At 40.9% G+C, this 570,861-nt stretch overlaps 9 protein-coding genes across 17 annotated transcripts; 3 read left to right on the top strand and 6 right to left on the bottom strand.

Annotated features, from left to right (window-relative positions):
* The first annotated feature begins 9,101 nt into the window (after window positions 1-9,101).
* On the top strand, window positions 9,102-31,907 carry PANX2 (pannexin 2). Its single transcript, XM_063394931.1, has 4 exons — window positions 9,102-9,223; window positions 9,513-9,803; window positions 26,822-28,273; window positions 30,143-31,907. The coding sequence occupies exons 2-4, from the start codon at window positions 9,578-9,580 to the stop codon at window positions 30,502-30,504; spliced, it is 2,040 nt and encodes a 679-aa protein (XP_063251001.1). The 5' UTR covers window positions 9,102-9,223; window positions 9,513-9,577; the 3' UTR covers window positions 30,505-31,907.
* A 23,647-nt stretch (window positions 31,908-55,554) lies between these two features.
* On the bottom strand, window positions 55,555-56,510 carry LOC134549384 (tetraspanin-7-like). Its single transcript, XM_063394930.1, has one exon. It carries the CDS (start codon window positions 56,369-56,371, stop codon window positions 55,655-55,657), a length of 717 nt encoding a protein of 238 aa, XP_063251000.1. The 5' UTR covers window positions 56,372-56,510; the 3' UTR covers window positions 55,555-55,654.
* A 15,110-nt stretch (window positions 56,511-71,620) lies between these two features.
* TRABD (TraB domain containing) lies at window positions 71,621-107,389 on the top strand. 2 transcript variants are annotated; one of them, XM_063396809.1, is made up of 10 exons: window positions 71,621-71,757; window positions 83,031-83,093; window positions 86,067-86,145; window positions 88,766-88,932; window positions 89,792-89,932; window positions 95,281-95,391; window positions 96,762-96,901; window positions 98,176-98,348; window positions 99,948-100,059; window positions 104,178-107,389. In XM_063396809.1, exons 2-10 carry the CDS (start codon window positions 83,070-83,072, stop codon window positions 104,374-104,376), a joined length of 1,146 nt encoding a protein of 381 aa, XP_063252879.1. In that variant the 5' UTR covers window positions 71,621-71,757; window positions 83,031-83,069; the 3' UTR covers window positions 104,377-107,389. The 2 variants fall into 2 exon arrangements, with proteins under 2 accessions (XP_063252879.1, XP_063252880.1); XM_063396810.1 differs by lacking the exon at window positions 71,621-71,757 and adding an exon at window positions 71,775-71,846.
* Window positions 107,390-111,646: 4,257 nt separating this feature from the next.
* On the top strand, window positions 111,647-126,799 carry SELENOO (selenoprotein O). Its single transcript, XM_063396807.1, has 9 exons — window positions 111,647-112,256; window positions 113,548-113,751; window positions 114,680-114,860; window positions 117,830-117,960; window positions 118,320-118,600; window positions 118,947-119,097; window positions 120,842-121,027; window positions 122,056-122,212; window positions 122,873-126,799. Exons 1-9 carry the CDS (start codon window positions 111,751-111,753, stop codon window positions 123,065-123,067), a joined length of 1,992 nt encoding a protein of 663 aa, XP_063252877.1. The 5' UTR covers window positions 111,647-111,750; the 3' UTR covers window positions 123,068-126,799.
* Window positions 125,909-174,996, bottom strand: TUBGCP6 (tubulin gamma complex component 6). Its single transcript, XM_063396808.1, is given in 46 exon segments — window positions 125,909-128,014; window positions 129,797-129,996; window positions 131,059-131,272; window positions 131,498-131,630; window positions 131,887-132,081; window positions 139,910-140,051; window positions 141,313-141,481; window positions 141,746-141,938; window positions 142,229-142,284; window positions 142,686-143,997; window positions 144,237-144,353; window positions 144,432-144,570; window positions 145,191-145,306; window positions 145,481-145,569; window positions 145,647-145,728; window positions 146,415-146,564; window positions 148,194-148,333; window positions 148,426-148,517; window positions 150,240-150,349; window positions 150,805-150,880; window positions 151,209-151,330; window positions 152,358-152,531; window positions 153,031-153,241; window positions 154,624-154,787; window positions 156,300-157,087; window positions 157,090-157,110; window positions 159,740-159,899; window positions 161,658-161,843; window positions 162,273-162,357; window positions 162,975-163,028; window positions 163,509-163,594; window positions 164,906-164,996; window positions 165,630-165,900; window positions 166,377-166,444; window positions 168,064-168,170; window positions 169,387-169,476; window positions 169,849-169,908; window positions 170,270-170,335; window positions 170,819-170,945; window positions 171,583-171,651; window positions 171,849-171,953; window positions 172,030-172,127; window positions 172,783-172,879; window positions 173,193-173,327; window positions 174,231-174,303; window positions 174,652-174,996. Coding segments are annotated over 45 exon segments (7,317 nt in total). The 5' UTR covers window positions 174,296-174,303; window positions 174,652-174,996; the 3' UTR covers window positions 125,909-127,922.
* Window positions 174,997-176,724: 1,728 nt separating this feature from the next.
* Window positions 176,725-180,073, bottom strand: LOC134549383 (secreted frizzled-related protein 2-like). The gene is made up of 4 exons (XM_063394929.1): window positions 179,787-180,073; window positions 179,093-179,262; window positions 178,115-178,207; window positions 176,725-177,035 (listed from the first exon to the last, which is right to left on the bottom strand). The coding sequence occupies exons 1-4, from the start codon at window positions 180,071-180,073 to the stop codon at window positions 176,725-176,727; spliced, it is 861 nt and encodes a 286-aa protein (XP_063250999.1).
* A 13,460-nt stretch (window positions 180,074-193,533) lies between these two features.
* MAPK12 (mitogen-activated protein kinase 12) lies at window positions 193,534-224,874 on the bottom strand. Of its 2 annotated transcripts, none has more exons than XM_063396806.1 (12): window positions 224,428-224,874; window positions 223,460-223,589; window positions 213,674-213,732; window positions 212,254-212,365; window positions 203,629-203,658; window positions 201,936-201,983; window positions 200,842-200,956; window positions 200,163-200,234; window positions 199,507-199,586; window positions 198,682-198,760; window positions 196,965-197,138; window positions 193,534-196,168 (listed from the first exon to the last, which is right to left on the bottom strand). In XM_063396806.1, exons 1-12 carry the CDS (start codon window positions 224,748-224,750, stop codon window positions 196,098-196,100), a joined length of 1,293 nt encoding a protein of 430 aa, XP_063252876.1. In that variant the 5' UTR covers window positions 224,751-224,874; the 3' UTR covers window positions 193,534-196,097. The 2 variants fall into 2 exon arrangements, with proteins under 2 accessions (XP_063252876.1, XP_063252875.1); XM_063396805.1 differs by lacking the exon at window positions 224,428-224,874 and adding an exon at window positions 223,910-224,395.
* A 7,484-nt stretch (window positions 224,875-232,358) lies between these two features.
* MAPK11 (mitogen-activated protein kinase 11) lies at window positions 232,359-263,793 on the bottom strand. Its single transcript, XM_063396804.1, has 12 exons — window positions 262,717-263,793; window positions 249,618-249,747; window positions 248,600-248,658; window positions 247,408-247,519; window positions 245,187-245,216; window positions 245,009-245,056; window positions 242,578-242,692; window positions 242,378-242,449; window positions 240,732-240,811; window positions 237,879-237,957; window positions 236,342-236,515; window positions 232,359-233,312 (listed from the first exon to the last, which is right to left on the bottom strand). Exons 1-12 carry the CDS (start codon window positions 262,827-262,829, stop codon window positions 233,239-233,241), a joined length of 1,086 nt encoding a protein of 361 aa, XP_063252874.1. The 5' UTR covers window positions 262,830-263,793; the 3' UTR covers window positions 232,359-233,238.
* Window positions 263,794-313,776: 49,983 nt separating this feature from the next.
* On the bottom strand, window positions 313,777-566,186 carry PLXNB2 (plexin B2). Of its 7 annotated transcripts, none has more exons than XM_063396799.1 (40): window positions 566,113-566,182; window positions 556,455-556,551; window positions 523,166-523,239; window positions 486,616-486,799; window positions 429,923-429,989; window positions 393,119-394,229; window positions 391,262-391,444; window positions 389,968-390,090; window positions 386,143-386,243; window positions 383,420-383,546; window positions 381,866-382,016; window positions 379,234-379,348; window positions 378,451-378,553; window positions 377,876-377,977; window positions 371,969-372,061; window positions 370,688-370,769; window positions 365,463-365,635; window positions 363,181-363,329; window positions 360,211-360,319; window positions 347,236-347,372; window positions 346,422-346,589; window positions 345,308-345,416; window positions 343,384-343,611; window positions 342,725-342,901; window positions 342,125-342,264; window positions 341,006-341,106; window positions 338,525-338,754; window positions 337,343-337,524; window positions 336,507-336,573; window positions 336,246-336,392; window positions 332,863-333,019; window positions 331,724-331,824; window positions 330,594-330,678; window positions 324,393-324,547; window positions 322,642-322,802; window positions 321,929-322,076; window positions 321,366-321,430; window positions 320,599-320,674; window positions 318,453-318,527; window positions 313,777-315,667 (listed from the first exon to the last, which is right to left on the bottom strand). In XM_063396799.1, coding segments are annotated over exons 5-40 (5,538 nt in total). In that variant the 5' UTR covers window positions 429,925-429,989; window positions 486,616-486,799; window positions 523,166-523,239; window positions 556,455-556,551; window positions 566,113-566,182; the 3' UTR covers window positions 313,777-315,562. The 7 variants fall into 7 exon arrangements, with proteins under 7 accessions (XP_063252869.1, XP_063252868.1, XP_063252866.1 ...); XM_063396798.1 differs by lacking the exon at window positions 566,113-566,182 and adding an exon at window positions 565,721-566,102; XM_063396796.1 differs by lacking the exon at window positions 523,166-523,239.
* Between the last annotated feature and the right edge of the window lie 4,675 nt (window positions 566,187-570,861).

Below are 570,861 nucleotides of genomic sequence, written 5' to 3'. Positions count from 1 at the left end.
AGGTAGCTGAGGGCTTTTATTTTTCTTTACAGAGCAAGATATCAATTAAAATATAAATCTTTACAATTGCTTTCTTTGGGACATGGGGATCCCCATAATTGAACTGTGTAGATTACTCACTGTTTTCAAGTACATTAATAATAATGTGTTGGCACAGCTGCTCCTTCTTAGTTCCTTACAATTAATTGGACAATACCAAAGGTTAAAAACAAGTGTGACTTGTTTTTAACACACAAATGCACACAAGACTTGTGTGCATTTCATCAGTGTATGCAAGTTGGTTAAAATAGTTGTGTAGTTAGATCAGCTGATTGATAATAACACTTAACAGTCCCTATCAAAAAGACTGCAGCCTGCATGAAGAAAAAGTGATGAAAAATGCAGGAGTTTCCCTTTCTTTCTCACCCCTTCCATTTCCTTTCCCTTTTACACCTTTACTTGAACATGTGATGGGAGGGATGGCTAGAGGCTACCTGGATGTGACTCTTTTCTCCGCTTCATTTGCTTGAGCTGTCCTCCCTGGAATTGCTTTCATACTGCAGGAGCAAAAATGTAAAGGCCAGATTATAACTCCCTGTTAAGCATCTGCAAAGGAATGTTTGCAGTGAAAAGTATCTGCCTCTCTCCAGAATAAGACAGAGAGGTCAGCCCCCACCCCAGAGAGGGGAGCTGTGTACTCATAACCCCGTACAGGTTCACAGACCCACAAGAAAACTCTGCTTATTCAACAAACCTGTGTGAAGTTCTCTGCTGTTTGTCCTGCTTTTTTCTTCTCCTGGAACACAGCCTCTCTCTTTTGCCTCTGCGGCAGAATGTTCCACAGCTCTCTTCCTAATCCCACACCCGGGTAGCAGCAGGATGCTCAGCCTTCTGGCAGCACAGCTTATCGTGCAGATCTGAGAGCTCCCTCCAGAACCCACCGTGCTACAATTCCTTAATAAGCATGCAAGGGAGGAATCCTTCCAGTAATACTTCTGTATGCCAAGATGTAGGGTTGAAACCTTCTTTCTCTTAATATACCATTTATTTGAATGTCGAAGAACAGAAATAGCAAGGCAATAATTGAGCATAACAGAATGCTCTGAGCAACTATAAAATTACATTAGCATTTTTCTTTATTTTTCATTGAAAATTCTGAAATCCAGTAGCAAAGGAGACAGTGTGATATCCTAGGAATTTTTCACTTATCCCTGGAAGGGAAAAATCTGAGCCCTCTTCAGCCTGAAGAATTTGAATATGTAGTTCTGACTAAAATGCCTAATCATGCTATGAAACAGACTACAGCAATGTTCTCCGTCTGTCTTACTGAAGCAGAGCCAGAGTGCAGCACAGTGCAAGATTAATGGAACCAGGGAGAGGCGACAAGCTATAGGGGACCTGTGTGTAGTATAGCAAGATGAGGACTCCCAGCAGTTTATGAGTGAGTTCTGGAGAGTTTGGTTCCTTGGCTCCAAATTACATTTGTGTATTTTAGCCTGTGATGCTCAAACAAGCAGGACTTGGAGCAGATATAAGGGCTCTTATCCCTTCACTTAAGGCTTAACAAAAAGAACCATCATCATCTCATCTGTGCTTCCTTGTTCATTTGTATTAGGAGTTTACTTCAACTTTAAATGCTCCTTGCTACAGTGAACTGGAATTGTGACTGCCTTCCATGTGATACTTAATACCACTGCCTGGCAGAATGAAGCCTTCCCTTTGCTAGCTTCAGAGTGGAATTTGAAAGAATGTTGCTGATTGCAGTCTGTACTGAGAGCAAAGTGTTCAGTGTGTGCTTTGCTTTCTTTCGTCAGAATTTAAAATTTTGAAGCAAGAAACTAAAACAAGAAACAAGCTGTCCTTTGTCAACAGAAAGATACAAATACAAAGACACCCTCAAGTCAGTATTGTCATGGTTTAACCCCAGCTGGCAGCTAGTCCCCCTGCAGCCACTCACCCCACCAGTGGGATGAGGGAGAAAGTTGGAAGAGTCAGTGAGAAAACTCAGGGGTAGATAAAGACAGTTTAAAAGGTAAAGCAAAAGCTGTGCACACAAGCAAAGCAAAGCAAGGAATTAATTCACCACTTCCTAAGGGCAGGCAGGTGTCCAGGCATCCCCAGGAGGGCAGGGCCCCATCACATATAACAGTGATTTGAGAGGACAAACCCCATCACTCCAAATGACCTCCCCTTCCTCCTTCTTCCCCCAGCTCTATGTACTGAGCTTGATGCCGTATGGTCTGCTATATCCCTTGGGTCAGCTGCCCCAGCTGTGTCCCCTCCCAACTCCTTGTGCACCCCCAGCCTCCCTGCTGGTGGGGCAGTGTGAGAAGGGGAAAAGGCCTTGACTGTGTAAGCACTGCTCAGCTAAAACATCCCAGTGTTATCAACATTGTTTTCAGCACAAATCCAAACCACAGCACCACACAAGCTACTGTGAAGATAGCTTACTCTATCCCAGCCAAAACTAGCACAATATATTTATGTCTTTAGTTTCCTCTAAAGTAATGCAAATTGCCAAATTTAATTCAAATAAATTTTGAAGATGGTGTTTTTTTGGGGTTTGGTGGGTTTGTTGTTGTTGTTGTTGGGTTTTTTGGGGTTTTTTTTCCCTTGATATTAGTTTCTGTACTTTCAGTGGGCTCTGTCTGAATGTCTCTTCAGTCTCCCATCGGTGGTTCCATCTCCAGGTCCCATCCACTACCATACCAACCTTTCTAAGCCTGAGCACATTTCTGGCCATGAGCCATCTGTATGCAGCTGCAGTCTCAGCTACTGAAGTGTTTCAGCCCTGTGTCTGACTCTTCAGCCACAGAGTTGAGCCCACTAAAAACTTTGGGCTTGTACCATGGCAAACTGTCTTGGTTCTACAATGGTCAACTTTATACTGACAGTAGAAAAAAAGCATTAAGCCAATGCTGAAAAAGCCCCACATCACAGGACAAAAAGTACTGCCCATTTCATTTTCTTCATTGTTGTGGATAATCAGAAAGTCTTGGGAAAATGAAATGTTTTAGCTTTCTGCATATAAAATACCTTTTAAAATACTGATCGTGGTATCTTACGTGTCTGACTCTGCTCCTTTAGAATGGAGACCTGGTAATGTAACTAACATTTTCAATGTCTATTGATTAATCTACACACCTGTAGGAGACTGATACCACCTTAACTGGCTCATGAACAAATGTGATGAACCTGATATGAGCAGGACTCACTCACAACTGTATCACTACAAGCACAACTTTGAGTTACAATTACATTGCCTGTTACTAGTACTACTAATTCACAATTGCTACCAAGAAATCCTATCATTCCTATGCAAGCTCCATCATGCCACAATTCCCTTCCCTTTTCCACTTACTATTAGGGCACAAGCCTATCCCTTCTCCTCCCACCCTTGCACGCCAAGTCTTTTGGACACAGACCTTGTGAGAGTGCAGCAGGTTGTCTCAAGGGTGCTGTCCACCATCCTGGGGGACCTGGAGTCAAGATTAGCTTTACCACTAGAGGTGTTCAAACTTCTACAACAGGAATACCTCATCCCTCTTTGTTCTCCACAGGAATATACCTAATGCCTGGGCTTATTTTCCTATTTAATTAATTCCTAGTGGTTATTTTCCTGAACCTACCTTTTCACCAACCCTGCACCTCTCTTTCTCTGCCTAGGGTCCTCCCAGACAAATGGGACCTATTAAATGACGTGATCCTAATTACTTTTTCCTCACTGGTCCCAGTTCTGCTAAATCCACCTCCAAATTTGGTATTTCTAACACTGTTATGCAGGCACTTTTGATACAATATGGTATTGCTCATACTCATCTAGATAGTCCCAAGACTCCCTTCAGACCCTTTCATTCAAGGTGGTTACATTTCCTCTATACCATATGCTTTTTGAACAGAAATATGTTATCTTAGTTCAGCCTTGACTTCCCTACTAGCTATTTAAGCCAAGCAGTTTCTTGATTTATGCAGAGACAGCTTGCATACCAAAGCAACAGAATAACCCATTTTGTGCTTATACAATCTCTTTGCCCTTGAACAGCTTCAGTTACCCTCCAGTTTCCCGTGGTGGCATTAGCTGGTTTTGAAGCCCAATGTTTGAGTCTCTGGCTCACAGTAAAGGTGTAAGGAATGTCCTTTGAGGAGCAGATGAGTACTTCAGGCCTATCTAGTTTGGAGAAAAGGCTGAAGGGAACCTCATTGCAAATGAGCAGGGTAGGTGGAGAAGGAGACTCTGATCCTTCTCCATGGTATGTAGTGATAAGGTCCCATGGGAATGGCTCAGAGCTGCACGAGGGGAGGTTTTAACTGGACATTAGGAAGCTTTTCTGAGAGAGTGATAAAACACTGGCAGAGGCTTCCTAGAGAGGTGGTGCCTGCTCCCAGCCTGTCAGTGTTTTAGGGGTGTTTTGACAATGCCTTTAACAATGTGCTTTAACCTTTGGTCAGCCCTAAAGCAGTCAGGCAGTTGGATTAGCTGTCACTGAATCTGAAATGGTATATTCTACTCTAAGCAACTCCAGAAGAGACCCACTGGCAAGATGTGCATTGCAGAAAAAATATTTCATTGATGTCAGCAACCATATCACATCTTGCTGTTAATAGTCACTTTTTCTTACCAGGGAGCACAGAGCCTCCTTTACTGCCAAAATGCCAGGCTGCATTTCCAGTTGCTTCTTTTCACTATCATCTGGCATCTCACTTCACTTTACCACCAAAATCGTCACCTCTGAGCTAAGAGCCACTGTCACAGCTCCCTGCCATCTGCCCGTTGCCATTTCCAGCCCTACAGTCTTGTCTCACTGGGAGCACTCTGCAGAGGCCTGGCTGCACACACCAAAGGTGTGACTGCTGCTCACATAGACAGCACCTGCAGCAGCACCTGCACAGCCATGGCAGCACTGACTGCAAACCTGCACTGGTGAGGGCATCACTGCCAGCACAGGAGTGTGCAGAGCCACACCACCGGCAGGCTGAGTGATGTGATCCCCAGGGTGGGCTGATGGGGTAAAGGCATGTGCATCTGAGTCACGGCCCTGGATGAAGGTAAGAAATGCTCCACAGGTACTTCCCTTCTGCTCCTTAACAATGTTAATAGGCAAGCTGCATGCTTTCCATAAATTCAGCATGAGGAACTGCATGAAGGATTCATGGTAGCATGACTAATTTTAAAACCTTCAGATTAAAAGGCAGCAATTTTCAAGTGACTGGGAACTGATAAGGACAGCACACAGTCACCCTTGGGGAAACGGCTAAGCTAAGACAAGCTGTAATATAAGAGACAGTGAGTGGGATTCATGTGTAAACTCTGGACACCTACAATGTGTAAATGATTCATCTCGTTTGGAAGAGAACATCTACGCTTGGTCACATGAACTGCACTGTTACATTTAGCTATTTCTCCTCCTACACGATTCAGGAATAGTGCTCTGCAATATCTCGCTCAGGCGCCTTCATGTTTGAATAGATAAATCTCACACCACATCTAGAGGTAGTATACCCTCTGTTTAGAAGGTGAATTCTAGGTGCTGCAAGTGTCCCTGTCAGAACTTGAGATCAATCTCACTTTTTCTCATTTGCTTTTGAATTTCTGAACCCTCAGAACTGGAGAAAACAAGTGGCTTCAATAACCAGGATTTTCTATGTGATAACAAGTGATTTATTCAAACTAAAAAATAATACTCCTTTTTTGATCCTTCATTAGAATTGGAATTCCTTCACATTACTTTCCACTTTGATCTGTAAATCAATTTCTGACCCTACCAGCAACTTGTGAAATATTCATTAGCACAAGAATATTATCACAGCCTGATTATTGTCTAGATCACCCAGTGCAGCAGCATACATGCAAGGATGTTATTGCTGAGAAACTTAGCTATGGTGTTTGTCTGTAAATTGTGACAGTAATTTTCCATGTCCCACTCTCTGCCTTACTACAGGTTTCTTACTTACATGTTCTGGCCTGATAGTACCATTCTGTCTTGTCCGTCTCTTTGGCTTGCTGTACAGACATAATCTTGCAAAGCAGAATTACAAAATCAATATGAATAAATCAATTAATGGTATTATAATGAAGCAAGCTTCATAAGAGCAATTTTAATCCCTTTTGGATGTCATATTCATTTTAAAAGCATAGGGTCTGATTTATGGTTATTCTTCTATGCCTTGGATATTAAATGTGGAATTAGATATAATTTAAGGGGAAGGTATAACAGATACCTTCAGAAGTGTATGCATCATGGAAGAGATGGGTAGGGATTGATCCAAGTACGTTCCCATAGGGCCTGTCTAATGTGATGATTTGATTACATCGGAAGCAAACGGAACAAAGTAGGTTTGATACAACAGGTTGCAGGCCTTTGGGATTCCTTAATAAAGAGGCTGTGGATGTCAGAAACTTACACAGTGCCAACAAGAGACCAGAAAAAATAGCCTGAGATCTTTTGGGGTTATCAAACCACCACAAGTCCACAAAATTCCCTCAATATTATTAGAAGCTGGGACAGTTAGGGAAAGGCATCAACACAGGCTACCTCATTTCAACACTTTCTTAATGGACCAGTTGCAGACACATTTGGAGATGTAAGGGTTGCTCCTAAGTTCTTAAAATTTGTAGATGTTCTGAGATGCTCCTCAGAAATGGTTACTAGAGCTGGCATTATTTCTTAATGGAAAAACATGAAGCATCTAGAGTAGATGCTTCTACTCATCAGCATCTAGATAGCAGATGAGTGCTAAGGGCTTAGGTAGGGGAAGATAACAAGAAATACCACAGGCAGCTTCTTGAAAACAAAAAGCAAGCTGATTGTTTTGAATTAAATAATGGGTGAAAGAGGATCCAAAAAGGAGTGACACAGTGAGAATTGGAAAAGTGGTCTTTCAGCTACAGTCTCAAGGAACAGGATGAGATTGTCAACAGCAGACAAATCATGGTGAAACAATTACAGCGTTGAAAGTCTGAGCAAAAGTTTTGCACATCAACTGTACTGCCTCAGGCTGTCAGGGCCATGCTCAGTATCATCCCTCTGACAGCAGCAGTAACAAGTGCATAAGGTATTTTGGTTCTTTGTTGTTGCAATGGAAAGCTTGTGTATTAGGGGCTGATAAAATACATATGTAGTCCAAATATAGCTAGGGAAAGAGAAATCGATGCATCACAGATAGCTGGGATTATTGAGGCTTGAAGCCCGACCCAGAAACTGTCCCCACTTTTCCTCAGCTGTAGGAACACAGGCTGTACTCTGTTCCCAAGTTCACCACACCAGGATCCTCACTGCTCTGCCTCCTACCTTACCCTGCCTGGTGACCAAGAACTGTCCGCTGCACTACATCTCAAGTACCCACTGTACCTGGACAAGGGGTAAGAAAAGGGTACCTCTCCTCCCTGCCCTCTGACTATGAGGGAGATACTGCATGTCAGTCCTTACAGAACACCAACAGAGGCAGAGCACATGGGGGATTAGAAGCAGGGAAAATGAAACGAGTGATGGTTACAGATTCAGGTTTAGGCTCTATTGCCTTCTGATCTTCAGTACTCTTCAGGAGCACGTGGCACCAACAGCTTTGTGTGTGCTGCCTGGGATCCTTGCTCAGTCACCTTCAGGACATCCCTCTTGCCTTGCTCATTATCTCCGTGCCTGGATGGAAGAACCCCTGCCAGGAAGTATTATTTAAAGCTTGCACCCAATATTTAAACTTGAATAATAAACAGCACCATCATATTCTTCACAGTGACCAGGGAAATTAAAATTTCAAGAAAATATTAACATCCCTGCCTTACTCACATGAGTTGCAGATGACAACTGCAAATCTTTGAGAGAAATATCAGCAATGTTTGTTGATCTCTGGTTTTTATCTAAGTACTGCTAAATATAAAATCCATCAACAAGAAGCAGGATCTGTGACCTGGAGCTTTTTCTGAACACCATTGCTGCAGGCTATGATGCAGCACATATGGCCTTCTTTGTTGCTATGTGGTCCAGCTTTTTCCCAGAGTGTTGATACATGCCCCATTCCCAGCGTGTTCCAGAGAAGGACAGCGAGGTCTGGCCATCTCTGTGAAGACACAGGTCTGGACAACATCACAGGCTGTGGCTGAAAGCTGCCCTCTGCATATTTGGCAAGTACTCTGCTGTTAGGTTTTTTCACCAGGTGTGGTCGACCCCCATGTGCTTTAAACACACAGCATCTGGAAGGGCTTTCTATTGGCAGCACTGAAATCCTGACGTGCCCGCAGATCCAAGACCTTCAGGGCCGGCTCATCTCTACCCGCTCTATCCCTAAGCCGCGGGAGCTCCCGCGTACCCGGGCCTGGGCTGCGGGAAGGAGACGAGAGGGATCCCGCGCCCCGTTCAACCGGGCCCGGGCGTCGCGGTACCGGCAGTGTCACACACCCTGCCGGGCCGGCCTCCACACCCTGCCCGGCCCGGCCCCCACACCCCCACACCCTGCCCGGCCCGGCCCTCACACCCCCACACCCTGCCCTGCCCGGCCCGGCCCCCACACCCTGCCCGGCCCGGCCCGGCCCTCACACCCCCACACCCTGCCCTGCCCGGCCCGGCCCCCACACCCCCACACCCTGCCCTGCCCGGCCCGGCCCCCACACCCCCACACCCTGCCCGGCCCGGCCCTCACACCCTGCCGGCCCGGCCCCGACACCCTCACACCCTGCCCGGCCGGCCCTCACACCCTGCCGGGCCGGCGCTGCCCGCCGCGCTGCCCGCGCCGCCCGGCGCATGCGCGGTGCCGCGGCCGCGCGGTGGCTCCTGCGGGGACGCCGGGGCCGCGACGTGTTGCGCTCGGAGCCCCGCATGGGCTGTGCCGCACCGGCTGCTGCGGCCGCGCCGCTCCCGGCCGCCCTGCTGCGGCCGCGCCCGGCCCCGCGGGCTCCGCTGGGATGCCTTAAAGGACCTCTGCGTTCCCGCAATTCTTTCCGAGCTGCTCTCGCCTCCTCCTCCCCCTCCCCACGGCGGCGAGCCCCTTCTTGAACTGCTCTGCACGCTGTCGCTGCTCGGTGCAGGCGGGCATTTCCATGAGAGCGCCAGCCGCCCGCTGCTGTAACCAGCATCAGCACAGCATCCACCTCCCGCTCCGAACCCGAAGCGATTTCATTACTGGTGGTGGTGCAGGGAGCTTTTTTCGGCAGGAAGGTCCAGCGTAAGTTTATTTTCGGCTCCCGCTCTTCTGTACCGGCCATCGGTTTTGTCCACCATCTCCCGAGAGCCGAGGGATCCCAAGTTGCCAGGTAAATGCCCCTTCCTTGTCTGCAGCGCTTCGGGAGGCGGCTCCGGTCTGCCTGCTCGCATGGCTGCTGCGCTGCTGTTGTACAGCACGGGTTGCGGAGCAGAGGCAGCGCTTAATGGCACAGCTGTCACCGGGCATCTCGTGTCGCCGCCGCCTCTCGGATACGGCTCCGCACGGCTGCGGGAGCGGGGGCTGCGCGCCGGGCCGGCGGGGCCGGGGGGCGCACGGTGCCTGCGGCGGCGCAGCCCGGCCGCGGCCCCGCCGTCACCGCTGTCGGTGTTTCCCCGCAGGCCGGGCGGGCGCCGCCCGTCCCCGGGGAAGCCCGGCGGCGTGAGGCCGCCCGCCGCCGCTGCTTATGCAACACATCATCGATAACCACCCCGACATGGCCACGGCGCTGCTGGCGGGCGAGAAGCTGAAGGAGCTCATCCTGCCGGGGCAGCAGGATGACAAGGCGGGCGCGCTGGCGGCTCTGCTCCTCCAGCTGAAGCTGGAGCTGCCCTTCGACCGCGTGGTTACCATCGGGACCGTCCTCATCCCCATCCTCCTCGTCACCCTCGTCTTCACCAAGAACTTTGCCGGTAAGGGCGGCGGGACGGGCGGGGTCGTGTCCCAGTGGCTGCTAAGCGAGACCTCTGGAGCTGAGGGATGTCAGCCCGCCCTCGCCTTGGCGGGTGGGGCAGCGGCGGGGCGGCAGCGGCGCTGCCTGAGAGCCACCGGCGCTCAGGAGGAGCCGCTGCCCCTCGGCGTGGGGGCAGGACTGTGGTGTGCCTTGGCGGGCAGGGCAGTGGTGTCGCCGTCCTGGCCGGTCCCTAACGGGACAGCTGCTGCCTCTGCCTTGGCTGGCAGGCGAGTGGTGGGGGGCCCCAGCCACCCCCGTTTGCGAGCAGCACCGGGTCACTGAGCTGCAGGCAGCAGTAGCCTGGGGAAGTGTCCACTGCCCAGCAGCAGGTGAGAGCTGGCATGAGTGACAAAGCAGGTTAATGCATGAGGTGGACCCTGGACAGGTCCTGAGCTGGACCCTGGTGGATGTCAAGCATTGTCCTGATGTTACTTCAGGCACCTACACCTCTCCTACCAGGGAGAGGCTGGTGGTTTCATGGAGACTGATATAATATATGGAGCCCCATGCAGTGTGTTTTACCATATTGTGACAGTGGAAATCGCTGGTATCTGTTTCTGCTGAGGGCCAACATCCTGCATAAACTGGTAACAGTTTAAAAAGCCTGGTCTGAGTGCCCATCACCACCAGTCTCAGAAGGGCAAGTTTTGGTGAGCCTTGAAAATTACTGATCCAGTAAACTGCTGCAACATCTTTTGGGCCACTAGCATATGTGTAAACATTGTTTGGCTGTGTGGATTGTGGGCTTGATGAGTCTAGCTGTCAGTGCATGACTGCTTTTAATGTCCCTTGAAGCTCCACACTGAAAATCTATGGGAAATTATTAGTGCTTTAATATACAGGACTGACCTGTCAGTCTGTAGCTTGTGAGGGTGGTGAGAATTGGCTGTATTTAATCAATTTAAACATACCAGAATCAGGCTCTTGCTTTGCATGCTGCTTTGGACTTCCAGTCCTTAATACTTGTTTTCATTATGAGGTAAAGTTAAATCACCTAGAAGTGTAAATGCTTGCAAATGGAGTCTAGAGATTTTTCTGAATTATAGTTAAAACTTTTTCAGTCTACCTCAGTTTTTAAAAAAATAGTTATATAGCTCAAGATCTTCAGCCACAGTTAATAAGAAACCCATCTTTTGGATGGTCTTCTGGAGGTATCTTGGAGAAACCATGTTTACTGGGTACCTGAGAACTGGCTCTTCAGAGTGACTGAAAGACAGGTTTCAAGGTCACCTTTGAGGATCCTCTGTGGAATGCAAAAGTTTTGTGATCACTTCCTCTTAGAGAAATCAGCTAATAAAAAGGCAATCCTACAGCAGCTCATGAGAGTGCATGCTTATATGCTTTTATAGTGTTTGAGATGTACAGATTTGAACCTCAGTAGGCCTAAAGACAGCCTTGGATGCCCCCTTCATGTGTGTTGCTTGACATAGTGCAAGATTGCTAGCAGAAGCCCTTTGAAGCCTCACTGCTTGGTCAGACAGCAGTAGCTTGCTCATATGAAGTCATCTGAGGCTGCAGATCCTGGAGGAAGTATCAGGTCTGAGACTCAGATTTATACAGTGGATGTCTCTCTGCAAGGCTAAAGTATAGTCCACACATTTACAGAAGAAAGAGAGCCTATTGAATTTGCTTGCATCTGCCTGTATTTCTGATGTTGAGTTTATTTTGTGCTGTAGAAGACTACTATCTAGGCTCACAATTGTGTTCCAGATTTGTTTTTCAGAAGGACTAAAAGCAATGTTGCTTATGTCTACTTATGGGCTATCTATGCTGATTTGTCCCAGTAAGATAGAGAGCAGTAGTCTATTGTGTCCTGCTAGGACAAAACTTACAAGGTAACACAGAAAACACTCATATGTCTCTGAGAAAACATGGGGTAACATTCTTCTCTCATATGATGTCATGTTTCTTGAGATAGTCTGCAGTTAGAAAAATAATATGAGAAAAGGAAAAATTATGCAAGATAATGTAATAGAAAAACTCTAAGGATCTAATAAAACTAAATGGATACTTTTTCTAGGCTTGAGTTGAAGAGTTCCAGATTAGTGAATTCAGTTCTGCTTCCACAGAGTTCAAGAGCAAAACTTACATTAATTTGAATGTGATCTTAATCAGATGTTGCTCTTTAATGAAACAGTATTTACTTAGACTTCTTTACTAAGTCCTGCTTGTCCAGAGATACTGACCCTGTTAACAACAATAGTTCAGCTGGATTCATGCTTACTACTGATTCTACAGTTAGTGTTGTGGCATCCATGCACTGTCACTGATCCTGAAAAAAAATCTTTACTTTGTTTGCTTTGGATACTGCTCCTTCTGTGCAATTTAAATAGTAGCTATGCAAGTACAAACTTTGCTGGTGAAATTGAACAAGGAACCTACTGCCCTTTGGTTGTGAATATCACAGTAGCTTCCCATACCTTGCTTTGGGCCCTTGTGTGCTTATCTGATACTTGCCATTATTCCTCATAATGTTAATGATATCCAGTGCAAGCCATGTGAAGATACCATCATGGCACTAAACTGAAAACAACACCCTTTTCTGGGGTCTGTACCATCTTACTTAATCAGTATTGGTAAAGCTTTTGGAACAATGGTCAGTGCATTCAAGACATAAAACTGTCTAAAAGCAGTGGTTTCTCACAAAGGGTTTTGCTGAGGATTGGAAGAACCCTCATGATCAGTGGGCAGAGGAGATAAGAGCCTCTCTTATCTCACTGATTGACATTGGGGTTTATGTGTGTGCAAAGTGTAGCTTAAAGTGCAGTCAAGACCAGCTGTCCAGTCTGTCCAAGCAGTGTAGTGAGAACTGCTTGGTCAGGCAGGGTGGGTATCCTGCTCTGGGGGTGTGCAGAAGGCACCCCATCATCGTGGGAAGCCTGGGAGTCCCCAGGCAGCAGTAAGTCTTCTGGGGCCAGAGGCTGCTCTGCTGTAGGGCTGAATTTTGCTTTCATGCATGCTTCTGCTTTCAGAAGCACGTATGAAAGCAAAGTTCAGCACTACAACAGAGAACAAAGAAAGTGTGTGGTGTTTATTTAAAAGATTTGAATTGACGACCTTAAAAATCATTATGTCTGTAGTATAATATATTGTATACTCTATTTTGCCTGTGGCTGAACGTAAAGGTACTTAGTTAATTATGTTGTTTTAGTGCCATGGACAAAGTCATTGTTTAGGTAAATGCATGTGCTCTTCATGCAAGTGATTTGTTTTCCCATGAATTGGAGTGTTCTGATCTTTACATCTCTTTTGAGAAATTAAATGACAAATTACTGTTTTAGTAGCATAAGAGGCAAGACTTAATTGTTTAGCAGGTACTATGCCGATATTGTAAAAAAATCACCATTCATCTGGACTTAGTGTGTTACAAAATACTTTAATTAGATATTGGTGCTTTTCTTCTATTACGTGTATCATAATTTGGTACAAGTTTGGGTTGGAAGGTACTTTAAAGATCACACAGTCCAACTCCCTGCCATGGATATAGATGCCTTCCATTAGATCAAGCTGCTCAAAACTCCAGCCTGGCCTTAAACAGTTCCTTGAAGAGACGGGACATCCACAACTTCTATGGACAATCTGTTCCAGTGCGTCACCACCCTCACAGTAAAGAATTTCTTCCTTGTGTTCAACTTTAAGCTACCCTTTTCCAGTTTGAAACCATTGTCCTGAGATACAGGCCCTGCTAAAAGCCATCATTCTCAAAAGCCTCCTTTAAGCACTGAAAGGCCTCAGTAGGGTCTTCCTGGAATCTTCTCTTTTCCAGGCTGAACAACTCCAATTCTCTCAGCGGTCACAGAAGTTCCTCTTCCCTCTGACCATTTTCATGGTCCCTTCTGCTCTCACTCAGATCTTTCCTGTGCAGAGGGTTCCAGCCTGGGTGCAGCACTGCGTGTGGAGTCTCATGAGAGTAGAGTAGAGGGCTCTCAACCTGCTGGCCACGCTCCACGTTGTGCAGCCCTGGGTGCTCGGTGTCCTTACAGACCCCAGGTGAGGAGAGGGGCCGTCATCCTTGGGGTGCCTTTGCTCTATAAATGAATCTGGGAGATAAGGTTTTGTTTCCATACTTCACTGTAGATGGCAGTGCATTTGGGGTGAAATTGAGCTCTCTGCAGGAGGAATGTAAAGGGCAGACACACTACTAGGATGTGCTCCTAAAAGTTAAATTCAGGATGCAAAGGAGGCAGTAAGAACTTGACCATTGGTTTCAAAGGAGACAAGAGTTCACTCTGATGGCTGAAGTAAGATATGATTTGCACTGGTCCCCATTTCCTAAACTTTTCTCACAGGAGGAAAGAAAGTCATATAGCTAACTTTCTACAATGTCAGTTCTGAGTGTCCTAATCTCCTTTGTTTTTCAAGCAAACCAGTGTGATTCCAGAAAGAACAACCCTAGAAAGTTAATTAAAATAAATCCACGAGGCATATTTTTACTGAGCGTAAGATCATCATAAAGTCATTTAGGAGCAATATTCAGCTACCCAACACAAAGAAAGCCCACATGAGCACTCACAAAAGAAGAATGAATAATATTTCCCTTTCTAAAACTCATCCATGAATGGACTTTGTATAAAACTGCCAAATCTTCTGTTTAGAGTGCAATGTATGATGACCTTGAGGATAATAAAGGAAGTTTTTGAGGCATTTTTCTCTCACCTAGTGGAAGCTCTATTTAACTATGAGTTTCCTGGTTTCCTGCAGTCACAGGGCTCTCAGAAGGGAGCATAGGCTAAAGGAAACCTCTCCAATAGCAGTGTCCTTGTTGAGGTAACAATGTGTGCCATGGGTGGTCCCAAGGGAACTTTGGTTTGCTCTATTTTTGTTTGAAAATTACTGCTTAAAAGAAAACTAAACTACTAAACAACTAAAATTTTTATTAAAATATGTGAGCAAATGTGTTTGAAATTCTGTCAGAACAGTGACAATACCCCCAAGACAGCCTCTGTAGTCTTAGGCATCTTCTGGAGCACTCATGTAGATGCTTTGCAGAGGTCCATGCTTGCATTTGACTCTCTGGAGGTTTGATTTCTCATACCTAGCTCTTTATTTCCTAGCAGTTAGTTATTCCTGTACAAACTAGAAGTAAAATACAAACAATATGAAGAGAGAGTTCAGATTTGACAGTACTGCACTGTCCCAGTGTATGAATAGGTGACTATACCAGGTACTGCCTGGTGGTAAAGCAAATTTTATGTCTGTTAGTATAGGTTGTCACTTATGTATTTCCCTTTTAGCTGCATCAAAGCCTGCTGGATTGTTCCCTTTCCTATGATAAAGGTTTGAGGATTCTTTTTATTGGAAGTGTTTCTTTGTTAACCTAAGTGAGCCTTAGGCTACTATTTAGTGAAAGAAATGGTAAAACACCAAACTTAACTACATTTTAGAAGGTAAGGATTTAAGGTACATGGTATTAGTCGAGCTGTGGCCTGTGTTGGTTTTCAGAAGTGGTTTTTAGTTATAATGTTTCAGTATCTCTTGTCAAGGCATGGTCAGTCTGGAGTGGTATGGATATAGATAAACAAGATGAGTCCATCAGCCTTTCCATTTTCACTTCCTTTCCAAAACGCACAGAACGTGGAGTATTAGACTGCCAGTTTGAAGTGGGTCTGTTTGATGTTCCATGTGTTTTTTATCCTCCACTCTCCCTGTTTTTGCCATGGTGTTAGTACCACAAGTAGGATGCTGCTGTGTCAGCAGGTGCTGTCTGCTCTCCTCCATGACTGGCAATGGTGCTACCAGCAGCGGGTGGCAGCCTTTTGTATTGAGTGTCTCATGGCATTTGCTGAACTTCCAGGATACTGTTCTGTAATCCAGTAGATTAAGAGACACTTGCCTTTCACGATGTGCTGCTTTGTTCTTTTGTATTGCTGAATGTTTTTAGTGAGCGGTTTAAATATTCCAGTGTTGTACTGGGTTGAGAAGCAACCCCATCAATAGTGTCTGTGGGAAGTTCTCTCTGTAAGGGACCAGAGAGTGGTGGGTTCCAAAGGAGATTACATTGCTGGTTTTGTTATGTTATCTGCACAATATTGAAATATTTTGGTTTCCAATCCAATGTTGTCAAGGTATTGCTAAGTCATATCCCTCTTGTACAATGCCTTGTGCTTTCTATTCACAGTGAATTATTCTTCCCATATTGCAGTCATGTTTGCTTTTTCCACCCAAGCTGTTAAATGCCACTACTTTATTAAAATAAAGCAAAGCATTTATCCAGATGATTTTTATACTTTAGTCAAAAGCCAAGCTTTGGCACTGGTTTTCATGCTAGGTTCTTAAAACAGTGCCTACAAAATACAAAAGAGGCTGCTCAAAAATACTGTATTTCTATGTCTTTTAGCTGTTGTATAATTCAGCCCTCTACCATCCTTCTGCTAGAAAATTTTCATAAGAAAGCAGTGGAAGGAAACAGTGTTTAATGACTGAAGTGTCAGTTCAAGGTTTGATGTTGTATTTACTGATTTGTAATCATTTGCATAACCAGTGCTTACATTACTGTGTAATACAGTATATGTATGAATTCAATGTCTTTTTCACTTTTCACCCTACAGTATGTTTGAAATATGTCAGATTTTTATATTATGATATGGAGTTTTATTTTGTATTTCCAGTCAACTTTTCTGATTTGTATTTCTGTTTTGAATTGTGTCAGGATAATTACTTATGCTTATTTAGGTGAGTTAGCTAATAGATGGCTTTTGATCTTATTTTCAATTTTTTCTCTCCAACTACACTTAAAGAAAGTGAAGATGGCATTTTCCCAAGTGATTTTGTTAGTGCTAAGAGTACAGAGCCAGATTGTTTAGTGTATGACAAACTGATGGCACCAGTGCAGAAATTGTTTCTGAGGTGATATTAGCAGAGAAAAGAGAGTTTAAGGAGTGTCACAGTACCACTTAAGTGCTCTCTTAGCACGTATTTTTTAAAAAGAGTACAATGATACAAGCACCACAGGCTGGCTGCAGTTTGGGTCTGGCTGTTGGCATTGCTGATGGAATTTTCCCAAAGGATAAGGGCTGTTTACACACATACAAACTTGAGATGTGCTCAGGATAAACTAGCTGGGACTCTGAGTTTTGATCATTTAAACATTTGCAGTTACACAGGTGAATGGTGAATAGAAAGGTTTTCTTGAGGAAATGCATGAGCTATACATAACTCCACTGCAGTGCCTAGTGACTGCAGGTATTTTTTGTCATAAATTCCATTTCTCAGACTTCATCAACACACATGCATTATCATTTTTTATGTTCTTATTGACCTGTTTGCATTAATAACCCCTCTATTTTTCAATTGTCATATGGGGGAAGAGGTCCAAAATATGCATGAATTTTAGCTTACATGTTTTCGGATAATCAACAGATTTGAACAGATGGTCAAAAATATTTTTGTTTAAGAGCTACTTAATTTATTCACCTTTGACAAGAGGAAACCTTGTGAATAAATAAAGAGTAAGGTTGAGACTGTTTTTCAAAGCTACCCTGAAGAATTTGAAGCTCTTTGTTGTCTCTAAACGAGATAGAAATCATGCATCCATGATGTAGAGGAAATTTCAGCTTGTGTGGTTTCTTACAGCTATAAAAGTCTTCAGGAAGAATCTGCATCATCACTAGGTGCCTTGGGTTCTCTCAGCATTAAAAATAGCTGCAGTGGACCCTCTCAGTACATGTATATGTTTAATTGCAAAAGCTGAATAATTTCACCATAGACCGGCATAATTCTTGTAGATTCCCTTTTTTTACATGATATAGGATTTATTTTAGGAAAAACATTGAAATCAGGGCACATGTTTACATCATTGGGGATTTTGTCCCAGGCATGTATTATACTCTTGCATTTGAATGGGGAAGTGCAGCTGTTCTCTATGATAGCAAGCCTTGGGGATTTGTTTGCTTTTCTTTACTGGCACCAAGACTGTCTCAGACTCAAAGTTCATGGGGTAGTGCTGCAGGTGCTGAGATGTGTGGTGTGGTTTTTGCAGCTCAGAGCTCAGTGACTATTTCTGGAGCACTTTAGCTTTATGATGAAGCAATTATTTCACATTCTGAGGTTGAGGTACCTTATCTTCTGTGAGATCCATGTTCTCTTCAGGAGGTCAGGAGACCTCCACACTGGAACTGGCAGAGCCCTTGGGAGCCTTGGGTAGCAGATTCTTCTGTCTCTTCGTGATGAATCAAAACAGTTCTGATACTTCCAAAACCCAATTTCTCTACACATGGAGGAATCAGTTTTTAAAAAGCAGTAGACCAGCCATCTCTGCCCTCTAAATACTGTGTTATTAAAATAATGTTATTAACCTAATGAGCTAACTGTTGATCCTTTTCTTCTTTTTCTTATGAACTTTTCCGGGTGCTGTGTTTATGCCAAGAGGTACTTAATACAAGCCATCTTTTTAATTTCTAGTCATTAAATAATAATAGTGCAATAGAATGAACCTGCTGTTTCCTGTTGCTTCCTGTGGTTGCATTTTGTACTTGACCCTTGATTTAAGAAGCCATCGTTGTTCATGTATCATCAGTTTCACTGGAGTTTCATGATTCATTTCATTTCAGTATTTATTCTTGCAGTTTACTTCAGGTATTACTGCAGTTCACATTGGCATACTGTCTGAGTACATGTAGTTGCTTTGGGGTTCCATCTCTAGTGGGCAATTTTTGACTCTACAAAACATTAAAATATTACTTTCACACCTTACTACTTCTCCTATGCAGAAGATCTGTACATGACTGGAATTCCACTCACCTCCTCATGTAAGCACTAAATTTAGAAGTAAATGTTATTCAGAGCTCTTTTGTAGGACTGACTGCATGGCTGAATTTCATTTATTATATTTAGATTAGTACATTCCTTTAAATTCAGATCTAACCTTCCCTCAAATCTTGGCATCCATGGTGCAGTCACTAGAAATAAGCTCTCTTTTCACTGACTTCACCACCATGCTGCATGGCCACCACATGGTAGATGGCACCTTGTTATTGAGGACACATATATAGGAGCAGCCCAAGGGATTTCATTTCAGTGTTTCTGCACCTTCCTCATAACAGTTGCTATTTCCAACAGAGAAGACTAGCAGGAGTAGGTGTCTTTTTCTCCTGACTAAGCTGGGCAGGTGTACAAAACCTTAACCTCAGATTGCCAGTAAGGGTGAGCACACCAGCTGCTTTAAGAAGAGCCAGTGTCTATTGCATACAGGGAATATGGTTCTGTAAATTTATATATATACACTAAGAAAGTGCATTGTTAATTCATTGATTCTACAGATCCAAAATATATGCAGTTCACAGAGCACTCTGCAAGGCAAAAAGATCCAAATTGGAAATAGAGGGAGACCTGCTGCTACCCTTGCACTGCAGTTACCCTTGTGGGTGACCCATTACTTATCAGTCTTTGAAATTGCTTATCTACATCTCACTCATTATGACTAATCCTTACAGAGTATAAGCCAATAAAACCTAAGAGCAGCAGTGGTTTCCTATCTCATTTTTTAAAGGGCTTTCTTTTCAAGATTTTTTTCTTAAACAGGACAAGTGGTTTCAGACATTGGGCAAAAAATCTGATCATGGAGAAATTTGTACCTTAGGAAGACTTCATTGGCTGGCATGGAACCTGTCATCAGACTGGAAAGAATATTCCCTAAGAAAGGTAAAGGTATTGTCTTTTTATTTCAGTAAAACTAGTAATTCTTAATAATTAGCTTGCTAAGTTAAGGCTTAGTTTGATGGATGTTTTCTCATTCGTAGGAATAAACTCAGTGAGTTAAACAGGACTGTATGACACACAAAATTAATTTCCATCTTTATGCTGTACTAATTTCTAACTTTCAAATGTCCTTTAAATAAAGTAGTTGAAATAAACTAGTTAAATTAAGTGAGTTTTTCTTTTTGCTGACAGTTAATTTGGGTATTAGCTAGCATTTGTTAAAATCATTTAAAGCAGAGTTCTGTGTTCCTTGTGGACTGTGTGACTGGGATGGAAGATATGTATATTGTTTAGATAATATTTTACTTTCTTAGACTACATTTTCAACCTCAGTAACATAGATGTTCTTTATTCATTTTTTCCAGAGAGAAGAGGATCCAGGACATTTCTTCTTTTCCATTTAAAAATTGCTGAAAAAGTACTAAATAAATTATTTCTGTTTCTGAAAATAAACAGTTTGCTACCTGCTTTCTTGTGCAATCCTTTAGTACCCAAGATGAATGAGGCATGTATGTCAGATTGCTTACATGGATGTGCTACAAAGCAGTATGATAAGGCGTACCCTTGTTTAATACTGGCATTTGTTGCTGAATTCAGGGAGTTTCTAATTTGTATGTTAGAAATGTGTGTACTGGGAAGCCGTGGGCAGGGAGATTCAGAGATTCTACCTAAATGTTGAATTTCTCCTTGGACACAAGTGGGGAGGACTGCACAAGGAGTGCTTCACAGATCTTGACTGGATTGCCAGCTTATCTTCACAGACATGTTGGGCACGGGTATGAGTTTGATTTAGCAGCTCTCTTCAAGAGGACAGAATGCCAGTTGCTAGGAGGCACTAAGCTAGGCTGAGTCTGTAGTATATTTAACTCATAAGTATAGTTATCAATGTTCTTACCTGATACATAGCTTGAGTCTCCAGCAAGAGTGTTTAGGCACTTACCCGGAGGCTGGGAGATCCAGCCTGTTCAGCAGCACCTAATCATCACTTCTGCTGCCTGTACCCCCTGTGGGGTAGTGGCAGTCACAATGAATGCTTAGTAGATCCTTGAAGAAATCTTCCCACAAGAGGCATACTTACCTTTGCCTTGGTGTAGCAAGCACGAGAATTTTCATCTTTTTTTATATTTTTGTATTATATTTTCTTAAAACTTTCATTTTCTTATGTCTGCTGTTGGAAAATTGTAGTTTCTTCCACTTTACTCAATTATTGCACTGGAATGCTGACAAATGTATTTCAGTGGGAAGATTATTGAGGTGTGATTTCTTTTTCTAGAGTAAATTCTAAAAGCTGGACGTCACGGGAGGCATATACAATTTGTTATCATGGTTTATATTTTGGCAAATATACTTTATTCCACTGGGAACGCAGCAGGTACGAAAAATCATTTTTCCAGTTACATAGAAGCATATACTCTTTATTATTATTATTTTCTTTTTTGTAATGCCTGCCAAAGCACTCTAAATGTGTTGTCCACATTTATTTAAATAACTTTTGCTCGTAATAATATGTTAGAAGATTTATAACTACAGCATCAGTTCTTCAAGGAGAGATGCATGTGCTAGATTTTATGCACTGTGAGTAATCACATCAACTTAAGGGAAATGCCCTGGGTATGCAGTTCCCTAAGTCTTTTCAGGAGCAGGTCTGACTTTTTACAGCATTGAATGCTAAGAGATTGTCACTGTTATCTTTATTTTTAAGTGGTGAGTGTGTTAGGTGCAATTCACTCACTTTCTCAGGAAGACTTGTAAACTCTTAACTTTGAATAGACAGTGGAGAGTGATGTGTATCTGCAGTTTCACCATATCTTCTTGACAGTGTCATTTTAGTGTACCATAAACCAGGCCACATTTCTCACAAAGTGTTTCTTGTTACAGATGGGCAAATGCACATGTGTATGCACACACACACACACGGCTGCCTTGGTGAGCTGTGCTTCTGGCACCTCTTCCTTCCATTGAGATGTGACACTGAGGCCTCACTCTGGCCACATGTGTGTCTGTGACAGCCTTCCAGTTGTATTTTACTGGATGTGTTCTTAATGCAGCTGGCCATTGCATTCATTTTTTGAAATGGCCATTTCTCAAAAATGAAAAAGATTACTGCTGCATGGATCAGCCATTCTTGCTGGACATAACCTAAAATTCACTTTGAGGACAATCAGGCATTGTTGCTGCCTGAGCAGGATGCACGGGCAGGTTGAGTAGCCTCTGACCATGGAGGTTTTCAGACTGACAAAACTCTAATCAAGCTGGTCTGAAATGAGTCCTGACCCTGCTTTCAGTGGAATATGGGATTTGGCATTTCTGTGATTCTGCATTGGGGTATAATGTCAGGAAATGGTCTAGGAACAGTAGTCATCAGATTTTTCCACTGGTAACTCCATTTCCACATCTGAGATTCATTTCTGTAAAACTCCTGGGAAGTTTTACAAGGGTTCCAACCCCAAACCTCAGCATTCCAGCCTCTTTCCTGAGGAATCTAGAACCTGGAGTATTATAACTCCAGTTTGAATTTTAGTGGGAGATTTATTTTTCTAACATATTTTCATGCCTAGCACTTGCAGCCTGAGAAATGGTGTTCAGTTCAGGACCTCTCAAAGAGGACAGTTGAATGTATATTGAAGTATACAGGGTTGGGGAACCACTGAGAGGAGGTGGCTGACCTTGGATTTGGAGCAGTAGGAGTGGGAGTGTGTGTCTGCAGGAAGCCCACAAACATTTCTCCAAGCCTTTTCTAAAAGCAGCAGACTTGACAGCTCCTAGCTTCAATACTTTCACTTCACTCCTTTCCACACTGTCTGTTTAGAGTCTTTCTAAAGAGTTTTTTTGGGCACAGCCCCTTCCTTTATCCCTCTCCCTACCCTGAGTGTCTTCTGCAGCCATGCACTTCAATCCCCTGAGGTGTGACTTCTGTACCACACGACCTCCTGCAAGTCACTTCTCTCCGTTTAAGTAATACTTAAAATGATGGGATGGGATAAGATGTTGCAGAATGGAGCATGTGAAAAAACTTAGCTGCCCAGGGATTTTAATTTTTCGAGTGGCATAACACAATCAGTTGTATTACACAACTAAGTAATTCTGTGGTTTTTATTTCATCTTGATTGCATGTCTGAAAAATGCAGTGAGATCTCTCTCATGCCTTATCCTAGAGGATAGTTCTGCAGATTTCTAGAAGCTACTTATGAGCATAGTGAGCAGGATAAAATGTATTTATGTACAATTGTTGAAAACATCTGATACTGAAAAAAGGATACAAAGCTTCTTCGCATGCATGTTTAGGCTTAAGTTAGTATAAAAAATCATATATTACCATCAAAGACTTTTTTTTTCAATATAGTAATTATTAGGAATATATCTTTCAAGTAGCAGAGAGGTTATTTTTATGGGCTTTAGACTAGAAAACATGAGAGGATGACCAATCCACTCAGCCATAATAATGCTCCCTAAGCTTTTAAAAATTTTCTTTGCAACATTTTACTTAATTTCCATACACAATTAAACTGTGGCATCTCAGGAAGAAGCTGTGTTTCATAGTGGCTGGAATGGTTATATGAAAAAGGACCTTCATAAACTGCTTAAGAATTTTCAGGGTGAAAGAGGAGTATCAGTAGAAACTTTCTGTATTTATGAATATGAAGTTAAAAGCAAATACATTTTTATATTGCATGATCCAATATCAGAGCTATGATTTTAACACCATTGAAGCTTTTGTAATGCTATTTAACTATCAGGAGAACATTGTAAAACCAAAAAAAAAATCTGCTATGTCTTCTGGAAACTGCATTAAGTTGAGTGTCACATCTAAGTGAGGTATATGTGTGAGAACAACTTGTTCCTCTGCTGTCCTCGTCAGATCTGCATGTTAAGATCCATCTGTACACCATTGCCAACTTTCATAACAGGATTAGTTACTGACATGGTGCTTTTCTTGTTCATTAATTAGTGATGGACACAGGCTGCAGTAGAGAAGAAGCAGTACCATACCCTACCAGACCTGGATCAAACACCTTTAGGGTGTCTGTTAAATGCCAGGTTAAATGCTGCTGTTGTCTGAGAAGGAACATTCACAAAAGCTAACTCAAAACCTGGTGTGGATCCTGCTTGGCACCCTCTTGTCAATGAAGAGATACAGGTTCTTTGTCCAGGCAACACCTCAATGAGTCTCTAGCTTTGAATTACTTCAGAAGGGAATTCCTCTCTTCTCCATTGTCTGGACCATTTTCTAGAAGAATGAGCTTCCAAGTCTCATGCAATGCCTTGTAAGTCAAGTCCCATGAAGAGAGGGTTAAGCTAAATATCCCTGTGGAATAACTTTACCAAAATTTATGGCATTCTCTGACAGTAAATATAGCTCAAGGATAATGCCAAGAGAGGTTGTGGCAGCCCCATCCCTGGACATGTTGAAGGCAAGGCTGGATGGGGTTTTGAGTAGCCTGGTCTAGTGGAAGGTGCCCCTACCCATGGTGGGGAGGCTGGGACTAGATGATCTATAAGATCACTTCCAGCCCAAACCCATCTGTGATTCGATGATTCAATATTAGAAAATACTGTTTGAATAAAATCACTTTGGAACCCCACTGCTCCCACTTCAGTCAATCAGCCAGAAGTCCCACTGGCTCCACAGAGGATTCATTTTTGTCTGAAGGCTCTTGAGATTTACATGTCATACAATGAAAATCATGCCAATTTTGCAAATATGCAAAGAGAATAGTAGACTAGCAGCAACAAGGTACTAAACATTGAGTAAGAGTGGAACACTATGCTCAGCTGGCCAAATAAATCAGAGATCTTTTACAGCCTCACAGAAAATTGAGTCAGATAAAAATATTTTTAACAGAGGAAAGAGAACAAATTCCTCTAAAGTGACATTTGCTTTTCCTACTGTTTAGGACAGGCTGATTTTGCAGGCTGTACTGCAGCTGGTCAGTCTAAACTGGAGTTGTGAAGCTCTTTAGACTTTTATCACCAAAGCAGTGGCAATGGATGGAGTGCAGTTAGTCTCTCAGTGATCTGTCCAATGTAAATATAAAATGTTAAGACATTTTCATTTGTTTCTTTTTTTGGTTTTTTTTTTTTTTTTTTAGTTTATAAAAGGAAAAGGTATTGGATTATTTTATATATATACAATTTTGGCAAAAGTCACCCTGGGTTTTGGGTCTCAGTGAAAAGAACTGAAGGAACTAATCAGTTTATTTGATAATAGTAATTGATGCAGAAATCCAAAAATAATCCTTATGGCTGATTTGTAGGAATAATTGCTGCTGTTTTCCCAAGTATTTGTGGTGCTGAGACCTTGGAGAAATGAACTCATGTATGCAACAGGAAACTTGATTTCATATTGGAAAGTTCTACTGGGCTTAAGGATACTCAATTCAAAAAAATTCTGCTTAGGAGAAACATAGCATTCTGCTTTGCATTTTTTTCCCTGTGGGAACATTTCTACACAGGAATCTGTTTGGTCTCCTGGGGAATTCTACAATAAGTCTTTTCTAGTAGCAGAATAATTTTTCTGTATGCATTTCTTCATGGGTAGGGGTGGGAGGCCACATAATTACAAAGCCAAGGGAGTCAATGAGCATTTTTCTTGTTTCACGTCTGTAAGTACACAAAAATAGTTTAAATGGAAGTGCTTTAAGCTCTATCTCTAGTGCTTTATCCTCTGAGACTGAAGTTAGATAATTTTAAAATAGTCTTCAAAAACGATACTAAAGAATTTGCAGGGCATACTCACTTTACATGCTGTCTTGAGTAGCAGCATTTATTCTGTCAACTCTGTTTAAGTTGGTAGTGTTAATTCTCTCTAGGTCACAGAAGAGGTTTATACCTCCACAGCAAAGAACTAACTTTTGGTTTGCTCATGTGTGAAAAGTAACTGGTCAAGTAAGGAGTAATTTGCTAGGTCAGAAGGATTAGGGGGAGTTGTCTGTCTATTAATTTTTAATAGTCTATTTATTGTTATCAGTATGATATTGTTTGTTTTAATTTTTATTATAAAGAGAACAGTGCCACCACGCTCCTCCAGGGAGCTGTTCTTGATCTGAATTGTGGACTACAGTCAGAGCCAGAGCAGGCTTGATGTTCCTGAGCAATTCTCAAGTCAAGAGAGCATGCCTTCTCCTATGGGTCCCATTCTGGGAAGCTTTTTACAGAACACTGTAAAATATATTCTCTTTGTTCTGCCTGTCAAAACAGGAAAACGTGGTCTTCCTCTCTGAATAGGATGTCTTCATAATGGTCACTGTTCTTTGGGAAATGATTGCTGCTTTCGCTTTCACAAGTTTTTCTCTCTTTTTTTCATGTATTGCTAGAAAAAAAAATTATCGTATAAGAACATAATTGATTTGCTGGATTGGGACCTTTATCTCAACATCCTGATGATGATGGTAAAATACAAATGTTTAGAAAGAATGTTAAAATAGACAAGTATGTGGTGCAAGTTCCTTTGACAAACCCTTCCATCCTCCAGCAGAATATGACTGAAACATTCCCTGAGAGAAAAATTGCATCACTGTGAATTTAATAATCCTTGCTATACTTTTTCTCCTGTTACTTTGTCTGGTTTCTTTCTTGACCCACAGTATTTGTTTCTTCCATAATACTGTCTGATGGCAAGTTGCATTTATTTACATATTGTGTAAAAAACCCAAAGTTATAGTTTCAAATGTAGAATTAAATTTTCATAATGATAAATAGTTAACACGCCAGATTCTGTCCTGGTCAGTCACACTTTTATTCAATAATATTAGCTGAGAGGGATACAGTTGACTAAATCCTTGTATTTCTCGAGTTTCTTTTCTTTTCTACCATATCAAATGAGTTGATTTTGTTAATAATTATTAAAAATATTGCCTTAAGCTAACTTTTTCTCTTTTTAGAAGAATGTTTAGCTGGGATGAGCCTTAAATTTCATCTAATTTTCAGCATTTGCTTGGAACATCCTCAGCTACTGGCTTTGCAGTGAATATCAGATCTTTTAGCTTTACAGAGTTCACATCACAGTTGCTTAGGGTATTGTTTTCAGAGAAGTCATTAAACCAAAATATGTATTTCTTGCTGACATGTCTAACTCAGGCTCATTCTAAAACTTTCAGGTGAACAGTTTTGTCGTAGGGTTTGTGAGGATGTGTGCAGCCTGAGCTGGCTAATAGGTTTGGAGGGCTTAATGGTCATGTAAAGATGCAGTAAAATAAAATTGATATAATTTGAAATGTTTATTTTCCAGAGCTCCTTTTGTAGGTTAAATGCACAGCAGTGACTTTTCTCTCTGTTATACAGAGGAGCCAATATACTGTTACACACCACACAACTTCACCCGCGATCAAGCCTTGTATGCCAGAGGATATTGTTGGACAGAATTAAAAGATGCCTTGCCAGGAGTTGATGCCAGCCACTGGCCCTCCTTGTTTGAGCATAAGTTCCTACCTTATGCACTGCTGGCTTTTGCTGGGATAATGTACATTCCAGCTCTGGGCTGGGAATTTCTGGCCTCCACTCGACTGACTTCAGAGCTTAATTTTTTGCTTCAGGAGATCGATAACTGCTACCACCGTGCAGCTGAAGGGCGGGCACCAAAAATAGAGAAACAGATTCAGTCCAAAGGCCCAGGGATAACCGAGAGAGAGAAAAGAGAAATCATTGAGAATGCAGAGAAGGAAAAAAGCCCAGAGCAGAACTTGTTTGAGAAATACCTGGAAAGAAGAGGACGAAGTAACTTTTTAGCTAAGCTTTATCTCGCAAGACATCTGTTCATCATCTTTTTAAGCATCATACCGATCACATACTTATCCACCTACTATGCTACACAGAAGCAAAATGAATTTACATGTGCACTAGGCGAGCCTCCCGACAAAACGAGCAGCTCCAAATTGCACATCAGAGTGAACTGTAAACTGCCATCTGTCCAGCTCCAGCGGATTATTGCCGGTGTGGATATTGTCCTCCTCTGTTTCATGAACTTGATAATCCTCATCAACTTGATTCACCTCTTCATATTTCGCAAGTCTAACTTCATATTTGATAAACTGAACAAAGTTGGAATAAAGACCAAGAAACAGTGGCAGAAGTCCCAGTTTTGTGATATCAATATTTTGGCCATGTTTTGTAATGAAAACAGGGACCACATAAAATCGCTGAACCGTCTGGATTTCATTACCAATGAAAGTGACCTGATGTACGACAATGTGGTCCGTCAGCTGCTCGCAGCGTTGGCCCAGTCCAATCATGATGCCACTCCAACCATGCGGGATTCAGGGATTCAGACCATAGACCCCAGTGTTGACCCAGCAGACATTGATGCTAACGAACAGCTCATCATTAAGAGGCCAAGGAAGAAGATGAAATGGATCCCGACCACCAACCCCCTTCCCCAGCCATTCAAGGAGCAGTTAGCCATTATGAAGGTTGAGAACCACAAGCCTGATAAACCGAAGCCGGTGCGGAGGAAAACGGCGACAGACAGCCTTATAGCTCCTTTGTTGGAGTCTGCTGCAAAAACCTCACAGCAATCGTCCGCTCATAAGAGCGAGCCAAACGCCATCCCAAGCACAAGCAGTGAAAAAAAGCACACACGGCACTTTTCCTTGGATGTTCATCCATATATACTTAGTAGCAAAAAACCCAAGCCAGAGGTTCAAGCCATCCCCTCGATGCCTACGTCAAAAAGCCAAGAGGGTGGATTTTTAAACCAGGAAGAGAATGTTGTAGTGCATGTTACCTCCTCTCTCAAAGGTACAGTATGCCATATACCATCTCCACAGGTCATAATTTACATAGCAATCTTAAGGAACTCAGAGTTTATTGGAACTGTTTGACCTACCTTGCTAGATTTGGGGATAGCTAGTAATATCAAGGTTTGCAGGTCTCAGAAACAGAGATTCTCTCTCTTAAACAACTATATAGAGGGTGAGGATTATTACAGGTAGAGCTGTAGAAAACAGGCTGCAGGCTGTTGGTGTGGGTAATATTTCCGATGTAAGCAAGTTTTCACAACTACAGATACGGTCATGCCTTGCCAAGGAAATGAGATGTGTTTGGCTTCCATGATATCCTTCCTGCTCCACCAGCACCTGGCACGTTTCAAACCTGCCTTATTTTCAAGTCATATGGAAACTGCCATAGTGGATCACCAGTACCCTGAGCAGTAATAGCCCCTTAGGAGTGTCTGGGAGACTACTAATGGCAGTTAAAGCTGCCTGTGGAAAAAAGATCTCTTAGACTACCAGCTCTTAGGGGTTGGCATATATTTGTCACCTGGAAAATCAAAACTCCTCTTGTTGACATTGTTCTTCACACACACTTTAAATTTCCTTGTGTCTTACGTGGACCAGAGGATGGATGTTCTGAAGTGTGGGTGCTGGTCAGGGATTCAGGACTTCTGCCATTCCCTTCCCACGTGGCCTCACAGGAGATGCTCCTTCTGTGCCTCAGTTCCCTGTGTGTCTTGTAAAGCCTGTCCCTTTCTTAACTCAGAGTAGTGTTTCAAGTATATCAATGATTGCTAGGTGCTAGGGTGATGAGGAAAGCCATTTGAACATTAATGAAAGTGATAGATCAGTGATAGATAGATAAACTGATAGACAGATATCTTCTTGTTTATTTTTGTAAGCTACTGACATAAGAAAGAAGCACTTTGCAGTTGAAGTTACAGAAAAATCTGTACGTACTTAAAGCAATGGCTCTCATCTCATTACAAGCTAAGACCTCCCTCTGGGCTTCGACAGACTGACCTCTACCGTCACCCCACTGCCCAGCAAAGAAGTGATTTGAGGTATAAAAGTTTCTGTCACTTCCAAATCCCTATGCTCCTTAGAGCCCTCCAACTCCTCAATGTGCATGTGAGCTATTCTACAGCATTCCTTATCCAGTCACCTGCTCTGATTTCAACTCCTCAAAACTTCTGGGGTTTTCTGGTTCAATTACCTTCATCTAAATTAGTGCTTGAATATTTTAAGGGCAAAAAATAATTACTGTAGTTTGGGGGCTCTGTGACTCCCCACTCACATTAAAAATTTTCAACTTTGTTTTTAACTTAGACCTATGTTGCAGTCCATCAGGTAAGGCAGACTTATCCAATTTCTGGAAAGAGACTTCAGTTTATGACAAATTGCTGAGTTCTTTCTAAAGACAAGTGGCTTACAATGTGTAACCACTAGTTTTTCCCATTGAAAATATCAGTGCCTTTTATATTCCATCCTGTGGATTTCAGTAGTCATTACATTTGTCAAAACATTAAATTATACTGTTTAACAAAAAGTGGCCAAACTGTAGAGGGGAATAAATATAATTTTCAGTTGGTTTTTTTCTTCATTTTACAAAAATACCATTAACATAAGGAAGCATGAGCATGCATAAAAAAGAGCGAGATTTACAAACCCCACTTCTTGTTTGTCCTGTTTCCCTGAGCTTACAACCCTGTGGTTTTGAAACAGTCCTGTTTAGATTTCTCAAAGGGTCCCAAGAAAATTCAGTTTGGGATCCTCCTCGGATCCCAGTGGCAAGACTGCCAGTGACTTTTATTGGTTCAGGACACTCCTTGCTGATGGACTGGAATGGTGAAAGACTACATGTCCTTCATCTGTCTGTTTTGTTCTCTTTTAGACACCCCTCATCCTGCAAAAGAGATGCTGTACTCATCCGAGACATGCAGAACTGTGCCTGCTGCTGCGGCTTTTGTCACGTGTAACCACAACCATATAGCCACGCCTGCTGCTGCCACCAGTATGGCTTTGAACCAGGTCACGGCAGAGCCGACGCCCGCGCTGAGCTGCAACCCGGCCCACCCTCTGCTGCACATCAACACGCTCTACGAGGACCACGAGGAGGAGGTTTCCAACATGATGGACAATGGGATTCACTCACCGACTGACGCCGGGGAGATGCTCTCCATCCCCACCCCGAAGCAGATCAGGCTGGCCACGTTCGACGAGCCCATGGCCATCGTGAGCTCCGTGGAGTACTGAGAGCCCACGGCCTCAGCAGCGCTGGCCACGGTCCCCAGCAATGCAACTCACTGCATGAGCATGGAGAGATTTCTCACAGACTATAGCTTCTGGTAATAACCAAACGGATTTTCAGGATCACGTCATAAGCACTGTCAGTCATTTGCAAAATAGAATAAAGAAGATCTGGTGGGAATAGACCTTTAACACAACCATTAGCTCTAACTCTAAACTATAGCTTCCTGATTTAAATGGGAATTAGCACAATTTATGAACATTAAGAGTCTAATGGCATGCAACAGCAATTTTAGTGAGTGTGTAAATCCTTTGCATTCAGAATCACTGATTAAAGTTAACGTGGAGGTGAGGTATACTTTTTAATGGCAGCAGTTAAATAAGAGTTCTTTTCTAAGCAGGGAGGATTTGGTTGTTTGTTTTTTTTTAATTCAGGATTTTGAAGAAGTTATATGCAAGCAAAATTTGTGTTTGTTTCTTTAGCTCACTGATGTTGGGCTTGATGGAGACTTAGCTGAAAGGGCCTTACTACCACCAGCATTTAAGTGCAAAAGATCAATACACTTGATCTCTTGCATTTATAAATGGAAATACCTGAAGTATGCCCCGCCCTTTAACATGCTTATATGTTTGATGGAAGATGATTAAATTAAGAGTTTATTTTTTTAAATATATTTTACCATGGAAAAAATTACTTTAATAACTTTTCAAACCAGGTGTTACTTTTAACAAAATGTGTAGAAGAGAGTCATTGTAGCTGCTTATTTTTTCATAGTGTATTTATGAACCAGGTTAGAAACTTTCATGGGTGCTTCACTGATACGAACAATCTTACAGAGGCCATTACAAAATATCTTACAAAATATGAAACCAGCAATCCTGTTTTCAAATAACACACAGTTAAAGTCTATTAATTTAGTTCTACAGATTTGGCTAGTCCTTGATTCAGCAAAAATTAAGGCCATGGATGACACTGAAATGACTCATGTCTAAACTAAGCACACACTGAAATGGCTTTGCTGGATCTGGGCTCTAGTGAAGGCAGACAATAATCCTGCAGTATGTGCTATCACTGATTCAATATTTGCCATCCTTGGCTCAAAGCACATTGTTCATGCCCATCTTCCTATAATTACAATATGTGTAATTTAATAGAAAACTCTAGTATAACTAAAACGTCTATTAAAAGTGTATCATGCAATAACCATTCTCAGCAAAATTATAGTGAAACAAAAAGTGACTGTGTTAAAACAATATTCCTAGCTGCATTCAGAATCACAGACTGTGTGTGTTTGCTTCAAAATTATGTATAATGGTAGAAAAAATATGCAGCACAAATATGGAACTGAAATCTTGAGTTTATTTTTAATTTATTACCTCAGACATGGATATATTATACCAATATTTAATGAAAATAGCACTGAAAATAAATACTTATTATTCTGAATATTTTAATGTGTACTACTTCCTAGCTTAGTGTTACAACCCACCTCTAAAGCAGGGTAACTGAGGTTCTTGTCAGTAGATTCCTTGGGGTGGATTAGAGTAAAATGACACTGAATGACCAGTGTACATTTTTGAGGCAAGTTTATTTTAACACAATTTGGTTGCACTGGAAAGGAGGTATGTAGCCATTTTGGTTCTTCTCTGTACAATTATAAAAATATGATGAAGAAAATATGTAAAGAGAAGAAAGAAAGAGGAGGAAAGGACAAGAGCTGATGGAGGGGAGGGAAAATGTCACCGCCTGTGGATCCAGCAAAAAGACTTGTTGCAATTTTGATGTCCATGGTTGGAGTCATCATGGCAGTCTTGATCTGTTGGGGCCAGCACCCATACAACAAAGAGTCTGGCAGCTTATATATATGCAGGCTTATGTGGGAATGGCCCACTACTTCCCCTGGGGAGGGGTTTTCTTAGGGGGTCTTCTGATTGTTTGTGGCCCCTTCCATGACTGCTTCTTTGGCCCTGTTTCTAACTGTGCCAGTTGTGCCTCCTCAGGGAGGAATAGCTTCAGGCCTCTGTGTGAGTGCCCCGTGCCTGCCCTGGGAGGGAGTTGTATGCTGTCAGCCTTACTGGGAGAGAGGAAATTGGTGGGATGAAAAGCATTACCCCATCTCTGCAGGATGGGATTCTTAACAGCCCTTTACCTTACCTGGCACAAAAATGCTTTGTTTAGGACATCAGTCCCACATTCTGAGGGAAACAATAGCAGAGCTCAACCAGCCCATCCAAGCCGAGTTCAGTCCATCACACATCGTTACATACAATGGGGATTTTATGATAAGCAGTGTGAGGGACCTGTAATTTACGTCACGTGAAGCCACCATTCCCCCTTACATTACTTCAGCTGTGCCCAGCTGCACGGCCTCTTCAGCCTGAACAGCCCAATGCCATAAAGGCAGCAAGGCAAGGGACAGGTACTGCTGGCAGGGCACAGGGCTGGGGGCACCTGGAGGAGCTGGCTGTAACACCCTGGGTCTCGGAGCAGAGCGGCACAAGCTGATGGGGGACGTGGAGCTGGGTCCTGGGCTGCTGGCTGGAAGACAGCACTGCAATGGCTCCTGCTGGCTTGTCTCCTGCCAGCCCTGGGAAAAGGCACCAGCATGAATTTAAATAACAAATCTACATCTGCATATCCTGGGTCTCGTTCCACCCAAGATGCAGGAGTGGAGCATCACCTGTGACAGGACTGCAGGCAAGGTCGGTGCCTGGCCTGATGGTTACTGCCAGTCACTCAGAGTCTCCTGAAAGCAATGGCACATAGATTCTGGAGATGAGTCAAATGCCTCACTGCAATTTTTAGATTAATTAAAACCATTATAGTTCAGAACTTGATAGACACCAATAAATAATTAGAAAAAAAAATGGAACACTGCTGTATGACAATTGTGAACTTGTTCCTAAAAGCAAGGTGAAAGAACAGGACCCTGAGGCCAGTGTTAAAGGGATGTAACTCCCTTATGCCACTGTACTTCAATTGTCAGTAGGTGAATTGCTGGCTGCAGCCACTCAGCTGACACTTTACAGACGTGTGGGGGAATCCTTGAGGTTGCCCATTCACTCTCCACTTGGTCCAGTTACTTAGGTCAGCTGTATGGGTCTGAAGTGCTACACCAATATATGTAACTACCAGTGCAGGCAAAGCAGATTTTCTCAAAACTGAAGATCTGAACTTTGTGTAGTGTTTTGAAAGCAGCAAAATTCAATAATTGGAGAGAATTTCATTATGCAGAAAATGCAGAGCGGGAGTCTCAGGCATGTACCCTTACTCATCTGATGAGGGTGGTGTTTCCTAGGAAGAGCTGCCCACAAAGGTTCACATGTTGCCTTTTCATTCAAGAGCAGGACTCAAGTCTGTGTGGACAAATTGTCATTCTCTGTGGTACTGCTGGTTCCTATTGATTTAGCATCTGTTGCTGCCCTCGTAGAAATCGATACCAGACTTGACTGGAGCTACTTAAAGAAAGAAAGGAAAACATACATCTTTCCTCATCCCTGGGGTAAGCTAAACTCAGAGAACACCCACTTTACTCATCCTTACATGTTGTGTTCCAGCAGGTTTGCAGCAATATCTTTCACAAGCTGGAGGCTGCTGCTGTCGGGCACCCAGCCCTGAGTGTTAACACAGTACCTGTTTGCTGAGGGCAGGATGGTGGCCCAGACAGGGTGTTTCACTGACCAAATTAGCAGACAGCAAGTGTATCTTGGCTGATACAGGAGTAGATAATTGATGCAGGCACATAGCAAGCACTGCTTTGCTGAACTGAAAGGAAAATTATTTAGTGTCCTCCCCACCAAAGGGGACTTACGTAAACTGAACAACCAAAGATGAGAGAGATGAGACAATGCCACATTTTTAAAATGTCTGCTCAGCCTGAATTGCATTTACATCTCCATCTGCCTTGCCTCTGCCTAGTGGTTTCAGCTTGACAGATCTGATGACTCACATTCTTCAAGGCTGCTTTCCCATTTCCCTTCACAGGAAATAGGACTGCATGTTGAGAGCACAGAAACCCCTTTCTCCAGGGTACTCTTACTCAGAGTACATTTGACAACCAAAAAGAGTGACAAGTGTGTCAGAAACATCTTTTGAGCCATATTTAGGCTGTGTAAACCCAGCAGGAGATCTGTCTCACAGCAGCTCAAGAACTGCTTCTGTGGGGACTTTTCTAATACAATAATGATTTAGTACTGATGTTATTAATATTTAGCTATACTGAGTAAATGTACACATACACAAACATACATTTATATATATCAACTGTACACCTAAAAATTCTATATATACATGTAAATATGCATCTTGCATAGGAATGTTCATCTTCTGTACTTCACTTTGTAAATAAGCTATATTTAGTAATTTCTCTTCCCATTATCACACATTAGGCCCAACCTAACCGTGTACATCTGTTGCTGACTCCACTGGCATTTTACAATGCTCAGCCTGCTGGTGAGCATGCTCTGGTCCTGCTGGGGTGACACTGTCAGTGAGTCAGGCCCTGATCATGGGAGCTGTTCTCTGCATTGTACTTCTAGGGATTCCTTGGAACTAAAACCCAACGCAGAATTTCCCTCTGTGCTGGGAACACACTTTGCACAGTCATTTTGCACACCCTTTGCATCTCTAGAGCTGGCTCCCAAAGCCAGCATTGGACCAGAGGAGAGCAAAGCAGAGATGAAGCTCCTGCCACTTGTCCCAGCCACCAGGTTATCTCCCAGTTAAAGTACAGCAGGGTTAGAGCTCGCAGCTGCACTGAGGGAATTGCATCTCCAGCTTGAAGGAAGCTTCTCACTGCCCTCTCAGGCTGACATCAAAAGGAGCTCTAATGAAAAGCTAAGCTGAGAGCACGAGCCCAGGCTCCTAAAGCCACTGACTGAACGAGAACTGAAGACAGCCTCAATCACACTTGACCTGGCACTGCGTTGGGGAAAATTCTCGCCTTTATGGCACAATCACAGAAGAGTATTAATAGCAGTAGCAAAACCCCATCTTTAACCTTTCAGTCAGAGGGTTCAAGAAGCTCCAGAAAAGCTCATCCTTATTCTCCCTGCCTTATGGTTACAGACAATGAAGCACAAAAAAAGTAAAACAATTTGTCCCAAAGCTACTCCAGCTGTGTCTAAACTATCTAATCTAAAGCTGACCATATGCCATAGGTAGGGCACTACCTGCCAGCAAAACCAGGTCAGGATGGTTTTGGCTTCTGCAGGAAAGCTCTCTGAATTCTCCTCATACTAGAATTTATTTTTTTTTTTAATTCTGACAGAGTCATTGCGGAATATTGATCAAGGAATGTTTCACTTGAAAGACACAACATCTTTTCTCATTAAAATCTTTTTTTGCTAAAATACATGCCACAGAGCATATTAGAAGTTTTTAAGAATATTTTTGTGACACCTTCCAATATTTTCTGGCTTTTAATGATGAATATTTCACTGTGTAAACAGACTGTAACTAATGGCAAAATTCTGTGTACTTTATTTACAAGAAACAAATCTTCAGCTTTTGCTATTCCCCGAGGTGTTAGTGGTTTTTAACTGGTTTACAACATTGTACAAGCAAAAATAGTTATGAATTACTGCCATGCCATTGAGGATCTTGGGGTTCTGCAGGTCAGATTCAAGGAAATGCTGGCCTCCCAATCCTCTTGTCCTCAGTGGTTCTGGATGCTTCTGTGTTTTAATGCTTCAGTGATTTGCTGTTTGTTCGCAGAATGGATTTGCCTGGTGTCAGTGCCAGCTTCAACTGAAAGAAGTTGTTGGGCCTCCTGCTGCTCTCAAGAGCAAAGAAGTTTACTGACTCTTGCTTAACTCATTTTGCTTTATAATCACAGGGCTCATAGCAGTCACCAGTCTAGCTTTCCACAAACACATCCAGGGACAGCAAAGACTAGAATAAATCCCTGAAAGAGGAATGCATCATTCACAAGCAAAATTTGACATCTTGCATGAAATAAGACAGAAAACCACCCCATAACCCACTCTGCTGCAGATGGCTGTCTGTAAAGAAAAATTTCACATTAAGAAGATTATACCAGTTTTTGCTCTTAGAGCTTTTATACCACGGCAATAACCCCATGGCAGTTTACCAGTTCCTGCTCTGGAATAACAAGCTTGTGCCCAGACCCTGAGGCGCACAGGAGGAGACAGATGGGTACATTTTGTTGCTGAGGAAAAGAGTTTCTGAGAGCCGTTCAGGAACTTCTTTTGCAAAGTGATGGATGTGTTCATCCATGCAAACTTGGAAAAAGGATGTGCCACAATGGGGGCTAAGAAAACTCTGTACTATTTGTCCTCTATGTACAGTCCTGCAGACTTCACATTGAGAGATTTATCCTGTTGATGGAAAGGCTCGAACAATACAAAGGGGTGACTAGATGTCTAGAATAAATTAATAGTCAGGAGAAGGGAAGGCTCTAGGGAGATCTTATTGTGGCTTTCAATACTTAAGGAGGATTATAAGAAAGATGGAGACAGACTTTTTAATAGGGTCCATAGCAATATGACAAGGAGTAATGGTTTTAAACTAGAAGAGGGTTGAAAAGAGTTTAAACTAGAAGAGAATATATCTAGATTCAGACTGGCTGTAAAGAATAAATGGTCCAGAATAACAAAGGTGAGAGTCTGAGAAACCTGGTAGTTCAGGTTTCTTTGCAGGATGCTTCACATGACAACAGAAGTGGCAGAAGAGTCAAAGGAGCTTCTGTGAGAAACTTAAGTATCATGAGAATTACTCCAAGGCAATGACAGAGTAGAAGACTGTCTGGGAAGAAGACATGAAGGGGCACAAGGTGATGGAGGTACTGGAACATCTCTCCTATTAGGAAAAGCTGAGAGAGCTGGGACAGTCACTATAACCTTTCAGCTAGACAGATGGTGGCTGTAAAAGGAATGGGATTGAACATACCTAATGCATCTGTCCCCATGCAGTCCCCTGGCACCAAGCTCCCTCAAAAACTCCATGTGACCATGTGAAATCAATGAATTCTCTGTTATGGAAAGAGAACACCAGCCAGAAACACAGCATATATACAGATAGGTACCTCTCCCTATATTTAAGATCTTTTCAGTAGTCTATTTAACCCTTTTTACCACAGGTTTGTCAGGATGTCCCACAGCAGCAGTCAAAGTGTTTCTCTGCAAGCCTGTCTTTACTTGTAAGAGTTGCTGGCTTGGCCTAATTTGCTCTAAATCCTCAGTTTCTACTCAGCTGCTGGGGAGGCCTGGTTTCCTGCCATAAGTCTTTGTTTAAACAGAGTTTCATATAAATAACCACAAGATGAGAACCAAGGGCAGATCCAAGAGTAGTTTTGGAAAGAAACACTTGAACCTAAAGCTTGAGCTCTTTCTTTTCATATTTTCCTTCTACCATCTAGATGCAGGTTTATGTTACATTGAATTTCTGAGTAACAACAGGAAATGTGGGCTGACAAATGAAATTTCCTCTGCAGGCTTGCTCCTCTTTTTCCTAGCAGACCAAGTGTCTCCTTTGGAGGTTCTGGCCCTGGACTTTAAACAATTATAACTAAAACTTTATGGTCTTCTGTTGTACTGCTGCCTTGGCAAATACATGGTAAAATAGGGATGCCATTTTCACTGAAAGTGGGAACTGGATTTTTAATTTTTACCTTAAGCATTGAACCAAATCCATAAAATTTTATCTAAATCCTTCAAGTTTAAGTAGTATAATTAAGTTTTGCTAGTTATGTAGTGAATTAAAGTCCGTACACCTCTAGGGGTTTTATAAATGCATCATGTTTGGGCTAATAGTAAATTGCAAGATACTTGGTGACAGATTTCATGTGCAAAATCAAGGCAGAAGTCTTCTGATGAGATAACTTGCTAATTTAGCACATGACCTCCTAGTGTTTGGACAGCAGCAGTGCTTGGGAGCTGCTGTCACAGCGCAGCAGCACAGTGGCTGCTCCAGCGAGCCCAGAGCCTCTGCAGTGCTCTGCCCGGCTGGCTTTGCCTGCCTGGGCTCACAGCTGCCCCTCCTTGGAGGGCTCCTGGCCAAGCACTGAGCAGCCTCATCTCCTGGGGCATTAAAATGCACTCTCTCTTCAGGAGGGTTGCCCACCTCCTTGTTCCTGCAGGCCAAAATGGTACCCAGTGAGGGAATGAGCCCACAGCCCTGCAGCCTTGGCTGTGCAAGGCATGGGGACACAGGGGGATCACTTGACTTACTGAAGTCTCAAGAGAGCTGGTGAGGAGCAGAACACAGGTGAGTCAGGGCCCAGAGCTACCAAAGGCCACAGGAACCTCTGGGAAGTCAAACACAGCCAGAGGCCATGTAGACAATGCTTATCATGTAGACAATGTTGGGCCAGTCACTGACTTGTCTCTGCTCCCCTCCCCTTGACCCAAAGTCCACAGCCTGTGACATCCCTGCCTGCGGAGCTCTCATCTGACATTCCAGTCTGCTTCTCTAGCCTATATCTTTTTGCACATAAAATCTGTTCTTCTCAAGGCAATTCTTACAGGTACTGTGCCTAGGTTTCACTGCCTGCTTCTTCATTACCCAGAGTACCACAGGAGCAGAGCAGTAAATTGAAGCAGTTGGTGCTGATTTCCTCACTGCTCCAGTATCTGTGGTCTGGAAGTTTAAATTCAGATGACATTTAGTGTGCTGTCCTGGCCCAAAAGTTCCTGCCAGGCATGTATGTGAGACTTGTCATGTGTCTGAAGCCTTATTTCTCCACCAGGGGCAGGTCTGTACCTCTGGTAGAATCTCCAGGGCTATTCTACGCTGGAGAGGCTGCAATCACAACAGACTCACTCTGCAAAATGAACCAATGTGCAGCTGGCAGGTGTGGCAGACAATATTCTCCAGAATCACGCTACTCCTTGAAGCCAAGCTGCCAGAGACGATGATGTGGTTATCCTCTCTTCTCTCCTTCAGCCATCCCCATCACACCTCATTCCCAGAGCTCCAGATCAGGTGTTGATGGGAAGCACGGTGCTCTGCCAAAGCACTGCCTGGCTGCAGCTCATCACCACAGCTGCCCTGGAGGAGGCTGCAGAACTCTCCCAGCAGTGAGGAAAACAGGGAGAGCCAGCAGGTGCCAATACTGCTCACCAGCTCTGGAGAGCCAAATAGAGTGGGATTTACCAGCTCATATGCAAGGTGTGTTCTCCCCAGAGGGTAAAATTGTGCTTATGCACCATTGTCGTCTTCAGCTTTGCCCACTGAATGTGCTAACATGCAGCTACTGTGAAGTAAAATTAGACTAAAATTTACAGTCTATTTACTACCTCTGTGTGGCAATGATGTGTGTGTGTTTACTCTTGCTTCATGCTAAGTGTTAAATAAATCCCACATTTTCACTGAAGAGCAAGTTTTGCTTTATCATATGATGGACACAAATACAAGACTGCCTGCCCCAGAGTACCTATTGCCTCCCAAATCCACTTTCTAGCCTCCCCCACCAGTTTCTTGTATTCTCTGGAGTTGACTCCATTAGGAAACTCCTTAGAGACAGGAATACTAATGTCTTCATTGTTGAAATTTTAAATGTTCATTTGTTTCTGCTTAGGAAGCCAGAAACCATGTGATAAGTGATACCAAATGTGTCCAAATAAGCTATGATTGTGCTGAGCAATCTATCAGGTTAGAGTAATAAATGACTACACAAACAGCTAGCTTTAATGATGTTTCCCCTGCAGATTTACAGCAGAAATAAAACCCCAAAGTGCTTGGCTCCCAAGCAGCACAGACAAGACCTGTTTAACATGGATGTCTGATACACACAGACTATGGCATAGAAATTGGTACACCTGAATGCAAACTGAGGATTTTATGGTATCATTTCCATTTTCTTTCTGCTGAATGTTAATAAAGCAGCAAATGTATGAGTAAGATAACATTGTTTCTGTTAGCAGCCTGGCAATCATCTAATCGACTTGCTATGTGCACTAGGTAATTTGTATGTGCTGGTCCAATTATGCCTTACTCCTGGAGAATAATGCCAGTATTTAGCAGAATTGTTATTCCAATGACACATTACCTCCAAATGTTTTTGTTAAAATATCTTCCTCTTGATAACTCCCTTAATCACCTTCTGAAATGTTAATATGTATCTGCCCTTGTGTCAATATATTAAATACTTTTCTTTTAATGAGAGAGTTCAAAGGCAAAAGCTTTACAAATGAAATGGAGTCAGCTCTCCTCTGCATTAGCCTGGACCATTTATTTTGCCATCACTTGGGCTGGACGAGGAGCTGTTCCTGCTGGCAGGAGCCCTGCTGGGCTGTCAGGATAGGCCACTTGTCTTCAGCAAGGCAGAGGCAGCAAATTGGCCCTTGTCCTCAGAAAGGCTGTGACTGAAAGGCCACCTTCCTGCTGAGTGTCCCCCAGCACAGCAAACTTGCTCAGCTGAAGCCTCTACTTCAGAGGCATAACCAAACCACCAATCATAGGCCACAGAAATTCAAGAGAATTTAATGTGGACTGCTTTATTTAGGCACAGGACCTTTTTTTTTATCATCTGAATTATTTTCATCATTTAGTTATTAAGGTTAGCCAGAGAGTTCTGAAAGCTCATTACTTTAGTAGATGTGAAGAAAGCATATTTAAAAAATACTAATAATAAAAAAACCCCACAAACAAAAAAAAAAAAAGAGTTGGAAAATATTTTCTGAAGTACTGCTTTTTCTGTCTCCTGCAGAAAGGTTTAATACCTGACATATATACAGGAAAAGGGATGTACAAGGTGGAAAGAGAGAGGACAGCGGATACATATATGAAATTAGTAAATGAAAACTCAGAGATAATCCAACAAAAACAGCTTTGCAATTTTGTACAGGCAAGCAGCCTGGACAAAGTTGTATGTTTACCCAAGATTGTACAGGTAAAATAAAGTTTTATGGGCTATACCTAAATTAAACATCAAGGTCAAATGCCATGGTGTAACACTCCTCTGTGAAATAAGTTTGCATTGACCTTCCTACAGCACTTCTCTTTACCATGCTGCTTTCAACAACATGATGAACACTGCGGGTAACAGATGTTGCTTTGGGGAACAGGATTTGGGGGTAGAAGCCCCAATGGCTTTTGTTGGGATATTAAGATTGTAACTTGGCTGATTTTATTATTAATGTGTCTGTTGTCAGCTGAGTTGCCATACACAAAAAAATTTCATTTGGGCAAGCATAACCTCTCCCTCTCTGAGGGGTTTCACATTTTTTAATTCAAAAGTAGCAATACAGGCTGAGCATACCTACACTCTGTATCCCCATTCTTGAGGTTTCTTCTTCACCTAATGGCTTCTACAATCCTGCCAGCTTATGAGACATCAGGCTCCAGCCAGGCTGCTTCAGGATTCCAAACCTGTCTCACCTGCAGGAACCATTCCAGTAGCTTCTAAGGCCACATTAAAAAATCCACTGTTCTCCACCTCTGACATTTTCAAGGTGGACAATATGAGTACAGGTAGGTACACTGATTTATTCACCAGTTGCAGCAATTCCACTGCTTTTCCATGGTGGTATGAGGTGAGGAATTCAGCTCAGTTCTTACATTTCCTAGAAAAATATACAATTCAAATGTATTTAGCAATTTTGGATCAGTGGGTAAGAACTTTGTAGTGGATAGATTTTCTCCCCTTTTCTTAGGGTTGAGTGTTCTGAAGTGGGATGCAGTTCTTTCTCTCAACCAGCACTCCTTTACTGTTAAAACTGTCCTGTTCATGAAGAATCTTGCAGTGAGGAAGATTCTTTCTAGCCAGTAAGTCTGACACAGTACTACACCAGAGACCAAGCAGAGGATCTGCTTGTTGTGAGTTGTATTGAGCTGGAAGTGCTGCTCAGTGCTTGTTTGTTGGCTGCTGGGAGCTCACAGCTCTGCCCGGCAGCACTGACTGACCCACAGCTGACAGGTCCAGGAAAGAGCATTTCCACACACAGAGCACAACCAGCATCCCTAAACAGCTGCTGCTGCTGCTCCTGCTGCTCCTGCTGCTCCTGCTGCTCCTGCTGCTCCTGCTGCTCTGCCCCTCTCGCCAGGACACAGAGCTGAACAGAGCTTGTTGGCAGGAGCTGCCTTTGGTGCACACTGGAAATGTTTCTGTTAACTTCAACGTAGACATTGATCACAATCATGAGCTCATGAGGAAACGAAAGGTTCAGAAAAGAACCAGCTTCTATTCCTCCTGATAAATTAATCCAAAAGGTGACATTTTGTATGTGATTAAACCAGTTCTGAAGACTCATTGAATGTCCAGTTTTTCAGGTTAATATTCATATATATCCATTATTAACATCATTCAAACATCATCATATTTATTGCAATTTTGTGTCATTTGGTACGATTTAGTATGATAAGTATTTGTAACAGTCTCAGCCCTTATCCTGGTAACTAGGTTTAATAACAGGCTTCCTAAATGAACTATAAGAGAAATTAATCAGAAAATACCTCACCTGCATATTGCATTAATTATGCATTCAGTCAGTGGCAACAGTGAAATTTCAAGCCTTGCCTGAAGTTAGACTTAAGAATCAGCAAATACATTTTTAACACCTTAAAGCTAAAATTAATTTTTATGTAATTTCTTATTGAGAAACAATCATAACATTGGTCTTGCATGTAACTTTCAGACACAGGTAATTGTCTGATTTTTTAATACTTTATTACCATTTGTTATCAACCAAAGTAACTACATATCTTTGCATGTGTTGTACAGTCTTTTCTATCAAGAGTTTTATAATCAGGAAGAAACTAAATTTTTTATATTGCAACACGAAATCTAAAACTATTGCAAGTGTAGATGACAGAAATAGAGAAAATGTCTTTCCAAAAAGCTTATGTAATAGGATCTGAATTAATCTCAGTGATGGACAGGGAGTAGAAATTCTTTTTTACTAAGTTGTCTGGAAAGAACACCCTCCTAACAGTAAGCAGCAATGTTTGTTCTTTAACTATCACAAGCCATATGTAGCTAAAAACATTAATCCCTCACTTGTGAGCCTTCACTCACAGCTTTGATGAATAACATATTAATATTGCACAGAAAGAACTTGGAACATTTTCTCTTATACCTGTCATGTGTGCTTTGTGTTTATGCTAATTTATTTTATGTAATTAGAGTGCTCCCAGTGGTACTGCAATGAAATCAGTGCAGTTATTGTAATTGAATTTACCTTGCCAGAGGAAAGGTCAGCTTTCAAAGAAGAAAGAATTATTTCACCTTTCCCTTCATGAGCCAGACTCTTCTCTGATGTGTACACATAAAGCCTAACTTTCCATCTCCTTTAGTGACTGACAAATTCACTGTATTCTTTCTGGAAAAAAAAATAAAGAAAGAACCCTTAGCTGAAAGAATTTTCAGGCTGCATTTAGAAATCACTTTACTCATTTCTGAAGTGCAGTCACCCCAAGTGAAGTAAAATGGTTTTTCTAATAGGAAGCATTGTCAGACAATTTCAAAGCAAAATTTCAGGGGGAATGTAGAGAAGTCAGGCTGTAATTACACCTGGTGAAAATTACCCAGCACTGAAGGCTAATAGACATTTCTTTTTAAGTCTCATGGGATTGCTTCAGGGACAGAAGGCAGCAAAGAATTCTCATCACAGGATAGGAGCAGATGAAGCAGAACAGAGAGATAAGAGCCAATCTGTTGAAGGGACAGAGATGATGTAAAGGGTTTGGCAGTCACCACACAGAGTGGGGCTGGCTCTGGATGAGCTGCCTCCAAACTGCTGAGCAGGGTAACCACTCACTGAGGGCATACTGCAGTTTTGGGTTGGGCTGTTTTCAGGCCCAAGCCCATCTCTGAAGCCCCATGGGTCCCTGCTTGCCCACATCAGCCCAAGCAAGCACTTATTCAGGAGTTTCCACATCTCTGTACACAATCTGTCACATCCTCATGCTCTAAATTATCTGAACAAGTACACTCATAAATATCCAGGGACCTCAAAAGTCCCCAGGGAAATTAAACAGCTCTTTCTAGGGAGGCTGTGTAGAATCTGAACTCCTTTTTGGAAAATATTGTTTTTTATAAGCAGAATTGATATCATTGTGCTGGGAGGGCAGTTTCACCACTGGCATTCTGTGGCTCCAGGTGGGGTAGCGGAGTGCAGCTGGCAGCTCAGCCCACGAGCAGAATGCAGCCTCAGTGTGCAGCAGCCATGCTGCTGCTGGAGCCAGCCTTTCCCTCAGGGCTCTGTGTCTCTGTGTCGAGACACAGCAATAACGAGCATTAAATGAACTTTACTCGTATATTTTCTGATGGGCAAGGTCAGGCAGTCTCTGAAATGATGGGTATTGGATCACGTCACGCCTGAATATGAGCGTAAGTGACCCATGAAATTAAAGGACATGTTCTGGTATTTGCTCAGGACAGCACAAGTTTCCCAAAGGTAGATCTGCTTGGAAAATCCTAGCTAGACTGAAGAAATTATTGGTAGGTGGAATAAACACCTGAAATAAAAATATAAAAAATTACAAGTGTAGCTTGAGTCCAGTGACACAGAAAAGGGGTGGTGGTTTCAGCCTGTTTTGTTTTGTTTTGTTTTACATCAGAGAACAAGACAAAAAACAAGGACACAAAAATAATCCTACAGATGTGCTATATCTTAAAATCTTTGAAGAACTAAAACTATAACATCAGTGATTAGAGCACATCAAAACCCAGCACTGTGGTATCTGCAAGGATCTGTCTATTGCCAGGTTTTGGCAAGAATTTGAGTTATCTGAGACACTGTGAGGGGTAAACAGCCTGTGAGGAATTGTCTTTCCACAGCTGTGGTCACAGAGGTTATCCTCTGATCCTCTCCTTCAGTATATAGTCTGAGACTGTTTGTTGGGAGGTCTTGGGGCCATACAAGTCTGCTGTCACCCAAAGCTGAAACCAGCTAGATTTGGTGATGTGGTGAGTGAGGGTCCACGTGAGTGTGTTGCACTCTGCCTGTGTTATATGTGACTTTGGAGGGGCTTCCCAGAAATCACAAACAATGTGACATGGTATCCACTTGCCTGATCTGTCCCTTGCTAACTTGATAGCCACTAGCTTTTGGATATGTCCATTGCTAAAAACTTCCTGGTTTGTCTCCAGCTGTACAGACATTTCTGTCTTTTTAATAACACCAATACATTCTCAGAAAATCAATATAACACCATCAGAATTTACCAACCCAAACTTGTTCATTTGATGAACAGGAACAGTTCTGCAGCCACCAAGAGACTAAAAATTGCTTAGTCTGATAGTCTCCAAAAAGGGAGACGAGTTACTTTTTGAACACAAAAATTGCAGATGACTGATGTTTGCAACAAGAAAAAAATTCTCGTCAGCTTTCCAATGTCTAATACAATTACGTCAAGCACTGACTTCTTATCACAAGGGCCCTCTACAAAAATGTGTCCATGCACCATTTTCATCTGAATGACCAGCAGCATGGCAAGCAGTGATTTCTCCAACCCACCACACCTGCTTGGGGTTTGGGGCCATAGTCCTGGTATCAGCCCAGGGTACAAAGCAGAGGTTTGCAGGAGAAAGAAAAAGAAATTTAGCATGAAACTGTATAGTACAATTCTTTTTGCCAGAAATGGCATTAATACCTGCCCTGTTGAAGTGCAAACATTTTCTCACATTAAACTTCTCACATCATGATAATCTGCCCAGAAATGAGATGCCTGGCAGCAAGGTGAACAACTGGCTTCTTGTCTGTTCTTTACATAAGGCATTTTATGTGCTCTACTTATTAAAAAAGTGAAATTAAGGGATTTTGAAGCTAACAATTGGATGCTTTAATTGGAGATGTTTGTTTAAAATACAAGCAATAAACCAGGAAATCCTCACACAAGGGCATTATGAAAAGGTTTCCTGCATTGATAAGATAAACTCAAGTTACATGACATTGATATTGATGTTTTCTTGGGTGTTTTATAACAGTGTTTTCAAAGAGATGTTTTATTAACCTATTGAATTACTCTATTTGATCCAAATTTTAAATAGTTAGCTTAAGCATTTAGCTTCTCCTGCTTCTTATTTTCTACCAAAAAAAGTGTTACCTGGATTTCACAATTCAGATTTATTCATGCCCAGTAAATGCAGGGCACTGTCAGACAGTAAAGAATCAGGAATATGGTGGCTTGTACTTTTACCTGGTTCCATTTTGGAGCATCCCCAATTTTCAAGTCCTATGTCAGGTGACATGTCATCAATGAAAACAAGTATCAGAACAACTCTTACAATTCCAGTAATCTCTTCCTCTCTCCCAAGGAGATCTGTGGCCCAGAACAGCCACAGCATTCCCTCTTGCATTCTCAGCACCTTCTCTGTAGTCTAGAACAGCTGAAGTCTACATGTCCAAAACTGTTACTCCCTGAATTTGCTTGCAGCCTGCACTGGCACAAAGGATTTCACTGAAAGGAAAACTTTCCCACTGTGCCTATAAAACTCCTATATTCCAAAAAGCATTGTCCCAGCAGGCAGTGTACTGTGGCAGAGTGCCTAAGGGTACCACCTGAGATGATACCTTTGGTCTGCTGCTTTCTAAAATGTGTCCACCTGAATAAAATTACCAGCTATTAGCCCAAGGCATACTATTGAGTAAGTATGGGAACATTCATGTAACATCCAATCATTCTACAGAAGCTTATTGTGAACAAACTGTAGCTGAAATGTTCCAAAATGCATTGTAGCACATTTTCACGACCAAGATTTTCTTAGCAGGTTAAAATTTATAACACATTTTCAATCAGCTTTTATCCCGGCCCTTTCAGAGTGTGTAACACATTCCCATGATACAGAAAATAAAAATGCAGGATTGTGTTTAGCCATATACTATTACAAAAGCTGCTGCATGCCAAGGCAAGGCCTCAAGAACACTTGACTGGCCTGTCACATCTGTTAGTGCTCAGTGGCTATTGTTTAACATCTGGTTATATTTTTCAAGAGTTTTCATTCAGTCCTTTATGACCCAGCAGTCTGACTGGTGTTCACAATGGGTACAGACCCATCCAAGCTGGTAACAGCAGTGAGCAGACCCAGAAGTGCATGCAGAGATGCTTCATCAGCTCTGTGGGAGCCCTCACTGCCACCAGGAGCAGGGTTAGCTCTGCCAGCATGTGCTCTGCCCCAGCTGGGCAATTTTTATGGGACTCACCAACTGGGATGTCTGTCCTCTGTCTGGGTTTCTGCTTCTGGCTATGCCCTGGTTCTTCAGCCCTCCTAAGCTGAAAACGTCCTCAGGAATGGGTGAGGGAAGGACAACTGCACAATAGGAACCCATACCACTCCAACCCAAGGGCCTCCGCTCAGCACAACATCAAATCACTCAGTCCAGCTTGAGAATAGGAAGGGAAGATAAATGATCAAAATGTACAAAACCTCTGGACACAAAAATTAACAGACTTGTCCTGAAATTGCTGGACAAGATAGTGAAAAAAAATCACTGCTTCTTGTCTCTGGCAAAGTGGGACTGAAATTAAGCATTCACCTTCCTTGCAAGTAAAGACAGATATATTACAATACAGTGGCTACTCTGTGGCAATATCCTACACACTGTTTACTCATGTAATGATTGTTCTTTCCCCCTCAAAACTAAAGTGTGACTTTCATGTGTGTCAGTTCCTACAAGAGACCACTGTGTGATTAAACACAAGAATGCAGCATCTGCCAATATAGAGAGCTCTGGTACCCAGAGAGCTGCATCTTGGGCATGCTAAATCACGCCACGAGAAATGTGAAGACAGCAATTTGATGACCCGCAAGCCTTTTTGTCTCCAGGCTGAACAAACCCAGCTCCCACAGCCTCTCCTCACATGTCAATCACATTGCTCAGCTTCCCAACAGGCTTAGTGGCCCTGGGCCAGATAAGTCACAGTTTATCAACTGTATCTTGTCCAAAACTGGACACATTGCCCAACACAACCTCATGAGTGCCAGAGACAAAGAATAATGTTTTCTTTGATCCTGCTGGCTACAGTTCTGTTAATACAGCCCAGAATGTGACTGGCTATCTTTGTCACAAGAGCACCCTGCTGACTCTTTTTCGACTCTGCCTCCACAGCTGCCAGGTCTTTTTTGGCAAACCTGAGAATGGGATAAACTTCCAGAGCCTTAAAAAGTAATCCCAAGGAGAATGATTTAATGTTTCCCTCTTATCTCTAGAATCTACAGTTGATACCCTCAGTTTGAGTTGATACCCTCAGGTAACATTCCCCTTTCACATTAGCTCCTTACTCCAGAGCATATGCTCACCCATGTGAGCACAGTGCCAGCACAGATAACATTGCACTGGTCCATTCCGTGGGAAGCCATACAGACCATAGAAACACAGCACTGAAGGCTGACCACAGCACTTCCACAGTCCCTGCAGAAATCAGCACGGATTTGGGGGCTGTGATGAGATGGACTGTGAGCTCTGCCTGCTCCCACTGCTGTCCAGCAGATGGGATGGTCTTCTCTAAGACCGTCAAATCCAACCATTAACCCAGCACTGCCAAGTCCACCACTAAAACATGTCCCTAAGTGCCACATCTACATGTCTATTAAACGCCTCCAGGCATGGTGACTCAAACACTTCCCTGGTAAGCCTGTTCCAATGCTTGAGCACCCTTTTGGTGTATGAATTTTTCCTAATATCCAATCTAAAACTCCCCTGTTGCAACTTGAGGCCGTTTCTGCTCATCCACTTGCTGTTACGTGGGAGGAGTGTCAAATACTTTTAAAATCTCATTTGAAGCTGAATAGAGAACCTTGAAAACATGTAAATATAGGATAGAAATCACATGATGAAAGCCAAGAGGGGAGAACAAAAAAAAAAAGATGTTCCCAAAAATGGACCAACTAAGGACCTGACCATTGTATTACAATGTCATAATTAAAAGCTGGAGAGCAAGCAGCAGCAGGAGAATTACATTAATGAAGCTTAGATGGTACAATTGAGCAAACTCTGAAAAACAAATGGCTTAAAGGGAAGCTTTTTTTTTTTTAGTAGTCTCTGTGGACAAACTGATTAATCTGTGGTTTATATTATAAATTAGAAGCAAACAAGACATTGAACAGTGCAAGCTCTGAGAAAAATAGTGATGTCTTTTTTTTTTAAATAGGTGAAATATATAGGAAGGAGAAATCTTAAAGGATTCACCAGCAGGGACAGAATGGTTCTTCAATATCACTGCTAAGCCCTCTGCAAAGGGAAAAGAGCATGATGAGTGTCTTAAGGCAAAAATTGAGTAAGAAATAAATGTGAATGTCATAAGCACACAAGGAGCATCATATGGAATGGAAATAAAGGATGACATCCCTGAGGCACTGGAAGCATGACCTATACAACATATGCTAGAAAGCTGGCTTTGAAACAGCACTCACATCTTCATTTTTATTTGTCAGCTGTATTAACCAGGTGTATGTCTCAATGCCCTCTACCAGGAGACCTAAAATTATCTGTATTCTGATTTTAAGGCATGAGACTGGTTTTCTGAGACCTTTATTTTTTGTTCACTAAGTATCTGATAACGCATTTATTTTCTGATAAGTTTGCTCAGTGGTACCTTCTAAACTTTATTAATTAAATTAATAATGTAATCACTAGAGCTTATCAAAACCCACTTATTTCCACATAGAATACCTAGTTTATCTTCTGCCTAAGTTTCCCAGAATATTATCATTTTAACAAAACAACAGCAACAACAATACCATCAACTCAACAAAGATGATATATGCAAGGGGAGTGGGGAGGGAGTGTTGCTTTGATAAGAAACAAATAACTAATAAAAAAATAGTTATCTAAAATTATTGTTTAATTATGACTTTCTGCCAAATTTTTCATACAATTATAAACTGCTAGTGCTAGAAAAGCGCTGTTACTAAAACAGGCAGATCAAGAGGCTTCTTTTCAAAAAGCTCTCCAACAAGGAGCTCAGACTTCAAAGGACTGCCTGACCTTGGAGTGGGAAGCTGGAAAATAAAGGAATTTGTTCAAGGAGCAGCATAAGGTAGCAGAAAACTAGTAACTGAGATGAGCATTACAGATAATTACTCTCCAGGAATAAGAAGTGGAGTTAGAGAAGTAGGTGGAAGGGCAAAATGGATAAGAAAGTATGAACATGCCACACTGGAGGAAAATTTTGCAATATTAATGAGTTTCCAATTCTGCTTATACCTTAGTCATTCTGATGTTTTCTTTACCAGTTTCAGTGAATAATATTTTACAAATTATGAGATAGGTATATTTGGCTGTTGGATTTCTGCTGTACTTACATGGTTTTTTGGCTGAACTCTGCACTGAATCTCAAGGTGCTACTGCATCTGACAGGCCTCCACCTCTGTCTCTTCTGAGAGTTTCTAGGCAAGATTGGCAGTACCTGGGATTACTGGGACACCAGTACACTGTTGCAAGGAACAGGCCATAATACTCCAGCACAACTACTAAAAAGAGTATCTTGTGCTAGAGGTGGCTTTTGGCACACTACACAGTGCTGTCTGCCAAGTCAAGGAACCAAACAGCAGAGAAACAGCCCAGGAGGTGCCCTCAGAACAGCAGAAAAGCAGTAAAACTATCATTAATGATGCTGACATTTTAACCAAAATACTATCAATCCCAACCCTCCACTCAGTCCTAGAAGTGACCAGAGATACTCTTAGCACCTCATCTCTGTGAATTGGAAGAAGTGAAGCTATCCAAAATTATTAACACTAAGCATGAAATATTCTTTTTCTTAGGTTTTGAGACCACACCACTGCTCTAAAGTGCTGATACCTTAAGACGATGCATCTCATGAAGACAGAGAAAAGCTGTAGAACCATTATTTTGGGAAAACTAGAAACATGAATTACCAAGCAGTATTTGATCTATTTGTTGTAGTGTTAGAATAGAATGTGATAGTCTTTCAAGAACTGGCACTCCCAAGGAGTTGTCTGTCTTGGCCAATATGAGCATTGCACCTCCCTTTATTTTATTGTGGCCTTTCCTAAGAATCCAGATACTGTTCCAAACCAACAAATACCAATGTTATATTCATAATGTATCAGTCTGAGTATCCTAATATGACAAACCAGGGATAACATCTACAAAATGGGAATAGTCTAAGATTGAAGCTTCAAACACTACTTAATTCAAAATTCAGCCAACCTTAGAGTGACTCTAGACATAAGGAGAATGAATGTACAGGAGAAGCAAAGCTGCATAGAAACCGCTTCAAGCAGATTAGAGAGATCTTTATAGAATTAGAGCATTTGAACTAATTTTTATTTGATAATTTTAATTCTGTAACCCAGATGAGATGCTCTAATAAATTCTATTTTGTAGATTTAAAATCATTAGCAAAGGATTTCCTCCTTACAACAGAGTACTGTGTGTTAATTGCAAATCAAAGCTAATGTGAATGACAAAATAGGTTCCTTATTTGCTTCTTTTTTTCTGTCTCATCCACAAGCAAATCCATATATATGACCAATACGCTTCTGAAAAATGGGTATGTGTGATGCTGTTCTCTTTGATAACAAGGGACACTATATCCTTTGATATTTGCATTTCACTGGCCCAGAAAGTAGATGGGGACAGGAGAGGGCACAACAAAGCAGGATTAAAATGTGATATTTTAATTGATTTCTCAGCAAACTAAAATGGCATATTGAACAGAGTGAAATTTGTGGGTTTGAATCACATAAAGTTGAGTAGAAATATGTATTTTTTACCATTTTGAAGCACAATGGATGAACGATGAATGAAATATTCACCACTGCTGTCAAAAGACACCCTACAAAGACAGCCTCTGAAACAGAAGGAAACAGAGAAGAACCATAGGAGATCCTACCACTAGGATGTTTTGCTCTCTAGTTTGCTTTGAATGTCCTTCCATAGTATCATCCTGAAAAGCTTAAAATTCAAAGAGAATGTAACTGCCTTTAGCTTTTCAAGTTGCACAAAGTGAACAGTGGCCTTTAAAAGTAAACTCTGCACACATTAGAAGGCCAATTGTTTAAGTTTTCTAAACCCAGGATAGCCATCTGTTGTTTAAAAATTCACTTGTTCTTATTTAAAAATTCATCTATTATAAAGGCCAATTTTAGTTCTGGTTTTCTGTAATACAAAGTTTAGTTACAGCAAATAATTCATATTGGATGAAATATCAAAGCACTTTTGAAGTTTGAAAGATTTATATTCTTGGCATTCTATACCAACATTATAAAATAGTCCTTGTTTCGTAACAAGGGTCTAATCTTAGCACCCTGTTAATCCTAAATCTCACTTTGTCCAAACAACAGAGCTGTTGTTTCTATAACCCCAACACAGCTTGCTCCTTGATTTGAATAGCCAGTAATGTTAAAATTTATATTAGCCTTTTGTAAAAAAATGTATGATCTTTTATTAAAATATACCATTTTGGTGAGTGACTTTAAAGTTGAAGCAGATGACAGAAAACAAACACGTATTCCAACAAGGGATAAATGGTGATGCCCAGAATAACATTTTCCAGTTACAGCCATTCTGACCATCCAGAACAAAATTAACCTGGAATCCAGATAAATATTAAAACTTAAAGTAAAATTTGGTCACTGAGCACAAAGAACTCAAGACAACTGAAACAGCTACTGGGAATCTCTTAATCTGGAAATTAGTTAGAGAAGAATGACATTTCTTTCTTACAATTACAAAAGTTAACATTGCTAATTCTAGGAACTGGCAATAAACATTCAGCCATCACTCACAGCCAGTTCATTTAATCTTTGGTGATGTAAGTATATTTAGCATTTACGTGGTGATTGCCAAGGTTTATCCTATTTTATTGAGGCCAAGAGTGCAGAGTGATGGTTTATATTTTTAATTATTCATTACACTCAGTTGATGTCCTTGGATTCAGACCCGACCGCTATGCAAACATACACGGGTGTGCTTCAAATTTGCTCTTATTCCTATTTTGATATTCTTAGCAACTTAAAACCAGAACAAATTCACTGAACTGCATATTTACACTATGCTTGAATATGTTTTAACAGAGTACTTCGTTCTGACCAACTGCTATGTGTCACATAAAGCAACAAGGGTCAAAACCAGAAATAATTTTAGTCATCAGTGGAGTAAAAATAGAGCAATGTCATATTCTTGTAAATTTTCAGAGCCTATTAACTCAAATAAAGATCTCTTTACAAACCCAGTGCAATTCCATGACCCTTTCTCACACTTTCCACAATGCCTGTTTTATTGCATCTATAATGGATCTTTTGAATAATAATTTAAAAATCCTACAACATGCTTCTGTCTCTACATTTCAATGTGCACTTCATTTCACTTGCATTTAGTTGCACCTTGGTGGACATACAGCAATGCAAATACTCTGAGCTGACACAGTGACCTGTTTTGCTCATAGCAGCTGCTAAACTTTATTTCTCAAGTAGCATTTACTACACAAACCATACTTTTTGCCCGTTGTTAAAATTGTACAACATAATCTTGACTTCCAGAAAATAACCGGAGTTCCACTATTGCATAACTAAAGAAAATACAGGGATGTTTATAAGCAAAAATACAAAATACATTTTGTAAAATAATAAACATCAGCCTTCAAATATAAAGCATGGTTTTCTCTATAAAGACAGACTCATAACAAATTTCCAAGGTTCACCTATGCAGATGAATACCCAAATGACTGAGAAGGCTGTTGACACTACACTGTTAGCCTGGAATATGAATATCATAGCTAAATAGCCACCTAATAGATGAAAAAGGCCTTTCCTCCAAGGTTGCTCCTCTCCTCCCATGAAGCTACCAGTCACCATCTTTACTCATTTGACCATTCTTCACAGCTTTGCAAGTCACGTTCCTAAGAGATGCCATCTTCTGGAGTTCCTTTGTGGCTCTTTGATTCTTTTCTGAGATCATTCCTCCCGTTTGCTGGTTAAGGTGGGCATGTCTTCGTGCTCTGAGGTAGAGAAATACGTAAAAGCAAAGTTCACAGGTTTTCAGGAAGTGGAAAGAAGCAGAGTGAAGCTCTGAAAGTTCAGGACCTCTGAAGTGCATGGCTTGCCTTTCCTCAAACTCCAAGTGCAAACCCAGATCTGTTGTGGAAAAAAAAAGAATCCTGGAGATTTATTGTTGTCTGACCTGAATACACCCAGGGCTAGACAGCAAGTCTTGGGGATTCTCCATTTACTCTCAGGTAAAGATCTGGCTTCAAAAATGTAGGTGGGGGCACACTTCAGAGACAGATCCTTTGAGAGAGGAAAAATGTCAGAGTCTGAGGGCTGTTGTTTAGAAACCCTTCTATAAAATAGTCAGCCTGTTCCATTCATCCTGATGTTAACAGTAAAAGTCCAAAGCAAACTTCTGAAGGGCAATGAACCCTTCCCTCCTCTTGCCACCCTCATCAGATCGGATCGTACAGCTTCTGCCACCTTCCTGTAGGACAGGGACACAGGTTTCGGGTCTTTTCTGCCCAGCAAAGATATATATAACCAGCGACACGCTGGCTAAGAGGAGAGGCATGCATATCCTGAAGGAGGGAGTAACACTCAGAGCTGCAGCTCCACCTTTAGATAGAAATCGGCAGTGGAATTGCCAACGGAGGGAAAAGCACCCGCAGCAGCTGGACAGCTTGAATACACTCACACCGAAGGCAGGATATCTTTGTGACAATGGGATGCACGATGCTGGACAGTCCCTCCGGCAGCTCCCAGTGTCAGCTGCTGGCATGGCTCTCCGGGTGCCCCCTGGACAAGGCTGCCCCTCATGCACTCCAGCAGTTTTCCAGTAACACCATTTTTCAGTCTCAGAAGAATACTCACATGGTGTAATGTCAAGAGACACCTCTCTCGCTCTCCCAGACCCTCTCCTCTTTCCTGGTCCACATTTCGGTGCGCTGGTGTTAACATCACCCAGAAAACAGGTCAGCCTTGCCTCGGATGTCCCTGCTGCCCCAGAGGGTGGTGTCTGTCCGTGCTGCCATCACGCCCCGCAGAATTGCTCCAGGGGCTCCCGTGGGGACCTGCAGGACACGTGGCCAGGCCAGGAGGCACCTTCCCTGCACCTCCCCTTCGGAGGGACTTGAGATGCTCACAGCGCACCTAACGCAGGCTCCAGAGGAGTGGAGCCTGGAGGACGATGCTCAAGTGGAAATGTAAATATGAAGGAAGGGTTTTCCCAGTGGTATGCACTCATTTATGTGGGAAGGAAGGGAGCTGGAGGGGACAAGGGGCAGGAGTGGGGGATCTCAGCGAGTGGTGGTGATGCCCAGCAGGTGCGCAGGGACGCGGGCAGCCAGCAGGCAGGCCAGCACAATTCCGACGAGCTGCAGCAGTGCCAGCCCCAGGGCGGCGGTGGCAACACAGAGCATGTTGCTGCCGACGAAGGCGGACACGCTGCCGAAGCAGCCGTCGCGGTGCAGCCTGCGCGCGTCGGGCGGGCGGCGCTGGCAGCCGCGGCGGGCCCGGCAGCAGCTGAGGGGCACCGAGCCGTTCTGCTCCAGCCCCCAGGGCGAGGCGAGCCAGTCGCGGTAGCTCTCCACACCGCAGCAGGACAAGGCGCGCTGCAGCGCGTCCAGGGCGTCCGCCACGCCGTCGTCCTCCCCGTAGGCCAGCAGCGCCCGGCGCAGCCCCTCCTGGAAGCCCCGCGCCAGGCTCTGGCGGTACAGGAGCGCCGAGAGCCCGGCCGCCAGCCCCGCCGCCAGCACGGCCGCCAGGAAGGCGCTGTAGGCGCGCAGCAGTCCGCGGTGCTCCGTGGCGGCGCCGAAGCACCCCAGGAAGCCCCAGATGATGACGGCGACGCCGGTGGCCAAGAGGATGGCGGGGGCGCTGGGGTAGGCGCTGGCCGACAGCGCCAAGTAGCTGCCCAGAGACACCTTGGCCCAGAGGCCGATGATGAGCATGGTCAGCCCCGCCGCCCAGAAGACGAAGCTGAAGGCCATGAGGGACAGCTTGAGCAGGGTCATGGTGCCCTCGGGCCTGCTGTCGGGACGGCGGTGGCGGTCCCGGTGAGGGCCTCCCGCGGTGGGAGCACGAGTGTCTCGGCGGTGTTGGAGGTACGGGCGGCCCCGCCGGGTCCCGAGCAGCCGTCGGTGCGGGCCCGGTGCAGCGTCCCCCGGCAGCCCCTGCCAGTCCCGCCGCTCCTCCGCCCCGGCCCCTTTTGAGGGCGCGGCCCGGGGCGGGCTGGCGGCGCCTGGCGGGGCGGCGGGGGGAGCGAGCCGCCCACAGCCAGCGGCTGCCCGGCCGCCGGCCCCGGCCTCTGAAATAATCCCCCTGTAGCCCACCAATGTTCTAATGCTAGCTCAGATCTTAGAAGGCTTTGGAGGAATATTTCAGGGACAGGATAAAGGATTCTAAAAGAGGCTCTGACCTCCAGATGTAGTTCAAGACGTTTATTCCAGGTGGTTTCTAGAGGGGAAAGAGTGCGAGTGCAGAAGAGGGCTTTATCTAGGCTTCTGCTAGGGAGAGATAATTGGAACACAGCCCATAGGGTCAGAAAGGGGAGGAAGGGTTAAACTACGTGGTTACAGGCTCTAGGGGTCTCAGGGCGGGGGGGACACCATTTCCAGGGGAATGCAAGAGGCCTCCACTCCCACCTCCCTGGGAGAAGCAAACGAGTGCGACTGGCAGCTGCCTCTGACCCTGCGGACCCTCAGCCGAAAACATCCTGTAAGGGGAAAGCTCGATATTAGCTTTTAATGGCATATGCTGCAGCCCAGGTTTACCCTGGACAAGGGACTAAATCTTTATAAGCACTAATACTTGAACAACATACAGATAACCCACAGGAAGGATAACGAGAGGTTTGGGGTTTATTTCTTTTACTGCATCAAGCTGTGCTATTAGGACTCTTTGTAGAAATAAGCATAAATCTCTACCTGAATATTAACTAACTACACATTCAGTCAGTCACTCAGTTCAGATTTTCCCAGCTGGAAACTATTTTCAGTGTGGCCTGACCCTGTTAAATATTCATTGATTTTGCCCACGATAACACTGAGCTGCTGAGAAGACATTAAACCACAGCAAGGTACTGTTATATAACTACTGGCCCAGGAAGCTCCAAGAAGAGATTCTATCATCAATGTAGTCTCATTGCAAAAGAGCAAAAGATAAGCTACTCCTACCAGTCAGGTTAAGAAAAAATAGTAGGAAACTTTAAATGAGACAGTGTCTCAATCAGAGGTAGAATTAGCATCTCCAGATGTTTAGTTTGTATGTGAAACAGTCACACCAAAAAAAAAATACAAACAGGTCAGAGTATCCTGTGGTTCATATCTCTATCAAACTCTTTTGGGATTGAATTCTGAGGTTTAACTGTGTTTCAGTGCTGACATTTTCTTGATTTGTTTCTGTTACAGATTTAGGGCAGGAAAGGAGCTGCTTTATGTGTCTGTCACATTTTAATGCACAGGTTTAATGTACAACCAGAAATTCATAGTTGTCAAACTATATAGCATAATCATAACTGAAACATCACTTGTTCTTTATTAGAGGCCTTGACAATTTCATTAGCAGGAGGATGCTATCATTCCTGCATTTTGCAGAGTCTCTTCTTTTGTTTACAAGTTTAAGCTCTTTATCATTTTCTTGAGAGATCACATCTGAGCTAGTTTGATCTGATTCTCAGATCTCTGAAGATTCCCAGATCTTTACATCAAGATGTTTTAAGAATAACGATGTCCCTGCTCTAGAGGTACTCCTCAGTACATTGCATTATATTACTCCTTTTAGTTCTATATTACTCATTTTAGCACTAAATCATATGACTAATATCTGCAGGGAAGAAAAAAAGCTCACAGCAAAAACAAACTAGAGGTCTGCAGGTGTGGAATTTCATAATCAAAAGCTAAAAAATGATAATTTGCACAGTTTCACACCTAAATGGACAGTCAGTGTTGGGACTTCTGACAGTCACATTTCTGAAGCTATGTTTCATCCAAAGCAGTGAGTCTCTGCTGGCCAGGCATCTGTAAGACATGCAGGGAAAAGTCCTTGCTGTCCTTAAAAGGGGCTGATCATTGCTGTGTTACAATCTTCTGACACCTGCTTTTTCTCTTAGGATTTTGCAGCGTTCCATAGCATTTTTCCCTTTTGATTCCTTGAACTGCTAACTATCTACATCTCAAATGCTAACTAGCTACATCTGCTGTTTTGCCTTCCTTATCTCACATGTCTCTGTGTACTTGCTCACAATGGGAAATTTTTTCTGAACTTTCTCAGAGCTATCAGAACTAGGTCTTGGATCACAAGCAGCTGAAATGCACAGAAGGGCTAGACTAGCTACATTAGGCAGGGGCTACAGACCCTTTTCACAAGTCAAACCTGTGAATGCTCTTTCTGAACACTGTCTCAGGTTCAACAGGCTTCCACACCAGTAAAGAACACCAGGCAGTAGGATTTTCTGTTACCCTTGCCCTTCCTTGCAGAGAAAGCAGATAGGCAAAATTGCTTCAGAACAGGCTCAATACAGGTACCTTGGGGAAGCATTATATACTTGATAGGAGCAGTCAAAATAGAGGGCATAGGGGCAGATCTGTTGTCATCCAGATTGCTCTAACATGTGCCAGAAATAAAAAATGGTGCTAAAGGTACAGAAATGCAGATCTCCAAAAATACATTTTATGATCTATTGGTGCAGTTGTGAAGTATTTGACACAAAACTATTATGGGTCCACAGAATAACTATTGGTTTCATTGGCAGTTATGTCTTGAACTTCCTCCAAAAATCATGTTAAGCATTCAGTGTTGAAAGATGCCAGATGATAATAACATCTGTGCTTTTTCAACCAGGGTGAAATGAGTATACAGGGCCAATTTCTGTCCATTCTCATAATCCATGCTCCTGGAACTGTTTGAGTAAGTAGAGGAGGTAGGATTGGACTCCTTGAGATTTTGCAAAGTCATAAATGATGAAACAGCTTCAGTGTCTGAAAATAAACTTACTGGAATAGCTTGACTTCCTGGACATTGGCCAAATCATAAATTGTGTTTACATTGTAGTAAGAAAACTGTTAAAGAATCTCATCAAATCATACAAGTGAATAAATTTTTATGAGATTACATGTGATATGTGGACTGACAATCTGATGAAAGAGAAGTGCTGATGAAGCGAAGTTTTGTTTTGGAAAGCAAAGTGTTGTGGAAATACCATAAGAGGGGAAGATTCAGATGTGCCTAAGCCACTAAGTCAGAGCAGCGATACCGATTAGTGGTTAGAAATATGGGCAAGAAATACACTGAGATTGACCCTGGAAAATGCAAACTAATATATCCTAGAGAAAACTGGTGCTTATGACAGCAAGAAGCTGCCTGCCAAACCATGCATCTGAAGGACATGTGGGAGATGGGAGATACTTAATTAGGCAGTGCTTTGCAATACTATTTGGCAAGGAAAAGCAGTCTGCTTGAAGCATTAATTTTCTTCTTCCCTTACGCTTTTGGTTTGGTAATACCTTAAGTGCTACATCTCCTTCCTGGCAGACGCATGGTGATTTTAATTTAAAGTGATCATCTCAACTTTCTGTGATTTTTTTTTCCTGGAGTTTGAAATTCTGAAGTGACTATTTCCCATCACTCTGTAACAGAGGGAAGAGCAATACAGGTATTCTTCATGGCTTTTCAAGGAAACTGAGCCTTTTTGTGGTTCTTAGTTCATGACTATTTAAGGTATCTCTGGCTAGAACGAGTGGCAGCACTGGCACAGAGAGCAAGATCGGGTAGTTAGGAGCTCTACCACAAAAATATGGGTAGCAAGAGTGGCTTTAAAAAGTATTGGATTAATGTGCTCAAGTGTATTTTCCTTAGACACCTGAGATTTTCATGTCATGATTGACAAAGAGGTACTATAGCTGCTGAAGCACCTGCATTTATTTACCTTGGGGAAAACTAGAAGTCCTATGATGCCACCATAGTGTTCTTCTTGTGTTATACTAGTGTACCTTAGATGTTGTAACTATTTATTATTGGTAGTTTATTGTCTGACAATATGCTTAAGAGCTCCTCCCATGGACAATATGCCTACTGGGTGGGATCCCTGGAAATACAAAACAAAAGTGTCTCCTATGGTAAAGTTTGATATTGCAATGCTTTGTCACGTTGAGTGATTTCTTACACCACAAATTCAAGTCCATTGAGTTCAATAGGACTGTTAACAGGAAAAGAAGTTTTTCAGTGTAAGATATCTAATTCCAACTGAAATGATTTTTATGTAGAACTCAAAGTTAACTTTAAATTGAATCAGATGAAACAAAAGTCATAATTTTACAGACTCTTAGGGCTGTGCAGCATGGATATGGTGCAAGCCCAGGCTGAATGGGAAAAGATGAACTTGGAGAAAGAGGATTTCCCCTTAATCTTTCCATTCATGCTGGGAAGGAAATGTGTTAACATTTCATAACAGAACTCACTTCCAGTTGCAGGTCCCCTCAGGGAAAATGAATAGATTACAAAACTTCAGGTATTATTTGCCCCATTGTCACAAACTCTTGGTCCAAGAGGAAATATTGGACAAACTGCTTATGCTCTATCAGCAGACAGGGATGCAGCCTGGGCAGAGCAGAGAGGCGCCTAGGTGGGTTCCTACCAGCTTGCAGAGCTGAGCAGGCATCTCCACCTGCAGCAAACATGATCCCAAGGAAGAACTCAACCTGCTGATCCCTGGAATGTACTAATGTACTTCACCAACAGTACTAGCATGAGCACTATTTTTTTTTTTCACAGCAAGTTTATTTTAGGAACTCAAGTGTATAATCTCTGCTATATATCAGTTACTTTGCTATTAATAGCAATGATCAGAGATGCTTTGAATTAATGATTTACTTCTAATGTGTTTTTTAACCTTAAAATAAAACACAAAATTTAATTTTAGCTGTACCTTCACCATATGGTGAAGGAAAATATGATTCATGCCTTGAGCAAGTTTCTCAAGGAAAAATTCAATGTACTTTCCATTTACCCCACAGAAAATTATTATATGTTGGACATTATATGTTGGATATATTTCAACACTAATATATCTAAATAGTATGCAGTCTAGGTTGGTGGTAATGTGTCAAAATACCATGTCAAAGGAATTTAAAAAATTAGATCTTTAATTTTTTCTTTTCAGGGAACAATGGGAGAATAAGATAAGATTAAACATGGCCAAATTTTGCACTTGATTTTAAAATATTTGAGCATATTTCTACTAATTCTCTGTTTCCACTTGTTGAATTAGGAGCTGAGGATATTGAGCATTTCACATATGGGATCTCTGTCATTTACATATTGACAGCAGTTCAGTGTACTTGGCAAGTCATCATTTATATAATACTTACCTGCACTTATCAATACAGATTTCCATATATGAGATTTCCAAGACCTGCAGTAACAAAAATTTCCTCCACTTATCACTTGGTTGGTATTAGTTTTGTATCACCTTTGCTGGGTTTGAAAGTTAATGACCTTATTTCTTTATAGCCCCTTTTCTTTTCCTGTCGTATCTTAAACAAATGCCATGATACTAATTGTGGAGTAACCAATCCAAAACAGAGTAAATTGGGGTAAATTAGGGAGTCACATTGCATAGCACAACTACTTTTGTGTTTAATTTTATCACAACAGTGGAGGCTTCCAGTTCACAAATGCTGATGTAAAGGAGAAGACTCTTCCTCTCTGGATGCATAAAACAGACCCCAACATACCATGTAATTTTATTTTATGTAATCAATGGACAGTAGACTTTCTAATGATATTCTAAGTGTAGCTTTATGGAAGGAACATCTGTCATTACTGATTATATAAAAAAGGTAATGCACACAACCTGATGTTTAGAGGTGATCTATATGTTGCCTGTAATGTGTTTTTATCAAAAACTACCTGTCAGTTGTCCCTTGCCTCCTACTGGTGCTTGGCACAAGGTTAGTGGGAAAAAGGAATATTTGGTTACAAGCAAGGTCTATGCTTTCTGTGTCCCTGGGTGAGGATTTGGGAAATCTCATGGATAATTGCATGGCTGAAGCATTTTGCAGAAAACAGAGGTCCAATGCAAAGGTAGGTATTCCACACGTACCAGCTGATTCCCATCTGAGCATGGATCACCTTTGTCTCTGCTGTGCTCTGTGTTTTGGCAGATCTTGCCATCACAGGAGAGGACAAGGTGACTACACACACTGTGTGGGCTGTGAAAGGGCACCACTGTTATCCTGGGCTCACTCAAAGCTGTGTCCTTGCCGAGGTGAATGGTTATGACTTTTCTGTACTGCAACAACAGTACAACAGCAGAGGTTTTTCCAAGCCTTGGGGCCTGGATCCATGTTCTTTTACAGCTCCCTTGAATTGCTCACATCAAGTGTGTTGTCCTCAAGCAAGCATTGCTCTTGCCTGCTGTAAAGGTCAGGAAAGGCTTATTCAAAGGAAACACCCTGCATGCAAACAACACATCACACTGGCATCATTGCTTTAATCGGGGCAATCATTTGTCAGCCTGCTGTCCTCTCTGATACTCAGATATGAAGAATCTTGTTTAGCTCTTTATGATGATAAAATCTTGAGTATTCTTACTACAATTTTATATTAAAAAATGCCTGTTATATTATTCATCCCATAGCTTGTTTGTAGACAATAAAGCATTAATCAGCATGGTAGAAACAGGAGAATTACAAGTTTTCTTAGAGTTTCCTATTGGAAGGATAGTAAGGATTGCTGAAAACTTTCTTCTTTTATTTTTGTGAGACATTTTTCATGTGCTTTTAAAGTTACTGATCTTCATGGGATCATGACAGAAAAGTCCTGCTTAACTAACTTAATTTCCCTTTATGACAAGGTCACCCATCTAGCTGACCAAGAGAAGAGAGTAGATGTGGGATTCTTTTTATTTTGGCAAAACTTTCATTGAGACTCTCACAGTATCCTTCTGGACAAAATGCCCAGCACACACAGCTGACTGTGTCCATAATACATAAACAGTATGATTCTATACTGTTGTAGTTTGGGTTTCTTTTCCCAAGAAAAGCAGCCAATTTAGGCAGTAACCTGTCTGAGGACTATTCAGGTTTTCAAATGGAGAAATTTTGTTGAAGGGCACACGTAGCCCTTAATCAAGTGGCTTGGGAAGCTATTGCTGTTAGTTCCTATATTCTCACTACAGATGAAGGGACAGATTACAAGAGTGCTTCTAGGCCACTGTCATGCCAGGTAGGATGGATTTGCATAAACCCTCTCAAGTTCATTAAGGACATTAAACTCCGATTAAAGGGTGATAACTCTTTAAACTGCTCTACCAGGACCACAAGCCTCAGGGCAGGTGAGTAGAAGCTGTTCACTGTGACCAGGTGGTAATTTTATCCTTTCTTTGTTTCCTAATAGAGTCCTTTTCAAACTCGTCTGTGTTTAACCTGTAAGTTCTCCACCTTCTCAGAAATCTTGAGGATGTCCCCTTCCTTCTCTTCACTCTTATCCTTAGGTGTATGCCCCAGGATTTTTTTGCAGAAAATTTGAACACATTTAATTTCTTGGAAATTCCACCTCTTTGTTTCAAGGTCCATTACAGAACACAGGCATAGGAATTGACATTTTGACTCAAATCCATGGGAGGCAATTTTGGTATGTGTCGTGGTTGCAGGGGGAGGTGAATTTTTCCAGGGGGAGGTGAGCAGGCCAATCAGTAATCAGCTTTTCTGCTGGCACCTGGATTGGTCACTCAGAGGTTTAGACACGCCTCTGAGGACACAAAGAGTTAAAAGCAAGACTCCAAGAAGATTCAGCCTCTTTTTAGATTCCAGTTTCAGCAGAGAGACGTCTCAAGCCTCCTTCCCCTGCCCAGCCACGAGTCTGGGTGGGGGAAGAGAAACACGTAGTCAAGCTCAGGTAAGCCTGAGCCCCGGGGAGAGAGAAGAGAGTAGACAAGACTAGAACTGAGCTGCTCCATCCAGGATAGAGGGGTAGAAAACTGTAAAAGTGCTTTCTGTGTGTGCTCACCTCCCTCCCCCCCCCTAAACTCCAGGAGAAAGTACCCAACCACGTGGGAGTTGCCCAGCCTGGGAGTGCCTGAGCCTGCACCCTGCCGGGAGATAGAAACTGTTAACTCTTGCTTGGCAGAAAGAAACTTTTCTTAGACATTGATTCTCATGACTGGTAGTTTTAAAAGAGAGAGAGAGAAGCGGCCTGGGACCGAAATGATAAAGCACAATTAGAAAGAACCCGATGAGCAAAGAATGAGAGGAGTAGCTTTCTGAGCTAGACTTTTCTTGCATAATGTCAGCCATAGACTGAACTTAAGTTTCTTTTAAATATAAACTACATTTTTAGGTAGATACAGCTGCCCTTGCTTTTGCTACAGTGACTGGCACTTGAAGAGTGGAGCGAGCAGAGAAGAGAGGGGGAGGGTGAGGTAGTGCCCTCTGCCCTCAGGGGAGACCTGCTCCTGGAACCCCGGCCCCTGGGTGAAAAGGGGGAGAGCTCGGCATGCAAGCATCCTTAAAAGAGCCCTGTATGCAGCTTCAGACTATGGACAGCAGTGAAAGCGCTAGACATAAAAAAAAGAGAATATCACCCTAGCAAACTTCTCCAGGCCGTGCCATGAGTGACATAGAAACACATAAGGGTGTTTTCTGAGGAACAGTCTGTAGTGCGAGAGAGACTTCTCTCTCCCTTGCTAAATTAAAGATTAGTTTGTTTTAAAGTAGTGATTGTTTAATCTAAAACCCAAAAGTTTAGTCTGTAAAGAGTAATGTGGGGGGGGTAGAAACTGGAAGAAGAAATGTTCTGAGAAGTTTTTATTTCTGTCTCTGTGTGTGTTTAAGAGTTTTTCTGTCTCTGTTCTTATGTAATGTAATAAAGTTTTAGTGGGTTTTTTTTGTTTTCAAGATTTAAGCCTGCTCTGCTCTGTTCCTGATCACATCCCACAGTAGTTGTTAGAAAAAAAACATATATTCATAAGTGCATTAACATCTGACCAGTGCCAACCCTTGACAGTATGCTGTAGGTATAACTTTGGATTTTAGGTTCTGATTCTCCATTGTGCAACTACTCCCTACTACTGAAACAGGTACACAAACACAATGTAACATTAAGGTGCCCCAGTGATTTTATTAGCAACTTAATTCCTTTTTCAGGGGAAAGGCATTATCAAGGGATCTTGCATGTGTTAAGCACTTTTCCATATAATCTATGAAGGAAAAAGCAGCTGGGACTTATGAATCAGAGTATTTCTAGATATTAGTAAGAAATGGATTGTAATCATGTGACAGCCTTGATTTTTTTTTTAATTGAATTATATAATTGAACAAATGCAAAACTAATGGTATTGAGGCTCTCCAGCTTTAGCCCACTCACAGCAAGCTCCCAAAACAGAACCAGGTGCTGTAGCCACTGAAGTAGGAGAGAACATTGCCAGGGACTTCACCTGGGCAAGCTTTGTCCTCAAATGAATGCACGTACACATAAGGAAACCTACAGCTCATGCAAATAGGGGAGCTGATGAGTGGGCAAGTTGATTACAGCACTTTCACTGATTGCACATATGGATGTAGGATGTGGGAAAATGTTTGCACCACCTGCTCAAATTAACTTACTGTTCTTCGCTTTGAATGAACCCCTGAGGAATCAGTGGAGAGCAGAAAGCACCCAGCTCTTTCAATCCCCACTTCAATTTGTTGTAGGAAAAGCTGTTGAAGTTTATGTACACCGCAAGGCTTGTGAGAATGGAGGAATTTAACAGAAAAAATCCCATTGCCAAACCAGGGATTTCAGTACAACTTTTAAACCAAGTATCTGGATCCCTCATTCTATTCCTTGTGTTCATATCCCACATTGATATCAGCAGTGATTTTCAGTGCTTCATTAACTAGTCTTTATCTTCAACTCATTTGTTTACTTATTTGCAGGGATTACAACCAAAGCCTCACATAATGCCATACAGCTTTCAAATCTGAGACAGACAAGTGGATTGCAAACTGGCATTAGCCCAGATTTTCTACTCTGTTGCTCTAATCCAGTCTGTTATTAGTTGAAGACAGCACCGTGCGATTTAATTGTTCATGTGTAGGAACAAGACCACATATAAAAGCTCTGTTGTCTCTCCTTGTCTTCCAAAGATTATGGGTGTTAGGCTTTGTTGTGAGACTTACGTTTCCCTCTGGTGAACAGAAAGATTAACTTGTGCAATCCTAGGCTTCCTCACAGAGGTACATCTCTGTTTTGCCTTCTTTTCCAGCCTTTCCTGTAGAGAAGCACAGGCTCTGATTTGCCTCCTGGACGAGGAAAGCCCAGAGCAGGTGTCTCACATCCACCTTGCTGTGACAGCAATGCCATGTTACTCCCTCCACATGCCTCCCACACAAACGATCTCACAAACAGCCCTGTGCCAATGCAGCTTCTGTACCCAGGCTGTGTTACCCACAAGTACCAGGAATGCCTCTGCAATGCACTGTGCTCTGCATGTCTGCTACAATGGAAAGGGGGAGAGCAGAGGATGGGGATGATGCAGAGGAAGAACAAAGGAGCTGTAGCCTTTCCACCCCCTCTGCCATCAGCACCCTCCTCCTCCACATGCACGCTGTGGGCTGCACACCTGTCTGTGTCCATGCTGCAGGCACCAGCACAGCAGCTGGGCTGGACACGGGGTATTAAAGTCTCGATCACAGCCATCAACTTCCCTTCACAGCAACCACTCATGATGAACTGTCCCCACATCTCACGCGAATTTTAAGGGAAGATTGTAAACTCCAGAGACAGTTGAACTAGTGCTGTGTGCGGTTTGGTTCTTCTGATTTACCAAATCAGCTTTGTTGGAGCCCATTCCAGCCACATACAGCAGCTCCGTTGTAGAAGCAGGGTAGAAAGAACAGCTTCTACACCTTCCCAGCCTCAGGAGCTCAACACCAGTGCACGGAGCACACTGCGTCTGGACGGCACTCTTGACATGACAGGCTGCCACCCCTGTGCTGCCCGAGTGACAGAACAACCGCGTCCCTCCTGGGCGCAGCAGAATCGCTCTCTAACTTCCCTCTTAGCGTGTTTAGATGAGGCTGTTTCGGAGCAACGTGAATACAGGCCAGCTCCCGACGCGAGGGAGTGAAGCACGCTGGAGGAGGCCCTCGGGTGCTTTTCCGAGCGATAAAAAACATGCAGCGAGTGAGATCGAAATGACAGAAACCTGCGAGACGCAGAAACCTGCGTCCTCCAGGGAGGACGGTCAAAGACATTCAGCAGAGCTGCAAGTCATTCTGTGTTTCTTCCTCTGCCCCTCAATCTGAGATGGATGCTGTCTCCCGGAATCACCCCAGAAAAGAAGACTGAGGGCGGGGTGCGGGGCTCCGGAGGCTGTGGGGTGACCCCGGCGCCGCGCGGGGCCCGCAGCGTCCCGGGGGAGCCGATGGGGCGTGGCCGGCAGGGGGCGCCCCAGCCCCGCGGCACCGCGGCCCCGCTCCGGCGGCACCGGCACAGCCCCGCCGTGCCCCGCCCTCTGCTCCCCGCCCTCTGTTCCTGCCCCCTGTACCCTGCCCTCTGTTCCCGCCCTCCCGGCGCTCTGTTCCCCTCTCTGCCCCAGCCCGCCCGTGAAACGCTCCCGTCTGTATCCCGAGGAGCCCTGGTCGCACCAGCCCCCCCCCCCCCCCCCCCCAACCTTGCTCCCGGGCTGGAAACGCCAGAGGTGGTGGGGAAGGATTCTGCTGATCTAAAGAGTGCTCAGCAGTGATGGGTCCAGTGAGTTTTCCAGGCAGTGTGCAGTACCGACCCCAGCCAAGTATCCACAAGGCTGGGACTCACGGAGAAAATCTTAAGCCTCGCTAATCTAGAGAAGGTAAGAGAAGAGGTGACAATGTTTAAACAGGTGAAGGCTGCTACAAAGAAAAAGTTGTCCCCCACTTCCACAGAGCACGAGCTACTGGGCTTGGATACAAGCAAACACCAGTTTAGGTCAAATGCTTGAATAACATTTCTAATGTTCAAGGGCTTTTGTTTTAGGTGGTAGTGGTGATTTGTTCTTTATTACAGGTTCTTAAGAACCTGTTGTGACATGGACAGACATATGGGCATCCAGGAAACAGCCTGGGACATTCCCTGGCAATCTGTTCAGGCACTGATTCAAATGTTGCACTGCATCTTTATTTGCTACAAACCAGAGATCACTGAAGACAATCGAGCTCTTCTGGCTGATGTCACCATTACTCCTATCAGTTCTTAAGAAACCTTATGTAAAAATAACTTGGTAAGAAAAAGAAGAGAGCAGAATGGATGGAAGATGAAGGCAGGAGGGAGGGAAGAAAAGAAGGAAAGAGAGGAAGGGAGGGCAGGCAGAAGTGCACTCAACTTCCCCTCCTCATTCCTAGCCCTGGAAATCCCAAAACTTCATGGAAATTTCTATGGCTAAGGACAGTGGCATGCTCATGAGGAGTCTTTCTGACTCTTTACACAAGAAACTTACTTCAGATATACTCTGGTGTGGCTGGTGACCATTCTGTGACGCTGTTTCAGTATCACAAAAAAGAAGTGCATTTTAAGTAGAATTGAAACACTGAATAAATCCAAGAATCATCTACCATGCCCTCTCTTCACTACTGGCATTTGCCATTGATCTCAAAACAATCCCACATCAATAGCAACATGTTAAGAAGATACTCAATGTAGTAAAGGTTAAGACCAGGATTTACATGTCACATTAGGCTTCTCAGAAGACACCAGTGACCCATCTTGCAATTGCTGATTAATGGAGTGTTAAATTACCACAATTCTCTATTCAGTACTCACAACGGGGCAGAATACAATGTACAGTCACACAGGCTCTTGCAGAGACACTACAGCTGTCAGAAGGATCCCTGGCACAGTCCTGGCACAAGGACGTCTGTAAGGGCACCTCCTGTTGGCAGAGGTCCTTGCTTTTGATAAACTTCCTCCCATTTCAGCCCTCCCTCTCCACTTTCAGAAGTGTTGTGCACCACAGACTAAGCTGAAACAGCACAGCCAGAATCTCCAGCCACACTCTTTAATGTCAGTAGAGACCTGCATCTTACTTGGTCCTTGTAAAGTCATGTTCAGCCACCACAACTGTTGCTGAGCCAGCAAAGGAAACACTGCCTGAAGTATACACAAAAGTATCAACACTTTTGACATAATCAGAGTGCATCACCACCAGCTAAAATAAAATCAGACCAGCAAGGTTCACAGTATTCCCAAAAGCATAGGGCTTGCCAATCAGATCTGATCAGGTGAGGTCTTTCCTGCAGGCTAAGGCAGTGCTCTCCTGCTCTGACCAAAAAATCATTGAACTTTTGCAGCTGAAAGAGTGGGAAGCTTGGGAACAGATCTGTAGCCTATCAAGGGGCTCACAGGTGTAGTGGGAGGAGCTGCAGTCAAAAAAACACTGAACTGTCACTCAGTGTCAGTATCAGCTTGAACCAAACACATGACTGCAAGTAGCTGGGGCTTGGGTATAGGCCTGGCACACACTGATGGTTGAACAAATCTGAGGATAAAACCTGTGATCAGCTTGTAAGGGCCACTACTGCAACTTGATATTCAGGCTGCTGAGCATAAGGGCCTCCCACATGCTGCTTAGCCAAGGTTCACAGGGGTCCCCTGCTACAGGACTGCCCTGTGGTGGATCTGGTGCCACGGAAAGCTTGTGGCTGGGCAAGGCTGATGCCTGGAAGAGGTGGGATCAGAAGCAGACTCAGAAGCAAGCAGCTATGGTCAGGGGGAGCAGCTCCATCTAGAAATGACACTACTCAAAGTGCCGATGTCTTTGGATGCCAATAAAGCCATCGGGCACGCTCCCCAAAAGAATTAACTGACTTGTTCTGATTTAGTAGAGTGTCCCATCTTTCTTGGTAACCTTCACTCACCAGTTGTGGGGGGAAAATAAACCAAATGTATTTGAAATCAGTGTACAGCACTAGACTGAAATGCCCAAGGTGAAATTTTATTCCTTTTATGTCAGACATTGGATGAATTGAAGGTCTGCATAGCTTGCACCTTATTTCATTTGGTGTGTTTCGATCATTCATACATGAAATGCCTGCTCTGTGCTTTTACAGCAAGCTGAAACAGGAAGTAAAACTCCCAACTGTATCAGCATGTCTGGACTTGATTTCCTCATATCACATACTTGCAAAGCTCAGCCTAATCCTAAACTAACCCAGGATGTGAAGTAAGAAAAGACCAGAAAACACACCTTCACATCTGTTCAAATGAAACTGTATTTAGACAACAAATGTGTGCTCAGATTAAACAGGTGTTTAAGCCATACTGTCATTGAACTATGACTTGTCAGAAACAGAACACAGAAGCAGGAAAAGGGTAGAGACAATTCCAGGACACCACTGGTTGTTATAATCAACTCTTGACACATCTTTCTGGTAACAAATGTTTTCTTGACTAGAAAAATATATGTATCTATCAGCCTCGTAATTTAGAGTACCACCAAATGCCCCTTAAATAGGTGCTGTAACAGATTTTTCGTGTTTTGTGGGTGAAACATTTAACTCTTTTCCGGCAGGAGAGGCCCACTGCACGAGAGAAAGCAAGGCACCAGAACAGCAGTGGCATGCAGGGCTGCACATCGAGGAATTCATGGATAACTTCAGAGCTGACGTCGTTTGGAGTCTGATACCCCTGCGATTTCAGTCTTCACTAGACCCACGGCGTGTTTTCACATAGACACCCCGTGCAGTCCCACCCCTAAGGGTTCTCCCTTACTCCTGACACCTGTACACATTTCCAAACGCCTTCCAAGGACGGCCACGCGTGTGCCAGCACGCCGCCAGCAGCCGCAGCAGGCACGGACACCTGCGCAGCGCTGCTGGCTTCCAGTGCAGCGCCTGAAGGTCGCTGCCAAGCCCGATCCCGCAGAGTTGCTTCACCAGTGCAGGGAGAAGCAGCCTCAAAGACGTGGCTCAATCCCCTGCCACAAGGGCCCCCGCCCCCCACGGAAGCTGAAGGCGCTTGGAAGCCCGGTGATGGCAGGCTCGCACACTCCGCTCCGGGGCTCCCGCAGAAATCCCGACAGCCCCTGGCGGCCCTTCCGCCGGCACAGACCCGAGCGGCCGCCGGACACGGCGCGGACACGGCGCCGCGCGGCCGCGGGCCGGAGCGGTGCGGAACGGCCGCCGGCGGAGGAGCCGCGCGGGGCGAGCGAGGGAGGAGGCGGGGCTGGCGGCCGGCGCGCCCCGCGGGCTGGGAGCTGTAGTCCTCCGGCGCCCGCTGCCGAGCGACCGGGAGCGGGGCAGGACTACAGCGCCCAGCGTGCCCCGCGGAGGGCCCGCCTCGCGCTGACTCGTGCTGCACGTTGTCCGGCTAACGCGCCCCGCGCCCGCTCCGCCCGCAGCGCCCCAGCCAGCGGCGGCTCCGCCGCTCCCATCGCCCAGCACGGCAGGTCAGCGGGGACGGGGGTGGCCGCGCTGCCGCGTCCCGCCAAGCCGGGGGGCGGCGGGGTCGTGCTGGGGCCGACCCCGGTCGCGGCGGGTGCGTGCAAGGGGGAGCGGATGGCGGTGTCGCGGTTCTCCCGGTGCCCCGCAGGTGGGGAGGGGGCTACGAGCGGCGCGGCCGCGTCCCCCCGGTGCTCGCCCTTGGCACGCAGCCGGCCCTGCCGCCCCAGGTGCCGGCCCGGAGGTGCTGCTGGGCAGCGCCCGCCTGGGCAGGGAGGTGGCCGGGCGCGGTGCCTCTACTCGCTCCCGCTGCTGGAAGCGCTCCCCGGGCCTGGCGAGAGAGTTGCAGCCGGGGCTGGTCCGGCGCTGCCCCGCCGGTGACCCCGCAGGCGGCGGGGCCCAGGGGCCTCTCCGGGCGGGGGCAGCCTCCCGGCGGGCGGGGAGCTCCGCCTGGCAGCGGGCGGGCTGAGGCTTTCGGCCCCGCTCGCGGGGCAGGGGGAGGCCGGAGCCGCTGCCCACCGCCTGCCGGGGCCGTCCCGCGGGCAGGCCCGCGCTGCTCTGTCCTGCCCTGGCCTGTCCCGCCGGCCGGGAGCTGCAGCTGGGCAGGAAACCTGTGGGGAAATGGGGCTCTTGGGGCCGTTTTAAGGGTCCGGGCCCGCGTGTCCTCAGCTCCTTCGTTACGGCTGTTAGCTGCTCTGGGGGCTCACGGACGTGGCACAACGCTCCTGGGCGAGGTGATAGTGATAAGAGCGTAGGATTTGTTTGGTTCTGGCAGGGAGCTGCGGAAAACTGAGACTCACCATTTTTCTTCTTTTTTTTGGTCTCTTAGCAGTTGAAACAGGCTGAATTCAGGCTTTTTCTGAATTCACCTCTGAAAATAGTTCAAATGACCATAGCTTGTGAACATAAGTCATGTCACTTAAGGCATAGCCTGGGCTTTTCTCTTGAGGAAGATACATGTACCGATATAGATGTCCGTACAACAGAGGTGCTTCTTTTTGCTAGTTTTCAGCAAGAAAGAGAGTATTTTTTGTGGTAAAACTTTGCAGAAAGTTGCAACTTGATGGGTTAGAAAAGTGAGAGAATGAGATAGATGGTCTTTTACAAGTTAGATGCTGTTTCGCAAATGTGGTGGTGACAATACTGGTTGAAAGACACCCAGGGTGGCTGGAATGACACTTCTCCATTTGGTAGAGATGTGTATCTGTGCAACTACTCTTCACCTCATTAATGAAGTATTCCTTGGAAAGTTAACAGAGTACAGGAAAAAAAAAAAAAAAAAAAAAAAAAAAAAAAAAAAAAAAAAAAAAAGCCCCAAACAGATTCCAGGGGTTTCTCTACTGTATTTTAGTAGGGGATAGACCTTACACAGTAGGGGAAAAACATGTGTCCATTTAATTATCCTAAGACAAATGAGTTTATTAATTGAAAAATGTAGGTTGTGGCTGTGCCACTGGTTTGTGCCCTGCTGTCGATGGCAGTCAGTAGACTTTCAAGATTCAGTAACTTGAATTGACTGTTGTATTATAAATTTCATTTTTAAGTTGCTTGTTGTGAATTTCAGTCCTCTGGCGTCTTAACTATAGACTTGGATATTGTGTAGCTTGGTGCTAGAAGAGTTAAACTAATTTTTCAGTGTATTCTTTCTTCCATATGGTAAATATGATAAAACACTGCTGCTGCTGCCACCACAACTGTGAATGAACCACGTGGTATTGGCATCTACTTGTAGGAGAGTCATACGAGTGCTTTTTTAAAATAATACTTTTTGGAAAGCATCTTCTTTTTCTTTATTTGCCATTCAGGAAAAGTGCAGAAAGAGATTTGGGACAGTTTTGAAAATGTAGAAGTGAGAGCAGGCGAGAGATAAGTGTGCTCCAGATTTAATGGGAGTGGTGTGTAACTGTGTCTGTCTGAAGTGATATCACAGCATGTGCTTTGCCAGCCAATGCCAGTGGGAAAGAAGGATTCTGTAGCTCTCCTTGTCCTGTCAGGAGACAGGACACTGGCTGTTTTTCATAGGTGATTTAGTACAAAATCTGACCAATATAGTCTCTCGGTGGTGATTGTTACTAGATTAGAAACATATTTGCAAATACCCATGTGAATTGAATCTGAGATCAGACCTTCAGTTATTGCATGTTTTTTTAAAGGGCCATTCAAATTTCAGGTGGTTTGAACATGTTAGTTAATACTGCAGTTCTGTATTTGAACTTAAAACTTTCACAGTGAGTATTTTTCTCCCTTTCTAAAAAAGAACTCAGGGGAACATAACGTTAATATTAACCACAATTTATAGATTTGTATGAAAATGTTCATGCACTCTGAGATGAATTCTCTTCCTGTACACTTCTTTTTCTAATAATAATAATAATAGTAATAAGTAGAGGGGCTGTTTTCTACTCCTGCCTCCTTCCTTCCGTCCCCTGCCTCCTTCCTTCCCCTGCCTTAGCATGCCCAGTGCGAGAATTTAAATGTCCTGGTGACTCTGCATGTCAAGCTCTACACTGGAGCTGTGGGAGTGTGTCTTCCAGCGGGTAAGCCCTTCAGGCTGTGTGCTAGTTGAGAAGTCTGTCTGTCTCAGGAAGGGTGTGCACGCTTTTGAGAGAGAGCAAGAGCCTACACCACAGCTGAACAGCACATGACTGCTGGTGAAATTGAAGAAAGTGTCCAAACACGTGTGTCCTGCATCTGGGGATGCTGGTCATGCCTTGCTGGGACGCACATCTCGCAGGTTGCACAGCTGGTAGTTGTCCTTCAGAAGGACAGCAGGACAGCCAGTTACAGTGTAGCCTGTAAAGGCTTGTGTGTGAGGAAGTGGGATCAGGAGTTGCTGAGGGGTTTTCTCATTTCTTGGAAGGGCAGCAGATAGTCATGGAAATAGAGAGTTTTGGGGTTTTTTTGTATGTATATACTGAATTTGTTAGGTACAGAGTCTTTTACAGGTTAAATGAGAGGTGCTACAGCTAGGTGGACTTGGAAGTAGAACAGCTTCCCTGTGAGTATATCAATAGTACTGAGTGTTACTGTGGGGCTTCTGTGACTGCAGGCTGGAATTTGCTACCCTGGAGCTTTGTCTTGGAGGAGTTTTTTCTTCACTTCCTGCCACAGCAGAGCTGTATTTCTTTACTTGTTGCCAGAAGATGGGCTCATATCATGTAACTGTTTTCAGCTTTGTGTTCACCTAAGGATTTTGAAAGAGTACATCAGCTTGTTCACAGATAGTGTTTGGAGAGCAGGATGAAAGGGACAGACAGAAGAACACTACTGATAAGTAATGTGCTTGGCAGTTGGACAAAATTATTTTGTCCTCTGAAATCCCAATATTACCATCATAAGGATTGTGTTTCAAAGTGTTTATAGCAAAAATGAATGTGTCTGCTGGTACTTTGGAGGTGCAGCTTCTGCATATTTCAGCAGACAGCCATTGACACCACAGAACTTCACCCATTTCCTTTGCTTACTGCTTCTGTAGGTAGTGAACAGAGTGGAAAACCTGCTTCTTGTAGAACTACATACACATGCAGCAGCTGTGCTATTTTCCTTCTGTTCTGCTTGGGAGTGTTTTGCAGTGGGTTTTCCAAAACCAGAAGTATCACTTGGTTCATAGCTTTACATGGCCTGGAGGGAGGACATCTTACCCCAAGCTGCTGGATACAGGAAAGTCTAATAAGATTATTTTGGTTCTAGGTCTTTGCTGAATTCGCATAATTTACATTGAGATACGATAGGACAGTAACTTGGATAGATGTGTAGGTTCTAAAAAACCATCAGTTTCTGAGTGCCTGTGCAGACTTGAGCCACATCACGGTCTTTCTGTCCCATGTTTCTAAATTTAGCAGTATATTTACAACCTCTGCAATCTCTTAAAAGGGTAAGGATTTTGGCTAATGTTTGTTCATAACTTTGAAACACAGTGCATTAGCATCCTGAATCACCTCATACTTAATCATTTCATCAATTAACCCCAGTCAGTGTAACAGCAGTAACTTGTAAAACCACAGAGCATGTGAGAATGCTTTCTTGTCTTTCACCAATAAATATGCTTTCAGTGTCCTAGGCCACGTATTCTCATGTTTCAACACCTCCTTTAAAGCAAAATGAATGTAGTTGTCTTTGATTTTTATGTTTTAACTTCCAAACCATGCAAATGGATGTTGACTCCAGTGTGCAGGTACCTGAGTTTAGGCTGCATATGTCTACACAGTTCATTTTGCAGGAACACCTCATTGATGCTCAGAGGCTAAAAATAGGCATTTTGAAATTTGTGAACTTCTGAGTCATGAGAAACCAGAGCCATGCTCTACAACCATCTGTGATTACAGAGCCAGTTGCTCAGTTGAGTTTCAAAGGCGTGGGTTTGTGTCAAAGAGATAACATGCAATATGTGGAGTAGGTCACCTTGGTGATAATTTTGAAATACATTCCAATTTCTGAATTTGTGGCTGTTACACTAATTGGCAGACAGGTTTCAGCTGATGCATCCTTCCAAGTATGAGTAGGCTATCAACAGAGTAGACACCATTTGGAGCTGATGATTGTTTGTAAACATTTGTAAGTTTTCTGTGCATAAGTATGGAAAAAGCCTCATCAATCTTAAATACTCTGTTGTGGGGTATGGTGCTGAGACTTGAGTGCGTATCTGTTATTTTGGGTTTTGCTTTCTTAGTAGGTTAAATGTTAAGCATGGAAGGTGCTTTGTTAGATAGGTCAGACAGTGAGTAGAGTGCAACAGTTTGTCAGTGGGAGAAAAGTTGGGTCTGTGTCTTCTGAAGTACTGATATGCCTCTTCTGCTTACATAAAATAAGTGATCCTGTTAAAGGGTAGCAGCATTCAGATGAGATGTTCTTATACAGTGCATAATATGAGTGTAAAGTGTACAGGCTATACCAGCTAAATCAAATATCCATTGCTAGTGAAAATGCAGGTTTAGATGATGAAAGGAACACAGCACACAGTGCAGATAGATACAGGTAAATTTTGTTTGCTCTATCTCATGCCAAGCTGATGGAAGCTGTGTTCTGGCCAGGGATACTGGTGTTAAAGGGCTCACACACGATTCTGTTTGTGTCATAGTCTTTGTGTGTGCCTGTGACTTATGTGCAGTTCAGGTCAGTTTTGGCTCAGTTTTAGCATGACCTGTGTGAGGTGTGCTATATTCTCACTGGAGGACTCCCACTTCATTGTTTGACAGCTTGCTCACAAATTCAGTCTGTGGCCTATCTCTTGTCTTTGCCACAGCAGCTTTAGAGGAACAAGGATGAGTGGTGGTGCCTTGTTACTAGGGGGAAATACTGTCCTGTGGGGTGTGTGGGGATCCTAGAAGGACCAATCCTTAAAAACAAAGGAAAATTCACATTGCAAAACTGAAATGCTTTGAAAGATCCACGAGCCTTCTAACTACTTGTTTAGCTACCAAAGTTCAGATTTGTAGATGTATTTAAGCATTCATATACCTCAGTTACTTATTTGTAAAACAGGGATATACATACAATCCTATCTCAGAGGCTACAGGATTAATACTTTGAATACCATTAGATGTGGGTACCTTCTGCAATGTTAGTTAATATTGTAGCCATCAAAAGCACTAATAGATACATTTAGATTTGTTTGTTGAGGGGATCAAACACAGAAATTTTTGCCTGTTCCTTTCAATAAAAGGTGGAAAAAGCTGTAGTTTGGTGACTCCTGTCCTAGTTTCTTTACTACCTATTCTGATGTGTGTACAGCACATAGAAAATACAGAGCAATTATAGGACTACGGACAACTTTTGCTTCCCTCCTGCAGTGTCAACATGTTGAGGAAAAAAAGTGCTGCTTCTGAATTTCTGTATAGCTCAGAAGGAGGAAAACATCCAATAACAACCTTGTTAAAAAGTAGCTGACTATGTTGTTTTATAAGTAGAAGCATGAGACGGTTTTTGAGAGCTTTTTTATCGATTCAGTTGAATCACTGTCTGAAGGAAGCAAATTTAGACAAGACAGTAAAGGAACAAGTTTAGCCCTACTGTAGGAGGATACTGTAATGAATTGTCTGTGTGGTGTTTGAATTTTCTCACTGAACTACCCCACTGAAATTAAACAGGAAAGGGCTTTTTATTCTTTAACTTGCCTTGCTAGAAGCCCTGATTTGTGAGTGCATGTACCTCTTGTGTTCTTGAGACTGCAAGCTAAGAGAGTTTCAGATGCCTAAATATGAAGCTAGAACTGAAACCCTTTGGTTGGCTAAGGCTATCAAGTATGAAAAATGAGTTCATGAGAGGATTTCGTGCAAAGAAGAAGTGCTGCTGAAGCTGGTCTGTATTAGGAGAACTGGAGGGGGGATGGGAAATAGCACGGTAGGGAGTTCTTTCTACCTCTGCTTTGCCAGCCTCTGTGCAGGGTAAGCATTGCTGGAAGATGTTGAACTTTTCTGTATGTTCCTTTCTGAACTTGCTGTTTTGGGGGAAAAACAATAATATCTATGTGCATGGGAAAAATACAGCCCCTCTTTGGCAGTACTTTTCTCAGTAGCAATGCCTGTCCTGTGTGGGCTGTACGAACAAGAAGACCTTGAGAGGAAATGGGTACCTATCAATAGAGATGAGTAATGGCTAAATTCTGGGTTTGCAGTTTATTGGTGGTCTCAAAAATTCCTGTTTGGTTGCCCAGGTATCTTAAGAGTTGGCAGAAGGGCTTCATTTTTTCACACACGTATATATAAATTACAATTTTTAATGACACGGTGAATGACAGGCCCCCTCGGACTAACAAAGATCCAATAAGCACAAGAATTCCACTTGCCTGGAAAAACGGTGCTTGAGGTGGAGATTCAGTCATCAAGGAGTGCTTTCAAGAAAATTTCAGAGGCAAAGCCTCATCTTGCTGGGTTTTAAGGAGTAAGATCAGACCCCTCTTTGTTTCTTCTAGCTCCAGGAATTTTCTTGATAGTACTCGAAGCAGGAGAATGAATCCCTGATTAAGACAGTGTCCTGGCAGATCAGAGAACAGAAAAACTTCCTAATCTCTGATCTTTGAGTGCCTAAAAGCTGCATCTCCCAGTGCATCTGAAAGAAGTGCACTGTCATGTCTGAGATTTTCAGTATGTGATATATCTCACAAGGGGCTCTTACAGGCCTTTGAAGTAGCTGGAGGAGGGGAACTTGATTGGTTTCACATGTTCATGCCAAATCTCAGGGTAAGTAGAACTTGAGGTTATGAGATATTGCAGTACACGTATTATGGAACACTGTAAATAATTGTTCGAACAGGTATTTTTGCCTGTGGCTTTTCAACTTGGGATTGAATTTACTTCTGTTCTCTGGCAAGTTCTGCTGACCACCTCTTTTTCACATGCACCTCCTCTAATCTTCAGTGATCTTTTTCTCTGGAGGAGCAGTGCTGTGTGTTGCACCTCTAAATGACTGTGAGACTCTTCCCTGCTTGCCAAAATTGTTTAAAATTCACCTATGGGTGAACAAGCACAGACAAATAAGATGCCTTGTTACCTTGTGTCATTTCTTTAGGAAAGTAAACTTAAAAAAAAAAAGCCCAAGACACAGGTTGGAAAATTAAACTCCCAAGAAGTTTGGAAAGGCATGGATGTAAATTGTTCAGATGGCTGGTTGCCAGAAGCTGGTCTGAATAGGCCCCTTTTCTTGCTGTTGGACACGGTGTAAGGAAGTGCATACAGATTTGTGCGCTTCAGTTGGTTATCTGTGTAACAGCAAGGTACAGTCATCTCTCAGAGGCTTCAAGCTATCTTTCAAATGTCATAGCACACACATACCTTCTGTGAATACACAGACCTACAAGAATAGTGTCTTTCACGTGGATGAGCTAGGTCAGCCTGGAGTTCAAGGTATATGACTAATTCCCAAAATACATGGACTTTTGCCAGTGCTGCTGAGGAGGATGCTGCTAGCTGAGTACTCAGCCTTGTCTGTACTCTAGTGTGTCTAGAAACAGGTCTTCTGCATGGAAAATTTCATCTCCAGTGTAACTTGAGCAGATCTAGAGTGCCTGAAAACAAGAGCATAGAATTCCTGGGTTGGAAGTGATCTTCGAGATCGTCTAGTTCTAACCTTCCTGAGGTTGACAGAAACGCTTGTCACTAGACCTGATTGCTGCAAGTTCTATTCGGACAGGCCTTGAGTTCTTACAGGGATAGGGCAGCTTTGGGCAACCTGTTCCAGTGCCTCACCACCCTCACAGTAAAGAATTTTTTCCTGTTATCTAATCTGAATCTACTCTCTTTCCGTTTGAAGCCATTCCCCGTTGTTCTGTTACTGCAGCTCTTGTAAAATGCTCCTTTCCATGGTTTTTGTAGGCTCCCTTCAGGTACTGGAAAGCTGGTCACCCTAAAGCCTTCTTTTTTCCAGGCTGAACAACCACAATTGTCTCATCTTTTCCTTGCAGGAGAGGTGCTCTAGCCATCTAACCATCTTGGTGGCCTCCTCTGGACTCAGCCCAACACGTCCCTGTCCTTCCTGTGCTGGGGACCCCAGAGCTGGATGCAGCCCTGCAGCTGGGGTGTCACCAGAGCAGAAGGACAGAATGACTTCCCTTGCCCTGCTGGCCACGCTGCTTGGGGTGCAGCCCAGGACACAGTTGGCTTTCTGTGCTGCAGGTGCTCATTGCAGGGTCATGTCCAGCCTCTCGTCCCCCAGCACCCTCAAATTCTCAGCAGGGCTGTTCTCAGTCCCTTCATCCCCCTGCCTGCATTGATCATGGGGGGTTGCCCTGACCCAGGTCCTTGCACTTATTAAACCTCATGAGATTCCCACAGGCCCATTTGTCCTAGAAGAAAACCTAGCAGACTTGCCTGTCATTGTGACTGCCCATTCTCTCATCTGGCCATGGAAGTATTGTTCCATGGATTCCCTGCAGAGGCTGGAGCTGGAAACAAACAGCTTCTTTTCTCCAAAGGTATAGATCAGTTAAAAATCGGTGCTAGTCAGCATGAGTAAACTTCAAGGAAGATCTCTCCACCTACCCCCACCAGTATCAGACATGTAATTTAGTTAGTGGTGAGAATGGGATGAGGTTTTCTAAAATGTCACGTAGTGGGGAAAAAATGCCATGTAGTGCTTCTGAATAGGAGTCTATTCTTTACACAAAACTTGCAATTCATTATTTTGAAGAGCATTCTGTAGATAAGAGATGTTTTTTCAAAGGCCAGCAGGCCTTAATCAAGCTTAGAACTTTAGGTTGTATATAGGGCCAGCTGTGATTCACTGCCAGAAAAACACTGTGGTATTGTGCACACAAACTAATTGAGAACCATGCCCAGAGCTGAGCATCAGAGTATTGGTACACTCTGAGTGATGCTGTAGTTGAACAAGTATTTTCTCAGAGGACAGTTGGTTTCAGCATCTCTGCTTCGTGCTGTTCCTCAAGTTTTGGTGCTGTGGTTTGATCATCTGAACTAAAAATGCCTTGGTAGAATGGGGTGGGGGGCAGGGAAAGAGGTTTTTTTTTAAACTAAGCCTGCTTTCCAGTATGGTTTACTGTCTAAGTCAACAAGTAGTTAAACTAGTCTATTAGAGATAGGACAGGATAAAAAGAGGTACTGAGTTTACTTAAGCCCACAAAACCGACAGACTGTCTGGAGTGAGGTGTCCCTTGGCTGGTGTGTCCCAGTCAGGTTGCAGGTCTCAAGGCAGGAGTTTCCTTCTGCTGTGCTGCTTTAGATCTGTCTGTACGACTCATAAATTGTGGAAATACTGAAGGAGAAGAGCAGTTCAGCTTCACCTGCCATTTCAGCTCACTCTGACATCCAAGTTTCCTTGACTTGACTCCTTGGAAGTCAGGAAGGTCCTGGTTTTAAAATTATATTGTGCTTTGTAGCAAAACCGCTGGACTGCTTATTTTGCCTGTGTAGACTTCTTGCATGCTTTTGAATAGCTTGATTTAATGAACCTCTTTGACTGTGTGCAATGTGTATTTTTTGGTTTTAATGCGGTATTTGCCTCACAGCTCAGGAGCTGTGCCTGTAGCTGTTGCCTGCTCATGCTGTGGGGCTGTGTTTGGTTTCATGGGGATTTTGCTCCAGAGACCATGCAGAAGCCAGGATTTTGGCCACTCCACTTTTTTCTTGCCCAGCCTGCAGCTGTGATCTCTGGTTTGCTGGCTGACCATGAGCAGTGGACAGCGAGAAGGCACAAGTTCCTGAAATCCCTCTGCTGCATGGAGGGAGGATGTGCCAGTGGACAGAATTACAATCATACTGCCTAGGCAAATGCTCTTTTAAAGAAATTCATTTTAAGCAAAGCTAGAAAGCAAAATGGCTTTCTAGAAACCAGAATGCAGAGTGCTAATTCAACTGTAGGAGACTGTTATATTTGGGGGAGGGAGAGGCTTGCCATCACATTTGTGTGCTGAAGTATGCTGTCTCCCAGATGCCAGCAGTTTTTCTCCAGCCTCACCTGACCATGGGGCAGGAGCCAAACTTGTCTGTCTGCTCCTCAGAGCAGGACTGCAAATGTATTCTATGAATAAGTTGTTTAAGATTGCTCTCTCTATTTAATAAAATAAAACACTGTTTACATGTACTATGAAATAGCTCAAATGGAAGTAGCCCAAAATGCTGTAGTACTTTGTGCTGCTTCAATATTAGTGGGATGGCAGTCAGAATAAGCAGAATGAGCACTAGTCATGCATTCAGTGTCTTGTGTAATTGCCTCACAGTACCACCCAAGTCCAGTCACAGCACTCTGCCAGCTTCAGGGAGATCCTTGGACTTTTAAGATTCCTTCATCCCTGTTGTTAAACATGGAAACCTCACTAAGGGTTTGAAAACCTAGTCTCATGGGTTTGTCACACAGATACTAGCTGACTCATCTTCTAACCCTGGCATTTTTATAAATATATGTGGTCACATGATGCAGATAAAACAACATGTATGACTATAGTTGAATATTCTGTGCAGCAGTGAAGTCCTAGAAATGTAGATGATTCCTAAGATCTGCCTAAAAACTGTCTTGATGTAGTTCATATGGACAAGACAGAGCTACTGATTGAGTTGAGCTAGATTTTTGCTGTTGCAGAAACTTTGCTATGCAGAAACATACTGAAACAGGCTAGTTTTACCTCCTGCTGGGGAGCTGCTGTTGGTTTGTTGTGGTTCTTTTAATGGCAGTAGAGTTGAAGAGATGGTGTTTGTTTGCTGCTTTTATTACTTCAGCCTTTATTAGAGACTGTAGAGACACATCTGTTTTTTCCCCCTGACAGTTCTTAAGCAAATATTCTGATTTATGCCATTAATTTTTAATTTTCTCCCTTTTTTTTTACTTCTTGCAGTTCTTGTGTGGTTGGTGAAAATAAGCCTGCGCTACAGGAATGGAAGAGGAGCAACAGTCTGAGGTAGGGCTTGGAGATGAAGTTTGTATCTCGGTACAATTGCAGGGAAGATCAAGACTGAATCAGCCAGGTTCTTCCACTCATTCTTGCTCAAGTTTGGCAAAGTCTTAGGGCTGAGAATGCCAGTGTGAGAGCCCTTTTAAAATGGGGATGGAGAGCTGAGTGCTATTATTTTTGATATGTTTAGGTTCTTTTCAGGTTCTCTTTCTCTCCACTTGCAAAAGCTAAGATGGGTCTTTTCTACTGTTCTACTTGCAAGTGAGGAGTTGCACAAAATGGCCTATCCTATGAGATTAAACCTTTAAGAGGAGGAAGGTTTTGTGAGTAAATTACAGCAATTGATTATATAGAAACTATATATTATATAGTGTCTTGGTTTGAAAGACAGATATCTGCTAGGAAGGGGCAGGACTTCTCTAGAGATGGAGAATTTAAATCTCCTCCTTCTAAATTATTCCAATTAAAAGGAAAATTAAAGGAGCTTTCAGGCAGAGGTATGGGGGTAGGAATAACAGTTCTTTACTAGTATATATGACTAAACGACAAACAAACAACAACTACAGCATCAATAATAAACAGAACCAAGAACCTTGAGGGCTTTCTTTTACAAAAGCCCAGAGCAGTTTGATCTAGGTGCCCCTGCAGGGCTCCGAGAGGCCGAACTGGAAGGAAGGAAAAGTCCCGGGCTGGTGGATGAGATGAGGTCTGCGCTGGCAGCTGGAACAGCAGGGGTGTCCCGGCAGGGCTGGGCAGTGCAGGGCTACAGAGTAGCAAGAGAGCCTCAAAGGTCTGAAGAAGCAGAGGCGGTGGGGGGAGGCTGGAGAAAGCGAGTTCAGGATTCCCAGGTACACAGCAGATGACGATAGATTTCCTAGGACGAGGCAGAGGCAGAGGGCAGCCTGACCGTCCTCCTCGGCGCTGAGAGCAAGAGTGCCTCCCCCTCCCCCAGATCTGTCTTTTTGCCTTTCCCCAAAGCTAATCATCTTCTCGTCTGAGGGACACTCCCAGGGACTCAAAAACAATAGGTGTAGCTTCGTGCTGCTATATTCCTCAAGCACTCTTTTTGTCCTGACTAAGTAGTCATTAAGGCTTCTTGGAAACTTATGGGAAAAAATTCTGTGAGAAGAGAAAAAAAAAACAAAACCAAATCTAACCCCCAACATATAGATTATATAGTCTCATGTACATGGCTGAAGTTCCTTGCCAGATTAAACTGAGATGCTTTTTCTATCCTTTCTGTTCCTTTTCTTCTCCTTTCATATCCATGTATCTCAAAACCTTTTTCTGCTACAATAGATGAAGCTCAGGAAATTTTCATCCTATGAACTATAAAGAACTTTGGTTCTTTTGTCCTGTTAATAAAAAAAGAACGACAGATTACTAATGTGGTGGCTTAGTGCTGTGCTCATTGCAGTGTTGTGCTGTTGTGATGACAAAGCCAGCATAAGTGACGGATTATTTCCATATGTTACAGATGGATAAATTTTTCCAAAATATTGTTGTGACTAGACTTAACGTATGCAAGCAGTAGAGTCAAGCCATATGTTGTGATCAAAAGCTGAGCTGGTGTTAAATTGGATTTGTGAATGTGATTACAATTTGCAGTGTAATTGCAGTTTGCAGTTGTCAATGAACAGACTTTTGCTTTGTAGTGAAAGGATGATGTGTTGCTGCAAGTATTTTAAACTTTGCACTGTAAAGCTGTTGTACTTTTTGAGTTTACTCCATGAAATGTATTGTCAATTTTTCCTTGCCTTCAGTGGGGCCATGGTAAGACACTCAGGATTTATTTTCTCAAAATTCCTGTCTGGCATAATAAAATGCAAGAAGAAAATTACTCTTGTAGAAGGCTCTTAATAATTGGTTGTGCTTTGTACATCCTTGCTTTAAACCTTACCAGGTAAAGTACAAAGTAAATGAATCAGTCATTTTAGCTAAAAAGCTGACATCCATCAGGAGAGGTTGGCTGACTCTGACTCTAAGCAAGTTGCTTACTTGCTGACTCTTTTAATATTGTCTTTCACTTGGAAAGTACTTAAATGATGATTGGTCCTCATCCCATCTCTAACTTCTTGACTTAATGTTGTTCAGAAGTTCCAAATTCTTCCAGTAATCATTCTGATGAAACTTTGAATTAAGGTAGTTGCCTAAAGGTAGTTTATAATTTAGCTTTCCCTTACTCCTGAGTCTTTTCTGCACAGACTCTACCTCTCAGGCTTGAATGACATTAGCTGAATGACTGGAATTGTTTAAATTCTAGGCATAGGTTTTAAAACTTGCCAGTTAATTAAAAATAAGAAAGGTTTTTGTTAGCCAAAGACCTGTATAATATACTTCTAGGGATAATATCTAAGAGTCAGTCTTTGGGAATCTTTTCACTTGCCTTCTGTTCCTTTAGAGAGCAAAACTCTGCAGATGCCTTGTATCTTTTTTTGACTTTGATTTCTGATATGCATAAAGAACTTCCTAAGATTTGATGTGCGTATTGTGTAATTGCCTTATTCCAACAAATGCTTGGCCTGACTCTTCTAGAATGGATGTGTTTAGTCTTGTGAGTACTGATTAACTTTGTCAGACTCCTGACAGACTAATGCTGACTGGTAGTTGAGTCAAATGGTATAAAATAATCAGTGCACATTTTAGTTTTCAACACAGAAAGTGCTGTTGTAGTGTTAGATATACATTTATTCTTTTTATCTGGAATCCCATTTATGTTCAAACTCCATATCAGGTATAAATATTCTCTCTTAAAAGAGGCATGAATTAATTAGTTTTTAATATGTTCTTTCTTGTACTCCGGCAGCTAGGAAAAAATAGTTGTAAAACTACTGATGCTTTTGATCTGTGACACTGCTTAAATTTTTTACTTGCTTGAATACTATCAATAGGTTCAAATTGAGTAAACTCACAAAGGGAAAGATGTATTAAAACATTCCATTGTAATTCCCAGCTTCCTTTTGAATTTGTTTCATACAGGCTGCTGCAGATCCAGTGTTGTCCTCTGATGCACCAGAAGATGGCCCAAAGGAAACGTCAAGTGTATCGCAGAATATCTGTATGTTTCTGGTTTGACTGGGGAGGGTGTATCATCCCAGAGGGGTGTCACACTAAATATATGTCCTTGCCTTTTCCTTACCTATGAAGTACAGGGCTGTTAGCAAAAAAGAGAGATGCTAATGAAATTGTAGCTGATTTAATCTGTTCTTGTTTTGTTTCAAGGCCCAGTTGTGTAAATCAAATTTAGAAAGAGCAATCACATATTGACTGTCAGTTGGCTGATCCCATACTTTCAAAAGTAAATATTTTTAGAATGAATAGATACACTCAGCTATTGTTTTAAGCTCAGTTATTGCTTTCTAAGCCAGTGATGCATAAGTATGTGTATGCTTTGACAGTCTGGCATCTAGTGATATGATGTTGATCAGTTGTCCCAAGTGGAAAGCTTTGCCCATGCTAGCATGATAATGTTTTGGCAAGCCTGCAGGATGTGGCAATAGTATTCCAGCCAAACTTGTGAAGCCCAGTTACCTGTTATTGATAAGATCAGATGACAGATACTTCTTTCTCAAGAGGAAAAAAAAAGGCTTCTTAGGATTTGCTTTATGCATATTGATACACTGTTGTGATATTAATGTATATGGTGCTTATTTATACCCATAGGAACATTCAGATTGTGCTTTCTGGCAAATAATAGGCTGTGAACAATCCTAGGGCAAATTAGTGTGTAACAGCAACACTGCTGAATATTTCCTAGGGATCTCTTTCATGGGAGCAAACAGTGGTGACTAAAGCTATGGAGGGTATATACAGACCTAAAGAAGCAGATTAATTTTTTTATGTTGCTTTTTTCTCCAGATATAGAAGTTGATTTGATAAAAACCATAGCTGCTCCTGAGAATGTTTTCCTTAATTGTGTCCTTAAATTATAACATCTGGTACTGTACCATTATTGCATTTTTTCCTTCACAGGAAACATTATTCAGTCCAGTACTGAGTATGTGTGTGAGGTGAAAGCTTGAAAAATAAATAGAAATTAAACCATTTAAGGGTTACCAAGTGTGTAGAAACCACTTTCAGCTGTGGGAATCTGAACCATCAATGGCTTTAGGCTAGGAAAGTATTTGAGACAGGTATCCCACACACTATCTCCATGTATTATATTCTCTCTCAGGCATCCACTTCTGACCATAGTGGGAGGCGGGATATTTGCTTAGGTGGGTTTTTGTTGATTTGCTATGGCTGCTTTTATAATTGTGTGACTGTGAGTGCAACAAATGCAACAGCCTTACCTCTTCTTCCTTTTTCAGTCATGTTTTTCTTATCTCCTCCTTAGCATCACCATTTGTTTTGGCAGCAACATTGTCATAGCTCAGAGAGTACTGATTGCAGCACACCATGTTCTTGGGTATTGACCATGAAGTAGTCAGTTGTGAAAATGCTCAGAGGGATGTTGAAAGGTTGCTTATGGTTTTTTGGTTTGGGTTTTCTCTTTTGTTTGGTTGATTTGCTTTTAATTTGGTGGGGTTTTGGTTTGGGTTGTTTTTTTTTTACATAACGTCTTACAAGATTAGTATCTGTGGACAGAACTGGGGCCAGAGCCACATAGTTAAACCAGATTCATAAAATGAATGTGTGGTAGGAGGCTGTAATTTATCTGCATCTTTGAAATCCTGCCTACAAACTGTTCACTAATCTTTTTTTTTCCCCTGGACTTATGATCCTATTCCAGGCTTCTGGAGACCAGTTGAGACCTCTGCTAACTTGTGCAGCAGCTTGCCAGAGAAAGAGAGTTGGTTGGAAACAAAACTCTCCTTTCCTGCTTGATACTTTTTTTCCTAAGATGCTTTACAGCTTAAAGATGACTCATTCAAAGTGACTTTAATTTCCCAGTGCTGTAGAGTTAAAGCTTCTCTGTCTCAGTCAGTGAGGCTATCTGGCATTTAGGCATTTAACGAGCAACCATGACTGAGCAACTGTGATGGAGCTGATAGATCCTCCTGTTTTCCATACAGAAAGCTTGACATAGAGGAGCTACACTCACATTGTACCATTTTGATCTTAAATAATTGTTGAATCTAGGGAAGAATGATTGGATTCCTGACCTAAATACCTCTCAGGGTTTAATTTTCCTCTGTGTACTGATCCCTAGTGTGTTAATCACAGAAAAGGCTAAGGTTGGTACTGTAGGTATCCTATATGTGCCAATATGTGCAGGTGACTTTGCCATCATGTTCACATCAGTGTCCATGTGTTGCTGTCATTTATATAGATAAGAATCCCAAAATGAAACACTTTGGGTTTAGATTTTAAAAAATGCTCTTTTTTCTTTTTTTTTTCTCTAATTTAGTGTATACCTTTTCTAAGTATTCTTTGCTTCTCTGTCCACCTCACCTGCCACACAGCTTCTCTCTTTCCCTTACTGAACTGCGTGGACAACCTGTCCCAGTGTCCACAGGGTAGGAAACCTGGACTGAGACCCATGCTTGGAGGCAGCCTCTCCAGTGATGGCACTCTCAATGATGTAGCTTCAGAATTGAATGTAAGATTACAGTGGTAAATCAATGGCCTTTTAGCTCTGCTCTGCTGTTTAGTGGCGACATTTTTATTTTCTGTCTTACTTACCTGCACTTTATATCATGTGTGCTTTTCTTCTCTATTTTTCTTTACATTTATAGCTGATGCAGATGCATTTAAAATTCTCCTGGACATGAAGTTGAAGAAGAGGCAGAAAAAGCCTGTTTTACCAAGCACTGTGACTGAGCTTGAAACTGAGGATGGTTCTAAAGTATATGTGGTTGGAACAGCCCACTTCAGTGACAGCAGCAAAAACGATGTAGTAAAGGTAAATACTCAGTGTGAGCCCTTCAGCAGCATCTTTATAATGTTTCAACTTAGCACTAGGTAGAATGAAGTCCAGCTCTCTGATGTGTTTCTGTGCTGTAACCTTCAGGCTCTGCTTTTTCTAGTTGGCTGTTCGAGGGCTAACAGCACTATGGGATGAGAGGCTGACATGTTATAGTAATAATTTTTGATTCAATACATTGCTCTCTCAGCTGAAATATTTTTATTTGTCCTTCAATAAAAAAGGCAGATACAGTGCCAGTGCTGAAAGAAGAAATCTCACTGGTGAAGCTTAACGTTGCTTGGATAGTATTTGGCTGTAAAACCTGCCACACAAAACTTAAATTCCATTTTCAAGCTGCAAATAGGTCTGAAACCCTAGTGCAAGTAGGGACTATTTTCATACTGTACCTCCTGCAGACTCTGGAGTTAAGAGCGACTTTATTCAGGAGCTAGAGGCGGAGGAATCTTTTAAGCACCAGGGTTGACAATTCTGGCACAAAATGTATTCTAACTCAGATTGCAAAATACCACAGAGTAGAGTCAAATTCATTTTGTGAATGTGAAAAGTTTAATATTAAGTGTTTCTTCCCCACTCCCCTCCCCAGCACAATATGTTCACCATTATCCTGGCCCAAAGCATCCAGTAACTAAAAAACATTTTGCTGTCACCTTCCTTAGTATTTTTGTCAATGCATAAATTATTTGGAGAACTCCTATTTACTATTCTACTGTTTTTTTAATTGCAAATGATTATTGGAATGTGCTTTTAAGCTCGCATTTCTCTTTAAAGTGTTGATATTGGCTGTATTTCTGTTTATTCCTTTCTAAAGCAGTATTAATAAATTCATCTTTTTCAGACAATACAAGAAGTGCAGCCTGATGTAGTTGTGGTGGAACTGTGCCAGTACAGAGTTTCTATGTTGAAGATGGATGAAAAGACATTACTAAAAGAAGCCAAAGAAATAAATATGGAAAAACTTCAACAAGCTATAAAGCAGGTATGATTCCTACAGTGAAAATTAAAGGTTTATGTTAAGAGCAATTTGTCAAATTGCAATCAGAACCAGTGTTCCCACCAGCTGGGAACCTGATACTGTTGATGTAGCTGAGAGTACTATTACAGTGACAAAGCTAGGTTTAGGTGGTTTTTCTGTTTTCCTAGAGAGCATTGAGGACTTTTCACAACAGGATTGGTTGGCCAAATTGCTGACCTTGACAGGAATGCTCCTGCATTTAACATCTGCTCCATTTGCAGGACACAAGTTTAACTTTGCAATTATAATGCTCTGCTAATATATTTAAATGTATTATTGTTCCTACAATCTGCATCTGTATCACAACTGCTTAAAGAGCACTCAATATTGGTATTTTCTGTTTAGCTGTATTCCTTCTTCATCCTCTGTTGCTCTTTAATTCCTACCCATCGACTTGTCTTCTGAGTAGTTTCTAATTGACAATAGGCCCTGAAGGGATTCTGAAATATTTGGGCTAAAAAGTGTGGGATTTTATTCAAATTGTGACTACTCTGGCAGTTTGATCCAGATATGTCTCAATGTGTGTGCAAAAAAAAGTCGTGTATTTTTTCAGTTCCACCTAGCTAGCTTGCATTTAAGTAATTTTAAGCTAGGCACAGTGAAACAACACAAAGTTGACAGGTCACTTGATTAGAATGGCAGTGCACGGTCAATAGTGAAAAGAGTTTCAGTGTCCAGCTGGATGAAGAAATTCATAGATTGTTATTTTGATTGTGTGGTAACTGTGTATTGGAATTGCTTTATTGATGTAAACGGGGAATTTCCAGGACTGCACCCCCATAGGAATATAATCTGTATGCCTCTGCATGCAGAAACACTTGCAGTGGCTCGGGTCTGTGCAGTGTGTGTGCTCACACACAGGGTCTCAGAGCAGGCTTTCTGACTGGCAGAATTAGGTAATAATTCGTCTTTCCTGTTTTCTTTACTTATGCCGTATCAAAGGAAAAGATACTGCAAAACACTTGCATTTTGCATGAATTGCTGCATCAATCTGTTTGTCTTAAGTGGATTATTCTGATGCATGTAATCAAAATGCCTGTTCACAACCAGTGGAACAGTATAGCTGGGGGCTTCTGACCTTGTGAACAGGCACAGAAAATTTTTTTCTTTATATCAAAGCTAAATGCAGTAGTTTTTGTTGTGTTAAGAGGAAAAGGACAATGAAAACAAAATAGCAGACTTTTTTCTCTGTGATGTAAATTCATGTTGGCAGCTTTGCAATTACCACTTCCTACCACAGTTTGAAGTGATCTTGTGTGCAGACAGTAAAAAACACAGACTTTGTTGGCTCCAAAGCCAGAGAATACTGCAAGGATCCTTCCTATTCTTATGATGCCTTGGGAAGGCTGACCTGAAACAGAGACTAGACAGAGCTAGAGAATAAAGTAGGTATTTATTGAAAGGCCTTCAGGATCCACCTTGGGCAGGACAGGAGCCTGACCAGGTCTAATCCAAGGTGGACTAAGAATGGTCACAAAATGGCTGACCAGGCATGAGATCTTATATTTTCATAAGTTTTGGTCCATCTGCATATTGGGATTTAATTGTCCAATTACAGCTTCAGGTTATGAGGTCTCATCCTTCTTGTTTCTCTCCTTCAGTCCACCATTGTTTATGCTGTTGGCCTGAAAGTTGTCCTTGGTCCTCAACAGGAAAAGGATTCGTTTTGTCTACTTACTCTGTAAAGAGAGCTTACTGGCACTTAATATGAGGCTCAGAACTACCTCTCTAGGCAGCACAGAATCTGAAAACATGAAAGCTAAAGCTTAAGGCATCACTTACAGCTCAGTATTAGTCTCCTTTACTTCATTTGCAGGAATAATGCAAATAATAAAATTCAAACATTGAGCCTTTTAAAGAACTTATTCCTCTATCTCAACCAAAAAGTCCCCCAACCTTTCCGCTTTGAATCACTATCAGCATGGATTATATAGGAAATGTCAGGAAGAACACCAGGAAGACAGTCCAACTGTCTCATTGCAAATTATAGTCCTTGTTTTTCTCTGATAAAAATCAGACCAGTTGGTAAGTTGCTCAGTTATCCCTTAGTTGCCTCCTCATATTGAAATGAGACAGGTGCAAAAGCTAAAAGTCAAATCTGCTTTCAACTTTCATCCTTGAGTTTGGAAATGAGGAAAAAAAGCCCAAATGCTAGCTTTTTATAATAATGTACATAAATATTAAGCATTAAAATGGGATTTTGTTGCTCTTGATTGAAGCTGGAAACTGAGCAGAATGTTAACATGAAACATGTATATTTGCAATGGGTCACTGGCATCCACAGCTTATCAAGTAATTACTGCAGGTTAAAACCAGACTTCCATTACCTCCTCCTCGAATTTCAAAACCCTTACAGTTGTTTGCAGAGAAGTACCTGTTTGCTTTCCTTAAGCAAAGCAACATGGTGTAGACCAGTGTCTGGCTCAAATGTGGATAACCTGGAGATGTGCAGTAACAGTTGGCTTAAACCAAACTGGTAAGACAGGTTTGCTCTTATCTTCTCCCTGGTTCCACTGTCCCTTCTGTGTCCATACCATGACCCTGTGATGGTTTGAGTAGGGCTTGGTTTTTTGCTACATTGCTCGGGGTGGCTGTAAGATTGTTACTCTTGGCACAGAGGGGCAGTTGAGAAACCTTGCTCTGGGGACAGAAGAGAAAGTGAGCTAGTGAATCACAGCTTAACCTCTTTTTATCTGAAGTTACCTGTGGAGGAATATATTGTAATGTTGGTGGTGAAAAAAGCTCACGTTTTGCACTGTGTAATACAGCCCTCTATGTTTAGGTAACCCACAGGGGTAGTCCTCTTAAGTAAGATGGATATAGTATCAATTGGTAGATGGTAGGTACATCTATATGGACAGGAGAAGGCTGCTGTTCACTTGCTACCTTCACTTGTGTTTTTAAGTCTAACCTCCAGTGGTCTTGCAGCAGTAGGAAGTTCCAGGCCCCAGGTGTCAATGCTGTGCTGCCTCCCTTCATGGGAATTAGGGTTTTTAAAAGCATTGTGAATGAAAGTACAGATGGCTTGTTTTTGCACTTGGTGCTGGATCAGTGACTTGTTATGCAGTCACAGAACAGCTCCAAGGCCCCCTGCATAGGCTATTCCCATACACAGTATAAGCGTTCTTTGCCTGGGTATTGCTCTCTCTCCCTGCCCTTTTCACTGTCTCTGTGCTAGCTGTGTGTCCAATAGTGCATCTTCCCTCAGTCGTTCTTTCCCAAGCTTCATGAGTATTTAGTATGTTTAATCTCTTCTCATATGTTTGGTATTTCTTTGCACATTTTCTAGTTGAAAAATCTTGTTTTCAAGGCAGGAGTCTGCTAAAGATTGTACAGCAGTGCTTTCATGTTTCGCTGGTGTTCCTTTCCTGGTAATCTCTCTTATTCTTCTTGTTTTCTGACTGCTGTTGAACATTGGGCTGGTAATGGTGGTTTGCTTTCTCTTTCCTGTGTGCCAATAGCTTTGCATCCCTCTGCCTGTGCAGTTAAATTTCTTTATACTTGTGCATTGCTATGTATATTTATGGCTGTTGTGTCTAACCTATGAAATTATTGCCATCCACTCAGGATTTAATGTTCTTTTGTGGCCAGCTTTCCTTTATACAGCACTGAATAATCTAGTATAGATAATAACCTCCTTTACTGTTTTTCTCTCAGATTTTTTGTACATTTTTCTCTTTATCCCCTGACAGTATCTGGCTGGCCAGTTGTTGCTGGTTGCTGCTAGGTACAGCTGCTGTTACCTTTTATCTCCTTCCTGCTAAACAAATATGGCAGGCACTAAGTTTCATGCAGATTAAGAGCACAAACAACTTGGAAACACTTCAAAGATTCATCTCTCTGTTAGCCAACAGAGTGAATCTTCCTGTTACAGTGTAAAAATACAACTTCAGGTGCATCAATCTTGAAGGAGAGATCAGCCAGCAAAAACCTCAGGCTGGATTATCCTAGGCTGGTGTTTTTTGTGAGTATCTTTTCTGAACTTCTGGAACCCTTTGTTGCCCAGGCACTTTAACTGGATCTCAGGGATGCTGTGAAACACTCTTTCTCCTGTCTCTTCATTGGCCCTCCCCAAAAGCCCAGCACTGGACTTCCTTCCATGCTTGCTAGTTTGTAGTATGATAAAGAAAGTAATCAACTGGCTTTGAAAATAACCCTTCTCTTTTGCCCGTTCTGGTCTTCAGTGACTCTTGAGTCCATTTAATGGCACAAACCCACCCACTGCCTTTGGAGAGGTCACACAAGCATTGGATCTGGTGCAGGGTGGGTCATTGGAGCAAGGAATGGGGATCAGGACCTTTTTCTGGTAACTTCCAGCAGTTAATATTAAGTCAGGCTATCCTATGTAGCCTCATCTTTAGCTGTATGAAGCTGATGATATACCAGGAAATTAGCCTTTGTTGAGGGAAGGGTCAGTGCCCCTTTTGGCAGGATAATGGACTGATGCTAAATTGGAGGAGATGTGTAACCAAGGTACAGGTTATGCTTTGGGACAGGTAATGTTGATTCATTGAGTCCTAATCATAAAAATAACTTGTTGAGGACAGCCAGAGCTGCTCAGAAGGGACGGATTTGAGATATTCTTTTCATTCTTTTTGTAAAAGGTCAGGAAAGTAAAATTTTGCTTAAGTATACATAGGAGAATTCTTTTTGATTTTAAATCTAGTTGAAAAAAGCAATAGAGAGCCTTCAATCTTCTTGTGGGACTGACTCATACTCAGGACTGCATGGTCTCTTTTAAGATCATGTGTGCTGAAATCATATACTGCAATTTCTTGTACAGTGTTAGATTCTCTGTGTTTCTGCATCTAATCAGTCCTCAGCCTAGTGTGTGTCATGATCATAGACACGTCTGGGATTAGACCACTGGCTATTCACTTCAGTATTTCTAGGATATGGCATTCATTCTGCATTTAATTGAATATGCTCTTGTGATCCCTTTATATTTTTGTATCCAGATAGGTCAAGAAAAATTAAATGCACAGTATGAACTGTTTAACCATTAAGTTATTCAGACCCTTTCTTCAAGCAAACAGTAAATATGGACTGATACAAGTCTGGCTCTCCTTTATTTTCTTAACCTGCTGTACATTTTTGTTGAAAGGCAGAATATTTTGACCACACAGTGAGGTAAACTGATAAAAACTGAAATATGGACTGCATTGATCAGTGAATTGGCTCCAAAATACAGCTTCAATGCTGTTTCTTTATTAAAATAATCAATGTTTTTTTCACTTCTGTGAACAATGCATTCTTCAGTCTGTTGACTTTTTTTTTTTTTTTTTTACATGTTTTTCTCCCTCTTCTGCCAGAATGGAGTCATGTCTGGATTGATGCAAATGCTGCTTCTGAAGGTTTCTGCTCACATCACAGAACAGCTGGGAATGGCCCCAGGAGGAGAATTCAGGGAGGCTTTCAAAGAGGTGCGAACTTGACATGGGTTTTCTGAGGTCATATTACTGGCCTTTTGCTTCCAGAGTTGAACTCAATAAAACCATTTTGTTACTGCCTAGAAAAGAGCACTCTGGCCATACCTCTGCTGAAACCAATGAAGTAGTAAAAATCATTTTTGACTTCAAACTGTACCTTAAGGTACAAAGATTTGTGGACATAAGTGGTGGGAAAGCAATTCCAAAAAGGCTTCAAATGATAAGGCTTTTTCCTGATGATATTTCCGAAGGCATTTCTTTTCATTAATAACTTAGTTTCTTTTAAATAATTGTTTTTGAATTCTGAATATTGATCTTGGTCCCACTGTTGGCAGTGTCAGGATTTTATGCTGTGAAAACCAGCTCTAAAGGATTAATGAGATCTGACACGTTCCATTCATCTGCAAAGACTGGGGAAGTGAAATATCTGACTGGTCTGTTATATCTGACTGGTCTGTTAATCCTATATGGTCTTTTAACGTCAGCTTTTGTACTACTGCCAGCAGTGATACCTAGAACTAAATAGAAGCTGTGTTCTACACTATTTTCTGTGTATGTATCCGTCTTGCAGAATGTATCTTGTTATTTTTATGTAAATTATGTACTAGTAAGGAAATCTGAGAGAACATTGCTGATAAACAGTCTGGAATCATTTGGTGTATTTATCCTTAATAAAAAGAATACTTCTTCAAGGTTTATTTTCTTGAGAATTCTAGACCAGAGTGAAACATTTAAAGTGTTTCTCATTTTAAGTGGGAAAAAATTAGCTCTATCCTATTCTAAAGTGATCTCTGGAAATTTTTAAGCAACTATGCATAGGATAGAATTTTCTAGAAATTCTGTACTGTGCTAAAATTTGTCAGTGAGAGCTACAGCCAAGTCTCACATTGTCACGTGGTATCTGGCATCAGTTATTGTCTCATAAGCTCTTTCTTGAATATATGTTACCGTGACCAACTGGTCAGTAGGGTTGATGTTCCTGACAAATCCTAGGTGAAAGCAAAATTATAACAATTGGTTCACCTCAGACTTTATTCAGGCTCAGATAGATATTGAGCCCCATTGTCACCTTATGTAGTAATAATCAGAAGCTTTCTGCTTCAGTACAAATAACCTCAAGGGCGTGGCAATTTATTGTTTTTTACTGTAGTTTTGTAGCGGATTTATTCCTTTATGAAATAATGTTGTACTATTTTGTAAATTTTATTTACTGCAAAGCCATAATATTTTATGTTGAAATGTGGCACTACTTGCTCTTTTTTAAGGTACTTCGTATATCACAGCAAACCCTTAAGGTTTGTTAATAAGAATGGGCTGTGCTGCAGTATGAAATGTTGACTAGTTATTTGTATTTTCTCTTTCAGGCCAGTAAAGTACCTTTCTGTAAATTCCACCTTGGTGATCGACCCATCCCTGTTACATTTAAGAGAGCAATTGCTGCACTTTCCCTCTGGCAAAAAATCAAGCTTGCTTGGGGTCTTTGCTTCTTATCCGACCCCATCAGGTATGAATAAGCTGCCCATATGTTTTATGTTTGGGGTGGATTATTCAGTTCTTCAGTTTGACTTTAGTATGAGGGTACCCAGCCTGATGCAATGAAATTTGAAGTTAGTGAGAGGGACGAATATGCAAACTATCCTGCAATAATGCGTATTTTTGAAGTAAAAGTTGTCTTTCTATCTTGTGTCAAGTCATCGTTTAATTGTCTTTCAATGCATTATTTCCAGGTGAAGTGTAAGATTAGGTACTGAAGAATTCCTAGTATACTTTAAAAATTCTTCAAAATCATATTTTGTTTTAATGCAGAAAATATAATTCTTTCCCAGCACTGTGTGTAGATATTGTAAATAAGAGAGAGTAAAGGCCTCAGTACAACAATCTGTATATTCTTAAGAGTTACACATCCAGACATCAACATGAGATTCCATGGAAAATGAAATAATAATTCAACATCAAAATTGCCAGTCTGTTGATGTTTCTGGGTCTGTTGAAAGCTAGCATTTTTCCTTTAGCTTGCCCTGCTGATGTTTGTAGTGTTCTTTTTATCTTGGAAACTAAAGGAAGCCTGTTTGACATCATTCTTTAGTAGACAGTGATAGCAAACCAGATAATTTCATTGCCGCAAGCTATGACCCACAGCTAGGGGTGCTAACAGAAGGGTTTATAGCACCTATGAAAATAATAAAAACTCATTACATTTACTCCTGCAGTTATTTTGCATGTCCTGCCCATTTGCTATTCTTCTGTTCTGGGAATTGGTTTGTAACTTCAACTTTCCTGATAGAGACCTGTGATTGACACTAGGAACCTTCAGATCTCTTTCCATGCCCTCAGACTGTGCATTACAGTGCCTTTTTTGTTCCTTCAGTAGACTCTGTGTGTTCAGTGATCAGATCTGCTTCCTCAGAAGAGCTGTGTGTAGGCTCTTCTAAGTTTATTCATACACTGCAAGTGGGGCACCATGCACCATGGTAACTCATGCCTTTATAGCCTTAGTGGTTTGGCTGAGTTGTTAACTTTTAAGTGGGAAGGGAGAAAATCCATTTGAACTGGCTAAAGGCAAGTGACCTCTTTTCTTTCCCTTTCCTTCACTGTAGAGGCATTGTTAGGTATCAAGTTTTACAGATTTATGAAGATTGTTTTCTTTCTGGAGAGGAAAACTGGAGGAGGAGAACTGTAGACTGTGTTTAGGTGTAGCGCCTATTGTTTTTATTCATTAGTTAGTGTGTTGACCTTTAAAAGTGTTACAGATACTGAGAAAACTTACCTTTCTTTCAGTAAGGATGATGTGGAGAAATGCAAACAGAAGGATTTACTGGAACAAATGATGGCAGAAATGATTGGAGAATTCCCTGATCTTCATCGAACTATTGTCTCCGAACGAGATATTTACTTGACCTACATGCTGAAGCAAGCAGCAAAGCAGATAGAACTACCTCGAGCTTCAGAAGGTAATTATTTTAAAGCAGACATTATAACCAGCAAGATGTTCTTTGTGTGCTGGTCCAAAGTTCAGTTCTCAGGAAATCTGGGATGTTCTGTTCATGAATGCCTCATGTCACTTAAGATACAATGCTTAAAAAATTAAAAAGGGATATTACTCTTCTGTTGAAACTACTTGTAGCAGTAGAGTATAACTTATGTTTCCTTTCTTACTGTGCTATTTAAAACTGGAAAGTACTAATTAGCCAGACAACTATTTCAAAAGGCAGGGATCTGGTATGGCAGCACAGTATGGGACAGTCGTCTATCTCGCTTGCCCCGTTATCTCACCAAATTAATTGTTGTCACTGGCTGCTGAGGCACTCATTTCTTGATAAGTTAATTCTCTAATTTCAGTACTCTTCATAGGTTTTTTTATAATTAGAAATTGGGCTGTTAGGAACTTTGATGATCTGGCAGTAATAATCATATGTGACTGCTGTTTCAGCAAGGTAAAGGCATATAGAAAAATAGTATTTGTCTAATTTTTGGAAATATTCTGCTGGCATATGTGATCTGCATGCCCTTCCTATAGATAAGCATACTGCAGTATGTTACCTCCTACTTAATATCTTAAGATAGCGTTTGTAATCACTTTAGTGCAGAATTTTTGTTGTAGTTGCAGTTCTGATTTGGAGCAACCATAGAATAGACTGAGAAAAAGACAGTTTAGAAAAAACGATTTGGTAAATATGTATAATAATTCTAGTGTTTTCCATACAGCTTTGTTCCATTTTGAGGTGGGCTGCTTTTCACATTTTTACTTTGTGTGTGGAAAAATCATGGATAGATATTTAAAGCAAAACAGTAGAATTTGTATTTTGTATTCATATATTATGTAGAATTTTCCCCATAGGAAAGCAGCCTGATCATTATTCCTTAGCAAGTTTTTTGTGAGTTATTTTTATTGTGGCATGGTGCTATAGTTCTCATTGGGGAAAAAACTTCCAGAAACCACATTTTGGTTGTTGTGAAATTTGGATGGTGGATGGGAGGTGAGGGTGAGAGCTGGCGCGTGTTGCGTTGGTGCGATGTGGCTGGCTGACTGCTGGATGTCACTGCCCTGGGTTTGCTGTTGCTGAGGCCAGGTCTCTGACACTGAGCTTCACAGGGACAAGTGTGGTCTCAAGCATTGTTCTCCAGTGGTGAGCCCTTGTTACACTTTGTGTGCCAGGTGCCACTGTCCAAAGTGGCAGAGAAAGTTCTCTGTTCAGGAGACAGCAAAGACCAGGGGTGCTCCTCATTAACAGCACAGAAGCATGACCTACAGAGAGAAGGAAAGAAGTTAATTTAGCTTGCATGTGCTGTCACCCTGAGGCTGGTGTATGAGCACTGGCCAGGGCTATTGAATAAATGATTCCTGATAATCCAGAAACGGTGCTGGCTTCCAATGAAAGAGGCAGTAGGTGAGATGAGTATGTAACAACAGTGTTTCAATATCTGGTAATAAAAGCCCCTATATCTTGGAAAAAATCAATTTTGTAGTCTCACACATTGCCTATTGATTTATAGCTTGAAATTAGTTCTTTTACAAATACGTTCCTTTCTCTCCATCTCTCTTTTCTCAGATGAACCTAGACAATATATCCCAGCTGTTGTAGTTGGTGTTGTTGGCATGGGTCATGTACCTGGAATTGAAAAGAACTGGAATTCCGACTTAAAGATCCAGGAAATAATGAGGTAACAGCTGTCCTTTCCTACACGTTGATGTAACAGCTTCTCTTGCTGAAAACCAGCAGTTTCTTTGTAGTTTTTTTGTTTGGTTGTCACAGCTTGAAGAAGCATCTCTACTTCATCCCTGCCCTGTCAGCTCACTGACTTGGTGTGCAGTGCTTGTAGATTGTGCTTACAGCAAAGAAAAAGAAAATATCAAAGGAAAAAAATAAATAGTAAAATATGGAAGGAAGTAGAGATGAGAATATGCCCTTGTCTAGAAAGAAAATTATTTGGTCCTCATTTAAGCCTTCTAAAATGAAAATTCAAATGAGGGCTGTAGAATATGGTGAAAACAGAACAAGGCTTTTAGTCTAACTTAGGTAAATATAAATCATTGGATTTAAAGCTTTTGTCAGGACACTGCTGGCTTTGGCATGCTTAGTGTCACAGTTGCTTGTACCCTATTTTTAAGTGTGTATCTAAGTAATTACTTGTTTCAATGTGTATACTTAACTAATTATGACCTGGTTTAAGCCATGTATCTGTTGAACTCTTGCTTCAAAGTACCTATTAAAATAAATGTATGTGCTTTCTAAATGAATTAAAGAATCAAAGCATTCAGACTGTATGTATCCCATAAAGCCACAAAGGTCAGGACTTCAGAAATACAGGAGAGATTATAATACAACCTAGTACTATTGCTCTGTGGTGCATTAGGATTATGGAGTCTTTCAAATATTCACACTTCTCTTATCACATCTGTTTCTTCTTAAACAGAAGAAACGCACCTCACGCATCTCTTCAGAGGCTATGAAAACCAGAAAAGGCTGACATCCACATACATGGTATATTTAGACATCTAAAATATTATTTTGGGAGACTTTTGTTGTCTGGATTCAAGAATGCAAAGTACAGAAGCTCGGCCTAGCCATTTATAACTATCTTTCAAGGCTAGGCCTCATCTGGAGTCACAAACTAGCTGTCCATATTCCTCTGCACCCTCACAAATAACCTGCACAATGAGGTTGTCCAAATCCACAGAATTGTGGGGTGGCTGTTGGTTGCATCATTGGCAGCACAGAACTGAACAGCCCAAACACCAAATGCATGTCTTCAAGCCTGCACAGAAGGTCTTTCTCATCAAGGTTTAGGCTCTGACTTGATTGTCTTTACCATGCCAGTGCCATAATGGAGCAGAAGAGTTACTAGTATCTTTCACAAGACATTAATATTTCATTTACTTGATTTTCAGAAATAATATGAAGCAAATTACATTCATAAGAGTGCTGTATTTGCAACTTATTTTTCTTTAAACTTTTTTGCCCCTTGTGCTGCTGCACTGCAGTTGCAGAGCAGAGCTGGGGCTTTCTTTCGTATGTTTAGTGTTCATCGTCTCTCTAGGGTGGCAAGTTTTAAAGATATGAAACAGATATTTAGTTAAATTTTAGAAGTTGGAACGTGAACTTGAAAATTTTCTGGATAAAAACATAAATAATTTTTAAGTTCATGCATTGAACCTGACTCCAAGACCTTACTGTCTATCACAGAATATTTTGAGTTGGGAAGGATGTACAAGGATCATCAAGTCCAACTCCTAAGTGAATGGCCCATACAGGGATTGAACCCATGACCTGGGCATTATTAGTACCGTGCTCTGGCCAGCTGTTATTGATTGATTTTTTTTTTTAATTGTGGTGAGGTATTAGAGTTGAGAAAGAGTAGGTGGAGAAGGGTATAAGAACATAAAGAGATCCTTTACACCATTTTTGGTTCAATACATGTGCTATTTTAAAACTCTCCTGTGTACTGCTGTAATGTGCAAAGTCTTACCAGTGATAACTTTTCCCTGGTTTGAGCATATGGATCTAAACTTAGTCTAGCTGTATCCTAATCTTAGCACATCTAACCTGGTTTGAGAGCGCCCAGTGTTTTTGCACTATTGTAATTGATTACATCTGAATACATTAGAAACTTTTTCTGGATATAAATAAATAATAACTTGAGGCTCCTTTGCAACAATATATGAAAACCTCTGAGTTGTCTGTGAGAGGATTATGAGTTGCTGTGGATGCAGGGCCAGCTGAGCTGCTGCAGAGCCTTCAGTGAGGGTGCAGGGCTGGACATGCATGTGGCTGTGCTCCCAAAGTCAGCTTTAATGGGAAGGTGCTATTAACTTTGCTTGTTACACCAACAGTGACACTGCGTGAGGGCGGTGCGGGTACACCTGGTGTGCCTGTTGTCCTCTGCCCTCCTGGCTCAGGTGCCCAGTGCAGAGACTTCTGACTGTGAAAATCTCCGTATCCTCTTTTAGTATTCTTCAAGAAGTCTGGATATTGACCTAGTTATTTTGCCAGGGTGATGGATGATCGTCATGGGTTAACACACCTTGGTTTTAGTTAAAGAGGAATACTGCCCTATAAGGACCTGTTAATTTCCTATGGAAAGGACAGGCACCTATCAGAGGCCAATTTTTATATACTGACATACTGTGACCACTGAGGAGGCTGGATGCGACTTTGTGAATATATATATATATATATATATACATATATATATACAACTGAGACTGTGTTAGAGCCGGCCCTTTTCCTTTCCGGCTTGCCAGCAGGTGACACCGGCCCCGGGGGCCCCTCCGTGGAGCGGCCCGGCCCAGCCCAGCCCAGCCCAGCCCAGCCCGCCGCTCCTCCCTGTGCAGGGGGAGCCGGCCCTGGCCTGGCCGTGCCCCAGGCCCCATCCGCTCCCGGCGGGGGAGGGGAAGGCTGCAGCTTAACATCAGCTTATTTAAAAACCTGCCCCGAGCCGGGGGAGATGTCCTCTGTCCTGCGGGCCCCCTGATAACAGCTCGACGGTCACCAAGGTGGGGGCGGGCAGGAGGCTCTGCCTGCCGGGCCGCTCCCGATCCCTCCTGGTGAAACTCTTCCATCCGCGAGGCTGCTGCCCGGCACAGATCGTGTCAGCAGCTGCAGGCCCGGGCAAGAATGTTACCTCTTTCCTGGTACAGATGAAACTTTCAGAACTCTAATCCTCCTTTTGAGTAAAAAGAAAAGGATGGAGTGAAAGGTAGAGAAGACAGGAAGTCAAATGAAGAGAAAGAATTAAGTCCTAAGTGGGAGAAAGGATTGAGGAGTTGCCTCGTTTAGGCTGGACTTCTTCTTATGGTAATAAGTGTAATATATTGGTATTCCCTTTAAACCATGGGAAAAATGCGCTTTGGGGAGATGATTATTCAGATTTGTGGGTTTGAGCAAAGGTATCTGTGATGGAGTGAGTGAATTGAATTAGTAGTTGTGATGTTTGAACAGAGAGAGATAAGAGGCCCTCTGCGCCAGTGAAGAATGAGAAGACATCTCTGTTCCCTGCCATGAAGCATCCTTTGTCTTTGGAGCTGCTTATCTTTGAAAATGACACCCCAGTATGCATGAGTCCATGGCCTCTATGCAGCTCGGGAAACTGCTAATGGGAGGAGTTTCACAGTCTGCAGAGAGGTTTTTCTGGGCCCGTGCAGATTTGTGACATGGGAGCCAGCACAGGACTGTTTCTTGTGGTGATGTTACCATGGGAGTTCTAAGAGAGACTCCTCTCCCCAAAGAAAGTTTATTTTTAAACAGTGAAACTGACTGAAAATCACAAGTTTTGTCTCTATGTTGTTTGTGGGAAAGTGAACACTTAGAGGGAGGAGGAGTGTTTTGAAAGTTTCATTTTGATATTCATTTTCTTCTTTTAATGTGTGTTAATAAATCTATCTTTATATCTTTAAGTTTGGGCCTGCTTTGCTTCTCCTGATCCTATCTTGAAAAAGAGAGTAAACACTCAAACCCCTGTACTAAATTTGGCAAACAGAATTCCGTGAATGTGAGACCACTACAAGGAGTAAAAGTTCCTAGCCAGTAAGAGTGGCATTATATATATACCTAGGTAAAAACGGCTTTGTTAGTGTTTATTAATTTTTATTGATATTTAATTGTACGTAGCCCTTGAAAGTGAAAGAATACATTGTTCATTCATGATGCATCTGTTACCTGAAAATTTCCTGCACTATGGAGAGGAAGGGGAAAAAAGATCCTTTTTTTTTTTTTAATTGGAAAATGCCTGCTGTTTCCAGCTATGAAAATATTAACATTGTTCTCTGTCTTTTGTTTCAGTGTGCCTCCTCCATCAACTACAAGTAGGATTCTCAAATTTGTACTAAAAGCAACAGTGTTGGGACTGCTGGGCTATGGCTGCTACCGAATAAGTCACAGGACGGTTCAGTCTGTTCTCGCCATGCCAACAGCACAGGTCTATCTCCAGCGGCTGTCAGAGCTGCCTCAGCAGTTTACATGGTGCAGAGCCTCTGTGTGAAGAGGGGGGCTGGAGAAAGGGTGATGGAGGCAACGCGCGAACTGCACTGAAGGATGAGGATTCTAGTCAGAGCTGATTGATGCTGAGCAACACTCAATCACTATATGATAAAAGATTTGATACTAAAGTTACACCAGCTATGATCTAATTAATAGTTTTGGTTCTTGATAGGTGTGTTGCATGAAACCAGATAATTCCAGATTGAGGTAAAAGAAATGTGTATGCCAATATATATATATTATATATGCATACTATATACATGTATACTATATATATGCATTATATATTATATATATATAACTGATGATATAGTACAGGCAGCTTAAAGGGTGTATGTTCATGGCTCCTTTTTCAGAGGAAAGAACAACACAAAGTATCTTAATCGGCTGCATCTCCTCTGAAGTTCAGGGACACTTCAGTGATTCTTTGATTTTTTTCCTTAGGTATAATAATACCAAGTGTTTGTTTCTGGTGCCAGACACTTTTACACATAATTTAAAAGGACATCTTCTCAATGTGTGTTTTATACCTAAAATATTTAGGCTTTTTTTAAACTTAAGAGCTTTCCAGAAATTTCAGAATTGTACAGGCTGTCATACGTACACGGCTCAAATTTTTTACAAGCCTTACTGAAGAACAGGAATGTTGCCTTTAGATTGCATCCCTTGTTTCCACCACCAGTTGAACTGTCTTTCTCCTGCATAGAGAAGGTATAGCCACCCCATCAGAATGCAATGTGGTTTGTGTCAGATGTTTACAGGACGCTCTGTTCCTTTAGATTAGCTTATTTAAACGGTATTGTTTAGCCAAATCCTGCTGGTTTCAGTATTGTAAATTTAAGAAACTAGAACTACTGTACACTTTACTTTTGTTTCTCAGACCTTTCATATTTGGCAAAAAAAGCCTGGAACTAACCTGCCCTTTGTTTTTGCTACATGAAAGTATTTTATTTTCAACGTAATTTCTTGGTGGATGAATATTTTAATCTATTTAATAGGAAAGCAGTGTTCAATTTAGTTTTTCAACCAACTGTAGCATTTTATTTACCTGTTATTTATACATAGAATTATGGGTACTACAGACTGCTGTTACTTTCTTTTTTAATTATCTGGAACACTCATCCATCATCAGTGTGTTTCTTTCTTTCTTTCTTTCTTTCTTTAATCCTAGGTTCATATTTCATTGGAATTTTTTTGTACCTTTCCTTTTCACAGGATTGTCAGTGATTGTAAAATGCCCTTGGCAATCAGCTAGTCCTAGTTCAACAACACAGATAACATTGTCATATCAAAGTTAACCCGATGTATTTGAACTTTATCCCATTTGCTCCTCAGGCTCATATAGAGTTGTTTAAAGTGAGGATTTTATCTGTATTAATTTCTTGGGGGAATGAAAGATGGGAACCACTGTGTGAGGCAGGAGGAGGAAAAGGTGATGCTGTTTTGTGTTTGTGTTTTTTCGGTTGGTTCAATAAAATCCAGAAACCACTTTTAATAGGGTATATTTCCAAAGGCTTGTGTTGGAAATGGTTCCATACAGTCTTTTGTTTGCTGGAAGTATGTACATCTGTCTTCTGTACAGTGTAGTCTTTCTTGAACTTTTAAAATTAAGGGTCTAATGCTTCTCTCTGTGATGATGCATTGACTTTGCTGGGAGCTGGTCTGTCCATGCAACCTGATGCTTTTCTGCCTTGCTCTTTGAAAATTTTATGAGTTTCAGTGCAGCAAATTATTAAGGTGTATGTTTATCTTTAACCTTACTGAATCTAACCTGATTCTGCAGAGCTCTTAAGATGATGCTAGGTGCTTTTCTGGGTCTGGGCCTTACAGGTGTCCAGGGAATAAACTTGAGCAAATGAGAAAGACAACAATGCATGCTTCTAGGACACAAAGTGTAAATGATAATAAGAAAACAGTGGGCAGGTCTTTTTATTTTCTATTTATTAGTGCTTAAGAAACCACCAGCCATCTCTAGTAAGAGGAAAAGCAGCATTTGTAAACAATTTATAGAAGAGTAGAGTAACTGCCTGAATTTTGATTCCTGTTTTTTAAAAACATTTAATGTATTGTTTACAATTAAGCAGTCCTATTTTAATAATTCTATTACATTTTATGTACATTTGTAAAAGATGAAAGCAAAAGCTTAAGCTCACTCTTCTCCAGGCTTTACTGACATACCAAAATGTTCTTCTGTTGGTTATTTTCTTGAGAATATTTAGCTGGTAAAATTAAATATATTGATATTTTGCTTTAAATTATCTACAGATTTTTAAAGTATCTGCAGGTATTTTAAAAGCTCTGTAGATCTTTGATATCTGTGCTCAGGTAATTTTACACAAAGGAAAACAAATCTAAGGTAAATTTTAGATAGGAGCCTTAATCTTGGGTGGGAATAATGCTAAATGATTGTCATGGAGCATTCTTGCAGTCTTGATGTTTTATGCTTTTTAGCCAAAAGTGATTACCATCTAAGGTGTCCATTTGTTATTCAGTTATTCTCTCCAGTCAGTACCTTAAGTCTACTATTTCAATCTTTTTTTACAAAGCATATCAGCAGATTCTTCAGGGAACCCCTTTGTGGATGGAGAATTTGCAGTTTATCTTCCCACTGTTGCAAATTGGCATGCACTGTTTATTCAGTGGCACTGGAAAGTGATGAATTTGCAGAACTAACAATTCTATGAATCCATACATAAATTCTTGATGTTGTATATTCAATGTGTTGTACTGTTTATATAACATAATCTGTGTTTGAGGTCCATTCTTTTCTGTTCTAGTCAGTCCTTTCAGTGTTAGCAGCATCCTGTAAAATTTAAGTCTATGTTGAATTGTCCCAGCCCCGCCTCAACCTTATGAAGCCATATTGTATTTTTTTGGTGACATGTACATCTGTTTTATGCATTTGTACATGTGATGTAAATTTGAGGTATTTTTAACAATGTGTGCCTTTAAAGTGATTTAAAGTAAACAGCAGTATGTTCTATTATATAAAAAATAAAATATTTTAACCACCATTTCTGTTGAAGGTATTTATTTTTCTAATTAGCCAGTATTTTTATTGAGAGCAAACACTGGTTAGCTAGATCTAGTACAGGATAATTCCACCATCTAACACATTTTCCTGGAGAACATTAGCTTAAGTAATGATTTGCTGAGGGCATCTGAGTCTTATGCTGAAGCAGGGGAACAAGTTTTCTCTGTCTACCACATGTAACTGGTTAGGAAAAGGACAATTTTCCTGTCCTACTGAACACACAGGGAGACTGCTCAACATGAGAACTTAAATTCAGAGTCCAGAGTTAGGCGTGTTGAGCTGATTTTGTTGTTGCTTTTCTTTTGCTATCTCCAGTGCTCAGTCTTGCAAAGAGCTGACAGCTGTAGTCCCAGTCCAGCAAAGCACTCCACCATTGGCTTCACATCAGGCACAGTTATTTGCACTTAAAGTCCTGTACTCTGTATGGGAAACAAAGATCCTTAAAGTGCAAAAGATGTTGAATGAGTGGCAAAGAGCTTTATCTTTCAAATTGACACAGGTGGATCAATATTAAAGCATTACTTAAAAGATATTAATACAAAGACACTGTATTCACATCTGTGATAAGCTGTATTCCATACAGATAATGTACTATCTGTTTGTACCCTTTGTCAATCAGTGGTCCATCTCTTTTGATTGTGTGTAAAGCAAAATGTAGCCCATTTTTTCTTGATCTGCCCAAGTTCCCTCCAGTTGAAATTGGAGCTGTGGCTGCAAAGAATTGCTGGTTAAACCATTTAGGTGGAAGAAAACTTTTTGACTCTTGTAGTCCTGTACTGTCTCTGGAAGTGGCAGAGGATGCTGCACAGCAGCTCAGCTCTGGAGCAGCGCTCAGGTGGCATCCAGCAGCTGCCTGCTTTGGGAGTGGATCGTTCACCAGCATTACCGTGCACACTGCTGGCCCACATCACGTTTGAGGTGTCTTTTCTATACCAAATACTGAACAAAAAGATTGACTTTTTGAGGTGGATTGAAGTGTCTGTGTTTCCACTGGAAGCTGTACTTGTGTGTATTGTAAAACATCTAAAAAACTGAGAAATATATCAAGTTACCTCAAAGTGCCAGGCAGTGGGAACTACACATGGAAAAGAAACTATCATCTGTGTAACTCTAAGAGTCTTGTGTATGTATTTCCCTGTTTCTTTTTAAAATGGAAATAAACTTTAATTTTAGACTTGAGTGTTTTAAGACTGACATTTCTGTAAGATGTGGGAGCTTTTAAGTATTGGCAGGAGAAGGGTCACTAATGTGGGTCTGACTGATGGACAGACTTCAGCGAGGTGCTGAGCTCATGCTGTGGAAACGCACATGGAAGACACCAAGCACAGGACAAAAGTAGCTGCGAAGATACACAGCTGAAATCAGTGTACTGGTTCTTCAGGTGAAAACATGCACCAGCTGTGTATATCCTCACACCAGCGGGTCTTGTGTGTCCTGTGTATGTGAGGACCCCAGGAAGAGCTGGAGCAGCTGTCCTGTTCAACAGCTCCTAGCTGAAGAAGCTGTCTGGGGGTTGTGTAATTATCCCCTCCCTCGATGCCTGCCTTGTGCCTGCTGCAGAGTGGAGCTTTCTATATTCCAGGGAGGCAACAGCAGAAGAGATCTCCTTACCCTCCGTGTAGAAAAGGCTGGGGGCTGGGGAGGGAGTGTGTGCTCTTTTCCATCACAAGACCTTGTCCTTTGAGTCCTGACACCTGGCCTGACTCTGGCTCCTCCTTGTTTGCTCCCTGCTGGGGGTGACTGTGCTGCAAGGTGAGCAAATACTTGCTTTTGCTTGTTGGATGCAGCAAGGCCTTTAACACTGTCTCCCTCAGCACACTCCTGGAAAAGCTGGCAGCCCATGGCTTGGACAGGAGCACTCTTTGCTGGTTAGGAGCTGGCTGGATGGCAGAGCCCAGAGAGTGGTGGTGATGGTGCTGCATCCAGCTGGGGGCCAGGCACCAGTGGTGTCCCTCAGGGGTCTGTGCTGGGGCCAGCTCTGTTCAGTATTTCTATTGACAACATGGATGAGGGGATTGAATCTGTCATTAGTAAATTTGCAGATGACACTAACCTGGGAGTGTGTGTCGATCTGCTGGAAGGTGGGAGGGTTCTGCAGAGAGACCTGGAATGGTTGGATGGATGGGCTGAATCCAATGGGATGAAGTTTAACAAGTCCCAAGTGCTGAGTCCTGCATTTTGGCCACAATAACCCCCTGCAATGTTATAGGCTGGGGATGGTGTGGCTGGACAGTGCCCAGGCAGAAAGGGACCTGGGGGTTCTGGTGACAGCAGCTGGACATGAGCCAGCAGTGTGCTCTGGGGCCCAAGAAAGCCAAAGGCATCCTGGCCTGGATTAGGAATGGTGTGGACAGCAGGAGCAGGGAGGTCATTCTTCCCCTGTACTCAGCACAGGTGAGGCTGCACCTCAAGTGCCGTGTCCAGCTCTGGCCCCTCAGTTCAGGAAGGACATTGAGTGCTGTGTCCAGCTGTGTCCCCTCAGTTTAGGAAGGACATTGAGTGCTGTGTCCAGCTGTGTCCCCTCAGTTTAGGAAGGACACTGAGTGCTGTGTCCAGCTGTGTCCCCTCAGTTTAGGAAGGACACTGAGTGCTGTGTCCAGCTGTGTCCCCTCAGTTTAGGAAGGACACTGAGTGCTGTGTCCAGCTGTGTCCCCTCAGTTCAGGAAGGACACTGAGTGCTGTGTCCAGCTCTGGCCCCTCAGTTCAGGAAGGACATTGAGTGCTGTGTCCAGCTGTGTCCCCTCAGTTCAGGAAGGACATTGAGTGCTGTGTCCAGCTCTGGCCCCTCAGTTTAGGAAGGACATGGAGGCGCTTGAGCGTGTCCAGAGGAGGCAGCGAGGCTGGTGAGGGGCTTGGAACACAAATCCTGTGAGGAATGACTGAGGGAGCTGGGGGTGTTCAGCCTGGAGAAAAGGAGACTCAGAGTTGACCTTATCACTCTCTACAACTCCCTGAAATTTGGCTGTAGTCAGGTGGGGATGGGTCTCTTTCTCCAGGCAGCAACTGACAGAACGAGAGGACAGGGTCTTAAGCTGCACCAAGAGAAATATAGGCTGGATATTAGGAAAAAGTTTTTTACAGAAAGGGTAATAAAGTAAATAATTGGAATGGGCTATGAATGGAATGAAGGGGTTTCACCATCTCTGGACGTGTTTAAGAAAAGACTAGATGTGGGACTTGGTGCCATGGTTTAGTTGAGGTTAGGATTGGGCAGGACTTGATGATCCTGGAGGTCTCTTCCAGCCTAATGACTCTGTGGCTCTGTCTGTCGGTTTGTGTAGGGGCCGAGGGAAAGATGCACACAGCTACTTTCACACTTGCCTTATCCAAGATACTTGGTACTTGGGTATCACAACTAATAGGTGAGGGAAAGTGAGAAGGATCAGATGTCGAAAAAAATTATCCCAGCTAGCTGACATTCTTTTAGTGGTAAGAGGTCCTTGATTCTGGATACAGAGATGATTTACAAACTGGACAAAGTAATGAAAAGCAGTATTTGATCAGAGCAGGGTAGTTATTTTGTTGGTGTGTCTCTGCAGTAACTAAACTGCGCATCTGCTTTCTCCAGGGCCGACAGGAGTATTCTGTTCCTGGAGCTGTGTGTGGGCAAGATGGCAAGGTTGCTCGGGGCTTTAAGTTTGTACGAGTGCAACACGGTTCTGAGTGTGCACCACCTGCCACTGGGCAGCTCCCCTCCCTCTCCCTGCTGCCATCAGCATGTTGTCTCTCTGTTGCACCGCAATTCTTTAGATCTGAGACTCGCGTTTGAGTTTAGCTGGAAAGTACAACAGCAAAAATTTAGTGCCATCTACTGTCTGCAGATGGTTTACCTGCTATGTCCGGGTTTGAGTGGAGGCATCCACTGGACCCTTCAGAGAAAGCAAGTGTGCACACCTTGGAGAGGTTTGGTCTTGAGTTACCACTGAGATAGCGACTATTAATTGAAATAACACAAACCAGGAGCATTCTGAATTAAGTACTAAACTTGTGACATACATTCGTTTATCTTTTTTCTTCTTGTGGGTCCAGCACACCCGTGACCTGCTGGCGGCTGCCGCTGGCCGCCCCTCGCAGCGCCTTCGAGCGGGCTCCGCGGGCCAAGGTTATGGGCGCGGTCCCAGCCGGGCTGTGGGCGCTCCGCTCCCGGGCGGGCTGTGCCCATGGGCGGGGCTGGCCAGGTTAGATCGGCCGGGCCCAGCCGCGCTCTTCGCTCCCGGGCGGGCTGTGCCCATGGGCGGGGCTGGCCAGGTTTGACAGGCCGGGCCCAGCCGCGCTCTCCGCTCCCGGGCGGGCTGTGCCCATGGGCGGGGCTGGCCGCGGCGCCGCCTCCGGCCGGGGCGCATGGACTCCGTGCTGCGCAGCGCCCGCCGCTTCCTCCCGCGTCTGCTGCGGGCCGTGTCGGGCCCGGCCATGCAGCGGCCTGAGGGCGGCGGCGGCTGGCTGGGCGCGCTGCGCTTCGACAACCTGGCTCTGCGCTCGCTGCCCGTGGACGCCTCGGAGGAGGGCGGCCCGCGGACCGTGCCCGGCGCCTGCTTCGCCCGGGTGCGGCCCAGCCCGCTGCAGAACCCGCGGCTCGTGGCCATGTCGCTGCCGGCGCTGGCGCTGCTGGGGCTGGAGGCGCCCGCGGCCGACCCGGCGGCGGAGGCCGAGGCCGCGCTGTTCTTCAGCGGGAACCGGGTGCTGGCGGGCGCGGAGCCCGCGGCGCACTGCTACTGCGGCCACCAGTTCGGCAGCTTCGCGGGCCAGCTGGGCGACGGGGCCGCCATGTACCTGGGCGAGGTGCTGGGCCCGGGGGGCGAGCGCTGGGAGATCCAGCTCAAGGGCGCCGGCATCACCCCCTTCTCCCGGTAAGGCCCGGGCGGGACGGGGCCGGAGCGGCGCCCGGGGCCGTGTGTGGCTCGGGCGCTGTGCGGGGAGCACGGGCACGGACTTGCCGGCTCGCAGGTCGCATTAGCGAGGGACTGGTGCCGGGCTGAGGATCCTTCCCTGAGGCAAAGGTCGCCTCTTAAGCCCTGGTGGTTATTTGTTTTTTGTTTAACTTCGGCATCGGCGAGTGTAATGTTTAAATGCCGGATAGGTGGTGGCAAAACAGGAGTGTAACTGCATGTCGTTCAGGCGGCACGTTACTTCTGTCTCTGGTTATCCTCCTGTGTGGGTTCCCCCTTAGGGAGGATGCAGACCGTGATGACAGTGTGTAATCGCTGCCCATACAGAAGGTATTTAAATGTGCGTGTTTGATTGTGCTGCTGGTCCTTCTCCCCACTCTTCCCAGCTGTGGCAGGGAATAGTGGATAAGTCCCCAGAATGGCATACTGACCAAATCTCTTCAAGAGATGGATATTTTTGTTAGTCACGTTAGCCTTTAAATACTTTAAGTATTTCAGGTGATTTTTCCCGCTTGCATTTCCCATGTTTTCTGTCCCAGCTGTGCACAGGCTCGGTAACACCTTGGTTTCATGTATGTGAAGCATGTGTGTAGGCTTCCGAAGGCCTTCTTCAGGTCTGTGAGGGTTAAGGAGACCACAGTGAAAATCCCAGGTCTGGTGGTAGCTTTGTAGATCTGTCCTGGGTAGCTCTCCTCCTTGCTTGAGATTTTGGAAGTGCCGGGAGCGTGGGCTGAGAACCACCAATGTCTGTTCCATTTGCTTAGTATCTGTCAAATAAGCCAGTTTGTTATCTGTCTGTTTAGATGGTTTGTTTCTTTTTAGTGCAGCTATTGTGCATGCTCATATTTAGGATACCATTTCTCAATTGCTTAACATGAAAGATTCAAAATAATATTTTTCAGTATGTTTCATTTAATTAAGAGAAAACCATTGAATTGATATACAATAAAATAGCTACAGCTGTCCAAATTTTAAAAACTTTTTGAAAGACTATTGCATCAGTAAAACCAACATAGTTAATGATTAGAAGGAATATGTGTGCCTGGAAGGTTTATTCTGGTTTGTGTGCTCTTCACTGCAATTTGTTGTGTCCATCTAATTGAACTTTAACAGGAGTTTGAAGGTCCTGCTTTTCGTTTCCCATCTGCCACTACTTTTTTGTGTGCCCATGGACAGCTTTTATTTCTGTAGTGCTGCAGAGGAGGCAGGGGTTCCTGCCTTTCCGCAAGCCCTGCGTGTGTTCTCTGTGCAGCCAGGCGGATGGGCGGAAGGTGCTGCGCTCCAGCATTCGCGAGTTCCTGTGCAGCGAGGCCATGTTCCACCTGGGCATACCCACCACGCGGGCGGGCGCCTGCGTGACGTCCGACTCCAGAGTCCTTCGCGACGTGTTCTACGACGGCAATCCAAAAAACGAGAGGTGTACGGTGGTTCTGAGAATAGCCTCCACATTTATAAGGTAGAAGCCTATTTTGTTGATCGGTTTTTTATTTGGGTTTTTTTCCTTGAAAACTAAGCAGTCTTTTAAAATACCGTTTTAAGTGTATTTCCCTAACAGCACCGTTTGTGTGTTTCTTGTTCTTGGAACTTCTTTTGCTGGGCTGTAGGAAGCACCTTTTTTTTTTGCTCAGCAGATGGGATGGGCTGCTGTCTTTACACTGAGACAGATAAATACTAGGGATGCTGGCATGGTAGAAAGAAGAAGTAAATTCTGCAGATTTAAGAGAAGAGATTTTTCATGTTTATTCCTGTACAGAATACATATTTTTTTTTAATAGTAGCAGTGGTGGTGGACTATAGCTTTATCCTTAATTCCAGTTCTGATGTAGTACTGTGAAAGTTTGGGTGCATTTTCTCTGCCTTAGAGGTATGAGGTTCTTGCTTCAGCAGAAACTATTAGGCATTTCAGGAAGTTGCATTGCTTCCTCTAAGGTTACAGAATAATAGAGGAAGGTGAGGTGTAAGGAATATACACTTCCATAGGTATGTGTATATTTGTGTGCATTCCTGTGTGTTTACATATCTGGAAAATACATCTGGTATTCGTGTTGTACAGTCTAGTATTTAAAATACTTCTACATATTTGCAGGATAAATTTTTTTCAGCAGAAGGGGTTGTAGGAAACCTGAATGAGCTGATGTTCAGTACTGGCAGGGTTGGTCAGTTCAGTTACATGTGGGTGTAGGAGGTTCCTTTCGCCGAGTCACTGAGCCTCACCATGTTCAGTGTAGGAGTCTTCAGGTCTTTTCTCTCAGTCACCTGAAGGATTGGTGTTAAGGGATGATGTGCTGTTATTGCAACAACAGTAAATGTTTTTATTATGTGCAATATCAAATAATGTTAATAGTATCAGATAATTCTAAAACAGTGTTTTTATTTTGGAACAGATTTGGCTCTTTTGAAATTTTTAAGCCCCCTGATGAATACACTGGGCGCAAGGGTCCCAGCGTTAACCGCAATGATATTCGAATACAGATGCTTGATTACGTGATCAGCACTTTCTACCCAGAAATCCAGGAGGCTTATTCAGACAACACTGTTCAGAGGAATGCTGCCTTCTTCAAAGAGGTAAGGAAGATCAGATTCTCTTCCTAAATCCATACCAGTCACCTTTAGGAAGTTCATCTGCAAGCGCAGATGACTGGAGTCAGTTAATACTTTGTATCATTCAATTGTCTGAACTCTTCTTTGAAGAAAGCACTCAGTACACCTGCTTATTGATGAAAGCAGTGTTGATATTGAGCTAACCAGTGAAAACAGTTTAACCTTCCTAATGGTAAATCATGATTTCCCTGCTTTGGGGGAGCTTCCAAAGGCTTGTCTCCAATTGCTGGGACTGTCTTAGACTGGGAGTTCTGGCTCTGACTGTCAGATGATGAGTTGATGGTGCTGAGACATCACTTGCAAGGCATTGTTTTGTAAAATACTGAGAATGCTGTCTCATTTTCCAAATTACAAACAGGAATGTTGCCTGCAAATCACTTTAATTTCAGACTTTACAACTGGAATGTTTAAAGGTGGTTGAGCACTCTTATAACTAGCCAACAAACAGAATAATTAAAAAATACCAGTCAAGTCTAATACTTGACTAGTCTATCTGAAATCTGCTGTGGTGCTTTGAAATCTGAAATGATCTGGTATAGGAATGACGAGGGAATAGCTGCAACATGATGCACTTTCATGACAGACTAATAAGAAGAGGTCAAAAGCCAGACTTAATAGCTGACATTCTATGGTTTGGCTTCTTGCCTCTTTTTTTTTTTTTCTTTACCACAACCTGTGCATGCTTGCATTAGTTCTTCAAAGCAACCTGTGACTTGGTTCACCACTATGTTCCAAAGAATTTAACTCTGCTGGACGAGCTCTGTGTGTGTGAACTGCTGGGGTTGATGAGAGCTGTGGCTTCTAACTCTGTGTGTGTCCAGCTCTGCAGCTGATGGGGTCCTTACTTCCTGATGGCAGAAAAGTTGTGGGACTTGGGGATCCTTGTGCATGTGTGTGTCTGTGCCCAGTCCTGTCTCCTTCTGCTTTTGGCTGCTTTTCCTGGCCCAATTACTACTGGTTTCCTTCTCCTTTCCCCCACCCCTATTCCTAGCATCCTTTTCTCGTTTCCCCAGATTCATTTTTTATTTGTTGTGCTTCTCGTGCCACTGCCAGTCCACACTCTATGTCTGTGCTATCATTGCCTCCTCATGTTTTCTCTCATCCTTAGTGGAGACTTTCCAGGCTTTCCTCCACCTGGAAATCACTCCAGTCCATTCTCTAATTGAACAAACACACCCATTGGCAGGGAACTGCTGTCAGTTCAACTCTAACTTGTTTTAGCATTCTTTCTGCACTGTGGAGGAAATAGAGAAAAATGTGCAGATGATTGCATTTCACAGCACTGTCTAGAAAGCAGACATCATTATGATCTGTACTTCTCAAATAATTTGTAGCTGTTGTTTAAATTTAAATGAGCGTGGCCTTCAGCTGACAGTTTTATTTATATATACACCGCACTTGCCTTCTAGTCTGGCTAGCTGTAGTAAAATGTTGATGAAAATAATAAAGATCAAAGAGGATGCAGAGCTGTCTCTTCATCATCAATATACCCATCTTTGAGTGGCACTCAAGCTTTAGCTGCTTTTGGACACTGATCAGGGGGATTTCTTTTTACCAGAACCCTGGTGGTGTGCAGTGCAGCCATACAGGGACTGCCTTACCACTGGAGCGCTTTCATCCCAACCCTGCTGGCCAGGGTTTTTTCATTTCTAAATTTTACGTTTTCCTGGCACAGAGCCATTGTTCAGGGTGTGCCTCTCTTACTGGTTCATGGCCTAGCTAATCAGTTTTGGACACATGTAGCTGGCTGCTGGCTTCCAGCTGCCCCATGATTCAGTGTTCAGGAAAAATGGGTAAAGTACCTACCATGAGAATACTGGAAAAATTCAAAGTGTGGGATCTCAAGGTGAACCAAAGTTCTGTTCCGTGCATCATGTGTGGTTTTCACTACCTGTCAGGGCAAGATTTGTCTAATTTTTCTTCTTTACTTGACTCTGTGTGTTTTTTTTAAAAAAAGTAGAAAAATTCTGGATTTGAACATAAGGTGTAGAAACATCTAATGAAACAATCAGTAGATGATTTTTGAACCTTAATAAAATACACTTACACTGTGGCATGGAGCAAATAGTTGTTTTGAATTTCTGTACATGGTTAGCTATTTGGGAAGAAGACTGATTTTATCTATGAAAGTAGTTTGATTTAAAAGTTTTAGCTAATGGCTATGTAAAATTTTTACATATAGCAATTTTGTAAAGTATTTGCAACTAGTTTTATTTAAAAACCATGTTATCTTCCTGACTTTTAGATTTTTAGTGTTGTAGTTGACAGGTGGGTTAATGTATTTAAGTAACTAGGACTGCTTTAAAATACCATTTATTTGAAGGATGGGGCACATGCAGTGATTTTAGTCAATTCCATAAAAATAGTTCCCAGTTAAGCAGTGGAAAATTTCTTATGAAGCATGCATTTGGTGAAGAATTGCATTTAAATAAAATTGTCACTCTTGCAGTACTTTTACTTCATTTGTAGCCTTATTTCCACTCTCAGAACATGGAGAGAAATTCTTATCAGTGCTAAAAACCTGTTTGCAGGGAATAGCTTTTTAGTGTCAGCCCTTTAACCTCCCTGTAAATCACCCCTACATACGAGGTAAACCAAAAGACATTTGCTTATGTGATCTGCCTGTAGTAACTCTTTAAAATTAGTAATAGGCAAAAGAATGTATTTGTATAATGACTAGACTAGTGTGCAACTCTGATGTCAAACAGTTTATCTTATTTCAGTGTACTGTCTCCAGTGCATTTGCTGTTCAATTGGCTGGCAAGTCAAGCATGAGAGGAGAGAAGAGAATGCAAATGGAAGGCAGAGGAACAGGGGAGTTACTTACAGGAGGAGAGAGGCAAACTGTCCATAAGATGTTTGTGTGCATGGCAAATACAGGAATATATTGGAAATACATAGTGATGAAAACTGAAAAAGCATCTTTCTTTCAGATAACCAAGCGGACAGCGAGGCTGGTTGCTGAGTGGCAGTGTGTGGGGTTTTGCCATGGCGTGCTGAACACTGATAACATGAGTATAGTTGGACTGACCATTGACTATGGCCCTTTTGGCTTTATGGACAGGTCAGTGTGGCATTGCTGTTTGGAACGTGCTTGTGTTCTTGCTATGTAGGACAGTCCTGGTGTTCGTAGGTGCTTTAATATTTTAACTCTGAAGTAGATTTTTGAATTGTCTTTATGGCTAAGTAGATTAAGGTAATTCAAGTTGTCGTGTAGTTCTTGTCAATGTATTTTAAACTGTGTTCACATCATCTCGAGCTCTTAGAGCGGTCTTGTAGCCTGTGGCTTTGGGAGAAGAATCAAGGAGTGTTTCCTTTCAAATTTTTTAGTTCCTAGAGCAGACTAAAATAATGAAAGTACCACTTCTCACTGTATTGGTGTCCAGATAACTAGAGGAATGGTAACTGTTTCTTCTCTTGCAGGTATGACCCTGAGCACGTTTGCAATGGTTCTGATAATACAGGGCGCTATGCTTACAACAAACAGCCAGAGATTTGCAAGTGGAACCTGGGGAAACTTGCTGAAGCTTTAGTTCCAGAGCTGCCCTTGGAAACAAGCCAACTCATCCTGGAACAGGAATATGATGCAGAATTTGAGAAACACTATTTGCAGAAGATGAGGAAAAAACTAGGCCTAATCCAGCTGGAATTAGAAGAAGATAGTAAGCTGGTGTCTGAACTGCTTGAAACCATGCATCTTACAGGTTGGTGAACAGCACAGAAGGTGCTAACTTAACAGCCCATCAGAATCTATTATCAAATCAAAATACAATTTATATCTTGACCTTGAAAGACAGTAGTCTTGTGCAACTACATTGTTATCTGAGAGAAGAGCAAAAGTCTGAAAATAATTACCTTATTGTGAACTTTGGAGTAGTTTTCGCTTATATAGAGCCCCTGTCTGACATTTGCATCCTCACTGAGAGAAGAGTTTATTTGCCTCTTCAGAATGGTGACCTGTACTGCTGTGGGAGGAGGTAGGGAGAAGGTATGGGAACTGCTTTCCTGCTGATTTATTAGTTACATTACTAATAAAATTAATTTTTTCAGCTGGAGACTTCACAAATATCTTTTACTTGCTGAGTTCATTCTCAGTAGACATTGATCCTTCAAAATTTGAAGATTTCTTAGAAGAGCTTACACGTCAGTGTGCTTCTGTGGAAGAACTGAAAGTTGTTTTTAAACCACAGATGGATCCAAGGTATTACACTGCTTAAATGCTTTTGGCTTTTGCTTTTAGTTTCATTTTAGTTTCATTATAACTATAATAAACTCTGCATGGTATGTAATATTTCACTAATTTTAAGATTGGAAATGTCACTGTTAAGTAGACATGATAATACAGCAGTGACTTTCAGCAGTTGGCTCTTGAGTTAAAGTTGTCTGAGCTTTTGCTTGGTCTTTTTTTATTTCCTTCCCTGTCTCTGCTGACTTGAGGCAATGAGAGTGCCAAATAATGAAGTGATATGGAAGTATTTTACAGAAGAAATGGGTTTGAACTGCTGCTAGTGTACTGTCAGCAAAGTCACTTTCAACTGCCAAAGTTCTGGCCTAAGGATAAACTTTAGGTGGTGTAGCACATGCCCCATCTGTTCTGCAGTCCAGCTACTCTGAGCATGGAAAAATAATAACTCATGTTCAGCTACTGCTTGTAACAGTGATTGCAGCAGTTTTTCACTTTTTGGAGATGGGGGAAAAAGGTATTTTGGGTATACTTCTTTCCCTCCCTCCCCTTGTTTAGTAAGTGCTCCATGAAGGTAATGAACCTCCCAAATTTTCCAGCTCTCGCTGTGTGTTGATAGCACAATACAGAGATGGCTTGTGTGGTAGATGGGACAGTATTTAATTTTAAACACTGCATTCGGGACTCGAGAAACATCAAAAGTAGCTGTGATCATCATGATATGGATGTGACATTATGGAGGGGGATAGTACTGTATTAAAGTGAGTGCATGACTGATTTCTTTTTTAATCCAAGCACTTGGATATCATACATCTAGGCATGTCAGATGTGTATATCAGATCTGGATAAAAGCACCTGGCTTAGCTCTGCTGACTAAAAGCAGGAAAATATAACTTGATATATAATGAGTTATCTGTTTTGAGGCCAGGAGTAATGTTTCTTTTCTCCTTTGCTTAAAAATGCATTCACAGAGGAAATTCACATACAGAATACACTTTATATTTTGATATGCTGCAACTCTTCAGGTTTTTATTTTACTTTATGCTGTGCTGTAGTTATTAATTCAGGAAAAATAAAAGCTAACATGGTATTGCAAAGTAAGGTGGAGCTAGTACAGCACTAGCTAACACAGTGAAATATGAAAACATACAATCCTAGTCAAACTTGCAGCAAACTAGTCTGGATATTGTTTGGAATCTATTACCAGAAAGCAGTTCTCAGTCTGTGATTTAGACTGGCCAGCTAAAAAAGTCAAACAGTGTTATCTCATGTGACTTAAATGAAGTATTTTTCCCCATATCATTTAGGCTTTTATTGGTGGCAAAAACAGTAGGTGTAAAAGAAATAAATAGCAAAAATAGTAGGTGTTAAAGAAATTAAAAAGCCCCAAACAACAAAACCTGCGTATTCTATATTATCTTGATATCTAAGTAAGATCAAATTTTTAAACCAAATACCTTTTGAAGTTTAAAGGGTGTTTTGATGAAAATTGTGCAACTAAACCAGTAATTTTGAAAATCTACTGTCTGCACTATATATACCACAGGAATATGAATTAAACACACTGAAGGAGGGGGAAGAAACAGTAAAATTAGGATCATTTATAATAAAACTTGTTTTATTAATTACAAATTTCTGTTACCTCTCTAGTGAAATCCTAGTTTGTTGTGAATGTTTTTGTGTCTTCTTTGATTGCAGAGAGATGGTTCTTGACAGGCAGCTCAGCTTTAGTATCTAATGTATTTGTTCTTGTTGTTACCAGACAACTGTCAATGATGCTGATGCTGGCTCAGTCGAATCCTCAGCTGTTTGCATTAATTGGAACAAAAGCTAATATAAATAAAGAATTGGAACGCATTGAACAGTTCTCGAAACTGCAGCAGTTAACAGCAGATGATTTACTTGGCAGAAATAAAAGACACTGGAAGGAATGGCTGGAGAAATACAGGTAGGGTTTCTCAGTACTGATAGCACTATTATATTTGTGCATTTTGAGAACAATGTGCATGTCTCATAAAAGATACCCTGTCTCAAATACAGATTAGGAGGATGGGGAGGGCATGCAACTCAGGAATATTATCTACTGCCATGATCAGTGTCTTTGTTGCTGTGCAAATTCAAGGTCATCTTTTTATATCATTTACTAGATTTTGAGGTAGTGTTGAGGGTGTAGAAATCACGTAGCATCAAATCTAGTATGAAAAGTGCTTCAACAGTGTTGATTCTGACATAGACTGATTTCAGTTGTGAACTTCTAAGTGCTCAGTAAGTACAACTGACTCATCTCTAAGCATTCTATCCTTTGAATTTCTGTTCCAAAAGAAAAGTCTGTGTTAATACAGAAAGCAAGTATTCTTAATCGAAGAGTAAAAACAGAAATCATGGATAGGAAAAACAAATCTCCAGACTCTTCTAAAGCCTGAAAACTTACATGTTAACAGGAGATTTTTTTGTGAAGAACCCCCCTGAATAGAGCATTAATTTTTTGTACTGTGTGGATTAGATCTTTCCTCACCTGGCAGCCTGTGATCTTGTTCTCCATCAGGGCTGAAAGCATTAGCAAGTATTACTGATAGAAAGTACCTCAAACTGCCTCAGCTGTATTGCATTTCTGCTTTTAGCAGAACAGCAAAGCTTTAACCAATAAAAAATATAGAACTGCTTGAAAGACAAGACCTGAACGTGCAGAGCAATGCAGTACAGACCATATCCCGTGTCTTGATCTGACTTCAGAGAATAGAAAAGCTGTGCTGTGCCACTTCCTCAAGCCATGTCAGGACCTGCTGACTGTCCACAGTGCTGCTTTTAAACTAAGTGGTGTCTTATATTCTGTTGTCATGCTGCATTTTATAAACTGAGAGCATTATGGATGATGTAGTATTTTTTAGGAATGAAGTATCTCAAAACAAGAAAATGTGTCAACTTCTACATGTGGTTCTTGGTAAAAAACAGTTGTTGTCACCTGCTTTATTTCAGAGTCCGTTTGCAAAAAGAAGTAGAAAGCGTTGGTAATGCTGATGCCTGGAACACTGAGCGTGTGAAGGTCATGAATTCAAACAATCCAAAGTATATCTTGAGAAATTATATTGCCCAGAATGCCATAGAAGCAGCTGAAAATGGGGATTTCTCAGAGGTATGCTATTATTGCTCTCTGTCTCACTCTCTAAGCTTGTGTGGATGTTAGTGGTGCTGTCAGTCACTGACATTATACCAGGCAAAATTTAGTCTGGAATCCTGGGCAGTAAGGGGATTGGGAATTCACTGTTCAGCAGGTCTCTGTTGTTTTTGTTGAAACTGTAATTTTAATGACTGCAGTGCAAATAATGGACTCAAAGCTCTGAATCTGAACTTCACCAGCTTTTTTAGGCTGACCTCAGGGCAAGACATTTTCTTGCTTTTACTGTCTTGAGAGTGGCTTGGAAGGCAGTTGAGGATTAATCTATAGTTTTTCCTTTCTGGAAAGTGTTTTAAAATTTACAGCTTTCATCTGTGGACTTCAGCATGTGGAACATTGCATGCAGAATGTGGGAAAATTAATTTATTTTGAGAAATTAAATAAGAATTTGTATTTAATATTTGCATTTCAAGTTACTTGAGCCAGAGTCCCATACAGATGAAAACTCAGCCAGGTACAATTTTCAGTTTGTACCTTATGTATATTGTTCATCTGTTTAATATTTGGCTTGTCCAGAGTTCAGGTATTAAATACAATTATTTGGCATGAGGTTCTTCCCCGTATCATTTTGCCTTCACTTTCTAAATTGTTAACAACCATGCTATGTTTTCACTCTAGGTAAGAAATGTACTGAAGCTTTTAGAGCATCCATTCCAAGAAGCAGAAGGTTTCCAGGAGGTAAAGGAGGAGGCAGAAGAGCAGGGAGCCACTGCAGCAGGAGCTGTTTGTTCTCAAGAGACCAGGAGCAGACAAACATATTGCAGCAAACCTCCCCTGTGGGCTGCGGAGCTCTGTGTTACGTGATCTTCGTAACTGCCTTGCTTTGTCTTTTGCTGTGAACTGAAGACTCTGATCCTTCTTCAGCAGTGAAGAATTCAGCAAGGCAAACATCAAAGTGCTGTTAAGTTATTGAAACAACACTACATTTGGATGCATCTGCAGCAGTCTTCAGCTGTGCTTCATTTGAAGCAATTGTGCATTATTGGAACAAACCAGTGACAATCAACAGCCCATACACATCACTAATCTAAATGTTTAAAGACACAAAGTCTTTCCTTTATCCTCACTACATTACAAGTAAAAAGCAGTATTTTCTGTTGAGGCGAGCTGTACTTCAGATGTCCAAATGGTGGTGCTGTTATGTGAAGACAAAAATAGCAAGTCAGGAATCTGATCTGTTTTTGTCTGATGTCTTAACTAATAGCACTTTTAATATTTATTTACTGCTTTCTCTATGCAGAAACTTTTAGTCCTCTTTAATGGAGGAATAGATACAGTGTTGCTTGTTTGAAGCTATGTTTCATTCAATTAAATAGTTCATTTCTTGTGAACATTCAGGTTGGTATTTAATCATTATCTATTTTCTGAGAACGTGTGCAGGCTAGAATTTGAGAGGAGCAATTTACTTTTTTTAAGAGCAGAATTAAGGGAGATTACGTACATTTGCACTTGAAAACTTGGTGGTGAAGTTTATGCAGTTCAATATGCTTGCACAAAACACTCATAAATATCTACTAAACTCAGGAGTGCAGTTTGTAACCCAACAGCCTTGGGCAGGATCCATAAGCCAAATTAGTGTGAGCCTTAAACTAGCCCAGCACTCAAATCCAGCTGTGCTGTGTATTTATTTCTGTGCTCCTAACAGAGTCTGCCTGTTTGAGAAGTATGCAGGTGAGGTACCTGCTCATCACACTGGTCACTGGGGTTCTTCCATTCCTTTTCTACTCTTGCACCATTTAGTTTTCTTCCATGGTCCTTGGAAATCTTCATGCTGGAAGTTGGCCATTTAGGAATGTGCTGTTTGAGCTGGGCAAAAGATGGAGGGTGTGGGAGGAGGAGCTGACTTGCTTGCAAGTTACTTAAAACATTTCAGTTGAGGTTTCAGGGGAAGGTTAGTTGCCATTATTGTCACATAATCAAAAGAAAGTTGTTTTGTAGTTAGTTGTTACTTAGCTTTCTGAACTTCTTTTTAAGGACTGTGTTACTAGTTCAGACGCCTGAAAGGTTTGGTTTAATGCAAAGGCTTCTCTTTCCAAAAGAGATCATTGTCTCACACTGTGATTTATGTGTCCTCAAGGAAATCCTACCCCCATGCAAACTTTACCAGCTCGGGTTGAGTTGTGGATTTAAAGTCTTCCTCAATATGAGGTGTCAGCAAACAGGGAGAACAGTTGGACTGTTGCTTATCCCTCTGTACTAACAGTCAGTTTGTCCTCCTCGCTGTCACAGGACATAGAGTGTATGTTTCCATTCAAAGCATGCCCTATCTTGGAGCTGGAGGAACTGATTTGTGACAAATGACCTCGGAGAAGCAAAGCAATTCTGTGCAATTTTGGAGTCCTTACAGTAAGGGACAAACAAGGTGTATTACCTAGCCCATGGAAGAGTGGTGTAGTTGAAAGAGGTCTGGAATAATCCATTTTTGTGGGAATTTGAGGCTTTCATTGATGTTTATCCTTCCTTTAAATTTGGGTTACAGAACCAAACCATTTAATGGTAACTTCAGCAGAAAGTCAGTGCTGGTAAAAGAGGACTGCATCAGGGAGGGAAAGTGTGTTGGCAATTTGAAATACACTTGAGACAACCCCTTGCAGAACCTGTGGTCTCTTGCAGTGTGCCTGGTCCACAAGGGAGTAACCGAGGGAGGAGGAGTTGCTCCAAACCGGTCAACAGAACTGGGCTGGTTTTGTTTCTCAGTTTGTATCTTTTCTGCTGGGATGCAGAGGGGAACAAGAGGTTTTTGTTTTCTCCCGGTAGCTTCAGTCTGATCCCAGCTGCCTTTAGGGGTTCGTGGATAGGGAGTACACTTAAGTACCTCCTGCCCAAAGCAACCCAGGCGAAGCTCCCAGGCACAGGCAACACTTAGCAAGCTCAGTTATCAGTGATATTCAGCTCTTTGCAGTGTTCAGCTCTTTGCAGTGATTCTCAGCTCATGAGCTTGCTAAGCGCCTTCCTTGGCAGACACAGAGAGAGAGAGGAGAAGCGCTGTATGGAGTTCCACAGATGAATCTTTATTGGCATCCTCTGTGAAGGGTTCCAGGGACCGCTCTTCTCTGAGCTCGGGAACAGTGGGGTTTTTATAGGGTACCGAGGTTTTGAGAAGTGGTCCAATGGTGTGAGTGGGGGTAGAAAGTGAGCTATTGTCTTACAGGGAGATAAGAGAGGGTCTGAGCACAGGTGAGGGGTTATTTGGCCCAGTCACCATGACCAGGCATTTCTGTGCCTTTATGCAGCTGACCGCCAGAGAGGCCTGTCAGGCCTCATGGCTGCAACACTGTCCAAGCGTTTTGCTTAACAAAATGGTGTAAAAACTATTGATTCTTAACCATGCCTAAGGGATCAAGTATTTCTAATGGCATTGTGATAATAATTGGGGGCGTTGAGTAGGTCTCTATTAATAGTAGTATAGAGAAGGAGAATAATATTGTAACTGTTTGTCACAAAATGTGTTTTGCTATACAAGAATTTGAACTAACTGCCAAATTATTGTGCACCTGTATTGCCAAAATCAGGGAAAGAGATACTTTGGAATAATTTACTAGGACTTATCCTTAAAAGGGAAAAATGAATGTTACAGTGAGCAATGCAAATGCAAATATTTTTTGCTTACATGTCAGTCAAGTGCAAGAGGCCTAGCAGGGTTGGAGTGATTAATGCAGCCCCTTGGTGTGGCTGCTTTGATGTGCCACACAGCAAGGTTGTATTTGTAAGAGACGTTCACCAACAGGTGGAAACTCGGAAGGTTCTCACGTGTTCCAGCCACACTGACATCCAGCTGCTCCCTTCCCCAGGGCGTGCAGTGTCAGCAGTGCTTTGTCTCTGAAGAAACATGATCCAGAGCCAAGAGGAATGCTTGTGCTCTCCCAGCACTCGCATCTCAGCAGGTGGGTTGGAGTTCATGATTGTGAGTCTTCTGTTCTTGTTCCTGGAGTGCTGTGGAAGCAGGAGGTTGTTCAGCACAATTAGGCCAAATTTTGAATGCAATCACTTAGCCCAGTTCTTCAGAGAGAAAGGAGTACAGCTTACAGCATTTGGGAATCTAAATACTTGAATCATAATTTGCTTCTTGATTTTTACTGCTTGTATTTGCTACCGGTTCTGAAAATAATATTTATGACTGGTCAAATATTCTGCTTATGTAAAAGCCATGGAGTTGTGCTCGAAATGACACGGTGCCTCTTCTTATCAAAAGCTTTCTGTGGAAATACTTGATGAGACTTAGCCTGTGGCTATACCATATATCCTGAAGTACCCTCACATACAATGAAGTGGTACCCAGATGACACAACTGAAATGAGAGCCTCTTGGAGATGAATATCTGGCTAGTCTTATGTGATAGTGGGACTCCTGTCATGACTTGCTAAGATTTCACTGTAACTCTGCTTCATGAGCAACACAGTTGCTGAATGTTTTACTGTCAGCTCTTATTTTGGAATGTTGTGTTGGGGGGATGTTTTTGGTTTTTTGTGGGTTTTTTTTTTTCCAAATAAGTGCTGAAGATTTATTTTATTAAAATTAATAAAAATTGCAATTTTAATATTCTCATTCATGCTTATATCCTGAAAGTTTTACTGTTAACCATACTGTTTGCAGATGTGAACCCATCAGGAGGGTTTCACAATGCTGTTACATCCAGTGTATGATCACACAATCTGAATTCTAAATAATGCTGCCACTACCTTGGTTACATGGTTACATTTTGCCATTTGGCTTTATGCTTCCTGCCTTGACAGGGGAGGTTTTTAGTGTGCAGTGACAGATCTCAGCCCCTCTCACCTGTATACAAATGCTGCATTTGGTCCTGCCACGTCCCCTTTACTCCTCCATTTTCCCTCACCCTGACATCGGCCGTGGAGCTGGAGGATGCAGCCACCCTGTGTGTGCCACAGGTACCCTGCCATGTAAATCAAAGGACAGGGGGGGCTGTGAAAAACCTCCAGACAGACAGCAGCTGAAAGCAGTAGCTGGAATATATTGGGAATTACACCTCTATTTTGCCTTAGTGCTGCTGATTTTCTGTTTTAGGTGTTTTAAATAATCACCACAAAATAAGATGCATAGTTTGAATTAAGGATAAAGAAACTAAGTTTGGCACAAGTGTTCCCAATACTGTATCTCCTAGCAGACCACCTTGGCACATCATGTACTCTTCCACTGTGACTAAGAGTCTTAAAGAAATTAGTTAATTTAGATTAAGAATTAATATCAGTTTGAAAATTAACCACATCAAATAACGGGTACTAAAATCTGTGGGAATATTTGTACCTCATACCCATCTCTCAACAGGTTTAGAAAGTATCTGTTACTTTATTTCACATACATGTATTTACATTGAAGGAAATTCACACCACTGAAAATACAACATTTACACATTGACAGATATACAGTTTTGCACTCTCTCCTGTGTTAAGACCAGGCACTCAGCTCTTCTGTCTCTGCAATAATGACAATATCAATTTTTAGCAGATAAACAACTGGTAGGTTTAGTGGATTTTAAGCATCATCATGCTCTGTATATGGTGGTTATACTCTTCAAGCTCTTAGATGGCAGATTATTTCAATGAAGAAAAATGCCTCCTGCATGGCATTTGCATAAGCTTCTATAAATCATAAGTGCATAAATATCGTTTTTGTTTTACTGTGTTATCAGTGAGCCTTACTCTAGAGTTCAGTTATCCTTGTAGTAGTTATTAAAGTTAATTCGCAGGAGAAAGTCCTCCAAATGGGGTTGGTATCCTCTATTTACAAGCTTTGTTACCACTGCAAGAAAATAAAAAAAAATAAAGTAAGCTTCAACTAAGATTAATATTGTTAATTCATTCTTGACAACATCCATCCCTTTTAATAACAATAAAAAAAAAGCATAATGCAAAAATCTGAGAACAATAGAAACAAACATATATTTTAACATAAGAAAAGTCCAGTATTTCATTCTGGAATTTCAAATAAATGCAAAAGAAAGACTACGTGTCAGTTCTAAGAGAAAGTGCATTATTCTAACAAAGCATTTCCTTACCAAGTTGCTTTCATAGAAACATAGAAATCACAGAATCTTTCACAATAAGATGGTGTGTTCCTATCATAATTTCAACTAAATTTGAACTGGAAGCATGTTTAGGTCCTCAGGAGACCTCTGTGAAAGAAGCAGCTCTGCTGAAGTTTTCTTGAGCAAAATCCATTGTGAGAGAGAAATGTATACAGCAAAGAGAAATTCCTAGAGCAAACCCCTCACACTCTATGAATGAACAAACCAACTGCTCTAAACATCCTTAATTACAAAGGAAAAAAGCCAGTAGGAACTCCCTAGGCTCACAAACATCCCATGCACTGAGATCAGGGGAATCAGCAAGCAGCAGCAGCATGCAAGGAAGAAGGGGAGGTGTACTGCTAGAAGTCAGGGCCAGAGCCAAAGCCATTGAAGTCCAGACAACTTTGTATTGGCTTTCAATGGATTCTGGATCGCCCCATTGTGGAAAGAGGGCTTTTTACAATACGTGGTGACTGAAGGTACAAGTGGAGATGAACAAGCACATATTTGTTTTGTAGTGCTTCATAACGAGGGTGTAAAAAACTGGGTCACTGAGCAGATTTCCTTACGGAATGGTCTATTAATCTCTGTCCATGAAGCAACCATAGATCTCGTAGTATGGGCTTAGGTGGCTCCCACAGGTGTTCTGACTTCCTGCAGAATTTGGAAGCAGCCATTCTAACTCATCCTGAAATATCTGCTTTTGGTCCTTTGATACCATTTTTGGACACCCTTAAAGAATAAAAAGGGCAGCTCATTTCCTGAAGAATATAGACTGAATACAAAATATTCCAGAGAAATAGATCTAAGAAAAGCAGGTGCACCTCCTTCAGGAATTCAAGGTTTTCCAAAAAAAAAGAAACCCAGACCCCACAAACCACCTCTATACTAGAGGAAGGATAAGTAATGTATACTAAAACACAAGCAAGACCTGAAAGACAAATGGAAGGTGACCATTTCAGCACATTATAGCCTAAGCTGACAGATGAAGTTTTATCATGGTAAAGGAAAGAGCATTTGGCAAATGATCCATGTAGTTTAAAAACTTGCCTGGAGCATGAGCTGGGAGGCTCTCTGAGCTCTAGTCCAACATGGTAACTGGAATTTCCAAATCTCATACCAGTGGCAAAAGTCAACTATTGCATATATATCTAAAATTACTTCTGAGTATTATCTAACAATCTCTCATTGCTGCCAATAAAAAGTTCCAGAATTCAATTCCAGAGAAAAGAAAAACTGCATGCAGGTAAGTACAGCTAAATACGAAATACTTATTTTGTAAATCAGCAAAAACTTACAGTCAGTTTTGAAGTATCTGTTAGATCTCTTGTGTGGACATCTTAATTGATGTATATGCAGCTCTTGGCAAACCACAGTAATGCAGTTTTCATTTGGGAAATACATTTCCAACACTCCCTAAGTATACAAATCTTCCTACTTTTACATTATACTACCAGAACATTCCAGTTGCCAGTTGGCCTCTTCCTCTGTCTGGAATTTATGCAACTTCTTACCTTTGAATAAGAAATGGGAGTAATACTTGAAGGTGTTGTAGGACTGCTGCATCAGCCCAAAGTTGGGATGAACTGCCATTTGCTTCCCTGCATCAAAGCTCCACGACTGAGAGATGAGCTGGCTGCGGAACTTCAGAATAAGGCTGAAGATGCTGTGGATAATGTTCATCACAGGGGCTGCCTTCTCTGTCAACAGACCTCTGGCAGAAGAAAAGCAACTTCAGAAATCAGCTGATTAAATTTATTGTTGTAAGACTACAAATACAAAGGAGTGCAAATCCGTCAGGTTCAACATAATTGCTTTAAAAAAATCCCCAAGACTGCAGCCAACAAATTTTAAACAAGGTGCCTAAATCTAGCCCAGCTTACTTGACCTTCCAAGAAACTTGTATTTGCCTTAGAGTATCTGGTTTCTGGAACGACATCTACCTTTGCAGAAGAGATGACATTTAACAACAATATGCTCTGAGTTTCCTTTAACTTTAATCTCCTCTTATCCTACTACCTGCTATCCAAACACCAGCTGATTAAAACTCAAAAATAGAGATATGAAAGGAGAGATTTCTTATTTATAATTTCTGTTCCTTATCATTTCCCTCCATCTCAAAACTTCATCATTTCAGTGTACACTCTTCAAGAAGAAACCAAATAAACTGTAGCTCCTTTCCTTTTAGTCACACCACCCCTCTGCCTCACACACAGTAACTGAGGAGCTAAAAGCCTGATTCCTAAAAGACAGGTATCTCTTGCACTACTCATAAATCCAGACAGAAGCATCGTGTTGTCCTTTCCAGCCCTGGTCACTGCACAAATATCAAAAGCACATACATTGTACAGGAGATGCATTTTGCATCCTTTAGCAAGGCTAACTATGCACACTACTCATGACAAATGGAACAGCAGTAATTTACAGCATATGGAGTGAAAGAAAAAGAACTGTGGCATGTGTGCCCTTAGTTTAGGGCTCTTGCTTTAGAGCTGTCCTGAGTAGACTGGAAGCTTGCAGAGGCATGGTGAACAGAGCAGATGTAACTCAAGGAGTCCAGGGAAATGAAAAGGATGGATAGGTAAGAAAAAGTATCAAAGTACTTTAAAAAAAGTATCAAAGTACTGTAAGATGCCATGAAGTTTGTTTCTTACATAAGAACACTTTCATATGTAAAGACTATTTAATGTGTCACATAAGTCAGTTTTGCACAAATACATTAGGCTAGGACTGGCCACTCCCTTAAGGTGTATTTGAAGTAAGTATGGCAGCTTGCCTGAAGATTGCTTTGTTGAGGTATTCAGCATGCGTTCTGTGAATTTCTTCTAGGTTGCCCACAGAAGACAGTTTATTTCCAAATTCACACCATGTAACATGAAGAATCTGATTAGCAATGTAACCTTGAATTACTTTCACAAAATGCTGCATCTCATGTTTATACAGCTGGAGCTGTCGAAACTGAACAGAATTTGATGCACGACTCACTAAAGCTGAAAATAGAAGAAATATATTATCAGTCACAGAGACCATCTAAAATCAGAAATTTTAATGGAATGAAGGTTTTTGTTAGTAGAGTCTGCTTAAAATGCCAAGGAAGATTTTTAAGAAAATCGTGGCTTTTGCTGTTTGACATGCCTGTATATAAGCAATTGTCTAGCAGAGGGTGCTGAAGGCATTTCAAACAGGATGCTCTCTCGTTCACTAGTCACGCTTACCAGTGCGCTTTAAGTGAAACCAAACATCCTTGAGAGTCCACACCATGTGCTTCAGCTGAAGCAAAAAGGAGAAAATCTTGTTGTATTTATTCATGCAGCTCTCAGTAATGACAATGTTCAGAGGCCAGTCAACCTACAAGAAATAACATCACTGATCATACTATATTTTTTGGTAGAAATTATAACATTATTTAAAATGAAAGTATTTCAACAATTATTATGTATTTTAATAACATCATGCCATGTCAGGCTAAGTAAATCCCATAGTTCCTTTACACATTATTTTACTCCATTCTTAGATACTGCATTCTTATTAACATATTCACTTTGCCATTGTACATAAGAACCATGGCTTAACTGCAGTACTCTACCTTTTTCCACCTTCTTACCTTGTACCTGAGCTCTAAGCAACTCAGAGCATCTGGTGCATTGGGCTTGAACATTTCTGGGAGATACTTGAGGGCAAAAGAAAGATTGGAAGCCAGCTGGGTGTCACCATGAAGACTGTACTGTAGTGCTTTATTTAGGATAGAATTAAGAACCAGTGGATTCAGCAATTCACCAGGTGTTTGTCCTGATCCAAGCTAGGGATAAACAAAAAATCCCAATTACACCATATTAATAAAAAGTCTTAGTGGTACAGTGCTGACTACCCTGCCTGGAGTGGAAGTTTTTACTTCTACCATAGGGATGCATGAACAGCATAAGAAGCAGCTTCTGAACAATTTTCTATTCACAGCATGAAGGTAATCTCATACCTACACTGATTTATTTTCAGATCTCTGCTCTGGTTCAGGAGCTGCTACAAGTTCCTCCTGCAGGGAACAGATCCTTTAGAAAGCCAGGGACCCAACAAATTTATCTGACTTGAATCTGCCTATCTCATCACCTCAGCACTCTCAGAGGTTTACAAATAAAGCTATCCATCAAGTCTAAACCCCCAAGTGCCTTCCCTAGCTGGGTCTAAAGCATTTTCAGGACTCAGAGAAATGCACTAACCCTCCTACAGCCACCTATCTCCACATCTATATCAGCCCAGGCTATCCATCCTACCTTGCTGTGTCCCCATGAACACAGCAGTGAGTCATGAAAATACTGCCTCATCAGAGGCCCAGCACTTCTTCACATGCCTTCCCCTCTGCTCTCTATTTGAGGACATTTATGGTAAAAGGAGGCAGCTTGCAGCAGAGGCCTTTCTGCTGGATTTTAGCAAAGGGCATCAGGCTCTTCCAGCCTTGTTGCCAGCAGACAAGAGGGGACAGCAATAGTGCAGCAGTTTTCACAGGAAAGAGTGAAATACCCTTCCATGAGTGCTTGCCTGTCCAAGACCTGTTTTTCTTACAATATTAACAGAGTTCCTTGCTACAGACTTCTTGACACAGTACTGTTGGGGGTTAGATTTGGTTTTGTTTTTTTTTTTCTCTTCTCACAGAATTTTTTCCCATAAGTTTCCAAGAAGCTTTAATGACTACTTAGTCAGGACAAAAAGAGTGCTTGAGGGATATGGCAGCACGAAGCTACACCTATTGTTTTTGAGTCCCTGGGAGTGTCCCTCAGACGGGAGAGACGATTAGCTTTGGGGAAAGGCAAAAAGACAGATCTGGGGGAGGGGGAGGCACTCTTGCTTTCAGCGCCGAGGAGGACGGTCAGGCTGCCCTCTGCCTCTCCCTCGTCCTGGGAAAATCTATCGTCATCTGCTGTGTACCCGGGAATCCTGAACTCGTTTTCTCCAGCCTCTCCCACCACCGCCGCTGCTTCTTCGGACCTTTGAGGCTCTCCTGCTACTCTGTAGCCCTGCACTGCCCAGCCCTGCCGGGACACCCCTGCTGTTCCAGCTGCCAGCGCAGACCTCATCTCATCCACCAGCCCGGGACTTTTTTTTTCCTTCCTTCCAGTTCGGCCTCTCGGAGTCCTGCAGGGGCACCCAGATCAAACTGCTCTGGGCTTTTGTAAAAGAAAGCCCTCAAGGTTCTTGGTTCTGTTTATTATTGATGCTGTAGTTGTTGTTTGTTTGTCGTTTTGTCATATATACTAGTAAAGAACTGTTATTCCTACCCCCATACCTCTGCCTGAAAGCTCCTTTAATTTTCCTTTTAATTGGAATAATTTGGAGGGAGGGGATTTGAATTCTCCATCTCTAGGGAGGTCCTGCCCCTTCCTAGCAGATATCTGTCTTTCAAACCAAGACAGATTTATTGGCGCCCACTGTGGGGCTTGAGGGCATTGAGAGGAAAAGGAATAACAGTTCTTAAGTGACCTTGTGCACTGGGTATAGAAACCTCCCTAAACAGCATCATGTGGCCTAGCTTACCTTGGTTTGGGTGGCATGTGGTTGTGGCTGTGTTTCTCCCATTTGCAGGCCCTTATTTAAACATGGGCCCTATAACTAAGGCTACTGTGGCTGTTATCCAGTTTGCACTATGGGTTAATAAGGTGAGGAATTCATAGATTTTTAACTTCCTCTGGAAGGCAGGCACATAGATACATGGCTATCACACTCTAAGTGTTTGTTTGTGGGGTTACTTTAACAATGGTACCTATTGTGAGGAAATGACACCAGGGGAAATTTTTTCCCAACCCTTTACTCAGCTCTTTGGGTCTATTCCACCAGTTTTTGAAGGGTTTAAATCCTCTCTGAATGCTAATGATATCATACAATGGCTAGTATTGCTCACAGGCCTATTCTATTTAATATTCCGAGATAAGGGGAGATTGGCCTGGATAACCACCCTGATACCTACCCCAGAGAATAAAGATACTACCCTAGAGACTGAGGGTGCTGCCATGGAGCCTGACACTGCCCTAGAGACTGGGGATGCTGCCCCACCACCTGACCCTGACATAAAGCCCACCTCAGGAATGAACCACCCAGATTGGGTGGGAGTTCTGGTGAAGGAGATGGGCAAGATGCTGAAGGAGCACACTTCCCTAGTGGTGGCCTCATTAGCCCCAGCTGCTGGCAAACCCTCCCCCTGCCCTGAAGAGGAAGAGTCTGAAGGTGCAGCAGTGGAACCCACAGACGTTACAACTGTCCAGGTTCCAGCTGAACCACAGGGGCAGTCACAGCCAGCAGCAGTTGCCCCTGTGGAAAGGAAGAAATATAAGGTGAAATCAGAGCACCCAAGTGATAAGGATAAAAAAGGAAGGCCCTCACAACCCACAGGGGAGCCAGAAGTTGAGATCATCACCGAGTCCCTGTCATATGAAAATCTCCGTACTCTGCAAAAAGATGTTGCACGACGGGGACGTGAGCCTTATACAGCCTGGTTACTTAGGGTCTGGGACCTTATGGGTAGAGGTGTGCAACTGGATGGTGGTGAGGCAAGGAATATGGGACCCTTGACCCAAGACTCAGGTGTGAATCAGGTATTTGTAAGGGAGCAAGGACCCCTTCACCTTTGGGACCGGCTTTTAATGAGTGTAAGGGAGAGGTTTGTCCACAGAGACAGAATGCAGGAGCACCACCTTAGCATGCGCTGGAAGACTGTTGAGGAAGGGATCCAACAGCTGAGAGAAGTGGCAATACTGGAGGTGGTTTTTGGGAGGGATGGACAGCATAACAATGACCCCGACAACGTCAGGTGCACAGGGCAAATGTTGTGGAATCTAGCAACTAAAGGGCCATCTGAATATAAAACATTCATGTCAATGATTAATGCTGATACCAGCCGAGTGACTGTAGGTTCTGTAGCCAGCAAGCTTAGAAATTTTGACAGTATGATCAGTGGCCCAATGCAGACTCAGGTCTCTGCCGTGGTTAAAGAACTCCAAGAGGAGATAAGGGAGGTGAGGGAGGAGATGAGGAGGAACAGTTCCCATGTGGCACCGGTGCGAGCCACAGGCCCCAGAGTCAGAACCCAACGTCCTTCAGCTAGAGAGAGAGAGTACATCCCAAGAGCTGACCTGTGGTCCTTCCTGCGTGACCATGGGGAAGACATGGGAAGGTGGGATGGGAAACCCACTTCTGCCCTAGCAGCACGGGTGCGTGAGCTCAAAGAGAGAAACACTAACCAAGGGGGTTCCACTAGAATGAAGGTAGCCTCAGCCTCCCATGACCAGGCTGTCAGGTATTACAGAAATGAGGATGCTCTGTCAGACCCCCTTGAAGGAACCTCTACTATGTATACACAGGAAGAGAGTAGTAACCGGTGCTAGAGGGGCCCTGCCTCTAGCCAGGAAGAGGCACGGGAAAACCGAGTCTTTTGGACTGTGTGGGTTCTATGGCCTGGCACATCAGAGCCACAGAAATATAAATCTTTGGTTGACACCGGTTCTCAGTGTACCCTAATGCCGTCAGAACATGAGGGAGCAGAACCTATTTCCATTGCCGGGGTAACAGGGGGATCACAAGAATTGACTCAGTTAGAAGCCGAGGTGAGCCTGACCGGGAAGGAGTGGCAGAAACATCCGGTTGTGACTGGCCCAGAGGCTCCGAGTATTCTGGGCATAGACTATCTCAGGAATGGCTATTACAAAGACCCTAAGGGGTTCAGATGGGCTTTTGGAATAGCTGCTGTGGAGGCAGAGGGCATTAAGAAATTGAACACCTTGCCTGGATTATCAGAGAACCCATCTGCAGTAGGACTCCTGAAGGTAGAAGAGCAACGAGTACCTGTTGCCACCTCGACAGTGCATCGCCGGCAGTATCGGACGAATCGAGATGCTGTGATCCCCATTCACAAGATGATCCGAGAGCTGGAGAGCCAAGGGGTGGTCAGTAAAACCCACTCACCCTTCAACAGCCCCATTTGGCCTGTGCGCAAGTCTGACGGGGAATGGAGACTGACTGTGGACTATCGTGGCTTGAATGAAGTGACTCCACCGCTGAGCGCCGCTGTGCCAGACATGCTGGAACTTCAGTACAAGCTGGAGTCCAAAGCAGCGAAGTGGTACGCCACAATCGACATTGCTAATGCGTTTTTCTCCATTCCTCTGGCTGCAGAATGTAGGCCTCAGTTTGCTTTCACCTGGAGGGGCGTGCAGTACACCTGGAACCGACTGCCCCAGGGGTGGAAGCACAGTCCCACCATCTGCCATGGACTGATCCAGGCTGCACTGGAAAAGGGTGAAGCTCCAGAACACCTACAGTACATTGATGACATCATTGTGTGGGGGAACACGGCAAGGGAAGTGTTTGAGAAAGGAGAGAAGATCATCCAGATTCTCCTGGAAGCTGGTTTTGCCATCAAAAAGAGCAAAGTCAAGGGACCTGCCAAGGAGATCCAGTTCCTGGGAGTAAAGTGGGAAGATGGGCGGCGTCAGATTCCCATTGAGGTCATCAATAAGATCACTGCGATGTCTCCACCGACCAGCAAGAAGGAAACACAAGCTTTCCTAGGCGCCATAGGCTTTTGGAGAATGCACATTCCCGAGTACAGCCAGATTGTGAGCCCTCTCTACCGGGTAACCCGCAAGAAGAACGATTTCCATTGGGGCCCTGAACAGCAACAAGCCTTTGCCCAGATCAAGCAGGAGATCGCTCATGCAGTGGCCCTTGGCCCAGTCAGGACAGGACCAGAAGTGAAGAACGTGCTCTACTCTGCAGCCGGGAACCATGGCCTGTCCTGGAGCCTTTGGCAGAAGGTGCCTGGTGAGACTCGGGGTCGACCACTGGGATTCTGGAGTCGGAGCTACAGAGGGTCTGAAGCCAACTACACCCCAACAGAGAAAGAAATCTTGGCTGCCTATGAAGGAGTCCAGGCTGCCTCAGAAGTGATTGGCACAGAAGCCCAACTCCTCCTGGCACCCCGACTACCTGTGCTGGGGTGGATGTTCAAAGGAAAGGTTCCCTCTACCCACCATGCCACCGATGCCACATGGAGCAAATGGACTGCCCTCATCACTCAGCGCGCCCGTATTGGAAACCCAAATCGCCCTGGGATTTTGGAGATAATCACAAACTGGCCAGAAAGTGAAAACTTTGATCTCACAGATGGAGAGGAACAAGAGCAAGTGACACGTGCCGAAGAAGCTCCACCGTATAATCAGCTGCCAGCAGAAGAAACGTGCTACGCTCTTTTCACTGACGGTTCCTGTCGCATCGTAGGGATGAACCGCAAGTGGAAAGCAGCCGTATGGAGCCCCACACGACAGGTTGCACAAGCCACTGAAGGAGAAGGTGGATCAAGTCAACTTGCAGAACTCAAGGCTGTTCAGTTGGCCCTGGACATTGCTGAAAGAGAGAAGTGGCCAAAGCTCTACCTCTACACTGATTCATGGATGGTAGCCAATGCTCTGTGGGGTTGGCTGGAAAGGTGGAAAAAGGCCAACTGGCAGCGTGGGGGAAAACCAATCTGGGCTGCTGATGAGTGGAAAGACATTGCTGCTCGGGTAGTCAAGCTACCTGTAAAAGTCCGCCATGTAGACGCCCACGTCCCCAAGAGTCGGGCTAATGAGGAGCACCGAAACAACGAGCAAGTAGATCAAGCCGCCAAGATAGAAGTGTCAAAGATAGACCTAGATTGGCAACACAAGGGAGAGTTGTTCCTAGCTCGATGGGCCCACGACGCCTCAGGTCATCAGGGCAGAGATGCCACCTATAAGTGGGCACGAGACCGAGGGGTGGATCTAACCATGGACAGCATTTCTCAGGTTATCCATGACTGTGAGACATGTGCTGCAATCAAGCAGGCTAAGCGAGTGAAGCCCCTATGGTATGGCGGGCGGTGGTCCAAATACAGGTATGGGGAAGCCTGGCAGATTGACTACATCACCCTTCCCCAAACCCGCCAAGGCAAGCGCTACGTGCTGACCATGGTGGAAGCCACCACGGGATGGCTGGAAACCTACCCTGTGCCTCACGCTACTGCCAGGAACACCATCCTGGGCCTGGAAAAGCAAGTCCTGTGGAGACATGGCACCCCTGAGAGAATCGAGTCAGACAATGGGACCCATTTCAAGAACAGCCTTATAGCAGCCTGGGCTAGGGAACATGGCGTTGAGTGGGTGTACCATATTCCTTATCACGCACCAGCAGCCGGGAAAGTTGAACGGTGCAATGGCCTGCTTAAAACCACCTTGAAGGCATTGGGTGGGGGGACTTTCAAAAACTGGGAGATTAATTTAGCAAAGGCCACATGGTTAGTGAACACTCGAGGTTCCACCAACCGAGCAGGCCCTGCCCAATCTGAGCCCCTGAGAACAACAGATGGAGATAAGGTTCCAGTAGTACACATGAGAGGTATGCTGGGAAAAACTGTTTGGATTAATTCTGCCTCCAGCAAAGACAATCCCACCCGTGGGGTTGTCTTCGCTCAGGGACCAGGATGCACCTGGTGGGTGATGCAAAGGGATGGAGAGACCCGATGTATACCTCAAGGAGACCTTGTTTTAGGATGAACTACCCACATCATGTGTCTGTACCCATATCTGTATGTATAGATGTATATAATTTAGGACATGCATGTGTATATATATATATATATTTTGAAGGTTTAAATTCAATGTAATAGGTTGGTATGGAAAAAAATTCGGGGTGGATGATGTTGGGGGTTAGATTTGGTTTTGTTTTTTTTTTTCTCTTCTCACAGAATTTTTTCCCATAAGTTTCCAAGAAGCTTTAATGACTACTTAGTCAGGACAAAAAGAGTGCTTGAGGGATATGGCAGCACGAAGCTACACCTATTGTTTTTGAGTCCCTGGGAGTGTCCCTCAGACGGGAGAGACGATTAGCTTTGGGGAAAGGCAAAAAGACAGATCTGGGGGAGGGGGAGGCACTCTTGCTTTCAGCGCCGAGGAGGACGGTCAGGCTGCCCTCTGCCTCTCCCTCGTCCTGGGAAAATCTATCGTCATCTGCTGTGTACCCGGGAATCCTGAACTCGTTTTCTCCAGCCTCTCCCACCACCGCCGCTGCTTCTTCGGACCTTTGAGGCTCTCCTGCTACTCTGTAGCCCTGCACTGCCCAGCCCTGCCGGGACACCCCTGCTGTTCCAGCTGCCAGCGCAGACCTCATCTCATCCACCAGCCCGGGACTTTTTTTTTCCTTCCTTCCAGTTCGGCCTCTCGGAGTCCTGCAGGGGCACCCAGATCAAACTGCTCTGGGCTTTTGTAAAAGAAAGCCCTCAAGGTTCTTGGTTCTGTTTATTATTGATGCTGTAGTTGTTGTTTGTTTGTCATTTTGTCATATATACTAGTAAAGAACTGTTATTCCTACCCCCATACCTCTGCCTGAAAGCTCCTTTAATTTTCCTTTTAATTGGAATAATTTGGAGGGAGGGGATTTGAATTCTCCATCTCTAGGGAGGTCCTGCCCCTTCCTAGCAGATATCTGTCTTTCAAACCAAGACAAGTACAAAAGAGAAACACTCCACAAGCCAGGATTCTAATTCACACCATTCCCATTCAAATCAATTCAGAGGCATCAAGGTAAAGCAGAAAACCCAAACACTGGGGTTAAGACAATAAAGCAAATACCTTCTCAAACAAGAGGTCACTGAGTGACTGAGCAAACTCCCCATCTTCCATCAACAAAAAGTGTCTCAATGCTTCAAAATGCTTCTCTACATTCAGCTCCACAAAGTAGTAATCAACTATTGCTTTGTTCACAAGAGAAACACTAAGAACAAAAACACAGAAAAGGTATTAAACTTACATGCAACTCCTTCCTTACTGCTAACATTCAGTGGCTACATCAGATTAATGCACCAGTACTTAATTCTGCTAGGACAAGATGTTACTCATATAGACAAAAAACATGACATGAAAAATCTTCATGTATTATATACCAGAATTAAAACCTACCACTTCAGGTAATTGGGTTCTGAGAAGTACTGGGGAAGTATTTCAAGACTAGCTACATACAATGATCTTTAGAATATGCTGCTGGACCTGGAGCAACATTTTACCAACAGTCTTCCTATCTCTATCACCTACACAAATCAAAGACTATTAAATCCCCAGTAAGAATATACTAATTGAAAAAGCTCTGTCACCAGATATTAAGGGCAGATCTATACTACAGTCTACAGTACAGTGTAGGCATTCAATCCAGCTTTAAGTAATTTAACTTGCCTATCAGGGATAGGATAATTCTGGCAGCACAAAAACTCAGGCTCAGTTAGGTAAATGTGTGAATCTGTACACAAATCATTCTGGTAGGCAACCAGATATTTAAAATTAAGACAATAACATCTTTCTACATTGCACCAAACTTTGAGTATAGCATACTCAGAGCTAGCAGATGGAAACTTACAGGAAAGCAGATTCTAAAAAATGTGTCTGTAATTGTTTTCATGACAAAAGTTAACTTTGCACAAAGTAACAAAAACTTCTATTTAAAATATTATTAGATATACTAATTAAACTGTCCAGCATACATGTGGTTTCCTTATATATCCCAATAGTAACAAGAACAGCTTCTATTATACCTCAAAACAGCCTTGAAGCTGGAGCTCCCATAGAAACATGAAATATACCCTGATCAATATGGGATTTCAAGTAATCAAAATATACTTTTTTACTCCCTTAACTTTCTTCTTTCAAATATAAACTAGCACATATATTATAAAGAATACACCTTCTTTTCAAAAGAACAATGGAACTAATAGTGTCAAAATCATTGCTGCATAATCTACAAGACTTCCCTCTGAGCGCTTATATTCTAAACAGACATTCAAATTTTTAATTTGCACATAAACATCTAAGTTTATGTTATTATTTATCACACGGATCTGAATTTTTAATTAGTATTGGACCATTTACTGAATTACTTCTAGGACCGAAGAGCAAATTTAAGAGATCTATGTGCAACTCCTGTCTCAAAATAGAATACAACATGAATTGCAAAATTAGTTGCAATACTGCTAACAAATACTCACTGAGATACCAGTGGAGCAGTAATAGAACGTTTCATCAGCACTGGCAGGGACAAGAGCTCACTCAGCTGTACAGCAGTTTCATCTGTTGCAGACTGCACTGTAGGATCCACAGGAAACGTGTACGATCTTGGTATCACGTGATGCAAGAGATGAGAAACTGGTGGTTCTGCTACATTAAAAATATACAAACATTGAAAGTTATTATATTTAAGAAGCTTAATAATATGTTCCTATTAAATCGTATACAAACATCTCTAGGTCAGAAAACCATAACATCTCAAAATGTATTTCTCATCTTTGTGCCAAGGAGCAAATTGTTTGACTATTGGAGCTGATAACATTGGTAATTTACTAGTAAGTGATGGCATTCAGCTTTCTTGCTTGAATTTACCACAGATTCCTATTGATCTACTGTTCCAACAGTTCTACTCACACATCAGATCATAACTATCTTGATACTTTTCAATACAATACTGATCCGATAAGGCTTTCAAATAAGCTTGTTCCTTCTTCCATGTATCTTCCTCTTCGCCTTCCTCCTCCTTAGGTGTGGGAGCATTAGCTTCAGAAGATAAAGCTTCTTGAGGCATGGCATCTTCTGGAATGGCCTTTTCAGGTTCTTCTCTCTATAATTCACAAATGGACAAATTTTATGAGAGAGTCTGGCTTTGTCTGCTCAGGCCTAATGTGTTCCTACAGGCAACTGTCTAGCTGTTCCAAATGAAAAGAGAAGAGCCTACTCACCTTTTTTTTACATGTCTGAAACACAAACTACTCATGGGTTTCAGACATGTAAAAACAACGTGAGTTTACAGTGACTACTAGATTAGGATAGAAATTTATTACCTTAACTACCAGTGTGCTCAATTCCTCAAAAGAAAAATAAGTCTTCTCAACCACCACTTCTGTTTCTTACCTGTGAGCTCTGTGAGGAATCTGGAGAAGGGTCCTTGTTGACAACATCTGCAATTACTGTAAATACAATTAAAGTCAGCATTTATTTAGACCTACTTTTAATACTTGGTTCATACCTCAGATCTACTCCTAAAGTTGTTCAAAATTCCTGTACAAACTATCACAGAAACAACCACACCAATAACAACCCCACCCAGGGAATTTTATGCGTATTCTCTACTTAAGCACCCTAAAGGTCCAGTTTCACAAGGTTTCAGGCTAGAATTTTTAATGCTCTGTTTCTTGCATATAGGAGACAAGTCTAAGCTCAAATTCTTTCCTCTGAATTCTAGCCCTATATGAAAAGTAATGCAAGGAATAAGTAAGGAAGAAAGTATCCATTTAGAAAATAAACATTCTGAGTTACTTTCACAAGCCATTAAACAAATGTCGACTGAATAAACCTGATTTTATTTTACCTTCTTGTTTCTTTTCTACAGTATTTTCCTTTTTATCATCTTTAATATTAGCATCAGGCAAGTCTGTAATGCTGTCAGCTATCTGTGACTGTGGCAAAGTCTCTTCCTTAACCAGTGATGGTTTTGCCTCCTTTCTGCTGCCTTCAGCAGGAGATAACTCCTCACTGTACAGAAGCGTCTGAACAGTGGAGTCAGATGAAGAACCTAAGATGGTTTTACGATGAGGTATGGGATCATTTTCTGCAGAAGGGGCCCAATTCCCTATTTGGATGCTCGACTGGGATGCGTGTCCAAACGGGCTCCAACGAGACTTCACAGGCTCTGTGTCCGAAACCAGCTCCCCGATTCTGATGTGCGACTGTGAGGCGTGCCCATGGACGCTCCAGCGAGGTCTGGCCGACACCACCTCCGACACGTTCTCACCAATCCTGATGTTGGCATCAGAGGCATGGCCATGGCTGCTCCACCGAGGCCTTGTAGGAGCTACGTTTGACACATACTCTCCAATCTTAATATTGGCTTCTGAAGCATGTCCATGGATGTTCCACCTGGGCCTCGAGGTCTCTATCTCTGAAGCGTATTCCCCAATTTTAATATGAGCTTCAGAAACATGCCCATGAATATTCCATCGGGGTCGTCTAGACTCCACTTCAGAAGTACAGCTGCTGCTGGTTATATGGGAATCTGAAGAATGACCATAAGGACTTGAATGTGGCTGACAAGTGTCCACTTGAGGTACGTACTCTCCCACTCTAATGCTTGCATCAGATGCGTGTCCATGAATATTCCACCGAGGCCTTCTGTTGTCCACATCAAATACATTTTCCCCAACTCTAACATGTCCCTGCCAAGCTGCAGCTGGCCTGAGAACTGTATTAAAATCGTACTCGCTTTGCTGATGAAATGGTGCATTGTCCTCTTCTGGTGCTCCTCTCAAGGCAGGCTGACTTTCACTCACTTGCAAAGGCTCAGAAAGATCTGAGTTAATATTTTGGAATGCTTCATCTAGCAAAGATCCTTGCATTCCAACGGCAATAGACTGTTTATCTTGTGACTTTGACAAGAAATCTTCTATATTCACATTGGATTCAGGCAAGGACTCAGCCCTCTGCAGAGAACTGCATGCTTTCTCTGGATTTTGGAGATTGCTTTCAGATGCCGTTGCTTTAGGCTGAGAATGCTCATCAGCATTATTATCTGCTGGCTCTGCCATAGGCAGTGCTTTGTCAGCAGAAGCAGCACATCCCTGCTCAGGCTCAGATTCTTTTCTGCCAACTGTCTCATCAGAATGCAGAGGTTTCACAAAAGAGACCTAAAAAGACATAATTATTACACTGCATGGTTGGTCACGTATCAACCTACTAATTTATCAACCTACTTATTAGTTTATTAAAGGATTAAAAATTTTCCTGATGTACTGTAAATGATAGCTACTCACCTTGCTGTTACAGTGAATCCTGTGTTTACTGAACTGAAATGAACCATGAAATGGAGTCCCTTTAGGGCAACTTGGAACAGCAACTAGCAGTTTATGTAAGAAAATAAACTCACTTGTGAAGGTGAATCTTTCTCAACAGGGTTTTTATCCAAAGCCAACTGGCACTGTTTATAAGGAATAATATCTAATTTTCTCCTGTAGTTTCCATCTGGAAGTTTTTCAAGCATTTCCTACAAGTACAAAAAAGACTTTAAGTACCAAGTATCAAATTTTCTAAATTACATTTCTTAAATCTTTTTAGGAGGTACCTCAATGCGTTTTTGATCTTCTAACAGAAACTTAAGACGGGCTGTTTCCAACTTGTGGCGCTGGATTTTCCACAGTGTTCTTTGTTCCCTACGGGCTGCATCATCAGAAAGTTTGCTATAATGGTCAATTAATTCCTGCCTAAACAAAGGTAAAGAGAAAGCTAAGTTACAGATTTTTGCACACTGATTTTCATTTTTCCTTTTAAAGAATAAGACTTTTTAGCACTTCACAACTGGGAATTGGTTCTTAAAATGTAGAATCCAGGGGCTTCAGTCACAGAGATTGAACAGGTGAAAAACACAGGACTGTATTTTTAGTCAACATGTATTTTTGTAACTATTTTCAGTGGGTCACTCATTTGGCTTAAGTAATTTTAGATGAAATAGAAGAAAGTGAAATATCAATCTAATTCCAACTGCTTTTTACTTCTACTTTGACATACATGTGACCATTTTTGCAGTGGGCTCTGCTTTTAAATTGTAAGATGCAGTCAAATTTTTTCCTGAAATTTTTATTGTAACAAAACCCAGACTGGATGGGGCTGGCACAAATGAGTGGGTCCCAGATTTTTCGGCCACTAACCATTCATACCCAAATTGCTCACAGATTACCAAAAAATCCTTACATCCATCTTCTAACTGCAAATATTACCCTTGCAGAACCATGTCTGCTAACTACTAGTACCATAAATTTTAACACACAATAATTTTTTTCTGAGATCTTTATGATGGTTTTGAAGACTACTCAGATACATTTACCTTGCCTTTTTTTCCAGTTCTTCTTCTAAAGCTTTCAGTCTTTTTTCTCTGTCTCTGAGCTCTCGGGCATAGCTGAAATCATCATCAATCTCCTCCTGCTTTATCGCAAGACGACGCTGCATAAATATTTAACACTTTTAAAAGCCCTTCTCAACACCAGCTGTAACACACACATCTACAAGAAGTTCTTATTTGTAAACCATGACCTACTAATCCAACTTCAGTACAACATATCTTTTCATTTAATTGCTTAAGAAATACAGTTTGCCTCTAGAAACACAGAGAGATACCTCTTGGTCCTTTGCAAACTGTTCTTTCAGCTTCTGAAACTGTTCCCGTTTCTTTGCATCCAAAGCCATTCGTTCTGATATTTGCTTGTCTGTATTAAAATAAAGACACTGTTAGTTTACACTAACAAACCCACCAGAAAACACATAAAATGCCACTACAACTTACCACTAATGGCTTTTAGTACTTTGCTGGCAGTTTCCCGAGCATGAACGATTAATTCTTGTTTGGCTAGTTCCATGCGCAAATTCTAAAAAAAAAAAAAAACAACCAAAAAGCCAAGGTGGATTTTTTTTCTATTATTTTAGACTTGAAATACACTGTTGCAAAGACAGATGCACATTTTGTAATGGTTATTAATCAATTAATACAACAAAAATATGAATAAAATCAATAAGTAAACACAAAATCTACAAACTAGTACTGAAAGTTAATACTTCAGATTTTAAAACAAACCAAATCTGTCTGATATATACACTAAATTGATGAAATCTGAAGGCCAGAAGTCTCTTTGTAGCTATAATGTTCTGAAAAAACAATTAGCTATGGAAATTACAAACAGTCTTATCTGGTTACCAAGAATTTAACAGTCCTTTCAGTAGGATGACAAATCTCCTAATGCAAAGAACTAAGATCAAAGTCTAACACTCATTTAATATGAAAAGGCCAAAATATATCAACACACCGCCTACACTTTTAAAAGCTATATTAAGTATGTATTTATATTAAGTATGATAATAAATAAATATAAATATAATATAAAGTAATAAAGTAACATAATAAATATTAAGTAAGTTTATTTGCTACAATTAAAACTGCAATTAACCCGTGAAAAAATCCTGACTACAAATACAAATTCTTTAGAGGTTATAAAAAAAATGAAAATCAACTATTTAAAAAAATCCTAATGAGTTATTTATTCCTTTATTCATTTACCTTTTCCTCCTTGCTTATGGAACTGTATCGGGCAATTCTTTCCATTCGTCCTACGTACACTGCACAATCTCTCTCTATTTCCTTCAGTTCCTCAAGTGAAAAAATAACTGAAATCCGGGGAACAGGTATATCTGACCAACATATATAGTGCTGAAAAATGAGAAATTTCCTTTTACATAAATTTTTAAAAGTGTAAAATTCTGTATTATGAATTCACATTATACTTTTTTTTATCTTAGTCATGCTTCAAGACACTGACACAAACCTCCATACAGGATCTAAAGCTTTTATTAGTATCATGTTTTGGCATTTATATAATTCAAAGTAGGAGATAAAGGTGAAATGGTCCACAACTTGGATCACAGGTCAAGTTCTTAAGAGTTCTGTCTTTGCCACTGAAAATCTAATGCATAGGTTTATATTAATCATGTTTTAAATGTCTCAGATTTTCCATTTCTGAATATCCAAATTAACTGAGCATGAGTAACTCAATGCTGAATGCATCTCTCCTATCAACAGTTAGGTTTTGTTCACTTATATCCCCCACAGATCCCCACTCAGTAGGACTCACTAGGACTCTAAGGCAGAACTAACAGCCCTACAATAGAGAGCTCTGCACAAGACAAAACTCTCAAAACCACAGCCAGTACACTCCACAGAGAACCCAGTCTTTAACTATACCTGGTTTTCCCACTCTGCTTCAACATCCCTAAATCTCTGAAGCTATTCTACTAGTGCAGAAAACAGATAACTGAGCTTGAAGGAAAAAAACCAAATGAGTGCACAAGCACACTCACACTGGATTCCCCCAGTCTACTGGCAAAAGCCAGAAGATGGAAGCCCAGGGCTGTACTCCTGGGAATGTATTAGCCTAAGCAGAAGGGACACCCAGCTCTTGAGGGCATTATCAAAAGGGATGAAATGTGCCTGGCACTGTCAGAGAGATGGAGGAGGATTGAACCTGGGTGCCCTATGACCTGGGGGAAGATACTGTGTTAGTGACACACAATGCTGTAATTTACCATGGAGATGTTATTGCTGACACTTTCAGAAAGAGCCAGGTACTCCTGGCACCCCTGAGTCATGGCCTGGGAACGGTTACCAGAGCAGACTCAGGAGAACTGGCAGAGGGACAGCTCACTCCAGTATTAGGCTTATACCTGACACTACACAGCAGATAATGAGCTGAGACTGAGCAGCTCTGATCTTAAAGACAATACCAGCTACCTGGGAATGTCTACAGACTTTAGACACCTTTCTGGTTGTTTTATTTTTGGACACAGAGAGAGGGGAGGAAAGACACAAAATAGTTGAACGTGTTTTTCTTATCGAGGACAAGAATCGTTCTCCAAAATACCAATAAACAGAACTATTTAAGCACTTCTTGAAAATGTAGTGATACAGCTGGAAGGCACAACTGAGACATGATCTGGTAAGTGAGGCAGCTTTAAACCAAAAAGGAGCAGTGCAAGAAGTGCTTGAATGCCTAAAACATCTCTGCTTTCAATACAAAGAAAAGATATACAGCATGTGCATTGTATACAATAAATGTGATGGAGTTAAAATGTGTATTTCTGCAGTGAGGTGGTAGCAAGTAGAGGGGATAATCAGCTCACAACTATCTGAGAGCAAGTGATTAATTGCCTTTCATGATCCTATTTATGCAATAAATAATATGCAGGTTTTGATAAAGGAGTGAACTTGCTAAAAACCTAGACTCTTGCTCTAGAGAGACATGATTTTCTCAATGTAATTGGAAGGAAGCAACTCCAGACTTACCCTAGGACAGCACAATTTCAGCAAGTTTATGGTTTTCCCACATATGTATACATCATTAGCAATATGTTTAAGAAATACAGGGACACAGTCTTCTACTTCTTTTGAAATCAAAACATAACCGTGAGTCCAGTAATGTTTATCTATGTAACAAAAAGATGGAAGTATATATTTTAGTTATTTAATTAACAACACTAATCATATAAATTAGAAATGCTCCATATATATACTGTACCTCTGAAACAAAGATAATCTTCATTCACCTGAATCATAAATTCTCCATAAACATCTCTGAATACACCACTGTATACCCAGTCATAGATAAATCTGAAAAAAAAAATTGTACAATATTGAAAATCAATCCTCTTGCATTCTCTGCTTTATTATAACCAAGGAGTTAGTGTGTTCCTTAAAATCCCAAAAGACACAAGCTATAGGCAGGATAAAAAAGCCATTAATTAAGTGCTGTGACACTGACATTTAAATATACAGGAGATTGTGGCTCTACACCTTTCTTAAGGTATTTTTAGTAGAATATTGCAATGATAATTAGCTTAGATACAAGAACACTGCCTCAATTAAAACAATTATTTTACTCCTGCATATCAATTTACTAAATATATATAAAAATGTATAGAAAACTTTGCAGCACATCAAGGGCACAGCAAGAGAAAAGCAGAAAGGATTTGTTTTAAACAGAGGTAATTTCAGCAGGGAGAAGCTAAAAGGGTATAAAACAAAGATGCAATATCAAGCACTATTTCCCCAGACCCAGAGGCATTTTTAATACACATACAATGATGAGAACTACTATTTTGGCATATTTGTTCATGCTTTTTCATATTTTCTCTGTGTGAGCCAAACTTTTGAAGAAATAAAAAGCCCACTATTTTTATACAACACAAGCAGAGGCTATAAAAGCTCAGAGGTTCTGGATGATTTTTAAATTATTGTTTTATTTTAAATTTTTAGTTAACACTGTCAAACAAAGAGGAGGCATTCAACACAGCAAAATATCTGATGCTTCTATAATTTATTTGAGCAACAACTTGTATTATTTAATTTCTTTCAGGTTAATAAATGAGTGGATAATAGAGGCTTCCTTCCAGGGTAATCCTGATCATGTATAATTGATGCTTCAATAGATATCTGCAGCAAATTTAGGAATCAATGCAGCAATCCAAGTTTTTTTAGGTTCCATGTGATGCCCTTGGTATTTCAGAAACCTGACTTCCTTCTATAAATAGCAGGGTAAGAGCTGTGAAGATATTTCAGTGAGACTTCTGGTAAATGTGAAATTATATTTCTCTGAAGATCATTTCATTTAGAAGGAAGGAAACACAAGAAGGGTGGACATGGGAGGAATCTTAAATTTAGAGCATTTTGACAGACTTGTTTTATCTTCAAAGTATTTTTATATCTATTATGTAACATTGCAAACTGATGATGGACTACAGCTGTAATTCCTTAAATAGCTATTAAAAAATTGCCCATCTCCTCAGATGTCTATAAACTTATTAATTTCTAAATTGATGTGCACTGCTTAACAAAACCCTTGCAATCCAAGGAACTCTACTTCTAATTACTCTTGTTATCTGTTAGTTACGTCTGCTTAACAAACAGATATTTTATTCATTTTTGCTGACTAAAAAGCCCAGAACAAAAAGACAGTGGAAAAAAAGCATGAACTTTCCCAGTTTGTACAACAAAATAAACATGTCTGTTTCCAGTTTCAGGATTTTAACTGAGGTATGAGAAAAAAAATAGAAGTTTATCCAAATCTTATACTCCAGTATGAATTTCCATGACCAGCAGCAAGAAATAAGTCTTATTTACATATATTTATTTACTAATCTAGCCACAAATAACCCCTTACTGAGCTAAGAGGGACAGAGCAGCAAAATTAACTAGTTTTAATATATACTGCATATATAGACACGTACTTTTTCTGAAAATATTAAAAGCCATTGTTAAACATGCAGAGTTACTCAGCAGATTACCGATTCATAATTCTTAAACTCAATTATGCAGAGAACAGTATGGACACACCTTGTGTATGGTTCACAGCTTGTCTTCAACAAAGATAGAAGAACTGGATAATGCTCATTGCTACAATTGTTGAGAGCCTCTTTGTACAGATATGAAAGCAATTTAACACCCTAAAATATGAAAAATATTTTAACATTAGGTAACAAACTTCACAATAACTTTAACAAAAATACATGGTTTTACATATTTCACTAGACACAGAAGGCACGATTCATCTCAACTTCCTCCATCTATTTGCAGTTAAGATCACTTTACCTGAGCAAGATACCTCAAGCTCACTTTATCATCTCTAGAGTGAAACAGGTATGTTTAGAGTTGGATTCACATGACTAGAAGGTTTATTTTGAGCCCTTTGCTTATTTTAGGAATTGAGAACACTGGACAAATTTCTAAGTTTTTAAGTACCTGGAGAAAGGACTATAGTGTTCTAACTGGAGATCCAGGATCATAGCTTTGCTAGCAGAGAGACCAACATTAAATATTTAATGTAAAAATCCAATATAATTTGAAAAATATTAACACTGCAACCCAAAACAAACATAAAAAGATCAAACAAAAAAATCACCGTAGGAAATGAAGCACCAGCTCCACCACTGATCCCCTGTGCTGTGGTTCCTATGCCACACAGTTCAGCTAAATACCTAAAAAACAGTATTAAAACATATATAAAAATTTCAACCAGGAGTCTCCAAGATCAGCAATGAACTTTGCTGAATTTGAATACTGTACAACGATCATACTGTATCTGCTGAATAATAACAACATAGGAGACAACAAAGAAACTGAGTATAAAGACCTTGTATGACTTCCCTAGAATAGTCTGGATATATAAAAATATTCTGTAAAACAGAGCAAAAATACTGATAGACTAAGTAAGAATGTTCATGTAATACATTTTTTATAGTGTATATGAAGAAATTGCATTTTTTCTGCTATGAAAAGCTTAAACATTTAATACCATTCTCCTACCTCAGCTGACGACCTAATTTTCTGAATAGAAAGCTGATTGTTAGAAGACTTAAAGTAGGAGGTGTTGACAAAACACAGGCTCGGTAATATTGAAGATACTTTCTCAGTCCACTTGTAAATGCCTGGTAAGAACAGAAAATATTTAAAGCCTTAGGTGAAAGTCGTTAACAGTCTATCAATCAATTGCATCAGCATGAAAACAAACCTTTTAGCAAAATAAATGGCATATGCAGGAAAGGGGGACTTGTACACCAAAGTAAGGGGCAAGTGAGGGTCCCTGCAACTTCAGACATCCCAATGAGCCAGATGACTCCTCTATACACCCAGAGCACAGAGCCTAGACCCATGCAGAGGGAAAGAAAGCATCTTGGTTCAGCTCCTTTGACTTGTCCTTTGAGGAGCTCCTCATTCTCTATAATACCAACCCAGGGAAAACTGTTCCCTTACTTTTATGGCTAAACCGGATACTGCAAAAAACTTATCTAGAACTTTATCTAACAGAGACCTTCTTAACAGAAATTGAATAACATTGCTGTAAATCAAATATTCAGAATTAATACATTTTCTTACATAATCCTAACTTAATTCTATGCATTAGGAAGAGATTAAAGCACCAGATATTACAGAGTGTACATACAGCTCAACATAATATACAGAGGACTGACATGGAAAATTTGTACTTAATTTTGAACCAAGGAAAAGTAATTAAAGCTATTCAATACCATATGTTTCTACCTCAGTTTTTATTTTTGAAATATATATATACTTATATATATATATACACAGTGTACTAAGAAAGTTCTTGTATTTTCATTTTATACCTCTTTCTGTATAAATACGTAATGTTTTTAAAGCATTTAAAAATTATAATTCTTTAGTCCACAACAGAAGAATATGACTAAACAAATCACACTTTGGGTAACAAAGATACTTTACTGCATGTTTCAGGGCAAGCAAGCCCTCAGCACAGAGAGCTGTGATTTAGACACAGCAGCACTGCTCCTTGCTGACCTGGGATGGAGCATTACACTAAAAATACTTTGCAGCTTTGCAGAATGCAGGAATTCCAGCTTTCCATGGAAGCAGTCACCTTCTCTACCTCAGATAATTGGCCTATTTAATCTAGCTGATTTAACAGAATTGTTTTACCTGAAACACAAGTCCTTTGCTGTATGAGGAATCCAAAACTGGCTGAAGAGAAAAACGACTTAGCCGTGTGTAATAGGTTCCATACTCTGCAACTTCTGAGAGCAGGTTATGCATGGTCTCTGGTGATGTTCCAGACACATACACCCCCTCCTTTATCACAAATGACTGAGCAGCCTACAAGGAGGTAGGGAGGAAAAAAAGGTAGATTCAACTATTTCAGAGCTGTATCCTGATTTAAAATAGCAAACATTTACACACAAAAATAACAGCAGACAAATTCTCAGTTTAGATACTCAGGTGATTGAGACTATATAGCTAGGACAGTGAGATAAATATTGAATTGTAGCAAAATAGTAGGAGTATGAATGATGCCTTCAAATACACAGAATAGGACTCATCTAATTTTTTAAAGAAAATGAAATCTACAAAATTATTTACACATCTATTTTCAAGTACTCATAAACCTATTTTCCCTTTAGAGAACTACACTCTTAGCCTATCCCAGTAACATAATTATTGCCATATATTGTTGACATTAGGCAACTTTCACTTCTTAACACTAGCCACAGCTGCAAGATCTCAGCAGAAATAAATGTATTGAAGAGGAAACCTCTCTGAGGAAAAAAAAACAAAAAAGATTTGACTAAGAAATGCAGATAAAAATCTTCCCTACCTGATTGAGTGAAAACGTAGTGGATACCACACCAATGAGGACATTCAAGACATCCTTAACCAGTTCATTTTCTTTCACCAGCACAAGCTGAGGAAGCTGAAGTACAGTATTAGTAAACAGTTGCAATTCCCCTTCTCGAAGTTTATAGAATTTGTCAAAAGCTTCTCTCCCGGCTTCAGTAAGATATGGTTCCTCTTTCTTACCAGGTGGGCTGTGTCAGAGTAAATGCAACATTACAAGGTGATTATGTGAACAGATAGAAATACATCTCATACAGAAAGAAAAAAACATTTCAGAGTTTTGCACAGATAGATTTCCTCAAAGAAAAGTTACTTGTAATATACATTTTTAATGGAATGTGCATTCAGTCAATGAAACCACAGCTCAAACTCAGTACAGAGAAGAAATACATAAGATAATTTGAACATTAGTTCAGAGACAGAATCCTTGACAAGAGAACTACCAGCTGCTTTTATGGCCTTTCCTGATGCAGTTTTCACACTAGGAAAATGAGGTCAATATATACCATATTTCCATGGTTCATTTCATGTTAATATTCAAATAAGTCAAAGAGAAATATACTCAAAGTGCTAGAACGAACTTCTATTAACACATTTTACCTCTCCGCAGTGAAGATTACTATCCCTTCCAAAATAATTTCTATGTTCAATTCTTCCAAAAATTCTGAATTCTAGTAGCAGGTATTACACAAAATCTGCCAGGCATATGGTCTAGATGTGAGCCTTAGACCCTTACAGTCTAAACAGCAGCATGAAAAACTGTCTTGTTCTGGTAAAAAAGCTCAAGTGAGCTACAGTGCCTTTGAAAATTCAGAACAGGGAACTTCTGAGTTTCTGAGCTTCTAAGGCTCAGAGATGAAAAAACACTGTTTAAGAATGCAACAGCACTCCACTAGATTATTATTTAAAATTACAGAAAACATACAGAGCAAAGCTTCTCCAAGAATCAGGCACATCACTGTCCATCTGAAATGTCAAGATACCTGCCTTTTCTTTTACCTTCCATTTTAGGGGAGCCAGGAACCTTTAACAGGACTATAGAAAACTTTCTCTCAGGAAATGCATCTTCTACTCAACAGCCAAAAGAACTACAAGTCTAACTAGACCACCAAGAAATCTGTTACAATTTTCTGGTTTGTCTACAGGATGGGAAAAGGAATACAATACAATACTGAAAGATATTTGTTTAATTCTTTGACTGCTCTACAATTACCACTTTCTCTTTTGAAACTGAAAATATGAAATCAATTTAGACTGAGACAAATTGCATAGCATGTAAGACAAAATAGTTAGAAAAATGCATTTCACACAAAAAGCATTTTCCTAATCCCTTTGTTTTTTGACAAAGATGATTTTATCTCTTCCTATGAAACTGCTGCACTCTAAGAACCAGTTTGTTGAAACCACACAACCTCTATTCCTTTTTTCCTATTAATGCAGTGTACTGAAATCTATGAATTAAACATGCTCATTTCACTATTTATACTGAGGTCATGTGGAACTAAGGTGCAAAGCATCTTCACACATTTGCATATGGTGCACATTGAGTTTACCAGTGAGATCAGACACATACTACCCAATTCTTTCCCAACATCTTCGTTTGCTGGGTCCATATGTAAGCACTGCATCCCACAAGTCTATGTCTGGAGTCATGCTGGGCTCTGACTGAGAATCAGGAGTCAGATTGGATGCTGACTGGAATCCCTCATCTTCTGACTGGTCTATACTTTGGGGAACCTGTCAGAAAGAGTTCAAGTGTCAGACATGAAAACATTTTACATCTGCTAATAAATAAGATGATGAAGATATATTTGCTAATGAAAAAGATGTTTTGCTATCATTTGTGACAAATGACTCTACATGACCCAACCTCTCTCACTCACCCTCCCTTTATATCAATTTTAAGTTTTTGTTGTAAGCATTATTTTAATTTGATGAGTCTCTACAAGTACTAATGCCCATACATAAAAACCAAATCATCTTCAAAATTATATACTATGCTTGTTGGTGTTAAACTTGAAACTTTCTTGTTTAGCAAGCATATAGGTCTACAAATTGAGAGTCTCAGTTTGGACATTCAACAATATGTAGCATTAATAAAATCATACTGCTCTGCCATTTGTTCCAGGCAAATGATCCAGGCCCCAAATTTCCAAATTTGTAAACATTTTGTTAACTATGACTAATATGGTTTGTTCCCTAATTCATATGCAGAAAATCTGTAAGTGTCCAAACAGTGTATATGCCACATCCTCAACTCCCACTCAGCAGGAGCTGTATGTGCAGAATTGTCCTCAATTTTAGCAAAAGACAATCACACCCATGTAAAAAGCAGCACATTCCTCAGGAAACTGCAAATTTTCCAGTCTGACGGAAAGCGTTCAGCACTAACTCAAAAAGGTTCTGCCTCCTCTAGGTTACAATTTACATCCACATCCACATGTAAACACTGAATGGCACAGGGTTTTTCTATTTAATGTGTTTGCCTTCAAGTTTCAATTCAGCCCCTGAATTAAAGGAATTGGCAAGATCTATCCATATGTTAAGGGAACAAGATGAGGATCTAAAGGTAGGCTATAAATAAACCTACCTACACACAGTAAAAATGGAAAGAAAGAAGAAAAACTCTAAAAGTGTATCTAGTACTTCTATGAGAATAAACCAGCAAAAATACACAGAATGGACAGCAAAAGGGGAAAAAAGATACAGCAGAAACTGTACACACTGAAAATGTAAAAGGACAATGGGAACTAGGCCATTCAATGGGAAAAAAAACCCAGAAAAAACGCTTTCAGATATAACAAGCCAAGACGACAATACAGGAAGTTAGGTAATACAATCTGAACAGCAAAGCACATACGTTCAGACAGGAATGCTTAGGCAGTCAGTCTGAGCACTGACAGGTAAGCAACAATGCAGGAGTTCAATAGACAAAGCAGGCAAAAATACAAGCAAAAGGTTGTATTTTGGGCAAGATATGGATACAGCTGATGGCTTAAATTCATAAAGCCTATGGCCACAGGATTGGTTTTGACAAAGCTACAGGGCAAGAGCAAGGTTTTGACTATCAGAAATCTCCAAAAAGCTTATCTGGTTTTCTGCAAAGAAAAGGATCCCTGCTCCATCTTGAATTCCATGCTGTATGCTTCTACCACCAATTAAACTATTGCCTATATTTTAAACTACAGTTTCAAAGTGACACATGGAGGCGTGCATGCACTTGTTAGTCCAAAACAAACGGTACTGTACTTTAATTGCAAGTCCAGACAAATCTGCGTTGTCAGGCACTGGTGGTAAGTCCAGCTTGATGTCCATGTCGTACGCACGGCTGTGGACAAGCGCACCGAAGAGCGAGACGCGCGTTTCCTTCTCGAACCTGTCCCCAGCAGGGCAGCTCTGGGAGAACAGCCCTATGGCAGGCAGGCCCGTGCCAGGGGCAGCCTCCATGATCTGCAGCGTCTGCTGGATCGTGTCGCTGAACTGACACTCCTCGCTTGTTATCAGAGACTGTATGTCAGCTTCAAACACACTCACATCGTAATAATCGTAACCCTGGTATTTGACATTCCTCCCAACGTATTTGTTGTTCAGAAAATAGTCCTTTTTTTGTGGTACCAGCTGAGGAGGACCTGTTCCAGCAAGCTGTACTAGGAGATCTAAGACAGAATTCACTTCAGTAAATGGTAAGCATTCAGCTGTTTCCAGTTCCTCCACAAGATTCTCCAGTCTATCCGCCTGAGCTCCTAGGCCAGCAACTCTCAAGTTGAAGGACAGCATCAAAATTTTGTTTTTCACTGGGAGCCTGGAAACGTTTGATTGCAGCTTACGAGCTTCATCTTGAAAAAGGTTCATGAACAGGGCATTATAAGCAACCCTTTTCAGATTTTGCTTAGCCCTTCTCTTGCTGATCTTCTGCCTGCCTAAGTGAACCTTCCATGGCAAACCTGTCAAGTGTGCTTCACACAAGTCACTGAACAACTGTGTAATGCTCTCCATTGCAAATGAAACTGTCAGGTTCTGGCTGTTACAGTCTGGTCTCTGATTTCATGAGAAGGAAGACCTGAAAAACATCAGGAAAAGGAAGAAACTTGTAAGGTGTATAAGAAATTGGTGATTATGCTTTAACTTGAACTGAGACAGTGCAAAAGAAAAAGAGAACTGACCTCCCACATATTTAGGACATGAGCTATAAAAAACCCACTTTAACTTTTATCACCAATGAAGTGATGGTGCAGGAAGCTTAATTCCAGATGCCCAGTTTGTCTCGGCAGACTGAAATAACAGAAGGTTGTCCTGATGTAATTAATCCCTGCGGGAACACCTCTACCTCTTCCCCGCAGATACCCAGCACCTCCCTCCCCACGCGGTGCCCTCAGCCGCGGGGCCGCGCGGGCGGGAGGACGTGGGCAAGACGCGGGTGGCGATGGTGACTGAGGCGGCAGCACCGCCGGGCTGGAGGCACCGCCACCCCTGGGGCACTCCGGAGCACCCACCGAGGGGGAGCGGGGTGTCGGCACCCCGGAGGAGCTGCCGGCGGCGGGGCTCACCCTGAGCATCCAGCCGGGCCCGAACACACGGCGCGCCAACCCCCCCGAGCCCCCCGCCGCCGGCAGCGCCCGCGGGGCTGCCCCTCGCCCTTCCCGCCCTTCCCGCCCCTCCGCCGCCGCCCGGGCCGTACCTGGGCGCTCCCCGGGGCAGCGGCACTGCGCCGCCGCCTCCTCCCGCCGCCGCGACGTCACCCGAGCGCGCCCGGGCCCGCCCCCTACCGGCCCGGCCCGCCCCGCCCCGCCGCCGGCCCCGGGAGCGCCGCGGGGCCGCCCCTCACGCCCGGCGCTGCCGCCCCCCGGCCCGGCGCTGCCGCAGCGGGGCCTCGGCACCCGCGCTTCAGGCACCGATACAGAAAAGGCCGGCTTGGGCCGTTCATGAATTTTAAGCCATTCCTGCGCTGCTCCCCCTAAACGCTGTCGCGGCTCAGCTGACAAATATATAACAACACGCTAGTGCCAGAAAGCAATGAACCACGCTGGTCCCGAGCTGCGGGAGGCAACCGCAGCCTTGTGACGTCTTTCAAACAAATTTACCAACAGTACACTGTTTCCCCTCTTAATTAATGTTTTAATAGAGCTTAGAAAAATACATATCAAAAGCAACATTAATGTTACTCAAACGCTATAAATTCCATTGAACACGGGCAGGGAAAGGGGAAAGAGCTGAGCTGTTGCTCAGAAAATGCTTTTTCATTGAAAACGCTGATTTGAAAAAGAAAGGAAGGGGAGGAGGCGTTGAGGGGAGACAGTGTGAGAGGGGAGAACGGCAAAATCTCCTGTTAGGAAACAAATTTCCTGGTAGGAAAAATGCTGAAGCTACAGTTTGGCCATTGGCCAGTTTCCAATTTAAATACCTTTTTGGACTTCAAAGGTCAGTTTAAAGAAACTCTCAACTGAAACAGGACATCTTCATGTTTAGCTCTTTGTGAAAAAGCTTTCACATAGCTTTTACTTTCTTTTGAAAGAGATTTTAATTTCAAAATGATCAAGGATGGGTATCATTTCCCCTCCGGCAATATCTGAAAACTAAAACAAAGGAGAAGGCAAGCACTGTGAACAATTTAAAAGGACAACAGCAAAGACATTTATTTATTCCACATGATATAAAGTTGAACCCAGTAGGAACACCAGTATAAACATCATTTGAAGAGTCTGAAATCAAAAGGTCTTATTATTGAAGTCACAATGACAAAAAAGTGCTCTTGAAAATTATGCCTAAATCATACCTGGAATACTACAAAACAAGGCATATCATGGCTATTGCTTTGGGATGTTTGTTTAATTTTGAGAATTTACATGATGTGGCCTTAGGCCACTGCTCAGTCTCTGGAGATTTGGAATTCTTATTTGTTATATAGACAATTTATGCTTGAAAAGAGGGCAGAGCGAAGTCCTCAGATTTTCCTTTTCTTCTTCTTTGTAAAATGATTCTGATGTTAAATCAATTTCTTGAAATCCCCTCCTTCACTGAAAAGAACAGCAATAAGAAAATCAGTTAATAATCAAGCTCATACCACCATTCCTGACCCCACAAGAATATTTTTATTGAAACCAGACCCTTGGTATTGGGCATTTCTTCTGAAAGAGAGAAAATTTTTTTTAGAGATGCTCACATTTATAATTGCTTTTTTTTGGTTGAAAACCAGAAGTCATTCAGCAAAGAAACATTTCTAGACAAGTATGCTTGAAAACATACATACCTGCCTAGCCTGATTCCTGTACAAATGCAGTGCTTGATCTTCAGCTCTTTGTGACTCTACTTGCAGCATGACTAATCATCATTATTTATGGACAAGTTAAACATAAAAATATCACCTGGTTTGGCACCATATTCAGAAAACACATGAGCTGTCAGAGCCAGGGGACATCTTGTTACCCATTCTTTAAGCACATATTCTGGTAATTTCATTCCAAAATTTTGGAGTATTCTAAGTCCCAAGGGTACCATTATGCTGTGAGATCTGGTGCTTTCCAGCTCAAGTGGCAGAATTAGAAGCATTCAGAGTTTCACCAGTTTCACACTAGACAAGTCTGGTCCCACTGACTTTAAATGTCTGACTTATGAGACCCAGCTGAATTTATATATTACCTTTTCAGAAACTTACACTATGTAAGAGTGAAAGATAAAATCAGACAACTTACCTGAACACTGAAGCATTTTCCAATCCTGCTGAAACTGGTCTCTTAATGCTTTTATTTTATTTACTTTTTCGTGGGTAGGAGGTACATAAATTCCAAAGGGAGGTGTAGAAGCACCCACTAACACTTTGGCTACACTTTGCATTAAACTTGTCTCTGTGTCCTAATTAGGAAGAAAAAATAGCCCTGTGAAGCAAACTCTCTTTGTTTCAGTGATATATGAAATACTTTAAAATGTGTTTTTGTAATTAAATTGCTAGCATTAGTAGCAAGAATGAGCAACCTCCCATTTTCAAATAAAAATGTGTTCAAATGGAGGTTTTTCTGAAAAATGCAAACTAATTTTTGTCTGTTGTAAAATTTGTCTCTTCCAAACAGAGAAAGAATCTCACTTTTCCCTTTATGACTGAAAAGAAATAATGCTGGGTTAAGGACAGAAAATACTATGAGATTAAGGGGAGCATGGAACTTGCTTACTTCATGCATCATTTACTTTCTATGAGTGGAAAATAGTACTGTATTTTGCTTATTCAAGATATTTACTGTTTTGGACTTCTTACAGTCTAAATATAATTTCCTTGCAGAAACTGTATTTGAAATGTTGATGCTATACAAAGATTATATTTTGAAGATTGTAACACTATTTTGTTTTTAAGAGATAGAAGCATTTTTTCAAGTATTCTAAAAAACCATGCAGATGCATTAGAAAATCATCATCCTGTTAGAGCTACCTGCAGAGTACCAATATAAAAGTACCAATCATTTTTTTAACATGTATGCCTAATATTCTTTTAATGTCTGAGAGTACAGTTCAGAGTAATTCTCTCCATTTCATACTCCTAATTAGTAGTGTGCAAATACATTATTTATGGATAGTGCATATCAATCTACAAATTATTTTAGTTTAGACAATTTATGTATCAGCATTGTAAATTAAAACCAATAACATTTGAGAAAACTACAGAATAAATTATGTCAAAATCCACTTAATTGGCAGCTTAATGAATAGCATGGCTTTAATTGGGTACTTGCTGGGGAACGGATTAGAATAAGCACACACGAACAATTTTTTGTTGTTTCTCATTGAAGAACTAGAAGGCACAAAAGAAATCAAAAGTGACTGTTTCATAGCTCTGTTATTCACAACCACAGAATGCTGGAGATGCCAGGAGTGTAAATTGAGTTCTTTATATGATTAGACAAATTCATGGAAGATACACTCACTGACACTGATCACTGCTCTGGATACAGCCTCCAACTCCTAAATTTGGGCATCTTTAATGTGGTAGCATACAGAAAAAATCCGCCTAGGAAAAGTCCCTATATTTTTTATTTTCTTTCCTGTGCTCTCTACCTGAAAAAACAAAGCTGGGGTACTCTGGCCCTCAATTATGTCTTATCCCAATTAAGATCGCTTGAAGGATATGTGCCTTTCTGATTTATGTTCTGCAGGATGGAAATCGTGTGACAAAGTACAGCACTGAGGAGAGGAGAGGAAATTTAGTGGTCTGTTATGAACAGGACAACAGGATGCTTTCAATCCCATTTGATGGAAAGAGGCCAGATGATTTAACAGACAGGAAGTGCCTCTTTTCAGGAGAGCTGAGCTGTGGATCCCAGATAAAAATGGAAGCTGTGGCAAACTGGCAGAACATCTGTGGTCCACAGACATAACCATGGGCGTGTGTTCACGCCTTGGCTTCTCCACTGTGCAGGCTGCGATGGCTGCCTACAGCTCGCTGTGCAACTGTGTGTCTTGTTCTCAGGGCAGAAAGAAACCTGGGCAGTTTGAGCTGTGAACTCAGGGGTACCAAAGACAGGATAAATACAGCCAGTGTTTTCTACTGGGCAGCTTGAAGCAGTTCATACCAGTGTCTCTGCCAGACACTTGGAAGTACCATGGCTTAGCACCACTTCTTACCTCAATCACAGCAAAAATTCGAGACTCAGCTAATCCTTGTAGTAAAGCAACAAGCAGAGCAATCCCATTTATTCCAAGGTTCCTGTTTGGTCCAACAGCTATTACTGTTAAGTTTGGTTGATAACTATATGCTACAGGAAGAATGAATCCAAGTACAGCAGAAAAGAAATCATTTCCTTCAGCATCCTTTAACAACAACAACAAATTGGTTAGCACAAATATAAAGCCCCAAATAAAACGAAACAGAAAGGTGACTCTCAAAGAGTTTTTGATTGTCCTAGGAAACAGGATGCTGATCTATTTTTCCCAGCAATTTTATATTAAACATGCAGGATTATTCATCTTTTCCTTAGTGTCTTTGCAGTGTAACTCTGCCTTGCTGGAGATGAACTGCAGTAACTATGGAAGGTTTCCTCAAACCTGTGCATTCTAATATACTCTAAAGCTCTCTGAAGGAGTAGTAACCAGGCACAGGCAAGAAAAGGAAAAATTTTCAAAGATCCAAGGTGGAGTAAGGGGTGTCATTCTCAATATCATTTTATAAATTTCTAAATATATTCTATTACTTGTTTTTCAAATTTTTCTTCTATGTTGTTTCCACAAAGTGAATCTTACCTCTTTCCAGTTTAGAGAAATACAGTGCTTGCTGCTGGTCCTTCCAGACTGTTCTTTCTCACAGATGTTTATGATAAGTGTTCTTCTGTAAATAAATACCCCACTTGAGTATTTAACCAATTATTTCCCAATGGGAAAAAAGTGATTTTTTTTTCATCATTCTTTAAATACTAATTCATAACACAGGAGCAAATAACTATTTATGTTAGTACATTCCAAAATGTAAACAATTAAAACTGAAATCCTCTTTATGGTATTTTTTAAAAGATGATTAAAGACTATTGGCAAATTACTTTTAAGAAAAAGAGGAGGTGGAAAAAATTATATATAAGTGAGGAAGACTTTCAATAAGGAACTCTGCATCAGCAATATGTGCCTCCTGCTGTTATAGGGGAGATAGCCCTATTTAATTAATAATTGCCTTATTTATTACATTGTGTTTTCAGTAACAATCTAAATTTCAATTAATACAGAAGGATTATACTTTAAACCTACCAACCTACCACCAAATGCATGAAATAGCATTTTGAGACAATAATTTAACTTTGAAGATGTATTTGGGGATGGTTTGTATTATGTCTCAAATGTAATAAATGTTAGCTCATGACTGATTCCTTGATGCAGATTTCATCACACATATAGACACCTATGAACATTTAGAAAGCCCTTGGGACTGTACCCCTAACATAAAGGAGACCTCACCCATCTTCTGTGTCTGGGATCATCTGTGTGTCTCCAACAAATACACAAAGCACTCTGCAGGACACAAAAATGTACATACATTTACAAGTTTTTTTTTTCAGTTAGTGGGTTTATATAAAAGTTTGTGTTTAGATTAGAAGCATTAAAAAGAACATATATTGAATTTGGTCCATTAAAAGTAGAAATAAAGCACATTTAGGACAGGTCAAGGGAACCTCATTTCTTCCATCAAATATTGAAGGGGAAAAACAAAAATCAAGAAATTGTCCCCAGGTCAAAGCCAATTAAATCTGACAAAGAAAGTGAAGGCTAGCACAGCCATAATTCTTACAAATTTTTTGCCTTTAGAAAGGCAAAAGGTTGTTGCTGGTGTACACACTATTACCTGGATTACATGTTGAAAATGCTATGTGTGTGGGCATGCTATTTGTTTCAAAATCAAGGTTTCACAGGCAATTTGCCATATTTGCCACACTTAGTATTTGATCTTAACATGTTGTCAAAGGGCTCTAAACACAAAACATGCAAATTCACCTTTGAAATCCAAAACGAACAGAATGTCTTAGTGCAACAGCAGCAGAAAGAGCAGCTGTGGGTGATGCTGCAATTCCATTACACACCTGCAAAATACATTTTTCACTCAGAAACAAGGCTGCAAAAGATCATGTCATTTTTCAAGTGTAACAGCTGTATTTATTAATTGTCTAGCAAAAGCCTATATTTGATTATTATGCCATAAACTACACTATTACTTCAAAAGTATGGTGCTATACCAGAAGGCAACTGTAAAAATAGCTTTTCCAGGGGAAGGTCATGTTTACTGGGTCTCTAGATAGTCTGCAAACTGTGCAGAAAAATACACCCTATGAAAAGGAGGTTGTTCCTGAATATTCTGACCTTCCTTTAACATGGCAAGCTGTTCTTTTCTGGAAAATACAATTGGCATATTACTCAGTCAGCCCTTCAGTGTTCAGTTGTGGTGTGTGCTTTGAACTCTACATAAAAGCGAAGCAAAAAGATCCGTTTCTCCTCCTCATTCCTCCTTTGTCAGCACAAAAAGTTAACTTACATCTGCAAATCATTAAAAGTTCCACTTCTTTTTACCAGTAACCATTTCTTAAAATCTATTTATAGGCTCTCCTGCAGCTGTGTGCAGTTTATAATGTCAGAAATTTCTCCCCAGGATCTTCATATGTGACTTTCAAGAGCAAGATGTATTAGAAGAAAGAGGCCAGTGTGGTAGTTCCTTGCAGAAGTGGTACTTTAAAGAGAGCTTTTCATGCAAAGGAAGAGTGACTTATTAGGATGTAGTATCTTTAACTTGTTTTCAGTTCTTCTTCTATGCTCACCTGGGTTTTTACACATAAATATGAAGATGCACCCTCTAAGCCTGCCCTCGTCATTCCTGACCCTGCAAGAATCAAAATACTGAACTAGAATTACTCTGTTCAGAATCAGAGCATACAGCAGAGCTGTTGAAAACACCACTAATGAGTATGTGTGTGCATGCACATGTAAGTCAAAACTTACTGTGTAAACTTTGCACATAGAGATGGGAAAAGTATTGACATTTCTTCAGGTTCCTTGCTGTTGCTTACTGGTGCTTGATACAGCAACTTCTGCTCCCCTTAACCGGAAGACTTCATGCCTGGCTCCCCCATTATTAGGGACTCATTCTGTGACTACCTACAGAAAGTCTGGACAATGAGTGGCCCAAAGATGATTAGAAAGATGGATTTGGGTTAACAGGTATCCCTAAATAGTTGTTTTCTCATCTTGCATCCTCACTCTCACAGCTGAACACATTCTAGCTGAGATTAGTGGATTTGGGAGATAAATAATAACTAGTATCTGGACAATATTGTAGAAGCAAAACGTCAGAGGAATCCAACTCCACCCCTACCCCCAAGCCCAAGGCAGTATATTATTACCTCCTTCTTAAGTATTTTATCAAGGATCACAAACGTACTGCCAAGGGAGAGCAAAGTTTTGTCCTCTTTCACAAGGCCTGCGTAAAAGCCACTGTAAAATAAATTACATGAAGAAAAACTAGGTTAGAGGCAATATTGTCCTCAAAGAGGACACTGATGAAGTGCTTTGCAGTTAGTATTAATTTTGTATAGGTGCTACACATTGGTTCTCAGAAACCTGCTCTAGCAGGAAGATGACAACAGTGGTGCCTGTTAGTCTTCAGCTCCCTAAACCCGTGCATTCTGCACTGGAAGGAAAACAAAAAATGTCTGCTGATATTCAAGAAACAGAGTTCTGTCAAAATTAGATGAAGACAAAACAAAACAGAGTTTCTCAAATCAGAGCTATTTGGTATTTTTTTCTAGCTAAAAGTGAGTACAGAGCTTTAAGACAGCTTCCTAGCAAAATCTCTTTCTAAATTAATAGATTCACAGTCCTATCTCTATTGAAAGAGTTACAGAGAAAAAGTATTCTGGTTATTTCTTTAAAGGATTTCAGGCTATGAGTGCTATACAACACAAATGTCTTTATTTATAAAGGAAGATATTTATAAAGTAACTTTATAAAGTTACTGGCTGTAACTGAGTAGACTGAGGCTAAAAAGATGACCATGGCATAGAGCTAGATGACAGTCTGTACAGAGACCTCTCATCCTCTGTGAAAAATAAAATAAATAGGACTAACCTGACAAGAGCTTTTATTTCAGTTTTGTCCATTTCTTTCACCAGCTGAACATGTTCAGGGAGAAAATGTTCTGAACCTTCAAAGCAAGTTGCTGCTGTTTTGATGGGAGGCACTGGGAACAGAATATTTTTCATGTGCAATTCCAAAAACCTTTCTACTCTGGCAGTGTTGTTGTTGTCAGTTATCTTAGATTCATGTTCTGTGGAGGGATTTGAATTAGCCTTCTTTAATAAGTGCAATTTGGTGCTCAAATTTTGTAAAACTGATGTATCTAGAGAAAAAGAAAGAGGGTTTCACAGGTATTAGTTTCTAAGCAATGTGTTATTATTTGGATATATTTATTCACAAAATAGAATACATCTGTATCCATAGGATGCATATTTACTCCATGCACTAGCTACAATGTTTTCTGATACAGATTAGTGCTATTATGTTTGTTTTACTCTAGTTAAAGGTCATTCATTGTAATAAAGCTTATGCCCATGCTTTTGACACAGAAAACACCATCCTCAAACAATGATATCAAAGTGCTACTTTCTGGCAGGATGTTTGCCAGCTTCAGGAACTTCTTTTCAGACCAGCTGAAGACATGACCTCCAATGAAACCTCATACTGCTTCATCAGTCACTTGATGAATAACTGCTTGTTCAATCAGTTTAATCTATTGGCATTAATTTTAATAAATTTCAGTTTCTATAGATTGAAATCCATTTATCAATAACAGTTGCTTGAATGAAAAGAATCTACCTTCATAAGCCAACCATTTCCAGTAGGGTTTATGGGCTGCTCTCACATTTTGAATAGATTCAACAGCACTAAAAAATAAACCAAATGAACAGTATCAGCAATAATGAAAATCTTAAGAGGAATCATAACTTACCTCAACAAAAAAGCAAAACCAAAAAATCCAACTGAAAATGAACAAGCTTTGATGTCTTCCAAGAATACGAAACAGAACGAGAGTCAATGGGCACATTGCTTGAAAAGATTTACAGGTCAAAAAAGGAAATTGAAGAACACATACAGCATGTACACACATTTACACATTGAGTGAAATCCCAACCCTGCTGTTGGAGGAAGCACACCTGTATGAGTTCAGGAAAATTTTCTCCTGTCTGTCAATGTCTTGCCAAGAGATTTTGTCTACAAAATGTAAAGATTTAATTAGACTGACTCAAAAGCAAGACAATCTGTTCAGAAATTATATGAATCACATACCCTGCTATTCTTTGTGCTGAAGTCTCCTTTTTAGTATCACTGGCATTTGCAGCACTATAGGCAAATGGTCCCATTGCATTAGCTATCATACAAACATAATTCAGGTCATATTAAATCCAGAAGAAATTCCATGTACTTGTAGATTACTTGTAAGGTGCTCAGGAGCAGGACTGATATATTGAATAAGTACGTAATCAACTCTCTATGACACAGGATGATAGCAAACTGAGATACCACAGCTGGTAGAGAAGAAAAAGAGGACATGGAGAGCTTATGGGATATGCTGGGAGCAAAAGAACCAGTTTTGTTCCCTCAGTTTACCAAATGCAACTCAGCCCACAGTCTATGGATACCCACACTGCTCCCCTGACTGATCCAAGCCCTGAGTTTTAACTAACACAGCCAACTGCGAGCTGCTGCCACCAAAGTGCATGAGGAACATTTCTGCTAGAAAAAGCAAAGGACAGGCTACTGAGCTGCAAGAAGAATGAAGGACAGAACATGGAGGTGTGGAGGAGATAGTGCAGACAGGTAGAAAGACACTCTTTAGGTGTGGGACTGATTCAGGCCTAAGGTTCAGAATGCTTTACTAGGTCAGATTCCACCACTATACACACACAGTCTTGGTGCCTCTAAAAAGTGTCTCTAAAAAGAAGTTAGACTTGAAATTTGATTGTCTTGGTCTTGTCTCTACATAGCCAAATGCTTTTGCACCCCAGGCCTCGATGCTCTAAATTCCAGAAACACAAGTATTCCTCAAGACTGGCTCTGCATAGCATCAACTCTCACTGATGAGAGAAAGGTTTCCCCCAGCTATTGCTGTACTGCAGCAGCTGAAGTGGCCCAGGGGTCTGAAGCACTAATCCTGCAGTTGCATACATTCCCAAATACTGGCTGCAGTTAACTGGTATTACCTTCATTACAGCAGGATTATGTCAGCCTTGAGTGAGATGGATTTCCATAGGATAAGGCCTAAGGATAAAATGGCTTATAGTTTTATGCTATAAGATCTCATAACTTGAAATAATTTCAGAAACATAAGTACAGAAAATGTACCTTGGATGACTATTTAAAAATGCAAGTTATACAAAGTAGAAAATACTATATTATAAACTACCATATTAAAAACCTTACTTCAGCAAAATGTTCGAAGCATGCATGTCTTCAATCTCTTTAAAAAACACATTAGTTGTTCTAAATTTCTTTATATGCTTACCTTAGACAAGGTGCCATTTCTCCAGTTATTTGAGGTACAGGATCTCCAAGCAAAGTTTTTACAGTCATGCACACTGATTCACCCAATGATTTCAAGTGGTATCCACCCTAAAAAGTATTTTGTGTCAACCAAGGGACAAGTACTTTTAACATCTCTCTGAATTTCAACATAGAAAATAAACTGTCCTTTTGAAATGTATCCATATTTACAGAAACAGAAGATGATATGCAAGTATATCTAAGTCAACGATTTTTCAATATGAAAACAGTAAGTTAGCAGCCACCTGCTGAACTTCACTGGCATCTCATGATTGAATCACTTTGTCATCGTTCAAGTAACTTCAGAAATCAGTCATTACATTGCCATAAAAACACATGCCTTCTCCATTCCCATCTACAACATGCCATCTTCACCAATCCTTGTGGAACATTCCATAGAAGGCAAATGCATTGTTGTCTAAAATGGCTGTACAAGAGAAATCTCCCACAGCCTGACACTTTTAAGGTGTGGTTGCCTAATAGTTTGGCAGAATTTGGAGAACAAGATGCATTTAAGACTGCTAGGTGACATGCAGGAAGCCATCTATCACCTATGGTGCCATCACACCATCTGTGGCAGGAGTGAATACTTGTTTGCACTTCAGCTAGTAGACAAAAATATCTGTAATAACCTGCTAGACAGAAGGATGATGGAAGAAAGGTCATGCAAAACAAGGTCAAGTGAATCAATTAATCTGCAGCTCACTCTTGAAGACCTTGTTGGCAGCAATATTTCCATACACTTATTTATCTGAAAAGCCACTATTTTTTTAACATGGAGCAGAATAGGAAGTTGAAGTCTACATTTCAAAAGGAGAAAACATTTTAATTGTTTAAAAAAGAATAAAAAGGAGCTCCTAAACAGACTGCATACAGTCATTAAATCAAAAAAGAGGGAATTTTTGAAGTGCTCCATTACTAGGTAAGAGTATATTTAGGCTAAAGGTTTTATAAAATCTCCTGGAGTAAGATACATTTTTAAAAACATTGGTAATACAGCCTATTCACTAAATACATTTAAATGAGTTTGGGACTGTCAAGAGCAGTAGACTAATCACTGTTCACAAGAACTGAACAGATTTGTGGAAGATATGTTTTTTTTGAATGAGCATATGGCTCCTTTGTTTCAAAACTCTAAAGTGTAAGAGCACTGTCAAATCTTAGCCATTTTTGCATTCCTGGTACTCAAAAGAAAGATAAAAATAAGAAATTACTTTGTTAAGAAGTTTCGCTTCCTAGCTTCTAGTTTGCCCTAAATGGCTCTAATACAAAGACCTTTCCTTACCTCTAGGATGACACACAGCTTTCCATTAGCTAGCTGCATCAGGAAATGGGTAAGGTGGGCAAAAACCTCAGGAGTGGCATTCATCTGACCCTAAACCAAAGAAAAAAAATTTAAGAGATGGCACTTTGATTCAAAAACACTGGTAAGAAACACAAACAATCTGAACTACCCAAGTCTGACATGAAATACCAGGACACTTGCCTCTCATTATATCAAACAGAAAGCTGAACTAACTGCATTTAAGGAAAGTGAAAAAAAAAAGCCAACACAGTAATTACACATATGGGATAATCCGTCTTTGCATGTCTTGTTGTAATGAACTTGGGTCAGACTAAAGACTCAAGCATTTATTTTTAGCTTGATCAATGTGATTTTCACTCAGCAATCACAGGACATTAAAACAGCAGGAATATTTTCCTAATAGATTCATGACTGACAACATGAAGACCACAGGTTACTTACTTCAGGGTCACCAATTCCAGAATCATATCCAGAGGAGACAATAACCAGTTCAGGACCAAACTGTTGTAAAAGAGAAACAGTTGTAGCACATCTTTATGTCCTATTTTAAATTTTGTGTGGGATTTCGACTGTAACATGAGCAGTGGTTATTTCAGTTAGAATATGAACACAAATAAGGATTCTCCTTGAATACATTACCCTTTTACACTACTTTAATTTCTGCTGGAGAAGTTGCAGATGATTATGTTGAATATTTAAAAGCTAGAATTCCATAAATACTATTCAGTTGATCATGGCAAGGTCATACCAGCAGAATAAATATATTAACTGTGCTACTGGCAATTATAGCATTTCTGTAAAATATTCAATGGTACCTGCTTAAGAAACACTTAAGAAATACTCTTTGGCAGTAAAAAATTACCTCAAAAGCCATTGGAAGCAACACATGGAAAAACGCAGCAAGATAATCTGAATTTCCCATCCCAACCTGAAAAATATGAGAAACACTGGTCATGTTTTCCAGTTGGAATGATGAATTTTCTAAGGTTCTTCAAGACTTTAGGGAAAGATAGGAAAAGTTAAAGATGAAGGAATCTTATGTAGTTCAGCCAAAACCCCTCTATTTAAGTAAACTGCATAAATAGCCACCATTTTTAATGTTAATGAGCTTCAGCTCTCTGCTAAACAAGGATGGATGTAACCATCTCCTGAAACACTTTTTGATTTGATGGCTAGGCAAGATACTCAAGTAAGAATGAGTGTGTAAATTTTTCTCTCCCTTTTAGTTTTCAAACATTATCGCATTTTGAGCCATATTTTTCCAGCAGACATTCCCCTGACAGGAAGGATATATACTGTGTAAGACATTTGCCAAGCAAGTGAAGAAGTGGACTTACTTAGAAAAAGTATTACACGAAGGATGAATACAAAGCTATTGCACTTGCTTTGTTGTGTTGTAAACAATATTTACCTTATTCCAAGGCAAATTTATGTTAAAACCTTTTCCTTTTCCCAGACCCACAGCATCATAATCAGATTCTTTGAGTGATGGCCAGAATTCCTGATGTTCATAGCGATGCCAAGAAAAGTACAAAACACTGAAAATAATAATAATAAAAAAATCCAATTTGACAGAAAGATTGTGGAAATTACTTTATATCCTGAACCTGGTGACTGCATTACCTGAAAGGAAGAAAATAAAACTATCCTATCGTTTCTCCTTAATTCTCTCAAAGGATTTAGACTGTGAAAATTGGTACAGTAGGTCCTATGCCAAAACTAACCTAAAAATTAACAAACTAAAAATGTCTTGTAAGCATGCACTCCATACAGATCAAATACAAGGAATCTTCAGAACAGCACACTTGTTTCTAGAACCTACTTATATCACTTTTCCAAAAAAAATATAAAGCTCATGTATTTTATCCAACTACTACTTGAAGACTTTAATTGAGAGATTCACGAACAGAGAATAGATGTACTACGTGAATACTGGCAAACCAAGGCAATCATATTGCTTATTTTGTTTGTTATTCTTTAAAGTAGAACAGATTTACATTTTATTTTGATTTAGATATTTCCTTCTATTTTACAACAAATGAAAAACAGACACTAAAATAGCAAGGTGAATGTTTTGCATGATCCTAATTTTAGAAGTTTAAGAAATCTTATTCTCTAGAAAGGCAAGCAATCTTTAAACAGCTAACATTAAAGAAGAAAAGAAATCCTTCAGACCTTGGATCTTCTTCAAATATATATTGAGTTCCTTGCCCGTGGTGCACATCCCAGTCAACAATTAGGATTCTGTACAGATCAGTAAAAGAAAACATTCAGAGGAAGAGCAACAGCATCTTAATCTACAGAAGGTATAAATGAAAGATGTTTTTCTGAACCAAAAGGAACACGACACCCAGAAAGCTCTAGCCATTAATCTAAACTAGTACCATGTCAAACTGTTGCTTACATATGACAAGCTTCTCTAGAGTCAACCCTGCACTTACCTCTGCAGACCATATTTCAGTTTTGCATATTCTGCTGCAATAGCGACGTTGTTGAACAAACAGAACCCGTTAGCTGCATTTCTCTGGCTGTGGTGACCTGGAGGTCTGAACCAAAACTTTGTAAGTTATTCACAGCAAAAGAAATTTTGCTAAGTGAGAACTTCCTCCCGTGTTTTCTTACCTGACCAGCGCCATTCCATTGCGCACTCTTGCTGCCATCACAGCGTCCACCAGCTGCAAGGCTGCTCCCACTGCCAGCCTGGCACAGCGGTAAGTGCTCTGAGGAGGAGAAACGCAGCAGCTTCAACAAGGACACAGGACAGGCTTTGGCATCCCAACAGCAAACTGTCTTGACATAATTCTGCCCCACTGAGGCTATACAAAGATATCTGAAACAGAACTTTACAACACAGGTTCCTTTCCCCTATGGTTACCAGTGATCACCATAATCTTTATAAGGATCTTCTCTGTGGAGCACTTAAAAATGTGAGATGGATGTGTTGATGGGAATAACATGGCATCTTTGAAAATAAGGAATGAAACTCTACAGAAACATGACACAGAAGACTTCATCTCCATTTCATGGCACAACATTTAAGAGCAATTGTTACCAAAATGTGATTTGCACGTCACTAATGGTCTACAGTGACATTTAAGAGACAAAAATAGAGCTAAAATTAGAGTAGTGCATTATACTGGTGTGGTACAATCACAAAATAGATGACAGGACACTTGGGCAATTTAAATTACAGCATTCTACTAAACTAGAAACAGTTAATGATAGTCAGTTAATGATAGTATCATAAATAAATGTGAGACTACAGCAGTAGCAAAAAAATGTATTTTTAATCTTCCCCCTCTTAGAAAAATGCCACTCAGGTGCAGTAACAAACAGTTGTAACTCCCAACAGAGTAAGCAGTTTAACTTACACACCGGATGAAAGAAAAAAGCATCATAATTTTCAGAGATCCTTTTCAGCTCCTCCTCATTCATTGTCTGAGTGCTTTTTGCCACTTCCAAGTGTTCTAAACTGCAGGGGAAAGAGAGATTAACACAACTACAGTAAGCAACTATAGCTATTTTTTAGAAGTTTACTTGTATTCCTATGTATAAATCAGCATTCATTGCATAAGACCTCATAGAGTGAGAATGTAGATTTAGTGGAATAGCAGATTCATAATTCAGCATCTATGCCATTCCCAACATTGTGACACATTTTCCATTGAAATTAATAGAAGCCATTGAATTTTGGAACACTACTTTCAAATGGATCAAAATATAATCAGGAGACATGAGATCTGCTGTTTCATGGAATTAATTTGAATGAGAGTGAAGTTTCAGACCTGTGAACCAACAGGATCTCCTCCTCGCTTCCTTCTCTGGCAGGCACATGGACACATCTTTCCACAAGATGGTAACTTCTAAGCTGCTCATAGGAGGATGAAAGTCTTTCTGGCACTTCAATATCACAAATGGGACTAAAAATAAGCAATCATTATATTACTGTAATATTATACCAGCACAGGTAACTAGCACACTTAATAAAACCTAGCTTTTAACTCCTCATTATAAGAATTCATTACCCTAAAAGAGAAATACATGAGAGTAAAAATGAAAAAAAAGAAATCTTTAAGTATTTTCTGTTTTGAAACTGAGTCAGAAATTGATTCTAAAATATGTAAACAAAAAAGAATCTTAAAAAAACCCAAGTAAACAATACAATAGCATAATTTTTTGTTTCCTCTCTCATTTAAGAGGAAAAGTTGCAATGCTTAACTACAGACACGGACTGCTGCAGTTCAAAGCTGTAGGTTACAATGAAAGTGAACAGAGGGGAGGCAGGTTTGGGAGAGAAGATAACAATGGATTGTTACTCTGAGCACTGCAAAGGAATTCCTCTAATTTATATAAATTTAAGTAATATATCAATTTCTAACTGAATGTACTTGACATGTTTCAGCTGAGTGAGTATATCTACATATTTTTCAAAGGTCAATGATAGTTTAGCTTTATAAATGATTTAATTAGCTTAAAGCACATTACTTTGGGAGCTACTCAGATGCCTCATCCTAACCTCTCTTGTTAAGACCTCCCAGACTAGATACTTGCATTGTCTCAAATCCAGTTTCAGATAATCATTACAGGGCCTAGATACAAACTGTGAACGAAATATATTTTTCCTCCTAAAGGAAAGACTTTCTATTTACTTGGAAATGACAGGAAGTACCTCCAGATCCTTCCTATTACATTTCCAAAAAAATGCATTTATTTGGTACTGCTCTCACGAGTCCTAATAAAGATGTATAAATAAAAATAAACATAAATAAACATAAAATAAACAAAAATAAACATAAAAATAAAAATAAACAGCAGCGACTTACTCATTCCAAAGCAGTTTGTGAGTGGTCATCTCCTCATCATAAATCAGCGCTGTTCCTGAAGCCATTGCTACAGCTGAGCAGAACAAAAACCCCAAGACACGTATTTCACATCACAAATAAACTTCAACCAGTTCCTATTACACTAGACAGTGAGAATATAAGTACAGAGCATATCTGCTTGCATATCTGTACAGTTTTGTACTTTAGACTTTGTACTTATAGAACGAAATCAAAGAGGAACATTAAGGACTCCAGACTGGGACAGAACTGCACCCACCGAGATGGGTGCGGGTTCACCATGCCGAGTTCGAGCGCTGGGCGCGGCATTTCTGGAGCGGGGCACACACGGCTCCCGCACCGCGGGCCGTGGGAGCAGCCGAGGCTCGGGCCAGGCCCCTCCGCCCACAGCACCCCCACTCACCGTGCGGAGAGGCCACACCGCGGCGGGGACAGCCTCAGCGGCAAGCCAGAGCGGGAACAACGGGATTTCACCACCACGCGCACAACAGTGACAGGGATCTGCGGGGTTTAGGGCTTTGTCAGTCTTTCGACAATCCCAGAGAGACACTGAAGAGAGATAGAGGCCGACGGGCACACAGCGGATGCGAGAGCGCTGCCAGCTGTGGGGCCGCGTACCCTGGGCCCCGGGCGCGCTGCGCCCCGCCACTCGCCTCGCTCGCAGCCCCTGGCACAGCCCGGCAGCCCCTCCGAACCAGCGCTGTGGGCCTGCCCGCCGGGCCCCGCCCCGGCTGTGGGCCTGCCCCGGCTGTGGGCCTGCCCCGGCTGTGGGCCTGCCCCGGCTGTGGGCCTGCCCCGGCTGTGGGCCTGCCCCGGCTGTGGGCCTGCCCCGGCTGTGGGCCTGCCCCGGCTGTGGGCCTGCCCCGGCTGTGGGCCTGCCCCGGCTGTGGGCCTGCCCCGGCTGTGGGCCTGCCCCGGCTGTGGGCCTGCCCCGGCTGTGGGCCTGCCCCGGCTGTGGGCCTGCCCCGGCTGTGGGCCTGCCCCGGCTGTGGGCCTGCCCCGGCTGTGGGCCTGCCCCGGCTGTGGGCCTGCCCCGGCTGTGGGCCTGCCCCGGCTGTGGGCCTGCCCCGGCTGTGGGCCTGCCCCGGCTGTGGGCCTGCCCGCCCGCCGGGCCCCGCCCCGGCTGTGGCCCCGCCCCGGCTGTGGGCCTGCCCGCCCGCCGGGCCCCGCCCCGGCGCGCCGGGAGCGCCGCTCGGATCCCGGGCCGGGAGCTCCGCCCTCGCTGTGCCGCCGCTGCTGCGGAGCCGGGGAGTCCCACTGCCGCAAGGGTTTTGGCGTGGAACTGACCCAAGAGCAAAACAACTCACAGCCCCTGGCTGCGTGGCATCCTCTGACATAATGAAAATAGAGTAAGAACTGGACTAAAGGGGTGGCTCCTCCATTTCCGCAGTGACCTGACCCGGGCGCTGACGCCTCTCCTGCCCGTCCGGCGGGGCAGCCGGCACGTGTGAACACAGCTTCTGCGATTATTGACCGCTGCTTCCCTCGCCTTCTACTGGTTTGCCAGTTCATGATAGAAAGTGATGGAACAGGTGTCATCACGTTCAATAACCTGACATAAACCTGCACTTTGGGGGAATGTATCCGAAACCCAGATCATTACAGGTGCGAATTTTAGAAATCTGCTGCCCATAATCTTTCCTTGTGTTTGTTTCAAGAAAATGTAATAGACACTGTGTTATTGAAATAGTGTCTAATTTATGTATTATCACCTGTTACTTTGTTTATTATACACATTTACAAAACTAAAGTCAAGTTCTGTCCATCTTTATGTAGTCTTTAATGTCAGTGTATTGCACTGACCATGAGCATGTTAATCATGTGGATACTGTATTTTTTTAAAAATATTTTGATTCCATTAGTTCCCTGTAGACCATTTGGACAACGGGTAAATTTTATAAATTAACTTTAGTAATGTGTCTGAAAATGAAAAGGGACTTTTCAGTAGCAGTGATCTGATTTATGGCATCCAGTAACCAAATCTTGCGACTGGGGCCAACCATACTGTGTTCAGTTACTTATTCTTCTCTTTATTCCACTTTGATTCCGTCAAAAGCGACCAGCAGAGGGCTGCCTCCTTTCAAAATACTCCAACAGGAGAAAATGAGGTGGATTCATGAAGTTAGGCAAGGGAAAGTTTAGGTAACTGGAGAAAATGGTAGAGTCGATGGTATAGGTAAATACATTAAAAGTAATCAGCTGGATTTGAAACTCGTTTATGCTGGTTTTTGCACATATTACAATGTTTTTTAATCTTAACTCAAAGAAATATTTATCATGGCTGTCCAATTTCAAACAGAGAGTACCTGTAGCACTACCAAAAGGAAGCCCAATAACACTGGGGTTTGAGTTCAACTTACAGTACAATTTAAAAAGAAATTAAAGCTTTATATTCAACTTATAATACATTGCTATTTACAAGATAGGTTTGGCATGAGAAGTATAATCATCTTTTTACAAATAATATGATAAATATTTATAAGCATTTATGGTATCTCCACTTCTGGGTGGCCAGAGTCAGCTGGGAGTCCTTCCTCTGCCAGCGATAAATCTGTTTTACTAAAACAATGCCCTCTTCAACATTCCCCACAAGGAGATACACCATGGGACGGTGGGTTGGAGTCATCCTCTCTATGCATTTTTCATTAATTAGCAGCCACTGTTGTATCATACTCTGAGCTTCATATGGCAAGAGTGAGCCCTGGGTAATGAATTCCACCTGGCATTCAATGTTATACTCTTGGTCCTCAAATGCTGTGCTCTTCTTGGACAGCTTGACTTTCACTGCTAGGGAAAAAGGAAAAGAAAATGCAAGTCAGACCATTTCTCAAATGCAGTAAGAAACAGTACCAGTGAAAACAGCATAAGTCCTTAAAAACACGATCATAATTTATGCTGGCAGAGTATGGTGAGGCTTTTTCCATCAGAAATTTCAAACATTTTTTAAAAATAAATTTTATGCAGTAAAGGGTTTTTTACCCCATTGAATTAGGTGACTTGGAAAAATATTTTCACAAGTGTAAGTAATTTATTTTTACCATCACCATGTTATGTCAGATTTCAGGTAATTACATATTGTAAGCTGTTGCTCTTGTTCTTGTATCACAAAACTGCCCAGCAATTACCCAAGCAATTTTCCTGAAACTCACCTTGTCCATGTGTGGAATTCCCAGGCAAAAATTGCTTGCTGATACCACCCTTTCAGATATTCCCTTTTCATTCTAGGCGTCTACCTGCCCCGCTTGACTCCATCAACCCTTTTAGCATGACATTTGTCTGTATTTCTTGATCTAATTCTAGCCAAAGTCACTGAAAGTCTTTGCACTGCCATCAAAGAGCTTTCCAGGATGTCTCTAGGGCAAACTCCATTCATCACTCCAACAAGAGGATGTAATAATTCCTTTTACTGATATGATTTTGAGTCTCCTTCTCAATAAGTTAGATATCACAAAAACTCATTCATAAAAGTTGCAAAGATACACCGTATACTGGTAAAACATCAAAACTTTACTTTCAATTTAAATGCTAATAAAAGGCAAACTTGGTTATTTGGCTGCTTTTGTCAGAAATATTTTTCAAAAAGCATGTTGTAACCAACTAGACCAGAAAAGCTATTTGGTTGGAAACCAGATCATTAATAAATCTTTCATGCACAATAAATACTCCTTAGATTAGAACGAACCTATTTTAAAAACCAACCTAAAGCTAAGGTAGCAGCCAAACTCTTAATCCTTTGAAATCCCTGCAGAAACTGTCACTAATTGTAATCCTACTTTTAAAGCATTTAGAAGAGTCTCTTTAACACCAGGTACATTAGCAAGGACTTGTTAGTCTCTTTAACACCAGGTACATTAGCAAGGACTTACCAAAGTTACTATCACAGAAAACTTCAAGAACTCTTTTGTGTGTAAAGAATTCCTCCACTGCTGGGCAGGTCTGGCAGGTAGGCTTTGGTAGGACTGATAAGAAATTACAAAGACTCATTGTTATCTTTTAGACAACTTTGCTTTAATTTTCTGCTGTCAAAGCCTAGAACCCACTGCTTAACCACAGGTATGACAGACAAAATACACATCAAATACAAGGCCAGTGATAATAGGTCAACACATTTCTCTGAAAATAAGGCTAGAGATGAAAAGGAGTTTCATTTTCCATGCACATCCAGCCCTTGTTCAGACTGATCAATTATCAGTATAATAATAAAACAAATAAAGTAACAAATACAGTAAAATTTTTAACACAGCTACAGTGGGTGGTAAGGGATTAGGTGGCTGATTGTCAGTCACTCTCTGGGTTCAGCTGCACTAAGCCTGTGAATATTATGAATTTGGGTGTGCTAGCAGCAACTTAGTCTTTTCCACAGAGTTAGTAAGTGTGAGTGCATTTGAAGATTTGGACATTAATGCCAAGATAGCTCATGTTTCTTTAAGGAAAAGCAGATAAAATCATCCCGATTACCTAAGCTGATCTGAGAACCAACTTGTTGTATACATAAAAGCATCTGTGATAAGGGCCATTGATAAATCTATAAAGAGACCTCAAAACAATTCAAACGTGGTGTGCTGCTGTGTGTGTGACACTGCCCACAGGGTGCAGGGCGATAATTGCCTTCCTCCACTACCACAGCATCACTGCTGCACTGGAGGGCTGCCTGCTGCGCTGGAGGGCTGCCTGCTGCACTGGAGGGCTGCTGCAACCAGCGCTGCCAGCACTGGCACTCTGCCACCCACCTGCACTAAAGGCAGACCTGACTGCATTTACAAAATCACAGAATGTCTGGAACAATGTCCCTTGTCTCTCCTTGATTCCCAGGAACGCCACCCTCCCCCGCCCCTTGGGGCTACCTTTGTGCAGGTATTTATGGTCCTTGGCGAGCGGGGCCAGGCACATGTCCTCGTCCCCGGGGAAGCGCTCGCAGTCCAGGCTGGCGGGCCAGGGGTGCCCGCGGCAGAGCAGCACGGGGGCGCAGCTGGCACGGACAGCCACACACATGCTCCTGCAGGGATGGATGAACCTGTCGGAGGAGACACCAGGCTGAGTCAGAGAGCTCAGGACTATTGCAACAGTGATTCCTGGGCAGAGTACGTGTCTATGCTGACATTCAACATCCTTCAGTAATAATATATAATTCCAGAGGCAGCAGCTATGCAAATTATGCAAGTGGTCTGTGTATGGACTGAGCTTACAATATTTAGTTATGGTTTAAAAAATGCGTTTATGACAACCTGAGAAAAGCTTCAGTATGAGCCTGATTCTATCCACTGTAGGTGCTGCAACCCTAAAAGAATAAGAATAAAGTTCATCTGTAACAAAAGAAAACATTATATCCTTTGACAGCACCATTCATGTTCCCAAGGCAAACTAAAGTTGAAGTGGAACAAGTTTTCAGTACCTTTTTTTCTGATGAATACAAAAAAGCTAACAGAATTACTTCAGAAAAAGTGGAGATCACCTTTAGATTATGATAAACATGCATTTGATTTCATTCCTGTTCTGGCAAATAAAGGCTGGAGCTGTGTACAGTGCTGTGATACTTACGTATCTAAACAGACGGGTGCAAACAGGGAGCACAGGAACGTCCTCACGTGAGGGTGACACTCCGTGTGTACAAGGTGCTGCCAGGTGCTGGATTTTAGGATAACCTCTGCCATGCTTGTGTGTCCCATCAGGTTGGGAAGTCTCATTTCAGAGTATCCAATCTTGTGGCACATGCCCATCTCCTTGGGTATCACGACGCATTTCGTGGATAATCCAATGTCCAAGCCTGTTGCCACTCCTAGGAAACCATTCACGGCAAAAACAAATATTTTTGCAGTCAATAACATCTTCCAGTAGCTCCTGGGCTGCTGAACTGGGAGCTGGTGAACCACTCAAGTGCAGAGGCATGCTGAAAACCTTGTGGCTTTTATATCCCAAGAGCTTAATGAACTGTTGGTTATCAACTGCTTATCAAATCACTCGAGACAAGCCCAGGTCTTCCTGACTAATCAAGGGATTGTTGTGACAGCCAGGGAGGCGGAGAAAAAGTACAGATGTATGTTCCCCAAGGACACTGATTTGGAACAGCCTTTCACATGTCCCATGGTGTCAGTGGCTGCAGCGTGCTATGTAGCATATTAAATTTTGACACCTGGAAGGTTCACTGTGTGCTTTCAAAAACAAATTAAGAGAGCCCCCAGAAACTGGGCTGGGCAGACATGCTGTCTCCTGGGGCTTCTGTGTCTCCTTTATTTTCAGACACTGCTGACATTACAGAAAAAAACAGCCTAGATTGACTTATCAAGTGAAAATGTTTTGCTTGTGCTAATGGCCCATGTCTCTTCCACTGTTTTACAATGTAGAAGAGGTACTTTCTTTTGTCAAGCACTATAAAACATCTGCTATTAACCAAGTATTTTGACTAGAAATTTGGATTCCTATTCAGTGACATGCTAAAGGCCTCAACTTTATTAACTTTAACAGACACCTGAAAATACAGAATTGAATTTGTAGCACGGTTGTGACTATCAGTATTTATTTAGGAAAAAACCAGTTACACATTTTTATTATTTTGAATTAAGCTGTCTACATTTAAAAATGCTCAAATAATGCAGCATTTCAACTATTTATTAATAAATTATAATTACACTAAAGTGTATGAAAGCAAATGATACCAGATGTGCACTTTGTCTATTCCTAGCACAAAAAATGGTGTTATCACTGTTAGTACAGCTCTTCTCTATAGAGATGTTGGGAACCAATTAAGATGAAAGAGGACCTGACTAATGAACATCTTACCTATTATGAATAAAGAAGTCAGATTATGAGTTTTAAAAGCTGAAGATCTAGACAAAGCATTTTGTGGAGATTTTTTATTTGATGAAAATATTGTTTTCCAATTAGTTATGGGTTATAGTTAGTTAATTTTTATTTCCACATCTGATTTATTAGCAGAAATGTTTACCTATTAACAGTTTGTAGGTGGATCTACTGTAAAATATCTTTCTTGGATATTAGGCTAAAATAAGTCAGTTCATAATAGTGTATCATCAAATATTACTGATGCTTGATTGAAATACATTTTTTCAGAAATGACAGCTTTTTGTGCTTATAGTGAAATGTAACACACTTAGACAACGCATCACATATAATTTACAGGTATATACTTAAAGATTAGATTACCAATCCTAGCATCTCTGAAACCAAAGACAACCTTCTAGTGATTCCTCCTTAGCTGCCTTCTCTACTCTAAGCTACTAGTAAAATTACAGTATCTGTTTAAATAAGTAGGAAAAAATGACAGCATGCAAGGTTCCAGAAACTAAAAATGTATTTAAAACAACTGTCAGTTTTCCTTCTCATGCTTGCCAGAACAGTGTTTTTTTCCCAGCAAATGTGGTTTCTCTGTATCCATTATCTCACCTCAAAGCACAGGAGCTGAATACCTAAGCAGGCTGACTTAGGCCTGGTGATAGCTTCCCTTTGACAGGTGCTCCAAGTATTTCTTAATAAGTCAGAGCCTTCAGTAAAAGTCCCATCCTTGCTAAATCTCTGCAAGTATGTCTGCAGGCCACACTTCCACACAGCTGCTCTTGCTAACATTTTGCAGTGAAACAACTTCACAAAGTTGCTTAACTCAAGGAGAGGCAGGTCCAGGCCAAGCAAACTGTGCAGCCGTTCATCTTGTAATTTTATGAAATTAATCAAATTCCTCTCTGTCTCCAGTGATACTCTTCTGTAATACTTCTCTCATCTGATTGCTATCTGAAAGTAGGAGGCTTTCAGATAGCAAAGATCTCTGGTGAAAGAAACCTTTCTCTTGCATGTGGAATGCGGTATTACATGCAGATTTCTAAATGGTATAAAACATAGAGTAAGCAAGAGCATTTGGTCTCTCAACTATTCAGATGTTTTTCTCTGTGTTTTTCTCAGTGACTGTCTCTCAACCTGCAAGAAAACCTGATTCATCTTAAAACCCAGCTCAGCGTTGTTACTGCAGCTCCTGAGGGGTTGCTGCTCTCCGGCTGTGCCCTTGGTGCTGCTCTGCAGCAGGAGGTTGCTGTGCCCTTCCTGCTGCCTGAACCAGCCCATGCCAGGCTGTGCTGAGCTCTGGCTATACCCAAACCTTGTGTGCTGCCCTGTGAGCCACTGGGGCTGATTTGAGAGGGCCCCTGGGTCACAACTGATGGACAGAACAAAAGCAAGAAGGAATAAATGAGAGCCTGTGAGACAAAGAGCCTCTAATAAGAGCTAATACCTATCCTGGCAAACTTAGTCTCCATAGGAACTGTCTTAGAAATAAATAATTGTGTATCTCTGCGTCAGTTTCCTGCCAGGCTTCCCAGGGAGTAGGTCATTTATGAGCCACTACAGAGCTGTGCTTTAAAGTTTCTTTTAGCCTCTTAGAGGCATCCAGCTATCTTTTGATGCTTTGCTTTATGAAAGCTGACTTTTGGTAGACTCAAGGGCTGAAGTATTGTCACCAGTTTCAAGAGAAAAATGTGCCTAAAAGCCTTTGCTGGACACCCATGACTGTACTGGGTCCAAGGGTGGTTCTGAAGTGAGATCATTATCCATAATTCAGTGATTTTTGATAGCCATCTTCTGTCAGAAAAGAAAATAATTTATGGGATTTTCTGATTCTCTTCTGGAAGTGACTTGGTTCAAGTGGGTCAAATTCCTTACCCTTTGCTATTTTCAGTGTCATAATTTATTTAGGAATTTACCAATTTGACATCCTTTTCACCACACTCCTGGATCACTTTTAAGTAAGGGACAGTGCTTCTGTTCAGGCTCAATTATTTTGATGTTCTTCATGAGCAGATGTTACCTTTGAGCTTGGTTTGACAGCAAGCCTTTAATTTTTAGCAGGAATCTTGCAGAACAGTTATTAAAAGTGAGCATGCAGAGTAGATTGCCACTGGTTGGAGAGTGTTATAGGTCAGCAGATGTTGGCAGAAGCATAACCTGCAGCACTCATGTTGCCGTGCTGTAGATTCTCCTTTTTTTTTTTTTTTTGCAAACACTCAGCTGCCCATTTCATGCTGGGGAAAAAAATCAAGCAAATATACACACAGATTGATTTTTTGAACAGAGTAACCTGTTTTACTGTTGCCACACTAGCTAAACATTCAGACTGCACAAAAACTGGTGGCTCAGTATTTCTGTCTGTAGAGGGTGCTTGAACAGAGACTGACTAAAGTGAAAAAAAGGATTAGTTTAACAAACTATCACGGCAATTACAGTGCCTGCCTACAGTTAGAGATCTCAAAATCTGAAGTCCAGCTACTGCTCTTTGAGACTTCTGAAGAAAGCTGTGCGGTGGTTCCCTTAGGCACAGGCTGTATTTATTGTTCCTGGATATGAGCGAGGGCCACCTGCTGATGGAGCGTGATAAGAGGAGCAGTGGCTGCAGGCTGCTCCCTGCCCACCTCTGTGTCCTCTCCTTTGACTGTTACCAGGGAGACAGACAGAGATTAACCAGGAGCCACCCATCAGAGCCCAGGAAGGAACAGGATTGAAATTTTCTTCAAAGAAAGCAGGGGGTTAAGAGCAAATTTGCAGATGTAGGGATTTTTGGTTTTAATCTAAACATTTATTGCAATATTTGGCTGGAGTAATTTTTAACTGGAGTCAGTTGCAGAGATGCAAGGCTCCCAGACAAAGATCAAAGCTTGTAACCATGCAAGAAGGCAGGGGAGAAGTGCTCCTTGCTCTGATGAAAGCTTTGCTGGACTAACATCTGCAGTGCAGGATTTACTTCATAACATTTCCTTTGCTTTATTAAAAAGATAATTAGGCCACATGTGGTATCTGTAAAATAGCAGAGATGGAATCATGGATGCCCTTGAATGCCTTTGAAAAGGCCTCATTAATTTATTTGTCACAATGGCTTTAGCATTGGTTCAATTTTTAAAGGACAGAGATACTGTATTTCCTTATAAATCTGTAATGGAAATTGTTACAGGCTCACTGCATTGGCATGCTCAGTGCTGCCCTTTTTACTGTCAGCTGATTAACTGAAAGTTTATTTTAACTGTGAAAGAGAAATTTCATGCTTTGTGTGACCCAAACTTACTTTCTTAGTCTGCCACATTTCTTCTGGAAGCTTTAACCCTGCTGCACTGTACTCCTGCACACACAGATTGTCCTGGTTAACAGTGATGGGGGATGCTGGGGTTAAACATGTTCAAATATGAAGTGTTCGGATGCTACAGGAGCGGGGAGAGGGCATGTAAATACCCACACAGGTCCCAGGAGCATCACACAAAGCACAAGGGTGCTGAATACTATACAAAAACTGGGTAAATAGCATTTTCTAAGTAGGCCAAGTCAGTCAGGGCCAAAGCAAGGACACGTGAAGATGAGGTGACTTGCTAACCAGCTAGCAGCTCATGTAGGCATACAAATCTGAGCTTTGACATTACAATGTTCATTGATCCATTCTGCTTTTGGAGGTCCTGCCCAGCGATATTTTGTCAGTGCAGAGCAGGACAATTTGTGTGAAGTGATTTGAGAGGAAGAAGTGAAATCCAGTACTGACTTACTAGTGGCACACTCACAAAATTGCATTTAGGCCATGTCCTGTGTGCTGCATGTCAAGGCCTTATAGTGAACACCACATTGGTTAAATGCTGTGTGAAGCTGTTTGCTTTCAAGGTGGCTGAAATAGGAAAGAAATGCTGGCACAGTTGTTTTTAAGAAAGTGGATTTTTGTTTTTCAGCCATAAAAACTGTGGCAAAACCACAAATCAATAGTGTTGTTGGTTTTGCTCCAGGGGTAAGCAAATTCCAAATAATGGCTTTCAGGTGGGAGCAAAATACAGACTGTCTGAATTTAGGATTTTACACTATTGATCATATACTAGATGAGCACCTTCCACAAACAGCCAGCAGTAATAGCAGTTCTTCTCTGTTGTCCCCCAGGTAAAAAATTAAATGTTTTAGGGTATTTTTATTCCTTTATTGGTATTGGTTTGCTGCTTTGGTTAATATCTTTCTTTTTAGTCTTGAATCGGTTTTACTGGATTTCAGTTTCATTTCGCTCTGATTTAATTTTGTGAAAGGACTATTTGACTAATGGAGTATCATGTATTTCAGGCACAATTTCTGACACTGAAAAGCTCCTCTTTTCTTTTAGACTTAAGCTGCTTTTGCAGTCTTTTGGGTTGATGCTGGTTTTCCCTCTATCAAGTGTCTATCCTAGCTGAGTCCCGGCATGTATTGTCAGTCACTAACAGCTCCAAATGAAATAAAAAGTTAAACACGGAGCTCACTGAATTGTTTCTAAACTGTGAACATAAAGGAACACAAGTAGACTCGAACTCTCATAGGGAGACAGGGCAACAGCTGTTTGGGCGACAAGTAAACATTACATACCAGCTATTTGTAGTCCATTGAGAAAGTAAACATCGTCACCTTGTCTACTCCCCCTCCCCGATTCTGTCTTTGTCTGTGGTCTGTAGCCAACCAGTGATCATCAAGATAAGACAGAAACACATTGAGTCTTGAAACCCGGGTCTGGCTTCTAGCTGCCGCTGGAGATAGCTCTATCAGTTAAACAATGAGACCCCGGGAGAGTGCCCTGCTGACTCCAGCACGCCTGCAGCCCGGCCCTTTTAAGTCGCTTGGCAGTATTTCGCATTTAACTCCTCTGTACTCCAGCCACCCGCAGGAAATGCTCTGGGCATCTGACGTTGTTCACAAGACACGGCAGGCCAGGCTTGATTCACCTTAACACCACGGGAAGCAGCAGACCTGCAGCTCCTGTTTAAAAGGCAAACTTCAGCCTAAATGCTTTGTTGAATAAACAAAATTTAAATAATTTTTGTGACGTTTCACAAATACACAGATGTGCTTCAAATAATTGAATTAGATATTATGGTCAAATCATCTCTAAGCAAGATTACCCCTGGTATTTGCGTAATTTTTTTCTTGAATAATGTAGATATATAAAATTATTCATAGATTCATAACATCATTTAAGTTGGAAAAGACTTTTAAGACCACCAAGTCCAGCCATAAACCTAACCCTGTGAAGTCCCACTACACCACATCCCTAAATGCCACATCTACCTGTCTTTTGAATGCTCCCAGGGAACGTGACTCAACCACTTCCCTGGGCAGACTATTGCAATACTTGATAACTCTTTCCATGAAGACATATTTCCTCATATTCAGAGTAAATCTACTCTGGCACACCTTGATGGTAAAATGTAATCTCATTCCAGACACTGAATATATATTTAAATCTAAATAATCAAAGTAAAAGTTCCCATTGCAAATATTCTTGGTGAAACCAAAGGCTTGTCAAGAAATAGTCAAAGTTACACCCTGGACATGAATTTGAGCTTCTGATCATTAGAATCCTGGCAGGTTTTTTTTTTGTTGTTGTTGTTTTTTGTAACAAACTTCTGTCCAAACCAGGATTTATATTGTTTTTAAGACTGTAGAATGGAATTCTAAAATTTCAAAAAGAAAAGATATTTTCTTGATATAGCCTAGCTTTAGGGTTCTATATTAGTGTAGTTTTGGAAAGAGATTTATTATTTTGGGCTTTCTGACTAAAAACATTTGGAAAAATTTTAATTCAAGTACAGAAATGTGTACTAAACTTTATTCAAAAAAAATACTTGTGTCCTGAACTGTAATGTGTATATAGACAATATTCAAAAACTTCTTGGGATTCCGAGAAAATATATTTTGCACTGTGGCAATTACAAATTACAAGAGTAACTGCTTCACAGATCGGTGTGTCCATTCTTAGGATATGGTATATAATTTTTACCTGACAGCTATACAAATATTTGATGGGAATAGTTCTTTTCTGTTCTGCACCATGAACTATGTGCTCAAAGGCTAAGGATGACTCACTGACAGTGTGGATTTCCTTTTTTCACTTTCCTTATTTTAGACATTACCTTACCCACACCTTTTGGACAAGGATGACCACAAAAGGGAGCCTTTTGAAGTATTTAAGGCATCTTCCTATCCTGACAAAAGACACAATTGCTATTGCAGCTGCCATTAATCTACTTTTTTTCAGTATTCCTCATATACCAAGGAACTCAAAACGTTTTTCAAGGTTCAATGAATGAACCTTATGTGTAACCCGTTTTGATTACAAATGCTTAGCCAAATCACACCTCGTTGTGAGGAGTAAAGAATCTGAGAGACAGCAGGAGCACAGCACTGTGGCAGACAACTGCATGCCAGGCATTCAGTGGACCATCATAGGCAGGTCTAGATTTCAAATGGGATTAAGGCTTCACAGACACTGTTTTTTTGATTTGAACCTTTATGATTTTCTCTCTGTTATCATCTGGGGATGGTATCTCTGTAAATACTAAGCCTTTTTGTCTGTCTGAGAAGACATCTAGAACAGTTTTGTAAAAGTAAGTGGACTCTGCAACTTGTATTCTTATTAAATCTTTTTATATGCACTTTAATGGTGCCTTCCTGTAACACTGATGCTGGGCCTGAAAAATCTGTAAAACCTCAGCAAATGTTCCTATAAGGAAGGTTCATATTGCCACAACCACTGCCACAGCAGGCCTGAGAGTTATAGAATCAGCCACTTCATGCCCTCCCTTCTGTTTTGTGGGACAGCCCCATAGCATTTATGAAAGGCTTTAAATTCTCTGCAAAGTGAGAGAATTCAATTTGAAAAAAACAAAAACAAAACAAACCAACCAACCAAACAAACAAACAAAAAACCCAGAAAACCAAAAACCAAACAAACCATATATCAGTCTTTGAAGAGAAAGCATAGGTGCAATGTGCTATACAAAAAGATAGGGAAGAAAAAATATCTTTTCTTTCTCTGAGTCTTGGGGTAGATGGCAGGCTCCTTCTTTCTCTGTGATGGCTTATGTTGCACAGTTGCCTCTGTTGACATCAAAGACATTTGGTTTCTATTACCCTATCTTGAAGAGAAATTCACTGATAAAGGAGTCTCCACCCTAATGATTAAACTCTATTTGGATTTCAATACCTGGGCAGAGCCTCTGAGCCAGCAGGCCAGGATTAGAGGGTCTGAGACTTCAGACCTCAGCGCCCATTTGCTAATCTGGGTGCAGACTGTGAGGCCTGCCTGTGAAATGTTATGTCACTTGGTCTTCACAGCCCTTTACCTTCATTTCAGGACAACCGTTTTCTTCCTGGAGCTTCCTGGGAAGTGAAATGGGTGAATCTATCCTCAATAGTTACACAACAAGAAAAGCTGAGTAAATAAGAAAAAAATGTAGAGCAATCATTTAGAAATAGCTCAAAATCAGACAGTACCTAAATGAGCTCTAAAACTATGGTTTACTTCTAATTAGTATATGAAGCTCAGGGAGGCACAGCCGGAGAAATAATTAAATTGACAATAGGCAGGAGAGGCTGATGTTTCTTTTGGTCTTAGGATCCATTTTCATTCTCTAAATAGCACTAAGGGTTTCATGCTGGTTGCAGTGACCAAAGATTGCTAACTGTCTCCACAAGAGGCTCCTTTCATTATGGAAACCATAGAGAAGCAAATAGTTCAGAGAGGAAGGTATTTTAAAATTAGACTGGAGCATCCAGAGAAAAAGGATTTCTGATTGCAGCTCTTGTTTCACACCATAAAAGGTGCATGTTTGCCTGACAGCTTCCTCAGCTTTTTTCCTTTGCTCTTATATGTGTCTGATAAAGGTGATAAAAGCTATTGCCACTCCCCATTAGCCTTGTTATATCTACATTTCTACTACAGCATTATAATGTTAAATGTATTGGGACAGGAGACCTTTGAATTGTTTGTGAGAGAGAAAATTGGAAATTTTAGAAACATCCAGAGAAAATGCTATGTGTTTCTCTTCATGCTGAGTAGCATTTTTCTCCCTGATATTCTAGCAAAATGAAACAGAGGTACTGGAGTTACTGACAGGTTCTGTACCTAAGGAAGGCAAAGACAGTTTCCATAATCCATGACTATACCCTGGAAGGCAATATTCTGCCTGTCTGCTTATGCTGAGTGTTAGAATACATCCTATTGATGTCAGTGTTTTATGGCAGACCTTTGAGACAAAAGGTGGCCAACATACACAGAGCACTCTTTCACTCTTTTTGGTGAATTATCTTCCACAACATTCTATAAAATATTTGATTTTGGTCCATGATGTTGGAAAAGCATTCAGTATGGGAGGTACTTTCCCTGCCATAGAGTTGGCTCAATAAAGCAACCTCATCCTGATATCTTGGCTTCAGCAAGGGATGCTGCAGATGTATATGCTACTCTTTAAAGGGAACAAACAGCTTCTGTCCCTGTGCTTCCTGAAGTCCTTACACAGCAATTCTGTCCCAACACTCCAGTGGGAGAAGCCAGCTTGGGTCCATGGCCACAGGTGAGGACATTCACTTGGCTACTTCTTTCTTTGAGGATTAGCTGTATTTGATTTTCTTGCTTGAGTAGATAAAACTAACACAGAAATTTGAAGGGAATTATTTTTTTTAATTCTGCCTACTTCCAAGTTTTCATTTTTCTCCTTTCCAAGAGAAAAAGACCATTTGTGGTAGAGGCCCTTCACAACCGGCCCTACTGTCACGCCCATGTTTCCTAAGGCCTAACCTTTCCAGACATGAAGAGAGAGACTGAGTCTTCTTTAAAACTCCTAGCTGATCACAGAGGATGTATGAACCAGCTGATGATGTTGAACACCATATTAGAGAAGATTTTATTAACCCTAAGGGAGCCCTCAGGCATCCACTGGTACGAATTTGATACATTAAGGCAAGCCAGTGTGCAGGACACAGCAATGCTCTGCTTGCTCAGCTCAGCTCTCCAGCCGTTCCTGAGCATTTTCTCATGCTTACCCCACTGCTAAGATCTGAGGTTACAGCATAAAGGGAATTCTCCCTGCACATAAATAATTTATGTCTCAAATTACTCTAATGATACCAAACACTAGTTACGGAAAGCAATTCAAAAGCTGGAAGACATGCAGCAAGTTCATAACATTAATCATATCAAATCCAGGTGATCAAAACCACTAATCCAGCCATAAAGCATAAGAGGCCATAAAACCCACTGAGAAACCTAAGGAAACATAGTTAATGTTCTGTTTTAAAGACTTGCAATGGCAATACTGAGTAGAAAAAGTAGTTATAATTATAGTGAGCTGTTCATTAAAAGAATCACACTAGTTTCATTGAGTCTCCAAATATTCTCACATTTTTGTATAGCTATAGTTTCACATCTGTTCTGAAAAATTCAGTAACCTGAATGCAAAGCATTACCAGAGTGCTTGAAAGCCATATGGGGAGTCATGTTTGAAGTCTGTGAGGTGACACGAGACCTAGAGTTTGTATGTGTGCCTGGTGACTTAGCTCTCCCACTCTGCCAGCAGGCAGTACTTGAGCTCAGTGTTCACAGAATTCTCACTGCTGTGGTTTTACTTTTCTGATGAATCTGATTGTTTATTTACAATATTAGTAATGCCTTCAGAAAGCTCCTTGCATCGTATTTTCTTTCTTTAAAGGAAATTTGTGCTCTCTTGCAGTAATTTTCTTTCCCCTCTCATTACCTTATGCACAAATGCATCATGTGTGAAAAATTTCATCAATGATGTTGTTGTGACAGTCCAAATGGAGACTCACAGCAACTTACAGCAGCTTTGCCAATGGCACAGAAATATGTATTCATTCCATTTATTGTGGAGCACTGCCAACAAATCTTTTCAACTTGACCCTAATTTAAGGTCAGCCATGTATCTAGGTCAGGGCAGATGGCAGGGGGCAAGCGGGGACAGCCAGCCCTGGGTGTAGGGCGCCTCCCTGGGGCTGGGGACAGGCCAGACTGGCACATCAGCCCGCGAGTAGAGCTGGTTTGGTGCGATCCCTGGCTGGGGACACGGCTGCGGGGTGGTGAGGAGCAGCTCCAGCAGGGCAAGGCAGGAGCCTCTGCTGGAAGCAGCTCCCCCCATCAGGGTTTGCCCCCACAGTGCCTGGGAGCCTCCCCCCAAGGCCACTATGGGGAAGGGGCCACCCTTGGCTGCGGTGGCTCTGAGCTGGCCCCCAGTCCCAGCAGCCCAAGCTTGGTGACCTCCTGCAGATGCTCTCAAACCCCTTAGAGCAGAGCTCACCATCAGGCTTTCCCAAACAACTACCTCACAAAGGCTGCTTTGTTACTCTTTTAGGGCTGGAGAAAACAGACAAGAGATGACAGCCACATGCACTCATCAGTTTGGCTGAGCAGTTTTCCAAGCACTGTTGGCTCTGTGGCCATGTCAGTGCTAGTAAATGAACCATGCCTGCAGCACTTTGCTTTAGAGAAAACTAGAGTGAATGTTTCTCTGAATACATTTCTCGGCTGTATTTTTTCTCCTTACCGTAGTGCACTACCATTTTTACGAAAAAGAAAAGTCAAACTTGGCTCAAACCCAAAAATGTAAGGAGTTACACAGGAACAGCAAAATGTCTGAGCACATGCCAAGGTGGTACTACTTGGCAGCAGGAACTATCATGTATAAATGGGACTTGAAAAACCCCTAAAAAAAAAGCTGCCATGGCCCAGGCCCCCATGGACTAAATGCCCATGGTTTTCCAAGCAGTACAATTCTACTATTATCAGCTGTGATATAAAAATGTTATAGTGAACTTCCCACAAGTATCAGACTGAAGTGGATTAGGTGTTGGTATTACAAGTATCACTCTGACGGGAGCCTCACTGCTGCTGGCACCATGGAAACACAGCAAGAGACTTTACCTGATCCCCAGGAGCGTGTGCTCCCAGGACATTGCGTGGCAAAACCAAGAAGCAAATTCTCAAACAGGACCTGAGCAATTCCTTTCCTTGCATTTCATTTGTTTCACCAGCAGTCTATTTTGCTTCTCAAAGGTAACTGCAAACTCAAAATACTCCAATGAAAGGTGTAAGAGCTGCATGCCTGGATCACTCTAACACCGCTGGGAAATGCACCTCATTGCTTACTCATGAAGCAGACCACAAACTAGAAAACTCCTGGTTGGAAAAATAACGAGGTTAAACATAAAAGAGCTCCCATTACAGAGTAAACCAGCAGCAGACAAAAATGATGAATCATTTAAAACACTTTCCTTGTCCCCACTCACCTCCTTGTGGGATACTGCTCCTGGTAGCTAAAAAGCATACATCAGTCCCATGCCTCGGAGCTGCAGGTGGTTGCTAGGTGAAAATGCAGTTTTCAGATGTTATTATTCCACAGGCTGCAAATGATCTGTGCACAAGAGCCGGTCATTAAGTGGTACTCCGAAGTTTCAAAGAGTGTCTGTATGATGGAAGTCCTCCTCCCTTGATCTTTCTCCAACTCGGGCTTCTGAATTCTTATGAAAGACTTAGGAGGAGATTTTAAGTGCTGCTGTGCATGAAACTGCTTCTGGTATTGTTTGGCTTATACAACCTGTTGCCACCAGCATATGCAGGAGATGAAGAATTAATCAGCAGAGATAGCAGCTGTTTTGAGCCCCTATTCTTTTCTGTGGTCCCTGCAGGGACTGTCAAAATGCATGGCTATTTTATACCAAGATCCAGTGAATGACAGCATCTAACAGAGGCCTCATTCTTTGAGAACCTTAGCTGTAACAGACCAGGAGGATCTGCCATTCACATTTGAACAGCAGATCAGAAAGGAGGAAACTCAAAGACTCCCACCCAGCTCATATGCCCAGGAGTTCCCAATCAAGAACAAAGTGCACCTTCTGAGCACATTTTGCAGGACACATTAGCATGCAGCTCAGTGATATCCTATTTAAAAAATAAAATAATCAAGAAAGGAAGTTGTGAACCACATCTAGCCCACACTAACACATTATTAAAATTCAACATTTGGTGACTCTTTAATGCAACAAAGGCTAATACTTAAAAGGGACAATCTTGCTCTAAAATAGTCAGGGAGCATGTGAGCCCCATACATCCTATTGGAACTCTGTTAACTCAAACTTCCCTGTCCAGCTTAAAGATATATATCCTTGATGTCCATCAGTCTGACTTTGGCTTTTAAAATCAAGCTCAGAAATGCAACTGCATTTAAGAACCAAAATCCTGTCCTTCAGAACAAAGCAGAGATGTCTAGTAAAATTCAAGAGGCTGTTAAAAATAGTTTGGTGGCAGTAGTACAGTTAGATTAGCTCTGTGGCAACTCTAGGTCAGAAAATGGGAGAAAGATTAGCATCTGTGGTCCAAAAGAAATTATATCAGCAGCTAATATTACATGAAATGTACCTACAATACTAGTTTCATACAGATCCATTTACTGAAAATAATATTTTCAGTACTGGTTATACATCTGGGGAAAACAAGACCATTACTGTGTAAAAAACAAATTCACAACCTTTATTTGTCACAACACATTTCATGTACATGCAGAAAGTATTTACATTTCTCTTTTAAGGCAAACAGAAATTGGGTTCTTATACCTGAGTTGCTTAACACCAGTAGGAATAGCTAATGAAAACCTAGGAACTCTCCCTTTGGAGTAGCAGCTGCTTCTCCTCGAAGTATTTCTGCTTTCACCTCACAGTTCTTTTAATGACCCCTATTGCCATTTGGAGCCATTTCCGCAGAATTCGATCTCTTTACAGAAATTTCTTGACCAACTGGATGTTGCCTTTGCCATTTGCTGATGGCACCAGTATTTTCTGTCTTTGCTAACATATGCATCAAAGTCTTCCATCATTTTAAGAGTTCTGTATTTCTCCACTACCAAGGAAAGCTAACATTATCTTATGTCTTTCTCATGTGTCCTGGCTGCTTCTCCAATGCTAAGTTAAAATTAAGAGAGGGAAATGTTCATCTCAGCCAATGGAGGATTTTAAGGCTTGACTTTGTGGAAATGCCCACTGAAGCGTTGGCCTTTAGGAAGAAAATGCAAAGCAGTTTTTCAATTAAAAAATGGTCTCTCCTAATCTGACTAATATTTGAGCCATCTGCATTATCTCCAGACTTCAGGCATTTGCTATAATTTAGGGTGTTGAAATCCATTTAAAATACAGAGGCAGCATTTTCAAGTAAGTGTTTGACATTTTTCATTTCCCATTGACTTGGTCTATCAACATCACTAATTCCAATAGGCACTTTTCTCCCGTGACTTTTAAGAAGACCACAGAACATGATCCTAAGAGAAAACAGCTATTCTGTAAAAGATAAAGTTTCTATTTCACACAGAAGTGTAGACCAAGCAGGAAGTCCATAGTGCAAAATGGGATATGACTCTTAAGTATGCCTTCCTCTGTAAGGAACTTGTAGTTTGGAAAAATCTTTTGATTCAATTTACATTCTCTGACTTTTTTTCATGCATTCCTGAAACTGTAGTTTTTAATGACTTGTCAAATACATTAATTTAATGTTTCTGTTACTGTTTAGTCTCTCTAGGTGTCCACCTCAGCTAATCAACTCTCATCACAATTATTAAACAAATGCTAATATTTACAGGTGTTTAATTCAAACATTCCTTGAAAGAAACAGAATAACTGTGCCTTTATTAAACTTACGGTTTATATTGGATATTAAAGCAAAAAAATCCCAAGTATTTTCTTCTTTTTTTCCAGTTACTACATGCTAAGATCAAATGTCTTTCACATTCATTTCACTCAGTAGTAACATACACAATGTATTACATGGGGAATAACCCACATCCACACACTCAATTGTGAAGATACTACCTATAAGAAAGAAGAGCAATTTCACAGAGAAATTCCTCACAAAGGTTTGCCAATTCTTCTTCCCATTTCTCAGAGACCCTTATGAACAAAACACCTGGGAAAATACAGTAACAGGACAGTGAGAGGAACTCAGGAAGCATCTAACCAATCTATCCCATCAGGAAGCCGACTCCTTCTGCTAAGGTACCTCTCAACAAAAGGTCTGAAGGTTTTTCCAAGTAAGAAGAGTTCAAAAGGGTAAAAAAAGGGAATAATTGCTATTCTTCACCTGGTAACAGCTTTGTATAATGTGAGAAAAACCAGCCTGCTGCAGGTATTCCTGACAAAGAGCTGCAGTGTATCATTTTGGTCCTCATTTCATTTTCTATAAAGTGACCCACATGCAGCTTTATTTTTAAAATCAGCACTGCTGATTGTCTGAGATAATTTCAATCTAAAATGCTAAAGAGCTTACAAAATTTTAGAAAATCTGAAGAATTCCTCCCTGGAAAACCTTGATCTCTAATCTAATATAGAAAAAAAAATGCACTGTATTTAGAGAAAAATATTATACAGTGATTATATATCCAGTGACTGTTCATCTAGCAAGTTTATGAAATCTTGTCCTGCTGTGCTGGTTACTTTGAAAAGAATCTAGGACACCAACACTCCTGAGGTTCTCTTCTTCTCACACAGGACAGGGGACGCAGGCACTGGTTTGGGCTGCGTCTCTGCCACCCACTGCAGTCCCTGAGGTAAGAGAAGATGATTCGCCTTCCCTGGCACCTGAGCAAAGTGAAATACTCCAGAGGAGGTCACATGAATGCTTCTTGCATTCATGACAGTTCAGTGGCCTTGGAGAGCAGTCACAGCACATCAGACATACTGTGTTCTCAGCTTGCCTGGGGTGGTGACTTGCACACTTCTGATCTCTGAGTTGAACAATTGGTCCTGCTCTTTTGAGGATGGCACCAGGTTATTGCAGTCTGAGTCCTCTCATGCAGAAGGAAGAAGTTGTAGGCAGAAATAAGTTTCTGGATATTTTTGAAATGCTACTCCCAAAGGCTCCAACTTCCATATGCAGAGTAAAGGACATTGCTCTTTCTTACAGTGCAGATGAAACAGATTACATAGCGCTTACTTATAAAAAGTTTTATACACCTGAAATGTCACAAACATTTACAACTTTTCTGTCTTCCTCAGCGTTCTGAAAATACAATGTTCTGAGCCATAAAATTACACTGCTGTCTCCTTTGAGTCCGATGTCTGTGGTGGCTTGAAGTTCAGTATCTCTTTATATGTAATGCCTGCAAAGCAACAGAACAGACATAACATTGCTGTGGTCTAATCAGGAAAGGAGCTGCAGGAACATAAATGAGCAAGGTGCAACCCCAGCATGGTTGGGCTCTGATCTAGCTCAGGAAGAGAGAGACCTCTTCAGGCAAAAAGAGAGGAAGAGTGCAAAAAAGTAAGGGGGGAATCAAGGATCACTTTTTCACCATTTCAGATTTCAAAATGTAGCCCAATACTGAAATGGTATAGGTGCTGTCAAAGGAATGTGAGCACTGACTTTTGAGTATAGTGGGCAATATCCTCAAAAAGAGCTGCTGAGCACATTAGATTTAAAAGTCAGGTCCTCACCTAAAAGCCAAACTACAAACCTCTGACCTTAGATGAAAACAAAATTAAACTTAAATCTCTGCTGACACAGATATGTTTTTTCTCCCTCAGAGAATCTAACTTTAAGGTGAGCAACCACTGCAGTCCCACAGAGGCAACAGTCAAACAATCTCTTCATCTGCCCTATTCACTGAAAGATGAGTTGCAGAAATGGTTCTTTTCTATATTGCAGAAGATGGAGGACAGAAACATTAGGGAAATGGAGGACAGCCACTGTTAGGAAGCAGAGAAGAAACCTTTGGAGATCCTTCCACAAGAACTTGCTACAAGGAACACTGGCTTATGAGTAGCGTTTCTCTTAATGCTGTCTATTTACTCTGTTTGATCAAAAGCAGAGGAGTTAATTTGTAAGGGGGAACATTTTTATTTCTGCATAGCCTTTCAATCTAGTTATTTTTGCAAACATCACAAAATTAAACTCACGCTTCCACTCATCCAGTGGAAGATCCATGTTATCAAATGTGTCATCATATTTCTCAGCTTCAATTTCTTCCTCGGGATCGTGAATTGGTTCAAAGTAAGGATGCATCAAAGCCTCAGCTGCCGTGACTCGCTTCTCTGCATCCAGCACCAGCATCTTCTCCAAAAGGTTTACAGCTATTGCACAGAAAAGCCAACAGCATATTCAAATCACCACCTGATTCCACTTGTACACAGTAATACTGCCCCGGAGGTATTCCAAATAAATACATGGAGTAACAGAACAGAATCATGGGGCATCCATTTATAGCCAGTGGGGTCTCTTTGCATGAGTGCTGTGAGCAAGCTGGGATGTGTACAAAGCCTGATGCAATGCAGAGGTGCTCCCTTGCTTCCGCATGCAATCCAGAAAACATCTCAGCTAATGACTTCTGAGCTTCTGGCTCCAGCACCACTGTGCCTGGGTTCCCAGGGGTCTTTAATCACTGCCACTCACTGTGGTTCTAGGGTGCACCACCCCTGCAGCAGCTGAATGAATGACTGGGTGAACAGCGAATGAGAACTGCACTCTGTGGCACCAAATCCAAACCAAGTACACTCTGGAGTTCACTAAGACAGGTCAGTTGTCTATGCCCACAATCTCAGAGCTAATTTTATCTGCTATGTGGTTTTGACCTCAGCCAAAACAACCCATTAAAACTTTGAGTGTTCCCCTCCTGTGGATTTTGGATTTCGTCCATTGCTAGACTGTCAAAGTGGACTAGTGTAAACAGGTATGATGAATGATTTATTTTCTGGTTTTCTATCCTGAAAGGATGTTCTTGGGTTTGGGGCAGCTGAAAGGAAGTAGAGGCAGAAGTGTGGGACAGGATGTTTCAACTCGTGCTTGCCATGTTGTATATTCTCTTTAAACTCCTATTCCAGACCAGAAGCAGCCAGATGGCCATAGAAATGGTAAGAGACATCCTAAAAACTAAATGTAAACATGTAGCTTGGTGTACCTACCCATCAACTAACCAGGGAGTAAAGGTAAGAGCTGTTTATTAATCAGAGTTATTTGTACTGTATCTGAACCTAAATTTTTAACTACTTAAATTGACAAAATTCAATTATCCTAATTAATATTCTAATAAAACTGGCTTTGTTAGTGCTTAGGTCATTCAAGAATTGGTAATGCTTAGGGAGAGTAATTTCAGAGCTCTGGCTGCCTCAGGTCATGTCACAGCTATGCACACTTGGTATGCTCTTCTGGCTGTTAATATCTATGGAATCCAAGCCAGTGTTTCTCAGGAATGCACAGATGTTTCTCAGGATGTATTAATTCCATTTCTAAAATCTCAGCTTTCCATTTTCTTGTATTTCAGCTGCAGATCAGATTGGGCTTTCAGAATTCCAGTTCAAATACAGTACGGAGAAAATTTTATTACATATACCTAATCTGCCAGGGCTCTTGAGAAAACTGCTGCAGTAAAATCAATAAGTAGGTGCTAGATTGAAACCCCAAACAGAAAATACTAATTTTTTTATGCTTCTAAGAAACAACTGATTCCTGGCAGGGCTTAAACTCAGCAAAGTTCAGCCACTACAATCATAATTATGAATTATGGGAAGCAAGAGACAGAACAGCCCACATCACATCACCTGTCACAAGAGTGATACTGCAGCTGACTCCAATGCAAACACAAGAACAAGCTGTACACATCCACACAAACAGCCTTACCCAAAGGATTTGCATACTTCAAGATGGATGCAAAATCTTTCTTCTGGACTTTTGGGAGGCTTTTGATATAGTTTTTTGCCTTAAAAGAAACATGGATATTAAATCAGATCTTTGCCACCTTTGTAATGTGACAACATTAACTATATGCTTAAGATCTTTCTCAACAATATTTTGACAGCACACTGTACAAATACATTTTTTCTGATGATATTAACCTTCTTCTGAAATGAATCTTTTTTTAAATCATGCTTTAAAACCATGATTTAGAAATTATAATGCAAAGCTTTAATTATCAGAGCTCCATATTTAACATATTTATTCAAATTAATATGTATGTGTTATCTGAAAGAACGTCATAGCGAGTTTACAGCAATCTCTAGAAGTGAACCTTGTACAGTAATTCCCTTCTATTTAAATTGTACAGTTAGTCTAAGAATAAATTTAGGTTCTTTAGAGTAAGGGCCTCAGGATTCTAGAAGGACATCAACATAAGGACAGGAAAGAGACATTTGCAAACAACTATGTTTTCTGAATATCTTCATGCTTTCAGTACCTTTACAATAAAAGTTGCCATGTATCAGTTCAGCTGTTTATATGGTACACAGTGGAATCCTGAAATATTTAAATAATGTTCTGATAATTTTCTGTCATTCCACCCCCCATCTCCAGTAGCTACTGTGGGTGCACAGAGCATATCAAGGCAGAGAAGGACATCAGGGGCCATATCAGTAATCAACACATATTACTTCAGCCTGTCTAAGAACTGAGCATGGCTTAAAGGAAAATTACGACACAGAAAACAAACTGATAAATGAGAATACTCACATCTTGACTGTGCAATTTTTGAACAAAATCTTGAGTTGGTGTACCTGTTATTTTCATTATTTCTGTGAGTTGGTCCAAATCTGAATACTAGAAATAAGGAACAAATTCTTTCACTATTAGGAAACTAAGCATCCTGCAAAACAAATGCATTTCTTTGCTGTTGGAGAAGAACATAAAAATCTTAATTCAATGACTGAACAGAAGATTTATAAAAGATGAAAGTTCTCCATTTTTCTTAGAAAAGGCAATGAAAATATCCTATAATTTGGGAACACATAATTGAATCATCTTCAAAATTTCCTAATGTTATCAGGCTTGTTCTGTATTGTTTGGACAAAAATCAGTTCAAAAGTATTAGTGTATCTAAACAATCAACACATGTATTGCACGCACTAGAAACAAAAATATGGCTTTTCTATTATTACAGAACTTTTTACTTGATTTGAGATGTGATTCAAAGATCACCTCTGCTGAAAAAAAACAGTAATACAAGTTTTAATTGGCAGGTGTGCAAAAGTGGTCAGATATGAAATAATGATTTAATGAGAAAGCTGTGAGCTTTCAATTTATACTCATTGGTTTTGGAACAGACTTACTGTATCACATAACCTCTCCTAATTTTCTTACTGCAGTATCATAAAGTCACTGAAGGATACGATCATTTCCCTTGAACAGTGGTCTCCCTGTTATCATCTCAGCCATTATACAGCCCACAGACCAGATGTCAACTGAAAAAAAGACCAAGAGGCTCATTAACTTGTCTGTTTAATGTGCATAAAGTTTAATTTAAAACATATTTTAAATAAGTATAAAAATTACCTTTATAGCCTGTTATAAAATAACAAGTATGATGAACAGCACAGGTAAAACTACCAGAGTTTTTAATGAGCAAACTAGAGATAATCTCATCATATGCAGAATGAGTTTCTCAGTAGCAGGCACACAGGAAGTAAATTTTCAATGCTTTCAAAAACTTCCTTAGTTATCTTAGTGTTATTTGTATTCCCTCCATTTGCCATTTCCCCCTGTCTGTTCAAATTAAAATCAGCACACAAATTTACAGAAACACAAGAACAGAGACCAGACTGTCATGTCTGTATAATTTTTTTCTAATCACCTTAGCACTTTCTGTTACTCTCAGAAAACATATATAAAAAACCCCAAACTCACCACCACATGATTACCTGCAATTTATCTACAAGGAAATGCTGCATAATTATATTGTCATTTCCACCTCCACTTTCTTATTCATTTCAGAAACAAAGTCTTGTTGATATATCACTTGATTCAGTGAAATGCTTTAGCTCTTTAAGATACTTCTGAAGAGACACTGACCTGTCTGAGTGTAATGCATCCAGTTAAGTATGACCTCTGGAGCTCTGTACCACCTTGTAACCACATAGCCAGTCATCTCACTGTCTGTATGCCTTGCCAGTCCGAAATCCAGGATCTGTAGTGGAAGCACAAAGCATGTTTACATCAGATAGCTTGTTATCTACTACATACAGTTCTTTAAAATTGTAGGAAAAAAACCAAACTGGAGCACTCTCCAGAGATCAGTTTATTTTTGTATCCTTTTCTCATTGAAGTGTCTTGTTCTCATTTTAAAAATCATGACAGGTAGCACAAGAGATTCGAATAACTTTTTTTCAAGTTACACACTTCTGTGGCACCATCAAAAGCTGAAAGACCAGTAAAGAAAACAATAAATTATTCACTTATCAATTAAAAAGATACTGGACACATTTAATGTAAAAAAATCCCTGCCCACAGAATCAGCATTGTAGCAAGTTACAGCTAAAAGAACAGAACCCATTTTAGACAGTGTCCCTTGCTCTCATATCCCAGGTGGCACAATTATTCAAGAGTGTATCCCAACGATATTCTGAAGTAAGATGGTATTGTTATTTCTACTTTATGAGTAACTGATACAAGGGAGGACTTCCTGTAGGTCACACTGAAAACTGGCAACAAGAGTAGGAAATGACCATCACTTAGTCCCACCAAGTCTTCTCCAACTTCCAGCATCAACTACAAAGAAGCCTTTTGTAAGAAATGCAAGATCCGTGTAATTTTTTTGAAGTGCTATGCACAATTCAGCTTATTTCTAAGATTCTCAGATATTTCTCTCTAGATATATCAAAGTGTACAGCAGTTAGATTAAAAATGAATGTTATGGCCTTTCACTCCCATAAACTCTATGTCTCTGTTAGGGACGAAACCTTGGCTGTCAGGTCCGATGTGTCCTCACACATCAGGACACAAAAGTCCCCATTCAAATTCCCTGCTGTTCTGTGAGGATGTACAGGCCAATTGTGATTAAAGAGCAAAAAGCCTGGCCCAACACTGAAACCAGCCAGCACGTCCACACTGCTGCACCTCTTGTGTTCTAACATATCTGACTGCTTTTTCAAACAAACATACCTTACCTTCAATTCACAGTCTTCATTTACTGCCAAGTTTCCAGGTTTTAGATCCTGCAACCAGATTTTAAATGAATGGGTTTTTTTATTATTTTACCTCAAGACAATAAAGTACTCTTTCCTTCTTTCTTTCTGGTTTTATAGTTTTTATGTAACCGTTGAACAGCAACAGGTAAAATGATGTCATAACAAATAACACAAACAAGAATGCAGATTTGCCTATGTTTGGCTTTTTTCCAGTATATTTTCCCCACAAGAAACAAAACCTTTTGTTTTCTGCTAGAAGTCAGGAAAATACTTGCCAGTGAAAGAAATGCATTAATTTTTTTAATGAGAGGGGTTGGACATAAATTTGTTGCATTTAATACCAACACCACAAGGTTAACTATTCACATATATAGTTCTGGACTGTATACACTCTATATCAAAATATGCTTTATAAAGGTTCCTTACCCTGACAGACTCAGAAGGAGTACTGAAGGCATCAAACAAGATTTTACATAAAACCCTATGCTCTCTTCTGTGGAAAAAATCCATTTCCTAAGAAAGTCAATACTACTGCAACATGAAAGAAGTATTCCTTTAAGTCTCTTAAGCCACCTTAGAGACTTCTACTGATCTTCCACAGTTGTAAAGTTTAGCAAAGGGAAGAATACTGGGCAAGGGCTACGATGATATTGCAACATCAGTGATTCAGACATACATAATCAGAAATATATTTTCCTTTAGCTTTTTCAAATCTTTGTTTTGATACACTTTAGCACAAGATCTTCAGAAGTATCTTCTCTGTGAACTTTTTAACTGTTTTATACAAAGATATTTTAACATCACAGGGACCTTGAGGAGAAACAATTTGGTGCAAGAAGCCATAACAAAACCAAGAAGCTCAAGGGTCATCAAGACCTTGGAAGAAAACTAAGCAATGGTAAGTTTAGACCACAATCCCAGCATTTGCAAAAATAAAAATATAAATATCTTACATTATTTTGCAGTTTGAGTAGTTTCCATGTCCAGCTTAAAGCTACTATACAATGTGCATTTTCTATGGTGCTCCTGATACTTTATTAAAAATGGAAAATTTCTGCTGTTCTAATGAAGTATTGGGGGAAGCTATGCTACTTGGTACCATGAAGGCATCATTCAGAACTTCTTCACAGTGCAGAAGTGATTTAAAATGAACTTTATACAGACAAGGGAATCAAAAAGAAACAAATGCTTAATTTGTCTCAGAAAAAAATGGGGGTTCTTAAGTGTCTATAATTTTGGACAATTTTTTTCAGTTTCTACAGTTCCCCAAAACTTTGAACACTAATATAAGGTTTAAAGAAAACCTAAGCATTGTTTTTAAAAGTTTAATCTTCATTTAAAAAACCCCAAAACAAAACAAAAAAATCCCCACAACCAGAAAAAGCTCTTATCCATCCAAATTTAGACACTATTTGCTTTTGTGGAGACTTAGAATTCAACTTCACCAAGTCATCTAGGAACCCCCAATCTAAGCTGTATTCAGTGCAACTTGAGTGCCCAGCTTACACTGAGACAGCCATGCCACCTTTTGTTCCCATGGAAGAAGAAATCAAAGGCACCAACAAATTGAGAAAACCTATCAACAGAATTTCAGGTATATTATAAGCATGTTTAAACACAAACATCACTCACATTATCAAAATAGAAACATCTTGCTTGTTTTTCCACTTACCCTGTGAATTATGCCTGATGAGTGAATATACTGTAAAAAGAGAAAATATTTTTTTAGTTGAGGTCCTGAGTTTAAAAGTTGCCTGAGGTAAGAAAGAAAGTAATTTTTCATGGTGCTAAAGTAAACTGAAATTAAAAACTGTTTATTTATTGCACAGATCATCAGTTTAGTTATGGTTTTAATGTTCAGATAATTATAATAGCATTTTGTCCTTTCCCTCCCCTAATAATGAGAAATCACTAAATCAGTTTGAGTACTGCAACAGATATACACATATATCAGAATGAAACATGCTATTTTATATATCAGAAATGCTCTCCTGCCATAGGTGTCTCTGGTGTGCCATCGTAGTTTAGATTCATATGCTTCAGCAGCACTGGCTTTTAAGAGATAATTAAAACTGGGATGAGGGCCAGCCAAGGTCTTATCTGAGCATTCCTGCTACATGCTTCAGTATTTCCTCAATGGAAAATGGAAAGGTCAAAATCAAAGACATTCTCTTTACTGGATTATTTTCATCACCCATTCAGTGACCTATTTAAGGGCTCACAAAAGCCAAACAAACAAATTGAACATCCAGGACTAGTTCTTTTGGGATGACACCTGATAAAATGCAGATGTTGGAACCCATGCCTGTCACCAAATGCTCCCCACTAGGGTATGCAGTTTCTCTCACCAGCTGAATGACACCCAAGAATAGAGTATTTTCATCACAGTCAATAAAGGGAACTTCCAGTAACTAGCTCACATACATGCATCTCTTGCAAGGATCAAAATGCAGAAAGTTTTTCTGAACTGAGGACATGGTTTCCAAGAGCACTGTGGGATGTGCCAGTCCCTTCAGGTGTGGGGAACTGATCTGAAACCCCCACAGACCATACCAGTGATTATAAGAAACACAAGAACTGTAAAAGCTTTTAAACAAAAAGACTTGAGAAAAGATGAAAAAGATGCAAATCCTCCAGCTTCACCTAAAGAATTTTCATTTCATTACACCCTGAAGAATGGGACAAGTAGCAGCAGAGTCACTGGGAACTAGCTGGCAGAGCCAGAGAAGAGCAGCCAGGAATAGTCAGCATAAAGTCACAGATATGCATAGAAGAAAGCAACTTTGCAGGATAATTGCAAATCAGCCATAGGTTGTCTCATAGGTTCTGAAAAAAAGGGGGAAAAAGCCCCCACTTCCTTTAACCCTGTGCCTACAACTTTACCAATCCATGCCAGGCCGTGGTAGGGCCCTGCTGCTGCACGGTCACACTCCTGACTGCTGTACCACAGCTCAGGCCTGTGTTGGCATCTGCAGCAGACCAGCTCCTGCTGCAGATTACTTGCAGGTTGGGCAAGGTTTAACATCACCCGTAGGAAATGCCAAAGCCCTGCACAGGATTTCCTGGGGTTGACACAAGACACTGAGGGCACAGCTGCTTCACAGAATGTTGGCTGTGAAACCGCTACAGCAAACAAAATACTACAAAATATTTTATCTGTCATGGATGTGCATGAAGTGAATTGGGACAGGAGGAGGAGGTGGAAGTTTATCAATTGTACATGGAGACCATATGCACCTAAAAAAATCCAAAACAAACCCAAACCAGAAATGTAACTGTAAATACCTAAACTCCCAACAAATTAAGAAAAAGATATCCTCTTTCATAGCTGTCTTGGTCAAGGATATCACAATATCTACTTGCATTCTAAATGATTTCAATATCTTCTAACTGAAGCCTCTTGATTTTCCAGAACAGATGCTTATATTCTATACAGATGCAAAATATTCTATAGTCAGTTTTTGCTGCTAAGACTGTACACAGTAAAAAACTAGCTGGCAGACCCAGTTACGTGGCACCTAAGAACATGGAATGTACAAACAGAAATTAAAGGTCTGCACCCTGCACAGTTTCAGTTAAAGTAAATCTCACCTGTTTGGGGGAAGAGTATGGTTTTCCTGGCATTCTCACCCCACTGAAGGTTTTATGAGTGTTCAGAGCACCAATATCATGTTAACATTTTGGGGGAAGCTCCTGTGTTTTCTGAATGCTTAACATAACACTACTGAGAAGACATGAAATAGCAGTTATTCCCGATGGTAACACACATATCAGCCTTTCTGTGAGCTGAAATTGTGGTGCTGTGCTACAGTGTTTCTTTAACAACAGCAGTATTTTTTTTTAACTGCATCTCATAATCTCCTGGCAGGTAACAACACTGGAACTATGCCAGTTTTCATTCAGAAGGTTTTCCATTTCTGTTCAATAGCCTTCTGAAATGGGATCCTGTTCTTACTGGTTCTACTCACTAAATTTTTGACAGATTTTTCATTCTTAACATGGTAAAACTATTCAGGACACATCCTTCACAATGTTTTTACCACTTCACCTGAACCATATTTGATTCAAGAAGCCAGTTAACACAAGTGAAGCCTTGGAGCACAGGAGCTCTATGCATTATCCTAAAGACAATTTTTGGTAGCATGCATAAATCCTGAAATGCAAGCTTCAGATCATGCTAGGAAGTCATCCAACAATCATCTAAATTTTAAGCATTCTTTTCTTTATATGTAATCTCTACACAAAAAAAAGCTAATCAAAAGGGAATTAGTCAAGACTCAGGAGAATGTGTTCTAGGCAACATGCAAAATGAAAATGAAAAGCATCTTGTCAGGGAAGTAAAATCTGAAAAGGAAATGAGTCAGAAGGGGAAGGGAAAGCAGAGATGCAGAAAAAATCCCGCATAAATGTGAACAAAAGGCAGTAAATGCAGATGAGAAAAGGAGAGAACTAGAGTAGGTACAGCTTACCGTAAGTATGGCAAAAGAAGCTTGAACAGGTGTTTGTATGGCCCAAGAGCTGTCTGTCCCTTCTCAAGCACTATGAATAAACAGAGGACTGACAGCCACCTCCCCCAGACCTCTACGAACAGGAGCCCAGGTGGCATTCCTGCAGAACAGGGACCCAAGGCTGAGAGCTCCAGTCTCTTTCCACCTACATACACAGACATTTATGTTTAGCTTGCCTTCTGCACTGTTTGACAATATGCTGCTTTTCTATCAAACAACAACAAAAAAGAAATTATGGAAGCCCTTCCAAGATGCAAGCTCACACTTAAGTAAAATTTAATGCCAGACTAAGGCCTGACTGACTAGGAAACAGAAAAAGGAGAGGCATGTCATTGTTTTTAAAGGGTGTCACATCACATTGAATTCTGATAAATTACAAGGCTCACGAAAGAAAGAAAATGAATATTCATTCTCTGTAGAAAAAAAGACAGTAAAATTATAAGAACTGACAAAAAAGAACTGTACAGACTTGCAGAGCAAAGGCTGAAGAGTTTATACACATCTTCATGAACTCAGTCTTGACCTCAATTTATACAGGTTTTTTAAAATCAAGGCTGTTGATCCCTTTGCATATAACCAATCCAGTACCAGTCTACAGAAAAAATGTAGAAATGAAGCCTGCAAGGAAACAACTGGGAGGCTTAGCAAAAATCTCCCTTATCCCTTCACAGTACATCAGTCATGCAGAGTTTTTCCTACACACATTTAACTGTCACATGTAAACAGGTTGTTACAGTAGAATATGTGATGTGACAAAAATGATGAACAGCCTTCTTCCCTTTGACCAAACATAAATACAGATACTATAAAATTCTTATATACTTTACAAAGGACAAATGCATATTGCAGGTTACATCTTTAACACCAAAAAAACCCCTCATAATAGACTCCATCCAAGTTAGAAGGTGAAAAACAGTCACCATACAAATGAGAGGCTAAGCTTGACAAGCTGAGTGAGTTTTACCACCAAGATCTACAGTGGCATACTCGCCCTTCCCAGGTGCTGCAAGCTTTTTCCCTTACAATGCCTGTACTGAGTACTAAGTATGTGTTTGTTCCCCATGCCACGCCAAAAAAGCAATCCAAGTAAACACAGATGGGCTGTCTTTAACCAACGTACAGTAAACCTTAAAAAGTACAAGAATTTCATGCAAAACTTGGCTAAACCTTTCTTAAACAGCTAATTTACTGATATCTTTAAAAGAATAAACAAATTACTGACTCATTTTCTTTTTTGTTGGCATGCTAGCAATGCTGCTTTCAGCTTAACACATTTCCTAGACAGGGCTACAAGAATGTGCTTCAAACACTGGACCATTCCTATTTCCTAAAAATATTTCCAGCTAGGTGTGTACTTCTGGCTGAAATGGTTCAATGAGAATCCAAAATTTAATGGAACAGATACAGTAATGACTGTTCTCTAGAGTTTGCTGGGTAATAAGTAATGACAAAACAATCTAGTAGGTGAATATTTTATTTGCTGCAGGTAATTTTGAGGTAAGTACAGCTGTGCTCTCAAAAACATGGGGTAAGAAACTGCTCAGGTAAACCACTTCTTACAGAAGATCTACCACAGTTACTACCTCAGCATCCCTGCTGGTTGCTGGTTGCCATGTAACTGCTTTTATTTTTATTTCCCTCCCACAGGAGACAGTCCTTCATGGACTGTTTCAGCATGTGTTCTTTACACAGGATGCAGTTCTTCAGGAGTGGACTGCTCCAGTGTGGGTCCCCCATGGGCCACAGGTCTTGCCACAAAACCTGCCAGAGGCCTGCTCCAGCATGGACTCTCTGTGGGCTGCAGCTCCATTTAGGCCACATCCCTGGGCTCCAGTATGGGGTCCTCCATGGCTGCTGTGGAGATCTGCTCTGTTGTGCTCCTCCACGGGTTCCAGAAGAGCAACCCGTGCCACCATGGTCTTCATGGCCTGCAGGGAAATCTCTACTCCAGCACATGTAGCACCTTCTCCCCCTCTATCCTCAGTGACCCTGGTGCCTGCAGGGCTGCTTCACATTTTCTCAATCCCCTCTCACAGCTGCTGCGCAGCATTTTTTTATCCCTGCTGAAATCTTTTACCACAGACATGTCATGGATATTGCTGATGGGCTCAGCTTTAGCCAGCAGTGGGTCTGCCTTGGAGCCTGCTGGACCTTTGTTCAACATGAAGGCAGTTCCTGGTGTCCTCTCACAAAAGCCACCCCTGCAGCCTTCACCAACAAACAAACATTGCCACAGCTCATCCTCAGATTCCTGCTCTGTTTTCTTCCCATGTGTGTCAACCACACACGGTTGCTCCATTTGTCTTCCACATTTACTGATCCAGCAGACTTTAGTGTCAACCCTTGGGGCCACAAGTTCTGCTCTGCTGGCCTCTGTCATATAGGACCAAAATAGGTTTCTAAGCCATTTCACTGGAATTAAATTAATTATTCATCCTTTCCACTACACTCAACCTAAGCTAATTATTTACAGTTCATATATTGCTTGCCTGTAAAGTTAGCACAAATGATGTTTTTCATCCCTGGTGAATAGCACAGCTTTCCTGGAAATCTGCTTCCTAGACAGTTACCTGCAACTTAAACAGGCCACGCCACTTACACAGTCCTTGAGACAACACTTATTAGGACATGGCTTTGTGACTAAGGAACTAACTACAAAACTGAAATTGTAACTCCACATTCAAAGTCCAGATTAGAGGTGAATTTTCTCCAGTTTAAATAAAACCAATTTCCCCAAACCTGGCTTTAGTTTACCTGACTTTAGCTCCTGCATTTGTAAAATGGGAATTATAGCACTTAAATGCACACCTCTAGAACACAAAGGATAATTACCCAGCATATGTAAAAGGCTATGTGAGCAAACATCTACTAAAATAAGATCATAAAATCCAGGGTAGGGTCAAAGAGAAATCAATAATGCATGACTCAACAAGAAAGTATATTTACATTTTGTGATGGGAATAAAACAATTTGCTTGCCCTTCTGTATCTGCTACGTGCTGAGAGACAGCAGAACCGTGGTTATGCTGTTCCTGATGTTCTTGTCCAGGCACAGTATGCTGTCCTGCTATTTAACTATTTTTTAGTAGTGTTTGGCAATGCAAGTATAGATCTGGATGGATCCACATCCTGCTGGATGTGCCAGACATTCCTGTATCTAAATCAGGTATTTCCACTGCACAAGCACATCCCTACACTGACTTCACTTATCTGTGCAAGCACAGAGGAAATTCTGCCCACACATTGTGTTTACAGGGCTGTAAAACCAAAACTGTACAGTGCCAGCAGCAGCCAAGGAATGACATTCAATTTAACACAGTGCCATTCCACAGCATCCTTACACCATGTGTCTCCAGAGCAGCAAAGAGAACTGAACAGGCACCACTGCAGGAGAGGTGGGATAGAGCCTGCAGACCTTGATCAAGGTTTTTCTTCTCTTGGAATTGTGTCACCAAAAGAAATCAGTAGTAAAGAATTAGTAGCCTTTTTATGATCAATAGCTGTGTATACCCAAACACAGTAATCTAACAACTGTAGTATTAATCTAGACCAAGAATCATTTTCCCATCACATTAATACATATAAATAAAAACAGGCAGCTTAAGGAATATCTTCTTTTTGTGTTGTAAGACCATGAACTTCAATATACACAGTCCAATTTTTAAGTAGAAAAAAGGAATAGCAATAATAAACAGTATTCAGCAAAAGATGAGGAAGAAAAACATACAAAGTATATGATAGCTAATATATTTAGAATCATTTTTGTGAGAGTCAGTAAAATTCAAGATTATGTTATTTTGCTATAGCTGTAAGCTCTGCAGTCCACAGAAGTACAGTATCTAAGAGATAAAACAGAGATGAATGTAAACATTACTTCTGAGAAAGAATGGAGGATTAATAGTCAGGCTTACCATCTGAAAAGAAAATCATGGACATGACCAACAACTAACTCACACATGGCATTTGGTTACACTTCATTTAAGCAAATGATATATTGAAATCATTATTCTTCCCAAGACTTACTGGAAGAGCTACAAGATGAAGCTTTCCTACACAGTTCAAAATGAGACAAATCTGCATGGTCCATTATAGTCTTTTACAAATCTTTTCCTGATTTCACAGTGTAAAACATCAGCACATAATAATAATAGACACTAGATGTCAAGATCAAGCAAAAGTGACATGAGACCAGAACTCCTAGGGAAACCAAACCATAAGAAAAGCAGACATGAAATGGAAGCAGAGTCAAGTTACCCTGCAGCAATGTGGAAACACTGCCCAGGTGTGTAGAGGCAGAATTTGGAAAGGCAAAGCCCTCTTGTCCTGAATCCAGTAAGAGACACAAAGGTGAACATGAAGGGCTAATACACTCAACCTAGGAGCAAAAACAAAACTAGGGAAAACACAGGCAACTGCACCAGGGGCATGAAAAAGCCAAGGTTCTCAATACGTTCTTTTCATCCATCTTTACTGGTAATATTTGCTATATCATAGGTCCCTGGAAAAGTCTGGAGCAAGGAAGACTTAACTCTCAGTGAAGGAGGATCAGATAGGCAATATCTGAACAAACACAAATGTAACATTTAAACACCCTGATGGGATGCACTGATGAATTCTAAGAGAAGTTGGCCAATGTCATCATGAGGCCACTTAGCATGCGAAAGGTCATGGTGATCAGGATGTTCCTTATGATTGCAAGAAAGCAAATACTGCTCATGTCTTCAAAAGGGTATTGAAGAAGAGGATCAAGGAAGGCCAGTCAGCAGCACCTCACTCTCTGGGAATGTGATAAGCAAGTAATTCTGGAAACCATCTCCAAAAACTACAAGGACAAAGAACTGATTTGCAGTAGTCAACATGGATTTGCAGAAGAAGATCAGATCTGATAGCCTGTTAGCCTTCTGTGATAAGACAGCTGGGTTGGTTTTGTTTACTTTGACTCTAGCAAGGCTTTTGAAACTCTCGTAATACCCTGACAGACAGTGGAAGTCAGAGTTGGATTAATGGACAGTACTGAAGTGCCTGGATCCAAGCTGACTGAACTGCCTTGATCACACAGCTGTGATCAGTGGCAGCAAGTCCAGCTGGAGGCCACCACCTTTAGTGTCCCCCATTAGGGTTACTGAAGTCAGTTCTGTTTAACATTTTCATTACTGACCTGGAGGATGGGACACAGGGCTCCCTCAGCAAATAATGCAGAACTGACAATAATGTTGACACACCAGCTGATTGTGCTGCCATTTAGTGAGACCTCCACAGGCTAAGGAAATGGGCTGACAGGAACCCACCAAAGTTCAACAAAATCCTGGGAAGGAATGACGCCATGTGCCAGACAAGGCTGGAGACAGAGCAGTTTGGCAGAAAAGAACCTGTGCCCTTGCACCAAAGACAACCAAAAGCCTCAAGCTTTAGGCAGAGGATTGCCAGCAACTCGAAGGAGATGATCCTTCCCCTTTTCTCAGCTGTGGTGAGACACACGTGCTGTGCTCAGCTATGGGCTTCCCAGTTAAAGACAGACACTGAAGCAAAGCCAGTGAAACTTAATGATGATGAGTATAGGACTGCAGCATCTAATGTGAGACAAGAACCTGAGAGAGACAGAATATTTTAGCTGTAAAAATATACTTTATATAATGAATTAAATAATGGTTTAGATTTAATGTATATTTTTTACTATACTAGGTGAGATAAATTTTATCTTGCTGTTAAATTATAAGTACTTACAGTTGTCCATAACAGTTTGCTAGGAAAAAAGACTGTGAAATCAAAATAGCAGTAGAACTGGCAAACCTTTAAACCTTTCAGCATCTGATATACCAGGAACTGGATTCGATCTTCAGTTAATTTCTCATGCTTCATTATCTTACTCAAGTCTGTTCCCATAAATGGCATGACAAGGTAGCTTAAAACAAAACAAAAAAATAGGAAAGAAAATCAAACAGATTAACTTGATTAACTTTTTCATGTACATTTAAACATAAATGTATGCTATAGTTCAATTACAATATTAAATTAAAGATCATTCAATTTACCAAACAATTCCTTCATCATCCTCCTACCCTCCAAGCCTGTTTTTATCTGATTGTCTTTAAGAGGTATGGCCCAGTTCTGTCACTGATTATGGAAATTTGCTAGTTATCAGAACTAGCTTAGAAAGAAACTAACCAGAAGTCTCATGATATTTCAAAACCAGCTACACAGAAAACTAAGACATTCATTCAAGGTGAGGTATCTCACAGTCATGACCACCTCACTGAACTAGCAAAATCTGGAGCATGATTTTAGGGTCTCATTTAAAACACAGTGCTTCAATGCTCATCACATATATGTGCATTCTACGACATATGCTGTATAAAATGCTAGCACAATAGACAATATGGACAACATTCCTTTTGGCTCAGTAATCAATATGAACACATGCTCCATGTTCTCTGTGCTTCAATTTCTACATTTTTCTGTCAGATAGATTTCTTTGTTAACATATAAATACACAAGGTTGTTTAGGAAACATAGATACACTAGATGAAATCCAGAACAGTTCTACTAACACAGGAAAGCTACATAAGCCCAAAAGAATTTCTGAGCACTGTGACTCTAGCAACTCTAATTCATCAGAATTGTAGCAGCAAATAAATAAAACAGTGGACATGTCAAACATTTTGTGTCTGAGATGTCACCAAAAGGTCAGGGAAATGTGGTAGAAACAACCTGTACCAGGTGGTGTTTGGACCACTGAATGGGAAACCAGTCATGGGGCACAACAGACCCCAGTGCAGATAAACACTGATAAAACAGCAGCACCAGCACTTTTTAACTGATCCTTGAACTCAGATGGATCCCACTGAGATATGCCACGCAGCAGGGGTAACTTGCAGCCTACCTGACTGGTTAGGAATTGTCCTAACATTTGAGCAACTTGAACCTTAGGGTAAGGAATCAATATTTGTAAGGTGGATTAGGGAATCCACTAAACTGCCATTTACTAAGGGCTGAAAGAAGTAGACACCTTGTAAGACAGGAAACTGATTCTAATGACTATCTGAAAACTGCAGCCCACCAAAGTTGCATGTAAGAGTTATATTAAGATGAAACTTAGAAAAAAAATGTCCATGATGCAACAATTTTGAAATTCTCTGTTTAAAAACAAACAACTTTTCCTCCCAAACAAGCAACAATACACTGGTCCAAAAATAAACAACTTGGAACTTACAAATCATTAAACTTCTCCAGTGTTACATCAGGTGTGAATACATCCAAAATTCCAATGACCTAAAAGAAAAAAAAAGAAAAAAAATTAATGCCTGATTTCACACAATAAAGCCTAAATCACCTAATAAGTAAAAAAATATAATCCAAAACATAGTGAGACATTAGCTACAGGCATAAACACAGCAGAAAGAATACCTAAAGCAGTGCCAGGACTTGGTATGTGTTAGATTTTATAACTCAGACGGCTGCTACACCCTGTGATAAAAAATTAAAAAAGTATCTACTGGAACTAAAATTCAGAGGCTAACTGTTCTAAGTAAGAGGAGACAGAATTTTATCACTTTTACTACTGAAGTGTTGAAAACAAACCAGAAAAATCAGTCTATAATATGAAGCACTTGTAAGTGCTCTCTACCTAGCTGGGCCTGCTGCTTATCAATGAAGTGCACTTTACACATCTAATTTCAGTAACAGGGTAATACAGGTACATAGGCTACAATAGCTTCTTGGAAGTCTAAAGAAGTTTAGAACTAAATGGTTTTTATTGAGAAAAATTAGTAAGAACTTTATATGATTTACTATGGCTTATACCTTAGGTCTCCAAGAGGTTTTTTTTGTCAAACAAAAGCATTCTATCACCGAACAGAGAAATAATAATCTAGTAAAATGGATTTTCCACCACAGCTTTTCCTATTAGTATGGTTTTTGGGAGAATTATATAAACTGTCTGGGTACATTACACTAAATACCAATGCTTCTTTCAAGCACATTGAAGACCAGAAAATTAAATATACAGAACTCAATGCTCAAAAACAAGTAGCTGGAATGATCTCAAACCAGATTTTAGTTTAGATGCTGCTTAATCCAGGAAGTGCCTAAATAACACAGGCTTTTAGAGTTATTTCTTTCTACCTCTGCTGCTAATTCATGAGCATTTCTGTCTATTCAGAGGCAGACTCCCAAGCCTCATGGTGTTTCCCAGGTGCAGGCTGCTATGTCCCAGAATCACAAAATATTCTGAGCTGGAAGGGACCCACAAGGATCATAAGTACAACTCTTACATCTCTTGAATGGCCTGTACAGGGATTGAACCTACTAATTTGCTGTTATTAGCAACATGAGGCTGTGCAGGAATTTGCTAGAAGCAAGCTAAAGGACTAATAACTTTACAACCTTGTTCAACCCTATGTTTTGGCCATACAGACGTTAGATCATACATCAAAAATTGTCATCCAAATCAGATACCTTTAAAAAAAAGTGAAAAAAAGAAGCATGAGCAGAAATGGAGGGAGGAAATGCAAAAAAAAGGACATCTTCCTCTATTTAAAGCTTTAAATCCCCAACTGTGATGAAATCCTTATTGCACACAGTTTTAGTCCTTCCACATTAAGGGCAGACTACTATGGTTAGCCTGGATATTATCAAAATGTCATAATGATGAAGACATAAAAACTAATAAAGGTGAAAGAAGAAAATTACAACTCCCTTTCTCTGTAGCCACATGTATCTGAAAAAAAAGTAACTTATAATATTTACCTGGGACTGTTATATGAAACTAATTAAAGAAGAATAACCACTATAAAACAATAATTAAACCCACAGAGGATGTGGTTATTATTTGAAGTAATGCCTCTAGTGCTAACATTTCAGTAAGAATTTTCTTTTTTATTACAGTTTTACATAAGGTTTTCTTTTTCTCTGTGGAGGTAGTGAGAAAAAGGAGGACAGGATTACAAAGACATACTTTGCAACGCAGCTCTACAGGCATTTCCTAAGGCAGTGTGTGTTATGCAAACACACACACAGAGCATACACAGCCAGAAGAGTTGTGTGCTCTCCTCAGATGTACATATATGAAGAAGGAAGTTAACATTTTAGCAGTAATCTTATTTAATATGCATCTTTCCTTATCAAGCCCCATTTTCTCAAAAGTCTTGCTTGTTCTCCTTGAGCTGGTATTTCCATGCCCTCACACACCTAAGCAAGAACCATAAGAAAATAAACCCCATCACATCTGAATGCAGCAGTGAAAGACACTGGGACACCACAACGAAAAGGGACACAGAGGAGGATGAAATTATGTGGATGCTCTATCACAGGCATCTGTGCACCAAGGCATTACCAGGCACCCCTGTGAAACACAGGAGCATGAAGAACATGCTTCCACACCAGCCCCAAAACACACTAATGAAGTTCACTCACATTCTAATGCCTATCCATTCAAGTGAACAGAGTTCCTGGTTCTTACTTCATGCTGCCTGATGTCCACTACTGTTGAGGTAAGGCTCCAAACTTCTGGAGACAAACCTATCACTGCTGCAAATCCTCTATAGTGAATGAAGCCACCAAGACCAATGCCCAGGCTCCCAAAGAAGGGAATTTAAATAATGAACCAGAAAACTCTTTAAATATGCTAAGGATTTCACAATACTTCTTCTCTTGCTTTCCAAAGCAGGTTTGCTAAAAAACCTGAAACCCATCTTAGTGTCCAAAATAGTAAGACATACTAATATTTATTCAATTTTAAAACAGAAGTGAAGGACTCATTTCCTTTTCCTCAGTGATCTTTATTTAATAGTTGTGGTTTGGGATTATTTTCCTGTACTGGAGCAAAGTCATTCATATTTCCATTTAGGCCAGAGATTTTTGCAGCTATATTAAGCACAAGGAAATACGGGATAACATAAATCCTCTGAGGAAGATACAAATCCAGCTACTTGTTCAGGAAAAGGAAAGAAACAAAGTGCAGTCAACTACCTCCTTTATAATGTGATGGAAAATCCTGTTTCTGTTTGAAACCTCTCAATTAAAGAGAGTATTTGTACAAAACTGTATGATGTTCCAGCACTAAAGTAAACCACCATAAACAACCACAAGAATAATTTATTTTTCATAATGTTGCCTATTTGTGAAACCTTCTATAAATACATTTTTGGTGTTAATCAGCACACTTACTGACACTATCAGAGATGGAGGCCCAGCTGAGGAATGAACCCAGTACACTGCAATTGCAATGAAAAGCATCTGTGGAAATCAGCAGCAGTGCTGCCTTTTCAGGGTCTTATTTTTACCCAAATTAACTCTGCCAAGAGGCAATTTCTCAGATAAATAAACCCACAGAGAATGCATCTACTGTACATTTGACTGAAAAATAACCTGGATTTCTTCAGCCTGCACTGAAGTACTTTAATAGCTTTTATCTCAAGGACAGGGTGTAATACTGCATCACTTCCACAGAACTAGATTGGTTTGGGTAGAAGGGACCTTTAAGCTCACTGTAGTTCTAAACCCCTACCATGGGCAGGGACACTTTCCACTAGACCAGGTTGCCCAAAGCCCCATTCAACCCAGCCTTGGACGTTTCCAGGGATGAAGCATCCACAGCTTCTTTGAACAACCTGTGCCAGTGCCTCATGACCTTCACAGGAAAGAATTTCTTCCTTACGTCCAGTCTAAATCTACCCTCTTGCAGTTTAAACTTTTGTCCCTTGTCCTGTCACTACATGCACTTGTATAAAGTTTCTCTTCAGCTCTCCTGTAGCCCTGTCTGTGTACTGGAAGGCAGCTCCAAGGTCCCTCCAGAGCCTTGTCTTCTCCAGGCAGAACAACTCCAACCCTTGCATCATGCCTTCGTAAGAGAGATGTTCCATCTTCCTGAAGTGCAAACCCACAAAACTACCCATCTACTGGTCTAATCTGCTTTCCACAGGTATGTTTCCATCCAATATATTTACTTTGAAGCCAGTGGGTGGTGGGTAGCAGCATTTCCAGCCTTTCTTAACCCCACTGTGTGTGTCCCCCCCACCACACCCACCAACTTTACTATTGTTAACAAATAAGTAACAGGGTCACATTGGTACAGTGGTTTCTTCCCTTCTCAGCTGCCTTCTTTTCCAAACACCATTCCAACAGCAGAGCACAATAGTGAATAGCTCCTTACCTCTGCCCTCCCCTGTACTTTGATATATTGGATTACTTCTATCCAAGGACTGACCCATTACATTTCTGTAGAGGGCAGTTTCTGATGTAAACAGCAGTGGATCAAGAAAAGACCTGAATCTAGTATAAGTTAATAAATAATGTAGGTTATGTCTCTCATACAGTAAGTACTGCTTTCTCTTGCAGATGTTATGCATGAAAACACACTGAAGTTGAGTGACTTTAGCACTCAGGCTAAACATGCAAGTACACTTCTTAAGAGAGAGCCTTGCTGAACTATTATGTCGCATTAAATTTTCTGCAGGATTAACTTCACGTTCCTTTGCTGTTCCCATCATGGGCACCTGCACCCTTTTATTACACTAAGAACTCTCAATCTTTCTAAAATTTTTCCTATTTGTGTCAAGGTTTGTACTGCAGTCACCTCTCTTCCTCACAGAGATGAGGGATGACTGCAAGACCTCCTTTTCTTTTCTCCTGCCAGTCAGCACACTGGCACTCAGCAGCCATACCCATGGGCATCACCACACTGTTCCTTCAAAGGATTCATATGCAACACTGGACAGATTCAAATCCTGCAGACAGATTCATCTTCATCTCTAGACTGGATGGCAATCAAAAGAGAAAGTTTGGGTTTCAGTGCTGCTTTTCTTATTTTCATTTCATGGAATAAGCTCATCAGTCTGCTTTACCTGTACCCAAGGCTGTGTGTGACTAAATGCCTATCAGCTGAAGCCCTGCTACATAAAGCATCCGTTAGTCAAGCTAGGAAACTAGGCAGAAATTACAACAGACACCCCTATGCTGATTTATTGACTTTTGAGTACCAAAATAAAATTACTCCAGAGTCCTGTTAGCTTCCTAGATGTGCTAAGCTTTCAGCCTGCAGAAAAGCAGACAGGAGTGTTTCTCCCTCATAAATTTTTGACAGCAATAAGGTGTCCAGTGTGTTTTTGCTTTCATAAGGACCAATAAGGAGATTTGCCATTTCCAGACAGGAAATATATGCACTTTACTGGAATATATGTACCCAAAGAATGGGAATTTTTATTCCTGCAGGACTTGCTGCAGGAAACCTCTTCTAACACAGTGAACACGCTCTCATCCATTAAGGCATCACTCATCTACAACTCCCCAGTTGTTCAGATTTTGTACACTGCAGACGCTGTTGCTTTCCACTGCTCACGTCAGGCTAGACAAACTGCAAAAGGGGACAGATTTAAGATTTTTCTTAAGCAAGAACATAGTGTGACCAACTGTTTTCTCTGGAACTATTTCCTCCCCTGGTTGACACTCGGTAGGTGAAAATAAAAAGCTCAACATTTTTTCAAAATGAGAAAGAAAACAGAATTAAAAAGCAGAAACCTAAAAGTGCATCATCCTCAGAAATGTAACTGAAGAGAGACAGATAATTTGGTGTCTGTTGGATATCCAATTCCTTCCAAAGGGGAAAAAAAAAGCTACATGCTTCTCATAATGCAAAACACACACTGGTCTTCAGATGTGGGAATACACCAGAGAATAATTTCCACTCTGAGCAATGAATGAGAGCATAATATAGAATACCTTTAAACAAATACTGCAGTGGCCTCTTACATACAGAGTTTCCAGGAAGGGAAAACATCTGTAGAATATTAACTGACCCAAGAAATGTTTAATGGGCATTTGTCAGAAATTTGACACCAGAAACAGACTTTAATGGGTAGAAGTGTGTCAGAATTCCCATGGGTGCCTATATGTACACATAGGTTTACACATATGTACAAACACCACACTTTGGTAAAATCACACTCTGCTCTGACACAAGCCACCAACATGAGCCACTGCTCTTCTTTTCCTCTCTCCAGTGCCATCTCCCCTTGCCAGACATTGTGCACTCCTGCTTGAAAATGTCTCTTAACAAACTGGAGGTGAGGAGGTCCAGGGCTGGACCACAGCAAGCACTGTGCACTTGTTTCAACAAAAGCGGGTATCAAGGTATCACTTACAGTCCAAATGGACAAGAAAATCCAAGTTATTTGCCAAAAGAAATGAAAGGTTCTCCACCTCCACTTAACTTGTCTGGGTTTTGCTCTGCATACACAGACATCTCCATTAACTGCAGAAGAATACACAAATATAGAGCTATGCAAATGTTTGAGAGCTAAAGCTAGGACCAAAGTTAGCACACTGGCCAGATTTTCACTGCTTATGGTTTTAAGCCAGAGCCATAATAGGTAAATTTTAAAGGTCCTCTTTTCAAATGAACTCAAAATGGACAGAAACACAGAACAGAAGCAGCACTATGGGAAAGTATTTCCTAAAGGTAAAAAGACTGTTCCTCTGTACAGTATTCAGCAGCTGTGAAAGACATAATCAAGAGCTGCTAAGGCTGTAGTGGGATGAACACTACAAACTAGCATGATTAAACAAAGGAGAAAAACAACCCCAAGAAGTGCTTTCTTCATAGCTGTGTTTATTCCTCATTTCCATACCATGCCTTTCCATATGCCAGCTATTTATGCAGCTACACAGTGATCCAGCAGCTTATCTCACTGGAAACAAACTTTTCTTTTTGGCAATGTCTTAGGAATTGATTGGGATTAGACTGCTTCTTTAGTAGTAGAAACAGCTTATGAAGTTTGGGAAACATCCTGTGTCCTCTCAAATTAAAAGGCCTACCAAGAAAAACCCCCAAAAACCAACCCCCCCCAACCAAAAAAACCCAAAACAAAACAAAAAAAAACCAAAAACAAAAAACCCCAACCAACCAACCAAACAAAACCACCAAAACAACAACAAAAACCCAAAAAAACAATCCAGTGCCATTAGAGCCCGATTTATTTCTTAACAGACAAGTCTCATCCTCTTCACGCACAGCCTCTGTCTCTTGGCCCTCAACACCCTTTTGGATTGGTTTGCAAAGGCCTGATGAGAAGTCCCATGTGATGAAGTCTGCATGGTTTATACAGGAACATTCCTCACTACAGGGTCTATACAGAAATATGCCTCACTACATTTACTTGAGAGACTTTACAGAGAGCAAAGGTCTAATGAAAGACGGTGTGCCAGCAACCAGCCACCTCCTCCTGAAAATGCCCAAACAGACAAGCAAATTCACCTGTGACTTAGCTTCCCTATGAAATAAAATACAAATCCAGTAAAATTCAGTAGAATTACTCCTGTATTTGCTTTTATGGGACATCTGGTCATATTACAACCCTTCAACATAAAGATGATGAGCATATTCCTCAAAGGGGATATAATGGAGGTCATCTAGGGTATTCAACAGTAGTTTTCTTCTATTTTTCTTCACTGACATGCTGATGAATTATATGACTGAGACAGGTTTAATGGTATCTTCTGCTATCTTAATGGAGGATCAGAGCTGCTCTTTTTAATACAATGTGTCAACCGTTACAATTTCTTCCATCATTCTGAATACAGCATGAGGTTAAATAAACTGTGATAATGTATTGCTGCATGCTTAACACAAAAATTCCCTGAAAGCTACGAGGGGAAGAGATCGTCCACTGAGAGATAATCATAGCAAAACAAATAAAAATCACACTTTCCATAAAAGCCAACATCAAATTCCTCAGGGTTACAGAAGTAATTCTGAAACAAAACCAGGTAAGAAGAGTGAATTGGATATAATTTTAACTATCAAATAAACAGAAGAAAGTCTTTCCTGTGATGGTAGTGAGACTCCAGAGAAGCTGTGGATGCTCCATCCCTGGAAGTGTTCAAGGTCAGGTTTGATGGGGTTCTGAGCAACCTGGTTTAGTGAAAGGTGGTCCTGCCTACAGCAGAAGGGTTGGAACTAGCTCATCTTTCATATCCCTTTCAATGCAAACCATTCTGTGGTTCTACGTTTCTATGAAATACGCATAAAGAACCTCTTTGACAGAATGGTTGTGGGTCAAAGGCTGAAAGTCCTGATGAGGAGCAATACTGCCATTCTGGTTTAATTTTGGATGGGTGAAGCAGCTAAGGGAGCACCTTTGAGATCAGCTCAGGAATTGAAAATCCTAGAAGGCATTGCTGCTGCTTCTAGTCCACCATGGCAAACATGACTGACAGAAAGGAAGTGAGGCTGGGGTGGCAGGCAGGAGTTGTCTAGATGGCTGTACTGCCATGTCAGTCTCATACAGATGGCTGGAACAGTTTCTGCCTCCAATCCCTGCAGGATCATTTATTCAGTCTTTGTTCTCTAATGAGTAGATGCCATAATTCATGTTAAAACCTTTCCTTAGTACATAAACCTTTTCTTTCTGTGCCCCAAACTGTTTCCTAAGATTGTAAATCATTCCCTTCCTTCATACATATTGATTTGTAACTTGTACAGATTGTGCTCAGGCTCCCCAGAGAGCATTTTCTTCTGGACTCTTTAATTACCAATTGAGCCCACAGTGGAGTTCTAGAGTATTATTCTGAAGGGCATACACTGCATAAAACCTGCTAGGAGTGGAAAATGCTACCCCAACAGATTATTCTGGGAAGTTGAAGAAAAATAATCTCAAAATTGTGGACACACTTAGGAGCTTGGCAACTGCACAGGCTGCCCTGCTCCCAAATGTTCAGTAAAGAAAATGCTGAGAGTATTAAAGCCCATACACAGAAGTTTCCTGCAAACATTAACTCTTTAACATAGACAGCAGTGGTTATGAGGCAGTTACTTTGAAGTAATCAGACTAAAAGATTTAGATTAAAACAAGCAGACAGTTTCTTACGCCTGCAAAAAGCTCTTTTTTGTTCTGGACTGTCAGGACAGCTCACAAATTATTCCTCAAACTAACCTAGTTGGTACTCACAGTCTTGGTATTATAATGTTAAATGGCAATGACTAGTAATTGTCATTACCGCTTTCTCTCATCCTCACTTTTGATCTCTCAGCTTTTTGTGAAGGTCCTCTGAATGGACGTATGCTCTAATCTTCCACATCAACTAAGATTTTAAACCATGTTCTTATGCATCATTTTAACAACTCCCTCCAAACTGTAACTTTTTTTATCCCATATGCATTCTTCATGAACAGCACTTAAAATGACTACTGTGACCCTCCAAGCCCACCCTGGGACACTTCTCACCCAGAACCAATGCTCTGACTCCATAAAAACTGTTTTTGCACAAAATTCTTTCTTATTTTTTTAAACCCCTCAACAGTATTGGAACCATGAATCTTCCTCTCAATCACATTTTCAACACTTCTTTCTACAGCTGTTCTTTCATGTTACATGGCAATTATGTGCAATTCTATTACCTATTCTCTGCTTCACAGTAAAGCAACTAGTTTAGTCATTTGTGGACTTTTCCTGTTTCCCATTAGTGGGAAATTCCCATTTCCCACGTTATCAGCCTGAAAGGTTCAAATGCTTCATGAATGAAAAAAAAATGAGAAAACTGCTAACCCCTCCCCAGAGATATGCATGTGTGCATCTTCTTGCAAGCTCAGGGGAATAAAATAAATTAAAAAAAAAAAAGAAAAAAAAAGAAAAAAAAAAAAAAAAAGATGCTGGCACCTGAGACCCACAGATGTGTTCTCTGTATTCTCCCGCAACTCACAATTCCCAGGAATGTAGTAATGGAGACTGTAATTTCTGGTCTTTAATCCTTCTCACTAGCACTGAGCAAACTGCACTGTGGTCCCAACCTTCCCCACCCAATCTTTCCTACATGGAAATTAAGTGGTGTTTCCCACAGGATATTCTAGTTTGTGTGAACTGATGTTTGTAGGACAGACAGACAAAAAACCAGGCTGAAATATTCCAGAAGTCCATTCACCTATACATCTGACTTATCCAAATCTATGTATTTTCTTTGATTTAGAGTGCCTAAGCCGTAGTTTTGAGCTAACGACTCAACTCACGTTTTCATGCTTCATGTGTTTCAGGAGACGCAGCTCTCGGTAAGCTCGTTTGGCAAAGAGCTCAGACTGAAACGGGCGATACAATTTCTTAATGGCCACTTTGGTACCACTTCTTCCATCGACGGCTGAGCTTTAAGGGAAAAGAAAGAGTTTGGTGAGCAAGGAGCCAAACAAGTCTGCAAAGCCCAGCAAAGCCGGCCAGCACTGGGCAGCGGCTGCATCCTGCCCCGTGCTGCCGGGCCCTCGGGCAGCCGCCCGTGCCACGGGGGGAGATCGCCGCCCACAGCACCTCTGCCAGCAGCCAGCTCATTTCAATCGTTCAAAAGCATGCCAGACTCTGTGATGAAATGCAGACAATTATCAAAAGCTTTAAAGAGGAACATCTGCGGAGTGGGAAAAAAAAACCCCGAAATACGAGACAAAAATATCCCACAAAACGCCCAAACCCACCACCAACGCAGAGCCAAACCAAGGGGCCCGCTCCACGGCTTCAACGCCTTGGGCTTCGGGGACGCTGCTGCTCCGGGGTGCCGCGGGCAGCGCTCTGCGGGCAGGGCTGGGGCAGGGCTGGGGCAGGGCTCGGGCAGCTCCGCGGGCACGGCTCGGGCAGCTCCGCGGGCACGGCTCGGGCAGCTCCGCGGGCACGGCTCGGGCAGGGCTGGGGCAGCTCCCCAGGCAGGGCTGGGGCAGCTCCGCGGGCTCTGCTCGCTCCAGGGACGGAACACGGGCGGGTCGGGTCCCCCGGGGAACAGCCCGGCCCGGCGCGGCCAGGTGAACAGCGGGGCTGCCCCTGTGGCCCCGTGGCGCCGGCGGCAGCGGGCGGAGCCAGCCCGGGTCCGGACAACAACCGGGAAAAGTTGGCAGGGAGCACCACGCCAGAGGGCCGGGCCCGGCAGCATCCCCCGGGCCGGGACAGAGGCCGCCGCCCCCGCCGCCCGCCCCCGGGCTGCCCCCGCCGCCCCGCTCACCACACGGCTCCGTAGGCGCCCGACCCCACCGGCTGCAGGTCCCGGTAGCGGTCCCGCACTTCCCAGAGGGTCTTGGTGATCTCCTGGCGGTAGAAGCCGTTCTTGGGGGAGGACATGGCGCTGCCGACCCCCGCCGGCACACGCCGACAAAGAGCCCGGCCGGGGAGCGGGAGCGGCCGGCGCCGCCGAGCCGGGCTGCGCTGAGGGGCTGGGCCTGAGCGAGCAGCACCGCCCGCGCCCGCCCCGCGCAGCCCCGCCGGCACCGCCCGCCGCCTCGGCCCGGCCCGGGGGACCGGCACCGGGATCGGCACCGGGACCGGCATCGGGACCGGCAGCGCCCTGCCTCCCCTCCAGCGCGGGCGCCTGGGGCTGCGTTCCGCCGAGGCTGGGGCGTCCCGGCGGCGGGGCGTGCCCGGTCAGGCAGGCAGGTGCCCGGGCTCCCGCCGTCCGTGCGGGTCCTGGCAGTGCGGACCAAACCCCTCCCGGCCACGGTGCGACCCTGGCGCGGGGCCCGTTTTGTCCAGATTCCGGTCAGGTGCCGTCGGCTGCTGCATCAAAGTGTTCAGGGGCACGGGAAACTGCGGCTGGTAAAGCTGGGGGTCCAAAAGTGAGCTTTTGTATGGCCTCTGCCCTGAGACGAACAGCTGAGGAGTCCCCAGATCATCCTAGTGATTTATAGGGTCAGACCACAAATTACAACGATATTTCATATAGTTAAATAAAATCCAGCACACACTTGGTTTGGGTGCTCAGAGTAAGTGGTCCTGTGCAGGGCTGAAGTGAACTGGAATGGAACTGTGCAGCAGGCTTGAAATGGTTGCAGTGCTGGAGTACGGACACGAGCAGCCTTCTCAGTAGCTCTATAATAAATAGGTCTGGGCCAGCAACACGTGTAAGGCAAAGACCTGGTTTAAAATATGTTTTATGTGTTCTCTTGTGAATATAATTAAAATTCTTGTCCTTCAGGGTCTGGTAAAGCCTTTGTTTTGTTTGACTTCACCCCTGAGCAATGTTGCTGAGGTTAGATAATTCAGATTTGCTGTCACTAGAGTTCAGTTTGTGGTTTAGCTCTGAAGGAGCAATCTGGACAAGTTCCATGGCTCCCAGTGCCATTTTGGTAGTTGCCAGGGGCCCAGCCCTTTTCGTGCCTGACTCCGAAGAGCCGCCCTGCCTTTTCTCCTCCCAGGGTGCAGGAAGAACACAACCTTCCAGCCACCAGCCCTGTGTTCCAGTGCTGCTCTCCACTGGTCTGTTCGAATCTCTGGTTTAGTGAGAATGGAGAGCAACCTTCTGACATTTAGCAGGTAACATGAGGCTTGTGAGAAGTGTTAGATCAATGATAGATGTTTACATTTAAAAATCCACTGCCCCAGGAAATTATTTTTTAATTTCTGACATCCCTTCTATGCTGTTTGCCATGCAGATGTTGGCTGGTGTGATATGTGGTACAGGTAAGGTGAAGGATAGAGCAGCTTCCTCTTGTTTTGAACTAGTCCATTAGTTGAATTACTTTTAATGACCATTATATAATGTTTCTAATACAGAGAGGATTAGTTCTAGTTGTCATTCCTCACTTATTTTTCCTTTATTCAAGTGTGACAAAGTGACACCTTTTTACTGCTTGTTTTTTATCAAGGCAAAAATTAGATTATTTTGATACAGTAGATAAAAGCACTACCTTAGCATCAAGACACTCTTGTGCAGAAGCTGAGAATATTAAAGAGCAACTTTAAAAAACATTTTAAATTGATAAATTTATCCACTGCTGGTGTTCCCGTATTTTTCCTTTGAGTAAGTATTTAGGCATACTTTGCTATACATGGATTAAGTAGCCATGTAAGTCAAATATGAGACCAGCTTTCCCCACCAGGTCACACATATAGGAGATAAACTGGTAAACTTACTGAAAAGACTAAGAAATTGTTGTAACAAGGGAAGCTTTGTCTTATAAACCATTCAAAACGTGTATGAAGAGAATGAGGCAATGAACCCGGGTCCATCCACAGCTGGTCGATCTTACAGCAGTGTCACAAACGTCATGACTGTCTGCATCCTGCTAGGCTCAGCCAGATACAGGGTGATGTGTTTTCCCAAAGCTGGGCACAGGGTGATGTGTTTTCCCAAATCTGGATACAGGATGATGTGTTTTTCCAAAGACAGTTTGTTGCAAGGGGACTAATGGATGCTACAGCCATATCTTATTCTGGGCAATGTGTGCTTGATAGGATAGATTATAAAAAGACTGCTGTCAGATGTTTCTGCTTCTGGCATATGTTTATTGTAAAGTTAATAGAAAAAAGAGATCTTCTTCAGACATCATTAACAAAAAATTATAAATGCATTAGTAGTGCAAAAATTGCACTTTTCTAATGCTCGTCCTGTAAAGGAAAGATTTAAGAGGTGTCAGGATGTGGTTTTTTGTTTTGTTTTGTTTTTTTTTAAACAGCCAGCTTTTGATGTGCTGGACGGTTGCCATCAGCTGCACAGCATATGAGGTAGATGGGATAGGTACAGTACTCAGTCCCCTCTGGGGACTGAGGGCTCCATTTCTCTCCAGTCTGGAGGTGAAGCTTTGGTGCTGGAGCAGAAGCTCTGTAAGCAAGCAGTGAGAAATCTAACCATGTTTTCCTGAGAAATCCTACGTGTATGAGAGAGTTTGATGGCAAAGCTGCTCACCACAAACTGTCCCTTGGAGATGACAAAATGGCCCAGCCCTGTTTGTCAGGAGCTGAACTGTGGGTGAGCTGCTGGGCCCTGGGTGAGGGAGTGCAGCAGTGTGAGAGGGAGAGGGGGCTGACACCTCATCTCCAGTCCAGGCACTGGAATGTGCAGGAAAGGAGAGCAAACAGAGTCCTTTGAAAAATCAAACTTCTTCCCACCTTTCTGCCTGTTTATGTCTGTCTTTCATATGATCATTTTATTCCTGATACATTAATTCACAGATGAATAATTTGGCTGTGTAAAACATAACTTCAATGTCAATAAACATAAAATCTTTGAATTGTCAAAAGTTGATTCCTAGAACATTATTATTTTTAGCAAGCTTTCAATATCCCCACCTTCAAAAAATAATCTGTGCTTGTCTACTTAGATCTGTTGCCGTAAAGGAAGTAAGTTCATTCTATTTATTACAACAAGAAGCAAAGCTTAAAAAATATTAATTTAAAAAATATCTCAGTTTTAATCGGAAAATCCTCTTGTGCTATTTTGTCCCCACCCTTCCCCACTGGAGTCACTGCCAACTATTTTACAACTTTTCTGATTTTGTCTCTGCCCCATGACCAGGGTGTTTCATTTCCAGTTTCTGTGACATGTAGCCCTCCTGGAGGCCCTGCCATGATGCAAACCCACTCAGCCATCAGCAGAAAGGAATAAATATGCACCACCTAAGTATTTTTTTTAATAAATAATTAAAACTATGCATTTCATTTTTTCAAGCGGTCAAGTGAGAACTTACTGTGTACTACCCCATTATCTCTGCTTGCTTGAGGTTGGTGGAGGAAGAGAGGCCAGGTGTAGAGAGTAGTAGACACCTATGTATAAATCAACTACTTTTAACACTCTCCTAACTTTTTCTCCTGAGAATCCACCAAAAGGTCCTCTCCTACAATAGACTGAAGGAGTTTAATTTTTAAACTATAACAGAGTGTTGCAGTATGAGATGCTGTAGTCTAGAGAGGAAAAAACCCTCCACAGTTTCCCAACTTCAATGCAAAAATCATGAAAAGAGCATTAGTGGATATCACTGATGGATAGCTTTACTCATTTGTCACTGCACATCTCCTGTTTAAACCACCCAACTGTCATAGCATTCTTACCCCCATCTTACCTATCCTTCTCAAAGCTGCCTTAGTTTTCTTTGTTTCCATCTCAGCCTAATGAGAGAGCTCGGCAGGACAGGAGTACTGTATGCAATTTTTGCACAGAATGTAATTTAACTATGGCTTCTTGATTTGAGCAATCAGGCTCTAATATAACATAGGCATATCTTATCTGAGTGCTAATCCACAGGCTATTTTTCTCTAAGGAACACAGTATTGCTCAGTGGAGGCTGCCATTTATGGCAGATTTAGTGCATAGTTGTCTCAACGCTGCCACTGTGATTCAGTATTTCTGCTGCACTCAGTGTTACTTGTGATCAAATTGGAACCTAAAAGGACTGGCTAAAACCTCTCTGCTATGGTACACATCTTAATTTGTGACAATAATTGGAGCTGGGGGACTATGGGAGTGCGAAATGAAGCATGTGTGTGTCTGCACGATTGAAACCTAATTGAAGAGTTTCGCTCGTTATGTAGAAATTTCTGGTCTAATGGATTATGTGTCAGATTGGTTGGAAGATCAGTGTTCACATAGAAAGCTCACAATATATTCCCTCCTTGTAGTGAAAACTTAGACCCTTTTAGGTGTATCAGTCCAATATTTTATCTTACAACAGAAACAAGGGCAGTGGCAGCAACACTAAAGCAGCTTTCTAAATCTCTTGGTACTAGTGCCTTAAAACCCCTTATCCAGACTCATAAATTAATGACACTTGGTACTCTCATTTGTCAAGTGTGCTGATTTTCTAAAGACCAGTGTTTGCATCCATAAATACTAGTGGCAGTAGCAGCAATGTGTGAGAAAAAAGCTTTTAAAGCAAATGGTTATTATTTCCTTCCTAAGGAGACTGATCTTGTCGAGGTTGAATCCCCTTCTGCTGCAAACAAAAGACATAGTTAATCCAGTTTACAATGCAATTCTCTTTTCATGAGAGCTAAATCTATTGGGGATTCTTGTTCCAAGTCAGTGATTTACAGATGTAGCTAAGGATACTCAAATAGTATGAGCTGGCAGCTCAGTATGGTACTTTTTGGACAGATTCATCTTTGACCAGGTCCCAAGAGTGGGGAAAGTGGAGGTCTGTTTTCTTGTTATGATCCAGGAGCACATGTGACAGGAAGAAAGGAAGGAAGTAACCTTTGTATTTACTGCTTCCCACCTCTGTCAAAGTTTCTTTTGCTGCCAACATTTTGTCCTTGAAAGGGTTGTTCCTCTCCTGACCCTTAGGGTGAGCTCTCTGTGTTGGATCCTGCAGCACAATGACCCTCCCCTCTTGCTTTCATCTCGTGTACCATATCACAGAGATCAAGAGTATGACCTGCAACTCTGGAACAATGCTGTCTGAATAATGACTCTTGACCTATTGATAGTGATGTATATCTTTTCATACATCAGTACTGATTACCTAATTTCCTATTTTTTTCCCCTCTAAAAATTTTCGAACTTATTAGTAACCCTGCTGTTTCAGACTCAAGTAGCCGCTTTGTATCTTCAGGGTATGGCACATGATATCCTCTAAAACAGTGCTTTTCCTCTAAACCATCTTTGGTTTTTCTTTCCATTGGTCCATTGTAGATTAAAGGTTTTTTTATTCCCGTCTATTTTGGCTGTGTTGGATCAATTTCTGTTGCAGGGTTTCAGTGCTGATGAGGTAAAGAGCTTAAAAAATAAAGATGCAGATTCTAAAAGTGTAGTCTATACTTAGGCATGTCAAAAGATTGAGATGCATGCAAAAGATTTTCCTTTTGCAAGACCTTTTGCTGCCAGTGATGATAAAATTACTAGACTTGGGGTTGCACTAACCCTGATTATAGAGTGAGATAATAAATACTAGAAGTGATTTCAATTCACTAGGTGGATAGATAACAAGCTCTTGTGACTGAAAGCTGGAATTAGATAAATTCAGATTAAAAGTAAATTGCTAACAATGTGGGTAATTGTCCAGAGAAAGCCCTTGGACAGCTGTGTTGTCCCCACTGGAAGCCTGAGCTGCCTCCTCCATGTGCAAAGCCCAGCCACGCTCCTCCAAGCTTCCCCTCTGTGCTTTACAGGTGGCCAGGGCTGAGGATACCCTCATTTAGCGTGGGCTAAAACCTGTGCTGCTCTCCTCAAGCATACATGCAAGGTACAGAGCACCTACAAAGGCACGACTGTGCTACTGAAAGAGAGAGTGCTGTCAGGAGAAGATTAAACTCCCACTGTTTAAGCAGGCATCGCCACACATTTTGCAAATAACATTTGGGCCATGCAATCAAATGCCTTCATTAAAGACATTTTTAACAAATAATTTTTTATAAAAGCTTCATATTTACTTACTCTTTAAAATTTACTTTTAAGCCATCTGCCTCACCAAGCCTGACAAAGCCCTCACTCCTCTATATTTACCTCCATCTGCCTGTTTGAGTTGGTTGATAAATGTGTTCAAATGTGTTCAAATGATAAGCATTGTTAGTGCTAAGCCTTCCACCTTTCTCTCCCATTGGGGTACTGGCTTTCCAATTAGCCTCTCCTGCTGTTGCAAACTGATAAAGTTATCAAATTGTAGTCTCATGCTGGATTGCCACAAGGGAGCTGGTTACCTACTCTAGAAAAATAGGTATATTGGTTTTCGAGGCCAAAGTAATTGCCTTCATTTTGCACATCTGGGAAAAAGATGTCTGTCTCCTCTCTACTGTTTTTCTTGACATTAAAATGAGATGATTTACAGGTTTTGATGGTAATTCATTAAAAAGGGCTGAGCTAGTGTTGCCCATTACTGTCACCTTCGATTAGTTTAAATGCAGCTATGACCACATTCTTCCTACATAATTTATCTCCTAGAAAAAAATTGCATCTCTGAATGTCACAGAAAATATTCAGAGGAAGATTCAGAGTTGCCAGAAGAACAAATTTTGAAAGCAACATAAAACTTTCTTTCTACCTCAAGTGGCAGAGCTGTGGCAATGAGTTTTATGCATCCGTTGAAGCATTTGACATTGGCTGCCCTCAGAGACAGGAAACCAGATTTAACAAATGAAGGGACAAGCCCCATAATAAATTAATTATGTCTGACACAAAAGTTCTTGTGAAATCTCTTTACTTCATCCTTGCCCTTCCAACTGAAATGGAGCTGCCAAATAGGCTTTTAAGCTCAATATCAGATTTCAGAAAAAATAAAGCACTGAGCTACTTTTAACTGGCAAACAAACACATTTTAAAAAATGTTTAAGATATGACTGAGTGAATATTTTTGTTATGTAGTCAGACAAATAGTTCAAAGATTTAGAACTTTTTCACCTATTTTAGTCAGCATGAAATTCAGTCACTGCATGATCATACAAGCTTCATAGGGAGCCAAAGTGATGATGGCTGACAGCACTTCAGTGGAGTCACAAGAAATCCATGCAGGCATTTACTTTCAGATTAACATGCCCTGGGGAAAGCTGAATGTAAGTGGTTGCATTTCATTGGATGCAAGTATTGGATAACTGGTCAACATTACCAAAACAGTCTATCACTTAGTCCACAAATTAGAAGCATATTTTCTAGATGGAATTCTTATTTCTATTTCTGAAAAAAAATCAAAGTTCTTGGACTTGATTTTTTGTTTTTAAATCTGTTTATTAAGAAAAAGTCTTTCTTTTTACATAGAAAAGATACAAAGGAAAGTCAATGCAGTAGAATCCATTACCTTATATAACTGCTATACAATTGAATATTAATGACAAAAGTTTCAGAAAACCTAAATATTATAAAAAGCTACTTCCAAAATAAGACTCTGACATAGCAAGAACAAGACACAAATTAAACAGTTGTGAATCACGAATGTGTAGAAAGACACAGCCAATACAAGAGGCCTTGTGCAAAAAGGATGTTCCTGTTACAGTGTTATGCATGTTATGTTCCTGTATGCAGTGTAATGGAGGAATCAGATAAATTTAATTCTTTAAAAAATCTTGGTATCTGATGCAATTTTTTATTTAATTCTCCAACTTTTCAGGGTCAGAAAACCTTTATAATTTTGCTTAAAAAGAAACTCCAATGAGAATGTGTCAAATCCTTCAATCTCCTTGTCTTGTCATGTTTTCCAATGGCAATTATTAGATTACTTTCCCAAGGATTTTGTGAAAGAAAGTAAGATAATGTGGAATATTTGATTCAAAGCTGTGAACTGAACTGAGCATCCCTGCACTGCCATCTGTGACAGCCTTTGCTGAAGCTTTAGAAGTCTACAGAGCTCTGCTGCAGTACCTTCAAGGCACCTTCCTGTAAACCCAGACAATTCACCAACAGTGCAGCAATGGCATGGCGAGGAACACCATCAGGAAGTAAAACTGTCTCACAAATGGGTATTGTGCAGATTAAAAAATATATGTGGAAAATAATGAGAACAGACACTTGAATGGCAAGAGAAGAGAAAGATTTATTTTTACTGACTTTCAACTGGTGTTAAGATTGCTTGAGAGACATCAGTACATGTGTAAGACCACCACAGATATGACTACATATGCATATTCTGTCTATCTCACTACCACACCCTCTCTTCATAAAGGCACTAACTATAAATAGTACGAAAACAGACAGATAAAATGCCACAAAAAAAAAAAAAAAGATTGCTTGTATGGACTTCTTGTTTATGTTTGTATACATTCATGCTTTAAATGTACAATTTTAAAATTAATTTAAAAGGTCACCTTTATTTTGGCAATACAACTGATAAAATGAAACATGCAGAACACACAGCTTGACAGAACTCAGTGCATAATTTTGTCAGAATGAAGCAGTTCTTTACCACCCTTTGTGAGTAGGGAATACATTCATATTACAAGGCAACCCACCCCCCTCCCCCCCCAAACAGACAACATCTGGCTTCTGCTTAATGCATCTGTTTTTCCACATCTCCTCCAACATCTTTGGATAGTAAAATCTATGTTTGACCACAGGTTAAATTGTATGGTTATATTTTAACAGTCTTCATAGTGCAGCAAGGCAAGACAGAGCTGCCTGTATTCACTGTTCTATCTCCAGGCTGTCCATTTTTAAGTCGGGTGGTTTAAAGCTATTCACTTCTTCATAGGTAAGTTCTGCAGAGTGGGTGTAAGGAAGAGAGAAGAATTAGGTGATATTTTCTTCAAAATAAAAATATTCCAGACAAAACAGTTCTCCAGATACATGTGACTTGTACTTCGTATTTCCAGCCTTTTTAGCATCCAGATCCAAAACCAGACTGAATTCACTAGGAATCCTCCTCTTAACCTCAGATTACAAATTAAACTCACAAGTACTGTTATTGTACAACATGACTGTCCCCTTCAACTAATTACTAAAATACACAGGCCCTGAAATGAAAACATCAATTATGCTGTCAAATGATGGCCAAAATGATGTAATAAAAGACAAACTGTAATGGAAAATTGAACCTTTAAAAGTACCTAGATAGGTTTTAAAATGGACTCTTTTAACTGTGGAGAACATTCTTTATCATCTCACAGACAGTTGCCTTTAATTATACATCATTTACAAATCTGTGCTAATTCCTTAGGATCTTGGTTTCGTGGGGGTTTTTTGAGTCTGTTTTTTGTTTTTGTTTTTTTGGGGGGGGGAGGGTTGTGTGTGTGAGTGTGTGTGGGGGGATGTTTTTGTTTTTTTTTTTTAATGTTTTCCTGTAGCTGACTTATTTTTATGGTACTCTGAAAAGAAAATTCTTTTTCTCTTAGAAGCATGTAACAGCTTTCATTAGAAAATTCTATATTCATCAATAGCTACAAAGATGAATTACTCGCTATTTTACCCTGCTTTGGGAATAACCCTCTATCTTCTCATGTTAGCAGTCATGTCCTGTTTTCTGCCTTGGATATTAATGGAATATGTTGTCAGGGGCTACCTCTTTTGTATTTTCTCAAATTACATGGTGGTTTTTAAGGACCAAATCCTCTTTGGATATGGCTCACTTCAGGTTATGGCATTACTTCAGGTCCTGTTTTCCAAACAGTGGTGTTTAAATCACATCAAAGTCATGCCTATTAGCTTGTTTATTAAGTAGCTCTGTCTGAGACAGCTGCTATGCCTGCAAGCGTACCTAGGACTCCTCTAAAAAGAATGTAAAAAACCTCGGGACTGAACGTTGTTTATGCCCTGGCTGTGTTATGCTGTACCAGTGTGTACAGTGATGTGTGTGCCAGTTTCAGTGAGGGATTTCTCTGAAGGAAATTCTGCGTGCAGAACTCCAGGCACTGGAGGATTTGTTAGGTGACTTTGAGTGACTGACTTATGACTATTACACAGAATTACAGGCAGCCAGGGAGGATCTACAGCTGACTGAACTGGGAGAAGCCAGTGGCCTCACAAATGGGACCCCTGAAACTGTATTAGAAATTATTCTCACTGGCTGTGTGGTTTATGTTTATGAAGCTCTTTACCCACTTCTCACTACTCAGCAGAGATATGTGCAACTGGAGCCACATCTAGGGAGAGAATGTATAGCATTCACCTCTGAATAGCATACTCTTGGCCTCTAAAATCTTGAAATGTTCCCTAACTGATTAAACATGTCACTAAGAAATCCATGAGCTTGGGCTGCTAGCTTCAGTAGTGTGCAATGGAGGCCAAGAAAACTCTGAAGTGCATAATGTGTAAGACAAAGTGTCTGAAATCTCATTTTACTTTGATGCTCAGTCCCTCAAGATCAGGCACTACTGATTTTTAACTTGAACAGGAAAAGAGCAGAAACATGCCATCGGCATCTTGAGAAATTGGGCAATATTTCATCAACACTACAAACATTTTATGTCATCTTACTTAAATGTGGCATATGCTGTACTTGAAAATAAAAGTTTATTCCCCAAGATAAAAATATGGCCAGAGGGAAGAAGGAAAAGCAGCAAACCTGCTGTGCAAGTTTGGAGATTTTTGTCTCGGCCTTTTTTTAAACCTGAATAAACAAGGAATTTGACCTCTAGTTCCATCAAGATCAATGATGTAAAAATGATACATGATAAATGCAATGATAAATAATATGATACTGCCCTTCCAAAAGAATTCACCTTCATATTCTCATTTCAGTTTAGAAAGTGTTAATCTGTTAAGCTAAGATTGTTCCTGAAATAATTTCAATGGAGTTTCATCACAAACAGAAATCTGCTTCATGGCTGAGAAATTGTTAAACTTTCCTGTTAAAGAATCAGGCAACTGAAAAACAGCAGAAAAAACCCATCCACTCCTAAGTACAGCAGCAAATGAACACAGCTCTCAACAAACAAGCTACATTTTAATCGAATCTTTCCCAAGTAAAAGTAAAAGAAAATGCAAACAGAAACAACAGAACATTTTATAAAAGACATATTTCATCTTAAGCCAAGGAAAGACTTCTACGGATAAATTGAAACAATTCATTTTCTACAGCATTTATTCTCAATTTAAAATCCCTAGTAACGAATTTTTAGAATAATATGTCCTCATAGGACAGTGGTGAAATTGGACTGTACTTTTCAGTGTACGTGTCATCTAATGTTGAGCCACCTCACTTCCGTGATACTGCAGTGCAATATGATTGTGTTGCAAGCAGGGAAGGATGTTGCACTATTTACCAAAGAAAGGTTTTGGGGTGTCACTCCTGAGTAAAATCATCAACAATCATTTCAAACAGGACCAACAGCATGGTGTAGTTATTAATTCCAATTCCTTTGCTATCTAGAGAATTATTAACAAAATACACGTGTATGTGGATAATGTTACTTTCCAGTTCTGATCAGAACTAGACCAGAATCCCAAGTAGTGCGACTTGCCCCAGGACAGTTACTTCAGCTGGGGATCTGACCTAGAAAACTAAAAGCAAAGCAGAGTGTGATTACTAGCTAGCATCAGCTTTTAGTTAAGCTTTCACTGGTACAGGGAAGCTAGCAAGGAGATGATAGAAGGGGGTGGAGTGGGCAAAATCCAGAGAGGAAATAGAAGCCTTTCCACCCTTCCACTCCCACAAGCACACATACGAACTTATCTTGTTTGCCTGAGGCTTAAAAGTTCAAATTCCTCTGGCTAGAAATGGAGGAGAACTGTTATTTAAGTCAGGCTTTCTTCTGCTCCGTGTCTTAACCAGTGCATGCAGTTCTGATACCTTTCCACTCCTCTATGGTGCGCTCCTTGTTCTCGATGGACTCGTCGTACAGCTCGGCCTCAGGTTCGTCGTCCGGATCGTGATACTGCACAAAGTAAGGATGCGCAAGCGCTTCCGAGGCAGTGATCCTCTTATCACTGTCCAGAATAAGCATCTTCTCAAGAAGATCTACAGCTAAGGCAAACATAGAAATGCAGTTCAAAGCCAGAAGAGACCACGAGGAAATAAAAGAAAAGGCAACTGGTTACACACAACTTATTCTCACTCACCTTAAACACAATTAATATGACTGGCAAAATTAAGGCAACATAACAAGTTTTGAAGATTTTGTACTGCAAATACAAAAGAGAGCTGAAGGAAGATTCTGCTTTTCTTGTGGCATGCACAAAGGTTCAGTATAGTCAACTGGAGATCTGATTCACCTCTTCAGATATCCAAGGACTTAATTCTAAAAAGGTCTGTGTGCTTATAAGGTAATATCCTCTGGTGTGCATCGTGTACTTAAGTTTGCACTGATCAGGACCAAGCTAAGTAACTTATGAATAATAAAGTGTGAGATTACACTTCTAATGTGCTGCACCAATTAAATGATCAGATGAAAACCCCAAAGCAACTTCACAGGACCCAACATAAACAAAACATGTTTGAAGTTGATATTTGAAGTACACTAGAAATGAGAGAGAGTTGTATGGCTGAAAATAGTTTTTTATGGAAATTTCATCATAACTATTTCAAATACTATTTTTCTACTGCTTTCATATAAGCATTAGCATTAATTTGCCTTTATGCTATTAATATGTAGCCTGCTCTCATGAACCTCAGCCATATAAATCCCATTTTTTAATAAGAAAGTGTTCCAAACTACTTGTATTTGTAAGAATAAAATTTGTATTAATACACAAAATGAATTCAAAACATTTTAACTCACAGTACTTCCCTATAATGTGCACTTGATGGAACTGACCTGGTACAGCAGTGAGATGACTCTGATGACTCAAGTGTCTCCTTTTTATGTCGCAAGAAAAAGTTCACAGAAACATCTCTTTTGTACAGGCAGAACCAATTGATTAGACAGAAAAACAATTATACAGAATCAGATCAAAGGTCTGCCTTAGCCCAGTATCCTGTGTCCAACAATGGCTCACATATTCCAAGGAAATCATACTCCAAAGGGTCATTCAAACAGCTATACTTCCTGGTATGTTCTTCTGCTTGCCAGCAATTTACAGCTCATGGCCTTCCTGAGCCAGAAATGATGTCTCTAATCTAGACCCCGTGACATTTTTATTTATTTCTGATATGTGTAGCTGGCTTTTGCTTTTTATCCATAGGCCATTTCCCTTTATGAGGTTCCTGTAATCTCCATCAGAAAGAAAAGGACTTCATGAAGGGAAAACAGTCTCAGGATGAAAGGTTAAGCAATGCTTTTCTACTGGTCTGATTATTATTATATGGGATCATATAGCAAGGAACTCAAGGAATGCTTGAGTTCCTAAGTTAGTGAAAAATTTTATCTGTGTCAGTCTGACTTTCTTACCTAACGGATTGGCACCACGAAACACTGCTTTCAAATCCTGTTGAGGCATATGTGGAAGAGATTCGATGTACTTTCTTGCCTAGAAATAAGTCAATATACATATCTTATCCACAGGGTTAAATTTTGCTCAACAGAAAATACATCAGCTCTTAAAAACCAGACATATTTTTTATATTTCTTATACATGGGAAATCCTCTTTACATAAAACCACAATGTATGACCTTGTTTCAAACACTCACTCCTGTACACTGGACAATAAGCAAGAGGGTTTTAAGCAGGCGCATTTTGGTTTAAGGCTTCAGTGTTGGCACTTCAGTTTTCACCTGTGCTTACTGGTTCATTGCAATATATCCCCAGGGAACACGTGCATGTAACTCTCAATCAGAAACTCCAGCCTAAATCATCCTTCAGTTACCCTCAGCAAAGTGGCATAATTCAATCTGCAGCCTTCCCTCCTCTCTCTTCTCTGGTGAGAAGCTTCACTAACCAAAGAACAAATTCTGATACTCCATGGGAACATATTTTCAGATGTTTAACAGAATTTAGAGCTTGCCTTTTCACTGTGGCTGTGAAAGGCTCATTCAAACTCAGCTAGTAAAAGCCTGCCCGGATATGGGATCCACAAATGTCAGCCTGACACTACATGAGCTATGAAGTTTTTGGCTGAGGTAGAGAGAAGAGGTTATACACTTGGCTCAGACAGAACAGGGAATTCTGAAGAGGAATTGTCAAAAAAAGAAGCAGGTGGCTATTCCCTAAATCTGTAAAAAAACCTCAGCTGGTCTTTGGACAAACCCTGACCCTTTCAACACATGTGTGTGTTACACAGATTCCTCTCCACATTTAGCAGTCCTGTTAGAAGGACACTATCTGCAGAAGCTAACTAAGCATCCTTGGCCTATGGAAAACAGGAACTAATCAACAACTAATCCTAACATGACTGGACAAGATGCGGTGAAAATTACCTCCAGCCTTGCCCAGGAATCCTTTGGAAACAACACAGACCTATCAAAGTGCACTTCCTAACCTGTCCCCTCTGCTTATATACTCACCACAGAAACCTGACCCAGAGAATCCCAATGTTTAAATTATTCTGAAATGCAATTACCATTTAAATTCATATTAACATGAAACACGGACAAACACCTCAGTAACTTGTGCTGAGACATCCAAGGAGGTTGATCTTTCAGTTTCCAGTTCTTTAACCCTCTACTAATAACTGAAAATAGGCTTGGCTATTCAGCAAATCTCTGACACTGCTGTTACATAAATGTTAAAAATTGTCCATATCTGCAAGATGCATTAAGAAATGCCTAAACAATAAGGCCAAACTACATGGTAAAGAAGAACTAGAATGAAGAAACTCCCTTGCAGCTGGCAATTACCTCCAAGCAAGGTATGCATCTCCTTTGACATTGCTCCTCTAATCAGGCAGCAGCAGCCCAGAGGTGACCTAGCAGCACTCCTGTTCATTAACCTGGTTTTTGTGTTCTGCCTGTGCTCTAAAGGTATAATTAGCCCAAATAAAATAATTTCAGGATTCTTGTACCTCACTGAGGTATGCTCTGAAACAAAAGAAATTAAAAGAACAATGCACATACTATTTCCAGTAAGTATTTAAGGTGTTACTCTCACAATCAAAAAACTCACTAGTTGTGGGTAAATAACATATTTGTATACACTACTGAGGATGTGTTACAGCAAAACCTGTAGGATCTTAATAACACATGAGGGCTACAAAAAGACCTACAAGACTATTCAAGGATTTATGTTTAGCACAGTCTGAGATTTGTTGGTTGATGCAGTCTCTGGCAAAGGGACAGATGTTTAGCCTCCTGCCCCAGCCATTCCTAGGTGCTGGGTTCCCAAAACCTCTGGGATTGTGTATTGGCCTGTGATGATGAGGTTTCATTATGCTTGTACCTTCAGAAATACAGGGTTACTCTGGCTCTCTTACTGCTCCTGCTTACCTAACCCGCCAGTGCATTCATTAGTGAGGTCAAAGAAAACCCGTCAATATACACACAAGCTGAGAAACAGCCATTAGTCTGAGGGTATACAGAAGAGGGTTAAGAAAACAGCTGCAGCTCAGGAGGTATCTGTGTGCTGGTGTTTATCTGAACTCTTACACTGTGCCCATCACCTGCCTTCATCAAACAAAACTACATCTCATTCCTCAGCTGGCTATCCACAGTTACTGCTTACAACCAATCTTCTAAGTGTTACTTTAGCAGAGAAATTAAGTGGAAATTGTTAATCTACTAGATTACTATTTTAAAGAAGTCACATGCAAAGTTAAAAAGCCCACTCTTAACTATGAATATTGTCAAGAAATTGGACCTCATGCAAGCATTTAGAGACATGAGTAAATATGATTTTCAAATTAGGGATCTAAATAGAGCACTCATGCAGAACACACATTGATTCAGATACATCTTTCTTTAGAAACCTTACAACAATGGAAAGCATACAAATTACAGAGACATCAGATTTAATAGCAACAGTATAATGCTCTGAGCTGAGTACCAGTTTGAATTTTTTGATTGTAAGAATAATTTAACTGTAAGCAATTTAAAAGATCATCGGGACTAATTTCTTAACTCTTTGCAAAAACTGACTACACTAGAACAAGTACCAAAATTTATCCAAGTGACAGTCAAGGCATCTGGATGCCTCCAAAAGCATATTTTTTGCATGGTGGTATTCTAGCAGCAAAACACAGGGATAATTTTAAGGTCTGTATTTGCTCCTTTCCAAATCAGAGTGTCCATGTAACTCAGGCAGTGACATACAATGCCAGTTAGTGAAAGGATGACAGAAAGTCAGTTAACTGAATGAAGCTGTGAACTCACATGTTCTGATGATATCTTCTTCAGAAGTTCTGAACTGGGCGTGCCCACAACTTCCATTATTCTCTTTAGCTGATCAATATCTGCATAATTTCAGGGAAATAAACAGCTCACAGTCCCTCTGGGTTTAGACAATCAATGAGCTTCCATGTAACTAAGACTCCTAAAACCATTCAGCAAGACAATTCCACCATAGCTTGTGGAAGGATATCAATTCGTATCTGCTCACGCCTAGTCCTGGAGTACCAAATTCTCTAAAATTAACTTGTCAGGTATGTCAGCTGCATGAAAAATATTGCTTTTCTGTCCTAGTTCCCAATTTAATACATTCTTAAGCTTAATCTTAATAGCATATTTATGTTTCAGCAATCTGAGGGATTTCTGAAGATAGGCTCAGAGGTCTAGATGACTAATCTAAAGAGTGGCAAATGAAAAGTTCTCGTTTGGTACCTTTAAAACTTTGTTTTATATAGGTCTGAAGAATAAAAACTTTGAAAATGTTAATTTTTCATTGTCATCTAGGACCTGTAAAGTAGATTACATTTTTTATAGAGACTGAAAATTATTTTACAGATTTATTTAAATTTATATAGTTATATAGTTGTAGACAATTTTTATAACAACAAAAAAATCTTATTTCTTGCAAACTAGATCTCTTGATTTTTTCACATACCTCATATCATGTAATCAAAAAGTCTGAGGACAGTCATCTCCCCATGATCATACACCTGGAGAACGCCTGTGGTTACAAGAGTCCAGTGAAGCTGAGCACAACAGAAAGGCCAGTGGGGAGACTTGGTCTCAGCTCTGTTAAGATTATTTCAGGCAATTCTAATGTCATGATGCTTTGCACCCAGAAACAGCTTAGTATTAGCAGAAGGGTTTGGTTTTTGAGAGGTTTCAGAGTAGCAAGAAATGTCAATATTCAGTAGAGAAGAATGTGCTTTTGTTTCTCATAATAAAAGCTTGACACAGTTATTTCCTCATTCCTTATTATGTGTTTTTCTTAAGTTTTATTATTTTAGTGCTCTTCTCAAAAATATTTCTTTTTTGCTCCTGCCAGCACAGGAAACACCAGTGGAAATCCCTGATGCTCCATCAAGGACCACAGCACAGTGCTGCAGAAAAGAAAGGGCTTTGATGCTCCTGTGGCATTTCTGGAACTACTGGCTTCTTTTAATTTAACAGGACACAACAGACCTACTAATTCACTTATTATTTAAAAGTCAACTCATCTGCATTTTCTGGAACTTTCAGCCTAAAAGCAGTTCTATTTTGTTAAATTGTATTAGCTGATGAAAAAATAGTGCCTTTACTCAGCTTCACTTCCAGCATATGTTATTTCAGTAAGATCCACACATGGAAGAAATCTACCCTGTTGTAACTAGGTTATTATTTAAATATAGATACACAAAAGAATAAATGTAACTTTCTGTTGTTTAGGACATCTGGTTTTTATCTTACCAGTGGGTCTCACATTCAGTTGTCATATCCACTGAACTGAAAGATTAGCAAATTGTTTATTCTTTTCCAAGTTTGTTACCTCAAACCCATGTCCATAGAAACATTCATGTCCTTAGAAAAAAAAAAAAAAGGAAGAACTAGAGAGTATTTTTTTAGTTGTATTTTAAGTTTTATATTAAGGATACAATCATTTCCTGGAAATAGAGCCTTTCCCTTCAACAGCTCTGCCATGATACATCCAACCGACCATATGTCCACTGCCAAAAAACAGAGACAGAAATGTGCACAATGAATCAAAGGGATCTTTAAACACAGCTGCTTCTTGGTTTAAAGCTATCACTACATCCAGCTGTAGCAAAATACAAGCCTTCACAGTTTGGTTTACCTGTTTGATTGTAGTGCATCCAGTTTAACATAATTTCTGGAGCTCTGTACCATCTTGTTGCAACATATCCAGTCATTTCATCATCAGTTTGACGAGCTAAACCAAAGTCTAAAATCTACAGAATAAAAATAAAATAATAATTTTTAAAAACCCCTTTCACTTTTGTTATAGGTCCTGATTTCCCCATTACTCATTTCTGAGTTTTCTGTAGTCCCTGGCTATCAGTGAAGTAAAACAGCAGCACTCTGCAGACTGTTCTGCTGTATCCGTGCAGTCTCTGGTGCTGCATGAAGATATTTCCACTGCAATGAACCTGGTGCTTTGCCCTCCAAGGCAGACTTTAAATTTTGCCTTGAGTTCCATTTTCCACTGACATTCATTTACAAAAAATAAACACTGTTGCTATAAAAAATGAAATACTATTATCAGCTAAGAGTGTTTGTGAAAAACGCTAACAGCAAGTGCCAGTGGCCATTTAAAGACCAAATAAGCTGATCACAAATCTGTAGAATTTCTGTTGTTGAATTTTTTTATATCTAAGCATTTACTCAAATCACATTATCCCAATGCCAGTAGGAGAGAAACATATATCCTGTGTAACAATGCAAATTTAAATAACACCCCATTTGTTTTCAGTAGAATTTGCCCACCAAAACAAACAAAGGGGCTCTGTTTATGTACACAGAGGCTTGATTGCAAAGTGTTCCCTTCCAGATGCTTTCCCTTGCTAAGTGTACATTGATGGGAAGTTATTTCAACTGAATTTTCCCACTTCATTTCTTTGCTTTCTGTTCTATTCTCTGGTTAGTCTATGTCCCACTATGGACCCTAGCTCTAAGAGAGACTGACTTGAAAGGGTACCACTGAGCCTCAGTGCTCAGTCATCAGAGCTAGCCAGCATCTCTTCACATAGAAATGTGAGTAAGATCATTGAGTATCTCCTGTGAGGAGATCCAGGATTATTTATTAAGCTGATGGCTAATCCTTTCCATAGGGAATAAGAAAATTTCAAGAGTATAATTCAAAATTCCTCAGTGATAATCCAATTAAAAGATATAAAAAGCCTAAAGGAAAATATTAAGATATAAATAATAAACATCTTAACTTGCTGTATAGTTTAAAAGCATAATTTATTTCTTAAGTAAGTGAAGAAAAATGCATGAGGCAAACAAGCTTAAATAATGGTGTGAAAACTCAAACACTAATGCCCTTAATTTTGTAAGGATTTTGGCAATATTTTTCCTTAGCAGCTGATCCCTTCCATCAAATGTGCACACACAAACACATACACCTTCCTTCTTTTTGCTTCTATTTCCTTTTTGTTAGTACTTGGAAATATCCACTAGTTTGTCCTGTTAAAAATAATTTGAGGAAGTAAAGCTATAAATATAAACAAAGCAGAGAGCAGTGTAACATATGCTAGACAGGGTGCACAGATTTCATAATAATAGAAAAAAAACCCAGTAAAAGTCTCCTTTACTTACAGTACAAAAATACAGTACACATTTTAGAGTACATGATCAAAGACAAATGACCCACAAAATTTCACAGATGCTGAACATACGTGCATGAAGACATTAAAGAGATAATCGTGAGACTTGCTGAGCATCTGCAAGTGTCACTAAATCAAATAGGAACTACAGTTTCCCACCACAGATCCGGATTAGTGCAAGAACCCAACTGCACTGCTCCTACTCATTACTGTGAATTTTTGCTGATCTCGTGGTATTTGGAGTCTTTTCTTAAATCCCTTGCAGCTGGAATAAAGTGATTACATCAGAGTCTTAGAAACAGGAATAAAGATGTTTCTGGCTGTCATGGAGAAATGTTTAACTTCTCATTCTTAAGCTTAAAGGCTAAGAAAGCTACAAGACATCTTTTCCTTCTCCAGAGTCTCATGCTTACTATGCAGTATCATATCACACAGGCACAGCAGAGATGTAGTTATATAAATCTGTACATCAAAATAGCATTTGGGAAGCAAGGATTATAGGGTTCTTTTTGGTTGGTTGGGGTTTTCTGCTAGTCTTATTGCCTGTAACTGGTAATACTGGTATATTTTTTGCCACCATTATTTAATTTAGCTTGTATGTTCTATACAAAAATGAAAGTTGTTACAAGGCTTCATCCATACATGGCAGATACAGATACACATCACAGGTCAGACTCTCAAAATATACTCATTTAGGTACTCAGGGGCCAAAATATTATCTATGTACCATCTGTGGGGTACATAGGGATTTTGCAAAGATATTTGTATTCATATTAAATCAACATTTGGAAGAAAACATGTTCACAGAAATGGGCAAGTAGCAAACAAAAAGTTGAAATGAATGGAATGAGCCATAAAAATGGTAACTAATGTTTTCTTAGAAAACTGTCATCTTGAGAGTTTTTACAACACTCTTTGTTACAGCAGCATGATACCCACCCTCAATTCACAGTCTTCATTTACAGCTAGGTTACTGGGCTTCAGGTCCTGTAGCAGAACAGAGAGTTAGTCAAGTACTACTCTAACCTTTCAAAATATATTGTAACTATGTCTTAGTAACACATTTGATGCACAGAGGGACACCACTCATTTTCATTACCTCAAAGACTGAACTCACCCGGTGGATGATTCCAGCTGAGTGAATATACTGTGAAACAAAACGGAAAAAAAGGTAAGATTTGAAGTTAGAGGTGAAGGGAGGTTTAAGCCACTTGACTTATTTTTTGCTTCTGAGACTGTTTTATATAGAGAAAATACTTATGTCATACCATGTTTTCAGATCAGAGGTATGTCAGACTTCAAAACCTCCTGTTTTGTCTTATCCAGAATTGGAAATTTCTAGAAAGGTAACCATGAAGACTAGAGTCTAGGCAGCATTGACGTGATTTTTCTGTATAAAGTCTTTTACCAATGTGGAATTTGTTGCAGCCTTCCCTGGATGTCCACGTTGATCAGTTAGTGGCTAGTGAAATCAGTGGCCCAGGGAGCAGCATGGTTGACTCCTATGTGATGCAAGTCACCTTTCCATGCTGTGGACACTGGTGTGGGTGAGAGCAGCCACACCTGCACTCTGGGACAGGTTAGTGACACAGTGCCCACCTAAGCCAAGCATTACTGCAGGTCCACTTTCCAAGCACTATTTCAGCAGCTATTTTGTGCCTCTGCCATTTTACAGAAAATATTTAAATAAAAAAATGAGAACAGCTTACTCTGTCATTGCCTATTGTTTTTAGGATTAACAGCAAGTTTATCTGTGATCTTATCAACCAGCATGAGCAGGGCCTTGAAAACCTTCTATTCTCTAGAGGTGAATTCACCTTTTTTAGGAGAAGGGATTATACACAAAACCTTACAGCAACTGGGAAAACCCAAAGGGAACACAAAGGCATGCTGCATGTTCCAGACCTGAGAACTGTGGTTGTCAGGGCCACCTCAGTGTTCCTCACAGAGCTGCAAGCAGCTGAATGAACAGGAACAGTGCTATCAACAGAAGGAGCCATGTCCCTGCTCTGCTGAGACAGCCACAGCAGCCCCTCCTGGTGCCACCAAGCAGTCATATACAGGACCAAATGTTCTTTGACTAATGAGACATGAGAATTTCATGATAATTTCAATTCCAGAAGAGAGGAGCCATCAGCAACCCCTCCCCTTTGAAAGAGAGCCAGAAATGCACCTGAGTGCATTTCTGAAATTAATATTCACTTAGAGCACAATTCTTACTATTATTTAGCTTTGACACAACATAGACTTATATTCAAAACCACAAGCAGGATAATTAATGCCAGAATCCATCTTCCTAACTAAGCTATTAACTCATGTAAATGAGACAAAGCAATTAAGGGCTCAGATGTGCAATTTTTATTCACTAAAATCTGTACCTTAAGTGACAGAACCTGCATGCATGAATAAGAATTACTATTTCAGGCACAAGGTGACTTGCTGAAAATCATGTAATAAGTATGTTTCAGAGCCAGTATTTACCATGGCTTGCTCTCAAACATATAATTTTCTTCCATGTCTAAAATATCAATTACTGTTAAGTTAGCTAGTAAAGCTGCTGACCTCTCTCTTTTCTATTGCCTTATATCTTGGGAAAATCCATACTGGTCTGAGAAAAAGCTTAGCACCTAGTAATGGGAAGCATTACCTACATCTTCTCCTGTTTATAGAGACTTACATGTTAAACATCAACAAAATGATGCATATTTTGATTCTTTCAGAAGAAAATTTTGCTGTAGATTTATTGCAAATCGCCTGTGTTATTAAAGTGTATAAATGATACTGATATGAATAAAGGAAATGATGACTTTACAGGCAGACTAAATCCTCAGTGATTGTCTGCAGCATCGTACATTGCTGGGAAAAATTTCTACTTCCAGATATTTCCCAAAGGACTCAGCTAACTTGGTTATCTCTTCACCCACTTGACACTCTCTACAAAAATCAAGACTGTGGTTTTTCAAAGTGGCTTATGTCTTTCAAAGCACAAATGTGAGTTACTTTCCACACTGTTCTTTATCCATTTCACATTCCTCAGAATTTTTGGGACATTATATAGCATGTTATTGTCCTGCAATAGGAGCTGAAATAGACACTGATCTAAAGTTAACTTCCAAGGGGAGTATTCACCTGTATTGTGCATGTAAATATTGGTAGGCCTGGGGGGTTATTTCTTGTTAGAAAAATTATCCGATAATTTCTGAAATGATTGCCACTATTTGTGCACTTTTAAGACACATAAGTACTTTAAGTATGATCATTGCAACCAACAAGTCCTTACAATATTTAGACTGCTGACTCACTACTACACCATTTAGATTCCTGGACTCAGACAGTACCTTCAGACCTCGAAGTAACTGATAGATGAGAAACTGTATATGATCATCTGTTAACTTCTGGCACTTCACTATGTTATTCAAGTCAGCACCCATTAAATTGGTCACAAGATATCTGTGGAAATAAAGAAGTGAGGAAAAAAACAATACAGAATGGCAGAACATAAATTCTCCTAGAAGAGTATCCACACAGGCCACTGTCTACAAACACATTTTATATCCTTCATATCACCTATGTGTTCTATAATGCAATCACTGCTATGAGACTTAATATAATGAAAAAGACAAATCCTTGCAGTATATTAGAAGCTTTTATCTCTGTTTTCTCCTTGACACACTACAGCAGTGATACGTCCAACATATGTTTTGATGAAGAGGAAGCCTCACCCAACATCAAAGTGGCAGCCTGAGATACCAAAACTACAGGACCTGCAAGGCCCTGGAATATCCGCTGATGGAGGGTAATGTCAGAGTGGTAGAAATAAGAGTGTTTTGTGTAACTTCCCTCTCTGTTCCCAGTGGAAGTTTTATCTTTTGACAACTTTGCAGAAACATTGATTCTTTTCCAAATATAGTGCTGGAACAAAAGTATGCATCCATCAGGCCCAATTCCTATTTGTGTAATTTTGCCCCAGAGTCAAAGGGGTTTGGTCACTAATTTTCATGGAGACAAAAATGTGTTAATTACTATTTCTTCTGCTAAATTTTTTACTTAAGTACTTATACAGTTACATAAACCAGAAGGAAATAGTCATAAATCATATGTTTGAGTCACACCAAAATATACCTAGCTTTGGGTTAGCCAGGACTCTAGCCTAAATTTACCTTGTCTCAGTTAACTAACAGAATACTTTCTACATTCCTGAAATCTGCCATCTATGTATGAACAAATAATCTACAGGTTACAAACATACAATTTAATTGAAAAACTTTAAATTTATTGCCATTTATGCAGCATTAAATAATTTACCATATACCTTTAATCTAATTAAAATAATTTAAATTTTCATTTAGAAAACTACAAAAATTAGGTCCATCTCCCTGCCTCCTCTTTTGTGACAAAGCTGCAAAACGATTCTTACAAAGCTGACTGTGGCTGAAAGTATTTTAGAAATGTATGTTCTTCCCTTTTAAAACCTGAATGGTATGTAATTACTTAGTAACTAGTCAAAATGATTTAAAAAAATTTACTCACACTTCGTTAAAGTTTTCTATTGATGTTGCAGGTGTAAAAACATCTAGCAGTCCTATAACCTGTCAAGTGAAAGAAAGGGAAGGAAGTGACATTTCATTTTTACAAATCTGTAAAGCAACATATTATTTGTATTGACAGTGCTCAGTATTTTTGGGATAAAACTGACATAAACATGAGACACGGTCGTACTGAAAACTGACATAGTAGGGGATCCATAAAGGTATCACCTCAGCCATCTTAATTACAGTCTTAAATAGAAAGAGTATAAAAAAAATTAAGGCAGACATTACTTCTTTATTCTTAAAATAAAGAAGTAATGTCTCATTACAGAAAAGCTGACACATGCCTTATACAATTGTTATACTTTAGATGATGCACAGTTTCATGAGTTTTTTTGGTCTCTTTTTGTTAACTTCTTTATCCTTTCTCTGGGATACTTTTCAATCAACCATATTTTATTCAGGCTTCGAGTCATCAAGCTACCTTTAAGCAAGTGGACACTCCACTGAAATCAACTGTTTATCACATAAACTTAGCCCAGTACTCAGTTATGTGGGATCTGAAGGTCTACTGTCTTCCATTTAGCTATTACACTGCTGTCAATTGCAGCAAGACTAATCTGCCCTAAATTTCTCAACAGAATCCACACTTCAGCAAAAGCAGGTTTGAGGTGTGGGGTCTTTTTTTTTCCCTGGGCTGATGTTGCAAGATGTTTCAAAAGTAGTTAACAGAATACTTATGTTATTAGAGAAGAGTACAATGACTTGTTTTGAGCTTCATTAACCTCATCTACCTTCAAGATTCAAATAGATATTTTTAAAATAAAAATGCAGCCTGTTACTGAAAGTTTCTAAAGTCCAGTGACTTCCCTACACCTAAGGTGGCTAGGTCCAGGTATCTTGGGTAGCTAGATAGTTGCATACAATTTTTTGAAAAAGGTTGTACCTAACTGAAATGAAGCCTATAGTGTAAACTTTTGCAGTGGGAATCCGAAGGGAAGAACTCACTCCTCACTTACGTTCTCATGCTTCATGTGCTTGAGCAACCGAAGCTCTCGGTAGGTCCTCCGGGCATGGATAAGTGATTGAAAAGGTCTTGAAAGCTTTTTCACTGCCACCTTCTGTCTTGTTTTGGTATCATAAGCTGAGCTGGAAGAGGGAAAGAAAAAGTCCACATTGATGGCATGTTCTACAGTAAAGCTCTCAAGCAGTTCACTGAAGGAACTTGTACTCTCCTGAGGGCTCTTACCCCTTCCTTCACCTCTTTCACCTTCTACTCAGGGACTGCAGCCAGGGAGTGAGTCAGCAGTAACCCCTGAGTATTCAAACACAGGTCCCTTGTCTTCCATCTAGCAAATTACTAATGCTTATGGACTCATAAGTGAGTTCAGGACTCATCCCCAGGCAACCCTTTCCCCAAATGGCAGGAAAAGTAACCAGACAATTAGCTCCATTCCTGCAGCTCCAGCCTCCAGCTCCAAGGCAAGGCTCTTAGGGAATATGGAGATTCAAACTGAAGTTTGTTCTTACTGAGCAAATTGGAACCTTTACTAACTGGAGGAACACTGCCTTTGTATCTATGAATATTAATTATTATGTAACCATTAGCTTGATAGATGATAACGTGCCCAAACTGGTATCAAGTTTGGATGCTGACATAACCATGGCCATGCCGTTCCCAACAAGTGAAGAATGGGCACTTATACTCCAGCCCACATATCCACAGCAGGTGCTTAATGTCCCACGGATGAAGGTGTCCTGCTCAAGAGGACACTAAATATACACGTCAATATTTGCAAGCAAGGGACATCCGCTCTTTTTTGGGCATTAGAAAGACATGAGAAGCACAAGCCATAAATGAATGATGTCTGATATGTAGCACAGGGATAAAAATGATCCCTGTATGTATTACTTCATGACACTACACAGTACTATTATAAAAGGATTTTCCTCTTAAGAAGAAAATAATTTCTTTCTGTTGTTACTCTTACCTATTTAGTAATTGTGTTCAATTAAAATACCTGGAAATTCTCAGTTTAAAGAGTGGATAACACTATGTGTACTTGCCAGAGAGTGCTAACAAGAGCCTTCCCACACATTCATCCCACACAGCTTTTGTGGAGTTACAAACACAAGAATTAAACAACGTGAAAAATGCGTGGAGTAGAATATCAACAGTCTGCAGTCACATCAAATGCTATTAACTTCTGCACAGTGTTTTAAACACTCCCACAAATTGTTGCAGAACACACCTGCTAGAGACAAAAAAAAACATTGATGGTGCCTGGAGTAGCCTCTGAACTAACACACTGAGCCTACAATCAGCTCCAAATAGGTGGACTCTGACACATATTTGATGCTATGGTAGTCACTAAGAGCCAAGTAAAGAGCAAAGCCTCCATCTGCAGGACAAGGTGGTGTTTCTAATCACAAGAAACAAATGATACAATCAACAAACCTGCAGGAAAAACAGTGGCATCTGAAAGATGATCGTCCTAGAATCAACCCCTCCATGAGGCCAATCCAGAATTTCATAAAGACAGAATAGAAGCAAGTAGATTCAGTCCACAAGTTCCCTGCAGGCTCTATGGAAGGAGGGAGTCACTCATGAGATAAATGACATAGATAAGCAGATTACTTTGCTAGTTTTTTCCAGACATCACAGAAGCTGATCTTCTGGCAAGTTTTAAAGGTGTAGAGTGCTGTGGTTTTGCTGAGCACCTCAGAAAAGGCATTTCCAGAGCAGAATAAAGAATGCATAGGAAGATGAAGAAGACTGGTATCACTCTGATGAGTGGATGGAATGGATACAGCAGAGAAACTTGTTCAAACAGTAGAGCAGGGACAGAGTTATTCGGGATATGAGGACGATGTGTGGCTTAGGACACATTCCTTCAGCTCAAGGAATGATCAGTGTGGGAAGAACTGACAACAGGAGTATCTTAAATTCCACATGACCAGCCACAAGGACAACATGAAGATTGCACAAATAAATCTAAAGAAGTAAAAAGGAAGCCAATGCTTAGCTTCTAATATAACAAAGGGTAGATGTAATTGCCCTGTGTTTAGCCATGGGCAATAAAGCCACTGGAGAACACTGCCCAGTCTCACAAATACACACTGTCATTCCAGTTTTGTGGGGAAAGGTAATGTTAATTCAGGTAAATAAATAGCATTGCTCAAAACAGCAGTCTGCTTAACATCTCAGCTTTCCTGGTAATTCACAAGCCTTCCCACTCATGCTTGCACCAGTTTGTGAAATATGGTACACATTATACAAGGCTATGAAGAATTAGATTTTAAATCCCGTTATCATTATAAACATCACTCTCCTCCCAATTCTAAGTTCAAATGTGAGTTTCAGGTGTTTAAAAAACACTGATCTTTAAGATGAATTGCTTTTTATTCTCTGTATGACTCAAGGCTACAAAGCTTTCAGATGGTACAAAGCACAATCTTTTTAGCTTCAGTAATTCTTATGACAGCAGCTTTTTAGACCCAAGATGGAATCACATAAGGAGAGAGAAGGGAAGGGAAAGGGGAAGGGAAAAGGAAAAGGGAAAGGGAAATTGAATCCCAAGACCTCCAACAGGAAATCATGAATTGAAGCTGCTCAGGCCAGGGACTGATTTGGTTTAAATGATTCCCCATTCAAATAACTGTACCAAATTGTAATGAGAGCTAATGCCTTCAGACTCCTTCCTTGCCTGGTTTACCATCATCATAATTCAAGTTATTAACAGTAAAACATTCAAATATATGTTTTTTGTTGTTTGAACTGTCTTGTTTGTCAAATTCAAGGAGGACTTGCCTACGTGATCTCTGCTACTGCCTCTGTGATCACATTTTTAGACTAGATCTGTCTTGCTATTATATCATCATAGCTACAATCTGGTTTATGCTCTGAATCCCTCATTAGCCACTGAGTAAAATCAGGTAGCAGGATGAGTTGCTTCCCTTTCTATGTGATTTCCTCATGAATTCTCAGCTTTCAGAGGAGAAGACATCTCTGGTTCCAGATACAGCAAAAATAGAGGCCCACCTGTGCTTGGCACCTGTAAATCCTTCCTTGGGGGCCTGTAACCAGCATGATTAAAATGATTGAAAATTGCTTCTTAAAAAACCCCCAAACCCATGCTGTTAACTAACTTGACTTAATAGGGAAGAAAAGGGTTACAGGCCCTTTGTCACGCTTTAACTGCAGCTGGCAACTAAGTGCCACACTGCTGCCTGCTCACTCCCATCCACCTCCATCTCAGAGAGAAAAAGTAAACCTTATGTGTTGACATAAGAACAATTTAATAATTAAAACAAAATATAATAAAATTTAATCATCATGGCAAACAACACTACTTTAGACAGACTTTCTATCATAATTTAGAAAGAAATAGAAATACCACTATCTTTTTAGTTAACAAGAAATAGCTTGTGACAATCATAGCAATAGCTTTTTCAGATAGGATCATTCTTGACCCAGAACTCATCTGAGTTATGACACATTTTTTGCCGTCTCTCCTTTTCAAGATCAAGGATAAAAAGCTGTTACTCTGCTGGGATGGCATCATTTTCACATAGATTAGAGACTTTGGTTTGGTGTGATTTTCAATCATTGCTTAAATTAGACTCACCTTTTTAATGTTGTCAACTCCTATATTTCATAATTCTATTGAAGTTCCATTAGATGAAATATCAACTTTTAGTGATATGCACATTTTCCCAGTTCTTAAGATTTCAGAGAAAAGTTTGAACATAGGAAGCTACTGCAGTCCAAAAACTCAAGAGGCAGGAGGCATGGGATTTTTAACAGCCTCAAGATAACTTTATGAGATACAGATTTTGGTAGCTGATGTTTATAACTATGGCTGTACATACAGTAATTTCCCTAGTATCCCTGGAGTTTGTCTTCTGTGGTTTATCCTCAGAGCAGTAGAACTGCACAGACAGGCCATTCTTGTGCCCTGCCAGCTCAGACCCCTCGGGAATTTTGGGACTAGAAGCACACTATTCACCTGTGGTTACTTATTCTTTGGGATCAAATTTGCTTCAGCAGCTGGAGGGCTGTTTGTAGGAGCCTGATCTTAAAAACCACACATGGAGCCAACTTGTATCCTATTTAGTAAACTCCTGTATCCAATGCAGGAAGAATCAGGACAGCAGGGTCAGCTGGTCCCCTTGAACTACAGCCAGTCCCTGAAATTCCTAACGCTTTGGCCTCAGAGAGGGCTTCTTAGGTGGGCACAGCACTACCCACAGTGCCTGGAAAAAGTTCATCTTGAACACAGCATTCAGCCTATGAGTTCTCCTCACTCCTGGTGCCAGCTCAGGTGTAGCTGATGCAGAATGAAGGCATGACCCAAAGCTGGTTGTACGTGGTGCCAGTCTTGTTTCCAGCAACATTCTCATTAGCTGTGGGTTACTCGTGTCAGACAACATTACATCCCCATCAATATTCCATCCCCATCACTTTGGATAACCACAAGATTTTGATAGTCTACAAAGTCTTTCACAAGCATTATAGCTGTACAAATTATTAAGGGATATGCAATGTAAGCAACTGATTTGGGGTTAGGTGCAAAAACCAGAAGACTAACTTTTCTGATTTTTTCTTTATATAAGTCACTTAGCTTGTCTTAGCTTGTGAGAGCGTTACCTTTATATCATCAGAAGTTTGACAACTGGCTGGATACACTACACCAAAACTTGGAGAGAATACTGGACACAGCACGTGTGACAGTGACACTGGGTCTGGTGTTTCCCCACATTGTTCCAGAATTCTATTTTTGTTTCTTTCACTGCAGCACAGGTTTCTTTCCTTCACTGGTCACATTCCTTCAAAACACTACAAAACCCCCACTACATGTAACTGTTGAGAGAAAGACAACAAAAAGAAAGAAAAGCCCCAAAAATGCAATTCATGCTCAAAACACAGGTTCACAGTTTTAAGTTCTTATCTGCAGACCTCAGCAGACCTTTCAAATACCCACTGACTCCTTCCACTGGAGGAGACATGAACTTCCTTGTGGACAGATGTCCCCTCAATTTGTAAGATCCTAAATTTCCAAGAAAAACAAGTAACAGCAGCAGAAGGGTCTGTGTGAGCAGATATTGAAGGGGAAAGAACTGAAGAAGGGTCAACATCAGGGAATCTCATCCCTGATGGAGGCAGCCCTTACTGCACCATGCACTGGCAAGTAAGACAGAAAAGAGGGACCACAGGAACCCTGCCCTGGGACATTTTCTAGTAATTTGATGTAATTTGGATTCCTACAACTACAGTGAAAAAGACCCGGTTTTTTATACTTCTCATAAATGTCATGTAAGTGAAAAAAGTCATCACATGAACAACATGGATTTTATTTTTCATTTGCAAGGTTTACTTTGTGAGCTTTGTCTTGTGGGACTTACCTATCTTGTTCTTCTTCTTTAAAATACATTTTTATTTAAATTAAAAACTACCTTTTATTGAGATATGGAATAGCCATGAAAAAAAGCACACACAGCATCCATCCAATACCAGCAAATGGACCATATCAGCTATTGGCAGTGAAGCAAGGGAAAACAGCTACCCACAGCCATTTTAAGTTAAGCAGTAAAGTAAACCCAGGAAATGGGTAATTTGTTGCTTCTTTATAATTTTTTGTTACTGTTTTGCAAGTTCATGTTTGTGATTTTCACGCCCTAAGAGCTAGCTGTAAGGTTTGTTTGCTAAACCACACAAATCACAACATATATGTGCATCAAATGGAAACCATAAGGAAAAATTAGATGGTAGCAAGAAAAAACAGGATGAGGATGAGTAATGGGAAGTTCTGAAACTACATGTTAATCTTCTCATTAGACAAAAAACCCCATGTGCTTGATGATGACAGGTTATTGTACTGTAAAAATTACATCCCCTCACTTGGCTATTATTCCAACACACCATGCTGAGCACTAGCATCAATGGTTTTGGTTTTAGTACAAAGACTGTTAATTATCTGAAATTAATTTACCCCTAAATCTAAACATAAACCCACAAAATATCTTTCACATATGCTAATATGTAAGCATAATAATTCTATAGCCAACATAAAATATGTTGTTTTTTGTTTTAAGCAGACATTGAAAATACTAAAAAATAATCACTCTCCACATGTTTGTGTGAATACATCATGAGTTTTCATTCAATGAAACATGATCATAAAAGTGCTGTATCAGCCTCTGAATCCACAAGCCATATTTTATTTTTTGTTCCGTCTCCCATGTCTCCACAGTGACTTACGTTTAAATAACTTTACAGAGGAGTAGTCACACTTTTATAGGTGAAGCTACAGACAGCACAGTTTACATCAGTGGGAACGATGCATTCAAAATCACGGTTGTGAGAAAAACATACAGAAGGTGGGGTCATAAGCTGTTAGCTTCTTCAGCAAGTGCAGCCAGATCATAGATACTAAAATAATCATGTGTATTACATAGCCTAAGCCTGGTGTCAGTAAGTAAACAAGAATATCAGTCTGCTGCCACTAAGCCTGTACACTGCTAGTGACAAATGTGTTCCATTCAGTATCTAAAAAAAAAAACAAAACAAACAGACAGGTAGTTAGTTATACATTGTGGGCTTTGAAGCTTCAGCTAGCAATGCTTGCAGTTAATCTGGATATAAAGTTTAACATGAAAAACATCAGTGCTTTCAAAAACATTAAACAAATCTATACAGACAAAATCTCACTTATATTTTGTCCTTCTTTTTCCTATTCCTCCCCCCACTTCTCCTTCACATTTCCCGTTTCCCCTCTCTACAACAGCTGAAATATGAAAAGGTAGCAATTTATTCCCAGGTTACGTAGGGGTTTGAAATGTCCTCTCCCTTCCTGACTGTATGGGCAGAACTAAGATATTGTATTTTTGGTATGAATCAACTAATAGGGTCTGAAGTTGCAAACAGCTCCTTGTGAAGCTGTACTGAAGCAAGAACCAGGCCCTAAGACTTTCAGGTCTTTGGGACAGGGACTGTGTCCCCAGCTGTAATCATGGCTGAGAGCAGGACAGAAAAGGAGGCAGCTATGCCACTGCTGCCTCATATAGTCAGGAAGGCAGGTATCACCAAAAAATACACTGCAGGAAGGATGGAGGAGACCTGCAGAGAATAGTCTCTGTTAATGTATCCTTACAGCCACATGGAAGGCTACCATTCCACGACCCTTGTTGTGTTTCTGCCACAACTGGTTCATGCCTCTCATCTTTCTCTCATCCCATGCCTCCCCTTTCTCTAAAAAAGATCTCATTAATTCCCTGTGAAAGAAAATTTGCACAATACTAAGTCCCCACTTAACTTTGTCTTTTCTTCACCTTTCCTACAAACCCCTCTATCACCCTCCTCACTCACACTCAGATGTCATCTGCTCACAAAGTACTCCACAAGCTTAGTGCCAGCACCCAACATAGAAATCACTATCACTGCACTTCTCAGCCTTTCTCATCCTTCTCCACAAACACCTCCTCCATTAAAGGTGTATTTAGACATTCTCATTTAAAATAGGGACCTTGACCTCACTAATTACCATCCTGCCTCCCTTTCCCTTCCCAAGCCAGTTAACTACACTGTTCCAACAGCTGGAAAGTAGTCAGGATGAAACCAAAGGAATGACAAACAATCTGCATTCCACCCTAGCACTCCACAAAACCACTCACAACAAACTCCTAGCCAGTGATGTCTCCCCAGCCAGTGCTCAGAAACACCCTTCTGTCTTCCTTCACGTATCTTTCACAAAAATTCCTAAATTCTTGACCTCCCTTGGCTTTGTAGCTGCAAATCCCACTGTGTCTTTATTTCTAATGGCTATTTCTCTATGTTCCTCTGAGGGTCTTTCTCACTCTGCAACATTTTTTTGTTACTTTGCTTATTTTCACCCATTCACTCTAGCAATACTGCTGCACAGATCCTCCCTCTAATTGGTAGCACTGACCATGCAACCCCTTTTATTTAGCTCTCCTCTCTCTGTTGCAACCTCACCTTCAAGGCCTTGTTTCTAAGTACTGTTATTACATATACTGACTTTTAGAAGGTGTCCTGCCTCTGACTGGGCTCTCATATCAGCCTTCATCTCAGTTTTCAAGCGTTTGAATATACGTAGAGGGGTCCATTGTAAATATGTGCACAACTAAAGAAAGGTTTCAATACTTTCCTTCTGAATGCCACATACCAAAACCAGGCAACTCCTATCAGATCTCCTATCCTATACAGATACAGCAGTATTTTAACAATGTTGAGTGAAAAGTTTCCAATAATTACAACCATTTGTAAGATGAAGATCAGCCCCTGTATTTATAGTGGAAACAAAAGACTTAATCAGAAAAAACTCTACAGGGAGTCCACTAAAATCCACATGTGCCTGGGATTGTGTATTTAGCCTGTAAAGATCTATACCATCTTCAGTTCCCAGCTGTATTTACATACAGCAGTTGTGTGTTACTATACTCTAAACGTTTATCTCAGCATTTACTATTTAAAGTAGCATGTAGTGCTACACACCATAATTCCAGTAACCTGATCTCACAGCTGAAATCATACACTTAGTATCACTACAGCTAACTAAACAGATACTTTAAAAAAAAACCCTGAAATCATCAAGTACAGTCTTGGATGAAGGAATTTGTCTCTTTGTGAGCTAAAGAAGATTTATACCAGCTTTTAAAAACCCTCACATGCTACTGAGTTGTCTTAGCATCTTCTTAGAGTTCCTCAGTGTGAAAAGGATGGTATCAGCAGTGTTATGTTCCAGTATTCCAGCAAGCTAATGCCCTCAAAACATTTGTGAGTACCATCTAACCAGAAGCACAGAATGGGGTGAATGGCAGGAAAGAAGGGGTTAAACTTCACGATGAGAGCCTTCTGCTTCTATTTTTCCACTTGTACTTCCTCAAAGCAAAACTTTAGCCTAAACACTATTCCACCTTCCCCCATTTTTACCCAAAACTAGACAGGACAAAAACTTAATGAATCTTAAGCATGTGCTTAAAGTTAACAGGACAGAGGGATACTGAAGCCTTGTAAATGACTCAAGGCAGGCTTTGCTTTCCTGCTTTTTTTGAACCGAGGCCTGTGCCATTACACTCTGACTTAGCAGGCCTCTTCTTAAAAACATGTTAAGTCACCTGAATTGGTGTTAGGCATCAAAAGAGACTGAATGTAAGTACTATTATTGCCAACAGACTCTGAGAAAAAATTGCAGGAGCTTATGGTTGTGAAGGAACTCTGAACTCAGCTTGGCTCATCTTGCAAGGTCTGTTCTTTCCAAAGAAGGCAGAACACAGATCCTGCAATATGCTAATGGCAAACAACCTGTTGGAGAGATCAGAGACAGCACACTGCAGAATGCTGTCAGTCCCTCCCAGGCAAAAATAGGACTAAATAGGTTGGAAGACAGTTTACAAAAGCTGGCATAAAAAGAGGCATATGGGCTTTAAAAAGATCCAAAGAACAGGAAACCAAAAATCTATACATGTTACGTAATTTGAGGTATAATAAGAAGTATTTTAAAAAGATGAAGCTCTTTCTCAAGCAGGTAGCAATGCCACCTCCCAGAGGAAAAGGTGGTCAGGTACCAAACCACAGTGGAACTACCAGGGCAACACAGCTGGAAAGCACAGATGCTCCAGGCTAGAGATCCCATTTACAAGCAATATCACTGGGGCGGTTTGAAGATTCAAACACAGTCAGAATTCTTATTTTAAAAAGCAGAACCATAAAGAACAAGAATTTAAAATTCAGTTTGACCTGAGACATAGTTGCTTTTCTCTAGAACTGAAAAGAGAGGGTTGTAGATTAAGGCTACCTTGTGAAAGTAAGCTATCTTGCTTCCTATCTAAATGGCTTAATAAAACTTAAATGCTGAAAAACTCTCAATTAGCAGGTCTGGTGCCTGGTTCCTTAAGAGACAAGCAGCTCTTTGACTTCTGTGAGAGGTAAATCCAACTATAAAGGCTGGACATCAAACCCACATTTTTTCAAGAAAACTTTAAATTAAACCAAATTTTGGCTTGAGAAAGAGTTAAAATAATTGTCTAATAATAAAAAATCCCTCACCTTGATAGGCAAATCTATAGCACAAAAAGAAAACTATTCCAAACAAAACCAGTTGTGCACATAAATTTGATACTTGCTAATAAAATCCAACTTCTAGAAAAAAGAAAAATTAAGTAAAATGTACAGTTGAAAATGCCAATGATAATTTTACTTGTAACTAAACTACACACTCCCACTCCCCCCTCACCCCCTAGCTTTAAACTTTTTTTCCTAAACTTAAAAAATCAGATCTGACAGTGGCAAATGACAGAACATACAGGAGCTTGAATGGCCATAGGAAAAAGTTCAGGTAAAAGAAAGCCTTGCACAGACCTAAAGTAGAAAAGTACCACAAAAAGTACTGCAAGGATTAACTACTTGAGGAAAAGACCTCACAGTTCTCTCCGTAATTCACATAGATGCTAAGGTGCAACTCTGCTTGGTAATGCAGCAGAGTTTGGAGGATTTCCAAAACCAAATGGTCTTTGTGATATGTCATTTAAAAAGTGAGAAAAGAAGTAGAGCTCTTTATATAAGGAAAGAGTTGGGGTTTCTACTATTAGAATACTACGTCTAAATAAAAACAAACAAACAAATCACCCCAAAAAAACACAAACAGGAAAGCATTGTGCTTGGTACAGATATCTCTCTAAAAGTGAATCTATTACAAACCAGCAATATCTATGTCCACAGCATATTTAATGCATCTGCAACTAACTCAAATACTAATTCTACCAGACATATGAAATGTCAATAAACTGGCCTAAAACACAAACTGTTGTATTGGTTTTGAGCTGCCAGCAAAAGATACTTAAATGCAAGTATTTACAATATTTTTCTTTTTACCAGTTATCAATTCAGTTACCCAAGTCTATGGGTTATGACCAACAATTTACTGTAAAAAAAGACAAGGGTAGGCCTAGAGAACAGTTTCACTGAGGTAGAAAAAATTTGTTACAACAACTCTGTACTCATTTCAAAGCCAACGTTTGGAGTTCAGGAGCTTGGCTTCTATTCATCAAAGCACTTAGGATTTGTTTAATTCCAGCAGTTTCTGTAAGACTTGAATATGTTTTTAGATATTTTACTGAATAGGAGTACAACTACTCACAGAAGCAATATAGAATATTACTCAAGGGAATGGTTGCATCTCGTAGGTCTCCTGGGTAAAGCACACGCACACAGACAGGAAAAAAAATCAATTTCAATAGGCACTAAAAATAGATGGCTTCTCTCAGAGAGATGCATACCTTTCCCTCACATTCAAGCTTCTGTTTGGTTTTATACTTCATTGATGTTAACAAGGCTATTAATATAGAGCAATGTTTTATTGCTATATTCTATTTTTAAATGTCTATTTTAGATTAAACCTTTCTCATAGCATCTTCCAGTCTCCATTTTACATCTCAGTTCCTAGGCTTTGCAATTGATAAAAATTACTAGGATTTCCTTGGCTGTGCAGTTTCAGAATCCAAAGCACCAGCTGTGCTGCAAGTGAACCACGACATGTTTTCACTTCCTTTGCAATTTCTCAAAAGTCTTGACATCTCATTACAAAATTCAGTAAAGTAGGTCTTTCCCTCAAAACTATGTCAGCATAAATAAGGAAAGTAACCAGAAACTCAGTTTCAATTGGAACACAAAAGTAGTTACTCTGCTACTGTATATCCATCCAGCACTTAGTTTACTTTCTCCTCTTTCATTTCACAAACTAAGATTTTTATAGTGTAAATAAATTAAGTCTTCGTGGAACTATTCCCAGGAGATCATCACATGCTAACTACAATGCAGGTATCGACACTCACATGGTATTAGCCTAGACCTCCCTGGTGCAAGCATAAATTAGAAATAATAAAAAATGAGAGAAGAATTCAAAGATGCTTCACACCAGTCCCAAGTGGTTTTGCTCACAGTTGGAGGTTTTTTTAAATGCATATTCCTATTAATGTGTAAACTTGGACATTTCACAGAGCAAGAGAATAAAGTAACTAATACAAAACTCCATAAATGTTCTGTGGCATCTGGCTGTGGAGAAAAAGTGAGAACTACTGCATGAGTTTAGAGCGTGACATGAACCAAAGTTCTAAAGAAATTTTTTGTAGCATTTTTATTCAAAGTAGTACTTGTATTTAAAGGCTCATTATGGATTGTTTTACATAATTCCACTCACCCAGCTTACAAATGAAACAGGATTCTTTCTCAAAAAACCCTTAAACGCCACTATTATTTCTCCAAATTTATCCAAAGCTTTTATAAGCGTAGTAAAATGTGCATCAAATACTAAAGTAACAGCCCAGCTGCACTGGGAGTTCCCGAGAGCGCAAGCCTGACGTAGGAATTATCAAAGAAAGAGAAACGTTTCATGACATGTGGTAAACCCTTCTAAAGCCTTAAGACGCCGAAGCCCTCGGGCGGCAATCTGTCCTAATTTGCGATGCCCCCGAAAGCCCCGGGCGAGCATCCCGTCCTCTCCGTCGCCTGCCCCGCTCCGGGGGCTGCTCCCATTGTCTGGGCGGACAGAACGCTGCCCTCGCCGCGGGCGCCCCGGGGCCTTGCGGGATGTCCCGCTACAGCCCCGGCGGGAAGGGCCGCGGTCGCCGGGGAGCCCTCCCGGCCAGCGGCGGACCCCGCTCGGACCCGCCATGACTGTGCAGGATTCTCGGCTTCGGGGCAATTCTCCCCGCGGCGGGAGCAGCACCGGCCGCCAGCGGCCCCGCGGCGGGCGGTCACTCAGCGCTGCCGGCGCGGGGAGCGGCCCGGCAGCCCGCGGGGCGGCCCGGGGCAGCGGCGGGAGGGCGGGCAGGGCTGCCCCGGGGCGGGCGCGTTGCCCGGGTGACGAGGCGGCATGCCCGGCCCCGCGGGGCCGCCGGCCGGGGCAGCGCGGCCGGAGCTGCGGCGCCGCTGCCGCCGGTGCCCGCGGACACGCCCCCGCCCCGCTGCCGCCGCCCCCGCTCCCCGCACACGACCCCCGGCGCGGCGCGGGGCTCCCGCCTGCCCCGCATTGTCCGTCCGCGCCGCCCGCCGGCTACACCTGCCGGCTCCCGGCCCCTCTGCCGCCGCCCCGCACCTACCAGACGGACCCGTAGGCGCCGGAGCCGACGGGGGTGAGGTTCTGGTAGCGCTGGGGCACCTCCCACACCGTCTTGTTCAGCTCCTGCCGGTAGAAGCCGCCGCGCTCGGACATTTTCACGGAGCCGCCGCTGGCAGCGGCAGCAGCAGCGGCAGCCGCCCCTCAGTCGCGGCGGGCACGGCCGGCGCCGGCGGGGAGGAGGGACCGGGAGGGGAAGGGGAGGGGAAGGCGGAGGCCGCAGGGGTGGGGGCAGCGGCCGGGGCCGGGGGAGCCCGGCTGGGGACGAGGGGGGCTCGGCGAAGTGGCCCAGGATCCCCAGGGCGGCACCCGGTGTCTTCCCGCGGGGCCACCCGGGAGGTTGCGGGGAGTGGCGAAGCGCCGATCCCGCCCCGGAGCATCGCTGCCGGGGCGGTGACGGACCGGAGCGCCGGCTTCACCGCATCGGCCGCCCCTGCCCGAATGTGCGGGAAGGGCCCGCGGCGCCGATCTGCTCCCCGCGGGGGCGGCGGTGACGGGCCAACCCGGTCATCGCGCCCTTCCCTGGTGTCTCTCAGGCTTTCTAAAGCCTTGCTGACACCTTTCTTACTTTGCCTCGGCCACCTGAAGTGTCCCCTGGGCCCGCCGGGCTCCCTCCTTCCCCAGCTGGAGCTGCAGCGACAGCGCGGTCACCCTGCGCCTGGGTGTCGTCCGCGGGGCCAGTGCGGCCCCCGCTCACTGATGGAGCCCCGGGCAGGTCGGGGATTTTCTTGGGAGTCCTCTGGTGCCTAGAATTTCCTCTTACCGCATTGACTCCCTCATGCAATCATCCGAGTCCTCTTCCTTTTCATCAAGGAAGACTCGAACCCTCAAGGTAACAGATAATCTTGAAAACTTTAGAAGTCCAAAATTCATGCACCATGAAGAACCAAAGGTTCTTCTTGACTGCGTGTTTTCTTGTCTCCAAAATGTACCTTATACAATATCTCAGTGACCTCTGAAATCATTGCAGCACTACTGCAATGTTACCAGTATATTTCTTTATGTATTGCTTCCTTCTGTGGCTTCTTACACTTCTTTGAGCACCTGTAAGTAACTTGTACATAGCCTGTTTGCATAGATTCAGTGAGATTACTTTACATGTGCCTTTTGATCACCATGGAATATAAGTCCTTGCTTTTCAGAATCCTCATATACCATGGATTGCTGATCACTTTGACAAATAGCTTCTCAGTTTGTGCTAGGACATAATTGTGAGTGTAGAGAACACGTATGCTTGAGTAGTTCTGGACATGATAAGACAGAAGACAAGTGTTACAGATGCTCCAAACACTGGATGGTTCCAGCTCTGAGACCTCAGCCCATGTTGCATGACAGGACTTCCATACTAGGACTGTTCAAGTGAACAGCACCAGCAACTTGGCATTTGCTGGGTACATTCCAAATAAAAAATACATGAATGGTACTACTATAGCCATTTATCTGCAGCCATCCACTCAAAGTGTACTAAGTGCTCCTAAAGCAATAGTCTGCTTCTCCCTTCTACCCTGCTCTTGCGCAGCAGACCTCTTCAGTTCTCTCCAGACTGCTCCTTGGTGCCACTTGAATTTCTATGCTGAGGGCATAGTGCTTGAAGGAAGTGGAAAGTGTAAAAACTCCAACAATACATTAATTTATCTTATTTTTCTCAGCACCACTGTATGGAGTTTTAAAAGCTGAATAACAGTGCAGTGACACTACAGCAAGCCAAGAAGAAATATTTCTGTCACTGCCAGCCCTCATCTTACTTGCTCCTAAAGTAAGTGGCCCCAACTGTTTTCCATTGCTAAAATGGAACAAATACTCGTACTTGCTAACTTTTATTGTACTTTCTCCCTAGAGGTGTTTTGGTGTATTAAATTATTTCTTTCTAACTGCAGCTATAATTTTTGGAAGTTGCGTCTGTCCATGCTATTTGCACAGGAGTTAATTTTTAATATTATTGATTAATACTGGAAAATATGTAGAGTTGGTCTCAATTTTCTGTCTTGTGTGAATTTCTATCTGTTATTTGTATTACAATCATGACTCTGAGATTGTGCTTGATATCCTTGTTTTATTGGATATGGTCTTCTACTGTGTGTAATGAGGGAGATTATGGAAAACATCGAGATGCAAGGACACTGTATTTGAGTTGTCTCAGAGCTAGGTAGGTTATAGGCCTCCAGAAGCCTCCCATTGAGCAAGCCCTGACAGCTGCCTTTCCCATGGCAGAATCAGCTCATCCATCTTTGCCAGCTCTGTGAAGGAAGAGGCAGAGACAGCTCCCTTGTCAGCTGGATTCTTCTCTTTTGGTTGCAGTTTTACAGGAGGTGGGAAGGCATGAAGAAAAGATAAGGTCACAGCTTCTGCTGTACATACGTTGTCTTCTTAGGAACTTTCACTGCCTTTTCAAGAAATACTGTAACAAAACTGAGCCTGAAGCTGTGTTGGGACTCCCACGGACAGGGAGAGTCCATGAAGCTGCTGTGGACACTCACAGCCCTCCCTCCTTGCCCTGACAGCGTGCTGTGTGCCAGCTCCTCAGCAGTTGGAGTGCTGGCGGCTGCAGGGCAGGGGCAGCGGGACTCAGCACTTCACACACGGCACCAGGAGTGCAGGGGAGCCCGTGCGCTGCGGGCAGGCTGAGGCACCCGGGCAGCCCGAGGGCGGGATCAGCTCTGTGAGCCCTGTGGCTGCTCAGGGAGCCCTGCATTGAGGCCGTGCCCCCGGGCAGGGTGGGATGCAGTCCCTCAGACACACAGCAAATGCAGCAGGTACCAAAGGGAGAAAACTTGCTGGCAGGACACAGACTTTCTATTCTGGATCTTCTCCCACTCCACAGTGAAACCCTACGTTAGTGTCATTAGAATAAACCTCAGTGAAAACAAAGGAATTTATTATTTTAGCCAGTTGTGAGTTACTGATTTCCAGTTATTCATCACTCCTATTTTTTTGAGTTAGACTTGATGATCCTGCTGGGTCCCTTCCAACTCGGTATATTCTATGATTTTGTCTCCTTTTTTTTGTTTGATATATTGCAGAAAAATCTTTGCTACCCTCCTCCAGGTTCCTTTTGATTCTAATTTACTCTCTCTCTCTAGTTCTGCTTTTATATTCAGTTTAGAAATCTCAAATTTAATATATAATGGAGTTCAAATATTGCAATTTTCATACTAACTATAAACATGAAAACTCAAAGAAAGAAAATGCCACCGTAGTCCTGAAAACATAATTTCCTGGTGGAAAACATAATCATATTACTGTAAACTCAGCACTGATTTAAAAAAGACTTGGAAAAACATAGGACAGACTGTTTGCAGATCAGAGTTCAGACTGTTCTCAATACAATTGCTGTAAATATAAGATAGCTCTAAAAATCTACCAAGTATCACTGAGGTTTTAGGATGAACCACTGTGGTTCTGTTGCTATATCTGTTACGTACTTATCGTTGTACTTGGAGATGTCCATTAATAGATTTCACCACGTCCACCTGAAGTTAATAACAGTAATGTTGTTAACTAAACACAGTAATGTTGTGAAGGTGCTTCCTGTGCCACTTTCTTTTGAAAATGTTGTAGGGTATGTGGAACATCTTTATAAAAGAAAGATTTATATTGGAATGTTACTTACATTAATGTTAATAATAAAACGTTGTAATTAACTATGGTGCTGGTTTTATTTGCAGGCTTTTGTGAATTTCTGGAACTACATCTACAAATATGTAATTATAACACATAGGAAAGCTTCCTAAAAAAACCCTGTTTGTAACAACTGAAAGACAAAGTACAGACAGCGGGAAAGGCTAAATGAAGCCTTCTGTAAATAGCAAGTCAATCATTACCTACTCCTAACACATTGGTTTCCATGAGATTGCTTTGCCAGGGACCATGTATCTTTGTGACTGAATCACAAGAAACTTGTTGCATTTACCCATGAAATACTGTCTCTTATTTCTGCTATTAACTTGCTGTTGCCAAATACCTATTTGGACCCAAGTTTATTCAGATGATCTGCTCCATCCTGAGACTATTTTGTCCTGTTAGATCCTAGATATTTAAACTGCAAAAGCATTTTTTTATCTTGTAAGGACATGAAGGGTCTTGCATTGCAGAAAACTGTTACAATTTAGTCACTCATTTTGAACCTCAAGTTTGATCATGAAAAGTCCAAGGCATTTCATACATATGATGAGGTATGAAATCAAATGAGAAATCTTGCTATTGAGGACTTTTAAAATCTGGGTTATATCCTAGTAATTACATAGGATACAACAACAGGTTTATCCTATTACATAGGATACAACAATAGGTTTCTCTTCTTTCTGAGAAGAGAGTTTCTAATAAGGCTCGAGTTCAGAGCTCAGGCTGTGTTTCCTTTTTTTTCCACATTCTTTCTCTGTGGAATTAGGATGGCCACTAGATATCTCTGTGCCAGCTTTCCACACTTATGAACTGAGACTAGGATTGCTTCCTTATTTTAGAGATAAATATATAAGACTGATACTACCTGAGATAGTAATAACACTTGTACTAGCTAAGCTTATTGTTTGCAGACATTGATAACAAATTTTCACATATTCCTTTCATACTGCTGTGGATACAAGGTGGGAAATATTTTCTAATATCCTGTTAAAATGTAATTTGGACAAAAAAATCAGTCTCCTTTACCTGTAATTATAAGGAAGTGTATCTTGGCCTCCTGTAGTCTACCAGAACAGGCTGGCAGGTTTTTTTCTTAATGCAGGAACAGCACATGGCTCTTATTCTAAGATCATGTTGCTATTAGATTTTCAATGTGATAGGGACTGCAAGCATGCTGGCAATTGGTGTCAGAAATCTCCAAAGTGAATTAAATAAAATACAATATCCTGCTCAGTCATGTCAACAAGGGCTTCTCAGTGTATGTTCATTCAGAACAAGGCCATCACCAGAAAGATAAATAGAGATTTAACTTTATAATAATTCCTAATTAAGTAAACAAAGGTCCAGAGATGAGGAAAGGCTGAGATGGGCTATTAATATATAGTGCTATATTTTCACTTGCAATCCATGTAATTATATTGCCTACTGAATCACAACACCATGATGCTATATTCTTATGCATAATACAGCATCATTCAAACACAGTATAATATTGACATGTATAATCAGTAGCTGCGGAGAGCCCAGCACTGCTCCCATTCAAGTCAAATTTCATTATGAGAATGGGAGCAAGAAGACATTGTTCCAAGTGCATTAATTTGGTCTTGTGTCCTGAATACACATCAGCTGTAAATTTCTTCAGAGTGACTGAAGGTACTCCAAAGATAAAAGCAGATGCAGATGTAAGAGCCCAAGTACACCAAGCTCTGTGCTTTTCTGACACACATTAAGAAATCACACTCAAGGAAGATTGTTTAATTGACTATTGTATTGTCTCTTTTGGCTCCAAAAAGAGACAATACCATGGGCTCTTTAAAATGGCTGTGCATTGCAAATCATGAATTCCTCTAATGACAATCCAAAAATAATTATGTATTGGAATAATATATTAATGAGGTGTCAATCTGGCTAAAACTGTGCAGAACAATCTGCACACAAAGTCAATATGAAGAAAAGTTGTTACTTACAGGACTTCTAAATGCCATGGGGTTGTAGATGTGTACAAACTTGCACCTACACCCATAGGGCTGCTCTGCCTAATGCCTCTGAGCTTTGGAACATGGTAAACTCTATTATGGTGCTTTAAAAATATGCAAACATTTGCAGTTGAGGGAGAACCGTACGAAAGCAATATCTGATTCAGCTTTAACTCTTAATGAACACTTACAGAAAATTGATACCAATGCAAACTTGTAAAGGCAGAACACAAATTTCTAGTAATTTAGCCTGACTTAGTATGAGGTGCATGTATTCACATGCCTTCATTTGCCATCTGCTACTCATCTGCAGAATTTCATACTCCAATCTGGTGCTGTTCATTTCCCATAAAGCAGTTACATTCAACCTTGTCATACTGAAAATACTGCATCCTTCTTCATAGCTGTGTTTTTCAGTCATTTTTTGACATATTGTGAGAATACAACTCAGGCAGTTTGAGAAAAATGATACAAGTTCAGTTGTTCTGTTGTATATAATCCTGTCCAATCTATCTGCAGTTTTTTTTTTTTTTTTTCCATTAGCATGACTCCAGTGCACAGTGGGCTATTCCACAAAGGTGAGAAGTGGAATTTCTACTTTAATAACATTTTATTCCATCACCTTCTTGGTTTTGACTTAATAACCTGTCTTTGGACTCTGCTGAACAGACCTTTGGTTCCTCAAAGTAAATGTGTTAGTAAGTCTTCAAATAATGGTTGCGATGTGACTGTAGTGTGACAAATTATAGCAGATGTTGAGCAGTGTGGACAATAACGGATCTGATGGTGGCATGCCCTCTACTGAGGTTTCACAAGGGCTTGATAAACCCAGGGAAATGGCTTTTGTGTGGCTTGGCAGGCTTTGGGCCCAAAACATACCTTGCTTGGTAAATAACTGGATCAAACTTTCTGCTATTATTATTATGGCAGGATGGTAAGACAATAATATAATGCTTTTCAAATAATTTCAAACAATCATTTGGATAAGAACTGTGATCCACATTCTGTTCAGGAGCTGCTATCCATAAAAGAAGACTTTTTTTTTCACAGTTTCATCATAATTCAGGATGTATTTGATACACATCAGCTTTTTCAGGCTATATAGACAATGCATCCACTGAAATCTAATTGTAGTTCTGTTAATGAACCTACATAGTCCCTATGCTGTGAAAGAGCAGCTTATTACTTCTCAGTTTTTCTTGTACCTACTGGAGTTCTTATGAACTACATAAGCTGTGCCCACAGCTTAACCAACTTTCGTCTATATTTATGGCCAGCTGAAAACAAATTAAGCCATAAACCTTTGTATGTAGAACTGCGTAGACATACAATATACATCTACTAATATTTCAGAAATAAATATCAGGTGTTGCCTCAGTTTTGTATTATTGTACCTAAATTACACAGTTAAATCAATGAATAAAAGTAATGGCAATCATAAGGTGCTTTTGAGGGATTAATTGAGGGACTTGAACCTACAGATTTAAGCCCATTAATATCCCTTTTATGAACTTGAACTTAACAAAGGGAATATTGGATCACTGCAAGATCAGAGGCCCTGGAAAGGAGTGGGGTTACCAGCAGTTGCAAGGAATAAGTGTGACAAATCCTGACTTCAACAAGCATATCACCACGCAAAAAGGGGAAGGGAATTGTGTTGAAAAGAGTTTTCTCAAGGGAAGGTTGCCACACTGATGGACAATATTAGACTGGAGGAGACTTCCAGTCATTGAATTACAGGTATTACACTTGCCATCACAAACTTACTGAGTGCCAATTAATAAGTAATTTATGTTCACTGGCCTTATCAGAAAATTTATATTAGGCTGTAGGCTACAGTGTATATTTGTGATTATGCCAATGCTGATCTCTGGCCTTTCTTTGGTGTTTCTCTTTCCCCCAGCGTATTTCTAGACATCAAGTGTGTCTGTGGCATCATCGAGATTGTCCTCTGAGCTCTTTTTTTCTCCTGTGGTAAGATAGGCTCACCTCTTGTCTGTAAGATTCTGAGGAGAAGGCCAAGCAGAAACTGTAACAGCTCCTCCTGTGGAGTTGAGTATTTTATGAAAAATACTATGTGACAGTTCTCTGTGGCCACCAGGGAGTTACAAACATCCTTTTTTGTTCTAGAGTCTGTTGTTTAAAGAGGAATTCATTATTCCAAATTTCCTTGGGGTTTCACTCATCCTGTAGCAAGACTGTCCTTTTTGCTGCTTGCTTACTGTTATCTCCTGCTTCAAATGGTAGAATAATAAATAGGCTGAGATTTTTTATTGACTGAGACTCTCAGACATGAATGGCATAACTGGACTTTCAAAAGCAAAGGTCACATCCACTGCCTTATTTGTGTGAACATTTAAGTGACAGGACAGTGACCTGTGGCAAAACCTTTTCGATTCCCAGCGTGCATTTAGGGGCTTTTCAATATAAATTTTTCATGCATACCAAATTAATGTTTCTGTCTGTAGTGGTTTTTAACGCTAAAGGGAACCAATGAAAGAATTCTTTGCTGGCAAAGGCAGCACATTTGTTCTGAACACCAGCCTGTTTTACAGCAAAATACCTTGGGAAACTAATGTTTCTGAACACTACTTCTTCTCTGTTTGAGGTGGAAGTAGACTGAGTATACCCTGACAAATAAGGCAAATATGTCCTTAATTGCAGCTTAAAATGGTGATTTTTATGCCATGCTACAGATGTTCTTGAAATTATTGCAGAGATGGGTGTGAGCCCAGCTTTTATTATTACCACAGTAACCAGCATGTTTCATCTTATTCCAGTTAGATGAAATACCTCTGTGTCTAGTGGTCTGCCTCGTTTTTGCAGTAGTGTGGAACAGGGGCTGAGTTTGTAAGAAGCTTCTTTTTCAAATATAATTTTAGGTTTCATCTCTCCCAATATATTCCAGTTTCCCTGTGAAAGGCATCAGCCAACTGCATTGTCCAGCAGTTTCAAAAATTTTTGCTTAGAGGTAGAGCTTATCTTTTCTTTAAACCTTGGAATGACTGGAAGCATGGCAATTGAAACCAATTCTCTCTCCCTGTCCTTATCCCTCCATTTCATAACATAGAGGTTTGGCAAATATTGTATCAATTTTAGCTAATCCTTCTAGAAAGCTCTGTCGAATGCTTTTCCCAGTAGGGGCTTTAGAAGCACTAGGTTATCTGTCACTTTTCTTCTTTTACTGGTTTTCACAACTTTTTCTGCCTTGAAATATAGATGCAGCAGACCTTGACTCAAACTTCATTTGAAAGTGGTTTTGTTATGTATTGTAAAATTCAAATTCTTTACAGTTGGTCTCCTGAACTTAATAGAAGCCCTTACAGAGTGTCCATTTACTCCTTCTGCCAGAATCTGTATCTTGGCTTTTTGTGTGATGCTGCTGCACCTATTTGACAGTTTTAGCAGGTCTCTCTGCCATGACTCAGCAGAATATATTATTCATGTATTTTGAGGCCCAAATCAATGTCTGGAGTTGCCTCAGCTCATGTATCCTACACTAACATATATTTTGAAATGAAGATTAGCAACATTTAAAGCACCTATGGTAGACTATTTTTTCCTCCAATTTAGATAACAAGCATGTTACCAGGAGCTCAGCGAAATGGTAGTGTTTTGTCTTTATACAAATAGAGGCTGCTGGGTTTTGAACCCAGTGATATCCCAGTACCTGTGAATGTTGTTGATATCTCCTCCAAGACACACCATGGTGCTCAGAGTCTGGTTCTGTACCATCTGTGCCATTCAAAAGAGCCCATGCTATTCCTGATGCAGTTTCTGCCCCTTGTTTTTGTGTGATGAATTGCTAAACTTGTGATGTACCATCAAATTCTTGATCTAGCTGCATACTGGAAAAATAAGGTACTTTCTATTTGATTCTGCTATGGCAGTAGAAGAGCTTTGCAATCACTGGTGGTTTTGTGGACAGGTGATCCTGCAAAGTCATTCAATCTCAGCACTATTTTGTGTGCTGACTTACAGAAATTGCTAGCTATAGAGGCTCCTTTAGTCCCAGAAAATCAATAAATTATGTCATTAGCTATTAGAACCTCCCATACTCCTTATGCAGGTGGAGCAGTAGATTTTTGCAAGCATCGAGCCTTTTGAAATTATTTTGCCTCCTAGATAAGTGTTTTTTTCACACTGCAACAGCTGCAATGTCATCACATTTTGGTCTTTTTAGTTTAATCCAGCTGGCTTCTCCTTTTCCCTCATTTCCAGCTGAGGATTCCAGACTCATTTCAAACTGGCAGGACTCTCACTCCACAAATAATAACTGTTTGTTAAGACTGGACACCATCAAGTCATTCATACTACAAACTGTGGCAAGAATAATGATTATTCTAACAATATTTGATGATAACAGGAGCCTGAGTTGACCTATGAGATTCCTTCCCAGTGCTGTCATGTTCCTATTGCAAATCAAACCAGCAAAAGATCAAATGGCAAAGAGAAGGAAAAGCTAAATTGTGACATATAGACATGAAACAACACAAGAAGTTCTCTCTGAAGGCACAGGCCCCTACCTCAATCTCGCTGTCCAATGACTCATTGTACCTCAAACTGCACTACAAAACTCAATTACACCAGAGCTCAGATCTTCACAGATATGTGAAAACCTGTTCACACTAGGAAGCATATATTTTTTTGTAAAAAATTAAAAATGGGAAGGCTGTATTCCCCTTCAAGAGTACCTATTTTCAGTTATTTCTTTCTATAGTCATGCATGCATAGTTGTCAGCAATTCTGCTTTAAGAGGGAGAGCAACTTACTCTAATTATTCCTGGACATTACTTTCCTAGATATTCATGCCCACTTGTAGTGTGAACATTTCCTTCCTTCCTCCCTTGTTTGCTTGCTTTCTTCCTTTCTTGCTTGCTTACTTGCTTGCTTTCCTGTGTCTTAGACCAAAACAAGCCTTATAGATATTTCCCACAGTCCCACATATGAGAGAAGAAGACAAAAAGAAACTTGAGGCAACTGGGTTGGCTTGCATTAGTCCCCACTGCTGTGTTGATTATGCTTTCTCTCTTATTATCTCACCTAGGATGCAGAGGTTTGATCTACTCAATTCTGTACAATCTGTTTCTTCCCTTATGTCTACTTTTCACCATTATGTTGATGGATCCAGGATGTATGGCTCTAAGGATATCCCTGGCAGGGAACTTCCCCTCTGTAGTGCAAGCTATGGATAGTATGTATATGTGAACAGCCTGGAAAGTTCATTGTTAAGAGTGTATGAGAAAAAAAAATTACTGAGATTGGGCTCAGTGACCTGCATCCATTCATGAGATCTACAGTAATCATAACTCAGCCTGCACTAGTAATAGTTAGGCAATATTTGTTCAACAAACAAACAAAAATAACGTCAATAACAAAAGCTTAACCAAGGTTCACTCTTGTTTTCTGAGGTACAAATTTATAAAAGTGTAGCTTAGACAGTAACACCAGTTTCGTTAGATCTTTTGGTGAAGGTGATGGCCCTTAGCCTAAGGAATATGACAGGTGATGCTGTAAAGGAAAAGGTGACAGATGAGAATGCTTACATCCTAAATGTTATAGCTCTCCTGCTTTATTTAATGAAATGACTGTAATCGTAGAGAGGAAAGCAGACAAATGTTTAACACATATGGCAGGCTTCAGCAATTCCCCCAACACAATGAACACAATCTTTCCAGCTCTAGGCCTTTGCCACAAAGCTAATAGCTCTACTGTTCCGGAAACCAATCACATGCCCCATGCCTCTCCCTGCAGGTGCAGCTTTCCTGGGCAATCCAACCACAAACACTGTATTTTTGCACTCTTGTGTACAGGAGTAAATTGCAATCCTGCAGTCAGGAAATGCTGTGACCAGGAGTCATTACAGTGAATTTTCTGAAGCGATGCAAAGGACACAGGAAATCACTTTCCATGATTTAAAGCCTTTTCACATGGGCTGCTAAATTCTCAGAAACAGCAACTAGTAACTGAAGACAAGTGATGGGTTATTGCTTTCTCCCCTGCTCTATTTTTCCATCAGAGCAGGAAAGGAACTTAAAGATAAATATGTTTTTATGAAATAGAAATAGGGTTTTTTATTACAAATAAATCTTGGACAAAAACAGAGCAAGTGAAAACACTGCTGTTTCTCTTTTTTGGCAGGTAACTTGGTAAAGTACAGGTGGCTTCAGGAAGTAAATTACTCTGTGCCTCTGCATGTGTTTGGTGATCTGTTAAAATAGCAGCTGTCTCACTCTCATCTCAGTCATAATGAGAAGGCAATTATTACAGCCTTAGTTATCACTATAGGTAAGCAAACAGGCTTCAGCACAACTTGAATCCTGGCTCTTTTGCTCTTGTTTACCAGAAACCACAAACTGCTCTAGGCAATTCACACAGCAAGCAGACACGTCCAGTATCAGCCAGAAAGAGGAAGGGTGTTCACCAATGTCAGCAGTTGCTTAGACCTTAAATATAGGTCCAGTTATTGTGCTCTCACAGGGCTTTGCTGGGATTGCTTTGGCATGCCTCTTCCAGCACAAGTATTCCTGGAGCTGAAGGCTCTTTGGCTCTCTCAACAGTAAACCTAACCCTAACCCCAGCCCTCATGTCAGCCGCAGCCCTAGCTCTAGCCCTCATCCAACCAATCCTGTAAGTTTTCTATATCAGAAAGATGTTGGAGCAGCAAGGAAACCTACAGTTTTTGTTTTGTGTTAGGAATAGGCATAAGGCTAGGGTTAGGCTTGTGTTTAGGGTTAAGACTGAGAGAGCCAAAGAGCCTACAGCTCCAGGAACACCAGGGCTGGAAAAGGCATGCCAAGGCAATACTGGCAAGGCCTCAGCCTTGCTAGTCCTACAGCTTTCTGATTGGAAAACTCATAGGATTGGGTAGGGGCTGGTGCTAGGGCTGGGGCTAGGGCTGGGGTTAGGGTTACAGTGAGGGTTGAGTCAAAGACCCTACAGCTGCAGGAACACTGGGGCTTGAAAAGGAAAGCCTGTGGGTTCCCAGCAAGACCCCAACCTTGCTGCTCCTACTTCTCTCTGATCTGGAAAACATGTAGTCTTGGGTTTGGGTTGGGGCTAAGGCTGGGGTTAGGGTTAGGGTAAGGTTAAGAGTTCGAGTTAGGGGTAGGGTTGAGAGAGTCAAAGAGCCTACAGCTCCATGAACACTTGGGCTGGAAGTGGCATGCCAAGGCCATCCTGACAGGGCCTCAACCTTGCTGCTCCTACTTCTCTCTAAACTTGAACATCAGTGCTTCTGGGGACTTTAGGCTTAGGTTTAGGGGTAGGGTTAATGTTAGCCTTGAGTGAATCAAAGAGCCTACAGCTCCAGGAACACTAGGGCTGGAAATGGCTTGCCAAGGCTGTTCCATTACGGCCCCAACCTTGCTGCTTCTACATCTTTCTGATCAGGAAAATGGATAGGATAGGGTTAGGGTTAGACTTAGAGTGAGTGTTAGGGTTAGGGCTGAGAGAATCAAAGAGCCTACAGCTCCAGAAACAGTGATGGTGGAAAAGGCATGCTAGGTGATCCTAGCAGGGCCCCAACTTTGCTGCTCTTACATTTTTCTGATCGGGAAACTCAGGATTGGGTTAGGACTAGCAGTAGGGCTGGGGTTAGGGTTAGACTTAGGTCTAGTGATGAGTCAAAGAGACTAAACATCCAGGAACACTGGGTCTGGAAAAGCAATCAAGTTTGCCTTGGCAACATGAACAGTAATTCCAACAAAGAATAAAGGATTTCAGAAGAAAGACATTTCCCTTGCAGCACTTAACTTGAGGCATATTTAGCTCAATCTGGCATGTCCTTGTGTAGAAAAAATTTATTCTGAGGCCTCACAACTTCTCAGCTGCCCTGTGTCATTATTAAAGTTCATCACAAGTATGCTGCATGTTGGCCATGGTCTTCTGGTGCAAGCATTGTGAAAAGGATAATCAGTGCCCAAAAAGAAACTCAGGAGATCCAATGATGATCATCCTTTCAGCAGCTTGTCTTGTTTTCCCTTTTTCCCTTCACTCTCCAGTAAAGATTCATCAGCAGTTGTTACAAGTCCCTATTGCTGGAGACCAATGAAAGCCTGGACAGAGGATGCAGCCTGTTGCTCAGTGCTGAACTGGCATTTGTGAAAGTTTGACTTTGTTTTCATTGCTGCTAGGGGTGAAAGGGACATGCACCACATACAACAGGATAAAAAACAAAAAGGATAAGCCCTCCATAACTATGTCTTACAGTGTTTGGCATTTGAAATCGAGAGATAATGTTAAATTCTGTCATATTGATTATGCACACAAAAAAATATCAAAGGCCAATGATAAGCTTGTGACACAGGAGCCTATTCTGAATGGCCCACAGGGCAATTTGGGACAGTGTTGGGAAATTCTACAGTTTGAAAATTCATCTGTGGAAGACAAAAGTTTCTAGTTTCTTCTGATTCCAGTGAAATAATTTGAATTTAGAGAACATAGGCAGTCCCTGTCCTTTAGAGGCAAGGTCCTGCCAATTGGTTGATTGGTATCATGTTTCTGTGAGGTAGCATCCCTCTGCTCCCATTGATCTTCTACCAGAGCTGCCCTTAACCTCTAAATTGAGAAAGAAAATACAGCTTGGCATATGCTCTAGAAAAAGTTGCTTCTCCAGCTTTAGAGTACAATTGTCTTTGAGGACAGTCCATTTATTTGGGATCAAACACAGTTTTTAATTGAAGCTGTTAAAGCTCCAGACTGAAAGTGCTTTTAAAATTTGGTATGTCTCTTATGAATCACATCATATCCTGATATCTGTATTGTCTCAAGTTGCCATTTTACAGCTCTAGGCTAAAAACTTAAAAGCAAAGTATTTTTAAAAGCTGAATGAAAGAAAGGAAACACAAAGACTTCTCTGTCTCACAGCCAGGCCAAGGTTGCTATCTGAAGAATATTCTGAAATATAAATCACTAAATATGGAGACTTACCATGTCATCAGCTATTTTTAGCAGAGTGAAGAAGAACTAACTCAGTATTAAGAAACATGTAAGAGAAAGATGCAACCTTAAAATTAGGTTGGGTTTAAGTTTCTTTTTTGAACTATTGGTACTGAACATTGTGATTTGCATTTCACATATTCCTTGTAGATGTCTACTCTTTTGTTTACTAATTCAAAATACACCATGTTTTGCTATAGTAAAAATAGAAATCTTAAATAAACAACCCTGGAGCTAAAATGTAACATGAAAAACAAGAGCTAGAATAATTTTGGGAAAAAAGCAGTTCTACACATTTTTAAAGACTTTGCATTTCTATATCTCAAGTGTCAGCTTACCTGATACTTTCATAACATTTGAGGAGTGATAGCCAAAAATCTACTCATTCAACTAACACCTTGCTATGCTGTTACACCAAATGTATTTCTGGACTCTGGTCCTATTTCAGAAGATGTCTATTATTTTGAAGTGCTGTAGTTCTTAGTCTTGTACATGTTTTAAACTTTAATGGATCTCAAGTTGTGATAATGTTCATGAAGGTACTTACATGCTTATGTGAGCACTCATAAGCACATGAACTAGTGTTCTAGAAGTCAGCTTTGCTGTGAGACACAGAATCAAACCTACTGCTGTGGGAGGCAAATAGTGATGACAGCAGCACTCATGACACATGAGAACTCATGATCAGAGGGGAATGAAAGTCTGTTAATCTGTTCTAGAGCTGTAGCCCACAACTTCCCTTATTTCATCACACTGTAGCCAATGTAATGTTAAATAGCTGTTCCAAACTTCCATTAAATTTAGTGTAGTCACCTTGCTTAATACAAAAATCCCTGCAGGTACACAGTTCCAATCTGATTGCAAACTGATTTGCTTCTGAGAAATCATACCATACTGTCCAGGATGTTGCCTTTCATCAAAATAGGTATTTCTCCATTAAAACAAAGTAAGTGAAAACTGATGAAGAACCAAAGTTCATCTTGGGAAAAAGAGCTGTTCTGTAACAGCAGGGAAATATTTCTGAGACAAACTGGGATTCCTGATTACTGAATCATACACATGAGTGTGGCCACCATGTTAGTGCAAGGACTGGGAAGCCACTCCTGTATTCATGACTGGATGCATTTGTTAATGAGTACTAATAAGGAAGAAAGGAATAGGGATCTATAGTTTTCTCAATTATTTGGAAATCGCTACTACTTACAACTACAGTACTCAAAAACTATGTCCCAATGTGTACACAGGTGATCCACAGGCTCTACTGGCACATCAAGGGCCATGTCCTCCTCTCTTTTCCTCACACAAACTGGGAATAACTCAACTGCAATTCATGTTGCTGAAACAGGGAGAAGAGTCAGACCTGAAGTTTACTTTTCTCTTTTAATGAAGATTTTCTTGCAAGCTATCACTTGCATGCAATGCAAGATGTCCCCTTGCAGAAACTGCAAGTGCTGTTGACAGAAATATTCCAGTTTAATTAAGTTGATGACGGAGACTGCCACTTTTAATGTACAAGGAGGGTTACTTTCAGGGAGAGATGCAGCAGAAATAGCTGCCTCCAGCAGAAATGAAATAGCTGGGGGAAAAGAAGTCTGCAGCTGTACACAGTGCAAAGGATGATTAAATGGAACCACAGAGGAAGAATAAGGAACAGATCAGTGAAAAGGGAGATGAAGACCTAGAAAACAGAGTATGAGTAATAGTGTTAAAGAAAATGACTGGTGCAAGAGTAATGAAAATGCTAGACTATGTCTCTGAAAATACTTAACTGTGTAAAGAACTAGTGATCATCGTGGGAAATTATGATTTAGAAACTGGAAGGTGAAAAGGGCTAACTTAAAATGCAGCCCACATCCTTAAAATGTCTGAGAGCTCAAAAAGAAGCTATTTTTAAAGACTAAGTTGGAGATGCACAGAATGAAGGAATAGTATATGAAGAAGAGTTCTGAAGAAAAGAAAAAAATCACAAGTTAACATCCAAAGTATATCTTTATGGCTTTGGAAACAGTTCTTCAGACTGAAAGCATGAGAAACATCAGAGAAATTGTGAAAGGCTTCTGGTGCTATACATTACATTTCTGCAACTGCAGTGAATGACCAGTTATGTTTAATAAAATTCATCTTGAATAAGAGAAAGAAGGTCAAGCTGAAGGAAATGAATAAAGAAAAACTATTGAAAGGACAAAAGGAAAAAAGCATCTCTTCAAATTAATGTAAGAAAGGTTGCATGAAAAAGAAGCTTGTCAGAAGGGAGAGAGATGGAAGAGCATGATGTAAAACCTGACAGTTCAGATATACAGCTGGTAATTAGGCAGTTCCTGGATGTCTTCTGCCTGCTCCAGGATGTGAGGAGGTCAACTCCCACTCAGATTAGTCAAGGAACAAAGAATTCTGAAAGTCACATAAAGCAAATTTTTCTTTCTAACATGGTTTGGGATGCCTCTGAGCTAGTCCTGTGTATGCAACTGGAGTTTAAGGAAGAGAAATAGAATGAAAATACTGAAAAGGAGGAAGAGGATTAACAGCGAAAATAAAGTTATTTTTAGCTTTTCTTTTCTTCCAGTACAGTGTCAAAGTGATGAAATGTAATTAATATTGATCCTCTGTGATTCAGAAACTGCTTGCAGTATCTTTCAGTCTATATGCCACTTGCACAGCTGCTGTTGGTTTTCCAGGGGCACAGAGCTGCAGTGAGCACCACAAACCATGCAGAAGAGAAAAGGTACCACTGGGCATTACTCTGATAGGAGAGCTAAGTAGAAGCAATGGTTTTAGCAAGTGGATTTAAATGGGTGCCTATCACAGATTTAAATGGTTAGATTGGGGAAGATGGTCATTAATTTGATGCAGCGGTTGCTTACATATAAGGCCACTTTTGGAACTTTTGCAGATGGGATATATCATAACTACTCCAAGATGTGACAGTTCATTGTGCAGTTCATCATCTGTGTCACCTGTGTGTGCCCTCATGCAAAACCTCCTGAAAAACCTGTACCCTGGAAAGCTGGAGGCAAGAAGAGCAGATCCTCCAGGCTGCCAAAGTGCCATTGTTGATCTATTTCTGCCAATCCACTTTCATGACAGATTCTTCTTTCCAGACACTGCATGTCACTGTCTCCCAGCCCATCTGTCCTATCAAATTGTCTTCTCTCTCTCTGGCTGTTTTGTGTTTCACTTGTGTATGCAGGCTTTAATCCCTCCAGCCGATTAGTTAGGAGAAAAAAACAGTCTTAATCTGATAACAACAGGATAATGTATCACTGCAAAGATAGGATGATTACATTATTGAAAAAATATTATTTATTTACTAATGTGTTTTACAGCAGAATGTAACGGGATTTTTTTTGCAAGAAACTAAGAAGTTGTCCTGAAAACATATTGGATTTAAGGGCACTTTATGAAACACTGATATCATCCACTAAGAAGAGATATCTCTCAGTTCATTTCAGCAGCATGTTTTTATGCTGGTGTTCCTAAGGGACTTAGCATATCTTTGGATTTTCTTGTTCTTGGCTCAATTTGCCTCGCTTAAGAAATTTTGTATGTGCAGAAAAATAAAACCCGGGCATATGTTCCCTTATTATAAAAAGTAGCTGCCCTCCAAAGAAATTTCCTTGTAATTATTTCCACAATGACCTGGCTGAAATAACTTGTAAATTTCAAGGCTTAAATTGACAACATATCAGATATTTTTGTAAAACAACTGATTTATGCAAGCCTCACCATTTCAGGTATTGGTCATAGTTTGAGACAGATAAGCTGGAAATTTGGAAACCTATTTCGTTAAATTGTTTAAGTAAGCTTATTAGACATCTTGTAAGACATGAAAACAGTAGCTTAATAGAACTCCCCTTTGTACTGAGGTGTGTAACCCTACTTCTTCACATCAGCAGGCACATATCTGGTGCATTCAGGACAAGGAAATGCACATCTGGATTACATGACGCAGTGAGCCTGCAGCCTGCCTCTCAAGTACAGAAAACCCCTCCAGAGGTCTGGAACTTTTCATAGCCCTCCTGGTGACTGCAGGTGACCACGCACAGATGTCTAATTACAGAGTCTCCCACGGCAGGGAGGCTGTGGAGGACACAGGCAGGGAGAAGCAGCTTGTCCAGAGCAGGAAATGCCTGAGGCAGAGCTCAGAGCACATGGTCAGCAGCCAGACTAATTCAGGTGCAGATCAAGGCCATTGCCACTCACCTCAGTCAGACTACATTTGCAGAACTTTTTTCAACTCTTTTCTGTTTAGCTGCTTCTGTTCGCAATATTTACGCCTTTAAATTTAATAGATTAAAAACAAAATAAATATATATTTTAACTTATTTTGCTGAGTCAAGTTAGAGGCTTATGCCAGGGAAAGGTTGAAATCATAGTGAGAATCTTCACAAAGAGTTAAAATCATGCTGTATGTATGTTATGAAAGGAGAGGGTATGTTATGAAGCTTCGACAAGTCCCTGCCTTTGACAGGTTTCTGGCAGTAGACAGCAGCTTTATTGAGGTGGCCAGCACCCCAAAATCCACTCCCACTTGCAAGTCCTTAATAATGACCAATCAGGCCTACAAGAACATGAATCATTTATTGAGGAGACCAAGGAAAACAGACACAAGACTTTAAACAGACTATGTACTACACAGGATAACACAAAAAGGACTACTTGCAGGTAAAAATACAGTGCACTATAATAAAGGTACCTATGTTACAGCTAGTGAAGAAATAGTGTAGATTAAGAGTCAGTGTCACTTACCAACACATGATAGTGGTGTGCAGAGAATCTCCTCATTTCTCTCAATCCTAGAGAAGTATCTTGATGTGAATATCTCCCCATTGAGGAAATCTTTTATATGCTCTCTGAGGGGAAGCACAAAAGTGACAGTCAAGAGGAGGCTGTTCCTGGGTTTCTGGTTTTGTTTGTTGTTGCTGCCGTTGTTGTTTGTTTGACTTGTTATACATATAGACAAGTAAAGAACTCTTATTCTTTTTACCATATCTTTGCCTGAAAGCCTCTTAATTTCACAGTTATTATAATTTCGAGGGAAGGGGGATGATATTTTCTATTCTAAGGGAGGTTCCTGCCTTCCTTGGTAGACACCTGTCTTTCAAACCAAGACAAACATCTAAAAGAGATTTTAAAAGTTAAAGTTTCAGAAATAAGTGATGTAAAAGACTACATCTATCACAAATCCAAACTATAGGTCAATAGAGATGAACTGTCATTGAATTTACTCAGAATAATTATAAATGTAGTGCTCCTTTTTAGAAGCTTTTAATAATTGAATCCACAGTAACTTCTTGTTAACAGGAACTTAAGTTTCCTCCCTCTGCAAAGGAGATTATTTTATGCAGATTATACAAACAGTACAAGCTTGTATGATTCAATTAATATTTAATTAATATGTTCCCATACACTTCATCATATTTATAGACTCACCAAATGTTAACAGTTTTATTTCCTTGTTGAATATCTCCTTTGCACAGAAGTTTCAATTAGAAAATTTTGTAAAATGCAACTGACTCAAATTTTACAGCCATATCTTTCTCTGCCATGGAGCTGTGCTGGTTTCCCAGGTAGGTACTGTTCTGGGGCTGTGAGCTGGTCGTGTTGAGTCCCACAGCTTTGCTGACACTGTTGTTCAGTTCTGAGTCAATCTGTGTAATTCCAAGAATTATTCACAACCTCACCAGAATGTTCTAAGCACCTTCTATGCTTTCTGAGCTAAGTAGAGATATTTAAACAACCTTTTATTTCCTTTATGCCTGGCAGGGTGTTCCTCTAGAAGGTCTTTGGCTCTCCTGGTCTTTTCTCTCCAGGTCCCTGCCTTTGCACCCTGGTGGTGATGATTTATGTGTTGGTCACTCACGTGCAGGCAGAGAGTGTTAACTCTTCCATCCACTACTGCAGTCACAGATGTTTCCTATCTCATTCCAGAACTCCTGACAGCAATACCTCTCAAGCACCACACCACCACATATTCCAAGCAATCCTCTTCCCCATGCTCCCTTTGCACACATTGCCTCTTTGTCCAGAGAGATGTTCACAGGATGTCTTCTCCTTATCTGAGTAACATGGAGAGGGTTTAACTTTAGGTTTTCATTGAGAGGGCTGGTCAGAGGGTGACTCCTGGGCCTGGTAAGACATGCAGGCAAATCAAGTGTGGTTCCAGAGGTAGAATCATGTCATATGGCTGGCATCAGCTGGCATCAGTGCTAGTTGGGAGGTTGAACCCCCTGTGATGGGAAAGAGGAGGTCCAAAGGGGCTGCTGAGGCTGGCCCTTAGAGTACCTGTGATCCTGCTTGGTCCTGTGGCTGAGCACTGGCATCTTTAGATCTAAGTAACACATTCTTCTTACTCCTCTCAGCTGCTGTGTCAACCACGGGAAGATTTCAAATAGCTTCTACACAGCCTACTGGTGTCAGTAATAGTAGGCAGCAGCAGGCACTTCATGCTGAATCACAAGCTTTTCTTGCTGCATCTGGGCAAGCTGGCAGTTTCAATGTTTGGACAGGCTGTAGCAATGTTTTTCAGCAGGTTTCTGTATGTCTGCTTCCAAACACTATTGTGCAAAGCTCATACCTGCCCCAGATAGACTAAGAATGATGGAGAAAACACCTGCTTCCTGAGTAGATAATTCCAGGAGTTAATTACACTCACTGTGAACAATGTGGTCCTATTTCTGTTCTCATTTTATTTGGCTTAGTTTCCAGCTAAAGAATCTTCCTCTCCTTTGACTACTAGAAATCTTCTACATAGATATTCAATTGAATCAACTCTGAGCTTCCTCTTCAACAAATTAAGTAGTCTGAAGTTCTGTTATTAGGTTCCCTGGGCTTTATATAATTCTTTTAAGTCATTCTGGAAGTTCTTTCACATTTTTCAGAGTTCTCCAAAGAAAGCAGAAGTTAATGTTGGGCAGTATTCCAGGTACAGCCATAGAGTCTTCCTCTCAGCTGTGGTGTAGGAGTGCTCTAAGGTGTATTGTGCATTCTTGATCTTCTAACAGTCATTAAATGAAAACCATTCTGGCCATGACTGTCATTGCATAAACCACCAGGTAACAGAAATGGTATCACTGTTGCTTTTTCTGACTGCAGTGCTCCACAGGCCTCCTCATGTCTCTCTGAAAAGTCATATGCGTATATTCTGTTCTAATTTAAACCGTTAAAACTTCAGCTCACCTCTGAAAAAAAAAAGTTATTAGAAATCTGACTTTCATAATTTATTTCCAAGCCCAGATGCCTATATGAGCTACAATGTAAATTCTGCTTTATATTCACTAAAGCAATTTCAGCTTTTTTGTGAACTGGTTTTGTTGGTCTCTATGTTGCTCTATTTTAACACACAGCATATTCTGTAAGGCTGATGCATTAATCTGGTTAAGAAATCAAAACAGGTATTTCCAGCCTGAGAGGTTTCACTTGTTGAACCCCCAAGGGAATTTAACTCTGTACTGTGGATTTCTGACTGTTTTCATTTCAATTGAATCAGAATTGTTACGCTGGGGATAAATTTGTACTGGCTTGTTCACTGGCTTATTTGAATGATTACACCATTGTCACACTCTAGGAAATAATTCTGCTATTCAAAGCATAGGGCTAATCAGAATTTTCTCCTTGGAAATAAAAGATTATGGGTAAAAGCATAGAGGAGAACAAGACTATATTATCTCATGAAAGCAATCAACAAACACTAATCCCTTTAAGTGCTCTGTTTTGAAGTAGAATAGCTCTATGCATGGTATAGAATGCAAAAGGATCAGTTTGTACTACCAGCTAGGTGGACAAAATAAACAGGAAAATAAGCCAGTTTGCACCTTTCTGAAAGAAATACTCTTTCCGTCTGTTAATCACTTGATTGTTATTCTCAGCGCTCTTTGTGATTTTCAGTTAATACTGCAAGAGAGAGAGTAATTATATTTGTTTTAGAAGTAATGTTATTATGTCAACACTAGTATTTCTGTTATCTAATTATCCCTTTGAATAAGCTTATGTGAACCTTGCTTGGTTGGTTTTCTTTTTTTTCATTCTCTCTCTCTCTCTTTTTTGTTTTTGTTTTTGTTTTTGTTTTTGTTTTTGTTTTTTGTTTTGAGTTTGAACAAAAGGTTTACCTGATTACAAGTATTTGCTTCAATTAAAAAAAGTCAAGAAAAGACATCAGGCTGTACTTGACCACATTGGATTGCATTCAAGACCATGAAGGAGACCTGGCTAGGGATATTCAATACTTCGTCATTCATACCAAGTTTGCTGATCTTTCTTGTAGTTGCCCAGCAACAAATTGTCCAAGTCAGTCCCTTTTAATTAATGACAGGGAAGCAATGGGTTAATAATTAATGCAAAGATATGGGACTTCTGAAATAAGGTCTTTACAGCTCATGTCTTTAACACACGGCTTTTAACCTAGGAAAATTATTTTTCTCACAATATTTAAATAAATGTCTCATAAGTCTATTGAAATTTACACTGTGAATTAAATGCCTCTCACTTTCAGATCATAAGCAACGTCTGGATGATGTATATTCTACCAAGTAAGTTGAAGAAAAATGGTTTCGCCAGATACCTTAAAAATTATATGGACAAAATACTCTTAAAGCATGGATTGTTGTATAAAATAAGACTGCCAAGGCATTAACACTGTCTTAATTTTGTCACCCCTTCGCCATGCCAGGCTTATACATCCTAATTGATCGCCAGCCATGTGACATCTCTGTATAATATTCACAAGTACTCAGGTCTGTTATTCAGAGCACAGCTCTTAGTAGAATTGTAAAATAGCTTGTAGGGAAGCCTTGTCTTCTGAAAATAGGCTGTGACAAGGAGGTTGCAATTGTGTTTGAAAAATTTTGTCAGTAATGTTTATTAGCCCTGGTACTGCCCTGGGTCAGGAGAGGGGGATGTTATCAGCACTTGACTCACAACAGCCATATCATTTAGCTGAAGGCAAAAGCGAGGAGAAATATTTCATAGTGTTACCAAGAGACGAGCTTCCTTGTGAAATTTATTGCCCATGAAAATAATGGATTGTAGACTTAACTTGTCACACAAAGAAACAGATAATGTGGCCTCACTCTTGCTGCTCAGTGGCCGTGGCCAGGCTGGGGGTTACTGGCAACACTGGTGATTCTGAGGTACGTGCAGTTTCATGAAATAATTGCAGCAGAAATTTCCCAGTTATTTTTTCTTTTAATGAACAGTGCAAAGATGCATGAGTTAATGTCTTCAAGGTGTCTTTTACTGCACCAGGGCTGGCACTGGCAGTGGCCAGGCCCCCGAGGTCACAGCGCCGTGTGGGGAGGCTGGCCGGCCATTCCTGAGGAGACGGCCCGGGCAAAAAAGTATCCCCAAAGGCAATGGCAATTGCCAAAAGGCAATAAAGTATCCCCAGAGGAATGGCACTGGTGCCGCGGCCTCCCGGCACGGCGCCTGAGCGCTGTGCAGGTGTGTTTTAGCTGCTCCCTCTGGAAGCAGTGCAGAAATGGGGAACACAAAAGGAAAGCCTTCTCCGAGAGATTCGAGGTAACTAGAAGCGTTGTGCGAACTGAAGACCCTGGCCATTAAAGCGCTCTAAAAGCAGGAGCTTTGCTGCTGCTGCCCACCCGCGCGGCTCGGGGTCGGGCCTGCAGAGGCGGCTCCGCTGAGGGCGAGCCCCGGAGCGGAGGCCCCGGGCCGGGAGCGGGCCGGGAGCGGCAGCGCCGCCGCCGCCAGATGGCGCTCGCCGCCAGGCGGAGGAGCCGCCGCTGCTCCGATGGCGCCCGGCCCGAGAGCGGGGACGGCGCGGCCCGGGCCGGCCTGCAGCCCCGCTAAAGTCTGCCCGAGCGTCCCTGTTGATTTTTACACAAGTGCCTAGGATCTTGACAATTAGGGCGAGTGCTCGGAGATTTCCAGGCAGAGCTTCCTCGCTGGGGCAGCGTTCCCGCCTGCCCTCGCAAACCCCACGGCGTCGTGGCGTGTGGGGCCCGGGGTACCGCTGGCAGGGCACGGTGATGGAATTACCACGGCTAAAGGAAATCCACACCGTACTGCTGACTGTAGGTCTCGGCGTGTTTTTTCTTGTTGTTTTGTTTTGTTTGTTGGTTTAGGTTTGGGGTTTTTTTTTAAATACAAAGACACTACAACAGGGTATTTTGTGTTGCAGTTGCATTACAAAAGGCAGTAAATTGCAATAAAAGCATTTTTTAAACATACTTTAAACAACATTTTAGTTGTGAGTGACCTCATTCAGAAATTTTGAAATAATTTGGAAATTTTATTTTTTAACTGGAAATCACTGTATTTGAGCAGTAATCTTGGTAATGTCTATTTTTTAGTTTGTCAGAAGGCAGAGAAGAGTTTCTTAGGAATGCAAGAAGCTGTTTAGTCTACTGGTTTATAAGAATGTCCACTGGTAATAGTTATCAACTTGCAACATTTTTGCTGTCTCATGTAGAGGGGAATTCTAGCCAGGGAATTTGGGAAGTGTGCACGATTTATTTTAGTGTTTGTAATACTTCTGCAAGCTGTGTGCTGCTCATTAAAGAAGAAAAAATGATAAATGGGTCTAAAATAACAGTGTAGAAATGTTCCAGAATGTAGTAGTTTTTTTTCTTAGCATTAAACTAAGGCTTCGGGGAAGTGATTCAGGCTTTCTGATAGAAGTGATTTAGTGTCAGAAATCTGAGATAAAACGGAGTTTGTGTGGGTGGGAAATAGATGGAAGTTTAACTGGAGAATATTTCTCATAAATTAGGACAACTGAGCAGAACAGCAGCAAGAATCTACTTCTGGTGGTTATGGTTCTGCTGAAATACTGACTTTTTCTGTAAAGACACAGGAAAAAATTCTAATTAATTAGATTTAGTTACAACAAGTGGGTTTTGGATTGAAATAATTGCCTGGAGACTGAAGTGCAGCTGCAACACACATTCCAGATGTGAAATGTAACACTGTGTTGTGGCCAACTTAATTTTCTGATTTTAAACCCAGAATTGGTCAGAATTAGTAAGTGAATAAGTTACTATTGTCCTCTGAATTAATCTATTGCAGAGGTGCTGTCACATTTCCTCAATAATCAGATGAGTTTTGGGAATAGACAGGGAAATAGCTTCCTGCCGATGAAAGATCACCCTGAGAAAGATCATTCACTTGTGTCTGGGAGGTAGGAAGCTCCTACCTCCTGGGGCATTCATGTTCACTGGATTTTAATTTGCATTGCAGTTTGAAGCTCGAATCAGCAACAAGTTACCATCACACCCCTCACACGGATCATGCTGCGATCTTCAGATGAGGGAGGTCACCAGGAATGACCCCCTTGCCCCTGGAGAAAGCAGCCAGGTGTGTGCTGTGTCCTGCTGTACTTTCCCTGCAGACAGTGCTTGCTTCCTAATTGTCCTCTTTTTTTTAATTCTTCCAAAGTTCAGACTGTTTTTGTATTAGGCCACTGAGCTACATCAGAGTCTGTGTGAACAGCTTAGTGAAAACAAAAAAATGATAAAAGAACCTGTGGAAAAGCTAAACTTTGCCACTTTCAACAGGTAGCTAATGAGACCAAATGTTTGCAAGAACATGGAACAAACTTTTCCTTTACTCTTCCAGCTTCTATGAGATTTTTACCTGTCAGAATTGGTTTTCTTTAAAATTCCATCTTGCTTAATTTTTCTGGAGTGTCCTTTTACATCTCTTTTAGGTGTCTGATTGAGATATGCTGAACAGGACAGATTTTTAGAGGCACAACTGTCTCATTCCTAGAGAAAAAGACAGGTTCTTGTGAGAAGCTTTTGTTCTGGAAGCAAAATTCAGTTTTCCATAGGAGGCAGCCTTGAGCTCATGTTGTCAGAGCACAAAACTTCCTACAGTTCATTAGGTTAGGGAAAGCTGTACATGAAGCTCCAAAGTAAAAAAAAAAAAAAGTACCTTATTTTCTCCTAATTTGTCAAACTCATTATAACAGGAAATAATTTCTTTTGGCATAGGTCACTGTACTCTGTCTCAGTTCTGTAGAAATTTCAGTGCTGCCTGAGCGTCGCTGAGGGCTTGGAGGAGCAGGGGTTGCTGTGTTTGGGCATGGACTTTCACCAGTGGGTTCCACAGAGGAGACCCTGAGTGGGGATAGTGTCCATGACAGTCAAACCAGCCATTTGGAGCACTAATTGCTAATGCTCCTTCATGGAGAAGAGAAAAGGATTCTTCTAAGAACTAGTCCAGGTCCCCATGTTACCTACCCCAGCTTATGGTTTCTCTTAGAAATGTTAAACAAGTTTGAGATGTTCCCTGAGGTGGTTTTAAGCATTAGTTTTCTGGCAGCAGCCCAGACTATGTTGTAAGGTATTGTGTGGTGCTAGGTGATGGACCAAATTCCATCTCAAGATAGACAAGGATGTTATGCAAAGGAATGGTAATGTTTATCCTTGAATAAACAAGCTTCTTAATTTGCTCCTTCATGCTTCAGAAGGGACATACTGGGGACAACATAAGAAACAGCATAGAAACAGTGGCACACTTGTAGAAAGTTAAATATCTCCTAGCAAGAGAAAGTGCAAAGCAACATTGTTCTGTGTGAGATATGATACTTGTATTCATTTTTCCACTAAAAATACTTCTATCACGGTAACTTTAGAGATAGAACTCAATTAATGCTCTTCATATAATATTTTTGCATTTATTGATAGAGCTTAAGGGCATGGGTATTCAAAACATTGGAATTAGAGTTTACCTGGCAGTGACATCAGAGAGTTAGAATGGTTCCTGTGTCGTCTGTGTCTCTGTCTAGCCTATGTCTGTGCTGTGAGCTGTGTGAGTAGCTGATTTTCTCAGCCAAAAAATAAAACAAAATTAACATCAGACTAAGAACATTCACATCACTGTACATAAAATTTAGCCCAGTGGCCTGCATGTTACTATGGCACTGCAGCAGTAATGCTCAGAGAAAGCACAAGAACAGTGAACAAAGAATGTGAATGGTGATCTCTCCTGACCTGCTTTATGAGTCAGAGGTTGAATTAAAACTACTATTTTGTTAAAAATTTTATTAATTTTTACCAGTGGACCAACCTTCACTGAATTTCTCTGACTTTTTGACTTTATCAACACTTTTGGCCTGCACAGAAGCCTGTGACAATGTAATTATGCACTGTGTAAAGAAATACCTGCTCTCTCTCCTAATTTGACACCTAATAATTTCAGTGGGTGCCCTGTGGGTTTTGTGTGGTGTGACACAGTGACTAGTCATTACCTCGTCACCTCTTCAGCACCATTCATTGTTCGTAGCCTTACTCGTTTCTCTTTTTCCTACCTGGAGACTCCTCATCCATTTAGTTTTCTCTTATACAGAAACTGTATGTTTACTGTCTTGGATCATCTTCACTGCTGTCATCTCTGCTTTCCAGCTTCTACCTTCCTGAGGTGAAAGGACCAGATTCCATACAGAGACTTACCCAGCATGGACAGGTTTCAGTCAAACCATGAGAATACATTATAACCTCATTTTGATTTGTTTCTAAACAGATCTGACAAAATCAAGTCACAGAATGGGATAAATGGCTGTGATGTCCTTTATGTATACATCAGTTGTCACAAAAGGAGTGAAATCAGTTCAGATCCTTTCTGCCTACCTTTGAGAAGAAAACTGAATTAGTGCCTGAGCTATAGGCTGATCAGGGCAGTCTCTCTTGGTTTTGCTGCACTGGTTTTGCTCAGAAAAAAAAAAAAAGCCACTGGAGTAGGGACTGAACCCCAACCACTTTGCTTCCCAGGTGTGTGCCTTTAGCACTTGTTTAGGGAAATTAGCAGAGAGTTCTCTGCTTATGCTCTTCTCTGCACACCTTTGCTTTTAACACCCTTTATAGCCATCAGTTTATTTCCTTGAATAAGTTTGAGCTGATGTCCTCCAGGACACAAGAGTTCAGAATCCTGATGACTCAGGGCTGTTTAATCAAACAAACAACTGCAGTTGCTGAGGGTGCAGTTGCTAATTACTGAGCTGGTATTACACCTACCTAAGCAGTGCAAGAAGTGGCTACTCAGGAGCAGCATATTTTATGGTGAAGCAGTCATGGCCCTTGCCTCACTTTGACTATTCAGACAAATTTGTTTGGAAGTTGAGGAGGCATGGCTGGAGTTCAGCTTATCTGCCCACTCACTCCTACTAGCAGAGGTGCTTTCAATGAGCAGAGGAAGGACAGATGTTTTTTAGACAATACTTAGGCAGCAGCGGGCCTGTCATCTTAGAATGTCATCTTTAAAACAAAAGATGCAATTTCTTCTGGGTATGGAGTCCAGAGCTCCTGGTCCAAGCAACACGCAGCTTCTGTGACATAGTAGGTCAGTGTGGAGCTCTACCCCTCCTTCTCCCTGATTTCCCTGATCTTCTAGGCTTTTGGGAACACAGACAGAGATGTCCCTTGCAGCAAAGAAGAATAAACACCTTTTAACCTATTGCTAAGACAAAAGAAAGAAAATAGGCACGTGGCCTATTTTGACTGTACAAGCCTTTTAGGTAGGTGTAATTAGAGACAGCATTGTTGGCCTTCACTAGTCTTAGATGTGGATTGGTAGGCAGCTCTCACTCTAGTCCATACTACTTCCCCATGGCTCTTCCTGCTCTGGAAGTATTCAGTAGCTCACTCAGAGCTGCTTTCTGGCCTTTTTTAGGCCTGGAGGTTTTTACACAATGAACATGTTTGATTGCAGTTCACCTCATTAACAAGGAGCTGTTTCTATATTGGCATGCCTGCATGATCTGTGGTCACTCTAGCCAGCATGGAAGGTGTTAGATTTTCCAGTTCCAGTTTTATGTGTCCTCACAGTAATCTTTACCAGCAACAAACACAAAATAGTGTTTGCAGCCTGACAAATGGGAGAAATAAATCCACTTGTTTGCAGTTTTTTTTTCTGCTTCAGGAAAAGGTTTTTTGTTTGCGTCTAAAAATACAAACCTTGTCTGCAGCCCAACCAGCAATGCATTATCACGGGTTGTTCGGGGATACAGCACTTGCCCTGTACATGACTCAGGGTTTATCTGCAATGCAAGAGGAACTAGCTGAGGTTTGCATATCACCCTGACACATACCCTCTGGACATGGTGATTTATATGTGCATCTGCTCTATCATCCCCAGTGTGGTGGGTGAATCTATGCAGTGTTGCAACATGCGTGTTACTCTTTTCCTCTGCTAAGAAAATCCTTGGTAAAACAGAAGGTTCTAGATGGTGTATAGGTCAGCAGTATGATCTGGTCTGACAGCAGTGCTCTGCAGAGACATCTGAGGGCCAGAAGCTGAACTTACGGTTGTTTCTTATGTCCTCTTCCATTATTAATAAAAAGGCTCAGGCTCTTCTGATCTGGACATTGAAAAGGTATTCCTTCCCATCGAATCTGTTTCAAATAGTTGTTGAGAAACTCGCATTTCAGGTGTAAGGTTAATAGCCCAGGCACAGCGGTAGCAAAATCAGATTACCAGTTACTATGTGCTGGTTTTCAACCTCCAAAAGTGTTTCCTCTTATTGCAGGTACATGGTAAGATTGGTCCTAGTGAACTTTGGAGCTTGATGTAAACGTCTCATAGGAGTAGAGCTGGTATGTGTTCCTGCTGTGACAAAAGAGGAAGGATTTGCAGGACAGGTCAGATAGTTTAATCTCTCTTTGGATATGCCTGCTTTTCTCCCTCTTGATTGTATTTTTAGCAGAGGAAGCTGTGTTCTTGATTTAGTTGCCCTGGTGAAGTTATGGTCCTGTTGTTGCAGTGAGTTCTGTGCTGAAGCAAGCACTGAAGTATGCACTGAAAGCACTCATATCAATGTGGCATTTAAACAGAAAGAAGAGGAAATAAAGCAGTAAGCATTCTAAGATGACAAATTGATTTACCTACCTAACAGGCCAGCACTGAGTGCTTTGATAAGTGATACAGTATTGCCCAATGTGGAATAAAATTATTCTTGGATTGATGATAGCTTATCTTACAGTTGATACAGTGACATGAAAACAGGCCATGAAAACCTGACACTCATATGAACCCCAGAGCTAGAGCAAGGGGAAGGAGAGAGATTGAGAAGAGGGGGAAGAAGCAAAGCAGAAAGGAAATAGCATGGCAAGTGGAGAGAAAAAAGCTTTTCAGCTTTCAGCAGTGTTGAGACTTTGATTCAGGTTGTTCATATGATGAAACCATCCCCCAAGGATTGTGCCTGAGATGTCTTTGCTTTCTGGCTGGGCTCATGATAAATATTTACATGATATTCCCCCCCACCCCCTCCAAAGAAAATAGAATAGAGAACAGAGTGGTTTTCCTGGATCTAGGAAGTCATACTACAGACAACATAAAAAAACTTTGTAGAAGTTTAAAAACTACACTGAGGGTATCTTATTCTGTATTTTGTGTACTTTTTTTTCTTTTCTATTTTTTTTTCCCTGGGCAGATATAATAACTCTTTTCCTGTATTTTGTTGTAAATTTTGTCATTCCGAAAATTAAATACAGCAGTTTGGAGGAAATCAGGATATTGCAACACACAGACAAAAGCTTTCTGGATGTAGAAAAAGTATATCCTAACCCTTTTTCTTCCTAGTATTTCTTGGTCTAAGTTATTTTGTTCTGCCAAGGGTATTTTCCTATAGCTGTAATCCCTATATATGTGTGTATGTGTGTGTGTGTGTTTGTGTATGTGAACACATTAGAGAAGAAAGGAGGTGGTAGTTGTTTACCTAACAGGAGTGCATCCAAGACTGAAAATGCTGCACCAGAGACATGTGAGGAACATTGTTACTGGGAAACTTTCAATTTGTGCACTGGGAGCAAAGGATACTTCAGGTTAGGAAAGACCTCACAGTGTCAGTTTAACTGCCAGTTTTAAATAAAATTTAACTTTGGGGAAGGAAAAATATTCTTGATCACAAGATCGGGGCAGTTGTGCTCTAGAAAATCTCTTTCTCCATCCCCTCATCCTGGGACTTGTATTCAGACTTCCAGGTGAATAATTTCTGAAGTGACTAAAAATCCTGATGTAAATAAGTCAGTAAAGACGGGAATACAGGAAGACTATTTGTATGAAAGGAGAATGCAGTCAACCTGGGAAAATATAGCATGAGTATGACATATAACCTGATAATAACATTACCTTTGGGATAGTTCCATGTATGAGTATTCCTTTACACCAGTAATTCAACTACTGCCTTGTAGCAGTGTAATTACCCTGCTTTCTCTTTGAAGGCTGGCTGTGGTTTCAATTAATTTCCATTCTAAAGAAATCTAATTTTTTTAATAATAAAAAAACCTTCTACAGGTCTTAACCGGTCATTTAAGCAGATCTCTGCTAGGCCAGTACTGGTCTGGGAATTGTGGACAAATTTGATTCTCCTAAAAAGACCTGAACAAGTAATTTAAGTCCCTTGTCTGATCTACAGAAGCAGAGCAGTCTTCTACAGGCAGCTGTGCAGATATTCACAATCAAATATAGTTTTGTGGGAGGACAAAATATTCCAAACTGCCCGTATTCAGCTTTCTTTCACAGGTGTTTGTTGTAGTTCTGTGTTTGACTCAACACTTGGAAAATGGTGGTGGGTAGCAGCATCCTGCCATCAGCTGGTAATAAACTCTGATGGCTGCCTGGGTTAGAGACAAAAGCTCTGCCTTCCATTAGCAGGGTGCTGAACAACTAAACCTAACTTATGGGCTTCTCCTCTCAGAAATGCCTACAGCTCCAGTAAGGAGGATATGAACAATCCAACTCAGTGTGGGTTTGGGTGTGCAGCCAAGAAGACCTCGGCAAGAAATGTGCTTTCTGCAGTGATTAGGAAAATATATTGAATACCTGGGTGCATATTCAGAGAAGACTGCATTCTGGAAGCAGAAGGGTCTTTGCAAAAAATTCAAATGTAAAATGTGTGGAATGTGAATGTCCAGAGTGGGAAACAGATATATGCAAAAGCTGCAAATCTTTTTACCTAATTTGAGTAGTGCAGAAACTGATGTCAAGTCTAACCTAATACCTTATACTGCTGTGAATCTCTGTCACCCATCTGAACATGCCCTGTCCTCCCTCCAAGTTGTAGAGGCACATAGGAAAGTAAATGCTGTCAAGAAACTTTTACATAGCCGAGGTTAGGTGATATGAATTAGGACTACATTCCAGGAGTCAAATTACTGCTGTTATGAATAGCTTGGATTCTGATATTTCCCACAAATGCTGTAGCACTTTCACTAAATTTCTTGGATGCATACAGAAAGTGTCCTTAGGTACCCAGATTGCATCAAAATAATTTACACACTGGCAGCACAAAATGCTGGACTCACTAGAAATCGGAGAAGAACTAAAAAGCTCAGTTTCTTGTAATGTAACATTTCCAGGTGAGAAAAAGAGGCATGTCCACTGAGACTTAACCTTAATTGCCCAACAGTTTGAGCTCTTCTTACTGCAATTTCTCTGTTCCCTTAACAAGATTTTTCACATTTGTGAAGGTGTCACAAGCACGATGTGGAGTGAACTGTAATATAAGAATGTGAATAGTGTCTTTCATTGCCTAGGAACCTTTAAAATGGGCCCTCTGTGTGTACTTATGGCAATTGTAGTGAAGCAGACACAATTTTACCTAAGTAAAATGAGAAAGTAAAATCTAGGCAAGAATTCTGTTCCTGAGTCTGAATTACATTTAGTGCTAAATCCTTGCAAACTCTATTTTCACTCTGTCAATAACAGATGTGCTGTTTGCAGTGTATGGCTGAACAAATCTATTTTCAAATGTCTCCTTGACTCCTTCACAATCTGTTGCATTCCGTTGGTAGTACAATAAGCCACTCAGCTGGGAGAAGTATGGAAGATGGGAACAAACTTGACTTTATTCATTTGGAGAAAATAAAAAAGAGACTTGGGTTCTTTTTTATTTATTCATGAATAAATCAAATTAGGAAATCTAGTTTTGTAACTTTTGGCTCCAGGAATGGTGATAGCAACAATAATAAATATTAGCTCTTGTGAGTAGAGAACTCTATTTTGATTACTTACAACTACTTATTTGCATGCACTGTTTGTTTAAATTTTACCCACACCAGAAGTGCCTTTTAAAGCAAACACATATGGTCTTTCTCAAGGTCTCAAGGCATTGCAACATTTAAAATTATATACCACAAATACATGCATTAATTTTTACTTGGCATAATTATAATAAATCAAATGTTTACTCTGAAAATAGAGAGATTTCAAGTTAATAATTAAATAACTCATTGAAATTGACAAGAACAATATGCAGTGCTTAGAAAAATGGAAAATACTTTTTGCTCAAGAACATTAAAATTTAAGAGACAGGGTCAGTTCGAAGGAGTAGCTGCTAAAGAAGTTGGTTAATGCCAGGCGAGGATGTGACTAACTTTATTAACCCTATAAATGCAAAGACATGTTTGTTCGCCTGGACTAAAGCCTGAGGACAGCCTGGGTGCATCACTGATTGCAAAGCCAGTGTGTGCAGGCTTGACCTCTGACACTGAGGTTAACTGGTATGGAAGAGGCTATGCCCATGCCATTAAACTCTTATCTGCTAAAATGGGTCAGCTCACACAGTTGGCCTCTTGGGAGTAGAATGTCTGAATTACAGCCTAGAATTACATGGATGAGTATTTCTTGGCCCTGGCCAGCAGTTTAGTTTGTGTCTGGACCTAGCCGTGTCCTCTCATCTGCATGCTGCAAGAGAGACAGTACACTGCATGTTCTGCTGTGCCTCTCAGGAAAGAACAAGGAGGAAAAGGATGTGACTTGACCTTGCCATGATACAGAGTTGCTCCTCAGGCTCCCTTCCGATGCTTGATACCATAATGGTCAAAACGCCCAACCAGCTGCTTGGCCCCACTCTCAGCAAGACAGTCGTCGGGGAAAACAGGAATAACAGAGTGAGCAAACTCATGGGTCATGATAAGGACATTTGGTGTCACCTCAGCTGTTTCTCACACTTTTTGTTCCCTAATCATCTTTTGCCTGTCTAGCATTTCCTCCCTTTTCTTAAATTAGTTATTGCAGATAACATAAAACATAAATTTTTTGTGGCCAGCAAAAGACAGTTTTCCTGTGCCGTATTTTGAACTTCTGCCCTGGACCAAAAGGCAACAAGCTTCCTCAGCATTTCATCTCAAAGAAAACACCAGGTAATTTTTGCCATGCGTTAAGTTACTGTGAAAAAAAGGAACGATGAAGCATGTACTTAGTTTATATAGGGTTTTTTTTGTATAGGTTATGTATGGCAAAATTTAGGAGAAAATAACGCTTTATACAAGGTTTTGAGCAAATTTTGCTTAACCATTGATCTCAATACTTCCAACAACAGTTCATTGGTATAAACCTTACAGGACAGGAGAGGTCCTTAGACCATTTGAGGTAGCTTCCCATATGTCACAGGTGGTTAAGGATACCCTATATTGCAGTGTTAATTGTTTCTTTATGAACATATATTTTGTTTTCCACTGAAAGCCATGTTTGAGAAAGCATATAGACCTAATCTGGAAACCCAAATTATGAAGAGTAAACCTTTTCATTTGGTAATTTGTTCCAATGTTTACGCATCTGCTTTTTAAAATGTGGTTCTATGATTTGCCTACCTTACTGCCTCCCATCCCTTGTTCCTCCCTTCATCCCTCCTGTTTTTCCTCCTCTTCCCCCATCTGTTTCCCTTCTTTCTTTTTCTGTCTTTCACCACTGATTCTTGATAGATTTTTGACTGCTAGAATTAAAAAAAGTAGTTTCTTCCTTTGAAATGCTTACCTAACCACTCTTCAGTCATCATTTTGGTCAGCTAAAAGAGACCAGGCTTCTTATCTTTTCCACTCCAGATCTCAAATAATTTAGTTTCTTTATCTTTTTCTGTTTGTCAACATTCTTTTTTAAAATAGACTCCAAACCCCGCAGAGTATTTTAGTCTTCATTTGCCAGTACCTATGGCACTTAATCAGTTTATTAATCCTGTTCAAATTTCCCCTAGCTGGATTTTGTTGTTACAGTTTTGGTCTATCATACCATCAATCTTTTCTTATGTCCTTTCCCTTATTCAGTAGGTCTAGGCTTCCCTTCGTCTTTCTAAAAAGGAAGAATGTCCTTTGGCTATACCAATTTTTTTAATGGGTTACTCAGGTTACCAGGCAGTCAGAAGGTTTTGTCTGCTCTGTCCTTTATTACTGTTTGCTGCATTTTCAGTCTTTGTCCTTGGGAATGCAATTTCTTCCTTCATCATTTTTGAAAACAAAATCTGAGCAGTGAAACTTTTACTGATGCTCCTCTGTTGGCAATGTTGTTTCCCAGAATTTGCTTTCTACCTTATTGCATTTATGTTATATAGCACCAGTTTTTAGATTCATGTAATGTTGTATTAATTTAACAGATCTATAGAAGTCAAAAATATTTCTGGAGCTATAACACAATTAATCAAAGTTCTAACATAATTTTAGAAATAATTCAGGTATTTGGCCATGTTGACAAGAGTTAAACAGGTTAAAATCATGTTGACAAGAGTTTCCTGCATTCCTGTCCTTTAAATCTTTTTAAGATTGCATGATGAAAATTGATATTTACTGATTTCAGAAGGAAGATAAGAGAGAGAAGCTCACAGAAAGGACTAAGTGGATGCTCTTGCTACAGGAATGAGTGCAAATGGCACTGGTGGTTTAGAATAGAGAAATACAGCAATACTTCTTTAGCAAACTGTATTCTGGTTCTTTTTGCTAACTGCAAGAAAGATTTATAGAAGGTGAGGGCACAGTGATGAGAGTTTTTTCTATTTCAAACCTCCAAAATAGAACAAAAAATTCAGAGTCAAGCCATTATTCAAAACTGTTCATACAAGTAAAGAAAGTGTTAAAGAAAAAAAGATGAGATTAGCAAACCCCAAGATTCTCATTACTATCCCCCAAAGGCTGTGTTTGATAAATAATACAAAGATGCAATTTGGAATTAATGAACAAAATGTTATGTGCTGCATGCTGGGTCTAATAATGAAAGCATGGGCAGCTGGGCCTATACACATTTGTGGGGCTGTAAATATCAATGACAGGAAAGCAGATGGACTGAAAGGAGCAAGCTGTACTGTGGTGATTGCCACATTCCCACCTTTAGGGCTGTGGAACCCACAGTGACAACCCTGCGTCTTCAGATGTCCAGAGGTGTCACCCGCTTAGGCAGCCAGAATCTGGTTAGATCACATCCACATGTGTCATTCCTGAATATCCCTTTTTTCAACTTCCTTGTCTTCTTTTTTCTGTTTTCTTATCTGGTTGTTTATGTCTTTAATGGAAGTCTGGTTCAGCTGACTAAGCTTGAATCCTTTCCAATGTTATTCTATCTCTTTGGCCAAAAGGCAAGTAAAAGAAGAGCTTTAAACAACCTGATGCTTGTATACATCTGTGTCTGATAAGGCTGTGCATGCATCTGTCGTTCCTCAGCAGAGAGGTGCACCAGAAACAGAGGCAGCATTTGTTATCTCTTGGTTTTATGTGACTCTCTGTGTTCAGTAAAGCCAGAGCAGACTCCCAACAGAATAAAAAAGCAAGATGCCTCCCAGCTCACCTCTAAGCTTTTTCCCCCTTTTCACTTCCCCTTACCTCCGTATACAGACAGATACATTAGTACATTTGTACTTTGGACCAGCTACTACTCAGGAAATGACCATGGATTATTTTTATTGAGAGCTCTCTGGCATGTTACCTGGGAGGTTGAAATACTTTTTCATAAATCATGCACTCATGGAATGGTTTGGGTTGCAAGGGACCTTTGAAGATTGTCCAGTCTCACCTCCCCTGCTGTGGGCAGTGATATCTTTTCCTAGATAAAGTTCCTTTGGGCACTATCCAGCCTGGCCTTGAACACTTGTAATGGGGAATCCACAGCCTTTCTAGGTAGCCTGTTCGAGTGTACACACTGTTCCTCTTACAGTAAAAAATCAGTTTCAGTTAGAAGTCTGTCAAATTCTATTTTTCTTCATCACAGACCTCTGTCATGTAGGACTTTTTGGCCTCTAAAATACTCCAGTTACCCCTTCAGCTAATACTGTAGAATGCAGCTCTCAGATACAGATCATATTTTCTCTCTCATGTCCGCTTAGCTGGAGAATTTGGCAGGAGTAGTAGACATCTGTACAAAACAAAGTAAAAAACCATGGAAACGTGAGGAAGTTCCTTTCTGAGTCAGATTTTTCTGATGGGCTTCTGGTTCTGTAACATGACAGTCAAAGAAAAGGTGCCTGTCTAAAGGCTTCCCACTCCTCCTCTGATCAATCAGCAAGGCTTAAAATGATCTGCTAGGAAGTGCTTTCCTTCTCCATTTCAGTTTGGTTGCATCCTTCTCTAAAAAAGAACAGCAGACACTACCACTGTGAGAACCACCTATTGGAACCAATAAGGATCATCACACAGCTCCCTTATGGGTATCATTATGGTTCACTGCTGTCATTACTTGAAAATACAGCAAAAATCTCATTCTCAATCCTCTTGTACTGCCAGGCAATTTTCTTTCTCTTTGGCTGTTCTCTAATGCAAAGCATTCAAACCCCCATAATTGCCTGCAAGTCTTGAAGGTACCTGAATCTGGAGGCAAACAAGGAAAGTGCTTCTGGACATACCTACCTTGTACAGTTGCACATATATCTTAGGCTACACGGTATTTCACTGCCATATGCCACAAGCCCAGCGGTGCCAGGAAGGAGGACAGGGTGGCTCAGGCATGGTGCCGGTTCAAACTAATGTCTCCTAATAATTCACCTCTGTAGAAATATATGGCTGTGCTTGAATGAGTACCCTGCCTTCAGATCCTTGATCACACAGGTGCTCATCCTAGAGGTCCTTTGTAACAATTCAGAATAATAGACAATTGAAGAACTATTTTATCAGACCTTAGAGAAACATGTCAAAAAGAGTTTCAGTGTAACTTAAAACAATATCAGTTTGTTGAAGAAGACCCAGCATATATTACATGTCTTCAAATTTCTACTAGAGAGATTTAGAAGCTCTTTAAAGGACATCAGAAATCCACTAGGGCCAAATAACCGTGCATCTGCTCTGTGCAGGGCATGAAAATAGGCAGTATGTGGAAGCTAAGTCCCAAGTTCAGGTTCTGGGTAATGCTCATCCTTTAAATTTAATTGGTGCCCATGGGGAACATGAAGGCCAGAGTCAACTTTGAGGACTGAAGTAACCAGCTTTTGGAGCTGACCTCCCTGACAATGTGTGAAACCACTACTGTGATTTCAAAATCTCATTAAGTATTAAATATAGGGCAAGCCAGAAGTGGTTTTGCAGTAAATAAAAATGTTCATCCATTTAAATAATCAGACTGTAGTCTCATTACAGCTGTATTGCATGCAGCATTATTTATAGAGAAGACTTCTTAATCATCCACTTCAGTCAAATTTATAGAGAAACCAGCTTTAGTGAGTTAATTTCAAAGAATAACATGTTTGGTTTTGGATTATTCTTTCACAGCTGAAAAGAAAATCAAAGTGTTTTGAAAATTACTCTGAAAGAACAGAAAATTATAAACAACATAGAGTGAATGACTAGTGGCTGCCCATTTGCAAAACAGAGGAAAACAAGACTTGCAAAACAGAGGAAAACAAGACTTGCAAAACATAGCTTGCCTCCAAGTAAGAAACTGATGTACGGATACAGTCCTGTGCCCCTCCTATCCCATAGGAATCAGACACCAAAAACTTTAGGGAAAAAAATTCAGACTTTCAGACCTTCCAGATGGAGCATTTTATCCAAAGAGCCTTCTACTCAAGAGACAGTGTTGACATTGCTAAAGAGAGATGGCAAATATCCTTTTAAAGAGCTCTGTGATCTTCTGTGTTGCTGTAAACAGTATACCTAATAATGGAGAAAATTAAGTCTTTGATGTTCTTACTGACTGGGGGGAGGGATTGCATGACTGATGTAGCATGTTAGATATTTTGACATTAATATGTATAGATCCGTAGTCTTAAAAAGAGATCTTTTTATTTTCTAAAGTGTGCAGGCCAGGGAGTGCCATCCAAACAAAATGGTGTTGTTCTTCTGGCCACAGGCTCATCTGGGAGTTCATGAAATGGGTGTTGGCCTATGCCTAATGCCCCTTGCCCTTCTGTCATGCCACACCGTGAAGAGCCTGGCTCTGTGCTTCAAATGACTTCTTGTTAGGTAGTGGGGACTGCCTGAAGGCTGGGCATGTCCCTCACACTCCCCTCTCAGGGTGAGTGCTCCAGCACGCAGCTGGCACCATGGCCCTGCTCTAACATGTTCTGGTTGATAGATATTTTTCTTGTACCCATTGGGACAAAGAGTACTTGAGGTGAGGTCCAACAGCTTCTAAGCAGAGAGGTAATGCCTTCCTGAAGTCCTTTCCAATATGAATTTTTACATGATCTAATGAAATGATTTGCTAGTAGGTCCTAAAGATATAAGCTAATAAGGCTGCAGGAGGTAAATAGACTTCATGTGAGTGTAGGTGGGCTGTATAGGGTGGTTGGGTGGGTGAAGATGAAAAGATGAGGGGTGTTAAAGGAGAGAAGCTGTTGTTGAGGCAACAAGGGAGAAGTCAAGATAAAAAATGGGAGAACAACTTACCTCCAGAAGTTCAGTTAAAGGTTCCAAGATTTTACTTATAATCATGGAAATCTACAAATGGAGCTGATGAAGTGATTAACTTTGGAAGAAAATTCCTGAAACAGAACCTGGTGGTTTTAGGGTATAAAACAGTGTAAGAACTTGTAATCTCTTTTCTATCATTATTGCTTAATTACTCATTAAAACACTGATAAGAAGAAATGAATGCAAGGATGCCTGTAGGTTTCTTTATTTCTGGGCATTTTATAGTGTGGCAGTACATGGCAAAAGCTTTTCTTTTCTTGGCTGAGAAGGGAGCATGAGATTGCAAAGGGGAGAGCAACAGATGAAACTATTCTACTCTGAGCTGGACATCAAGCTTGTCACATCAGACTGCATCCTAAGACTCAGGATATTTTGTGTTTTCTTAAGGCTACACTTTCTCTAACCAAGAAGTGAGCCCTTACAATTTTAGTGAGAACCTAGGAAAAAATAGAGGATTTTTCAAGGTTTTGGACCTAGAGAGCAAATACTGCCAAGCCCTCTATTTCATAGTTTTCTCTTTTTTATTCCTTGCTCTTGGAGTAGTTGGTCAAACTGGCCACCATAACAGTGTTTATCTCCTGGGACACTGATGATGGAATACACAGTTCAGACAAACCTGTGGGGAACATGGGACATGATATCTCCTGGTTTTAAGCTATCTGTTTTTACCTGGTGACAATGAGGAGCTGTGGACACACATTTGTGCATTACTCTTATAGGAATTTATCCCTGAGGAAAAAAGATGAGGAATGCGACATGTCCGAGGTCTGAAGGGTCGTTAGTGCAGCCACCTCCATGTACTGATTTCAATGATGAATGTGTTTGACTTAAGTTATACAAAATCTGCTTTAAAAATTCATGTTTCCCTTTTCCTCCTGCTCCTGGTGGCTCAGGGTACTCTTTGAAAAATGACTCACTTCTCTCCAAGACCACTTGATATTCAAACAGCTAAACTACTGCTTTTAACCAATACTTTATTGAAAGATTTCCCCCTGGCCTTGCTAGCTCTTTTGGGCAAGCACCTCTTCTGCCTTGCCTTGCAGATGCGCTTATGCATCCCATCAAAGAGCCTGAGAAATGGGTTTTGAGATAGTTCTTGTCAAGCAGCAGAGGTGAACTTTAGGCTGAAATCAAAGTCAGGCCTGGTGTGCAGAGGGTGACATGTCCTGGGCCAGCCCAAGCATAGTGCAGCTGTCGCTTCATGCTGTGTGTGCAGCAAAACCACCCAGCTGAAGGGTGGCAGGCTGATACAGTTCAGCTGATGGCACTGGAGGGGATGGGTATTTTGGCTCCTTTGGGTTATATTGTTGTTTTAAATAGATGCTTAGGCAATCTTCATATTCTAAACAATGACAGCTGGAGACAAAAAGCTGCTGTTGAGTATGTCTGAGAGCTAGTGTGAAAAAGCTGTGATCACAAAGAAAATTTTATACCTTGTTACTCTCAGAACAGTTAGGAGTGGACAAGGTTTATGTTGATCACAAATATTCATAGATTTTGCTGTCTTTCCTGCAATACTACTAGCTACATTTGCTTCTGGAAAATATTGTAGATGGCAGGGAGGTTAAATTTTAACTAAGCTCTTTATTTCATGATATAGGTATTCTCTTTCTCATTTATATCTTGACTAAGTGTTGATAAATGTTCACATTTGCAGTAAAATTCACAGGCAAAGACAATTTCATCTTGGTTTTCCAGTGACCATATCTGAGCAGAGACTATTAATATTGATCATCATAATTTAATTCAAAGCAGAGAGCAAAACTCAGGGATGTTAAAGCCTTGGGCAATTGTCATAATTTACTGTTAAGGAGAAAACTTTATGGTTAGCTGCCTGGATTAAAAATCCCTAAGAGTTTTCCACAGGAAAGTTTTATTAAAGGCATGCGGTATAGTTAAATGTAGTTATACAACACTCCCTCCTCACATATATAGTTACATGTATATTTATGTATCTCTAAAATGAAATTTCATTGCTCCAGTTAAATGACATTTTACATAATTTGAAAATGAAAAAGTCTTTAAAATAACATATAATTCTTTGTATCGCTTATGTTGTATTTTTATAATATCTTTTGTTTCCTTCAGCTCAACCAGATGCTTTCTCCTCCCAAAAAAATCCCCCAAACCAAATCCAGAAGGGTCAGTCAGGTTCACTCATTCCTGTCATCATGTCTGCATGGAAACATTTATCCAATCATAATCAGTTTTGCAGTATGGCAAAGTTAAATCATCTTGAGAAAACCAGTTTGATGTTCCCAAACACCGGTTTGGGGCTGTGAGCTGGGTGAGGCTTGCCTTGCTGCCTGGGTATCTGTGTGTGGTGCTCTCAGCTGGCTGTGAGGCAGGGACTGTCCTGGGAGAGGGAGCACAGTTCCCTGGAGCACGGCAGGGCTCAGCCTGGACTGTGCTGTGTGGGGGTGATTTGTCAGGGCAGTGCAAGCTGGAGCTGGCACCAGCCCAGCGAGCCTGAACCCTGTGAATGGTCTTGCAGAGGGGCACAGTGCAGATCTGTGCTCTCTTCCTCAGGTGGCACCGCGTGTGCCGCAGGGCTTTGCTCGTGGCGTGCACAGGACCCCTGTTTGTGAGGATCAGGGATCTGTTTATGCATCATTGTGTGCTTGGTGAGGTAGAATGAGAGCTGTGACTGGGCGGTTCAGGCCAGGTTTGGCATCAGCTCGGTGATGAGCACAGCCAGAGCCCTGGGGGCTGCAGTGGAGCTGTGGATGTGTCCGGAGAAGAGCTGCATTCTTCCCTAAGCAGCAGCAAGCCCTGTGCCACAGGCGGTCATGTCCTGCTGGCTGTCCTTTGGGAATACACGCTTCACCCACAGGGACAGGTACAACATTTTAGGCAAGTGTACATGGTGGCAAAGTTACACTCTTGAACTTGTTACAGGCTGGCAGAGTTACATTGTACCCACATTTACAGGATGGGTCAGCCTCCATGCTGAGAAACACTAAAAACCAGGACTGACATATCCTTTTCATAGATGTTAAATCTCCATAGTTTGCAGAGTGCAACTTCTTTTCAACAAAAAGCTGTATATATTTAAGCACAGACAGGAATTTTCTTTGAATGATAGATTTTGAACACATATCACTCTTGCTAGTCTGGTTTTTCCCATCTCCACCTTGTGTCTGAATTTTTTTTCTCTACAAAGCCATGGAAAACTGTAGCATGGAGACAGAAAATTAGCTGGGTAAATTTTAATTTTTTTCTGTATGTAGCACTACCAGTAGGTTAGATTTGGGATCCAAGGACCTGGAATTTGGTTTTATTCCCACCCATGAAATTAACTTGTGCTCTAACTTAAGGTAAGTTGGTTTTGCCTTAATTTTTTATTTTTTCATTTTTTGTTGCATCAACAGGAACAGGATACAACCTCACAGAGCTTAATTAGTGTTTGTAAAGCATTTTGAGGTTTTTGGATGAAGAGAAGAATCATTCCATATGATAATTGTGATGTCCCATAGCCAGGCTCAAGGACTGCCAACCTTCCATGTGCAGAGGAGGCACTTGGACAATGGTATCAACCTGATAAATGTCTGCTTGGTTCCCTTCTCTCCCTGCCTCAGCCACCTGCATCAACCTCCAGTTTCCTCTCTTGTATTGGTCTTGTTAAAGCACTAGCTGTATTGATTTTAGAGCAAATATAATTGATTTTAGAGTAAATCTCCTAGAGATTGCAGGAGAGATTCAGAGTCCATTTAAATGACTAGGGACCCCTGATATGCTTCATTAGATCCAGGGCGAACAGGGGCAACATCTGCAGCATAGCAATAACCAAATCAAAGCTCCTGCTATGTTAATACATAAGACTATGTTGAAAAGGGAATGCAGATGGACCTGATCCTATCCATTCACCAGCATCTTTATTGCTTAGTAATTTGGGCACATTTATTTTCTCATTACAGGTATGGGTGATATGGGTGATAACTGTCTTGTGTGATATAATAGCTATATTTGTGTGTATTTGTGTATTTGTATTCACATTCTTGAATCTTAGTTCCAAACAAAATAGTAATTCCAGTAGTTCCCAGTAGTTCCAATGAGAACAGAATTCAGCTCCATTTGGAGAAATAAAATACTCTGGATTCTCTGGATTTCAAGGCTAGAATGTTCTTAGCAAAGGAATTTCCTGTAGTAAAAACAAAACAAAACAAAAACCCAAAAAAACCAAAGTGAAAACAATACTGGAGAAGTGGCACAAAAATTAACGTATCTAGGTTTGTTATCAAGGAATGCAGATGTCTGGGTTTGTGGTGTGTGTTGTTTGTTGTTTCTTTCTTTTTTTTTTTTATTTTTTAACCACACATTACTGGAATGACAGTGTCTACATCAGCCTCTGTGTAGAAACTTGTAAACAGAGGAGAGTCACTGGGAAGATTGGAAAAAATGACTATAACATTCAGCTCTTGTGGAGCATAGTGTGACAATGAATATGATACAGCTCTGTGGTGCAGCCATTCATCAGTGAAGCTAAAAAGGTCTCAAAGCTTTAGGAAAAAAAGAGAAAGGAGGCAGGAAACATATTTCCTTAAAATTTTAACATGTTCCTGTTCAACATTTCTGCAGGAGCACCACAATGGTAAGAGCTCTAAAAGTGCAGGTACTTCACAGATCATCTGGTAATGCACCACAGACTTTCTAATACAGCTATTGACATACAAACTAGTGTTTCCCAGAGCTGCTGGTAACTGCAAAGAGTGGGTGTGAACTGCGTGGTTAAAGTCTAGCAGGACTTTTAGATTAGCTTTTCTTTATACCTCTGGAGTTCAGAGCTGACTCTGACCTTCGGTTTCTTCATTCCTCTTAGCATTGTTCTACATTGTTTTGACTTTCTGTACTCCAAATTAGTATTTCAACGAGCTATGCCTCATCTGGGGGCTCCTATCAACTGGCCCTGTAAGCCACTCATGTCTCTAGACCCATACCTGGAGCTGAGAGCACTGTGTGGGGTGTCTGGGCATGGCAGTGGCTCAGTGCCAGCTGTAGTGCCCAGCCCTGGACACAGAGAGCAGGACCACGCTTGACCAAGGCCTCCCTATCTGCCATGTGCATGACCAGCTGTACAGATGCAGTTTGGCTGTGTCAGTGCTGCAGCAAACCCAGTGGAACAATGCTGCTTGCACCAGGCCGTGATGCAGCTCAAATCAAACTCAGATCCTTGGCAATCAAAAAAATGGAGATCTTGGAGGCATCTAATGACTGTCCCACCTGAAAGTCAGTCTGCCTTATGGCTTCCTTGCATGGCAGCAAGACAGAAAATGGTGCATTCACACAGTGATCCCAACTGAGAAGAGGGTCCTGCAAGTTACTCTTGCAGCAGCCAATGTTCAGAGCAGCTCCTGATCTTGAGGGCTACATACCTGTCAAGACAACTCAAAGCTTGGAAAGGCTCAGAGATCTGATCTGCTCCCTGGCCTTATGACTCAGGCTTCATAGTGACCTTTTCTTTGGGTTTGCCACTTGCTAGCAGGAGGCTAAAATTGGCATCCTTTCCCAGCAGATAGTTAACAGAATTTTTTTGGTTTCAGACATGCCGATTGGGTCATCACTAGTGGAACAAATCTTTTGATGAGACTCTTAAATCACTTGTCAGAGAGCAGTTTGACTTAAACAGGAGCTAACCAAAGCCCAGCCTGTATTCGTTAGACTCAATCAGTTCCCAGAAAACCACAGGAGCCATTGGCACAAACAGCTCCCAGCCCTTAGCTAGCCCAGCAGGTGGGGAAATGGCCTTGGCTGGCAGACCAGCACAAGGGCACTGTGTGCAGGGCAGAGCCTCCAGCCCAGCTGGCAATCCCCTGCTTAACCCAAGCAGCACATGGGTGCAGGCCCACAAAGAGGAATTGGTTAAAAGGTTAAAATGAATAATTCAGCGCTCCTTTGATTTGTTTTAACTACTGCAGAATGTGTGTCCTGCCATATTACTTCAACCTTGGAATGAAGTACAAATAGATGTGATTCAGACTCTAAATATTTAAAGCCAGAATCTAATCTTAGATACATTGTGTGTGCTGTCATCTCAAAAATCTACTAAAAAGAGACAATGATGGACAGCATGGATTGAAATTAAATTCAAGCTCAAGTTAAAAAACTTGCCGTGCTAGTTCACATGAATGATTAACCACAAAGAAACTTACGTCTGTCAGTGACAGCAGCGCTCAAGTGTTCTTTGTCGTCACTGTCTTCGTTAACTTTAGAAAAGAATAGTCCAAAACCACCTCACGGGGAAAGGACATCACCTCCCGTTTCTCCCTATTTTCTTAAAGAGATGCAGCTAAACTATTAACTTTTTCCAGTTAAATGGTAAACAAAACATTTCTACTCTTCCTTTCACTGAAAAGAAAGATAAAATCACAACCGTCACTTAAATCAAAAGCTGTAATAGTACTTGGGCAGTTACAGGCTCTTACTATAGATAGGCAGGTCAAAGCAATCAGCATATGAATCTTCACACACAGCCAGCAAAGCCATAACTTGACACAGCTCTCTATCGAATATTATTGTAAGAGGAGTAAGCACACCAGGGCATGACCCTATTAAATACCAAACCTGTAGCTCCAAAATAGCACAAAACCTAGATGGATGATCTCATCTCCAGCAGTAATGTGCCAGAATACAAATAGAGGATTGTCACTGCTTCAAGTGTGCAAGGAAACAAAATAAGGCCATGTTAAAATAAAGGGTGGAATATACATTGACAGCTGAGCAGAAGGACCTGCTGCTGCTAAAAATGATGGCAGTCTTTCTGTTCCCTTTGCTGGACATTAAGGCCTCATTATGGGACTTGTGGATATCATAACCATACAGCAGCCTCACAAGACAAACTTTAGTCCATTAAAAGAAGCAATGAGGCTAAACACCCACACCAAGCAAGTGAGCTGTGGGAATCTAGCCTCGTCTAAAGACAAAATAATGTTAATATCTATGTCATTTTCTAGTTTAGAGCTAGCACAGTGCAGCCACCAGCCCAGGGTAGAGTGCTGCAGATTTTAGGTGGAGTCCAGACCAGCTAAGAAGGGCCATTCATACATCAGATGTGAATGTATGCACATCAGATGTGAATTGTAATGTATGTGTAGGGTACATTCTTAACAAAACAAATGCGTTTTACCTTAGAGAGATGGAAATATTTAATGTTTCAGTAAGGTTGTCTGCTCTAGCACAAAAAAATACACTTCTGTAATTTTCCAGTGAGCTGAGCCTGGGAGGGCCTGAGTGCCCATGGGGCGTTTTGGGGATGAAAAGTGCATGATTAATCCAGGTAGTGATTGTTACCTTCCTTGGGCTTTCAGAGGAACTGTGGTTCAGAAAGTGCCACTGAAACATAAGGTGAAAACTCACATGAAGAAGGATCACATGAAGGAAGATGAGGAAAGCAGCCAGACCCATGATAATAGTATTCCAAATAACATCCTGGAGGCAGTTTTACAATTGTGAGCATTGCCATGGACCTAGATCTAGCTGCAGGAAACATGGATTTGGGTTTGTTTTAAATCCCATGGATTGGCATCCAGGCTCTGCAACTAGCAAGTATGATCTCTTGCTGAATAGGAGCATAGCCACAGGAGAGAAAAGATTAAGAGTATCAAAGGAATACATTTTTTCATTTCACTCCTTTCTTATTACAGTAGATTAAAAGAAAAAAAAAATGAGTTTTGTTCAACATTCAATTTTGAGGACAATTAAATAAGCCAAAAACATTGTTCAGAATTAGAGCACTGAATAAAGGATTTCAAAAACACAGTGTGGGGTTCATGGTGGGATTTTTATTTCCTTTTAAGATCAGCCATATACAGCTGTATGAGATCTATTGTCCTCTGTCCCACTGAAGAAATAGTTTCTTTCTGAAGCGTCCAATCTGTTAAGACACATAGGTTCTTTAAAAGCTTAAAAAAAAAAGGGAGAGCACTCAAACTCTCTTCTGGTTCAAATGGCAATTATCTGAGAAACAGCAAAGAAACAGGAATACATGGGTAAATGAAATAGCTTTTGATGGCCTGGCTATGAATGACAGTAGGATTTGTCCTCTTTGGTAATGACATGCAGCAGCAAGCAGTGTGCACTGGCAAGACAGAAGTCAGCCCTGACTGTCTGGTACAACAGCAGTGATCTTTCACAGCATAGATGGTTATTACAAGCCTGCACAGGGGAAACCACTTTCTTCTCTAATGGATGGAGAAATGTTCCTTGATACTGAGGCAAGAGGGGACACCATTTAAAGAAAACAAAACCTTTGAAAACTTCCTTGTAACTGTGGGTCTGGAAAGTCTCTTTTCCTCTGTTCTGCAGAAACTGTCAAACACCAAAAATTCCACCATCATTTTTGGGCCCCATCAAGACAAAGGCTAACAAAAGAGGGAGGCTAAAAGACCAACTCTAGTTTACAATTCCACCTTTCAAACTCATCATTCATCAACTGAAGGAGGGTTTCTTAAAATAAAAAAAAGCACAGACTAGGTGTTTAGAGTCAGAGAAAAAAAAAAATCACTGATCATTATAGCTTGTGTGTTGCTGTCATTCGTTCTCCTGGGAATCCTGTGCTCCAGGCAGATCTGGCAAAACAGACAACTAAGAGAGGAGCTCTGTGTGATGGAGAACCTGGAATGCTGGAGGCACAGAGTTTGACTGTATTGAGCTTGGAATGAAGGATGAAAGCAAGTTACAAGGGCAACAGTGCTTACATTTCCAGTGCCTCAATTCTAGTGTCTCAAAGTGCCAAATTTCAACTCCTCTGAGTGTAAGGCAGAATAACACAGGACTCAAGCCAATGGTTGGTAGAAAAATGGTTGGCAGGTAGACATCCTCCTTTAAACCTCTGAAGCTGACTCTCACTGCTATGAACAGTATCTCTAGACAGAGATTAAAAGGAAAAAACAACCCCAAACAATTTCCCCTGTAAGTTTTTTCTAAGAGAAGACAACAGACTTGGGAAAAGTCTGTAGCAATCTTTCCTCAAGATCAAATTTTTTAGAAATGAACTCCTCAGAGAACTGTTACACCACATGCTTAGGTGCATATGGGAACCCTGACTAGAACCATTATCAGGATAAAGAGAGTTGCTGGAACCCTAGGAAGGATGTAAAAGAGGGATTTCCCTATTGGCTTTAGAGACTGGGGTTTTTTAGGCCATGTAGGTACATATCATCAAGGGCATACTATGGCTGAAAATGGTTGTGTTACTAATAAGGCTGGAGAACCTGGAATGGCCAAGTACTGGCCACAAAAACTCATCAGTGCTGGTAAGTCCAGGACAGCTGCATTTCAAGCTCAGAGCCATATTATGTCTTTATACAGCTGACTAAAAATCCTCCCATGTTGCTACACTTTGTGAATTTGTGAATTCCAGTTTGAATTTCTGAATTCCCTGTATGGTTTTGTTTATAGTGATGGCTCTGTTTATTTTCAAAAGGTTACCAGAAAGGCCAACTTTAGAGAGTGCATGTAAATACAGCTCAGACTCAGCAGGCTGAGAAATGTGTCCAACACAGCAGGGTGCAGGAGGGGAGGATCAAATAGGGTGTAACAGACTGATCAGAGAAGTCATCCTCAGGAGACATTATGAATGCCTCACATATGTGAGCTAGCTAAGGTCCTCTCCATAACCACTTGCTTATAAATCTATAGCAAATAGAGAGCAGCAAAAAGACGAAGTGAGGTGTCAGAGGGAAAACCGGCACTAAGTGAATTCCTGGCCAGAGACAAAAAGCCCCATTCCTGTTCAGTTGGGTGAGTTACTACATATCAAACAAGCAGGTCCAGGAACCTTGTCACATTATAGGAGATCTATTTGCATGTTTGCTGGTGAGGAGGCAAGGAAAGCCTTGGAGTGACTGCTGTCAGCAATGGGATTCAGACCTGCTGGCGATCGAATGCCTGTACCAGCCTCCGATCTAGGGCTGGGAGACGTCCAAGCAAAGGAACCTTGCAGCTCACAGCTGCTGCTGTGGAGTAAAGGGATTCCTGTTTGGCAGTGAGAAGATTCATGTGTTTTTAGAAGTGCCTCTTAGAGGAGCTGCAGAAGGGGTGAAAAGGAGGGAGACCCCCAGTAGGCTTTTTCCTTTTATCTTGTTGATGAACCAGATATCAGGAGCAGCAGAAACCGAATGAGGAGCATGAAGGTTTTAAGGATCAGATTGCTAAAATGTAATGAAAACTGAAGCTAAAAACTAGGCCTGGGCAAAACAGAGCAACAGAGTGGAAAAACAAGCACTGGAGGAGCCTAGCCAAAAGGGGAAATAATAAAATAAATGTGCTCAGTTCTCCAATTCAAATTCCAACTTTGTGCTTTCAGGATAGGGCACTTGAAGAAATTGGAACTGGCATTAAGTTTCTTTGTAACTGCAGCTGCTCACAGTTATCTGCCTCTGTGTTCCCTGGCAGGCAGTACTGCAGCACCAATAGCCTGCAAATTTCCCAGGATGCGAGAAAAGCACACCGAGAATGACTAATGGATCCATCATGAACTCACACATTCCAGCAGACACACAGGCCAGTTTCCTCACAGGTTGGATCCAGCTAGAGCACTGCTGCATCCCACAGACACAGCCTGCAAATGCTCTGTGTCAAGTCACTGGTGATGGGGGACATATAATGTTCCCTCTGAAAGCCCTCCTTGCTCAAGCAGGGCTTTCTGGTCTCTCTGGAGAGATGCTGCTGAGCCTGTATTTTAATTGGCTTTCAGGTCCCAAGATACATCAAGCAGGAAGACCTCATTCTGGTATGTTGTACTACATCCTAGCCTCTCCAGAGTACTGTCATTTTTCAGAGCAAATGCCAATAAAAAGGGCATGATGTCAGGGATTCCATTTGCAGGATGTGCTGCACTCCTCCGTTCCCAACCACAGACTGATGGACGCTGCTGCTCCATCACTCCCAGAGGGAGCATTACAAATCCTTTCAACACCCATCCCCCCAGTTCAGTAAAGATCCACTGACACTTGGTGGAAAAAACAACATTGTATTTGATTTACAATTAACAGGATTTACAAATAATGAAAAAGAAACAGATTAGCCATGAAATTAGGATGCTTTTGTTGATGAAAGAATAACTGGCAAAGCACCTTCCTGTAGAAGTCATATAGCTCAGTCCTAAACAATATAAAATAACTTACAGGCCAGGCAGGTTCAGGAATGATTATAGACAAATGCAAGCAGTTGAGTACAAAACAAACAGAAAAACTGCTCACAGCCTACTGGGCAGGAAACCAGTTCTGGCGAGGCTTTTGATTTTCAGAAACTGAAGGAAAAGCCCACTGACAAATACTAGGAAATTTTCAAAACGGGAGAAAAAAATTCTCAACAGACAGTAAAAGTCAGTGTGTGACAACCTAGCAGGCAGGGAGAGCGGGCGGCAGACACTGCATTCGCTTGCTGAGAGTCAGCAGAGTCCGGGTGCTTGGCAGGACAATGAACGAAGGAGTACAGATGGCAGCACTTCATTAAAATGCTACTTTACTGCCAAAAACTTGCAAGACAAAGAGAAGGAAAGTTCTCTGATGTGCAATACAGCAATTTAAGAAGACGTACCTAACTTTTTGATTTGTACGGAGCTTACCTATATTGTAAACACACACTTTCTGACAAGTTATTTCAATTTTCTTTGCTATGGATTATAGTGTGTATTCAATCAAATGCAGCATTCCAAGGCTCAAAACTGACCGAGTGGTTTTCAATAGACGGGTATATGATTTTTCCAATATCATACTAGTATTTTACATCACAGATACAATAAAAACGAGTGATGGTATTTCTAGGACAGTTCCAAGATTCAAATAAAAAATCATCAGAACCATTCTAAAATAGGATATTATACATAATCAAATCATGTTAAACAGCACACTCTCGGCAAGCAGCTAATTACAAGCATTCTGCTGGTCATGTTTTTCACACAAAAGTCATTCAATAGCACATAAATACTTATTTTTCTGATCTTCTTCTTTTTACAAAACCATTCATCAGATTCACAGAATTAGTACAAGTAAGGCACATTAGCATATATCATAAAACTCACAATAATAACAAAGAGTTTTAAAGTTTTAAGGACTAATTCCTTCTTTGCAACGATTTCTGAACCGAACAAGACTTCATCAGTAGAACTCTTCTACACTGACATTACTCTTATTTCTCTCACAACCAACTGTGGTGGGTGCAATACTGTGCATCATCATCGAGATAAAGAATTAAATTTAGAACCATGTGTGGTAGAAAATCCCATTTTTAGATCTTGCAGAGAAATTGGACTTTGTTCACTGTGTTCATTATGAGCACAGACCAGGTTTTAGAGCTCTATGGAAGTCAATTTCCAGTTATCAAAATAAAAGGGGATATTGCATGTGTCTCTGAGAATGTTATTGTTTTCCTAGTACAAATATTGCTTAAGGTAGAAAGGATGCTATAGTACTGAATTTACTTGCATAATGAATCCTAAATGCTGATGTCTCAGATTCTAAATCAAATGAACTATGGGTTTTTCTTCTTCCACCCCCCACCCTGCCCCCAACCAAAGGACTCTCTTTCCCACAGAAGATTCATTTACACACAACACAGCTTTTAATTAGGAGCATAATTTACAGTAAAAATTCTTTACATTACACCTCTGCTATCAAAAAACCATGAAATCTTTCATTTAAAGTTGTAATTACACATTAAAAAATAGAACACTATTTCCTTAACAGGAAGAATGAATTTGAACATCTTCAGATCAGATTTCTTTATTGCAGCTTTTGAGTCAAAGGTCAGTCACTTTATTCTCTAGCGCAGCTGCTATTTGCTGTAAACGGAAGGCAAGCTGCATTTTTTGTGCAGCTGGATCCTCTTCAAGTGCATTTATAATCTGGAAGATATAAACACAGAAAGTTTGGAATAATTTAGCTTAAAATGTATGACATAGTTCTGAGATCAAGTGTTTGATATTACTTTGGTTGTAAAGAGTCTTTTGCATTCCCTCTGTACCAAATCCATCTATTAGGCCCCATGTTCTATTTTTTCCCAAAGAAAATAAAAATGATCGTCTCTGTTACTTTATCTAAGTTGCTGTAATGTTTCCCATTATGTTGGGATACAAGCAAATTAATAGGTAGTACTTTATCTCGTAAAATATTACATTCCAAGATGGAGCAGGCAGGGGAAGAATTTCCTTAGAGCTATTTAAGAAACAGTGCTTTTACTTACAAAGCTTAGGGGTCATTTACCATCAGTAATTATATGCCATCCCCATGAGCTTTAGTTATGAGAAGCTCCTGGGTGGTCCATGCACAGGCATATGGTAGGACAGTGCAAGGTCTCCTGTGTCTGTAGGCAATATGAGGAGTAAAGCCAGCAGCTCCCTTTTGGCTCCCACCAAGAAGTGCCAAGACTCTGACCCAGCACAACATAGTTCAGGAAAGCAAAGAGCTCCTCAGAGGAGCCCCCAGTATCCTACAGCCTCTGCTGTACAGAATATATATATATAAGAGGATATGACTCTTAAGACTCAAGGGATTTGAACACAAGAGCCAGTAAAGGTCAGCTGTTATGAGAAGGCTTTTCTTCAAACAGAGTTTTTTAGGGCTTCCCAGATCAAATTCAAAAGGTTTTGAAAGGTTTTAATTTCCACCATCCTTTAGGAAAACCTTCCCACTAGCTATTAGATTTCTCCATTAGAAAAACTGTGTTACATGACAAAACTATTCCTTTTCTAGATCTGGCTTTATTAATATAAGTCTGACAGTGTAATCAAGCAGAAACCTTTAGCACTGTTTAAATACTATATAAACTTGCAAGTACAAGGACTGGAAAAATGGAGTTTGCCTGTCACTACCTGTGGTTCTTATTCTTGAACATCACTGACAATGGAGATTAATACAGTCAGAATCAATCTAGCCAATAATTTCACTTTGAAGGGCTGGTATAGTGTTTGCATTTCCAACACTGGAGCAAATTTGTTTAGAAATAATTATTTTAATGAATTTGTTTTTAAAGCGTGAAAATATTTTTACAAGAGAGACTTAATAAACACTTATTGCAGTATTTAAACTGGATTTAATTTAATTTGATATTGTTTCCCTAATTTAAACCATTATATCTAGCTGTAACTCCTCAAATCTAGACTAAATAATTCATGATTATCTCTACTGGTGAATATATCCTTCATATAAATGTGGACAATTAGAATGTACCCACTTAGTCATTGTCAAGCCCTGCAGAGATGCAGAAGGTACAGCACATGCTGGGAACCATAGTGTCAGTAATAAAGACAAGGGCAGCTGCAAAATGTTCCAATTTATGCAAATTAAAACATTTTCATGGAAAATAAATAAGCTTGATTAATTTTACTGAATGGTTCTTGACAGATTACCTCCACAATTCTGTATTAGCAGCCTTTTCATCAGATGCACCTCATTGTTACACAGTGATGTACATGGAAGGGAAGAGCTGCAGCTAGTACTGGGGTGTGCTGGCCTGCCACTGGTGAAGCCCCGTGGGCTGGTGACTCTGCCTGGGTGTGGATGAGCCAGCATTTACAGCTCATCTGTCATTCAGGGTCCCCAAGTGTTTTTGTAAGAGGTCAAACCACGGACACGTTTGGGAAGGTGCTGAAAGCCGGCTCGGCAGTGGGGATGAGGGCTGAGGGAATGCCACGGGGTTGGCCTACATTCCTCTGTCTGCTTCTCCCACTGACCACCATTGCAAGGCTTTTCAGGGTGATTTGCTTTCCCCTGCTTGCATCTGTTTAAAGCTGCGACAGGCTGGCTGCTCCTGTATAAAGCAGCTGCAGTGAAGGATGGCACTTACTGTCTTTAGTGCTAAATATAAGTGAAAACATGAACTGTGCTGAGGTGCAAGACTAACCAAATAGAGCTCACATGTGCTGTGCTCGTTTTTGATTCAGCATCTGTTCTTACTTGCTTTAATTCTGAGAGTTTTCTGGAGGCATTCATTTCCATGGAAACCTTTGAATAAAAGTTTCCTTCTCTCTTTTTGTTTTCAGATTAAGTTTGGAGAGCCATAGCCACAGCCCAGCTACTCTGGGATATTCTTTGTCCCCCTTTCCACAGGGTGTGAAAAACCCAAGAAACTTTTTAAACTGAAGCTGTGACCTTGCTTTTGAATCAGGCTACATTCAACAGTTACTCTACTTAGGTTTACCTTAGGCAGGCACTTGGCATGGTAAAACAGGGATGGTACCATGCACAGAAGTTTAAGGAGTATTTTAAATAATAAAAAGGACATGGCTCCAATTCCTACAAGCAAAACAAGTTTAATGGATTGTTCCTAATAAAAAGCACACTGTCTTGAAACCTGATATAACTCTGATGACTTTTTACTTGATGACATTGTCATATACTTACGAGGATGGTAGAACTGAAGAGAAATCATTTTTAGATCTATTTCTCTTTCAGATCTTGTTAAACAATCCCTACGAAAACCTGATAGTCATAATGAAATTGTTCATTTATAAGGACAGTCTCTTGACAAGTGTTATTGCCAAGCATGGTATATAACTGCAAGGTTTTTGTTAAACATTGCTTTTACCTGATTATTCTGTGAAATCCAGAAGTCACTCCTTTAGACTAGTGTTAGCTTTCATAACCTTTTATTACTGATATTAAAACATGAAAACAAAAGCCATAACTTACCTCATCATAGTATTTGTTAGTGTACTGGTAGAGTTGGTGTAGAGCCACAAGTGTGTTTAAGGAATCGGTATGTGCCTGTTAACACAAGCAGGCAGCAAACATGTCAAAATAGCATCACACACAGCTATTATGAGAGCTATTGTTGATGATGATGCTTTCATCTTTCACACATATGAAAGTTATGCACATGCACAACTGTTGGGTAGAACTGGCAAGATTTCAAAATGCAAGCTCTGTGTTTAACTTTTTTTAATTACACTTAAGGCAGAGAAAAGAAGTGAGAGAACATTTGTTTGGTGACTTTTAGATCCAGACTTTCCCTTTGGTATTTTTCCAGCCTGCCCAGAACTCTTAACATTGGAGGTGGAAGATATTTTGAACTCTGAACGTCAAACCACAGGCTACAGCTCAAACATCTGTTAGCAGCATGGGTGTGAAAAGCTAAAGTATTTACTCAGTACAATCTACATATTATTGAGATATTAAGCGTTAGCTCTGACACAGTCATCATGGGTGTTTGAAATCCTTTCTCCAGTTCTTTTTACAGCCTGGAAATTATTCACACCCCACTACATCAAAGGGGTAACTCATCAATATCGTGAGCACATGTACATTTGGAAAAAGCCACCCAAATCATGAAGATAGAAAGGTGGTGGAGGTGGGGGGTATGGTGAGAAGAGAGAGAGAGAAAGGACTTCAAGTGAAGCAGGAAATAACCCTTCCATTACCTCATCTTCCCCCTGCCCCCACACATATGACTTATTTAGTGAATGTGCTCTACCTGTCTGAACACATGTTCTTCATTCAAATGTGTAGGATTCAAGTCTCTAGCTACGCCTTTAGTTTTTTAAGTTAGCTAAAAAAATGAAGAATTGCAAAATATTGCTACTGGCATAAATGATTACCCAAGGGATAAAGCAGCAGAGAAACATCCATCTTCCCTTGCTCTATAAAAGTCACTTTTAGAGCTGGTCAAAATTTGCCGTGTTCAATCACTCCTTCCATATTAATTTTTATCATCATTTATAATGAAAATAGAAAGGAAGAACATATCCTGCTGATGTTAAAATATTATATTGAATTTACTTTTAATCACCAAATGTTCTAATTTTATATACATCTCAATTTATGTAATAAATAAAGTTAACTGTAAAATGAAATGTCACTGCAGATGAGTTTTGTAGTGAATGACTGAAAATAGAAATGCTCTCATGAGGATGTTGATCTGCAAAATGTTAGGTCCTAAGGGCACTGAAATAAACAAACCGCAAAAAATTCCCCAAACATCCTCCTTACGCTAGAACTCTTCAACTAAATTAAGCAAATGAGCAAAGCAGCTGGTAAGTACACTGCCTTCCTGCTCAGGCTAAACAACATCTTTAGCACTGGTGAGGGACTCTCCTGGTTCTCTAAGTTCAATGGAGTGCTTCAAAGGCAGGAGCCTGCTCGAGCTGAGCTGAGCTGAGCTGAGCTGAGCTGCAGAGCAGACAGGCTCTTTCAAGACTGAAGCAGGTTTTGTAATGACTTGTTCCACTCATCTCCAACCAAAGTCCCAGACAGCAACCACCCTACTCTGTTCTTCTCCATGAGAGGTAACCCAAATAACGTACAATGCAAAAACTGCCACTGAGCAAGCACATGATGAACTTCTCACATGTAGCATAAAGCAGAAGTATTGCCCCCATATAGACAGTTCTAAAATATGCTATACTTAATGTTCATGCTTCTTCTTTAATTTCTGGAATTTAATTTTTGCTGTGGTAGCACTGTGAATTCAGTCGCTACTTGTTATCAGTATGATCGATACTAAAAATCCTCTACATGCTATGAAGAGAAAGCACAGTTCAAGAGTGCTATAATTTTTCCACAATGGATGTGAAAAATCCAAACACTGTGCTCTATTCCCTGCATGACTCAGATAGATTAGTGACAATAAGGATTCTTGATTCCATTCAATAATCAACATTTCAAAGGTCTAAGAGGCACAACTACAATGAACAGGAGTATTTCAGAGATTTATGAAGTAACTCATCTGATATTTGCACATACAAAAAACCCCATTTGTTGAAATAGAAAAAGAAGACAACAAAAACCAGTGCTACGCTTGACTCCAATTTCACGACAAGAAAACGGATTATATTCTTACCCTAGAAATCTCTGCTAGATGGGTATTCATATCTTGGTCACTCACTGGCACCATCTGACGAATACCTTTGTAGTAACTGCAAGATATTAAAAAAGATTTTCAGTTAGGTAAAATAAACTGTGTCTTTCCAGTAATTCTGCCATTATTTCAAACATGCTTCCTTACTAACAGAAGAGATACTCTACCACAACCGACCAACGATTCCTTCAGTAATCCTGCCTTCCAACATTAGTGCTTTTGCAGTAGAGGCAAATCATACCTGATTGTACAGGAATGTACCACAGGAAAAAAAATTATAATTGCAGATAATGATTATTTTAGGTCTTAATACTGACAAGAGTTTTGTTCTGTAGCAGATCTTCCATGATATTAACAGAATTTCCAATTAGTAAATTAATAAAGTCAGAGACAGAATTGAAAAAAAATGTTTCTGAAAATGTTTTCAGAATTTGGTCTCTACTGAGTTATGGAAGTGCAGCATTTGTTAGACAGATCGTGTGGGTAGCAACTATGACTGCAGAAAAAAGAATCATATTTTCTCTTGAATAAATCTATTCATCTGTCTGTACAGACAAGAATATGCACTGGGTCATAACACAGCTCCATTTCAACTCTGCCAATGCCAGTACCAAGGGGATCTTTAAATATTTGGGTGTAAAGTTTATAATATTTGACAGCTGACTTTGACTATATCAACATTTCTTTTTCTTCATATACAGGCTTAAAATCCTAACAACTGAATAACCATGAAAAGAGTTGATACTTACTCTTCCACCATTTTCTTATAGTTAGAGATTTCTTTCGCATAAAGTAATTTATTACTTGGAGAATCCTGAAAAATTTAGAATACAGAAAAATGTAGTTATTTATGAACATTTCTAGGAAGGAAAAAAAGTCAAGAATGCAAGATCAAGCCTTTATATTCACATACACTTGAACTTTACAGACATTAACATTTGGATACTTATTAACATTGGTGGGATTATTTCATAAAAAGATTATGTTTACACATGGCATTACTGCTGAGTTTTACAAATGTGTCAATGCAAGGTGATAATAAATTATTGGTGGACCTGAAATAATCAGTTCTTACACAGGTTTTTATAAAAGCAGTTGCTATTTTCTCCTTTTTCAATAATATTAATTGGCAGACTATACAGAAATACTGACAGTTCACCAACCTGTTAAGTGGTGAAATGTTAACTTTATTATAAAATGAAAAAGAAATGATCATGGCTGTATCTCCTCAGAGAATGGGTATTGTCTGTGAGGATGCCCTTTGTCTCGTCAGGCATGAGCGTAGTCAGGATGTAGAATGCAAATCACTTACTCTGCTTAATTTGTGCTCTGTTCTTGTGCAAGCATCCATGAAAGTCTGTGCAATAACTGACAAGGAAGCATCCACTACTTCATGAACATGAACATCAAAGATGAAATGGGGATTTTTCAGTATGTTTACCCAGAATCTAAGAGGCAGGCTGCAAAGCAAGGAAAAAGATAAATAATCCTTTTTACACAATAAATATTCTACAAGAAAATCACATGAAATTAAGTATGAGCTTTGCATTTTGGTCTCCTCACGACAGCGATGTTTAATTTTAAATTTCAACATTTACACAAGCTTGTCTGGGTTCCATGCCTAAAATCCAACTCTTTACATCTCTCAGAAAAATTCATATGAGAAGGATCTTGAGTGCCCAAAAAGAGCAAGGAAGGATGTATGCATGGTCAGAGAAACTATCCAGTAGTATGTATTAGATTTTGTGATTTGACAGGTAAATCCAGAATTTACCTCTTGCTTTCTTCTTCTCTTAGGAACGACAAAAAGTAAAACATGGTAAATCTGCCAGTGACAATCCCATAGGTAAACTGGTTTCAGTTTTTGCCACTTCTAGACTTACAGGGAATCTTTTTCATCACACAAAATGATTCTGAGGATTATAAATGAAATTTACTTTGATTTGTAGTAAGAGTGCTAGTGTATCCCTGGGAATTATACTCTTATTTTTCTGCAATACAAGTATGACTCTGTTCATACTGTACCTGTTCGTTTTCCAGATGTGAATGGTATCTTCATCCTTAATGTCATGTTTTTCTGCTTGCTCATCAAGAAAGTCAAAGAAATACTTCACAGCTGGTGGCACCACGTGGTTTGAGTTGAGCACACTATGAAAGAAGTCATCTACAAACTGCTGAAGTGTCCCCTAAAAGCAAATTTTAAAAAACCAGTTTCATTAATGTTACAAGCTGAACTCAGCATCTTTCATTCCTTTGGACATAATCCAGCTGCTGTCACTGATGGCCTTTATCCTGAGGGCTAAGAGTGAGAAAAAGCAAACAATTTCTTAGAGTTTGTAAACTGCCAATGCAGTAAAGACCTTCTAGAGCACAATTTTATGTTCTAAACTCAAAGGTTGTGGCTTCACCAGAGATTCTATGGTTTGCACAGAAAGGTGTGCCTTCTGCTTGACAGAAGAAGCAGAAATTGGTTCCTACATTAACCCTTCAGGGTTGTTGTGCACATAAAACCATTTTTAGCCACTTTTTAATGGTTTTGCAGCTTCCCACATCCAGTTTCTCTGACATCAGAGCACTACAACTTTTAGAAAGAGTCTGAGAGGAAGAAGTACCAGTGAGCATTTGCCCTTTTTGTTTAAGGGCAAGCTCATGGGCCTTATCACACACCCAGTCTGACTCAGCTTCCTGAGATCCATGGAGCTCAAGGAGTGAAGTATCCAGAAAGGACTGTGTTCTTGGATTCTGGCATCTGCCTGGATCTTAGTAATGGCAACCTCAGAGACTGTGCCCTTGTTCTAGAGAAGACCCTGTTGAGGCCACATAGAGTCACCCCCAGTCAACTGATTGGCCCTACAACACCTTTGAATGGCTGTGTCCTCTTTCCAACCACGACTCCAGCTGACAGCAAAGGGACCCAGATGGCAAGGAGCTCCAAGACATGCTACTGTCAGCCAGAACACACAAGTTCCAGGGTTGAAGGGGTAGCTGTGATCTCAGCTGTAACACCTCACCAACATGAGTCAGTAAAGCTCCAGACTAGTAATAATCTATAAAATGGCTATTGGGAATACAAAGCAATGGCTTTATTAACAGAAAAAAGGGATGCAAGCATCTCTTTGGCTCTTCATCCTGAGTCTATGTCATCGATCCAAAGACTTTCCTTCATATCCACTTCCAAACTTGGACAAGTGGCCTAAGCTGGAGCCAGACTGGCTTCATTTTCACAAAAGGAGCCTGGCTTTGTGGTCATTAAACACATTATTCTAAATTCTTTCTCTAAGGAGAAATGTTCCAAAAAATCATTTTGCTCATTATCAATTCTGCCATATAGGCACTAAAAATATTCAAAAAGGATTATTATCACTTGGAAACTTTTTTGGGGGGGGTTTACTGGAACATTGGTCACATACAAGAACAGGGAAATATAAGGCTCTGTAGGAGTTCATAAAGAATTCAGTTCAAAAGAAAACCCAACAAAGTATTATCTAAACAGGTAGCACAGAGCAGAATATCCATCTTTGTCTTGCAAAGAAAATCCTTATTTAACGATCACGTAATCATGGTTCTCAGCTTTGATCAGGAGTTGTACTTTACCTCTTTCCCAATAATGATCCTCAGGGCATATCAATCAGTTGAAGCCTTGAACACCAGCCCATATGTACATGACACACGTTCCAAATCGCAGCTGACTGCATGACTAATATTTGCATCTATTTCCTCAGTTGTATCTCAAAATCTTTAGAAGTAAGGTGTAACTATAGCACATCGATCCCTACCTTTACAGAAAGAAGTCTGGTCAGGTAGATTTCTGTAATAGCTTTGGTCCTCTCTTTTTCTTTCACACTGCCCCGCTTTGATTTACCTTCATCCATTTCATCCACAGGCCGGACTAGATGCCAGACCTTATTTTCATCTTCCAGGAGTGCATGCCCTAGAAACAGTAATTGCAATAATTATAAAAAACACCCAAACCCAAAACAGCAACACAAAAGTAATCATATACATATACACACAATCCCTCTTCCTCTTGCCAAGGGGATCTAGATTACTTTGTTCCTGTCCAACATATACAGCTCAAGTATTAAACGTTCAGTGGCACAGAGCTGAAAAAACTTGCTTTCGTCAAGACCAAAGGGAGAGAAAAGAACCACACAACAGGAAAACTCCTATTCAAGTCACTATCCTGGTTCAAGTCAGGACAGGGATAATTTTTGCAGTAGGCAGGAGCGGCCATGGCTGGGACAGAGACATTGTTCTACATCACCTCATGTCATTGTCACAGGTGGAGAGAAGGGAGTCTCCTCTGGGGAGGAGTTCCTTCCAGTGGAGTAAGTGTGGAGGGAGTAGTGGGGTAATGCCAGTTTCAAGGTGAAGGGAGCAGTGGGAGTAGCATGACAGAGGGAGCAGTCAGGTACTGTCTGTTGTTGGGGGTTCCCATGGTGAGCAATAACTTTTTTTCTTGTTTCCACTGTCATTAGTTTCCTCATCTAATTGCTGTTTCCAGTAAATTGAGTAAATCTCAACCCATGATTTCTACCTTTTTGTCTCCCATTGTCCTCTTCATCCCACTGTAGGGGAGGGGGAGGTGGAGGGGGAAGTGAGCAAGCAGTGCATGGCTTGGAGTAGTAGAAGACTAAACTGGAGAATACCATTCCTAAATCATGACAGTCATGTAAACACAGTATGTGTATGTTTGGAAGTTCACACAGTCAAGTTCGTTACTTCATTGTGAATTCTCAAAGACATGATCAAGTTATAGAATCCTAGCTAGGTCTGACCTTATAGGCACCACAGAAATACCAATTGCAGCCTACTCCTGGAACAACCATTTTCTAGGTAACACCATTACGATTCACATCTTTACCCCACTTGCTGAGGTCAAAGTACAGTGCCTCAGTTCAAACCTTCCTTTTATCAATATTTGATAAGCACTACTTGAATTTGTAGCTGAGTGGAAGAAAAATACATCCCTTCACTGAGATGACATGAACTCCAGCAGCCAGAGGTAATGACTGATGCAAATTCATGTCCATTATAATACAATTTTTAAAACGTTTGTTTGTCAGTATTCATAGTTTAAAGCAGAGGGAGAGACTCACATCAAGTCTGTTACAATAAAGCAGAAACAGGAGTAAGCACTTGGATGATAATGACAGCTCATCTGCTTACAGTCCCTCACTCTGCTACCTGGGGCTTGGTGTGCACCTGGTCCCAGGGCTTGGACCAATTATCACACATAAAAAAGTGCATAAAAACAGTTTTGCATTCCAGCATCAACATTATTGTTCAGACAAACCCCATGCCTAAGGTCTTCTGTTACAGACAGTCTAAAAGAGATTATACAATTGTTTTAACTTGCCATTAATATTCCTTGAAAAGGGTTTCTGTGTCACTTTCAAATCTCCTGGGTTTGTTTGTTCTTCCTTTAATTCTTGAACTTTTGCAACTACTTGGCATAGTCCCTAAAATCAATGGTGCTTTTCCAGTGGAAATTATTGAATCAGCACATTTAAAATCATTGACATCTTAAAAATATGGAAGCTATTTTTCCCATTAAAAATGTGATTCAGCCCCACTGTACAAATTATTTTGCATTCTGCTGAGTTTTATGCCTTAATATACACCTCTAACATAACTGAATCCCAGTTACAGCACAAAATATTGGTTTTTAATTGGATTAACTTTGACCATAATAGTTTATTAACTAAGTTCCTCAACAGCTATATTGAATTTCCCAGCTTGGGTGTACATTCAAAATTTCACATCACAGGGGAAAATAACATTTAAGAGTAATCTGGCTAAGGCAACACTTTTGCTTGAATCTACTTTATATATTCTCATGAAAAGCATTATTTATGCAGTCTTCTGGGACACTTACTTCTTTTTAACAAGGTAGGGAAGAAATATAAATCCCACATTAAATCACATTGTCCTTCGAGAGTCCTTAATTCAACTTGGAAGTTCATGTGAATGAAGTCAGAAAAAATAAAAGCTATCACTTTATTTTGGAGCAGTTATGATTTCACAATAGATGCCATTCATGGCAATCATCTGCCAGTACAGTAAGAACCACTGCTGGGCATGAATCATGGAATTTCTTTTGCAATCCCTGTTTTTTACTTTTGGAAATTAACAGATCAAACAATGCAGTTAGACCAGAAACTACATTCCAGCCTTATGTCAGTTGTTTGGTACACTGCTTCCTCCTTTGAATCAAAGGAATTTATTCTCTCTTTGCCCTCTTGATGTGATAGTTGGTCCAGTTTAACTTTGACCAGAAGAGGAAACAGCTGAAGGGGTTTCCACTGAGATTAGTGGCTCTTACATGCAGCTGAGTTTGTTCCATGTTTGTTTAGCAACAGCAGAGTTGGGTGCTAGAGGAATAGTAGCTATTTCATAGGAAAGCAAGGATTAAAGGACTGCAGCCCAACCAGATGAACTTCTGCAACCCAAAGATCTCACTTCATTGCTATAAATAGCAGGAAGAAAGAGGAAGAGAAAATCAGAACATGGACCAAGAAAACATGTTAGCAATATGGTTGCTAAGAGAAAATAGCGGTTCTATGAGATAATATTTTCCTCAATGGGAAAGTAGGAAATGAAGAAAATAAAAGATAGGGGGAAATACTTCTTTTTTATCTCCTTAGTCATACTAAGCATCAAGCTATAAGCAGGAAGATGATTGTGTCTACGGGTCAAATGCTTCCCCCTGAGCTCTTTGTCTTGGCCCTTGGACGTTCTTTGCCAATATAAAATAATTATTGGGGCGGCAGGGAGAGTGTAAATGGAAAAAAAAGACTGTGCTGACTAATTATAGTGGTAGGAGCCCTGATGTAAACATCAGGCAATACAGCCCCTTTCCCCTTGTGTGACCTGCAGCAAATTATTTTCTTTCCAGCTTCCAGTCTCCCCTACCATGAATACTGCTCCATGGAGATGAAGGAAGGGCTGCTTGAATAGATCTGCTAATTAGGATTTCTGATGTGCAACCTTGTGTCTATTTTTATTCAGAATTAAAAAAGGAAAAAAAAGAAAAAAAAACCAACCAAAAAAACCCACTCAAAAAAGCCCCCCAAAAAGCCAAAAACCAAAAAAACCACCACCACCACCAACAGAAAACCACCCAAAAAACCCCAAACCCCAACCAAACAAAAAAACCACCCAAACAAACCAAAAAACCTCCAACTCCAAATATCAGGAAAAACTATCCCAAATAACAGAATGTGTTGTTTTGGTTTATAGTTCCGTACAGAAATACTAGTATGAAATCACTGAAACCATTCTCCTCCTTGATACAAATTAGTAACTGCATTTATTGTCTCCAGAAGCAAAAGATGCTGCATTTAATTTGTCACAATCTCCAGCTTCCAGTGTCTCCCTGTTAGAAGCTCTGAATAAAAGCAGCATAGAAGCAATGCCAGGTTTTAGAGCAACATCTCTGAACATGGTTTTACATTTTCGGTCAGTGCAAAGCCTCCTACTTTGGCTGACAGTCAATGGCTTCAGCTGACACTTCTCCATGCAAAAGGTGCAAGTTAATGAGACTGAATAAAAGGAAATCCACTTTGTCACAAGCCTCATTCATAGTCAGGATAGGATTTCTGTTTATTCAGACCCTGTAAATCCCTGTGCCATATAAATGTGTATGCGTGGGAGGGGAAGCCTCTGATCCTCTGCTCTCCCTTTTATACACAGTGTCTCACAAATCATGGTCACAGCAGGCTCTTACTTTGTACCAGCTTTATAACATTTTATAGCTTTCCAATGGAACAAGTTGGCACCAGATAGCTCTACAGTGCTAAGGAAAGCAGTGCAGCTTGGCATGCAACACTGTCATCCCAAATTGTACACTACCATGGTGCAAGGCAGGTGTGGAGAAGAAACACGGTGGAAACTGTTTGCACTTGATACTTCTGGATCTGAATTCTCTGCAGACATTTCTCTCACATACAAGAGCCCTTGTGTGACAGCAGTGTCCCCAGAAGTCTGCTTTTCCTTTACGATTTCGTATGCCACACAGACTACTAAGGAATTCACCTGGGAGTATAGATCATGCTTGTTCGGAGAGCTTCATCATACTGAATCATATTGAATGATATAATTGCAGAGAAGGAGGAAAGGAAAAAAAACCTAACCCAAAAAAAAAAAGAAAAACAAGATCTGGTCCTCTACTGCCTGCCACAAGGGTGGAGAGGTGAGGAGGATGAAGATTGGTGGTACAGAACACAAGGCTGACCACTATTTTATATTAAGAAAGCAAAGCAAGTTAAAGGCACCACCAGGCTCCACTCACAGTCCACTCCACTTCTCTAGAGGTAAGGTGACTATAGCCCCAGCTACCAGTGCAACCAAACTGGGCAGGGACTAGGAATCAGCACCTTGCCTGGCTGCACTCCACTGCCTTCTATATTAAACTGGATGGCCTTTCAAGTTAACACGTTGGGTTGGCACCTGCTGTGACAGAACAGTCACTGCTTGGTCAGCTATGCCAGGCACTTGGAGTAAAAGGGTGAGGATAGCAGCAGCAGTGTAGATATGACCATTAGAAGACTCTTCTTTCTGGTGGAAAAAGCTCCCAAAAGAAAGAATTCAGGAGGACAAAGTAAAAAAGTCAACAGTAAGTAATTCTGACCGTCTTAATTTCCTGTCCAACACTCAAAACAAAGTCTGAACCTTTCTGCTAAACAGCCATATATGTCAGAGCTATCAACTGAGACCAATCTTTTTGAAAAATGTACATTTCTGGCATATTATTTCCAACCTGTTAAACTGCCCAACCCTTGAAACATATTAAATCTAAGATCAGTAAATCTGTTTAAAGGAATGAAACTATTAGGTGAAGTAATGGCCTTTGCAATCAGTGCTAGACAGAAAAGCATACCAAATGAGTTCATGGGAGGAAGAATGATCTCAACAATTATTGGTCCATAAATCTAACTTCTACCTCATGTAAAATAACTGAATATAAGGATAAAAAAAACCCAGAGAAACTGAACATCTGAAGTCAGTAAACGAAATACATGTGACAAGGAACATATATTCACAAGTAAATATTGCCGTAAAAATCTGAGTGCATTCAAGGCTGTAATGGATATTGTGTCTCAAGAAAATTTGAAATATAGAAAATTGGTCTAGACAGAACACTAACATGAAAAAGTAAAAGCTTTTAGGACAGATTGCAAGCTAACAGGTTGTCTTCTGTGTTGCAAAGTCCAGCATACTGTAGCAGAAAGCAAGACAAGATTTATGCAGCAGATGCATCAGTGATGTGAAAGAGAAGAAACATTACGAGGAAATTCCTGCTACTCACTTACAGAGGATTGAGAACCTCAAAAAGAGCAAAGGAATTGTGAAAAATGATGCATCTAAAGAGACAAAATGCATGGAACAATCAAAGCCAACTAAAAAGCCCTGGGAAAAAACAAGTTAGCAGAGCTGGTAAAATATCACTCAAAAGGAAGAGACACAGAATCTGAAGGTGCAGAAATGGGTTTGCAAGGTAATACAGCTGCAAGAAATGCTACAAAATATTACATCAGATTCATTATGTCTAGGAGCTAGTCTCCACTGTAGTTCATCAAGAACATTTAATTCTCAGTCTAATAGTAAATGAAAGAAATCTGAAGAGGAGCATAAGGCTGAAGAAAGGAGAAAAAGAGATAAAGCTCTGGGAACATGAAATGTACAGTTTGACTATAGATGTAGTGTGATTAAAAAATAAAAGAGTGCTTTCTATTAAGTTTGGGTATAGACTCACAGCAATTATGGTTGAAGTCCTAGGGTTTGAGACTTTTATAATGAGGGCAAAGAAAACCACTGCAAGTGTACAGTGGGTAACACACAACAAATAAACCCTATATGGTGGGCATTATCTAGCTCCATGGAAGTGTTTGATAAACAAAATCAAAACAGCAGCATCACTGTGGGTTTTGACTTCTAGTCGTCTTGGGAGGTTAAGGAAGCCACATAATACTTACTTTCCCCTGGGACATCCTGCTGATTATCCTCTGGCTGCTGGGAAATTCCCATTTTTGATAAGATGAGCGTGGCACCATCTCGGACCTTTGAAAATACAAACACAGAGGTGTTCTTCAAAGGAACCATGCACTACTGAACCTCTTTCTTCACCCGTAAACTGGGGTTTCTGTAATTGGTTGCAGGGAATCTATGACAAATGCTAACCTTCCAAGGCTTTCTGGGCAACTGGCTGTGAAATTCAGAACAGACTCCCTCCCACTCTGTAAGAGATTCCATCAACACCTCTGAGATTACAGAAATACTAGGAGCATCTACGAGTATTAAGTGGTTCCTCAACCTGGTGCGGGTGCCCTTTGGACACAAATGAGGTTTATCATGAAGAATCAGACCTGTCTGTTTTCTCAGGGTAAACTAACCAACTTTTCTCTTTTCCAAACAGGATTAACTGTTGTTAGAAAGCAATAAATAGCATAAAAAGGAAAGATAAATGGATTGCAAGTGCATGGTAGAGTACACAGTATGAAACCTAAAACAGACAGTAAAACAACATCAACATCTCTCCTGATTGGGCTTTTGAACAAACCAGACCAATTCAAAACCTATTTAGCTGCACAGCAAGGACAAAGACAATTCTCAGGGGTAGGAAGTGGTGGAGAAAAGTAAAAGGTGAATATAAGACCTAGCAAAAAGTTTGGTGTTCTAAATGGACTTTGGATTTGGATACTTCAGTGTTGAGGAAACCAAGGTGCTGGCATTTAGGTTTTGTGTTTTTATATAAAATGCTTAGGCAGAATGTCTAGACTCAGCCTTTCACAGTTCAAACCTTTTACTGATAACCCAGACTCCTGTTTTGCTTTTGATTCTTTATCATAGAATCACAGAATGGTTTGGGTTGGAAGGGACCTTCAAGATTTCCAACACCCCTGCCATGGGCAGAGACACCTTCCACTAGATCAGGTTTCTCAGAGCCCCTTCTAGCCTGGCCTTGAACACTGCCAGGGATGAGGTATCCACAACTTCTATGGGCAACCTGTGTGTAGCACTGAAATTTCCCTATAAACAAATGAAGATTTTATTTATTACAAGGAAACAGATAACAGGTGCAAAGAACATTTTTGAAACACCTTACATTATAATGCATTAGTGTGTTGATACGTTTCCATCTGCCATCTCTTTGGGATGTTAAATCCAAGTCTGAGAGGATCTGTGCAGTAGAACCTGGACGCCATTCTAACAGGTAATTAAAGTGAGAAAAAACAGTTTTTAACCATGTGCAAAAATAACCGCTCCAAGAATGTTTTACAGACCCTCTGACACATTGTGGAACATCAAAAGGAGTAATGTACCCCATGCCCCAATGTGTGTTTTTTATTGCTTAATTGTTTGGTCTATATTACAGAAGTTTGCATGAACTATTCCTAACCATGCATATGACTTCTGATTATCTTCCATAAAAACTTAAATTCCTTCTCATAGAGTTCAATACATATATATAATAAGATCTGCTATTGGTCCAAAAAGAGTAGGACTTCATGGAATAGAAAAGACATTTTTAGAGGATTTACTAGGATGTTGTGCAGTGCAAGAATTCCATCTTCTACTTTCAGATTAATGCAGTAATGAAAATATTGAAAAAAATATTAACTGGAGCTTTTATTCTGAGTTTATTAGGCCTTTTAGGGATCACTCTTTTTTTTATCAAGAAGAGAACAGCTATTTTGAAAGCCTTCAAGGAGGATGATTTTCAGAGACTAAATGGTACATCATCTCCTAAAAGTGCAGTTCCTGTGAGTTATAATTCTTTTGAATAACCATCATAAAGGCAACTAAAAATCAGTACCAGTTTCTGAAATTGCATCATTACTTCTCCATCAGTTAATTATCCATGCTGTCATTATCACATTAATTATTACCTGAGATACTGACTCTGTCAGACATGGATTCATTTGTGCCAACAGTCATTAATGGCTCTTGCAATGCTGATGACAGTATAACAAAATTTTAAGAGTCAAGAAAAACTAACTCTGTAAGAAAACATTAATTTTTAAAGCATATTCATATTGCACCAATATGCTGTATTTTTGCATTCAGCTGAACATGAATTCAGCTTTAAAAAAAAAAAAAAAAGACAACAAACAAAGAACAAACCAAACCATAACCAAGCAATAAAATCCTCTTCTAGCCATTTTTTCAGGAAATACAAAGTCACAAACAGGTCTCACCTGTTCAATATAAGTAACATATACAACAATACAAGTAACTACATACCAAGAACTACACTGTCAGCTTTTGGCCACTGAGAACACGGCAGATTTCGATAGACTTGGTCTATGATCTTTTCCTTTACTTGTGATATGGTATCACAGTTCAGCACTTTCACAGGTATGGAATCGTTTCCTCCTTCTTGCACATATACATTAACTGTCTGTGAAGAAAAGAATGTACAGGGTTATTGAGGCAAATCACTGCCGAATTACCTCTGAATCTGTTTTTCTGGGTGATTTATGCAAACAGTATCTGAAATTCACCATGCAATGATTACTGCACTGCAACAAGTATTTGCAAAGGGAGTATGGATTATTTGAGGGATTATTTGAAGGATCTTTTGCTGTTATGCAGCCAACCAGCTATCAAAAATTCCAGTTAATTTCTCCCACTATGACAAAACAGAAAAGATACAGAATTGATTTAGTCATATCTAATATGCTAATATTATTAAGACTGGGGAGTTTATTAAAGAGAAACACACAAGAACAAAGCAGTTGGACCACTGACTCATTACAGGCTTCACATTTAACCTGATAATCCTAAACATAAAAAAGGCCAAGTATTGCACTGCCCAAATTTCATGAGTTCCCAGTAACAATTTGAACTGTTGAACTCCTAGAATATTATGTGCTTTTGCCTTCATTAATGCTTTCTTCATGGCTGTGGTTTTAAAGATGGACAGACTACTTCTGTACATATGGTAATTTAACATGGCTCAACTGATGAGCAGTGAGTTGTTCAGCTCTCCAAACTTTACCTCCTGTTACCAGCTGTTCATTTAATACACACACACATACACATATGTATGTACATATAATAGTAATTTCTATCATCTTATGTGTTTGAAAACCTAATTTACTGCCTACTGTTGTCATAATAACTCCAACAGCTCCAGGGAATACACCTAAGTAGCTTATGCTAGTTCTAAAATATTACTGTTTTCTGACAGTATTGACTTTTTTTTTAATGTTAAAGAGAATTTCTTGAAAGCCTGTAATTTGCTAAATCTAGAGTGATTTTTTTTAGAAGTAGCTTTGCTATGTAAGTGTCAGTGTCAATATAGACAAAAGCAAATAAAAAAACCATGGCCAGAATACCTCCCCAGAAGAAAAGAATCAAAACCCCCACATAGATACTCTGAAAAGTCTCTGTCTTTGACTAGCTGAATCAGCACTACAGCTCAGAGCCCTTGTGGATCTTTTGCCAGTCAGGTATCTTAGGAGGCCAGGCACATGTGAAGCACTGCAGCTCTCAGATACATATGGTCCTGCCAACCATAATGCCTGAATTTATCACATCAGACTTCAGAAATAAACTTGCATAGCTGGTACTTTGAAACAGTGAAGAAAAGCTATGCCATACGGCAGTCAAATTAAACATGATTGCACTGTCCCTTGACAGAACACTCAAACTAATCATGAGATTTCACCTTCCTTTTCCTATTAGCTTTATGGTAATTAGACATGATTTTGCTCCTGGTTCAGTATGCAGCATGTCAGTGTAACCAGTGATGCAAAACAGATTCATCTTTTAAATAAGAACAATTAGAGAGCAGACAACTGCTCTATGTTGTACTTACCCACCTTGTCTCACTTTCAGGCAGAAGTGAAGGAATTAACCCATGCTTTAACCTACACTGATGCACAAATGCTCCCTAACTGTTCAGAGTTACCACAACATCACCATCATGCCAAAGATCCCAAAAACTAATGGCAATAGTACCCCCTCCATAATCTTTTATCATACATACACATAAATCTCATCAACTTTCATGCATGCACATACATGAAATATTTGTTTGATGGGAAATCTGTAAGTCTGGACCAAACACTGCTACTGTACAATGTTATAAAGTTTATTATCTAGCTAATATGTATGTTGTGCCCACATCTGATTGCATACATGAATTTTTCTGCCTTCACACTGATTCATTTAGCTGAGCTATAGGCTTTTTTTTAATGAAAAGAAACAGACCAAATAAAGAATTATTGCCATTAAGACTTACATGATGTACAGTGCAAATAGATTTTGTTTTTCATACACAACAGAAATTATAGCCAGCATTGCCAATCAGTGTGTTTTCTGTGGGTGGCACTTATAAAGACAATAATTCAACTAATCCCCAAAATATCAGTTGAACTTAAAATTTCTTCTTGCCCAACGCATTCTTTATCCAGGCACTCTAGGTCACAGTCTGGTGACTCCTGCAGTAATCTCCTGTTAGCATCCTTTTAGAATACATTAAATGGTGATTTTTTTTCCCCTCCCAACATGGGATTTAATAAACCTTTTTACTAATTTTTTTCCATGCTGCATATATGTCACTGCATCTTTCTCAGTTGGAGACAACTACAAATTACTCCTAACATGTCAATAAAAGAGAAATTAGAATGGGAAAAAAACCCCACGAATTGGTCTCTGAAGGACAGTCTGTGCATCTTTGATATTCACTACACTGAATGTGCTCTGAAGAAAACCAGCAAGACTGTCGGAAAGAGTAAAACTAGATTGTACACTCCCTGAAGAGCTAAAGAATGGGCTGCTTGAGTTTTTCCAAAAGGACAGTGAATCTGTGTTCTGGAGGATGTTTGAAAAGTAATGGAAATTTCTGACAGAGAACAGAATTAAGTTAAAGTAGAATTCATAACAGCAAATAGCTGGACTGTGGCACTGCTGGTCAGGGACAGGGGCAGGCTGAGTTCAGTGGGGGAGTTCCCTTGCCAGGAATGTCCATTTCATCTTGAAGTGACTAACACAGGTCTCCAGAACTGGCTCTAGAGGCACTGTAGGGAATTATTGCCCTAAGAGGAAAGAAACAACTTTCAATGCCAGCTGGGCTGCCTGCGTTCAGGAGATCTTGACTCACACGGAAAAAAATGTAGAAAGAGGTTCATAAAGTCTTCTGGAGATTGCACAGCCATCTCACAGGGCCACAGAGGAGCACAATCTCATATACTAATAAAATGATCTCTAAAATGATGTTCAATATGCTGATTAGCAGCAATCACAAGGGAGAAAATGTGAAGTTCAGGCGTAACAGCGGTGCAAGAATTCTGCAAAAATCAATTGCAAATCAATTTAGATGGGGAAAAGGGAGGAGCCAAGCATCCTGACCACTTTTCAGACCAACTGAAAATTATGAAAGGGATTTATTGAAATGGATTCTGCACTGGCAGGATTTGAATTTTATTTTAGAAGACACTTTATAATTCTGTTTTCCTGCTTGGAGACTTGTTTTGGTCAAACTACTGACAATGCTACCCATGACCAGAATTTCTATGCAGTTCGCAGTAGTCTAGAAAACTGTGTAAAGACATAACACTATAGGAATTAATTGTAAAATAAAAATTGATTTTATAATCTATTAATCGTGCTTTGCTTACCAACTGTGTGTACTCTACATCATCTCCCAGTAAGCCTGTGTCATTCAGTGTATACTTTGCTTTCTTCAGTACAGCATCCACTGGGCCTTTTTCTACCTGGTGTTTGATAGCCTTGAACAATTTATAAAGAGGCTCCCCGGCATTGTCCTATGTAAAGGAAAGGAAATGAAATGAAGCAAAATCAAAAGACATCCTCAGTGCATCTTTTTCAAGTATTACTGATTAAAAAAAAACCCACAGGCAACAAATTTCAACTCTTACCTTGAGGTACTGATATAAACAAATAGACATCCAGTTAGACAACATTCTCTCAACAACCGTTTCAGATCTGAAAAAAAAAACCAAACCCAAATATAGTAAGGCCACTTAATGACAAGGTTTTTAAAAAAAAACCCACTGCTTGCTTGAAAAATAATATTTTTACATGCTTAACTGCATTCAGTCTCCTAATGCAATGATTTCCCTGTAGAGTCTTGAAAGCATATACTTGCTTTAGGATAAGTGCTTTGTATTGCTCATCATTCCTGAGTAGGTACCTTCATCTTGCCACTGGAAAGCACACATCCTTTATTCAAAGTCTTAAATTGGGTCTATGCTGTGAGAGCTAAAAAATTAACCCAGTTGTGCAGTAACTGGGGAACAACCTACAGATTACAAATCTACAGCATACACAGAGCAAGATCTATTGAAATTTATTGGGAATAAAACACTAGAGCAAGCTCTCATTGAATGCACAGTGCAGCTGATTATGTGTGCTCGTTGTGGGGGTGATGTGTGGTATAAATGCTAGATCATTTGCTGTGAAGTTAGATGAAGAAGTAAGTGAAATTTTCAGTGTGGTATTCTGCAGTAAGGTAGGGGTTTCTACACTGCAGTATTTGAATAAGCAGTCCTGTCCAGCATCGTGCTGGTGCCTTCCACAGCTGCTCCTGGTGGGCTTGTCTTGCCAATATGCTTAGGCCAAACTATTCAATAGCTAATGCAGCTATTTGTGTATTACTTTTACAGGTAGCTGCCATTTCACCACAGTCACACTGCAAAAGAAACACATCTACAGAAAGCCAGAGACATACAGAAAATATGACAATCATTCAAACCTTCTCAACATCAGCTTTGGGTTTTTGGCCACAACATACTGCTCCATCAGTTCTAAGAACAGCGTCCTCATGATGTCAGTGTAATATTCTAGTTTTCCATGTAAAGCAACAGTCAGTAAAGATGCAAAATACACTTTAGCTCGAGCAGAGAACTCCCTCTGGATTTCCAGTGTGTGAATAAACTGAAAAAGAAAACAAATATAAAATCAAGTCAGATGGCAGGTTTCATAAGAATCTCAACCCTTGTATGCACTAAGAAGACAAACAATGTTATTTTAATATTAAATCTCCTAAGCGCTGAATCAAAAAGTTTTCAGAAGGTTGAAAGAACTTCTCATAAGAAAATATTGCCTAAATTGTGGTTTTAGATACACAGTGTAGTAGAGTGAACTAAGGAATGCTTATATACCTAACTAAAACCTTATCTAAAAAGGATGTTTTAATTAAATGTAAAACAGTGTTCTGTGAGAATTTTAAAAGAGAAAATCAACTCCCCTCTCTCCCAAATTCCCAGTTCTTTCACATCAAATTACAAAGACACTAATGTAAGTATACCTGTAAATGTGCTCTCATCTGCCATAAACTCTAATTCTACCATTAACTAGCTCAGCACTGGATTCTCATTAAAGGAAAGAAAAAGGAAAAAAAAAAAAAAAAAGCTAGAAGCCTAAATCTATATTTAGGTGTCTGACAATGAGCTTCAGTTTTTTAGAGTGAACAATTATAAGTCTCTTCAGAGTAGCTGTGAGCACACATCTGTCTTGATGAATAGGCCACTTGAGGAGCCTCTACCTTCACTGGGGCAGGGATTCTGGTAGATGGCTGTCTGCAGGTGACTCCCCTGAGGAGCCAGGGTGGAATCAGCACTCTCTAATCACATTTCTTAGAAGGCTAAACCAAATTTGTAACACCAGTCTTTATGCCAGATTGGGAAATACCTGCTTTTTACAGCCACTGCAATGTTGACTAACTCCCTATTACATGACCTGGCACAGAAATATGAGATCCAACAGGAAGCTCTGGCTGTGATGCCACATATCTGCAGTGGTTAGTGTGAAATCAGAACCATATAAAATCACTTATTTTTGTCAATTTTGGTTGTGCTTGCAAACCTGCTGTCTTGCACACATATACACAGGCATGCCTATCTAAGAGACAAGGTGACTCTACTTCAGTACTCACGTTAATGAGAAATGATTTGCTGTTGAGGAGGTTGGAGAACTGGTACAAAGCCTGTTCCACAGTCTGGCGCCTGGCCTCAGGAATATCCAGCTTTCCTGTAATCATCACATCTTTCTCTCCATCTTTGGAGGGCAAGAAGAAGACTCTGTCCGTATATGTTTTGTAGTCTAGTACTGGAATTCCAGCTTCATTGATATCATTTGTCTGATCCTCCATCTCTATCATTAGATCTGCAATATGCAATGAAGTTTAATGGTTCAGTTTAAAAGTTCTACAGGTTTTTAGGCAATACAAGCTCTTTGAGTGCCTTGTAATAGTGAAAAAGCAACTCAACAGTGAAAACTTACTTCATCTCACGTTTTCTCTTGCTATTTTTAACAATCATCCTATTAACTATAGGATAACTATTAACTATATTAACACAGCTAATCCTATGGTGACATGAAGATAACTGCCTTTAGCACCAATGGTTTCCCTGTTGTTGCCTATCTGTTAAAGGGCCTTTATGGTGTCTGTATGAGTTCATATAGATGAAAGTAGAATTATAATACAAAACTAGAAAAAGGCATTGCAATATTTTTTGTTTTGGTTTGCTTTTATTTTTCTTTTTCCCAATCCATATTCTATACCATCTGAGTCTAGTTAGTACAGAAAGTTCTTTTAAAAACACAGCAATCCAGGAAAGAGAGGTTTAAAGTGTAAAGCAAGCTAATTTAATAGGAAGGAAGGGGATGGCAGAAAGGAAGAAGGTTAAATGGCTCACTGAAATTGATGGAAATATTTCTGTGGGACTCAAAAGCCTGAAGTTTTAAAAATGACAAAAATTAGAGAATCATCCTTTGGAGCTACTCTATCTGAAGGCTTTCCAATTACCCAATATTGCTGATTGATTGGAATACCATGTTAATTAATATAGTGAACTATTGTCTCAGGAGTTTTATTGCTCTTACTCATTATTTTGCCCCTTTATTTTGTAGCATTCCTCAAAGGTGAGGGATAAAGGATCTTCTGGTTTCCCTCTATATGGTATTGATACTTCCTTTCTGCTGTCCCTTTCCTTGGCTATCTTTGTTCATGTGTATTTTAGAGAGTTTGCACATTGTGCTGTTGATATTGTGGTTTTACAGTATGGAACCAGAACGTGTTTTGACTTCAGTGTTTCATTTATCTGTAAGTCAAGGTGGATGTAGTTTAGGAACTGGATTACTCCTTGGATGTGCATTCTACTCCCCCAGTGTTTGTACTTTGTGGAGCAGAGAGGAAACTTTCAACCCAACAGGCAGTAGGAACGTGTCTCTACTCTTGCGCCAGCAAGAGAAAGCTGCCTTATCCTTTCAGAAATGGGTATGGAGTGCCCTTGGGAGGTGGAGACAGGGAGGGATAACCTTGGTAGATCTTCTCACAGTTCAAAATGCAGATTGAAACGAAGCCCATTTGGGACTGATTCAAACATTTGCTTCTAGTTTGTGTCCAGAACCTGGAAGGAGTTAGTTTTCCAGAGAAAGCAATCTGGTACAAGTAAAGAACATCCTGTCCCAGAAATGCCAGAAAAAACAAGACTGAGAGAGGCTTCTAGCATGGCTGAAATCTCTGAGATACCCTAAGCTTCTTTAATGTCAAACTCTAACCTGAAATTGCTGTTTTATTCAATCTTGCTTTTTAGCCACTGTCAATATGAAATAGTGTTTTCTCTTTAGCAATAAAGCATGTAGGTATTTTTTTAACAGAGATTATTTCAACACAACCCAACAGCAAGCATAATTCAGATAACGAGGTGACATTTCATGGTAATCATTTAGGCCAATATTTGCAATGTTTGCACTCAGATGCCTAATTTAAACGTTGCAATGTTCAACATGTAAAAATGCTGAGCCTTCACACATCCTGCTGCCTTCCCTGGGATGATGCCTCTACATTTAGAACAATTTAGAACTCTACATACAGAACAATTAGCTAGCTCCTCTAATCAAGCCTAAGATTTTCCCACAGTGAACAGGGTAAAATGCTATTTCTTTCCTATGAGCTTACCAAATTTTCCCTTTGTATGCTGGTGGCTACAAATAAATTTTGCAGCTCTGAAAACAGTTTTTAATGTGCACACATTGCACACACAGTCATTGTGCTAAATATTAAGTGCACTGTTAGTCACTATAAAACATTCTTATCTTTGTGTTAATGGCCAATCACATGAATAGCCATGTAACCCCAATCTCAATGAGTTTCTACTCCTAGTTTCTAACTCTGTCCTTCCCTTAGACTAAAATAATCAATTTCTTTTAATAACCTCAGCAACCTATTTTGTTTTCTTTACTTCTCTCATACATAATAGCAAAATATCTGTCCTATGTCAATGACAGTAATGAAGACTACTAAGATGTATTGATTATTTGTTCCCAGAAGACAGTTTTAGTGCTAGCACCATTCCTCCAGCATGTCTTGATTGCTGCAGAGGACCCACAGCAGAGGAAATATCTGCAATACCTGTGAACTCCTTCTTGCACCGGTCTCTGACACTCTCCTCCAGGCCTTCAAGTTGTGATTTAATTTTTTCATATTCTCGTTCGGCTTGTTGGCTCTTGCGTCTTTATGGAACAGAAGTAAGATTTTTAAAAAGTGACAAAATCCAAAAGTAAATAATTTGCAACAGCTCTGAGAGAGAAGCCCAAGGACTGGAAGAAATTTTCATGGCTTTGATTTTTTTAAATACAGCAGAAAGAGAATGCAGGAGAAAAGCGGCAACAGTAGCCGAAATCTTCATTCCATGTAAAGAAACTTGTCACTGTCATGGGCTGGTTGCTCCAAAGCACACTTGGGTCAGTAATTTAAAATCCAGTAAGAAGTAGCTACAAATGCTTTCAACCGTATCTCAAGTACAGGAACGCAGTTTGTATGCACTGAAGAAGGATTTCTTGCAACGTCTCCTGTACTGGCCCTAAGCCACCCAGGAGTGTGTCTGGATCAAACTCAGAAGGTTCACAAGAACTGTACAGCACAAACTTCAGCTGTATTGATGTGTACCCTAAGAGTGAAATCCACCCCTTCCTGAGGGACATGATGAGGCCCTCATTAGTAACCTTGAATTTGGACTAAATAGGTTTTAAGTGAAATAAGCTCATATCTTCTGGCCCTTTATGAAGCATGAATTCCAATATTAATCATTAAGTTTGTGTGTGGGTAATGTAGCTGGAAAGAACAAAATGACCCTTAGTCAAAACCACCCAGCTGAGACCTACAGTGCTGCTGAGGAAGCATAAATGGTAATGGGTATTTACAAAGAATAAGTTATCTCCTTCACAAGTGTCACTTAAGCTGCTATTTCAAAAAGGTATGTGTAAAACTCAGTCTGCAACTGTTTACTTGGGAAGCCTGGGAGTGATTGTTTTATATATAAAGGAGGGACTGGGCTGACTAACACCAAGGAATTTGACATGCATGAGAGGAATAAATCGATGCTCATACATATTTCCAGCTGTAATTCCTTTTCTTAACTCTGCCGCTCATAAAAAAGATGAAGATAGTTTCTGTAGACTGAGCTGGAAACAATCAGGTAGTATCTTGAAAGCTTTAGGGAAAAAAAAGCACCTAATTAGAAGAACTTACCTGTAACAGATGATAGAAATGCCAATGATTACTATCATAGGAATAAGTACCAGTGGCAAAATAAGATTCAGTGGGATATCAGTCACACGGTTATCATATTCCACCCTTCCAAGGATCCATTCCCGGAGTCCAAATTTTACCTAATTAGATAAAAACAGGTATTTGTGGCAACTAGTGCAAATGTAATGGTCCACTTCTCAGTTGCACTCTGAATTCTTAGTAATTTTCACAAGTGAATTTCTAGCTCAAACTGCCAAGAAAGAAAATACTTCTGAATATTTTAAACTGAACTTGGGTCACTAGCACTTTATTCCATGAAGTAATTTAATTTTGCTCAGCTGAGGAAGAAAAATCCCCTAGTCTGTCTGGCTAGAGTTCTACATTTCTATATAATGAAGGTAGAAGGCATTTGGCAGCCTTGAGACTGCTCTTTACGTGTGACACCTTTCATGCAGTAGGCAGAAGCTGGAGGAAGAAAGAACTGCAAAGAGTTTCTTCACAGTACTACAACAACTTTGGAGAACAAATTACTTCAGTCAAGAGGCACTGTAACAGTGTTATTGATGCACGAAACTGAATTCGACAGAAAAGGTAACATACAATGAATTCAGGAAGGTTATTGATGGTGTCTCTCTTCTGCCGCTTCTTTGGTTGAGGCTGTACTTCTGGTGGCTCACAATATAAGTCCGTTTCAGTTAGAGTTTTTATATTGCAAGGCTCATCGCCCACAAAAGCCTGGGCCTCATCTATCGTCATGGCTTTGTTCAGGTTACTGCCCTAGACAGAAAATAAAAGGCTGAGTTATCATCACAAAGTCTTGGGGGACAAGAAATCCTCAATAGCAACTTTCCATTTGGATCACTGTTAGTACTTTTTTCCACTGCAGGCTACAGAACAGCAGAGTGGTTGAGAATTATGTGATTTCTTTCCCTTCCTTCCTGGTGTGAGATGAGATGTCTCTCCCAGTTCCTGGGAGGTCTATTGAGAGGGCATTTCCAAACGCAAATGCCAGACTCAGCAGGAAGGGGCATCCGAGGTAAACCCAAAGTACGGCTAAAAGGATAGGAACTCTCTCTAAGAAGGGGTGTGGGGAGGAAAGGGAAGCTGTCAATGTTCATCATCTAGCAGAGAGGTAAGGGACTCTACCAAGAATTTGGGGTACAGCACCAAACATCTGTTAAAGCTTTGAGAAAGGAACAAAAAATTCCATGCATGCTTCAAGGACAAAACGAGCAAGCACCAACTTTTAACAAGTTTACCTTTGCATTAATAAGTTTGTTGACTTGTTTTTTGATGCCATCTGTGAAGTTTTCAAAAGTTGGGTCTGCGACGTAGGCAAAGGAGTGGCTCTCATTTTTTACAACCAATTTGTAATGATCCATGAGAATAACAGTGGTAATGTTGTAGTTTTCTGGGTCTTCCAGTATTGGTGGGGAAGAAAAAACCACCGTGGTTTCATTAAGTCTTGTAACAACCTTTCCATAAAACTGTAAGAAACAAGACAGGAAGAAGAACATGCATATTTTAGAGTCAGATTCCTTTCTGTACATAACTGTTGATAACTTTAGAAATAAAGCTACTGAATTTATATCCTCGCCATACAGCAGAAAAACCAGCAGTATGAAGTATTTTTGAAAAAGAAATGAAATAAATTTGTTGATGGGAAGAAATAATTGATTCACTATATTCTAGCAGTTGCCTGCAGAAGAAGCTTGGGCTGTGGATCAGCTTCCAGTGCCTCCAATTTCTATGTTTTTTTACCATCAAATTCCTCTCAGATTAGGAAGTTAACATGTCACTCTTAATCCTGACCATCTTCTGTACCTTTGAGTAGTTTGGGTCAATTCTTTTCTGCTTACACCATATAATGCCTCATTGAACCTCAATACAATTATTAAGTGAAATTTTGGAATAAAATTCATCAGTTGTCACTCAATTACTCAGGGTAACAACTCAGTTCATCCATCCTCCATCCCCAATTCAACAAATGTTTTTATCCTGACACTTTCAGTCATTCAGTAACATCAGCCACGGGCAATGACACTAATAGGAACCCTCAATATTTATTCTATCACCACCTCTGTTTCTCACTTCGTGACTCAATACAACTTGATAGCATCTCCCCAACATTTCTGCTATTGTTGTGTAAATGAAAGCAAACCAAAAGATTAGAAAAGCTGAGTAATCTGCAAAGTCTTAATGGAGAATGTGTGCTATAGGTAATGCCAACTTATGCTAAAAGGTTGAGTATACCTAAGAGGAGGTGTAAGAAATGTTGATAAACACTGTCAAGAATGCTAAATAGACTTTTAGATTGTCCTGGGAGTCAAGATTATCAAGATAATTACTTTTTGAAGTTTATGACCTAAAAATGTAGGCAGTTTTCCTCTTAAAAATCTTTAGGGATAGAGTTCTAATGGATCCCAATCCAGCTGGCTTTGGCATAATTAAAATGTTGAATCATGCATATAATATAAAACATGCACATTACTGACTATTTATGGATCACAAGACTGTCTTACACTGAAGAGCCAGCCTTAGAAAGAGTCTTATAATGTTCTTACTGGAAGATCACTCTTAGGTCTAAATCATGTCATTAAATTTTGATCTTCACTAAAAGAGGGGGAAATTGAGACTATTGGTAATGTCAGTTCCTCTTAACAGGAGATGTAAGAAGGGTTTTTAAAATGTTATTTTCCACAACTTTTTGTGACCTTTTTGTGAACTTTTTGCAGGTGGAATATGCATGAAACAAGAAAGAAAGTTCATTGAGATGTGAGGAAATAAAAGACACTGATTGTGCAAAGCTGAGTAGTCTGCATTGTCTAGATTTAGATCCTGCTTCAGGCAAATTGCTAATGCTTGCAGGAGAAGAAGAAGGAGAAAGATAAAGAAAAAACAAACACTTCCAAATTCTGAAATACATCTTTTATCTCTATCCATATTGAAGGAAATTAATTTTAAAGCAGAAGATTACAAAGTGCAAGTGAATGTAAGGCAAGATGGTAGGGAAGTCAAGATCTTCTTCTGCAGGAAAACCCCAAACAGACTCATAAATCTTTTCAACCCTTATTTCAGTCCAAGCCCAGTGAAGTCCAGTGGGAAAGTTTATGTGCAGTTTTTGAACAGATTATATGTTGTGCATCCAGCGTTATGCCTTTGGTGGAAAAGAAAGAAAATTACCCTTTTTTGATTCATCCTCCCTGCTTCTGGACGCTCTGCATATACCACCAATGAGAAAGTCTGGATGAGCTCAAAACCGGTTCCAGTTACTGTAATATTTCTCCCTCCACTGCAAGGCAGAATCAAAAAGGAAGTCAAATCATTGGCAGACTACCACAGCTATACACTGCTTCATCCTGCACTGCTATTGCTGCCACAGGAAAAAAACGATGTATGATGCCTACATGACAATTAGATATCGTACAGAAAGGACTTCTCTTAAAGCCATTGATGAGGAAAGCATTTAAAAGATCAATGTCAACTTAAAACTCTATTTAAAACAGCAGAATTGAAAAAAATTATGCATTGCTTTGCCAGGATTTTTGGCTGTACATTGATGCCAATCTTTGAATGTTTTACTTCTTCAATGTTACTATTAAAATCACTCTGCCTACAATACACACACAGACACAAAGGTGAGAGTGTATTTTCCACAGGTCTGTAGGGACCTGGCTTCTCTGTTCCCTTTTATTTGCAGAACACTGTTTAAAAAATAATACATTTACATAAGAAGAAGAATGAATGCAAGTTGCCAATGGGAATTAAAGTCATTGAAGTGACACGGATTTAGAGGGATAGTAAACCTCAAAGCAATCCATAAAAATAAGCTTTAGTTTATATAGAAGAAAAAAAAAGTGATTTAAGTTTCATGGGGTAAATCACTATTGATCTACCAAAGAAAAATTCCAGGCCTCAAAGTCATCCAACCAAAAATGAAAAGGAAACATTAAAAACAAATCCAATTTTATACAATTTTATGATTACTCAGTATTCAAGGAGACAGGTACTAATATCTCCAAGAGAAGTCACAGTCAAATTTATTTTTACTGTTCTGTTTGTTAGGTCATGATGTTACACTTTTTACATTGTCCTTTGAAAGGGGATGAAAACTTGTAAGTAAAAGAATACTTTCAAACATCAATTGCAGTTAAGACCACAAACTCTACGTACCTAAATGGGTGCATTGATAGAGTACAGGAATTTATTCCAAACATTTCTATAATTAATATTTTTATTACATGTTAAACATATTTTAAGCCAGTTGTGAAAAAAGCTATGACAAACATTTCCTTACCTGCTGAAGCTATTTACTGGCAGGAATTTGGTGACAGTAGGATTCTCACTGTATGAAAACATCTGTGGTACAGTAATTGTCGTGCTCCCATAGCTCATTGTGACTGGAACAGATTCAACCTTGTTATTATGTCCTGTAATACAGACGATCTCATCTCCAAATTCAGTACTAGATTGGAAAAGAAAAACAAGAGGAAACATCTTCTGTTACTAACATTATGGAGTTTTGTATTCTTTTACTGTGTACTTCAGAACAACAAAACCAGGGCTCTATTTTTGCTGGGTACCAAGCAGCTATGAGAGGAGATAACACTTCCATCAGATCACTTAAGCTTTTTAAAAAAAGAGATATAGAACATAACAAAGAACAGTGTACAAACACAGGAACAATGCAATGTCAGCACACTTAGTGTCCTTTCCTTTTTTTGAGAAAAGACAAGGGCAGCAATTAACGAAAGGAAGAAGAAGGGAGAAGAACAAAGCATGGGAGAGTAGAAAATTAATATTTTATACAGAACCACTGAGGACATGCTGAGTGAAAGCATGGGTGGGTTTGAAGCAGCCAGTCTAGCAGAGAAAGCCAAAAGTGAGAAATCTTTGGACATTTAAATTCTCACACTTAAGGTGTTTTTATAGCTGCTCCTTCCCCTGAAGCCTCTGAATGAGTCTCTGTCTGAATGTTAGATGCAGAACTCCATTGCATGAGAGGAGTCACAAAGATAGAGAAAATGGATTTGTTTACTCTATGAAGGGCAGAAAAGTTTGGTGCTTTTTTAGGACACAGCTCTGTATTGTTAGTTACTCAGGCTACGTACACATTGCAAGGCTGGCTACCAACTGAAACTTGAACATCCTTCTTGGAACCAGTGGCCAGATTTATACCAGAGATGGTAAGTCTGGTTCCACCTGCTTGTGGACCACTTGCAGGTCTTATTTGGGAAGGATAAGGTTCCTGCAAAGAGAAGATTGTCAAATTAAGTGAGAAAATTAAAATAAAATTTATACCAGTATTATTTAGTTTAATAGGTAATATCACTTTAATATTACTACCTGAAAAACAATAAAATTAGAGCAATGACAGACAAATCTTCTAAGATAAAACAAAATTTTTTACTGTTCATATTGAAAGAAGTAACAGATAATGTGAATGCACTTTTTTTCTTTATTGTATTTTATGAGGCTTTATACAAGTTTCAATTCCCTATCACAAAATGTAGAGTTAGCTGCCATTAAGTTTGTAAGAGCTTCCTGTTGGATTTCCTTGTTTCATACTTATTTTAAGATTTCTCTCTTCTTTATGGATCAGTCTACCTTCATCTTTCCTTACCCTTTCCTATATTCTGTATCAGCTACAGGAGACAAAAAACAAGTGTTTTTAAAACTCAAACTAGAACAGAAAGAATATAAAAAATCCTTTTATCTCATAAGGTTCTCAGTAACTGTGGCAAAACTATTAACTTATTGCTCCTCAAGGAGAAATAAAGTTGCAAAGAAAATCAGAAAATGCTCAAGTTGTTTTAATGTACCTAGAACCTTGGAGTGGGTTCCTTAAAACAAATTAAATCAAGCAGACTCACTTCAAAATGTTATAAAAAATATTTTTTATATTTAAATTTTATATTTAAATTTTTCAAGAAGTTTCCTCCTTTTGTTCTCAATTCAGTCTTTGTTTCAATGATTGTATTCTGGGAGCTCCAACAAATACCGTAAATTAACAGTGAGGGCTTTTCATGAGCAGCATGATTTAATTACTTTGTCGCTAAGTAGTTTCTGCTTCCAGTTGAGAAAAGCATCCTTATTCGGCACTGCACTCAAGCTGCTGAATCAAGAGGATGACCAAAGCTGAGCAAGGCACGTGATGCAGGCTAGGAGCTGGGTCTGGGTGACACTGCCTGCTGACCCCACGCCTCACCACGCCTGCAGACGTGCCACAGCCCCCGTGCCCACGGGGCCACAGCTGCTGTGCCTGCAGCCAGCACTGTTCCCTGGGCAGGCAGCACCGTGCCCTGGGCAGGCAGCACCGTGCCCTGGGCAGGCAGCACCGTGCCCTGAGCAGGCAGCACCGTGCCCTGGGCAGGCAGCACCGTGCCCTGGGCAGGGAGCACCATGCCCTGAGTAGGCAGCACCGTGCCCTGGGCAGGCAGCACATTGCCCTGGGCAGGCAGCACTGTGCCCTGAGCAGGCAACACCGTGCCCTGGGCAGGCAGCACTGTGCCCTGAGCAGGGAGCACTGTGCCCTGGGCAGGCAGCACCATGCCCTGAGCAGGCAGCACTGTGCCCTGGGCAGGCAGCACCGTGCCCTGAGCAGGCAGCACTGTGCCCTGGGCAGGCAGCACCGTGCCCTGAGCAGGCAGCACCGTGCCCTGGGCAGGCAGCACATTGCCCTGGGCAGGCAACACCGTGCCCTGGGCAGGCAGCACTGTGCCCTGGGCAGGCAGAACCATAATCCTGGGCAGGCAGCACCATGCCCTGGGCTGGCAGCTGCCACAGGCATTGCACAGAGCCAGGATGCCAGGTCTAAGTGTGAGGCTGGTGCACGAGGCTGGGGCATTGCTATGAGAGAACCTGAACCTGCACTTGCTGAAGCATACTAGATCAAGACCTTAAGAGAGGCTGTGAATAGGTGATGCCATTTCTGATGTACAACTGCACTGCTTCACCATATTAAAACACAGGCTTTTTAAAAATGAGTTAAAAAAGTAATAGACTCATATATATTTGTAAAGGACAGCTGTTCTCCTCCTGTTGCATAATCTTGCTAAAATGGTTGACTGATAATAAAGTCCAGGCTTGGCGCTATTTCATACGAAGCACATGTGAAGTAAGACAAAGGAAAGAAATTTAAAACTTCCCTTGCTGATGAGGGTTTCCTTGAGCACTAACACACAGCACTGATCTTCCACTTGAAGGAGGAAAAGCCCTTCTCAGAGACAGAGAACAACACATCCACCTCTTCCTAGTCGTGCAGCAAACCCCTTCCTCTCACATAATTTTGCTCAGGCACAGACCATGTCTGTGACAGCTCACAGCTACAAAACCAAGGGCTCACCAATTGCAGAGAGGAAGGGATTGATATATCACATTTCAGTTCAAAGCTCAGTGAGTCATCAACAGGTTTTTAACAAGCAGCAGGAATCCATAAAAATGCATCCAGCTGACTTCATGGTTACTTTAAAATTTTGTTTTATTGAAGTTCAGATATTATAGAAGCATGGAGAACTCTTACGTGCTCTGCTTTTTTATGCTTTCATGTCTAAGCAACTTCCCTCAGAAGGAATGCATCATGGTTCAGCACACTTCACAAATCCACAATGACAACTGTAATTTGCTCTCGAGTCATTGAGCTTTAGGAATATGCTTTAACTAATTGGGTGTCAATTGCTTTTCTTCCCCGAGAGAAATCTGTTTGTAAACCCTTCACTCCTCAAGAGTGAGCATATGACTGCTCTCATGCACTAACCTTTGATTTAGCTTTAATTTAATACATTACTCAGGTTACAAGATTTTATATAGGGAAGTCACTCAAAGTAATTTTAAAACATTTTAAAAGCTCATTTAGGTCTATATAACCCTGCCATCCTCATATTTCAATGTAATTGCTGGCTGATTTAAGTGAGATTGAAACAAGACACACCAGGGTAAATAAAAAGTTTTAGGGGGTCAATTTTAAAAATCACATTTGAAGTTTAAGTTAGAATAAGTCTAGATATGTACTTTATAGGAAAACATCATCTGTGCTTTTTTACAACAGAATTTTGTTGCTAAAAAGATTACAATTAAAACTGTATATGAAATACACGGTTAATAAATAGTTTATAAAAATGGGTCAAATACTTTAAGCATAACCTTACCACATAGACAGAAAACCATACCTTTTATTAAATTCAAATTAAGTCCTAATTGATAGAAATTGTTAGCCATGCTGGACTTCTGTATTATTCACAGTAATGATTAGCTGCATAGCTTAAGATAGCTTTCAGATAAAAGTATTCCTCAAGAACCACTAAAAAAGCAGTGTAGACAAATTCTTTCCCCCTGAACCTCTGAAAAAATCTGTTTAAAATTTGTAGCCTTTTCCCTAAATACTACCTCCACTGGAAGGCTAGGCTCCAAGGGCAGGCTTAGGAAGAAAATGAACAAGAAACCACTTAAAGCAAGCCTTTAAACATAGACTAAGGAAACAAAGAAAGAAAAAAAGATTTCTGAAGCATCACACACTCTATTCTCTATAGCCTCAGCATAACAAATGGAAAGAAGCTTGCTAGGAACTTCAGCTGGACAGCCATATTCCTTTCTCTTGGCAAAAGTGGGAAATAATTGCCTGGTTACAGCTCTGTTGGGTTATCTGATGGGTCTCTTTGGCAGGGCTCAGCTGTCTCTCTCTGTTGCCAGCAATCAGTAAATGCAGAGTGAGCCACAAACTAGAAGTTGAAGCACTCAGCATCATTTTCTTTGGGGGACCTGTCAGTGGTGGCCTGCATTTGTCTCCCAGGGAATAAGGATGTAGAGGCAACCAGCTAGCAAAGTTATCTCTGAAAAACACAGCTGTAAGGGGGAAGTGAAAGAAGTATCTGTTCTGTTTTCCACAGAAACTGTTGGGTTTTTTTATTTTTTCTTAGAAAGACTCCACCTCTTGGAATTTAAAGCTCAGCTACACCAGACAGGAGAACTCACCACCCACCCCTCATGGATCCATTATGCAGATATCTCAGTTGCACTTCAGGCTGAATGGAATACTGGGGACAAGAACCACTCTGGGAACTAACACAAGGAGCAGCCAAAGAGGAGGTAGAATGGTTATGGATAATCCTTATTTTGTCTTTAATTGCTGACCTTGCAGCTGTCCCTCAAAGGACTATTTTAAGAGCACTTAATTCAAAATATTCATATTTAGCCCATTTAAAGTAATTCTGCGAATACCAGGAGCTCTCCAGGGAACAAATAATGTGGACACCTCATAAAGATGATCTAATAAGGAGAAGCTGAACAATGCTTTGTGTGCAGAGGAATTCTTCAGCATGACTGCTAACACTTCATTACTGTAAACTTGGAAGAAATATTATTTGATTAATTTTAACTTGCTATTTTCTGTTTCATATTTTCCCTTTTTCCCTTCCTCTTAAGGACCTGCCAGAAAAAATAAGCAGCTGAAATAAATTACCAAGAATTTTAACAATTTAAATAATCACTTTATTGCAAAACTAGTGCTATGAATAAGTTTTATTGCTCCTCTAAAATATTCATGGATGGCTCAAAGAACAAAGCTCCATTGGCTCACCTGGCTGTCTTCTTAAGAGTACCAATAAAGAAAAAAGTATGGTCATGCAAATGCTCAACCAGAAAGCGTTTTTCAAAATGCAATTAGGTAGATAGGATCAGGAGGGGAATGATACTTTGCAGAATGCCAAGTTAATTTGAAAAAGTGCCATCAGTGGTGGTGCAAGACTTCAACAAGAACTGTGTTACCTAAGGAGAAGGCAGCCCCTTCCCAGGGTACTCACCAGACACACACATATGTGTGGACCAGTCTCATCTTACAGAGTCTCATCTTATGCAGCCTGGCAAAGCTGCAGCTGAGCCACAGCTCTAGGTTGCTTACCAAAGTCCTACATGAGATTCCTTCTCCTTGCAGAGGAAAACAAGGGGCAGGCAGTAAATCTGTCCGTGCAAACTTTGTTTGAGGGATAATAAAAATGCTGCTTTTACAAGAGCCCTTTAAATTGAACTCAACCTGAATGTTCAACTGTTACAAATGGGACTGATAAGCCTACACCCTCAAGTGCTGCAGTATCAGTCATGCTATTTTTTCCAAATCCCCTCAAGGATTTCTTCTCTCCTTCTTTCTGCCCTTTTGTCATTTCAGTCTCAGAATCAGAAGTACACCGGCTGTCATGATAAATACCTTGCCTTCTTTTTCAGCCCTCTGCACCTTGAGATCTTTGTTGGCTCTGTCAGAAGACACCCGGGGGAACTCACACTTTCTATACCATCACTGTAACAGCACACTGCAGTGCTCAGTGCATTTATGATGTTAAACAGAATATTTGATAATGGGCCCTGTATGGAATTTGTAGCAGTCCTGTAAAAATTCTGGAAAACATCAGCCCTTATGAGGACCTGGCAATACTTCATTTCTCATGGACAGTAAAATTTAAACAACCCTGCAAATGACAATGTAACCCTTGTTTTATAATTCCTTTAAGTGTAGAAATCATTCAAACATATTTCAGGTTTTTTCTTATTTTGCTTGAAATGGTGAAATGTTTTTTCAGGTCTATACTTCTTTTGTCACCAGGAAAATACTGTTCATGTCTTCCAGGTAGTTTAATGTTTGAGCATAAATATTTTCTGCAGTAACAGGCTAATTCTTTAGGAGGGCTTTTTGATAGTCTAGTTTGAAAAAGCCTGTTCCAATGTCTGTCAGCTGTTCAGTGGCCTGGTTTTTGAAGAGTCTGTAAGCCATCTCCCAGCAGAGGGACTTTGTGCCACCAGGACTCCCCACTGCCTTTCATTCTCACGATCATGCCCTGTGTTTGTAGAAGTGGATTTGCAGTTTTGATAAAACCTGTGCAAATCCACAGCTATGCTGTTCAGAATAAAATTCAATACAATGGTTCAGTTGGGAGTGATCTTCAATCATCATTTAGTCCAGCTTGTTACCAGGTGTAACTTGTTCCCTACTGCATGATTTATCCTGAAAAATTTATTTGATCTAAACAGGATTTCTTGCTTGTAGGTCCAACCAGAATGTAGCCTGTTTGCAATGGGAAATTGGAGCACTTTATGTACTTTACACATAAATCTTCCTTCAATCCTACCTAGATGTAATAATGTTGAGTTAAAGATCTCAAAGTTCACGTGCAACCCAACTTTTCAATCTTGTAGCAGACTGCTGGGTAAGTATTCCTGAACTGATAAGTAGTTTTCCCAATGCTTTGATAACCACAAGGCTATTATCCTTGTTGGAAGGATAATAATGTCATAAATAGGTTAGCTCTTGTGCTTTTACACCTGTGGTTGGTACCCATCCTGTTGCTGTGCTTTACCTGAAAGCAGAGGTTATCTGCTCCAAGCAGAGAGACAACAACACTTGTACATTGCTTTTGGTCCCTAATGTTCAAATAATGCCAGCATGTTTAGTAACAAATTCATTTAGTCTCTTTGTAATACCAATGCAGTACCTGATGTAGCATTTGCATTCCTGTGTGCCACTGTCTTATCCTTGCTTCATCAGCACAGAAGGACTGGGATAAAACTCAAAGAAAAATATTGCCAAAAAAGCTCCAGCTGGCCCAAGCATATATATGACTTCACCTTCAGACCATTTCCAGTGTCCTGTTTTCTTCATCACAGCCAGAAATCTCTTCTTTGCTTGCTTTGTTTGTATCTTTTGCCCCTTACTTAAAAATCTGTTCACAGAAATGCAGATATATTTTTCACTGTAGTTTCATGCTTTCTGTGTGCTAGAGGGTAAATTATCCCCATGTCTGTTCCACTTATAATCACATTTAGACGTGAACTTGCTTATTAGCAGTGTGCATGGCTGCTGCTCTTACACAGCTACTGTAGATGCTCTGAGCATTCACATTTAGCTCTTACATTTTTCATCCTGTTTATTAATCTAGAATGAACTTTTAAATCTTTAACATTTTATGAGTAGCAATTAGTCTTTTTACAGAGTTAGGAAGGCAATATCTTATTTCTTCATTTTTAAACTTCTATTTTAGTTAAAAAAAATACTATTTGTAGTCTGAAAATTCTCTAAGAGAGCTCCTAGCATTTTAGATCTCTGTGGTCTGCCAGTGTCAAGTCAAAGCCCATCTTTTACCTGGCTAGCAGTGGGGTTATTCTTATTGTTTGTTTGTTTGTTTTTGTTTTGTTTCATGGTTTTTCATTATTTTCTTTGCAATTAAAGACATGGAGGAGTAAAAGAGAACCATTCCCCCAGCCTCTTTTTTGTTCATCCATCTTGCATCTGGGATTGGATTTTCCAGACTGATTCATGTTCTTTTTCACTATTTTATTTGCTGTGAAGCTTTCCTGGTTTGTCCTGTCATGTCCAGCCAACTCACTTCTGGTCCTTTGCACACTCTCCAAAAACAAGAGGAGTGCACACCCATGGAGCATCACCAAAGTTCTGCATGTCTTCTTTATCCATTTCTCTGCTTTCTCACTTGTCAAGCACATCCATCAAGCACAACCTCATTCATACAAAGTTTCCTTTTCCCAGAAGAACTCTTGGACATGACTCTGTAAATAAGGAATACTATGGTATCCATCTGTGGTAAGCAGTTTCTAGCCCATGAACTACACCACTGAGATAAAACTGGTTGCCCTTTATCCTTCACTAAAGCAGAAAATCAAGGAGAGAAACAACAAACCACCAAGGAGGCTACTGGTGGATCACAAGAGGGGTCAGAAATTCAAGAACAGTTGGACAGCAACAGAGGAGAGGAGCCTAACAGAGATGCACAGCAACCTTGGCATAAAGTCTCTGCTTCAGAGGGGGATGCTGGAAAAAACACAACTGTGCCAGATCACAAGCAGAGACACAACTGGGAAGGGAAAAGAGGATGGTGCCAGAGTATCTCCCTGTGAGAGGTGACAGCTGCAGCACAAGGGGAAGCCAGCAACAGATGGAGGTGTTCAAACGGACATGGTGGGCAGCAAATGGCAAAGCCACCTAAGCTCCCTTCTGTTGGCTCCTGTAGACACTGACCTCCATCTGGGGGTTTGCCTTTGATGCAAGTGCACTTCTTCACAAGTGGGAATGGGCTCTTGTGCTTCTACACAAGGAGAGAACAGGGATGCTGTTTCCAACACCTGATGACAGTGCACACAGATGTGGGCAAGATTTTCACAAATGTACAGGCCAGCTTGTTGCTTTGCCTTTCCTTCACAGGTAACTCTTTCCTCTCTGCATTCTGGTTCCAGCTGCAGTAAGTTCTGGGTCTTGAAGAAGTATTTTTTACCAAAATTATCTGCCTCACATTGGAAGCCAAATTATTCTGCCATCTCTTGCATATTATGTACATAAAAATAAAAGACACAGCCTATGAAGTGCTGTAAACACCAGCCAGCTTCTTGGAGGTCAAAATGTCATTTTGTGGACTGTAAAGGTAAGCACAGGAGCTAAATTAAACCTCTGAGTGGGGTACTCAAGCCATTATGATCTGTTCTTTCCTCCTCAACTTCCCTCCTTTCTCAGATTTAAGGGAGCCTGTTTCTTGTTTCCTCAGACAAGCCACCCACTCACAGGATGTTCAACCAGAGGATTTCCAGTGCGTTCTTGGCAGCCTGGTGCTCACTGCGGTGGCTGACCTGACCCACTGTCCCGCCTCGTCACAGCATCCACAACACAAGTCAGCTCCTGGCTTCTGCCACAGCACAGAGATGAGCTGAGTCCTGTCTTTCTGGGCTGCTCTGTCCAAACCTTACACCATGGAAGCTGATCAAATGCTTCCAGGCACTCCAGTGCCCAGGCAGAGCATTTGCCTGACAATGTACATTGTGTGTTGGCTGCTGTGGATGGGACACTTAAGCAAAAGGCTGGTATGTTAAACAACTTATTCTCTGGACTGAAAGCAGCATCTTTTTATCATGAGGCAGACACCACGTGATTTGTGAAAAGACCACAGAGCTTTTCTGACAGGTTTGATGGAGATATGGAAGCATGCGTGACTGGCAAGTCTCCATATCATACATCCAGTGTTTACTGGCAGCTTTTGAGCAGAATCATGAGTACTGGATGGTGGGATATGTATTTAAATGCATGGCTCAGATGACAGAGTTAAGACTAATAATATCCACATGAATAAGGGCCAGCTTCACTGAAACTCTCAGCTATCCTGTGCCCCATGTGGACTGACATACAAACAAGATGTACTGTAGGACTTAAGAATAAAATAAGAACCTCTGGAAGCAATTCCAGACTTCTGTGTATGTGTGGTTTATCAGCATCAATCATAATGGCAGCAAGCATCTTCCCCACAAGAATAAACCCACCCAAAGGCCCCAGCTACAGTGTAAAATGAATGTATAGAGGCAACAACTCAGGGAGAAAAATCAAGGAGTGAGCTGAAACCCTCCACGAAAGCCTTCAGGCACTGATCTGGTGAGAGCTCTAGTACAAGTGCTTCAAACATCAAGAAGCAAAGCAGAGGATGGCTGCAGGTAAGAGGGAACTGCCAAGTTTGAGGGTAGATTAAGGTGGAAGAGGGCACCTTGTTAAATGTAACTGTGCTGTTCATTTCACATTCAGACTTCCAGTATGGTCAATAGTGATGTTCATGTTTCTTTTCAGGCTCTAATTTATCCTCCCTTCTTCCTCTTTTTGGTTATTCATCTCATTTAGGTAAACAGACATCCTGATTTACAAGAAGTCATTTTTTCCAAGCCAGTTCCTAAACTACCTTCAGAATGTATTACACTTTTGCAGAGTTTTACCTCTAATTCTACCATCTTAGATTTTTTATTTGAGCTTTCTGAAACCATATAGTAATTTTAATCTGCACAGTCTAAACGTCACAAAATTGTTCCAACAAACAAATGCTGGAGATGCCAGAACCAGTTACAGGCTTTGGTCCTAGTGCCTTGATTTTATAGAAGAGGTGTTCTGAGAAAAGAATTAGCACTTGTATAGGATCATACAAGCAAATCGGGGCCATACAACTTGGAAAAGCTTAACTCCTTCCTTTGACACTGCTTCTCATTGCCATAGTAACAAGCAAATCAGATAAAGTTAACAACAAATGAAAAAGCAGGACTGGCCTTTAGCCATGTTACTGCTCCACCTGCTCAGAGACCAGCCAAGCTGTCAGTGCTCCAGATGCATCGCATAGCTGGACATTAAAATTTAGCATAAGTCCATTTCTATTTCACTAAACAGGAGAATGGTTATTGCCTGAGCCTGCTTATAGTGAAACAATAGAAATGTCAGCAGAGGATGACTGGGTTATCAGAATTTAATTTCACTGGGACTGTATGCAGGCTGGATAGAGAAATTGTGATGGGTAGGGAGACATAAAGCTTTCTTCTCCTGTTGTGCAGCAAATATAGCTATTTACTGTACAGCACAGACATTCTTGGACCAAGGCATTTTTGTCCAGAAATAATTTTAAACTGAAACTACGACTTCCCTTTTAACTGGATTTTTGACCCATTTCATGAAGGTTTTGGACATCGTCAGTTCTGAAATGCTCTGTGCTGGCAGACAGGAAAGAAGCATGAATCTGAGCCCCAAGTTGCTCTGACTATTGAGTCTTATCAATCCAGTTTAAAAAGAAATCACACTGTTCAGACCAGATGTCAACAAGAGCCAAATGCAGTACTACTTATAGAATCACGGAATGGTTTGGAATGGAAGGGACCTTCAGTGCTCACCTAGTCCCACACATGGGCAGGGACACCTTTCCCTGGATCAGGTTGCCCCATCCAACCTGGCTTGAATAGTTCCAATAATGGGGCAGATGCAGCTTTTCTGGGCTCTTTTTAGTGGCCCACAACTCTCATCATATGAAACATTCTTTCTTATACCCAATCTACTTGATAAGTGCTTTTGGTGGTAGATACTAATCACATGTACAAGGCTGAGACAGTGGGGTGGTTGGTGATAGCTCTGGTGTACACAGACACACCAGGATTAGCATCTCCAGTGTCTCCTTGTGCACTTCTGCCCTGTCATGCTGCACACTGCATTTAGAACAGTCACTGTTAAAGATGAAGCTACTCTGCTTCAAGTGGTCAGAGCTCAGAGTAAAAGCAGTAGTAGATACCAGCAGAAGGGTAGCCATCCCATGTACCAAGGAAACAGGGAAATACCTAAGAGAAAAATTGTTTGGGGAGGGCTCTTGGAAAGAAGATTATTTTCTTTCCTTTGTATATACTGAATAGAAGAGGTTTTATATGAAGCACAGATTTTGCATGTTGGCTGAAAGAAGTCACCAAAGAACTGTCTGAAAAAAGCACTGAAACAAGACTGCAGCTTTTAAGCCCACATTAGCTGATGCTGTCTGCTCTGATTGTCTGTTCTAATGCCAAAGCATTCGTGCCACCCTTGTAGAGGTGTGCATCAATGTGACACTCTGCACTGACTTTAATCCTACTACAGTGCAAAGTTGGCTTCATTTTCTTCATTTCATTTAAGAGATATGAAACTAGAAACCAATATTACTGGTTTTAAGGTGTGAATTGTATTACTTGTCAATGCTTTCCATATTGTAAATAGGGTCCAGAGGGAAAGATTTTTGCATTAAATAAAAATGCTCTTTATCAATAGTTGGTTTAGGCATCTGATTTTTCAGTAACCTCAATGCAGGCAGAGACTGACACACAAAGAGTCTTGACTTGCAGGAGAACATCCAGCTAGCTGATGCTTGTGCCCAGCTACTTCTCCTAGCACCTCATTGATAGGCAATTAAGAATCTTTCCCTGAAGTGGCCAAAAGCAGTGCTTCCTTATGTCCCTCTCAGATGGGCTGAGCAGGGAATCACACCAAAACAAGCCCAAAGACAGCCTTCAAAGCCTACATGGTTCAGGTAAGATTTTAACCCACTCCATTATAACTTCATGTGCTTTCCATTAAAATCATGGGAAAATCTTTATACACAGAAGGATGGGAGAACTGGTGCAGAACATAGCCAACAGATTCATGTCAAAATCTCATGCAGGTCTTACTGTCACAGTCCCTGTCCTAGAGACCACAAACACACACATGGGAGATTATATCATTGTTCTCTGTTTAACCTACATTTCCACAAAGGAACAGATGACATATTCAAGCAAATAGAGTAGGGTTTTTTTGCAGCAGTATCACCAGAGAGAGGACGTATTTGCTTGGAAATTATAGTAAACACAATTCTAGCCTGTTTTGTGAAAACAAAAATATCCTCTTCTCAGTTAAATGTCATTCTTGACTTATTCCACTGCTTACTGCTGACTCCTTTCCTTCACTTCACACAAGACATCAAGAATTAATGAGACACAAGTTTAAATAAGGGAGGAGATAAAAGCCTAAAACACAAGTTATGTTTTATAGTTTTATAGTTTATAGGTGTGATTTTAAGTACCAGTATGGGGACTGATATTATTTAAACCTCTCAACTATCACATGAACTTATAAAATTTGAAGACCTCATAGATACAGATAAAGCTACTTGCTGTTAAACTGCAGGCTAGACCAGCTATAAGCTAGGGCCAAGTTTAGAGCAAAGCAATTAACACAGAAATGAAATTCTATTTCATAGTCACACTAAAACAAAGCACATAAGTAATATGAACACACATCACGCTGTCTGTGCCTCTGCATGCCATACTTTTGAATGAAATAAATTATTAAAGAAATGAATGTACCTTCATTACTTATTCTTCAGCTGCTCTGCATCCATTCCTCTAATTAAGAAAATTGCCTAGTCTAAATATCGTGATTAAAATAGTGCACCATGTACCTAGAGAATACCTAATTTTTTGCAGTGCTGACTTTTTTATTTAATAGTGATACTGAAGAGATATTATGTCACTAGTGAATAAGTTTATTCCAGTTGCTTTTCTACCACATCTTTTTAACTTGGATGGCAAACAACATCATCCTATTTTGAGACTCAATTTATTGATCAGAATTGATTTTTGGTACACCTTTTGTACATAGAAATGCTGGAATTAAGTGTTTTCTAATATTTTTTCAATGACAGTGCTATTGATGAAACAATAGGACAAACACAACCGATTCTGTGCTTCAGTTTAACTTATGTCACACAAGGTATAAAACAGGTCTCTGAAAAAAATGCACTTACCTGGTATGTAAACAACACTTCACTTGGTGATTTACCTAATTTTCCATTGATGTTAACTTCAATTTGACCTTGTTGTGGTTCATTCATTGGTCCAACTTGACACACAATCCTAAAAAGAAAGAATGTAAGCTTATCTATTGGAAGTAACAGCTGCAATACCAATGTAATATATGTGAGCTACCACACACATCGCCAGCAAAAGCACCAACTTTGCTTTATCCTAGACTATGTAATCCAGTACTGCCTCAGATTCCCAGCAAAACCACCCAAGAACAGTTTTCTCCTCTATCTCAAGGCTGGTAGAACTGAAACCTGAGCGCTGTACCCAGCACTGTACACAGCTACTTTAGCAGTCTGTTAGTACAAGTGCCCTCTGCAGAAGACTCAAATTCAGCCCATAAGTCATTTCAACCTCTGCAACCCAACACAAGATTTACAGTGGACTTTGTGATGTTCAAAAAACCCAGCCCCACAAAGGAGCCCCCACCTCCTTGATGTAAACATCAGACCATCAGCTATCTTATAATTTTGTGTGTTTTAACTGCTGATAATTTTGTTTTGCATCTTGCTACCTTTCAGCTTCAAACTACTGCTTTTTCACACCTATGATCAAAATCCCTTCCGAATTACTATTCTCTGAAAATAAATTCACAGATAACACATGCAAAATCAACAGGTAAACTACAGAATGAAAGCATGAAAAGGCAATAAGGATTTGACACACTTGGAAACTGGGACAAATGCTTAATGGAGAGTTGATAATACAGTTAGATAAGGAAGAATATTGTGCCCCCAGCCTGCTCAGTCAGACAGTTTCATATAGGCCACACCCTGAGGATCACTGCTCATTTCTGTCACTCTTTCCCTCCAGGATTATTGCTATTCTTCCTTAAGCAGTGCATGACTGCTTAAAAAACCCCCAAAGTAGCAAAACCCCCCTCAATGGCTCCAAATTAGTGGGTTTAATGTACTTAAATCAGGACGCATAATAAAAGGATTGTCGAGTCGTTCTGCAGATCACTCCAGACTTTCTTTCCTGGGTACAGGCAAATGGACAACATTCTCTGAATTCTTGCATGTCCTGGCATGTGTGTGGCTGCCTGAGCCTGCTCCTCATCATCCCTCTACTGTATTCTTGGAAGTTGTATCTCCATGTCAGGCAGAAACAGGAAACGCTGCCTTCGGAGGAATTTTTACCATATGTCAAGTCAGGGAAAGCAGTCGGGGGCCGGGGCCGGGGGGTGTGGGGGAAACATCGTAACAGGGATTTTAATTGGAAAAGTTCCCTCCCCTCCCAATCGCTGGCATTGCCTCCCTTCCCCCACATTACTGATGGAAAACTACAAAGAATGACTTCTCGAGGGCCAACTATTAAATCACCGCAGAGCCAGAAAGCGCCCTTAAGTGTCTTAAATCTTGCTGTGCATGGGAGCCACTGCCTCCCAAAAAGACTAGCTTTTAACTGCACAAGGATAGGGAAGCAATACATGGCACTTTTTATTATTTTTAAACGTAGTTTTAGAAAAAAAAGGTAATAGTAAAACAAAAGAACAGAGGAAGACAAATACAGAAAATTAAAGATATCTATTTGAGGATTTTGACAACTTCTATTTTAAGGCTTCCCTAGTCAGGAACATCCTTCAAAACTCACTAATTTGTTGATAAATGACATGATGCAAGTTGCATTTGTTCTCACCCATTACTACACTGCCAGAACTTAGGAAACCAGTAATGTTGCTATGATACAAGGAACCAGTCATCTGAGTTCTGGCTCCTTTCCATGTATTTAAAAATATCAAAAAGCTTTAGAAAAAGCCAAGAGGATGAGGAAATTCTTGTAAGGCTATGTTGCAATTCAGTGCAGCTTTTGCAAACACTGAAAATAGGGAATGGGGAAAGATGACTGGTTGGAAGTACATGTAAATGTAGGAGTGATGGCAATGGAACTGGGAAGCAGTAAGAAATAAACAGCTATTCTTCACCTTCTTCAGTCTTAGAGGCCTGGGAAGCTTCTAAATGCCTGATTCACATATTGACTAAAGCTAAATATTTTTCAAAACTAAACAAAAAATCAGTTAGGTATCTTCAAAATCACTTTCAAAACATGCCACAGGAATAGCAAAAAGTTACTGTGTTACACTTTAAATTATAGGAAGGGAAAGAAAGCTAAGGTTTCAATTGCAGCTTTCCAATTGAATGAATGAAAAATCATGCTGCCTAAAATATGTCATTACTCTTAATATTACTACTGAACCTTCCTGTTATGTTTTTCATCAGCTAATATCAAAAGGGTATTTCCCTCTTAGAAGCTTGATATAATCTGTAGTAAACATCTAGATAGCTACCTACAAGAATTTAGGGATTCTCTTTTAATTTTTGGCAGTGCTTAAGAGTGTGACAAGTAATCCGCAAAACATCTACCAACCTGTTTAGGCAATTCATGGACTTGTTGGCTTTGAGATGAAACTTAGTCATCTACAGCTAAACCTAAGCTCTGGGCTCCCTCCCTGTCCCCAGGCAAGAAGCTCTGTGGCTAGACTAAGCAGATTTAAGCTTCCTCTTGTTTTGCCTATTTTCCCATAAATCTTGTATGCTTGGCTTCACTGTGGTTCAGATTTAGCAAAGTTTTAATGACTAGATGCACAAGCTGAATGTTTTTAATTTAAAAACAAATAGTCTTGATATATGTGCAGTAATAGTTTATGAAAGCTTTTCAATCAAGTAAGGAAAAAACTTCAATCAGGAGCAGGATGGTAGTACACCATTGTAAATTTGTTGCTGCATTACAATCTATAACAATTTTAAATAAAGAGTCAGACATGTTACTATGAAATATTGCAGGTATATCATAGCAATTGTTCTTTTTTCAAATGGGAACATTTTGTAACCACAACAAGATCATCTTTTCTTGAAAATGCACAGAGGTTCCTTTTTTCTTCTCAAACCTTGTGAAAAGCATCCATCAATTACCTTGTGGAAACAGAGTAGAACTCCTCTTTAAAAAGACATTCCTTGTCTGCCACTGTTATGTTTTTTACATCTTCTGCCTTTATTCCCAAATTAGATCCCATTATGGTCAAAAGAATTCCACCACTTAGTGGTCCAGTTTTTGGCTCAATCTGTGTTTGCATAAGGGACAGGGAAAAAAAAAAGCAAAATTAAATACTGCAGTTACTATGTTGCTCTTCTATATTATTTAAAGCTACTTTGACTTACCAACATTTGAAATGCAGATGTTTCTTGTAGGACAAACAAAAAAACATGCTATACAACTTTTTAATGTTAATTAATCATCTGTTAGCACAGAACTAGTATTCAACAGCTGAAGATTTCATGTCTCCTGTGGCAGACTGTTATGTACAAAACTCTTGCCTGGTGTTTATTCTATTTTAAGTTTGCTTCCTCCACTGAAGTACTATGATTTTGAAAAGCAAATGGATGGCACTCTTCTCACAATCCTTCCACGCAGCTTTTCCAGCATTTTGTTGTTGTGATTTTATCCGTTTAGCTTCACAGCAGAGCAGTGCACCTTCCTAACACACAGTGCTGCCCCACAGTGTCTTCAAAAGTTCCTCCAGTCCCCTGATTTTCCTTACTGCATCTCATGATAGGGTGCTGCAGCATGGGCTGATGCTAATTGAGAAATTTGCAAATAAAGTGAGGACAGAGAAGACTGCAGTTGCAGAAGACTGCTCAGACTGAAATATGGCCCTAACAGGCACTTCAATTCACAATATTTGTTGGGAGGCTAACCTGCTTTCCTACATAATGCTTGGAGCACCTACAGCAAGACCTTTTCAGATCTTCAGCTGTGGAGAGCTGCAAGTTTCCATCAAGAGTGAGACTGCACTTCAATGCCTGCTCCATCAAAACCAGTCTCTCAGGTCTCCACATGGCTGCCTCTGCTGCCTGCCTAGCCCATGGCCTGTCCATTTGCACTTAAACCCTAAACAAACTAGCTGGAAAATTACTCAACTGTTTGTCTAACTGTTTCCAAATGTTATGTTTATATTTGAAGCTGATGTAAGGTCTGAAAACCTAATATATTTTAGTATCTTTTTTTTAATCCACAATAATGTAGAAACAGTATCTCAGGTGAAAACACATTTTTTCTTAATTTTCCTTTTCCTTTTTTCTCAAATCATGTTTACCTGGGCACAGATATTACGTAAATATTCTCCACACATTCTGTCGAGCTTCTAGGGTATTTACCTTCCTTTGCAGATTTCAAGTGTTTAACAGCCATTTCTTCTTGGATTTACCCTCATGGCCAACCTTCCCCAGTGTAGTGCAGGTCTGCCAGTAGGCACACTGCACCTCTAACTGCATTCTCCAGGGATGCAGTGTCTCTACCAGTCTGAGCCACAGGTTTCAGACACAGTTTCTACTGAGTGAAACATCCATGTTACAACTCTCAACCTCTGTCATACAGCTACCCCATTTTGTGCTAGCTTGGGATGTGTTCTCATCAGTGTGTCTGCATTTCCAAGTACTGATATCACTGCTGCAGCAATTTAGATTTGCCCAGTGGAAACATGTATCACTCTTTTCTCAACAATTGTGCCCATAAAAGCAGCATTTGGCATGTTTCTGAAAAGGATTCTGAGAAGGACGTGGATTTATGACTTTCTTTGCCTGCTGATCCACCAGTGTGGACAACAATCTTCCCTGACCCTGCAATGCTACAATTGCAGAGTAAGTTGAGTGCACATTTGGCCTCTCTGACTTCTTACATTCAGTTTCTACAGCCCTGGGTTTGAAGCTGGTGTGGACTGAAAAACATCACTGACACTTGGGAAAATGTTTTATGACACAGAAACAACCTGCTCCATTATTTAATACTATTTAAATGTCTAACTTGAAGCCTGTAAATGAACCTGTTATGTACTTGTAGTTCCAGGAACAGTGAACTTCTCTTACAGACTTATTTCAGGTAGAAAGGACTTTATGAGAGAAAAATATCCATGCTAAGAATGCAAGAATGCCATGTTTTAAGCATGCACTGCTACCCTGGCTTCTGATACAGCAAGGACAAGGCTTGAAAAACAAGGAGGCTCAAAGACTCCATTCAGTCTCTAATTTTGAGTCTTTACAAATCTCTCACACACATCACTACTGACATTATTTCCTTTCAGCTGTTTCAGAGGCTTACTTAACATCCCAGGAAAAAAACTGCCTTTCAGTATGAGCTTGTTTGGCTGCTTTCTCCTGAAAAATATTACACTGGTAGGGAGAGGAAAAAGCCATCTTACACGAGTGATTTCTGGAGGAGGACACGTGTCGGTGGGGGGCGCGTGACAGAGTTTCTCATAAACGCACTTGCTGGGCTTGCCGTCCTCTTCACACCACACACACTTGTACTCAGGACGGGCAGCAAGGCACAAGCTGCAGTCGCTTCGTCCATAGGAGCAGTTGTACAGAGTCACTGAAAGATGAAAGGCAAACATATTTAGATATTTCTCTCTGTTTCGAGGATATTCAGTCTCCTTTAGGAAGGAAAACTAACCCTCTGTATAAAGTTCAGTGGAGTTGTGTGAGTAATACGTACAGTCTGTACTTAACCCCTGAATGCTAAGAGATGCTGAGAGAAAATTTTATTTTTTCTCTATGGAAAAACCTGACATTTATCCATGTGCAGAGTATGACTACTCTGCAAATATATTTTCGTCACTCAGGCACTGTCAAAACATTCAAGGATATACCTTCAGATATGGAAGGTATAGACTCTGCATGGGTGTCAGTAGGGGTGGACATCAGCTGACATGGGACAAATGCCAGTCATGGAATTAAAGGAAGAGAGCTGCCTTTGTAGGCTGTTTGCAGGACATTTGGGACTTTCCATAATCATCACGCATGCCTGAACCAAATAGAAAGTTAACACTTAATAAAATGTTAACCTTTTTTCAAGTTAATATCTCTGTGTTTCTTCATTCTCTGTTTTCTTGCTTTGGTTTTCCCTTTTGTCTTGAACTGTCATCCTGATGTACAGCTTATTCCTTCTATAGTGGGCCTTAGTTCTAGCTTTTCTGAGCCAAGAAATCAAGTCTGATAGTCACACCTCTCTTGCTGATGAAGCAGAGACCAACTGTCCCAGACACTAAGCTTGTTTTGGCCCCCATCAATCTCTAGCATGATGCACAGTCACTGAACAAAACTGATTTTCCCAAATAGATGCAAAGCCTTGAGACATATCTCGGTGGTTCAACACTGTAAGGAGAGCCTGGGCTTGCAAAAAACCACATGGATATGCACTTGAGAACTAGCCCAGAAGAAAACAAACAGAAAAGATGCCACACGTTTCTCTAGGCAAAGTGTGCGAGTTGCCCAGATTACCCAACATGTGAGTGCTGTGCCTGCCTAGACAGATGAGATGATTATTGTAAAGAGGAAAACATCTTGCTGCCTGCTTTTCTGCTTCTTCTTTTTCCCCTGCTTCCCTCTACTCTTAGCTGCTCTGTATTTCTGTCCACACAGCCTTTTACCCTTTGCCACTGAGGCTCTGGCACTTCTTGAGTCTTGTAAATCAGCTTAACTTACCAGAACAGCAGAAAGCTTTTTAGATTTCCTCCTGTGCTCTTTCAAGAATTAAATGTGCTTACAGGTGGGAATGGGGCATACAAGACAGAGACTCAACATCTTCTCCTTCCCTTCATTAAGTCTCAAGAAATAGTAGCCTTAGTGACACTGGATTTTTTTCAAACGAGGTTCGCACTTAAAGATGCAGGAAATAAAGGAAAGTAAACCTAAAGTAAATCCTTTCAAAATGCACATAGCAAAGGCCATTGAAAGGTTCTATTTAAAACAAGCTTTTACTCTCAGAAGAGCAGGACTCTAAAAAAGCCATTGGCAAAACCACCCTCCAGTCAGTAACATTTCAATACACTTGGTGTCTTCCTAGATAACAGAAGCAGAAGTAGCTTTTGAAATCTAATTCCAAGAGACTACCATGACAAGTTTGTAGTGAAATGAAAAAGTAAAATGAGAATGCTAGTTTTCCATTATTTTTTCAGTAGTGGCCTTATTCCCCTGCTAAGCATGAACAAAAATGCAGATGCCCAAATCTTGGCTAGCTTCTGCCACTTGCAGGAGAATATGTAATTCCATACAGGTGGTTTTTCTCTAAATGCTGTGTGTTTAAAACCCTCAGCAATCAGTTTCACAGCTAGTCTTTAAGATAATAACATTTTTTTCTTTTCTTTGCAATGAAGAGTTAATATCCACTTGATTTCAAGTAGCTTTACAAGCACAAAATCAGATGAAGTATCATCAGAGGTGCATGCAAAACTGAGGGACTTTGGCATTTGTAAATGTGAATCAATGAGAAAGAGCATCCATTTGATTCAATCTCTATCTTGAACTTCCAAGGAATTGATGAGCACAAGGCAGGAGTAGCATCATTTGCTTCATAAACTGAGCACATCAATATGGAAGGCACTGAGCAACAAACATAAACCAATATTTCCAGCAGTCTGTGTGTCAGTTATCCACTCTGCGTGTTGGATGTGACAGTGCTGGGGAAAAGCACCAGACTGACAGCCCATGTGTGCTGCTGTTTGCTTTAGGGACAGTGGCAAGGAGAAGTTTCCTTGTTATGAATCACTTTTACAGGAACCAGGCTGCTTTCTTATTCCAGCACTTTGAAAGATTGCTACTGCACAGACACTTGAACAGGTTAAATTGCTGAGCAAATCTTCCCCTTGGCTTCCTAAACCTTGCATTTCCCACCAGGTGACTACATGGCCACCAGGTACAGCATGGGAATACATTTACTGAATTACTTCATTGCTCTTCATTGGCTGGACAGGGATTCTGATTTCACCCCTCAGTAAACAATGTCAGCACTGCAAGGCCTTGATGGACCTCACATCCAGTTGCATAAATGCAATGAAGAAAGCCGTGGCCTTAAAGCATTAACCACACCCCTTTTTCACTGATCAGCTCATTATATGTACCAGCAGCAAGCTACTCATTAGATTCAGACTCTTATCCATCACCTTGAGATACCAGCTGTGATATCATCGATAAAAAGGACAAAGGATAAAAGGGATATATTGGATCTCACACTGTTCAGAGCCCCTGATGGCTCGAGATGTAAAAATGCTATCGTAAGTTAGTATTCACTAAGTGCCATACAAAGAAAGGGTTCTTTCACTGGCAAGTTCAAAGGTGCTTCTCAGCAGCAGCCACATACCCAAAGCCAATTCTTTTCAAGATGCATAAAAACACATTACGCTCTGGATTTCATATGGCAAGGGAATGTGAAAGTCAGAAGGAATTTGGATTTTAAAAAATCCCTTTTATACTAAAAAGAGACATCTGTTGATAATTTTTCAATTCCCCTCTTGGAAGTGTTCTATATTTCAATTTGAATGATAACATTTCTTTAATGATTTAGCTATTTTTTTGTTTTGTTTTTAATTTTTTCCCTGACTTGGAAAAAAGATGTTGAGAATATTTGGTCAAAATCTGCTGTTTTAAACATGACAGCCTTTGGAATGGAAATTAAGACAGTGTGAGATTGTAATATGACCTCCCTGTAACATTCATACCAGGTCCTCTTTTAAGTCTTTTAACACTGAACACATAAGGAAAATCTTCTAAAACCATAGTTCATGCTGCCAATATGAAAGGGAATAAATTTAAATATTGTACAATTAGAAAAATATGGTCTGAAGATTTATTCTGAAGAGGAAATTACTTGGGCTACTAGTATTTTTCTGATGTCGACCCATCATGCAAGTAACAAGAGGGTTGCCTCATAGTTTTTGCAATATTCTGCCTTAAACGTCAGTGCAAAGATGTGTAAGGTAGGTCTCAGTTCCTGCTCCATTGATTTTAAAGGAGCTTTCTTAGCTCAGGACTAGGCTTACATACATAATTGCTTCATTATTGTATTTTGAAAAGAAATGAAATTTATATTCACAAAGAGATTTTTATCAGAGATCAAGTCTTTGTGTTTTAATTTTTAATTTATTTTTAATAGAAATAAATGAATAGAGTAATGAGCTGAAAACACACTGAATGTTTCTGTGTTTTCTTGATTGCCAGCTGACATAGAGACTGCAGAACCTGTCTGAACTGAGACACAGCTAAGATATGAGATTTCAGGTGAAGTACATATGAGTGGCTGTCACAAGGATCCTCTTTCTGCTGTTTGACGAGGAAAGTTCATTGAGGAAGGGAAAAAAATCATTAAAAGAAAAAAATCAAAACACTTAGATATGTCATTTTCATACATGTATGAAAAGGGAAGCTTTGCTATTAGGATTGCACTTCAGAGCAAAAGCAATCTTAAAAATTATAGAATCATAAAATCAAAATATTTTGGGTTGGAAGAGACCTTTAAAGGTCACCTAGTCCAAATCTCTGCAATGAGCCGGGATATCTTCAACTAGATCAGGTGATTTTTGAGACTGTCCTGTGTACGGCCAGGAGCTGGATTGATGATCCTTGTGGGTCCCTTCCAACTCAGGATATTCTGTGATCCTACACTGAGGCCCATCCAGCCTGAACCTCAGTGTTTCCAGGCATGAGACATCTACCATCTCTCTGGTATCCACATAGCCCTGTATTAGCCACTGTGAAGCAAATTAACTCTACCTCAGCACCTGTGCCAGTGTTTCACCAGCCTCATTGTAAAAAAACTTCTTCCTTATATCTAATCTAAAAATTTACCCTCTTTCAGCATAAAACCATTACCCCTTGTTCTATTGCAACAGTCCCTGCAAAAAAAGTTTGTCCTTATCTCTTTATAGGTGACCTTTAAATACTGAAAAATTGCAATAATGTCTCCCAGGAACCTTCTCCTCTCCAGGCTGAACAACCCCAACTCTCTCAGCCTTTCCTCACAGGAGCAGTGCTCCAGCCCTCTGATCATCTCTGTAGCCTTTCCTGGTCTGTACTCATTCCACCAGCCCCTGTCCTTATCACGGGGCCCAGAGCTGGATGTAGCACTCCACATGGGGAATCCTGAGAGTGGAGAAGAGGGACAGCATCCCCTCCCTCGCCCTGCTGGCTATGCTGCTTTCACCCAGCCCAGGCTATGACTGCCTTTCTGGCCTGCACCCACACGTGGCTGGGTCCAGCTTTTCAAGCCCTGCAGGACTGCTCTCAATCCCTTCATATTGCAGCTTGTATTTGTGTTTGGGATTTCCTCAACCCATGAGCAGGACCCTGCACTTGGCCTTGTTGGTCCTCATGAGGTTTGCACAGGCCCCCCTCTCATGCCCACCAGAGTCCCTCTGGATGCCATCCCTTCTCTCAGCCTGGCAGCTGCACCACACAGCTTGGTGTCACTGCCAAACTTGCTGACAACACAGATGTTTAATATTAATAACTTTTGATCTGTCAGATTTAATTGTTTCACCCAAACCAGTAAAACCTACAAATGCTCTTATTAACAAGACTCCAAATTATGAAGGAATAGATTTCTGCTTACTGTAATTAATCTCCCTTTAATCCCATATTTCATACTTACCCATTAGTTTGCTGTCAATCTTGACCTTATCTGTTTTTATGGATAAGTTAAGTTGTAGTGTCTCATTTGCACTATAGGAGAACTAGAAAAGATGACATAATAGAGATATTTATACCTTCATTTGGCAGGGTTAATTTCATGCATTTCATATGATTCTCAGTAATCAGACCTGTGAAGGGTTTAGAAACTCTCCCAAGCCTTATGGCCTTTTTTCATCTTGGGCAGATACATTTATAGAAAAATGTTTTAATGAACCTAATCCTTCACAATCAGAATTTTCAAGTACCAAGGGACAGCAAGATCTGAATACTCGCTTTTCATTAATTTAATTTACATTTGGTTATAAGTATCAAAGCAGCAAAAGTGCTGTTCAGAGGCAGTAAGTATAGCTGCTGACCCTGCTGAGTTCTCCCTTCCCACACCATCTGGCCCCATTACTTCCGTGGGCACAGCAGACTCGCACCACATGGAGGGGAAATCTCTTGCATCTTTTACAGTGCAACCTCCTTATTTTACAGCCAAATCACAAAGTTCACATGCTCCAAGACATGAGCTTCTGCTCATGCTGAAAGAGCAGCAATGATAGTTGTTGGGAAACAAGAAGAACAAATAAAAATACAGACACTTGAACAAGTAAACTCTTTGTGCTAGGCACAGATGATGCATAAATGCTCATTAATTCTCAAAACTAGTTAGGGAGGCTGTAAGACATAAAGTTTAAAGTCAGCATAACATTTGTGAGTCAAACTTAGATTAGAAAATACACTATTTTTAAAATATTATTTCCTTTCTCAGTAAAACAAGCAAGAGTGCAAGAAGCATAACTACTAGGTAGCCAAGCAACAGCATATTGTTACCATTCTTACCATTCCCATTTTTACAGACACAAAATGGGAGAGATAATGAATTGGAATGTGGAGAGGGAGAGCACTGAAATTCTTGGATTTTATTCTCAATGATTTCACTAGATTGCATAAAAAGTGAAGGATAAAACAGTAATGGTCTCAAATTTCCTCCAGAGACAATTCAATAATTCCATGCATTACACAGGTAGAGAAATCAAGGGGAAAAGTTGAGGGCTTTGAGAGGAGACTCCAGGAGCTCTGAGCCAAAACTGTAGCCTTTGACTATTACTGCCAAAGAAGAAACTCCATTAGAGGTGGCTTTCTTTTTTGAGGGAAACACATATTACCTATATAATTTTGGACACATGTGGCTATAGGAACAGTTTAGAAGAAGAACTAAGCATATTTGGTAGGTGAATCATATTTTTACATTTACCTCTTTACTCACGAATGAAAATTTTCCTTCATCTGACTCGTCAACAGAAGCTTCAAATTCAAATTGGCTGTTTCCAACCATAAATTTTTTACCCTAAGGATGAGAAAATTTCAGTTTAGAATTTGTATTGCATCACCAAGCGTAGTAAAATATCACCAGGTGATACCCTATTCAGCACTAGATGTAATCAAATCCAAATGGAGAAGGCTAACTGGTTACAGTCATCTGCTAAAGCAATGCTAGTGAGAAGCTGAGACAGAGCAATCTGTGACTTTGCTGCACTCCTCCAACATTCATTCATGGTAGGCACACCAAGAAGTTCAAGGAAAGCAAGACCATACGTAGCACTCTGTTTTAGGGAGCAATAAGAAAAAGCTAAGAGGTGTGAATATTGGATGGCTTCACACATCAGATGTGTTATAATGGAGCTGTGTGAGTTCTGCCCTTAAAGGTTTTCTCTGTAGGGATTCTGGGCAGAGCATCAGTGCAGGTGTTGCATGGGAAACTGGAATGAACATCTCTCAGCTCTTGCTGCCTTTCTCCTGCCTTACCATGACTCCAGCTGTATTTTCATAAGACAGTTTTTGATGGCAGCACCAATTTAAGGGTATTTCTACCTCCTAGACATCTTTTTCCCCTCTCCTCTCCCTAGATCCTAAATCTATTGATTCCTGTCTTAAGTCTGTAGCACATGCTGACCTTCACTGCACTGACAAAACCCTCAGCTTGGCTGTTCTGTGATTCAGTCAAAGAACTTAGCTGGCTAAAAACCTCATCCCATGACATTGTTTCTGTGCTGGGTTATTCTCCTGCCAATAGGTCAGACATGCAAACAGCTTTGTCAGAAGAATATCAGAAAGAAGTGAGTAGCGAGGATATTGTCAGACAGTAATGTTGGTAAAGACTTGTCGCTGTGGAGTCAGAGACAGGGATGAGATGTGAACATACTGAGATCATTCAGCAACAGCCCACGTTTCTTGTCTGCCAGCTCCTTTTATAGAGTTTTTAAATTTCTAGTGCCTATAGACATGATTGGTTAAGGGTTTCAACTCTGTTTAGCTCACTGACAAATGATATGAGTGTACTTGTGCTTCAAAGGGGTTGGGTGAGGTCCTCTCTTTGGGTTTGAATCTGACTTGTTGTTGTGTTCAGGGACTTGTTTACTTTGAGCTAGGCTGGTCGAGATGGTGTCTTGACAAGCCAAATTATCTGTGCAGCTAAAAAGCAGCTATATCAATCACAAAGACTTAGGAAATCAGAACTCACTAGGGGACAAGACAACCTTCACCTTTACAGAATCACCAAATGGTTTGGGTTGGAAGGGACCTTCAAAGACCATCTAGTCTCACAATCCTGACACAGGCAGGGACATCTTTCCCTAGACTGGGTGGTTCAAAGCCCCATACAACCTGGCCTTTCTAGGGATGGGGTACACACAGGTTTCTTGGGCAACCTGTTTCTGTCTCTCATCATCCTCATTGCAAAAGATTTCTTCCTTATCTCTCTAAAACTACCCTCTTTCACTTTAAAAAATGTTGCCCCTTTTTCTTACACTACAGGGCCTGGTAAAATGTCTCGCTCCATCTTTCTTATAAGCCCCTTCATATATTGGAAGTCCATAAAATGTCTCTTAGGAGCTTTCTCCAGGCTGAACCCCCTAAGCTCTGTTTCACCCTCTCTCTCATTTCCATGTCTCTTCTCTGGACCCATTCCAAAAGATCCACATCCTTCTTGTACAGGGAACCCCAGAACTGGATGCTGTAGTCCAGCTGAAGTTTCAGGAGAATGGACTGGAGGAAGATAAATCTCTTGATTTTCACCTGCTGGTCACACTTCTTTTGAGGCAGCCCAGGACACTATTGCCTTTTTGGGCTGCAAGTGCACATTGCCAGCTCACATCTAACGTTTGATTCTCAAGTCCTTCTTCACAGGGCTACTCTCAATCCATTCAACATCCACCCTGCATTGACCCAGGTGCAGGACCTTCTCAGTGGCCTTGCTGAACTTCTTAAGAACTTCACTGTGGATGTAAAGAACTAGTCCCTGGTTTTGACCAGACCCCTCTGACTCTTGGAGTGCACACGGCAAAAAAATAATGGTTACTTGATTCCTCTTTTCTGCTCCACAGGTTAAGTACATTGTCTCCTGCTATCACCTAAGTGTTGTGTGTGAGCATCTTACCCTTTTTATTTGTAGTTACTTCTTCAGTGTTGGAATCACAGGAAACTCCTGGGTCACTAAGTTTAGCTAATTAATGCAGTAGAAAGCTTTCCTACTGCACCTTCACTGTGACAGATTGGGCAGGGGACATGAGCCCACCAAGGTCTGGGGCTGAGGAGAACATCATGTTTTAACCAGATAAAGGATCTGACTTGAGGCTCTGGGTAGTTATTTTATAGAAAACAAACCTTTCACTTCTTCCTTCTAGAAAGCTACATATAGAAAATAAGATATTGAATGAACTCTGAAAAGCCTTGTCTGAAAATTTACCACTCATTTGGCCTTACAGAAAACATCTCTATAGTCCAAGTTTTAAAGCACCTGCTTACAAATATCTTTTAATAGGAATGCTGCCTTGTTTTCCTTGCCCCACATATTTTAATCTAACATGTGTTTTTCAAAAGTGTTAAAATTCTGCTGCTCCTGTGTAAGGCTTTCCCACATGCTTAACAGCAGGCTCTGGGAGAGGAGGAGAGCTTTGGTGTGTGTGACAGCTGATACCTGGAATGCATTGAAATCAGCAGTTGCTATACCAGGCTCTTGAGCAGAAGGCAACAGAGCTCACAGTCAGTAGTTTTGGTGCAGGAGATGTGTAGCAAACACCAGGAAGCAGGTTAAGCATCAGACACCCATGACAAAGACAAATTCAAATGGGAAATTACTTTTAACGAAAATCTTTGGCGGGCTAATAAGGTTATCTTGATGTTGGTACATCTGTCTCTCCTACTGTGCCAATCTTTCAAGGACTCAGCTGGAGAATGCCTTTCAGAAATTGCATGCAATATGACGGATCAGTACGAAACTTCCCTCCCTCTGCCTGTCCTGGATGGGGCTATTCCCAGAAGAATGACAACAGCTTGGATTGATCTCTCCTTCCAACTGAAATTCATTTAGAGGAAGGAGGGGCAGAAGAACAGCCAACAGCTCCTCCTCTTTCAGGCTATTTTCCTCCAGTGGAAGGGAATCATGAGAAGACTTACTCTTTGTACTTCAACCATTTACAAGTTAAGAGGAGCATAGAAAGTGTGTGAGCTTATAGTTTTATCCTCAGTGGAAATGCAGTTAGCAGTTTCCATACTTCCAGAAAAGAAATAATTTTTGATGTAGTCCTGCAATAGCAGTTTTTTAAGCCATTTACCTCTCCTACTCACTAGGTAAGCCCTGCATAATTCTTCTCCACTTAGAGATGAAGATGCTTATATGCACAATGTTGGATAGTGCACTTAGTCACCATGGCAAGGCTGGGTGTGTAGCACCCCTTTAAGTAAAACACAGATTAAACCAAGATAATGGAACCTGTAGTTCAAAGTGTCATCACAACATTATTTTTTTCTTTTTCTAAGTAAGAATTTAGGCAAAAACAGGAGGAAAATGGATATACCGATGTCCTAATCAATAGAGACCTTAATGTGCTCACAGCTGCATGGCTGCTAGCTTCAAAGATGCTGTAATGCCCAGCATATCCTGTGGCAAAATTGTTCCACATGAAAAGCCAAATGCTAATTAGCACTTAGGCTTTGGGCCAGCCCCTACAAAATATCCATCCATGGCTTCTCCTGAGCCACCCTGTTCTCCATGAAATGTTTACCAAAGGCTGAGTGTAAGTAATGCCCTTCATTCAAATGAACTTTCAGCCATGAAAGTTACTGCTTCAGATAGCATGACCCCACAGGCGTGAGTGCCTGTATGATTACAACTATTTCATGCCTTATTTGTCGGTTATCACATATATTAAAAGCCTGTGTATACAGCTGTAATCACTGTGTGTGTCTGTTGTAAGTCCTGTCACTAAAGACATTCTTGTTTTGACTTAAAAATGCACCTCTGTACCAGGACATATGGAGCTGATCCCATGACAGAGATGACATTTTCACATTACTCTCACCTGAGAAAAATTACTTTGACATCATTTGACACTCACTGTTCTTCAGCATCTTTCCAGTTTTGGGACTATGCATTTACCTTCACTTCTTACAGAGACTTTAACTCCTCATAAGCCTTCCCAGTTCCAAGTTAAATAAATACGTTCTGTAGGCAAACTGTTAAACATTGCCACCCATGACAAAGTATTCAATCCACGGGATGTGTTTCTGCATTTCTTAAACCCAATTGATATCTCATGGAATTAAAAAAACCCAGCAGCCTTTTCTCCATTCCCTTTTTGTTACTAGTAGTTCAGAAAAACTAAAGTGCTTATTCGTAGAATAATAAACTAGATGAAGTAGTTTTTGCATTCCTGCTGCTGTTTCTCCTTGGAGGACAAGGGTCCACTAGAAGTCAAATTCAGCACATCTAGATTATGCATCTGCCCTGAATTTCACTAGAGAGAGAAAGGGCTCTTCCAGTTATATCAAGAGAGCAGGAAATGATTTTCCTCTTAGGCAGAAAAACAGCTCTTCACAATGTTAAACAAAAGAAACAGAAGTATAATCTCTAGAATACTTTTCAATTTTTAGCAAGGCGAGCTGTGGGTTTAGGAGAGGTGTTGTGTTGTTGCCACATGTTGCACACAGTCAGACATCCTACCAGGGACCAGTTCTTGGACAACAGACCAAATTCACCAAATTTGCATTTCACTGCTTGCATATATTTTATGGTCTTCAAATAAAAGTGTTTCTTTTTGAACACATGTTTTTATAGCACAGTTTTCATATATGTCTACAGCAGTGACACACATCATGGTCTTCATATAGTGCTTATGGGTTGCTTTTTGCACTTCTCTGAATACCCTTCTTACATTGCTATTCTTCAGGCCTGTTGACCCTTTCCCACCCCTTGGCAGGAGTAGCAAAGGTGATAGAAGGAATTTAGAAGTTATACAGTACTTCAGTTTGAAAAAGGGAAAAAAAAACCTTGAAGAGAGGAGCCTTCTTTCCCTTGATAGATGGCTAGTAGTTAAAGAAATCAATGCAGTCCCCAGTGCATCTATCATCAATTCACATTTACACAAAGACAACACAGAAACAACAAATAGAAACTGATAACAATACTTGAGCTATTACCTAAAGATGGCTATTAAGCTTCATTTTTATCCAACTAACAATAAAATTTTATGCATTGTCTAGACTATAAAGCAATTAAAACCCTGGGGTCTATCTGAGACAAGCTTTGTAATTTATTTTCTGGAAGCAAGTACTAAGAAAGAGAAGCCTTTGCTATGGGTGAGAAAATACCTGATCTTTTGATTTGATGGTCACACACACACACACACAAAAAGCGAAAGACTATTTTATCCAAACTAAGAAACATTTAATGTCTGAATGCATTTTTGTGTTTGAAAGGTGAAAACTGAATTAAGCACACAGAGTGATGTCATTCTAGAACAATAGAAGCAAAACCCACCAAACATTTAATTAGAAAAAGATGTGAAACATTCACAATTCCTACATCTTCTCTCTTTTCATGTAATGAAAAATAATTGTCCAGTGTTTTAATAGGTTCAAATTACATTCCTTAAAATGCCCCCTCCATTTTAGTAGTTCCAGTATTTTCTCAAGCTCTGATTCTGTCTTGGTAATGACTCTACCACAGTAACCAATACTGAATACACTTGAATGTGTAGCTCTTTTCTTTCTTTAAATTACAAGTAGGATCTCCAAGGCACATGAACTAATGCTTTAGTTTAGAGGTGTGGATGCAGTTTAAGAGGCATCCAAATGACAGCTAGCTTTGAATTATTCTGCTTACCTGATAATAATCTAGATGTTTTCCCTCAAAATACACAGTTGTTTGGTACTCCATAGGTATTATTGAAGGGTCAGGGTTTAGAAACTGTGGGCATTCTCCTTCCTGGGGAGAGAAACATTTTATATGTTATTACAAATAAAAAGTCTTATCACAACAAGCTCCAATGGCCTTTGGACAATAGAATGATTGTTCTGAAGAACTTCATGCTTAAAATACAGTGACAGATTTGATTACACCCTTTCAAATTAGACATGCTAAAAATGACTGCAACGTATGTCAAAGCTGTGGGTGATTATCTCTCCCTGCCTTGAAATTTCATTCCTCCCATTCAAGCAAAATAGTAAAAGGAACAGAAATATCCTTTCAGGATTTATTCAGTCTCACTGCCCCGCCTCTATCACACCCTTAAATTCCCACCCCCGCACTGTTACTAAAAAAATCCACCTCACACTTCAGGAATTAACTTTAGAATCATTTTCACATCTCTAATTCAACCAACCAATATGAGAGATCCAGCAAACAAAATATTGAAGTGTTCTAATAAAAAACCTAATAACCTTATTTTTAAACATTACCATATTTTGTTTAATCACATCTTGTACTGAAGAGGACTCTTCACAGATATGTCTCTTCCAGTCCCACTGGCAATTCCATCTATTGCTTGCACAGGAATAGCATCTACAAATATAACATGGTAGTCATGACAAATTGTCAGGCTTTTTCCCCCACTAACAAGAAAAGTAAAAGAAATTTCATATTTATTTATGGAGGGTAGATCAGTCTGTTGAAGTGTCCTTACTATATTAAGCTGAAAACTTGATAAGAACACTTCAAGAGTCCCCAAAAGGCTATTTTATCCCTTAAATAAACATTTGAGCAAGGATCAGAAAACCATAGCATTTGCAAAAACTCTGAGATCAAGCCTGAGAGGACTGGAAGCAATTTTGACCAAGCTTCTTACATAAGGATGAACAAAGGGCTGGGCTGGCTGCACCTGCCCTATTTGAATGCACTGCAACCCAAAGCACCAAAGGACTTTCATTACAGGGCACAGGTAGGCACACAGATCTGCATGCTGCTCACCTGCAGACACATTAGCAGCTACAGAAATGGCAACACAAATAACTGGCCTTAATTATATGTGCCATGAGTATTTCTATTCCATGCTTTATATTACTGGCTTACCAGTGCCCTTCAACCATTTTTAAACTCCATTACAATGTAAGAAAAAGGAATTTGGATACTGGCAAATTTTGAGTGCCAAAGGCTTAATTATGAAATGATTGAGTAATTCAGGTGCCAGTTACCCAACACACCAAGCTACAGGCTCTAAACACTTAAGAAGCTGAAATACTTACGGCTGATTTTCAATGAGATTCATTGCTTCTTCACAGTCATAAAAAGGGTAAGTGTGTGATGCAAAAAAAATCTTGTTCTTTTCAAAGGTTAACTGAAGTGGAACCGAAACATGATCTACCACAAAAGAAAAAAGAATATCCAAGTGGCTGTTGAATTCTTCAGCTCTTGAGCTGAATGATACAATGATAACATTTTTATTATTTTACAGGACATAAGCAAATATTTAAGTATACTGTTGACACTCCGGATCTCATGACTTTAAGTCTGTAAGTTCTGGTTTGTCCCTTTTAGCTTTACAAAATTTTTCAGCACATGATTCTCAGAAGAAAAGCAGAGAGAGAAAAAAGGGAAGAAGCAAAATTAAAGAATAGCTTTGTTTTATGGAAGTGTATTTCAGTGGTGCTATCATCATGCTAGAATTTAAAGAGTCTAGAAGTACAAGGAAAACTGAGAAAGGACATAATTGAACACAGATGAAAACTGGCACAAGAACAGCCATTTTAAATAAAACATTTTCTTAAATATGAATATGTCTGCTGGTGACTTCTTTCATTTGTGAATTAAGAATGTTGTTATGTGAATTCAGGCAAGTAATCTTTGTGGTTAATACCCAACAGTGCCTGCAACAGTTACCACAGGCCCTTGTGAGTTTCAGTTTGCCATACATGATTTCTCCACAAATGTACTTCTTGTCTGGATTATTACCAAAGAGTGAAACTGTTTGAAATACCTTTTGCAGAAATCATTAAGCTCTTATGACAAGCCGTTTCACAAGCTATTGAGCAATTTCAAACTCTGCTTTCCTTGAACAGGTTCTTGGAAGACCATCAGCTGCTTGGCTGGAAGTTACCTCTGCCTGCACTGGGTCCCCTTGAACATTTCAGACTCAGAGGAATGACAGGGGATTTCCTAATAACGGGACTGAGAAATGGTATCCTTCCTAGAAATTCCTTTTGGAACCAACCAACCACAACCAAACTAACCCAGACTTTTCCAACATCAGTAGGGCTTCTCAACAGTAACTGGATGGCTCAGGACTGCCAGGAACATAAAAATACCATGCATACAAATATCTTAAGGGAAGGTGTCAAAAGAATGGGGCCAGACTGTTCAGACAGAACAAGGAGCATGGGCAAAAAACTGAGACACAGATGGATCCAGCTGAATAGGAGGACAAACATCTTTACTTTGAGGGTTACAGAGCACTGGAACAGGCTGCCAGAGAGGTTGTGAAATCTCCTTCTCTGGAGACATTCAAAACCCACCTGGACGAGATGCTCTGCAATGCGCTTTAGGTAAACCTGCTTTAGCAGGGGGGTTACACTAGGGAACCTCCCCAGGTCCCTCCTGCCCATACAAATTCTGTGCTTCTGTGAATGCTTGTAGCTGCCTGCCTTCTCCTGGTGTCTGCTGAGTTTCTGAGCACCCTAATATTACTTTTGAACATCCTTTCAGATGTGCAACCAACTCAGAGAGTCATATTATTTCTAGATTACCTTTTTACTCTAATGCCTTCTCTGACAGGCTTCTAGTCTTACATTTAATGCTGGATGACATCAATGTATGACATTTATCAACCCCATTGCTTTATGTCCTGCTTTACAAAATATTTAGGGAGTATTAATTGGCCCTAAATAACAGACGGCTGCTTTAACACTTAGCAGAATCTGATACCATGACGTACCCCAGCTAGTGTAAAATTCAATAATGAGATTTTAATGTAATTACTCTCCCTGCAACTAAAATTAGATTTTTACCTGTTTCAGCCTTAAGAGAATTGAAACTTATCTTAAAAAGTGCTTCCAAGTACCACTTTGACAGTTCATGACTGTTATAATACATATAAAAGACTTATCCTCAGGGGTATGTCTGCAAGCTGTAAGAGTACATGTTTTTTGCTTGTAATTTCTCCTTAGATTTTTAAACTTGATACATAATAAACAGTGTTGTGTAACGACTTTCATTCCATGTGTTTGTGCATCAAGATGTATGAATTAAAACATGAACAAAGCCCTGTCTAGGAAATTGCACAGAATTATGGCTGGCAACAGACCTTAGGCCTATAATCAGTGGTTCAGAACAATGATGCAGTCTTTAATTATATGATGAAATATTTTTCCATCAGGCTTACTGCTGCAGAAGTTGGAGCACACACAGAAGAGGGAGAAGGCTGGATGCTAGAAAGGATAGCTTTGTAGCACGACCCAGGAATAAAGCCACTGAATTACTGTTGACCAGAGCAAAACTGAGAAGTCAGACATGAATTGCATCATGGCTGGAGCAGGTATAAACCTCTTCTCTCCCCACAAGTCAGAGTGCTTAGGCCCAGGTTAGAGTAACTGGGTTTTGTTTGTTTGGGGCACAGAATAACATCTCTCTGACTCCATGTTTATGTCTCTACCAAGCTACGGTTTCAGGTTCCCAGCAGAAACACTGGGAATGCTATAGCTTTAAATATATCAACAGAAAAAGGTTGAGCAAGCTGGAGTTCAGCAACAGACTATTTGGGGAAGAGGACTGGAAGAGGAAAAAACCCCACCTCGTAGGCACCTCATATAAGAGCATAACATTAGAAACAGCAGTCTGTGTTTTTTCTCTTACTATCCATGTAGGGTAGCAATATTTCTTTACCTTGATGTTTTGGTGTTGGAGGAATTATGTCAGGGGGATCACAGATAATAACCCCATCTTTCAACTGAGCAGAATGCACTGTTTCTCCAAAGGTACAGGAAACCTTGTCACTCTCAGTCAAAGTTGGCAGTGGACTTACGGTCAGTTCCACCTGGAAAAAAATTTTTAAAAGGGTAAAATATTTGGAAGAAATGAGCTCAGACCCACTAAGACCTGGAAAATATCAATTTCAAAAGATTCATATTTTAGCTAACATCACAGAACATGGCTCTCCTTTTCAATTTTTACTTCTTCCCATCTGGTAATCCTTTCTCCTTAAACCTCTACCAATTTTTCCACACTGGGTCTTTGTTGAATTAGACTGATACAAAACCCTTTTTGTGCTGTCAATGCAATAAATCAGAACAAAATTGTCTGCACAGACACACCCAAAACCTTTATCCTTCTCCTCAGCATCCAGTTCAGCAACAGTAAACAGAGTGGTTAATATTTAAACCCTGACAAAATTAATTAATATTACATTAACCGTAGGTATTCTTAGTGAGTGATGAAAACAGAGCTGGAAATGGTGAGAGTTTGAAAAGGGTGAACAGAAAAGTGGCTTCCTCAAAACTCCATGCAAAAAATCCAATACTGAAAAAGGATTTCTGAGTGGTGGTGAGATCTTAGCTTTCTCAGAAAAAGAAAGCACTTGGGAAACTAAAAGCAAAATAAGATGGGAAACCTTGACAAGGGAAAAAACAATCCAGCTGAAATTTGGGATGTTGTTCTTGACTTAATGTTTCAAGTGTGTTAATTAGACAGCTTAACTTTTTCCATTTTGAATTGCCAGTAGAAAAGACAATTATCCCCTTCTCACTGAAACCAGTTATACCCTAGTAACATTTTTATTTAACATAAAACTGGCCTTAACACAATGTTGTTTACATAATTTAGAAATAGAATTGAAGTTGAAAGAAAGTTTCTTTATTTCTGATTAAGAGGAATTAATTTTATTGATTTTACTTGCTGAACACCCCAGGAAGCACTTAGTCTGCATTGGCATGCTCCATTTGGAATTAGAGCAAGTTATGACACCCTGATCACACTCCAAAAACTCAGTTTTGCAGTTTTGTTGCCACAGAGTTATTTTGCATGCTGAATTTGCCTTCTCCATGTACCCAGACAGACTTCGCTGCGTAGGCAAATCCACTGCTGATTTTAAAGCAACAGCTTATGGCTCCACTGCTTGCTTAAGTTCATGCTCAAGTAAGCTGAAAGGGCAGCATGAAATCTCCCCTACCAATTACTTTTCATGGGTTATACAACACTGTGCAACACCTTCAGAATATTCAGGTAAGTGTAAGTGCTTTATCATCCATACTAGTGCATCACTTTGGTTTACAGAGGTCAAAAATGTGCTCAACCTGCCAGAAGAGCAGGCACTGTGAGAAATGACAGAGACTGAGATAGCAAAACAGTCTCCTAATCCTAGTCTCCACTGTGCATAAAGAAATGCAGATATTCATCTTTCTGGTAGTCACACCAATGTGCAAAAGCATTTTCCTGTTATACCTTAGCAGGAGCTCTGCGACTCATATTTAGAGGGTCTGCACTAATGATAGTCACACATGTGCCACTGGGACTCCACAGCCAGTGGTTCTCCTTATCAGCTGTTCCACAGTCAGACTTCTTTGTGCACCTGGGAAAAAAAAGGAACAAAACCCAAAGCAATATTATAGCTGGACTCTGCATTCTCTGAACTATGCAACAATTTTATGATTAGAGACCGAAATTACAACACAAGATGACTACAAATTTGTTTTAATATTGACTAGTGGGGTTGCTATTAGAGCATTTTTAACAGAATAAGTGGTGTAATTACAACTGATGGTTTGACATGTCAAAAGCAAGTGTCTATACTATTTTGGACAGCATCTGGAATTAGACAACCCAAATCTATACAGAGGCAGTGACAGCACAGGAACCATGGGGCAGTGGAGCCATCTGAAATCAAGCTGACAATCTTCATAGTAATATATAACAAATTCCTGAATGAGAGGGCACAGACTGCTATTTTTTTGCAGGTCAAATGGCAGACACCTCTGTGTTGCCAGTGATAAGACACACCACCCAAGAGAGCCAGATGCAACAGAGAAGCATTGCTGGGGGCATGCAAGCTTGTGGAGAACTTCTGTGTAACCCCAGCACTAGAAATGTAAGTTTGTAGAGAATGTTTTCATTAACTCCTGCCACTATTTAGGACCTCTCCCTGCCAAGGCAGGGTTACAATTAAGGGAAGACAAGAGCAGTTGTGCAGTTTCTGCTACAGCAGAAAGTTGACTATTAACTCATCAGGGGCTTTAACACAGTGCAGCTGTTGCACAGCTCTGTCAAATCTCTTTTAAACAAATCATTTACATACTGAGTCAACATTTCACATAACATATCCCTAAACACACTACTAAGTGCTGTGTGTGATCATGAGACAGAACTGAAACTTAGGAATGAAGCACTTTTTTTCCTTCCCTTTGGAAATAAGTACTAGCAAATGTGAAAATTCATGTTTGCCTGTTCTCAGAAACCATTAATATTTTGAGATATTGAGGTCAGTGGTCATATCAGAAACCTGAAGGGAAATCTAAGGAAAATTGCCTTTTTTATGATATATGCCAAAGCCTTCAACTCCAGCAGCCCAGGAGGAGTTTGAGGTTACATTCCAAATTCTCAGGTTTCATCCACAGCAACAGAAACCCCAGGCTGAAAGAGTTACAGTATATTACATAAACCTGCACACACCACGTAAATTTCTCTGCAGTGCTCCATATTATGCTACATCAGGCTGATAGGTAACCTAATGCAATAGTTCACATTTTCAGGCAGGAAACCAGAAGCCTGAAATTCATCTGCATATTATAATTAAACAGGCCCTTTGTTCCAACAGCAAGAAGTTAGAATCACGAATTCCCAACCACTCATGCCAAGGGGTTAATTAATTTAGCAGTCAAAAAGAGAACTGCAAGACTGCTCTTCCCTCTCGGCACTCCAATCAATGCAGAGTGTAAAGAAGAGACATTCCAGGGCTGTTCAGTGCTGTCCTAGTTTACATGTGCTTGAATATTCATTCAGTGAACCTCTGCAGATAGTCAGCAAAATGCCACTTTCTGCTCTCCTACAGGTAGGTGAGGGTTCCCTGTAGCTACATGTCTTGATAGATGATGTTTGTGTAAAACCAGCATTAGAGCTATACACTCTGTTTTAGACATGGAACAGTTTTTTCTTTTATGTTCTTTTTTACACTTTCCTGATGTACTTAAAATATATGCTATAGTTTCTGAATGTGAAATAGGGAGCATTTTTTTTATTTTCTGGAAGAACACATGACTGTACAGTTGAAAGAGTGATAAAACATACAGTTAGAAGGTGTATAATAATTCTCAGTACCAGCAGAAAAACATATATTTTCCCAAACTAATCAAATCTGGAGAAGTCAACGGGGACCTTTTTGTGTGCGCAGAATATTGATATCAATGTCTGCATGATAAAATTAAATGCCTGTCAGGAGCATAAGGCTGAGTACAACGAGCTGGGATCACCATGCCAAGCAGTCACGCAGGACACACATCAAAACTTGGATTTTTCCTTCCAAGATCCCCTGATTAGGAGTGTTTTCCTCTGAAAGTCCTGTACCAGGATTTGAAAGGATGACTGGAACTTGCAGCTTCAGTTTTTAGAGGTGTTAATTCAGTTTCTTATCTCAAAGTCTGCGCGCCGCTTGCCGCAAGCTTAACGCGCTGAAAAAACACCGCTGGCAAGCCCCTCCAGACAGAAAACTCAAGGTCTTTTAAAGGTCTCTAGTCCAGTTTACTCGTAAGATGTACTAAATTACAATCTTGTGCTAATAATCACTACCTATTCTAGACACACAATTTCTGTCTCCAACCCATTCTACCAATGTCTCTGTGCCACCCTCACAGCAGAAGATGGAGTCGAAGAAGAAGAACATGAGACACCACCCAAAATTCTCTATCTTGCTCTCATCAACTTCCATTCTAAAAACCCAAAACTACACACTTTCACCCTGTGACAAACTAAACTACTATTTATTTCAAAACTTTGTTGTTTGTAGTTCATCTCTGAGTGTTGGAAGTTTTTCCCCATGGACTAAGGTCAAAGGCAGTGCCTTCCCGGGGTCCCCAGCCAGGTCTCAGAACCCCAGGGCAGCCCAAAGGTTCTCCACGTGCCCTGGAGAACATTCTAGTGCCAGCCTGAGCTCAGGCAGCAACAGCAGCACTCACCTGCCCTCCCGCACGCACCAGCCGCAGTACGGGTCCCTGGCTTGCGCACACTTCTCGCAGTCCGAGTATTTGTGGCAGTCCTGCACAGGTAACCGGTACACCTGGAAAACCAAAAACAGGGCAAACCTAACAACTGGAGATGGGATAGGAGATGGAAACATTTGTGGGCTTAGCTGTACAGTGTCATTGCCTGTGGCAGCTGTATTATTATACTCAGAGCTCAGCCTGATTTTAACAAAATACATATAAAACTAGTCTGCTCTTTTCCCCCTTAACAAAACCTAAATTCACACACTTTTTTCTTCTTTTTTTCCCACTCCGATATTATCTAATCTGTCTTCAAAATAATGTAGGACATTGTTATAATCAAGAACTATGAGCAAGTCTTACAAAACTTGAACTTTTCAGTTCCTCCAGTTATATTACTTGTGGAAATCTGCACCTCAGGACAGAAACTGCATCCACGATGCTCTGAATTCAAGAAGCAGCTACTGCAGGATGGATACTTTCAAAAGGCTAACTTGATACTGGCTAGATCATTTTCTAAACAAAATATTCTCCCCTCCCTGTCACTACCATGGAAGTGAAATTGTTTGGAAATGCACTTCCAGCCAGAAGGCAGTTCAGAAAGTCTGTAAGTGTGAGAGAGCCAGGGTTCTTTGGATTAGTGCACTTCTCCATGCACAACCTTCCACCATGGAATACATTCACTAAATAAAATGGAAATAATTATCACAGGAAGCAGCAGGGAAAAGAACATCATCAGTTCTCATGTCTCATTCCCCCAGTAAGTATACAGCTTCTGGTTTTGATTTCCTTTGGTGTGGAGAATAAACAACATTTTCTTTGGCGCACAGAAAAAAGAGCCATTCCTTTTAGCTATGCTGCAATGATGCAGGAGGAAAACAGGACATACATCTTCCAGTTTATGACTACATTTTACTTTTAAAGACCACAAAATTGTAGAAACCAAGACTCTGAGATGTAAGCTTCCTTATACTCTCATTTTAATATAATGCCAGTCTCATCTCACTGGCAATTATGAAGTTACTTTGACAGTCTGAATTTGGCCTTTTCATCATATTTGGAGAGTTATAGAAAATGACTCAGTTAAGGAAAATGCCAATATTATTCAATTTTCTTGCATTTATTAATACAGGGGTTTATCTTTTCAGCATTCTCTTCTTTTTAGCTAACTGGAGCTGTGTTACTGGCACTCTTTCACTAACTGGTACGCATAAGTAATTCAATACCGAGTGAATGATTTTTTTTTAGTGACAAAATATTTGTTTCACAATTCTGGCAGCCATGAACAAGCCCTAGAGATCGCCGTCTCTGCAAGTTTTGTATGACCTTAATGACAAACAAAAAACCTCCAAACCAAAACCAAACCCAAAAACCAGCTCCTTTAACAGCCAATTTCAAAATGCAAATAAATTAATTTTAGAACTTTTTGAGTTGGCACTCTAAATCAAAAAGTGCTAAAAACTGAAACAAGCAAACAGGCTTGATCATGGTGACTGCACAGACTTCTGCTTTCCTCCAAGTACATTAAGTGCCTTGAGGAATTCGGGATGCTCCCAGTGATGTACACTTGTAATGAACCAGCATGAGCAGCACGGGGGTGCTAAGCTCCTTTCCAAGTCCCACAAGAAGGTGCAAGGGGTTTCTCATGTTCTCTGTTCAAGACTGAGGAGCAGAGGGGGTCGACTGATGAAAACATTTGCTCAAAACCCTCACTGCTTTTGGCACCACAGCAGAAGCTGGGAGAAAAGAGGGGAGAAAGGTGAAACAGGAAAGGAAGAGCTTGATTCTGACTATGGATCTTAACCTCTGTATTGTTTTTCCCTATTTTTTTAATTTGATTTCTTTTTAAAGAAGCTATTACCCACCACACCACCACTTCCACTTTGCTCAAGTGCTCACAGAGCCCAAGCAATTAATTTCTAAATGCTGGGGCAGTCTGCATCTGCCAGGTAGTTCAGCAGCATGCGTGCCTGTCAATGCAGCCAGTTGCTTTTTGTTGTTTACTTTTAGCCATTAAAACTCACAAATCAGGGTACTGATATCTCTATTCCCACAATCCATAGCCTGCCTAACCCAGAAGTACATGTTTCATCATTTATTCTTCCCCCCTCGCTTATGTCACTTTGTTTCTCCCAGCTCTAAAGGCCTCCATTCTCCTCCTGTCTATCTGCTTCTAAAAGTGGGTGGGACTGCTCACTGTAATTAACTCCTGGAGATGACAGTAATGCAATGCCATTACAGAGCTCCCAACTTTAGCTATTCATATTTAAGCTAAACAGGTTTTGTAAAAGAAAACTATTATTCACATTATTCAGAAACTGCAGTGTCTATGAGAGCTACTTGAAAAAGATTTAAGTAAGATCCTTTCTTTCGCAAAAAAAATTGCTGCATTCTAAATTTAAATGTTTTGTAGTGATTGAATGATTCTATTTTTGCTGTTTTTCTCTCAAAAAAAGGTTGTCTGCTTTTCTAAATTCTACCAATTCAAGCTGCTATCCCTTCCACTGCTTAGCTGCTCTCCCTTCCACTGCTCAGCAGCACACGCAGTAGCCTGCTGCAGACCTCAGGGCTTTTACACAATGTGCCAACTTGTCAAATGGAGGCCAGGCCACCCATAGTTTTGTGGACAATGTTGAAGCTTGGAGTTGTGTTCCAAATCTGAACAGAAGACAAATGAGAATTATAAACAACTCAAAAAACCCAAAAAAAACCCCAAAAAACCAAACCAAGAAAAAGTAACCAGTCTCTCACACGGTCACATTATTAAATGCTTTATCAGTTGTTTTTCCGGCATTTTTTCCAAGCCTAAAAACCTCCAGCTAGGCTATAACATTCCTGCAGTAGGAATTTATATTAATCCTTTTATAAAACAGTCAGAAAACATTCTTCTTGCATTGTCTTTCCAAATACTCTCCTCTCACAGCCCCCTTATTCTCCCTGTGTTAGTGGTGTGGAGCATTTCCCATGCTGCATTCCATGCCACTGGCAGGGCTGCAGATGGTCACAGCCTGTCACCCACCTTGTCCTGGAGAGCTGCTGAACAAAGTGTTTGTGGCTGGCAGCTCCAGCCTCCACAAAGCAAAATGTCAGAAGAGGGTTACCCTCATGGGTGGAGGAGAAATCTGGCATCCCTCTCATCTCCTACTTGCTTTTTTCCCCTCCCTATTTTTACAGATCCCCATTATGCCTTCACCTTACAGCAAAAAGAAGGGGTCTAGAGGAGATTGCCTGTGCCTTTCCTGGTGAAGTTGGACTTTTCCTACTGTACACAGTTCTAGCAGAAACTTGAATGAAATTGTTTCCCAAATATATAATTCTACCCATTGCTTCTTAGTTTTTGACACAATGTGGTGTGGCTTTACAGATGTGTCAGTGCCAGCACATCAGCCACCACATCCCGAGTCCTGAAGTGCCCTTAACAAGATCTGATGGCAGCTGCAGCACCCACTGGCACCCCACACATCCCCCACTGAGCACTGGGGCTGCCTGACCCTGAGGCCTGCTGGTGCCAGCCACCTCCACTTCATCCCTCGCACAGAGCCTGCATGGCAGCTCCAGAGGGGAACTCATTTAGCAACCTCCCAATCCCAGTTGCTAAGCATCACGGATATTACAGTTCTCCAAGTCACAACAAGTCCATCAGCTTAGAAGTGAGAAAGGTCTTCATACACACAGAGTAGGGGGAGTCCCACCAAATAGGGCAATTTACAGGAACAACTGGAAAATGTATAAAGCTCAGGTTAAGCTGCAGAAGAAGTGAAAGGGGGCCAGGTCCTTAATGCAAGCAGGACACATTACCTTGTCTGTGGTCATCACGTACAGATTTTCTTGGGTTTGATCAAGGACCAGGTCCTTCTTTACTGGTTTGTTTAGTTCAATAGTAAGAGAGCTGTACTCAGTTGCAGTGGATGACAGGAACACCTATTTTGTGGAAGAAAAAACAAGGTGGTTAATGTTGCCTTTTCCCCCACAGGGGTAGTGACATAAGCAGAATGATAATTATCATTATATCTGGCTACTGCTGTAAAAGATAATAAAAATATTTCTAAAAATATATTAAGAACAAAAGAAGGACTAAGGTGACTCTTCAAGAAAGACATTTTGGTGCTGGAGAGTATCCAGAGAAGGGGAATGGGGCTGGTGAAGGGTCTGGAGTATGTCTGATGAGGATCGGCTGAGGGTGTTCAGTCTGGAGAAACAGAGGCTCAGGGGAGCTCTTAGAACTCTCTACAGCTACCAAAAAGGAGTTGTAGTGAGGTGGGGATTGGCCCCTTCTCACAATTAGCAAGCAAGAGGGAGAGAGGAAAAGGCCTCAATTTGTGCAAGGGGAGGTTCAGATTAGATATTGGGAAATATTTCTTCACAGGAAGGTTTGTCAAGCATTGGAACAGGCTGCTCAGCTGGTTAAGTCACCATCCCTGGAGATATTTAAAAGACAGATAGATGTGCCACTTAGGGACATAGACTCACAGAATCACTAAGGGTGGAAAATACCTCCAAGATTACAGAGTCCAACCATTAAACTAGCATCACCATATTCACCACTAAATCATGTCTCTAAGCACCACATCAACATGACTTACTATGTGGTTTGGGGGGACTTGGCAGTGCTAGGTTTAAGGTTGGATATGGCTATCACTCTCCTTCCAGCAGTATTGCAGCCTTGATATTTTAACACCACAAACAGGTCAAGCCTTGAGCACCACAGAATTTATCAGAGCTTCAGCTTGGGCTTTGTATTGCCACTTCTATTCACTGAATGGCCAGAATGACTACAAAATGGAAAGTTGCTCTTAAACCACTATGAGCTTGAATAGAGATAAGGTTAAAAGCTGTTGTTAGGTTACCCAAGGCTGCTTATATAAAGCTCTCAATAGGTATGTAATCTTCAGGGAAAAGTATTGTTCAGGCAATGCTAATTCAATCTGTGTTTCAGAGAGCTGAGGTACCTCAGAAATGTGTCTCTTCTTTGAGATGAAAAATACTAAACTCCAAGAGAATTTGCTCCTAATGTGAAATCTTATGAATCCCATTTTGACTTTTAGTTCACAGCCTTTTAAATAGCTTCCACTCTTTAAATCCAGCTTGTTACCTTAAGAATTTTCCCATCCGAGGTTCCCAGGAAGGCCACGGTGTGCCCGTTCTCCACAGCCACGGTGACGGCCGTGAGGTTCATCCCTTCTTTTTGCAGTACCGGCTTCTCCACCACACCGTTCCTGCTTCCCAAAAGGTACGGCAAGTGCTCCGAGCCACAGGGGAAATTTTTGCTTGCATTCTAATAAGGAACAGCAATACAGAGTGGTGTTAAACATTCAGATCACTAATTCCTAGCTAAGAATGAAGTGCAGCCCTATTACTAGACAATATAATACCCCTCAGACCCTGAAGAGAAGGAAGAGAGAAATGGGTATTTGCCCTCAGCCAACAGGCAGTAATCAGACAGCAGCCTGCTAATTGAGAACTGCTTCCATGCTTTCACTTTCCAGGAGACACAGGGAGAGAAGATTTTTTTGTTTCTGTTTCATTATAGCAGCAGTTTAAAAATTAACCAGTTGGTTTAATTAAAATGAACATGTCACAGAGACTGGTTTAACCAACTTTGCTTCGAAGACTGCTTTTTTAATTGCTGTTTTGTTTCTTACTTTGCTGCAATCCATAAAAAAGCAACTCCCTGGCAACTGTCTCATGAACTTCAACACATTCCCTCTTCACTGCTCTTTAATCCTGAGCTGCAGCAAGAGCTACCAGAAGGAAGTTCATTCACACCTTGCCTTTCCTGCTATATTTGGTAACAAAACCATCTTTCTGATCTGAAATCCACACCTTCTTTTTGTCAGGAACCACGGCCACTTGTCACATTCAGGATTTCTGTGTTGATGCTCACCCCATATGCAGGGTAGTGCAGCAAGTAACACTGGCGGTTCGAAGAAAAATGTGTAATTTTGACTCATCAGCACTAGTGACTTACTGTGTGGGAGATGGCTTCAGTCTCACAAGATGAAGGATTATGGATCAATACCAACAAAAAGATATTCCCATGCCCCATCTCTTCAGCTGTTCACTCCTCTCCCTGGACTATAGCACACCACTTCTCAAGTTGTGCTCAAACAGCTGTTTATGCAAGGGTGTACCTTGCTTGGGCTGGGAAATTAAGACATCCTCCTAAAAGCTGGCTGAGTTATTTTTAAGATGATTTCTCAACCCAGTTTAGGGTTGGTTGCAGTGATGAATGAGTGGCATGCACAAGTGGGCCTTGCAAATAGAGTGATATGGGCAAAACAATCATAAAGCCAAAAGAGATGCTGCAAATTGCCCCTTAAAGACAGTCATAGATTGAAGAACAGTAACTGAACGGTTGTAACAATACCCTTCAAAAAACTTAGAGTCAAGGTAATGACAGGCCATAAAAAGATGGCTATCATGCTACACAAGTATTTTGAGCCACATCAAAATATGAACACCACCTGAATACAAGAAATCTGAGTATTTCAGTTGCCTGACAATACAAATACAAGTGAAAAAAAATGTTGAATTACAGACACCATCTAAAAGATTCTTAATACCATTTCAGAGCATTATAAACACATTGACTGAAACTATAATTGTCTACAGTGATCACTTGAAAGCTGAGCACGGAAAAGATCTCTGCATTTGACTCAGCAACTCCCATACCAGAAGGAACCGTTTAAAAGAAATGCATTTAGGAAAGCAACACTAATATTTGAGAAAACATCAAATCCTTTTTAAGACATTAAAAATTTTGTCATTTCTTACTTGATGTGGTTCACAAACCCCCCAGCCACATTCCATTTCTATAGTGAATCCATCTATTGAGTTTTCAGTCATCTTAATATAGTTTAGCTCAAAGCCACCCTAAAACATGTAGTTGTGTATTTTCCCCAAACTCTAGCACAGATTCTAACACTAATATTTATATTATTCTTATTACCAGTCCATGTAATGCACACGGGTTTTCTGCTGAAAAAAGTTTGTAAAATGAGCTGGTATTCTTTTTAGTGTAGCAATCATTCCGGTTCTTTTCCATCTTTTCATTGATCTGCCGCAAGGAAAACACACACATTGCAGATCTTAGAGAGCCGTCATCTTTGTTCACTTTGCTGAAGAGTGCAAGAAGAATTTTGTCATCTGAAGGAGTATCTGCAGGTTGTCCCTGCTGAGCCATGCTCTCAGCCAGTTCTTTTCCAGGAGTAGTGACGTAAGCAGAATGACAGTGGTCATAGGCACCATCATCATCTTTGCAGCCCAAGTCCATTTCAAAGTAGGAATAATAGTGGGCATCATCTTTGCACAGACGTGCAATCAGTGTGCGGTTGTTGACAGGTTGTTTCTCTTGTTGATTAAAAATAAAATAAACATATATTTTATCCTCAAAAACTGCCACAAACTGTTGTGTGCTTGATGAATGATAAGCTGACTTAACAGCTGCTGAGTCTGTATACATTTCAAAAATGTCTTTCCCATCCCTGGCGTAAAGCTGCCGAGTGCTGATTATGATCCCATTGTCATTTGGTCCATTCCCCTTCCCAACAAACAGCACTTGATCATTATTCAAGGAAGTGATCAGTCCCACAGTTGATACATTCTCATCGTTGCTTGCCACAAAGGACTTTTCTCCACTACTGTCTACATAATACTTCTCGTCACTGATGTTTTGTAGATCTCTGATGGCACAGATTCCCTTAAAAAGGCTTCCACATACCACAGTTGTATTATCTGCCTTGTTCAGCAACAGTAATTTGTTATAATTATCAGTCAGTACAGCCTCTTTACATTGATTTTCATCAATGGGAGGTGTGCATTTTTTGTTGTCCTTTCTTGGACCTGTTTCTACAGTTCTTATTACTTCCAGGTTTTCTGTAAGCTGATACAGAGCATTTACCACTCCCAAATAGATTATCCCAGTGTCATTATCCACTGTTAGATGATTTAGCTCTGTAGCACTCTGAAAAAATTTCAGTTCCTCATTTCTGGATAAGGTGATGCAAAAACAGCTCAGAATGGTCAGTGTCCAGATCCATAAAGCCATTTCTATGTGGTACCTAAAAAGGGAAAAAAAATAACAACATGAAACATATAGAATACAACTTACACAAAACTGAGAAATGTGAAGCTTTTCATGACTTAAATACACTTATCCTTGTGCAGGTGTAGAGAGCATGAAGATTATGGAAAGCCTCAAATCCTGTTAATTGCCTAGCAATTTAATCTGTTGGGGAAGGATTTAACAAGGTCATATGTCTAAATGATGATCATATAATCAATTAGATAATTACTCATGTGCTAAAGTACAATGAGAATAAGTTAAAATAACATGGACAAAATGTGGCAGTGCTTGTCCAGACTTGTCAAACTGTGTCAATTATTTACTGCTGAAATTTTAAAAATAATTTGGAGAATCCTAGTTTCAGGCAGCTCCTCCTTAAGAGGTGGGGAGGAATTTACATAAAAGTGTTGGAAACATTTGGTATTGTTGGCTTTCCCCAGAAGGGAAAAAACCTTCCACTCCATACAAGCAAGCCTGGATCTGGCTGATGATGCTTTTTGAGAAAGTGTCACACTAATTCTTCATCAGTGTGAAGCCAGAAGATGGTAGACCCCTAATATGCAACATTGCCTTTGACTGTTGGTATACATTAAGGTCCAACACTTCCATTCACTAGAGCACTTCCTCTTAAGTGTTTCAAATCTGTCTTAAAAACATCACTTAAAATTTTTTGGGAATTATGATTCTGTTACCTTTTTTTTTTTTTTTTTTTTAATCCTTTTCAGAATTGTTAGTTCCCAAGCAGATTGCCTGGCTGTCTGGAATTAGAGAAAGACCTTCTGAAACTTGTAAGCAGGGGTCTAATTTTAATCTGAAGAGTTAAATGACGAGTCTCAGCTGGCTTCCTAAGGTCTAAACATTTTGTTAATGTTTTCTCAAAGTGTCTCAAAGAAAACAAAAGGTGGCATGCTTGGACACATTGATGTTAGGAGGAAAAGATGAATATTGTTTGGAGGAAGATCAAATATAATCCACTATATTTTCATTTTCAAAGTCAGTCATGGGATTCTTTAATCTGACGAGGAAAGAACCCGTAAATTTACAGGGAATCTCAAGTTAAATCTGAAAATATCTGGAGTCTAAATAGAAAGGAAACAATTGAAAACACATAAAAGACAAGAGAAACATTTAACAAAGAAATCTAACAGGCAACACACTCATAGGAAGAGGAAAAAAACATGAAATGCCAAAACTAGAAACAGAAAAAGTAGAACTTAAAAAATAACAGTAAAGGAACCATGCTCCTTTTTCACCTATTACTTCTGTTTTGGAAAGAGCAAGAGACTCTGGTGGGATGTGAAAGAGAATGGCTGAATCATCATTTATACTGGATAACTAAGACTAAATGTTAACAACCAGGACATAAAAGTTTGAACAGGGAAGGAAGGACTTTTGCTGTGAGCATAAGCCATCTGTGAGCTTCCCAAACCACCTCAGCATTGCCAGCAGTGCCTAAAGACAACGCCTGTCCTCCAATACTTGAGTGCGTTTTGCTCTATTGAGAAAATACATGTGCAATGGTGAGAACAACTGGCCTAAAATCACAGTGAACTGAACCTCTAAATCCCCAAAAACCTACTAAACGTAACTCAGGATAAATAAAACTCTAACTTCAATGTTATGCCCACTGAAGCTCCTATCATGTACCAAACTGAGCAACTAGCTATAAAGTGATGCCAAAGACAAGACAGTACATCACCAGCAGCACAAGCTGGATTTTAATGACAGATTTAGCTCCTATGACACTGACCAAGAAAAGGCTAAGAATTATAACCTATTCTCCAGACACACAGATTTTACTACATGCTTTGCAATGTAATGAAGTGTTGAATCTCTCTACAACAACAGCTGCCCTGCTCTAAGGAACCCAGAATTGTTCTGAATTCTTTTCTTTCTTACTGTTCCCAAGGACTTCCATTTTCCAGCTTTGATCCCACCTTATTTCTCCATTGCTAAATGATATGTGATAATGCTTGTCATCTAGTTTCAAATATTATCTCTTACAGTTGTCTGCAATGAAATAAAAAAAACAGCTTGACACACTATTGCAGTGTTCCATACCAGTTTTATCATTCTACTGTCTATTGCACAAGGATCAAACAGAGAATTGAGATTCATTAGTTCCTGCTTTTCTCACAAGGTAATTATTTTTAGATTATGATAATTCATTGTACCTTAATTTCTGTACTCAGTTCACTTCTGTGTTCCTGCATTTCAGTGGACTGAAAACCCCCATTCTGTCCATTGGTGGCACCCGGACACAAAGGCTGCATCTGCAATACTCCTGCCTTTGTCCTAGGAGAATGAAGAGTCTTGCTGATCCATGCCAGAGCCAGAATTTAAGAAAAAGTACATTTTGCGTGTCTAAACCAGTCTCTTAGAGGAGTAATTAATTCTCTGTATAAAAATAGGTAATGCTTCCTCCCTACTATTTCCTGCCTTGTTTACTTATACAATTTTTGAGTGGAATTATTCAGAACTACTTGCACTCTCCATTAATAATGCCTTATCTTTGTTTGTTTATTTGTTTGTTTTTGTTATTTACTCCCTGCTTCTCCTGTCTCATGCCAACCCCTATCAGATTAGCTCAGATCTCTATGCAAGGTAACAGTTCATCATTCTCTGTACTTATCAGTTTCACTTTCCATCCTCTCTCCAAAGCAAATAATAAACAAAAATTAAATACACTATGAAGAGATTCAGAATGAAACTCTCATTCACTTATCAAAGAGCAGGCTTAAGAAAATTCAAAAAGCAAATAGAATGAAATGAGATGAACTACAACCACAGGCCACTTTCACTTGATTTTAACTTAATTGGGAAGAAGCAGCTGGAAGAATCCTTCTATGACCAGCTGGTGTGCTAAGAATGACAGTGCTGCTATTACCACAGATGCTGTACTGAATTAGATGCTGTGGGAATGTATGAAGAAGCAGTCTCCTGCTGTGAAAAACTTCCGTTTTAAATGAACAAGCTGCAGAAACACAAGAGAAAAGGTGTAAGAAGCAGAGGCTGGAGCATGGAATCCATGATGTTCTGCACAGGAAATCCTTGTATTTCCAATGGCTTAATCACATACTGTATTTACACACAGGCCTGGGTGGCTTACTCTAACTCATGCCCTGGTCCTGAGAGCTGCCATACACCCTCCACCCTCAGTTTGCACTTAGTTTTAAGCCCTTAGCAGACTCAGGATAGAAGAAGATCAAGAGAGCTTTTGCCTACATAATTTTTTTTTTCCTCTCTCAAAGTCTTGTCTCCATCTGGCCTCTTATCCCCCCTACTGCTTCCTACAAGAAATATGAAACTCCAGAAGTTACGTGCAGGAAACACAGGGCACCCAGGAGAACACTTCTTACAGGGAAACTGCCATAACGTGACACTGTGCTGGAATCATACAATTCATCATACAACATACCAGAGCTCTGCCCCACAGACACCAATTTTAAAGTCAGTACCCACAACTCTGTATCTTTCTACTTATGCAAGACCAATAACCTTAAATAACACTCAATTCTTCAAAAAGCATGCAGCTAATAGGAGCATCTGTAATCTACAAGCACAAAGTAAACTTCATGTTGACTTCATATTTTTATAAACAACTCTAAGAATTAGCACTAGCACTATGCTGACATGGACTTGGCAGGTGTTCTCCTCCTTCAGTGTAAAATCATCTGCTGTACCTGAACACAGGAACCTTCAACTTTTCAGCCATTCCCCGTCAGGTTAGTCTTTGATATATCTTTAGCTTTATGCTAAAGATATATCAACAGCTTTATGCTGTAATTTCTTACATTTGCTTCAGCTGAAGTGAAAGAATATCAAATTTTGCCTGCAACTGAATAAGTTAACTAAAACAAGTGTTATTCCCCAAAAACAATGGACAAGAAAATCTTTAGCAAAGGAATAATCTCACCATTTCAGGTTCTGTGATGTTTTTGCAGAGTATTTCTTCATTAATCACATATTCACTTAATTAAACCCTGCTATGCCTTTTCATTCAGACAAATTTTTTTTACTTGAAATTCTGGTCTAGAGACAAGCACTTCTGCCAAGCAAGGCAGGTACTGATATGCTTTAACAGTAAGAGATGTAAAAAACTATGGTTCTCCCAGCAAACTTTCCCCTATTCAGAGGGACTCCAAAAGATGTAAAAAACACTTAAATTGGAAAAATATTGGTTAAAAAAACCTCAAAAATTGTGACATAAAAAAGGAAAAATCCAAAGAATGCACTCCAACGACATAATTATTTGGGGAAAGGTAAATGAAAATTCTCTTCTCTCTCATTTTGAGTAACTTTTCAGCTTTTATTAAGTGTGCCAGAGGTTGAAAAGAATTCAACTTGCAGTTTTGGATTCAAAGGAAGTCAAACCAGAAACTGGAGAATGTATGAGAAGCAGGGGATGAGTAGATTTTCAGTCTGGATTTCAAAGCTTGTACTTCTGTAAGAACTGTAGGTAAAAGTAAACTCTTCCCCAGTTATAACTTTTCCACTGCTTCCTAAAACAAATGAGTGATGGTGCTCACTGGTTCAGAGAATGAATCACCTGAAACAACACTGCAGGATTCAAACCCATTTCCCAAGAACATACTAGAATGATTTTGGACAGAGAGGAGCAATTTTGTTGGTATATTATGCCACACATCCAAAATTGGTAGAACCAGTGAGAATAGTGATTACTGTGATGGTGTCCATCACTGTGGTTCTGGCAGTTTGCTGTTAGCAGATGTGACCTGTGGGGCAGAAAACTGTGGGAGGTCATGCTGTGGAGAATGGGAAACCAATATCCACTTCCTTAGATGTTGTGATGATGGCCCGTACTGCTCAAAAGGAGTAATTTTCCTTCTCCTTCACTTCTCAAAACACAATTTCCTCAGATAGACCATCTTCATTTGGAACAAAAAATTCCTTCAGGTCAAAATGCCTGTAAACTGGTAACACATGGTCAAATACTTCAATAATGTTTTTATTTCTGGTGTGGAAGACGAAAGTTTTGCTTGTTTTCACAAGACAAATTTAAAAATGTTTTCTTTTCTTGTTTTGTGGTTTGGGTTTTTTTGAGTAATTTTCAATAATATAAGCTTTCTTTTTTTTTAATATGTGTAAGAGTCATATTGACATGGATCTTTTGTTACAAGGACTAGTTGAAAGTTATGGATTTTCCAAGGAAATAATGAATGCTATGGGCTCAGTCTGTGCTTTCTATTGGTGTTTTACTGCAGTCCCTGAGAAAAAAAATGGAAGACACATGGAAACACAAATTCAGGTTACTGAAAACCAGGGTTTCTTATATAAAGAATAAGCTGTGGTGCCCACCAAATCACTCTGTCACTCCATTCCTCAGCTAAACAGAATGAGAAAACTATGATGAAAAGATCAGGGGTTGAGATAAGGACAGGGAGATATCACTCATCAATTACTGTCACAGGTAAAACAGCTGCAACTTAGGGAAATTATTTTAATTTGTTGCCAATTAAAATCAGAGCAGGATAATGAGAACTGAAACCAAACTTTAAAAAACCTTTCCTCACACCCTCCCTTCTTCCTGGGCTCAAGTTTACTCCCAAGTTCTCTACTTTCTCACTGCAAGCAGTGCAGAGAGGTGGGAAATCGGAGCTGCAGTCAGTTCATCACGTCTCTGCCACTCCCTCCTTGTCACACTCTTCCCCTGCTCTAGCATGTGTTCTGGCCCATGTGAGACAGCCCCTCATGGTCTTCTCCAAGATGAGTCCTTCCCATGGGCTGAAGTTCTCCATTAACTCTTCCAGGGTGGGTCTCTTCCACAGGCTGCAGTCAGGAACAGACTGCTCCAGTGCAGGTCCCCCACAGGGTCAGAAATCCTGCCAGCAAACCTGCCCCAGTGTGGCTCCTCTCTCCACAGGCCACAGGTCCTGCCAGGAGCCTGCTCCAGTGTGAGCTTCCCACAGGGTCCCAAGCTCCTGTGGTGTTGGGTCCTCCAGGGGCTGCGGGTGGATCTCTGCTTCCCCCTGCTCCTCCAGGGGATGCGGGTGGATCTCTGCTTCCCCCTGCTCCTCCAGGGGCTGCAGGTGGATCTCTGCTTCCCCCTGCTCCTCCAGGGGCTGCAGGGTCACAGCTGCCTCACCATGGCTGGACCACGGGCTGCAGGGGAATCTCAGCTCCGGTGCCTGGAGTACTTCCTCCCTCCCCATCTTCCTTTCCTGACCTCGGTGTCGAAAGTGTTGTTTGTCTCACATTTTTTTACTCCTCTCTCCTGGCTTCTGTTGCAGAGTAGTTTTTTCCCCTCCTTAAACCTGTTATCCCAGGGTGCTCACTGTTGCTGAGGCGCTTGGCCCTGAGCAGGGCAGGTCTGTCTGGAGCCAGCTGGCGTTGGCTCTCTGGGACATGGGGGGAGCTTCGGGAAGCTTCTCACAAAAAACACCCCGTAGTGCCCATTAATAAGACCTATACCATGGCTTAATCTGTCAAGAATGGATTGTACTTTGGTCTGAAGAGGAGCAAATCTGTATCTTGTGCCTACATCATCAGCAGAGGCCAGCAGTGTCTGGGAGAGGAGAGCATGCACTACATGCTTCCCCTGGGAAAGGGGCAGCAGCAAGATGATGTTTCCATCACTTTGGAGACTCTCATCTTTCAGAAGGTCTGAGATAGCAGCATCAAAAAGAATTCAGAAAACTCACTGCCTGAGATAGCTCATTAACCCAAGTGGACATTTGGTTACACCAGACATCTCACAGCCTGGTTAGCTGGAAGCTCAAGGGAAAAGGGATGTATTTGAAAGGGTCAGGAAACATTGTATGAGCAAGATGATCTAAAGGGAATTCTAAGGACTTTTTTTGACTTTTGCTTACATCCCTATCAATCCCTTCACACAAGTTAAAAAGATGAGATTTGGGAACCTGTACCACCAATTATTTCCCAAATATCACCAAATCTTTCTCACGTCCCACAGGCTTCAAAGGGGTAGGGAGGGGATGAAACAGGGTACCTCATCCAGCTCTAGTATCCCTGGAAGCTACAGTAAAAGAGTGTTGCTGCATACCACCAAGCCAAACACAGATGTTTTCTTGTCCCACCTTTGAAAAGTTTTCTCCAGGCATTGCAATTAAACTAACAGCTGAGGAACACAACAGCCTTTTACAGTAGGTTCTATATTCATCAGCATCCCAGTTACCTATGACAAGAACTCTCATGAACTTGGTGCAAAATTGGCAGGATTATGTCTAAAGTTTGAGAGGCATACAGCTAGAAAATTCAGAGTTCATATTAATAATTATGTTAATAGCTTCAAGCTAAATTAATAACACTATTAGTAGTCTGAATCAAAACCTTTCATCCATGCACACCTGAACTTTAAAGTATTTAATATTCTGATCCAGATCCAAGTTCAGAGCAAGAGGGAGCCATGTGAGCCCAAATTTTTCAACTAGGAGTCACTCAAGAGAGCATTAACAATAGGTAATGAGACTCAGAAAATGCATACTTTAAAAATTTTGCTATTGCACTCCAGAACTTCCAATAATGTCCTGTTTCTGCAACATCAGCAGGTAAACAAAAGAAGAGTAGCACTTTGTAGATTTATATGCACTCTTCGAAGCAGAGACTCTAATGAATTCCCTGGTTCATTTCAGTCAGACCTGGCAATGTTTTGATTTTGAAAATCTTTTACACCATAGATTCTGCCATAGTCCAAGGACAGGTTTTTTGGCTGCTCTTAGGAATCAAAATAAAATTCCTTTTAAATGAAAATACTTTCAAGATTTTACAGTGCCAAGCAGCTTAAAAGAAAAAAATCCATAAAAACAGCTGTTGTGAAGAGACCTCATTTGACACCACCCACTACCAGCAATTACAGATTATAAACTACTCTAAAACAAGGTTAGCTTATTCCAGAAAGGTCTCTTCAAATCCAAGTGTTCATATTATCATCCCAAATCAGAGGGCTGCACATTCACATTCCAGCCCCAGGAATGCAGGAGGAGCACACACAGAGAAGAGAAACACTGCAGAAGCAGATCTATGTTTATGCCTTGCTGGACTACTCCTCCCATTCAGTTTGGGCCTCTGCATTCATCCCTCCATCTTTTCTCCATTCTCTCAGTAGCAATGAACCACTCATTTGAATGAGGCCTCACTTTCTCAAGTGTTACAAAGATGTAGTTGATCTGCAAAAAAAGCAGCTGAGTGATGCGTTTAATAGCCAGCAGCTGACTTGTCAGGAATCTGAACCCACAGAATCTCCTCTTTGACCTGCTTTGTGGTTTTGTTGAAGCCATGAGATCTCCTAACAAACAAAATTTAAGATTTTATTTTTATGTACAATCTCATTGAGCATTAATGCCAATGATGCCCTATGGACTAACACCCACCTGCATCAGTGTGCAGTCAGCACAGGGCCACAGTTCACTCCAGACACTCCCAAAGTCACTTACACTTTCGCTGTATTTGATCCTGCAAGTGCCCAAATCTAATTTGGCTGCAAGTCTAAACATCTGCTGCAGCTGCCTGAGCTTCAAGGGGGGATGACTTCTGCAGTCACCACTATGCAAGGCAGCCACAGAAGCCCAGCAAGAAATCTTTATGCACACTCACCAGCTCCATGTAAGCCCTAGGTTATTTTATCCCTTCTGCAACTCAGGAAAAAAATATTCTTTTCTTTCAGCTGGTAAACATGCAGAAAATGAGACACCGGAGCACGAGAGGGAAAGACCAGGGAGTTAGTATAGCATTGATTTGCTGGCTTTCCTTGCACTAATAAGGGTATTACAGCACGAGGAAAAAAATGCATTTATACTGATAGTAAAAGGAGATTCTGTGTCACCAGCTCCATGCTACAACAATGAATTGCTTGTTTGCAGTGCTGTAAGGTCATCTTCAAGGACTGGTTTCGGACTTCCCCTGGAAGAAGCCAGAAAGGAGGCGGATTTTCTTCCAGCGTGGGGGAATCTGAGCATGACCATGTGGAAACAAACACAAAGTATTCTGGCTCCTCCCTTGCCCGAACCAGTTCTTCCTTGTAATTAACCTTGTAATCAACCATTTATCACATGCACAAAGAAATATTCAAGTCAAAAGGACACTTCCAGCACGTGTGAATTCAAACTGGGAGTTCACAGGGAGGCAATGGTCTCTCGGTCCTCCTGGAAGCAGAAGCACTGAACCACGCTTGGTGTCCTTTTGCTGCAGCCTTTTGCAGCAGCACCAGCCCCTGTGTCAGCAGCTTGAGCCTGCATGTAGCCCTTGCTGACTTGAGCACAGCCAGAGGAAAGCTGCAAAGAGCCAAGGATTTCCTCACTAAGATGCAGCTGTACAGAACAGCACACAGACATTTAAAGCTGTGCAGGATTTTGGCACGAGGCTGAGCCAACATTTTTGTCTTCCTGTTTGTTATATTACGGTGTTATAGGGCTTAATAGAAGAATCATGTATCAACTGCAATGATAATGCCATATGAAATTGATCCTGTAAATCAATGGGGTAAATAAATTTTAATCCATAAATTAATGAAATGCAAATATAGTGAGTAGTTAATCAAGCTCCATGCAAAAGAAATCCTTTCCTGACACTTCTACCTCTCACTTGGTATTGTGTCTGCTTGTCTCATCACCATACTGTCTTCTTATTCTTCTCTTTTTTTTTTTTTTTTTTTTTTTTTTTTTTTTTTTTTGGTTTTTTTTTGTATTTGGGTTTAACAGATTCCTGCATTCTTAATCTTCATGTATTTATCTGTCTGTGGCAGTGATTTATCCAGGACTACTGAGACATGGGACAAAAGCTCTATGAAAATGGGAAGCTATGTGAAGCTATTGACCACACTCAGTAGAGTGCTATAATAATAATAGTATAATATTATACTGTAATATAATACATTGTACTCAGGCAGCTAATAATGCAAGCCACAAAGAAAGAGGAGTAGATAGCGAAAACTCTTGAAACTGAAAGTTTATTGTCAGGAGCTAAGAAACACATAGATGAGGAATAGAGAATTTTCCTGGCTTCTGCTACTGGAGATAAATCACAGGTGTTTATCTGGTTTGTCTTTCTTGAAATTTTTTAAACTTTCATTTGGACCATTTCTATCCTTATGTTGGTGTTGCTCATTTTGATCACTCTGAGACTAAAGTGAGGTTTTTTCTCTCTGTCCTTCAAATTAATGTTCTTGACAGCTTTTAAAAAGCCCTTTTATTTTTCTTACCTTACACATATTTTCTCATCTTCTTACAGTTCCTCCTCCCCCCACCTTCTTATTTTCTTGTTTTTCTTTGGTACAGCCTTCAAGTTTCCCTCTCTTACTGCTGCTACAACAGCCTGAATATTCTTGTGTAAAGTCTCAGATGACAAAGTAGCAGGTAGAGGGAAAAAAAAGCAGGGGGGAAAGAAAGGAACAGGAACCTCAGGTGATTTTCATATCTCAATGAGGATCTCAGACATACTCACTGCCTTATTGACTTCCTATCTCTTTTTTCAAAGCTCACCTGGAAACACCTCTTTTGTTTCTTGACTGCTTTTTCCTTCTCTTTTGTTTACTACTGCTTTCTCAGAGGCAAGAAAAGCACAGTGAGACATGCTTAACTCGGTGGCACCTGCTGATACTCTCTGTACTCAATGTTCACTGCAGCTTGGGGAGCAGGAGGCAACAAATGTGCAGAAGAGATGATGCTGGGTGAACTGGAGTGCTGCCTCAGGGGCCATGAAGAGGCAGTGGTACCTGATGCAGATGGAGCACCCAGCAGAAACAAGAAACTGGGAGGGGCTGCTTCTGCTCATGGACAGGTAACTCCTGCAGCTGAGAATGGAGCTGGGAGAAGATGGGGAGACACATGACAATAGGGCAGAAACAGCCTGGAGAACAGAGGCATAGCAAGAAAGGGCACATGGTAAATATTAGGTAAGGCTTTTAAGGGGAGATGAACAGAATCCACAAGAAAGGTGCCTGCAGGAAATTGAACATGCTAAAATAAAGACCATACATGGTATAAAGGGTTAAGGACAAATATAGAGCAGGCTGTACGTTCCAAGTCACATTTGATTGTACTTATTCATTTATCTATTGTGGCTTTTGGCTGCCACAAGCGAAAAAAGGTAAATGCAACATTTTCACTTGTGTTTAGCTTTCCCTGGTGTTTTGTTGTTGTTGTTGTCTTATTTTGTTTTTGTTTTAATAAACACATGAGGCTCATCTAAATGAATGGAGTGTCCCTGGCTCTAACAGCACAGTGCTGACTCGTGCTGATCCAATCTGCCTGGACAGACACTGTGTGCACTTCTATGTTTCTATCCACTGTATTTCACTCCAAACTTCTATAGCTAGTTAACCAAACTAGCATCAAACCAGTAATTTGCATGAACCTGACAGCAGCATCTACCTGTGCCTGTCTACTTAAGGGCCTGTCAGCAAAAGAATTATAAAATCCCTTTTTTATGGCTGCATAACACAGTCATAAAACCTGGTTTCCTTGTTTCAGAAGTGTCCAACACAGGAACAATTATTTCAAAAAAGGAGCATGATACAGTGCATGATTAAAATGTATTGCTGCCTATTTCACACCAGTCTCTGATTGGCCCCTCCAAAACAGAGGTCCCTCCTTTAAAATTACAAGTCATCAAGTCATGCTGAACACAACACTACAGTCTCCATGGGACAGCTCTAACACGTGCGACAGACACCAATAAAATCAGTCCATTGTCACAGGTGAGCTCAGAACCCACTCCAGCTGAACTTGCCAGCTGGGCCAGGACCTGTCATGGCCTATGTTGAGGGCTCTAGGAGGATTTAGGTGATGCATAAACTTACTGAGAATCATAGAATGGCTTGAGATGGAAGAGACTTTCAAAGATCATCTAGTGCAACTTCCCTGCTCTGCACAGGGACACCTTGCAATAGACCAGGCTGCTGAAAACCTGGCCTTGAACACTTCCACAGATGGGACATCCACAACTTCTCCTATTTCTTGCCAGCCCCACCATGAAGAATTTAATTCTTATGTCTTATCTAAATTTATCCTCTTTCAGTTTCAAACCATTGCCCCTAATCCTGTCACTAGAGGTCCTGGTAAAAAGACATGATTTTTCTTATGAGTCCCCATTACCACTGAACAGGCCTCCCCACTCCTACAGAGTGCAATTTTTACCAGAAAATGCTGCTGCCCAGTAAGAGCACATACATGTATGATCCTTTCTGCCCCAAAAATATCATAGATCTAAGTCTCACAATTTGTCTGTATAATTACTGGTCTCAGATTTACAATTTTCTCATTTTCTCAAAGGCTTTTGAGAACCACAACACATTCTTCTAAAGATCAAAGGATGAAATCTGAGATGTATGGAAGTAAATAGTAACAGACAAACAGACCTTCCACTCCTACCATTAACAATCCACTCCTACCATTAACAATCCTCCTCCAATGGTTGGAGGATTTATTTATCTGCTTGGTGATTGCATGACCAAACCATTCTGAAATAGTATTTCCACCTAAAACAACCGCAAGATTCTGAATTGTATCTTTAAAAAGAAAAAGGAAAGGAAAAACCCTCTTGTTTGTGGGGTACATAGAGCATCTGGCTTCAGTTTCGTAACACTCAGAGCTGACTCTTCCTAAGAACTGGTACCTCTAAACTCTTTGCCTTTGACTGAGGAGCTGGGCTAAGCATGCTCAAACAAAGACGCAGCAATTTCCAAACTTCTGGCAGCACAGTGCATCTTTAACCTATTGTTTAAATTGGTGCTGCCAAGGCATCCCTGTGAAAAAAACACATGTCAAAAGATGCAAACCACGAACTCTTGCTACTTTCTTAGCAGAGGAGCTGCAGGACAAGTTGGCCACAGCATTTGCTTAACACAAATTCCTGCTTACGGTGATCCCACTTCCAGATCCCCATTGTGTTTTGATATTTGAATAAATGCAAAATTATGCCTCATGAAACAGCCAATGCTAACAAGTGGAAAAGAGGTCTGCACCAAAACTGCTGCTGCAGAGGCCAGTGGAATTCTCACTGTAAGAAGATGAGTTTCTTCTGTGTGTTTATAGTAGGATGCAGAGGTCACTGCAAGGCTGCTCATCAGCTGGTGGGAACATTTTTCTTCTCACTGCTAAGTGCATTTGGATACATGAGTTAACAGAGCCAATAAAGGCCAGCTACACTATACAAGGGGAATAGACAGCAGTGTAAATCCTGCTCCTTGCATGACCATTTTCATCCCACAAGACTAATTATCCAGGCAGCCTCCAAAGACTTCTGCTGGGCAGCTTTCATCATGCATCTTCTGAGCTCTTAGGCTAAATGCTTCTTTTACAGCACCCAGTGATGTGCTTAAAAGGTCTAAGCCAAGTATATTTTACAACATTTGCTTTGCACATTAGGTACTTTGGTATGTCTATCTATCTATCTGTCTATCTATCTATCTATCTATCTATCTATCTATCTAATCTTTGAATTTGCAGTAGCTGCTCCGTGTATTTAGAAATTTTGTACGGTAGGTAAACGCTAAACTCAAACACAGCCTACACTTTCTATTGGAGAATATATATCTAGGAAAGTCTTAAAACACAATCACCATATATAAACACTCCCAACTGTTTAAAAGCAAATCAACTGAACATTTATAGGGTTATATCAAGACATAAAGTTTACTGTGCTGATGTGTAAGGATAATAAGAAATATGTCTAAGAGCATGATGTCATTGAAAATAGAACCTGCATTCCTGCCCAAAGAACTGAAGGGCAGTCAGAATTCCAGTATTTAATATATATGTTCTAAAACAATTATTTGGATAGTCTTATTTCCAAGGAACCAGAATGCATAGCTCAGTTGTTCCAGGAGCACTTCCAAATTTATGTATGGTGCATCAGGAAAGAACAAATTATTATTGCAATAGCTGAAAACTGCAAGTTTTTGTTCAGGCTGTATATTTTACAAGAGAAGTCCATCTATAGACTCAAGTAAAAAGGAAAAATTTTATGGGCTAGTTTATCCTGTAAAATAGTCTCCCTAATCCTTGTAAAAATATACTTCTTGATAATCCTTCTGCCTGAAAGCATTTTTACAGACAACCTAGAACATTTCTATCACATTTTATTAGCCTTAAGCTGATCTAATTTACCTGGTTTTCATCAGGTTTATTAGGATCTGTCTAGATATCAGATTTTTATAGTTGATCTGGTCTTATATAAAATGCTCAAACTGGTATATTTTAATTTCCCAAGTGGACATCTGTCTTCATCTGTGTCTTGTAAAGTGCTAAGTACCTTCCTGGCCCTTAATTAATTAGGAGCAATGACCTATGCATCAGGTAGTAATGGCATCCAATTAAAGGAAATGTGTAATGTGCAGTATTACCAGTCACATCACAGCAGAGAGGTATTTGCCCATTTGTGCTGCATGCCCTGGACAGGCTGCACCAGAGATCTGTAGCCACCACAGAGTGCTAGCACAAGAGTAAATTCCTCTCAGCCCAGACTTTCCAGTGTGAATTTCTATTCTCCATTTGTTTGATGGGCAGGCATGAACAGTAACTAGCAGAGAGATTAAGAAATTAGTCACTAAATTACTGAAATGTAAGGATATCTGAGATTATGAGGATAATTCTTTGAGTATCTCTGAAATATGCGTTTGCTTGCACTGAGAGGTCAAGTAACAGCAACTCACCAAGGGCTAGAGCGAGGTGGCTACTGCACCATGAAGCTGAGTTACAGTCTCCAGGCAGAGTACTAGAGCACAGTGATTTTATTCTTTTGCAGAGGATGTGAGACACATGGGTGAAAAATGTTACATAAAATCAGAATTTATCTCATGGCAAGATCCAAAAAACCAAAATAAGCACCTAGAGAGCTCCAGTACATTGCTAAAATCAGCTGCAGTATTACACTTTCCTTAAAGTTTTGGGTAAATATCTTCAGGCAGAAAGATCACAAGCATTTCAGACAGAAATGTGTCTTTTCACTTAGCTTTCAAACTGGAGTGTCTATAAAGGACAACCATTGCCCTTTAGCTGGTCCCTGCTTACAGCAGCTAGGAGAAGGTCTGAAGCCCACCACCACCTCCAGCTCTTCTACCTTACAGGGAGGAAGAGGGAGGCAGGACTCTGCCTCTCGTTCTGCTCTCCATCACACAAGGGTTTACAACAGTGGCCTCTTGGCATAAGGTATAAACATCCAAGGCATAAAGGGCATGCAAGAGCACGACTTCCATGCTTTTAGAAAGAACTATGGCTGTGCAGTAGGGAGAATTAGACCACACTGTTCAGCATATGGCCAGCCATCCTACCCTTCCTGCTAACTTGATGTTTGAAAACACCCTCTGTCAACAAAGTGACAAGAAAGTCTTAGACAGTTTCACCCACTGCTTTTATGAAAGCATCGATCTACCACCTCTAGGAAAAAAAAATCCCTAACATTTTTTTTCCTCAACATTCATAGATTTGCACTGCTTCTTCTATGGTGTGATTTGCATCAGTCTGTAAAAGTATGATTAGATGAGCATGCTTGCTGAAGTTTTGACTTTACCTATACTTATTTGACTCATCTGGTTTTTAAATAAGATTTTGAAATAAGGCACTTAAATACTTTAAAGACAACACTTAACATTTAGATTTGTTTAGACTGAATATAAATATTTATTTAGACGTAGTTAAGCTTACGTCAAATGAGTATTCAGCTAAATTGATATAATCATTCAGTAACATTAAACCAACTTGGGAGTTCAGACAAGCCTTTGAAAACTAAAAGCATTAAAAGTGCACAAAGATTTGCAGAGAAGAATGAAATGAGAACATGGTAAGTGTAAGCAATTTACTTTTTAGCTCTCTAGAGAAACTGTCCTGACCTCTGGGACATCCCACAGCCCAGTACAACCACCCAGAAGACAGAACCATAGGGAAACTGTCTGCAGAGTTGAATGGGCTAAGAATTGCCTGTGTTGGGTGCATCTGTTACATCTTTGAAGTAACTGACCCCTGATGCTAAAAATAACACTGGTGGGATTCAAATACTCCAGACATTTATCAAGTCCCTCTCACTTTCTGGCTGAGAATTTATGCTGTCCCTACTTACACTGCACAGTGCCTTCAGCAAGAGAGGCAGTGGTTTAATATTAAGGGTAAGTATTCAAACTGAGGAGGCTGGAATTCAAAGAGCAAAGGAGGGTCACTGTGCTCATCCTCACTAGTGTGTACAGCATGCTCACTGCCAAAGGAAGAGCTAGGGGAGGGGGACTGAGCCCTACCTCCTACACAAAAGAAAAAAAATAAACCAGCAACACAGTTAACACCACTGATTTCAGAGACCACTGCTCCTTCTGAATACACCTGGAAAAAGCAGATCAGTCTCCATTAGATGGTTAAACAAACATCTACGCCCTCAGAAATAGCTGCTCAGTAAGACTGGTGTTTGCTTTTTTTACAAAGTTCCTCAACCTGTAATGTCTTTCTCATTTCCTTCCTGTCTGGGACCACTGACAAAGCAGTCTACCACACTTTGTGCTAGAGAGCTGATTTCACTGTACCAGGCACCAAAACACCGAGGTCTCAATCCAGCATCTGCAGCCCTGGTCCCTTTTGCACAGCAAGCAGAGTTCACAGAGCTTGAGGAAACGCACTAGGTATCTTATGGATGACATAAATGTAATATTTTATTAAGGTTTGTATTAGCCTCTAAGCAGAAGTGTGAGAGGAAAAAAACCTCTTCTTGAAAGAGCCAACCACCTTTGTCTAGATGAATCAATGGTCCTTTAGCCCCTCCATCACTGCATCCATATGGGATGGCCATAAACCTGTTAGATAAACATGTAGATGCATGTGGAGAAACTTCATTTCTAGTACAAGTCACGACTCTTGTACATTGTGGAGTCCTATAACAATAGTCATATAAAATTCCCACAGAGATCTAGGTAGCCTGACAGGGATCAGCACTTTTATTAATAATGCTTTATTTCAACTTACTGGAACTGCTGTTTGATTTATGAAGTCCTTTGCAAGCTTCAGAGTGACTTCTACAAAATCACTCTGATCTGTGCTGAATGAGTTGGGTGACATAATACCTATTGTTCTAGCATCACCCACCCTATTCAACACATCTTTTGACATACAATCCTGTCCAATTAAATAAACAGAGCAATTTAGATAGGCAGAAGGCAATTATTAAGGTTGGATGCTGGCCAGCTAACTGAAGCAGGAGTACCATTTGTTAAAAAAAGCTTTATGTCGTTTAGCAAATTTAATGACTGGAAGAGTTTTGGACTGACTATATCCAGCTATGAAACAACTGAATGTATGGTGTTCCTCTCATACCACAGCAGGTGACATTTGTGAGGTCTTGTGCAAGACTGCTTCTTTCAAAAAGATGCCTGGAAATAAATAACTTTTAATTCTAACCTGCTCATTTCTATCCCTAATTGTCTATATCTTAGCTGGACCCTATTTATTTGAACAACAAATAGGTAATTAAGGAATCAGGACTGTGCTACTTTCACAACTTCTTTTTCATACTGGGGAATTGTCAAATACCATTTCTTATGGAAGGATTTCAGCTGTTTTTTACTATCCCCAAGTAATTTGTCAGGGCTTCTAGTTTTTAAACGGAAGACAGAGTAAGAAGAAAGAGGATAGTGAATAATAGCATGATAACATAGAAATAAGTCACTTCTTAATTGGTGCATGACCATTACTAGCAAAATGATATACCTGTATGGTAAAGCCTTGATAACAGAGCCCAGTGAAGAGCAGAGGGGATTAAAAGGTCTTTGCTCTTCTGTGCAGTGCTGGATACTTACAGACATTTCTTTTTGTGCATTTTAACTAACCTTTTTTTTCTGTATGAACATGAGACCTATCACATGGCCATTTCACCCTGAGGTTCTCAGGCAAGCGTGTGCCAGTGCTTCCCTATCCCAGCTACCCAAAGGACTGCACTGCGAAAACCCCCCTGACCTCTTCCAGAGAGAACAGGATGCAGCAAGAATGAATGAAATGTTTGTAAGGCCCGCATCCTATCTGAGCACCCTTTCAAATCCCAGCCACCAGTTGGCCCTACACTGAGATTTTTGTTCATGGCATGTCTGAAAGGGTCTGAGCATTAGTTTAGCCTATTCTGGAAAGTCATTCTTCAAAAGCCTTTTTAAGCCTGCCTAATTGCTTTGAAACTTTTATACTAAACCTGCCAGTGCTAAAAATCTCTTCTAATGCTTTTCATTTTGGACAGGATGCAGCTTCATGAAATCATTGAATGGTCTGGGTTGGAAAGGCTTCAAAGACCACCTAGTCCATTCCTCCTGCCTTGGGTAGAGATATCATCCAATAGATCACGCTGTTCAAAGTCTCATTCAACATGGTCTAGAACTCTTCCAGGGTTGGAGGATCCACAGCTCTTCTGGCCAACCTGTTCTAGTCTCAGCACGCTCAGAAAAAGATATTTTTTTCATATATCCCATCTAAACCTAGCTTCTTTCACTTTAAAACTATTTCCCCTTGTCCTGTCACTACAGGCCACAATAAAATGTCTTTCTCTGTCTTTCTTATGACCTTTTATATACTGGAAGGATGCTATAAGGTGGCCCTGCAGCCTTCTCTCCTTCAGGCTGAACAGACCCAACTTTATCAGCCTGTCTTTCCAGCAGAGGTGTTCCAGTCCTCTGACCATTTCTGTGGCCCTTCTCTGGACCTGTTCTAGTGGATCTTTCTGTACTGGAGACCCCAGAGCTGCACACAGAGCTCCAGGTAAGCTGCATTTTCAATGCTATTTCCTTGTTTCCAATAACCCCCCTGACCCAGAGCACAGATGCTCCACCTGTCTTTCCCACCCCTGGCCACTCAAAAAATCCACTCACTGACCCTATGCTTTCAGGGTTCCTGTTGCCTCCAAGGGCTTAACTGTCCCTGCCTCCTCCAATGATCTTCTTCCTTGTACACTGAGCACAAATATGTAAGATTTTTCATTTTTGTACCCCATGCTGTGCAAAAAAAAAGGCAAAGAAAAGCTGGAAGCTGTTACAGCCCTGGCTTCAGCTCTATGCTGAAGAATGTTGGCCTTCAGTCTGTCCCTGGGCTATGGACCTTCAGAAAACCACTATTTTTTTTCTTGTGATAAGACCCAAGGGCCCAAGTGTGATCCAGAACACAGACACAGCCCAAGGTCAATATGTAGGCAAACCCAGCTTGCTCCTGACTGATCAGCAAATGCCACATCCCTTGTCCCTTTTGAAACACGCCTCAGCACAAGCCTTCCCCAAACACACACTCCATTTACACGCCATTTAATAACACCTCAGCATAAATGAACAGCTACCACAAGAAACTATCCAGTTCTACTCCTGAAATGATCTTGTTAAAGTTCTTTTTTCCCCCACTCAGCAATGATCTGGACTAATTACAGAGAAGTTGGCTTCCTGTTTGAAGGAATGGCCCCTCCATGTCCATCGGCCCACCTTGATGTTAATGGCATTTAAGCCATGAAGGCACCATTAAGATTTGAGATTCCATGCAATTAAACATTGATACAAGAGGAAAATTAACCTTTTAGCAGATTACTAACAGCACACTGGCTTCTGTTGTCCACATGGGATCTTGAAAATTGCTCTTGTCTGCATGGAGCTCAGCATTATATACTATTGCAGAAATGGAGCAGAATTAGGAAACAATTATTGATAAGTATGAAACTGTGGCACCATAAAGGCCCCATGTATAAGTCCAATCTAAGGAGAAAGAAATTTTAAAAACTACCAGCTTTCATTTTTCCTTTTTTTTTTTTCTTTTTTGCGCAGCTGGAAATTAATTCCCTGCTGTTTCATATTTCCTATACTAATTAAAAATGATGCCTACTGCATCATTCTCTTTAAGGCCTGGATTTTCTAGGTGAAAGCATCATTAGAATGACAGGGCTGAGGTAGTGAAATAGGGCTGAATTGAAGAATTCTTACACAATACAAGCAGTAAAGTGTATTTTTCCCAGTAATATTTTATGCATGGCAGAAATTCCTTTTCCACATCAGAGTCAAGACACATTCAAATAATGACTAACTGCAAGAACCTCAAGGATAAGACATTTATATTTTTAGGAAAAAATAAACTTGCAACAGGCAATACTGGGTATTAATCTTGGTTAGCACCAAAACATGCTTTTCTGGGAAAGGTTTGAAGACCTTTTTGACCTCCTTTCTTTGCCCTCAGGAACTGACAGAATCAAGTATTGCACATGTTGAGAGAGCTATACATATCAGCACAGGAAAGGAATCAGAAGCTTCTCTGAGCTAAACTTCTCACTTTCTCATCTATGGGAAATTGGAAGTATCCATAGTCTCACCATTATTCCAAGAATTGTATTTTAGACATGAAAGGAGCCTTCTAGGAGCCTTCTGGTTTTCTGCTAGCTTGTTTTCTCCCTAGTAGAGGTAAGCAGTAAATAACTGTGCTATTAGCTTGTGTAAAAATATAAGCAATCTAATTTTAGTGAGAACAGCAAAGGAAGACAAGTACACTGGGTTCAATTAATGCTGATGCTAGAAGTTGTAGTAGGAAGTCAGCATTTCTTAAAACTTTGTTCATACTGAGATTCCATGAGCTCCCAGTTGTTTTATCCTGTTTATGTTAAATATTCTGGCAGAGTGGTGACCCACATAACCTCCACATTTTCCTCATAGAGTTACAGTTAAAGATAGGGCTCAGGTACAAGATTTTTTTATTTATAGCATCCCTGTCAATGGCATTTGGTGTTCAGGGGTTGCTTATAAACACATCATCCCCAATAAGTACTATTTTTAAACATTGTTTAAAAAAAGTCTTATCTTGATGAAATCTTGGGAATGTGACTCTTCCAAAAGGCACAAATATACTTTTGAGTCCTGTTTTTTAAATATTACATTTAAATAGGCAAACAGGAAATTAAAATAACCTTTGAACTTTCTCTTTAGTCAGTCTTAAAGACTGCTGGACTCTGTCAGCATTTACAGGAATGTTCCAACACCTCTTGATCTGCTGAAGTTCTACTCTCTATAAATAGATTAAAATATATAGCATCACTTAAAATATTACTTATTCTTTCAGAGTTTATGTAACTAATTTCCCTTAGAAAGAAATTAGCTAGTTTAATATTAACAGTTACATGTTGAAAAAAGGCACTCTTAGCCCCATAATAACAAAAATTAAAAGTAGCACTCCTAAGGTGTCTTTGTTATTACCAGAGTGCCATTCTCATAGCTTCTGACTATGTATAACATTAGTTTTCTCTTTTGTTTCCCTCCAAATTCCCCAAAAAAATGGATTTCACAGGAGATGATTTATTTTCACGTTGTCAGCACTCAGCAGCTTTGCTCTTTTTCGCAAGCTCAAGCCTGTCTGGGGAGCACAGACTAAACATTATTATACTTATCTCCAGTAGAAACACAATCCAGATTTCAAGTACTTGAACACAGCAGAGGGGATCTCTGCACTTAGATGCCAGGGCCACCTACATTCAAAAAGAAACACATGCCCCTGGCTGGTGGGAGTGGAGCACGGGAGCATGTGGGCAATGCTGTGGTGTTTGCACTGTAGCTCTGCAGTGGGAACATTTGTTTTAGGAATTGGGAAATTTCGATTCAGGCTGGTAAAAGTATCTGCACCCACCTCTGATGCTATGCTACCAGATGCCTTAGCCTGAAGTGGAGCTCCTTGATTCAGAGCTGTAAAAGAAACACTTCTACATTTATAGGAACAGATTGAAGGAAAGCTGACTTGTAGGGCACCGAGTTGCGTGGGTGATCTGGGCTGCTGCCACAGGACCACCTTGTGCATTTTTCCCAGTGATGAATAGAAAATGTGTAACTCATCTTCAGAGTAGGTAAATGAGCTCCTCTGAGTTTAACATGGGTACTGACCTCTATGCATCCACAGCTGGGACTCGAAAAGTCCTAGAAACAAAGGTTTTAAATACATTTTTCTCCTAAAGATTCCTTGCCAATCGTTTTGGGTATCCCTCCTCTGCATCCTGCTTGTTCATGAATTTTTGCTCTCATCGGCTTAGTGATTCCCATGCAATAACTTGAAGCGTAGGCATCTTATTCAAGGCTGCTGATCACACCTGAAATAGTCACTGGTTTGAGAATTACAAGGCCATATCCTTCTGGTGGACTAGTTTTAAGGCAGCTGGGCTGATATAGTACTCAAAAAAAAAAATGTAAACCCACCAAAGAAGACCTCTAGGTACTGGGATGTGGTGTACTTCTTACTTCAGTAATACAAAACATAACTCCAATGTCACACTTACACTGCCAGAATACAACATACAGTCTCTAATTCTTGTCTTGGGAGGCAATACACTTTAATCCAGTTATTTCCTACTGCAGGAGAGAAACTATTCTCTCCTAACCACTGCCATGAAACACTCATCTATAAAATTATTCTTCCTTGAATATTTGTTTTTTTCTGGAAAAGGATTTGGAAACAGCAGGGATCGGAGCTCCCTCGTCTTTCAAACTCTGCACTATAATCTTTATGACATGTTTATCAAAACAACCGTCCTTTATCAAGACAAAAAGTTTGCCTTTGCAATGGCTCCCACATTAGTCCTGACTGAAAATGTGGAGAGCTAAGACCTAAGAGCCTAATATGAGAATTAGGTGGAATAAAAAAGAAGGTTTTACAGCCTGCTAAGGGAAATCTTGGCAGTAGGGTATGAAAATGCTGGATGTTAGTGCTGTACATCAGCAAACAATATCCAGAGTTCCTCAATTTACATAGGAAACATTTTTAATAGGCACTGTACAAGCAGCTCTCAGACACTGACTCCTTCCCTCTCACTCCTGAGTAAGTCTCCAAGTCCACAGATCATGGGAGCTCTCACAGGGATACAGCAGCAAATCCTGGCGCCTGCAGTGTGCATTTTTCAGAGTGTTGCCATGGTGATCTCCAGTACGCTTATCCCCTGAGAGCTCAGCTCAAAATTCAGAGGGAACCAAAGCAGGACAAAGAAATGACACCCAAGCAAAAGCAACAGGGATATTATGTGTAATTAGCACACAAACATCCGTTCACTGGGAAGATTTCAGAAAAAGAGTTATTCTTAGAACTGAGTGGTCTTTAGGAAACAAGTGCAGTTTTCATGGTCCCAATTCTAAACCAATAACCATGGAATAAACCCAAGAATTTCTAACCCTCTCTCTGTGTATGGACCCCTATTTGGCACAGGGTAAATCCTCAACCTTGGTACTGCAAAAATCCAGATTCTTACAGTCAGGACAGAGGAAAAGGGATAATTAAGCAGATAAAAAGAGACAGATGACTTTAATAATGTAGCACTGTTGACCAGACAGAACACTTCATAACCAGAATGCAACATTTACCTTTTACAACATTATATTTCCCTATTTTATGAAAAGAGTTAATACAACAATTCCTAAGTACTGGAGCAATATTTTTTTTGCCAATTACTTTGCGTCATCTGTTGATCCTTGCTGCAGTTCTACTCTCACTGCACTTTCAGCAAAAGGAAACTACATTTGTGCAAACATGGAAGCAACACTCATGTCAAATAATGTATGATATATAGCTGAGAAACCTGTTAGATGGTCTTTCACTCCTACCTTACAAAAGTCCTGTGTTAAAGGGCCATACACATAAAAATAAAACATCAAGAAGAGACACCAAAATTAAAAGTCTGGGCCATGTCAGATACATCACAATCCAGAAAAAATACTAAATGAGAATCAATCAATGTTATGCCATTAAGGCAGCATGTTTAAGTCAGAGCTTATTATCAGATTTCACCAGACCCTTTTGTGCCTAAATGAGCTTGGAGATTAGTTAATCCCACATAGTTTGATGCTCAGCCACTTGCATATGGCAATTTCTTTCCCCCAAATTATATTCTTTTTATTCTTATGTGGGTTTCTTACTCCTGTTACAATGGACTTTGTCCTTTCCATATCATCATCTATCAGATCACAGAATACTTTATCACATTATGAAAAGCTACCTCCTCCTGAATAAGCATGGAGTTTTTCAAGCAGATTTGCTTTACTTTCCACAAAACCTTTCTGGGCTGGTACACCACTAATCACTTCAGAGCTTTGCTCCACATCCCCTCTCACAAAATCTGGTGTGCAGTCTGTTGCTTATGACTGTGGGCAGCACTTGACCTGCTGCTTTTGTACTAATGCCTGATGCTCATCATTGTGGAAGGTGACCTGCTGACAGGATGTTCATGGAGGTTTGGCTTCTTCAGCATATTCAGTTCTCACAATCCCATTGATAATGGACACAGAAAGGGTTGTGCAGTATAGTATAAACTACCCAATATCCATTTGTATGATACAAAAATGTTTACTCAATATATGTATCTCTCCTCTCTTATAGCCCTCAGGTCCCTAATTTTTCTTTGCTGTCCACTCATTGTGTTCATTCTCTGTGCTTTCCCAGTCTATAAAAAACCTCCCTGGTTTTCAAATAACTACAGGTCCAACAACTGTTGACTGGAGGAAGGGCTGAGGAAAAGACCCAGCTACAATCTTTGGTATTTATCATTTTATCTTTAGCTCTTCTTCCAAAGGGTGCTGACACTCGGCTTGAGCAGCTTCCCTGTATTTTAAGCTTTCTTGATCCCTTGTAACAGTGGATCAAGCATTTACTTCCAGCATACATTGATATTTCTGCTCAATTGCAGGGAAATAACTTGAACTTTAAGAAGATCCCTACAAAATCACTGATTGCAGTAGACATAATACTATGGCTCTTACCTTGATCCCTTCAGGGAAGAGGTTTTATTTACCACGAATAAAGATGAAGACTGACAAGCAGACTTCAAATTAAAGCAAAACCTAGAAAATCTTGGATTACTTGTAGAACCAGCATTTAACAGCTTAAAATGCTCTATTTAGATATTATACTGTGTATTTTACCCCATAATGAAAGCAAACTTGTCGTGAACAAAATCATCAAGATCACTCACTGACAGACAAGAATTTAAATAAAATTTGCTCTTATGAGATCAATTTGTACTAATTTCCATCTCTTAGATGCTTATGTTTTTTCCAGGGCTGGTGAATGGAATTCCAACCACTCCAGGAAACATAGTTGTATGCTGTAATGTGCATACACTTAGGGAATTTACTTTAAATGCTCATTTTACTTACAGTAACAGCATGCACTCTTACCACCCACTATTTGTATGACAATATTTTACAAGGATACTGCAAATTGTTAAAGCATGGGGACAAATTAAGCATACAGGAGCTGTCAAATATCTACCTTGCCCAAGAATGTTAGATGTATTAGATTAATGCCAAAGATGATAAATGCAGTTCAACTTCAATAAAGGAGCTGGCAGAGCAAGACAAGAAGCATCACTGCAGAGATGCTCGCTTCAAAATCATCTGTTGGAAAACACTGGATGTGCCCCCTTCTTCCCCCCCTCCTTGCCTTTCCTCTCCCCTGCTAGTCAGCAATTGGAATCACAAGGCAGGCTCCTGTCAGCTGCTTAACAGATGCAGAAGGGAGATCATACCATGCCAAACACCTCCAACACCTTCCCACAAGGGCCAGTTTCAGTTTATTTCGTGAACATGAAAGTAAGCAGCTTGCCCCTCTCTCCACAAGTTGTCCTGCCATTCATTTCAAAGAAAAATCTTGGGTGAATGTCATACTTTGCCTAACATCTGAGCAGTTGATATCTAGTTCATCACTAGAGAGAATCTGTCACCTCTAAGCACAGTTATTCCTTACTCTGAAAGGTAAATCTCTGCTTTGGGCTGGTAGTGGCATGCAAAAGGTGGTGAGAAGACACTCATGGAGCTGTTCTAGCAGGAAAAACCCATTTTTCAACTTCTGGCCAGCTTAGTTTTCAGCTCTTGCTTAGGCTTGTGTTTTGGGTGCAGCCATACCCATAACACTGATGGAAGTATCAGGCTGGACTAGTACCTAAGAAAGTGGGTGTGTCTATAAACACATCCTGACACAATTTAAGTAGAAACCTTCAGTAGGTTTACTGCAACTGAAGAAAAAACCTCTCCCTGTCATCTTTTCAAAGACAACAGACAGACTTGCTGGGGAAAAAAAAGTCATCTCTGTTCATTCTTCTTTCATGAGAATAAACATCTGCTTTTGTATATGATTACTATTTTCAGGGTATCTCATTTATTTACAATAATGTTAGCACATTCAATTTTGCTCAAGTTGTGCAAAATAGATATATTTGGAACATTTTCCTTTCTACAGGTTTGTGGGTTTTTTGTTTCCATTCCCTATCTACATCATTTACTTGTTCTTTTCCTTCTGGTCCTATACATACTTCAAAGACATATTTTCAAAGAACAATTTCTCTCAGCATAGCTTGTCTCCGAGCTGTAAAAGTTTTGATCACACACACCTCCCTCAGGAGAGATAATTTCTTTGCATAATGCTCCTTTAGGCAAAATCTGTAATGGTGCAAACAGGTAGAACATTTCCATGTGGGGCAAATCAGGCAGGAAGTGTACACATCCTGCAAAGCAAAGTCAGGGTAGCACCACAAATATTTATACCCCAGATAAAATCTATGTCCTGCACATTGGACCACTATAAACAAGTGCTATCCAATATATCTTTCAAGGCAATCAGCTAAAGAATTCACATGTGGATGGAAGGTCCGATTCACGCCAGGGTGTGACAGGCCTGGAAATGCAATGAATCAGCTCAAGTGACCACATTTCTTTCCTAGAACCATCCCAGTCCTAGAACAGGATCTTCCTGGCTTTGCAGCCAAGAAGAGCTTTCTACAGTCATTCAGTTTCTGTATTTTTGTCCAGAATGGAGAAACCATTCCAACAAATGCCACTACAGAACTGGGACCAAACTTTCCCCAAGTCTCCTGTAAACAGTAATATAGCTCATGTTTTCTAAAGATGTTGGCTGTAAGAAGTGCAGGAGGACTTGAGGAATCTGCTCACCACCCCTGACATCAGCTGCACTCTACGCTTCTGTGTTTCTGCTTGTTACAATGGAAATGGTATTGTGAACTGTTTTCCTTCTCTGAATAGTCTGAAGAGAGAAATGGCCAGAAACCTATGGTTTTTGGGTGTAAACTGATGCAGAGGATGCCAAAGCCAAAGTTGTGACCTGGCAACCTTAAGACTGGGAAAGAAAGAAAGAAAGAAAGAAAGAAAGAAAGAAAGAAAGAAAGAAAGAAAGAAAGAAAGAAAGAAAGAAAGAAAGAAAGAAAGAAAGAAAGAAAGAAAGAAAGAAAGAAAGAAAGAAAGAAAGAAAGAAAGAAAGAAAGAAAGAAAGAAAGAAAGAAAGAAAGAAAGAAAGAAAGAAAGAAAGAAAGAAAGAAAGAAAGAAAGAAAGAAAGAAAGAAAGAAAGAAAGAAAGAAAGAAAGAAAGAAAGAAAGAAAGAAAGAAAGAAAGAAAGAAAGAAAGAAAGAAAGAAAGAAAGAAAGAAAGAAAGAAAGAAAGAAAGAAAGAAAACAAAAATAAATCCCCCAAACCTTAAGCACTAAAAAACATGCTTCTTAAAAACCATGGCAGGTCCATTCATTGTCTGGAAATTTCCAAATGCCTTTTTAAGGATGGAAACAAACAAGAGTGTAAAAACAAGAGTTGCAATGTTTTGTAAAGTGGTAAGTTCCTAGGAACCGTAATTTGATATGATTCAGTTAATTAGTAACAAATTAAAGTCATGCAATTTTAAGGAAAATCAGCAAAGATAAAAAAGACTTTTGTTTACAAAGTCATTGGCTTACTGACTAACAATGAGAAATTTCCTACCAAAATGTAGATATTTTTTACATCTTGACATTATTTCATGACATTGTCATGTCAGCTTGATCAAATTGAGTGTTGCAGTAAGAGTACACCAAAATATTGCCTAGCTGTCCAAAGGAATGGTTATTTTTAAATACAATTTCTTTTGCACTAGATTAATTGACTCAAATATGGTTGAAGATTGCCTTGAATTTAGCACTAAAAAAATATTAGACAAGCAAGTTGTCTCAGCATTTAATTGTTACTTTTATCCTTGTTAAATCCCTTAATTACATATAATATAACATTAATTAATGATTATTATGAAGGTTCAAGTAATAAGTTTAAATGCTTTAAAGGAGGGAGAAAAACAACACAAGAACACAAGCTAGGCTTAAAAATAGTTTTCATATAAATTAAAAATCTAGCATTAAAAAAGTAACACCCTGAATGCACGGGGCATTTTTTTCATGTTTGCTAGCACAAAAGTACCAGCAAATGTTAAGAGCAGTGGAGATGGTGTGTTCTATACAAACCAGTGCATTAACCAAATCATTTTCGTTTAGCAAAGTGACAGACCAGTTTACCTAAGACAGCTGCCTAAATAACATCATTGCTATGACAAAGTGAGAGGATGCACTGCAGGAATGGAGCAGAAATCCCATACTATGAAGAGACCTGTAACACACCTGCAGCTAGGCTGCCCTGGCTCCAAACCCAGGGGGATCAGCAGCATGAAGACTTCAAATGCACTTTTGCAGCAGCCTTGGTCTATAAGCCAGTGGAAGAGTGAAAAGCCCTGTGTAGGGAGCTGGGAGCAGCAGGGGCTGCTGCTCCAGAGGGTGAGGCAGAAGGCAGCTGAGGTGAAGGAGTGGCACTATCCTGCCTCCCACAAGGAGATCTCCCCAAAGCCCTGGTCCCTGGGTTCTGTAGGCTCAGAGTGTGACTCAAAAATTAATTAGCTATGAAATGAATGGGGCCTCCTAAAAACTGTTTGTTTATTAGTAATTGCACAGTTCCTGCAGGCATAGCTTTCAGAGGTTTCCCCTGTACAGACAAGCAAAGATCACCAAGATCATCAGCCAGAAGAGCAGCAGGCCAGTGCCCTTATCTGTGCCTGTTCATGCTGGTGTTGTTCTCACTGGTATTGTTCACACTGGTATTGTTCACTCACCTGAAATTAAGAAGTGAGGTGAGGAAGCTACTGAGATTCACCTACTGAGATTCTGCAGTCCCATAAAAGGGCTTACTTTGTCCAGGAATAAAAGGCTTATAAAGACAAGACCAATGTAGCATCTGAGAATGACACTAAAAATTATACTCAAGCTGTACAATCAATGCTAAAGTCAAAGCTGCAAACTGATTTGCAACAGTTCCCTCCAAGTCTGTAATGTATTTCCTTTTCTAAGCAGGGACAATTCTCAATTTTTGTTGCCAGACACAACAAGAAACTTGATGCCAATATTTTCACTTCTTTGAGAGTATAGAGCAATAACCCAAATGGGCAACTCAACCTGCTTATTCTGTGAAATACCACAGGCTGACACATGGATTTGAAAGAGTTATGTTACTTCGCATTCCCATTGCACACTGGAAGGAATACACCTGCTACAGTGTGGGTGATAACCATGCAGTTGTATTCACCAGCCTTTACAGTAAGAAAAGGAGAACAGCTTAGGCTGGCACGTTTGACAGAAATTTTTCAGTGAATCTCCTCTTTGCATCCCCCAAAACTTCAGATTTGGCTTTAATATGACAAAGAACTTATGTGAAGCCCTATTTTACTGCACCCAGCCTTTCTACTTGGCTTTGCTAGACTTGGGTAAACTGCTTTTTGCCTTCTCTTGATCTCCCCAGGATGCAGCAGCCCTTGTCAAAAAATTATTTTCCTTCACAATTCCCTTGCAGAGGTTTGCACTGTTTTAATGCTGTAGCATCACATATCCTTTTAATCCCTGCCTACACATTTTAACATTTCAAACACATGATTATTTATAAGCAAAATGCCACCAGGGCATTGCTGAGGTAAAGTGGTTTAGTGAGGACTGAAACTGGGGAAGGAGGAGAGGGGAGGGTGAGTCATCATTTGGTGTTTTTAATCCTTCACTCTTCCTCTATCGAGCTTTGTTATTAGAAGTAGCATTTACTCACTTTGAGCAGGGCCAAGACAGCAAACAAGTTCTCTGAATTTGAAAGCCAAACAATTCCAGCTCCTAATTCAGCCATGCACGCCTGCTCCAGGCTGTTCAATCCCTTGAGACCCCTTTTTGTAGCCTAGCCTTTTCCCTCCTTTCAGTGCCAACTCCTCGACGGCCTTTGGCGAGGGTTTTGTGCATTCCCACCTGCTCCTGCAAGAGGGAGAACAGACTGGGATGGAGTGACGCCATCCTCACGTTTTGTGTTGTATTCAGGGCTGGGCATTGCCACTCCAAACGGAGCAAACAGGTTACAAAAACTGTTTGCACAGACAAAGCAAGGCACTTGACAATCACCACCACTCCAACTAAAACACCATTTGGAAACAAGTTGCACTGCACACTGAAGGGGAGACAGCACTTGTTCAAAATCTCCTCTCCCTTTCACTCGTTGCTCAATAGAGCAGGAAAAATTTGTCGTCCAGCCCAATTATACCACTCTGCTGATGCTGTAACAAAAGGAGAGAGAGCCATGACAGAAATAACAAGATAACCTGCATCTCTAATGGAAGCAGCAGGAGGTGGAAGAATTAATTTCTATCACACATCATTTTTCTTTTCACTTCAAGCACCTTCTCCCTCTCTGAAAACTCCTTCTATACACATCTCCTGAAAAAAAAAGTCTTTGAAGACTGATCCTCCCAAGACTATCTATACCTCATACTTTTTTCAGTTCCACTGAGAAACAGCTCTGCCTTAAGGTATGAGAGCTGGGCATTGCAGGCGCCTGAGCCCAGCCTGGGAATTGACAACATGTAGATTCCAGCTCTAGGCTTTTTAGGGCTGCTTAAGTTTGGAAAAAGCCTTTTAAGTGTGGATGCCTCAGGTTCAGCTGCCATACAGACCCATGTTTCTGCACCAAAATACTTGCACTCAGTTTCAAAAGCGTGAGTACTCTGGAGTTCTAAGCATAATTTAGGACAACTAAGAATATGAAGAACCTTTGAGAATTAGACTACTTATTTCAGTAAATTAACTAGGTAGCAACTGTAAAAATGCTGATGTTAGACAGTATTTAGCTTCCTGAGCTATAAATGGATATAATTTTTAGTTACCTGACAGGTGTGTCATGAGAATTAGCTAATATTGACACTTTGATCTTTAAAATGCTTTACCAAGTATTAATTAAGTAAGGCCCATTTTACATTTAAAATACCAAGTATTTTGAAGTTGAATTTGTCTCCATCCCTCTCCTAAAATGGTAAAGAATCTACTGTTTGTTTTTCTACGTATTCCCCAGGAGATCATTTCAGAGAAACATGAGAAAGGAAGACTGACATGCAGGTCTGTGTTTCAAGGAGGATGAAAGAAATAAATAGCTCTGTTTTGTTGCAAGAATCCTCTTTCCTGTGGGTCTTCTAGCCAAACCTGTAGATTTCATCAAGTGTTTCTGGATTAGGGAGAAGGGTCACTCATACCCTCCAATAAACCACATTTTTATAACTAACCTATAAGGTTTTTTTACAAGACAAGTTTCAAAGTGAAGTATGAGAAGTATACAACATGTTTCAGATATTGAAGTCTGCAACTACTGCTAAAGTGTGGCCTCATTTCTCTATAGAGGGAAAGGTGCCAACAGATGGGGAAAACTCTATTACAGTTCATCTGCAGCTAGTGATATGAAATATGTACTGACCTGTGCAATGCTTTTGTTAGATGGGTCACCCTGTAGGCTTCTGGTAGAGAAAAATGGAGAGCCAAGGCTTGCCTGTGGAGCCTCTCCTCATGACTCTGTGCTCAATAAGGGCAGGATAAGGGCAGGACTTTCACCATGGGCACTCTCATTGCAAAGATCTAGCAGCAAAGGCATGACATTTGGCCTTTACATGACCCAGTGAATACAAACTCAGATTAGAGGAAATAAAAGATTGCATTTGATAGCATGTGAGAAAGCAACAGCATAAATAAGTTTCCAAATAAGCTGCTCTACACACCCTGGAGAGATCATTATGCAGGGCTTTTCTGTGGTTGTTACTGCTGGTGGTTACAGCCTGACCTGATGTCACAGGCTACTCATGCTGGTAGTGCAGAGATGTCACCTCACCTGGAGCTGAAGTATTCACTTAAAGTTAGCCAGGCAACACAGGGAAGACGGAGATGGAGGAAAAGTAAAAAAGGAGGTCAGAAAGAGGAATGAGAAGAAGAGAGGCCAGAAATCACATGTATGAAGGCAGATGCAACCCATGTGTACTGCCCCTGTATGCCCCTTAGGGTCTCAGTGTGACAATGGCAGAAATTCTGAGGGAACATTTTGCAATGTCACATTCTGGCCCACTACCCAAGGCATTCAGAAGATATGGAACAATGTTTACCCGTTTTGGTGACTTAAGTCTTATGGATCTAAGGATGTGTCTTAGAGATGATTCTGGAGACTAAAGTCTGATTGATTGTCATGTATAGAATTAAAGTTCCTTATGTTACCCCTTCATGACAATCTCTATAATGAGAGGCTTCTTCCTCTGTTTTCCTGCCTTATTTCATGGACAGCATAGACATTACTTAATGAACTAGTAATTCCTAAATATTTATTTTCCTCCTTATTATCTATCAAGTGTGCCTCTATGCTTTATTTACCTCATTCAAATGTTGTTGAGAATTATTTATAGAATTCACAATACAGGAGCCAAGCTCTTATAAATGGTAATTAATTTTACAATACCCAGCTGGATCCTGAAATTAAGGTGGGCATCTTTGAGATGGACACTGGTTTTGAGAAAATATTTTATAATTCTAGAAGTCTTAAAAGCATTTCCACAGACCTTCCAGGAAGAACCTGCCTGCCAGCTAGCAGAGCTTAGTGACAGCACATGACATGATGTGGTCCTCACCCTTCACAAGGGTGTCTGAATCAGACTATTTATGATGCCAGTGCACACATTTTACACTGCTGAGAACAGTGAAAAACCACTCAGTGCTACATTAAGAACTAGTTCCTGGGATTGCAGATTACAAAATGTGCAGCCAGAACCTAATTTTGGTATCTAATCAGGGCTGAGTGTTCCTCCCTCATCCTGTGCACTCTCTTCCCTGTGCTCTACTTGATGGCACCTGCTCCTGATTCTCTAAGGTACACACTCCCCTTCCTCCTCTTTGCAGTCACTGCCTCAAGATTATTTTGATGTATCATCAGCATAATTCAACACAATTGGCTTTTCATCATCTCCACCAGTCCACTTTATGTTTTTCCTAGCCTTTCCTTATTTTTGAGTGGAACGAACCCCTCACTCTCCCCATTTCTTTTTGCCTCTTCGTGAGGTAGAGAAACACAGCAAGCCAACATTGCACTGGGTTGGTCCAGAATTCCATTTATGGTCATTTATCTCTTTGAAAGGTCAGTCCAGAATTTCATTGGATGAGAATGATGAAGAGCAAGTTTATTCCACCTTCTGGCTTTATGGGTAACCATAGCCAAAATTCAACCAGTTATTCTGCCAAACCATTACAAAGGATTCAAGCTCAAGTTTCAAATTTAAATTTCAATTTTGACCAAATCAAAATTTTTAATAAATCTTTCTAGATGTGCTACACTTCAAAATGGATGATTCTAAGAGCAGGTGCTAGATTTCACAGATTCAGGGCTCTACCTCCAGTTTGTGAGTGGCTCCAGGTAAAACCCTGCTCCTCTTGGTTCCCATGAGGTGCTCTGATCCCTCCCTTCAGCTTTGCTGTCTTTTATATGAGACTATGTCAATAGCCACTTTTGAGATACAAAGCTAAAAGTGCATATGAAAAGGTATTTTCTCCTCTCCACAAAAACTTGTTAATCTGGTATTCCTGCAAAAATCCCAGCCAATGTGTGGTCAATTAATTTTTGAAAATGATTGATGAAGGATAAATCTCTATTTTTAATGTCAAATACCTATAAGAGCCAGATCAAAAAGAAAGTTTGCGTTTAGGACCTCTGACTATACTTGCACAAAATGAAAATATCAGAAAAATAATGTACACTAGAGATATTATTTATTATTACATGAAGAACAAAATGCTAGCATCCTTCTCTGCAGCAGGATATGTTTATTCCTCTGCCTGTTTCAGGATCAGCTAATAATCACGTTGCCAAAATGATACTCCTCAGCTTCCTGAAATACAGCTCTACTTCATGTCTTTTAGTTGTTGCCACATACATACATGAAATGACATTTTAACCGGGCAGATATTTTCTATAGTTCAACTGACACTCAAGTGGTGCTCTCCTGCTAAACAGGCCCTTAAAAACTACAAAGAAGAAACCAACAATATTCTGCTTATTTCATAAAAAATGGGAACTAAAGATAACCCTTCCCAAGTTTCCCAGAAATAACAGTTGAAGATCAAGTGGTGAGAAAAATGTGAAAGCAACTGACAAAAAACTTTTACATGTACAAACTCGTCACATGCATGGGATAGTTCAAGAAGTGTCACTGGCCTGAACAGGGTCATTTGAAATGTATTTTTAGGATCCTGAAGCAACTAAAGTGACTGGTCCCAGTAAATTACTTCAAACTGCATTGTTTTGCTCAGTACAAAATATCGGAAGGTTTTAAAGGACTTGATCTTATACTTTGTAAACCTACATATATTTCTGGGTCAGATACTAGTAATGGAAAGAATAAATGCATAGCCTCATCTGTAAATCTTTAACTTAGGTACAATGTTGTGAAATCTGAGGATCTTCATGTCAAGCAATCCCATCTCAGTAGACAACTCTACATATACTGGGCAGCACTTTGCAATGGTATATGCAGCTCCTGCAGTTTTCAGTACTACTGGTCAGCCAGTAATTATTGAGGACAAGTTTATAAAACCTGAAAGGCTAAAATTACAACTGTCCCAGCTTGTTAGGCATTTAAGACATAATCACTGTCCTCTTCAACATCTAAGTGATTAATTCTGTACTTTATTCAGCATTTGGAAAGGCTTAGTTGACTGCTTCCAAGCTCATCAGTCAGGCTCTGGGAAAAGGAAGGTGAGATCGTGGGAAAAATGTAACACGAGAAAACACTGGAATGAATCTGTGGTAGCCAGAAGTTCATGACTATCGCTGCCCTGTACATCAGAGCCACTCAGAGTCTCCTGGGGAATGACTTGCAGAGACACAGCTTTGCCTCATCCACAAAAATATACATACAAATACACATGTGCAGGCACACAATTAGGGGGTTCACATTATCATGAAATACAGCTAAGGTAGGCAATTGCTTTAAGAAAAATAATGGCACATTTGCCAGCAAAGTAACAGTTTCAAGAGGTTCTAGAAAATGAACCAAAGCTCTTATTGTTAGAGAACTATTGACTCCAGGTTTGAAAAAGTGACCTCAAGTGAGCAATGATGCACTTAGCCTGGAACTTGCAGCTGCTGTATTTCACTCTAAACTGAAGTGCCAATCCACAGTGCAATCCTTTTCTGCTATAATCTCACATCTTTGGGGCAAGTACACAAAAAAATACTATATACGGGCTGCATTATTCCAAGTTAGACTAAATTCCTCTGGAAATGGAAAATATGTCTGCATTACTGAATTTAAGAATCCCTGTGGGTATTTATATGGGAACAGTGGTTTTTTATCTTTTTAAGGCCACTTAGTGACAACTTCATGTTGTCATTTTTCCTGCAAATAGTTCTTAAGAATGAAAATGACTAATAGCACGAGGCCCCATTAAAAAGCATTTAGGTATATATTAGCCTGTTGACCCACATAATAGATATTCTATACCCCACACACACATATGCACAGTGATCAGATCCTGCATTATCACCATAATAAAAGTGGCTGCCAATTTAGCATAATTTCTATCACCAATGTCAATGGTTTGCAAACATAAATAATTGACACATGCTGTGAAACACTTACATTCACTTTTCCACTAAGTCTTCTTCACTATAATCAAGTTATTTTCCAGGACAGTTTAATCTTCTTACTAAATAAAAAGAAGGCAACAATTAAAAATATAGTCATATGCATTAAACTATGTTCAATCACGTTAAATTTATGAACTTTAAAATATTGATTTAAGATGATCTATAGTGTAATGTAAACTTGTAATTTGCTCATATATAGCCAGTTTTATTACATTTTAAACACAACTTTATCACACTATAACTTTCCATCTTGAAGCTAAATGGGGCAATGTTTTGTACTTCAATAGCTGCTCGGATAATAAATCAGACGGACAGTTGCTCACAGATGTACAACTAATTACTGAAGAACTGAGAGCTAAACTGATGTATTACCCAAAAGAAGGCTTAGCATTACAGATGGGTTATTGCATGACGTGGTACTCCTCCAGCCAGAGCTTGAACATGCCCTGATCAATGGCAGTTCTTGGCACCTCTCCATACCAAACATTCAAGAAAGGAAGAAAAGCAATGCTGTCCCTTTAGGGAAGTACAAAATACCATCAGATATTTTTAACATCATCATATATGCCAAAAAGTGATAAAAAGTGTTCATGTAGACTGTTCAACATACATGTGAAGATGACAACTGTCATCAAAAAAAATCTCAGGCAATAGACATAGTGAGTGTTGTATGCCTTGACCTGTTCCTTACACAGAATTATTTCTCAGTTGCTTTTAGCAAAGCATGCAATGCACAATCAAACAGTTTGCAGCACAAGCCAACACATGTACTAAAAGACCACCACATGGCAGTTCTCAGGTAAGAGAGCCCAAACACCTGGCAAAATCCACCACCTTTTCTCCAAAGCCATCTCATCTCAACTGAATGTGACTTCTAGACTCACGTAGCACTGGCTTTCAGGGAAGTAAGACAAAAACATTACCAGAACTTTTATTTTCCTTTCATGTTTCTTGAGGCTGCCCAGTGTTAAACCAAACTTATTTTGCTAATGTTCCAGGGGATTTAATTTCCTATGTTCCTACCCTATATCTAGTTGCTTCAGGAAGATGTTCTTTAAGACTATGTACATTCTTCTCTTGGCAGGGAAAAAGCTGTATGAGGGAACAACCCTGGGTACAGGATGAACATGGATGCTCAGCAAAATTGTGAGATAAGGCCTTTGGGAGAAGAACTGGGTGAGATACATAGACCACAGCTGCATGATACAACCTAACTGGAGAGTGTAGGATTGGACTGAGGAAGGTCGTAGGAGGGAAGTGTAAGTAAAGCAGCCAAGCCAAGAGACAGACAAAAAAATTAGACTGTAGGACCAAGGGAAAGGGCAGATTTCTTTCTATGTCTTAGCAACAACAGGAAAAACAGATCTGGTTCAACTTAAACATGTAAAGGAAAAGAAAATTCAGAAGTAAAAGGAAGCACAAAGGAATATGAATCATTATTATCCTGTCAACAGCCAAGAAGGAAGGAGGTGGAGGCAGTCAGCAAGGAAACAAGACTTGATCCTGCTGAGAAGTTTGCTTTATATATCCATGTTTTCTCTTTCCTTGCGAGCATTTTTGCAAGCATTGCTGAACAGTAATTTAGGCATGTCTTGCACAGTTGGTTCACCTCCCAGCTTTGCAGATGCCAGAACTGAGGTGCATGGAAATCAGTACTTGGCTGAGCCTGAAAAAGTAATCAAATGCTATCAACCCTAACTGTTATGTCCAGCCAGCCATACTCCCAATAATAAAGATATTAATAAAGGTATATCCTTTACTAAAAATGTCAGAAATGTATTTATTGAGAAAACTGATTCAGCTATAACCCAGGACCTGGCACAGAGTCATCTAACTACTTATGTGGCAGTTTTCACATGGATACAACAGGCATTTCAGTCTGTAGTTCAGCCGTGCCAGAGAATGATGCTACCAAATTGTATTCAATTTTCTGTGTTGTAAAATTGGAAGCCTTTTTCCTAAGAGGCTTGGGACACAAGCCAGAAATCTCACTCACTGTCTCCCTGTGTGTTCAGACTGAGTCATCAGATTTTCCATGTTTCTCCACTCAAATGGCACACTGCTTTGGATGGACACAGGTGGTACCATCTGCCACAAGGCTTCTTTGGTTTGTTTGGTTTTGTTTCTTCCTTCTGCCTCCTGCTCATAGCACAACAGCTCTTTTTCAGTATCTTACACTGGATCTGGTCTTTCATGGTATGGGTCTGGCCAGCTAAAATGGACTGCTTGAACTAAAGGAACTTCAATACATATCGCTAGCACAGGTCCTCTAACAGCTGGAGGCACTTGCAGAGTGACCTGAAGCAAAAAGTACCTGGACAGCACAGAGAAATTTTTCTTTAAGGATGACAGAAACCATGAGCATAACAGAGCAAGTGGCATAAACTAACTTCAGTCTAACAGGGCTAATCTTCCTGTGTCTTCTCCCTCCACTGGCTTGACAGAAAGAGTCCTGTCATGGGTTGCTTTGTGGATTAGGAATCAATCTTCCCTGAACTGCTTTTTGGAGAGGACCCCCTCTCCACTCCATAACGTGCAGAGGACAGCCAGAGATTAGACTACTTTTAGCTCTTTCCTGTCTCAATCTGAACTAGTTTAATTGCTCCCACCTTTCACGACACAATTTCTGCCTTTCAAATCAAAACACACCTTTAGTGGGAAAGGATGAAGACCACCTTGTATGGTCAATGACCCAGCAGAAACAAGACAATGGTGAACAACCTCCCCATCCTGCAAGTGCCCTCTCCCTCATGAGGCAACTGCACCTCTGTATTTGGGGTCAAGGTCTCAGATGCCAAATAGATGATAAACTCAGGCTGACTGGCTGTGTCCAAGTGCAAAATTTTGCAAGCAGGTAACATGCTGCCCTGGCACTGCAGCTGCCAGGGAGATAATGGCTTCTGAAAGCAGCAAGGGACAAACTGTGACACTTGTTCTGCAGTGCCTAAAGCTGATGCTGCTGTAAGTACGAGTAAGAACATACTGAGTTCTTTTTGCTTTTGGCTTTTTTATTGTGCTTCTTGTGCTTCTAGAGCTAAAAACAGATCATAAACCACTTTTCTTTGAGGAAGAATTTTGTTTGTTTGTTAAAAAGGGCAAGCACTGGGTCAGGGATCAAAAGTTGTGCTATCCGGTTCCCAGACACAAACCATATTCCCCTGAGCCTTCAGCTATATGTAACATATGGAGCAGATACTTTTTGTATAGACTTTTACAAGCCCATACAACTTTTATCCGGCTGTTGAGCTAACAAGCACAGTGCCCTTGATAGGATGGAGCACATAGGATAAAAGTACATACTGCTTTTTGAGCTTAATTTTGAGAATGGATCTTCACATTTCAGTGTGGGGAGTGTGACATTACAACACTGAGACCATGTCCACATGGAAACAGGATATAGAATTTAATATTAAAAACTTCAGGGTGGTATCAGATGTCAGCTTAATACTTTAAACATTGCAGTGTATTTACATCTCTAATTAACTCAGTTTCACACAATATCTGGATAAGGCATTGTCTTTCCTCACCTTCAATTCTCTAGCTTATTTGACTCTTGGTCATCTCTGTTCTGCCCTCTTGGCCTCCTTGACCACAGACACCAGGTTTCACTTCTAACACATGAGCTCCTGAGTTTTATTACTGACTTCTTTCTCCTCTGTTTGGCTTACTGCTTTTCTCTTGGCTGGCTCTAGACAGCAGTTTTTCAGAATGTGAGGACACTGACTTTTATTTCTGAAGCTGCTCCCTTTCTTTTGAGAGCAAATGGAGCCAAGGCCAGTCACCATGACACACCACCTCCATACAAGGGAGCTGTTTGTGTAACCTGGAGGTCTCCCAGCAATGCAAGATGCTCCCCAAGTCATGAGCATCACCCAGCACAGAGCACAGGAGACAGACCAGCATTTCACAGCAGAACAATGTTTAATCTTAGTTTCCCAGAAATTCAACATAATCCTGGCACAGCCAAATTTTTAAATTACCCAGTGTCCTGGTTTTATCCAGGAAAGAGTTAATTTTTCGCAGTAGCTGTGAGGGGACAGAGTTTGGAGGTGTGTGGGTATGTCTAGGTTGTTATTTTATACCATCCACATAATCACTGGCGTGGGCAGGGGTAGAGGGGAGTTGGAAACAAGGGACTCTTATTCCAGGAAGAAAAATGTGGCTTTGGGTCACACAAAAGAGTGGCAGGTTGGCCATTGGTAATTTTCTCAAGGTTGCACCACCTCAGGTTGGTTGGTGAGCATTTATTTCCAAGCAAATCACCCTTTTTTTGTATACTTTAGCTATTAATATTGTTGCTCTAACTGGTCATTTTTGTATCTCATTGCTGTTTCCAGTAAATTGTTTCTTATCTCAAGCTGTAATTTTCCCCTTTTTATGCCTCCAATTCTCAACTCTACCCCTGGAGCAGGAAGGAGAAAGAAAGCAGGGTGAGTAAGTGAGTGGTTGGTTTGGAAAGAGTCTTGGGGGTACAGGGGGGGCATTTATCTGTGGTGTGCTGTCCCATTTCTGAACCAGACACCCAGAATTCAAAATTAACCAAAGATCACAAATCCAGTCTTCCCTTCACTTTCCTACTCCTTCTAAGTCCTAAAAATGATTACTGTTTCCCTCTGTTCTCAATTCTCATATAGTCCTCTTTTTCTTTGATCCTTTGGCCTCTGTGGGACAGGGAAGAGAAGAGGCAAAGAAACCTATAGGAAAACAAAGCAGACTGCCATCTGTGTTTGTGCTGACCTAAAAGCCAACATAAACACAGACCAGTTAGACCAGATCGCATTCGCCAGCCATTTCCGAAATACTGAAGTACCTCAATCATTTCAAAATACCAGTAAGCATTTCACTGGCAAGAATTCTTAGGAATCCTGTGTTATTCCTGTGCTGTGCAGACTTACAGGTAGCTCTGTGCTTGCCATGAAATACTCTACAGCTGCTGCTTTAGTTTAAAACAACCCCAGCAACACAAACCATGCCCTCTTCACAGCACAGATGTAACTCCGAACTGAAGAACACAAAAATCCACCAAAATTGTTCTACGACCATTACTGTTCAATCAAGGTAAATGGTGCAACATCCAAGAGCACTGCTCCAGAGCCTCACACTGAAAAAAGAGAATCAGTATCTGTTATATTACATTCTCCCTTTCATCTTCATGTCACTGAAGGCATTCCACAGGCAGTTTTACTTCTGACAGCACTGATTTTCAATCAATCTGCTCTTGCCTGGATTTGAAATAGGATACTACATGAAATTGGATCCTGGTAGCCTCAAACATGCCCAGGCTTGCACAGGAGGTTAAACAAAAAGAAGGGGATTTTTTAAACACAGGGTGCTAGTAAAACTGATTTTCAAGTGCCACTTCATTTCTCTCAACTGGAAGTAATATATTACCTCTATAAAGTCTTTTATACTAAGTTCTTGAAATTCTTTATTTATACAATGCCATTGGTGCTCACCTCACCTTAACAATACACATTTTAATGGTCAACCAAAGTGATACAAACCACCAAAGTAAATAAGACTAATTTAAAATTGGCTTCACTAGTGCCTTTCCCTATATATCTGCCAAGCTAGGGCCTAGTCCTGCAGTCTCTTTCATCATGTACTCAGTACTCACACAAGAATTCGGAGGTTTACTCCTTGAATTATAGAATGCAGCCTGCCTTATTGGAGAAAAGAGCAGGCATGACAGGTGTGAGTGTGAAAAAGGAGAGGAAAAAATGTAAACTGTAAGAAGGTAAAAAGGAGCAAAGATTGTTAAATGGTGAATGAGGCATGGCTAAGAAGGAGTAAGAGACATAAGGAGAGAGCAGCAAACAATGGTGTGGAAAACAAGAGGAAATGAATAAAAGAAAGAAAAGCTTATCCTGAGCACTGTAGGGCTTTAAATGCATTTGTATGACATTGAACAGAGAAGAAAGTGCAGGGAAAAGTGGAGAGATGAGAATTTTATTTTTAATTTTATTTAAAAAGTAAAAATCACTCAAAGTTCACTCCTTTGTCATCCTGAATTGAGATGTCCATTTCTCTGAAGTGGGGTATGAAAGGATGTAAGGATTACTGGCATGGTGAGCCAGGCAAGCCTCACCTGAGACCAGCTGGATGGATCAGTGAAGTTTCCAGTGTCTACTTTCACAGTGACTGATTTTTCCCATGACAGCCCATTGGACTGCAAATTTCATTCTTTTGTTTGTTTCTAAAAGTGAAAAAGGAACCACTACAAAGCCTGGTTGGAAGCTTTAGTGAAATTTCATCTTTCCCACTGAGAAATGTATAAAAATCACAACCTTCTCATTAATACAACAGTGGCCTGGCTGTGCCTCTTGCTGAACAGATCAGAAAGCACCACAGCAATCCAATGTTATAACACCAGGAATGTCTCATTTGTCCATCAAATCCAATGAACAAGGTGAATCTCAGCCTAATTATAAGCAATATAAGAACACTTTCCTCCTTCAGATCAGACAGAAGGGCTCTTCTCATCTTCAGTGCCTCTCAGAGAATCAGCCTGATCCCCTCCACATTCTCCCTTGCTTTCTGTGTGACCTGTCTTCCCAATCTGGAATCCCTCAGAGCTGGGAATTGGACCCCCTGCCTTGACTCCCATCATCTGCACTGATTTATGTTAGCAAGCCAGGCCAGCTGGCTGCCTGCACACCCAAAGAGCCCTGATGCTGTTCACTTAAGAGCAAAACAAACCAAAAAAACCCCCTCAAACACCCCTCCCCCAAAACTCAAAAAAGCACACCAATCTAGCATGGCTTTGCCTGCCGAGTTAGTAATTGAAGAGCTGAAGCTGGTTGAACACGAATGAGATCAGCTGGTGTTCAATATTTTTTAATTTCCTTGGTATTTTTGTTTGGGGTTTTTTTTGTTTGTTACTTTTTTGATGTGTAGGGTTTGGGTTTTTTTGTTTCATTTTGTTTTTGGTGGTTTTTTTTTCCATAAAACTTTTGTTTTTCATGCTTACATGGGCATGAGCTACGGGAATAAGTGCTTGTTCAGTTCAAGCACTTTTTTTTTCTGCCAGTACAGCAAACCTCGTTTGGATGCACACGAAGGAAAAGGCAATATTTATAAAGGAAGTTCCCACACTTCCTCTTCAAACAAATCACTTCTGGCTGGTTTTGCAATTACAGACCTACCGTAAAAAGGGGTGGAGGAATAAAAAAACCTTGGGTATACTATTTCCTTTTAAAGTCACTTGCTTCTGAAAATCAAGCTTCCAGAGAGGAAGGAGTTAAGCACTCAGAACAAACTGTCAAGTTTTCAGTAACTAATTCACTCTTCCTGTAGGCCTGGAGGAAATCCACAGCTGCCACAAATATTCCTTGCTCATTTCAATACTACTCGTTGTGAAATGGATTTTAATGGCCAAGCAAAGCCATCCAAACCGCAGACGTGATTAAAGCCACCCAAACTGGCTCCACAGAAGGCTGGGAAGTGCCCTGTGCCCTGTCTTGGGGCAGATGCCGTGGCACAGGCTGGCAGGGTGGCACCAGGACACCTCGGCCTCATCCTTGGCACAGCATGCAGTGCTGCTGCTCTGACAGGATGGATCCCGCCCACTGGGAGGGCAACAGGGCTCCTAACAAAGGACAGGGAGGCAGGAGCTTCCCGCAGCCGGGACTGGCAGCCCTGTGCTGGCAGTGATCCCTGCACGCCAGCGCAGCGCCCGTGCAGGGCAGTGCCCCGTCCCTCTGGAAGCATTTGCTCTCACCCAGGTTTCACCCCATGCCCTGCTCCCTGGGGTGTAAAACTCTGCCACCCCAAACCCACTTGTTTGTAGTGCTACAGTGTTTAAAACCCCTTCATCCATGTATTTGACAAGCTAATTTCCCTCCACACAGGGCGGCTAAAGCCTGCAACTCTAGCATAGGAAGTAAAGATTTTTCTGAGAATTCACAATAAAGCAGCTTCCTATTTGAATTGACACACCCTAATTTCTGCTGCAGTGAGTCAAACTACTAGTCTACCTGAAAGGTTGGTAGTCCCCTGGTATTGAAATCTGTATTAGATCCATACCAACAAAGGAAAAATAAAGTTTTCCCGAAACTCTTATCCAAAGCGTGGGAGGATGGCAAATAAGATCAGCATACCTTGCTGAAAATAGTTCTTGAGATACAAGATATGATTGCTCTAGCACTAACCTCCCTCCTCCTTCCCTCCCCTCCTCAGTCACAATGAGGTGCAAATGCCTTAGGAAACTCCCTGTCCATATTACACACTTTTTTCATGTTTAATCTCAGGTTAGAACACAATTGGGTTTGGAGTTGATTAACCTTTCATGCAAAAAAAATTCCCACACCTTTGAGTTATTAATTTCATTTGATAACTGCTGCAGAAAACCAGCTTCATATTTTTGAAGTTAAATCACCGCCAAATTCTGTTTTCCGGTGCCAGCTGCTCAGAATAAGGCTAAAAATCTTTCCAAAACAATTATATTTAAATTATTAATTAACACCACTTGGAATATTATGACTGAAATCAATTAGTTTATGCAAAGGTATCTACAAACCTGAAACATAGTAACAGTGAAAGAGATTCTTTAGTTGATGAATAATTAATACAGCTTTTCATTTGTTTCACCTCATGTGCCAAGTATCACAAAAGGAAAGTCATTAATGCAAGTGGATCACAAAGGTAACAACAGTGATCATTACACATTTATAGCCACTAAACTGTTTAAGTGAAAAATTAGGAGGACCAAAAATACTCCTGCAATATCCGATCCAGAACAAACTAAAATACAATTTTGACCATCTGGTTGAAACAACAAAGAAAAGCAGAGCTGCCTTCTCGTCTTGTTTGCTGTAGGTAAGCAGGAAGATCTGCCATCAGCTCTAAGAATTTAGGTCCTCTGAAACCTCTGTCTTCAGACCTGCAAGATTCATGAAAGTGGCTTCCCATTTCTGGCCATGGTTTGGCCAGTTACCTCCACATTTTTACCACGAAGGCGTGTGAATTTATACTCACACACATACTGTTTCCTCTCAGGCACCAAAAGGAGCATTTTTCTAGTCTGACATGCTCCAGGTTTCTTGGCAAACTACAGCTCTTCTTTAAAAAAAGTGGGTTTTGGTAAACAATGTGCAGATTTCCTGGGGATTACCAGAACTACATACCTCTTGATAAAATATGCTCCAGTGACATGAGATGATGTCAACGGAAGAAGAGCATCAATCATTAATTGATGCAAAACTAAAAGCTTAGCATGTGTTAATTTACAATATTCCCTAACTTGATTATTCGGGTAGGAATCAGCAAGCAGTTGCCATTATGCCAGTGGTCTGACACTACTCTGCTTTCATCCTACTTAACCATTTATCTCCAGATAAACCTTTACACCACTGGAAAAAAAAAAAAAAAAAGTTGGATTTCTACATGTTTGTTTTTATTTTCAAAATTACTCAGACTATCTCTTCAGAGAAATGTCAGATATTAAAAAAGTATCTCAGTGAGAGAACATTCATTGCCGTTTAAATGTTGAATTACAGTAGAGCACTAAGAAATGACGTAGGGCTTTGATCAAAGAGCTTCCTGCATGCCCTGTTACCAGCTCCTCTGGGTGAGGCAACAATGGGCACATTTTCACACTGTGCAAACACTAACTTCGCAACGTTTCTGCTCCAAACAGGAGGCTCACCTGCTTCCCTCAATACACACCATACCTTCTCCTTCCTCATTACTTTACTCTTGCTGCCCCTTTTTTGTGCTTTTCCCCATAGCCTCCTTTATATCCCATCACCTGAGAACAGAACCAGCAACATTAGACTTGAACTTCCTACCTCCTGACGTAAGCAGACTCAAAAATCTAGACAAAACAAGCTATCCCAAGCTGTGCACTGATCTCAGAATCTAAAACTCTTCTGCTCACGAAGGAGGAATGATGTGACTTCCTTCATGATAAACGATGCAACTTTCTCCAAACAAAGCTTACCCAACTGTGATGCAAAGCCTGCCTTGCCTTGCCTGGGACTGTCTTGTACATGGAAAAAGTTCCACCAGGCTCATCTTCACCTGCCTCTGGAAATGAAAGATTTTCTATTCTGTGAATGACCTGCTTTCCTTGCAGCACCTCTCCTTACTGGGTCAAAACTTTTACATTCCTCCTAATTCCATGCCTGCAACCAATATGCACTGCCACCAACCCGTCAGCACATACTTTTCATATCTTTTAAACAGATGGTAGTTCGTGGATGAATTACACTTGGTTTCACAGTCAGCCCAATCCCAGGCACAGTGTTATCACCACAGACAAAAGAGCCCACAGATCTGCTTCATTTGGCCATAAGGGTTTGCTCCATCTTTGCATTGATAAAGAATTTAATGGACAAGACTGTGGCTTAAATATTCCCCAGACCAGGAAGCCTTTTAAAGAAGCAGCACTAACTCACTCCACTTAAAGGGAGAAATGATCCTTTGGCTGAGAAATGGCCTCTATTCTGCTGTGTTTGGGCCCCTGTGTCTACAGAACTGCACGGAGGATGTGTGAACTGAAAGTGATGTTAGAAAGGCAATGCTGTGGTCTTACAGACATGAAACCTATTTTGTACCCTGTGCCGAAAGAGCTCTTGACATATTATGGTCTGGAACATTCCTGCATTAGGCCTACGGCCATAAACTGGCTAATTTTGATTTTTGGGTCTCAGCAACAGCCAAGTAACTAGAAACAAATTGTTTTGCCTCTACTTACAGAGTGTTATGGTAAAATGAGATCCTGGGTGAATGTGATGATTTTCCCCTCTCTATAAAGAAGTTGCAGTTTTTCTCAGAATTTCCTCTCTGTAGAAATACTGTGCTAAGAAACCACTTGCACTGTAGGACTCGAAGCACCCCATGGCAAAGCTGTCTCTAATTGGCATGCCTATCTGCCCATCTCACCCAACAAAAGAAAGCATTAATCCACATCTTCAACAATTCAATAGTCATTTAAGCAGAAGGTCAGGTACCTAATGGGCTGTCAAGTTCAGGCTGTCTATCCCTCTGTCTTCCTGGCTCCTCAAGTTCCCAAGCCTTGACTGAGTGTCCTCAGGAGCTGGGTACTTTGTTTTCCTGCCAGAGCACTATGAAGGCTAGAGCACAGGTGATTGCTTTGCAAATTTAAGTTGGGGTGACATATTCTGGCTTCATTGAAAGTGAGAGGAGAAAAAAAAAACAGCCAGGAAAAGGTACACAGCAAGACCTGAGAAATATACTAAGGATGCTGTTTGTCCTGTATTACTGGCATACTTCAATAGAACATGAATATACATTCAGTAGTCTGCATCGTGCTTTTTGATCCGAACCTTATTACTACTCCTGCAGTTTTAGGACACCTCACAGCAAGGATAACTGTGTTTATCCTTAAACAGTGTGTGGCATCGAGTACTATTAAATATTATACAGAATATATATATATATAATATACATTAATATGTTTAGTAGTGCTAAAGGTAGAGAGCATGATTGTACCCATTTCCCAGGTCTTTTCAGTGCCATGAGTCATGGAATGAGTTTGAAGACTACAGTGTGGAATGCAGAAACATTTCTACAGCTCCCAGAAATTTCCAGGAGGTACACAAAGAGGAGGCAGCCCCTTCCAGATTCGCTGGGACACAGCCCACTGCACATACTTGCTTTTGAACAGCCTCGTAAAACCAAAACATTTTTTTCCAAATAGATCACAGGTCACGTAAGCTTCCCAAGGGATATATTGGTTACAGATGTTTTCATGTAATAAAATATTCCACTCAACTGCAGTATTTCTAACTGATAATGCTAAAACTAAATTACCCTTGTCTAATGGTTATGTCCCCAATGTACTCCTTACCATGGTAAACACTGGCTCATTTGTAACCATTTAGCCACATAAAATTTATTTTTTTATATAAGCATGCCACAAAGATGATGTATTTCAAGTTTGCAAGAACTATTTGAACTTTTCAGTAATACATACTTAAAATTCACTTTTTTTTTGCATATTTCCAGAATAAATTATACGTCTAAGTTTCAGCATTATCATATAAATTTGCATTTAAAAGTTATCTCATTCTTTAAACATGAGTAAGTCTAATAATTTTCCAATATTTAATTCTTGAACTTGGAATATTTAAGAAAAATCACTTGATTGTCTGAATAGTATAATACTAATAATGAAACACTCAATTTGATGTCCTCCTGGCAGGGTTGTTAGGAAAGGTCATTGTGATGGTATCTCTAAAATGATCGAGTAGTTCAAAATGAAAAACAAAAAAAAAGAAAAGGGGAGAAGGAGATAATTATCTCTATTCAAAATATACTTACAATATAGCAGTAACAAAGATGGTTATGAAAAAGGAAGAAAAAATTTTGAAAAGGAAACTTAACTAGTCTTTGACCATATCAAGGAGCTTCCTCAAACAAGGGAAGCTCATGCAGTATGGGACAACATCTCTATGAAAACAACATCCCCGGCATTTCTGAGTGAAAGATTAGATCATTAGGCTTGAGATATCCATCCATCATTGCTCTCCTTTTTGGATCAAGATACTTATGCTTGGATTTCAAATACAGACTTTAAGAGCAATGGAACAAAGTGACTCTTGATGTCCTATAACTGTTATGTGTTGGCACTTCACAAAGTCAACCCAGTCTAATTACATTTCAGTAAGACTGGAAACACAGCAGGGGCAGAGTATCCTCTGTGGAGGGAGACATAAGCCACTTAGCACTACTGATATTATGTCAAAAGTAGAACCTGCCTATTTTTAAGAAAACGTGGGAGTTAGTAAAAATTGGAAGTAGACTGTGTAGACTTGATTAAAGAAAACATTCTTCTTCAAACTTCATAATGCCACAATCCAGGTATTCACTGTTTTAAGGCTAATTTTCTGTGTTTGGTAAAATATTGTATCCTTTCTGAGATAAATGTAGTTACCAACCTTGATAAGCAATTTTTGCAGTTATCCAATTCAAATGTATGCTTGTGCTTTGTAAAGGAAAACATCACTTTGTATTGTTGCAGTGGTCAGAAGTGTGCTTTCATGATGTGCTATAGGGGGAAAATATGGGAGCATTTCCCTCCATTCCTCCATCCCAGCTGAAAGGATAATTCAATCTGCAGCAAATCACTTGAGGAAAAATTTAATTCAGATCAAGGGAGATGCTTTCTAAACACAACATAGCTGACCCGGACCTGAATACAGTGTTTGGAAGAGGAGAATTTTGTTTTGATTCTGAGCAACATGCCAAGAAAACTCAGCTGACATTTTTACCATAGTCCTGCTTATCTGCCTATCACTCTACTTCTTGTCATCATATTTCATTAACTGTGAATTTATTCTGAGGCTGATGCAGTAATTAAGATTGCTCCCATGTACAGGAGGTAACAATGGTGACAATGGTTCTCTGATGGCTCCAGCATTTGGGAGGGAGGTTATACAGCACACAAAATGCAAAGCAACAGCCCTGTTCTGTGGCTCAAGATAACATCCAGGATAGGAACAAAGCAGTGCTTTGTGACAAGTCATTTGCTTTCTGAAAAAAAGTACAATCCAATTTTTCTAAGCAGATGCTCTCGCACAGAAAACAGAAGTCTGATCTGATGATATTTGAATTTTTTAACTGATTTAACAGTTTTTAGGGTGGTATGACTAAACAGCAGTAAGAGCAGTGATTTTTGCGCAGCTTTGACTTGAAAACACATGAGTCTTGGAAACTAAAATACTCCTTTCCTCTTCCCTTAAAGAGCCTTCATCATGCTAATCTGGCCTAATAGGAAAAGTACTAGCTTTCTGGAATCAAAATCCCCTGGATGCAGAAGTGGACCTGGTCTGCCAGCACTGCCCCTGGGAGCTGTGCTCCTGTTGAGCAGCAGAACGCTGCAGGTAGAGCGCTGGCTACCACAGTAGCTTCCATGAGCTCCCCTCTTCCCTTGTTATTTTTGCTGGCTGCCACAAAAAACCTCTAGCTGATATTACTCCCTGGGCAAAATCTCTGTTTATTTTAGTGCGTGAATAAAGTGAGTAGCAGGAAAGAGCACAAATACAACAACCTAGAAGTGTTCATCTATGGGAGGGGATGTGAGCAAAGAAAAACTCTTGAGAGGTTCTGCAACTACTGACTCACATATGAACATAGAGCTTGCAGGGTGAAAACTTATTATTTTAAATCCATCTTTTGGTATGTTCTGTGATATCTTTTTCTTGCCCTAGTTGCTAAGGACCCAGAATGCATAGCTAACGAAGATGTCCAATAGTGTCATTTGTCTGTTGCTCATCTTCCTCCCTTCCCAAAGCCCCTTTATGCAGTCAATACCATATTCAAAACCACACACTGGCTCCCCTGAATTTTTTAGTTTTCAAATAAATGCCCAATTAACTCACCCTTTACTTTAAACCATGTATGTGGGAAAATGCTCCAATTAAAAATGGAATGTCTGTTAATTGAAGCCTAAAGATTCTGTTGAGGCAAGTTTCACGAATCCTAAAAATAGATATGCATTCATAATTTTTTCCTCACTTTAATTAGGCTTTTCTTTTTTTTTTTTCTGGCTTGAATTTAAATATCCCTCTGCAGTATCTCCAACTGCATTGCAGTAGTAGGAACCCTGCACACAACACAAGAGCCACAAGAAGAAAGATGACTTGCCTTTTCCATTCTTTCTCTGAAAGAGAAGTGTGAAATGGAGGCATGCATTCCACAGAACAGAAGTGTTGCAGTAAAATAGAAGAAACTTCAGAAATGGGACTTCCAGAACCAAATGAAACTTCTGTTGATTTGTGTACAGACAGATCTTGGTCCTTCTCTAATCTATAGTCTTAAGTGATGTGTAAGAAAACAGCACTGTGGCAGTCAAGGTGAAGGTGATATAAGTAATGGTATAGCAGCAAGACTAAGGGCAGGTCAGTTCAAAGTGAGCTGAAAAATATGCTCTGTGTAGCTCTTTGAATGGCATTACTTATAGCAGTCACAGAATGCAAGGTCATGCTTCTTCAAATGCAAGTTAAACTTGTAAGGTGGTGAACTAATCTGGAAAGCAGTGACTTGAAGGATGACTTCAGGGCCGCGGTGAGCCGCAACTAAAACTCTGATGGGGATGCAGTGGCTAAGATGATGAATGAGGTCTTTCAATACCTGAGCTATGGAAGACACAAAGCAGAAAACATCATTGTAGCACTTCAGAGGAGCGTTACTAGGAACAGACTCAGCTGAGGTTACCCAGGTCAGCAGTGTAGTAAGCAAAACAATGCTAAGTGGCTGTCACGGACCTCTGCCTGCTTTGCCTATGCTGGAGCTGAGATTCCTCCTGCTGCTGCAGTCCTGCCCTTCCAGTCCTGCCACACTCTCATCTTCCTTCCCTCTTCCACTGTTAGATTAACAAGATCTTCAGTGTAACCCATTCTATCCTCACTCCTGGAGCAGCGAAAAATTCAGTTTCTCTTACACTGCTGAGATGCCTAGGGCTGGCTCTGCCACTTCACACAGTGTTACTGAAATGATTACAAGCACATGTTGACAAATTGGAAAGGATTCAGGGTGGAGCTGGAAGAAGGATTCAGTCAGGAAAAGTTGTCCTAAAGCAAGAGCAGGAGTAATTCAGTCTATTTATTTGCACAAAGATAAAGTTCAGGATGGCTTGATCATAATTCATAAATACTTACATTAGTGAGAGACATTTAATAAAGGGCACAACAAGACACAGAGTTGAAAAAAGGAACTTTGAGATAAAATTCAGGCAAAAAATGAGGGAGAAATGTTAGAAATGAATGCAATTAAGTCAATGGAACCTTTCATATTTGCATGCAGTAAATTTGCCATCACTTAAAGTCATTAAAAGAAAAAAAAAGAGAAGGATGACTTAAAAAAAATAATAATAAATTTGTATTATCTAGCTCAGGCAGAACTTTCAGCCTAAGTGGTGAATTTGCACAAGAGTATAATACTACTAGCTAGACCAAACTAGAGGAACACTATGTTATAAAAACCATGAGCACATATTTATTTCATGAGTGGGCCTATAAAATCCTGTTTTTTTCCCTTTATCTGCTTGAAATGGATGCACCAGATTTGCTGAACCCAATCTGAACTTCTAACTTGAGCATTCTGCTGTAGATGTGATATACAGCCAGTTTCTTTAGACACTGTGAAGAAGCAACTCAAATACCCAAGACTGAGTGCAAGTGAATGCAGTGAATTTGAAGGCAAGATGCACCTGTAAGCACAGGTTTTCAAGCACCTCCTCTAATCCTGGAGTCTGAAAGCACTGGCATTTCCAGAGGCATTTACAAGCCACCTTGGATTGTTCCAGCACATAGGATCAGGTGGAGGGCAGGGATTTACCACCTAAAGCTCCTTAACCCTGGCCAACCGAGTTATGCTAAGCAGGACAGTATGGGAGCTATCTTACTATTTAAGCACTTTTTGGCCACAAGGCAATTAGTGTCACCAGGGCTGTGACACAGAAGAACTGAGCAAAGCAGCATAGCCTAGATATGTCCAGGTTTAATAGTTTATAGTTAAATTCTATACCTTTGAAATCCACTGTAAAAGTATTATACACTTTAGTTTAATGAAGGGATTAATATTCAAGAAGTGATATTATGCAATGGCAGCATTTCCTAGCAATCAGTGAGCTTTAGGAATGATGCAATTGTGTGATCAGGAGACAGACTTAAATAAGACACATTCCCTACTCCAGTTCAGCTCCTCTGATCAATTGCTTACAAATCCATAGTCCTTTTTTCTCTCTACTACCATGAGAGGTATTTACTGTTTTTATGATAGCAGAATGGAAAAATATTAATCCAAAACAGCAGCAACTATTGCTTTTTCTTCTCAAATCTGTGTGGCATTAAGTATAATTACATAAATAACTGGAATGGCAGAAACAGACAATTACTGGCTTTGTATGGGTATTGGAAAAGATTATACTGTTTTTATCATGTCTCTCAAATAATGGGTATCTTCCAAGTCTACTGTCAAGAATGCTGCTTGCTGCTTTAATGCTGATATGAAAATAATCTTGTAAAAACAGTGAAAGGTTCTTTCCACATACTTTCCACCAAGAAAGATTACTTAAATAAATGGTTTAACCTGCTATTGACCTAAAATCTAGTTGCATAAATGTTTTAAAAATTATTCTTCATCCTGAGTAGATAATAGTAATCTAGCAAAGTCAAGGATAATATAGGAAGTCCCTTAATGACAGATGCATTCTCTGCAGCCTCTATTAGCATATGGTTTTTCTACTGGCAAAGCAGATTGAAATGAACTATAAGAACACATGATACATGTGATGCACGTGATAAGTCTTCCTCTTTGTAAAAGACTGGAAAGAGACAGATACATATAAAGGAAGAGTGAAAACCTGCAAAGAACCCTTACAAGAAGACTCTCAAATATTTTCACCCCGTTTTTTTTCATTATAAACATTGCTATACCTTCTTTTAAAACCAATAATAAAAATTACAGAGACCACAAGGAAGTTAAATATAGAGGTTGTGTCTTCTCACACCTGAGCTACCATCATCTCAAAGTCAATAAGAATGAGTGCATACAGCATTTGCTCCAGTGTGCTGAACACATGCTCAGAACCAGCTAAGATAATTAATTGGGTGTAGTTCATCTAGTATGCACTGGAGATACAAAGCATTACAGGCACTCCAGTGTGAGCAAAGAGGACCGTGTGCTTATCAAGCTTAAAAAAGGCTGTCTCAGGAAGGCTGACAGTGGCTTCACCTACTAAAAAAATCCCCTACTTTTAATACCCTGTGCTAGCTGGCATTGCAAGAGACTGCTCCACTCTGTGGTGTGTAATGAGTGGAGTCTCTCAAGCGTCTCAACCTTCCTCCCCTGCAATCAAGGCAGTGATGCCAGATGCAGGTTTGGAAGTCTTCAGCATTTTGTCTGACAGCATAAATGTTATGTTTTTTCACGAACAGCAGTCATCTGGTCTGCTGCATGCTTTCACCACCTGCTTATATGAGGTAAATAGGATGGGATGCTTGTGCTTCAGTGACCAAGCATCTAAAGCTTTAGCAGCTACAGGATTATCCAAACCTTTGGGTTTGTGGGTTTTTTTCCCCAAACAGATCAAACTTCTGACTTTCCTCTTCTTCACTTCCATCACCTTTTCTGCAGACTCAAACAGCAGCCATGTGGTCTGCAGCAGCTTGCTGGAAATGGTTAAGATGCTGTTAACATTGCCCATGCGACTTCAAAGAGATGCAGCTGCCCCAGGAGGTGTTTCCTGGCCATATACCTGCCCATGGACTGCAGCACTAAAGACTTACACTGAAGACCAGATTTTCCATACATGCAGATCTTTATCCCTTCTACTTCCTTTGGGACAGGTCTGTTTGTTTTTCTTCTAAAATCATTACGAAATTCATAATCTCACAGCCACACATATTTCCACTTCCTGAATGTGTTAAAAGAAAAAAACAAACAAGCTCTTGATATTTCTGTCAATAAAGACAGAGTCAGGATCAAAGAAATGAAAATGCTAATTATGGTGCACTCTCTAACACCTCTCTCCCGAGCCAAGTGCTCTGATTGAGTTAACCATCGTGCTAATTATAATAGTGTTTAGCACAGCTGGGGCCAAAGAAAAGCCATCTTCTACCAGAGCATGGTTGCTGGCCTCAGAAATGAGATCAAGCACTTGTATACTGCAATGGAAACTTGCCTATGATTCACTGAATAATAAATTTTATATATTCAAAACCATGTTCAGTTTCTTTTATGATTAAAAAAAAATTGTGGACATTTTGAGAAATTGATGTGGTTTGTTTATTTTTTGACATGAAAAAATGCTGGAGTCAGAAGCTTATGGCACAGGAATTAAGTTACTGTCTCCTAAGGGAACATACAGCACGATAACACATCTTAGCAATTTAAAGGGAAGCCCACTCTTCTGCGTTTTCTAAGTCAATACCATACGGCTGTGAAGTATGCCAGTGATGAGAGAGGAAGGCCACTGTACTCTGTACTTTCATTTAAAATGGAATGAAGTAGCATGCAATTACTGGCAAAGCCACCTGCCACATTTCAGCAGCACATTTGGATAGAGAATGGGGATGATAGTACCAGTGAAAAATGTCATTGCAGTGTAAGTGAAAGTTAATCCTTCCCACCAATTCCTTGGAGGAGAGAAAAATATAATAAATCAATAAATCCCTGCAGCTCCGAAAATTGTATCTTCAGTGGATGCTTACAATCCTTGTTTCACACAGCATAATTGGGAGGCATTTTTAAATGGTTATGTAGTTATAACTATATCTTTCATTCATCACTTCCCTCCTTGAAGAGCTCATCAGCATTTACTGGCAGTACCTTCCGGTGCACCTGCTTGAAGGATAAGCACTACTTACCCCGAAGGAGCTAAAAGGTAAGAAAATTGCCTTAGATTCAGTACCACTCCTCAAAATGGCTGTTTTGTACTTGCTCAGTCTCCCTGAGACTTTGAGTAGCAGCAGATGAGCAGACAGTTTTTCAACATGAATTCAATCATTAACTCTGAATTATACAAGTCATCTAAACACAATGAGGCAACTAATGCTCCTGAGTGGATATGTACTTTCCAAATTCCAGGCATGTTCACAGTGCTCCTGTTTCACTGCACAGATACAGCAATCACTGACACCCTTATTATGGGCCACCTTCCCATTCATTTCTCATGCATTGCATTGGCTCACTTAATTATATACCCACACATATATATTTTAGTAAATACAGCACTGTTTTATGCAAATTAATAATCTGAATTCCTTACTGCTTTAGTAGGGTGGTAAAGGCTTAAGTGAGTTTAATCCACTCTCTGGGGAGAAAGGCTATTTATTGCTCTGGTTTGGAAGGCAGAGAGGAGAGGTTCCTCAGAAGGAAAACCCAGCAAATTGGCTGAGATGTTAGAGAAGGTCAAAATGTGGGAACAGCACCCTTGAAAAGGTGAAGACTGTGACCCAATGGAGCATTATTAAACCTCTTGGGCAGGAGTCAGTGCTATTTCAGGGGTCTGTAGACCCTCTAGGACGGTTCATGATGAATTTCAGTCTGTCATACATATCAAAGAAATACAGCAATACAGTGAAAATTAGGGTATTTTAATCCTCTTCTTTTTCACTGACATCCTTGGATGCATGACCCTGTGATTGAGTATAATCCCACCTGCCTCCAGCCTTCCTGGGAGTCACAGATCCTTCTAGATGTGGCTGCATTACTCCAGCACCCTACTCTGCATTCCCTTGTATGGGTGAGGGAGATAGGTAAGGCAAGAAAAACAGGGAGGGAAAAGTGATCTCTCATTATCTCCCAGTCCCTCCCTCTCTTAGCTGCTAATTAGCAATGGCCAAGCCCTATGGAAAGTATTACAGGGTGTAAGCAGAGACTGCAACTGGCTGGTGAGGAGTAATGTACAAGGCTGGTCATTTGGCACTTGGGAGAGTGCTCACTGCTGCACAGTTAGGGTGACAACACTGCTTTGTTTTGTATTTATCTTCCAGTGCTTGGGTAAGCTTGAATATTAATTCTTACTTACAGTTTGCATTTTACAGCAGATTAATTTCCACTCCATGCATGCATACATCTAGGACAAGTGGAGAAAAGATTATGCAGTAGATGCAACGTCCTGTAGCATGATGATGTGCATAGTAGGAAAAAATAGTGGAATAATAGAGGAAACAGAAGACTAAAATGCATACTGTAAAATATTAAGACAGATAGTTTCCTGGGAGCACTTTATATGGGTGTTTGCATTGCCTGCACCCAAAATGCTTAGGAATTATAGGTCACATTCTGCAATTACTTCTCCTACAACCCACTCTAAAGCACTAAGAACCTGTCAATAGAAAATGCAAAGCAAAGTAAACAGATCTGCTTAGTTTCTTTTTGCTGAGTTTTATTACAGCAGTGTGTTTTGACTGAGAAAAAAAAAATGTTACTGTAAAAGTCATCAGTTATATACTATCTAGTTATCTCTTCATAATAAACTAATCAGAGTAGTTATTAAAGCATGGTCACCATAATATTTGGATTTGGCTGAGACTTAGAATATTAGTTACACAAACTTTAACTCTTGAAATAATAATCAGTTAATGATATGTGCTTCACTTGGGAGTCAAACACTTAAAGTAAAAGCTGATGTCTGACAAATTGAAAGTAATTTCACATTGAAGTAAATTAAATGAATTTCCCAGATGTTGCTATAAGAAGACACTCGAGGAGGTGAAATGAAAGTCAGATGCATTCAGACACCATAAAGCTCCTAAGAAGAAAATATTCTAAAATGAAACTTGAAAAAGGAGAAACAAGAGGCAGGAAGTTTTCAATCCCACCGACAATCTTCATCAGAGCATCTTGTGGCTCTGTGTCATTTCACAGGGAGTGCTCCACATTTGTGTATGACAAACCCTAGGCAAACACTAGAGTGAAATCTGCCTCGTTCAAAGGGTGTTGGGCAGTCAGAACAAGCTGCCCCTCCCTTCTGAGTAAGGAGAAAGAAGATAAAAACTGAGGCCTATCTTTAATACTCCTGGTTTTCAGTACCTTGCTTTGGCAAATCTCAAAGTACACCTAGGATCTGGAAATCCCAACTTCTCCCTTTAAAATAGGTTTTCCAGTACAGAGAAATATATATAATTGCCTTGGGCAAATGTCAAGAGCTAGGAGCATCCTTGCATGAAAACCCTCTGGAATACCTTTCCTTCCCTTCCTACCCAATTACTCCAACTCCACTTGAATAACATCTTCTTCTACCATACCCCAAATGGACTAAAGAGCCCATAGGTCTAGGAGGACAAGGATGAAAGGAATTTTACAGTTTAGGGGAATTGTTTAACCAGATCCCAGAGAAGCCTGTATGCTCACTTCTCTGTTGGTTGCAGAGCCCCATGCACTGGTGCACAGACACAGCACTGCCCACGGACCAGCCATGAGCGCTCTTCCTCCCATGCAGTTTTTCAAATTCTCTGCACATTTATGTCTCAGCAGTTTCCTCATCCAGCCCTTCCTCTAGATTCCTAGAGGTGCTTGGGTTACTATTCCCTCCAAATGATACTTATGTGAAAGAAGGAATACTCTCTCCATATTTGTCTCCAGTCTCCAGTATCCCACACAGATCAGGTGTTACAATATGGCTTTGCAAGACTTGTTCATATTGAAATAACTGGCTGTGCTCACCTGTTTCATTAATGTCGTATTTTTTGTAGCTACTGTATCTTTCTTTTTGCATGTTCCACTAAATTATCATCCAATAAATTAGAAAAAAATACTTTATTGAAAGTGGTGATTATGTCAAGTTTATCTTTATCTTAGAATTACAGATTTTCTACAATTCACTTGGAAATCTGCTTTAAACACCAACTGATGTCAACTTTTCATGCTAGACTAGGAAAAGCATTTATTCCATTTTCATCACCAAGGCAGCATATCAGAGGGGAAAAACTCAAAAAATACTTGAGAAGTGCAAGAGGGGCCAATTTTCGAGGAAAAAATCCCACCTGAAAGTCTAAACTGGAATACCATTGAAGAAGTTATAAAATCCCATGCCAACACTAATCTTTGACAGTTATGTAAAAACCTCTATATTTTGGTGGGGCTAGTAGTGCTGCAACACTGACTTCAGATTCTTGGGATACAGTGATTTTGCTCTCTTAACATTTGAAAGATTGAGAACTTTCTAGATTTAGTAGTTACAAATGGAGCATTATAAAACAGATTGTAAACTTCAGATGGATATTTCAAAATGTTTTGGTAGAAAAAATGAGACACTGCTCTATAAATACCTTTCCTGTTTCACATTATGTTTCATTGGGGATATCCAGTGGCATAGCAGTAAGAGGTTAAACCACAATGCCAAAATATTACACTAGTTCTTCCCTTTACCTGCAAAATAAAACCAATTCTAACCAACTCTCCTATTTTTAAATATATAAGGCAGTGAGAAAAAACTATTCCAGATGAAGCCTTCACCAACACCTCCACTCCACAAATACCAGCAATCCTGGCTGGTAGTGCAGGTTCCTCCTGTGAGACCAAACTCCAGGCCAATACTCATTTGTTTCACATTGCTCAAGCATAAATGTGAATTACTGGGGTTTGAAACAAACCCTATCATGCAGAAGTGGCTCACTTCAATGTTCCACAAAGGGATGAAGTGAAACAGCCAAAACCCTCCATTCTGCTATGCCTCTTTCTTTTTTTAGGACTTCCGGAACATGCATCAGACCAAATGATGCAGGATTTGTCCAAACTGAAATAACTGCTTTGATCCACTTCTTAAGAAGAAAAGCTAACCAAGTAACTGTGGGTACACCAGCTTTTTCTCAGGGATTCTCTCTTAACATGTTTTGTTAATGAAAGAAATCACACTGTTTCCAAGTATTTCATCCTAGTACAGCAGTTCAGCAGAACAGGCACAAGCCATTTTCTCTAATGCCATCTAAAGCTAAAAAAGCAGTTTAAATTGGAGGAACACACATGGACATGCAGAAAAGAAGACAGAAGACAACAAGACCCCTAAAATAATTCACAATACTACATGAACTATTTGTCTTCAAAGTATGGAACACTGGTCAGAAATCTGACTGACTGGTAGTGACAGTTTGAAATGCCAGTATTCCATGAAGTTAAGCCATATATCAAAATACTTACTTTTGTCATGCTAAAGCTCCTAAAAAGAGGAGACTCTGCACTTACCCATTTAGGGTAATAATGTTATTGCACTGTCTCTTCCTCACTGTCATAATTTAACAAAGATGAAAATAAATCCCAAAGGAGGATGCCACTGAGAAAAACTGAAACTCACAAATATATTTCTTTTCATAGTGTCTTTTTGGAGGAGGGTGGTGGTGTGGGGGGGTGAGGATGCTTGGGTATGGATGCATTCCCTTTCATATGGAATAAGGGGGTCCTCTGAAAGTTGCTAGGAGCACACCACTGTACACTGGATGACAAGGTGACCTTTCCTTGGTAAAGGAAAAAAGAATATTTTATTCTCTGGTACCAAGGCCTATAAATGCATTTCCTTGCTTTTCCTAGACTATACAAAGTTCATACATGTAAAAGAAGAGTATTACTCTCAAATAAGAGAAAGAAAAAGGAAAGCAAGGAAAAAAAATTGAAAACTTCAGTGAGAACTTTAGTCTGGACAAACAAGGGACTCATTTTTACCTCCAAAAAGGTTAAGGTCACCAGACTAGTGCTCACAGTTTCTCTCTATGGGGACAAAAGAATACACCACAAAGCCAATAGCGCATGTATCACAATTGGCAGCTGGCTTGAAAATGGTTGAGTTCAATTGACTATGAAGAATGAATTACCCTTATGTTTGAACAAAAAACTCCCTCAACCTGATCTCACCAGGCCAGAAGCACAACCACATTCCAGCCGCAATGTGTGACAGCGCACAGAATGCGAATTTCAATTTATTCTGCACATTTGAGCACACACAAAAGCCTATATGGTTCTCATTAAAATAAAAGATATCTTCAGTCATCTGAAGGAGCAGAGTGATTTAGATTCTTACTCTCATTCAGAAGAAATAACTTACCCTCCTGTTTGTGCTTCCTCCTAATCTGTGACTTAAGTCCCTTATACCACTTTTCATATTTATAAACAACTACCAGTAGATTAAAGATCTTCTCATACTCATTCCACACTTTTTTTTTTTAATGGAAATTTCTTTGACAAAGTGCAACAAAGCATTCTCTCTGAAAGAAAGAGCACTGCAGATACACACCACTTTCAGAGAGAACATTCAGATGCAACTCCTCATAGTTTATGTAGAGCAGCTTAACAAAGTTCTCAAATAGGAGCTATAAACTTTGCATGAAGGGTAGCTTTAGTGGTGGCAGAGGTTTAACAAGCTCATTCATTAGTGCCAGTGTGTTTGGGGTGTTTCCGTGGACCTTCACGGAGCAGGTGTTTCTGCCACAGCTTTTCTCCCTGCCTCTCTCCCTGCTTGTTACAGGGTCTGGCACGTTCTCCTTGCATGCCAGGCTGGCCAGTGAGCTGGGCTCATCCACCAGACCCTGCTGAAAGGACTACTATGAACTACAAGACAGAAGGAACAGAATATACAACAAAAAATGATTCACAGGATTCTCTTTTTTCTTGCACTCACAAGTTGCTCCTTATGTATTTCTGTGTGAAAAAGTGACTGCAGTGCAGTGCAAGTACATGCAAGGCGAATGTGGTGTGAGATGTTTCATCTGGACCTTGTGTAGGACCAGTTCAGGCAAACAGAGCCTGAACAAAAAACTTCACAGACAAATGAGGAGAATAGGTATCTATGTAATATCAACCAAGAAAAGACACTGAGGAATTAGAAGAGGGCTACAATGAAGGAGTTCTAATGCAATCCCTTTATTTTGATGTTTAAACCCCTACCTATGCAAGGTTTTTCTAGCTGGAACATCAGCATGCCTTGCAGAGGCTACTGCTTGTGTTTGAGAGAGACTATCAAACACTTTTAGAAATATTATGCAAATGAGTCAGAAGGGGCTGAGAGACAGCAGAATTCTAAGAATACAATGAATTAAACATAAGTGAAGTGCATACAACAGAAATCAAGAAACGGTCCCTTTTCATCAGCTGTAGGTGTTTATGAAAGAAAATTATGTCAGTGTTTGTCTGTTACAGGGAGCATTCTGGCTTGATTTCTAACTAAAAGGGAAGCTTAATGCATATAGCTACTTTAAAATGATGTACTTAAAACTTAGGCAAACTACTGTTTTAATTTAATTAAAAACCAGTGATCTGATTACTTTGCACAGAATCTGAATCTTGAAAAAACTCTATAAAATCAAATAAAAATCTGAAATTCTATTCCCTCCAGCAAGCTTAATTCAAATGCTATTACTAGGTTTTTGCTGACATATAATCTAAAGGCAGGACAGAATAGCTCAAAAAGAGTGTTTGACAAGAAGAAAATTAGTCTTGGTTAAGTTAGAAGCTACCAAGAATTGCACTCCTAAATATTAAAGAGAACATTAACTTGGTAGCAAATTTCAACAGGAAGTATTTTAGTATTTATAGCCTGCAACAAAACAATTAAGAACAAAATGTGCTATAATAATATCAAATCTCACTGGAACTTCTTTAATGGGTGCTTTTTTTTCTTTCTCTAATAAAAGGAAAAATATCTTAAATCTCTAATAGCACTTATGTGATATTTAAGATTGTGAAGAAAAGAAATCTTAAATGAAAGTGAAAGGAAAGGCCTATATAGAATTTATCTCATTACTTTAAACATCCATTTTTCATTAGGAGAGGCAACAATGGTGCCAGTGGCCACATTGCCTCCCATTATGTTCAGAAAATTATTTGGCAAAATTAGAATGCCCCTGTGAGTGACGAAGATGCATTAGGTCTCTCCTCAGAAGTTACATGTGAGCTGTATATTCCAGTGATACTACAGGAAATCCACACTCTGGAAGACAGGCCACCACAGCCAAAGGTGTGCCTTGCAGCAAAACGAAACCAAAAACCCTGAACAAAATCAAAACTAGAAAATAAGATCAGTAAGCACTAAGTAGCACTCAAACCACCTCAAAAGATGTAGGGGAAATACTAAGATACTGTGCTGACCACAGCAACAGATTTATTCCATTCTGGAGGCTTCGCTCTGGGTCTGTCATCTTTACAGCCTTCACCTCCAGGAGGGTTCCTACAAAAGGTAAGTTGCAGTCCAAAAGGTTTTTGTTGGGGTTTTTTGTTGGTTTGTTTGGGGAAATTTTTTTGTTTGCTTTTTTTTTCTTTTTAATGAAAGACACTGCTTTGCTTTCTCTTTCCCTAGCAAACAGCTCAGAGCTGGAATGCAGAATAAATGTCTCAAAGATTCCTCTGTGCTGGAGGGCTTAGCAGAAACCCAGCAGTCTCAATATAAACCAGATGTGTCACAACAAGTTCTGGGGGGAGAGCTGTGTCTGCTCAGGGTCTGAGAGTGCTCAGGAGGGACTCTCTCTTACAAAACAGGCACAGTAACAATTAAGGAAGGTGGGAGTAGGCTCAGCAAATATTTCCCAACAGAACTGATGCCTTTCTTTAAAGCACCTTCATCATTCACTCTTCAATACTTTAACAGGGCCCTGATGAGACAGACACAGCATTTGGCTTGTGTTAAATAAAACTTTCAGAACAGAGAAGGGCCAAGAACCCCAAAGACCTTGAAGCTTTTCCATAAGGGCAAGCAGGGTAAAGCATGTGATGATTTTGCTACAAAAATCTGGAGTATTCTCAGGTTGACTATGATCTTCAAGCTGTTTTGGCCTCCCCAAAACAAGAACACAGAAGCCAAATTTAATCCTGGGTTTCACTACATTTTACTAACTTCACATAATTCTGAATTATTCTCTTATGACGTAGCCATGCAAGGCACTTAAAGAATATGGGCCTGCCCCAAGCAATCCAAAAATCTCATCTAGAAGCAATTAGGAGTAGGCAAGTACTTAGGGAAATTAGTCATTAGTTTGCAAATCCAGACTCAGAGAGTCTCTCAGTTACAAGACTCACTTGGGTTTAGTTCACTCTGTTTTTAGGGGGTTTTTTTCTGCCTTTTTTTTTTCCCTGAAACAGCACAGGGATAATGCTGTACAGCAGGAGAAATTTGGAAGTACTTGCATAGATCATCCCACAACAATTAGTTTTGTTAAATGAAATAGAAAGAAGAAAATGTTTGATAAAAAATAATTTTTAAACGAAACAGAAGAAAATAAAAGCAGAATAGCAGGAACACTCAAACCCAAAAAGGTGGAAATCCAGGGTGTAGACAGATGCCAGGAAAGAGAAAGAAACGGAGCAGAGAAAAAGAAATAAATTTCTCATCTCTGTTTACAGTTTCAAATTTCAAAATAACATCCAAAGGAGCTCTTGTTCAGACAATGTAACAAGCACAAAGACCCACCTGTAGCAGGCAATCTCTGCCCCCAAAATCTCTCCTTTCAAATATGAAATGCACACATTTCAGGTCTAAAGCGTGGAGAGCAGGCAGTTAGCAAATGAGGAGCCCTGTCTATAGGCAGGCACATTCCAAATCCTGCAGGCACATGACACAAATACAGAGTACAGTAATGCCAATCAGGATGCTACATGAAAACCACCTGTGTTGCAGGCTGAACTCGACTTTCTTGCCGCCCATGTGTCTACCGACTCAGCATTACCACACCATCCTACTTCTTTTTTGCATAAAGGGGAAACTTGTAAATATGCTAGAGTAATGCTGGACGTATCTAGGGGAGACCTGTGGTTTCCCACAGGATCCTGAGCCCGTCTATGGGGTTCCTATGTAATGGCAGCTACAGCATAAACTTGAGCAGTACTTTGCTACTGGCCAGGATTCCTCAGCTGACTTAGCCTGCAGCAGGTTATAAAATGTGGAACAGTCCATGTGGTGTCATAGTTGGAGCTAAAAACAGGCAGGTATGGCTGTGCTGGATAATTGGTGGCCAAGTGGGCACGAGAGCCTGTCTGCCAGGAGGAGAAACTTATAAACTTGTAACATTCCTTATCTATTACTTCACCTCAGAGCTGAGACCAACCAAGTGTGATCCAGGCTGTAAATGGGCCAAGGGAGTGGCTACATGCATATGGTAGAGGGAGGAAAAATTACAGATCTGGGAACAGCAGACAGGAGCCCACACTGGGGCACCAACAGTGGTGCCACCACTATCCCAGCTGTGGGTTTTGGAATCAGTCAGGCATCAGCTGATGTGTCCCACTGGTGCCAGAATGGATGGGCACACACACTCTAGCTCCAAGTCCGGCTTCAAGCTAACTTCATCCTTTTTTGTGTCAAGCAAACTATTTGTTTGGAATTGATGTGGAGGGAAAACAGGAGGCAAAAGAGACTGAAGTGTTTGGCACTGTCAAGCATCCATGGATATTGCATGTATTTCCTAAAGGGCATGCTCATGCCTTGGCATGCCAGGCAGCTCACAGTGCTCACTCTGCAGAGCTGATCCTGATACACACTGAAGGATGAGTGAACAAAGGCACACTCAGAGCATGTGGGCTGAGTGAGCAGGGGAAGCACATTAAACGATTTTGGACAGGCCCTGGCATTAGGAGATGTAAAAGGTCTCCAGTGAGGAGGTCACGCACCACGGCTGAGACACCCACACCCACTCCTCATGCTGCGGACGTGATGGTGAAGGGAGTAGGTGGAGGGTCCTGGGTGCTCTCACGAATTGGGAGCAGGATGCCAGCTGGGAGTAGGGTCCTTTTGAGGTCACCAGTGCAATCCAAACAGCAGGGGATGGGGGTGTGTGGAAGCACCTCTCTGCTCTCACTCCCCCACATATGACACGTTTTGAGCAGCTTAAAAGACACTTAGGGATGACCTGTCTGTTCAGACAAATATATCATAGATGCCCTGTCAGCAGCACAAGAAGACTGCCTGCTATTATTCCTGTCTTTGGGCAGATGACAATGACATAATTTAGGAGACCCACTTCTGGCATCATCTCTGGGAAATGTATTCCTAAAGAATCCGTTCAGCCAGGCAAGCCACTCTTAGCTGCCAGCTATTTAGGATAACAAACTTCCTAACTAACTTACAAGTGCACATATTCAAAATTTCTTATCAACGAGGCTTGATGTAAAACTAAAGCTCAAACAACATGAATAATAAATGAAAATGACTTGTACTCCTACACTCAGCAGGGCCTAGGGCTTTGACTTAAACTCCCTTTCTTCCCAAGACTCTGTTTCTCTCCCCTTTGCTCTGTACCCCAGTATGGGTTATATGGTTTTGCTATGCCAGTATAGAAAACCTGTCCTTACAGCTTGTGCTGCAGTACAGAGGAGGAGGTGGGACCATTTTGCACAGTTTGGAAAGATGAGTGCCAAAGGACTGCATTAAGCAGTCTTAGACTAAGACTACTGCAAGCCTAAAGAAGTACGAGCAATTAAACAGCAATGCCACAGCAGCTATAGCATCCTGGTGCTGGAAACCCGAAATACATGCACATACACATGGATGGACAGACACACGGACACACTCTCCCAAAAGTTCATTTTAAGACACGCATCTTGGTGACTTGCACCCCTCCAGCCCGAGAATCTGAAAAACCAACAAATGGGAGAAATAACACCACTGCCAAGAATGCCAATGTGAGTATCCTGCAGCCACAGTTTTCCAGCTGATCACAACTATTTTGGTAACAGAGTGTTTGACCAGTAACATCTTGTATGTAGCTTTTAATCTAAACATCCTGAAGTGTGTGGACTGCTAGAGCAGAAGGCGACTGCCAGCAGCAGAAGTTCAGGACAGTAAATTTGAGCTAAAACAAACAACTACAAACTATGTGCACTAGTTTTTGTGTTGTTTTGGTGTTTCTTTGCTAAGAGGATTTATTGGCTAATGTGCCATCATGTTCTGAGCAAGAGTAATGCACGAAAAGGTTACAAGTAAAAGAAAACTGAAGTAGGAAGTTGAAAAACAGGTAAAACCGGATCTGAACAGTTTCACTTCATTACAATGGAATTCAGCCCATAGCTGGAGATAAATGTAGGTAGCACACTTCTATTCTATAGAAGAAAAACACCTAAACCTGTCTAACTTAAGGAATTAACTTGTTGACTTTTCATTCAGTCATGGGAGTACTCAACATCTTCTCAGTCAGACAAATGAGTCTGACAGGGTGTATGGAGAACTGACAGTCACATCTTTTCCTCTCTGTTTAAATGGAATTATTATTATTATTATTATCATCACAGACATCCAGAAGAACTCAATAGTCCCTATATTCTTTTAAAATTTTCCTAATATAGTTGGGTGACAAGGCAGCAGAGGAAAGGAGTTTGAGGGAGGGATGTGCTTTGTAATATTACACAAGGCTACGAAGAACCATTAAAACATAATTAAACTGCCATAACAGAAGTACCGATTCTGTCCTGCTGTACCATGGATCAAAGAGCTCCAAAATCCTGCTCTGAATTGTAAAACGGGGAAAATGCAGTGCTGGCCCCAGCCTGTAGCTGCTACACCACCATGTGCAGCACGTGAGCAAATCCAGCCCGCTTCACTGCCTTTTGAGGAGGCATTAGTGAGCACTGCCTTTTGAGGTGGCATTAGTGAGCACTGCCTTTTGAGGTGGCATTAGTGAGCACTGCCTTTTGAGGTGGCATTAGTGAGCACTGAGGGCACGGGCTGCAGGGAGAGCAGGGCACTGTGCAGTTTCAGCTCCCGCGCTTGGCCCGCTCCGTTCCCCGGGCCGAGCCCGCTGCCCCGGGCACGGCGAGCGCTGCCGGCGCCGATGATGCCCGCACTTCGCACCGGCCCAGCCCGCACCCCGCGGGGCTCGCCCTGGCAAGTCCGGATGCTCTTTTCAAGCATTTAATTTCACCCAGAAAGGTCTCCAAAATTATGTCAGAGCGATGCTGTGTAGCTGGTTGAAGTCACGGCTGTCCCCCTGTGACAGCTACACCGCAACTTTTCTAAGCTTCACCTGGAAGATCCCATTATTCTAACCCAAGCCTCTTTCAAATAGGAAGCTATGAGGTTTCTCAGGCTGAAATTTTATCCTCAGAATAAATCAAAACAAACAAGTTTCTGGCCAAGTAAAATTTGAACCTTTATTGCCCCAGTTGAAAATGATGGCAGATTTTTTTTTTTTCAGTGACCACAGCAACCTTTTTCAAAAATAGCCCTCTGCAAAATTCCTTGTATAAAAAAAAGTCATTTCCATTTTGTGTTCCGTGTAAGTGATAAACAACATTACTCAAGCTCTTAACAGCTTAAGTGGGAGGGTTTTCAAAAGAAGCTGTTTTTGTGGTTATTACTTGCCAGAGTATTTTTAGAGAGGGGAAAGCTCAAAATGGAAACAATGACCTTCCAAATAAAGCTGCATCAGAAAGACAACAGGAGAAGTCAGAAAAGACCAATCAATGACAAATAACTTTCAAAACAGAAGTGTCTACAAAACTGCAGTCAAATTATTGAAGTACAAATTATGTGTCTCTATGCCAGCCACTCTTAGGCAAGAAATTCAAAAAGTGCATTTTAAGACACCTTCTTTTTGTTTTTCTCATCCTTGTCTCTCCTACTCTCTAACCAAGTGAACAAACCATGAAATTATCTAGCTCCAAATCAACCCATCCATGCAATTACCTCACATTCCTCTGCAAAGTTTTACTGCCTAGCAGGAGTAAAATTAAAAGCTTTACTTAAAAGTTTGAAAGTTACGAAAGGCTTATTTTTCAGACTGACACAAAATAGCATTGTTCAAACGTATAGATTTCATCACTGGTTGAAGTCTCTCCATATGTTTGAAAAGGAATAAGTCAAATCCACAAAGTTATTCTGTGGGCATGTTTTAACCTAACCAACAGTGAGGATCTACTTCTTCTGAAATACGGCTCCTTTTCTACTATTCTGCATAATACAAGCAAAACTCTTGCACATTACATTAGACCATCAGCAAATACAATTTACAAATTAAGAATAAACCTACCCCTACCACCAAAAAACCCCCAAAAACTTGCCAGAGTGAGAACTATGGACCTAGAAAGTATGTGACATACATCATCCTTCAGCCTGTTCCTTTTTTTTTCAAATAAAACCACTAGACCACACACAGCTGGACAGCTGAATGAGAGGACTGTGTGTTGGTAAGGAGAGTGACTTCCCTGAGCAGCCTGGTGTCATCCAGTGAGGACAGCAAGAACAACCCTCTGCTCCAGTGGGACTTTGCAGGCTGGAGGCACAGCCAGGCATGGCAATGAGTAGCAGCCCTACAGAGGCAAGGTCACAAGTTGATTCAAGAGGTGGAATGAGGAAACACAGGATGCAGCCAGAGGTTTTGCAATTTCATGGGTGGCTGAGATTTCCCACTGGATTCCATTCTCTCCTTGCACTGAGGAAGAGACACGGATCCCCTGGATCCCCCACCCACACATTGCATAGCTGCTCTGATTACAGGGTAGCTCTTTACTTCATGATCTTCACTTTCCACGGTTCTCTGGCACAAAATCTGCTTAACTGCACATTTGTAGAAACAGAATAATGCTCCCATTGGAGAGAAGGAAAAAACCCAACAAACCTCATAAAAGCCACATGACCAGAATATACCCAATCCCATTTTAAGAGGTACAAGACATGTAAGATCTAAAACATACAAGACACTCTTTTATCAGGAGAGTTGATTGTTGATAGTTGATTGACTCTACCTTTTTAAAAACACAAACCCAGTTCCTTTGTTGTCAAGCAAAACTACCTCCTATGGGATGCAGAGACTATGCTACACAGGTTTTTGCTTTTAAAAACTGTCTGGGAAGGTACTTTTCAGTAGCACACAAGCTCTCAACAAAAATACAGATCAGCTTGACTTCTGGAGTTGGTGAATGATTAATGTAATTTGAAATCTAATCATAAATCCATTGCCACTAAAACATTTTAATGGAACTGACAAGTAGGACATACACTTTCAGCTAAAGAACTTCAACTTTCTCAGCACCTTTCTGCTGAGAAAATCTGAGTTTTAAAACAGAAAACGTAATACATACAAAGAAGAGTAGTCTGGAGGAAAATAAAACCTTTTAAGATGAATGATTGCAATGTTTCCTACTGCTGTTTCAAAAAGAGATTGTTCCATTGACCAAAAGAAGATGTAGTTTATTTTAAATCCCATGGTATATTTTGCTTTTCAACCTGCAAGTGAAATGTATCCTATGTTCTCTGCTACTATGTAATTATGATTAGATTAGATAGTTTCTTCCAGCAGTGGTTACCATCCACTACATTGTTTGAAAAACTAGTGGCAGAACCAGTTATGGGAGGGTAGGGGAGCGGGGATTCTGTTGTTAAATGGTAGGAAATACACCAAAAAGGTGTTTACCTACTGGCTTTACACCTGCCAGATGTTAAAATTGCTCCTGAAGTTTCAGTTCTTGAGTTCTTGGCAGGCAGAGGGGTGAAAGCCACAGCATCATGGCACAAACACACCAAGCAGGATAAGGAGAATGCAGCTGGTCATCCACTTTTCCAGTTGCAGATGTAGAAAAGGGGAGGAATTCCTGCTTATTACAAAATAAAGAGAGGGACAGAGTGTGAAGGTCACCTTCACACCAGGTACTCCAGTGGAAACAGAAGTTTAAAAGCCACCCAACAAGTGAAAGCAGCTTCTAAAACCACAAACAAACTTGAGGTATGGTTAGCACATATTCACATATCAGGTCTGCTGTGGAGATGACTTGTGATCTGAACTAAAAACATGGGCAGATATTGTGTGTTTTACACCCACGTGGACTGTTCTCCTTTCCCTTCTGCCTCACGAGGTCCTTCATTTCAGAAACCGGGGAGTCCTGCCCAAGGCTGGCCAGGGTCCTGGATACCCTAAGGCATCTAACCACGTATTGATCTAGAGCATCATTTAAATGGTAGTGTGTTCAGCACAATTCAGGGGAGCAGCATTGCCTTATACAGAAAAGGAATTCAGCACGGTTTTGCTAGTAAGGCATTTTACAACCTTTGGTATTAAGCATTAAAGGTGCTTAACTTGACTTGGAACATACCATTTGAATAATATCAATTAATAATGCTGTGTTGACTGAGAAAGTATGGTCATTCTCCAGCAAGAGCGACTGCCAGATGAAATGGGCGATCAATTAAGGCGATGCAAGGCTCCTCCCAGGTGACTCAAGAGCACCGAGGGGCCACGTTTCACCCAGTGTTGGAAGAGATGTGAACAAGCACAGCTGGCACTGTTGTTTTGACCTGGTGCCTCCATGTTCTTGTCCTTGGGTCAACCTGCATCTGCAGGAGTTGTAATTTCCTGCTATAGGAAAATAAAAGAGAGCATCCCTGACTGGAGCATTTCAATATCCCCTCTCTGAGAGGAATGAGGACAATGTGTCTGCTTTATAACAACGTGCTATCTGGCAGGATATGTGATTTGAAAGACAAGAGCATAAAGATAGAAAATAGGCAGAAGGAGAGCGAAAAAGATTTAGAACAAGAGACACTTGAACAGTAAAATGACAAGATGCATATGTGCATCAACTTAAAAAACCCCACATCAGTGCACACAGGAATGAAAAAATATATGGAAAGATACTTTCAGTCAGAACGGACAGACTTAACTTGATTAATTAATTAATGCCTACACTTTCCACCCCCTTTCCTTCCCAGTCACACCTGCTATGCAGTATCTACATTACATGCCAAAAGAACAAAATTATCTATTTAGAGGATTGTTTACCAGCTTCCACAAAATATGAGGGATCTTACTAAGAAATTCAGGAGAAGGGACCAGGATAGAAGACATGTGGCTTGGCATTCTTCAAAATTTGCTTCAGTCTTCTGGCAGTCTCTCTTCTGACATTCACCCACCCCCCTCTCTGTATATTTTACTGGAAAGGGTTCCTCTAAAGAGTTAGTTGGCATCTACAAATCTAGCTCTTAGACATTACTCCAAGAAAGTAAGGCTCATTTCTCTTGCAGGCAAAACATTTCTAATTTCTCCCTGGTGTGTTCTATGCAGGCAGAAAGGTGGAAGACAAAATCCTTTTGTTTTTTTCCCACCTCTCCACTCTCACAGATGGACTGCTCCACAAATAATATGCATTGAGCTTGTGAGCATAAACTTTTGGTTGCACCATAAATTGGCAAGGGTCACTCTAATCTGGATAAAGCAATTTACAGCTCTCCAGCCTGTGAGATAGTGAGGAGTGTAGGTATAAAATTATTTAAGTGGAATATTTACTTTTGACTAATCTATGTCCCTTGATAGCTAAATATTTTCCTTGACATCCATAAAATTAAAAAAAAATTCATACCTTGATGAAGAAAGCATACTTTGATAAAGGCTAGGCAAGAATATTCTAACTTATAATGTTAACATATTTTGATACTACATCCTCATAAAAAACATCTAAATATTTCTGTACTCTGATCTATACAATAGACCCTTCCAATTCCTCAAAGGTGAATCTGAAAGATCAACAAGGGTTTTCTGCTTACTTTAATGAATGTCTATAAATAATGAAGGCAGCTTAGCCCTATGTGCTCTGGAGGGACTGTCATCCATCAAGCAAATAATATCTGGTCAAGCACCTTTCAGATATTAAATTAAATTCTCTTTGGAGAGGATTCATCAGCTTTTGTACCTCCTCTCTTGTAAGAAACATGGCACCTCCCCCACTGATTAACAAAGGAGTTGACAGGAAAATATTTTCACAGCCATTCAGTACTGTTAGTAGAGCAGCAGAGAGGAGAGTCATGGGTTTGCATAGGCAAAAGTAGCCAGAAATCCCCTGGCAGAATGCAAAGTAACTGAAAAATAGAGAAGATTGATACCGAGAGCTTGCAGTTAGTGAGTTTTAGGGACAAAACTCCCCAAGGGCATTAATAAGACACACAAATGGCATAAGTAATGCATTGAGATGTTGTATAAAATCACAATATTTTTGAAAAGTGAAAAGTTGTCCTCTCTCCAGGGATGTTCAAATAAAGATATGCATTTCATTTACCAAATATGCAATATGCAGGTACTGTTCAAATACATAGCTGACTATCATAAAACTAGTTTATTAACCTTGGACAATAAATTTTTTTTACCTTCTCCTTCTCATATCTTTACTTTTCCAAATTACCAAAACCCAAAACCAAACCCAGGAAATACCTCCCTGCACTTTCCCCACACACTTTCTCAGTCTTTCAAGTAATCTTGTGAGGAAGCAATATATGGCTTTCTTTTCCAGTTACCCCTTTCAGAGTCAGAAGTTTAATTTCAGGGTAATCTCCCTTTAAATTAAAATGAACTTGCACCCAGGGCTGCACATACCAGAAAAGACTGACAGGTATTTTGGTGTATTTCTTTAAAAGCAGTAAGGAATAATTTACACCCACCATTTTTTTTATTAGTGTTTATAAAGTCAAATGGCAGCACTTATGTTTTAATAATATGCAATAAAAAGAACATCGTTTTCCAATGACTAGTCTAAATGAGCAACACTGCTGAACGCAAAATGCATAAATATTTTATTCCAAAACACTTACATAGCCTGTGGTTTATAGCTCAAGTAAGCTGTACATTTATAGTTGACCTGTGATGATCAAACCACAGTACGTTAATTCTGAAATATACTTAATACTATTTCTACTTTCAGAAATACTTATGATACCATTTTACAAAATAAAAAAAAAAAAAAAGTTCCATTTTAACAATATACCTGTAATCATAAGGCTGGCTTTGAAGTCCACCTTTACACATTTCTCTTTCAAGTACTGTTAGAAATAATTTGTTCTTACTTTTCACATCAGCAATTACAGTAGGTTTCTCTCAATCCTTGGATGACAAACTACAGTTTGGAACTAGGACACCTGAAAGCAGGTTTAGGACACCGAATTGCAGTACAGTATTTTAGAGGATTCCTTTTTCCAGCAAAGCACAAATAATTATTAAAAAGAGCTGAATTTCATGGCATGCATTCAATATGAGTTGGACATGAATTCAGATTACTCTTTTAAATCCAAATAAATTTGGAACAATCATTTGACTTCCAGGTTTACACCAACATCTTGCAAAATCTCGGCCCCAGGATTAATGGGATCACTAGAAAGTCAAGGACTTTTTGATTCTTTCAAAGCCTTTCTCCTATACTGGAGGAATTCTGTGCTTTTCAGAGGAGATGGTAAATGATTCACAAAGTCCCCAAAACAGAAACAAATACAGTAACACTGATATCCACCTCTCCTCTATGAAAGTATATATTCAAAGGTGCCCTTTCTCTTCTGAGTAGCTTTGAGTATTCCTTTTGATCCAAAAACATTTGGACTCACCAAATAAATTTTAGTAATATTCTAGAAGATATGAAAATATATAAACATCTGCAATATTTAAGGACTGCTCATAATGTTTTTACAATCAAGGATTTTTTCATATCCAAAAATGTATTTTAAAGCACAATGTTTAATCTCTAATGTGGAAGGGTAGGGGGCAGGAGGAACCTCACTTCATGGCTTAAAGTTTAACCTAAGAATGCAGTTAAAAATATATGGAACATGATAATTTATCAGAACACTTGTCTCCATTCCAAGGCTGCCTTCCAAAGCATCATTTTGTTAGTATGCTATTCTGGGGGGGGAAAAAAAATCACTGTAAGTCTTAAAAGAAAGCTTCAGGTTTTTTTGACATTAGCTTGCTCAGTTAATGAGCTAACATTCCCTTTCAATTAATTCTCTAATTTGCCCAGGCAGTTAGCAGATATATACATCTTAATATTACCTGAGACGCCTTTCAAATTACTCCTTTCAAATTATTCCTGTGTATATACTATTTAATCCTTTTTGAACCAGTGACTAAAAGTTGTTTTTAACCACTTATTGCCCTTTCATCTAGTTTAAACATAACCAGCTTCAAAATAAACCTTCCCAACAGACCCAGCCTCCCACTTCAATAGCTGCAGTTCTGAAGCTAACAAGGGCCATGGTGAGTTATTAACACTAGGCTGATCATGCATATAAAAACCTGTGTTTACATCCATTACAGGTGTGGTTATTTAACAGGAGAGAAAGGGACTGAAGAACAAGAACAGCAAACATTACACGAGTGCAGCAAACACCTTAAGCCTTGGGGTGGGGGTATAGTTAGGCCGTGATCAGAGAGAGGAAAATAAGAAAGAGAGAAGAATTTGGAGGGAACAGGGCTGGGATGCAGAAAGCAGCCAGAGTAACAAGACCCTGTGGGAGGAGGTTGCAAGGAGGAGTCAAGCAGCCCAGAAAAGCAGAAAGTCCCATCCCAGCTGGAGGTGGTGCCTGACACTAGATGTTGTCCACGCAGGCTGTTCCCCTGCTCCCAGCCAGAGCTGGGCTCCTCTCCCCATCCCTCCCCTCATGTTCTCTGACAGTGGAGAGGAGCCAGGGGCAGTCAGGATGGTCCCTGATCTGAGGAGTGGCTCACACTGAGAACCCTGCCAGCCCAGCTTGTCCCTGCCCACAGCACTCGCTGCAGTGCCCCTTTCCAACCAGGCAGCTGCACAGATTAATTTTCTTAAACCTATGTACTTGATCCAAAACATATTAATTTGATGTTGAAGTAGGTTCCATTTCCCTGACAAGGGCTGTCCTGCTCAAGGCTTGGGAGTCCACTCCACTCCAGTGCTCTAGGGAGATTTTTGACTCTACACCAACATTGTATCATACCTAGCAAGTTTAAAACAAACCCAGGTATCCCTGAAAGGCTACATGATTTATATGCATTAACAGCCTTAGAAATACATTTTAAAAGCAGGCAGGATCCTACAGATGCCTAGAAGTCCTCCTGCCTCTCAGCTATGCTTCAGTTTTGGAGCTATGGAGCAAATGCTCAGAGTTGCAGCCACCCAGAGGAAGCTTCACCCACACATTCCCCGTGACAGACAGAACTGTATTCAAAATCAACACCCCAGAAGCACAACCAGCAGGTTATGCCAGTTGTATTTATCATCCACATCTGTGCTGCCACAGCCTAAACTAGTCATGAAGAAAAGCACATACTCTGTAGCTTCAAAAGTCAGCTCAGGCTCCAAATTTTAAAGAAAGCATTTTCATCCTCTCAGCTTCCCTCTCCATCTGAGACATCCTGAATGCACTGTAAATCATGAACATATTTAGCCCAGATTCCTTTGTACTTAATACATGTGACCCACAAAGAGACAAGTCTCCAGTTTGTGCCCTAACTTTTCCAGCTGCTCTGGATGCTCAGAGGGAAGCAGCAGGTTTAAGAAAGTAGGAGACCAGAGCACGCCACTCTGAATAATACATATGGCACAATCTTATCAACTCATATCTCCTAGGGATAGCTGCATAAAATGCTGCAATTTTGGGTTTACTACTGGCAAACTAATGTGCCTCAACCTGAAAACAGTATCTCTCACTTGTACAGTACGTTTACCTCATTACGTCAATTGTAATAACCCTGACCTGACAAGAATCTCAAGGTGCCCATAGGCATGTAACCCCCAAATTTTTGGTACAGTTTTCGAATGCCATTGTTAAGCTGCTGACTGCTAACAGATGCAAAAAAGTATATCTCTTGTTAATGTCAAAGGAGCAGTAGAAACATATAATCTTCAAGGAAAGCTTAAAACATTAAATATATTGAGATTATCTGTTGGGTTCCTAAGATTTATTGCAGTTTTAAGAACCTTTCCTTGAGTAATCATGCCTTGGGCTGGATAAAAAAGAGTTCTCTCAAAAGGCAGATAACTTCTCTCATTCACTTGTAACAAAGAAAGATATATGATGTGAAATGCTGAGCACCACCAGAAGGAAAAACAAGCTCAGGAAGAATTGCATCCACTTATCTTCAGAGGCCTAAAGATTTTCAGTAGCTTCACACTAACTCAAGAGATTTTTATCCTTCTGCCTTTTGTTTGCTTCCCTGACTTCCATTTCTTCTTTTCTCCTCCTGCACCATATTCCATCCCTTTATAACTGTTCACAAGGTTGGTTTCCTGTCTGTTTCTGCTTCTACTCCTTGCTGGATGAAGCAAACTGAGCAGCTGCCTCTGGGTGAAAAAGAAAGTAGCCCCAGCCTGTCCTACCACCATCCACATTTTCTTTTCCTGTACATGGAAACCCATCCATGAGTTCATCATAATGTGGTTTTACTTCTGATAGTGTACAGGTTTACTTCAGGGGTACGATACCTCAGGGGAGTTTCTACAGCAATATTTTACATAAGCCTTGTTACCATCCTTTTTTCATTGTTCTTTTTCCTTTCTTAAGCTTCCTTACCTTTTGCTGTGTAAGTAAATGAATAAACACATCAAAGATAAACCGACACTGCAGATACAAGAGAATATTACCCTTAGATGATTTCTTTGATAAAACTGAATTGGACTGCCCACTGCAAGAATACATATTTTGAATTACAAATTAAAAGGCACAGTAGATGATCAATTTCTTGATATGTGGAGAAGATATAAACAAAGGTGTTCTGCAGCTCTATAAAGAATTGCTTTTCATGTAATTCTATATATCCTCCCTTGCTCTCACTTTCCATATCCAAGCGAACAAAACAAGGACAGCTGAACTGAATTAGTGAACATCCAAAAATATCTAGCCCATCTTTCTTAAAAACACAGAGGGATGTTTCTAGCTTGCCAAAAAAGAAGCAGTATTTTTAATACTGTGGTCCTCAAATAAACTGCCTCTTGACTGTCTGAATTAAAAACTACTGTCTTAGGGAGATTAAACAAAGAATATGTGAAAATACAGCCATGTATAGAATGAGCAGCATGGGAATCAGTTGGCAGCTACATCTATACCATCCCCCATCATATTTTCACTAATTTTTATTTAAACCAGTGGCCTGTAAAGTCAAGAGGATTTTGCCAGAGTAAAATCTCAGTGCCTAGCATGGGATTTGTTAGGGGGGGGTTGTTTTGTTTTATATAAAACTTTTCCTCTTAATTGCCAGTTTGCAGTCATCTGCAGGTATTTTTAACTTCCAAGACTAAGCTGATATTTTCCCATGAGATTAGGTGTAGAGGAGACAGCAATGGTAAATCTCATGTTGAGGAATGCAAGAGAAACAAAAAATTTGGAAGCGCTAGTCATGCTGGAATCCCGATACTAACATCAGAAGACATGCTCTCGTGTGGTGTCAGGATCCAGTGGACACACATTTGAAATACTGAGCCTAGTCATTTATTTACAACAAAAACGTAGCCAAAGCCAAGTTTCAAAAAACTGCAGGGATCCTAACTGCTGCAAACTTATCTGTGAGCCAGCACAGTGCATGCTTAGGCCATATAATGAGTATTTACAAGAGCAAAAATCTTTTCCACCATCTTCAAAGTGAGTTAGACATCACGTATGAGTGGTTTAAATTGGAAGAAGTCCATGCATAAAGAAGAGAGAACTTTATGGTTGGCCACGATCATGGAACTTCCCTCTTGCAGGAGAGGATTAAAATAGAACCAACTAGACAAGCAACTACAACGTGTTGCATTTGGAGATACCTTCTCACAGATAATACACACACATGCAAATGAATTAAGCAAGAAACTTTGTTGTTTCTATACTGTGATCATTTCTGGTTTTAAATGCCTGGGTGGTGTTTGGAAACTATGGGCAAAAGGTAACTTGGTAGGATGACAAAACAGATTTGGATTTTCAGGTAGGGCAGGGCAGGGCAGGGCAGGGCATTAAAATAAAGTGGTATCTTCCTACCGTATAAATGTAGATACATTTTGAAAGAGAAAAAAAAACCAATTACAGTGCTGTATGCTGAATTAAAGAAGCATTTGTCTCTCTCTCTTTTTTTTTTCTTAACAAACAAAAACCTCCAACCATTGCATCTTGTTCTGTTTTGTTGCCTGCCCAAACACACTTAAAAAAGATAAGGAAGCCATTGAAGGGCTTTACAAGGCTCACTGGGTAACAAGGCAGGAAAGGTGAAACAATGGCCAGTGCTCAGAAGCCTCCCTTCCAACAAATTAGCCGGGTTTATAGCTTTGAAGGACACCTCACACCGATCCTGATGGCAGGGCTGTTTGCCAAGCCTGGGGAGAGAAGATCAAAGGACAGCAGCATTTTAAGAGAAGGAAGCACTGAGCAAGTTCAGAATCACTGCCCTGTGCCTCCAGGGAAACAAGCGGGCTGGTGTGGAGCACCAGCATTGGAAAAGCTGCACCATCTGATAAAAAAGCATGAGCAAGTCAGATTGGTCTGAAATACAGGCATATACATCCCTTTTTGCTCTGCTGAAGTGCAAAATACAATTTTGCAAGTGCATCAGTGACAGTTTTTGGAAGGACTTTTCCACTCGCTCCAGCCAGTTGCTAACTGAGACTCTCAAAGGGAAAGCTGTGCAGGTACGCACCCAGCAGACCTGCCAGACCCCGGGCACAGCCCAGGAGGCCGCCCCTCAGCAGCTGCTGCACTGCAGCATGCATTTGGGCAGAGATGACAAATCTCCTCACTTTATCCAGTATCCAGCAAGAGCCTGAGAGAAAGAAGGTATGCAAATGGTCCGGGAAACTGTTTCCTTTCAGAAGTGAAAAGCCACAGATCAAAGCTTACTTTTTCTGTTATTACCCTTTATCAAAAAATATGCCTGTAATCATGAGTCACAGACCTTTAATAATGTATTATAGGCCCATCTCTTTCGAAAAGTGCTTTTTGGTACTAAATGAATAAAGATATTAGCTTTATATATATATATGTATGTACGTATGTATGTATGTATGTATTTTTATATGTATAAATCACTAGTTGATGTATAATGAATTAAAATAAAACACACGCTATGCATATATGGAAAGTTTCCACATGAAACACAACTGAAAAGGCAAAGAATATTTAGTTAGGAAAGAAAATGAATAAAATTAAATCATAACAATATAAACTGAAGCACAGCAATTTACCTTGTGAAAATTCACATGCTAATAAAAGCAAATACATTTCGAAAAGAAAATACAGTGCAGGAGTGACTGACACTGTCAGCAAGACCATTAAATCAATGCAACAGAGATAACCAGACGATGATGGCAGGAATTAAATCAAAAGCACGAGCATGGTTAGAGGATTGAAATTCAGCTATAAGTGGGGCTTTGGACAAGCTCTTTCTTCAAGGCATAGCTGCAGTGGTACAGTATTACCACTGCCCCCAACACTTGCCACCCTGGCCCAGCACAGCCCACAGAGGAACCCCTGAAGTCCTGCGCCTTTATTCACAAGATCATTTCTTTGCTCTATCAAACGAAGTATCTCCCATTACTGTGTTCTCCTTGGGCACAGGAGTTGATTAGAGTTACCCAGTGGAGCTCACATCACCCTGGATGGGAGCAGACCTGTCACAGGAGGACAATCACAGCCCAGCCGCTCAGCCTGGCCAGCTCTGCCTGCCCACACTGATGCCCTTCAGCAGCTCAGCTGTTCATGGTGCGGACACTTCTTCCTGCTGCCTGCTGCAGGATGTCATGTATTTTCACATAAAAATAGTATGCAGTGCTGTGTGAGACTAAACATAGGTGGAAAACTGCCCTGATATTAGAGGGGAAAATCCTTTGTAAAATGTTACAGATGCAGAAATTGTTACTGTTCTAAACATTTTCCATCCTTGCTTTCTGTGAAAGCTTGAGACCATCTTGAGGATAAACAACTTTTCAGAAGGTCACCAACAGCCCTAAATACAATTTGTGGAGGGCAGAAGTCATAATTATTTTGAGCTTAAATAGTGCATCCCATTTTCTGCTTTATTGTGAGTATAAAAAACATGCGAACTATAAGATAGTCTCAAAACATCAATCTGGACTGAGTTCCCCAGGCATAGCAGGGAAAAGGCTAATGTGAGAGAAGAATAGTCTGTTTACTACAGGTATTGGTAAAGCTTTCCTGGCACTACTGTGCAAGAGTTCTAAGGAAAGGGCTATGAACAGCTTATTTTTGAAGTACTTCACTAAAATCAGCTTCAGTTTGAATATTCAAATTTTAAAGCAATCTTTCTGTAGCCAAGCTTGTCTCCAAGAAGAAAAAACCCAAACAGAGTAGGAGGAGAAGAAAGGACCTCACAGATCAACTTTGTCATGTGAACTGGAGGCACAAGCTGAATAGTTTTTGGTACTTATTTGTTTATTTGTAAATAGAAACATGGGAGAAGAGACACAGGTCCTTGCTTAGCTGTTTCATTGCTGAAACCAAAATGACCACATCTTACCTAATATTCCACAGCAACAGCATGCAAATAGCTCTCACAGGGAGCCAACTAACCTCTCTTCAGCAGCTGAGAAAACCAGGCACTTGGAGAATGCAGTTATTTTCTCTAAGGTGAAGAGCTCAAGGGCTGCAGTGGATAATACTCCAAAGTGTTCATTTTTCCTCTGCTGATTATGAAGAAAGCCTGGATTCTTCAGTTTCTACTGTACTTGTATTTTCACCAAGAAGCATTTCATTCCATTCATGAAGAAAAACAAGCAAAGCTCTCAGCTCCCAAACTGGAGCATTCTTGTCAAAGAATTTAACACATTAGACTGGCAAGATTCAGGAGACTTGATGTGAAAGAATACAACTAGGCAGTGATGACAAAAGGGTAGCTTGACAGCTTATTGACTGAAAATGGCTTTCACACCAGGAGAAAAAGAATAAACATATTTTTTCCTGTTCCAGATATGAAACATGCAGTAATATAAGTAACCATACAGATAGCTGACTCTATGGCAGACCTTACAGATAACTGGAGGGTAAAAAATAAGTTTTAAGTCACAAAACACTTTTTAAGCATTAGGCCATCATGTAAAGATCAGGAGGCAGATAGAAAAGTTGTAGACCACGGAGAATATTTTGAATGCAGAGTCCAGAAAGTCAAATCTCTCTGAAAAGGCTTGGAGCCCTACTGCTTCTTACTTCCCTAATGATGCAATTTGGCTTAACAAAACCAATTCTGTCTCCTCAGAAGCCCTGCTTCTGTTATGGTATGCTACATGCCATGACATAATCACTTCTCTGTTCTGTTCTAAACTCAAAAAATAGTTTTGTGTTAGCCCATACAGTTTCCAGAAAGTTACACTAGGTCAAGCTCTACACAGCAGAAATGTCCCTGTTCTGAAGGCTCTGCTAAATTTTTATCCATCCTCTTCCTCCCTTCTTACTGTTTCTGCCTTTCTGTTATAAATTGTTTCCTGATGTGTCAGACTAATTGAATATATGGCATGCAGAAAGGCAGATTGCTTTTATTTGCTCTCCTGTCCAGCTGTAACCAATTCCTCTGTCACTCTTTTAAATATTCTCCTTCAATTTTAAAGCTTGCTACAGCATTTGTGTTGCTCTAAGCGATGTGTGAAACTCTTTCACTCCCTTCTCCTTATCAGCCCCAGGCTACATGCATTCATGCAAAGTAGAGATGTTGGCATAAGGTACAGGATGGAGAACACTGTGGTCAGAGACCAAGAATCCCATCTCAAGCCAGTGAGTCTGTGAGGAACTTAAATTACAAGATTTACAAGGGGTGTTTACAAGGGATTTACCTGGGAAGCTGGATGCTGCCTGCTGCTTTAAAAAACCCTCAAATTACTATTTTTTCAAGGTGCTACCAAGGGATGCATTGTCCATTTATGGAAGCGCATAACATATTGGTGACCCATGACCCAGGCTAAAACTAAACTAAACTAGGAAGTGAATTAATATAAACCATTTTGCATTAAGACTCAAGGGTCTAAAATTAAAAAGAATTCTTTTCTCTATAGTTTGCTGCTGCTTTTTGGCAATTATGAACAAAGAGCCACCCTTATACAGAGTGCTTGGACAGCATCTTTAAGCAGGCTCTTTCATTCCTTTTTGGGAACCTGAACAACAGCAACCATGATAAAAGCAACTTCAAGTCACAATAAATATATTGTTCCCATTTAATTCATGTTTTCTCAATACAATTGGTGTGTAAGAGTTCAGAGGAAAAGAAATTTGTGTACTATGGAGATCATGCTGTCAGGTAGCACATTAAAAGTATATTCTATGACTGTTCTACAACAATAAAAAATATTTCCATAAATACATGAGCAACAGAAGAAGAGCTAAGGAGAATCTCCATCCTTTATTGGATGTGGTGGGGAAACATAGGACAAAGGATGAGGAAAAGGCTCAGGTCCTTAATGCCATCTTTGCCTCAGTCTTTAATAGTAAGTCCGGCTGTTCTGTGGGTACCCAATCCCCTGAGCTCAGAATCAGGGATGGCTGGGGAGTAGAATGAAGCCTCTGTAATCCAGGAGGAAATGGGCAGTGACCTGCTACTCCACATACTCACACAAGTCTGTGGGGCTGGATGGGATCCACCCAAGGGATCCACGGAGGCAGAACTGCACACTCAGTCATTTTCCATCATGTACCAGCTAACCAGGGAGGTCCCAGCTGACTGGAAACTACACATGGGCTGAGATGGGACTGGCAGAATGGCATGTGCACCAACCAATTAAAATGAATACAATCCTTTTAGCTTTACCTAAGCTTAGCTGCAACATTTCAATTTGCAAACACCACCTAGGAAGTCTTATCAAAGACCCTTGTGTAGTACACTATTTTCCTTACCAAACCAAACCTCTCATTCCCTCACCTCTAAATACAGTATAAAACTCTTAGATGTGGAAACAATAGAGGAAACTCACAGGTGAAGGAAATCTTCCTGATACACATTGTAATGCTAACATCCAGAGCAGAGCAACCAGAGCTTAAAATGTGTTTTTGTTCAAGATTAGCAAAACTCCAGAGAATGTTTCTTTTCTTTATCAGCGCTAAAAATATTCCAACATCCTCATGTGTCATGGGTTGGCACTGGCCAGATGTTAATGCACTCATGAATATATGTTTTTTCTCTAACAACTCCTGTGGGATGTGATCAGGAACAGAGCAGAGCAGGCTTAAATCTTGAAAACAAAAAAAAAACCCACCAAAACTTTATTAATTACATAAGAACAGGGACAGAAATACTCTTAAACACACACAGAGACAGAAATAAAAACTTCTTAGAACATTTCTTCTCCCAGTTTCTACCTCCCCACCCATCACTTTTCACAGACCAACCTTTGGGTTTTAGATCAAACAATCACCACTCAAAAACAAACTAATCTTCAATTCAGCAAGGGAGAGAGGAGTCTCTCTCGCACCACAGACTGTTCCTCAGAAAAACACGGGTCTATCCCTTGTGTGTTCCCATGACACTCATGGCACCGCCCGGAGAGGTCTGCCAGGGTGACTCTCTCTTTTTCCTATGTCCAGCGCTCTCACCGCTGTCTCATAGGATAAAACTACATACAGGGCTTTTTAAGGATACTTGCATGCCGAGCTCTCCCCTTTTTACCCAGGGGCCGGGGTTCCAGGAGCAGGTCTGCCCTGAGGGCAGAGGGCGCCACCTCACCCTCCTCCTCTTTTCTCTGCTCGCTCCACTCTTCAAGTGCCAGTCACTGTAGCAAAAGCAAGGGCAGCTGCATCCACCCAAAAATGCAGTTTATGTTCAAAAGAGACTTAAGTTCAGTCTATGGCTGACATTATGCAAGAGAAGTCCAGCTCCAAAGGCTACTCCTCTCATTCTTCCATCGGGTTCTTTCCAATCATGCTTTATCATCTCGGTCTTAGGCCGCTTCCGTCTCCTTATTTCCAAAATCACCAGTCATGAGAATCAATGTCTAAGAAAAGTTTCTTTCTGCCAAGCAAGGGTTAACAGTTTTTTCTCGGCAGGGTGCAGGCTCAGGCACTCCCAGGCTCCACAACTCCCACGTGGCTCGGCACCTTCTCCTGGAGTTTGGGGGTGGAGGGGGGTGAGCACACACAGAAGGCACTTCCACAGTTTTCCACCCCTCCATCCTGGACGGGGCAGCTCAGTTCCAGTCCTGTCCCCTCTCTTTTCCCCGCCCCGGGGGCTCCGGCTTACTTGAGCCGACCACGTGTTTCCCCTCCCCCACCCAGCCTCGTGGCTGGGCAGGGGAAGGAGGCCTGACAAGTCTCTCTGCTGAAACCGGGATCCAAAAAGAGACCGAACCCCCTAGACTCCTGCTTTTAACTCTTTGTGTCCTCAGAGGCGTGTCCAAACCTCTGAGTGACCAATCTAGGTGCCAGCAGAAAAGCTGATTACTGATTGGACTGCCCACATCCCCCTGGAAAAAAAATTCACCTCCCTTGCAACCACGACATCATGTCAGCAGTTACATATTTTCAAAACAAAGATATCCAATTAGGCTTGTTTATTATCAGCAAAAAGCTATTTTGCAATATTTTGCTTTCCAGATCCCCTCTCCCAAAGAGCAACCACTAAGCACTGCTGATATCTTGAATTTTTTGAAAAGTTTTACTTTTTCCAAACAAACATGGAAATCAGTTTTCATTCAAATGTTCAATGAACTCAAGAGTTAGAGTTATAAAGGTCTTTGTGAAGCTTTTTTTTCTTTTCAGGTTAAACATATTCTTTTGTATTTAAATTGGGATAGTAGTCATGGTTTGGTTTGGTTTTCAAAGCATGGTTCTAATCCAGCCAATAAACAAAAAAAATTAAGCCAGAACCAAACTGTAGCTAAGTGTGAGCATATGCAAAACTGAGCACACTGAGACCATGCAGGGCAGTGTTGATCTTGGACACTCAAAGGAATTTTATTGAAAGTTCAATGATCTTCAGCAGCAACTCCCTCAACTGCTTATTATTTCAGGACACTTCAAGTACAGCAAAATTAAAAAAACAAAACCAAAAACTGAGTCTCAACTCAACGTCTTCAATAGCTGCCAGATAAATTTTTCCATTTCGTCTCTTAAACTGACGAAATCTAGTGAACTGGGGAAAAGATGGGGACTACAGGGAAAGGAATAGCTTTCCTCAGCAAGTATTCCAAGCTCATCTGCACATTACTGTAGTTCTTTCTTGGGACAGAAAATCCATTCAGAATGTAAATCTATTAAATATGGAAGTATATAAAAGACAATGAGAACACTGTGGGGTAAAATAAATAAATAAATAGTAAGACATTGATTGTTGCCAGCAGGCCCTATTTGCACCAGTGTCCTTTCTAAGGGGCTGCCACTGAAGAGTAAAGTTAGGCACCATGGGCTGCCCATCACCAATATATATCAACATCTGTGTGGCATCTGCTTGGGGCCAAAATCAAACCTAAGACTGGTGGAGGAAGGCTCTCCACTGCAGCACCATTCTCCACAGTCCTTCCTCTTGCAAAACCAAATTTAAGCATTATGAACAGAGGTACTGTCAGCCAGCTAGATACCTTAAAAAACGGTATGGTAATCACTTACATATAAAGGGGGAAGTGGAAGCCAAGATTTTATAGTATGATTAATGGTTTCTGGGTGTACAGTTCAAGGTACTGTGAAGAAATGCTGAGTTCAGCTTCTGGAGAAAAAAAAAAAAAATCAGGCTCCATTAACATCCCTTAAGCTAAACCAGCTTTGGGTTCCCCAACTACGATTTTGGGATGCTTGCCATGAAGACCTTGAGAGAACTACCTTCTACCTTGGGAAATTAATTAAGCTGCAATACATCACATTTAAAAGCCGGTGTCCTGGCTTCAGGTTGCACTTCCATCTTTACTCAGGCAGCCTCGGTGGGTGGGGTGAACGTGCATTTAGAGATGAAAATAAAGGTCTTTCCTGAGGGCCTGGACAGGTGAGTGAGTTTCCATGAGGTAAGCAAGGGTGTGAGCCCACAGGCGTGCTGCAACGGCCCCAGAGCCTGTTCTTCCCTCATGGGGCACATGCGGCATCATGACCACGCACCCACACCGTGGGACCAGCCCTGCTCACCCGCAGCTCACACCCACACAGCCACTGCCACACCTCTGCAGGGACAGGAGGCCACACAGCCACTGCCACAGGCTCAGCAGGGACAGGAGGCCACTGAGCCACTGCCACAGGCTCAGCAGGGACAGGAGGCCACAGAGCCACTGCCACAGGCTCAGCAGGGACAGGAGGCCACACAGTCACTGCCACAGGCTCAGCAGGGACAGGAGGCCACTGAGCCACTGCCACAGGCTCAGCAGGGACAGGAGGCCACTGAGCCACTGCCACAGGCTCAGCAGGGACAGGAGGCCACAGAGCCACTGCCACAGGCTCAGCAGGGACAGGAGGCCACACAGCCACTGCCACATGATCAGCAGGGACAAGAGGCCACTGAGCCACTGCCACAGGCTCAGCAGGGACAGGAGGCTGACCCCAGCCTGGCAGCGCTGTGTGCAGTCACCCAAGCCGAGAGGGGAGCTGGCACCACTGGAGGAGAGCAGTGAGCTCGTCTGGAGCAGGGCAGGCTTGGCCTGCCGCTGCTGTGTGACACCAGGCAGACGTGGGCAGTGTAGGTCAGCCGGTTTGCTGGTGGTGACTGTGAGGAATGGGGTCTAGAACCACCTGAGAGTATTTGGCTTTTAGCTAGGTCACTATATGCCTGTGACATGCCACTGATCACTCAAACATCAATCAAATACTGCTCACCTTGTGACACAACAGCTGCAGCTTGGTCTTCACAGAGGCCTCTCTGCTCTCCGTCTCTGCTTCCCAAACCTGAGAGTGTCCTTTGCTCACCTTCAGAGCAGCCTTTTCTCTCCAAGCACCCAGTGTGGCTGGCCACCAGGGCCTTGTGGCTGAACACCCAACAGAGCAGCTGCCCTCCAGCAACAATGCAGTGACACCAAGTGCCCCCTTGGGCACTGCACTGACCTCCACTGCCTTCGCACCCTTGATGGGCTGGGACTGAAAGAGCTCAGGAGCACCTTGGCTGGGCTTGTGGAAGGGGCAGAGATAAGACCAGGTCTGTTTTCACACAAGGCTATAAGATAAATCAACAGAAAGGATAAAGCGACAATCTGGACACTGAAGAGTCTCTGTTTAAAGGCTGCTGAATCCATGCTGAAATTCAGGGATTTCAGGGAGCATGACAGCAAGGAATAGTTGTCTCAACCCACTGAGCTTCAAGTCTCCCACTCTCCTGACATCTAATATGCCCCTCAAAATTGATCTCCATGTGTGTAGGGGCCATATCAGATAACTACACTGTTTAGCTGCCCCTGGGGATACCCCTGCACCAAAAATATCTTAACAGCAAGAAACTCAGATCACCTCTGTTCTGGCATTGCCTGAATACCAGAAGGCAGCTGGACAAGATGCTTCCTTTGTCTTAATATTTAACTTCTTGTAGATCTTGGATGTGTTTATGGCTCAGCCTGAAACACCTTAAAATGTCTGTGTACTAGGCACATTGGACTCATTCAGCAGAGCCCAGTTTTACAAGTGAGATGAAGTTCAGCCTTCTTTCTACACTCACAGAAGACACACACTCAGTCTTAAAAAAAAAAAAAAAGGGAATCCTTTTGCTAACCAAAGACGCAAATCAAATGGTACTGGCAGACTGTTCTCTTTTCCTGGTTCCACAAAATTTTCCATGAAGAAAATGTTTTACATGCCTGCTGAAATCTTTCTTCCACGGTACTCTGTTAAACCTTTGATTAGAAGACAAAAATTACAGTACTCTTGTAATAGCTATTTCCATGTACAGGTGGGTCAAGAATCTTCTTCATAGCCACAATACCTAGAGTGCAACTATCCCCCAAAGAGAAATGTAAATTCCATGGAATTACCACAGCAGCATTTAAGTGCATAAGCTGCCAAACCATACAGAAAGTTAATAGATTTGTTTATGGACTAGACAAGGTTTAATTAAACCAGGCAGCTCTGAAGAACAGTAAATCCTCTCTCTCTTTGTCTTCCCCTCCCCCTCCTCCCTTTCTTTTCTAGAGTATATTTCTCCTAGTGGCTTTCCTCTTCCTAATAATCCCATCACAAATGACAGATATGTTATCAGTCATCACTGGGATTTGACACATTCTTAATACCTGTCATGACAGCTCTGAAGTCTGCATGCTACTCCATTGTATTCCAAAGCATTTGCAGGAGGTAATGGACACATCAAATACAAGTCAATGGCTCTGCTTTATTGAACTGCTGAAGGCTTGCAATATAGAAGGAGATGCTTAAAAAAGCCTAATTGTGATTATTCAAAATCACATGCATAGTAATTAAATATAAAACAGTATATAATGTGGCAGTGTATTGCTCTGCCCAGAGTCTCTCCTGATACCTTGGGTCTCTGTTTTACTTTAACAGAGAACCTAATGTAGAAATGAGGTGAAAATCATGGCAAGAACCAGAGTCAACATCAAAGGTGGACACCTGAATTGATATGAAGACAATGGGATTGTGAAGTGTGTCACTCACAGCAGCTGTCAGTACTGCCGAAGAGTAAATGTGAGTGCAGTAGAACATGAGTTTGAAAAGTATCTCTCTGATGGGGATGCAAGAAAAAGACAGCATTTTATCACTGAGCAATACAGACAAGGAACACCAACTAACAGGTTTCGTATGAGTCCATTGCTAATGCCTGTTGATTTTTGTGGCCATCTTAATACAGGTAGTTTTCTTTTTTTTTCATTCAAGCCCTCAAAAGAGATGTAACAGATACAGCACCCCACAGAAAAAAATCAATACAGAGCTCTCCAAGCAGATAAATTTTCTTTTGATCAAATTCTAGTATTATTTCAGATGACTCTGGTCATCTGTGTGTAACAATTTCCAGGCACAAAAAAAATATAATTTTTTAGTGTAATTTTTCTTCCAAGCCTTAAACTTGCAAAAGGCTTTCTCTGAGTTGAGCCCAGCTGCTGCAAAGCATCATATAGCTACAGCCTCTGCCAACAGCATATGAGCTGCATGACAGCAGTGTGCTTTGCCATTAGTAAATGCAATGGCTTGTTGTTCTCAATGCATTTACAATTTTGCACAAAAGCAGAAAAAACCACCCCCAACAAAAACAAAAACCCCACACAGATTAGAGACAAAGCAGTGCTGTGTAACTCAAGGCCCTTTCAGCAAGGCAATAAAGCCGAGGCAGAATTGTGAGCTGGAGTCAAAAGGAAGTGTCCCATTGACATAATGAGCTTTGGAGCAGGTCTGAAGGGAAGACGACAGGAAAAACACATTCAGCCACCTAAGTGATTTCATGTCCTCTGGACAAAACCAGTTAACGAGTATGTCGTGGTTTAAGAGTCTCGAGGCATTGTTTGCATCTACAAGAAATGAATGAGTAAACTGGTATTCCTTACAGTGCAATTTTACTTAGGAGAGATGCAAGAGTAAGTTTTGCACCTATCAAGCACTTGGGAATGAAGTGTTGGCATTTAGAGGAGTGGGAATATTGTTCTCAGGATGCAGCAAATCCTATTCCAGGGATCTAAACCACTGCAATAATAGCACTGGTGGAGTATAAGCTCATCTTCCCAGCTGAAGCACTTTCAAAAAAGCTGAAAGGTAAATTTACTTTAATAGGCTTCTTACCAGATCAGTTACTGCCCGTTCTCGAGTGGCCAGTGTAAAAACACACCTCAAATAAACTTGGCATCATTTTTTCTGGTGATGATATTTTACCAGGGCCTATCACAGATCAAATTTGTACTGTGAGCTGAGCTTGGATTGCATGGAGGCAAAATCATGGCAGCACAGCCCCACTGAGAAGTCTCCCAGTAAATATTCCCTTCTGGCTTCAGTCCAAGCTTCTCCTGCTGCCTACACTCCCCAGTTATTCCTTTCATATACCCTCTCAGCTGTAAGCAAATCAACATGCCAATCCCTTGGGACACATGGCTTAGCTTATACTTAAGACTTGCCATTCTGCTTTGTGCTTTGGACATTGATTTCCATTGTCTCAGCTATCACGCAACAAAAGGGCATTTAATTGCTGTCTCATTTAGTCTGGGGGAGAAGAGGAGAACAACTTTTTCCAGCCCTGATTGATGGCAGCCATTAGCACCTCCTAGCACAATACTGACTTACTAGAAGCATGATTTACATGTGAAGTCCAGTGCCACACAAGTGAATCAGATTTGCAGCTATGCTTACTTGAACAACTTCAGAGACAACATCTTCACGTGAAATGAATTTGCAGAAATGCTTACACTGGTCACCCATATACTTCAAAGGTTAAGGAGGTTTGTTGAAACCTCCTAGAAACAAAAGAAAGTTTAGCAGAGATCTCAATTTTTGTTTCACTTGTCAAGTGCTCTACCATGGAGGTGCTTTAAAAAGAAAAAACGAAAAAAACACCCAACCAACCGGTTTTATACTTATTTACATTTAACATTAGGAAACACTTCATATCCACTATGCATCAAAATTCCCAATTGCATACTAGAAAAGGCAACACTGAAGAATCCCATAAACTGCTTTCCCCTTTTCATGTGAACATTTCTATTTTTTTTGATGGAGGAAAGAAGAAAATTAATATCCACATTTAATATCCTCCATGTTCTGGAGAGCAATAAGCCACATAACTTGGTGTTCAAGCCAAACTGCTGATAGTGGATTTTTAGTACGTCTCATTTTATTAAAAAGCAAAAGGATGCAAATCTCTCTTTCAAAAGAACAGAGCTCAAGAAACAACTAGACTAGTGAAGGCTTCTTGAAATAGCACCTTTAATCAGTCCTGTTATGTGAAACTTGCAGTAATTTCAGTAAAATTTGATGTAGTTTGATGCAGCTTATCAAAACATTTAATAATTGCAAAATATAAGACCAAGCACCTTTTGAACACCAGACTTTCCAGTCAGACATAGAAACAAGCTGAGGCACTAGGTATTAACAGACACACCTTTGTACATTCTTTTGGAAGATTTACCATGGGAGATGCTGATTTAGAAAGGCTTACTTTCAGCAGGGCAATGATGTACAGCCAAACACGCAAGCACTCACGTTGTCTCAGCTGTGGGAGCACTAACCCTGGCCAGGCAGAGGCTTTCTGAAACCATGCTAGCTATACCCACAAAAAACCACTTCTGACTACTTTCAGAACATATGCTCTGTTATTCACATAATTGGTTTAAAATTCCACAGCAAAATTCCTCTGCAATGACTTGCTTTCAGTGAGTCCACGTCTTACTTTCACATCCCCCACAGGACCCACCTTTGTTCCTCAGTGATACTCATCGTGCCTGATGTGCATTTCTAAATAAGCTTAAATAGTGGCTATTTCTGTGTGATTTCATGCTTTTTCCTACATCTCGAAAAATCATGATTTTAGGTACATAAATGAGTGTGCGAAGGCAGAACGTACATTTTTGGTTTAGAACAGCTGTTTTCACTTTTGTTCATTCTGCAGCACACATGCATGGAAAACCGTATTTTGGTTCTTCCTTTCCCCATGTGTTTTTAAGGGAAAATGAAACACAGAAGCATCCAAAACAAATAAACAACCCCCCCCCCCAACAAAACAAAACCAAACAAAACAACTCCTGAAAAACCTAAACAAAACCCCTCCCAAACTGGCATGAGGCCAGATATTAGTTAAACACTAGAATATACTTGTCTCCTTAATTTCGCTCTTCCTAAATTTTGTTTTCTCCTCCCACTGCTTCCTTTTTCTTTGCTGCCAGGCAGGAGACACGTGTTTCTCTTGCTGGAAAGGATAAGTGTTATCTTCCAAAAAGTTCAGTCTATGGACAATTATTACTGGTAACTGTGAGGAAGCAGGCACAGAGGATCCCAGCCTCTCTCCTTCCCCTCCAGGCTTGCTCTGGGCTGGAACCAGCGCTCTCAGTGGCAGCACTTCCAGGAGCACCTCAAGCACTAAGAAAGCTGCCAAAAAGGATTTAAACCACTTTGCAGCTGAAAAACAGATCGAGAACCATGTTTGTGCAACCCCTCTATCAATCTTGCTTCAGATCTCTTTGGACACTTGAGAATAAAGAAGGTTTTACTTGCTGGTTTCTGAGAAACCTGCCAAGCCAACACACGCCAATCAATGTGAGCAGGTCCTGGAAAAGAAGTTGATCAAATCTCTCCGATCATCCTCAGAGTCACAGTCAAACCCACACACCTCTGAGATTCAGGTCAGCCTCACAGCTGCTCAGCATCCCCTGGAGACTCAGAATGTGAGTGCAAAATTAGGGCAAGCACTAGCACAGCAGTAGGCTGCAGCATGTTGCTGGCAGAGGCACAAACCTGCTCCTGTACCCAGCACATCATCTATAAATAGGTTTATGAATAGAGAACCTCTGCCAAGCTATTCTTGCTTTTTTTTTCTTTGCTAATTTTAATGCCTCTTGCAAGACTGACTCCTAGAAGTTTTATCTCCATTAGTAGTAATAAACACTTATTAAATGCTCCAGCAATGTCTGAAAGTCTTGATAAATAGCAACAAATTTGTCTAGAAAACCAGGATATAATTTTGCATTTAGAAAAGTCTATTGCATTAAAAAAGAAGGAAGAAATGAGCTTACCTGAAAACAGAAAATTCACATGAAAAATCTGTGTGCACACAACAGTTTGGGAAACAAGAACACACTTCTTCTGGGACTTCAGGAGACAAGGCAGTATCAGTGCTTACTCTTGTTCAGTTATGCTCCTGGGGGTACCAGCTGAGTCCCAGAACTGGCCCTGGGCTGTCCCCCTCACTCTTGGCACCTGGAACAAGAAGACAGGCTCTCAGCTCCCTCAGCACAAGAGCAGCACAACATCCCACACCCCAGCACAGTGAGGGATGCTTACACTGCCTGTCTGCTGCAGGCTCAACGCAGCCTCACAGAAGGGGAAGCTCATTGCAGCTGCCATTATTGATAAGCATGGCTCTCTGCTCTTCCCCACCGCAGGTGCCCTCTCAAGATACCTTGGGGACACACAAAACACTGGAAAGCTTTCTACAGAGCATCCTAACTCTCCCTTGGAGGGACTTTTCTAGGTGACAACAATAGCCCCATAGCAAACCTGCTAAAGCCCAGACTATGGCAAGAACACTTTATAGTAAGAATTTTGTTTTCAGCTGCCAGTTTTTGGGTGACCAAGCCAGCCAGGAATAATTTCAAACAGGGACATTAACCAAGGATTTAAATTACCTTGTACTTTCATCTGGTATCATTCTCTTGTATCTCTGTTTTTTCCCTTTCCCTCTCAACCCTTACATATTTCATCATCCATTTTCAAGGATGGATGACTAAATGAAGCCCTTTATTAAGGCTCAATTTTCAAAAGCAATGTCACCTTCCAGTTTCCCTTTGCTTCAGAAATTAGCTTCTAGGGGCATATTCTTGAAAAGCCTACATCTATACCTCTTTAAACTTTCTGGGGAATAATTGAGTATGGAAAGTAAGGTTTAGCCTGATTAAATTTCTATTTCCATCTAAAAATAAAAGGATATGCATAGGAAAGAACTAGGAAAGAACTCCCTATTTTTTTTTAACTTCTGAAAGATGAAGACAAAGGAGACATATTACAATAAATTTTATTTTCTTTCAGAAATCCCAAGAAACTTATGATCATATTCTTAAATTTTGAGCTATGTAGAGTTGACTGCTAAATAGTTTATAAGTTCTGAGCTAGGTGATCTTATGGGCCCTGATTTGAGCCAGAGGACTACAGGACCTCTGGTGGTCCCTTCCAAACCAAGTTACCCTATTATTTTTTTCCAAGGGGAATAAAGACTAGTTTGTACTTTTCAGAAACATAGCCAACCTTTTTTTTTATGTTTGCCACCGCTTTTACTGTATGCATCTTCTCCAACAAGGAACCTTTCAAAAGTCCAAATCTATACACATTTTTTATATGAAAACCCTTTAAAAGTTATTTCCATCTTAAATTATCAGAAGTATCTTGTCACATATCACAAACTGAAAGGGTTTAGTGCATTCAGGTTAAACTAGCCTGGTAAGAAAACTAAGAGAATGCATCCTAAGTCCTCCACCAGGTAACACTAAGAAGGAACTGGGGGTGAAAGACAGTGGTGGAAGAAACTTCCTGTGGAAGAAACTCAGCTTTACAGTAACACATTTTCTAGCTGTGATTCTGAGGGCAGGACACTATTTTTTAAATCAGCTCTCATGTCACATGGCTGTCAGCCCTGTCTGCAGCGAAAGCCGTGGAATCCCTTGCACACTCCACACTTCTCCCTGCCAGCACCTCCCTGCAGTTACACCTCCCTGTGCCAAGGCCCAAGGTCACACACAAGCCCACATCTCCTGTGGATCATCACACAACCACTTTCCAGCCCTCCAGCTGCCTCCAGCATGTCTGTGCATCAAACCTTTTAGCTGGCCGACAGGTTTGCTTCACAGTAAAAAGCTGACTTTTCAAAGAGTCTCTTGGAAGATAAACATTCTGAGGCCTTTTTTCCCAAAAAATTCTTGATCACTACTAAACCAAAAAAACCCCCTTGTGCAATACAGCAAGATCTTTTTCTGTTTCTCTGTGTATCTGCTCTCAGCAGAGAGGAATAGAGACATTATTAGACAGATAAGATATCCAGGGAATAAAGTACAGGATTTTCAGTCCTAAAATACCATAAAGACGAAATGAAAATTAAACAGACTTTTCCCATCATTATGGTGAAAGGATGCCTTACAGGGTTGGAAATTTCTCCTCAACTCTAAGTGAGCCTTATTCCTGTTGCTCTGACATGTCTGTCATCGCAGTTTTCTCCCTTCCCCTTCTCCAAGAACTGCAAATGCCTTCTCTCTTAACCCCAGCAACACACTGGCCATCAGACTCTGTCACTGCTTCTGCTGCAAGGGAACACTGGGACAAGAAAGGGGGAATCCTCTCAGAAAACCATTCACATGGGTCTACCCAGCAAGTGGATACATAGTCTTCCTTCTCTCATTGTTCAAGAATCACAGGTACTTCTCTTTCCTAATAAAATTATTTCAAACAAATTAACACCATGACCATTTTTAAAGTTGAGCCTTAGTCTCAAACAGAATCTAAAAGAGATTGTTGTTAGACGTGAAGAGCTTCTTCTTCAGCATGCCCATAGTTTGCTTCAAAGCTCATTGTTCAAATAGGAACAGTTGACATGCAAAGTCAAATTTAAGGATCCTGGGAGTAGCTGTGCATGATGGGCAGCTGGCAGGCAGGTCTACTGAAAGGATGCAGTTCTGCACCTGAAGTCACAGGAGTGAGATTCCTAATTATATGCAGAAACCAAGGCATGGGAGAAAAACCAGTTCATCAGTTAGCATCCAGCAGCACAGTGAGGAAGCTTTGTTCTCTTCTCTGGAAAGAGGACAGTCGATACTGCTCATATCAAAGCCTGGATCCACAGCCCTCCAGGCTTAATTAGAAAATCATGAAGAGTACAAATGGCATTGGACACAAAAAATGATCATTTTTCAAGTAAATTTAGTGGAGTGAGCACTCTTACATTTACAATCCACACTCCCTCATCCACCCTTTTTCCCTCGTTAATGATACAGAGTTGGCTGCAAATGCAACAAAACCTGTCAGCAACTGCAGGGTGTCCTAAAGCAAGTCTTGCCTATTATTTCAGCTGTATAGATGAAGGTCGCTGACACTGCTAACACCTCTGACATTTTATAATCAATTGCCAACATTTACAGAGGAAGAAATACCACTAGCTTTGAACACACTCAGAAAGAAAGAAATTCGTCTCAATTAATTTTAAGCTTGCTCTCTCTGAGCCAAAACATGAAACATGAGGAAACCTAACAAGTCAAATATTAGTGAGATTGTTTTCTGGCAGCCAATGCCATATTCTGTTTGTATATAAACAATTGTAGTTTATCCATCTCTTCAAAATAACTGCAGTATGAATCATCATAAGGACAGTGTCAGAGAAAACTGCCAAATACTTGTAGCCGAAGAAAAACAATAATTTAACTTTAAAAGCAAATGAATATCAGACTATCGGCATGTTGCTAACACCAAATACCTATTGGAGAAATCTAGTATTTTGTGGATTAGACTCTTAGAAGATGAAAGGCCCTGACCTTTACCTATACCTTCGCTGTTGGTAAAGAATGATGACGCTCTTGCTGTACACTGCACATTCACCTTGTGCCTGCTTTTCAGAACAGGAACAGAGATTACTGCCTTTTAAACTAGTCTTATGCTGACTTTTAGCCAGCTGCAATATTCCACTGCTATAGCTAAGGATGGAGGGCTAAGGAAGAGAGATTCAAACAACACTTTGCAAGGGGTCCACAAGTCCTGTCTGATTTGTAAACTGTCAATGTGCTTGATGAGTTCAGCAGCTGGGAAACCCTGGATTTGACATTGCTGCCCTTACTCAATAGTTCAAAGCAATCATTTTGAGTTAATACAGGGCCTCAGAGAACACGGGGCTCTCTAACTTAAGACCTCCTAAAGACCTACATTTTGGACAAAATTCTTGTTCCTGACAGCCCTTCTCACCATCCAGCTCCTAATTCAAACCATCAGTACACCCTTGCTTTTTACAGGAGCTCGTTGCTGTATGTTGTAATATTTGCACCAAATACAATTGCCAAAGGCACTCCAATTTTCACTAACAGTTACCATTAGGAGAAAAAAAAAAGTATTTTTGTCCAAAAAGAGCCATTTCCTGATGTTTAGCATAGGCAGGATAACGGTCAGAGGCAGCATCTTGGCTCAGCAGGCAGCAGTGGTAGGTGGTAAATGAGAGTGCTGGGGAGGGGACAGATCTTTTTCCAGGGGGGAGAGGGGGCAGTGGAGGCACCCTGATGGCAGTAAATTTATGCATCCACTCTTGTCAGTCTAGGAGGAGGGAATCATTATGCAGGGCCAGCTGCAGGGGTGTGCACTGCTGTCGGGAAAAATTAGAAGTCTAGCAATGAACTATAAAAAGGGAGAAGTGACAGAGTGAATGAAAACTCCATGATAAACCCATTTAGGCTCTCTTCTTCCTGGGATGAAATATGAAGCATAGTCTCCTTGGCATATTTGCTGGCAGAGGCTCAAACAAATGCCTAGGTACGCTCAGGCACATGGCCCAGAATGTGCATGACAGCATCCACCCAAAGGACTGAAACTGCACAGGGTATGGAGCAAGAGTCCCTCCTCAGCACGTTCAGCTCTGTCCTGGGGAGGGATCCCAGCACACTGAGATGCTTTTGGAAGAAATCTCCTCTGCTGTCAAATGCCTTCTTTGTGCAGATACCTTGGAAAGAAAGCTTTTCCATTTGAATATCTTGGGGGAATGTGGAGGTTGGGATGGGCAGAGAGGAGAGATGAACGGACTACAAAACATTGAAAAGCACCCAAACTAAGGCCCTGGTATTTCACATCCATCCAGGATATGAAATATTCCAAATATTTAGTCATCATGCTTGGTTATAAAAAAATTAAAGGTTTTTGATCATACTGGTATCGGAAAACAAGGGAATAGGGAAAGAGCAGGCAAGGAAAGCAGCACTCTTTAATACACTCCCAAAAGGCCCTGGTTACAATTCAAGCTCCAAGCCTAAGAGGCAAAGTGTTTGGTAGCTTTTCCTTCTGCCTGTCCTGACCACTTTTAAAGCCTAGGGGCTGGTGAAACTCTTTCTGGAATGCTAATGCCTTGCTGAAAGCCAGAAGGTACAAAATGGGAGCTGCCTGGAGAGTGCTTTCCTGGGGGGAAAAGGGAGGGAGAGAGACAGGGATATACTTCAATACCTTATTTTACCAGGAACAGAAGAAATACATTTTGCTCAGCATGCTAACATTGTACCTTCTGCCACTGTATGTCCTTCAGTGTCAGCTCTTCGAGATTCAGTTTGATGAGAAAGGTTTGTTCAATTAAGTGTGTGAGAATCAGGGAAAAAGAAAAACAAACCACAAGCAGTTCTACTGTAAAAGTCCTTCTTTCTACTACACAGCACATTCAGAAACATAGGTATTTATTTAATTCTCTGTAAAATACTTTCAATCCATTTAATCCTCTGTAAAATACTTTGAATCCATCTGCCCTTTTTAAAGGCTGCTCTTCTCCTAGTGGCATCATCTATCAAGTGTAAAAATATTTATGCTACTAGGTGCCAGATTATGACAGGACTTGACCACATTGTAACTACTGGTGTGTTTCAGAAGCATTTATACCTGCTGTAGGCCTAGCAGCTTTAAAAAAGCTCAGAAGTACATAAAAAAAACCACTCCAGAGAAATGTTGATACATTGTTTCATTAACACTGTGAAGGTATAAATGGGGTTATGAAGTGAAGAATGGGGTCTTCTGATGACGTAAATGGAAGATACCTACGTGCATGAAGGTTCAAAGAATGTCATTCTTAAGGCCACTCTTTGATCAAAGCTTTGTGAGAAAACACAGAAATAAACCACAAGCTGTTACACTGAGCAACAGAAATAAAACTGGCAAATTCCTAAATACGAAACTATATTTGTCAAAGTGCAAACAATACTTCTACAGCTACATGGTTAGGTTTCACTTTTTTTTTCCTGAGGAAAGTAAGGACAGGCAAATGTTTAATTTTAATATCAATTCAGGAAAGCTTTAATAGTAAGATATCAAATATATTATGGAAAAGGGAAAAGGAACACAGTTATTTATCTGACTTGAAAACAGCACAGTGTCAAGTTAATTTAAAATTCAATTTCAGTTTAAAGCATTACAAGGAAGAAAGAATCCTATGTATCATAGGTTGTAAATTGAAACCCTAGCAAGGTTTTTGTCTGCCAACTAGCTGTGTATCAGCTATAAAGCCAGATTGCAGGTGCTTCTTTTAGGAGATTGGGCTGCAAGGCTCACATTCCGAGAAGTTTGTCATTTACTATTCCCAAAGGCATTTAATTTAAATTTTTTTTATAGTCCGTTAGTTAATGGAATGCTGGCATTACAATCACCCAGAGGTAATTTCAGCAAGGTACAGTACGTGATGCAAAAGCACAGAGGGTCCTACCCTGCGGAAGTCACCAAGAAGGTGCACGTTCATATAAACACATCTTTTACAAAAGCAAATATGCAAAAGCAGTTTGTCTGCAAAAACAGCTTTTGGGGTGACAGGAAATTAATAAATAAAGAACTCTTGGAGGTTTTTCCCCTTTCTAGAAAATATACCTGCACAAAAAAGTTTCATTTAAACTCTACATAAAACCTTGAACACAATGGTTTGAGAGAAGAGGCAAGATAATCCTCTCAGTTTTCTGAGCTGAGGGATAAATAAATCTGATAGCAAGCACATCTAATTCACCCCTGGACTCCAAACTGAATGGAAGCATACTCAGATTTCATACATATTATAAAAAAGTGACTCAAGGACAACAGCTAGACTTCCAGCTTTGGAAGATTCCTGCAAAGAGCACTGACCAGTCTGATCAGAAAGGGAAATTCTGCTCAGAAAGGCAGATTCTGCTCCTCAGCCACTAACAGCCCAGCTGGCCAGCAGACAGGAACAGGGCTGGAAGGGCACAGAAAACCTGCACCAACAAAGAAAATAAATGTATATCCCTGACCTCCACTCCTCCAAAGGAAAGGCAAAGAAAAGCTGCCATTTACAGCAGCTGGGCTACTTTTATTTAGCCACATAAGCCTTGAACCTCCTTGTACAAACACTGTGAAACCTCAAAACCTTGCTGAGGGAGCAGATGAGCACCTTGGAAAGCTTTAGTTTTGTCAAAGTGGAATTTAAGGTGTGTGCAAATTGGTACCCAGGAAAGGGTAATATCTGAGGACATGAATTTATCTCCACTGACATATCCACAGCTGGGAACCAGTATGAACAGCTTCCTCATGCTGATACATTCCACTTCTTTTTCAAACGGAAAGATATGGAAAACATTATTAGAGGTGATAGGAAAGTGTTTTTGTACTGCAGTAATGGCTTTTATCCTATCTTTGAAATAATACACATAATTTTGTGTAAATTTATCATATATACCCATTATATATAGTTACATTTTTCATAAAACAATAATTTCTAAAAATGCTGGAAGATTTAAAAACACTAAGAAGGGAGGAATTTGATACAGCTTGAGATGGAAAAAACCTTTTGCCTTTAGGGTTTTTTTAAATACATCTGGGCCCCTTCCTGTTCCCACAGCAATACACGAGTCTGTGGTTATGCTCCTCTGATCTCCCCTTCAACTCCCCACTCAAACACTCACCATTTAAATGGATTATTCACCTTTTTGCCTTGCCATGCATTTTTGGACCTACAGCTCTAAGTAAATTTCGAAAAACTTTTGCTCTCACTTAATATGGAAATTACCACCACTCCACCAATATTTATACACATGGTGTTACAAAAATATACCACTTGCTCTAATGTACTGCTCTTTCACTGCTTCCTACTCCAGCAGAAAACAGAAACAGGTTTAGCAGGGATAAGGAATTGATGGATAACTTCACTATGCAGTGCCATTGTGAAAAAGGTTTACATCTGAATTATGCAGCGTCCCTTGCAGAGTGGCCAAAACAAGCCTCAGTTTGCTTGAATTTCTGTGGAAACTAAATATCACTGTTTAAAAAACCCCCAAAACAACAGAATAATCCAAATTTAAAACCATGCTGCATCTTTTATTAAGAAAACCAGGCCACAGCACAGAGATGTTGCACACAAAAGGATACAATACTTGCTTTCTTTCCAAGCTGTCCCTGACACAGCATGTGACTCTATTCTAATGCTACCTTTTAGTAAAACATTTTTTGGTTGCCAGATGTTGCACAGCCCAAAGAAGGAGGACTGGAAGCTGGAAACACCAGCTGCTCCAAGATAACTTGCCTTGGACTAACGCAGCCTGAGACTGGAATGTTCCTCACATGATGGAGGGAGCCTTCTGAGCAGGACTTGAGGCTTCAGATTTTTACCAGTTTGATGGAGTTTGGGAATTCAAGTCTTACTGGACTGAGTAGCACTGTCTGATACCATTTGATTGTGATATGGGCAAAACCAGCTAGCAAAGGTGCTCAGAGATGATTGTACACAGACACAACCACAGGGTTTTCATAGGAAGGCTCACTATTGTACCATGTAGTGGCTAAAATGATTAAATCTGCATCAAACCCCATCCCACTGCACATGTAAGAACAAACAGTGGTGCAGCAGAAGACCAAAAAGCAGCCTAAGACTACATTTAATTGTCAGTCATTTCATCTTGAAAAACTAAAAAGAGATAATTTTAAAATAATTTTAAATGTTTCAGTTCTTCCCCTTACATTTGGGTTGCACACCAAAGTGATCAAAAAGCTTCAAATATTCCAGTATTATGCAAAAAAAAAAAAAAAGTTTAAAGTATTGGTAGTACTTCAGAAAAAAGAAAAAAAAAAGAAAAAAATATATCAGAAACCCCAAATATATAATCAAATTCTTTGAAGTCACTTTCTGTTCCACTAAGGCATTTATATTAATTGGTGAGCACCTCATTTAATCTTTTCATGTACAGATTATTTCTAAATGACTGAGATTTAGGATACACTATTTTAATACTGATGGTGTACTTAATGAGATCAGATTTTCAGTAAGATTCTAGGCATTTATATTAGAGAAAGGCTTTGATAAAAAATAGGAAGGTAGATGTATATCAATAAGAGTGAGCCTGTTCAGTTCATTATAATCACATTTGCTATTTTTTTTATATGTCTTTACGTGGTATAGGTGAAAATCACAAAAATATAGAAATCCTTGGTACTAATACAAAATGCCTGCAGGTCCGTTTATATCCCATTCTCATAAACACATGTCACTTGTGATTAACTCAGCTAGATCTCATTTGGCCAGAAAAAACATTAGCTACTTCCTAACTTGTTTATTGACCAATATCAGAAAAACAATTAAACATCCATGTCAGTACTGATATTCTAATTTTAGTATTATCACTTTTTATTCCATATCTTGCCTGTGAAATACATAATTATGAAAAGTATTTATCATCATATATGTATAGGTGCCAATAACTATTATTAAAATTCTGCTGCTTCAGTTTTTTACAGAAGTATATCCAGAGCTACTGCAGGTTGCCAATAAGACTGCAGTGTGTCCATATGTTAGATTATACACAGCCTAAGCAAATGCTGAGGCACATCAACTTTCAGTGGTATAGCAATTTCAGGCTTGGGCTGATTTTCCTACAGAAATACAACCAATTAGTATTCAATTTTGAGCCATACCAGGAACACTCCCTCAGTAGATTCAAGTGCCTTGATATTTTGCAGCAGCTCTTTTGAAGTGGCTAACCTGAAGAAATTAACCCAACGAATATGCTTTATTTCTGTACATTCCTGAGTTTATTGCAGCTCCTGTTTCTGTCCACTTCCTTCCTTCAGTTGGGTCCAGTCCAAGCCATCCAGGCCTCCCAGAACAGGGAGGAATCCTTGACCCACATTTAGAGGGTAAATTCGTGGTGGGCTTCTGGGGTTTAGTGCAGGCAGCACGAGATCACCTGCACTGCTGCTCTTTCCAGGCTGATGACACCAAGGTCTCTGTATAAAGTACTGTTTGTTTAGAAAGACAACAATGTGAAGAGAAGCCTGGCCATACCAGGGAGTTCATAGATCTGCACGGCTTACAAGAAGTCATGTGCCTCCTGCATGAAAGCCCTGGAAGAGTTTCCCTGCTGCTCAGCCGAGCCTTGAGACTGTGTCTGGGAGATGTCATTTGCTGCAGTTTGAATCCTTTTACCACAGTTTACATAAAGGCAGGAAATACCTATAGTTCCTCTATAGGAAAAAATGTCTTTAGAACCTACAGTGGTATTTTATCACTTCACCTATTCAGCCTGGAGCACAAAGCCCAAGAGAGCTCAGAGAAAGACACACACATGCAGTCAGTCAATAGCACAATCCCTGATGATGTTATGGACATCATCAAGCACTTGCTCTTGTCCATATTGATTTACCTGCTGAGGGAACCCCTATTCTACACCTATAACCCAACTATTCCTGCAGATACCATTGAAGGTAAATGTAGACAGAGTTCTATATGTTCCCAGCAGTCTTTCAAGTATTTTCCACAGATTTAGTCAATTAAGTACCTATTCAGCTTGCTATCTCCATCCTTAATTTCATATAAATAAGACAAGAAGGATAAAAAGTTTTGATCCCACCAGAAAACATAACTTGTGCCAAAAGCTTGTGTCAGTGTTGGTTACCATTAAATCTCACAACTACACTACAAGTCAGTCTGAAAAGAAAGTGTCCTTCTATTGCCAGGTATTAGTCAGTTCACAAATATTGTGTGCCTAGGAGTAAGAAAGTTAAGGTATAGGATCAGTGCCTGGATACAAACATATTATGCCTACACATTGTTATTCCAGTTCAAACAGTCTCACCTAATCTAGTTCTGAAATGTATTAACTTCAGTTACGAGTAAATACAACTGTAATGAATACTAAGAAATAGACTATAAATAAATAAAAATGAGAATTTTTTTTTTTGTCTTTGATGGGGAACTAGTGCAGACAGAATGGCCATTTCCTAATACAGAATCCATCACTGTCACTTAACATATGACTCTCTTGTAATGTTGTGTTATGAGACAGAAAGTCAAATAATCTCTTTTGCTTTGATGAAAGCATGAGGAAGTTGACTCAGATAAAAGCAGGGAGTAATCTGTTTAAACAGCTTGGGTCCAAAGTTGAAAATTAAACAAAATCAATAACAATTACAGGCCTGCTGTACTTGGAATATGGAGAATCTGCCTTAAACATGAAATAAAAAAAAAGACAAAATGCTACTACAAAAATATTTCATGTCATAATATTCTATATGTAAGGTTTGTGAAGACCCTCATTTATTTGATTTTACATGTGTTTGTTCATGTATACATTGACATAACACTATTTGCTAGTAATTATGTAGTTTAAGAAGGTTTTGGCTAATCTAGAGGTAATGAAGAACATCAGGGTAAATTGATATTTATTAGAAAAACAAATAAAGAAACAAGTGAAAGCCCTCAATGTGTTCCGATTATTTAGGCTCCAATCTTTGGTGATATATTTCTGGCACATATCTATTCAGGTCAGGTTTTTATCTGAGCTAGTGATGTGCTCAGAGGGAGCACAAAAATGCCTGCATCTTGGGTCACAAAATTATTTTTAAGGAACTGTCCATTCAAATCTTTGGGGAGAGGTATTCAACAAGTCTTCTCTGTTTTTCTAGAGAAAAAGCAAAAATGTGCAACTTGTGTTTGCAAAGTAGGAGAGAGAATTCCTTCCCAGTCCATGCACAGAAGATTTAGCATGAATACCGACACAGTAGTATTAGTAAGAATACTTACAAAGAAGACAACAGAAATGTTGACAAAACAGCTTAAAATTGGATCTGAATTTGCATCATTACAACACATCCTTCCTATACCTTTATTGCCAAAGGCGTGAAAAGAGCTGCAAAGAGAGTAAATGTGTTGTCTTTAGTTGATAAATCCAAGAATGCATGAAAGAAATCAGAACCTACATGGACAACCTGCAAAAACCTCCCCATTAACCTGTCTGAGATCTTCTGAAGTAAAAGCAAACTTAAAACCCCCAAAGCACATTTCAGTTTTAAAAATTATTTTTCCATAATAGTCAGAGAGAAAGACCAGTAAAAGTTCATGCTACCTTAGTGAGAGCAGGCAAGTGTTTAGAAACATAACATCCAAAGTGTGCCTGTGAACATAGTTTATTAAATTCTCTTATAATGCAGAATTACTGCAATCATAACAAGAAGAAGCACGTAGCACAAATCATCAAATTTATAACTGACTTCCTTTTACCATCTGAGAGAAAATAGCTTTGCAGATTTTTGTGCTTCTTCTCAGCAGTCCAAAATAATACTCCTCAAGGAGGTGAACAAGTGAAAAGGCCAAAATTTTCCAGAAGGAAAATGGAGGAAAACAACATATTAAGCTGGCCAAAATAAATAGCTTCAGATTCTGATTCATCAAGTAGAATACTGTGAATGGTATTTTTATTATTTTGTATCAAAAAAAAAAGCCCAACCCAAAATCACATTCCTTGAACAATGTTTGGTCTTCCTAAATATTTAGAGAGGCAGATGTTGATCTGCAGTCCTATGAGCTGAGTAACTTTAGGTCTTGTGATTCCGTTTGTCTCAGAACTCAAAGTGTTTGAACAAAACTCATGACACCCACCTGGCCAAGGGTTAAAGCAACCTTTCACAAGGAAGAAATCAGACTTTGTGGTTCTTGGGATGGCTTCAGGCCCATAAAGAAACAATTGCATCACGCCCTAATTACTCCAGCTGACTCAATGCACAAACTGGGATCCCTCTGAAAGCATTTCAGAACACTTTGTAACACAGAAAATTACGGTGTTGCACTATATTTCCCAGACCTGACAGCAAGTTTTTTTGCAGAGCTCATTTAAAGTAGAATCAATGTAAAGAGGATCAACAGGCATGAAAAAATTATGCAGAGGACAGGACATATGGAGAACAACTTTAAGCTGTAACAATGGACTGCCATGTATGACTCTCAAAAAAGGTTTATTTACCTTCACTAGGTAACACCACAGTTATCCTTGCCTCCTGGTAAAAAGGAGCAATACCTGCAGCAGATGATCTATAAAGCTTCCCAGCTTTCCTGTGAGGAGCAGTATTTTATTTTTAAATTTGGTTTATCCATAATATGTATCTCTGTCTTCCATAGTGATGGATAAGGAGTTTTGATCAAGCATTTTAATACTGGGGAAAATGAACTTGTATTTTATAGGGAACACATACATATAAGGACAGAAACACACAACACAGAATAACAAGGAAAACATGCAGTTTCCTAGATTCATATGTATCCCTTTGTATGTATTTTTCCTCTGTATGTACGTGTACATTATAGATATGCTAGGAGTAGCAACATTAACTGTACAGGGTTGCATCTCTTTCTCACAGTGTATATATTCCTGGAATTCAATCCGTTACAAGGACAGGCAAACATCTACGACACTGGTAGGCAGCTGCTCATCTTTCAGGCAAGACATTTATATTGTTGGTTAATTTAATGCCAAAATAAAATCATAAGGTCTATATATTAATTCAGTGTAAAATAAGGTTGGGAAGCACTTACAATAAAATGACACATTGTAACATAAAGCACTAGTTTCATTTTCACACTAGCCTGCAAAGCAAAGCAGCCAAGGAGCAGGGGTTTTTAGGAGCCCTGGCTAGTGGGCTCCCTTTCCCACACAGGAGCAAAGCTGCTGCCAGGGAGGGGCAAATGCTGCAGCTCACCCCACTGCATCTGCTCGAGTCTGGGAGTCAGAGCCTTACACAGGAGATCTGAGTCAGGACTTTAGTAAAAAGCAAAGGCAAAAAGCACTGATGCACATTTCCAACCTCAACTGCTGGCTCTGCATCTGCCACATAATCCCTTCTCCCATTTTCAGATCACTATCTGGGGCCTTGTCTATGTTTTGACATTTGTTGTAAAGTTTTCATTCCAGTTCTGTACACAAAGACTTCCCATGATGTACTTTCTCTCTCTACACCTTAAAAAAGTGTCTACTTTGATCTTTTCAAAGCACCTTCTCCTGATCTACAGTCCAATTACAGAGCAAGCTGTGGACACACTGTGCTCATGGCTTACAGATGTTCCTCCTGGGCAAGCATGCTTATATACGGGTTGCAGTGCAATCCTGTAGCATGGAAGTAAACAAATGAACAACCCACTCCCTCCCTCCTGCAAAGACATGTGAAGATCTAAATTTAGTTCCTTGTCATGAGAACCCATCAGCAGTTAAACTATCCATCTTCATCACCATAATTCACGAACAAGCTTCATTTTGTACAACAGCATGAAAATAAAGCTGCTAGTAACTATTATTTTGATGTATCTGGCAGATAGAGCATAGCTTATCTATTCAGCCAGCACACTGAACTCAGTATTCCCGTGGTCAGAAGCCCTTTGACTCGTCTCAACCTCTACCTTGGTTAAATTTCTCTTTTGGTTTCTCCATCATGACTGTGGGGCAGACAGCAAAGGCATTTGCTTCCCCAGGGAGGTATAGAGCACAGCTGCTCCATGGTGATGTGCAGGAGAAAACTTGTGCTTTTATATTTTTTCTCTGTTCAATCTCAGGCCAGACAAAGAGGTCATCCTATGTACACAGGATTTTAAGTGGAGGCCACTTGCTTGTCTGATGCATGTAATTAAATTTGTTTTACAAGCTTGTCTAGGCAGTAAGTAATTAAATATCACTTCTCAAACTGAGATTTTAATTGTCCTGAGTTGCCTGACAATGGCATTTTTCTCAATCTGGTTTGTTCCCAAGTAAATGTGATATTTTAAAGGAGCCACCACTGATAATTCTACAAGAACTAAAGCAACAAAAGCAACAAAAAGTGTTCAGTTACCAACAGATTTAGCACAATTAAGTATTCCTTATAAAAGTTTCAAAAGTATATCCAGATTTTCATCAGCTTCTTGCAATAGAAATCTTAAAAGACAAACACAGAGCATTCTGCCTTTGTTTTCATGATAAATAAATCCCGAGGCAGATCTGAACCATGGTTTTAAATCCAAATCCATGTTTTGCAAGTCAGAACTACATTTAAATTACCATAAGAGTATCTGTAGATACTTTCTTAATTTGGAAAACTCATTAACTATTTGGTTAAGTAGAATAATGAAGCCTTAATTTCAAGTATTATTGTAAATTATTCTTACTATTTCACAATATACTAAGCATCATCTTGAAATTTCAAGAACTTACAAACTCCCTGGAGTAGCCAGTACCACACAAACTTGTCAAATGTGGGACAGAAGTATTTTCAGGATTCGAAATGCAGTGTACAAACTAGCCAGGCATGTATCTGCCTCCACTGCAATGGCACTTAAACAGTCACAACCTTGCACAGTCCCGCTAGAGGATGTAACCATGTTTTCAAAACTTAAAAATGCAGTCTATTTTTCTCTGCAGCTGTCTGTATTTTACTGTAAATAACAGACAGTGCACATTGGGTTTTGGAGAAAAGAGCTTGCTTTTGTGTGGTCAGATACAGAAGAGAGATACAGATATGGCTTCTGACTGATAAACAGGGTCAGGGCTGTACTCTAAGCAGGTAGATTCTCCTCCTCACTGGTACAACTGCCCCAAATTTCTGTCAAGCTGTAGTCACTGTTCCCAAACTCCCTAAGCCAAAAGGGGAGGGAGGAAAGAACTGCTCTCTGTGCAGTTACCCCATGTTATATGGGCAGAGATGTAAACAGGCATCTCCTTTTGGAGTCCCTTGAGGGGAGAATTAGAGTCATCCCTTCAAGATGCTTTGGGAAGACCAGTTCTTGCCTTTGACCTGGAGAGCTGTTAGAAACAGGATTAGGATACAATGACAGGGAGTGGTTCCTCACAGATTTACACCAGAACAACCAGACCAGCACAAATTTGCAGAAGACCAAGGCAGAATTAGAGGGGCACCTCAGGATCTACCAGCAAGACAGAAACTAACTAGAGTTCACATAATTACCTGGCTCCTTCTCAAAATATTGAATAACTCAGAATATCCTTAGGTCCTGAAAAAGGCCACAGAATTAAAACATGTACATGGGCAATAAGAGCAGTAAGATTTGCATCAACAAACCTTAGACATGAAGACTAAATAGCTTAGCAGTTGAACATGCAAAAAAGATGCAGAAGAATATAATCAAGGCCAAACATCATCTTGCAGAATTAAAAACTACAAGGGCATCTGAAGTCAGATGTGCAGATAGCAGCTTTCCATGCAAGTACAATCTGTGTCACAATTTGAAAGTTAAAAAGGGTTCATCAGAATCCTAGAATCCTACACTGGTCTGGGTTGGAAGGGGACCTTGAAGGCCATCTAGTTCCAACCCACCTGCCATGGGCAGGGACACCTTCCACTAGAGCAGGTTGCACAGAGCTCCATCCAACCTGGCCTTGAACACTGCCAGAGATGGAGTATCCACAACTTCCCTGGGTATCCACAACTTCCCTGGGTATCCGCAACTTCCCAGTTCCTACTTTCCATCAATTTGAACGCATTCTCCCTTGCCCTGTCACCTCATGCCCTTGTAAATAATCTTGTCCTGTCTTTCCTGTAAGCTTGCTTTGGGTCAGGAAGGACACAAGCAGGTCACCCCGAAGCCTTCTCTTTTCCAGGCTGAACAATCCTAATTCCCTCAGCATTTCCTCATAGGAGAGGTGCTCCATCCCTCTGATCAACTGAATTACAAACTGAATATATTGAAAGAAAAAGAGATACTTAAATACAGAAGAGGCATGTGGAGTGTTCAATTTAGATGTTTGTTTTCAGGGGAATTTTATTACCTGATTTATTTCAATTTTTCAAAAACTATCAATGAGTATGAGTCTATCCTTCAAAACTCCAGTACTCTCACAATGTCTCAAATATTTTCTATTTCCTTTGTGAGATTAAATGATGATATATGATTTAACTCCCAGCTGATGTAATGAAGGGAGATGCTATGTGTTTCTCTTTCCTAATTCTTTTCTGTCTAGTTTTGGATGTTTGACCACTTGTGTGTTGTCTTGCTCTTAGTCTCAGCATTTATGGTATCCTGTCCTGGAGATGATATTCACAGAAGGGAACTGTTAAGATGTAATTGCTTTAAGACTACACAGAGGAGAAAAAAAAAATACCCCACCTTAAATAAGCTATTGAAACTCTACTACAAACTCCTGGACCAGCAGCACAAATATCTCCCAAGTACCTGCTACCTATTTAACAGAGACAGTTCACCCAATACCAGTTACTCAAACTACAGTGGAACTTAGCAACTGTGATGGGTAGTAGACTTAAAAACTCAAAACTTAAATTAAAATACTTCGTAAAGAAGTGGCATATCTTCACAGACACTGTTAAACTGCAACAAGTGATTGCAATAATGAGTATATGTTTACTATGTAATTACTGTCTTTCTAAATCTCAAGGGAACATTATGTGAAGTAAAGTATTATGTAAAGTATTAATTCAGTTAAAAAAAATTAACTGAATGAATACTGAGTTATGAGCCCCTAAAAATTCTTACTTACATTTCAAATATGTGTGTTTGACTTAACCAGTTTATAACACAATAAAACCAATCATTATGGACTGCTGGCTATAAAAAAAAAGCAGTCTGTTAAATTATTTTTATTATGACAATTACCATAATTTCTTTCATGGGGCATGCTACCAGTTGTGCAGGCTATGATCTGAATAAGAAGAAGCATCAGCTGAATTACTGATGCAACAGCAGTCATCTGCAATTCCACACACATCCATTCTGGACTTCAAGTATTGTGCAAGATAGGTTTGGAGCTGAAACCTTGAAGATGGTTTAAGCTGACCATCAGCTTAAGTGGTTTATTGATGATTATTAACTACTTACTGTGGTAAACACAAAACCCTCCAGTAAGGTTTTCTACTTGCCAAACCGTACACATGGTTTCTGCAGTTTCATATTTACAAATGCTTCTCTTTGAAGAATCTCTGAAATAGCCTGAGATCTCAGGTAAAGCTTTTGGAAACTTTTGAGAACCTACTCATCCTTCTGGTGCTTTTCTGGACTTATAACGATAATGAAGAAATTTCTACACACTCCCAAAATGAGAACAGCCATGGCAACTCTTCTCCCTTGCCCAGTCACTGGGGAGAAAAATGTATGGAATGTATTTAAATAATGCAGTTGAAATTTTTTATGAGCGAAACCCACTTCATCACCTTGAATTACTTATTTGTAATGAGTTACTTGTTCAACACTGGCCAGAATAAAGTTTATCCACTTAAAAAGAACTGATCAGGTCAGAACTCTTAGAATTCTGTTGCAATTCCGGTAATTTCTTACTGTTAGTATAGCAAGTGAAGAGAAAGGAAGCTGATTTTAATTCATCTAACAGAACCCCAAAGACAAGATTGTTCTGTTATTAACAAATGCTTCAAAGATTTTCTGCCAGTCCTGTTTCCTCTCCAGCTGGGAATAAAGTTTTATTCTCTGTTAATACAAGTCAATCGTTCTGTGCCTCAAATTCATCTTTGAAGTTTCCAGTGATCTCAATATTCCTTTAATGAACACATATTTCTTTTTAGTACATAAGAATTCCTTCTTATTACAAGATATTTTATTCATGTTTGTTGGTTAAGGTTAGAAAAGTTGAGCAGTAAGTTTCATATGAAAGTACTAAAAATACTGGGAATGATGGATGATACCTATACACACATGATGGTCAAAGGAAGTTGTCCTGGTACTTTCAAGAAGACAGCCACTTTCTGCAGTTGCAAAACATCTATTTGTCTTGGAATCTGGATACTGTACACTATGTTGTGAGGTGATGTGTGATATTTTCACCAAAATCCTCTGAAAGGTGGTGGCTGCAACAAAAGTTGTCTGACACTAGTAACAGAGAACAACAGGCAGCTACTCCATACAACGATCATTTAACTTCACGAATTAGAGCAACAAAGTAACTCGTTTCCATAAAGCTAAGCACTGAAGGCCTAGCAGTAACCTTGTCTCTGGAATTCAATTTTAACATGAGAACATACTGTACATGGAAGAGTGCCAGTATTTTGGTTTATACTACAAAGGTGGTAACAGAGATACCTCTTGCCATAAACAAGTTTGATTAGCAGTTTAATAGGGCAGACTGACCTCACTGTGTCTAGCCTCATCACCCTGACTCTTTACACACTGTCTCCAAACTCTCCTCCAGGAAGAGCAAGTTTGCCATATTTTAATCTGATATTAGTCTTCAAGTATAAATAATACATGGAGATGAGCTAAAATGTCTCATTGATTAAAATTCCACACTGCGAGCTTGTCACATTTCAATGTGCAAATTGCTTCTGTCTGGCCTGCATTCAGAAGTCAGTCATCTAAATATATATACACACTTGCTTGATTTTAAGTTTAGCATCACAGCTGAACCACAGATTAGAATCAGAAGAGATTTTTCTCCACAATGAATTTTAAAGTGATGATGTATCTGGTCAACTGATTACCTAACGAGATGACTGTATTACATGATGTGGCTGCCTTCACACAGCTGTGAAGAGCTCAGCCAAGCCTTGGGTTGAAAGCTGTGCCTTAGGATCCTACCATGGTTTGCAGCACTTTAACTATAACTATAGTCCCCAGAGAGCCCAAGAAATCAGCAAAATGGAAAGGCCATGGATACCAAATTTGCATAGTAATAGCTTTTTACATGTTTACAAGAAATTCTTAACATCAAATAAATTTAGGTAGTTTCCTTGGGAAACAAACACAAAAGTCAGCTCTAGTAAGAGCAAGGATTAATTATTTGTCCTCACATACTTATGATTAGTATTGCAGAGTCTGTACATAAAGGGCAAAGGTGGGCAGAGAATTATGCTGTTACCCTGCCACATGCTCAAAATGTTTGGATTTCAAAGTCATATACACAATATTCAAAGACTGAAATGTTCCCCTTGAAAGCAATGGTCAGTCTTGCATAGGCACCTTGAGAGAAAAGGGATGTTAGAGAAAGTATATGTTTTTCATGCACAATAACTTTTTCCTTAAAACCACCTCAGAAGGAGAAAATACTTTAAAGTAATTTCTGCTATTTGAAAGCAATAAAAGCTTTTCTTTTAGTAGTTTGTTTTTATTTGCAGGTCAGATAATCAAATTATTTTCTAGATTCAGAAAGTAAAAAAACCCTCAATAATTGAACATATTGAGCCATAAGCTCAACAGGAAAAATATAGTTCTGCCTTGACCAGAATCGTATTTAAATATACTGCTTTGTGAAGGACCTTCTCTCAGGAAGGCACACTGATTGAAACATGATAATGGAAGTAACAGCATTAATGGCCACCAGCAAAAGAAATGGGAGGAAAAAAATGCATGTAAACCACTGTCATGCTTTCTGCCAAGAGCAGAAGAAAAGGAATGTAAAAACATTCAGTTCTCACCAGAGTATTTTTCAGTTTACTAGGGCTAGGACCAAGTCTTTTATTCCTTAACCTATTATAAGTTTGGAGCAACTGATACTATCTTTAACTGATGAACATAAGGCAAAAATTGGTAAGGTCTCCATGCTTACCTCATAAAGAATAAAAAACCACCACACAGCAATCACACAGCAATAGCAAAGAACCACAAGATGAAATTCTTCTAAGAATGAAGGTTACTAAAACAAAATTATTCTTGAAGTTTTATTTTCTATGGCTCAATCTTTAAAAATACATACTTTTGCTTTTTCAATTTTACTTCATGCTGCCAAACTGACAATTTTAAAGATAACACGGCACCTGCAGAGACATCTTTCCAAATGAAAACTTTAAAAACATTTATTTAAGTTGTAAGAAAAATTGTTATTTAGTTATCATTCCATTATTATATAATGAAGGGAGGTGAAGCTTCTCAAAAAAGAATTAATATATTGCATTAGATCTGTTTATGAAAAAATCTAACTTATATAATAAACCATGTGTGCACAGAAATCCACAAACAAGCAAACAAACAGACAGACAGACAGAAAAAGGGCAGATAAATGTCTGCTGGTAATTTCAGATTATACATGACACATTCTGGCACATGCATCATATTGATATGTACAACAATTTCATGTTCATCCATTTAGCTGTATGCAGAGGGTGACCACGCAGAAAGCAAGAACCATTTCACAGAGGCAAATTGCATGGAAATAAAATCTTTTTCAATTGCCCAGCATTTTCTGAGGGTCAAGGCCATGCACTCTGAGAGGCAGCTATAAGGAAGCTACGACTGATCTGTAGCAGTGCACACATGCTGCATTGACCCAAGTTATTAAGATAATGATAGAGTAGTTATCTCAACATTTGCAATGAATGAATAACCTGAATTTTCCACAGTAGTAGGAAATGGTAAGTATTCTCATAGTAAACTGACAAACCACAGAGCTATAAAGGAGTTTTGGCAGGCAGTTGTCACCTCCGTAACTTTGTCTTCATTGCCAGTCATCAAGACACTAATTAAAGATACCTAAAAAGCATTGAAGTAATTTGTAGAAGATGAGTGTATGCCTCTGTTGGAGTTCATAGGAATGACTTGAATCCATCACACTTTACAGGAAATGGCAGATCTTTAAAAAAGGTAGTAATTTGATTTTTATTTGTAAATCCTTCTTACATGTTGCACAATCTCTTCTAAGATTAAACATGACTTTGTTTCATGAAAGCTATATATTCATCAAAACACCAAATGGCATCTAGCCTGCAAAATTATCACAGTTTATTCCCAAGGATCAGATCCCACAGAAGCAGAAAGCCTTAATGACTGACAGCAGTCAGTGCAGAATTCCAGTGAAACTAGTCCTTTAACTGCAACACATTCCTCTAGTTTTCTAGAAGCTTCAAAACCTGTCTGACCTGAATTTATCTTATGAACCTGACAAAAAAGCCTTCTCCTCCCTCCTCTTCTGTGAATAAAACAGAAAATAGGGCTTGAAACAGGCAACACAGCGTACTATAACAAAAGGAAAGAAAAACAAAATCTTGGATGTCTTCCGTCAAAATAAAAGAAATTACTGCAAAGGCTCTTTCAAGAGGTGAACTAAAACCTGCCCTTCCCTTCCTAAAGTTATGAGGGAAATCCATGACAGTGTGGCCAGACATGCACGTGTGTGTTTGCCTCCAGGGGCAATTGCATCTGCTATAGGTTACAATTTCTGGTAAGCAGCATGCTCTCTGTTGGTGTGAATACATAATCTGTATATTTTGGTGAAGTTGTTAGTGAGATACCACAAACACCAGCCTCCTAGCCCTAAAAAACGTGGTGTGGGAATAGGAGTCCAAGCAGTTCATGCCTGGTGGCAGATGCCACCCTGTACTGTCAATCCCACCCATTGCTGGAGGCTGCAATCTCTGCAAAAGGATGGCCAGCATATTTCAGCATGAGTTAGCATACCAGGCTGTGAACTGCCATGAGGGGGAAGTTGTCTTTCATTTCCTTAAACCATCTCTGCTAAAGAAACATAGCTGACAGCTGGAACAGTAACTTCTTAAATCAATTCAGCGTGAAATTTCAGAGCATTGCTCTTGGTGCCCTCTAAAACTGGATGGCTTTAATCAGCAGCTGGCTGAGTTACTGTAAGTAGATAGGCAAGGTGGCATGCTTGGTGTTCCCCTTGTTATCTCTTTATACAGCAGTGTCTGCAGGAGACCAAGTATTCATTAACTTCTGCCACAGTTAGCCAACAAATGCTTCCTGCCCTTGCAAGGGGCTGGCTAGCTCTTTAATCTTCGCTAGAAAAGAGGGATGATTAACAAAACACCCTGTAAATATGCACAATTCAAGCCTTTTTTTCATTGCCAGGTGAAGACTAGAGGTCCAGTCTAATTGTTCAGCAGCACACAGCTAACAGTGCCACAGAATTTAGCATCTTTCCCATAAAATATCTGGAAAGGTTTTCAGGCACTCAGATCGAGCTGCTGTACAACGTTAGAATAACATGCAACCCTACTGGAGTCTGAAGCACTGTCTCTGTGAAATATTTTTCAGCATAGGAGGTTCTACCAAAGAAACAAACTATCACATCCCCAAAGTGATTCACTTTCATTTTTTCTTCTCCCACAGTGATACAGCAGACTTATATTTTCCCTGAAAAAAAAAGTCAACGTTTTGTTGAGTTTAATTAACCAAATGAGGTAAAAGAATGTTTTTTACAATCCGTTTTACTGTGAGACATGGGCATTTACAACAGTCAGTGACTTGTGGAAGCTGTTACTGTGAGATACAGAATTACTGAGCTGAAGAAAAATACTTGCCACAGCCTCGGCTTTAATATTTAAGGGTGAGGGATCACTTGTGCTGACAGTGGCTACACTCAGCATGACTAGGAAATAGGAATAGCTTCTCTAGCATCCATTCATTTTCACAAGTTATAAGACAAATACTTTTATGAGCACTGGGATAAATGAAATTTGTTTTCTAAACCAATTTGTCCTCTTGTGCTTGACTGTCTCTTTCAACAGACTTGCATAAAAGTAAAGCATATACCTCAAAGAATCCACATTGAAAAACACATACGAGAGGCTTGAAGAGATTAGTGTGGTCTCTCAACAGGATGGGTTTCGCTGAGTTTGCCTCTTGGTGAATACCCAAGAAGGAATGCTCTGGGCACAGCTCTGAGTCCTCTGACCCAGATGATCCACACCACCAGGCAGAGGGACCTTCTCTGTTCCTTAGCCTCCGCTGTGCGCTCTCACATCCTCCTTGTAGCTGGCCCTCAGAAGTAAACTGATTTGACTCACTAATCTAGCAAAGACCTTGTTTTCTTTGGTTTGGTGTGGTTTGGCTGCATAATAGCTGAGCTGGCTCACTGTGGCAATCTGCAGAGGAGATAAAGGGAAGAACGGGGACAGCACCACCTCTTCGGGCAGTAGGAGTCAGCAGGAGAAGGTGGCTGAGAGGATGCCAGAACTAACAGGAAAATCACCAATCTTTCCTGACCAAGCTAAGAAAGCTCTAATAAAAGGTGTATTACAGTACCCAAGGCAAACCTATAATGTCCTTTCTAACTGCACCACCCAAATCAGGAAAACCTCAATGGTTCAGTGGAGGCTGATCATTCTCCTTCCAATTCTCTCTCATCTTCATCTTCCCAGCACAGTACACGCTGCTCTGTGCACTGCAAAATGGCTTCTCCAGCCCTCAGCACTGACAAACAAGCAGAAAGTCAGGGTGATGAGCACTCCAGACATCTTCCAGGAACGTTTTCCTCTATGACAGGCCAGTCTCAGGGCCAGCAAACCCCTGGCAAACATGAAGGCAGTTTTTGACTGGATCCTGCTGAACAATCTGTCTAAGGAGAATGCGCAGGGCCTTGCTGTGGGAGCGGCCTGGGGGCGGGAGCCCTAGAAAAGCCCAGATGTGGTGAACAGCTGTAGGATCCAGCTTACTTAGGGCTTACAGTTTTGTTTCCAACTTAAGCTGGATCAAGACCAAGTCATTTGTCAGCAAAATGTAAACCACAGTCTCGCCACATTTGTGGGCTCACAAATAGCCACACTGTTGCCGTGCCTTCCCCACAGTGTTGCAGAGGCCTTTTTAACCTCTGCAGGGCCAAATAAGTCTTCCCCCTCTCCCCAGCAGCTTCACGAGAGCTAGTGTGGCAGGACTGGCTCAGACATGAAACCTTGGGGAAAGGGCTGCATTCCAGTGGGCAGCTGGACTGTTTGATTTTGGGTAATGCCATCTCCTGTGCTAAAAGGACCACATCAACCCATCCTGCTGAGGGACCACTGGCTTTTAAAATGCTTCTCAAAATCTTCTCAAAGGGCTTTTTGGAACACAAAAAGACCTGAAGAATCACCCTACATGTTGTTCTAGATTATTACTTCCTTTTGTGACTCTGAATTAGACCCAAAAGTTATTTATTTATTTATTTATTTATTTTCCAAATTGTTATGGATAAAGAAGCCTTCTATCATCCAGACTTTTAAAATTAGAGGTACCATGGATAAATTAAACAGGTATGAAGTTTTAAATGCAAGTTTTTTAAAAAGCAGGTATTGATACATTAAAACTTAATAGCTCTTTTCAAGATATTTCATTTCATAATCAAAACCCCCTTAGAATTTTCATTAAAAAATGAAATCGCTGATCCAACAAACCATAACAGCTGCAAATTGGGTCTGAAAATAAATACTTATGCATAAGAACTACTTATTAATATTCTGACGAGGCTGAGACATGTATTTGAATGAAGAAAAAGCACTCCACAAATTTAAAAAGCACCTATACCAACATAAAAAACTACTGACTTTCATGCAAGAATTCTCAAGTGCCTTTAAAATTATCTCAAAGGTGGCCATTAATGGCAAAAGTGACTTATCAAATATGGATAACTTGTTTCTTTTTGGCACTGAGGTTGAGAAAAAATCAGAAAAAAAAAGATTCTAAGAAAGGTATCACTATATCCTGTAGGAAAAACACACACAAAACAAAAAAGCAATCTGACAGTTTTTTATACTCTTGAAATTGAGATCTTGACTGCATCAAACCTGTTAATAGGGTGTCTGGAGACAAGAAAGCAAGAAATATTTTCTCACTCGTCAGGACCAGCCTTTTAAAACACTATTTATGAAAAGTCAATCTTGGCTAACCAGTAGGGTTCTCCTCTCAGGATCCCTCCAGCCCAGCACATCCCCCTTTACTGGAGAGCTCCACCACATCCTCCTGTCCCAGTGAGACTGTGGTAAAACACTGCACTGCAGGGAATCCTCAGGAATTAATTTCCTTTCCTTCTTCTACAAGATGCCCAGGGCTGTTATGTACTCCAGCCTTCCCACCTGAACCAGCAGGCTCTGGACCTGCAGCAGAGGCTGGAAATAGCACTGCAGCAAATCAGCAGGCACAGCCCAGAGGGAGGTGCTTGCCCCACCTCCTCCATGTCTCTCCCAGCACCGTGGGGCACTGGGCACCACCCAAGGGCGTGTGGGAGGAAGAGAGAAGAGGGAGGACAGGAGATAAGCAGTGTCTTTGTGGGAAAGAAGGAATCTCTGTGGTGGACAGAGACTCCCAAGCAGCTGGAGTCTCTGGGGCAGGACAGAGAATCTTTTCTGCCCTCAGGTCTGAAGGGACAGGACAGGTTCTGTGATATAATAGCCTGGGATGAGGAGCAAACTCCATGAAGTGGGGTTTCAAGGCCCACAAGGTCTTAATGAAGTATGAACACCATAAAGAGGGGCTGGATAACAGTGGCTGGAGATTCTCTTCTGTAGGGCTCAAAGGAACCCATCTACTGATGCAAGGTGCTGTCATGGGGGACAGTTTATTCGTGGGGTGCCAAATTTGAGATGATGAAAAACTGAAGCTCTCCTATAGCTCCAACTATCATCCCTTGTTGCTAACCCATGTAGACAGTGGTGATATTGCCATGCTAGACATGGAATTGAAGAATCACTACAGAGCTTTATGGGTAAAGGCTGGAGTCTAGGCAATGCTCTCCTTCATCCCAAATGCAAAAGGGAAAAGTGCAGGTAGGAGTGCAAAATTCCTGCAAATACATGTCTGGCTGCATGATGACGGGTATCTCAGGCAGAGATGTGGCTTTTCTGACCATGGAACTCTCTTGAGCAATAGAAACTAAGAGAGACATCCACCTAAGAAAACAGAACAATGCAGAACTCTTGCCCTTTACATGAAAAGATCACTCAAATGTGTGGAGCTTATTTATGGGATGGACAATAGCCTGGGTGAATGCTTGTGGGTTGGCATTAAAAGAGACACCAATGAGGGTGGCACTGTGATGGAAGGTTATTGCAGACCACACAGTGAAGGAGTTGATGAAGTCTTCTGTAAACAACTCTAGGAAGTCTCCAGACCACAGATTCTAGTTCTCAAGGGAGTCTTCAACCTCTCTGAACTCAAAGAGGGAAAGGCAGCCCAAAACAGATTTCTGGAAGGTGGCAGGGACAACTTGCTAACACAAATGCTAGATAGGCCACAAGGGAGGACACTCTCATGGTGGTTCTTAAGGTTATTGTGGTATGTCTTAGTGAGATTAATTAGTATCCAGTAATATGCATATATTAAAAAAAGCAAAAAAAATATATATACAGACATGGTTAGATCTATAACACTATATTTCACATACACATGACTCACTTCTTGCCTTCAAATCACTTCCATGTGTATTCCAGAAATGTGGTTTAAATCATATGCATGGGTACATAACAGGGAGTAAGGGATTCTTAAACTGAGTGTAAAACCCAAGCACTTTCTTTTTAAAAAAGCTGCCATCTTATCTTCTAATTATCTATTCCAAGGCCAACAAATCAGACCATGTCACATAGCAAAAGGAAATATTCAATATTTAGTAATGTAACTTCAGTATGGAATACAATTAGCAAAACTATATCCCTTTCAAAGGCTTGACACCAGTCATTAATGCAAGCATTACTTTAAAATGAGAGAAGGTCACAAACAGCAAACAAACTACATCTTCTGTAACATATTGAGCCCTCACTGTTAGAAAACACAGCTGTTAAGCATTACCTGAAGTAATTTCGCCACGGAACTCAAGTAGTTTAAATTAGCCAAGTCCTCAAATAGACTCGCACACCCTCTAATCATGGCACGGAGTATCAGAGGGTTCTCAGGGTTGGTAATCTACATAATTTCCCACTTGTAGTCAAGAAATCCAGACCTTATTTGAAGTAGTTTTTATTATTATTGGCATTTCCTTAAAAGAACACCTTTCTGCCAACAGGAATTAGAAAACCCTAGCTAATGTTTTCATATGTAAAGCCAAATAACACATGTTCATTGGACAACAACTGCCTCTCTTCTAAGGCATCTTCCCAAACTAGAGTGACTTCCCTCTGGAGAGCAAGGCATGAAACAGATCCAAAACACACAACCATGTGCAGCCTCAGCAGTTACCTGGTGGGAACAGTGCAGACCCTGCAATGGGAGCCTTGTAAACTGGCTGCTCAGGCAATGCACCCACAACAGCTGTGCAGCACTGCCACAAACCATCCACTGCACTCTCTGCAAGCCTGCTACCTCTTGCTTTTAAGCAGTTCCTAAGAAAAGCTAACATGTTATCAGGAGATTTAATTTCACTGTGGGGTGTCCAGGTTTGCATTAGAAACTTTGATGATGTCAAAAGACAACAAGAGATTGCAAGATCAGAAAGACAATGCTGGGACAGACAAGGCCATTTACCACTTTGCTTTCTCAACACAAGTTTCAAATACTGGAATTCCATGGATATTATTAAATATTCATCAGACTAAACTACAGGAGTTTCACTACCTAAAACTCCATCAAAAAGCCAGCCACTGGATGACAGCAGGTCTCATTTCAAATCATTTTTTGTGGAGACCAAACCTATGCTGATCTCAACTTCAAAGACTATACATTACTTTGACAGAAAATGAAGGTCCAGAGAAAATACCAAAATTCAACCTTCTGAATTGTTTCTCCAAAATTAAGGCATATATTGCCTGACTATAATGCAAGAGGTGAAGTAGATCTGAGAACAGCCAGAAGAACATACGAAAACTGAATTAATTATGGATTCACTCAGGAGAGAAAGAAAAGACTTGAAGAGGTAATTTTCACTTGAGCTAATCGAGAGTTCTGTGGATTGCAGTGGGGATCCATTTTTGTCCTGTTGGGAAAGCGCCAGTCAAAGTCCCACCACATTCTTGGTAAACACCACCATGAATCAAGGAAGGAACAAGCCTGTAGTTTCACTTGTTCAATGTTTTTTTCTTATTGATGCTGAGTCTGAAGGCAGGCTCCAAGGAAAATGAAGACTTAAATGATTTTTTTTTTTTCAAAATAGACAGACACCTTTGAAAGTAAAAGAGGCAAATTACAGCAAGGGCCCACAGGGAAACTCAGCTCCTTCAGCACTAAAAGGAACAATGTATCTTTGTGCAATGGAAACAGATTTCATCAGTCAGCTTTGGAGGAGAGCACAGTTATCTCTTACACCATGGCACTGAGAGGACAGGCAGCAGAGCTTTACAGCCTTACTCCATGGGAGGGATCCTCTGAACAAAGTGCTGACTGGAGGCATTTTCAGTTCTTCCTCCTCTTCCACAGTTCCCACACCTTCTACTCCTCTGCTAGAAGTGACCACTCATGTCATGGCAGTGCTTTTTGCAGTACTTCAGAGAGGCTAGAGCAAAGGCATACAGACAACTTAACAGATGAAGCTGAAGACTCACAGCAAGGTCCTGGCAGCGCTCTCTGCTTACACTGCTGATGTGTCCTTGCTCCACAGCCCATCATCAGCTGTGCTGCATGGAAGCAACTCAGTTCAGGAAAAGGCTGCCAAAAGTAAGGGAGGGAAAAAAGCCCAGGCTGGATCAGTTCTGTGAAAAACTATTAAAAGAGTACAAAGGAAGAATATGTGTCTGTTTGGTTTTGTCTCACACACTTAGACAATCAGACACTGGACAAAAATGTTGTCCCACAAAAAGGAGTTTGAGTTAGTGGTGAACTTCACTGAGGACAGAGAAAAAGTCTGAAAAGCTGAAAATTCTCCCTCTGGTTTTGCAGATGAAGGATACAGAAAGTTATCAAATTCTTAGTTCTGCAAGTACCACCACATAATGGCTTTCCAGCTCATAATGTTCATAAATCACAGAATCTTTAAGGTTGGGAAAAACCTGTACGATCACCAAGTATAATCTTTAATCCAGCAGCACCATGTCCACCACTAAACTGCATAGCCAAGTGCAACATCTCCACATTTTTGAAAACTTCCAGGGATGGTGATTTCCCTGGACAGTCTGTTGCAATACCTGATCACACATTCAGTAAATAAATTATTCCCAACATCCAATCTAAACCTTCTCTGGTGCGATTTGAGGTAATTTCCTCTCATCCTGGCACTTGTTACCTGGGAGAAGAGACTGACAATCCAATGAATTAGTTCATCCTCTGAATCCATATTCACACATGCCTGTACCATGCCAGAAGAGCACTCTAGTCTAACCAGACTACAAGAAGACCAACAGATCCTTTTACACCTTTACCCTGACATGATTCTCTGTTGATGACTGCATTTGTTGTTATCTTGAGGTTCTCCAGAACAGGTTCTCATCAGCTGGATGTTCTGTGGATCAGTTTCTCTTAGTACCAAGTTTTGTTTTCAGGCACAACCACATGCTTGCTGTGCTCCAACCACCAAGGTCTAAACTGAGATGAAATCAGTGTTCATCTTCTCTAAAATAATGTGCTCTCTGAACATTCAGAGGGCAAATTATGGCCACCAGCTGTGACAAATCTTCTTGGATCCCATAACCACACACCAGAGCTAAGAACACACACAACAACACAACCCTCAGTTTGAAGTACACACTTCCTTGACTGTGTTCTTACCCAACTTATTCAAGCACAGACCAGGAGAAAAGATTTGCCATAATGCAAGTCACAAGTAGTAGTCACAACCTGTAGCCAGACACCATTTCCCAGCTTCAGTTCCACCAACTGGATCAGTGACAGTCTTCAGCACAGTGCTTGTCCAGACTCCTGTGGACATTATCAACCTTCAAAGCTTCCAGCAGAGCCATTTGGATGATGCTCCCTCCCTTGCCTGTATCTGCCCAAACAGGTGTGTGAAGATCCATTATTCAAACTATCCCTGCTAATTCTGAGCAGCTGACAGGGTTGTCAGAAGAGGAGCTGTGATCTGCCCAGCAGCTCTTGATGTCAACTCTTGTATCTCTGGAGGATGAGGGTAGAATACAACCAAAACTAGATGTTTACCTCCATGACCAAAGGGGAGCACCTCTCACCATCAGCTAGGGAATGCTGGCAGCACAAGATGTGTTGTATCTTCATGCTGTAATGGAAGGGAACAACTGCAAAATGAAGTGCAGGAAAGACCTGAATTGACTGTGTGTTCTGACAGAGCAACTGTGGCATGACACCTTCCCTAGGGCAGCATGAGGAGGCTGTGGAGGAACTTAACCTTATACCAGCTTCCTTAGGTAGACCACAAATATATGAGTGGTTGTGGAACCTACCCTTTCTAACTGGAAGAGTTGTGAGGGGAAAGCAGTGTAGAGAAGGCACAGGGTAGAGAAAAAATAGTATTTATGAATTGGAAAGAGGAATAGAAGCTGAATCGTCCTGTATACTAGTAGTCCTGTCATAAACAACTCTCTCCCCAAATCCCCCCAAACTGCTTCTGGGCCAATCCTTCCTCTCTCCAAATACTTCTATTTCTTGAAGCAATGCCCCTAGGCCCCTATAAGAGGAAAAACTGCTGGTGCCACAAAACATATAAGTAGTGGAGTAGCGAGGAAGCAATTAAAAACAGAACAAGGGTATGTACTGGGGGAGAAAGTGTTCACTGCTTACAGCCTGGAGAAAGTCATAAGGGACAGTGGCACATAACCAAAGAAATGATAAATGGATTTGGCATCTGCATTAACTTCTTCTCGGTAAAATCCCATGAAGAGTTTTGCTGGCTTTTATTACCACGTGTGCACAAATCCAAAACACACATTCTGTGTTGATTTAATCCGCAACTACAGTGCTTTTATGTGTCCATTTCTGCTCAGTTCTGAGGCCTCACTGCTTCCTCCTTTTTCCTGCAGAAGTAAAAATCTTCTCCCTTTCTTGCAAGCAAAACTCTTCCTGAAAAATAATTCTGTTTACCCAGAATTTACACTTGGTGAGCAGAAAGCAGTAAATTCTGTGAAAGATTTAGACTGAGTGAGAGAGTTTTGGGAGAGAGCACTGCAGTGCTTAGGCTCGTTCCTCCCTCACCATTACAATGGTTGGTCCACACAACATGATGAGTATGTGCAGAGCTCCTCTGCTTCCCTAATCTGTGGTTTCAGTTTCTAAACAGATGACTATAACTATAAATGTATAATGGGTTTTAAAAATAATCTTATCCAGGGCAAATGGAAAACCAAAATCATCAACTTTGGAAAATGAAGGGTTCTACTAAAAATAACTGTGGTATTTCTGGTTTTGCCAAAACCAGTATTTTCAAGTAAGTTGGGGACTAACGTATCTCAGTGGCCACTTCCTGAGCTTGAAGACAGATAGCAACTGTCTCCTTCTCCTTACTATCAAAAACCAGCAGAATGAAATTACTATGTGCAGACAATTTAACTGCTCCATGATAAGCTTTCCAATGGCACTAACAAGACAGGAAAGAATCACACCAAATATAGACTGTTGTACTTTGGAAGACCCATAAAGAACAGCTGAGAAATGGAAGAGGATGCAACTGGAGAGGCAGAAGGACTGGAAAAGACTGAAGACAGGACCAGAGTAGCAGTGACTCTTTTCTGAAGCCTCGGGGGAAGTACTAGAGGGATTGGGAACTTGTTAGAAGATTATAGCAAGAGAAGAAGCAATAGCTTTCCCCTCTGAGCACTTAGAATATGAAGGAATAATACAATTTTTAGACATCTACTGGCAAGGCGAAATTCACAGTGAATAGACAGCATTTAGTCTTCAGATATGGGCCAGGAATGACAGCACAGCATTACCTCCCCAAACATTTGCCTCCTGGGAGAGTCAGTGGTGTGCCACCCAGACTCCTCAGAGGCTGGAAAATTGCTGCTTTCCTCCTTCTTGTCTGTTTTTTATTTCACCCTATAGTTTTGTCAAACTTAGAAACTGCCAAAACCCCAAGAACTTCCAAAATGGAACTCAGAAGCTTAAGAAAAACAAAGGAAAAGTTTGGTCTCCATGGCTCAACTGTTATGCCAAAGTGCATTTTAGCTAATTCTTAAAAAATTACTAGCTCCAGAAGGGTGTCAAAAATGAAACCTCCTAGCTTAATAGTTGAAGTATGACAGTTTGACTATTAATGTAACAGAAAAAAATAGCTTCCTCAAAGCATCTGTTCCATGGGTCACATAAAAAGAAAGAGCAAAGACTGTTTTTTATAAGTAGTATTTGGTAGCAAATGTTAAAAAAAAAGTCAAATACCTAATTATCTTATTTGAAGAGAGGAACAGCTGGTATGTTTTAGTGAAGATAAACATCCAGAGTCTATCCCTTGCTGTTTGAGAGTTGATCTTTTTTTTCACAGGCTTTTCTGAAATTAGCCATTGCCTTACTCAGCAGCAGAAGAGGAAGCTACTGCTAAGCATGAAGTAATTAATTCTTAAGTTCCAAGAAAGGTATTATTAAAAATGCTTATCTATATATTTTTTCTGAATTACATATGCATGGAAATGATAGAAATTGTGATGAAGCTGTGGGGGGAGGGGAGGGGAGGGAGGGGAGGGAAGGGAAGGGAAGGGAAGGGAAGGGAAGGGAAGGGAAGGGAAGGGAAGGGAAGGGAAGGGAAGGGAAGGGAAGGGAAGGGAAGGGAAGGGAAGGGAAGGGAAGGGAAGGGAAGGGAAGGGAAGGGAAGGGAAGGGAAGGGAAGGGAAGGGAAGGGAAGGGAAGGGAAGGGAAGGGAAGGGAAGGGAAGGGAAGGGAAGGGAAGGGAAGGGAAGGGAAGGGAAGGGAAGGGAAGGGAAGGGAAGGGAAGGGAAGGGAAGGGAAGGGAAGGGAACAAGATCCCTCTATTTTGCAGCTTTTTTTCAGAAAAATGTTAAACAACACAAATTAAAAAAAAAAAAAAAGCCCTGCTAGTAAGATGAGCTGTCACATTTTCTGGAGAAGAGTATAAATGAACATTTTAAAACAGAAGACTTTGTAGACACAGATTGTGTTTTCCACATCAACTGCAACTTTTCTTTTTGTAATTTATACTGTAATTTGAAAATGCCAATTGAAGGGTTATGCAAGCTTCTGCTGTGAAACAAGAACTGGAAGATGCTTCCACATTTCTCTCTAAATTAAGATGAAGCAAAGAGATGAAAAATATTCTAATTAATGGAACTTCTAAAAAGCCTTCTTTTCAATGAAATTGTACAGCAGCTTCCTTCTGTGATCAGCTTTATATTCCTGATTGAATACCTCAGCTTGTTTTTTGGCTTACTGATCAAAACCATGCCCATACAGGTCCCCCACGTTCATGGACCAATCATTCAGATGCCAGTCTTCAGTGCCCATATCAAAGTTGTTGGCATGAGCAGTTCCATGCACTACATGGCTCATGGCTTTTGAAGATGGCTGAATGAATTTCACTCATTCGTGTTGTTCCCCTTGGAGGTTATACATGCCTCTCTTACAGGAATGCTAGAATATTCTCCATGCTTTCCTCTAATGTCCACCCCAAGTAGCCAGTGGTAGGGACCCCAGTAGTAAAGGTCCCCCCTTACCCCCTCATGCCACAAGCCAGGATCTTGCACCTCTGCATTCTGAGAGCCAAGCAGAGGTCACTGCCTGCCTTGCCTCCCTCGTTCTTTACACCATCTCTCCTTTCTGCAGAGGGCTGGCACAGTTTGGTCCACATCCGTGCTTGGTGGCTCCTGCTGGGAAGCACAGGGCCCAGTGAAGAGTGTAATGCAACTGGTAGTGAGCAGCTGCTCCCACCACGTGCCTGCTAGCAGATATAGGTGAGGAAGCCAAGAATGTGTGTGTACAGAGGCACATATGTTACCACTCTCCTTCCTATTGTCCTCCCTGGCCAGCTAGGTCAGAAGTCAGCAGCAGGGGTGCCAGCAGGGTTTGAATGGGGGGCAGCAGGATGGAGGGCTTGGGGCCAAGGGATCTGCAAGAGGCAGCATTTCCTGGCTCCCATGGGGCTCACCTAGAGACAAGGCATGGTGGCCCCCAACAGCATGATGTCTCTTCAAGGGACAAGATTGCTCAACTCTTGAGTTTACAGGCATAGCCTTTATGGGTCAGCTTCTCATTTGAGAAAGCAAAACCTGGCATAGTCCTCTGAAGAGACTGCCAAGCTACAGCTGCTAATTTATGAATTACTAATTCATAAATGTAGAGCTTTGGGGAGGTCTCTTTGTCAGAAAAGCAGCACGGACTGTCTCTTTCTGACAAGCAGAAGTAGTACAGCAGGGAGTTAGAGGGGTTATGAGACACACCCCAGTCCCTGATCTCCAATATATGTGTGGGTTTTAAGGTTTTTTGGTTTTTTTTCCTCCAATGATTCAGAGGCACCACTCAGCTGCCTGACCTGCTAGACTTAGGACTACTGCAGCACCTCATGAGTATCAATCCTCTCCCACCCTATTCACCTTCATAAAATGAACATCAAAGGCTCTCCTAAAGTGCTTGGGAGGGAAAGTTACCATTTACTGTATATTAAATGTGAACTGGATACACTTCAGTTCACCTTTGCTTTTACACACAAGTCAGAAGGTTGAATCATACAGGACAGAACTGACCTACTCAGGTTCTGCTCAAGTTATTGAAGTTGCCTAGTTATTCCTTTTAAGCCAGATTCTTAAAGAGTCTGGCAGACAAGGCTGCAGGGGAGCCTCAATGTTTCTGAAAATCTCATTAGGCATCTAGCTGTAATCTGAACCCACAGCCTTAGCAAATATTTGACCTTTCACTACTAGACCCATGTTCTGCAGAGGAGATGCTATTGTGAGAGTTCTGCCCTGTCTCCTGTGAACATTCTCAAACAGCTGCATTACACATCCTGAGGTACCCAGAAACTCCTGCACTGCAAGGAAGAGTGGACAAAGTATAAGCTTTAAAGAGGGCTCCTTTCAGCTCTTAGCACCTGGGATTAGATATGCAATCATTCTGGGTTCCAAAAAAAATTGGACGCTTCCTGAAGCCTTAAACCCCTTTATTCAGAATTAACTGCATGTCTCTGTACACAACTGAGACATCTTCTGCACAGCCAGTCCCTCTGCCAGCAGCTGACTAAGCCTCAAGGATGGGGAGAAGGAAGACAGAAAGAAGCAGACTGGATTCTTGCCTTGTCTGCCAGACTTCTCCCTAAGACTGAAAACCTAACTTGCAAGGAATGAGTTTCCTTACAAGAACATTTTTAAGGCAGAGTACAGCAAATGCTAGTCCCCAGCCCTGAAGCAGCAGCTTCTGCTAGGACAGATGTAGGGATCATAAAACCAAGGGAGGGAAAAAAGTAAATAAAAATCTTGATTCCTACAAGGCAGTGTAAGAGCACAACAGGATTCTGAACCGTACATTTGTATTTTTCATGCTAAAGGCAATAAATCACTGCAGACACTGACTCCTTTACACTCAGGACAGAGTATAAGCACAACTTGCTCATCACTGGCACAACCCCCCAACTTTCAACAGTCAGTTTATTTAAAACCTGCAAGCTAGATTTGAGCCTTCTGCACAGAAAAGGTCTAGTATGCCAAGTTGCAACCCAAAGTGACTCTTCCTACCAGACTATAAACCCCAGAAAATAGGGCTAAGAGTTCATTATGAAGCTGGTGACAGACTCCTAATTATAGTGGTGCTATCAAGCATGATAAAGGCTGGTTGGTTTTATTATAGTCTCATCCAAAGACTTGCTGGATGCTGGATTAGCTCATCTTTTCACTCCTGTTGAACTGCCATATGTTTCTTTTTCTCCTTTATGTAGCATTTGGCAGGAGTTATTTGTCAGCATTTAGAAAAAGAAAACACGTCTCCAGAAACTTCATTTCTAGTTCTTTCCATGCAAAGTTTCTTGTTTTACCTGTTAAAAACCTTAGAGATTGCATTTTCATGTCTAAAGCAAAATCAGATAAGTAAAAGTTACTATTAAAACATAAACAGTTTTAAACTCTCCTGATCACAGTACTGCAGTACAACATCTTAGTATACTTTAAAGAAACAGATACCTCCATAAAAAGCTGTCTCTTTCTCCCTCCCCTTCCATATCAATTCTGCCCGATTTCATATCCACTTCAAATATCTGCAAGTAAATCAGAGCAAAAGGCAGCATTTTACTAACAGATTTGATTGTTTATTCATCACTACCACCTACCAGCATTGGTGCAAAGATCCAAGTTACACAGAACAAGTCAGGGGAATAAAAACAATATTAATGCAAGGGCTTTTTAAAAAGCCTCTTGTTTGGCAGCTGTAAACCCACTATATGTCACAATCTTGGCTAATAGACCATAGGAGAATGGATTTTGCTGCTTCTAATCCCAGATATCAGAGAGTTGGGAAGAACTAAGCAGCACTTGTATGGAGACAAACCTGGAAACCAAAACTGTACTGTTGCTGGACAGAAAAGAGAGCTCCAACAATCAATTCTTGTCTTCATAGACTTTGGAGAAAAACTGAAGCAGTGGCAGAGTTCACAGAGGTAGCCAGAGGAGAGGCAGACTATTTCACCTGTCTATCAAAACATGCTCAGAAAAGTTGGGGTAGGTGGCACCACCAGCTTCAAACATGGAGCAGAACTCAGCAACAAATAAGGATTTTACTGCCCCGTCTCATTTGAGTCAGACACACTTAGAGCATCACTTCCCACTGCCCTTCCTCCCCTCCCTCAGCTTCCTCTTCAGTAAGAGCACTTCTGCTATGGCAAACAAGGTATTCCTCTGTAGGCATCTCCTGTGAGTGACATACTCCCCAAACAAATGTCATGGGCTCATCTCCAGAAGGAAAGAAACACAGTTTATTTCAGAGGAAAAAAAGGAATAGCCTTGAAAGGCCACAAAAAGTGACCTAGGGGCAAGATAATGAGAACTAATAGAGCACTTGTGAGAAAAGGAAGGTCACCTGTCACAGTTGCTATTCAGCTTTGCTAAGTGGCTTTATTGATGGGTCATTAAAGGATTTTCATCCACCTTCAGCATCAAAGTGGTTTTATAAAACAGACAATTGGGAAAAAAAAACCCAAAAAAATTGCCTTAGGTTTCAAGTGTCTTAGTCTGATATTATGCACTGAGAAGTGCATAATAAAGGTATGAGTTTTAATGAAATTTTATTTTTAAATTGAAGTGCAGTCTTTTTGCAGCCATGCCTCATCACCAACTGAAAGTTTGTGTCTTTTGACAGCTGAACCCCCCCATAATTCTGTTTGCCTGAAAATAAGTAGTATAATTGATTTCATGATTCTCTGAGCCCTTTGGTGTAGGCTTTTGGCTGTCCCATCATTTGCAGGTGTAGATGTGTAGTAGATAAAGATTAATGCTTGTGTGCCAACCCAGAGATGCTGAGCCTGCCAATTTTAGGAGCTCTGCAAAACAAGCCATGAGATGCTCCCACAATTTTGATGTAAGTAGGCCAATAGAAAACTGAATGAATAAGGCTATTTTGATGGCTTATCCATAGCTACTGTAAGCAGTGGACTGGCAGCATAGTTAAAAGCAGACAGATTTCCTTGCTTTGCCTTCAGACGCTGGCAGTGAGTGCTGCAGGGAAGGACTGAAATTTCACCAGCACCTGCAGTAGCATGCAGGCATGAGTAGCACCTAGTTTCAACAGCATCTTTATAGAATACCAAAGAATAACTAAAGACTCACATATTACTGGTGAAAAACCTACAGTGAACAAGAGCAAAAGTAATTTCAATGTTGATTGCCTGTACTGTTCTGTGATAAATAATCTGATTTCTGCCATTATATCTGGAAAAAACTCCAAAAAACTATTAACAAGCACTATTAAAAAATTTGATTTTTGGCTTTGCATTTTGTAGCTTAACAGACAGCAGTTACAAGGAATGTATTAGGCTGACTGCTACTGTGAACAGTGAATAGGTGCATACACATCCATTGCCTAGAGGGACCTCTACATATATTACACATACCTTAAAGATGCCAAAAGCACTCAAGAATTGTGTTTATAGACAATTTTTCAAATTGTCTTCAAATTTTTCAATTGTCTTCAAATGTAAGACTATTGCATTCTGCCCCGTTTCCATCTTTCATGCCCCTCCTTTGCATGGCTCTGGCTCAGTCAAGAGCCGTAGGGAGGTTGGGCACTGCGTGTCCCCAGGGTCCATGCACAGACCCAGGCTCCTGGGGCTGGGTAGGGACAATTTCCCCTCTCTGAAGACCAGACTTGCACAGCCCTCAGGCATCGCCTCTGTGAGCAAATCAGCTGCCATGAATTAAAGACCTGCTAGCTGCTGCTAACTGAAATGTTTTGAGGACTCGCACGTCAACCTGTTTTGGTCAATATTCACAGAAAAGGCACAAGCATCTGTGACAGCAGCTCCCCTCTGTTGCCAAATCCTGCCTCTGAGCTGTTAAAAGAAAAGGTCACATAAATTTAACAGGACTAACAAGGTATTTTCTCAGTCCTCTTTCTTGGAAACAGCTGAGTTGCTCTGGCTAAATGCTGTTTTTTCTTTTTAAACAATAATAACAGAATATTCAGCAAGAGGCAGACATCAAGTTAAAGAAATCTCAATGCAAGCTGTTTAAAATTGGCAAACTTGTAAGTGGCTGAAAATAGTCTTATAATGGGAAGTGTCAAACAACCTTGATAATAGGCAGCATTACCAGTCTGCTGTGTAATTCAAAATTATGTTTTATTATAGTGTTAAATATGCCTAAACTCCGTTTACCAGTTCCACCACTGCCAGCCCAAGAGCAGCTGCTGGCCGATGGCAAATTAACAAGTTGTAGTTTTCCTGGTGTAGACAAGAGGGCAGTTGTTTCTGGCTTTCAGCAGTTGGAGCAGGTTCATCTCAGCAGTTTGTATAGAGCTGAGCATGTTGGCATATGGCCATTAACACATCTCTCAGGTGCCTCCCTGCAGTAATAAGGTGGCCTGAACATATGAGAAGTAAGAGCAAGTCATGTTTTTCCAGAAGCTGGTGTAAATGTAGTCAGCAGGTGATCTTGAAGAAAGCACTACCAAGTACATACATTCCAGAGTTTTGCTGTTTTGGAAAACAAATTAAAGCTCCAGTTGACACTCAGGAAGCCCAGAGTGTTTACTCTATCACAGGATGAGATTTATATGGTCAAGTTCAGAAAAGAGTCTGGGGACATTTCTTCTGAGACAAAGTAAAAAGTGGTCTGCTTCTATATTTCCTTCAGAACTAGTGGCCATGACAGAGCCAAACCTTGAAGGCCACCAATCTTTTTCTTGCAGAAGATGAGCCACATGAGTTCCCAGCCTAAAAGACTGCCACTTTTCAAAAAATCAGAAGTTTTTAACAGTCTCCAAGAAGCTCTTCAGATAAATCATACAAAAGGGCCCTTTTTCAAGGTGCCAAAAACACATGACACCAACCAACCTTTCACCACCCAGGACCAGTCAGTCTGTAAGAAAGACTGCCAGTTCCAAGACAGCCTAAAATTGAAACTACAGCTCACATTGTTCCTATGGAATAAAAAAAAGGAGGGGATGGACACGACACCCTTCCTAGGCTGCATGCCCTGGGGAAGGCAGATTTTGGCCATCACAACAACCCTGGAAGAGAACCACTACCTCGGGTGTGCCAGAGAGCAGCTGCCCAGTGCCAGAGGATAATGCTTCACATGAGGATAGACCAGGAGAGCATGAAAGATAAGTAGTTGCCTGTCAGCACTGGGCTGGGCACCCACTGGCATCTCTCCCGGACAAGTCGCAGCAGGGAGCTGAGGCAGTTGCTGGCACAGCATCACAGTGACACAAACATATCCCCTTCTTCTTGTCCCCCAGTTAACTCCCTCAGCCACTTTCACACTTTATTCTTCCCTCCACAAATCAAATGGCGCCTCTTGGGGGCCAAGGTTGAGGCATGGTGATGATTTGGGGCTGTGACACACAAGATCCCAGAGGAACTAGGGCTGGACCACATCACTCAACCTTCCAATTCTGTCCCCAAAGTGAGTCTAGAGGTCCTCACTGGCACAGAGTTACAACAATACATTTTTCAATCAAAGCATTCACATAGAACAGTAAAAGATCCAGAGAAAGATTCTGCCAGCAGTATATAAAAGCAAAAAGAATGGATTCAAATCAGCTGTGCTGCTCAGTCAGCCTTTCACCCTGGGGATCTCGCGGGGTGCATCCCTTGGCAGTGGGACAGAAACCACTGCAAACACAGGCAGGTGCTGCCCCAAAGGTGGTGAGCATTGGTTTCATCAGCTGCCACACAGGGCCAGGGGCCAGTTGCCAACTACTGGTACTACTAGCTCCTTTTTTTACCTGGTACATGCACAAGTTGAAATGCAAAGTGGGCACTGGATGTTTTTCAGAGAGACTAAATAATCTTTTGATCTTGAGAACAGAAGGCAGCATCTTCAGAGGCTGCATGTGCATCTTTTTCTGATGATCAAATCCCTTTGAGGTATCTTAGAGAGGACAGGCTCAAAACACCTCAATTCTCAGGCTGTTTGGCTAATCTAGACTCCAGAAGTCTTGTCTGTATTCAGCAAAAATATTGTTTCTTCAACATCTATTACCACCTCTCAGCTACGTTTCCCCCATCTCAGGGGCAAACTCCACTTCTCTGATTCTTTCCATAAGTCTTCCAGAAGCAGAATCTTCTGCTAACCAATTCTTGTACCACTGGTCCCAAAAGATCAACATCTCTGTGGCTTCAGAGCCACCTGTGACAGGACTCCTGTTGCCCATGAACAAAGTATACTCTCAAAAGCATCCAGAACAGTTGAATTTTTAATTCTGAGACCACCAAGGTCAGAGCTAAGGTGAGAACCTGCTGAAGTCTCAAATGATCCAATATGGAAAAATGAGGAGAAGGGAGAAACAAGCTGGTTTCTTCGTAGGAGGGTAATGGGCATAATGCAAGATCCAAGTTGGGCTAAAAACCAAGACTCTCCTTCCTGCAAGAAGGAAGCACTAGAAAATAATTTTTACAAATTGTACCATCATGATAATAGGACAGAGACTCACCAGACTATTTCATCTCAGAGACAGAGATGCAGCAGGCTGGATTTCTCTTCTAGATTCCAGGTAACTCTTCCATGTACAGTGACTGATGGCTAGCATTTAGTTCTGAAATTCTCACTTCTACACTTCAGAAAACAATTTTATTAGAAAAATAGCCTTATGAGGCAGAGAAGCAAAGAACTGGAGTCCTTCCAAATAAAGGTTCTAACAAGTATCAAGTGCTGTGACTGGAGGAGTAGCTGTACACAGTCTTTTCAAGCAGCAAACATGGCTTAAGGAATTCCCATGAATGCCTCTGTATGCTTTGACATCGGTTGTGCCCCTTTTTGTACTATACATTGTTAATTGCAACTGAGGCAATGTGGATTTAAAGAAAAATAGACAAATCTAAAAAGTTTTTTATATTTTAAAGTAAAATAGTAAATCAGCTTATTTCAGCTGTCTAGGGCCATGCAAGCACTGAGAGCAACAGAAGAAGGAGACATCCTCTTTAGGACGACCAGCAGAAAGGCACTTAGGGAAAAGCTTAGGATATCTCAGACCACAGACATGTGAAACTTGGAACATGACTGAAACCTGTGTCCTAGTTCTGCTGGTCTGCCTATAGCACTGGTATGGGTATGGCAGGGCAGTCATTTACAGAAACATCTTGCAGTGCTTCAATATGGAAATATTCCTGGTAACTATGTCAGTCCAAACTAAAAATAAAATATAACTGTTAGGCTTTTGATCCCTGTCCAAAAGCTTGGACAACTCATTGCAGGAAGTTTCTCTGTGAAGCAAGGACAACAGTAATAATACCCAACAGCTCTTGAAGCTATGACCACTGAGATGGTATTTCTTTCTTATATAACTTTCTCTCTTATAATAGGATTTTATATATATATATATACACACATACCTCAGCCTCATGATATTAATAAGGATTTTTCCTTGCAAACTACTGCTCACTTCAAAGGAGCACTGTCATCAGTGGACAAGCAAATTGTTCAGGCAGGAAGGTGTAAGAGAAAATTATTGTTCTGCTTTCAAGGAGGAGAAATAACTACTCTGTCCCAGTTCTCTCACTAAAGAAATACACTGCAAATTGAGAGAGCTCTTACTTATAAGATAAAAATATGTGTGTTGCCACAGAGTGCTTTCTATTTGAAATGCGAGAAAGACTTGGGGGTCTAAGTGGGAGAGAGAGAGGGACAAACTTCAATCCTCTGGCTGTTTGAGGGGAGGGCCCACCTATAGTTAGGAAACTGAAGACACTGAACAAGGGAGTGAAATAAAGTTTGCTGCAGCAAAATTTTGATGGAGCACACCAGGAAATTTGGGCTGTTTTTCTGCATGAGAAGAGAAATGAGCAGAGGTAGCACAAGCAGCAGCTCCTCATGTTTCCTCCAGGCTGGGGAGAGCAGGGCCACCTCCCAGCTTCCTCCTCCCTCCCCAAACCACAAACTCCTTTCCCAGCCTGCAATCTCTCTTCCCACTGCTCTGGCAAGTCTTTCTCTTTCCTTTCTTTGCCTTAGCTCCAAGTTGCCAAGCAGGTTAAGAAAAAAACAGAAAAGAGCTGAACATATCCACAGAAGGATGTGGGGGTTAGGCAGATCCTGTGTCATGTTAACAGATCACAAGTGTTTTGTGCAACAATCACCTTTCTGATACTGTTGGGAAAATTGTTAACTTTTAAAAAAAATATGGATGGATGGATGGATGGAGGGATGGATGGATGGACGGATACCTATTTTCCTCAGATAACATTCCACTGTATTTCTTTTCTTACCAGCATACACATCATTAATAAAACAATCCCTCATTAGCAGTGCAAGAACATTATGATTCAAATAAAGTGGGAAGCAGAACTGCAAAGTAAATATGCAAGAGCAAAATATCAGAGAGCCATCTGAATTAGCACCACTACTCAGCTTCCTTTATGTCTAGCTGAAATCTGTTTCAAGATTGAAAGCATTCAACAAGACTAAGTAATGCTAAGAGCAGGAGGAAAGAGTTTCAAAGAACTTGTTTCATAAATATCTCTTAATGTGGTAGGATATTACCTTAAATTAAGTTGAAGCAAGCCATATCTGTAAGATTAGACCAAGGCTGAATTGCAGGTACTAATAGCAATAGCAAGCAAATCATGCTACCCTGACTGTGAATAGATCAGAGTTATATTCTCATTAGACACCTTTCAGAAAAATGGAGAAGCAAATGTGTCCCTAAAGCTGCCATTAGCACAGCATGGGCTGCTGGTGTATCTGGCTCACGAGCCCCAACTTTAGCAGTAGCTTTCAGGCACACCGAAATGGAGACTCAGGCACCCTCTCAATCTGCCACAGCAGTAATTCTCTTGAGTTTTGGAAATCAGCAGGTACCATTTTCTGAGAAAGTCACAGAAGACATTATACAGCATTTTTTAAAGTTAAAATATTGAGCTGTCAGCCCAAATCATTTTCTCCCACAAGTTTATAAGTGTGAGCCGAGGAGCTACTGAGGTTGAAGACTTGTTAAATACCACATTATAAGAATGTTTTAGACACCAAAACATGAAGCATTTTAGCAATAGTTAGGGACTGAAAATAAGTTTACTGTGGAAACTGCAGACCATCTAAGACATCGATCTTGAGCACCTAAATGACCATAGAAAATGAAGAACATACAAAATTAAGATACAGAATCCTCAGGAAAATAGTCAATATAGCTCTAGGAAAATCAGACCTATGATCCCCAGCCTGACAAATTTAGTTAAAGAAGATACATGATGTCTTTCAGCAAACTAAGCATCTTATAACTAAGCCCTTATAACTAAACAGTTCTATTTAAAAACAGATGCCACACAAGTTAACAAAATAGATCAAATAGCTCATGATTCTCAACAATTCTCTTTCAATCCTTGGTACACCAGTTCTCATCACCTTTATAAGAAACAAAAGCTGAAACAAAAATCTCCCAGGAATGTGGAAGTACTAGTTAAGAAAGATAGTGCTGGCATAAATCCATCATTCCTGCCACCTGAACAAAAGCACAAGTCAAGTTCAAAGATACGATGATGTGGATCACAAGGTACAATAAACTCAATTTAACAGCAGCACTGCTACTGTAACCAAACAAGATCACACAGAAAGCAGACCCAAAATTTAGTTCACGGTGTTGGAATATAATTTGGAAGAGAGTGATGTAAAAGATTGTTAGGGTCACAGTTGTTTACCTGCTAGCACAATCACTCCAGGGAAGTGGAGAGAGAGAGCAAACGTGATACTCCAACACACACAGCATCAAAGAACCACGTTGAAATTGTGAGACATAATTACATCATTTAACACTGGACTTCCTAAAATACGTGTTTCTGACACTGACTGCCCGAGTCTAATGTCATTACAACATTGGTAAGAGCTCAGATGGGAGATATACACTCTATTTAGAACTAGACTTAAAGACAGACACTATAGCCAATCCATTTAATTTAAGAGAGGAGGTAAAGAGAGGATAATAAAGAGGTAATAAGCATTGTCTGTGTCAGCTTATAGATGTTAGGTCTTTTTCTTAGAGTTGATTTGATCAGAGAATGCCAATCCACTGGATCAAAGGTGTTCTTAGGAATTTGGCAGATTTTATAGGCACTCCCACACCTTAGTGATGAAATAAATCCTTGAGGAAGGGCCACTGGCTACTCTCCAGTCAATTTTCTTCACAGATAAACCAAGGAAACCAACGTTATAGGTACACCTCCATCTGAACTGAAGAAAGAATACAAAGTGACTTTTCAACTCAGAATTAACCACTGCAGACTACTTGATTTTTCCTGCTTTTTCCAGCCAGCTTCTCATGTGCCAGACAGGGATCAACTGCTTCCATGGGCCCACTCTGACCCTCAAAGCAACAAGTGCAGAGGCTCATTTCCATCAAGATCTGACCCCAGCCTCTTCCAGGGCCAAGCCAAACCCCCCCTTTTTGAATACACAAGCTTTCCTGCTCTGACATTTCTTCCCTCACAATGCTTACCCATATTCAAGACACACCAGTAAAAACAAAAATGTGACTTTAGCAGAGGAATAATTGAGGACTGCTCAGAAACCATTCAACAGATGTGGTAGAGTAATATAATGCAACTAACTTCTCTAAAGCTATGTCTTTAGCTTCCAAGCTTCATCCTTACTGGAATATAGCACTGAATTTTTAATTATATTGCTATTATGAAGTGGTAATGAGCATTAGCTGATGACTCAGAATAATAATTACTAGGTGTTGCTATCATGAAGGTACAATTTCAGAAGCCAAGCAGGTGTTACTTTCCTGAATGATTCAAAACTCACAGGCAGCCAATCCTGCAGCTAATTGCACACAGAAGCTATGCACATCTGAAATGCCTTTTTTTCACATGTCCAAAACAGGTGGAGAAGGAAGTTTTCCCTTAATGCTGCTAAGCTGATTGGTTGTCAGTGTTCAGAAATAATTCCCCAAGTACGAGGTTTGGCTTTTTCATGATGTGTCAAGCATCTCTCTATTAAAAAGGTTAGGTTGACTTTTCTTGCAGAAAGAAATATTTCAGGCTTGTTTCCACCTAAACCTCCCACAGCCCCCAGTTCTGAATGTCAGTCATTTTGAATCAGTGGCAACAGCAGCAATAAATGCCTACTTGTAATTACAGCATATTGGTTTTAACATTACAGGGTCTGTAATAAAAGAATAAAATAAATATATGAAAGTCTTAATTTAAAAAAAAAATTATAAGATGGGTAATTTTAAAGTAGCAGAATATTTATTTAAAAACAGTAAGCAACCCTGAAATTGTGCAGAACAGTCTTATAGCTCTGAATTCTGGTAACTTGTTGGAAAATACCTGTTATAAAAGGCTTCCCTTTTCTCCTGAATTGTGCTCCAGGTTACCCCACTGCACCATAAATTGAATCATGAGAAGGTTTCAATGTCTCCATTCCTAATGAAAAGCCAGCTGACTGGGGATATATCTATGACATTTGTACTAAAGTATTTCAACATGAGATTGTTTATGACAGCAATTCAAAAATACTGAATCTCTCTACTCCCTTCTCTCCCGGGTGCTTCACGTAGTTCTTTTTCCAATCACTTGAAATAGCTATATGATGGAGTTACATGGGACTTGTTATGGGAACGACAGATAGCTGATTGTGTTTCTTTAAAAAAATCACAGCTTTTCCTTTTGCATGTCTAAAATCCTCTCCCACAGTGCTGCTACTTAAACAATTCAATTAAAATTTTGCACCATAGCATGCATAGTAAGGGGTTTGCAGGGAGTTAGAGATAGAGGCAAGAAACAACAAAACCCTGGGCGTGTTGGGCCATCAGCTGTGACGTGGGCTGGTGGAGGAATCCTGTCTTCCACCACAAGCATGCCCGTGGTGACTAATGCCTTCACACCCTAAAGCCTGGGATCACACTCACCCCATGGTTATGTCATTTTTAAAGCATCTGGTGGTAATTTAGAAATGCAAAACTAAAAACCAGACAGGTATGAACTTGGTAGGTCTACTATTCACAAAAGCAGTGATGCAGTCACAGGCAAAACAAATGAATATTGAGGTTCACCCTTCTTAAATCTGTGCTGGGGAGTTTACCTGTTTACTACCTTGCTTTGAACACCACGAAAAGAAGAATTATTCACCTGTTACAACTGGCAGTTGAGCAATACAGAAGAAATGTTTACAGAGGTAGATGGATGAGCTTCATTACTGTGGAACTAGCCTCTTGTACAGAGACGCTGTACCCATTTTAGGCCCTTAGCAAAGCAGATTTTACTTTATCTATTATCACTGCAAGCAATCTTCACTACATGTTTAAGTTATTATATTAGGCAAGCTGCCCTCATGGATGGTATACATCCAATTAACACACCACAAGAACAAGGAAAATTTCTCTCTGACCTCCTCCAGCTCCCTCATGTGCACACACTGACTCAGGGCTCCTCAGTGGGCTCCTCCACTGGCTCCACCAAACCCATGTGTCAGTGCTCAGCTCTGGAACCCCCAGCACAGAACTGCAGAGGTATTTATTATTGCATGTGGTTTAAAGACAGCAACTTTTGATGAAATTAATGACATTTATTCTCTTGGGCACCACTGGAATAAACTGAAGTGAACTCAATGTAGGGTGTAATTCAGGAAATTACATTCATTGAAGACATTTAAATGTTAATCTGTAAATATGTTTATTTATTGTTTGTTATTATTATTCCTTATTCTATCAGGATTTATTTTCATTTCTTTGAGTGCTTGAGCCCCTTATCAGACAATACAATCTCCCTTAGAAGGCTGGAAGCAAAAGATGACACTACTGAACCTGGCCATTTCAACTGGAGCCCACCTTCATATCCAGAGCCATCCCTTGCCACTCATTGCTGAATGAGCTCAAGATCCTTTTGAAAAACAGCCCAACACACCCACTGTGACTGTGCATTTTGAATTAAGGCCCCTGGTACCATCTACTTTGTTGCACAGTTTTTTGTGTTGTTTAGAAACGTGAGAGCTGTTCTGATAAGACAGAGGAAACATCCTCTAGTCCAGCACATTCCCCTGAGAACAGACTTCATCTCACTTTCTGCAGAGCAGCCCAAACTAGTCATTAGGTTATTTCTGTTTTCAAGGAGACTGAGACCTCCCAGGGGCAATTCAGCTTCCCCAGTTTAGGTGCTTATCTCAGGCTTGCATGAATCACCTCAGCCTCCCCTCTTCCCATCCCCTGATGATTGTTTGCTGTAAATAAATGTACAGAGCCAGAAATTAGGTGTCTTGCTGAAGACAGTCAGGGAAAATGAACCACATTTTAACAGTAGCCAGCAGCAACCACTGAAGACCATTCATTTTTCATGCCAGATATCTTCCCAGATTCCTAAGAAAAATGAGTTTCAGGAGTTCTTAAATTGAAAGTTGAATCAAGGCTTTAAAGTTACCAAAGGTCTTATTTTCTATGTATGTGCCTAATCTGTTCTCCATATCACTGGCATTTAAAAACTTCCTACAGCAATTCTGTGATTTAGCTGTCCCTTGAACAGGAGAAGAGAAGGGAACTGAAGGATTTAGGCCCGCTGTGTGATAATTGTATTGTTCCTAGTCTGTACTTTTAAATTACACCATATTTTCTCTCTCATGCCTTTTTTTCACATCAACTGAAGAGTGTTTTTCCTAAGAAAAGGTGCCCCAACCTGCAGGTGAAATGATTGGAACCCTCTGGGGTATCTAAGATTTAAAAGTTTATGGATCTATAAAATCACAGGGATAATTCTGATTTTGCTCTCTACTCCTCTCCTTGTATTTCTTATTTTCTATTTACTGACCACCATTGCACACTGAACTGACAATTACAAAGTATTATCCATTGCACCTCCAATAGTATATTGAGGCTTTTTAGCCCCCAGAAAGAAGAGGATTATTTCCTTTCTCCCTTCGTGCATTATATTGCATTCCTTGACAAATTAATTTCCTCATTTTTCCAGCTCTATGTTGAAAGAATCTCTGCGAGTAATTTCAGGCAGCTTCAGGTCAGATTATTGTAAATAATTTTGGTATTCTCTACAAGTTCTGTCATCTACTTAAAATGAGATCATTGATGAATATGTTGAACAGTTCCAACAACAGATCTTTGAAGGACTCATCCCAGTAATAGCTACAATAGAACAAGGATGCTAATCAGATATTCCATTTCTTTGTTTCCTATTTTTAATTACTTAGCACTTTTTCTTTCATTCCTGATAGCTGTGATTCTAAAATATTTCTATGAAATATAGCTTGTGCTTTTATTTCCAGAGCATTTTACAAAATACCAGCTAGATCTGCTGTATCCATATAGTAGCTTCCCTCCAAAACTTGCACAGACTCACAAGAAGCAAATTCCCTTTACAGAAGACATGCTGCCTCCTCTCTGGTTCATTATATTTCTGTTATCTAGTGCTTCTATTCCTATTCTGATTTCTACAAAACTACGTAATACAGGAGCAAGATTTACTGATAATCTCTCTACAGGACCCCTAGAAGCCCTCACTAGACTGGTATATTATTTGTTTATTTAAGCAGACAGCAAACCAGGAGCAATTTCTTATTTTTATTCCTCTTGAGCTCTGCATGAACAGCATCCAGCTCCAGTGCCTTGTTACCAGAAGTTGTTGGGCTTTTTTGGTGTTTTTTTTCCGTGAGAAGCCTTTTAGAGCTGACATTTCAAAAAGCGCCAGGCGACTATCAAAGAGACATGTCTGGTCCAGTGAAGGCAAGTCCCTGCAATCTGGCTGCCTTGAAGATACCAACAGCAATTTTAGCAAAGCTAAGGATCTGTAGCCTAAGAGCAGCAAAGGCATGAGAAAAGACAGAGTACAAGGTAAAAGGATAAGGGATGAGTCACGCTATTTAAAATAACTGACATCTGAGTTTCCCTTCATTTTGGCACCTAATAGTATGTGTGTCCTCAGCCCACTCAAACTGGAGGATAGGGGCGTAGGGAGGAGCTCTGCTATGGATCTACTGCATAAAGGTGGCACCCTCAGCCCCCTGGCGTGGGACACCCCCAGCCCCCTGGCGTGGGACACCCCCAGCCCCCCGGGGTGGGACACCCCCAGCCCCCTGGAGTGGGACCCCTCATGCACGTTGAGTGAGTCTGCAGCAACAGCCCGGTCAGCACCGGTGCACGGTGCACATGCAGAAGGGACTTCCATCCTTCCTTCCTACCGAGGATCCCACACCACTCTAACAGAGAGGAGGAAAGACCAGCTCTCCCCTTAACTTCAAGATCTCCCCTTCACTTCAGTAAACATGGATCTGTCCTCCATTTAGGGTGGTGACAGCTGTAGGTTAGGCCCATCAGAAAATGATGAAGGAAGTGATCATAGTGGAATTTGAGCATTTTACCACTATTAGTTTGCAGTCATTGTGCCAACTCCAAATATTTCCAGAGCAATGACTTGGATAATTTTCTTCCCATGGAAAAAAACCCTCAACCATAAAACCAAACACACATGGGGCATCCCTGTTCCTGTCTGTATGGCTTTATTTTCATGATCTGATTTTTGAGCAGCAATGCACTTCCATTGTTTTTGTCTTTCACTACATTTTTTGAAATATAGAAATTCAATTGAAAGCTGGAATTATTTATAATGTGACTTCAGGGAACTGTGCTTAAAGAAAAAATACCCCATGAAATATTGCAAGATTCATGGAAGAAGTTGTACTTTAGACCATACTTAAGTGATGCAGCAACAGTGGAAATCTAGCATGCGTATCTGCTGGTAGATAATTAAATAGGTTTGCAGCTTTCAATCATGTCATTTCATAAATGCACTTGCCCAGGCATTGCTCAACGTCACGTTGATCATCCTGGCAAAGAGGCCAGGATTTCCAAGGTTGGATTGGTTTTACAGTCCCTCTCAGAAAACACATAATTCAGGAAATCCCAAGTACTTAGAATTTATTTTATTTTTGTGGAACAAAAGGTCCAAGCAGAATATAACTTTGCAGTTCCCTTCAATAATTTAAACACTATCAACATAAAATATAAGTGCTGCAGTTATAGCCTCATATTTAGAATAAATATGATTCAAAAAGCTAGGAAAATTGTTATTAGACTCAGATGACTGTTAATTCTTCCACTGAAGGAAAAAAAAAAAAAAAAGTTAAAGAAACTAAATTAGTAGCATGTAAAACAAATAAACAGATTTTTAAAGAAGCTCTTTGAATTCTTCAAATTAATTTTTGCCAAGAGCCCATCTGGGACTGACTTCCATCACAACACAATGAGAGCTTCATTAGAAAGGTGTTATAACAATATTCCAGAAACAGCAGCAGAACACAGGTTTTCTTTTCTCCCTTGAACACAGCTTGCAACTTTTCACACACAGTGATGAGCAGGAAAGAATCTGTCTCCCTACAAAAAGCCTACATGCAATTTTCTTCTTCAGCTTCATATAGATGTAGAAGAAAAAACAGATTACCCTACGAAGGGAGAAGCAAACTATCCATCAGTCAGACCAGACAATCTCAGTACAAATAAAGGAAGATTACTGGAAAATACCTGGTTTGATATGGTGACAGAAATCATTCTTGTCAAGTTGTATTAATACACAGTGACTTGCAGGCTACTTTGGGTGCGTTACTTCTCCAAACTTCTTGTTTTTTTCTCATGACTGTAAATGCTGAACTACATTTTTCTTATGTCCCCAGTACAGGGTGGTTGGATTGGTTTTGGTATGATTCATAATCAACTGCTTTAAAATCTGATTTTTTTCCCCGATGATTTAAGTGAATGTGTCATTGTCACTTGGGAACAAGCAACAAAAAGCATGAACAGGAACATGTTCAGCACAGTGAGCAAGGCCAAATATTTTTGGATCTCTGTCTTCCAGCATAACTAGAATTTCAAAGTTTCTCCCATAGACCTTGCTGCAAACTGTACCACTCACTGAGAACTCAGAAGTGGCTGTGTCAATTCAGCCTTTCATTTTAATTAAATCTAAAAATCAGGAGATATTTAACATTATTTTATACTGCTTAGAGCCAGTAATTGGACTCTATGTGCCTCTTTTTTTTTTTTTTTTTTTTTTTTTTTTTTTTTTAAGCCAAGGGCATAATTCTGGCAGGTTCACATAGCTTTTGCTCACAAGCCCCAAGTACACAGATCCTTCAAGCCAATTGGGACACAGCTAACAGATGCTTTGAGACAATGTTATGGGTGGTTTTTATAAGGGCTAGGCTCTCTTTTGCTGCTAGACAGGATTCCTCACAGAGGTGAGCCAGGAAAAACTAACATCTAAGTAGAAGCTCCTTAGCAAGGCAATTACAACACAGCTATGCCTGTATCTTTTCCAGGGCTATGATAAACCCAGCTCCAATGCGGGAAAAAATGAGGTTACTGGAGAGGAACCCAGGCACAAGCACTGAAAATCTCATTCAGAGTACAAGGAGCTTCAGCCTCGGCCCCTCTCCAGCTCCACCACGGCACAACCATTTCCACTGATCTTGTGACTCATCCTGCATGAGAAGACTCGTTGTATTCATAGACACAGCCCAGTCTTGATCACTTTGTATTGGACTAGAACAAAAGTAGAGCAATTTAGCTGCAGAAGTGTGTACAATGTGGACAAGGGACTCCCATCTCAGCACTGCTGTCACTCTGTGGGAAGATGTCCCCAGCTCCCCTCCAGCCCGGTTGGGCTCTGTCTGTACTTATGGCAGATGGGGCTATGCCTTCAGTTCTGTCACCAAGGAGTTGAAGCAAAAGTCTCACCAGCTCCCAGGGAGTTCTTGGACTCTGTTTTACCAGCTTTTAGCAAGTGGGCAGCAACTCTGGGGAGAGGTGGAGAGTGCAGAAGCACCTGGAGAAGGATGCTGCTGAACCTTGCCAATCCTCTAGAAGCAGCAAAGCTGGTTTGGGGAGCTGCCTCCTTCCCACTGCTGCCACCTCTATGCCTCCCTGCCTGCACAGGAGAGCTACCACACCTTTCCCCCGTGCTAATGCAGCTGCTTACCTAACCACAGGCAAGCTGGGTACACGTTCACACATAGAGTTTAAAAATAAAACCTCCAGAAGAGCACTGTGTTCTTTAAAAAAACCCAAACAAATCACCCCCAAATCAAAACATCTCACAGGTCTGGCACAAAGCACAGCCCTTCCAGAAGCTGAATTAGCTGTGGAGGAAGCACTACCCACCAGCTGCAGAGAATAAGAGGCACAAGGAACTGGAGGCAGGATGGAAACCACCAAACTCTAACCCTGCCCATAAAGAAAGGGGAACAGCACTCAGCCTGAAAGCTACTTTTGGAGACAAAGGATGACTACAAGCATATTAAAGTCTCTTGGAAGTAGCACAACCAGCATGACACATGTTTCAGCACAATGCATATGCACTGCCAGCAGCACGACTTTATCATGGGGTGCATGCAGTCCTGCAGTACCTGAGCCACCCAGACACCTGGGGGTGCAGGCTGCAAAGGCCCTGGCCATATTGATGATTTCAGGTCCACTGGTGGCAAATAAGGCATGTTTTTATTTACCTTTCATTTTAAGCATTTAGATTTAAATTGCTCTTCCTTCTCAAGTTAATATCAGGAACAGGGAGATTAATACTCCATTAAGTAAACACTTACATTCCCTCAGTCATTTGACTCCAGAAGCTGGGGATTTTAGCTGCTGATAAACTATTTTCAAGACTAGTGATAAAATTGTACAAGTTGACATTAACCTACAAGACAAGACATCACCCTCTGAAAGCTCTCCTCTCCACCTGTCAGGCAAAATCTCTGCAAACACTGCCACATCTCCCTGTGTCTCTGCATCTTGCTCACACAAGCTTCCTTCGGCTCCCAGCAGGAGCCAGTCAAGGGACTCAATCCCACCTCCCTACTGCTCAGAGCCTGAGAAAACTCGTACCCATCTTGGGCACAAAGTTCAAGCCAGTGACTAGTGGTGCACTCCAGAGGTCAGTACTGGGTCCAGTGCCATTCAACATCACCATCATCAGTTATCTGGATGAGGAGGCAGTGAGCCCACAGCAAGCCTGCAGGTGACACACAGCCAAGAGGAGTGGCTGGTACATACAGAGGGACCTTGACTGACTGAAGAAATGGACCAACAGGAAACTCATGAACAATGAGAAGAGCAAAGTCCTGCAGCAGTGAGGAACAGCCCCATGCATCAGAATAAGCTGAGGGCCATTTAGTTTGACTAAAGCCTAGGTACAGTCTGAATTGGCAAATGGCTTAAATGGTCCTATGGATACTCACAGGTAGCAAGGCTGGGAGCGGGTGGAACATATGAAAATATCTCTTGCAGACTACTGAATCAGCTTCCAAACACATCCTAGAACCACTCAGTGCCTGCCAGAGCATCTCGGAACTAATCATTGCTGGAGGTCCTAGGAGATCTTTCCTCATGGGAAACTGAGCTGCCGAGTCCTGGCCTCCAGCCACCTCTACCCTGTGCCCACCTTCCTGGGGCCTGGGGCATTGGCACTAAATGCTGAACCTGATCCACCAGAACAAGCTTTGCCTGTGCTGAAGAAAGAAGATCCTTTCAGTCAGATCCATCACACACCTCCCATCACACCACTGCTATCCAGTTTTCTCCACCATCTTCTCATTTGCGGCTTGTCTGTGCCTAAAGGCAGAACAATCATCTGCCCTGAGCAGAAAAGAAAGATGTGAAAGCTGTAAACTTCCTAAACATCCCTCCTGCCAACACCTGTCATTCGTTTCTACATTTCCTATTTGCTCTGTTTTCATTTAAGGTATTATATGACTCAGATGAGACCTCAACAACTTCAAAAGAATTGCTGTGTGTGACTGCCTCAGCTTTATTAAAAGTAACTGAGCCATTGATCATCATCAGAAGATGTAGTCTCAGAAGGAAGGATATCATTTGTACACAAATAATCCTGTGAACACAAACACTCCACCAGTTGAGAATAATAGGGAAACAAATAGGTGTTTGGGGAGGCGAGAAGCCCTCCCAGCACAGCAACAAACCTTCTTAGGGATAACAAAGAGAGTCACACCTTTACAAACAGCCCAGCTAACAAGAACATGCGCTTCCAAAGGCAGGGCGAGGGGGAGAAGCAATTTTCTTTTGCTGTTTTCAAGTATCTAAAAGCAATTTCATGCTGCTGACTTAGGATGCGAGCAAGCAAGACTGCTCATCCCTAATACAAGCAATTCCCCACATTCAGAGGGTTTTTTTAGCTGGCAGTTTCCATGCACACCTTCACATGCTGCATTTCATGGCTGACCAAAGAGTGAAGTCTGAAGAAGGGAATGTATGACTGCATTGCAACACCTGTGAAAAATCAAACTATTTTCCTTCCCTTACCTCCAGCTAGCTACAACAGGATCAGCCTGTCTGGGATATGAAACTTGTGTCTACAGAAACAAGTTAATGAAGATCAGCATCATGGATCAGAGCACATAACGAGTGAAAGATGCTATATAGAAGTCCAGTGACCTATCTGCCAGTCACTCATTCTTCAAGAGCAGTGGACCAAATACCCACAAAAATGGACTTTTTAAAACAAATGCCTTCATATAAAATAAATGCCTTTCATATGAAAGGTCAATGTTTCATATTGCAAAATGTAATGGACAACTCCTGGCAAACATTTAACTTCAATACTATGCAGGTTCAAAAGCTGCTGCTGGAATGGAGCAGCTATTGTGCAATTCTGTTTTTTGGGAGGAAAAAGATGCCAAAATCTGCACCAGATGTCCTGCATTCCCCAACCAAGAGTATGTTTAGCACATTCAGTTTAATACCACACCACTCATATGGAAGCCACCAAGAATCTGCAAAGGTTTGTCAATCAGGAAGTAGGCATCTAACCAAGAATAGCCTCAGCAGAGTAGACACTGCAGCCTTTTGGTCTGCAGCCAGAATCCTAAGTACCTAGAAATAATGACTTGGTAAGAGAGTGTCCCTGAATCAGCTGGAGCAAGTTCCCACCTTTCCAGAAAACCACCTGGTAAAAATCTTCTTTGAGGAAATCTTTGTGCATGGACGAGGGGAAAAAAAGAAACAACCTCATATTATCTTCACTGCTGGGCAAATACATCATGAAATCTAAAGCATGTCAACTAGCCACTGGCCTGGCTGAGCCAATGCCTTGAAGTGAAATTCATCTTGCTTAAGTTCATACAGAGTACACCTATCAGCAGCTCACTTGCTTTGGGAGCTAAGGGTGTTCATCAGTGTGTAAAGGTGCTGAAGGAAAGAAACAGCAGCACTGCCGTGTTGTTCTTCAAAAGAAATGCTGTAGCAGTCGGCAAATTCAGGCCTCCTCTAAACTCAAACAGCTTCTCCAGGCAGTCTAGAATTCCCTTTGAAGTATATCTCCAGGAGCACATATGGTCCTGGAGCACATCCACACACATTCACCAGAAGGGAATGAGAGTGGGTGGAATACATAAGACTATCCCTAGGAAAGGGAGAAGGAAGAGAGAGAATAAAAATTCTGGCATAAACAAACAGCTGCTATTTCTAGCTCTCCTGCTACCCCCTCCTCCAGCCCAATGCCACTCTGCAAGATGCCTTGCTCAACTTAAGAGACAAACAGAGAATTAAAAGTGCAAGACCATGCACTTTTACAGCCCAATTATGACCACTTACAAACATACTGTAAATCTATTCACTGCTTAACACACCAGGTACATCCAGCAAATGCATTCGCTCAGTGTGTATTCAATGTTGCTTGATATTCTCCAGGTATCTTGAGTGTGCACATTCAAGCAATAAAAAAATTAGGCAAAGCAAGTCTGGATTAGAGTCAGTCCACAATAGCAGGGAAAAAAGAGTAATTATTGACAGTGGCTCGGTTGAGCTTACAAAAGCTTAATGGAAAAAGATTTTTCTGTAATTGCCATCTCTAACCTTTTATCCAAGCTCAGTGGGTACATTACCTAAGTCAGCAGGAAGTTTAGCCACTCCACATGAAATTAATAACATTTATGGGCTGACCCATAGCCCATAGCTTTTAAAACAAGAGCTACGAAGAAGTTTCTGTCCTTCCATCAAGGAACAGTGCATACCACAGTTAGTTGCTTAAAACAAAACAAAACAACCCCCCCACTCCTCCAGGCAGCTTTAGTCCCTGAAGACTGAGCCTCCCTCTTTAGCATACTCAAGAGGAAATTAACCTTACATACTAATTAGAGAAACAAAAACAAGCATCTCAAGAGCAGTACATTACATCTGCTGACCTGCCAGTACCCTGTGGGGCAGCAGCTTCTACATTATCAGGGCATCCCTCTTCCCTCACACAAGTATCCTGAGAAGTGCTCCATGACCCAAAGCAGGACCCTTCCTGCTGGCCTCGCCACACCTACCCCTGTGCTTGCAGGCCCATTTCTCTGTCCCATCCTTTCACCTACCCAAGGAACAGATCTTGCAGATGTTGAAAGGATGTGTTCCAAGTCTGGGTGCCTATAAAATGGACTTACATGCCAAATGAGAGCTTTCAACCTGGCTTCCTATTTATGCATACAGAGAACAAGATAAACTAGTTTAACTACCACTAACCCAGTTCTTTCCATTTTACAGTGGAAAGAACCAAAATATATGAGAAGTTAAAATATATTCCTGAAGAGATACTGTTCATCTCTTTTGAAGTGGCAAGCATGAAATATTTGAGTATCTGTGCTAAAATTCTAGGTGATGACCAAATACAGCAAAAGGAGGTCAGCAACCTGACTTAATAAAATTGTGTTGAAAAGCATTAACAGGAATACAGCACACATGCTTTATAACATGGTACTTTTCAGCGTCATAGACTAAGAAGAGAACAAGAAAAGTCAAGGGGAGGATAAACGAGGCTGGCTGGGAATTGATTGCCACCTCTGAAATTTTAGTGGAACAGTTGGAGCAAGAAGCTGACTGCAGCTGAACTGAAAAATCACTATCTGTAGCTAGATTACTCATCTACTGTTAAACCAAATTAAAGTGTTCTTCCCACAGGCAAGGCTGTGGACCTCAGAAAAGCCATAATTTGTAACTCAGGAAAAGTTTAGAGGAAAGCTCTGCTAAACCAAAATGAATTTTGTACTTAATGGGCAGGAAAACAAAGGGCAGATGGAACTTCACGTTTCTTGGTACAACAGTAAATACTACACAGCACGCAGGATGCGACTGAGCCAAGAAGCTGATGAGCTGCATTAAAGAAGAGTTCACCTTACTCAGGTCCCAGCCTTCCTTGCTCTGCAAATCACCCTTTCAAGATGATACATGGTAGCAGAAGCAGAATGAAAAATAGATTTTGAGCAAACCAGGCCTCTATTGCAACCAACATTAGGAAGCACTATGAGTACAGTTTGACTAGGCGATCCTCCTTAACCTATTTCATAATTAGGTAGCAAACTCATTTACAGGAAGTGCAAAAGTGAGCATGCAAGGCACAGAAAAGCACCACAGTATTTCTGTCCAATTTGTTTTGCAGGAGTGATCCTGCCTTGGATGGGAGCCTATTTCTAACAATTTATTTTTCATGTCTGGACAAGGCAATATAACATCTTCACAATTTAATCTCTTTGCTAATAGACTTAGCTGTTATAGCTGAAATACTCAAGCTTAACAATAAGGCTAAAATACCCAGAATACTTAAATCCGAGAAATGTGTTTTCTGGCTTCAGTTCAGGACAAGTAGAAGCAATCAGCTAAGGCACTGCGGACTGGGGAGCCACAGCAACACCTGCCAAGAGGTTATGCTGGACTCTACACGACTGACAACAGAACTACTGCTCTGAGCAAAGCACAAAAACCATCTACAAAAAGTCTTTAATGGCCAGCAAAGCTCCTCCAAAGGACCAGGAAGCACCTGGGCACCCCGACAGCTCGCCGGGGCTCCTTGGGTCAGCACTACCCCAAAATTACAGGGACGCTGGGCCAAGCCCACCCCCTCCAATCATTTGCCTGTCACGTTTCCCCTGCGGTCGTTTCGTTCTGCTTTCAAGCTGCAGTTCAGTGAACAGGCTGCAATTTACCTCTTCACCCTCACCCTCAAATTTGTTTGGATAAACAGGCTCTCCTTTGTTCCAGACTGCTACTACATTTACACACTGTATTGTAAATCAGCCGGTACAAAGCAAGGCAGGCCCTTGAATGAAGACACTAGCTGTTCTGTTCACAGCGAAATTAAACAAGAGGCACAGAACCCCATTTATAACCCCAGTCTGGAAACAATTGGGTTTTAAAAGGTGAGAGGTTTTAAAAAGTTTACTAAACAAACCTATCCAGTTACAGAGTCTACAGTCAGCTCACAAACAAGTTCAAGGCTGTATAAGTTGCCAAAACAGTGTTATTTCTTAAGAGAACTCTAACCAGTTAAAAAGCTTGCTTTCTTGCTGTTTCAAGGACCCAAGAATTATTGGCAAGTGATTTCGCTTTTACTTGGTACACAACTAGGGAGAAATTAGTCACAGAGGAAGGGAATGAACTGTTCACCATGTCTATTAAAGACAAGAGACCTAAATAGCACCCAGGAGTTGCAGGATAAACACCAGGAAAAACTTCACACTAACAACAGTTGAGCAGAGGAATGCCAGCTATCAAGTCTTCTCCTTTAGAGAAGGAGATTCAATGAATGGCTTAACTACAGCTGATTCTCTGCCTTATGACAGAGCATTGACTCTATCAGCATATGGCTTCTTCAAATCCCTCCTCAAATCTACTTTCCATTATTTTAAATGTTCTTTTAAACAAACTGAGTTTGCTGAGACGTCTCCCATGGGTTGAAGAGTCTGCAAGAAAAGAGATCAAAACTAAGCATTATTTGATAGCTGCCCAGGTTTCCTAGGAAGCTATCAGCTCAGTCCCAAAACCGAGTAGGCATTCAGAATAATATTAAAAAAAAAATTTAAAAATCCAACTGGATGATCCAAGGGCCAAGAATAAATTGCATTTGATGTTGTCTGCACTCCAGGATTGAAGCCCTCTGATGGGATCCTACAGAGAAACTTCAGCTGGACCTGAGTAGGATGTCATTCACTGCTGCAGACAGCCCTGCATCCTTCAAAAAACATCAAGCTTAAAAAAATAAATCCCAAGTCTGAAACATAAACTTGAGTGCCAGCAATACTTTTATTCCTTTGATTACTTTAGGGGAGAGAGGGAGAGAAACATGATAGGTTTGGGTTTAAAAACATTTTTGCCCAGATTACAAGAAGTATGTTTGAATAAGAAGTGCTCTACAACTCCTTTTGGTACATCTACCATCAATGGTACAACAAACTACCACCCTCCAGAAGTTTCAGATCAAAACCAAAACTCAGGAGGGCATAGCTCCATCTGACGTTTTAGAAGCCAGGGCATCACTGTCCGTGTTGTAATTCTGTCATGATCCCATGGCCAAAAAGCACTTGCTGGGCAAGATGAAGGGAAGCTCAACCTCTTCTTTGCTACCAGCCCCAGCAACATTGCCCATGCACAAGCATCATGACTGAGGTCACTGCACAAGCTGCTGCCCTTGGCCACAAAAAATAAAAACATCTGATGTCGTTGTGAGCATGGCAACTTTCCTTGGAGACTCCTGTGCTGCTGGCTCCCACTGGAGTGAGGCCTGCCCTGTCCTCTGCCAGGGAAGGAGGCAGTGTGGCACCACGGCAGCACTGGGCACACCACAGCCAAACCCTTCTCCCAAGCAGTGCAACACTGCCAGAGGAGCACACTGGGTTGACACAATGCCTCCCACAAGCCAAATTCAACCCCAGGCCCCAAACAGCTTGTATCACCCTTTGTACCCTGCCCCATGCTTCCAGCCCTGCTAAATGATCCACCTTTTATACAACTATTCTCCATGACTAGCAGAATGATCTCACTGGGGTGCTTCAGCTGCCACCATGCTTCACTTGAAGCATGACCTGAGCTTTGCCCACTCTCCTCCCTCTCCTAAGCTGTGCTTCCCTCTAGGATCAGTGTTTCACAAGAGACTCTTCAGTTTCACCACTTTCACCTGAAAATGACACAAACCACATAGGGAGCACCTCATGGGACAAGCAACATGGTCACCTTACGTTGGACCCCTTTCTGTCCTGAATCAACAGAGGTGTATGGAAGTGGTGTTCCAAAGAGCAAAGAGAAATCAACAATCCACAAGAATGCAGAGGTCTGCAAACCCTGTAATTTGTGTCCTAAAGAGAGATTACAGCCTATCTGTCCCAGCTGGAGTACAACAGAATTGAGAGTGATTTGTGCTCCACCTCCTCACTTCCCCTGCCCCCCTGTCTGGCCAAATAACTAAAGCAAATACACATAGCCATGTCCCTAACTTGTTGAAGTAATCTGCTCCTTTGTCCCCGCTGCAGCCCTTGTGAAGCCATAGACACTGCCCCTGGGAAATCACAGGTCATCCAAAATCATCTCCTGGAAGCTGGCATGGCACAGGCTTTTCCTATGGTTTGGTCTGAACCTGCACTGGTGGACTCCAAGTGCTCCATCAACAACATTTACTTTCCTGCTTGGAGATCATGCCACTGAAACATCTGTAAAAACATTCACTTTAATGTTAAGCCCTTGCACTAAGTATTGAAGTGACACTGCCAGATTAAAGGGACTGCAATATATTTTTTAATACCCCATTTTAAACTCAGATTATTACCCATGAAAGAGCTTTAAATATCTCTTCTTTGACTGAGGCGTGTGACACCTCTCTGTCCTCCATTTCTGCCTCATTTTTGCTCCAGATACACAACATTTACCAAGGCCCACCTGGGATTTTACTAAGCTCTGCTCCAAAGAGAGCAGTGGTGGAGGCTGGGGGAACCTGCATGTCACCTGCATGTCACCCACGCAGCCAAGGGCTGGAACAGCACAGCCTCCCCAGACACGTGGTGAAGGAGCAGCGGGAGGCAGATGTTGGGAACATCCTGCCATCCCCACGGCAGCACCACCCCAGCCTCCCACTGCTGCAGCAGCCCCCATCACAGACACAGCTGCTCTTCTGGCAGGCACCCGGGACTGGCTGTCACTGCCAGCACAGGATGGAAACAGGTATTTGAATTTTGTAACAATGAACAACTCACCCTGTCACTTCTCATTTTAATAATTTCTGACTTGGACAAGCAGGGGCAAGTTTGACCAAAATACTACTAATAGGAATCACAGAATCACAGAATTGCTAGGGTTGGAAGGGACCTCTGGAGACCATCCAGTCCAATCCCTGCCAAGGCAGGGCCACCAGAAGCAGGTTACACATGAACACATCCAGGTGGGTTTTGAATGCCTCCTGAGAGGGAGACTCCACAGCATCCCTGGGCAGCCTGTTCTGGTGCTCTGCCACCCTCGGTGTTAAGTTCTTTACATTCTTCTTTCTCACACTGAGATGGAACTTCTTGTGTTTTAAGAAAACCCTACGAATCCTGAACAAAGAAAAAAGTGCCCAAAAGCTCTCATTGCTCGCTGTGATGCACACAGACAATAAGAAGCTATAAGAAGCTTTTTTGTCTTATCTGTCCTTGACTACGGGGCAAGTAAAAACAAAAGCAAAATCATTTAGCAGAACACCCTCAAAATCAAAACAAACAAACATCCTCCAACAATATCCCTCCAAAGACACAAAAAAATAATTTGGTTCCTTTTCTGTTCCTAAAGGCAGGCAAGAAGAAATTGTAGCTGCCTCTGGAAGTGCTGTAAGTGGGAACTGCCAGAAGACAGGACAATAGTGACATGGCACCCTCGATGTCACTGCCTCAGCCCTGTGCCCAACAAGTTCCTTCAACTACTCTGGGTCTTGCTTCCCACATCTGCAGACTGGGGATAATAACAGGTCTTTACATCACAGGGGTGTTACAAAGATCAATTAGTTAATGTCTGAAAAGCGCTTTGAAGATATAGCAGGTGGTGAGTATTATTATGCAAATAACATGATTTAAGAAAATCACAAGTGCTGGATTAATACTAATCCCTTTGATATTTAAAAGACACCGTTTTTTTCATATTTTAAAGCAGTGAACATTTATGCTATAGCTTTTCACGGCTGCTGCAACCACAATTTTTAACCTTTTCTTTTCATAGAGCTCCAAACATAAAACTCCTCTGCAGACATCTTCACAAAATCCAATCTCGACTCAAACTAGGAGTTGTGGAAGAAATTATGCATGTTGATGAACTGGATAACTAGATTCTATGCAGGAATATTTCTCAGAGGATAGAATGTCACAGGCCTAACTTACTGTAACAAACACTGCAGAGTCTTTCAGTTTTAGGGCTTCTTTGGGAAGCACACTAATTTCACGCGTAGAGGCATTTGTAAAACAATATAGCTGCTATTTAATTATGCCATTTTATGTGGTGGAAAAAAGTGGAGGAAAAAATGAAGCTATGGTTCATTCATTTCTTCCAAGGTTGGATATCTGAATTGTAAAAAAAAAACCAAAAAAAAACCCAACAAAAATCCCCAAACCCTAATGTCTAATGACCTCATTTGGTGGATTCACAGGAGGTCAGGCACTGCAATGTTTCCTCCAACCTCCAGCAAGTGGTTGCACAACCACTTCTCTTTTAGGTGGGATGCAGAGGGTGGAATGGACAGCCACAAGCCAGCCCAGAAACACAGCTTTCCTGAAAGCTTGTCACTCACCACGAGAGAGAAACACAAGTCTGAAAGAGAGCCAAGGTGAGATCAGAGCAAAGAGCCTGAGGAGAGCAGCAACATCAGAAACCAAGGTGAGAGCACAGCCAAGACTGGGTGTCCCTCTGGTTTTCAGTGTTGCCCTTCCCAGACCTCACTGTGAAAGCAAGATATGCTGCCCAGTGCCTGAAACCTCCCCGTGCTTCCAGGACTTACACTGCCACATTCCCTTTCTGTGAGGAAGTCTGTTTCTTGTCTCCTGCACTGTTAAATTTGGTGCAAACCAGCTGGTGCATTTTGTCTAGGAATCTGGAAAATATTGCTGTGATTAAAACCAGCTTAATATTAACCCTCTCTGGAATGCAGGCCTGAAATTGATATTAATGAAATAAGATCAGATATTAATATTCCGTACAGCTGGTTCCTCAAGCTGTGCTGTAGTGTCAAATCAAATCTTTCTCCAAATCAACATACAAAATACAAACACAGGATGGCAGGTAGCATGCGCGTATGAGGAGGCAGAAGGAGCATTTTAAAACTTTAGAAGTGATGATGTTTGCAGCTCTAGGCAGCCACACTTCCCTTCCTGCCCCATCTCCCACAGCAGCCATATTAATAGCTATTCAATACAGTAATAGAATGCTAGCTGTACCCTTAGTTGTTGGGGCTTTTTTAATCTCTAGGTCAATATTAAAAGCATTTGGATGCTCTTTAGTAGGGAGGAATGATTTTGCTCACCAGGAACAGTGAAGCATTTGCAGCATTCCCTAGGAATGCCAGCAAAGGATTTCCTTGACATGTCTCTGCTCATGACTGATGTGGTAATACTTTATTTTAACTGGACCCAGTAGTACGGATTCACAACTCAATTTTGTTGCATAAATTTCACTCTGTATAACATCTGTGTGACCTCATTAGTTGAATTTATACAATCTACGTACAAAATAGATCCAAAACACCACCCGAGAGTCATTCTGCAGAAGGAGACCCAGAAGGGTCTCTGAACAAAGTTGTTTGGATACATGATTTTTACTCCTGGATATGCAGGCCTGGGGAATAAATCTGCAGTTCTGATCCTGGGCAAATAAGTAACAGACTCATCTTTCACTTTGCTCTCCTGTAAAATGGCAGCCACCTCATTTCCTGAAAAAGATCTAATGATAGACCTTTCCACTGAAGAGCAACTCCCAAGTGGGAAGATGAGTCAGCATGATGTTTCCATGTCTCCATCTTCACAGAGTAGAATGCCAATTTCTCTCTCAAGAGTACCTCTTTCTCTCTCAAGAGTGCCCTGCAGGTAGCTTGAGGTTTAGTGTACTCCCTCTCCACACCTCCAGTTAATTCACCTTCTCGAATGTTTTGAGTTTTTCAACAGCTTACTTGAAGAAAGCAATCTTATTTTCTTGTAATCTGCTATTCATTTTGGAGTACACAGGTTAATCTTATTTAAGTAGGCCATAGATATTTATAGCTAAACTTAGAAACAAGAAAAATATTCCAGCATTCTCAAATTTTCACATGTGCCGTCTCACACCACAAAGATAAAAACCTAGCTTAGATGATACCAAGTTTTTTTATCTCTTCTTCAAACAGCCAAATAATATGAGGTTCCTGCAAGGACTGCTCTTATCGGTCAATCTTCCCATCACTCAGCAATATGTTGCCAGGTTTCTCCAGATGAAAAGATGAAAACTATACTATCCCTACTCTATTTAACATGCAGTTTGAAAAAAAAGCAAGGCTATTGTAACTATGACAGAGAAGTAGATAAGACAATGCCTTCTGTCTGCCCACAGAGCAAGAGGAAAGCCATTCAAACAGCCATGCAATGACAAAAACCAAAAAGTCTGGATTCCGATGTGGTTTGTTGATCTTTGCACCAAGTAGAGCCAGGGAGGTCCAGTCTCTCCCATCTACTGCTGCTGCCTTTTCTTTCCCAGGAGATGGGCAGAGGATGGGAATGGGTATGTACTGAAGAGAAGGTTACTCTGGGGATTTGTAGTTCATGCACAAAGCTTCTGGGCTGACAATCTCCTGGCTTTGGTACAATTTGCATCACATGTGTAATTGTATTACTTGGACAGCTTTAACCTCATTAAGGATTCACAGGTAAAAAGCAGATGCTGAATCAAATCTTATCAAGCAGTGTCTGCTTTAAAGGGGCTACAGTAAGCAGAAGCTAATTCAACACCTTCTCTCCTTTTGGTTTGTAAAGTGGATATTCATAACTTCACTCAGGAAAAGAAATATATATGTCAACTGAGGTAAGGCTTATTTGAACTAGAGAGCAAAAAAATTGTGTGGTTTTGGATGTTTGAGTTCATGCTGCATTAAAGCATAGCTATTTAAAAAGAAATTATTTCAGGAAGACATCATCCTTACCTCATGACTAATATATAAATATAAACGACATAAAAAAATTTACTCAAATTGCAATATTTCCTCTCCCTCCAGTAAATACAAGAGCTTAGCATTAAATCTATATTAAAAAAAAACTTCTTATATATTCTAGGCACTACAAGTACAGCCAAACTAGGCCCTTGCAGCCGAGTTTGCTGCTCTGCTTTTGGCACAAGTACAAATGAAATACTCCAGAAGACAGATATTTTACATTCTTCCAGGTGTTTTGAGTTAACGTTTATGGAACTCAAGGAATTTCTATGAAAAAACCCCCCATCTTCAGAGAATTTCATGGCCTTCAGTTGGGAAACATGAAGGGAAAACTTCCACAAGACAGAGCATACTTTTCTTTAAAAACCTTTGATAGCAACTATAAAATATATTATACATATTGTATCTAATACATTCAATTTTATATATATTTTTTTAACAGAGATCCTGCTTCTGAAAATGAGTACAGCACACTCCATGCACAGAGCTGCTTTTATAAGTGGATAGAAATGGGTGAAGGTGTACCACTATGGATTATTATTATACTGCCCTTTGAGTCATGCCAAGGGAGTAAAATTGATAATGAAGGTTCTTCTTTTGGGACCAGGAGGGCTCCAACCTCCTACTTTTGCTGCCACATGCATGAGCATAAAATTGAAGTTGTGTTTGAGCTCATGGCTTCAGATTACTCAGAGGCCTTGGACTCTCAGGACCTGCCCTATCTCATTTGGAGGATATCACATAATGTCTTTTCCCCTTTACAGCCTCACCATCACCTTGCAGCTAAGCCTCACAGTTGATAACCTTAAGTACAGTTTTCACATTTAACAATTTTTCCTATAGCTCAATTAGTAAAGACTGTTCAATACTTAGGATGGAGCTAAAGATATTAAGCATTAACCATTTATTTGTCAACGTTTTCAAGGTCACACTTTTAAATAGCTGCCTAGACTTGTCTCCTTTTAATAAATACACCAAAATGGCATCTGCATATCCTGTTATAGGTATTGCACCCTGTAACTGCTGCATACCCACCATTAAAGCATCCAGAGTCACAGTTTCCAAATTAAACCTACAAACATCATGGTGGCACTGGAAAATCTTTCTAAGCTCCCTCCAAAAGCCTAGCAGAGGTAAGAATCTTCCTTGTATTTAGATGGAGTCTACTTCAAAGTTATTTTTTTACATGTGAAGAAAATTCTGTTTTTCTTTTAGCCCATCCTAGGTACTTTGGTTTTCTTTCTCTGCTGCAAGCAATAAAACACTTTTATGTTCAATATATGAATAGTAGAGATTTTTTAAAGCCTAACATTTTACAAGGTTTTCCTAAAGCTTGTAAAATATGAATGATCTGTGCAATGGCTCCATACATTACAATGCAACTTGGGCATGCCAATTCTCCATCTCTCCCTTTATTCATTACTTAAAGGGCTAGGAGCCATCCTGGGATGCCTTGCACTAGGAGGGAAAGCACATAACTAATTTCTTAACTGCTCTGTTTACTCTGCATACCTTGTGGGCAAAAGTTGGCAAGAAAGGACTGGAAGCTGTTTGCTTTGAAATTATCACCCCATTTACAAGATTCAAGAGCAAAGTATTTTAAACTGAGGTAAGAGGGAAAAGGAAGTGACTCTGTGCATGGTTAATGCTTCAGGAGAGTGCTAGCTGTGCACTGGAGGTCATCAGCTGAGAAAGAAAACCAACAGACACCAAAAAAGCTTCCTCACAAAGTGCACAGGGACACGGTATTTAGAGAACCCAGAGAGAATAAGGGCACTAGCCAGGTCTATGTAAAAGGGGTGTATTTTGTTTAACGTCACCTCATACTATTTGAAATGAAAGAACAGCTACACAGGAGCATGGCTGCTATTGAAAGCACAAACTCAACACCCTAACCCTGTTTGCAAAAGCCTCTTCTTCCCTGACTAATAGAGGCCACCCAGGATGGGGCCGGCAGGAAGGGAACAGAGCTACAGACACAGGCGGGGCTTGATTACACAAAGAACTTGGCAACGAAATTACTTTAAGCAGGTCTTGAATCCTCTTCTTTTTTTTTTTTTTTTCCCTTTTTTTCGAGGGGTGGGGTGTGGGGGTTGCCTTCCAGCTTCTCAGTCCAACATTGCAAATTATCATGTGTTTGCATGGCTGAGCTGTGAAGCATGGCAGAGATGAAGGGAAACTTCTATATACTTTTTTTCAAAGCCATATAACAACTACATAAAATACAGTCTAATGCTAGATCAGCTCTCCTGTTCAGTCCATAGCACAGCTCCATGAAATAGTCATGGTAGCACAACCAAGCAGGTACTGGCCAGTGATGGCAGGAACTACTTGCAGCAGAGCTGCCACTGAAGATTTCATATCACTGAATGATGATCTGTGCCCGCTGCTAACCCACTTGGAACAAAAATGCTCCCTCCTGCCAAGTCATCTCATGGATACAGAGAGCACGATGTGAAAGTGCTTTGTAGGAGGCTTTGTTCAAGCCAGGAAATCTGGGGATGCAAGGTTTGCTTTTGCACTGGGGCTTTTGGGAAAGCAACATGGGATAACTTAAGAGAATTAGCAGGTCCCCATCCTTTCTGGTCAACAAGGAATGCTGCAGCATCTACTTGCCCTACTTATACGTGACAAAAATACCACCAAATTGCACTTTTCATCTACAGGTTTCCCAAAATTCCTCAAAGTGAATCAATGAAACAAAAAACCAAACAACAAAACCAACACTCACTCACACCCCCCTCCCCCCCAACAAAACGAAACACACCACAAAATCACAGAGAAATTAAATTACTTGCTAGAGACAGCAACAAAGCCACTATGCTGGAATCTGCAGTCAACAAACCTACAGCACCCCACTGCATACAGTGGACTGCATAGATGGCAGTCTGGACACCAAACCCACACACAAAGCAGCCCAGACTTGTGGTATTCCAGTAAATATGCCAGCTTCATCTGACTGATGCCACTGAATTATTAGCATGGTGTTGGAGCATCTCAGTTTAGGACAGAGACCTGTCTACCCATGCCAAGTTATTACACATGAAAGATCTGAGAAAATAGAAGAGTCTCTAAAAGGGAAGGGAAAAGAAGCAAGTATGTAGCCATTTCTGGCCACGAGTTTACAAATACCTTCTTTTTCCAACAAGCTAAGTAATAACATAAAGTAACTCCTTCATTCATAAGCTCCTAACTTCCAAGGCAGCTAAACCCTCTTCTGATATCAGAGTTCCTGTTCGAGTATAATTCAAGTAGATTAATTAAGCTACAGACAACAGAAAACTCGGCCTGCCTCTTCAAATTATCAGTAGGAGAAAATAGCATTAAGAGTTTAGTTTCACGAATGCTTTTACATTTACTCATTTTACAGGCACCAGGATCAAAATTGAAAGGGAACAGCTAATTGTTACATCTGGGAAAAGTAAATAGGCATTTAAATTTGAGCAATGGCAACAAGCAAAACATTGCAAAAGTGAAGTGGAAAGTGTTACTCTGAGCAATTGAGATACTATGTTTTGATAACTAAGTTAACTTGGAAATGTTTCACACCCACAAGTTGCTTAATGTCCTTTTACACTACAGGTCCAGGAGATACAAAACTATGCCTAAAAATCACTATTGAACCAGACAATATCCAGGAGAATTAAAAAGTAATTACCTGTATTTACATTTTCAGGCCAGATTATTACAATAAATTTGAGGCCATAATATTTCAACCTAAACACCAAAGTACATACATCCTACAGAGACATCTCTCATCTCAGAGCACCAAGCCAAGTGCACTGCAGTTAAAACGCAGGAAATTCCTCCTCATGCAAGCAGCACAACACTTTGGAAGAAGAAATGGAGAGTAAAACAAACCCCTCTGTCCAAATGAGTTCTTAGCCCACCTGAGCAGCAGAAACGTTGAAAGGGACTTCTTGGGGCTCAGGCTTCTGTGCAAGTAGTGTCCAGGATGAAGTGCCCTTTGACGTGTACTTGCTCCTGCTGGAAGAGACACAGAACAGATGCTTCAGAGAACACATAACACAAGGGACTAGGCAATATGCACAACCAAACTAAAGAGCTTGCCCAGGGAGTCTGTGAGCATCCTAAGCAAGGAATCATTTTGGAGATGGCATCTCAAGATGTTGCAGAAAGTTCCTCATTTTCATCTTTATAAATGCAAGAGGGGTAAGAGTAAGGATGGTGAAATCTATTGATTTTGCATCACATCGAAAACTTTTTCAGCAACTAGGCTGAAAAAGGCTTAAAGATGTGACATAAGCAACAGCTATCAAATCATTGGGATTTTAAACACAGGACATCAAAACATATAGGACAAATACATAAAAATTAGGTAACTTTAAGATCTCAGAAAAGCTGTCATTAGTGAGTAACATCACAATGCAACTTTAATGCTTCTTTTGCAGTTCAAAATTACTGGAATTATGCTTTATGTTACCTAAGTGTTTTATTAGCTACCTTGAAATAAGCAAGTCCTTTACGGTAAAATTAAGAGATTACATGGTTTAGTAACATGAGAAATAAAAACAGAAGACAAATCACAGAGTTAACATAATTACTTGTCAAGTTGTTCTCATTCCTACCAAAACCATCTTAAGATGTCTGAATGCAGATATATATATTCAGTAACAAGGGAAGCAGGTAAGGCTTGCAGATCAGAGGACTGCGACCTCTGAAACAAGGAAAGCAAAAGGGATGAGGTCAACACAGCCTCACAGCTAAGCATCACATTCAGAGCTTCTGTTGTTATTAGAAGGGCTAATGTGGCTCCTGGGTTCAAAGATATGAGAGTGAATGGAAATAATGATTGTCACTAAAGAGTGACACTGAAATGCTGTCCCCATTTCCATGGCTGACGGTCAAAAAGAAATGTTGAAAATTATAGAACATACCAAGTAGAGCTACAAAAGCAATTAGTGTCTGTGGGGGTTAAAAGCATTATGTATAATCAGATTTAAAGATTCAGTCCTTCTGATACACCACCCAGACAACTGACAGTTTACTTGATCATCTTTAAGGAAAAAAACAAATTATCAGCAACAAAAAGTCTTTAATACAGCCACAAGAAAACTTAAAAGGGATGAACAGATGCAATTGAAGAGCACAGAAGGCTCTTGTTAGAAACAAGATGAAATTCTGAAAAGGTAAAACCAAATAGGAACAACATTCTTAAAGATGGAGGATTTTTTTCTCAGAATTTTCAAGGTAAGATATGCTTTAGACCCAGAATTTGTCTGGCCCATGAGCAATAGCCAAGTGAGATGCTCAAACAATTATGGGACTTGATAGCTCCACTGACCCTAAACTCTAGATGACAATCTCAAAAAAACCCAAACCAAAGAAAACCCCCCTCAATCAAATAATTAAAAAACCCCCAAAACCCCACAAGGATATTGTCCTGCATTTTCATCAGTGCTACCGAGTAATGAATTAAATGCACAATGGACTGTGAAATGCTTGCAGATCTTCCCCCAGTTAAATGTCAAACCAAGAAACCATCTGTTAATAAACAGAGAAGTCACCTCTCTGGAGTTTTATCCAACCTACTAATACATAAACTCATAGCACCACTCAGGACTCCGGATTGCCAAGGCAAATGAAATCTTTTGGTTTTAATCTCAACAGCTTGGGTAAGCAGAAGGTGACAACACCTGGACCACACAACACATGCATAATCCAAGTCATGAAGCCAGATTTGTGGCTGCAGAGTTACTGACTCTTGAAAAACTTCTTAAAAGTACTTGCAAAGACATTTCCTGACTATGTAAAAGCCTTTCAAACAAAACCATTGCCATTTGAAACATGTGGGGAAAAAAATCCTCAAAGTCACCCACTTCAGTTGTTTTTTAGGTTTGTAACTTCTACCTAAATGGGACATGTGCACACATCATAACCACAACTGCAGTTTACATGAGGTGTTACTCAGTTCATGAGGGAAAAGTTCCAGTTGCTGATAATGAGTGTCAAAACTGCACAGAAAATTTTCACAGCTTTTAAACTACTTAATCACACAAGACTGGGAATAGAAGAGGTCAAACTACTGTTTTTATTGCCCTACAATTCCACAGGCCCAACATTAAGTTTATACCAATTTGTCTCATATTGATTAAATGAAGATAGAATGTGAGTTCAACATACCATGTGACAACACAATAAGGAAAGCCAAATTAATGTTCTTCTGATATATTTAGGAGAGATGTTGCATATGTTGGACTTCCAGCTGCAATAAGCATAATCAGATCCATTGAAGAGAAACTAACTAATACAAGCTGAAGGAAATCATACTCTTCTACTGTTAATGATTCCAAGTGCCATATATCTTCAGGAAAGAAGCAGCTTTTATTTGCTTTGCAGGCCTAGTTTAAACTCCAGGAAAAGATTACTAACTTGTCCTGAATCAGGATGGTAAACTTCACCTTGTATTTCAGTTACACCCTTTTTACCAGATCAATGTGGTTTATATTTTCTGCCCTCTGCTCTCTCCCTGTGGTTGAGTACATTTGACCAATAACAATTTTCCTACAGGGCAAACATTGGTTTAAAAAGTGGTCCTTCATAAATTCTAAACAGTGATGCCAATAGGAATGTAGGAGCTAGATCTTCTTTATATACAACTCTTAGACGTCAGAAAGAGATACTATCTCTTCTTAAACTATCTAGAAGATAAACAGGAGCCCTGGGGAAAAAAGATGTGAGGAGTTCACTCCTCAGATTTTTACCTATTTAAAACAGTCAGTAAGTATAGACAGAACGTTAAGCTTTCTGCATGCCTTCTCTCAGACATAGAGCTATCACATTAATAATTCCTCTAGATACAGCAAGATTAGCATCAGCTTTACGAAAGCTTCCTTCAGTCCAAGTCAACATGCAGACCTAATCCAGTCTAACTAGAAATATGCTAGTCAGGTCTGTTCAGCAATTAGCATGAACATACCTTCTTATGAAAAAGTAAGTTCTGGAACAATTTGGTTGAAGTGCTAAACATCTCATGGATTTTTATTTTAAATCATTTTGTTCACCGGCCATTTCCAAGTACCTAATCTGGAAGAGTGGTTCTGATGGGTCTACCTGAAGGTCCAACACAGAATTAGGACGTCTTAGGGGCAAAATTTTTCGACAGCTTCCTGGATTATTGTAGGATTAAGAAAGCTTTTGAAAAACAAAGAAAGAATGACATCTGCAACATAAAGATAACTGTGATTGTCAAGTAATACCAAAACCATTCACTGCAAATTACGTAAATCATAGAATTAGAGAAAGGTTTGGGTTGGAAGGGTCTATGAAAGATCCTCTCATTCCAGTACTCCTGGATACCTTCCCCTAGAATAGGTTGTCCAAAGCCCCTTCCAACCTGGCCTTGAACATGTCCAGGGATGTGGCACTCACTCACAGCTTCCCTAGGCAACCTGTTCCAGTGCCTCACCACCTTCACACTAAGGATTTTTTCCCAATAGCTAATCTAACCTACACTCTTTCAATTTGAACCCATCCCTCCTTGTCCTGTCACTACATGCTTTTGTAAATAGTCTTGCCCTATCTTTCCTGTAAATTCCCTTCAGGTACTGGAAAGACGGTTAGATCATCCCAAAACTTCTTTTCCAGGCAGAACACCCCTAACCCTCTCAGCCTGTCTTCATAGGAGAGGTGCTTCAGCCCACTCATCATCTTCATGACCCTCCTCTGGACCATTCCAACAGTGGCACAACCCTCTTATGTTGCTGTCAACCTGCTGGCCAGACTTCTTTGATGCAGCCCAGATGCAGCCCAGATCTATCCCCTCTCTGGGCTGCATGTGTGCACTGCTAGGTCATGTTGAGTTTCTTGTTAACCAACAAGAGTTACAAGTTGAGTTTCTTGATAACCAACAGCCTCCACATTCTGATCCTCAGGGCTGCTCTCAGTTTATTCTCTCAGCCTCTACTTGTGTTTGGGATCTGCCCAACCCAGGGGCAGGACCCTGCACTTGGCCTTGCTGAACTTCATGAGGTTTGCACAGGCCCACCTCTCAAACCTGTGCACGTTCTTCAGGATGGCTTTGCTTCCCTCCAGCGTGTCACTGCACCCACAGCTTGGTGTCACTGCACCCCACAGCTTGGTGTCACTGCACCCCACAGCTTGGTGTCACTGCACCCCACAGCTTGGTACCACTGGCACTGTCTATGTCACAAAGGTGTTAAAAAGTGCCGGTTTCAATACCAGTCCCTGAGGAACACCACTGGTCCCCACTTGGACATCATGCTGTTCATTGCAACTCTTTGAGTACAACCATCCAGACAGTCCATCTGTCAAATCCACGTCTCTCCAGTTTAGACAACTATTCCATGTGGGACAATGCCAAACTCTTTGCACAAGTCCAGGTAGATGACATTGGTTGCTCTTCCTTTATCCATCAACACTGTAACCAGGGTCATAGAAGGCTATCAAAATTTTCAGGCACAGTTTGCCCATGTTGAAGCAGTTTAGCCTGTCACAAACCACCTCCTTCCTTTCCATATGCTTTCACACAGCTCCCAGGAGGATCTGTGCCGTGACCTTGCTGAGCCCAGAGGTAAGTCAGGAAGACTGACTGCCTTCACTTTTTACTTCTGGCCTTAAACTAGTGATGCCAGATAACAAGAAAACAAGTGAAACACTAGGAATAAGATTTTAATTGGATAACTAACTTCTTTAAGACATACTTTGATTGAATAAATCAAAACTACCAGATTTGTTTTCAGAATCACAAAGCTTTATGGCATGTCAAAAGTGAAACTACAAAGGCAGAAACTCGGAAGCTAACTACAAAGGTGGAGCAAGGTCAGGAGTGTTTCAGAAGGTGCCAGGTGGACTCTGTCCCCTGCTGAGCACTGAGGCTGACGGGCCTGGGGAACTCGACATGGTGCTAATCATCAATCTGTGCTGGCGCCAGCTCCCAGAAGCAGAATTCCAAAGAGAAACCAAGTGTCCCAGCAGGCACGTGGCTGGTGACCACAGCTCTGCTACACATTCCTGGGGGCTGTCCTGTATTATGGTGGTGTCAGGCTGAGCAGTTGAGCAGGGGCTGACCATCACATTGACGCCGAGGTCTCTTTAATAACTGTTAGTAACATTTATTAAGCACAGAGACTTTTAGACATTACAACAAGTAAGTCTTCCCTCAACCACCTGAGATGGAAACTCAGAGAGATCCAAAAGTTACATATTTCCAGAGATTCTACTGCACAGACAGAAACAGAAATACTTGATTATAACATATAACTAAATTAGTATCTGCCCAAAGAAAGTAAGCCCCAGGTCCACAACATCCCCTGAAGAGCTTTCCAGTCTGTCTGGTTGCTCCAGGACTCGAGCAAGCATGTGTCCTCTTACTCCTGCAGGGACAAGGATTCCATGGCCTCTTTTTGTAGCCAGATTTGAGCAGTTTTATAGATAGTTAGAGAGCTTTTTGTACCATTAAGCCACTGATGGTTAAATGAAATGTCTATTTTCAACTTCTTATTTTTATGTGTGTTTGATCAATTAAAAAGTAAGAGGCTAAACTACTTACTACCCAAATACTGGGTTTTGTTACAACAGACACTCTCTCAATCACTTACTCAGGCTATGTGATTTGATTTTATTTTCAACAAGGATTAACCGACCAATGTCAAATCCAAGGTAGACTCATACTTAAACAAAACTCTTTAAGTAATACTCCACTAATCTTAGTTACTCCAAGGCCTTACAACAGCTAACAATACCCTTTTTCTTGTTTGTTTGTTTTTCCCCCTAGTATTAGCCATTTAAATAGACCCTCCACTATAGGCTGAGCTTTACAATTTCCTATAGTGCATAAGAAAACCTGCAAGAAAAGCCAAAATAAATATCATTATTGAATTGAACAAAAAAATAAAAGTGAAGAAGTAGGAGGAATTGAGGTTGTTTGTTTACTTAATTTCATCATAATTATTTAGACTCTCATCTCACTAATAGCTGTGCAGGTGCTAACTTCTCTTCAAGAAGGACCTAGAGTTTTTGTTTGCATAAATCAAGTACATTTAATCAAGTGCACATTAGCTCATCAACACATTGGATCTGATGAGAAATTGCATAAGTGACAATGCCAAGCTATTTCGGTGAATATTCATGATATCTCTGCAGAACAGGCTGACTGGAGGGGAGTGAGAACAAAATGACAGTAAAAGAACGGTAGCAATTACTTTTCTAGCAGTTAATGTTGCCATTAACTGCTTGCTGGCGAGAGTTTAAAGTTGCAAACCCCAATTTAAGCTTGTTACCTTAATTTCACAATTATAATTCAATATTCTGAATGTGACACCAGTGTCACAAATATCTTCACCCAGTGCTTCATACAATAAATAATTTAAAAGTATATGAAAATTTCTAAATTATAGCCATTACAAAAATACAAAGTGTCACATCTTCATAAAAATAAATAAATAAATAACTGTGCAAATCTTTTTCTCAAAACTGAGCCAGAATCCCAACCTGTTTTCAACAATTAAGTGGGACTTTTTTGTTCTCAATAGGCATTCATGAAGAGGTCTCCCTTCAAAATGTAATTTGTCCTTAGTGGTCTTCTGCACACAAGGCAAACAATTCCCAGTTTTGTACAGCTATACAAAGCCTTTATCCAACTTCCAACATCATCTGTAGAAAATTCAGGCAGAGTAATGCTGGGTCCTTAGTGAGGATGTTTTACAGAGCAAGTCTTCAAGTCAGATGAGCACAGCAAGATTTAAATAAAAGAACAAAAAACTTGGATCGCTTTAGATTCCTAGAATGGATGAAGGAGGAGAGGATGAGAGGGCTGTTCTGGTGCACCACCTACTACATCCTTCTAAAACCCAGAACCTTGTGTGCTGCTGACAACCTACCGAGAAGGTCACACAGCCTCCCCTTGTGCAGAGCTGCCTCCCTGCTACCAATGCCCACCAAGTTCTGCTACAAGATGCTTCACTGGACTCACATCTGCTGTTTCAGAAGAATTTAGATGCTTATGGACTATGGTTTACAACTGCAGACCAATTCAGCTGACCCCAACTGTTTGCTTTGTCCCTCTGTAACAACAGAGAGATATACAGGAGATTCATGCTATCAGACTTCACAACGTCACACACTAATATGAACAGCCACAAAATATAGTTTACATTCATATGTTCGTCTGTAAACTCTGGCAGATTCAAAGTTCAATAGAAAATAACCCTGAATGGCAGAGCAACCTCTGCCAAAGGGACAGGATGAACAGCTGAATGCGTCAGCTTCTGGAGCATAAGTCACAGTCACGAATGTATTTATTGTGCTGTCCTTCCCATGTCGTTGATGATCCAGGAGTATCAAAGAAGCCTGGTTATCAACACTGTTGTAACAGACTATCATAAGCATCCAAAGCTTCAGTTGCATATTTTGGGAGTTCATGTTACTACAAAATACAGTATCACATTTTGATGGGTTGACCCTAGTTTCTTTCAATAATCTCAGATGATAAATGGCTTTTGGTACCAGAAGTCACCATTCAAACTCCTTTCCCAAACACTGACACCATTTATTTTCTGTATTTGTTTAAGTCATGTATTTTAAGAAAGACTGTTTTCTACTTCATAGGCAATCAGACTAGGCTTTAGATCCACAGGTATTCCAGGTAAGGAAGACAAGCCATGCTAGGCTTGGAAGTAGACTTCCTTCCTCCCTTTTGTTTTGGCTGGAAGCATGATCTATTCTGGCATTTCAATTGCAGGCAGCAGCCCCTTACCCAAGTGTGCTGATCTGTCTCACAACCTGAGAGGCAGGCGGGGCATTAAGCATCAGCCCAACACGCACATATAATCTCATTCCCGAGCAAACAGTGAACAGGTCTCCCAACTGATTTGCCTATGGCAGGGTACAACCCTGCTCCTGCAAGACACTTGCACATTTCAAGCTGGTGGACGAGGGGGAAGAAAAAGAAAAAAAAATTCAGGCCAAATTTAGAGTTGTTGTCTTCAGAAAAGGATTGTAAAAACTGAAGTCAATCCTAGGTACATACCAGCAGCCTACTACTTACCAACCTTCACTTCCTCCTAGATTCCATTGTAATGAGAACATAAACAGTAAAATAAGCATATATCTCCCTCGAATAAATTACCTATTCAGAGTTCCCTCTGGTGTTCAAGAAGCTCATCACCACATTCAAGGTAACAGCCTCCTTACAGAAGCGCAAGTTCCCTCAGAAGCGAGTTATCCTTTGCTGACGAGCTCAGCGACAGGGACGGGACCACAGTGTTGTAACTCGTGGACAAAAGCAATGCTAGTTTCCATCAGATTTCAGAGAGGTGATAAACTTACACTTCCTCCTTTGTATATTCAACCGAGTGTCTAATTAACCCCAAAAGGACCCAAAGTGTTAAAGATCGCTTCTGCCTCCCGGTGTCACCAAGACCGAAGACGTCTCGGAGGTGGCAAAGTCACAAATTACAGGTACAGCCCATTGAACGCGGCACGGGAAGATGTTCCGCACCTCCCGAATAGCTATGCCTTGAGTCACAAGCCTTCCCAGCCTCGCACTCCCATTCGCCTGCACGGAACGCGAGCAAAGTACAGCGTATCTAATTAACAGTTTGGAAAGAAAGTTTAAAGCTGCCTCTGCAAAGAGACAAAACGCGTCTGCAGGAAAATCCCAAACGAGTTCCCGAGTCGGCGGAGCGCGGGCGGAGCGCGGGGTGGGCGCCGGGCCAGTGCCAGCCGCGACCCCGGGGCTGCTGACCCCGGCCGCTGCGGGTTGCGAAACTCCCAGGAAGAGCCGCCAGCCTCCCCCGGCGGGCGGAGGGAGCCCGCCGGACACCGGCGCTCCCCGGCTGCCGGTCGGGAGGAGCCAACTGCCCGCGCCTCCCCCACCTCCCCGCCCTGCACGGCGGCTGAGAAAGGCGCTCCGAGTCCAGAGCCGCCGCCCGGGAGCCCCTTAACCAAAACCATCTGGTCACGGGCAGCGCCGCAGAAAGCGCCCTCAGCCCCGGCCCTCGCCGCCTACCCCCGGCCCTGGCCTCGCAGCCGAGGAGGAGAGAAGCCGCTCTACCCATAACTCAGCAGCTCCCGAGCTGGGGGAGCCAGGGGGAAGTCTCCGCGCAATCCGCCTTCCCCCTCCCCTCCGCGCCCCATCCCGCGGAGCGCGGCGGCAGCGCTGGGGCTGCGTTACCTTCAACAGGTGCAGGCGCCGGCGGGAGGCAGCCCGCGGGCACGGACCGTCCGAGTTCCCGAGCGGGAGCGGCGGCCCCGGCAGCCCGGGGTGGGTGGCGGTGGGCTGGACAGAGGCGCTACGGCAGCCCCCGGCGGCCGCCCATGCTCCCGGCGGGCCCCGCCGCCGCCGCCGCAGCCGGAGTCAGCGCGAAGGCGGCAGCGGCTGCGGCCACCTCCGAGAGGAAGGACTGGAGCGGCGGGGAGCGAGGGAGGGGGAGGCAGAGAGACAGAGGAGAGAGAAAACGCCCCAAGAGAAATAATCATCACATGGCGGTCACGATCCGCCGCCGCCCCCCGACAGCCGGAGCCTAAGCTTGGGAGCCGGGGAAAAGCTGCGAGGAGGGGACACACCTGTAGGCGCAGCACATATCCGCTGTGAGCACAATGCGAGACAGGAAACTGAAAAAACAGCCCAGGGAAGGAGAGAGGCTCCCGTTCGTCCCTCCTTCCCTCCCTCCCTTTCTCCCTCCCTCCCTCCCTCTGTCCGTCCTCCTCCTCCTCCTCTCTCCACCCCCTGCCCCCGGTCAGGATCCGCTTGCAGCGCTGCCTCATGCAGCGAGATCCAGGCAGAGGGCTGGGAGGCGGCAGGAGCCGTACTTTCTCCCTGTTTTCCTTTCCCTGTCTCCGCTTTGTTCTGCCCGCCAGGCAGGCAGAGCCGGCTCGGCGAAGCGGGGCGGCCCGCGGGGCCGAGCGCTCCCGGAGAACCGCCGGGGGCCCGGGGCTGGGCCGGGGGGCAGCCCCAGCGCCGGGGGCACCGAGCCCGAGCCACCCGTGGGCCTTGGGGCGAGGAGCGGGGAGCGGCGGCACTGGCTGGAGCTGCCTCTGGGCAGGCTCTGCCCGCGGCCGGGGTCGCGCCCGGCCTCCGCGGCGCTCTCCAGCGGGCGGCGGTACCGCCGGGAAAGGGTCTGTACCTACGGGCCCTGGGGACCTGTCCCATCCCAGCGGTGTTCTGGGGACGCTCCTGAACATGCAGGAACAGTGTAATTCCCACCCCTTATCCTCTGAGCAGTCTCGGAGCACCGAGAGGCTCTCCCCTCTTGTACCCTCTTGTCGTTGAGGGGCCCAGAATATGCCACTGGCATCAGTTTTACTGAATTTGAAGTACTTTAGGGTTTATTGCTGTTAGGTAAATTCTCTGCAACCACAATTTCTGCAGGTTCTTTTTCTGCTCAAGCACTCTATTAGAAAGCCTGTGTGCAAATTTTTCATTCCTTCCCCCAAAAACAGATCAACAGAGCAGAGCCCACTTCCCACCTGTTGTGAGCACAGCATCGCCTTGCTATAGCACCATCATCTTCAAGTTCAAGTGTTAAATTTGTCTCAGCTATAGCTAATGTAGGGATAATCTGTTACAAGGAGGAATGTCTTAGGAGAATGGCTCAGGTAAGTTTTGGTCAGGTTGTTTAGACTTTGTAACCTTCCACCAGTGGAATGTAGACCGGCAATGTTTCAAGGAGTAATTAATTAACTGCTCTTGGCACTTTGAGTGCAGCTTCATTAAATGCTGTGTACATTGTGCTCTCTCCTAAAACAACAGGAGACAGCTGGTCCAAACGCCATGCTTCCCAAACTGGAAGTTGCTGAAAAGTTTCCTTTGCATCTCAAAACAGCAGTAAAAACCAAATAAATAAAAATCAGCTCAAAAAAACTGGGCAAGAATAAAGTTATACTTTTGGAAGAAATGTCAAAAGTGGCTTTCAGTCCCTGGCTGTGCAGAGTGCCATCACAGACTTAACAGTGGGTTGGGAGCATTCAAACATAATATAGAGTTTTGTGGGGTTTTCCCTTTGGGATTGCACAGGGGAGGCAGACTGTGCTGGCTTGATTTTGTCCGTCTGGCCCAGTTTTTGTGCTAACCTCCACCAGAAGGCCCTTGTCCTTGTTTATTGGCTTCTGTCCTGCTCTTCACCTGACCGGGCTGAGTCACCACAAGATGAGGAAAAACAGCTCTGGCATTCCTCTAGTGTTTCAGAAAGTCTGGATTCCCCTCTGGACCTCTTCACTTACTGGAAAAGAGAAGGGGAATCCTAAGAGAGAGATGGGACTTCCCTAGGAAAATTGGGTTAGTCACGTCCTGCAACCCTTGTGAGGAATCCAGTAAGGAGAAACTCACAGGCTGTTAATGGGCTTGGTAACACCTGACTTTCCAGGCTGCTTTCTCAACATCTGGGCTTCTGGCCAGTTGTACCCTAAGTTTTTGGCAGAATGCCCTGGAATTACCAGCCTGGCAGCTCTCTTTGTGCCCTGGGCTGTGAATCTCTGCCTTCCATCACACTCTGCCCCAGGGCCTTTTGCTGGGGTCTCTGTCACTCATCCCCCTACCCTGCCTGTCCAAACCTAATGATCTGCCCTCCCGACTCTGGGGAAAAGCCCACATCTGCTCCATCTGATGGCCACTGACCAGGACTGTACTTTTCACAATTTTGCTGTCTCAAGGTGGCTGTACCCAGGTTAAATCTAAGCCTTGCCCACCTCCCAGCTCACAACACAGCTCCCTCTGGCTGAAATAGTTTCCTCCAGCTCCTGCTCAGCTCCTGTTGCTCTGGCCTCATGACAACTTCTTTTTTTTTTTTTTTTTTTTTTTTTTTTTTTTAAGAAGCCTGCCTATGGATATATACAGAGCAAGAGCAATGGCAACAGTTTATTTAATTTGAAAGAGGAGCTGGTGAAGTGAAGCTGTGTTGAATCCTCATTCAGTCTGTGACAATCCCTTGCTGCACACTTGACCTTGCCAAGTGTGACAGGGATTATGAAGCTGATTTAGATCTTGAGGTGGCCACACAGCATCCCACCCCAGGATAGCTGTCTTCTCTGCTAAGTCTCCGTAAGTTGCTGTTCTGCCAGGCCCTGCTCCTGCCAGCTGGGATACAAATATGCACCACAGCACTCTGGTTACTGAATTCTGAATTCGGCACTTGGCCCACTTGCAGAGGGGAAAATTGTTCACAAGATGGTCTTCTGCACTTCCTTGTCTTGGAACCAGCACACCATCCTTCTGACCCGTGGAGAAGTGATACAGGGAGATATTCTTCAGTGAACCCAGATAAACAGCTGCACATCAAAACCTGCTATTTGTGACTGCTCTCTTATCATCATCCACCAAAAAAGAAAAAGAAAGGGTCACATCAAATCCTAAATGCAGAGACGCTTAGAAAAGAGCAACAAGTAAAGGACTGAATGATTAACAGCTTCCCAGACTCCTGGGACTCTTCACTGCAGTCATGCACATACACAGGGTGTGGCTCAGGGCAGAAAGCTTTGTTGCCTCCCTCTCCAGCATCGGGACAAAGACAGGGCTGTGTGTGACTGGAATTCTAGTCCAGATTTCAATATTCTCTTTTATTTCCTCTGTCCGCATTCCCTCTTTCTCTGCTTACTTTGTCACCCATTTGTTGTTACGTGTATCCTCCTGATTTTTTCCTCTGCCTGTTATTTTTTTTCTGCATGTTATTTTCTTTTACACTGAAGGTGACACCTGTGCCTCTTCCAGTGCCGCCAGTTCTGAATTTTGTCCAAGGCACAGCCACACACAGCATCGTTCCTACTGCTGACACCTTCAAGGCCGGAAAAAAGAATTTTCAGCTGCTATTATCAAAGCCACCTTTTCCCGTGATGAACAGCACTAATGAGGCCGGGTTTCCTGCGGTTCGGTGTCTGACTCACTCACTGCCATAGCCTGGCCCCCCTTTTCTGTCCCGCGTCCCCCCGGTGCGGGCGGCGGGCGCTGCTGCGGGCACGGAGCGCCCCCACAGCCGAGCACAGCCCCCACAGCCCAGCTCCTCCTTCATCCCTCTCCGCTGGAAAACTCATTCCAGTCTCTAGCCGCTGATGCTCACAAATCCCTAGGAACTTCATTATCTTTGAGGTTCCTACCTCTTTTATTCATTTGTTTGCAACTAGCCAGTGCGTTCTGACATTTTTATGAGGGGCTGATGGGCAGATAAACAGTCAGATGATTGATTAGCAGTCTTTAGGAAGAAAGGTTATTGCCCCGTGGTCATGGAGATAACCTGGGAGCAACCCAAACAGCTAAAAAGGAACATCAAATCCTTTATGAAGTTTTGAAAATTGGACTTTTTGTGCACAGACAGTTTTTATTGTCTGCATGCCCACGTGTCTGATCAACCTCCTTACATCCTGCTTGGGGATGTCCAACATCTCAACTCTCTTCTGAAGGGTGGGGAGGGGGAAGAAAGGGAAAAAATATTCTTCATTAAGCAGCAATTCATCAGCTATACTGGGCAACCATTAAAATTCAGCCTGCTCTAGCACTGCTGCTACTACCACCCTTTACAAGAAATTTCTATCAATAATGGGAATGCAAAAAGCACAAGAAGTAGGATACTACCTGTCTCATGGCAAAGATAAAAACAAAGCATCTGTAAGGATTTTACCTCTCCATTTGATGTCTCTGGTTTGGATAGGGCACTGAATCATCTTCTGCTAGTGACTGAAATGACCCAAATATACGTATTTATATTTTACAGTTCATAAATCACCCTGGGATCTACTTTTTCTGTATAAAAATGCCAGATAAATCTAAGGTGTTATTATTAAATTTGTGAAATGTCACTGTGTGCATCCTGATTTTCATGCCCTTTGCACCAAGCTCACATGGCAGATCAATTTGTAAACATCTGGGGTTGTTCTTTGCTTGATGGATTTCTCAGTGTCCATTTCCCAACAATCCATAAAAAAAATGTTTCTGGGTGAAATAACCTAAGGTTAACTGTAAAATTTCCTTAATTTTTTCCTTTGATGCTAGAAAATATTTGATCCACACAGAGAAAGTGGGTTTTGGTATTTCCTACCCAATCTTCACTTGATATATTTTACTGTTGTGCAAAATGCTACCCAGTCAGAATTTTTCATTTGTTTAGTTTTACATATACTTTTTACAGATATAAATTGCTGCACAAAGGTCTGAGATAAAAATCTAGCAGGCTGTGAGTACGATTTCCATGTGGAATTCCCAGAAAGCCTTATATGGATGTATGCAATACCTATACACATATGCATAACCATTACAGGTAGCAGCCCTCCCAGTCAAATCTTGATGCTCTGACATTGGCCTGATTGCACCTGGCTGTGTGTGAGCCT

Source organism: Prinia subflava, chromosome 4, assembly GCF_021018805.1.
Source record: "Prinia subflava isolate CZ2003 ecotype Zambia chromosome 4, Cam_Psub_1.2, whole genome shotgun sequence".
NCBI classification, from domain to species: domain Eukaryota; kingdom Metazoa; phylum Chordata; class Aves; order Passeriformes; family Cisticolidae; genus Prinia; species Prinia subflava.
The sequence above is the reverse complement of the archived record's forward strand: the minus strand, read 5'-3'. Positions and strand labels throughout refer to the sequence as shown.

Bases quoted from the DNA above. Each gene is read 5' to 3' on its own strand.
- PLXNB2 (XM_063396801.1), bottom strand. The intron at 346,590-347,235 runs GTACGTAGCCTG...TTTCCAATCTAG, and splicing joins GGTAGCCAGCCTTGCAATGT to TACTGAATTTGGAGATGAGA. The intron at 331,825-332,862 runs GTATGTAGTTAC...ATTACCTGTTAG, and splicing joins AGCTGACAGTGTAGTTCTTG to AATGGCGTCCAGGTTCTACT.
- MAPK12 (XM_063396805.1), bottom strand. From the start codon at position 224,358: ATGCTGCCGGGCCCGGCCCTCTGGCGTGGTGCTCCCTGCCAACTTTTC. The intron at 212,366-213,673 runs GTAAGTTCCAAG...TTTTGTTTTAAG, and splicing joins CTGGAGAAGTTTAATGATTT to CTACCTTGTCATGCCATTTA. The intron at 199,587-200,162 runs GTATCCTTCAGT...TCTAGTATTCAG, and splicing joins ACTGTTCAAGGGAAATGATC to ATTTGGACCAACTCACAGAA.
- LOC134549384 (XM_063394930.1), bottom strand. From the start codon at position 56,371: ATGACCCTGCTCAAGCTGTCCCTCATGGCCTTCAGCTTCGTCTTCTGG.
- TRABD (XM_063396809.1), top strand. From the start codon at position 83,070: ATGGAAGAGGAGCAACAGTCTGAG. The intron at 89,933-95,280 runs GTATGATTCCTA...CTCTTCTGCCAG, and splicing joins TTCAACAAGCTATAAAGCAG to AATGGAGTCATGTCTGGATT. The intron at 95,392-96,761 runs GTGCGAACTTGA...TTTCTCTTTCAG, and splicing joins TCAGGGAGGCTTTCAAAGAG to GCCAGTAAAGTACCTTTCTG.
- MAPK11 (XM_063396804.1), bottom strand. From the start codon at position 262,829: ATGTCCGAGCGCGGCGGCTTCTACCGGCAGGAGCTGAACAAGACGGTG. The intron at 248,659-249,617 runs GTAAGTGAGGAG...TTCACTTGACAG, and splicing joins AGCACATGAAGCATGAGAAC to GTTATAGGACTGCTAGATGT. The intron at 237,958-240,731 runs GTGAGTTCACAG...ACTTATTTCTAG, and splicing joins AGAAGATATCATCAGAACAT to GCAAGAAAGTACATCGAATC.
- LOC134549383 (XM_063394929.1), bottom strand. From the start codon at position 180,073: ATGTTATTGACTGCAAAAATATTTGTTTTTGCCGTGAATGGTTTCCTA. The intron at 178,208-179,092 runs GTAGCCCCAAGG...ATTTCTTATCAG, and splicing joins CCATAAATACCTGCACAAAG to TCCTACCAAAGCCTACCTGC. The intron at 177,036-178,114 runs GTAAGTCCTTGC...CTTTTTCCCTAG, and splicing joins TTTCTGTGATAGTAACTTTG to CAGTGAAAGTCAAGCTGTCC.
- PANX2 (XM_063394931.1), top strand. From the start codon at position 9,578: ATGCAACACATCATCGATAACCACCCCGACATGGCCACGGCGCTGCTG. The intron at 9,804-26,821 runs GTAAGGGCGGCG...TCTGTTATACAG, and splicing joins CTTCACCAAGAACTTTGCCG to AGGAGCCAATATACTGTTAC. The intron at 28,274-30,142 runs GTACAGTATGCC...GTTCTCTTTTAG, and splicing joins TGTTACCTCCTCTCTCAAAG to ACACCCCTCATCCTGCAAAA.